This window comes from Schistocerca piceifrons, chromosome X (genome assembly GCF_021461385.2).
Source record: "Schistocerca piceifrons isolate TAMUIC-IGC-003096 chromosome X, iqSchPice1.1, whole genome shotgun sequence".
NCBI classification, from domain to species: Eukaryota; Metazoa; Arthropoda; class Insecta; order Orthoptera; family Acrididae; genus Schistocerca; species Schistocerca piceifrons.
In genome coordinates this window covers 882,273,048-882,849,763 of record NC_060149.1, presented here as the reverse complement: position 1 = coordinate 882,849,763, position 576,716 = coordinate 882,273,048, and the positions used below count along the sequence as shown (strand labels likewise).

The window sequence follows — 576,716 nt, the reverse complement described above, 5'->3', positions numbered from 1 at the left end:
CCTCAGTTTTAAAGAATATAACACCAGATCTCATTTTGTGCTTGGTTTTATGTATGTAATTGATATTCTAATTTATTTTGACTATGTCTAGTTAGCATCATTTGTTACAGGGCAAAATCAGTAATTGTTTCATAACTTAAATCCTATTGATGACATATAAACAAATATAAATTCTGTAATAACTGTAAACATTTGGAACACGAAATGCTAGTAATCTTAAAGTATCTATCTGGCTCTCTTCAAAAACATGTTAGTGAAACCTGCACTTACTTAATTCCAAAGTAATTAACAGTTTTGTCAAAAGTATTGTTTACATAACTATATATGTTAATTTCATCATTTAAACAAATACTTTGGCTTAGCCCTTGCAGTAGAAGGAACTGTTAAAAAGACAGAATTTTTCGATGTATTCAGTTAATTTAATGAGTTATGTTTTAATTGAAATTTCTGTGAATTTAACTTTGAACAATGCGTAGTTTCAGCCTCTATTATATAGGAGTATAAGAGCCTGATTTCTGGTCACAAGACAGTCAGTCCATGGCAGAGTTTCAGACTAGGAACCTGTGCTGGTTAGAATGACAACAATGCATCAACTTAACAGGGAATTAAGTGTTACACCAATAGGTGGGGTGACTGTTCAATTTATTTGAAAGACTGAACTGTGTTGTTAGGCTTTTACTGCTCGTAGATGTAAAACAGTAAACTATTGTAGCAGTATGTGGGGGGGAGGGGGAGGGGGGGTTGTGAAAAGTTAAAGTAAACACCTGTTAAATGCAACTGTCTGCTACATTATTTACGGTAGTCCGTGTCCAAATTACAAACCCCATTTTTCAGCCAGTGTCGGAATGCAGTACATCGACACCGAGGACAACAAATGAAATAAATAAAGCAGCCAGAACTGCTACAAAGGTGAACTACATTTATTGCTGGTTTCCTAGGAACTAATTTGATCAAATTGCCCAATCCCTAGGTGTATTAATATTTATAGTTTTATTCTTTTTTGACAGCCTATGTCCATGTGACCAGATTCAAGGAGTTTATGATTAATAACCTTCAGCTCACTACCACAGTAATTTTCCTCGTGATATATATTCATGGTCACGACAGAGAAATTGACATTCCTGTTGTGGCAACTGCAGGAGTTACTACACATACTGATCTCAGTGACCTCTTCAGGTAATGACAGCATATGCTTCTGAATACAACTACTTTTCCATTTCCTGTGCAACCAGCAATAGTTTCATCTACCATATTTAACACCAAGTAGGTTTGTGCTGCTTGTTCACAATCTACATAGTTCAACACAGTGTCCACAGTGTTTCTAAAAAGCTATCCCACTATACAAAAGAGGTGTTGGTAAACACTTTGTTAAGCAAATCATAGGAAATAAATGAGTGTTTTTCCCCACTTTTCTCTTTGTCAATCTTCTGCTCACAGCTAGACACTGCTATATTTACATGAATTTTCTTTTCTTCTGTTTGAGTTTTTTCTTGCTCATTATTGTCATTGGCTGTCCTAACAGTGAAAGTCATGGAAGATTTTTCAGCAGTGTATGCACTGGTTATTGTTGCATGAAGTACTTTTATGTTTATGATATGACACTGGTTTTGCAGAAACCACATTTCGTTGTTCCAGTTAAAGTTAGAGTTAGAGTTTGGTTATTCTTACATACAAAACTTAGTCACTTTCTTAGCTAGTTACATGGTGTAACTCAAATTCATGAAAAACTGACACTGCAAGCGTGCACTTGTTCTGTCAGATTACATTTGAAAAGCACTTACATGGTTGACATTTGCTTGTAACATACGATACATACAACAGTTAAAATATGCTCAAAAGCTAAATTTTTACTTACTTTGGTGAAGGCTATAAAATACTAATGAATGTAACATTTCATTTCCAAGAACCTACCTTCTCTTAAAACATTTCTCATTGGTTTCTTTAACCGAGCATGTCCAAAGCTTACGGAGGAATTAGCGAAGTCTTCCAGAGTAACATCTGCAACAGAAACAAATAGCAAATAACTACACAAACAATACTCTAGTAAAACTTGAGAGTTGCTGGCCAGCAACTGATAGTAACAGGTTTGAAAATTGTCTTCTAATGCTTAAACACTATTATTGTGCATTTCAATGAAGTCATGCTGATATTCACAAAGATTAATGACAGTGATCCTATAGGTCTATGAACTCTGACTGCTGTGTATGAGTTAATTCGTCATGCCCTGCCCACTCCCCAGGTGCTGAGGCTATGTTTAAACACAGCCTCTGGGTTTTCCTTTAGTGCAACTGATTTTTTGTGTGTGTGTGTGTGTGTGTGTGTGTGTGTGTGTGTGTGTGTGTGTGTGTGTCCCTTTCTGCTGACTCTCTCACTGCTACAGCCGAGTTACTTTCATATTTCGGTGAATAAAAAAGTTTTGAGTATTTATTACACAACATACACACCTCTTTATGTGCTCTTATCTAAAAAAGGCTATCTTATATTCCACCCTTTATGTAATACGGTAATTTTTATGACCATGATTCCCAATGCACAGGGATGGAAGTGGGCACATTGCAAATAACTATCCAACGGATATAAAAACCAGTAACTCAAGAATGAAATGAGATCTTGTCTTGCTCTCAATTTTAAATAAAATTTTTATACCTTACCAACATTGTATGAGCTACAATGAAACATGTGCTAAGTTTACACAATGTGTTTTTACTGCTGGAAACTATTTAAAATTTCATGCAATGCGGTGTTTAATTTGATATAGCACAGTAACTAAGATAAATGAAGAAAATAAATTCAGCCCCTAATCGAGCAAGTCATCAGACTGTGAGGTGTGCAAACTTGCATTTTTTTTTTTCCACCAAGTAGTTTTCTCAAAAGTGAGTGAGTAAAATACATATGCCAGAACACTGTCTCAGCACGAGTAGCAGCATTAGGCAAGCAGTACAGTGAAAGTATGCTCAGCATGGACTGCAGAGAGCACATCTGTAGCAGTCAAAGGGTTAAGGACGAAATATCTCAAATGTTGAGGTTTTGTTTGATGGTCCTTTACACAACCCAACCCACAATGACTAGAAACTCAGTGTATGAAAATCATCTCAATGGCAAAGTAACTCTACTACCCAGTTTTCTGAATTACCAAAGTGTTCTACCACTTTAGAATTGCATTTCACTGCAGCTTTCTGTGTAAGAAAATGTCATTTCCAAATTAACTTCCTTCAATATAATCACAGCTGTCTTAGTGTGGCTCTTTCCTGATGAGCATAACCTCTGTATAGCCTTTTGAATAAGAGAAGAAAAGAACTCACAAATTTCACTACTGTTTAGCAAAGACAAAATGTTATACTACATATTTGTAAACATCTCCAAAGACTGGATTATCATCTTCGCTCTGAACGTAATCACTAGAAAGACACAACACTGATTTGCTGTAATGATTATGGAAATGAACCCCTACTTTCATAATCTTTCTGTACTCTGGGACCACAGTCATAATACTATTTAAATGTAAGTATAGAGTCAAATGGTGGAATTTTCATTTAAACTCTACTTTTATGTTCCTAGTTTTCATTTTCTTGTAAATCTGAGTATCATCTTCACTAGATCACATTAAAACTAGAAGATAAGAGCAGCACCAAATGTATCATTTAATCAATATGTTTGTCTGGGCAAAAAGTATTTTATTAATTTTTATTATTTTTGTATGGAACCTTTGCCGATGTAATTATTTTTATGTATTTACTTTGACTTAACTTCTTCCTTTTTATCACTTTATCCCCCACTGCCCTCCCCCCAAAATGTTATTTCAACTTATTTGTATTACTCATTTTGCCTGAATTTCATTTTAGTTTTAATCTCTTCTTTTCCTTAAGTCACAGGCATTATTATAGCTATAATAAATATTTTTAAATAACCATTGGCAAGGAGGTATTTTTTGTTGAAGCTGGTATCACAGAAATAATAAAGATGATAGTGAACAAAAAAGTTAATATGATGATTAAATTGACATGGCAAAGGATTATAAATGAGAAAAATTATATTTACACCAAATACCAGACTAAAAATAATGATTAGTCATGTTGATAAAGATGGCCCCGGACAGGACTAAAAAACACAACCTTCAGTATACTACTGAACTGCTAGGTTACGGCGTCATTTTGCAAAGCAGTGAATCTCGAGATATTCTCTCTTATCGATTACTGCCAAACAAGGACACACTAGGGCAAATGGCTGCAGAGTGTGATATCTGGGACCGTAACCTACACCACCATAGAGATCATTTCAAAAATTCAGTCCCAGCCCAGGGGCCCTCCCCTTGTTAGCCACTATAGAGCAGAACTTCACATCCAACGTTGCAGTGACTACATAATAGAGTTAAAATTTTCCAACACTGACACTATTCTAAGTCCTTGTCACTGGAGCTTTTGGCATTTTTTGTGCTCCCACAATATTTATAAATGAAAGGCACAATACAGGGTGTTTCAAAATGAACATACTGGTTTTAAGGCATTTTAGCATTTATTACGTTCAACTTACAATTGTAAATAATACACCACATGAAAGAGCAACTCAAACAGTTTTGTTTGTATACCTGTGTGCAATGGGAAGAGTATGGAATGATCAAGAGTGACTGAAAGACATCTCGAACAAGTGCAAGTCTTTCACGCTTAGCCCAACAAAATCAGTTCAGAAGGTTAGTCATGAAGTAGCATTTCCAGTGGTGTTTGGGTGTAGAGTTTTAAGGAGGCGCTTACAGCCACGTCTTTATCGTCTGCAGTTGTTACAAGTTCTAAAGACTACACAGACTACGGTTTATGAACCAACTGTGCAAATGAAATGTTGCTGCATGACAATTAAGATTTTCTTGATTATTCACCTTCAGCAATGAATAGACTTTTCACACCAGTGGAAATGTGACCCACACACAATGTGCACATCTGGGGATCGGAAAATCGCCTAGAGACAATACAGTTGTAAATTGAAAGTTTCTTGTGCCATATCCTCGCAGAAAGTTTATGGGCCTTTCTTTTTCAGTGAAGCAACTGTAACTGATTGTTCTTATCTTGATGTGTTACAACTATGACCCATGGTTCAATGGGAAGAAGCTGAACAACACATCTTTATTTGGGAGCAAGATGGTGCACCACCTCACTCGCAGAACTCAGCATGTGAGTGGTTAAATGACGTTGTACCCTACTTGTGAACTGGCTGCATGGGGCCGGATGACAGAGCATAACAATGCATGACATCAACGTCCACACGTGATCTGACACCACTCGATTTTTACCTTTGGGGTTTCATAAAGGATCATGTGTACGTGCCTCCGCTACCAGCTGATCTATCCAACTTTAGAAACAGTATTATTGCAACAGTTACTCTTGAGACAGGAATCAAGGTTTCACAACAACTCGGTTATCAACTTGATATGTGACAAAAGGTACTCACATTGAATTATTATAAGTAAAACTGTTCGAGTTGCCCTTGCATTTTGTGTCTCATTTATAATTGTAAGCTGAGTGTAATAAAGGCTACAAAGCCTTAAAATCCATATGTTCATTTTTAAACACACCCTGTATTATGGATGTACTTATTTTGTCACCCAGTCTTTGGCTTCATCAGACTGACTGCCTATCATCACCAAAGTGATACAATATTGAAGAACATCGGAAGGGTGTTTTATATCACGACTAAAACACAAAAACAGACCAAAAGTTATCTCTGAAAATGCAGTGCTACTACAATTAAAAATGTTGAACTGTAAATAAATCAGAAGTACATCAAGTCCAAACAGTTGTTCTATAAAACAATTTAAATTACATTAAATTAACAATCCCAATAAAATAAAAATAGTATGTGACAAGAGTACTGAAAACTAGCTTGAAGAGGTATTACCCATGGAAAGTGATACAGAAACAAAATAAAAGATAGAACTGGCATTTATAACAGCAGACTATGTAGCCTGTCCACAGAAAATTGCAATGAAGTACACTGTGACAGAAGTCATGGGATAGTGATATTTATATCTACAGATGGCAGTAGTATTGTGTACACAAAGTATAAAAGAGGAAGTGTATTTGGCAGTACTGTCATTTGTACTCAGGTGATTCATGGGAAACAGTTTCAAACTTGATTATGGCCACAAGGCCGGAATTAACAGACTTTGAACACAGAATGACAATTGCAGCTAGATGCATGGGACATTCCATTTTGGATATCATTAGGGAATTCAATATTCCGGGATCCACAAAGCCAAGAAAGAGCCAAGAATACCAAATTTCAGGCATAGCCTCTTGCTATGGACAACGCAGTGGGCAACGGCCTTTACGTAATGACTGAGAAGAGTGGCTTTCGTGTAGAGTTCTCAGTATTAACAGACAGACAACATCACATTAAATAAGCACAAAAATCAATATGGGACATACAACAAATGTATCCATTAGGACAGTGCAGCGAAATTTGGTGTTAAATGACTGTGGCAGCAGACGACCGAGACGAATGCCTTTGTTAACAGCATGACATTGCCTGCAGTGCCTCTCCTGGGCTTGTGACCATATCTTCTGGACCCCAGACTGGCAAACAGTGGCCTGTTCAGATGAGTCTCAATTTCACTTGGTAAGAGGTGACGGTACGGTTTGAGTGTGGTGCAGACCCCACAAAGCCACAGACCAAAGTTGTCAACAAGGCACTGTGCAAGTTGGTGGTGGTTCCCTAATGGTGTGGGTTGTGTTTACATGGAATGGTCTGAGTCCTCTGGTCCAACTGAATTGATCCTCGACTGGAAATAGTCATGTTCAGCTACTTGGAGACCATTTGTGGCCATTCATGGACTTCCATTTCTCAAACAGCAGTGGAATTTTTATAGATGACAGTGTGGCATGTCAGCAGGCCACAATTATTTGCAATTGGTTCGAAGAACATTCTGGCAATTCAGGTGAATGATTTGGCCACCCAGACCAACCGACATGAATCCAATCGAACATTTATGGGACATAATTGAAGGGTCAGTTTGTGCACAAAATCCTGCACTGATAATACCTTCATAATTATGGATGGTCCTAGGGACAGCATGGCTCAATGTTTCTGCAGGGGGACTTTCAACAACTTGGTCAGCCTGTGCCGCATTAGGTCGCTGCACTATGCCAGGCAAAAGGAGGTCCAACACGGTATAAGGAGGGCCAACACGGTACAAGGAGGTATAGTATGACTTCTGTCACCTCAGTGCATATAAATTCCGGATATACGGAGGAACAGAGTGGAACATGTGGCAGGCATTGGAACCTGTGAGTATTGAGCAAAATTTAGTAGCAGAGAAGTACAGGGATGTGTTGGGTCATGTTATATTAATTCAGGACTGTGGGCCAGACATTTGACAAATTACAGAGCTTCCGACAGACTTAGTTTTTTCCTTTATTCACTAAAGTGGAGAAGATAGGAACGTGGCTGCTAGCTCGCTCAGTATGTGCTTAGCAAACGTGGAGTCTTAGTTCCACAACTGCCACATTCAGCCGACCTAGTTACTACGTCTCTGCCTGACTGACCAATGAAAAACTGATCGCAATGAAGACAAGTAATTTTGTACATCTCACTGTTGGTAACTGCTTCTTACCATTACTATTGAAAATGCACTGGGCTGTGATGTTCCTCATCTAGTAAAATACCCTATAGTTGCAGGATATAAGTGTTTCAGTCACACACTGTGATACTTGTCCTAAATATGGGATTGTACAACACTTCCTGCAAACATAGCAAGGAACAGCATAGGGACCATAGTGGGGGGAGGAGTGGGCTACAGTTTTCAAATTTTGTTTGATGTGCAAGTTGTTGGCAAGCAGGACAGGATTTTCTAGTCACTAACTGAAGCAATAAATTTAACAGTGTACAATTCTTCTTTGAAATCTTTTTGCATGGGAAGAGATGAAATATGGTGCATCACTGGGTGGGAAGAAATACGTTTGTGGATTATTGGGTGTTGAGAACAAGGAAGTATTAATGTGTCTGTAGTTATAGTCATAAGTTTTCTATAAAATTTAAAACAATATGTCTTTGTACTGGTGTCAGTTGTTACAGTTAATAGTTTAAGGGTTTGATGACATCGATTTGGGTTGAGGAGGCGTTCAACATCCTGACAAAAAGTCAGCATGGAAATCTTTTAAGGGTTTGTTGTCAATCTCCAATGTGAATTTAATGTTTTTGTTGATAGTTTAAGTTGTGAAAAAAACAACTGTCTCACATAACCTATCCTCATACACACTACATCATCTACATGTCTAAATCAGTATTTAATATTTGCACTTGAAGGTTCTTTATTTACAAAATACTGTTCAAAATTGTCTGTGAATATGTCTGCCAAAAGTTTGTTAAGAAGCCATGTAAATCTTCCTTGGAACTGGAAATAATTTTGTGCTAAGCATGTCTGAGTGGCCACTCTCCAGTCATCTACTTCTACAGGGTTGACATTAGATCTGTATGTCAGATCTATCAAAAATCAACACACTCCAGTCTTGTTAATTTGGAAAACAAACTTCAGACATCAAAGGACACTACTTTAGCACTGTGTGTGAGAGGATATTTTTTTTTTTTTTTTTTTTTGCAACATCCATTGAGTTTGATGTACCATGAATTGGTCTGAATTTTATCTTACATTTTTAATTAAAGGTGTCCAATTTACTTGCCAGTTTCTGAGATGGTGCTGTTACTGAGGATACAACTGAATAGATTAATGGATACAAATTGCTTACATAGTTTTGAAAGCCCATACCATCTAGGAGGCACTGGGTTCATGTTGTTAATAGCTCTTAAACAAAAAAAAAATACTCTTCCAAGAATTAGTCACATATATCACATCTAAGAATAATTTAGTATGATCTTTGAAAAAAACTTGGAAGCACTTGGTCAGGAAATCGCGGACTTTTTCAAATAATCACTTCTTAAACAAGCACAAGAGTGTTGAACTGAACAGATTTTGTGGCAATGGCATCTTAGTGATGAAATGTCATTTTAAACAGAAAGACGTGAAAATCTGCAGTCTGTAGGTTAACAACTAAATGTTTTGAAATAATATCTTTAATCACTGTGTATTCAAATCTACCTCATTAAATCTGTTTTTCTGATAGATGTTAGGAAATATAAAAATATTTTCCAGTCAGATCAGATTTTATGTAAAAGAACAAAAGGGGATTATAGGACAGTTAAAGAACTGCTAGACAGCTCTTCAAAACCAAAAACGCCATTTGAGTCAACAAAGTGCTACTCACAATATAGTCATGGTAAAGGATGTAGTAATACCAGATTTCTAGGGCAGATATATGGAACAATGTTTCTCAAACAATTTAATACCTGGATCACTGATCAGGACAAAGCTGTCATGGATGAGACCTCATCATACAAAATATACAAAAGACGTTTACTTTTCACTAGGTCAGACAGTTCCAACAGGCACGCAAGCCTGAGAGTAACGAGGCAGGTGTGGCGTAGGACAGTCAGGTGAGCAAATGGCTGTGGTGTGCGCAATTTTGCAGCTGTGCTGTCGGTACGCAATCACAGTCCACTTGCCGAGCTGAGACGGCCAGGGATTCGGACTAAGTCACAAGTGCGCAGAAAGAACATTATCAGGCCATCTGGTGGGTTGCCTACACCATGAATGCCTACCCACAGATGAACTAAAGGGTGCTCGCAAGCATCCGTGCCTGACGGGACGACGACAGAACAGCATGCACTAGCTTATTCACACCTAACGATTTCGGCAAAGAAGGTTGGTTGCTTGGATTAAAAGAGGGGGAAAGGGACCGAACTACAATGTCATCGTTCCCTTGTTACAAATAAAACAATGCCACAAGTGTGAGAATAAAAGAAACCAGACAGACAACTCAAAATGGAATGAAAGGAAAAATCACAAGAATGATGAATGGCAACAAACATGTAAATGGACAACAGGGGACAAGAAAACCACAGAAACGCATGAAACGGGACAAAGAGATTAAAACAACAAAGCAGATTACCATGGCGGGCTGACCACGAGAATAAAAAAAGCAGCCACTCTGCAACATTTTAAAACCTCCACCCTAGAAGCACTAGGGTGTAGGACACAGATGGACAAACAACATGCACTAAAACTTAGATCAAAAGATAAAACCCACCCTCACAAATAAAATGTAAAACCCACCCTCACAAACAAAATGTAAAACTAAATCAGCCGACGAGGCATTGTCAGATAAAATTAGCAGCAACGAGACTGGTAACACAAGATTTCATCGCTGTGCAGTCAAAGTGGGACAGTGCACCAGAATATGGGCCAATGTCAACTGGGTGCTGCACCAACATTCAGGCGGAACTTCATGGTGCAGGAGGTAACTGTGGGTCGCCCAAGCACGGCCAATGCGGAGCCAGCAGAGGACAACTGCTTCCCTGCGAGAGGCCCACATGGAAGATTGGTTGGCTGGTTTTTGGGGTTTGATGGGGGCTAAACATCGACGTCATCAGTCCCCTGTTCCAAACAGACATACTTGTAAAAGGCCTATACAGTAAAAGCGTAACCTCTGCACCCAGATGGAGCCACATGGAAGACTTCCACACATTCATAGTCTCCTTTATGACATGCCGTTTGTTGTGTTTACTGTTATGCCATTCCATCTCCCAAAGCCAAAAAAACCCTACAGTGCAAGTCAGAATGCAGGTCAGGTTCAGAGATGCCCATGTCCAGAAGCGGTTTCCGCGTAGCCTGTTTGGCCAGCCTGTCGGCAAGTTCGTTGCCTGGGATGCCGACGTGTCCTGGGGTCCACACAAACACCACTGAATGAAGCGACCGGTCCAGGACGTAGATGGACTCCTGGGTGGATGCTACCAAAGGATGGCGAGGGTAGCACTGGTCAATAGCTTGTAGGCTGCTCAAGGAGTCAGTACACAGAAGAAACTGGCTGCTCGGGCCATGAATGGATATACTGAAATGCACGAGAGATGGCCACCAGCTGTGCAGTGAATACACTGCAGCCATCGGGCAAGGAATGCTGTTCAAAATGGTCTCTGTGGATGTACGCGAAGCCAACATGACCATCACCCATTGAGCTGTAAGTGTAAACCACTTCACTGACCCGGAACACGTCAAGAATCAAGAGGAAGCAACAGCGGCACGAGTAACTGAGTCCCTACGGTCATGCAAAAGGTCCAGATGAATCTGCAGCCTAAGTGTACACCATGGAGATGTATGCCGACAAACCTGGTTGGGAGGTGGTAAAGGGAAGGACTCCAGTTCAGACAGAAGGGATCACACGCGAACCGCAATCGTTAGCCCTGACCTGGGCCGCTGATGCGGGAGATTAACTGCTACGAGCGTAAAAAGGAGACGGCGCTCAGGAGAACTACAAATGTGTGCAACGTATCTGGAGAGCAGTTGTGCACGTCTGATCTGCAATGGAGGGCCTTCGGCCTCCACAAGGATGCTGGCCACCTTACTCGTCCAAAAAGCTCTTGTCCCTAGGCGAATGCCACAGTGATGCACTGGGTCGAGTACACGCAATGCTTAGGGTTCCCATAGTCAAGGCGGGATTGAACAAAGGCTTTATAGAGCTGCAGCAGAATAGAGAAATCTGCACCTCAGTTAGTGTTGTTCAGGCAGCAGAGGGCATTGAGGTGCTGTCAGCACTTCCACTTAAGCTGACGAAGGTGAGGTAGCAAAGTCAATCGGGCGTCGAAAACCAGTCCTAAGAATCTATATGTCTTCACTACAGTGAGTGGATCATCATGAGAGTAAAGTTCTGGTTCCAGACGAACAGTACGATGCCAACAAAAGTGCATGAGACACACCTTAGTGGCCGAAAACTGGAAGCCGTGGGCGAGAGCCCATGGGGAAGTGGTCACTACCACACAGGTCATAATGTGCTCTCCAGCGGATAGATGGGACAAGTCTTGGGCTGCAAATTGATAAATCAATGGCCGAGCAACTACCTCGAGGCACACTGAAATGTGTGGCGGCCCCAGTATTTAAGAGGCAGAGGTCGAACTGAGACAGTAAAGTTTTGACATCTTTGCCTCGGTCAGTAAGCACAGTGTCACCCCACAAGGGGTTATGGGTGTTAAAATCTCCCAAAAGTAGGAAAAGTTTAGGGAGTTGATCAATCCGTGCAGCTATTACATCCAGGGCTACTGCACCATCTGGAGAAAGACATACATTGCAGACAGTTATTTCCTGTGTCGTCCACATTCTGACAGCCACAGCTTCAAGAGGGGTTTGAAGGGCTACAGTTTCACTACAGACTGAGTTTAGGACATTAACGCAAACTCCAACCGACACACTATTATAGTCGCTACGGTTCCTTTAATATCCCTTATAGCCACGGAGGGCAGGGGTCCGCATTGCCAGGAACCATGTTTCCTGGAGGGCGATGCAGAAAGCAGGTGTAAAGCTTAACAGTTCCACTCGAGGGTGATGTCATCGTGAGACTGGGAAGGCATGGAACATTCAATGAGGCACTTTACGCCTCAGGGTCACCTGCTGCCACCAACTTTTTGCTTGAGCAGTCTATATCCATGGTGTCTGAGGGTCCGGCGAGATCCAGGTCCTCAGCAGATGCCAGAATCTCCACCACCATCCTCAGACACAGAGTTGGTAAGTACCAGTGGTGTGGATGCCTGTACCTTCAGTTTCCCTGTCTGGGAGGACTTCACTGAATCAGTCTCTGTAACTGAGGAGCGTGAAGCCCTACGACCAGCTGCTTCTCTGGCTCAGAAGTGGGGACTGTCCCCGATGGTTGGGTGGGGGGGGGGGGGGGGGGGAGAGGGGGGTGTTGCTCCCGAAGCAGGTGGTGCAGGATTAACAGGGAGGGAAGTGCACCCCACAATCAAGGGGGCTGATGTAGTCTCTTGGTTCTGAGAGACGACAGGAATTCGAGCAACTGATGGGGCGAGAACTGTTCTTGTAGCAACGGCATATGAGGTCATAGCCACACGATGTAGGCGCTCAAGTTTCCTCTTAGCCTCAGTGTAGGTCAGTCGGTCCAGGGTATTATATTCCATGATTTTCCTCTCTTTCTGTAAAATCCTGCAGTCTGCCGATCAAGGTGAATGATGCTCTCTGCAGTTGACACAGATGGGATGCGATGGACTTACACAATCGCGACATGTGACACTGGAAGTACAGTGGGAAGAAATATGGCCAAACTTCCAGTACTTTAAGCATCGCATTGGGGGAAGGATATATGGCTTGACGTCATAGCGGTAGACCACATCCTTGACCCTTTCGGGCAGTATGTCACCCTCGAAGGCCAAGATGAAGGCACCTGTGGCAACCTGGTTATCCCTCAACCCCAATGGATGCTCCGGATGAAATTAACACCTCAAAGCTCTACATAGGCACACAGCTCATCGTCGAACTGCAAAAGAAGGTCCCTATGGAGTGTAATATCCCAGACCGTATTTGTGATGGTAACGGAAACATCGCCCAACTTGCCACAAACGAGTAATGCCCGTGACTGGGCAGAGGATGCGGTTTTTATCAAAACTGACCCAGAGCGTATTTTGGATAAGCCCTCCACCTCCTATAACTTGTCCTCCAAATGCTCCACAAAAAACTGAGGCTTCATGGACATGAAAGATTCGCCATCAACTCTCGTACATACAAGGTACCGGGGCGAAAAAGCTTCACTGCCATTCTTAGCCTGAGGTTGCTCCCATGGTGTGGCCTGGGAGCGGAACGACTTGGGGTCATATTTCTTAGCATTTAAGTTCGACTTTGCCCGCTTAGAGACTGCTGGCAGCGGACCACCAGCAAGAGGTGACTTACTACGCTTCATGGCATGTCATCCACCCACTCCGACCGAGGGCCTTCCCCACAGGCACCTCCCAGCTGCAGCAAAGGCCACCTGACAAGATGGCCATTGCTGGGAGTCCCGAAGCCCCATGTGGATGGGCATCTACCCCTTGGCATACATGGGGAGTTAACAGCGCAAGCATCAGCAGAGCAATCCTTGTGTTGTCAGGGGGCTACAACCAACAGGGTACATGGCGGCTCCACCATAAAACACTGGCTACCGTGCTGGATATGAGGTACAAAGAAGTCCATGGTCATCGCTGGCACAGAAAATGACACTGCACAGTGCATGGTGGGAAACACACCCAGGAAGGTGACCTCGCCCAAGGGACGGAGAATGGGCGGGACTACAATGCGATGACAAGAAAATGATCTAAAGATCTCAATGCACAGTGGACATGATGCACCATGTAAGGCGCCCTTCCCTAATTGGCTCACTCTTCAGGAAAATTTTGAAAAACGGAGGTCAAACCCTATAGCGGACTAGCACATAAAGGCCGAAACGTGTGAAACTCCTTGTAGTCGCCTCGTATGACAGGCAGGAATACCTCAGGCCTTATTCTTACCCCCAGACCCACGCGGGGGTCACGTCAAAGAAGGAGTGTCCCACTCTGAACAAGTGGTTTGGTTTGGGTCATACTGTAAGACTTAAATTTCACTGCTAATTATTACAACTACAACAAGAAATCTAGTATCATTTTTCACCTTCTGTATCGTCTAATTGACAGAAAATTTGCAGTTTCGCCACATTTTTTTCTGAGTTTCTCAAAAAATAAAATAAATAATTTATCACAGTGTTTTTCAACCCCATGCAGACTTTTGACGCGTGCACACAGTATGAAAATGGCAGGAATACATTCTCGAGCAATTCACTTATCGAACTAACCTAGCCGTGTGTAGCCTCGCCTTTCGTTGTCATAACAGCAGTGATGTGTTGTGGACACTGAGTCCACGATACACAGAAAATGTTTTGAAGTCACCCCGATCACTCACAAAGATTGATCAGACCTGGGTCCGAGGTACACACATTTCACTTAATGGCATCCCAGAACAAATGATCTTGAGGGCCACACAAACACCATCACTTTTAAAATGATGGGTCAGTGCAATGTCTTGAAGGACTGCTTTAGGCGAACAGGTGCATGTATCCAGACAGTAAGCACCCTTATAATGCTACCAGTGACAGAAAATAACAGAAGTATCAGGAGCATCATTTCATCCTGTGTAAACATGTGAACAACTTCACCACTTGCACCTACTGGCAGGCAGAATGTGCTGACCCAAGAGGTTCCCTCATACTCATTCATCAATGTGTATCATCAAATACCCAACCCAAGTGTTCAGATGACCATTTGCATACCTCAAACATCCAATGGTGGTTTCCCAGCACTCGTGCTATTCTTGACAAAATATCCTGTGTTGGCTCACGGGGTGGTGGCTGTACCCTCCACAGCAAGATGATGCTGTAAGGTACAGCTGTTCACCAGGTCCAGTTCTCCAGCACTTAATTTTTGAGAGATTAGCTGAACTGTGGCCTGTACGTCTACTGCCATGACACAACAGTCTACGGTGTCTCCTATTATCAACATTTTGTTGAGCACAGCAGCTGATTCTGGCAATGTCTTTTTGCCCCAGTTAAGGTACTCATAAGATACAGATGACCATAAAGAGAGGTGAAGAGTCTCATGCATCAAGCACCCACAATTTAGCCTCAAATAAATGCTGCAAGTCTTGCCCTTCCTGGACACAACTGTCACGCCAACAGTCAATGCAAAGTGACGACATTTGGGTCATACAAAACACTACATTTTGGCATGGAGACCACTTGGGGTGTATCCAGAATTAATTAGAAAGTTGTCAACCTGCTCAGAATCCTGAACTACCAAGTCTCATCACAGGCCAAATTGCACTTCCCTCAGACTGAGATGCCTGACACACACACACACACACACACACACACACACACACACACACACACACACACACACATATTTTTCGTAAAAGAGCCCGCGAGCTGTCACACCATTCCAGAGATTTCAGCCTCACTAAACAACGACCTAAAGCCAAAACACTGAGTGCCACACGTACAGCTCACAATCAAAATTGTAATGGTAGCTAACATCCCCTGCTGACTGTCAACTGCTTAGGTAGCTAGAGATCCAGGCAAAGTTAAGATTACAGGAAAAAAGAAGTATCTGCTAAACTAATGATCCTAAAATAGCTGTGAAAGAACCAGAGGCAAAGGGCTACTTCCAAGAATAATGCACCAACAACAATGTACATATTTTATTTTTATTTATTATCTATCCACCAGATGTTGGATTTATGATTCGCCTCCGCAGCCAAGTGGTCAGTGTGTAGACACATGGGTGTCATTAGTGCCTCTGTTTTGCCCATTTGAAAAAGACAAAGAATGGGGTCAAGTACTTGGCTCTCAGTTTGAAACTCATGTATCTGTGTACTAGGAACTGTTAATTTTATTTTTTTCCTTATCAATAGCTGGTGTGTCAGTCTATCAGTTCTGCTTCAAACTATTACTCACACCGCTTCAGGGCCACAACTTGTTATCTACGAGGATCAATCCACACTTTAAATAGATATTATGACGAGAACATTCAGGTGGTAACTTCCAGGTTTAAATTTTTCAGACCAAAGAAGCATTCAGGACAAACTTATAATAGACACGGGTGACAGATTTGCAAGGTCTTACAAGGCAGTGTAATTTTAAATGTGAGTGTGTTAAGTCTTATACTGACTTCATGGTACATGAAGCCATTACTCAGAATGTGGCTGACAACTGATTGAGGGAACAGATTCTCAAGTATCCCAAGTATCCTAACCGTCCTCTGCAGTAAGTTTTGCAAATTATTGACTATCAAGACTCTCGTGACAGTGCCACATAGTTTTCAATCACTCAACATCCGTGCTGTAGCGTCTAGCAATAGTATTGTGTGGCCATGTAAACAGGCCACTTCCTAGTTGAGTGCACAGCAGCCCACTCAGGCTCAGCACAGGCAGCCACGTAAACAGCTATAGGCCGGCAAGATACCGGCACGAAGACTTGCCCACACTGCTTCTCTGGGCATAATTGTCACTTACACCCGTCACAAAATGCAACTTGTTTTTCACGTGGCACGACTAGACACGTTCAGGCGGTACACTTACAGGAAAGGTAGGCTTCCTCTTCTAATTTAAACCTACAGAAATGAAACTTTGCTGTACACTTTGTGTATTCTGAACCAAACACAGCTTCTGGTGTGGAATGGAAGTGTAGTTCGCAATTCGAGAAATCAGTAGCCCCTTCAGTGTGACACCACTCTAAAAAGCTCTTTGTGGACCTTATGATAGCTGGCCAAGCTATTCAGTTACAGTTAGATACGGGTGTATCAGTTTCTTCGCTCAATCGCAATACTTAATCTTGGTGAGCCCGAGCTTTAGAAATCACACACTACACTTACAATATGTAACAGACGAGACGAGCCACTGCTAAGTTCTTGCAGCCTGTCTTCTGTATACAAGAATTTGCAAAAAACTTACATTTCAGGTTTTGCATTCACGAAACAGTGCAAATATATTTGGCATCGATTTGTTTGGGTCGAGTGTGGTAGACAATGTGTTGTCAGTTGTGTGCTGAATTCAAAGGCTTATTTGCTGAAGGCTTAGGCAAAGCTTCTAATGTTGTTGCACTCGTGGCCACGAAAGACAATGCACGGCCTCACTTTTTCAGGTTTTGTGCTGTACTACATGCACTCCATCAAAAGGTTGCTCCGGAACTTACAATGGCAGGACAGTAGTATTATTGCACCCATCAGTCAATGGGGGCACCTCCGCTATTACTTGTATAGAAGCCTTCGGGCAAACTGTATTTGTGTGCACATTTTAAGGCAAGAGAACACCCAAACAGTGATAGATACATTTCCTTTGCCTCGACCTGATGAACTTGTGGACCGTTTGGGAGCTGGTCATTACTTCTCTGAGAGTGATTTACATGATACCCACCTCCAGACTCCTTTAGATGAACAGTCACGGCAAGAGTGTGTCACTGGTACGCATGAGGGATGCTTCAAATTTCATTTTCCTTTCAGTAGTGCATCTGCACCAGCAATTTTCCAGCACTATTTTGAACCATTAACTGCATCTATGGCCTTGTGTACAAATTATTTAGACATTATAGTGGTATTATGTCACACAGCAGATGAGCATCTTAGTAATTTGCGCACCCTGTTCCAAATGTTATCAGAGACAGGCCCTAATGCATCAAAGACAAGTGTGTGCTCTTTCAAACTCAGATTGAGTACTTGGGACATGTAATTAATTCTTAGGATGATCATCTGATTCAATAACACTTGCAGGCCACTCGAGATCTCAAACCTCCAAAGAAAGTTATTGAACTGACATCAGTGCTAAGGTAGCTCGACATATGCAGCTCAGATTGTAGCACCACAGCACTGTCTTCACTGGAAGAATGTACCTTTTGTGTGGTCCCAGGAATGTGACATCACTATTCGAAGACTAAAAAATGCTTTTCTCAGTGATCATTGCCTAGTTCATTTTGATCCTTTGAATCCTGTAGTCTCAGCTGTGGGTGCCTCTTCATACAGCACTGGTGCTGTACTCTTGCAAACAATTGGTTCTGCTGACAGGCCAATAGCCTTCACCTCCAAATTGCTTAACAAAGCTTGGAGTAACTATTTGCAAACAGAGGAGGCAACTCTTGCCATTATCTATAGAGTGACTAAATTTCATCACCATTTTTAAGGAAGAAACTTTTACTTGGTCACTGACCACAAGCCTTTGTAGTCCCTTTTCAACCCAGCCAAGCCCAATCTGAATCACACTGTGCAGTAATTGTACGCTGGGTTCTCATCTTATCGCTCTACCGATATGAGATAGCGTACAGGCCCCACATCTAAGCCTGTCAATGCAGACACGCTTTCGTATCTTTTCTCAGTACCGAATGCAGACTGACCTCATGCTCTTCAAACCTTACAATCTACAAGCGTCTACAAGAGTTGCTTGTGACTGACAACAGGCTACAATTTGTGTCTGCAGAATTCAAAGACTTCTGTACAGCCAATGTGTTTCATCACATCACAAGCACATCTTTTCATCCACAGTCCAAAGAAGATGTGGAATGCTTCGTTCGCACTTTTGAACAGCAGACGGATAAACTACGCACCCATCGCATGCGGGACCAAGCTTCGCTGCTCTTTTTATCGTCCTACCACACCCAGTTTCGCAACGGTGCATTGCCAGAGGAGCTGGTTCGTGGACAGGGTCACCACACTTCATCACAGCTGTGCACCCATAGCGTCAGTTGGTGCCTACTCCACCCACCTTGGCAATGTATAAGTCTAATGACCCCTTCTTTTTTTTTCCAGAACATACAGTGGTTGTAAGTGCTGGGAATGGATTGGTTGGGCACTTAAAGGGACCAAACTACTAAGTAATAAGTTCCTTTGTCCTCGAACAGCCAAGTCTACACGACTGAACATTAGAGAGAGGTTACTGCGTAAAACCCAGGGAAAGAAAACCTTGAGGTCAACCAATGTCAGCAGAGCTGAAGTAAGGGGAAAAAAGAAGAAAGGGAGACAGAAACAAAATTTGGACTATTGCAATAAAAATGACATCCTCAAACACAATTCCAGTACAGATCCCCAGGATTACCTAACTTCCATTATGACAATGAACATTCTAAGGAAATAAAGAAGAAAAAAATGAAAAGAAAGAGGAATTCTTGATTTCCAGTCAATCAATTCTGGCAACAATTGTATTATATATATATATATAAAAAACAAAGATGATGTGACTTACCATACGAAAGCGCTGGCAGGTCGATAGAAACGCAAACAGACACATACATACACACAAAATTCAAGCTTTCGCAACAAACTGTTGCCTCATCAGGAAAGAGGGAAGGAGAGGGAAAGACGAAAGGAAGTGGGTTTTAAGGGAGAGGGTAAGCAGTCATTCCAATCCCGGGAGCGGAAAGACTTACCTTAGGGGGAAAAAAGGACGGGTATACACTCGCGCGCGCACACACACACACACACATATCCATCCACACATATACAGACACAAGCAGACATATTTAAAGACAAAGAGTTTGGGCAGAGATGTCAGTCGAGGCGGAAGTGCAGAGGCAAAGATGATGTTGAATGACAGGTGAAATATGAGTGGCGGCAACTTGAAATTAGCGGAGATTGAGGCCTGGTGGGTAACGGGAAGAGAGGATATATTGAAGAGCAAGTTCCCATCTCCGGAGTTCGGATAGGTTGGTGTTGGTGGGAAGTATCCAGATAACACGGACGGTGTAACACTGCGCCAAGATGTGCTGGCCGTGCACCAAGGCATGTTTAGCCACAGGGTGATCCTCATTCCCAACAAACACTGTCTGCCTGTGTCCATTCATGCGAATGGACAGTTTGTTGCTGGTCATTCCCACATAGAATGCATCACAGTGTAGGCAGGTCAGTTGGTAAATCACGTGGGTGCTTTCACATGTGGCTCTGCCTTTGATCGTGTACACCTTCCGGGTTACAGGACTGGAGTAGGTGGTGGTGGGAGGGTGCATGGGACAGGTTTTACACCGGGGTCGGTTACAAGGATAGCCGCTTCCCACACGTTTTAACGTCATTATTTCTTCGTCAGACAATTGTTAGCCTCATTTTCATAATCTGCCACCACAAAACCACTCCTCTTAATATATTACACGCAGTTTTTTCGAAATTTTCCCGAATTTCTCCGTCCTCTAACGTGTTTTGGCGGCAACACAACCACCTAACCTTTGTGCACATCGATGTTACCAACCCAAGTCCAACATAGCCCATCTGTAACCAACACCTTTTCGCCTTTTTTCACACCAGATCTCCAGTTACTTTCCAGTCCACCTTTATCCCTCCCCATATATTTTTATTTTCATTTTCATTTCAGCCTCATGTTACACTTTCCACCTTCTAATACCATGTCACCCTCACAACACCCCCTCAACGACCCCATTAAGTTTTATTTACATTCCCTCCGCAAACACGCCTTCGCCCTGGGCCCTAGCCAGATTACGCTCCCATATTCTATTTTCTCAGGTTTGTCTGACATTTGGCATTACCCCCAAAGGCCTCACACTTAAAGTTCCCATCTCTGGCTGCAACCCTTCTTTCCATCAGTCCCTATACCAGTTCCAAACTGAACAATCCATTGCCCTCACCCACCTAATCCTTCACCTACACATCAACTCAGCCAATGAACACACCCGTCAACTCCTATCCTTAATAAAAGTCCTTAATCTTTCCTCTCCCACATCAACACCGGCTGTTAAGAGCATCCTCCTACAGGCCAACCGTAAATTAGAACAGCATGCCACCCTCCACCTCAAGAAACTATCCAGTCTCCTGGTTTCCCACCTCCGGAAAGGCAACTCACTCACCCTTCACAACCTTTCCAGCAAACCTCAACCTCCTCTCATTGCACACCAACCCAGTCTCTCCCATCTACTCAATCTCCCACTTCCAGCTCCACTCCCTCCAAAACCTCAAAATTCCAATCAACACAATCTGGAACCACAACACCCTAATTCAGTAGTTAACCTTTCCTCCAAACCTCTCTCCCAATCCGAAACCTCTGTCCTATCCAAAGGCCTCACCTTCAGCCCCACTCCCAGATTCAACGAAACAGCCCTCGTCAAAGATTTACTGTCCTACACTCGTACTCTCTGCTGGAAATATCACTTTGCCACGAAGAAAAATGATCCTAATCCTACTCCTAATGATCCAACTCCCCAAGACACCATTCAAATTGAACCCTGCCTGGAACAGTTCCGTCCTCCGTCGCAGTGGGACACACCTCCTCTTCCTCAAAATCACCCTCTCCAAACCTTCCAGGAATTTCTGACTTCCAGCCTTGCATCTCAATCCTCCTTAAAAAACCTTAATCCTACTCCCAACATCACCTCTGCTGAAGCCCAGGCTATCCGTGATCTGAAGGCTGACCGATCCATCGTCATTCTTCCAGCGGACAAGGGTTCCACGACCGTGGTGCTTGATCGTTGGGAGTATGTGGCTGAGGGACTACGTCAGCTTTCAAACAACACCACATACAAAGTTTGCCAAGGTAACCCCATTCCCGATGTCCAGGCGGAGCTTCAAGGAATCCGCAGAACCTTAGGCCCCCTGCAAAACCTTTCACCTGACTCCATCAACCTCCTGACCCCACCGACACCCCGCACCCCTACCTTCTTCCTAAAATCCACAAACCCAATCATCCCGGCCGCCCCATTGTAGCTGGTTACCAAGCCCCCACAGAACGTATCTCTGCCTACGTAGATCAACACCTTCAACCCATTACATGCCGTCTCCCATCCTTCATCAAAGACACCAACCACTTTCTCGAACGCCTGGAATCCTTACCCAATGTGTTACCCCCGGAAACCATCCTTGTAACCATTGATGCCACTTCCTTATACACAAATATTCTGCACGTCCAGGGCCTCGATGCGATGGAGCATTTCCTTTCACGCCGATCACTTGCCACCCTACCTAAAATCTCTTTCCTCATCACCTTAGCCAACTTCATCCTGACCCACAACTTCTTAACTTTTGAAGGCCAGACATACCAACAATTAAAGGGAACAGCCATGGGTACTAGGATGGACCCCTCGTACGCAAACCTATTCATGGGTCGCTTAGAGGAAGCCTTCTTGGTTACCCAGGCCGGCCAACCCAAAGTTTGGTACAGATTTATTGATGACATCTTCATGATCTGGACTCACAGTGAAGAAGAACTCCAGAATTTCCTCTCCAACCTCAACTCCTTTGGTTCCATCAGATTCACCTGGTCCTACTCCAAATCCCATGCCACTTTCCTTGACGTTGACCTCCACCTGTCCAATGGTCAGCTTCACACGTCCGTCCACATCAAACCCACCAACAAGCAACAGTACCTCCATTATGACAGCTGCCACCCATTCCACATCAAACGGTCCCTTCCCTACAGCCTAGGTCTTCGTGGCAAACGAATCTGCTCCAGTCCGGAATCCCTGAACACCAACAACCTGACAACAGCTTTCGCATCCCGCAACTACCCTCCCGACCTGGTACAGAAGCAAATAACCAGAGCCACTTCCTCATCCCCTCAAACCCAGAATCCCCCACAGAAGAACCACAAAAGTGCCCCACTTGTGACAGGATACTTACCGGGACTGGACCAGACTCTGAATGTGGCTCTCCAGCAGGGATACGACTTCCTCAAATCCTGCCCTGAAATGAGATCCATCCTTCATGAAATCCTCCCCACTCCACCAAGAGTGTCTTTCCGCTGTCCACCTAACCTTCGTAACCTGTTAGTTCATCCCTATGAAATCCCCAAACCACCTTCCCTATCCTCTGGCTCCTATCCTTGTAACTGCCCCCGGTGTAAAACCTGTCCCATGCACCCCCTCCCACCACCACCTACTCCAGTCCTGTAACCCGGAAGGTGTACACGATCAAAGGCAGAGCCACATGTGAAAGCACCCACGTGATTTACCAACTGACCTGCCTACACTGTGATGCATTCTATGTGGGAATGACCAGCAACAAACTGTCCATTCGCATGAATGGACACAGGCAGACAGTGTTTGTTGGGAATGAGGATCACCCTGTGGCTAAACATGCTTTGGTGCACAGCCAGCACATCTTGGCGCAGTGTTACACCATCCGGGTTATCTGGATACTTCCCACCAACACCAACCTATCCGAACTCCGGAGATGGGAACTTGCTCTTCAATATATCCTCTCTTCCCATTACCCACCAGGCCTCAATCTCCGCTAATTTCAAGTTGCCGTCGCTCATACCTCACCTGTCATTCAACATCATCTTTGCCTCTGCACTTCCGCCTCGACTGACATCTCTGCCCAAACTCTTTGTCTTTAAATATGTCTGCTTGTGTCTGTATATGTGTGGATGGATATGTGTGTGTGTGTGTGCGCGCGCGCGCGCGCGAGTGTATACCCGTCCTTTTTTCCCCCTAAGGTAAGTCTTTCCGCTCCCGGGATTGGAATGACTCCTTACCCTCTCCCTTAAAACCCACTTCCTTTCGTCTTCCCCTCTCCTTCCCTCTTTCCTGATGAGGCAACAGTTTGTTGCGAAAGCTTGAATTTTGTGTGTATCTTTGTGTGTCTATCGACCTGCCAGCGCTTTCGTTCGGTAAGTCACCTCATCTTTGTTTTTATATATAATTTTTCCCACGTGGAATGTTTCCTTCTATTATATATATATATATAAAACACACTGTTCCAAGGATTATGGCCACTTCATTTAACATAGGCAGTCAGCAGGCAATGACACAACATAATAGCAAAACGGAATGGATATTGTCACCCAAGACAAGTTTTCAAGCACTCATCCTCTATTAACATCCTTATTAGATTCACAAAGAAAGTTGTAATGCACCATATGGTCCAAAATCTGTGGCACTCAAGATAATTTTTATCAAGTATTTGAGAACATGAGAACAGCATGTGCAAAATAATAAAATTGTTCAAATGAGCCACAACCACTTTGCACTATCTATTTTGACTTAAAGACGGACCATTTACAGGGAATAGTAATTGTAGTAGGACCAAACAAACCAAGAAGTGAATAGCATTTACGAATATATCAAATAGTTCCTCAAACTTTATTTCAACATTAAACCAAATTAAGAGAAACTAGTAAACAAAAAGCACAGGAGAGGTGCAGGAGATAAACACTATATAACATCATGATATCTGTTTTAATCTTAGATAGTTTTTCTGACTGGGGTACTGAATAACTTGCATCTCTAGTGACAGTTTTGCATTTTCTACTCCCTAGTTTTCATGCTTATTACCAACAGTACTTCCAAAAGCCCAAAATCAATTTTTCACTTATTTCTGTCTATATGCCGCGCCCCCCCCCCCCCCCCCTATGAACCATGGACCTTGCCGTTGGTGGGGAGGCTTGCGTGCCTCAGCGATACAGAATACAGATAGCCGTACCGTAGGTGCAACCACAACGGAGGGGTATCTGTTGAGAGGCCAGACAAACGTGTGGTTCCTGAAGAGGGGCAGCAGCCTTTTCAGTAGTTGCAAGGGCAACAGTCTGGATGATTGACTGATCTGGCCTTGTAACAATAACCAAAACGGCCTTGCTGTGCTGGTACTGCGAACGGCTGAAAGCAAGGGGAAACTACAGGCGTAATTTTTCCTGAGGGCATGCAGCTTTACTGTATGATTAAATGATGATGGCGTCCTCTTGGGTAAAATATTCCGGAGGTAAAATAGTCCCCCATTCGGATCTCCGGGCGGGGACTACTCAAGAGGATGTCGTTATCAGGAGAAAGAAAACTGGCGTTCTACGGATCGGAGCGTGGAATGTCAGATCCCTTAATCGGGCAGGTAGGTTAGAAAATTTAAAAAGGGAAATGGATAGGTTGAAGTTAGATATAGTGGGAATTAGTGAAGTTCGGTGGCAGGAGGAACAAGACTTCTGGTCAGGTGACTACAGGGTTATAAACACAAAATCAAATAGGGGTAATGCAGGAGTAGGTTTAATAATGAATAGGAAAATAGGAATGCGGGTAAGCTACTACAAACAGCATAGTGAACGCATTATTGTGGCCAAGATAGATACGAAGCCCACACCTACTACAGTAGTACAAGTTTATATGCCAACTAGCTCTGCAGATGACGAAGAAATTGAAGAAATGTATGATGAAATAAAAGAAATTATTCAGATTGTGAAGGGAGACGAAAATTTAATAGTCATGGGTGACTGGAATTCGAGTGTAGGAAAAGGGAGAGAAGGAAACATAGTAGGTGAATATGGATTGGGGGACAGAAATGAAAGAGGAAGCCGCCTGGTAGAATTTTGCACAGAGCACAACATAATCATAACTAACACTTGGTTTAAGAATCATGAAAGAAGGTTGTATACATGGAAGAACCCTGGAGATACTAAAAGGTATCAGATAGATTATATAATGGTAAGACAGAGATTTAGGAACCAGGTTTTAAATTGTAAGACATTTCCAGGGGCAGATGTGGACTCTGACCACAATCTATTGGTTATGACCTGTAGATTAAAACTGAAGAAACTGCAAAAAGGTGGGAATTTAAGGAGATGGGACCTGGATAAACTAAAAGAACCAGAGGTTGTACAGAGATTCAGGGAGAGCATAAGAGAGCAATTGACAGGAATGGGGGAAATAAATACAGTAGAAGAAGAATGGGTAGCTTTGAGGGATGAAGTAGTGAAGGCAGCAGAGGATCAAGTAGGTAAAAAGACAAGGGCTAGTAGAAATCCTTGGGTAACAGAAGAAATATTGAATTTAATTGATGAAAGGAGAAAATATAAAAATGCAGTAAGTGATTGTCTTTATAATTTAGAAGAAACTCCATCAGAATTGTCTTGCCCTTATTTAGTGCCAATTTATTTTTGGCGAGATTTCTGTGAGACAGCTAATGTTCTCTGCATTATTTTGCACTGGTAACTGTTTCTGTAGGACCCCAACTTATGAAGGAGGTATCATCAGCACAATATACTAGGTTTCAATTTTGTGGATTTATTATATCATTGATGTACACAATAAACAAAAAAGGCCCGATAATGCTTCTCTGAGGCACTCCACAGTTAAGAATTTTATAAGATGATTTTACTGTTTGTGTATGTCTCCCAGTTGTACAATACAGCTTTACACGTTGCTACTGTCAGCAAGATAGGATCTTAAATCTAATGCAACTCTTCTGACTCCATAGGTTCCTAATTTATGTAGAAGAACAGAATGGTTTACAGAGTCAAAAGCCTTGGATAGGTCTAAAAAGGTGGCAATAACTTTGTTCCCATCAAGTTTACTCAATACCTCTTGCAAAAATGTAGCTACAGCTGTTATTTGTAGACCGGGCTTTCCAGAAACCATGCCGACAGTTTTTTTTAATAGATTGTACTTACAGAAAAGTGATTCAAGTTGATCAAGAAGTAGCCTTAACAGCTTACTAAGTACTGATGTCAATGAAATAGGCCTATAATATTGTGTATCTGTAGTCATTCCTTTTTTATGCATTGGTCTTATTTCAGCTAATTTTAACAGGTCAGGAAATGACCCCTGACTGAAAGAGCTGTTTATTAAATGTTGTAGTGGCTTTATTTATTCATAATTGCATTCTTTCACAAATTTTGCTGAGATATCATCCCAGCCACTGGATGTATTTGCTTTCAAGTTGGAAATGGTTTTCAGGATTTCCAATTCCATAACAAACATTAGGAAGAGAGAATTACTGACCTTATTGGGATTTAGCACCTATGGTGGGTTTATCACATCCTCCTTACTCATCTTACTAAACTGGCCTATGAATCTCTCTCATGCTTCCTTTGTGTCACTCAGCAATTTTTCCATTGTCACTTATTATGTTTTTGCACACTGCACTGTTGCTCGCTCCTCTTTCCTTATTTGCTATACGCCACACTGTTTTGGAAACATTACTAGAGTGCCTCATTTGTTCAGCATACCTCTGTGCTTTTAAGGGGAGTCAGAACAAAATGAAAGAAAGAAAAAAAATTCACGTTTTCAGATTATTACTTCATTATAAAATTTTCAATTTTTCGAATAAAATGATATATATCACTTATAAACTCACATGGGAAGTATTTTATTTTTTTAAATATAATCTACACTGGTTAAAAACGTTAAAATTTTTACATGCATTACTTCAAGATCTAATAAAATCGGTAATATTTTATACAGAAGTCTGTGGGTTGCTGTGTTATACAGGTTAAATTACGTATTTGCATTGGTAGCACTGTCAAAAGCATAATCTTTTCATTTAATAGTATAAACACACATTGTATGTTTAAGTGATAATGTTTTTATGAGGAAAAGTGATGAATAGATTGATAAAGCTCTCAAAAAGTAAAGTATGACACCAAAACTAAGAGTTTTTAAGAAACGTGGCTTTCACGGTAATAGATTTTCAAATAAAGGGAAACACTGTGTTCAACATGGGGCGTGTGAAGTTACAGACACTAAAATACAGGCAAACTCTTCAGTATCCGGAAAAACACTCATTTGCGCTTCAAAGATTAAAATAAAATTTTGTGATACACAGTTTTCTCAAAACAAAAGTGATGTAAATGGTAGGTTAGGTTATAATCTGATAGATTTACACATCCAACAAGGGTTACGTGAATGTGTGTGTTGTAAAATATGTGGAGGGCCAGTTCGTTTATATGAAGACAGTGAGTTATCAAATGGACTAGCCAGGAATTCTATCATTAATTGTGTCAGTTTTAAGTACACTCATTCATTTTGGAATTCTGATAAGTGTAAAGTTAATTGTTTTGAATTAAATGTTAGGTGGTTTTATGGACTGGGACCTGTTGACAAAAGGACACAAAGCAGCACAAACATTGTGTGTTGTGATGAATATGCCACCTTGTAAACTCGGCAAGTATGCAGGATTTATTGGAGCTGCTGTAGAATCTGTAGCATGTGAGTCAATGAAGAGTGCTGCAAACAAAGCTGTTGAAATAAATGGTGGTATGACTGACATACGCCACAGGTCGTACATTATGAACAGGTGCTCGATCGTGTTGAAAGACCCAATCGCCATCCTCGAATTGCTCTTCAAGAGTAAGAAGCAAGAAAGTGCTTAAAACATCAAAACATCATTATAGGCCTGTGTTGAGATAAAACAACAAGGGCTGCAAATCCCCTCCATGAAAAACATGACCACGCCCTACCACCACTATCTCGAAATTTTACTGTTGGCACTACACATGCTGGCAGATGACGTTCACCAGGCATGGGCCATAGCCACACTGCCATCAGATCGCCACATTGTGTACTGTGATTCGTCACCCTGCACGTTTTTCCACTGTTCAATCGTCCAGTGTTTATGCTCCTTACACCAAGTGAGGCCTCGTTTGGCATTTACCAGCATGATGTGTGGCTTATGAACAGCTGCTTGACCATGACCTCCAAGTTTTCTCACCTCCTGCCTAACTGTCGTAATAGTTGCAGGGATTCTAATGCAGTTTGAAATTCCTGTGTGATGATCTGGATAGATGTCTGCCTATTACACATTACGACTATCTTCAACTATCGGCGTTCTGTCAGTCAACAGACAAGGTCAGCCTGTCCACTTTTGTGCTGTACGTGTTCTGTTACGTTTCCACTTCACTATCTTATTGGAAACAGTGGACCTAGGGATGTTTAGGAGTGAAAAACTCACGTACAGACATATGACAAGTGACACCCAATCACCTGACCACGTTTGAAGCCCATGAGTTCTGCAGAGCGCCCCATTCTGCTCCTTCACGATGGCTAATGACTACTGAGGTTGCTGATATGAATTACCTGGCGGCACAATGCACCTAATACGAAAAACTTATGTTTTTGGAGGTTGTCCAAATACTTTTGATCACAGTGTATTAATTGAGTTACAATCTTTTGAAACTTTAGAAGTCATTCCTGAAAATTTACATTTTCTGTTGCATTTTCCACTAAATCTCAGAAACCACTTCGAATAAAGTACTCAAATTTTCAGGGAGTAATAGCATACATATCCTGAGTCTACTGAACTAAACTAAGAACATAATGTTATGTATAATTAAAATTATTTACAATAACATACAAAGAAGTACACAAAATTTTAACCGTGTAATCAAAAAATTGTATTCCAAAAAGCAGTGTCTGAAATGCAATTATTGTAGTGCTGTAGATTCAAATGGTTCAAATGGCTCTGAGCACTATGGGACTTAACAGCTATGGTCATCAGTCCCCTAGAACTTAGAACTACTTAAACCTAACTAACCTAAGGACATCACACAACACCCAGTCATCACGAGGCAGAGAAAATCCCTGACCCCGCCGGGAATCGAACCCGGAAACCTGGGTGCCGTAGATTCAGAACATATAGTGTAATGTCCTGTAAAAGTTTCATATCAATGGCTACAGTGGTTCCTGAAATTCAGGGAAGCCAAGTCACTAAATTTAACATTGTCGGGATACGGCGTTCCAACCCCCCATAATCTCTGAAGTGCTTCCCTGTAGGTTTTTCTACAGGCTTTGTATTTAGATTGGAAGTACTGCAGTTTGGTGTGTCTAAAAAGAATATATAAATCCTTCATATCTTCCTTAAATTTTATGACGTTAATATGAGGAAAAGAGAAAAATATCAATCATTCTTTTCGAGCTGAGATGAATGGCAAACATTTTTCTCAGATTATGAATGAAGAACTCTCATACAATCAATCAATCTTTCGAAAATTTTGATGCTTACATCTCTATCAAGGGTTTACAGGCATTTCCACGGAAGAGTACAGTACAATAGAAACACCGTAAGTCACTGTGATATAGAGCGAGTTATCACAATAAAAACAACATCTACACTGTTTTACACAGCACTTGGGTGAGGGGCAAGCAGTGATATTTATGGACTGTTTGCTTGTTAGTTTCTTGTTCCATGAACCAGCTGCACGATTAGAGGAGTGAATTAGTAATTCCAAACAGAAAACAAGAAATTATCAAAAAACTTTTTCAGTTTGTTTTAAAATTTAACTCTGCTGTCTGACACACATTTTGTATCACTGGTTAAGTGATCAAACATTTTTGTGGCAGCATTGTGCACCCCTTTTTGTGCTAAAGGTAACTTTAATGTTGTTAAATCATGACTGCCATTTTTCTTCTTGTTTTGTAATTATGGACACCATTGTTCCTTCTGAACTGTAGTCATTCCAAACATCATACACAACTTACATGCCTAGCTGTTGGTTCCATTATCTGTCACATTGGTGTTTTTGTTAAGAATTCATTACCATGAACAGAAAAAAGAAAAACATTTCTTCTGAGCAGACACCATGCTATTTGCACCTTCAAGCAAGTAATAGTTGTCTACTTTTCACCACCTGACATCAATGAATACATTCAGTAACACACAGTGACATTTCATTGTGAAGTATAAAGCCACAAAACAATTCAGACTTCATTAATGATACAGGTTAATGAAGCAGTCATTAAAAATCACTGTGGATACAAGACATGCAAGTCAGCACAAAAGTGATGGCAATATGGAATGAGAAAACAATTCTGTTTAGCAGACACTCAAGTTCCTTAAAACCCTGAGCATGCAGCTTTCAAAGCATGTTGCATGTAAAATCTTTCATTAAACATTAAAATAAGCACACATACAGAAAACTGCAAAAATAGTGTCAAATTCCCTTCTCAAATTTGAGTGAGTAAAAAGTTACCTGTCAGTCTTTTTCCCACATTGATACCGTAGCTACATAACAAATGGCTAGTGTAATACTTGACATATTCAAAGAACACCAGGTTGAATAGTCATTTGCCATCTTTCTTCTGCCATTTGTATAATGATGACGGAATGAAATCGCTGTCCACATGCATACAGGCTACACGCTATTTCCACTAATCCTTATAATTCAAAAACAACAGATATGTGATCAGTAACAAAATGACTACAAAATTCAAGTCAGTTAAGTTGTACCATTACATATATGACATGACAGCTCTAAAGCTTCCTATTTAGTGGTTATAGTAACACATACAGAAACAAAACAATATGACACAGATTGTTTAGTTTATAATTTAAATTACTGGATCTCTTCTATTAATATGCCAGAGTCACGATCCTAAACAGTTTTATCGCATTCAAGACAAGATAAAACACACACTTTTATGCCAAATCTTTCACAGCTAATAAGTTCAATACAACTTCTTGTCTTTGTACCACAAGACAGGATACTGATGTACCCAGTTCACCAAAGAATTAACCACTGACAGGTTTCTCTCATCTTTGTGAAATCTCAGCTCAATTACTGAAAAGTGGCAAAGCTTCTTAAGTGTAACAGCACAGTGATAGCATCTTAAACAATGAAAAAACCACAGATGTCATAACAGTTACACGTGAAACCAGTGATTACTGTGTTTTCTGAATAACCACCTGAACTTTTCAGCACATGTAGTAGAGTTTCTTGTAATATAACACTCTCTGGCCTCTCAGTCTAATCTAGACACCACACTATGCCACAAACTAGTCTGACATCACAAACTTTCATTCCAACAATTAGCTACTTGTCATATTATTATATTTTAGGCTTTCTCAATTCACAACTGAGCCATCACCTTTGAACCCAACCTAGCCCTTAAATAAAGCTACAAATCAGACTGACAAAACAACCTCTAATCCAAACAAGTAGCAAGCAAATGTTGAGGCTGTGGATAATGAAATCATGAATAATGTGCAAATAACAATGAAAGATTTCGATTTTGCTGCTCAAGATACCTCACCTTTCGATTTATCTAAAACTACCCTCTCACTGGCTATATGAAAGTGCAAAGTTGCATAGTGGAAATACATACAGGTAGGCCTTTACCCTGTTCAAGACCAACTGCAATAGCCACATATCATTTGAATCAATTATGCAATCAGTAACCTTCAGTGATTTATGGATATTTTGGGCAGAATTTGTCTCCATCTCTGAGAAAACATGAGTCCAGTACTCAGAATGAGTTTTAAAGAAAAATATTACAAGGATATAATTATGTAAATAAAAAAAACAACAACAACAACAACAGACAGCTATAATGTGTGTGATATTTTTATTATTATCAAAAATTGTGTATGCTATTGCAAATGATAACAGAAGACCATAAAAGCTGACACTTATCCACTGTACACTGTAAGCAAGCCGTATATAGACAAAGACAAGGTTTGCTAAAGGTATGAGCTGATTAATTCTTCTTGGGTTTTCAGCCGAGTGGTGGCGTCGTCTTGTCGCAACGTTTCAATGAGTTTTGTACCCATCACCTACTGGCGATGATGATGGGTACGAAACTCATAGAAACGTTGCAACAAGACGCCACCACTCTGCTGATAACCTGAGAAGAATTCGTCGGTGGAATACGTCAAGAAAGACTGCAATCGCATACGGTATGAGCTCCTAACTAACTAGTATGGTTTATCTTAATTGTCCTAAACAATTATATGTCTGTCACTTGTCACTGACATCAGTTTGTTGCATGATTAGATCAACAAAAATAATCAATTTCCAAAAACATGATGTAACTGGATAGCCAGTGGCTCCTCCTCCTCCTGGCAGAAGGAGGGGAAGGAAGATGGGTGAAATGAAAGGATTGGTGAGGTTTAAGAAAAGGGGGTAGACTTCAGGAAGTCACAGCACCCCAGGTCAGGGGAGACTTATTAGACGGTAGGTCTCCCGACCCAGGTTTCTGGGCGACTTTTCCGAACTCTATTCGCTTTGCCCAAACCTCAACAGTACTTCTCCTTCACCGCTCTTCCTTCTTCCCTTTCAACTCTTGTCCATAGGAGGAGCCACTGGCTCCAAAAGCTTGCATACATAATGCCTTTCATATGTGTGTTCTCATGCCGCTGCTTCGTGAGCAGATTATTTATCCATCCCATTACATTATATTGCATGATTATGTAACATGTCATTTGCTCACACACAATAATCTAGCTGAAATCCCCCCCCCCCCCCCCAAAAAAAAAAAAAAATCAATTTGGGTTTCACAAACCAAGTTCTGAAACTGTGTGCACTTGAGCTTACAAAGTATTCTACCACATTTGTAAAAAGTTCAGGACTTCCTAGCACATAAATCTCATCGTGTCATTCTTACCATTCTTACATAAGTAAAGGAGTTATCAATCTGAAGAGTGTTTCGCACAGCACAATGCTTTACTAGGTATGGTCTTGTTGAAGAGAGTTGCCTTCCTCCAACTTTTGAGTGACTGACCCAGCAAGTTATAGTGAGACCTACAATTTAACGTGGATTCTGAACTATGTAACACAGAATTTTTTCACACAAACAATCACCACCAGAGGTTAAAGAAGTCATAAGTCACAGTTAAAAATTCTCGGACTAACTGGGGAGCAAACCTACAGTCTTCGGATGTGTAGTCTGGGACTTGACCAATTAGCCACCGAACGACACATTATTCTTAACGGGACCAAATTAACAGATACAAAAGTAACTTCAGGAGTACCCGAAGGGAGTGTTTTATAGCTGTTACTAAATACAGCATACATACTAAAGAGTATCCCTGACCAGAAATATGGTGATAATCCACTGGAAGAAGTAACAGGCAAGAAGTACCTAGGAGTAGACATCCAGAGCAATCTAAATTGGACTGGCCACATAAAATGTGTTGTAGGGAAAATAGATGACAGACAGATTCAGTGGAATAATCTAAGTGAAATGTAATTCATCCAAAAATGAAGTGGCTTACAAAACAATTATTTGCGCAATTCTTTAGCATTGCTGGTCTGTTAAAGATGCTAACCACGCAGGATTAATAGAGGGGACAGAAGTGAACATACACTAGGCAGCACAATTTATGAGATTGGTTGGTAAGTGCAAGAGTGTAACAGAGATGCTCAAAAAACTGAAGTGGCAGTCGCTAGAAGAGATGTGTTGTACAACATATGTTAAAATTATAAGAGATGAGCACTGAGAAGAGTCACACAACATATCAGTTCCTTCCACAAACCTCTCATGAAATGATTATTATGAGAAAATGAGGAAAACTGGACATCATGTTGACACTGAATGACTGTTTTTCATCCCAGGCACCATTCATGAATGAAACAGAGAAGCTTGCAAAATTTTAGTGGTACCAGATTTATCCTCTATTTGACATCGCCAGATGACTTGCAAGGTTAAAATGTAGATGTTTCAATAAAGGTAAAGGATTCATTACCACCTAAAATCTAAGTTTCCTTTGAGAATGTGACACTGCAAACTAATTTGTTTCACAAAGAATGTCTTCAAAGCTAATTTTTTTTCTGAAAAGCACAATACACAGTTAATATTTTGCCATATCCAAAGAGGACTTGGACTTCAAATTTTGTACAATTGGAGTTGGACCACAATATGTACAGACCTTGGGAAGCCTGAAAAGTGAGTTACGGTATAATGCAAGTGACCACGACCATGTTTAAAATAACCATCCTCGAATCTGTCGGCAATGGAGGAAGATGGAGATCAACATTTCTAATGGGTCGTTAATGCCACGGTCATGACAGTAACAGCTCTGTGGGATTAGGACGTGAACTGGGCAACTACCCCAAGTTGCTGAAATTAGCTGAGTCCAGCTGCTAATACCATATGCATGACGGGGGAATTTGCAGCAATTTGTAGGTGTATTATCATGCACCAATGCTACAGCCTGAACTACCATTTAGTCAGTTACCACACTAAAAATGAGCCTGATGATGATTTCAGTTACAACTTCACTACACATGTTGTGCAAGTGTACAAAGCACTTTCCTCTTGCCCTGTCCCTTGCCCCCCTGATAGTGAGTATCTCAAGGCATGACTGTAATAGGTGCAGAAGGAATTAAAAATGTGAACAGCTAGGACAAAAAGTACACGCCAAAAGACTGACTACACACTAAGTTTATCTTATGCAGATTAACTAAACTTTTGTCGTAGCTTTAGGTAACAGGATGCATTCTCTGGGGAACAGCACTCAGCTGCAGTGATTTTAGGAAAGCTTGCTTTCGAGACAAGGTTTTAAGCACTGCTGTTCCTCTTGAATTCAAGTGTGGAGCCTGGCCATTTGCACCACAGTGCTTAGTTTGATTACCATCTGAAATGACTTAAGGAAATAACTGAAAACCATGTCATATAGTTCCTTTGAGGGGAAAAAAAAAAAAAAAGAGGTGCTGCCACTTAACCTGCCCTACACCTGCCTTCTCAAGTTTTGTATTGACATATTAGGGGCAATTACATCAAAACAACATTGAATAACAACCTTCTTTGCAAAAGGAACGATTGCCCCTTAAACAAGTCCACAATCAATCTCCTTCCCCTTCCAAGACACGTTTGTTTAGTGCACCACATTTGGTCAACCTTGATGGGACATTAAACTCTAACCTTCCTTTTGGGCTTTAAAGGAGTTTTCTCTGTCATACAAGGGCAGTGTCTTAACAAGTTCCCAACAACATTCCATTTGTGGACCCAAATTCAACCCGATTACAAATCTACCTCAGCACAAAAACAAATTGTCTATTAGCAGGGACCTATTTCATGTGAAATCACCCAGTAGCTGTTGCCCTCAACTCGTGGACATTGCCCTCATGACAGATTTTTGTGAAATTTTGGTATGAAAAAGTTTCTAATGAAAAAGAATTAAAATAAATTTTCCAGAATTTTTTGATCAAAATTAGTTAGGAGGCCATTTCGTGGGTCATTTTCACTAACTTATGTCACAAGACTAGGTGGTTTATAAGTTTGTAACCACTGTAACTTATTTATGGACAAAATTTATTCAATTTGGTCTCCTTGGAAAGACGAAAGGATGAAACATAACATAAAATTATTAAAATGCTGTAATTATGCATACAAATATTTACAAATGTGGAATGAAAGCTTTTTTCCCTTTCTTTAAGCTTGGCCAAGGACAGTAATTATAGCATTAGTATTAACCTGCATGAAGTAAGAGAAAACACACACACACACACACACACACACACACACACACACACACACACACACACACACACACACGAGGTGGTTTTTTTAAGGTAGTAAAAAAGATAGGTTGGCTGGGCTTCTTGCATTGGGGGAGAGGGAGGAGGGGGAGAGAGAGAGAGAGACAGCACCATAACACAAAGCAAGATTCCCATTGTTACTGGTGTCAGAGGTAGTCTTTTTAGGTTAGAATCAGGATTCAGGCACCCTGTTTTGAAAGAAGTAAAAGTAACAGAAGAGCCCTACAAAATGCTTAAGAATGCACTGAAAAGTAAAGCTAGCTTGTTTCATCAAAATACTGAAGGACTGAGTAGAAGAGCTTCTCGTCTGTTTGGCAAATTTAGAGAGCTACAAAAAGAGACATCCTGTGCCTGTCTGAGCCCCAGATAACCACAGGGTTAAATAAGTTACACATTAAAAATTACACTAGCCCCTTACTCATGGAGAACTAATATGGGAAAAGGAGGAACTGTTACATAAATTAAGAAATGAGGCAAGTTCAAAAACATTAAGAAAAATAGATTTTTTAATGATTGGCACATAAAAATGCGTGCATTTGAGTTAATGCTGAGAAATAGTTCACTTTTAATTGTAACGGGTCATTCCATATCAAATCACCCAATAAAAAATAAATTTTACACCCACCTCCTTAGATTTTCATGAAATTTGGCTCAAATGGTTCTAATACCATCCTGAGAACACCTGCAAATTTTTTTTGCTGTATCTCTTATAGTTTTTTTTATAAATTTTTAAAGTTTTTATATTTTGCGTTTTCCGAACCTTCGGAAATGGTAATTTTAATTTGTATTCAAAACTTTAAAATTGCTTATCTTAAAAACTCTTTTAGATAACATCATGAATTTTTGCAGCAAGTTTATTTATTATACATATTTGAAGATAAAAATGATACTACTAAAATATATTAATATTTTCTATAAAAAATATATATGTATTTTTTCTTTTTTTTTAACAGATGTTTTGTTTTATAAGAATTGCAATATCTAGAGTCTCAGACCTGATAGAATGCTCAAATTTGTTTTAATTTACTCTTAAACATATAGGCTACTTGATAAAACAAAAATAATGATGGCTTTTTAACATGTTTATTAATTATAGTAGATTACATTAGAATTATGTACAAAGATAGTGTACTTACGACACTTATGTATAACCCAACTGATTGCTTGAAACATTGAATTTTTTGAGTAATTTTGTCTTTTTAATAAACATTAATGCTGATTCAAACTGTTTTTCGACTTCATCCAAGAGCTTTCAGTTCTTCTGATACAGTCTTTTTTGAAGTAATACATTCTTCCAGTGTCGCTTGATTGAGGTGCGTCTACTACACAGACTGTGCTCCAAAGGCACTATGCAAGAATCTTCTCTTTCAGGCCAATAAAATGATGCAGCTGGTCCTGAAGGATGTAGAAATAGAATTTCTGCATCTTCTTCATCATTGAATATTGTTTTTACCAGTCCAAAGTACCAGTTACCATCATAATTTGCAGCCACATAGCTATTTATGGATGGTTCAACACGAACCCAATCAGAAGAAGAATGGAAAGAAAAGACTAAGGAGGGTTTTACACTATCTGTAGTCCTTCTAATTTCCAGGTTGTTTGTTGGAAGTGGTTTGAAGTTATGAAAACTTTTTGTTCCAGGAATGGTTCGGGTTGCTGAAAAACGTTTTTCTAGTTTTAACCATAGCAAATCAGCTTATTTTTTGTCAATAAAGTTAAAATGAATGTTTTCAATATTTTTTTCACAAAACTTGTACACATCGATTGCTGTCATTTGTTCTTCATCTGAAATCTGTAGACTGGCTTTCCTTAAAATTCTTTTAATAGTTCCTCCTAGGCCATCACAAACTGACTTCCCATGAGTGTTGGGCCTTCAAATTAAAGTTTCTCAAGTTTTCAGTGAAATTTTTAAAACTGTTTCTATTTTTGTACTGCCCAGCACAACCATCTGTAAAGTAGTGAACTGAGTCAATGTCAGTATGACGTAATGACAGCCACTTTGTAATTTATTTTTGTACAAAGTTAACAAAACCAGTGTCATGTTCTTGGTCATCATTAATAAAACAGTGGTTGGAAACAAAAACATTGTTTTCCTCATTTCTTAGAAAAACTCCAACTGGATGTAGAGTACAACCACCTCTATTCCAGTGGTAACTTTGGATCTAATTTTGTATAACAAAGGAATAATTTTCACTGAAATCCATCACAATAATTGCTGTTTTGGGTGGTGGGTCTTCTTTCAATCTTTTAAAGGCTGCTGATTGGAATTTTGCTATAAACAAGTGCGGGGTGAGCTTTTCCAATGACCTAACCAATAAAGAAATGTAGTTTTCAACACTGAGACTGTTTGGTCATTTCTGCCCTGTCTGTGTTAACCCACTGACTGATTACAATTTCTTCTTCTAAATCATAACACTCACTTCATTTTTCAGTTAAGTACTCAGTTAGTGCAGTATTTGCAGGACAGCTGTCGCAATCATGTAGCATGCAGTTTTGGTTTTCCGTGTTGCACACAAGCATCTTAATTAGGTCTTTATAAGATTATTCAATTTTCACAGCATCCAGTAATAGTTTAACATTCTGGTGGATACTGCATGCACATACAGTGTGTGTGCCTGCAGCACCAGCAAGGATACACCATTTAGGTCTCAAGAAACAAAATTTTGAAAAGCCTACTTCCACCTCAGGATTCTCCCATTTGAAAGAATAATAGAGTTCTCTCACGTTACACAAAATGAGTCTTTTTTGCATGTACACATTTTTTTGAACACTTACTTTGTCTTTTGTTCCAGGTAGCACCCTGGAACTTTCATCCTTTTCATAAAAATCTGTTATAAGTCTTACTGTATTTTCAGAAAGAGTTTTATCTTATTTTGGACCAGGAGTTTCCAGAATACCCTTTTCAGATTTTAGCTTTCTATCTTGTCACACCATGCACTCACTTACATTAAATTCTTTCATCACTTCATTTTGACTCCATGAATCTGGAGCCAAGGTCAGAATCTGGATTTTTCTAGACCTCCCAACAGATGAAATCTTCTCTTTCATAAGAGAAATCATTACATCAAAATCCTTTGCTTTCTCAACCACACTTGTATACTGTTCGTCATCATCAGAACTTGGTGCATCATATTTTAATGCCTTTTTTGCAGTCTTTTCAATACTGCTAACCTTCCTTTTAAAATAAGACCCTTTACTTTGTGCTGACAAGCCATGAAGCTTTATCGCTGTTAAACCTAAATTATCAAGAGCAATGTTTGTTTGTACGAGGGATTCATTTCTGGATTCCAATGATTCTAATTCAACCATGAATTCATCATCTGTTTCACTTTCATTGACTTCAACTCTTAATTTTTCCTCACAAAAGTTACGGCATGTTGGGCAAAGCTTTTGCCCAGGTTTTATGCTAATATTTTTTGTCAGTAATTGTTTAGAAAGATCCAAGTCTACACTTCTCAACGATTTTTTGGTGGGCTTTTTGTGTTTTTTTAGTGGGTCTACACATATTGTTTGATACTTTCCAAAAACATTTAAAAAGTAGTAGCTGTGGTATGAACATATATTCTTAAATTCACACAGATTAATTCCAGATAGTAAGTGGATCAAATCTTTTTCTTCCTCACTCAATTCAGATTCCGGATGTGACTTTTTTGGAGGTGTGTAGGTTGTTTGGAAATAGTTAGATTTTTTAAATAACCCTACGCTACAGGTTTGAATATCTGACATATTGATTTCACATTTTGATTACTGTTCTGGTTACTTTTATAGGATATTGGAAAAGAATCTCTGTAAACTAAGTGACAGTACTTACTGAAAGTTCGAATAAACTTAATAAAATACTATCCAAGCACTATTTAACATTGTAAAAATTTTTTACTTCAAAACACAGGAGTAACAAAACAAAATCCAAGCGTACATTGTTATTCCAAGAAGACAGAAACTTATTTTCAGTGTGTAAGTGACTTGGTACTTTTTATTTTTAAAATATAATTAATATTATTTTAAAAATTAGATAACTATTAAACAGGTTAAAAAGCCAACAATTTTTCTTTTATCTAATAGCCTATACAATTAAGAGTGTTTTAAAACAAATTTGAGCTTTCTATCAGGTCTGAGACTCTAGACATTGCAGTTTTTGTAAAACTAAACATCCGTTAGCTAAAAAAATAAATAAAAAACTTGTAAATTTTTTTTTCATTTGGAAGATTTTAATATATCTTTATGGTAATTTTTTTTAACATTTAGATATAATACACAAATTTATTCCAAAATTTCATACTGATATCTTGAGTATTCTTTAATACACAAATTTTTTTAGTTGTGAGGACACATTTAAGTTACGATTTCCGACCGCTGAAACAACGCCAAATCTAAAAACTTTAAAAATTTATTTAAAAAAACTATAAGGGATAGAGCAAAAAAATTTTACAAGTGCTTTCAGGATGATAAAAAAAGTAATTGTACCAAGTTTCATCAAAATCTGACATAGTTGGTGTCAAGGCCTGGTGACTTGACATGGAATGACCCTCTTATGTTGTATTTACGTTTATAATTCGTGCATTTAGCCATTACTACTAATATGTAAAACTAGGAATATGTAAAAATTTGCAATATGTGAGCCCAGTTTGACAATTATATCAAGTTTTTTGAGCCCATTTGAAAGAAGAGGGAGGACAGCAAAAGGTGAACATTCCCAGTGGGTATGCAACAAAATTAATGCACCAACTTTTACACTGACATTGCAATTGTCGTTTACATTATTCCATTAAACTGATACAAAATTAAATGCATATACAACAGCAAATTCCTAATGAGTAACACAAACTCAGATGGGATGAAAATTTGAAATTCAAAGTTAATTGAAAAAAGGCTACAAGAGCCAGAGCACAAGCTAAAACTGAGACGAGTTTGGGGTTGAAAATCAACACCAGAACAGACAGATATTAGCCCCACCCCTGCCAAACATGTCAAGCATATTGTCTGCTTCTCCCAGTACTTGCACAGAGAGACACAATGAACAACCTTATATAGTTTACTGTCTTCACAATCTACACAGACATAAAACTGTGGAAAGCTTGCAAATAAGCATGTTGTTTGAGAACGCTTATGGTCAACAGTAACACTGTATCAGCAGCTGCTTCAAACGCATTATCTTCAGCAAATCATTGAAAAAAATGTTTAAATTTCCTAAGTAGACCCTCATGATTAAGTTGAGCACAGGTAAAATTGCTCACAATCAGATTTCATACTAGTGTATTTTTAACACCGAGTTCTTAACATTTGGCTTAAGATAGTGTGATGAATTTACAACAAAATTCATATTTACCATAACACACAAGACTACTTAACAACAATCACACAAAAAACTGCCAACACATACTCTGGAGGCTAACAGTAAAGATGCTGTTTTGACACACCAACAAATTAGCATATTCCACATTCCTTAACATAAATGTAAACTTGCACCTTTTCCTGAACGAATAGAAATACTTCAATTGCTTCTAATTATGTATTCTTCTGGTAACTATATTGCGTTAAAATATTAATAATCATAAGACGCAGTAATACCATTTGCCCATAATGAGCTGAAACGCTCTTAATGGCAAACAAATTAGACGAGAACAGTAAACATAAAAAGAAACTGAGCACCAGACTATGAACAAACATTCTGCCATTAGCTCATTGTCTTCGGCGTGGACTACCCACTTAGTTCACCACAGTGCAACACGACAGGGTCTGTGTATACACAAAATCCACATTACCGGCCTTAGGTCGCCACCAACAGATCTATTTGCATAAATAAAAAGGAATGGTTAAAAAAATCAGGTGTTATTTCTGTTGTCCAAGACAGTTAGTACAATAACAGAAATACTCATTTCACTCCGAAAGATTATCCTACATGAACAGCGAACTACTAATGCCACCATTTAACTATTGTTTAAAAGATTGCGTGATATTTTCACATCACTATTTTGGTATCAACATCAAGTTAAATAAGATATCCGACCTTAAAATCGTGTTGCGGAGAAACCGCACGCTTTTACTAGCACTATTAAAATAGGTATTGTCTTCCATTGGCTGTTTGTATACTAACCACAATATTCCCGACATGAACCTTCTGAACGCGTTCGGCGTCTCCTTCGCCTACAGCAACTCATTTTGCATGCACTTTTCTACAGCAAATCAATTGATCAGGCCTAAAACGTAGCGCGGAAACTTGTTGACACTTAACAGTTCACTTCTTACACAAGTGAAACAACGAAGATGTAAACGACTCTCTCGAGTTTTCAGCTACAACGATGGCGTAGAGATATTGGGACCTGGGTGACGCTAGATTCACCTCGGTAACACTTCTCGGTGACGTCACTATGGCGCATACACACCCAGTTTCGGCCGTCGGGAACATTTATCGATTTTCTTGCTCGTACGGCTCTGAGCGCTGTAGTTGCTGGATTCACCGCGGTAAAACTTCTCCGTGATGTAACTATGACGTGTACACGCCCAGTTTCGACCTTCGGGAACGTCTGTCGACTATCGTAGTCGTATCGTGTTCTGAGAAGTGCGAAAAGGCGTATTTGATAGTTTTTAAACTACTAAATATGTCGTATAAATGTAGGCTGCTTCAGATGTTGACGATCTCTCGACAACGCGTCATTTTGGTACGATTTCTTGTAATTAAATATAAGATATAACCATAACAGCAGCTGAAGTCTTCATGTTACGTAAATTTGAAACCAAGTTAAGAATTCCAGCGCTCTGTATTGGCGTTGTGGTTAGAGTCGTGGGTAGCTGACGGATGATAGCTGATATGTGGGTTTGCATTCTACTCTATCAAATTTTTTCTCCTTTCGCTTTTTTAAAAGATTCTGGTATCTGCGCTCTCTCCCAGGCGTCACTACGTTTACATTTCACACATCCTCCGAAAGACGCAAACCGAATTTCGCAAACTGTTTGAATTGTAACTGTCAACAATTTACCAGTTAAGCACGAAACTTGCAAATACCAGTAAATCTTCGAAATAAATTGATCAACTGCTAAAGCAAAGTAAGTACCACTCAAAATAAAATGCATAGAAAAGACTGATACGTTTGAAAAAGAATTAAGACGTAACTTAATCTCAGGTATCTATAAAGTGCAAAAGAAAATTCACAAGCTAGTTATTTTAGGAGACTTTTTTTCCAAACAAGAACATCTTATATATATATATATATATATATATATGATGATGATGAGTCCCATACTTCTTTTACAGAGCGTAGGGGAGCGACTCGGGAGAACCGCGCCGCCTTACTAGGCAAGGTCCTAGTGGAGGTGGTTTGCCATTGCCTTCCTCTGACCGTAATGGGGATAAATGATAATGATGAAGACGACACAATAACACCCAGTCATCTCTAGGCAGGAAAAATTCCTAACCCCGCCGGGAATCGAACCCGGGACCCTGTGCTCGGTAAGCGAGAACGCTACCGCGAGACCACGAGGGGCGGACATACATAAATACAGGGTGTTTCAAAAATGACCGCTATATTTGAAACGGCAATAAAAACTAAACGAGCAGCGATAGAAATACACCGTTTGTTGCAATATGCTTGGGACAACAGTACATTTTCAGGCGGACAAACTTTCGAAATTACAGTAGTTACAATTTTCAACAACAGATGACGCTGCAAGTGATGTGAACGATATAGAAGACAACGCAGTCTGTGGGTGCGCCATTCTGTACGTCGTCTTTCTGCTGTAAGCGTGTGCTGTTCACAAGGTGCAAGTGTGCTGTAGACAACATGGTTTATTCCTCAGAAAAGAGGATTTTTCTGGTGTTGGAATTCCACCACCTAGAACACAGTGTTGTTGCAACAAGACGAAGTTTTCAACGGAGGTTTAATGTAACCAAAGGACCGAAAAGCGATACAATAAAGGATCTGTTTGAAAAATTTCAACGGACTGGGAACGTGACGGATGAACGTGCTGGAAAGGTAGGGCGCCCGCGTACGGCAACCACAGAGGGCAACGCGCAGCTAGTGCAGCAGGTGATCCAACAGCGGCCTCGGCTTTCCGTTCGCCATGTTGCAGCTGCGGTCCAAATGACGCCAACGTCCACGTATCGTCTCATGCGCCAGAGTTTACACCTCTATCCACACAAAATTCAAACGCGGCAACCCCTCAGCGCCACTACCATTGCTGCACGAGAGACATTCGCTAACAATATAGTGCACAGGATTGATGACGGCGATATGCATGTGGGCAGCATTTGGTTTACTGACGAAGCTTATTTTTACCTGGAGACAGCTTCGTCAATAAACAGAACTGGTGCATATGGGGAACCGAAAAGCCCCATGTTGCAGTCCCATCGCCCTGCATCCTCAAAAAGTACTGGTCTGGGCCGCCATTTCTTCCAAAGGAATCATTGGCCCATTTTTCAGATCTGAAACGATTACTGCATCACGCTATCTGGACATTCTTCGTGAATTTGTGGCGGTACAAACTGCCTTAGACGACACTGCGAACACCTCGTGGTTTATGCAAGATGGTGCCCGACCACATCGCACGGCCGACGTCTTTAATTTCCTGAATGAATATTTCGATGATCGTGTGATTGCTTTGGGCTATCCGAAACATACAGGAGGCGGCGTGGATTGGCCTCCCTATTCGCCAGACATGAACCCCTGTGACTTCTTTCTGTGGGGACACATGAAAGACCAGGTGTACCGCCAGAATCCAGAAACAATTGAACAGCTGAAGCAGTACATCTCATCTGCATGTGAAGCCATTCCGCCAGACACGTTGTCAAAGGTTTCGGGTAATTTCATTCAGAGACTACGCCGTATTATTGCTACGCATGGTGGATATGTGGAAAATATCGTACTATAGAGTTTCCCAGACCGCAGCGCCATCTGTTGTTGAAAATTGTAACTACTGTAATTTCGAAAGTTTGTCTGCCTGAAAATGTACTGTTGTCCCAAGCATATTGCAACAAACGGTGTATTTCTATCGCTGCTCGTTTAGTTTTTATTGCCGTTTCAAATATACCGGTCATTTCTGGAACACCATATATATATATATATATATATATATATATATATATATATATATATATATATATGCAGACGAAATGTATTCTTGTACTGGCACAGGAATATATTTATTTTTTCTCGTTACTTCAGCTATTTTCAAGTCTGAAGGAAGCAGTTCCTTTTTTCACGCAATGAATTGTAATTTTCCGCAAAAATTAGAACATACTTCACACATCCACCACACTTTTACCATTGGGGAAGCTTATTCTTTGTAATACATAATTACAGTAGGTAAATAAGAGTATGAAGTTGGCAGGTTCTCACTTTCAAAGATAGAAAAGAAAAGGATAGTTCCAAAATTGCAATGAATCTACCAACTGAAGATATGAGCTGGTGCTTTAATTTGTGAACAATAATAGTTACTGAAGTTACAACAGTACTCTGTATTTACAATCTTTTTATGCTATAAGAAGTGTTTATGGTATTACTACATTTATTAGTCTGGTGTGCAAACCACATATAACTTACAAGGGGAGGTCACGACGTTGGGATCACGAATTTACTTCAAACTTTGTACACCTTTAGCAGGCCATCAAAACAAAATAATGTGCAAGTAGTAAGGTGCACTACTCTGGAAATTCCGAGAAACTCCCAAGAAAAGTTTTACACATCTTTTATGTTACTAATGTATCTGTGTGTAGGCGTTTTGACGTTAAATTCGTGGCGGTCAAGTGGTAAGAATCTGTATGCCCCGTCTGGTACTGCGAAGCATCGAGAGTGAACGCACTATTACTCTACTGAGGTAGCTCCATTGTTTCAAGGTACTACAGAGCACTTTGTGGTGGACAGGGACTTGAACAGCATCTTACACCCTGAGGATCGGATCCTTCACCCTGTCCTATATCCAGCCCTTCATGCTATAGTCAGGGACCTCACTTTGCATGATACATAGACACTAATCCACGGTGACCGACACACATATACACACTTCACCAGCCACTCAGTCAGCAGGTTGGACAGGATTTACATCTCCAAGGTCTTTGGGTAGTGACTGTCTGTGCCAAACCGTGGCTCACTGCATTCACCGACCATTAGGCCTTCATCTGCGCCATGACTCTGCCTTGACAACAGACAAGCGATAGAAGGAGACCTTGGACGCTTAACGTGAACACACTCCAAGAACAGGCTTGCTGTGTAGCCATCACTGATACAGGGCCCAAATGTGAGCGACAGCATCATACCTATGATTCCGTGATATGATGGTGGACACACTGCGCAAAACCAGCTCTTACCCACCCGCTCATGTCATATGGACAAGACATAGTGCTTTGTCTTCGATCGACCTCTGTGTTTTACTACACGGTCTTGCGATAACTAGTGTCGCAACAACCTTCGCCAGAACGCCAAACGGCCGTTCACTGGACACAGACACGGCTTCAGCAGATGACAGCTGCCGGATTGGATGGCATGCGGGTTCGAGCGAGACTGCAAGATTCTATCCCAGAGGAACGTGCTTCTCTTTATCACATCGTCCGAGAACGGAGAAATTGTAAGAGGCGACTCATCACGGCAGTTATATCGGCGGACGGGCAACGTGCAGAGACACACAACGCCATCGTCCGCATCCTGAAAGATTTTTACCGCACTCTCTGTCTAGCAGATCAACGGCCTGACAGTCACGTTGAGAACGTCCTGCATGACCTGCCACCTTCAGGTAGGGCGCAAGGAGACGCCACATTCTCGGAGGCCATCACATAGGAAGAAATGCGCATGACCCTGTCACGAGGCGCGAGAAACATATCCCCTGGGTCTGATAGTCTTCCGCCTGAATTTTATAGTACCTTTTCTGACCTGATGGAGGAAGTTTGGCGGTGGATGTCCTGCGAACTCCTGGATCCAGACTTTCGCGTCCCCCTCCCCCCCCCCCCCCGCCGAATTTTTGGAGGGCATGATTATCCTTGTTCCAAAACCAAATAGGAAATAGGGGTTGCAGATTGCAAGTCTTCCGACCGTTCACATTAGTGAATTCGGATTACAAGCTGTTCGCCTGCATACTTCGTGCTCGCCTCCTCGCTATTGCCAAAGATGCCATGCATGCCGAACAAACATGTCTGGGAGGTGGCAGTAATATAGAACTACACACAGCGTTAAATTCTTACAGAGATGTGGTGGCGCTTATGTCGGCACACCGCTTAGAAGGCACCCTCGTGGCAGTTGACCTAGACCATGCATTTGATCAAGTTGAGCGCCATTCCTTGCAGGCTGTCTTAGAGAAAATGGGAGTGTCCCCAATATCGGCAAGTGTGCTTTTCCGTCTCATTCACCACGCCCCTTCCCCAGTCCTTGTCAATGGCTGCTGCTCGCCGCCATTCACTATTGAGCGCTCAGTGCAACAAGGATGCCTTCTGTCAACCTTTCTCTTTGTCATCGCCCTCGAGTCTGCACTTCATGGTCTACGACAGCGTTTGGACTCCACAATGTACATTTTAAATGTTGTGTCTAGGCGGACGACGTAGTTTTCTTGGCGAGATCGGCAGAAGGTATACAGGCTTTTACAAAAAGGTACAGCCAAACTTTCAGGAAACATTCCTCACACACGAATAAAGAAAAGATGTTATGTGGACATGTGTCCGGAAACGCTTAATTTCCGTGTTAGAGCTCAGTTTAGTTTCTTCCACCTACGCTCAATGGAGCACGTTATCATGATTTCATACGGGATACTCTACCTGTGCTGCTAAAACATGTGCCTTTACAAGTACGACACAACATGTGGGTCATGCACGATGGAGCTCCTGCACATTTCAGTCGAAGTGTTCGTACGCTTCTCAGATTCGGTGACCGATGGATTGGTAGAAGCGGACCAATTCCATGGCCTCCACGCTCTCCTGACCTCAACCCTCTTGACTCTCATTTATGGGGGCATTTGAAAGCTCTTGTCTACGCAACCCCGGTACCAAATGTAGAGACTCTTTGTGCTCTTATTGTGGACGGCTGTGATACAATATGCCATTCTCCAGGGCTGCATCAGCGCATCAGGGATTCCATGCGACGGAGGGTGGATGCATGTATCCTTGCTAACGGACAACATTTTGAACATTTCCTGTAACAAAGTGTTTGAAGTCACGCTGGTACGTTCTGTTGCTGTGTGTTTCCATTCCATGATTAATGTGATTTGAAGAGAAGTAATACAATGAGCTCTAGCATGGAAAGTAAGCGTTTCCAGACACATGTCCACATAACATATTTTCTTTCTTTGTGTGTGAGGAATGTTTCCTGAAAGTTTGGCCTTACCTTTTTGTAACACCCTGTATGTACGGCGATCGTGTGGCTTCAGCGATACGGCGAAGCAGCTGGGAGCTGTATCAACCTGCGGTAGTCGCAATACATGGATATGGGCAGAGGACTGAATATGAGTACACCAGTGCCCATTACCGATGTCCCGGCGATGAAATGTTTGGGTGTGACCATTGTGGGAACGTGCAGCGTACAGCAGTAGATACGTATTGCAGACTACTCAATATGATCTGCACGCAAGTTCGTCTCCATACCTTTTGAACACTTGACTTGAACATGCGGGTACATTTTGTCAACGTCTACCTCTCTCGGAAACTTAATCATTACACACGCGTTCTCCCAGTGGCCACTACGGTAGCTGACAAGTTCCAGGAGCCCTTAGGTCATTTCATTAGCGATGGTAGGGTGTTCAAGAACCGTTACGAGACACTAACGTTGCCCAAACATGCAAGTGGCAATGGAATGATAAACGTGCCCAATAAGGGGCGCACTCTCTTACTGTGGGCAATGCATCACCTGCGTACTTCGGACAAGAACACCCTCACTGGTACACTGATTGAAGAGGTGGTTCCTCAAACCCTCCAGCTGTCGATTCCTGTTGGACATATCGTGCCAGCACTGTGTGATATTCGCATCTATCTGGTCGACAAGAGTTATCTGTTGGATGTCCTACCGACTACATGGGCTCCTAGAACCAAGGAGTTCTACCGCTACACTGCCTGCTAATGTGATTGAATGCCGACGCCTTTCCTTCTCGCCTCAGTAAGGGCGCTGTGGTATGTGATAACGATTGAAATATTCCCCACTCGACAATGTTCATACATTATATATCTCGCTGAGGATCCTCTCTGCCACAGATGCGCCGCTGTCGTCACCGACATGCACCATTTCGTTTGTGATACGGCTGCCGACTGCTGGCTCCTCACACGGCGCATGTTGGTATCGTTGCTGCGACGAATGCCTCAGTCCATAGAGCCCACCGAACTGATCCGTCCCGACGCCACTTACTTCCCTGCTACTCCTCATAACGCCACGGTGTGGATTAAGGGTATGGCATTGTCATACTTTTTTAGTGAGAGCATTGCAGGGTTGTTAGATTTTTGCCACTATTTAACGAGTAAGTACACGGTTTTATGGAGCAAGGCGTCGTATGGTTCTCTCTTTGCGAATTACTTGGGGTCGCTGTTTACGCGTCCTCCAGACCATTGGGGTGTACCGGGTGTGAGAAGAGATTGAGGTATAGCACGTGATGGACTGATGAGAGATATCAACGGTAATTAGATGGTGTTTCACCCCCGCCATCTGGTTGCTGTGGACACCTTCGGAAGGAGATTAAAAAGAAAAGAAAATTAAATAAAATAAAAAATACCTTTCCTTTTTTAACAAAACGTTCAGAGGCGTATTTAATTTTTGTTCTTGGGCAGAACCTCAAGTGGTGGCAAACAACCGTCCTAGTTAGCTTTTAGGGAGAAAGTGGCAGTGACACTAGCTTTGTTTTTGTTTTTAGGTTAGATAGGTTTTTTGGGGTAGTATGGATGATAGCGGCCAACGCCTGAAGTGGAAGATGTCTAAGGAAAAAATAAAATAAAAGATGTTAGCATTCGAGCACGTAAAACGAACTCGTTTCACGTGACAGTTCGACTCCTACTCGTACGTAATTTTTAATCTATATTTTTTCATCACTGGTCATATTATTTAATTTATATGACATTTGAGAGGTAATATAATTTTAAAAAACTAGGGAGTCTCTCTAGACTAGATCTTCCGTGTGGCGGCGCTCGGTCTGCAATCACTGATAGTGGCGACACGAGGGTCCGACGTATACTAACGGACCCCAGCCGATTTAAAGGCTACCACCTAGCAAGCGTGGTGTCTGGCGGTGACACCACAGCTTCTTCATGATTTTACAGAAGAATGTAACATTTCAGCTGGATCATGTCATGAAATCGTGACACAGCATCTTGGATCGCATCTTGTTGCCACCAAGTTCTTCCCACAGCTCATGAGTTAAGACCAGAAAGACCTTTGCCTCGCAGTCTTTGAAGAGATTTTGGATCGCACAAATGGGCAAGAGATGGTCCTTAAGGGAATCATAAATAGTGATGAGATGTCGGTTTACGAGTATGATGTTTATACCAAGGTTCCAGCTTCACAGTGGGTTGGGAAAGGTTCTCCAAGACCAAAAAAAGTTCGCCAGATCAGGTCAAATGTCAAAGCCATGCTGATAGTTTTTTGTTTTTTTTTTACTTTACAGGAGTCGTTTTGCTGTTTACAAAAAGTTCATCATGAATTCATGTCACAGGGACAAATTGTTAATCGATGGTACTATCGGGACGTGTTGCGACGACTGCGAGCAAATGTCAGAAGGAAATGTGGCGAGACAATTCATGGCTCTTGCACCACGATAACGCAACCGCACATTCTCCCTTGTTGGCGCATCACTATTGCACAAAAAACGAAATCACTACACTGCCTCATTCTCCATACTCTCCAGACCTGCAACAGGCTTTTTTTATTTCCTAAGTTGAAAACCTCGTTGAAACTACGAAGCTTTGCAACGATGGACGAGATAAAAGAAAATTCGCGTAATTGCTGGTAATGCTGTTCAGATTGTTTCAATTAAATGTCTGTGAAGTATGTTTCGGTTTGTATAGGCAATAAATAATATATAACTTAGGGCATAACCTACAATTACTGTAATTAATAATAATACGACCATAGTATGATCATGGAAGAATGATAGTTGCTCCATTAATGGTGAAGCTCCATCTTGAAGGGATAAATTTGATCATGTTGCCATTAATGAATTTTTCTAATAAAAGGCCAAACCTTTATTTGTAGAGCTTAAATCTACTGCACTAATCTGCCATATTAGAATCTAGAAATTAATGGTAGTTCTGAGTAACTGTGTTCTGCAGGTGGGTTATTTTGTAGTCATTCTGTTGATCTTCTTATATTAGCTCTAAATATGATTGCTCGGTTTGTAACCATTCTTTCTCATATAATTACAATGAATATAATGATTCCTACAATAGAAATTGTAGATCCAATTCTTGACACTACATTTCATGATGTATATGCATCTGGATAGTCTGAATATCGTCGTGGCATTCCTGCTAGCCCTAAGAAGTGTTGAGGGAAGAATGTTTAGTTTACTCCAATAAATATAATTGTAAATTGGATTTTTAATCATGTATTATTTATAGTTAATCCTGTAAATAGTGGGTATCATTGAATAACACCTCCTATAATTGCGAATACTGCTCCTATAGATAATACATAATGGAAGTGGGCTACTACATAATATGTATCATGTAATACGATGTCAAGTGATGAATTTGCTAATACTAATCCTGTTAGTCCACCAATTGTGAATAGGAAAATAAATCCTAAAGCTCATAATAGTGGTGGATTGAATTTGAATTTAGTTCCATATAGTGTAGCTAATCATCTGAATACCTTAATTCCTGTAGGTACAGCAATAATTATTGTTGCTGATGTAAAGTATGCTCGAGTGTCAACATCTATTCCTACTGTGAATATGTGATGTGCTCATACAATAAATCCTATTAGTCCAATTGATAATATAGCATAGATTATACCTAATGTTCCAAATGATTCAATCTTTCCTCTTTCTTGACATACAATGTGAGAGATAATCCCAAATCCTGGTAGAATTAAAATGTAAACTTCTGGGTGTCCAAAGAATCAACATAGGTGTTGATATAGAATTGGGTCACCTCCTCCTGCAGGGTCAAAGAATGATGTATTTAAATTTCGATCTGTTAATAGTATAGTAATAGCTCCTGCTAATACTGGAAGTGATAGAAGGAGGAGAATGGCTGTAATAGCTACAGATCACGCAAATAAAGGTGTTTGATCTAGAGTTATACTTTCTGATCGTATATTAATTGCTGTTGTAATGAAGTTTACTGCACCAAGAATAGATGATACACCTGCTAAGTGAAGTGAAAAAATAGCTAGGTCTACAGATGCACCTCCGTGTGCGATAGCTCCTGCAAGAGGGGGGTAAACTGTTCATCCTGTACCAGCACCGTTATCTACTATAGAAGATGTAAGAAGAAGGGTTAATGAAGGCGGTAGTAATCAAAAACTTATATTATTTATTCGGGGAAATGCTATATCTGGTGCACCAATTATTAATGGTACGAGTCAATTACCAAATCCACCAATTATAATAGGTATTACTATAAAAAAAATTATTACAAATGCGTGGGCTGTAATAATAACATTATAAATTTGGTCATCTCCAATTAGAGATCCTGGTTGACCAAGTTCAGCACGAATAAGTATTCTTATTGATGTTCCTACTATTCCTGCTCACGCTCCAAATAAGAAGTATAAAGTACCAATATCCTTATGGTTTGTTGAGAATAATCATTTTTGCAGTAAGATGGCTGAATTTTAGGTGGTAGACTGTAAATCTACTTATGAGATGTTTCTCTCTTACCATGTTTTAGGCCTTATATTCAATTATGATTCTAGACTGCAATTCTAGAGGTGTAAAATTTTACTAAGGCCTAAAAGGTTATTCTTTTAATTATAACTTTGAAGGTTATTAGTTTAATTAACTTAAGTCCTTAGTATAATGAGATTAAGGTTGATGTTGATATTAATTATTATTAAATTATTTACAGAAATGAGATGTTAATCGTTTCCCAAGATATCTAGTTTCTTAAGAAAAAATTTAATTTTTTGAAGTTAATTGTTTTTATTTAATTATTTAATTATAATTATTAACTTATTTATTCGTTAAGGGATAAGCTTTGAAGTTAATAACCTATAATTTGTTTTATAAAATATAATAGTAAGCTTAAAACCAGCTATCTTTAAGATTACGTTTTAGTTCATTATTTTTTATTTTGATCTTATAAGTATTTTAGGTTTTTTATTAAGATTATTTATTTAATTTTAAAATTTTTGTAATAATGATAGAATTAGTATATTTATTTGTATATAACTTTTACCTTGTGAATTTATTATAAGGAACTAGGCAAAATTGATTTCCGCCTGTTTATGAAAAACATGTCCTCTTGAAATTACTTTGAGGTCTGGCCTGCTCACTGAGCGGATTTTTAAAGAGCTGCGGTATTTTGACCGTGCAAAGGTAGCATAATCATTAGTCTCTTAATTAGTGGCTGGAATGAATGGCTTGACGAGAAATCAACTGTCTCTTAATAAATTTTTGAATTTAACTTTTGAGTCAAAAGGCTTAAATTTTTCTTTAGGACGAGAAGACCCTATAGAGCTTAACATTTTACTTTTATATAGTTTTTTGTTTGTCTTTCTATATTTAATGATGATGTTTTGTTGGGGTGACATGAAGAATAAATAAACTCTTCATTATTATATCATTTATTTATGTTTGTTGTTTTGATCCATAATTTATGATCATAAGATTAAGTTACCTTAGGGATAACAGCGTAATTGTTTTTGAGAGCTCACATCGACAAAGCAGATTGCGACCTCGATGTTGGATTAAGAAAAATTTTGGGTGCAGTAGTCCAGTAATTAGGCCTGTTCGACCTTTAAATTCTTACATGATCTGAGTTCAGACCGGCGTGAGCCAGGTCGGTTTCTATCCTAAGATTATTAATTCATATTAGTACGAAAGGACCATATGGTTGAAATATTTTTTATTATTATTTATTTTGTTTTTGGCGAATTTTCCCTAAAAGGAAATCGTTAAGCTTATGACTTTGAAGGCTTGTTCTTCTTGTCCTTCCAGTACTCCTTCATTCTCTTGGAGAGGGCCTCTTTTCTCTCCTCAGACCATTCTTGTTTGGTCCGCTGTTTTAGCACTTCTGACTTTACTTCCCAATTGTCTATGTGTTTTCGGAAGGTGCTTCTGTCTGTGGTGTTTGTGGTGCCAATTGCTTGTAGGTCTTTTCGGACTCCTTCCATCCAGGGTGTCGAGACTTTAAGTGTCTTGATGTGTTCTAGAATTTTCTTGGTGAGTCTTGTTTCAGGGAGTCTATCTAAATGTCCGTAGAATTTAAGGCGCCTTTTTCTCATATCGTTCTCGATGTTCGAATATGCTTCTACTGTTGAGTTCTTCTGTTGTCTGTAGCCATCTGGTGTGGGTCTTCCTCCTAAAATTTTCCTCATGATTTTGCGTTCTTCTTTTTTGATTTCTTCAATTTTGATTTTCCTGTTGAGTGCTAGTGTTTCGCTGGCATACAGTGCGGCGGGTTTGATCACTGTGTTATAGTGTCTGATCTTGGTGTTTCTGGAAATGCATTGTTGTTTGTAGACGTTTCGTACCATGCCTAGTGATTTCCGTGTCTTCTGTTGTCTGTCTTCGTAAGCCAGTTTCTCTGTTCCAGTCGGTTCGATGATTTCGCCTAGGTATCTGAAGTGTGTGACCCCTTTAATTTTGCCGTACTTGGTTGTGATGTCGTCGCCTTCTCTTGTTAGGACTTGCGTTTTTTCAAAAGAGATTTGTAGGCCGACTTTCTCGGCGCATTCTTTCAGGATTTCGATCTGTGTTTTTGCTGATGTTGGGTCATAGGTCAGTATCGCTAGGTCGTCTGCGAATGCTAGGTAAGGGATTTCCAGTCTTTTCCTTCCTAATGTGACTGGTCTCCAGGTGTTTTGTCTCCTGACTTCAGCTTCCCATTCGCTCATTACTTTGTCCAGGACGATGTTGAACAATAGCGGGGATAGTCCATCTCCTTGTCTTAGGCCAGTGTGGATTTCAAAGGGGTCCGAGATTTCGCCCATGAATTTGACTTTGGATTTTGTATTGGTTAGTGTCTGTTCGATTAGTCTTCGGGTCTTTTGGTCTAGGCCTTTTTCTCTGAGGATTTGGATGAGGGACTTTCTGTCGATCGAGTCATAAGCCTTTTTGAAGTCGACGAAAGTGCAGATGATTTTTTTGGGGCTTGTCATGTGGGATTTTATGATTGATTTCAGGTTGAAGATTTGTTCGGGGCAGGCTCTGTTGGGTCTGAAACCCGCTTGGTATTCCGAGATGGCGGGTTCCAGTTGTCCTTGCGTTCTGGTGAGAAGGCAGGTTGATAGAATTTTGTAGATGACCGGAAGCAGGGAAATTCCTCTATAATTGTTTGTGTCTGTCCTGTCACCTTTCGTGTGTAGCGGGTGAATGAGTGCGGTCTTCCAGTCGTCAGGTATGATTTCGGTTGTCCAGGTGTTCTGTATGATTTGTGTGATTTCGTTTAGCGAGTTTGGTCCTAGGTTCTTCAGCAGTTCTGCCGTTATTCCGTCTTCACCGGCTGCCTTGTTGTTTTTCAGTTTCTTTATGCAGTGGAGGATTTCTTCTTTTGTTGGTGATGGTGAGTCTTCCGGTGCGTTGGCCGGTTCTCGGGGTTCGAAGGTTGAGTTAGGTTCTGGGCAATTTAGTAATTTTGAAAAGTACTTCGCAAGCTCTTCACAGTTTTCTTTGTTGGTAAGTGCCAGTTTTCCGTCTTCTTTTCTGAAGCAGAGGTTCTGTGGTGAGTATCCTTTGACTTGGTTGGCGAACGTCCTGTAGAAATCCCGTGTGTTGAAATTTCTGAAGTCTTCTTCGATGGAGTTTAGCTGATCGTTTATGTATTTGCGTTTCTCTTGTCTTATTGTTTTCGATGTTTGTCTTCGAATTTCATAGAAGTTGTCCTGTGTTTCTTGTGTTTTGTTGCTGTTGTAGTTTGTGAAAGCTGTTCTTCGATTTTGTAGGGCGATTTCGCAGGTAGTGTTCCACCAAGGGTGCCTGGGTTTTCTAGTCAGCGGGATCAATTCTTTGGCTGTGTTCACAATTTTTTGTTTAAAGCTGGGCCAATCTTTCACCTCTTGTTTTTCCCAGTGTTCTGTGATGTTCGATTCTCTGATCTTTCTTGTATCAAATTTTGGTGAGGTCAATTTCTTTTTGTGTTGTCTTCTTGGTGTGAGTTTGATTTTGATTCTTGTTAGGTAGTGGTCCGAATCTATGTTGGCGCCTTTTCTCACTTGGACGTCGTGGATTTCTTTCTGGTATTCATAGGAGATTGCCACGTGATCTATCTGGAATTCGCCTAGTGAGTGGACTGGTGATCGCCACGTCTTTTGTTTCTTGGGCTTTTTCATCAGGGAGGTTGACATGATTTTGAGGTTGTTTTGCTGGCAGAGTTCGATCAGTCTGGTGCCGTTTTTGTTGGTGAATTTGTGTGCAGGGAAATTTCCTACTGTTTTTCTGTAGCGTTTTTCTCTGCCGATTTGTGCGTTGAAATCGCCTAGTAGAATTTTCGCGTTGTCTTGGGGTATTTTTGCCAGGGTGGTTTCGAGTTTGTCCCAGAATTTGTCTGTTTCTTCTGGTTTGTCCTTGTTGTCTGCGTTCGTGGGGGCATGTACGTTGATGAGGGTGTAGTTCTTGTTGGCGTGTTTGATTCGCATGGTCATGAGCCTGTTGTTGATCGCGTTGACTTCTTTTACTGAGTCTAGGATGTTTTTGTTTACTGCGAAGGCCATGCCGAGGAGTGCTCCTCCTTTGCCGATTTTCCTGTTGGTTCCACTCTTGAAGAATCTGTAGTTTCCGTAGTCTATTGTGTCTGAATCCGTGTATCTTGTTTCTTGTAGCGCTAGGATCGAGATCTTTTGACTGGTGAGTTCCGTTGTTAGATTGTGTAATTTTCCCGTTTGTATTAGTGTCTGTATGTTGAAGGTGCCAAAGTATGTGTGTGTTTTCTTGGGTAGTTTGCCAGAGCGCTCCGACTCGCCCTTTAGTACATCTCCAGGTCCCCCAGAACCCGAGTGCCTGGTTGCCGTCTCGCGACGGGTGGATCGTCCACCTGGGGTAATGTTGTTTTTAGGTGTACTTATTTTTTATTTTATTGATTAATATTAATTAGATTACTATTTTGACAGATTAATGTGTTGAATTTAGAATTCATTTATGTAGATTTTTTCTACAAATAGTATTGATACTTTATGATTTATTTACGTTTATTTTGAATTTTCTTCTATTAGTTATTTGTGTTTTAATTAGTGTATTTTAATTGGTAGTTTTAACATGTTTGATTTTATAAATTATCAGCTGTATTGTTGATTTATTATTATTTCTTTTCCTTTAGCTTTAGCTTGTTTTGCTTCTTCTTTAGCTGAAACTAGCCGTACTCCTTTTGACTTTGGCGAAGGTGAATCTGAGCTAGTTTCAGGTTTTAATATTGAATATGGTGCAGGCGGATTTACTTTAATTTTTTTAGCTGAGTATACTAGAATTGTTTTTATAAGAATATTATTAGCTTTAATTTTTTTAGGCGGTGATTTTTATTCTTTTATATTTTTTATTAAGCTTGCTGTTATGTCCTTTGGTTTTATTTGAGTTCGGGGTACATTACCACGTTTTCGTTATGATAAGTTAATGTACTTAGCTTGAAAAAGTTTTTTGCCTTTATCTTTGAATTTTTTTATTTTCTTTGTTGGTTTAAAGATTTTATTTATTTAATTTATTTAGTGAAATTTTTTAAGAAAAGTTAATAGAAGAGTTAAACTTCTAGTTTTACGTTTTCAAAACATATGCTTTTCCTAAGCCCTTGTAAGGCTCTTGATGCCATCAAATCTGGAAGAAAAATAAGGGAAGTATCAAGAGCTTTCGGGATTCATGAAACTACACTGCGAACGAGAATGAAGGTTAAAAATACCGAGGGTCCAAAACTTGGAAGAAACCTAACATTTTAGACAGAACAGGAAATTGAGATTAGGGATCATGTTATTACAATGGCCAAGCTGTTCTGTGGCATTACATGCATCCAGCTGCGAAAGATTGCATTTGAGTATGCAGAGGCTCACAACATTGCAAACAATTTTGATAAGTCATCTAGGTTAGCTGGAAAGGATTGGCTAGCTCTATTTTTAAAAAGAAACCCAAGTATTAGCATGAGAAAAAGTGAAGCTACTAGCATTAACAGAATACAGGAATTTAATGAAGAAGAGGTTAATGAATATTTTAAAAATTTGGAACGTGTCTTTGAAAAATATAAATTTAAAGAGGGGCGAGTGTTCAACGTCGATGAAACTGGCATAAATACTGTACAAAAGCCAGATAGAATTGTGGCTGCTAAAGGTGTTAAACAAATAGGTGGGGCCACGTCTTGGGAAAGGGGGAAAAACGTGACTGTGATTTGTTGTTTCAGTGTTGCTGGTACCTACATTCCCCCTATGTTCGATGAAACTGGCATAAATACTGTACAAAAGCCAGATAGAATTGTGGCTGCTAAAGGTGTTAAACAAATAGGTGGGGCCACGTCTTGGGAAAGGGGGAAAAACGTGACTGTGATTTGTTGTTTCAGTGTTGCTGGTACCTACATTCCCCCTATGTTTATCTTCTGCAGGAAGAGGATGTCAAATCTCTTAAGTAAAGGTGGACTAGTTGGAGCAATATATGGTTGTTCCATCAATGGCTGGTCCAATGAGTCATTATTTTTCGAATGGCTCCAACATTTTCAGAACAATGTAAAATCAACTATTGATGACCCTGTGCTCCGACTTTAGATAATCACAGCAGCCACATTTCACCTGATATTTTTGAATTTTGTAAAAAACATTCTATTGTCATGGTAACCATACCTCCACACACTTCTCACAAGCTTCAACCACTAGATGTTACATTCTTTTTCTCTTTGAAATCAGCCTTCAGTCGTGAATGTGACATGTATATGAAGTCACAGGTGTACCAAAAAATTACACCATATGAGTTAGAAGAACTTTTTAATAAGGCATATATTATGGTCGCTACCATGGACAAAGGGCAGTCAGGGTTTAAGGCATGTGGGATTTGCCCTTTCAATCCAAACAAATTTCAGTATGACGACTTACAACAATGTGAGATCTTCAGAGATGTTGTCCTTGAAGATGAAGAGGTTCCGAATGCAACAAATGGAAATGAAGTGGTTGCATCTACAAACGAGCCACATATCCCCAAAAGGAGTCAAGAACAGATTCCTGGATCTTCAGCAGAAGATGTTCCACTTCTAGTAGGTCTAGAAGATGTCACAACAACATCAACTAAAAGTGCATGTGTCAAGCACGTTAGTGTATTTGACATATCTCCTGTTCCAAAACAAAACCAAGTTCTTCCCAAGACGAAACAAGCCAAGGGAAAGCCTAAGGGAAAGTCAGTGATCCTTACAGCAACTCCAGAGAAGAATAAACTGCTAACGGAGTTATCAATAAAGAAACAAAAAGAAGCCATGAAAAAGAAAGCTTAAGGAAACAAGAAAAGAAATCTTAAGGATAAAGCAGATAAGTGCAGAAATCTGCAACTTAAAAAAGTCTCAAAGAAGAAACAGACATTATATAAGAAGGAACACCACCAAGAAAGTGAAAGTAGCAGCGAGGATGACCTAAATCTGGACTTGTAGAACATTTGTGATGGCGATGAAATTGATGATATTGATCCATTGGCGATTTCAGAAGATGTCTGTTTAGTTTGTGGAGAGTTTGGGAGAGATGGAGAACTATGGTACCGATGTATTCCTTGTAGCAGATGGAGTCATGAAGAATGTAGTGGCTGGAACACTCCAAAACGTTACAAGCGCGATCTTCGCTGTATGAGAAAATGAAATTATAAGAGATGTTTGTAGAATGACATTATTTCGTTCTTAAATATACTGTTTACTATTTGTAGTAACTAATAAGCAAATAAAAATAGCAATTATTGTACATTTTTATGGTTCGTTTGTTTTACGTGTTATTACCCAGTACTTAGCGTGTCATTACCCTCAGGGGTGGGGAATACCACGCATTTGCACTTTTTTTTATTTTAATGTTCAAAATTAAGGTACTGTTTATAGCTATTTACAGACGATTGGAATATGTGGAGAAATGTCCATTGTATGATATGTACTTATTTTCGTAGGTTTTAATGACATAACGAATGGTTCACATCGATTTTTCCTTCGGTGCATGTATTTCCCCCACTCTCCCCTACTAAATGTAGCAAGCATGTCGAAATTGTTTTTAAAGTTGGAGCGAATGCCATATCTCACCCCTTGCAAGTAGCCTGCAGCTTAGTAGTGAACAGTTTGTGCAAGTAGACACGTTTCTCCAATTAGTGATCACGATTTATTGTTGTACTCAATGCTGGAAGAAAACCAGACAGAAGAAGGCATTCTGGACCAACAGTTAAACAATCAAAAAGCAGAAATGCCTCTCACATTTAGGGCAAAGCTTGACAAAAGTTTCTTAACAACATTTATCAATTGTCATTTATAGAATGAATGTGATTCATATTACACAATACGTTAGAGTGAACTTATAAGCTGGGCCTAATTCACAACATTCTGCGCAAATTAAGTTTTAATGTAGCCTAATGTCTTCTGGTACAGCGATACCTCTGTATTACTTTCAGGTGAAGAACGGGAATGAAAATTCCAATCCTGATACAAACACTGAATCTCCTCCATAGTATCTCATCACAGCTGTTTCTGCTGGAAGTGAAGTTTGTTTATCAGCTTACAGTTCCAGAAAAGAAAAATTAAGAAGTAAAATAAAATCCGAACAAGGAAAATACCGATATTTACAAAACGAAGTAGCTTCATTGTCATATGAAGTTAAAAGTAGTAGCGGTTCACACATTGTACATGTGAACAGTAATGAATTTAAAAGCTTATGTGATAAGTTTTTAGCTAAAGATTTGTCACCACCAGTGTCATTAGCGTTATCTTCTGTAAAAGTTGTCACGAAATCAGTTACATTAGTTCCATTTAGTATGAATGTCCATTTCAAGCTGTAGTAGTAAACAGCTATTGTTTTGTGTTTACTCAGTTTCAATATGGCGTCAAGCACAAAGCTTGACTTCATACAAATCAAAGGGGCTATCTTCTGCTTCCCTTTCCATATACTTTATATTCTGTGATATGCTGATACCTCTCCATGAACACGAAATGGATGACTGTTCAATGGGACGCTCACTGCACTCAGACTCGATACAACCACACAAGTCGTGCCCCCGACGGTCGAAACTGCGCATATACACATCATACACTGAAGCGCCAAAGAAGCTATTACAGGCATGCGTATTCAAATACAGATCGATGTAAAAAGGCAGGAACGGCGCTGCGGTCGGAAAACGCTTATATAAGACAACAAGTGTCTGGCACGGTTGTTAGATTGGTTACTGCTGCTACAGTGGCAGGTTATCAAGATTTAAGTGAGTCTGAACGTGGCGTTATAGTCGGCGCACGAGCGATGGGACACAGCATCTCCGAGGTAGCGATGAAGTGGGAATTTTCCTGTGTGACAATTCCATGTGTGTACTGTGAATATCAGGAATCCGGTAACACATCAAATCACCAACATCTCTGCGGCAGGCAAAAGATCCTGCAAGAACGGGACCAACAACGACTGGAGAGAATTGGTTCTATGTCACAGATGTGCAACTCTCCTGCAAATTGCTGCATATCTCAATGCCGCGCCGTCAACGAGTGTCAACATGCAAACCATTCAACGAAACATCATCGATATATGCTTTCGGAGCTGAAGGCCCCCTTGATGACTACACGACATAAAGCTTTACACCTCACCTGGGCCTGTCAACACCAACATTGGAGTGTTGATGACTGGAAACATTTTGCCCGGTCGGACGAGTCTCGATTGAAATTGCATTGAGCGGACAAACGTGTATGGGTATGGAGACAACCTCACGAATCCATGGACCCTGCATGTCAGCAGTACTGTTCAAGCAGTGTAATGGTGTGAGGCATGTGCGCTTGGAATGATATGTGAGCCTTATACATCTAGATAAGACTGACAGGTGACACGTACTTAAGCATCCTGTCTAATAACCTGCATCCATTCATGTCCATTGTGCATTCCGACAGACTTGGGCAATTCCAGCAGGACAATGTGGCACCCCACGAATCCAAAATTGCTACAGAGTGGCTCCAGGAACACTCTTCCGAGTTAAAACACTTCCGCTGCCCACAAAACTCCCCAGGCATGAACATTAGTGAGCATATTTATCTATTTATTTATTTATTTACACATCAAGTTCTGTAGGAGCAAATCTCCAAGGTCATTGAATGTGTCAGTATATGAAATTACAACACAAAAGTAATACTGGATAAAAATAAAATGTTTATGAACCCATAAAAGTTAAGCCATAAGTTTAAGTAAACGCAATCAACAATACAACAAGAACCAGCTTTATTTTTCAAGAAACTCCTCGATAGAATAGGAGAAGTGACCCACGAGGAAACTCTTCAGTTCCGATTTGAAAGCGCGTGGATTACTGCTAAGATTCTTTAGTTCTATTGGTAGCTTATAGAAAATGTATGCAGCAGTATAATGCACACCTTTCTGAACAAGAGTTAAGGAAGTCCAATCGAAATGTAGGTTTGCTTTGTGCCGAATATTAACTGAGTGAAAGCTGCTTATTCTTGGGAATAACCTAATATTGTTAATGAGAAATGACAGTAAGGATTATATATAGGGTGGTCCATTGATCGTGACTGGGACAAATATCTCACGAAATAAGTGTCAATCGAAAAAAGTACAAAGACGAAACTTGTCTAGCTTGAAGGGGGAAACCAGATGGCGCTATGGTTGGTCCGCTAGATAGCGCTGCCATAGGTCAAACGGATATCAACTGCGTTTTTTTAAATAGGAACCCCCATTTGTTATTACATACTCGTGTAGTACGTAAAGAAATATGAATCTTTTAGTTGGACCACTTTTTTGGCTTTGTGATAGATGGCACTGTAATAGTCACAAACATATGGCTCACAATTTTAGATGAACGGTTGGTAACAGGTAGGTTTTTTTAATTAACATACAGAACGTAGGTACGTTTGAACATTTTATTTCGGTTGTTCCAATGTGATACATGTACCCTTGTGAACTTATCATTTCTGAGAACGCATACTGTTACAGCCTGATTACCCGTAAATACCACATTAATGCAATAAATGCTCAAAATGATGTCCGTCAACCTCAATGCATTTGGCAATAAGTGTAACGACATTCCTCTCAACAGCGAGTAATTCGCCTTCTGTAATGTTCGCACATGAATTGACAACGTGCTGACGCATGTTGTCAGGCGTTGTCGATGGATCACGATAGCAAATATCCTTCAACTTTCCCCACAGAAAGAAATCCGGGGACGTCAGATCCGGTGAACGTGTGGGCCATGGTATGGTGCTTCGACGATCAATCCACTTGTCATGAAATATGCTAGTGAATACCGCTTCAACCGCACGCGAGGTAAGTGCTGGACAACCATCATGTTGGAAGTACATCGCCATTCTGTCATGCAGTGAAACCTCTTGTACTAACATCGGTAGAACATAACGTAGGAAATCAGCATACATTGCACCATTTAGATTGCCATCGATAAAATGGGGGCCAATTATCCTTCCTCCCATAATGCCGAACCATACATTAACCCGCTAAGCTCGCTGATGTTCCACTTGTCGCAGCCATTGTGGATTTTCCGTCGCCCAATAGTGCATATTAAGCCGGTTTACGTTACCGCTGTTGGTGAATGACGCTTCGTCGCTAAATAGAACGCGTGCAAAAAATCTGTCATCGTCCCGTAATTTCTCTTGGGCCCAGTGGCATAACTGTACACGACGTTCAATGTCGTCACCATGCAATTCCTGGTGCATAGAAATATGGTACGTGTGCATTCGATGTTGATGTTGATGTACCATTCTCAACACCGACGTTTCTGAGATTCCCGATTGTCGCGCAATTTGACTGCTACTGATATGCGGATTAGCCGCGACAGCAGCTGAAACACTTACTTGGGCATCGTCATTAGTAGCAGGTCGTGGCTGATGTTTCACAGGTGGCTGGACACTTCCTGTTTCCTTAAATAACGTAACTAGCCGGCGAACAGTCCAGACACTTGGATGATGTCGTCCAGGATACCGATCAGCATACATATTGCACCCCTGTTGGGCATTTTGATCACAGTAGCCATACATCAATACGATATCGACCCTTTCCGCAATTGGTAAACGGTCCATTTTAACACGGATAATGTATCACGAAGCAAATACCGTCCACACTGGCGGAATGTTACGTGATACCACGTACTCATACGTTTGTGACTATTACAGTGTCATCTATCACAAAGCGAAAAAAGTGGTCCAACTAAAACATTCATATTGCTTTACGTACTACACGAATATGTAATAAAAAATGGGGGTTCCTATTTTTAAAAAAACCGCAGTTGGTATCCGTTTGACCTATGGCAGCGCCATCTAGAGGGCCAACCATAGCGCCATCTGGTTTCCCCCTTCAAGCTAGACAAGTTTCGTTCTTTGTAGTTTTTTCGTTTGACGCTTATTTCGTGAGATATTTGGCCCGGTCACGATCAATGGACCACCCTGTATAGTGGTCCTTAGGTCATGCACCTCTGCTCTCCTTACCATGGAATCGAAGGTTGTGTTACTAAAAGACCTCTCGATGTCCAGGAAGATGCAGAGGGCTATTTCCTGAAAGTGAAGTGCTTTTCACACCTCCCCAACGAGTTGGTGGAGAGCTCTCTCACATGATTTACCTAGTTGATATGCATGTTGATTTGAATGTATTTGAGCCCTAGTTAGCCTCCTCTCTCCAGCATGTACATTAACCAGTTTTTCCAGTGTTTTAAGAATGAAGAATGATAGACTGATTGGTCTCATATCCTTGGCCTCCCTGGCTTTGGAATAAAGACAACCTTCACTGCCCTCCAGGAATTGGGAATGATTACTGCTACTAGGCTAACCCTGAATAACCTGCATAGGACTCTTATAAGATTCTCTCCTGCTTATTGAAGGCGAGCTGGAAAGATTCCATCTGGACCAGGTGACTTGAACAGTTGAAATATTTACACCGCCCATTGGATTTTACTGAAGTCGACAGACACCTTCGCCGATTCGTAGTCCTCTCTCCGAATGCCTGTTACCCCTATTCAGGACCTCCAAGATGTTAGACAAGAGAAATGCAGGGAGGTACTCACCTCTACTGCTGGTGCCCTTGCTGTTGGACCAGTGTACCCCCCCCCCCCCAATCTTTTCAAAGATTGCCAACTGCATGAACACCTCCTGCTGTGAGGTGATGCTTACCAGTAGATAGCCTTCTTGGATGACAGCCATCCTAAAAACCGAGACTGTTGTACTATAGGTCTGTTTCCCTATTTCTTGCTTCGGCTTTTTCTGGACTCGCTTATCCTGAGAGAAGGGAGTCTTAGATTCCTCCCTTACCCTCTTGTTACCTGTCTTTGACGCTGAGGTGGTCTGTGTATCCCCTTCAACTTGAGACGGTTTTTTCTTGGGGGTCTTGGGCTCCAGCCCTTTAACTCCACCCACTTTTGTTTGGGAAACCATTATTTTCCTTCCTTTTATTTCTGTTCCCTGAGACGTTTCCTTCTCTGGGCCCTATACCAGGCTTTAATCGTGATGTGGCCCAACTTCTCAGTTACAATTCCCACTTATTGCTAAGGTCTAGAACGTGATTAAGTAGTTGGAGTGCATACCATCGGTCCTGACCCCGATGTTTGGTTGTCTGAGACCTCAGTTTGCCCCTCAGTTTGTTTTAAGTTATTTTCGTCAGTCGTGGCCATCTTGGTCCCACGAGATTTGGGGGTCTACATGGTCCACAACAAAGAAACCCCATGTGGTGTAAAGCTACTTACTCAGGGAGGTCACCCAGTATCCCTGAGGCTCCGTTTGCTCCACATCTTCCCATGTGCCACACACCCCTCGGCACGGATTGCATCACACCCTGGGTTGGGGAAGCGACTTTAGTAAGGACTAGAAGTGGATAAAGAAGACAGGACGTTGTGGGACACTCTTAGTTTGACCCATCAGCTAAGGCCTTTCTGGCAGTAGGTCCTCTACGTTTTGCATATCTCTCAGCTTCACACGGATATGCAAGCTTCTCCACCCACACAGATAGTCCTTAGTCAAGGTGGTGTCCCCCCAAAGGATGGTTGATTTAGTTTTCCTATATAGGTGGGACAGAAGTGACTCTATTTGTCTCAGAAATACATTCAGATTTCCAGCAGTTGCCCTGTAAATAGCCGATACAATAACTGTTACATTGTCTGCTGTTAACTCATTACCACACACCTCAAAATGCTGCTCATCAAAGTATTTGCTTAAATCTAGAGATTTATACACTACATTGTTTTTTACAAATATTGCAACTCCACCTTTTCTCATAATAGATTTACAGTAATGTGTAGCTAAAGTGAACTTCTCAGATTGTAGCATGTGGATTCCACTCATAACATGATGTTCTGAGAAATACAGTGTATCATGTTGACTTTCACACTCGCCTTTTAAATTTATTAGCAACCGGTCTATTTTACTCTTGAGCCTACATATATTTTGGTGGAATTAAGACAAAGTTTGATTTTTGCTCACCCTGCATTTGCATGATGTTTGCTAAGAGTGGCTTTTTCCAGTGCACTAGTAGATAGTATTGCTTGAGGTGTGGAAGACTCATATTGAACATACGATATGATGTTTTATGCAACTTCGAATCATTTTCTCTAGTGTTATTCACCATAAAAAAACGCTGGGTTTGCTTTCTGTTGAGTGTAGGATTTCATTTATCATTTTACACACAAAGTTATTTCCTTCGTAATTTAGATGCATTCCGTGTTTGGTATCCTGGCATATGTCCAATTTGCCTATATCAAGGACGATACATTTTCCACACAAAGAACAAATTTGTTTATTTTAATGTTAGTTTTTCGAATTTCTTTGTTAACACACAAGCTATACATTAGAGTGTAGTAAAGTTGCATCAATTGTATTTCGTTGTTTGCTGCGTTCCAGGAACTTTTTTAGTTCCATTAGGCAGTTTCTTTTTTTTGCAATATCGTTTGCACCCGCTATACACACGACATAGTCATTTTTTCCCGACGTATAAGCATGTAAGTCTACACCAATAATGTTTTTCGTTGTTGCTCCTGGCTTCACAATACCTGTTGCGTCGTGTTTTTTGTTTTCTTTGAAAAGTCTCGTCATGTTTTTTCGTGACTTTCCATTAAAAATAATACACTACTTCCGTGTTTGCACAGTTGTACGTTTTTGTTGACATTGTCTTTCTGATTCGTCCCATTACTACATGCAAAAGATGGCATGCTCATTTTCTCACCTTCACTGTTTGCCTTAATGCTGAACTTAGAGCATGTATCACCATTCTGTTGATAAGGTTTGCTCAAAAGTTCATGTTCCCTTACCAATGTTAGGCCTAAATCCTCCTCTTCACCCACGGAAAGAACATGAAATTTGTTTTTAACCGTCAACTGTTTGATTTTTTCTCTCCCTCAGCTATGTGATATACATATATAATAAACCGCAATTTTATGAACAACTGACGATAGGAAGCTACAAATAGTTGAGAAAAGCATACATACTGTACACTGCATCCTCCTCCTCATTGATTTCCGTTAATAGAACATTCACATAAGTTTCACCCTCCTCAACTATCTCCATTAATTCATCTATATGTATGTCTACAAATCTGAATACATCATCAACTCCAATAGCTGTAATATATACATGAGTTTCACTAATATCTTCTGCCTCCTCCCTCCCCTGCAATAGAAACTGACTATAGATAATAGTTTGTTTTATTGTTTGAATGAGATAAGTAGGTAGTGTCGAAGGCTATAGAGCAAAAAAGGAGTAAGCTATGGGCTATACTATGGGACTGGAAGATGCTACAGAAGAATGCTAAAGGTTAGATGATAGATCAAGTAGCTAACGAGGGAGTACTGAATCAAACTGGAGAGAGAGGGGAAATTTATGGTATAGCTAAAAGAAGAGATGACCAATTTAGTGATGGATGATAAAAAAAATTGTGGACAGAATACAGTAAGTGGGTTTCAAATGGAGACCTGCACAAGATGGAGCAGCTAGAGAGCACCTTCAGAGTGAAGACCACAACAACTTAGTCACATTTCTGGAAAATCTGCTCAGATTCCTTCACTATCACTGAACTTTTAGCTTTAGACAAATTATATGAATTACAACATAAAGCTGTTGTTAGGTGCAGTGCCATAGGAAAAGTGACTGATGTTTGAGTGTCACACACATACCAATCAATAAACGATTGTCATGCTGAAATATTGATAAGGTGTAAAGGGTATCAACTATAAGATGAATATCTATTGAAAGTAAATTAGAAGCATAGAGGTAACTTCTACGAATATCCATTCGAAGTATAGTATTACATGATAAAATAATTGAACTTACCCCCTAACTGCTCTCCAGCGTTGATTATTGGATGCTCATCATTTGATATGACGACACGATCTAGTCTATATCTTGATACCATCTCTGTGTCAAGTGACTGTAACTTCTTGTTGGCGTTGTCGGAAGTCACATGAGATGTATTCGCCATCACAGTGTCAGTAAGACTTCCAACAGCAGTGATCATCAAATTTCAAGAAGCAACGATTCACTCGTAAAGAGAGAGGGAGGGGGAGAAAGAGAGAGAGAGAGAGAGAGGGTGAGAGAGAGGGTGGAGGGAGGGAGAGATGTGCAGCATCAGTAACTACGAATGCTAAGTGTGAATGTTGATATGGAGAAAGAAAGAAATGTTGTAGCTATATAGGAGACTGTCACAGGACGTTTAAATCATCATTTGTATACACTTCAGTTTGGCATACCATGATAATGCAAGAACTCATCACCAGGAATTAAGTTGCAGTACTTTTTTCTTCAACGCAGAATCGTACCTGTTAAGACTTGCTTAATATATTCCTTTTTTTACAGCTGGTTTCTGTATGAATAGTGAGGAATTCTATCAACTATCATTTGCAGAAGTATTTGCAAATGCAAATGCAGTGCGAAATTCCAGCAGCTAGAATCAGTAGATGGTAATAGTTCTCCCTCGCCTAGAATGTGAGTTTTTTCACTCAGGAATCTAATTTCTAATTCTTTTTTAATAAGACATTCTTCATTGCATACTTCTTTTATGTATTTATTGGCGCTGACATGTTTCACCCTTGTTGGACACATTCAGATTAACCCAGAATTGTAAAATAGCGTTGTGAGGCATAGGTATATTAAAAATGGGGAATGGGGGTAGTACAATGCGAAGTTCGAGGCTGTCTAGCTAACCGTATAGCTAACAATAACTCTGAACTTGCGTAAGAAGTAATGTGGTGAGCCAACGTCCATCCTTTAATACCAGTATATGGCATTAAGATAAAAATTATAAGGAAACATCATCATAACATCATAAGGCAAATAAAAGCATAAGGGACCTGAAACCAGGAATAAAATGCTAAGTATAGCTACAATATCCACTGTAAAGAAGAATTACGGTCAACCAAGATAAATACTTAAAAGAACTTACATAATAATACGGAGCCAACCGTAATCCAGCATACATAGCATGGAGTGCTGTGTATGCAGTCATGCCAGTGCTGTCATTCATAATACATTTGGAGAGGGAAGAAAAGAGGTCCTATGAACATGTGTATGGAAATGGACAATGTGCATGCAGCGACAACAAATCATCCTAGAGCACAGTACAGAGCTGAATCACATCACGTCACTACAGATGTTCAAAATAAATGGCCTCCATGGAACCTAATACATGCATTCACACATCACGTCATGGATTGACACATTATTTTTCACCTCTATGAATAGTGTCACAGGCGTCGTGAACACGCTATTGAAGGGTCTGCACATCAGGAACTGGTTCAGCATACACAACACTTTTCAGATGCTCCCAGAGTTACAAATCCAGAGGATTTAAATCCGATGATCTAGTAGGCCAAGCTATTGGGCCTCCATGTCCTATTCAGCGTCCAGGGAAGATGTCATTAAGGTGTTGACGAACTGTAATGCAGAAGTGGGTTGGTGCTCTAGTATGCAGAAACTACACAACCTGTCGTTATGCAAAGGCACATCCTCAAGTGGCACAGGCAGAGCATTTCTACATCGAGGCATTGTAAAAAAATAATAGCTGGTCCAAGTATATGGTCGTCAAGAATCTCTGCCCACACAGTTTCAGAAGTCTAACTTATTCTAAAGTAACACAATTATTCTTATGCTAATATTGTTTTCCAAAAATGTATATAAAAGAGAGCATTACACAGAATGTATAAATTCATGCCAGATTAGTCCTGATAACTAGTTAGTATTTAATAAGTTTTTAAATTAGTGCAAATCTGAGATATTTCACATCATTAAAAAGATATAGGGATATACAAGCGTAAACTATTAGCACTCTGATATAATAAAAGGGAAACAGGAAAACTGCACATCTCTCTAGTTCAGTGGACCAAATGGTTTATTATATGTTATTATATTTAACTTATTAGTATCTTATAAAGTACACACAGCTGATGACACTTTCAACAGTGTGTACACTAATCTGCTAGCCATTTACATGGTTGTAGTTAAATCTATTTAATCTCTGGATGCCATAAATGGGAGTAGATTCCCACAGTTCCACTGTACGAAAAATGTACATTTATATATGGATCAGCAATTGCAAAAACAACATTAGCCCAAAAAAGTAAATTTTTCAGGAGAAACAAAAGACTATATACAGGTTATATGATGAAGGGTACGATACCTTTAATTTTAAAATCAGCTGTGTCTGTTAGGTAAAGTTTAACAATAAAATAAAAAATTCTAAGTGTACCCTGTTGCATATTCAATTTTTTAAAATTTTATTTACTTATGTTGATGTTGCAGCATTAACGTTTTGGATTAATACTCTAATATCAAAGTTTGTTTATATTACCAAAAATTACTTTATTATATAAAGTACTTCAATATTACTTCTAGGATGCCTTTACACAGTGTGTAATATTTTTTGTCAATGAGGATTGACAAAAAACTGTTAATGTATGTACACAGTGTACAAAAAACTGAAGATGTAAGAACATAAATTGTGACATTGGAACTTAGAATTTCTTATTTCGCCTAGCAGGATAACTATAGATACATGGAGGAGTGGTACATAACGATTACTTTAAAAGACAGATATTTCTATGAATAACCTCCAGGAATGTACTTAGAAGTCCACTGAGACGATTTCCAATATAAGGCTCTGTCCCCTTCAGGAGAACATGGCAATAGTTGTTATATATCTTTGAATCTCTTGAAATTGATTGCAACTTTGTTATTATATGCCATTTCGACAGGAAAATTGATCTAGTTTGCAACGAGTATCACAGTGAAAAGCAGTACTTTATTAGACCATCAATACATTAGTGACATTCAACTTTCCCTACAAATATTTCACATTGATGGAAGCTCATAAGTGAGGACACTGCGAATTTAACTTTACTTTTCTGATCCATATACTTCCCATTACTATTATCAGACAAAAAGGATAGCTTATAAAATTTGCACCACCACCTGTAATACATAATCCCTTCTGTGTTAGTAAGCTTTACTTGAATATTTTGTTTTTGGGACGATGTTACCATATTTTTGAAATACCTATGCAAAGAATAACTTCTGTCTTGTCTTTTTATTACCTGTTTTACGCAAGCAAAAGCACGTACACACGGTAAAAGTGAATGGTAATACACAGAAAAATGTTGCAACACATCTTGGAATCTGACAGAACTTACAAGGCAATTGATTACTCCAACCACTGTGTTATTGTTGTCTTGTGCAGGGCACCCATCAGAGAACAGGTGCAATTCAGTAACACATTTGGATATCTCTGTGTTGAAGTAATCTGCCAAAAGTGAACATAATTCTTTAGGTCCCTTGTGGGCAGTACCTTCATGGTACAACTATAGTTTCTTTTTAGGTCTGTAATAAGGAATGTGTTAACATTAAGTTGATGGAGATAAAATGTTTCCTGTTCTGGGAGCTTAGGAATCTGCAAATTATGCACTTATTCAAAACATAATCCCTACATGCTCATTCTCTGCACACTTCTTCTTTACTGCTTCCGTCTTTAAATAGATTTTTTACTCTTTCTTTAACAATGATAAGCCAAAACATTATAACTACCCACTTAAAAGCATGTTAGTCCACTTCTGGAACACAATTTAGCAATTATTCTGCTTGCCATGGATTCGACAAGTACTTGATAAGTTTCCAGAGATTTGTGGCACCAGATGCGTACTCACCAGTCACACAATTCCTGTAATCTATGGGAAGTTGGTTTGTGGGCGCAGGGCTGGCACCTAATAGCGTCACAATTGGGTTTCAGTGGATTCAGATAAGCCGAATTTGATGGCCAAGACATCATCGTGAGCTCACTACCATGCTACTGAAACCATTGCAGCACTATTCTGGCCTTGTGGCCTGTTGAGGAAAACATCAAGCATAAGGGGTTACAGATGGTCCCTAATAATGTTCACATAGTCCACAGCTGTCATGGAGCCTTCAATTACTACCGCAGGTCCCACGGAAGCCGAGGCGAATGTCCCACATAACAAAATACTGCTCCCACTGGCATGTGTCTATGGCGCCCTGCATGTTCTGAGCAGGCATTCGACTGCATGACGGCGAATCTGAACATTAACATCGACCTGGTTTAATAATAAATGGGATTCATCCGGCCAGGTGACATGATTCCACTGACTGGCAATCCAATCTCATTGTAATCATAACTGACGATGTTGTTGGGTCAACATTGGAACACGTAGGGGTTATCTACTGCAAACACTATGTTCAACACTGTGTGCTTAATGGTGTGCTGGAGAACGCATGGGCCTGCTTCAGCACTGTACTCTGTCGTCAGATGTGCTCCACATTGTCGCATATCCTGCTTTAGAGTGTGGGCGAGTTTCCGATCCCTATGTTCTGTGATGAGGTATGGACGTCCAAGTTTCCAACTTCCTGTCGACTTCTCGTGGTTTCAGCATACTTCAACCAATTTCCCTATATGCTCATGACAGTAACAGGCAAAGAGCAGACCAGCTTTGTCCTTTCTGAGATGCTCGTTCCAAGGCACTGGGCCACAACAATCTGGCTTTTGTCAAAGTCGCTTAAGTCGGCGGATTTCCGCATTTGTGCCACTTATCGCCGCTAGAATAATTCCCCATTCGTCTTTGCTCCGCCCATATACTTCTCTTACCGTGTCACATGACTCACACTAGAAGCAAATACTGATTTGCGGTCACCAAAAATGTAGATTAGAACGCTCATCCAAAACCCTTAAATATGCTCCATAAGATAATTTGGTGTGTATGTGTAATAAGTGTTAATAAGTAGTTTTTCACACACAACTCTGCCTCTAAGTAATACACTCCTTTGCTAGAGTAATGCGGGATTCTCGTAGGGAGTGTTTTAATATTCTCTTCAATTATCAACTGGCCCATCTATGATGTTGCACTGCTCGAAGTAACACATCCTCTTCTGTCATATAAATCTATCCGATTGGGCCTCAGAAGACCCAATGGTATTGACATACTGCTGTGTCATGTTCAGCTGATAGGCATCACTGGATGTGGATATGGAGGGGCATGGGTTAACACACTGCTGTCCCATCCATTGCCAGTTTTAGTGACTGGAGCTGCTACTTCTCAGTCAGGTAGCTCCTTAGTTGGCCTCACAAGGGCTGAGTGCACCCCATACGCCATCAATGCTCTACAGACATGGACGGTCACCCACCCAAATGCCAGCCAAGCCCGACAAAGCTCTACTTCGGAGATTTGACAGAAACTGGTATTACCACTGTAGCAAGGCCGTTGGCTCCTCTGTCATACGGTTGAACAATATTTTTCATACGGTTAAAAATTCGTCCGCCCATTGTTGAATCACAATGACAAAAAGACTGCAAAGTGCCAAACTTTGATCTGCCCAGCATCTCCAGTTAACAGGTGATACTGCTAGTTTAATGCCCTTTGGCTTAGGCTGACATCACTTTTCCAGGGTCTTCTGCACACCACGTTTTATTTTTCGATCAGCCCTGCAAAATAGTCATCTTCTATGTTCTTACTTTCAAAATTAACAAATTTACTGAATATGTCTATGTATTCATGCTCAGAAATCCTCTTACAACACAGTTTCTTACATCTGAAACATATTAGTGCACGAATACCAATGTCATCTCATAGAAACTGCATTCACCACATGAATCCAAGACTGTTGTTGTTTGCCGGCGGCTGGTGACCGAGCGGTTCTTGGCGCTTCAGTCTGGAACCGCACGACCGCTACGGTCGCAGGTTCGAATCCATCCTCGGGCATGGATGTGTGTGATGTCCTTAGGTTAGTTAGGTTTACATAGTTCTAAGTTCTAGAGGACTGATGACCTGAGATGTTAAATCCCATAGTGCTCAGACCCATTTGAACTATTTCGATTTTTGAACTGATGTGATTTCTACCATTCTTTGCAATAATAATAACATTAGTCCATAACTCATGCCATTATAGCAAAGAACACGAAAAACAGCATGCCTGTAAAATAATATGTTTAGGACAATCGTGATTTTTGTACGGAATTTGCATCTGTATTTCATGAAGGCTGCCCAGTATATAACTCTATTTTGCCAAAAAGTGGCATTGTGTTGCTTTTGCAATTACCGATTCATATGGTACGAATCATTAAAAAATTTTTATTGGAATAGAAGGCATTACAAATTAATATAACTAAATATTTTAATAAAAATATATTTATTGACTGCTACAACATACCACTGACAGGAAAATTGTCAAAGATATTTGTAGCTCAATTAGCAAACCTCCATGATCTTTATAGCTTCCAAACATCAACAATATGTTAATTTCAGTTTACATTATTGTCAGAATGGACACCTGAAACTTTTCTACACTTAATTTGAAATATTGATTACTTCGATACATTATTACTAAGCACAGGTCTGAGTTTGCGACGTACAAAAGTTAAACGTCATCTTTAGTGGACATTCGACATGCACTACTGCATAAAGGACTCTTCAATAACTCCCCATACACTGCAGTCTTTATCTGTACGCTACCATGTTTCTAAAGCATGTTTTCATATATCTTTACTTAGCTTTTACTGTGCCTTTTTCGCTAACTTTTTTTAATCACATGGGTTCCAACAAAGATTATCACTGGGCAGTGTACACCAATGGTCTGCATCTGAATAGGAGAGAAACATGATATTGGCTGGGTTGAAAGCAGAATCTTCAAAATGAACATTGATACCGATATATTATGCAGCAACTTCAAGCATGTGCTATTGAAAAAAATTTTCATGGAAAGTAAATAATAATAATCACAATAAACAAGACATCATCTAGTAATTTTGAAAACATCATGATGCATTACTAAATTTCTTACCTTATATGCACAATCAGATAATATTAAGCGGATACTTCAGTTTAACATTTTAAAAGCATAGATATTCTGGACATATTCTTGATTTCCTAGCCAGTTCACATACTTCTTCTTCCCTTAAACAATTTGCTACAAGCGTCATGGGAACCAGCAAAACAGCTTTTGACAATATTTCTGTAGATGTAAGGAGGCTGCAAAGTCGTAGTGCAGTTCCCATAGTTAATGGTTTCTCAGACCACAATGATCAGCTGCTTGTGATTGATGTCAGGGTGCAAGAGGCAATTAAAAATAAATGGAAGGGGAATAAAAGAAAAAGGAATTTTGGAATTTCAGAAGAATTTGTTAAGCAAAGTCTGGAAAGATGTATATAGTACCTCAGATGATAAAAAATGTATTCTATAATGTAGTCATAAACTATTTTGAAAACTGTTTTCCTAAATAAATAATTAGTAGAAACAGATTAAACTATTTAAATACTGTAGAACAAATGACTTCAGAATGTCAGATAAAACTAAAGTAAACCTTTGCCTTACATCAAGAGACAGAAGTCCTGGCAGGATTAAATCACATTCCAAACTGAGCTGTAAATTCTAAGTTAATCATCAGAACATGACTACTTGCAGACTCCACCAGCAACAAGACAGGAACTATTTTGAAACATAATAAAAAATGAGACAGGAAAAAAGAATCAGGAAGATTAAGAAGTTTTTTCAAAGGTAAATAATAAACTGATCAAGGAGCGCACCGAAATTGAAGACATTATAAATTTCTTTTTACTGTCAGTTTTTAGAATTGAACTCTTCCCTAATACATGGACATGTACATACATACTCTACAAGCCACCATATGCTCCATGGTGAAGGGTACCTTGTACCATTACTAGTCATTTAGAGGAAGATGGCTGCCTATGTGCCCCCATATGAGCCCTAATTTCTCTTACATTATCTTCATGGTCCTTACATGAAATGAACATTAGCAGCAGTAGAATTGTTCTGCAAACAACTTTAAATGCCAGATCTCAAAATTTTCTCAATAGTGTTTCGTGAAAAGAATGTCATCCTTTCCCCAAGGATTCCCACAAAGCATCTCCATAATACTTCCATGTTGATCAAACTTACCAGTAACAAATCAAGTGGTCTAACTCCGTATTGCTCCAATACGTCTGGGCCGGAGCCTAGGCCTAGGCCTGGGTCTTGGGCTGAGGCTGTGGTTGGCGCTAGCCATGGGCACGAGCCTTGGCCAAGCCTGTACCTGGCACTGAACCAGGGCCGGGGGCTCCGGGTGAACCTGGGCTTGGGCCTGGGGCTCGTTCTGGGTATAGACATGATTCTGGGCCTGAGCTTGGGCCTGGTGTTTGGGCTTGGACCTGATATTTGCGCTAGGGCTCCCCCTGGGCCTGCACCTGGGCATGGGCCTGAGCCTGAGGCTGAGCCTGGACCTGAGCCTGCATCTGGCTCTGTAGCTGGGGTTGGCCCTGGGCCTGGCCATAGGTCTCAGCTTTGGTCAGTGTCTGCACCTGAACCTGGGCCTGTACCTTGGCCTTGGTCTCAGCCTGGTCCTTGGTGTGAGCCTGGAAGTTAGCCTGGTCCTGGCCTTGGGGTTGGCCTGGGCTTGGGCCTCAGTTTAGGTCTGACACTGAGCCTGAGCTTGGCCCTGAGCCTGGGCCTAGATATTGCCCTTGGCCTGAGACTTAGCCTAGACCTTGGTTTGGGCCTGGGCCTGGGCTTTGGTCTAAGAGTGGGGTGGAGCTTGGCCCTGGGTCAGGTCTTGAGCTGAGCCTGGGTCTGAGCCTGGGCTTGGGTCTTGTTCTGAGCCTGGGCTTGAGCATTGGCTTTGGAGGGTGCTAGAGTCTGGCCCTGGGCTATGGTCTTGGTCAGGTCCTGAGCCTAGGCCAGGATTGGGGCCTGTGCCTAAATTTGAACATGCATCCAAGTCTGAGCCTGGCCCTGACCTTGTATTTGTTCTTTCTCCTTTGCTGAGCCTAGTACTTGGCCTGGTCCTGGGAATGTGCCTGGGTCTGTTCCTGGAGCTTGAGCTGGGCCTTTGCCTGAGTTGGGCCTGAATCAGTGACTGCAGCTGGGTCTGGACCAGGGCCTGGACCAGGACTGGGCCAGAGCTTGGGCCTTGGCATGCTCCTCAGTCTGGGCATGGGTCTTGGTCTGGGCCTGGGACTGAGCCCATGCCTGGGCCTGGGCTTGAAACTGGCTCTGGGTGTGGGCCTATGTCTGGGCCTTGGCTGGAGCCTGGGCCTGGGCCTAGGGCTGTTCCTGGGTCTCAGCCTTGGTATGGGCCTGGGCCTGAGCCTGGCACTGGGCTTTGGAGTTGGTGTGGGCCTTGGCCTCAGCATGGGCCTCAGCCCTGGAGTAAGACTGAGCCTAAGCCTGGGGACGGGCTTGGGAAAAAGTGCTGGACCAAGATCTGTTCCTGGGTTGGGACCTTAGCCATGCCCTTGCACTAGGTCTGGGCCTTTGGCTTGACCTTCGCTTTGGTCTGGGCCTGGGGTTTTACCCTGGCCTGGACTTGGGGCTGGGCCATGTCCTGGTCCTGAGCCTGGGCCTGAGCTTGGGCCTGGACATGGACCTGGCCCTGGGCTTGAGCCTGGCCCTCGCCCTTTGGTATGGTCTGGGCCGGAGATTTGACCTGGACCTGGGCATTGGTCTGGTCGTGGGCCTGAGCCTGGGCCCGGACTTTTGTCTGGGCCTGGGCATGAACCTGGTCCTCGGCCTTGGTATGGGCCTGGGCCCAGGCCTGGGTCTGAGTCTGTGCCTGCATTGTGCCTTGGTCTGGGCCTGGGACTGTGCCTTAGTGTAGGACTGGGCCTGGACCTGGGCCTGGCCCTGTTTCTGGGAGCTGAGGCTGTACCTGGGCCTGGGGCTCTAGCTGAGGCTGGGCCTGGATCTGCATCTAAGCATGGGCCCGGGGCTGATCCTGGGCCTGTGCCTGAGCCTGGGTGTTGGCTTGGGCGTGGGTGTGGGTGTAGGAAGTGGCAATGTCTGGGGTCAGGGTGGGTCTGGTCATAGTGATGGGTGTGATTGCTTAGTTGGGGGTGTGGGTGTGGGCAAAACCCGTGTCTCTTCAATGAGATTTCTGCGACACGCTATGGTGCTTCAACCAGCCCTTGATACCTACTTGTTTGCCTGTTCATTGTGACATCCTATGCCAGCCATAGCTCCAACGTAATCTGGCAGTAGAAATATATGAAGGCTTACAAAAAACTGATAAAATCATCTCAAAAGCAGCTTTACAGAAGATAAGCCAGCATTTTTGGTATTTGACTGGTGAAGTTTCAGCCTTGTTACTGTTTGACAATGATGTGGAACTAGACACTGAATAAAATGGTTGAAAAGGTAACAAAAGGTAATTTATCAGCTTGTGGTAACTGTTATGTTCCTCAAAGGAGGAAATTTGTGGTATTTTGTATATAACTTAAATAAGTCAACATAGAATTAGTTTTCTTTTTCGATCGCATTTTCTTAACTATGTGTTTTTTAATTACAGAGAAAGATGTTTACAATTTCATTTCAGTCAGAAACACGTTATGGTTCAATCGACCTAAAAGTGATGACAGTTTTCTCCATGAATGCTCACCATGTGATAAAATAATGCATCATTTCAAGAAGCTAAAAAGGAGGTTTCAAGACTATGGGCAGTGTAGAATACAGCTGAATCCACCATTAAGTTGATGCAAGGTTTCTACAGTTTAATCATAGGTGAGGATGTGCAAAAGTAATTTTTGTTATATTGTATAAAAGAACACAAAAAGATTTATCCCAGTTGCAAAAAGCAAACTTTGAAAAGAAAATTTAACGTATAAAGTTTTTTACACATTAAACAGTATATAAACACGATTTGGACATGTTTGTGTTTTATTTACCAGATAAACATTAAGTTCCAAAATCCTTCCACACTCACTCAGTGCAAATTTTCATGTCTCTCGTTCGTTTCCAGTAAGCACATGGTATTAGATCTTAATCGCAATAATATGTAGCATGTGACTTATTTAAGACAAACAGTTAAAGAATAAAGGATATAAATATTTTATTTCACGTAAATATCTTGCAACACTACTGTCCATCTGCTGCTGATTTATAACACTGAACTACCACTAAGTCGGATTATATCCCAGACTTAATTTCTGTCTGTGGAAGAATAGATTAACGGTGGGTCGATAGTATCAACATCTCTGCATTCCACACACAACACGAACCAATTATATGCTACTTAATCGCAGATAGTGCTCTTTGCTTGCATCTTTCTGCAAAGACTGAATTTCTTTCGCAGCAGACTGTCGCCACATTTTGGAGGCGAGAAACCAGTGTTACAGTCATTGTTCACACCTACTCCCTCCTATCATCCACCATCACACCCACTGTGGACCTGTCATAACTTTTGACAACGAACGAAGATTTATACCTACAGGGTGTTTCAGTGATTGTTCAAACTTTCAGGGAAGATTGCGAAGAGTAAACGTATCAATTTGTGGTAAGGGACCCTGGTCTCGAAAAGACTGGGTCGTTAGTTATAATTGAAAATCGTTCTGATACCTTTGACCCTGGATCTCTTTAGTGTAAGTCTTTGCTTTCCACATTTTGTGATGATATAGTATGGATGCAAAAAAGGAAATATTGTCTAACAAACACAGGCTATCAAATGCATAGTGGAAGAGATGTGTTTCACAGCAGCAAAGAATGTGTTTCACAGTAGCAAAGATGAACAAGTACTTACAGTGCTGACTTTAGAGCCCATGTTTACTGGACATTTTCGTCTTGTGTCCATACTACTATACTCTGTTCGTCATAAGAATAAACCTTACACCATGTATTCTTTCGCATTTGCTTGAATCTCATTGATTTCGTTTCACGTGGAACGGAAGGCAAGCTGTATCCAGTACAGCCGAGTACGATCAAAAGGACTGAGCGATAATGCGGAACAACAACTTTACTGGCGCATTTAACTTGGACACTATTGGCCGACCAGCTGGTCCAACTAGCCTGCTATTATGTGAGAAGTTGCAGTTCGGACGTAAAAAGAGACGAGGAAAGAAACACTATAGCTTCGAATCTCATTTCATTTTTGAAGAGAATAAAATAATATTCGTCAAAATTCAGCACTACTGCATGTTTCTTATGTGAGCAGACAGGAAGCATAAAATGCTCTCGTGCTTACCTGACACAGTATTCTAGTTACAAACAAGAGTGATAAAAATTCTTAACTTAAAAATACGGTAATTTTTCTGAGCGAGCTATGTGTGATGCAAAAGCATACTGCAGGGAGTTCATGGTATTGTTAATACTGAAGCCACTGAAGATATGATTACAGTCAGTCGTCTGGTAAGCTCTTAGACCCTTCCTTATCCCATTCCCAGAAATACATTTTAATTCTACACCTGTCACCTGCTACGCTGATAACGAGTCGATCAAAAAGACAATCCTCGATGCCACCCAGGTACCGCATTTTGTCTTCTTCATTTATGATGTGCCATTCTATAACTCGCGAGGGTTCGGCAGGTGACGTGTAAAAGAACTGCGAGCGTTAATTCCAGTACGTCTGAGAGCTGAACAGTGTTGCTATTTCTCGCGACAGTTCCCTTAACCTGGCTCCAGATCAGCTCTGTTGGGTTCATATTGCAATGCTACAGTAGCAAATGTAAAAATGCAGCATCTGTATGTTGTGCTCGATGCAGTGAAAATGTTTCTACGACACAACTGTTGTATAAAACAATGGACATAATGCAAATAAAGAGTATCTGGTTTTTCATTTTTCTCCTAAAAATTAAATTGTTATGTTTTCTTGATCTGAGCAACCTTTATTAACAATCTTCCATAAAACATCGATAATTTAGAATTTATATTTGAAATGAAAACAGGAATTTCGTGTGAAATATGTAACTAGAAACAAGAAGACGTCCATTATTCATAAAAATGATGATGAATTTTACAATTACGAGGTGTGGGTATTTTAAACTGAACGAAAAACAGGATGACCACGGCGAGACCTGCACCAGCGATCCATAAACTACTCCACATTATCAATCTACTACGCTACCGTGATGATTCCGCTATACGATCAATGTTTATTCGTATCTCATCTGTATCGAATACAGTCCATTCTGTAGATTCATGAAAAACATTAACAACAACCTAATTCTCAGCACTTTTTAACCATGTTCCACACGTGTGTTTCGCCACGGAGCAGGAAGCAGTCTCAGCCATTTTCATACTGCGCATTAACAGCGTGACAATCAGAGTACGACAGTACACAGACTGTGACTGTACAGGATTTTTGAAATAAAAACTACTTAGTTAAAGAGTGATTAAAACATTGATGATCGTTAATACATTAGAAAGTCTTAAAGTTTCATTTAACTTGACTTAGTAATACAATGAAAGTAGGACCTACTTCCAAGACCGTAACAACACCAGCGTACGTGTGTCATGGCTTCTGACCTATCACCGCGTTTGTGTTTGTTTACATCACTTTTATTCTTATGATGAACAGGGTATACCTCTAAAAATGTGGAAAGCGAAGAGCTTGCATTAGCAGAGGTCCACTGTCAGAGGTATTTGAGCGATTTTCGCTTATAATTAACGGCCCAGTCATTTTTCGACCAGGATCCCTTACCTCAAACTGACACATTTACTCTGGGTGTTGTGTGATGTCCTTAGGTTAGTTGGGTTTAAGTAGTTCTAAGTTCTAGGGGACTGATGACCATAGATGTTAAGTCCCATAGTGCTCAGAGCCATTGACACATTTACTCTTCCCCATCGTTGCTCTAAGTAGGTATAAATTTCCGTTCATTCTGATACGTTATGAAACACCCACATTAGGTGTGGTAGGTGGGCGTCCTGGGCATGATCAATGGTGTGGTAGACCATAAGACATGTTTCTAGTCTACACAATAGGATGACAATCTGCTGCGAAATAAATTAAGTCACTGGCGGAAAGACACAGCCATAGAACATTTTGCTGCGATTAATTGGCATACAGTGGGTCTGTGTTGTATGTGGGGTGCAGGGGTGTTCACCCACAGTTGAGGAATTCCTTCATAGGCAGAAATTAAGTCTGGGCTATAATCAAATATACTGGTACTTTGGCGCTATAAATCAGCAGCGTGTGGAAAGTCTTGGCAAATTCTACAACTGTCTGCCAACCTATGCCATCACATTAGAACTCTATAATTCTCATATGAATATTGTGGTAGCCTAGAGGTGTCGTTCATATTGAAATGTCAGGGGCTGAATTAATAATACTCTGCACAGCCACTGCACAGAATCTTAGCACCATACTCAGCTTGGTGAACCAGTTGTTATTTCGGGTTGGCTCTGTCTGAAGTTTGCACTGAAAAGCTCCTCAACGTGGGCGATTTCGCTTTTATTGACAATGCATCAGCAGCAAACGTATTTTACTCATAAAAATTTATGATGTATGTTGTTTTTTCACTATTTATAGACTGAACGACAGTTTTGCTTGCGAAATATTTATTCTATACATTAGCGTTAGTGTTTTGCGTTTCTTGTTCCATGTTGTCATAACACCTGCTTCTCTTTTCGTGATAGCACCAGTTGGAACTGAACATAGACTGTACAAATTCGCTGGTTTCATTTTCAACGGATTTTTCAGTCCACATTTTCTGTCACTGCAGATGGTATCCTGTACAGTAGCCTTTCTCGATCTGGAACTTTATGTTGTCATAGCTTACAAAGTCTCCCTGTGGATGTTCATGTTTTACAATCAGTTCAGTATTGTTTTCGCTTTATTAGCGTGGTTATCTTTTGGGGACAGTGTCAACTACAGTAATCTCAAGAATCTATAATAAAGATGTGCTGCTGCTCACAATTATTACGGTATAATCACTGGAGAAGTTCCAAAAATGTGAATCATATGTGGTGAATGACTTTTTTAGTTTTCAGCAGGCTTAAGACACAAACACAAAAAATTGTGACAGTTATTGACTTATGACATTCAGTTTCCAGTTAGTGCATCTGAGTGTTATTAGTAACTACACTCTATCTCGTTGAGACCGCGTGTCCTGCCATTGGTCTACGTCTTCCCAATATAATATTTCGATGCGGTGTGAGGGAACACCTCACGAAGAGGTCGAGTTATGGCGTCGAAATATTGTGTTAGGAAGATGCGGACCACCGGCAGAACACCTCATCTCAACGAGATGACAACGAATTTGCTGATAAGTCTAAGCAATTACAGCTACACTCTAGTCCCTAAAGCAGTTACTGAAATGTGAATAAGACTCATTGGCATCTCGTATGGGTAATCCGGTCCTCGGTAGCTGAATCTTCGAAACAGTAGCTGTGGTCACTTCCCAGACTGTTCGAGGAACACACACAGCTGGTATTCTCCCTGCTAGTAGTGTAAATGAATCTTAGCAACAACGCAGGATATGTTTGGCATCTTTGTGTCTGACGAAGTTCTTCCTGGATGGCACAGAATTATCCTGGTAAATTCACTTGATGTAGTTGAACCATTTCTACTGAATAATCTGACTGATTTTCACATAAGGTGAGAAATAAGGTTATCAGTTTATGGATTCGGGTCAAGGAAAGGCGTTGTGATTTAGCTGTCATAGCGACCACTAAAGAAATAAGGGAGAGCAAAATGCTGTAACACTTTGCTATCTCTGCGGCAACATGGTCACCTATAAAATGAAGGTTGCTTTGCCTTGTGGTTCCAGTCTCGCTGAGGGCTACATTTGTAGCCGTTTTGTGATGGAGGCAGCCAGGTTTTAAATCTATAAGGGAATCTTACTGATTTTTTTAATGAAATACTGAGTTTCATACACCTTCACAGTGACCTTTTACAGCAAGCACCCTAGACCGTTTCGAAGTCCAGAGTGAAAAATATCTTGGTAATTTTTGCCGGTGTAGGCATGTTCTAGTTAAAGATACCTTACATTTCATTAAAATAAACTTCTGTCACAGGGTTACTGTGGTACACTGTATTTAATTTGTATTAGTTAAATGCGTATTTTAATAGCATGTTCCATTGGTTTGTGGAACACAACAGTAAACATCAGAGAGAACTCAATTATCAACAATATATTCTCTCATATTATCTAAAACAGTCTGATGCTGCTTAGATAGTTTACTACTTCCACACCTGCGGAAACCTGATGGATCTGTGTTAACGATAGTGTCAAACAAGGACAGGGGTGCATTTTCTTTCTGAAAGAAATATGCTACACAGTTTTTCGTTAAGTAGCGAGAAAGGTAAACATTTGAAGGCATAACATGTGATGTAGTTTTGTCGGTCGTTTTCCTTACATTGCGACCAAGAAATGGTTCAAGTTGTTGACAACAAATACTAACTGCAATGAACACATGACTGGGGAGGAGTACGTAGCACGGAATGTCGTATTTGAGCCAACAGATGTTAGATATTATTTCTCATTCCCCTTCGCTCAAGTGTATGCCTTTTGTTGGGACTCGGTCGTTAATTTCTTCTTAAGAAGCTAACACAAAGGCATGATAACTCGCCACCAGTAACAGTATTGCAGAGGAATGCTCAATAAGCGAACTAAAGACGTTCGCCGAGCGGGATTAGCCCAGCGGTCTTAGGCAGTGCAGTCATGGGCTGTGTGGCTGGTCCCGGCGGAGGTTCGAGTCCTCCCTCGGGCATAGATGTGTGTGTTTGTCCTTAGAATAATTTAGGTTAAGTTGTGCGTAAGCTTAGGGACTGATGACATTAGCAGTTAAGTCCCATAAGATTTCACACACATTTAAGCTAAAGACGTTCAAGCAAAAAATAATGCGGTAACAGTCACTCCTTTGAAGTTTGTTGCTTTGAATTAGAACATGCGGTACCCCTACTCCTGACTACTGAATCTTGCCTATGAATGCAAATGTCGCACGATGCTTAAATGAACGAAATTCATCATATATGTTAGTAATCGTGTCTTCTTGAATGTTGAAAATCACTCATGCCAGAACGAACTTTCGTGAAACAAGAAAAACCTTTTCTGAAGTATTTTGCACAAAAGCACTCGCCTGACACACAATGTAAAGTCTTAGAGGTGCTTCCACTGTCTTCTATTAACCCAAAGCGAATGATATGTCGCAAATATTAGATCTTTTACCACTCGCGTCTATTTCACAACGCTTGAACAACGTTCATAAGTTTCAGTGTTGTAGGAATGTAGAATGTAAGTACTTTTCGATTAAAGGAGACCACTCACCGAAAAGCAGAAGCGTTGAGTTGTCGACAGGTACTCACTAAAGGAAGAAAAGTTATTAGCTTTCGGATTTTATCCTTTGACGAGATAGAATAAAATAAAGTACACAAACACACATACACACTCACACATACACGAACACACGCCTATGCACCTACATGGTGACAGTCAGCCCATCAAACTGATAAACTTTAGCAGTCAACTGAAATGCAATTTAAAAATATGAGGAATGTAGTAGACTCGAATGTGGGACTTTATTTCTACATTGCATGACGCTTATCTTTATTTTTTCGTCGGCATTTGGTCTGGTCGACGTCACATGACACCACTTCAAGTTCATCGTTGAATACTTTACTCGGTCTTTTTTAATCACAGAGTGCAGCTACCCTCTGACTGAACGCGCTATCGTCTGTGCCGGCAAAAATAATGGCCGAAACCAGTAGACCACCAACATTCTTAACAGCTCATGAAGAGTGACATCACTTCCTCCATACATTTCTGCATTCTACAGTGTTGCCAGATCGTGCACATGTCTGAACGTACAATTCTGAGGGGCTGCTGGCTATATTGACCACCTTAATTGAACAACTCTAACTGAGTTTCTGCTGCGACTGCGGCTGGTGGCTGGGTTTTATGTCTAAGTGACTATAGGCCAAGTTTCGACCATCAAGGGCGTCTACCATGTTTCATGGTCGTATTATGGTCTGAGAAGTTCGAAAAGGTTCTAAACTATAATGCATGTCCTATGAATATATGCTGCTTCAGATACTGAGAATCTCTTGAAAATGCACCGTTGCTGGTGCGATTTCTTATAACTAAATATAAGGTAAAAACATAATTGCAGTTGAAGTCTTCATCATGTCTAAACAGGAAACCCAAATACCTAGGGGCACAGATGGGTAGAATGTCAGATATTGAAGAACAGTACAATTGACAGTGGTTTGCATCCTGCTATGTCTAATATACTTCTTTTCTTCACTTTTCTAAAATATTCTGGAACCTTATTCATTTAAGGAAAGCATGTCTTGTAATATTCGATGTTACTTACATATAAGAGCACTCTACCCCAGGAATGAGTTGTCAACGTCAATAATTTACCAGTTAAGGATGAAACACGCAAATACTAGTAAATATTCTGGATACATTGATCAGTTAGTAAAATAAAGTAACTACCACTCAAAATAAAATCCATAGAAAAGACTGATACATTTGAAAAAGAATTAAAACGTAACTTAGTCTTAGGTATCTATAAAGTGTAAAAGAAAATTTACTAGCTGGTTATTTTAGGAAACTTCTTTTCCAAACAAGAACATTTTATGTATATATGCAGACGAAATGTATTCTTGTATTGGTACTAGACAGTACTTCTTTTTCTAGTTGTTTGAGTAACTTCACGTGTGAAGGAAGAAGTTCCTTTGTCGCAATGAATTGTAATTTTTCGCACAAATTAGAACAGACTTCACACAACCACAACACTGTTACAAGTATGGAAGCTTATTCTTCAGTACATTTTGTAATATGTAATTACAGTATGTAAATAATGAGTATCAAGTTGGCAGGTTCTCACTTTCAAAGACAGAAAGGGAGTGAATAGTTTCGAAAATTGCAATGAATCTACCAACTGAAGATATGAGCTGGTACTTTAATTTGTGAACAATAATAGTTACTGAAGTTACAACAGTACTCTGTATTTACAATTGTTTTATGCTATAAGATGTGTTTATGGTATTACTACATTTCTTAGTCTGGTGTGCAAACCACATATAACTTACAAGGGGAGGTCACGACGTTGGGATCACAAATTTACTTCAAACTTTGTACATCTTTAGTAGGCCATCAAAACAACATAATGTGCAAGTAGGAAGGTGCACTGCTATGGAAATTCCTAAGCTATGTATTTTAATACATGCAATCTATAAATATATCTAATACACAATAGGGTAAAGTTGCTATTGAAAATCTTGAACAATTCTGGACTGTTTTACTTCAAATTGTTATAAGACACTCTGATAAACATTCAGACAGACGTAGGCTACACATATTTTAAATACATATGGTATACAAGTGTATATATATATATATATATATATATATATATATATATATATATATATATGTGCTACATAATTGGAAAATGTTAGTAAAAATCTCAAAAAGTACTTGACTTTTTTACTTCAGATTCTTACACAATACTCTAATAAACATTTGGACAGGCATAGGCTATATACTTATCAATATATACAATACATAAATGTATGTATATAATATATAACAGCAAAAATTTGTGAGCAAATATTTCGAAAAGTTCTTAACTCACTTCAAATTTTTACATGATGCTCTAATAAACATTCAAAGAGACATAGACTACATAGTTTTTAAAACCACAATGCAGACATTTTCTCTTAAAATTGACTATGATAAAGAAAATGCTGTGCTATGTTGTGTTGTGAAAATGTGTGGTTTCATTTTCTTTCTTGCAGTGAGTATTAAGCACGACAGGAGAGCATTTACACCATTAGACGAGTTGTTTGTCCCATATTATCCTTTCTCTTTACATGTAATTTTCAACAAAAATTGTACACGCAGTTATATGCTGTTTTAATTTTCTTCCTGGCAGTCAGTTTTAACAGAAAACAGGAAAGTTGTTTTGATGTATTATTGGCTTGTGATTATAATACTACTATGGAATCTGAATCATTCAATACTTCATAACCCTACCTATTTGCAGATTAAAACTATGAAAAATACTGTCACTGAAGCTACTATCCTCACATATCTAGCAGTAGGAGATGTCTTTGTAACCTATGCAGCAATGATCCCAAAAGCCTTCCCATTTGTTATAAGCGACTTCAATTGTCAATCAAGATTTCAATGGGTAAAACAATAAACAAGGCTCAATGTTAGTGAGAGTAGGGAAGAGGAAATGGACAGAAGGGAGGGAGGATGGGGGAATGGCTACAGAGAAGGTGAAGCAAGAGATGGACAAAGGGACAAGGTGGAGAGAGATATGAGGAGGAGCAGATGGAAAGAGTGAGGTAAAGAAGATCAGGACGTATATCCTATTCCTGTATATATTTAGCAGTTGCGAAGTATCGCCGGTTACGCTAGTCAATCATAAGTTCGTCAGTTGAGCAGCAGCATCTTTCCACTGGGAGAGCATGCAGATTTCGCTTCTGTGAAACTCTATCCATGCTCAGTACATCTCTGCACGTGAATTTATTGTAGATTTTCATTCAACTTCAATTTCTTAATACTAATGAGGCACACACAATGACTCGGTACCTGCAGACCATTTCTGAAAAGAACATAACTTTCATGCTTGGAAATAGTTAGATATTATTAGTCCTATTGTTTCAGACTGGTAAGCTGCTATTACAAAAACTTTCCTTAGGTGGTGGCAAGTATCACCATCATAATGACGCCAATCGCAAGTGAAAGTGCGTAACTGTAGGTCCCACCATGGCTTTTCCTCTCTATAAACATAGTTGGATGACCACTCCAAGGGAGGCTCATTGCAGGAGTGTTTTGTGCCAGTAAAATGCCTGGTTGTGCTGATATTTCAGACCAGAAATTGACATCACATAACCATACCCACCCAGCTTCATAGAACATCTGGCTGCGTGTGTTCTACTATTCTGACAGTAGCTGCTAAGATGTGTGCTACACTTGCCTAACCTCATATTCCTTGCTTATTTTCGTTTAACTAGCTTTCTTTGTTATTTTTCGTTTGTTATATCATGTTTGGTACTGGAGTTTACTTATTTATGCTATTAAAGAGGTGAATACAGTAAGCAGATTCGAAATGATGTAGACTACAGTACTTATTCAAAGATTAAGAGGCTTACATCGAATAGAGTAGCGTGGAGAGCTACATCGAACCAGTCTTTGGACTGAAGATCACAACAATAACATTGTTATAGTGATGATAGTCACTGTTTAAATAATTTGCTATTCTTTCCCCATTACATCAGTTTTAAAAAAACGAGAGTCTCCATAATGTAAATAAATGGTAAATGTAGAATACCTGTACTCCTAAACATGTGCTTACAGGAATTTCTAGGTTTACCTCCTTTTTCACTCTAAAGCCTTTTTTGTTCACCAAAAACTCTCTTGACTGCTGCCAAATTACCCCATAATATGACCTCATATTTAAAGCAGGAATGAAAGGTGGTTATAATATGTACTTTTAGTTGTTTTTCACATGACATCCGTATTTTAAGTAACATTGAAGCTGATGCTTACTTTTTCCATCACAGCTGAGAAGTACGCAAGTCATACACCTAGATCTCAAACTGACATGGTAGGCACACATTCAGCAGGTATATGGCTCTGAGCACTATGGGACTTAATATCTGAGGTCATCAGTCCCCTAGACTTAGAACTACTTAAAGCTAACTAACCTAAGGACATCACACACATTCATGTCTGAGGCAGGATTCCAACCTGCGACCTTAGCAGTCGCATGGTTCCAAACTGAAGCGCCTAGAACCGCTCGGCCACAACGGTCGGTCAGCAGGTATATAGCGAGCTATGAAAAGTGGTTTCATCCTTCACAAATTAGGAACCATTGTAAATGAAAAACATTTGCTTACATGCTACACTTCCTTCTGTTAAAATTTTCTTCTTCGTATTACTCTAACAGCATGCCTGTAGCAAAAGAAGACAACCAGAGCTCTCATAGAAATATTGAATATGTGACTGAATCACATGTGCCACGCAGTTCAGTTAGTTATAGTATTAATTGTATTACCATATTACACTCAAAATGACTTATTCCAAAAGAAAACTGTAACGTATGAGGTGGAGCTATGGGCCTCATGGAAAAAGGGTGACCCAGCTGAGTCACACAATTTGACTCTTAGTCTGACCACGAGGTGGGGCCACTAATTGCGCGCGTTGATCACGTGAGGATGAATGAACTATACTTGATGGGATGTATCTAGAACATCTTAGATGATTAGAAAGTTAGTAGACAGGAATACAATGAAATTCTTAGCTTTAATTCAGCATCAGCGGTGAACGTCGATCTTGACTTTGTACAATAATATTTCCGAGTGCAGTTATAGACTGAACTGCGAATTCTTCTTTACAATTCTGATTCCTTCACACATATAGATCAATTGTCAATGCATAAATTGCATGTGGCGCCTGGCTAGGTTGTAGCTACTGACTTAGCTGATGGCTATACTAACTAGCGTCTCTGCAGATGAGATCTCTGAAGCTCTAACAAGTGAACCATTCCTATTAAAGTCGGCTGTAGAACTGGCCAGTGCGCTAGCTTGTCTCGTAAGACCAGCCAAGTGGCGGCGCTCGGTCTGCTAGCGTCGACAGTGGCAACTCACGGGTCGGATGTGTACTGACGGACCGCGGCCAATTTGAAGCCTACAACGTAGCAAGTGTGATGCCATGTGGTGACACCACAAAAACAAAAGATGGGTGAGTCATCATTAGAAAGACATGATGTATGTTGACATGACCGTACATATGGCAGTCACCTAGATTTCGCTTTTAGGTTGAATAAATCTTAATTGTTTTAACTTTGCTGGATAAAAATGTCAATGAGGCAGTAATCTAGATTTCACTTCTAGACTGAATAAATCTTAATTGTTTTAACTTTGCTGGGATGAAGATGTCAATGAACTACCTTTATGCCTAGAAAAATATGAGAGTTTCATGTCATACATTCAGCGCTAACACAGACATGTTTATGAAACTCGAAGGTTGTTTACTTGATTTAGACAAACCAATATACAACATAAATTTCTGGGCATAGGGCAATAATCACATTTACAATATCCATTTAAATGCATTTAAAGTCATTCCCAATGTGCCAGTAATTTATTGTACGATTTTGTTGAATTAATTTTGCAAGAAAACCTCCAATAGTTTAACACATTTCTCAGTATCTAGTGCACAATGATGAATAACTTGACCACGTACGACACAACAATTGTTGGCTACTATTTAATCTTAAGTCTACTTCTACAATGGGGTCATACACATTTTACAAAGTTACCTGTCACATGCTTTCTTTCTATGAGATGAAAATCCTTATACATGAATGAAACGTAATTGGTACCATAATTTTTCCCTTTTAATGGCAGTCAGCCATTGTAGTATATTCACTAATGTGTCTAGTGCATATGGGTAACTGACAGATCAAAATGAGGTACAGATACACAATCATAATCCACACAGTTCTCTGTTAGCCGTTGCTCCATCGCTGCAGCCAGGCATATATGGTATACAGTAGCTAGTCACGTGATGCCGATTTCCAGTCTTAAAGTCAACGCAGCCAGGCGTTTTACCGGCGTGAGACTCTCCCAGCCCAACGCGCTCAGAGGGAGACATTCCCTTTACCTCAGCAACACTTCTCTGTGATGATACTACACTGCAGAGCCAAAGAAATTGGTACTAAAAAATTAAAACTAAACTCCTTCCTAACAGGCCATGAAGGCCCAACGGTACAGAAGTACAGACTGGACGCTGTGTCATCCTCATCTCATAAGTGTCACTGGACGCGGATATGGAGGGGCATGTGGCCAGTACACTGCTCTCCAGGCCGTATGTCAATTTCCGAGACCAGAGCCGCTACTTCTCAATCAAGTAGCTCCTCAGTTTGCTTCACAAGGGCTGTGCACACCCCACTTGCCAACAGCGCTCGGCAGATCGGATGGTCACCCATCCAAGTGCTAGCCCAGCGAGACAGTGCATAACTTCGGTGTTCTGGCGGGAACCGGTGTTACCACTGCGGCAAGGCCGTTAGAAAAAACACTGGTATATCTGTGTAATATCATGTCGCTCCCCCGTGAGTACGCGGAAGTGCCACAAAGTGACATGGCATGGACTTGAGTAAGAGTATGAGGGGATGGAGATCTCTTCTGAGCAGCACATTACAAGGCATCCCAGATATGGCATGACCCACACCTCAATAGGCACGGGAAGGGAGGCTGGCAAAGCTTACGGGTGACAGTGTAGTGGGTGGTGGTGGGATCACTCATGGAAAAATTCCTGTAGTAGTTGGTGTTAGAGCTGCATCTTTTTTTTAGATTGAAGTCAGCTGATAGGTATACCTGCTTAAAGGAAGTCCCTCTAACTAAGAACTCCTCTTCAGAGGATGTCATGTTTCCAATTAGAGAAGAAATTAGCATATTTCATCAAAATATAAGAGGTATTAGAGATAAAGAGAGTGAACTGCTTATAGGCATTGACTGAAATTATTGATATATTGGAGCACCACTTAAATAATTTGACACTTCAGAGGCTTACTTTACTAGATACAGAATACCTGGCTGTTTTTCAAGGAATGGCCATGTACATAAAAAACAGTTTTGCATTTGAGAACATAGATGTATCACAGCACTGCACTGAACAGATGTTTGAATGCTGTGCAGAGGCAGTTGAATTTAGTGAAACTAAACGTCTAATTGATGTTGTTAATAGGTCCCCTAACTCTGGCTTCAGAGCATTTCTGCTCAAGCTAGAGAGGGTTCTTGATTCACTTAATAGGAAGTACCAGAAATTAATTGTTATATGTGGTGAATTCAATAATAACTTTGTATATGATGGTGCAAGAAAAGGAATGTTGATAATTGTCCTAAATTCATACGATCTGTTGTAGACTATGTTTTTTTCAACTAGGGTGCAGGGGAACAGTAGCACAGCCATAGGTAGTATTTTTATTCATTCTTCATTACTAGATGGGCATTCTGTTAGTAAAAGGGTGAATGGCCTTCCAGACCATGATGCACAAATTTTAACACTAAAAGTTTTTGTACTCAAAGCAAATGTCACATATAATTACTAACTGTGTAGGAAAGTTAATCCAATGGCTATAGAGAGTTATTTGAACACTGTCAAGGAACAAGAGTGGGAGGATTTTATAATGCTGATAATATAGATGACAAATATAATGCTTTAGTTAACACATTTCTCATACTCTTTGAGAGTTGCTTTTCATTAGAACGTTCTAAATGGGGTACTAGCTGTAAAAGGCAGCCTGGGCAGCTGACTAGTGGGATAAGGATATCATGTAGAAAAAAAGTGGGAATTATATCAAAATGTTAGTAGTCACAATCAAGCTACAGTAGCCCATTACAAACAGTACTGTAAGGTGCTTAAAAATGTTATCAGGAAGGCAAAGAGTGTATGGTATGAAATTAGAATATCTAATTCACAGGATAAAATTAAACCATATGGTCAATTGTGAAGGACGAGTCTGGTCAGCAGCACAAGGTCAATGACATAAAGTCAGTTCATAATAAAAATATTTCTGTTACTGATAAATCAGATATATATACAGTATTTACCAATCATTTTCTGAGCATTGCTGATGAATTAAATAAAAATTTAGTTTCTACAGGGAATCATATAACTCTGTTGGCAAATGTCTTTCCGAGATTGATGTCTGAAATACTCCTCTGTGGTATAGACAAGGGGGAGAGTGAGGCAATAATTAAATCACTGAAGACTAAGGACTCTCATGAATATGACGAAGTGCCTAGCAGAATATTAAAGTACTGTGCTGCCCATGTTAGTCCTGCATTTTGCCATATTTATAATGTTTCCTTTAGGAATGGTCAGTTTCCTGAGCGATTAAAGTACTCAGTCATAAAGCCGCTTTCTAAAAAGGGATAATGTAGACGTTTTTAGACCTATTTCTATGCCATAAGTGTTTGCTAATGTTATTGAAAGGGCTGTGTATGTAAGGATAATTGATCATTTTATATCACACGATTTGCTATGAAATGTACAGTTCGGTTTAGAAGTCGTATAACTACTGAAAATGCTATATTCTCTTTTCTCTGTGAGGTAAGGGATGGGTTAAACAAAAGGTTTCAACCGCTAGGCATATTTTTTTATTTAAGTAAGGCGTTTGAATGTGTTGATCACAAAATATTGCTCCAGAAGTTGGACGATTACAGAATACACGGAGTAGCTCACAATTGGTTCACCTCTTACTTTAGCAACAGGCAGCAAAAGGTCGTTATACACAGTGTTGTGAATGGCTGAGATGTGGGGTCTAAGTGGGGTACAGTCAAGTAGGGGGTGCCCCAGGGATCAGTGTTGGGGCCACTTCTGTTCCTTATTTAGATAAATGATATGCCCCCTAGTGTTATGGTAAACTCTAAAATATTTCTGTTTGCTGATGACACTAGCTTGGTAGTAAAGGATGCTGTATGTAGCATTGGCTCAGTTTCAAATAGTGCTGTTCATGACATAAGTCCATGGCTTGTAGAAAATAAACTACGCTAAATCACAGTAAGACTCAATTTTTACAGCCTCTAACACACAATTCAACAAAACCTGACGTTTTAATTTCACAGAATGGGCATATGATTAGTGAAACTGAACAGTTCAAATTTCTAGGTGCTCAGATAGATAGTAAACTGTCGTAGAAAGCCTATGTTCAGGATCTTGTTCAAAGACTTCATGCTTCCATTTTTACTATTCGGACAGTATCTGAAGTGTGTGATCCTTCAACACGAAAATTAGTCTACTTTGCTTTATTTTAGATCTCTTATATCATATGGTATTGTATTTTGCTCTTACCATGCTAAAAAGATATCTGTGGCTCATAAACGCCTGGTTTGGGTAAATAGTGTTGTTGAGAGGTGGCCATTATCTTCGGCAATAGCAACTCTCACTTATATTTCTAATAATGTTACCATATTTAATGCGATTGGTCGTCGTGTTCTTCTGAGAAAACGAGTTTGATCGTAATATTATCATTTTTTGATCGTAATAATATCATTTAACTTAGTTAGCAAAGACTTACTGTCGGTATTTGCAAACCAACACCAAGTTATAAAAGAATGACCAGAGGAATAGAACTGTTTAATTGACTGAATAAGTTAAGAATGCCCACTGTTTCCTATATTTCCTTATCCTATTGAGCCCACAGTAGGAGGGAGAAAGAAATGAATGTACGAAAATAATTGCAGGAAGAATGTTTGGGGAGAGAATAAGGATCGAACGACATTTAGCGATTTTGGGTGTACAATAGGGGACAAATAGTCGATAGGCAGCGATTATGGAAGCTCTGAAACTTCAGCCTTTGGCTGTAGCGAGGTGTAAGAAGGTTGTATAGTCTGCAAAACTTACATTTTAGCCTTTGGGAGGCAAAGCGTGGGATCTTTCCCATTGTGTAGAAGGGAGGTTTGACTGGCAACTTTAAACTGGGCTAATTCTGAGCTGCTGATTCGTTGGGAGCACCCCCCACCATGAGCGGTCAGGCGAGCATAACAGTAGTGTGGGTCCGAGTCCAGGGAACTGCTGCTGAAGACTTGGACGAGACAGGACGCTTTTCTGAGAAGGGTTGAGCAATGCTCGGTTTGAGTGTGGGAAATGTGCTATATTTATGATCAATGCTTTCACGTTAGGTGAAGAACCCTCTTTTTGTAGCTAGATTTAAACTAATATTAATATTTTGGGGGAACGAAATTTATTTAGGTAGGTAATGTTCAATAGTAGGTGATGTAGAATTGTTGCTTTGCTTTGTGATAATAATTCGCAATTTTGGGGTTTTATAACAATTTCGCAGTGAATAATTTAATCTTAATTTTGTGGGCAAGCAAGTTCACTAGGAAAAATGAAATATTTAAGTGCGTGTGGCAATTTACTTAGTTTTACACCTGGCACTTACCACATGGGGCTGATCAAGAATCTTATAACTTGTGAAGGCATGAGTGCTAGGGATCTATAGCATGTAAGTAGGAAGTGTGCTATAACATGAAATATGTGTGTGGAATTAAGTAGTCATGATTTTTCAATTTTCTTACATGTCTGCAATCTTGAAAGATTTAGGAACGTGGATCCTTTTGTTAAGGGCACATGGTATCTCGTGTGAAAGCGTGTGTCGAATTTTAGCAAACCAAGTGTAGATAATGCTTACTTATTCATGTTTATTGGAATGTAGAGTCACATGGGGAAATTTTCTGAATAATTAATATTGCAAAGCGGGGAAAGAGATTAGTAAACTGATAACAAAGCCTTGATCTTTGGCTGCAGCAACGTTAATAGTTCAACTTGAGCGTATGTATTTTGTATGTGTAATTTTGGAAGGGTTTTAATATTTCTGTGGGAGTTGTGACGGGAGTAGGAAGCAGTACAACAGTGGCTATTAAAGTGAGTGATTCAATAGGTGCGGAATTTATATGTGATAATTTTGGTTTTCAGTGGGGTAATTCTGAGTAGAGATAGTTACTGGATGGTGAATATCGGAGCTGCTAATGGCTCGATCCTTACGTTTCTCCTGTGCATATGTTGTTGCAGTAATTGTGTGAGAATGTTGATTAATGGATTACAGTTGTGGAATATCCTTTTCTTCCGATTCAAAAGTGGGAATTTGTGAAAATGAGAGGTACCATTCTGTAGGAGACAATAGTTTTACTAAAAAAGTCAGATGCGTTAACAATAAATTTAAATACAAAGCCAGATGCATTAAATTATACATTGTTAATAAGAAAGTAAGATGCGTTTAATTTAAATTGTGGAATCCAATGCAAATTTCATGCTGTGCAAAGATCAAATGCGTTAAGATTTGTTTAAAGAAGTGAAGTTTTTTGTTCTTGTAATTATCTGAAATGTTTAATGAATATACCATTTGTTATATAAAATTCAAATTTGAGTCAGAACATGCTTTCTATAAGAGTAGACGAACCTTTCATTATTTTATTTTATTATCTGTTAAAAAATAAATTTTATTTAACGATTTTACTATATGTTTGAATGTCAATCATTGGGTCAAGCAGAATTGACATAGCTTTCAAGTTAGGGCATTTATGCAAAGGTCCCGCAAATAAATCCATTGTGTGTAGTGTTAAACTAAAATAGTAAGTTCACGAACCTCTTGTCGACCCCTGTTCACGAGTCTGGGTATTTTGACATAGGCCTCTCATTATACAGGGTGGTCCATTGATCGTGGCCAGGCCAAATATCTCACGAAATAGGCACCAAACGAAAAAACTACAAAGAACAAAACCTGTCTAGCTTGATGGGGGAAACCAGATGTCGCTGTGGTTGGCCCGCTAGGTGGCGCTGCCATAAGTCGAACGGATATCAACTGCTTTTTTTAAATAGGAACCCCCATTTTATTACATATTCGTGTAGTACGTAAAGAAATATGAATGTTTTAATTGGACCACTTTTTTCGGTTTGTGATAAATGACGCTGTAATAGTCAAAACGTATAAGTACGTGGTATCACGTAACATTCCGCCAGTGTGGACGGTATTTGCTTTGTGATACGTTATATGTGTTAAAATGGACTGCTTACCAATTGCGGAAAAGGTCGATATCGTATTGATGTATGGCTACTGTGATCAAAATGCCCAACAGGGGTGCAATATGTATGCTGATCGGTATCCTGGACGACATCATCCAAGTGTCTGGACCGTTCGCCGGCTAGTTACGTTATTTAAGGAAACAGGAAGTGTCCAGCCACCTGTGAAACATCAGCCACGACCTGCTACTAATGACGATGCCCAAGTAAGTGTTTCAGCTGCTGTCGCGGCTAATCCGCATATCAGTAGCAGTCAAATTGCGCGACAATCGGCAATCTCCGAAACGTCGGTGTTGAGAATGGTACATCAACATCAACATCGAATGCACACGTACCGTACCGTATTTCTATGCACCAGGAATTGCATGGTGACAACTTTGAACGTCGTGTACAGTTGTGCCACTGGGCCCAAGAGAAATTACGGGACGATGACAGATTTTTTGCACGCGTTCTATTTAGCGACGAAGCGTCATTCACCAACAGCGGTAACGTAAACCGGCATAATATGCACTATTGGGCAACGGAAAATCCACGATGGCGGCGACAAGTGGAACATCAGCGAGCTTAGCGGGTTAATGTATGCTGCGGCATTATGGGAGGAAGCCGGCCGCTGGTGGCCGAGCGGTTATAGGCGCTTAAGTCTGGAACCGCGCGATCACTACGGTCGCAAGTTCGAATCCTGCCTCGGGCATGGATGTGTGTGATGTCCTTAGGTTAGTTAGGTTTAAGTAGTTCTAAGTTCTAGGGGACTGATGACCTGAGATGTTAAGTCCCATAGTGCTCAGAGCCATTTGAACCATTTTTTATGGGAGGAAGGATAATTGGCCCCCATTTTATCGATGGCAATCTAAATGGTGCAATGTATGTTGATTTCCTAGATACTGTTCTACCGATGCTACTACAAGATGTTTCACTGCATGACAGAATGGCGATGTACTTTCAACATGATGGATGTCCGGCACATAGCTTGCGTGCGGTTGAAGCGGTATTGAATAGCATATTTCATGCCAGGTGGATGCAACTGATCTGACGGTCCCGGATTTCTTTCTGTGGGGAAAGTTCAAGGATATTTGCTATCGTGATCCACCGAAAACGCCTGACAACATGTGTCAACGCATTGTCAATGCATGTGCGAACATTACGGAAGGCGAACTACTCGCTGTTGAGAGGAATGTCATTATACGTATTGCCAAATGCATTGAGGTTGACGGACATCATTTTGAGCATTTATTGCATTAATGTGGTATTTACAGGTAATCACGCTGTAACAGCATGCGTTCTCAGAAATGATAAGTTCACAAAGATACATGGATACATGTTCAAATGTACCTACGTTCTGCATTTTAATTTTAAAAAACATACCTGTTACCAACTGTTTGTCTAAAATTGTGAGCCATACGTTTGTGACTATTAGAGCGACATCTGTCACAAAGCGAAAAAAGTGATCCAACTGAAACATTCATATTTCGTTTTTTGTGTTTTTTTTCGTTTGATGCTTATTTCGTGAGATATTTGGCCCGGTCACGATCAATGGATCACCCTGTATTTCTACTTTGAAGCTTGTTCAGGGGACAAATCACTGGACTAGCAAGAATATACATTTCAAATTTAGGTGTTTCAAAATTTGTTTTCCATCTCAAGTTCACCAGATAAGATTAAACCCCACAATAAATACAGGGTGGGGCGAATAAAAGTGGCCCAGACAAGTTAATACGATAGGACATGAATGTATGCATATAACCACACCCCATGAAGTACACACCATGTGTACGCCTGCCGTGTGATCCACACCAGTTCCTTGAAGCATGGCCCTAGCTGGTCACACAGGTCACCTGATCTGTCAGTGTGTGATTACTTTGTGTGGGGAGGCCTCAAGTCTAAGGAGTACCACAACAACTCTCATAGTTTTCAAGAACTGCAACAGAACATTTCGGATGAGATTGCAGCAGTTCCAACAATTCAGCTTCGATCTGCCTTCAGCAACCTGCTGACCAGGGCCCACAACTGCCAAGATTTGAAGGGTGGTCACTTTCAACATCTGCTGTAGTCAGGTTAGTACTGTATTTCCTTTCCTCTGCTGTGTTTCTTTGTACCTTGGAGCTCTGTTCTCTGATCCACTTTTAGTTGCCCCATACTATATTAACGTCTTAATTTAAATAGTAAATCTACATTTATTCCATATCATGAGACTACAAACTTGAAAGCAGACATGGGAAACATTTGATGTCCCAAGGGCCTGTTCCACACACTTCCTTACACTCATGGGCCACCTTGTCACAAGACATGGCAGTGGCACTCCTAGCACATTAAGTGAAATCTGTAGCGTCTGTGACGTTAATACACTACTGGCCATTAAAATTGCTACACCAAGAAGAAATGCAGATGATAAACGGGTATTAACTGGACAAATATATTATACTAGAACTGACATGTGATTACATTTTCACGCAATTTGAGTGCATAGATCCTGAGAAATCAGTACCCAGAACAACCACCTCTGGCCGTAATAACGGCCTTGATACGCTTGGGCATTGAGTCAAATAGAGCTTGGATGGCGTGTACAGGTACAGCTACCCATGCAGCTTCAACACGATACCACAGTTCATCATGAGTAGTGACTGGCGTATTGTGACGAGCCAGTTGCGTGGCCACCAATGACCAGACGTTTTCAATTGGTGAGAGATCTGGAGAATGTGCTGGCCAGGGCAGCAGTCAAACATTTTCCGTATCCAGAAAGGCCGGTACAGGACCTGCAACATGCGGTCGTGCATTATCCTGCTGAAATGTAGGGTTTCGCAGGGATCGAATGAAGGGTAGAGCCACGGGTTGTAACACTTCTGAAATATAACGTCCACTGTTCAAAGTGCCGTCAATGCGAACAAGAGGTGACCGAGAAGTGTAACCAATGGCACCTCATACCATCACGCCGGGTGATACGCCAGTATAGCGATGACGAATACACGCTTCCAATGTGCGTTCAGCGCGATGACGCCGAATGCGGATGCGACCATCATGATGCTGTAAACAGAACTTGGATTCGTCCGAAAAATGACGTTTTGCCATTCGTGCACCAAGGTTCGTCGTTGAGTACACAATCGCACGCGCTCCTGTCTGTGAGGCAGCGTCAAGGGTAACCACAGCCATGGTCTCAGAGCTGATAGTCCATGCTGTTGCAAACGTCGTCGAACTGTTCGTACATATGGTTGTTGTCTTGCAAACGTCCCCATCTGTTGACTCCAGGGTCGAGACGTGGCAGCACGATCCGTTACAGCCATGCAAATAAGATGCCTGTCATCTCGACTGCTAGTGATACGAGGCCGTTGGGATCCAGCACAGCGTTCCATATTACCCTCCTGAATCCACCAATTCCATATTCTGCTAACAGTCGTTGGATCTCGACCAACGCGAGCAGCTATGTCACGATACGATAAACCGCAATCGCGACCTTTATGAAAGTCAGAAACGTGATGGTACGCATTTCTCCTCCTTACACAAGGCATCACAACAACAATAAACACTTCCGGGCTAAGTTGCCGTGGTCGATCTGTAGAACTTCTTCTCCCTGACGTTTCGTTCTCAACTACGGAGAACATCTTCCGAGGTGAGTCAACGACTGGGTGCTAGGAGCTGGGGCCGCCGCTTATATGGATATCGTAGAGGGCGCCACCGCACATCACGTGGCGTCGATGTGCAGCTATCTCTGGTACAAAACTCAAGATGGCGTCGAGTATGCAAGCAGTAGTAAATCGCGCCGTAGAAAATCGTATTACATTTAGTTTAAAGTGCATAGTCTGCCAAAACAGTATTCATAGTGGTATCCGTTTGTGCTCTTTCTCACATATATGGATCCATCTATCGTGTATGAACAACAGAAAAGTGATAAATCCGAATTGTGTATGTGGCTTTGTTCAGTGCAGTGGTCGAAAAAGTGCAGTCAAGATGTATAACGCTGGTACTGAAGAACTCATCTCTGATGTGCTGAAAGAAGAACTCGCAATAGCTAAAAAATATATGAATGACATCGAATCGTTAATTAATTCTTTGAATGTCGATTTTAATCCTTTTGTGAAAAATTTACAAAGTGTAAACTACAACACTCTCAAAGAAACCGTTACTGAAATTCAAAGTGCTCCAATATCTGCTATAGTTACGAAAAACTCGTTTGCGCCCATTGGACAAGAGAAACACCGACAAATGAAATTATTGAGAGAAGACGAGACAAAACCAAAAGTTTATATCTTTGCAGACAGCCATGGACGAGATTTAGCCACTATTCTTACGAATATGCAATCTAAATTTTCCGTTACTGCCACAGTAAAACCTGGGGCTCCTTTCCAGCAAATAATTAAAGATTTAAGCCCTCAACCAAACGATGTTTGTGTAATTATTGCTGGAGCTAACGATGTTTATAAAAATGAGTCGAAAAATGCAATCACAGCATTGCGAAATGCACTGGAAAGAATCTCGCCAAGAAAAACAATCATCGTTAGCATCCCACATAGACATGACCTAATAAACAGTTCATGTGTAAATAATGAAATCAAATTCACAAACAGAATGTTTCAAAAGGTATGCAAAGCATTCAAGGACGTGAAGTTTTTGGACAGTAATTCCGAAGAGAGAAACCATTTTACTCGGCATGGAATGCACAGGAACTGGCTAGGAAAACGTGTACTCGCTAAAGCATTATTAGCAGAAACATTCAAACTATTTGAAAACACCACTCCTCCAATCATTCTAAAAGCACCTGTGCCCATTGAAACTGTACCATTGGAAGAAATACATACAGTGTCGTCAAAATACTCCTTCAAACCTAATGGAACAGCTGAAGGGAAGACTTCATATGCAGCAGCACCTGTATATGAATCAACACAAACAGGTCATTTATACAAAAGCAAGACAGCACCAGCAGTTACAACTCAAGTGGGAAACGTTAGTCCACCGCCAACTTGTGAAGCAGCAGCATTTAAGGAGGAAGAACAGTCATCAATAGCAGAAACAGCAACACCAACCCCCACAGGATCAAGTGTACAAGCTGACAGTGTAGAAACCTCACCAACAGGAGATCCACCCTCTATGGCAAAAAGGAGCACAGTAGTGACTGCAGCTGCTCCACATAGGATGTGCCTGAGATCAAGAAGGTCCTCAGCTGCAAATGGGGATTTTTTATGGTACTGGGGCAGAAGGGGGAAGGTTCCAATCAGAATGTAAGTAATGTGGTTAATAACAACAAATGTGGGTGTTACCAGCACAACAGCTCCCTCTTCCCTGAAGAAAACTGTTCCTGTAATAGTGGTATGTCAAAAGAAATAAAACTCAGTCCCAGCAAAGGTAGCACCACAACTAATCATGTAATTAAAAATGAGCTCAAAATTTTTCACCAATTTATTGTAAATATTGATGAACCAACAGGCGCAAATTGTGCTCATATTCTCTGTCTGACAGAACACCATATCACTTTTGGCATTGAAATGCTCAATATACCAAACTATGTTTTAGCTACCTCATTTTGTAGAAAGCATATGTGCAAAGGTGGGGCAGTTATTTATGTGAAAAACAGCCTGTCCTTTAATACAATAGATGTAGAGAAATATTGTGTAGAGAAAGACTTTGAGGCATGTGTCACAGAAATAGTAGAAGGTAACAAGAAACTGGTAATCGTAGCAGTATACAGGGCTCCATCTGGTAATTTTAAAGTATTCATGAAACAATTAGATTCTGTGCTATTGTATCTCACAAGAAAAAATAGGGACATTATAGTGACTGGAGATTTTAATATAGATTTCCTAGGAAGCTCATCTTCTAAGACAGAGTTTGCAAATTTAATGCATACCTACAACCTTGTCTCCACTGTCAGTTTTCCCACAAGAACTACTGCCACTTCCAGCACTCTAATAGACAATATCTTTGTAGATGTGAGTAAAACTAATCACATCAAAGTTGAAAAAGTCATAAATGGACTCTCTGATCATGATGGGCAAATACTCACAATTGAAAACTTTAATACAAATCAGAACAAAGCTAGTGCACAGTGGAAAACCATTAGAAACATGAATGAGGAAAATATCCAAAAATTCAAATTATGCATTCGGGAAACTGACTGGAGGTATGTTTATCTTACAAATGATGTTAATACAAAATATAATTTATTTACTGATGAATTATCAGGTATATTTGAAAATGTCTTTCCAAAAAAGGTCTGTAGACTACAGAACAGGCAATCAAGCAAAAAACCATGGCTCACCAAGGGCATAAAAATATCTTGCCAGAGAAAAAGGGAACTGTATATAATATCTAGACAATCCAATAACCCCTGCAGATGAAATATTATAGGACATACTGCAAAATCTTAACTAAAGTCATTAAAAAATCTAAAAGTATGTGCATGCAATCTGAAATTAACTGTTCAAACAATAAAATCAGAACGATTTGGAACGTAATAAAGAGGGAAACAGGTACTGCACCAACTGACAATGAAAACTCTGCTGTCCTAAAAATTAACGATTTGGAAATAACTGATAGTAAACAGATAGCAGACACATTTAACAACCACTTTCTAAGTGTCACCTCTCAAATAGGTTGCAGTGGTGACCTAAGAGAAGCTTTAGATATCCTGAAACTTAACCTCCCACAATGTTTTAATGATATAAATGTAACACCCGTAACTGTTAATGAAATAAAAAAAATAATTCACTCATTGAAAAGTAAAGGATCTTCAGGTATAGATAACATCTCTAATAAACTGTTGAAAGCCTGCAGTAATGATGTAAGTGTAGTACTTGCTCACATTTGCAACACGTCTCTTTATGAGGGAGTTGTTCCAGAGAGAATGAAATATGCCATTGTGAGACCTCTTTTCAAGTCTGGCGATGCTACAGATGTAAAAAATTATCGTCCTGTCTCTCTCTTAACAACATTTTCAAAGTTTCTTGAAAAGGCAGTGTATAACAGGATTGTGGCACATCTTGATAAACTTAATATTATTAACCACAGACAGTTTGGTTTTCAAAAAGGGGTTTCCACAGAGCGTGCCATATATTCACTCACAAATGATGTCTTGGAGTCTATTAATAGTAAGAAGTCACCAGTTGGTGTCTTCTGTGATATTTCCAAGGCCTTTGATTGTGTAAACCACAAGATACTCTTGGAGAAGGCCTATCATTACGGAATCAAAGGGCCTATAGGTAACTGGCTAAAATCATATCTTCAAGACAGGAAACAAAAGGTGGTTCTACATGGCTGCAACAAAGGATCTCCTAATCTAGTGGATTCTGAATGGGGCAAAATTCAGCATGGAGTTCCCCAGGGATCTGTCCTTGGACCCTTGCTGTTTTTAATATATGTTAATGATTTACCCCTGTCCATTAGTAAAAATTGTGAATTCACAATGTTTGCTGATGATACAAGCATTGTCGTTGATGGTCAGTCTACTGCTGATCTGGAGACTTATGTTAATGATATACTCAGAGAAGTTACAGCTTGGTTTTCAATTAATTCTCTTTCAGTTAATATTTAAAAAACTAATTTTATACAGTTCCACACAAAAAATAAAACTCTAGAAAGTATAGTAATTGCTCGTGACAACCAGGAACTAGAACAGGTGCAATCCACTAAATTCCTGGGGGTTCACATTGACAGTAGGCTCAACTGGGAACAGCATGTGTCCCTTACTCTAAAAAGGCTTTCATCAGTAACTTTTGCTCTAAGAATAATTACTCATTTTGGGGACATCAACATTTTAAAATCGTCTTACTTTGGGTACTTTCACTCATTAATGAGTTACGGAATAATATTCTGGGGTAATTCACCAGCCTCAAAAAAAATCTTAACTGCTCAGAAGAGAGCAGTCAGAATCATGTGTGGGGTTCCTCCACGAACCTCATGTAGAAAACTTTTTATACAGTTAGGTATTCTGACCACAACATGTCAGTACATATACTCTCTGATGAATGTAGTTAATAAAGACTATGCTCAGTATGAAACAAATCGTTCATACCATAACTACAATACTAGAGGAAAAGATGATCTACATTTTGAACTAAAAAATTTAACACTTGTACAGAAGGGAGTAAAATATGCTGCTATAAAGACTTTTAATGCATTGCCTAATTATATTAAATGTACAATAGAAAATGAAACGCTGTTCAAAGGTATGTTAAAAAAATACCTGCTCGACCATCCACTGTACTCGTTAGATGAATTCTTTTCCAGAAGTAATGCCCTCCCTTAATAATAGATGTATTTAGTCTCTTAGTTATTAGATGGATGATACAATATTATGTTAATGTTATAGTGTTAATGTTATAGTTATAATGTTATATTGAGAATTGCTATACTAGTTTAATGACAGCTTGTAATATCTATATCATTGAATTATATTACTATTCTGTAGCATTAATTGTATTTGTACAATTGTATTGACACGTTCCACATCCAGGCGAATCACTCGCATGTACAGATCTATGGAATACGCATACCAAATAAAAAAAAAAAAATATCGTCTGTTCTCTCGATTGCAGGCAATCGATTGTCACGTGATTGATGCAACGTCGATCGCCATGTCTTATCCAATTTTAATCCTTCTTCTTTACGATTAAAATTGTATTTATGTTTGTGGATTTCAATTGCCTCTCTATACATACGTGTATAATAATGCGACGTCCTCGCTAGCACGCTTGTTTCACCAAATTTTATTTCGTGATCTCCATCCTTAAAAACATGTTCCGCTACTGCCGATTTGTCGATATGTCCCAAGCGACAGTTTCTTTTGCGCTCCGTCAACCGTGTATTGATGCTTCTTTTTGTAGTTCCTATGTAAACCCTGCCACAACTGCACGGAATTTTATATACCCCTGGGGTGGCTAGGGGGTGACGAGCATCTTTTGTTGATCTTAGGCATTCACTAATTTTCTTAGTAGGTCTGAAAATGGTCTCTACCTGAAACTTGGCTAGTACTTTCCCAATGCGATCCGTGATATTATGGATGAACGGAAGAAATACTTTTCCAGCTGATGGTTGTTGCTGTCTCCTATTTTTACGCATTTTTCTATTTGGGTGAAGTGCTCGGTTAATCTCGTTTTTCGTATAACCATTTTTCGCAAAGGCCATTCGTAAATGATTTAGTTCTTCTTGTAAGTAGCCTGGTTCACAAATATTATTGGCCCTATCCACTAGTGTTTTTATGACCCTCCTCTTTTGCCTAGGGTGGTGGTTTGAATTCTGATGGAGGTAGCGATCAGTATGTGTACCTTTCCTGTAGACCTTATGGCCTAAGGTCCTCGGAAGATGTTCTCTGTAGTTGAGAACGAAACATCAGGGAGAAGAAGTTCTACAGATCGACCACGGCAACTTAGCCCGGAAGTGTTTATTGATGAAGACGCCGGCCGTGAAAGCCTACATGGAATGATACATCACAACAACGTTTCACCAGGCAACGCCGGTCAACTGCTGTTTGTGTATGAGAAATCGGTTGGAAACTTTCCTCATGTCAGCATGTTGTAGGTGTCGCCACCTACAACGTGGCTCTGAAAAGCTAATCATTTGCTTATCACAGCATCATCTTCCTGTCGGTTAAATTTCGCATCTGTAGCACGTCATCTTCGTAGTGTAGCAATTTTAATGGCCAGTAGTGTATATATCAGACATTGCAACGATTTGAATGGAACTCCTTTTCCGACACAGCACGCCAATAAATTATGCCACAAAGTACGCATTTTTGAGAGTACATTCATTTCTGATGTTACATTTACTTACACACAATGATCATTGTTTCTTTACTAACGATGTTTTTCAAAAGCTGTATTAAAAATTTCTGTTGTAAAATTATGCAACGCTGTTAATAAAGAAACAACATCCACGATACGTAAATAAATGTAAGCATCTGAAGATGGGATGCTAGGCATCCTGAAATGTCATCCTTAAAACAATAAACGCCTACAAAATCAAGTGGGTGCAGCTAATTCACTATAAATTAATCTGGAAGTGTGTTTCCCTTTGTTCTTGAATTCTAGCGGCTACGAAATGGCATTACAGATGTGCGAAGTAAACGAAACTTTCACTGGTCTGTGACATAAGGTGCAAACACGGGGCGAGCCGAGTGTAGGTGGAAATACCCGAAAATGTGTAAAGGGTGGAATGCATTGCGAGTGCTTTGTTCTCCTGTGGAATAAAGAACTGTCAAAGCGATTTGTTCAGCAAAATATCTTTAACTGGAAATTTAATTTCAGTAAACAGTGCTACAGTAACCAACTAGAAATGCGAAAAAAATGAGCTCACATTCTGTCTGCGCGTACAATCAGCGGCAATACGAAACAAAAAAAAAGCCTCTTGTTCTGGATCGTGATAAAACTGAGAATGAAACTTTATGTTACTAGCAAGGAATGGAAGATACGACCATTATGATGTCTGGTGGTCATATGCACCAAATTTTAAAGAAACATTGTCCATAAAAAAATCAGCATGTTTCCATGCACGGTGAAAAGAATGATGTTTACAGTAACAACCAAATACAGTCCCATACAATCTTGAGCGTCACTGTAATATGGAGAAGTGAGCATACGAAATGGATCATTATTACTGATGTAACTACCTGGCAGATTAACCTTGTTTTAATCTGTGAGGAAGTTTCATTTCAGTGCACACTCCACTGCTGTCTTTATCAAATTTGTTTCATACCATCTATAATTCCAAATAGCATCACTTCACTTGAAAATTGAGATTCAATATTTGTTTATTATGATTTCCGTCAGAAAAAATATAGACTTAAATACAGGTTAAATAGTACTGAACAGGAATTTCAAACCACAACCTCTCCTCTTTTCAACCTACGACACTACAAGTTCAGCTAGAGGCACCTATACAGAATTGATGCGATTTTTGACTTAACAGTTGTTGGAAATCAATTCATTTTTAGAAACAACTTTACCGAACATATTTTTTTTTTTAAATTATTTTGCTCTGCATTAGGAAATGTATGTCTGTATATACGTTTTCAAATCCTTTACTTATACATAAAGGAAATCGAAATAGTCGGTCCGTAAGGTCCCATTGTCAGATAACTACTCATATATATGCTTACAGGTCGAATTCTATACAACCTGCTGACTGATCAGAGTGCAAAAACATACAATGTGCATAAAAATCTGACAATAATTAAAATATGTCCCATTAATTTTCTAAAATTGTGATAACAATAACTTCCTGAGTGTGGCATGTAGCTGGTGGCCTGATGGCATGAATGACAACCCAGGGCCAATGAGATGGGGGGCCAAAGGGTCAACAAGATATACAGGCCCTGTTGTGTGGGTCACAGCACGTAACACTGCAGGTCTTACAAGTGCCAACAGTTGTGTCTGGCAGGGAGCAAGTTATCAGATGAGTTTAATAATTCTTAGCTGAATGTTTAAATACATGCAAGCTCTCGATAAAGTTAAGACCTTTAGTGGATACATTTTCACTGAGATATTAATCTTCTGTGGGACCCTGCACAGAGCCGAGTGTTTGCAATGTATGGCGGGCAAGGCGGCTAGTGTGATGTCACTAGGTCATTGCGGAGCCCATATGTAATTTACTGATGTGAAATTTCGTTCATTAAGCTTGACCACAGCTAATTATTTTAATTCAAGCTGAACTATTAGCTGTAATAGCAGTATAAAAGGCGCAAGATTCTTCATTTCACTATTAAAATATATGACTTTCATAATGTAAGCATTGAAATGACGATTTTTAGTCAGAAGTACACAACAATATTGTACAAAAAGTGATTCACCTTAGGTGCAGTTAAGCATTACCACTAAAATCAAAAGCTTGTACTTAAAGTCAAGTAAAGCTTGTCTTTGTCTCTCACACAAGTTTTTCCTACGTTCTAAGAATGTTTAGATTGTTCTACATACATCCAATTTTGTTTCTCAATTTTGCACAATCTGAAATATATATTTGTCATGATTTAATTTACCATTACAATCACTAATGCCATTATTTTGAGTTATGATGTCTGTAAAACAAGCTTGCAAGTTATTACCCAAGATTTTCTATCACAGATCTAGTTCACTGTCCTTCAAAAAATAATAAGATTACAGTTTTTGCATTCACTTTGTTTCTGTGAGAAGAAGACTTTTGCCATTCTTATGGCATGAACCATACTGGACTGTAAAACCAAGTGACCACTAATGTCTCATGTGAGCACTCAGATTCTGAAATAAAGTCTTGTTTAAACATTTACTCATAACTTCATTAGCTATTAATTCAATGGAATTCTGTTGACTGCATCATTTGTGAAACCAGGTGCCCCACCTTGATACCACTTATTGTTCTAGGATGTTGTGACGACTCTTCATTTAGCTTACACTGTTAAGCACTAAAATACTCTTCATCTATGCAGTTCTGTATCTGAAACACCTTTATCACATGATACCAATTACTATTTCGTTGACTGAGGCGGCAGTTTGGGTACTGAAGACGCTTGAATTTCTTCTTGTTTTACATGGTTAATTTTCAACAATGTAGAACTTTCTCTTGGCATGACCAACAATGTCATAAGGCGGTATGTTTGGATTGAGGAGACTGTCTTCTGGCAAGGCTAGGAAACAAACAGATATGTAAAATAAGTATTACATGTCAAAGTTTTTGATGCAAATAAATTTTTATTACTTTCTAGAACAGCAGTACCTAAAATCGAGAAAACTCTTCCAACATGACTATTAGCATAGCACAAAGCAGAATAATTGTATAAACGCAAAACAGTTAAATGTTGCAAACTTTAACTGAATAATTTGTTGCCTAGTCGTAACATTCACTCTCTGGATTATCTCAAACATAAACATTTCAATAAAATATACAATGCGTAGACAGCCGCTGTGACACCAGCTGTCAACTGCAAAGGAAAACAAGTGTAATATCAAATAAATACACAATATATATCTTGCTCATGGTATCTACAAGTATGTTTAAGTGAAGTAACATTACTGTGAAACATTCTTCTGCAAATACCAATATTTATGGATACAAATAGAATCGTAGAACTACACACTGTCTTCTTTATACTTCATATCTATTAGATAACTGTTAGCTTATAAAATCAATACGTGATCTCAGAACATGAGTACTGAGAAAGTAAATCCTTCGCCACTTCTCAGTTAACTATGCTAAATATATTTTATACAGAAAAGTGAACTTGCAATCTATGAACTAACTTACTATTTGCAAATTTTTTAGGTAAGCAGGAAAGTCTGAGGGAACAAAATTTTCCCTAAGACAAACTTTTGAAAGTGACATTCAGTAGATGTCCTCTTCTCGAAAATGCTGAGAAAATATAGCACTCAATTTAGACGCTCACCAGTTTTTTCTCCTTATTACATTCTCCCACAGAGCTTTCTGACCTTCGTGTTTTGGAAATCTGAAATCATACGAGAGAAAAATACGCTACAGTATAAGTAAAGCAGTGCCACACATTTGTTCACAATAAAAGTGGCAAAATAAAACTGCGTTCCCACAGGCATGAATTTCTTATGTATGTATCCACCCTGCAGTACCCTTATATACATGCTAGCACTTTCACACTCCTGATTTGGAAACATGGGGCCAATGAACTATATTTTAGCTGAATCATATAAACGTCAATAAATTATAATGTGGTTATAATATAAAATACACAAAATACGAGCTTGACGAATTCCAATATGGCCTTACGCAGGTGCTTTAGCCAAAGAGTATCTTTGAATGGAGTGCAGTCACAGTATCTCTCATGATGCATATGTAAATACCTAGAGTGATTAATTTTCATTGCGGCTTTGCCTTAAAATGACATACTGTCATGACACACAAGTTAAATATAGAAACAACCAAAATATGGCATCTCAAAGGTAGCAAACAAAGGACGTCATGTGACCACTTTATGACTTCAGCTAAGTGCTAGACACACATCCGATTTTTAGTCATTCGTATTTCTTGTTTTTGCACATGGCCAACGATAGATACAGGCCTGAGCACATGTCTGTGTGACGCCAGCAATGTAGTGTTTATCACCAGCGATAAATACGTATCAAAGACCTTTGCGTCAAATCTTTGAAAGTGTAGTAGGGAAGCTTTTAGCAAAAATTTATGATAAGTGTTAGAAGATGAACCACTGTTTACATGTTGATTCGCTTACTTTAGTGTATTTCATGTCATTTATTTGGTCCATTTTGATTCATGATGTACTTAAATAGAAAACTGAATATAGGACTAGTCAAATTTGAGAAAGAATAAGAAAGAGGGAGAGAGAGAAAAAACAAAATTCAGTTTACAAATAATAATCATTAATTACAAGTAAAAAAAAACAACACAACTTGAATTTAGCCATAATTATGTATTCAGTCTACAAACCTATTTTTTATAATTTAAAATTTTTTGCACTAAGTAAAGAACTGTTCCTTTAGAAATGACTTAAAGTTGTATTTAAAAGTATTTTTATGTCGCTGTAGTTTTACCTCACTAGGTAGGTTGTTGAATAATTCAACTGTTATCTGTGAAGTACTGCTACAATACCGCTCTACACTGAGACATATGTCTATTACTAATGTTACTTGTGTTGTGGCTATGGGTATGCTCATTTTATTGTAAATGTCCAGTACTGTTTAGAAAACGTTCATTTGCCAAAAATATACAAGACAAGTGTCTACACAGTTGAGGTGGGGATTTTCACGTATGACCATTTCAAGAGTGTACCTTAAATATCAGGAACCTGGTAACACATCAAATCTCCAACATCACTGCTTGCGGAAAAAGATCCTGCAAGAACGGGACCGACAATGACTGAAGAAAATCGTTCAACGTGACAAAAGTGCAAGTCTTCTAAAAATGCTGCAAATTTCAATGCTGGGCCATCAACAAGTGTCAGAGTGCGAACCATTTAATGAAACATCATTGATATGGGCTTTTGGAGCCTAAGGCCCACTCGTGTAACCTTGGTGACTGCATGACACAAAGCTTTACGTCTCGCCTGGGCGTGTCAACACCAACATTGGACTGTTGATGACTGGAAACATGTTACCTGGTCAGACGAGTCTTGTTTCAAATTGTATCGAGCTGATGGACGTGTATGGATATGTTCAGGCTGGTGGAGTGTCAGTAATGGTGTGGGGCATGTGCAGTTGGAATGATAGGGGACCCTTATACATCTAGATACGTCTCTGACAGGAGATATGTACTTAAGCATCCTATGTGATCATCTGAATCCATTCATGTCCGTTGTGCATTCCGAAGGACTTGGACAATACCAGCAGGACAGTGCGGCACCCTACACGTCCAGAGTGGCTCCAGGAGCACTCTTCTGAGTTTAAACACTTCCCTGGCCACCAAACCTGCCAGACATGAACATTATTGAGCCTATCTGGGATGCCTTGCACCATGCTGTTCACAAGAGATCTCTATCCCCTCGTACTCTTACGGATTTATGGACAGCCCTGCAGGATTCATGGTAATAGTTCCCTCCAACACTAATTCAGACATCAGTCAAGTCCATGCCATGTCGTGTTGTGGCACTTCTGCATGCTCGCGGGTGCCCTACACGATATTAGGCAGGTATATCAGTTTCTTTGGCTCTTCAGTATATGTAAAGGCTTGTCAGGCTCAGTATTTTCAGCTGTATGAAATGTGATCTACGTGTTTCCAGAGACAGCCTACAGATTTTTATGCTGGTGGCTGAGTTTTCCCAGAAGATTAGCCCATACTGGAGTAATGAATGGAAGTATGCATAATATGCCTGAATGACTGTTGGCCTGCTTGCACTTTGGCTTAACACACGAAGAGCATAAAAAGGTTTTGAAAGCTTTTTTCCAAGTTCTTTTATGCGACTGTTCCATTTTAAATTGTCTTGACCTATATACCTAGAACTTTAGTTTCAGTAAGTAATTTCAATAATGTGTTGTCAAGATATGGTATTATATCTAGTTGTTTTTCAACTGGAGAAGACTGGAAATTCACAAAGACAATTTTTCCTTATTTATTATTATCTTATTTTTCGAACCAGCTAGTGACTAACGACATTCAAGTATCTATTGCTATTTTCATAGGAATTTTGTCAGTAGCTGTTATTACGATGCTGGTGTCATCAGAAAATAAGATTTGTTTTTCCTTTTTAATAATGTCATTTAAATCAGTGTGAAGGAGGACAATAGAGATCCTAAGACAGAGCCTTGTGGCATCCATACTTTACTGATCATTTATTGGATAGATGTGTTGTTGTTGTAATGAGATTTTCTATAATGTTATCATACCTTGAAGCCACCATTTTCCGCCTGTCATATAGATAAGATCTTGTCCACTGATTTGGGTTCCATCTGACACCTTTTTGAACTAATTTGTTAGTAAGAAAGTCATGGTCAATTATATCAAATACTTTTGAGGTAAATGGGAGTAGCAAGTTCTCTGTCATCTAGTGTTTGAGAAACAGTTTCTGAATAATCAAATGTACTGTTAATGTACTCCTGGATTTAATGAATCTGTGCTGATTTGGTGAGAGTAATAAATTTTTTGTAATGTAGCTTTGAAGCCTGTTGTGGAATTTCTTTCAAATATTTTGGAGCAAACACTGAATTGGAATACTGGACGATAGCTATTTACATTCTCAGTGTCTCATTTTTTTAATAGTTGGGTTACTTTAGCTGTTTGTGAGCTATTGGGAAGCTATTGACAGGGATGTGTTTACTATATACATTAGAGATTTTGTTACATAATCAAAGGAATTTTTAAATACATAATCTGACATAACATCCAGCCCACATGAATATCTTTTTTGAATGACCTTATTACTTGCTTCACCTCTGTCTCCATGACTGCTTAAGGAAGATATATTTAAGACTAGCATTTAAATAATTTGGTAAGCACATAGGTCTGTCTTCATATTGATTTTGGATTAACTGATTTGCTATATTAGTAAAATACCCAATAAACTTATCAGCCACCATTTTTGGATCTGAGAGTCTCTTATTTTCAATTTGCAGAGAGATATTCTTTGATGATGACCGTTCTGTGACAGTTTCTGCTATAATAACCTTCCTGACAGATTTCATTATATTTTTTTGCACTTCAAATGTGGTTATCATTGCTTTGTCATTTGGCTTCATTTATTATGTTGTTGAATATTTGGTTATATTTTCTCACATAATTTCTAACTTCTGAAGTAGTGTTATTGATTCATGAAGGTATGGAGATTTTTTTCCTTTTACTGAAAGTTATTATAGGTTTTGTAATTCAACATTTGTTTCTAACTATCCTAATCATTTTCTTTCTCATTGGAAATCATATATGAAAGTAATGCAGACACACATTATGAAGACTGTCGAATATGCTATTTATTTCAGTTTTACTGAAGGCGTCCCCATATTTCCCTTGACAGCATAAAATTAACTCTGTTAAATTATTTCAATTTTTGGTCGTCATTTACTATCAAAATTTAGTTCAATAGACAGGAGCTGAGGTTCAAAATCGTTGTTCTTCTTCTTCTCCTGGTTCCTATCTGTTCTGGATGTTGACAATGGTATTGCTTTTACTGTCACTTGCAGCTCTAAATAGCTCTGTAGATGTGTTAGAGGTCCACGTTCTGATGTTCTTAAGCTAGGATATTCTTCTCCGGCCAACACTTCTCTTCCCTGCTATTTTTCCTTGCAGAGTGGTCTGGAGGAGACGGTATCTGTTGTAGTTCTGCATGATGTGTCCCAGGTACTGGATCTTTCTTGTTTTCACGGTGGCCAGTACTTCTTTCTCTTTCTTCATTCTTCGTAGAACCTCTATATTTGTGACACGCGCTGTCCATGATATTCTTAACATTCTCCTGCACAGCCACATCTCTCCAGCTGCTTACCGAACGATTCTGTCAGAGCCCATGTTTCAGCACGATAGAAGAGAGTTGAAAATACGTATCAGCGTAGAAGTCTGATCTCCGTCGTCACTGCTAAGCCATGATTCTTGAAAAGGTTACTCATCTTATTGAAGACAGCCCTGGCTTTTCCATTTCGAGTTCTCACCTCATCAGAAGGATCCCACTGATCATTTAATGTAGTGTCAAAGTATGTGTGTTTATGTGCTTGCTCTACGTGATTTTGGCCTATCTGAATGTGACGTGAGGGTACTCTGTTTTTACTGATTATCATTGTTTTCGTTTTTTGAGGGTTGACATCTAGACCATATTCAGAGCTTTTTTGTGCAAGTCTATCGACAAGTACTGAAAATTATCCTTCACTATCAGAAAATATTACTGTGTCATCAGCATATCTGATGTTGTTGATATATTTTCCGTTTAAGAGCACTCCCATCGCTACGTCATCAAGAGCTTCCTCACAGATGTCTTCTGAATAGATGTTGAAAATCAGTGAGGATAGTATACAACCCTGCCCTACACCTCGTAAATGTCTATTTCTTCTGTATTTTCTCTGTCCAGCCTCACAGAAGCCGATTGGTTCCAATATAGGTTCACAATAACACGTAGATCTTTATCATACAAACGAATACTTCTTAAAATGTCTACAATCTTATGGTGTTTTACTCTATCGAAAACCTTCTCATAATCAATAAAGCAGGCATAAATGTCACAATTCACGTCTATGCACCTTTGAAATAGTACCTGGATAATAAATAACGCTTCACGCGTACCAAATGCATTTCTGAAACCAAACTGTGTAGAAGACATTTGTTCTTCACAGATATTGTAAATTCTTTGGCGAACGACCCTCAGTAAGATCTTTAGCAGGTGACTCATGAGGTTGATGGTCCTATATTCACCACAAGTCTTAGCCCTGCGCTTTTTGAGCAATGTAATAAATTCAGATTTAAGCCATTCCTGTGGAACATTACCAGAGTCATAGATGTCATTGAATATTGTAGTCAACCATTTTAAATTATCGTCACAGAGCAACTTGAGAATTTCGGCATTCACATTGTCGGGACCAGGTGATTTACCATCTTTCATTCGATTTATCGCAACTTGTACTTCTTCCAGCAGAATTCTAGGTCGTGTTTCACAATACAGTTGAGGAAGTTCTGACTGGTTGTCATAAAAGAATTGTTCTATGTATGTTTTCCATGTTTCTTTAAGCTCATCTCGTCCAAGTATTATTTTTCCTTCATTATTCATCAACCTGTTTTCTGTCCTTTTTCTGTGATTTCCTGTCACTTCGCTGACTTTTTTATGAATATTGAAACTATCATGCTTCAACTGTAATTTCTCTGTTTCATTGCACTGGTCCTGTATTTCTCTTCCGTTAGCTTCTCATATCCGTTTCCTGATCTCCTTGTTGATATTCTTGTATTCCTCAGGATTACTTTTCACTTTCCTCCTTATGTCCAACATTTTAAGTATCTCTTCAGTCATCCATGACATCTTTTTAGTGACATTGGATTTCAGATGTTCTTCTTTAACTGATTCCACTATAAAGTTTATCTTCTTAATTTCCTCTTTGGTGCACACGTTACCTGACAGAGACTTCAGTACATTATTAAGATGAACTCCTGCATTTTCTCTTATGGAAGATTCTTTCAGTTTGCGGATATCATACATTTTGACTTTTTTCTTTTTGAATTGTCTTTATTCTGATTTAAAAGACAATAACTAGGGGAATGTGGTCTCAGTTAATGTTGGCACCTGGATATGTTTTCATTGAGAGACAGCTGTTTCTATATCTTTGATTTATCAAGACATAATCAATCTGATTCTGGGTAATATTTTTGTCTGAAGCTCTTGGGGACTTCCAGGTGTAGAGACGTCTGATGGCAGTGTGAAGAATGTGTTAGTTATTACGAATCTCCACTCTCCTGCAAATGCACTGAATATTTCAAAATTGTATACTTTCACGAAGTCTATAGTGACCTATAATATCGCCTTTGGACCTCCTTCCTATTTTGGCATTAAAATCTTCCATAACTTTTGTAAGATCTTTATTCGTTAGTTGTTGCAAAACACCTGAGATTCGAGAATAAAATTCTGCAACTTCTTCATCACTATGACCTGTTGTTCGAGCGTAGTCCCGAATAATGTTCAATTGTACTGGTAGAGCACTTATTTGGAGTAACATCACTCTCTCTGAAACAGGTATACAGTCAGTGACACATTCTGCGATTGCTTTCGATACTATAAATCCTATTCCAGACTTATACTGTCCATTAGATGTTCCTGGGTAGTAAATTCTGTGTTCATTTATGTTACAAGAACCTGAACCCGGCCATTACATTTCTTTAATTCCCATGATCTTAATGCTCATTCTTTTCATTTCTTGGATGGCATTGTTGATTTTTTCAGCCTGAGCCATGGCCTTCACATTACATGTGCTTATCTTTATACTCTCTTTCAATGATAATCTCTTCTTTGTGACAGTGTTGCTCAAAACTGTCCCCTAGAGATCCGATTGGGGGACTTGAAACTCCAGAAAATTTGGGTTTGAATACAGCCAACGATGTGTAACTAGAGAAAGCCATAGGATCTTTAATGTTGTGGTTACTCGCTGCCTTCCACATGCTGATGACGTTCACCCATCTGGTTCTTTCGCCTTTAGTGACGATTTCTCATCCCAAGGACAACAGAGTGCCCTATCCTTTACCTGCTCATCCGCCCTCTGAGGACCACTTATGCCGGTGGTCACTCGGTTTTGGACACAGTTTAACGTCATGTCTGGGGCACATGATCACTGTAAATCATAATGTTGGTGCTATAGTTAAGGTCACATAATCGTATAAAAATATGGTCTACAGCAGTCTTACTTTCGCCAGTAATTCTAGTTGGAAAGTTGACTGTTTGTATAAAACCAAAACTATTGACTATATTAAACATTTCATTTCTATGATTTGATCTTGTAAAAAGCCTACATTTAAATCTCGTCTTTCTATCACATCGTATATTATTGAGCAATATTTCAAACTCTTTAGTGAAAATTTGACAGTCCTCAGATCTATAGAGTGTTACAACGAAGATATTAATACTTGTCTAATCAACTACACGTAGTTCAAAGTCTTTCTCCTGCCAAGTTTTGATACTTTTCTACTGCTGTAAATTTTAAATAATCTTTTATAAAAATAGCTGTTCCACCACATATATTTTTCCCTATACAACAATAACTGGCACATTTGTATCCAGGAAGTAGGTTTAACAAAATCTGGTTTTGTCTAACCAGTGTTCAGTTACACATATAATATCGATATTTTTTTCAAAATTCACTAATTCGAAATGTAGTAACTTTTTTCCAGAGACTGAACGAAGTGTTGTAGTAGTTTAAACACCTTAGATTACCTATGCACTGATATAATCTTATTATTAATTCTAGTTTTTTCATATGGAAAACTCTTTACAAAAATTTTTACATTTATTTTGATCACCAAAGTCACCAGAAAATTTGGCAGAAGATGATACAGCTTTTTTATCATTTCTCCTGTATTTTAGATATAACGATTGCATGTCATTCTTTTGACTAATTTTTGTGTTATTAATTTTATTCCAAGCCCAGTCAAATAAAGGCCATGTGAGGTATGAAACTTTCGACTAACAACACTTATATACAGAACATTACCATTTGAAAACTGTTTGCATGCATTCAAGACCTGTTCATTCTATCTCTCTGTTCACACATGATCATGAGGTAAGTCGTAACAGTGCATATTGTTTACATACATTTGTTGGGCCAAAGAGTGCAAGCACTCCATTAGTTCTTGGCAAGCTACTGATGTTTCAGTCACTTACAAACGATTTGAGCCACCAAACATAACCAATTTCCTCCAAATGAACATGCTTATTTAGTTGAGTCAGGGATGCACCAGGCTAGACGAACCCTGTTGCCCTTTCAGTTTCTGCCGCTTCAATTACGTGAGAAGCAATGTCACACACGTGACTGTCAGCAAGAATCATGAGCTTCCTCAGGCGATTACAATCTGAATCATGTTGGTGGATATTTTGAAGTGTAGGAACAGCACTACAGGGAATTTGAATGTCTTCACGCTGAGGTTTACAAGCAGTAGTGTTTGTGAAAAGTGTTTCTGGAGCAGACAGTATTTGTGTATGTTCAGTAAAAGCACCATCGTCACTGAGCACTTCAAATCTGTTTGTTAGTGGAATACTTTTGGATCTATTTAATAAATCAGTAATGAATTACACTTCGATATTTTTGTAAATTTCTCCTTTCCTTCAGTAAGGAGTTTACCTTTGCACATCAAAAGAGATTTTGTCTCACACTTTGCACATAAAAGACCACCTTCAGTGATATTCCTGCATTTTTCACAGACGCCTATGTTTCTACAGGTCCTAGTAGGTCTATCAATATCTAATAACAACTCACTGTTTCTTTTATTTTCGTATATACTGTTTTGTTGTTTGAGTTTGTCGCATTTTTAATTTAAAAACATAACTGTTCTAAAAGCATGGCAACAATTTTGACTCTAAGCTATAAAATGACAAAGTATATTTTGTGTGTGGCTACCCCACAGTGATCATTGCAAAGTGTCAAGAATACGAAAATCTTCATAGCACAAAGCACCCTGACTACAAAAACGTTCAGTGGTCGGATTCTTACGAAGAAATAGCTGCAGCAATCAGCTGCATTCGAAGTTGCTGCGCTGTGGATGATGTGAAGATCACACATAGAAAGAAAGGATGTGGAAGGAGATGGAGATGTGAAAAGTCAAGTGTGTTCAAAGTGCACATAAGTGAAATAAATTTATTTTTTTGTTCTCTAAACAACCTAACTTAAACTTCATAAAATCCTCGTTAGGTGATTTATACAGGACGGGGCAAATGAAAGTAGACCCGAGAACAGAGTTCCAGGATACGAAGAAACACAGCAGAGGAAAGGAAATAAAGTACTAACATAATTATAGCAGATGTTGAAAATGCCCACCATTCATCTCTTAGCGCTTTTGGGCCCTAGTCAACAAGTTGTTGAAGGTGGATCAAAGCTGGACTGCTGGAATTGCTGCAGTCTCATCCGAAATGTTCTATTGTAGTTCTTGAAGACTATGGGGGTTGTTGCGATACTCCTTAGACTTGAGCCCCCCCCACACAAAGTAATCGCACACTGACCGATCAGGTGACATGGGTGACCAGCTAGAGCCGTGAGCAGAGTCATCTCTGCTAACAACCCTGTCAGGTGTGCAGTTTATGCAAATGTGCTCCAAGGAACTGGTGTGGATTACATGATGGGCATACACGTGGTATGCTCATCACGGGGTGTGGTTATAAACATACATTCATGTCCAATCGTATCCACTTGTCTGGGGCTCTTTTATCTTCCCCATCCTGTATATTTGTTCAAATGTTTCTGGAATGTTTCATCATTTAAATCATGAATGACGCAGTTGCAGGCTTTCCAAAAACATCGATTACGATGAATAAAATTAAGAAATGGCATTTCTTAAATCAGTGTTGCGTTTCCAAATATGAGGGGCTACTTTCACGAGGGCAAATTAAATTGTTTGTTCACTCATTCTCAAATAATTTTCTTTGTTCTTTAGGTCTTTGCACTGTAGCTCACGACGCCAATTCTGGTGAACACTTCGAGCTTCTCCTCTCGCTATACACGGTTTCACCCACAGTCATTTCCATTTCATTTTCTTTTCGAGCCATGCACTCATCGCAAACATATGCTGTTGTTAACTATCAGGCATCCATTCTTGAACATCTATGACGAAAAATTTTACGATCGTGTAATAACTCCAGTGCAGTAGCTTGGTCAAAGGTGTTTGATGAAGCCACTGACAAAGCATTCATTTATGTTGGCTAGCTATTAACACTACATTACTGACGGCACACAGACGTGCACTCAGGCCTGTATTTACCGTTGGCCACTGACACAGAGTATGCACATCTATGGAGTGACTATAGCCGGCTGCGCATGTTCTAGTCAAACCGGGAGAGTCACGTTAATGGGACAACGCTTCTTGTCTGCAATATGCAGAAATAGCGAAACTTGAATATTACACGAATTTGCCTTGTTTTGCATACATTTCTGCACATCTGACTTTAAGTAACAGCTGTGATGTAGTGCTGCCATTGTTATGGATGTAAAGAGAAGTATGCAAAAGGAGGACCAGATGTGTTTCATACATATGTATCACAAATACATAATTTTAAATGTTATACTGATATGATGCACTTTCCATGTCGAAAAATATTGATTCACAGTGTTGTAGAGATAATATCTGTGTTTTTATGACCACATGATGGGCTAGGTAAATTTGCAAGTGTGTTTAAGTAAATTGTCAGTCACACTGTACACATACTGGTGCTCAGATCATATGCAGATAAAATTTACGTATAACAGTCTTATTAATTTCCTCCAATTTATGCAAGTTCTCAAACCCTTGTGTGTATCTAAGTATGTCTGTATGAGACAGTTTCCTATGCAGTACCATTATAACATAGTTAATTAGAAAAGATTTGACAATATGAATCAGTGCAACAGAAAACCTAAAAAAAATATTGTTTGCTGTCACTTCGCTCACTACTCCAAAATTGGACCATTTATACTGTGTTTTTTATTTCTTTTTGTGCATAGTGTATGGTTTTACTTTTCTGATGAAATGGCGGAAAAATGTCATAGATATTTTAATTGCCTATAAAAAGTAAAGGGTAAATAAAGAAAATTGAAAATAGTAATGGACAAGCAGGTGGTGCAAATCGCTTGCCATATTTACTGTAACAATTTCGTAGTCCGAAATGCGCTGTTTTTTCGTGACACTTCGACGCTGTCTACAGTGTGATTGTACGTAATTCATTAGAACAGAGATTCGACAACATGAATAGGTAAAAAAAAGAAAGAAATGTTGATTTTTCACTTCTTATCCTTTACCGAAAAAAAACGTAAATGAAGCTGAATTTGAGTTATGATACTATGGCGAGTAAGTACGATACCACTGCTCTTCACATCTTTAAGACACCTTCACGTTCTGGTATCAAAATATTAATAATTCTGTGAAACGCTAACACAAAGTTTCACGGTACTACTGAAGGTGATTTATCTGTCAAACCGAAGTAATGACACTCAACGTACACTAAGCGCTATACGTGCTAACACGTGCCGTCCCAAAATCAAGTGACTTAAGCTGCAAGAGATGCTGCGGACAGAATTCTCGTCCTGCGCATCTGAATGCTCGCCCCGTAGGAATTTATACGCTATAGCCACTGGCTTCACAGTCGTATCATCAGTGCCTCTCCGTTAAATTTAATGCCACCATAGATCATACAATCGTTCGCAACCAGAAAGCGCGCAGGCGCAGTGTAGGCGCAATCGCCATAGTTGGCTTTGCTAGGCGTGCGGTGGCAGTCGCGTCCATTTTATGAATATAAGTAAACGGCAACTGGATGAGTCTGAACAAAGTGAGCCCTTCGACATGAGTTTGAATAAACGGGCCCGAGATGAACCAGTAATAAATGAGCCCCTTGACATGCGTTTGGAGGAAGGGCAAGATCCATCACTACAAAATTGTCCATTAGGTAAGTACCGTATTGGGTGTCAGAATAACGTAACGACTATGTAAGAAGTGAGTGGTTTGTTGAAACAACACAGTACCGATATGTATGTGATAAAGATTATCGAATATGAGCGAGGTATTTAACCCAGATTACTAAACCTTCGTAAAATTTACGATTGTAGTATGGTGTAAAACACGACAGTTTGTACTTAATTTGGTACGTAACATACCTGTGAAGCTATAATAATTGTAATTAATGCATAGCTTACAAATTACGTGTTCCTTTCAATAAAATATGGAGTCTTAATATGTACGATGGTTTAGCAGCAATGTATAGAATATAACCTGTTCATCCATCTATCTACGAAAGTGAATGATTTGGGACAGCAATTGAAGTTTATGTTCCCATAACAATTGCTCGAAGGGGAACGCTTGTTTATTTTTATTTATCTATTTATTTATATCTCTTTTTGCATGTAGTCATCAAATGGTGACTTCTGCAAACGTCATATTGTTACAGAGGTATAGTACATAAATATTAATGTACAAAGGTTTAATGCATTTCGCATTTAATTACAAAGTTTAATATGTAATATACACAATTTCGAATTCTTTCAATAAATACAGATGCTGATTAACAGGAAATTTTTTAAAATTTGTGTTAAGTCCATGCCCAGTATATGGGTTATTGACTCTCGGAGTTGGTTGTAACACATGAAGCCACTGGTATATGGACAGTGGTCTGTTACTTTTAATTTTGCCCTTTGCCTGAAATAATTTTTTTATTTCTTGCATTGTGACTATGTACGTTATAAAATATGGGTTTGGCACCCTGGTGGCGTACAGAAAATGTGATATATATATAGTGACAGATTTAGTTTTGATAAGGTGACTGTAACAGGTTTCCCTGTATAACAACTTTTTTGTAGCACCAGTCGTCTGTTTATGTACACATCAGTGGCATAGCCCCTCACATGTATTCCATAACTTATAAACAGGAAAATTGTCCTGTTTTTATCGTTTTATTGTATACAGCTTTGGACAGATGCTTAAGCTACTGCTTATTTTCCTGCATACACAATGTGGTTTTCCTATCAAAGATCGCCATCCAAGTGCTCACCCCGTATTGTCTGTGTACCCAGTTCCGCAAATATCTCCTATACATCTGCGGTGTGAGTTGGCTACTTTTAGACCATGCTTACTAAAATATTTAGTTACCTCAGATATTCCATGTATTGGAAAATGTTACATTCTCCTCATTGGTACCATAAAACAGAGAGTTGTCATTGATGTAAATAATTGTATGAGAATTAACTATTCATTGCATCATTCTTGATCAACTTTCAGCAACAATTTTTCAGGTGCTGTTATCATAACCATGGTACATGCGAAATTAGTTGGGGAAAAAGAAATATTTTTAAAAGTAAATGAAGTCTGTTTTCTGATGAATCTTGAGAAGGAACAAGATGTAGTTGTTTGATGTTCTTGGTGTAGTGAATGTATTTGCTTTTAATGTTTATATAGTACGTGTTCTAGTTGTTCAAAGGAATGTGAAGATATGGAACAGTGTGTGTAAAGGATCAATTGTGAAACAGCTACATTTAAAATTTTAATTCTTTGCTAATCCAGGTTGTTTGAGAAATTTATTTACCTATTTTGTTATTAGTCCTTAATGATTTGTTTACCTTATTGTCCCTTGTACTCTCACCAGTTTCAATACAGAGAAAAATACATTAAAAAATTATGGAATTTGTGTTGTAATAGAGTGTAGGCTCTGTGCTGCCCAGCTAAATGTCTTGGTTGCTTGGTCTTTGGTGTTTATGTGTAAGGGCATTAACTTTATGGATTTGTGTCAGTCATAAGTTTCTTTTTTTTATTTCTCAGAAAATATGTATTTTTGGACCCCCATATAATATGATAAAAAATGCCCAGTTGTCTATTGATCCTGTCACTTCTGAGTTAATTGCACATCGTGGAACTTTTGGGGTGATTTTCTCGAAAAAGGGGTGTGTGTGTAATGAATCAATAGCTAATATATTTTTTAGTCCTTAATGTTAGGTGGTACACAAGTGATCTGTCAGACACGGATCAAATCAGTTCGCCATGTCTGAGGTCTTCCTCTTGTCATAGCAATAATTTTTTTTCAGTCATTTTGCTTCCAGTCATTAGGGACATTGGTGCTGTTACTAATTCAGTGTCGTAATGGATCTTGATGTTCAGCCTACTAACACATGTTTTGAATTAGTTGAAATAAAAATTAAAAACATGTAACAGTTATGTTACTTATTAATAGAATTAAAGTAGCTATCCAATTAAAATGTGTGGGCGCCAATTATGTGCTAATGCCAGGGTACAAATCCAGCAGTTCGGGGTTCAATCCCCATTCTTTCCTAGGTCCTTTCTATTGCATATAACTTTTTTCTTATGGCAATGATCTGTGTGCAGCTACCATCAGTGCTATAAATGCAAATAATACAACAATCGAACTTAGAAACAGTGCATTTATCAAATACTATGTCAAAGTTGTGTACAATTAAAATTCCACAATTACATACCACAGTATGTAGTCACGTAGATTGAACATAATTATGACAACACATATTCCAATTTTAGGCATGTACAAGCGTTTGTCCAACTGAGGCTGCTGTTTACAGATCCATACAGATAATGTTGGCTTACGTCATGCTGGATAACCTACGACCTTATTTCTTGCCCACATGTAAAAGACTGGGTTAAGATAAAAAAAAAGATAAAAATACAGAGAATTCAAATGTTAATTATAATAAAATACAATTTCATCTGGAGGCATGTAATTCCAAAAAATATTTAAAAAGTGTTTGTCACACCATACTGGATAGTTAACACCCTGTATTTTCATTGCTCATATGTAAAAAAATCATTTAAGATAAAAAAATTTATATACATAAAAATACAGCGAATTCAAATACATTTGTATATAAGTAAAAAATCATTACGACAAGTGTTACATTACACTGGATCACTAATCATGAAGTACATCAGAATGTTAAACTTTGTTTCCATAAAACATTGAACCAGTATTATGAAATTGGTGTAAAAGTTATAATTTAGCATTCTTTACTAAATTGTATAGTCTAAATGTAAACCATAATCACACCACTGTATATGTATGCATATACTATGTGATGAAATTTTGAAATGTGTCTTAGCTGCATAGTGAATGTGACGTACACAGTGAAGTGTTTATAAGATGCTTATATACCAATTTCAAGTAACAAAAATGGCATACATTGATGGTAAAAAGTATAGTGCAAAGTGCCTTTATTAAAGAAATACCAAAACAATAACCAGTAGTTAGTAAAAAACAGTTATGACTTGGCTAATAGTATTTTTGATGTACTATAACAGAGATGCAATTTGTATAGTGGAACATATTTAACTTACACAAAAATATACCAGTTGAGACTGTGGTTGAAATCATTAAGGTAGATTTAATTCCACAGAACAATTTGTCTAGGGACGAGATTGACAACATTATTGGCCTGCTGTCCCTAATCCTGAGGTGTAATATTTTATATTCAGAAAGGAAGTATACCTCCTAAAAGATGGGTTAAGTATGTGGCATTCAATTTCTGCATTATTATCAGGCATTTTTATTAAACATCTAGAAAACACTTTTTTCGTGAAAATCCCGACTTGGCACTTAAAACTGTTTATTACTTCAGATTCATAGATGATATGCTTTTTCTAATGAAAGATATTGATGATATTAATAAAACTGTTACACAGTTTAATAATTTACATGACAAAATAAAGTACACAAGTGAAATAGGTAATAATCCTATAGATTTCGTAGGTTTAAAAATTAGCAATGAAAGTGGGAAATGTACCATTGGTATTTCCAGAAGGACACCTGTACAGATGGTGTTTTAGGTTTTTCTCAGACTTTTTAAATTACCACTATCAAAAATTGAATGCAAATCAGGATTAAACATTATTAGATACATTGAAAAAAGTAATAATAATCCACAGCAATATGTAGCTAATATTTACAACAAAATTGCAAGAAAATGGAATGAAATACAACACCAAATGTGAACAACCCTGTAAAAGATCAGGATAAGAAATTTGTTATGTCTTCTTACTGTGGTATTGTTAGCACGAGTGTGGCATGAGTTTTTAAGAAGTATAAAGTTACTGTATCATTTTTGACTGTGAACAGTCCTTGGCATTTATTATTGCATAATATACAAAAAACTCACAGTTTTCACCAACAGGTGTATACAGATTGGAGTGTTCAGACTGTAACGCCTGTTATGTGGGCCAAACTGGCAGACAGTTTGAGGCCAGATTCCGTGAGCATGTGATGCTAGAAAGTAGGGATGTGGCTGATAAATCAAATTTTGCCGCCCACCTGATTGATAGCAGACACAGGGTTCCGGATCTGACCTCACAATTAAAATTGTTTCATAGGGCCAAGAAAGGTAGATTTTTCGATTTACTGGAGGAGATGGGGATTTTTTTGTCATCAGAAATCATCTTGTGTTTTCTTGCTGAAGGAGTAACTGAAAATGATAAGCACCCATTTTTAGGAGCTTTTTCAAAGCTGCGTTCTTGGCAGAAGGTGAAGACCCACAAGGTACACATTCAACGTAGCAGATCCATTCCTATGTAGTAATGTTCTGACCATGTACCAAACCAGTACAAATGCTATAACTGAAAATCTAAGCTGTCTTTCCTGGATTTATTGATTTTATATTATGCAGTATAATTCTTAAATCATTGTATGCCATTTATGTTTCTTGAAATTGGGTTATAAATGTCTTACAAACATTTTACTGTCACATTTGCTGTGCAGCTAAGACACTGGTTTCAAAAGTTGATGGGTCAACGGAACCATGCGATTCCATCCGTCTGCTTTGACTCGTGATGTAATGGTGCTGTGGTGTGTGATGTCACTACAGCATGGTGTTTCTGAGTTGGTTGTGTTTGTAGATGTCAGGTTGTATTTGATGGTGCCCTCTGGTGGTGAGTGTGGAAGTGCTGAGATTAATGTGTGGTATTGGGTTCATATGAGTTCTGGTTATCATCGTGCTAATGTAATTTTGAGTTTAGGTAGTTGGTGTTACAATGTGGGTTGTGGTAGTGTTTTCAGTGAGTTACTAAGGCTTTTTTTGTTTTGTTTGTGTTTTTGGCATTTTTTAGGTCTGATTAATTTGGTGTTTGTTGTGTGAAAAGAAGTGTAATTTTTTATTGCTTTTTGGTTAGGTATGGATATGTCAGTTAAGGTCATGAGTGGGTGTTTTAGGAGATTTCTTTGTTTTTGGTCTGTGATACCCTTCTTTCTGTCATGGATTACATCATGGTCATGGGGCACAATCATTCCCATGGAATCGATCATGATGAATTATTGTCTTGTCTGCATGCTGAGCAGAGAGGTGAGGTGGCAAAGGAACAAATTTCTCATTTGGAGGGAGTGTAGCTCTAATCCCCATTTGATCATTCAGATTTAGGTTCACTGTGGTTTTAAAAATAGTTTACCATGCCGGGATGGTTCCTTTCAAAATGACATGGTCAGTTTTCATGCTGCTCCTTGTCTGATTTAAGAATGTTTTCCATATAATGACCTCATTTCCTTACTATATGACCATAACAGACTGCGCAGCTTTCTCCATGGTGTAGATGTGGCACTAGAGCATTGCAAGAAGTGTGGACTTCTTTCAGTACAGTTTAACAGCCTCTATATTTCTTTAAATAACTTTTTCTCTTTTAGCTGTAATTGTTTTTATTGTACTTTTGCAGTTTTATCTTGTGTGCCTTTCTCAAGCATAAGATTTGAAGTTATGGCCTAAAGAGAGATTAAAAATAATGAAGTTCTTGTAGGGCAGTGCCACTCTTGATAGTAATAAGGTAATGGCTGTTATTGTGGACTGGAGTAGATTTGTGTTAGTCACATGCAGATGGAAGTTGGTCAACAATGATCATATGAACAGTCATTGTGTGCTGAGTGGTAATGTTTAATATTTGTGGGTAAGTCCCAGTTCAGTTCTACAGTAAGAGCCACAGCTTTTTTCTGCACATGTTTGATGTGTCACATATCAAACATGCCTGGGATATAATTTGTCAGAAACTTAGGGCTATTAAATGCACAACAGCCATCCTGCGGTGATACTTTACATGGATGTATTTTTGCTGCCTGAATGACACCGTCATTTTTGTGAAGACAGTGAATAGCTATTTAGACACACTCTTAGGTCAAAAATCATTCCACTGATTATTGAAAATCTCTGATGGATTCAAAATTGATATGTTGTTGTCTTATAATACTGGTCCACAGCTTCTATAAAGTAGCATGTAGCAGTTGTTCTTCACACCAGCCTAGAGCAGTTAGCACTCCATGCCAGCAGCTGCAGCAGACAGCAAGGAGTATGTAACGGACTGAAGGTGATCAGCCATTGATTGAAAATGAACACTTTTTTTAAAAAAAGAAATATTTTATGTCACCTAGACTGTTTTATTATGTTTTGAAAATGCCATTGAATATATCTGATGAAATTAGAAACATTAAATATTAAACTGCTTATCAAGAAAGTTATTGCAAGCATTATACACAGAAAATTACCAGGCCAAATAACATGAAGTTGAGAAACCACCTCAGTATGGATAAACATGAATTCCACAAACAACAGTTATGTAATATTCATAATGCTCTGTTCATCAAAGAGACCCAGAAGGCAGTAGCTTCCGGCACACAGGTTGTTTCTGTGTTCATTGACTTCCACAATGCGTTAGATACACTGTAACTCATAGTGAACTGTGCAAGCCACTGTGAACTGCATGGCTGAGCTCTATGAGTAGACTGAAGAGTTGCAAGTAGAACACAGCAGGTAGCTTTTAATGGCAAGAAATCTTCAGATGTAAAAATAGCTTTGGGTGTATCATGAGGCAAATACTGTTGATAATAGTTGATGGTTATAATTAAAGTGCAGCTACTCACAGAGTCCAGGGTGGGCTGTAATTATTGTACTGCAGCGAAACTTGGTAGATATGCTAATGCTTTAATACGGAACTGATTTACACTGAAAACAAAATTAGTTCCAATTTTGGTCATCGAGCGCAATTCTGGCGCTGTACAGCATCTTGTCAACATCTCTGGTGCTCATATTGGACAAATTGTGTAATCACCGGATAATAATAAAATCAACATTATGCCTTTCTCACTTGTTTTACTCTTTCTGTCCATGTCCTGTTCCTAATCCATTATGTACGGAAAGATTTCTATACATCTTTCTTGCTTTCACAGTGCTAGATCTGCACTTTTTGGCCAAAATTGGAATTAATTTTTTTCTATCTTAAATCAGTTGCACATTATTGCATTAGACAGTCTACCAAATTTCATTGGCTTATTATAATTAGACGACACCGGCCCCGTGTGAGTAGATGCATTTTAATAATAACCACCTGGTGTATTAATTAACCTGTTTGATAAAGTCAGAAATGCCATGGAGCTGTTCTTGTGTGCTGTTGTAAGTAATTTTCAACACGAGAAAATAGTAGAAAAGTACAGGAAGATGTTTGAGGTAGAGGAAGTGTCCCTCAGCATAAAGAAATACAATGTATTGTGGACATATATGCAGAAAAACTCATTGTTATATCATTGCACTGTTGACAAACACTTGCTGGGAACAGTCGCATCCATTGAATATCTGTGAATATGTGTACAAATCGAATGAAGGTGAAACGATTACATAAACGTAATTGTGGGAAAGGCAGGTACAAGACTGATACTCATTGGAAAATCCTTCAAAATGCATAGTCTACCCACAAAGTGGGTATAAAACCCTTTTTTGGCCAATTGTCCCTCAGTTTAGTGCCCTTACCAAGTAGAAATGATAAAGTTAATAGAGAAGTTACAAAGTGCAGCTTATTTTATGACAGGTTTGTATTGTAAGTGTGCAAGTGTCAAGATGTGCATCCATCTCCAGTGACCAACACTACAAAAGCAGCATTTTGCATCATAATCTGGTTTACTGGAAAATCTCTAGAGCATGTATTCATAGAAGAATCAAACATAATACTGCTTCCTCTTATGTATAGCTTGTGAAAAGAATACGGAGTTAAAATTGGAGAGATTTGATCTCAAGTTGAGGCTTACCAGCAGTTATTCTTCCTACACATTATTTGCGACTGGAATAGGTAGGAACAGACATAAGTGGCATTATAAAACTTGAGGGCTAGAAGTAATGAGATTATTGCAAAACTGAGATGCAAGCCTTATCAATTGATTTCAGACACAAAAGTTGTAAAAATCATTACTTTGTGAAAGATGGTTGCGTTTTTAATGATTCAGTGGAGTATTGAATAAGCCATTAAAATTGTTGGGGCTTTTGCAGCCACTTGGGATGACTTTTCTGTAGGTCATTACCACCGTGGTTCTCCCCTCATTCCTGCAGCGGTTGTCTGCAGCAACGAGGGGATCCAGGATCCATTTACCTCGAAACATTCTTCTTTCTTGTTAAAACTTTTGACATGTTTGTGAATTTCTGTAGTCTGTTTTATGGGGAAGCCATAGAAATTCATAAATATGACAGTAGTTGTAACAAGAAAGAAGAGCCTGGATTCCTGTCCTGCAGGGAATGACCATTGCATCTAACAAAGCGAGAACCACAGGGATAATGTCCGAGGAAAAGCAGTCAGATATTGATGTGACAGGTGCATATAACCTCCGGCCATGGGCTCTATTTCAGTCCACCGCTAGCAGTGGAGAGTGAACCTCTGACAATACCAACCTGTTGTGCTGGTGAATCACCAGAAAAATTGTTAAATGGTGACCAAAGATCCCAACACAAGAGCCAACATGCAATGTGTCAGTGTATTGAAATGTGTGCAAATTATTTTTGAAACCAGCCAACCACAACTAGTACAGTCATTCATAGACTAAACCTTGGTATAACAACACCTATTGAGTGAAGTTGAGGTAAGCACATAACTTCTAACTGTATCTCATCTTTCTTATTCATCCAGGTACTTTCAGAATGATTTTAGTGAATTGCTTTTATTATTATTATTATTATTCTCATTCTCTCCATGGCGTAGTCGTGCCATCTTTTGCAGGGTTTTCCCAGTGATCATTCTCTGAAAAGTAGGTTATTGTATGTCATCTGTAGGGTTCTGTTCATATACTTCCCGCTTACCCTGATACTCCTCAGTAACTAAAATAAGTAAAGTTACAGGGCCTTGTTGGTTGGTAGACTCTGATTGGTGTTCAGCCACCTAATTGGGAAGGAAGTATGAAATGTGACGGTTGTATTAAGTGTACCGGTCTGATGTAGGTGACTGTGTTGACTTTTGAGTGTATTTACGGAGCAGTGTCATGTTTGCATTGTGGATAACAATAAGAGACAAGGGAGAAGGCAAAACCTGGTACCAGCACTGCACCTGTTGATTAGTACCAGGATGGCCACAGAGCTTAACATCCACATCTAAGAGATGGACTACGATCAACAGTGTCGTGTGCCCTCACTCCATAGACAGTTTTTAAAGGGTTGGAACTGAACCCAGAAAACTAACAATGTCCGCTGATAAGAAACTGTACTCCACTGCTCAAGTGTGTTTTAGCGACCTCTGCTGTCGAGGCAGGTAGTGTTCTCATTGAGGTACTTGATATGTCTGACTGTTAAGACTTCCAGTGTAGTGTTCTGAATTCTGTCTACCCATTTATATTCTACAAAACTTAAGAATCTACTTGATTGTGTATAAGATGAGCTGTGCTCTCCTTCCTTTGTTGCATCACCAGTGGGGGTCACAGTGATTAGCATGTGATTGCTGGTGGCTTTCGGAGAGAGAGGACGTGCTAGCGTACGGGTGTTTTGTGGTAGGTGGCCCGCGTACATGGCTGCATTTCGCGAGTGGGATTGTATCGCACGGTGAGCTGCTTTGAGGTGGAAGCCACCCCTCTTTGCGGTTTGTGTTGCGACTCATCCAGAAGGGTGGTGAGTCGATGTGCTGGGAGGCATGATATTCTGCCATTTGTATTATCGAGTTCCCAGCTTCTTGTGGTAAGATTGCTTGTTCCTTATACATTGTAACTCCCCCTCCCCTTAAAGAGGATGTGGTGGTGTGAAAGGTGGCTGTTGGTCTGTGAAATTGTGGCCGTTGGTATTCAGAGCTGCCTCACACAGACTAGACTCTTGGTTGCTAGCATGTGCCGGTTGTTTGCTATTTATTTTGCTGCCCACAAGGTTGCACTGGCGAGATTGCATCTTGGTAGAGCGATGCTCTCTGTTTAACAGTTTGAATCTGCTTGTGGTAGCATGTGTGTGTGTTTCACCGTTAAATGGTATATTGTCAACTTGATCTGCAAGTTTGCAGCTTGCGGATTTGTGTTGTGGCTTTCTTGTAGTGTTCCTCGAATTTTCCTGTAGTTGTTAACATGCACCGTTGAACAACAATTTGTTTAACGGCAAGCAACAAGCGGACCCTTTTGACAGAGTGATGTTGAGCGTTCAGTGATCGTACAGTTGAAGTTACTGTTATAACCAAATACGTCATTGCTCTGTGATTATTAATTACTGTTGGCAAGATTACTACTTTTCGACAGGGTGCCCTTGATATTTCTGTTGTTGTTAATGTGCACTGTTGAATGGCAATTTGTTTAATGTCGAGCAACAACAGGAGCCTTTTGATAGAGCGCCGTTAAGTGCTCAATCACCGTACAGTTAAAAATACTGTTATTACCAAATGTTTTACGGCCACTAGCAGTTGTACTCTGGGCCTGTGACTCGGTTGATTACATGGTTTTAGTTTTTTAAAACAGATATATGCTGCTGTTTAAGCCCCTTTTATGTATGTATATGTTGGGTCACAGCAGGTCGGGTGACTGATTATTAGCGTTGTCAGCAAGATAATATAGGTCTTGCTGTTTAAACTTTCTTATGTATGTATATGCTGGGTTGCAGCAGGTCTGGCGACTAAGTATTACTGTTGTCAGTAACACCTGCTACTTGTTGCTTAAACGATTATCTTGTTGTAGTCCTTCATATATGTATGTTAATATTTAAAAGGCAAAATAATTCTCGGCATTTAATAGTCTTACCCGCAGCAGGTTTACCTGGTAGCTGACAGCCGTCAGCTGTTGTATTCTGGGCTTGTTGCTTTGTTGATTATATTTTTCTAGTTTTTTGTACATACGTACGGTTATATTCGCAACAGGTCTGAGAATTAACCTATCATTATTGAGAATTAGGCCTTGGTTGTTGGTTTGATTGCATTGTGACCATAATTTTGGTATATCCTTTTATATACCCTCTTCCGACTTAAGGTTTGGGAATACAAGAAACATCTGTTTATGACCATTCCGATGTTCCACACCCAGCCGTGATCCTGTACCCTGTACCTTCAGCATGTATTTGTGTTGAGAGAGTTACCTATTCTGAAGAGTGCCACTCACTATCTCTTTGGGAGCCTGTATTGCTCGGTCCCCCCCGAAACTAATCCGCCGACGCGGACTCTTCGAGTATTTGCTGCATTAAATAATTATAAGAAACATTGTTATTAAGCTGTTTTTAAACGTTTACAGTTGTTATAAATATAATCTAAGTGTTGTTAAACTAGTTGGAGTGTTAGTGAAGTATAAAATAAGATTAAACGGGGTAAGAAGCGTATTTTTCTTCTCGCGCCTGTAGCACGAATCCTAGGCCTAATTTCACGCGTGCGAATTGTAAGTAAGCAGTGAATTAAACTTATAGGTAAACGTTTCCTGAGGGTATAAATATAAGTGTTGTTACATTAGTGGAAGTGTTAGTGAAGTGTTAAAGAAGATTAAACGGGGTAAGAAGTTTATTTTCCTTCTCGCACCTATAGCATGGATTTTAGGCTTAATTTCAAGCGCGCGTATCATAAGTAAACAGTGACTTAAACTTATATGTAATTACCAGTTTTTTTATTCAGTAATCTTTCAATTTATTTATATCTGCTTGAATAGTTTCTAAAGTCCTTTGTTTACGTTTTAGTCAGTACTTAAATCAGTTTATACGATTTCTGTTTTTACCATGAGTGAGAAGTGTGTGACATGCCGTAGGATCGTTAGTTCCGGGGTGTGGTGTGATGGGTGCTGTAGTTTCTTTCATTGGGGCGAATGTAGTGGTGTGGGAAATGGGGACATAAATGAGGCTCACCAGTGGTACTGTAGGATCTGCAGTAGAGACAGGAAAATACTGGAACAGGAAGGGAAAATTGCAGCTCTTCAAGCTGACTTAGACAAGGCAAGGGAGGAACTAGACAGGTTAAAGAGGGAGAAGGGTGAACAGAGGTGGGAAGTGGCAACAGGTAATAGGGGGGACAGGCAAAGGAGAGCATCAGACAGCTTTGTCATAAATCTTGAAAATAGATTTGACTTGTTGCCTCAGTCAGAATTGGATGAGCCTCATGTAGCTGAAGCTGTAGAAAGGGCACAGCAAGCTTTCAAAGACTTGAAAAAGGTAGGGAAATTTGTAAAGAAAAAGAAAGTTCTGTTGTTAGGTAGCTCCCATGGTAGAGGTGTTGACCAACTACTGCAGGAAAATCTAGGTCCAGAGTACCAGGCCACAAACTTTTTCAAGCCTAGTGCAGATCTGGGTCAGGTAACAGAGGATGTAGGTTCTCTATGCAAAGATTTCACAAAGGAGGATGCCGTGGTTATAGTGGGTGGTCCGGGAAATAGCATTGACAGAGACTCTGAATATTCCATAGAGAGTGACCTGGTGAAGATAGCATCAGCAACGAAGCATACGAGTGTGGGATTTGTGTCTGTGTTGAGACGCCATGATCGGCCTCATTTGAAGTCTTCCGTCAGGAGGGTGAACTTGGAGTTGGACTGGCTGCTTAGGACGGATATAGGGTCCCATATTGGTTCGATTCCTGTGGATGCTATCGATAGGTGGGACTACACTAGGCATGGCGTTCACCTCAATAGGAAAGGGAAAGCTGTCTGGGTTGATTGCAGAAAGCCTAAGGGGGGGGGGGGGGGGCACTGCCACAAGTGGTAAAATACCAGTGGTCATAGGTGTCATCAGAGGAATGCTTTTTTTAGGATAGGGAAGGGGGAAAGAAAACGAGTTTTAAGAGTGATTGGCAGGCACACTCAGTTTGAGAAAACAGATGAACAGGAGTCAGATTTTAGCATACAGATTCCATTTAAACAATGTTTAACAGAAAGTAATCAGAAACTGCCAGGTCATCTTCGCCAAAGCAGTTATAATCCCATTAGTATGCAGTATCAGTTATATTTATTACACCAGAACATTCCGGGACTCAGAAATAAAATTGATGAACTACTCATTTGTATTGATGAAATGAATTCATCTAACCAAATTAACATAATCTGCCTCTCTTAACATCAAGTGACCACTGGCATAGATATGTTAGACATTTCAGGATTTAAGCTAGCTTCCTACTTCTGCAGAGTAGATATGGATGGAGGAGGAGTTGCCACATTTATTAAAACTGCCATAAATTCAAGAACATTGACATTAATAAATTCTGTCTAGACCAGCATCTAGAAGCATGTGCAACAGATGTAGAGTTCCATAACAGATCCTATATAATAGTAACTATTTACCGAGCACCTGCAGGAATTGATAATCTATTCATAAATCATCTAGAAGCTCTTTTGGGTTATTTAACAGGAAGAAACAAAGAAATTTTGATTTCTAATGCAATCTTCCAGTAAACATTTACTGCAGTTAGTAATGTCATCTTTCAATCTAACTCACACTGTAAACTTCCCAACTAGGATCACTAAATCCTCAAGGACAGCCATTGATAACATTTTTATAGACAAATCAAAGGAATAAAACCATATCATAAAACCTGTAATAAATGGACTATCAGATCATGACATGCAGCTCCTTGTTTTAGATGTAAATTCTGAGCAGATTATCAAGACTGCTAAGTCTGAGTACAGGAGAGTAGTCAGTCAACCAAAAATTGAATGTTTTAGAAAACTGCTCAAAGATATGAACTGGAAAGAAGTTTGTAACGCCCATGACATGAATGAAAAATATAATACATTCATGAACAATGTCAGTACCATGTTTGAAAACTGTTTTCCTCTAAAAGTTACTCAAATTAAACAGAAGTCTATAACAAAACCATGGATTACACAAGGAATGAAGATTTCCTGTAAGACAAAAAGGAAAATGTATCTGTCGACCAAGAATAGCTCCAATACTAATGATTTAGCTAAATACAAGGAATACTGTAAAATATTAAAAAAGTAATTCAGACATCTAAACAAATGCACTACAAGAAGAAGATAGCAATGTCAGGGAACAAAATAAAAACAATATGGGATATAGTGAAAGAGGAGACTGGTAGAACCAGAAAGGAACAGGAGCAAATAGCATTAAGGGTAGATGACACATTAGTAACCGATGGGCATAGTGTGGCAAATTTATTTAACAAGTACTTTATATCCATTACTGATAGAATGGGATTGTCAGGATCAGTAAATAATGCCCTTGAATATCTGAAACTAGCCTTTACAAATAGCTTCAGCTACATGAATATGTCACTCACTTCACCAAAAGAAATAACTTCCATAATAAAATCTTTGAAAACAAAGCATTCTAGTGGTTACGATGAAATATCAACAAAGTTAATTAAGGCATGTTCTTGTGAGTTTAGTACAATTCTAAACTTGTGTAACCAGTCAATTATAACTGGGACATTTCCTGACTGGCTAAAATATGCAGATGTTAAGCCTCTATTCAAGAAAGGGGATAAAGAGATACCATCAAACTACAGACCGATTTCACTTTTGCCAGCATTCTCAAAAATTTTAGAAAAAGTAATGTACAGGCAGCTTCTCAACCATCTGACCACAAATAACATATCATCAAGAACACAGTTTGGATTTCTGAAGGGTTCTGATATCGAGAAGGCTATTTACACCTACGGTGAAAATGTACTTAATTCATTAAATAACAAATTACAAGCAGCAGGTATTTTCTGTGATTTGTCAAAGGCATTTGATTGTGTGAACCACAACATCCTTTTAAATAAATTAGAATTCTATGGTGTCACGGGTAGTGCTGCAAAATGGTTCAAGTCATACCTAGCTAACAGGAAACAAAGGGTGTCAGTACAAGGGACTAGTGAATCAAGTCATCAGTCATCATCAGAATGGGAAGAAATTACATGTGGTGTCCCACAAGGATCCATCTTAGGGCCATTGCTTTTTCTTGTGTACATTAATGATCTCTCATCAGTTACACTGCCAGAAGCAAAGTTCATTTTGTTTGCAGATGACACAAGTATTGCAATAAATAGTATGTCGAGTGTAGTTCTAGAAAGATCTGATAATGATATTTTCATGGATATTAATAAATGGTTTAAAGCCAACTCATTGACATTAAACTCTAAAAAGACTCACTACATGCAGTTCAGAACCTGTGAGAGGTTTCCACCCAGCATATGCATAAAGTATGAAGAAGAGCAGATAGAAGAGGTTGACAGTCTTAAATTCCTGGGATTATAACTTGATAATAAATTCAGTTGGGAGGAGCACACCACAGAACTGCAGAAATGCCTTATCAAATCTGTATTTGCGATTCGAGTGTTAGCAGACATAGGCGACATAAAAATGAAAAAGCTTGCATACTTTGCCTACTTTCATTCCATAATGTCATATGGTATAATATTTTGGGGTAACTCTTCAAGTCAAACAAAAGTTGTCACAGTCCAAAAGCATGTAATACGTATTATTTGTGGAGTAAATTCACGGATGTCCTGTAGAAACCTCTTTAAAGAATTGGGTATACTAACCACTGCCTCTCAGTATATTTACTCCTTAATGAAATTTGTCCTAAATAATATATCTCTCTTTCCAACAAACAGCTTAGTTCATAGCTACAATACCAGGAACAAAAATGATCTGCACAAAGACTTAAAAGCACTTACTTTAGTTCAAAAAGGGGTCCACTACTCAGGAACACTCATCTTCAATAATTTTACAGCAAACATAAAAAATTTAGTTACAAATAAAGATCAATTTAAAAGGAACCTGAAAGACTTACTAGTGGCCAACTCCTTCTACTCCATTGACGAATTTTTTAATAAAAACAAATGATGTATTGTATCTATTCATACGATTAGTATTGTTATTCCATATAAAAAAAAAAAAAAAAAGAGTTGACATGTTCCACATCCACGAGGATCTCCTCAGCATGGATCTATGGAACGAAAAACTAATCTAATCTAATCTAATCTTGGCTTAGCCCTCCTGCTCCCACTCCTACTTAACAATAAATCCAGACTTGAGTAGGACCATATCAATGGTAGCTGAGTGCGGTTTTTTCTGGGTTACGTAGAGAGCATGTCAGGTTTCATACGAGCATGGCCGCAAGGAGCTATCCAGGGTTGTTATACTTAAAAATTGACCATCTGCATTATGAGCTTTCCATTTGTCAACAGTCAATCCAGGGAGACCGTAACCGAGTTAGTAAATAGGTTGTGGGCTACATTACACGAGCTATTGCTATTCACAATATACATAAATGACCTTGTGGATGACATTGGAAGTTCACTGAGGCTTTTTGCAGATGATGCTGTGGTATATCGAGAGGTTGTAACAACGGAAAATTGTACTGAAATGCAGGAGGATCTGCAGCGAATTGACACATGTTGCAGGGAATGGCAATTGAATCTCAATGTAGACAAGTGTAATGTGCTGTGAATACATAGAAAGATAGATCCCCTATCATTTAGCTACAAAATAGCAGGTCAGCAACTGGAAGCAGTTAATTCCATAAAATATCTGGGAGTACACATTAGGAGTGATTTATAATGGAATGATCATATAAAGTTGATCGTCGGTAAAGCAGATGCCAGACTGAGATTCATTGGAAGAATCTTAAGGAAATGCAATCTGAAAACAAAGGAAGTAGGTTACAGTACGCTTGTTCACCCACTGCTTGAATACTGCTCAGCAGTGTGGGATCCGTATCAGATAAAGTTGATAGAAGAGATAGAGAAGATCCAACGGGGAGCAGCACGCTTCGTTACAGGATCATTTAGTAATCACGAAAGTGTTATGGAGATGGTAGATAAACTCCAGTGGAAGACTCTGCAGGAGAGACGCTCAGTAGCTCGGTACGGGCTTTTGTTGAAGTGTCGAGAACATACCTTCACCGAGGAGTCAAGCAGTATATTGCTCCCTCCTACGTATATCTCGCGAAGAGACCATGAGGATAAAATCAGAGAGATTAGAGCCCACACAGAAGCATACCGACAATCCTTCTTTCCACGAACAATACAAGACTGGAATAGAAGGGAGAACCGATAGAGGTACTTAAGGTACCCTCCGCCACACGCTGTCAGGTGGCTTGCGGAGTATGGATGTAGATGTAGATGTAGCCAATTGTCATTTCTCCTAACATCCTGGGGAAGCTTGACAAAGTTATACCTTTGATTGAGCAGTCTGTTGAGGTGCTCGAGCAGAACTTAAATTTTTTGGGGAGTACTCAAGTCACTCCGAAACAAAGGGCAAGGATTAAGGCCTAACTTTGTCACTGGCAGGACAGATCAGGTGATTTTAGCTCCATGCAAACTGTTAAATGGTCCAAGGAAGAGAAAGGCAAGTTGGCTAGCAGAATTACTCAGTTACAAGCCAAAGCCAGTACTAATCGGATAGAGGAAGAATTCAAAGTTTTGCGTAACCAAACACTCCAGCCAGGCAGTCCCCAACAGCAAAGTGCAGTTGTACTGGAGGGAGAGCTGATGGTAGTTTGCAGATTGCCAAACCCAGTCATGCATTTGCTCAGAGATGTCACCCAGCTCGCCCCCCCCCCCCCCCTTCCCCCTGTGGGTCCAGGGGTAAGAATTAGAGATGAGCAAACTCATTCATCCTTGGGAACTAGTTCACTGCTGATTGTTCTTATTTGGGAACCGTTCATTTTTACTCGTTCACTGTTCATTTGTGCTTGGTATATGGGTCTTATGAAAAACTGAACACTAGTAGTGTATGTGACTGAGTTCTTACACACTTTTAGAAGTAATATCTGTGATTCTGCAGAACCTCTCGTTTAGCCAACTGTAGCCTTGTGTGGCTGATTGCAGTGAAATAATATAGGGTGGCGCACGGAAAACCGGCCCCGAGTACAGACTGCTCACCAATTATGGATGATGTGTTGCCCGTTACGAGCAGATGCAACAAACCGACAAACATGTAATAATTAGGCAGTGAAGAAATAACAAGCTAATGCAAGCAACAATTGCGAAACAATCGATGACGATGTGTAGAGAGCTGGAGAAGAGAACATCAAAATCTCAGGTGACGCACATGGGCTATAGCTCATGTAGTCTTGCAAACCTGTTGGTGGCTGTTGCCCAACTTAATAGACCACAAGTGTCTTCTATAAAATTCTTCATTTCGACTTCCACTACATAGCTATGCTACGTTGTAAACAATAATCATTTACACCCTATATATACTTCACGTTGTCTCTGAGTTCGTAGGTGAAGTAGAGACTTTATGGAAGCGTAAAATAAAATGTGGTTTTCTCGTACTTGCGTCACGCGCTTAGTAAAAATTAGATTTTTATGTTGCATTATTAAAGTCAATGCAGCAATAATAATAATTAAGTTCGCAGTTGTAAAGTTTTTGGTTTGAAAGCTGCTCCTGAACAAATATTTTTGAGATAATAAGTAAATACAATTTTATGGCAATCTATGTCTTTTTCAGATGGAGAGGCACCGCTTTTCCTACTGAGCCAAAATGACCCACAACCCGGTTTTTTTTTCTTTCTTTTCTCTTTTTTTTCCCCCCAAAGAAACCAAACTAGCAGGTAATGCAAATTGGAAACAACCAAACTTAAAAATAATTAGAGCCTTCCAAAATGTAATGTTTTGTATATGAAAGATACACGAAAATTGTTTTATATGAACTTTCTTACACTAAAAATTAAGCAAATTATTGAAAGTTAGCTGCTAAATCAAGTCGATGAAACTAAAAAATATATGAATAACAAAAGAAACTTGCCTTGTTATAAGTATGTCTTCTGCTGTTCATCGATATAATGAAGTGAGCTGAAATGCCCTTTTGTTACCTGAAAAGACGTACCTATTACATACAACGTAATTTTTATGTAATTTACGTAACTATAAAATACTTTTTGATTACTGGTCGTGGACGCTAAATAGCCAGAACCAAGTGCAAGAACAGTTTGGAACACATGTAAAATAGGCTAGCGCAGTGAACGAAACGAACAACTGGATACTGAACTAACAAGGAGCAGTTGGCAGTGGAACTGAGACAGGTGGTCATGTGAAGAATGACGAGTGCGGCCGAAGGAGACCGAGACTGAGACGAGCACGCGACTGAGACGAGCACGCGACTGAGACGAGCACGCGACTGAGACGAGCACGCGACTGAGACGAGCACGCGACTGAGACGAGCACGCGACTGAGACGAGCACGCGACTGAGACGAGCACGCGACTGAGACGAGCACGCGACTGAGACGAGCACGCGACTGAGACGAGCACGCGACTGAGACGAGCACGCGACTGAGACGAGCACGCGACTGAGACGAGCACGCGACTGAGACGAGCACGCGACTGAGACGAGCACGCGACTGAGACGAGCACGCGACTGAGACGAGCACGCGACTGAGACGAGCACGCGACTGAGACGAGCACGCGACTGAGACGAGCACGCGACTGAGACGAGCACGCGACTGAGACGAGCACGCGACTGAGACGAGCACGCGACTGAGACGAGCACGCGACTGAGACGAGCACGCGACTGAGACGAGCACGCGACTGAGACGAGCACGCGACTGAGACGAGCACGCGACTGAGACGAGCACGCGACTGAGACGAGCACGCGACTGAGACGAGCACGCGACTGAGACGAGCACGCGACTGAGACGAGCACGCGACTGAGACGAGCACGCGACTGAGACGAGCACGCGACTGAGACGAGCACGCGACTGAGACGAGCACGCGACTGAGACGAGCACGCGACTGAGACGAGCACGCGACTGAGACGAGCACGCGACTGAGACGAGCACGCGACTGAGACGAGCACGCGACTGAGACGAGCACGCGACTGAGACGAGCACGCGACTGAGACGAGCACGCGACTGAGACGAGCACGCGACTGAGACGAGCACGCGACTGAGACGAGCACGCGACTGAGACGAGCACGCGACTGAGACGAGCACGCGACTGAGGCTGGAACGAGAACTGCCGAAGTGACCGCCGCGACCGAAGTGAACTATGAACCGATCGTTCCTTGGAATTCGTTCCTCGGTCCTTTCGTTCATCTTGGTGAACCGTTCCTTTGCACCCGTTCGTTCGCGAACTACCCATCTCTAGTAAGAATAGGCCCGAGGTCTTCCGGCCTGTCGTAAGAGGCGACTAAGAGGAGTTTCACACGTTTCGGCCTTTATGTGATGGTCCCCTGTAGGGTTTGACCTCCATTTTTCAAAATTTTCCCGAAGAGCGAGCCAATTTGGGAAGGGCGCCTTACATGATGCATTGTGTCCATCGTCCATTGAGATCTTTGGCCCACTTCCTGTCGTTGGATTGCAGTGCCACCCATTCTTCATCTCTTGGGCGAGGACACTTTCCTGGGTGTGTTTTCCACCATGCATTATGCAGTGCCGGTTTCTGCATCGACGATGACCATGGACTTTCTTGAACCTGATATCCAGCCAATCCCTTACAGTGGGGCACTATGTACCCTGTTCGTTGTCGCCCCCTGACCACAGAGGGAGCACTCTGCTGATGCCTGCGCCGTTAACTCCCCACGTATGCCAAGGGGTAGATGCCCATCCCCCTGGGGCATCGGGACTCTTGGCAATGGCCATCCTGCCAGGTAGCCTTTGCTGCGGCTGGGGGGCACCTGTGGGGAGGGCCGCTGGTCGGAGTGGGTGGCATCAGGGCGGATGACACGTGATGAAGCATAGTACGTCATCTCTTGCCTGTGGTGAAATACCAGCAGTCTCTAAGTGTTCATGAGCTCAATTCAACGCACAGAAGTATGACCCCAAATCATTCCCCTCCCTGGCCACACCATGGGAGGAATGTCAGGCTAAGGATAGCAGCGGATCTTATTCTCCCTGGTACCTTGTACGTTCGAGAGCTGATGGGGAATCTTACATGATGATGAAGACTCAGTTTTTTGTTGAACATTTAGAGGACAAGTTAGGGGAGGTGAAGGGATGGTCCAAAATGAGATCTGGGTTAGTTTCGATCAAAACAGCATCCTCTGTCCAGTCACGGGCGTTACTCGCTTGTGACAAGTTGGGAGATGTTTCTGTAACCATCACGCCCCAAAAGAGCTTAAATATGGTCCAGGGTATCATATTTCACAGGGACCTTCTTTTGAAGTCTGACGATGAGCTGTGTGCCAATTTAGAGCCGCGAGGTGTTCATTTTGTCCAGGGTGTCCACCAGGATCCGAGGGATAATCAGATTGCCACTGGTGCCTTCATCTTGGCCTTAGTGGGTGATACATTGCCCGAGAAGGTCAGAGAGTGCGGACGCCCATCACATCCCAATACTCCATGTGCCCCGCCTCCCATCTGTGTCAACTGTGCAGAGCACCATTTGCCTTGTTTGCCAGACTGCAGGATTCTCCAGAAAGAAAGGAAAATTGTGGAGTACAAGACCCTGGTCTGACTGACCTACACTGAGGCTAAGAGAAAATTTGAATGGTTGCATCCTGTGCATATGACATCGCCTTACGCCACCGTTAAAACAGTTCTGGCACTATCAGCTCTGCCAACCCCAGTCACATCTCAGACCTGGAAGACTACACCTGCCCCCTTGATGGTGGGGAGCATTTCCCTACCTGTTGCTCCTGCATCACCTATTTTGGGTGCAACACCCCCCCCCCCCCCTCCCCCCCAAACCATCCGTGACGTCCGTCCCCACTTCTAAGCCAGAGAAGCCTAAGTCTTCTTCGGCCTTTCTCGCTAGGAAGGGTCCCTTGAGTCACTCCCTTCCCAGGTGTCTTCTAGTGGGAAAGACGACACCTGCCAGTGGTTGAAGAGTCCAAAAGCAGCTGGTTGTAGGGCTTCATGCTCATCGTCAGTCCTGGAGACTGAGCCAGTGAAGTCCTCCCAGCCAAGGCACCCCAAGGACCAGCGAGAGAAATCCAAAAAGAAAATCCCTAAGACCAAGGAAATTGCGGTGGCACCCACACTACTGCTACCTACAAGCTCTCCATCTGTGGATGGGGTGGAGATTTTGGCATCTGCTGAGGACCTAGATCTCGACAGACCCTCAGACACAATGAATATAGACTCCTCAGGCAATAAGTCGGTGGCAGCAGGTGACTCTGATGAATAAACTAACTCATTGAATGAATGTTCCATGCCTTCCCAGTCTCACGATGATGTTATCATCCAGTGGAATTGCGGCGGTTTTTTCCACCACCTGGCTGAACTACGGCAACTGTTTAGCTATACACCTGCTATCTGCATTGCCTTCAAGGAAACCTGGTTCCTGGCAATGCGGACCCCTGCCCTCCATGGCTATAAGGGACGTTACAGGAACTGTAGCGACTATAATTGAGTCTCAGGTGGAGTTCTAAACTCAGTCTCTAGTGAAACTGTGCCCTTTCAAACCCCTCTTGAAGCTGTGGCTGTCAGAATAAGGATGACACAGGAAATAACTGTCTGCAATGTATATCTTTCTCCAGATGGTGCAGTACCCTCGAATGCATTAGCTGCACTGATTGATCGGCTCTCTAAACCTTTCCTACTTTTGGGAGATTTTAACACCCATAACCCCTTGTGGGGTGGCGGCACTGTGCTTACTGGCCGAGGCAGAGATGTCAAAACTTTACTGTATCAATTCAACCTCTGCCTCTTAAATACTGGCGCCACCATACATTTCAGTGTGGCTCGTGGTAGTTACTTGGCCATTGATTCATCAATTTTGGAGCCCAGAACTTCTCCCATCTATCCACTGGAGAGCACATGACGACCTGTATGGTAGTGACCACTTCCCCATCTTCCTGTCACTGCTCCAGCATCAGGCCCATGGATGCCTGCTCAGATGGGCTATGAACAAGGCAGACTGAGAAACTTACACCTCTGCTGTCACCGTAGAATACCCCCACATGGTAACATCGATGTGATGGCTCAGCAGGTGACTACAACAATTGTTTCTGTGGCAGAAAAAGTGATCCCTCGCTCTTTAGGGTGCCCCCGGTGTAAGGTAGTCCCTTGGTGGTCACCGGAAGTCTCTGAATCAATTAAGGAGCGTCGGCAAGCTCTACAGCAGCATAAGTGGCACCTTTCTCTGGAGCACCTCATAGCCTTTAAATGGCTCCATGTACGCATTCACCAACTTATCAAACAATGGAAGCAGGAGTGTTGGGAGAGATACATCTCAACCGTAGGATGCCGTACGTCCCCTTCCCAAGTCTGGGCAAAGATCAGACACGTTTTCGGGTACCGGACCCCTACTGGTGTTACCACAAATGTTGTGTTATCTACCGATGCTAGCGCGATTGCTGGGCGCTTTTCTCGAGCCTCTGCGTCAGAGAATTACCCCCCCCCTCCCCTACCCCCCCCCCCCTCCCCTCCTGCCCTCCCCGCTCTCCCCCTCCCCCAGCCTTTCGCACTCTCAAATGGCGGCTGGAAGGGAATGTCCATTCACTCACTACATGCCACAGTGAATCCTATAAGACTCCATTTACAGAGTGGGAGCTCATCAGTGCTCTTGCACATTGCCCGGATGCAGCTCCTGAGCCTGATCAGATCCACAGCCAGATTATTAAACATCTCTCATCTGACTACAAGCGACATCTCCTCAGCATCTTCAACCGGATCTGGTGCGATGGTGTCTTTCCATCGCAATGGCGGGAGAGCATCATCATTCTGGTGCTCAAACCCGGTAAAAACTCGCTTAATGTGGATAGCTATCGGCCCATCAGCCTCACCAACATTATTTGTAAGCTGTTGGAACGTATGGTGTGTTGGCGGCTGGGTTGCGTCCTGGAGTCACGTGGCCTACTGGCTGCATGCCAGAGCGGCTTCCACCAGGATCGCTCTACTACTGGTAATCTTGTGTCCCTGGAGTCTGCCATCCGAACCGCCTTTTCCATATGGCAGTACGTGGTTGCTATCTTTTTTGACTTATGTAAAGCATATGACACAACCTGACATCATATCCTAGGCCAATTGTATAAGTGGGGTCTCCGGGTGCCGCTCCCAATTTTTATCCAAAACTTTCTGTCGCTCCATGCTTTCCATGTCCAAGTTATTGCCTCCCATAGTTCCATCCATATCCAGGAGAATGGAGTCCTGCAGGACTCCGTATTGAGTGTGTTTCTATTTTTAGTGGCCATTAATGCTCTAGCAGCAACTGTTTAGCCATCCGTCTCACCTTCTCTGTATGCAGATGACTTCTGCATTTCGTACTGCTGCTTCAGTACTGGTGTTGCTGAGCGTCGTCTACAGGGAGCCATCCGCAAGGTGCAGTAATAGGCTCTGGCCCACGGCCTCCAGTTTTCAGCGCCAGAGTCATATGTCATGCACTTCTGTCAGTGTCATACCATTCATACGGACCCAGAACTTTACCTTAATGATGATCCACTCACTGTACTAAAGACATATTGATTCTTAGGACTGCTTTTCTATGCTCGATTGACTTGGCTTCCTCATTTTCGTCGGCTTAAGCAGAAGTGCTGGCAGCACCTCAATGCCCTCCATTGCCTGAGCAACACCAATTGGGGTGCAAATGGCTCTACGTTGCTGAGGCTCTACAGAGCCCTTGTCCAATCCCGAATTGACCATGGTAGTGTGGTTTATGGTTCAGCAGCGCCCTCAGTATTGCATTTACTTCACACTATGCACCACTGCGTGGTTCGACTAGCAACAGGAGCTTTTAGGACGAGTCCGGTGACCAGAGTACTGGTGGAGGCTGGGGCCCCTCCATTGCAGATCAGACATGCACAACTGCTCGCCAGTTACGCAGCACACATTCGTAGCTCTCCTGAGCATCCGAATCACCGTCTCCTTTTCCTGCCTGCGGCAGTCCATATCCTGCATCGGCAGCCTAGGTCGGAGCCAACGATTATGGTTCGCATGCAGTCCCTTCTCTCTGAACTGAAGTTCTTCCCTTTCCCACCTCTATTTGCGGTCCGTTCAGATATGCCTCCATGGTGTACGCCTTGGCTGCAGCTTCGTCTGGACCTGTCATGTGGCCCTAAGGACTCTGTTAATCCTGCGGCTCTCCGCTGTCACTTCCTCTCGATTCTTGATGTGTTCTGGGGCTCTGAAGTGGTTTACACCGACGGCTCGATGGCTGATGGTCGCATAGGCTTTGCCTACGTTCACTGCGGCCATATTGAACAGCATTCCTTACCCAATGGTTGCAGTGTATTCACTGCAGAGCTGGTGGCCATTTCTTGTGCACTTCAGTATCTCCGTTCGTGCCCTGGGGAGTCTTTTCTTTTATGTACTGACTCCTTGAACAGCCTGAAAACTATCGACCAGTGCTACCCTCGTCATCCTTTGGTAGTGTCCATCCAGGAGTCCATCTATGCCGTGGAACGGTCCAGTCATTCAGTGGTGTTTGTCTCGACCCCTGGTCATATCAAAATCCCAGGAAATGAACTTGCTGACAGGCTGGCCAAACAGGCTACATGGAAACCATTTCTGGAGATGGGCATCCCTACAACTGACCTGCATTTGTTGTTATGCTGCAAGGTTTTTCAGCTTTGGGACACGTAATGGCAACATATCAGTGCGCACAACAAACTGAGAGCCATTAAGGGGATCAAGAGTGTTTGGAAGTCCTCGTTGAGTGCCTCTCGCAGGGACTCTGTGGTTCTCTGCCGGCTCCGCGTTGGCAATGCCTGGGCGACCCACGGCTACCTCCTGCGCCATGAATATCCACCTCAGTGTCAGTGCAGTGCCCAGTTGACAGTGACCCATATTCTTTTGCTCTGTCCTCCTTTGGCTGCCCTGCGACTTCATCTTCGGTTGCCGGACTCGTTATCATTTATTTTAGCAGACAACGCCTCATCGGCTGATTTGGTTTCACATTTCATCCATGAAGGTGAGTTTTATCATGCGATCTGAGTTTTAGCGTGTGTCCTTTGTCCCTCTGTGTCCTCTACCCTAGTGGTTTTTTTAGGGTGGAGGTTTAAATGTGTTGCAGGGTGGCTGTCTTTTCCTTTTTACTTTTGTGATTGGCCAGCCACTGTTATCTGCTTCCTTGTTTTACTCTCTTCTAACCGTTCCTTGCATCTATCTGTTGTTTTCTTGTCCTCAGTTGTTTTTTTTAATGTTTGTTGCCTTTTCTTCGTTCTTGTGGTCTTTTTTTCCGTTTTGTGTTATATGTCTCATCTTTTTTATTCTCACTCTTGTGGTATTGTTTTATTAGGAACAAAGGACCGATGACCTTGTAGTTTGGTCCCTTTCCCCCTCTTTTAAACAAACCAACCAACCAACCTCACCTACCTCCAATGGAGTATTATTGCGTTATTGCATCTAAGCTTTCACCTTGTGCCCGTAACAAATTGGAGCGCCGATATTATTGGTGTGTTCAGGGACCATCTGAACCGTTAATACTATATATCGACAGAGTTCTTACTGCTGAACGTGCCTTAAGTATGGAGGTTGCCGAACAGCAGAGTGTGGAGGTTATTCTGCAAGAGATGAGACCTGAGGATCGATCAAGGGCGCAGGTTGCTGGGAAGCCTACTACCTACTCCCAGTTATCTGAGTTGGCTACCTCTATAGAGGCCCTTAGGGTTGCTGATGAGCAGAGAGGCCTTAGTAGTTCCATGATCAGGGCACCTGAATTTTCGTCTGAGCTAGCACAGTTGCCTCATTGGTCGTTAATTGACCAGAGGTGTTTCAGGTGCGGATCTGACACCCGTCTTGTCAGGAGTTGCCTCGAGCAGCGTGGAGCCAAAAGAGCTCAATGACGCCAAAGGAAACAGGGGGGCTATTGTTCTAGGTTACCGAAAGGTTGTGATCATGTTGGAACAACTAATTCCTCGAAACTTACCTTTGTCTGCGCTCTACTCAATCAGAGCCCGTTTGTGGTCTCCTTGACTCCAGGAGCGCTGTGTTCCTGCTTGATCTGGACTGGTATCTTGAATTTCGTAGGATCCGTAAGTTGCCACCCTCATCTCCCAGTTTCCAGAGATGTTGAACAGTTAAAGGGCAGAGGCTGCCCCTGTTGGGAGAGGTACGGGTCAAGTTGTCTGTGGCGAGTTTTTCCTGTGCAGTACAACTACTCTTGGTGAGAACACTTCCCATTACCCTGTTGCTTGGCTGCGATTTTATTCAGCATACCACACTTAACCTTGACGTCAACAGCAGGACCTTTTTCTTTAAATTTTGCCGTGACCAGAAAAAAGGGTTTTGTTCCTGTGAGATTAGTCAGCGGCGTCCCTTGCTGGGTCAACAAGGTTACATCTGAGTTTCAGCTCGGTCACCTCCAGAGGCCCCAAGCTCAACAACTGTTTGAGGTGCTCCAACATCATCCTGACGTTTTTACCGACAGATTGGGAGCAACCGATACGATAGAATATAGAATTCGCTTGGTTCATGATGTCGCAGTGCGCCAAGCCCCCTATTGGTTACCCCCTCCTAAAATGCAGATCCTACGCCAGAAGGTCGACGCTATGTTGCGTGATGGGGTTATCAGACCATCTACCTCCCCTTACGCTTCTCCAATGTTCTTAGTCCCGAAGGCTCAGGGACGAGAGTACTGGCCTGTTGTCGACTACCGGCAATGCAACCAGAAGGTGGTTCTGGAGTCCGTTCCCCTTCCTGACCTTCATAACTGCTTTACCTGGTTTGCCGGTGCTAGGTATTTTACTGTCCTCGACTTGAATCAGGCATACCATCAGATTCCGTTGGCAGAATAATCCAAAAAGGCTACAGCATTTTGTACTGACTGGAATCTTTTTGAATTTAATCAAGTCCCGTTCGGATTGTCGACTGAGCTGCTGTTCTGTCTCGCCTGTTGGACAGTGTATTTGGTGATATCAGGTTTGAATTCCTTTATAATTATTTGAATGACGTAGTTATCTACAGTAAGACCTTTGAACATTTAAATCATTTAGAGTCCGTTCTGGAGAGATTGCAGGCTGCTGGTCTGATGGTTAAACCATCCAAGATCTCCTTGGCCAGAGAACAAATTTTGTTCTTCAGGCATTTGGTTTCTCATGACGGAATCTGCATCGATCAGGAGCGGACCTCCAGTCTTAGAAATTTTCCCCCACCCACCAGTAAGAAGGGCATCACAAGTTTCATTGGGATGGCCAATTATTTCAGGAAGTTTGTGCTCAATTTCGCTCAGCTGGCTGCCCGACTTAACAACTTACGCAAGAAAGGGGGTGAGCTTTATTTGGGGATAGAGCTAACAAGCCGCCTTTGATGCCTTGAAAATAGCCGTCACCAACACCCCCAGTCTTGGCCATCTCTGACTTCAGTCACCGATTCATTGTCCAGACCGATGCTTCAAGCGCTGGCATTGCTGAAGGGGATAGACGCCTGTTGCCTTCGCCTCTAGGTGTCTGTGTGAGGTCGAATTGAAGTACTCAGTGTACGAATGTGAAGCTCTTGCTGTTTTGTTCGCCCTTGAGAAGTTTAAATTCTATCTTGAGCATAGGGAGTTCGACCTCGAGACGGATAACCGGGCATTAAGCTGGGTATTAGCCAGTCCCAGAAAAACCGGGCGTATTGCTGGGTGGGCAGTACACATATTGGCCTTTCCTTTTAAGGTTCACCATATTAAAGGGGCAGAGAACCAGGTCGCTGATGCGCTGAGACACATGTTTGAGGAGAAAGGGGAAGATCTTAAAAAGGACGCCAGCCAAAACGCTAACCTCGTTGGAACTGTCCTGTTAGAGATCCCTGAACTAGTCGTTAACCTCAAAGAACAACAGTCGCAGGATCCCATCTTGGGGCCCATTAGGTGGGCCGTGTTCAATGGGGAGGAGGTCCACAGTTGTACCTTACAGAGAAGAGTCCTGTGTCGACGATTCGGCAGGTCCAATCAGAATAGGATTTGCTTGCTCCAGAGTCTTGTTCAACCCACCTTTAAGTATTTTCATACTTCACTCCTAGGTGGACATTTAGAGGTGGCGAAAACTGTTGTCAAAATGTGCCAGCATGTCGCCTGGCCCGCGATGTATAAAGATGTCTGTCGATTAGTTAGGCAATGTGACACCTGTAAGATCGGGAAACCGGGAAATAATATTCGTCAGGGATTATTGCAATCCATGGGGGTACCCATGGATAAGGTGTTCATTGATCACTTGGGACTGTTACCCAGGACCAAGAATGGGAACCGTTATATTTTGGTCATAATGGATGCCTTTAGCCGCTTCACGTGACCCCTCCCCAGCAGGGAGATTACGACGTGTAGCACTATTAACCATGTTACTAAAGTTTTCGCTCTCTTTGGCCCCCCCTAAGACCCTGGTTAGCGACAATGCACCCAGCTTTATTTCGAAAGGGTTTCACAGGTTCTGCTTTAATAATGACATCAAACATGTTACCACCACACCTTACTATCCCCAGCCTTCGTTTGCTGAGCATGTTAACCGGAACCTAAAGGCAGCCTTAATTATTTATCATGTCAACACGCAGAACAAGTGGGCTTCTTCATTGCTGTGGCTCAATAATGCTTTTAACACTGCTCAGCAGGAGGCTTCCGGCACGACACCCGCCTCCCTCATGCTTGCTTATCCAATTAATACTCCCCTAGCCAATCTGTGGAATATCAAAGACCACTGACCAGCAAATTTGGATCTGCATCACATTAAGCGCAATTTGGAGAATGATAGGTGCAATATGGCTAAGCAGGGATGGCTAGAGGACAAATGTAAGGATGTAGAGGCTTGTCTCACTAGGGGTAAGATATACTGCCTACAGGAAAATTAAAGAGACCTTTGGAGAGAAGAGAACCACTTGTATGAATATCAAGAGCTCAGATGGCAACCCAGTTCTAAGCAAAGAAGGGAAGGCAGAAAGGTGGAAGGAGTATATAGAGGGTTTATACAAGAGCGATGTACTTGATGACAATATTATGGAAATGGAAGAGGATGTAGATGAAGATGAAATGGGAGATATGATACTGCGTGAAGAGTTTGACAGAGCACTGAAAGACCTGAGTCGAAACAAGGCCCCGGGAGTAGACAACATTCCATTAGAACTACTGACTGCCTTGGGAGAGCCAGTCCTGACAAAACTCTACCATCTGGTGAGCAAGATGTATGAGACAGGTGAAATACCCTCAGACTTCAAGAAGAATATAATAATTCCAATCCCAAAGGAAGCGGGTGTTGACAGATGTGAAAATTACCGAACTATCAGTTTAATAAGTCACAGCTGCAAAATACTAACGCGAATTCTTTACAGACGAATGGAAAAACTGGTAGAAGCGGACCTCGGGGAAGATCAGTTTGGATTCCGTAGAAATGTTGGAACACGTGAGGCAATACTAACCTCACGACTTATCTTAGAAGAAAGATTAAGAAAAGGCAAACCTACGTTTCTAGCATTTGTAGACTTAGAGAAAGCTTTTGACAATGTTGACTGGAATACTCTCTTTCACATTCTAAAGGTGGCAAGGGTAAAATACAGGGAGCGAAAGGATATTTACAATTTGTACAGAAACCAGATGGCAGTTATAAGAGTCGAGGGGCATGAAAGGGAAGCAGTGGTTGGGAAAGGAGTGAGACAGGGCTGTAGCCTCTCCCCGATGTTATTCAATCTGTATATTGAGCAAGCAGTAAAGGAAACAAAAGAAAAATTCGGAGTAGGTATTAAAATTCATGGAGAAGAAGTAAAAACTTTGAGGTTCGCCGATGACATTGTAATTCTGTCAGAGACAGCAAAGGACTTGGAAGAGCAGTTGAACGGAATGGACAGGGTCTTGAAAGGAGGATATAAGATGAACATCAACAAAAGCAAAACGAGGATAATGGAATGTAGTCAAATTAAATCGGGTGATGCTGAGGGAATTAAATTAGGAAATGAGACACTTAAAGTAGTAAAGGTGTTTTGCTATTTAGGGAGTAAAATAACTGATGATGGTCGAAGTAGAGAGGATATAAAATGTAGACTGGCAATGGCAAGGAAATCGTTTCTGAAGAAGAGAAATTTGTTAACATCGAGTATAGATTTAAGTGTCAGGAAGTTGTTTCTGAAAGTATTTGTATGGAGTGTAGCCATGTATGGAAGTGAAACATGGACGATACCTAGTATGTACAAGAAGAGAATAGAAGCTTTCGAAATGTGGTGCTACAGAAGAATGCTGAAGATAAGGTGGGTAGATCACGTAACTAATGAGGAGGTATTGGATAGGATTGGGGGGAAGAGAAGTTTGTGGCACAACTTGACTAGAAGAAGGGATCGGTTGGTAGAACATGTTTTGAGGCATCAAGGGATCACAAATTTAGCATTGGAGGGCAGCGTGGAGGGTAAAAATCGTAGAGGGAGACCAAGAGATGAATACACTAAGCAGATTCAGAAGGATGTAGGTTGCAGTAGGTACTGGGAGATGAAGAAGCTTGCACAGGATAGGGTAGCATGGAGAGCTGCATCAAACCAGTCTCAGGACTGAAGGCCACAACAACAACAACAACAGGCGCAATATAATCGATCACACCTCCGGTAAGCTCAGCGTTATAACTGTGGCGGGGTGCCTGTCCGAATAAAGGTAGGGGGATTCGGTTTTTGTATGTAACTTTTAATGCCCATGTGACCAGGAGAGCACCTATTGTTGGTAAATTAGCCCCCTGTTTTATTGGCCCACACCAGGTCCACAAGGGTCTGGGTCCGGTCAACTTTCTGGTTAAAAACCTTGCTAACAATAGGTTCATTCAGGTGCATGTTAGTTAAATTAAAGCCTAAGCTGTCATGCTGAAATCCTTTGATATTGCCCCCCCTCCCTCCCCCGCCCTTACATCCCCCCCCCCCCTCTCGACTTCATCTTTGGAGGAGGAGGTTGAGCTGTGCTCACTTCTTCTGGCACATCGCCAGAGGGGGGGGTCATAGTGCTTAGCGTGTGATCGCTGATGGCTTTCAGACAGAGAGAGGACGTACTAGCATACGGGCATCTTGTGGTAGGTGGCCCGCGTGCACGGCTGCGTTACGTGAGCAGGATTGTATTGTATGGTGAGCTGTTTTGAGGTGGAAGCCATGCCTTTGCGCAGATTGTGTTGTGACTCATCCAGAAGGCTGGTGAGTTGATGTGCCGGGAGGCATGATGTTCTGCCATTTGTATTATCGAGTACCCGGCTTCTTGTGGTAAGATTGCTCTTTCCTTATGCATTGTACCGCCCCCTTAAAGAGGACATCGTGGTTTAAATGGTGGCCGTTGGTCTGTGAAACTGTGGCTATTGGTATTCGAAGCTGCCTCATGCAGACTAGACTCTTGGTTGCTAGTATGTGCCAGTTGTTTGCTGTTTATTTTGCTGCCCACAAGGTTGCACTGGCAAGATGGCCTCTTGGTAGCGTGACACTCACTGTTTGACAGTTTGAATCTGGCTGTGGTCGCATGTGTGTGTTCATCTTTTAATGGTATATTGTAAACTTGATCTGCAAGTTTGCAGTTTGCAGATTCATGTTGTGGCTTTCTTTTAGTGTTCCTCGAGTTTTCCTGTTGTTGTTGATGTACAATGTGGAATGGCAATTTGTTTAACGGCAAGCAACTAGAGGAGCCTTTTGACAGAGCACCATCAAGTGCTCAATCAGCATACAGTTGAAAATACTGTTATTACCAAATGTTTTACAGCCACTAGCAGTTGTATTCTGGGCTTGTGACTTGGTTGATTACATAGTTTTAGTTTTTTAAAACAGATATATGTTGCTGTTTAAGCCCTTTTTATGTATGTATATGTTGGGTCACAGCAGGTCGGGTGACTGATTATTAGCGTTGTCAGCAAGATAATATAGGTCTTGCTGTTTAAACTTCCTTATGTATGTATGTATGTATGTATGTATGTATATGCTGGGTTGCAGCAGGTCTGGCGACTAAGTATTACTGTTGTCAGTAACACCTGCTACTTGTTGCTTAAACGATTATCTTGTTGTAGTCCTTCATCTATGTATGTTAATATTTAAAAGGCAAAATAATTCTTGGCATTTAATAGTCTTACCCACAGCTGGTTTACCTGGTAGCTTACGGCTTTCAGCTGTTGTATTCTGGGCTTGTTGCTTTGTTGATTATATTTTTCTAGTTTTATGTACATACGTACAGTTATATTCGCAACAGGTCTGAGAATTAACCTATCATTATTGAGAATTAGGCCTTGGTTGTTGGTTTGATTGCATAGTGACCATAATTTTGGTATATCCTTTTATATACCCTCTTCCGACTTAAGGTTTGGGAAGAAAAGAAACATCTGTTTATGATCATTGCAGGGTCGACATTGGTTTCCGATGTTCCACACCCGGCCGTGATCCTGTACCCTGTACCTTGGGTGCGTATTTGGGTTGAGAGAGTTGCTTATTCTGAGGCGCACCACTTGCTATCTCTTTCGGAGCCTGTATTGCTCGGTCCCCCGGAACTTGTCCTAGTCCTCCCACTCCCACTCCCACACCCACTCCTACTTAACGTTAAATCCAGACTTGAGTAGGACCATATCATAAGACATGTCATTTAGTTAATGCCCAAGCTTCACCACCACTTACTAGGGAACATTCTCAAGTGTTGGGAAATGATCATGAAACTTGGCTGTTGTATAGAGGGTCCAGAATAATGCAATACATTCTTTTTTGTGCCCAATTTCACTTTTAATGGGTAAAATGCGCCCCGAAAGGTAATTTGGTGTTTAAGTTTTAGAGGGAATATCTTTGAAACAAAAATATATAAAAAAAAATGTGTTTCATATAAAAGTAAATAATGTTCTTGAAAACTGTTTATCTGAAATTATGCAAAATACCCTACCACCATTAATTATTTGTGGAAAATGAAATGTTATGTTATAACATAATGTAAAGAAGTTTTCAAACTGGATACATCCCTGTGTAATAAAGGTGGTTTCTGAAATACCATTTTTGGAAATTAAACTGTAAACAATGTTCTGTCGGTGTATTTTCAGCATACCTAATTAAAATATCCAAACATTCATTAATATTCTAATTATTTATTTTACTTATAATTGTTTTATGTTTGAAATTGTTGTCTACCATTTTACATAAATGTATTTTGTTAATTGAAAATAAGTAACTCATTATTATGATTGAAAGTAATTACAACAATAGTAATCTATAAAGAAATGCTAGGACTTATCAATGTACCAAAATATGCCCGATACAAATCAGGGTATTTAGAGGATCATGGGTGACAGTTTGAAATCTTGATCAATTTTGTTTTATATTGTCTTCTGTGTCATGTATGTTATGCGAAGAAATTTTGTCAATTTTATTTACAGTGTAAATACATTATTTGAAGCATTTCTTTGCAGATTACTATTATTGTAATTATTTTCAATGAAAGTAATAAGTTCTTGTTATTTTCAATTAACAAAATATGTGTATATGAAATGTTAGACAAAAAAGTAAAAGAAACCAAGAATGTAAAATAAAAATGTAAAACATAAAACAATTATAAGTAAAATAAATAATTAGAATAGTAATGAATATGTAGATATTTTAGTTAGGTAAGCTGAAAATACTCAAACAGCACGTTGTGTACAGCTTATTTTCCAAAAATGGTATTTCAAGAACCACCTTCATTACACAGGGATGTGTGTGGCTTGAAATTATATGGCAATGAAAGTTTTCATTTTTCAAAATTAATTAAAAGTGGCAGGGTATTTTTCAAAATTTCGAATTATTACAAAAGGTGATTATGCAGCATTCACTACTTTTATATGAAAAACATTTTTTATATATCATTGTTCTGAAGATAATCCCTCTAAACGTAAAATACCAAATTACCTTTCAGGATATGTTTCACCCCTTAAAAGTGAAATTGGGCACAACTAAAAAAAAAAAAAAAATACATATTGCACTGTTTTTTCCCACTGTACACACCCACCAAGTTTCATCAAGATAATATATTTGACACTTGGAAATGTTTGTTAGTGGAATTGGCAGTGCTGTAGAATTTTGCATGTTCTTGTATCTTTATTTTTCAGTGATTACTTCCATTTTGTGTGTGTGTGTGTGTGTGTGTGTGTGTGTGTGTGTGTGTGTGTGTGTGTGTGTGTGTGTGTGTGGGGGGGGGGGGGGGGGGGGGGGGTCATGCAGCCTTTTAAACAGCCTAAATCGACAATGGACTGGAAAAGTACTGCTACCCATATTTCAGAAATGAGATATTTGGGTATGAGAACTACATTCTGAATTTGGAAATGAACTTGTGCCCCTGTAACTCTACGGCATGGAGCTTTATTTATTAATTCTGTGCTGAGATTCCCACCTTGTTGACATAAACTATTAGGAAAGATCGGGATACACAAGTCATGTTATCTGCCAACTTTTGACCTGTGGATCAGAAAGTTGGACTTGGACAAAGAAAGACCTGAGCAGAATGCGAGTGACAGATGTGCTTTCTACAAGGCATCCAGGGTATCATGAGATGGACAGGATAAGGATTGAGAAAATATGAAACAGCCTTTAGGTCAGTCTCCTAAAAGAAACTACAGAGAAAAATAGACTTAAGTGGTTTGGTCACATTAAACAAATGAGATGAGAAAGACCCCAAAGAAAAACGCTAGAATGGACAGAACCTGTATGAAGACCAACTGGAAAACTATGAACAAGGTAGAGAGACCAGGTGAAGGGTGATGCAGCCGAAGAGGACTGCAGTGGGAGCAGATGCTGAGTGACAGATTGTGGGAGAAAAGAGAAGCCGGATAGAGGCTCTGGGAATGACCTACATAAGCAGAAACGTATTGGGAAGAAGAAGAAGAAGAAGAAGAAGAAGAGTAGTGGCTGGCACAGTGAATATTCCATCCTCTACATGGCAAGTGCTTTGGCAGTTATGGGGTCTCAACAGGTGGCGCGACGTAAGCTCTTCGGGCATCTCATCTTCCCAGAGTGCTTCTCGTGGAGACAGTGTATAGATCACGGCACTACAAGTATTGAAGGCTGGAGGCAGGGATCTGTCTTAGACAACTGTGACAGCTTCATGTTGCTGATAGAATTTGTTACTACAGAAATAGTGTACACTGTACTGATGGCAGTTAACATCAGTGGATGATATCCACAGTTCCTGCTACGTGCCATCATCTCCACATGTTGTCATTGGAGTACAGTCCGAAGGTGATCACGTTGATCAAGACTGTTCCATATACTGTCCTATATAATATTTTATTACAGTATTTGCTGATAATACTAGTCTGTCAAATCTTCAGTACTCTGAAGCAGCCCACCCAACATCAATATTACTCTCAGTATTGTGCGTTGGCAATGCGATTTTACAATGTTAAGATGTTGAACACCTAAAAGAAAACGTGTGCCACAATTATATTTGCAGTAACAACAGAAAATAACAAAAATGAGTAAATTACCTGGAAAATGGTTGAAAAAGAGAAGTGACTTGTCACTTGTTAATGAACTGATTGAAATTGGGCTCATATTCCTGAAAGAGTTCATAAACTATTTTTGGATCAATTCTGCATTGTACGAAATATTATTAATGTCATTACATAAGAAAATAGAGATGAAAGAACATTATTGAGTGGGTAAGTCACTGCCAAGAAAGAGATTAGGAGCAACTTTGTAATTTCTGGTGGCTGGCAGGTCATTCAAATTCTTAAAACTTCTTTCTGTAATATCAGCAAACACAGTTAGTAAAATTGTATTAAAACCTCTGAAGCAATTATATCTGACTGGAAAGAATATGTTCAGGTGACTACATTTTTAAAAAAAATTGTGATCATTTGGTAAAACTGATATGCCTTTTGCAGACCTCTTACTAACCAGTGCAGACATATGACATAGTTTTTTAAGTGGAAACATTTTTCCAAACTTCTGTTAAATTCACCAACCTATATGTCGTATCGGCCGCCGCACAGCAACCGTCAACTCCGGTGCAGCGTGCTACAACACGCGCAGCACACAGCGAGTACCGCTGGCGCCGCACACGATGTCAACAACTGGCGCAAGTGAATGCGTCATCGTGGGGTTAACAGCAGCATACACACCACTATCGATACGGATTACCCTGGCGGCGCTGCCCTTGCCACCAGAGTGAGCAACCATATAAGGGCGCCATCTACCAACACTCTGATTGGCTGGACCTGCGGATTTAAGCGAGCTCCCTGATCCCGTTTAACCAGTTCAATCTTCGCCGATGACTGTGTTAACTACCCGGCTGCTGGATTCACGACGACCGAACCGTACTGTGGCCTCCCTGGCTGGAAACTTGCGACGCGTCGGTATCGACTGGTTGGCAGTGGTTTGGACTTGTATTCTCTGCTAGTGACTGATTTCTCCTTGGCACTACAGCCAGCGAAGTGTTGTGTAGTCGAACTTAAGTTTTGTTTTGAGTGACAGAAGGTCAAATAAATTTGGTTATCACAGAATATTTGTTGTGTTATAGTGCGGACATAACACTATACTAAATTTTCAAATTAGTAAAATAGTGTCATAGAGACTCCTCTGTCGACCATTCCAAAGTGGTATCTACAATGCATAGGACTATTAAAATTGTTTTGTGTAAACACTACTAGAAAAACTGAATTCCAGGTAATTATATGCACAAAGGTAAATTGGCAACATAAACAGTGCACACTAATGCCGTGTGGCTGGTTCGTGAAGATCTGTCAACATACGCCCCCTGCGGGTTGGGGGGGTCAGACTATGCCTGTCGCAAGAGGTGACTTTCATGCCTTCCAAGATTACTGACAGCATCGTCCTCCTGTGGAATTGGGGCAGTTTTTACCCCTAACCTGGCTGAGTTACGACAACTCGTAAGCGTTACACTTACTTTTTGCATTGCCCTTCACGAATCCTGGTTTCCAACAATGCGGACACCTGCCCTTCGGGGCTATCAGGGTATTGCAAGAATCATACTGACTGAATCAGGATGTCAGGTGGAGTATGTATGTGTGTGTATGTGTATGTATGTATGTATGTCCTTAACCTGTGTCTATAGCGAAGGGCCCCTGCAAACCCATTTAGAAGCTGTGGCTATCAGGGTGAGGACAACACAGGAAATTACTGTCTGCAATATCTACCTTCCTCCAGGTAGTGACATTCCACACCATGTATTGGCTGCACCAAATTCTCAATTCCCCCCACCTTTTCTCCTTCTGGGTGATTTTAACACCCATAACCCTTTGTGGGGTGGAACCAAGATTATTAGCCATGGTAAAGATGTCGAGAATTTACTCACTCACCTTGACCTCTGCATCCTAAATACAGGTGGCCCCACTCATTTCATAGTGGCTGGCACATGATACATACTCGGCCATTGACCTCTCACTTAGCAGTCCTGGCCTTCTACCATCTACCCACTACAGAGCTCACGACGATTTGTATGGTAGTGACCACTTTCCACACTTTCTGTCCCTCCCCCAGCATCATTCACCTGGATGCTTGCCCAGATGGGCTCTTAACAAGGCTGACTGGGACGCTTTCACCTCTGATACCAATGTTGGATCTCCGTTGCAGGGAAACATTGATGAGGTGATCCAGACCATTACTGCTACCATTGTTTGTACAGTTGCATCATCAGTCCCTTGCTCCTCAGGTTGCCTACGGCAGAAGACAATTCCTTGGTGGTCTCTGGAAATCACTGCAGGCATTTGAGACCGTAGGTGGGCCCTGCAATGTTGCAAACGGAACCCATCCCTTGAGCACCTCATTGCCTTCAAATGGCTCCTTGCCCGGGTCTATCGTCCAATTAAAAGAAGGAAGCAGGAGTGTTGGGAACAGTACGTCTCCCGCATTCAAACACCAACCTCCCCTTCCCAGGTTTGGACTAAGATTAGGTACATTTATGGATGTCAGACACCTGCAGGGATACCTGGGATTTCAATGAATGGAACTAGCTATACCGCTTTAGGTTGTTTACCTGAGCATTATGCTCAAACCTCTGCATCTGAGAATTACAATCTTTCATACCCTAAAACAGTGGGTGGATCAACAACACCTACCTGAGCTGTATAATGCCCCATTCTGTGAGTGCGAATTTCTCAGAGCCCTTGCCAATTGTCCTAACACTTCCTCTGGGCCAGACCACATCCATCACCAAATAGTTAAACACCTGTCAGCAAATTACCAGTGCCACCTCCTTGCTGTCTGGAGCGTTGGCAAATTCCCATCAGAAAGACGTTAAAGTATCATCAATTAAATGCTAAAACCTGGTAATAACCCAGTCGAAATGGATAGTTATCATCATTTTAGCCACACCAACATTGTCTGCAAGTTCCTTGAGTGTATGGAGAGACGGTGTTTGCGTCGGCTCCTTGAGTCCCGGGGCCTTCTGTCTCCATCCCAGGGTGGTTTTCACCAACCAAGGTCGCTCCACCACTGACAACTTGGTATACCTGGAGTCCTCTATCCAAATGGCCTTTTCTTGCCATAACACCTTATTGCCATCTATTTTGACCTGACGAAAGCCCGTGACATCACTTGGCACCACCAAATACTTGTTAAATTAAACAAATGGGGCCTGCGGGCCCCTCTCTCAATTTTTATCTGGAACTTCTTGCGGCTCTTTATCTTTAGAGTTTTCACCAAGGTCGCTCCACCACTGACAACTTCGTATACCTGGAGTCCTCCATCCAAATGGCCTTTTTCCTGCCGTCAACGCCTTATTGCCATCTTTTTTGACCTGACGAAAGCCTATGACACCACTTGGCACCACCACATCCTCGTTAAATTACATGAATGAGACCTCCGGGGACCTCTCCCTATTTTTAGAACATTTTGTCGCTCTGCACCGTTAGAGTTCGACTCTGTGCTCCACATTTCCCTCCCCCCCCCTTCCTCACCCCCCCACCCATATCCAAGAAAATGGGGTCCTGCAGGGCTCTGTGCTGAGCATCCCACTCTTATTAATCGCCATTAATGGTCTCGCAGTGATTGTGGGGTTCTTAGCATCACCCTTCTTACACGCTGATGACTTTTGTATTCCCTTTTGCTCATCTCCAGTTGCTGTGGCTGAAAGCCAATTGCAAGAAGCCTACAAGAAGTGCAGTCATGGCCCCTCATCCAGGGATTTCAGTTTTCAGCCACCAAGACTTGCGTCATGTACTTCTGCCATCATACTGTGCACCCAAATCCAGAATTTACTTGGATGACCAACTGCTTAATATAGTGGAGACTTATCACTTTTTAGGTTGGTTGGTTGGTTTTGGGGTTTGATGGGGGCTAAACATTGAGGTCATCAGTCCCCTGTTCCAAACAGACATACTTGTAAAAGGCATATACAGTACAAGCGTAACCTCTGCACCCAGAGGGAGGGAACACCAAGGGGTACAGAGCTAAAATGAACACCGCAATAACACAAAATAAAGGACACTTAAAAGGAGCAGAGCAAATAGCTGACTAGAGTAAAACAGACTACAGTGGTTGATGGATCAGGTAAAAGGTCAACCACTCAACTACAAACGAAGAAACTCCAGCTGGAAAGCGTTGATAGAGGTACCAACACAAGTTGTTACCATAAAAGACACTATTTAGGTATCCACATCACAATTAGTCACTGGAGTGGGTGTAGCCTGAGAAATAATGCGAGAGCGCCCACACTGGAGTGAGTGATAAAACCTAGCTGCACAGATAAAACGTAAAACTGAGGCAGCTATAGAGGCATCGTCACCTAGTATTAAAGGAAGTGCAGCTGGTAAATTAAAGGACAGCCGCAAGGGGGCTAAATGGGGGCAGTCCATCAGAAGATGGACCACTGTCAGCCCTGCATCACAGCGACATTTTGGGCGGGTTCTCACAGCGAAGGAGATAGCTGTGGGTCAACCACGTATGTCCAGTTCGTAGAAGGCAGAGAACAATTGAGTCCCTACGCGTGCTCCTCAAGGATGAGTTCCATACGGCTGTGGATGACTTTACCATGCGGAGCTTATTTGGCATGTTCAAGACAGACCATTCAGAGCTCCAGGCATCGCGGACCTTGCGATGTAGGGCTGACCAGAGGTCTCTTTCCACGAGACCAATCTCCAGGGGTGGTGAAGTGGTGGCCTGCTTGGCCAACCGATAGACGCGTTTGTTTCCTGGAATGTCGATGTGGCTTGGGGTCCCGAGAAAAACACTGGTCGAGTGCTTGCAATCCAATCAGGGAGTCACTGCATATGACAAATGACTCCCCAGGGCAGGAGGAAAGGTGAGCGAGTGCACGATAAAGAGCAACCAGCTCCCCAGGGCAGGAGGAAAGGTGAGCGAGTTCACGATAAATAGCAACAAGCTCCGCGGTGAAAACGCTGCTCTCACAAGGCAGGGAATGCTGCTCAACGTAGTCGCTGTGGATGAAAGCAAACCCAGTGCGTCCATTGACCACAGAACCACCAGTGTAGACTACATCTGCACCACGAAACGAGGCAAGAGCCATGAACTGTTGACAAAGACTGGCAGGTGGAACGGAGGACTTGGAGTCGCAGGACAAATCCAAGCAAAGCCTCAGGCGAGGGAGGGACCAAGAGGGTAGAGGAAGGGGTTCAACATCACAGAGGTAAACCATCACCTTGACCTTTTCAGGCAATGAATCACCCTCAAAGGCCACGATGAAGGCACCGGTAGCAACCCTGTTGTCTTTGGGTCCCCTGTAAACACGCCAGATGAAAAGAACACCCCGCCGTACTAAATTGGTGCAGAGCTCATCGTCAGATTGCAAGAGGAAATCACAATGGAAAATGGTCCCCTGGACCATGTCGAGGTTTTATGGGGAGTGACAAACAGGAATATCACCCAGCTTGTCACAGGCAAGTAACACTCAGGATTGGGCTGGGGATGCTGTCTGGATAAAGACTGTACCGTTTCACATATCTGACAGCGCTGTCACTTCACCAAACATATCCTCAAGGTGTCCAACAAAAAATTGAGGCTTCATCAGTAGGAAAGAGTCCCCATCAGTTCTGCTACAGCCTAAAAACTGAGGAGAATATAGCTCTCTCCATTCTGTAGCCCTACGTTCCTCCCATGGTGTAACAAGGGAGGGAAACAATTTAGAGTCATACCTGTCGGCATTGTATTCTATCTTGGCCTTCTTGGAGAGTGCTGGTGCCGTACGGTCACCAGCTAGGGACGACTTAGTCCACTTCATTGCTAGTCATCCACCCTGATGCCACCCACTCCGATCACGGGCTCTCCCCACGGGCGCAACCCAGCCACAGCAAAGGCCAACTGGCATGATGACTGTTGCCGGGAGTCCTGATGCCCCAGGAAGACAGGCATCTACTCTTTGGCACACTTGTGGAGTTTACAGCTCAGGCATCAGCAATGCGATCCCTATGTTATCAGGGGGCTACCACCAAATGGTTAAATGATGGCCCCACCACAACGGACTGGCTACCGTGCTGGATATTGGGCACAGAGAAATCCAGTATTCTCATGGGGGTGAACGAGGACAGGAGACAACGGAAGAAGATGACATACCCCAGAAAGCGTCCTTGCCCAAATAATTGAATTGCAGGTGGAGATGCAAAGCCATGACAAGAGATTCTGGAGATCGAATCTGAGGGCACTATGGATCTATGGATAACTCGTGCATCACGTAAGGCATCCTTCCCCATATGGCCCTCACTTCTGTATAATTTTGAAAGTGGCAGGTCAAACCATAGAATGGGACCTGAACTCATAGGGCCGTACTTTTGTGAGAGACTTCTTTTAGTCGCTTCGTATGACAGACAGGAATACCTCGGGCCTTTTCTAACCCCAGGACCCGCTGGAGGGGGGCTGTAACAGTGTAGGGCAGTCTGCATCCCAGTTGGTGTGACTCAGGCATCGAAGAAGAATAAGATGCTGCCAGCACTTTTCCTTAAGTTGACGAAGATGGGGGAAGTCAAGTTAAGCGGGGATCAAAAACCAGTCCTAAAAATGGATAAGTCTCCACTGTATTAAGCAGCTGGTCATCCAAGTAAAGTTTTGGATGTGGGTGGACAGCACAATGACGACAGATATGCCTGGCACAAGTCTTGGCAGCTGAAAACTGAAAGCTGTGGGTGAGGGCCCATGACTGCGCCTTTCGTATGGCTCACTGTGGTTGACTTTCAGCCACACAAACTGTAGATTAGTAAAAGGAAATAAAAAAGAGGTCAGCATATAAAAAGGGTGATACTGAGGACCCCACAACTGCTGTGACACCATTAATGGCAATTAAAAAGAGTGAGACGCTTAGCACAGAGCCCTGCAGGGCACCAGTTTCCATTTTCTTGGATATGGGGAGGGGAAGGGGGGGGCGCCTGTGGGAAGGCCCAATTCGAACTCTAAAGATAAAGAGCCGCAAGAAGTTCCGGATAAAAATTGAGAGAGGGGCCCGCAGGCCCCATTTGTTTAATTTAACAAGTATTTGGTGGTGCCAAGTGATGTCACGGGCTTTCGTCAGGTCAAAATAGATGGCAATAAGGTGTTATGGCAAGAAAAGGCCATTTGGATAGAGGACTCCAGGTATACCAAGTTGTCAGTGGTGGAGCGACCTTGGTTGGTGAAAACCACCCTGGGATGGAGACAGAAGGCCCCGGGACTCAAGGAGCCGACGCAAACACCGTCTCACCATACACTCAAGGAACTTGCAGACAATGTTGGTGTGGCTAAAATGATGATAACTATCCATTTCGACTGGGTTATTACCAGGTTTTAGCATTTAATTGATGATACTTTAACGTCATTCTGATGGGAATTTGCCAACGCTCCAGACAGCAAGGAGGTGGCACTGGTAATTTGCTGACAGGTGTTTAACTATTTGGTGATGGATGTGGTCTGGCCCAGAGGAAGTGTTAGGACAATTGGCAAGGGCTCTGAGAAATTCGCACTCACAGAATGGGGCATTATACAGCTCAGGTAGGTGTTGTTGATCCACCCACTGTTTTAGGGTATGAAAGATTGTAATTCTCAGATGCAGAGGTTTGAGCATAATGCTCAGGTAAACAACCTAAAGCGGTATAGCTAGTTCCGTTCATTGAAATCCCAGGTATCCCTGCAGGTGTCTGACATCCATAAATGTACCTAATCTTAGTCCAAACCTGGGAAGGGGAGGTTGGTGTTTGAATGCGGGAGACGTACTGTTCCCAACACTCCTGCTTCCTTCTTTTAATTGGACGATAGACCCGGGTAAGGAGCCATTTGAAGGCAATGAGGTGCTCAAGGGATGGGTTCCGTTTGCAACATTGCAGGGCCCACCTACGGTCTCAGATGCCTGCAGTGATTTCCAGAGACCACCAAGGAACTGTCTTCTGCCGGGGGCAACCTGAGGAGCAAGGGATTGCTGATGCAGCTGCAGAAACAATGGTAACCGTAATGTTGTGGATCACCTCATCAATGTTGCGTGCAACGGAGATCCAGTGGTTGTAGCAGAGGTGAAAGTGTCCCAGTGAGCCTTGATAAGAGCGCATGTGGGCAAGTGTCAAGTTGAGTGACGCCAGGGAAGTGATAGGAAGACCGGAAATTGGTCACTACCACATAAGTCATCGTCAGCTCTCCAGTGGATAGGCGGTAGAAGGCAAGGATTACAAACTGAGAGGTCAATGACCGAGTATCTGCCATGTGCTAGCCACACTGAAGTGAGTGGGGGCACCTGTATTTAGGAAGCAAAGGTCAAGTTGAGTGAGTATATTCTCAAAGTCTTTAACACAGCCACTACTAGTAATAAAATGCGTTGAACACTATCATCGTATTTTACCATTGTCAAGAGATCTGTGTGTTTCTTGTTTTAATTGACACATATATTCATTGAAATATGCTTTAATATATATATGTAGCTAATTTAGGTAATGTAAGGAATAAGCAGTGGCAATAATTCTAAATCAAGTCAGAGGAAAGTGGGTTGCCATTGCGCTCTCTTCCAAAAGCCCGCCTAACCTATTAGAGCAAAATTGTTTGATTTAGTACATAATTATAGACCTCAAAAAGAACTACAAAAGAAATTGCGAGAGAGTAATTTTCTTTTACTGTTGAGTCACAATAACTCTTCCCGTGCTTTGTAACTGCTGAAATGGATTACTGCAAAAGACAAACATCATCTCTGTTGGTCAACTGCAAAAGATAAACATATGTTCTTGTGGACTTTTATTTATATGGTTTTGAGTTCTACAGTCTTGTACTGCGTAAGTTGATGTAGCTCTTACGTATTACATAGTGTATATCAATAGTGTGCGCTTATTGGAAACATTTTTACTTAGTTTAGCTGATGAATTAAATGGGTGAACAGACTGTCATTAGAACATAGCTAAGAACTGTCATGATTAAACCAACTTTCAAATAAAAAAAAAACTGCATTAAAGTCAGAACTTAATCACATTAAATATAAGATAATGTGTGTCATATAAATATAAGAATATATTAGACATGTCGGGAAAGTATGTACAGGTTTGGGGGGAAAAAACCCTCAAGAAATTTTTTTGTTTAAATCTAAACTTTATTTTTCCAAGAGAAAGCATTCCTTAAACTATTTTTCTGCAGAGTTGCCACCATTGTTCAAACATTTGTCATAACAGGAAACTAACTTTCCACAGAATAATTCACGATCGGATTTCAGTATTGATTTTTCAGGCAATGTTATCATATGCATGATATGCGTTAAAATTAACTTCCAAAAAGAAATGTTTTTGAATATAAATTAAATTTGTTTTCCTCCAAATCTTCAGAAGGAACAATGTAATTGGATGATGACTGCATGCATCACATGTTTTTGGTGCCGCATGTATATTTGCTTTGAAACTTTGTATGACAAGTATCATCCATCTAATTGTTAGAAAGAAGTGGAGGACATGTAATGGAGTAAGTGAAACAGCCATTGTAAAGCGAACAGGGGTAAAATTTAAATTCATTACTAATCCAAGTCATTTGAGAAATTTATTTGCCCATCTTGTTATTATTCCTCATGGATTTACTTACCTTATTAACCCATACTATTATTATCCATTTCAAATCAGAAAAAAATGAAAGTGAAAAAATGATTGCACTAGGAATATGTGTACTTTCTGACCCCATATGTGATGATGAAAAATACTCAATTTTCAATTATCTATTAATTCCACCATTTCTCAGTCAATTGTGCGTCATTACATTTTGGAGTTTTCTCAAAAATGGGGGGCTTGTTGAACCAAAATATCCACAAGTAATTCATTTTAGATTTACACAAGTGACCTACTAAATATGAGGTGAATCGGTTGGCTGTGTCAGAGGACTTCATCTTGTTAGTAATAATGGAATTGAATTTTAATGTTTACCACTCCCATCTCACTGTAATTAGACAGCTGATGTCAACCTACCCTATTTTATGTATTGCGTTATAAGAATAACAGTTAACCGATTACCATCCCACTATAGCAAAAAATTATCAATTAGAAAAACTGAATTAATGTAAAAAATTGTTAAGTGGTGTTCGTACATTGGTATGATCTACCACATATGGTGAATAGACATCAGTGAACACCAGATTCAAAGGAATTGCCATTAGAGTCCAACACTGTGCCATGACAACTGTTTGTACCATATATCTCTGCCATATTATCTGGGCCAGTGCAAACATGGATAGTGGAGGCCTCCCCCAGGGGGGCTCACGGTTCTTTCGTGAGTTCGTGCGTGGTGCACATGAGGCCCCGAGCTATTGCAGCCCATTTTTTCCTCCCTGGCTGCATTTCTTTCACATTGCCCCTCCCTCTGTATCCTCGCTCCTTCCCCATTGCCCTCTCCTTCCCCTCTCGGTGTTCTGCTTTATATCGACCTGGCTACCCAACTACTGCCCTTGTATTGCCTGCAATTTTGTTCCTTCTGCTTGTTCTCTTTCATCCTTTTTGGTGTTTAGGTCCCTGCTTGTGGTTTGATCTCCACTTCTAAATTTTCTGTTTTTATTGTGAGCCAATTGGGGATGAACTCCCTCTTTAGCATCTGTGGCATGAATTCATCTCCCACCATCCTTCCCTGCTGTAGCCCCTATCCATCCTCCTAGGTGACCAGCATATGTGGCCAGTCCGTGTGGTGGGGCTGTCATGTACCCATCTGGCTGAGCCTCCTGACAAAACAGTGATCACACTACTGATACCTGAGCTTTCCCCTCCCCATGTATGACAAAGAGTGGTTGCCATGCCAGGCGGCCCTTGCTTTGGCAGTGTAGTGTCTAGGTGGAGAGCCCTTGATCAGAGTGGGTGTTATCAGGGCAGATGCTTCGCACATGTGAAGCGTATCAAGCTGCAGTAATCTGCCCGTTCTCAAATGGCTGTCTTGTCAGTGATGAAAGATCATTGAATGCTGCTTTGTATGACACGGCAGCCTTCCCTTTCCTGGATACGTTATGGGAGGAGGGCCAGACTCACCGTCTTGGGATGAAACACTTTCCCTGCTACCTTGTCTGTACTAGGATGGATGGGGAAACATTCATGGCCACAAAGCCACTGTTTTTTTATGGAGAATATAGAAGACAAGTTTGGTGACATGTACACTCTCAGTAAGATGCGGTTGGGTTCCCTGTTGATTAAAGATTTTTCTGCCACTCAATCTGCAGCTCTTCGTGCTTTTGATCCTCTTGGCAATGTCCGAATATGGTACAGGGAGTGATTTTTCATAGGGACCTCATCCTGCAAAGTGATGAGGAACTCCACGCTGATGTGGAGTTTATTTTCTTGGAAGTGTGCAGAAGGGTTGTAAAGCTAGCTACACTTATACCGGTGCCTTCATTCCGACTTTCGAAGGGGATACCCTCCCAGAGAAGGTTAAGATTATGTGCTACAGATGATGCTGTACACCCCACTGCCCATTAGGTGCTTTCACTTTGGGCATATGTCTTCCCACTATATGGCGGACCCTCTGTGTGGTGACTGTGGACACCCACTCCATAAGCGAAGTCGCTGTGTTCTGCCTCCTGTGTGTGTCAGTTGTCATGACCACCCACCCCTCACTCGCCAGATTGCCCCACTTACCAGAGAGAAAAGAAGATACAAGAGTACAAGTCCCTGGATTGCCTGTCTTATGCTGAGGCTCGCCAAAAATGACACTCCATCCAGTGTCACTTTCTTCAACTTATGCCTCTGTTACAGCCTTCCCATTCCTATCTCTTCTGTATCCCTGACCTGATCCTGTCTCCACTCCCCCTCCCCTGCAGATTCCACACCCATCCCTCAGGCAGCCACTCCCCCTCCTCAACCAAAGAAGTGCACCCCTTCTTCGGCACCTGCCAGTGGGACCCCCCTCCCCCCCCCCCCCCCCCTCTCCGGGACCCCTTTCCCAGCATCGTTCCCCATCTGTGCACCCCAAGGTTGCCCGCTCTCTTTCGGTTCTGGATCTTGCAGACGCCTGTACTCCCTCTGTGCCCTGCCCTCCTCCAGTTCTGAAAGAGGAGGAGGAGGAGGAGGAGGAGGAGAAGAAAAAGAAGAAGAAGAAGAAGAAGAAGAAACTTCCAACACAAGGCCCCCCCCCCAGCCAACCTCCCCACTCCCTCCCTCCCTCTCCTTCCCCCGCTCCACCCTCCTTCCCCCCCTCCCCTCCCTCAGTGCCAATGGAGGTGCCATCTCTGGCAATTACAGTTTGCAATGTCTACCTCCCTCCAGATAGGCCACTTCCTAATGTTGAACTGTCTATCTTAATATAGCAACTAACACCCCCATTTCTCCTCCTTGAGGACTTAAGTGCCCACCAACCACTGTGGGGGAATGCCACTTCAACAGGTAGGGGTCTCCTAATTGAGCAACATATTACAGATTTCAATTTTTCTCCCCTCAAGGACAGTTCTCCTACCCACTTCAGAGGTGCTTATGGCAGCTTTACTGGTATTGATCTCACAATCTCCTCTCCTGCTCTTGTGGCTTCCCTACATTAGTCACCTCATGATGGTCATCACGACAGTGACCACTTTCTGGAGGTTCTATCATTCCCCTGCTGCCACCACGCAGGCAAGCTCTGACGTTCAGCGTTCCGCAGGGCCAATTGGCCTTTATGTAAATATTCTGTTCACTTATACACCTTCCTCTTGGATTGCATTTATTCATTTGTGCATTCTTCATGCTGCTGGCACCATTGTTCACCTATCTGTCAGGTCCCCCCTCTTTCCCCTTCACATGACATGACCCCAGGCCCGGATTCCATCCACAGCCAGATGATCCAACACTTGGATGTTACCCAAAGGCAACATCCCCTCAGGGTCTTCAACTACATTTGGCTCACAGGTGCTTTCCCGCCCCAACGGTGAGACAGTGTAATTATACCTGTCCTTAAGCCTGGGAAGAGCCTAACGACTCTGAACAGCTACCGCCCGATTAGCGTGACGAACATAGTTTGTGAACTGTTCGAGAGGATGGTTAGCTTCATATTATGTTGTGTACTCAAATCTTGGGGCTTTTTGTCCCCATATCAGTGTGGCTTCCGGGAAGGACAATCTCCAACTGACCATTTACTAAGATTGGAAATAGCAATTCAACAGGCTTTTACTAACTGCCAGCACCTTGTCATGGTCTTCTTTGACCTACATGAGGCATACAATACGGCTTGGTACCATAACACTTTGGTTACCCTCCATGACTGGGGATTCAGTGGCCCCATTCAGATTTTTATCTGTGGGTTTTTATCTCACCAGCTCTTCTGAGTTCGAGTTGCCACTTCACTCGGAGCCCCTTGGATTCAGTATAAAGGTATCCCACAGGGTTCTGTGTTAAGAGTCACATTTTTCCTGATAGTCATCAATGGGCAATCTCTGATTGGCCTGTGGTTACCCCGGCGTCGTTTGTCGACAATTTTTGCAATTGGTGCAGCTCCCACTCGGTAGCATCTACTGAGCGCACCGGCTCCAAGGTGCCATTCTATGGGCCTCTGCATGGGCCATCTCCCATGGCTTCTAATTTTCTGCCTCCAAAATGTAGGTTATTCATTTTTATCATTGACTCACAGTACATCCTGATCCAGAACATTATTTAGGCTACCAGCTCCTCGATGTTGTAGCACAGTCCTGTTTTTTGGGCCTTATTTTTCATTTTTCAGAAAAAGTTACATGGCTGCCCCATATTCACCACCTAAAGACTACATGCATGTGGAAACTTAATGCTCTCCACCTCCTGGCCCACAGATCTTGGGGGTGCAGATCATGCCATTCCTCTCCATCTTTACCATGCTTTGGTCTTGTCCAGACTAGATTATGGTAGTCAGGTTTATGGCTCTGCGGCTCCTTCCACTCTGAAAATACTTGACCCTGTTCACCACTGTGGGGTGTCTGCCTATTGGTGCCTTTCACCCTAGTCCCGTTGAGAGACTCCTCACAGAAGCAGGGATTACGCCTCTACAAATACGACAGAGCCAACTCCTGGTTTCTTATGCAATCACCATTCACGAATTCCTTGACCATACCGTGTACCTTGACCTCTTTGCAAATGAGGGATGACTCCCTCCTGATAACAGCCCATGAGTGGGATTGCCAGTTGGAATCCGTCTCCTTCCCCCTGTCGGGATCTCCTTCTCCACACACTGGAATGCGCCCTGTGTATTTCCTCCCACACCCATCCTAAGATGGTGCCCAGACCACAGATTAGGACAGACCTATTCCCGGGTACTATGGTTTCTCGTCATCTTGCACATGCCATCCTTACAGAGTTACAGAGTGCCATCATCTTCTACGTTGATGGCTCTAAGATGATAGATAAGGCGGTGTACGCTTTCATGTCTGCTACTGGCTTAGAACACCATTTATTGCTGGGATCATGTAGTGTGTTCTCAGCAGACCTCCCAGCCATTCATAGAGCCCTCCATTTTGTTTCCCAGGCCTCACTCCAGATTGTTTCAAATTGTACCGACTCAGTGAGCTGCCCAAAGGCTATTAACCAGCGCTACTCTCTTCATTCCTTGGTCTCTGTTATCCATGACCTTATCTCTGCTCTTGACCATGTCCCCTGCTTAGTTGTCTTTCTCTAGGTCCCAAGTCGTGGGAATCCCAGGGAATGAACTGGCCGACTGTTTGGCCACAGAAGCATATACTTATACCTCACCCCTCTCCCATTCCCTTCCATGATTCCAGCTGTGGGTATGCAGATCTACGTCAAATGTCTCTGTGCCCAAAAAGTGGAATGACATCTGGTGTGCTACTGCTCGCAGTAATAAACTCTGCACAATCAATGAGTCTACTGCAGTTTGGCACTCTTCTTTCGCTCCTCTCAGAAGGAGTCCACTGTCTTATGCCTTTTACACATTGGTCACACTGGACTCACTCATTATTTCCTCTTTCGTAATGAACCAACCCCACAATGTGGTCTCCCCCTGTGGGTCTGGGGGTTACATTAGGCTCCAGGTCTTCCGGCCTGTCGTAAGAGGCGACTAAGAGGAGTTTCACACGTTTCAGCCTTTATGTGATGGTCCCCTGTCGGGTTTGACCTCCGTCTTTCTAAATTGTCCTGAAGAGCAAGCCAATTAGGGAAAGGCGCCTTACATGGTGCATCGTGTCCATCATGCATTGAGATTTTTAGACCACTTTCTCGTCATTGCGTTGCATTCCCACTCGTCTCTTGGTTAAGGACACCATCCTGAGTGCGTTTTCCACCATGCTCTATGCAGTGTCACTTTTTGCGCCGACGATGACCATGGACTTCCGTTGGTTCCAGCCCCCTGACAACAGAGGGATTGCTCTGCTGATGCCTGCACCATTACCTCCCCACGTATGCCATAGAGTAGATGCCCATCTCCCTGGGGCATCGGGACTCTTGGCAATGGCCATCCTGCCAGGTGGCCCTTGCTGAGGCTGAGTGAGTGGTGCCCGTGGGCAGGGCCCCTGGTCAGAGTGGGCGGCATCAGGGCGGATGACACGCCATGAATTGTAGTATGTCATCTCTTGCTGGTGGTCCACTGCAAACGGTCTCTAAGCAGGCAAAGTCTAACTTCAGTGCTAAAAAATATGACCCCACATCATTCCCCTCCCTGGCCACACCATGGGAGGAATGCCAGGCTAAGGATGGCAGTGAAGCTTATTCATCCCAGTACCTTGTATGTACGAGAGTTGATGGGGAATATTTCATGTCCATGAAGCCTCAGTTTTTTGTGGAGCACTTGCAGGACAAGTTTGGGGAGGTGGAGGGCTTGTCCGTAATTCACTCTGGGTGAGTCTTGATAAAAACAGCATCCACTGCCCCGTCACGGGCATTACTCACTCGTGGCAAGCTGGGGGATGTTTCTGTTACCATCGCGCTCCATAAGAGCTTAAATATGGTCCAGGGTATTATATTCCACATGGACCTTCTTTTGCAGTCTGACAATGAGCTGTGCACCAATTTAGAACATCGAGGTGTTCATTTCGTCCGACGCATCCGTTGGGGTCCAAGGGATAATCGGGTTGCCACCGGTGCCTTCATCTTGGCCTTCGAGGGTGACACATTGCCCGAGAAGGTCAAGGTGATGGTCTACCACTGTGCTTAAAGTGCTGGAAGTTCGGCCATATGTCTTCGTGCTGTACTTACAGCGTCACATCCTAATACTCCATGTACCCTGCCTCCCATCTGTGTCAACTGCGGAGAGCATCATTCACATTGCTCACCAGACTGCTGGCTTTTACAGAAAGAGGAAAATCATGGAATATAAGACCGTGGACCGACTGACCTACATTGAGGTTAAGAGGAAATGTTAGTGCCTACATCCTGTGCCTACGACCTCCTCTTATGCCGCCACTATGAGAACAGTTGTCGCCCCATCAGTTCTTCACATTTCTGTTGCCTCTCAGAACCAGAAGACTACACCTGCCCCCTTGATGGTGGGGGGCACTTCCCTCCCTGTTCCTCTCGCATCACCTATTTCGGGAGCAACACCCCCATCCAACCATCAGGGATATCAGTCCCCACTTCTGATTTGGAGAAGCATAAGTCTTCTTCAGCTGTTCTCACTAGAAAGGGGTCCCTTGGGTCACTCCCTTCCCGGGTTTCTGCTAGTAGGAAAGATGACACTCGCCAGTGGCTGAAGACAACAAAAGCAGCTGATCGTAGGGCTTCACGCTCAACCTCAGTCCCGGAGACTGAATCAGTGAAGTCCTCCCAGCCAGGGAAACCGGGGAGCAGTGAGAGAAATCCAAAAACAAGATCCCCAAGGCCAAGGAAATTGTGGCACCCCCACCACTGTTACCTACAAGCTCTGTGTCTGCAGATGAGGTGGAGACTCTGGCGTCCGCTGATGACCTAGATCTGGTCAGACCCTCAGACACAATGGATATAGACTGCTCAGGCAAAAAGTCGGTGGCAGCAGGTGATCCTGAGGCATAAACTGCCTCATTGAATGTTCCATGCCTTCCCAGTCTCACAATGACATCATTCTCCAGTGGAATTGCAGCAGTTTTTTCCTCCGCCTGGCTGAGGTATGGCAACTGTTAAACTTTACACCTGCTTTCTACATTGCCCTCCATGGCTATAAGGGATACTACAGGAACTGTAATGTCTGTAATCAAGTGTCAGATGGAGTTTGTATTTATGTCCTAAACTCAGTCTGTAGTAAAACTGTGCCCCTTCAAACCACTCTTGGAGCTGTGGCTGTCAGAATAAGGACAACCCAGGAAGTAACTGTCTGCAATGTACATCTTTCTCCAGATGGTGCAGTACCCCTGAATGTATTAACTGCACTGATTGATCAACTCCCTAAACCTTTCCTACTTTTGGGAGAGTAGAACGCCCATAACCCCTCGTGGGGTGGCACTGTGCTTACTGGCCGAGGCAGAGATGTCGAAACTTTACTGTGTCAGTTCGACCTCTGCCTCTTATATACTGGGGCTGCCACACATTTCACTGTGGCTCATGGTAGTTACTCGCCCATTGATTTATCAATTTGCAGCCCAGGACTTCTCCCACCTATCCACTGGAGAGCACATGATGACCTGTGTTGTAGTGACCACTTCCCCATCTTCCTGTCACTGACTCAGCATCAGGCCCACAGATGCCTGTCCAGATGGGCTTTAAACAAGGCGGACAGGAAAACTTCCACTTCTTCTGTCACCGTGGAATCTCCCCTACTTGGTAACACCGATGTGGTGGTTGAGCAGGTGACTACAATAATTATTTCTGTGGCAGAGAACACACACCCTCGCTATTTAGGGTGCCCCCAGTGAAAGGCAGTCCCTTGGTGGTCGCCGGCAGTTGCTGAAGCCATTAAGGAGCATCGACGAGCTTTAAAGCGGTACAAGCGGCACCCTTACCTGGAGCACCTCATAGCCTTTAAACTTCTCCACGCCCACATTCGCCAACCTATCAAACAATGGAAGCAGGAGTGTTGGGAGAGATACATCTCGACCATTGTATATCATTTGTCACCTTCTCAAGTCTGGGCAAAGATCAAACGTGTGTTCAAGTACCAGACCTCAACAGGTGTTCCCTATGTTAACATAAATGGCCTGTTATCTACTGACATAAACGTGATTGACGAGCACTATGCTCTGCATCAGAGAATTACCCCCTCCCCAGCCTTTTGCACTTTCAAACGGCAGCTGGAAGGGAATGTCCTCTCATTCACTACAGGCCACAATCCTTGAACGCCCCATTTACAGAGTGGGAGCTCCACATTGCCCCAACACAGCTCCTGGGCCTGATCGGATCCACAGTCAGATGATTAAACATCTCTCATCTGAATACAAGCAACATTTCATCATATTTAACCGAATCTGGTGCGATGGCGTCTTTCCATCGCAATGGCAGGAGAGCATCATCATTCTGGTTCTCAAACAAGGTAAAAACCCACTTGATGTGGATAGCTATCACCCCATCAGCCCCACCAATGTTCTTTGTAAAGCTGCGGGAAATTATAGTGTGTCGGCGGTTGGGTTGGATCCTGGAGTTACGTGACCTGCTGGCTCCATGTCAGGGCGGCTTCCGCCGTGGCTGCTCTGCCACTGATAATCTTGTGTCCCTTGAGTCTGCCATCTGAACAGACTTTTCCAGATGCCAACACCTTGTTGCCATCTTTTTTGATTTACGAAAAGCGTATGACACCACCTGGTGACATCATACCCTTGCCACATTGTATTAGTAGGGTGTCCAAGGCCCACTCCTGATTTTTTATCCAGAATTTCCTGTCACTTCGTACTTTCCATGTCCAAGTTGGTGCCTCCCATAGTCCTCCCCCCCCCCCCCACCCCCGCATATCCAGGAGAATGGGGTTCTGCAGGGCTCTGTATTGAGTGTCTTTGTATTTTTAGTGGCCATTGATGTTCTAGCAGCAGCTGTAGGGCCATCCGTCTCACCTTCTGTGTATGCGGACGACTGCTGCATTTCGTACTGCCCCACCAATATTGGTGTTGCTGAGCGGCACCAACAGGGAGTCATACACAAGTCGCAGTCATGGGCTCTAGCCCACGGTTTCCAGTTTTCATCTGAAAATTCGTGTGTTATGCACTTCTGTCGGCATTGTACCGTTGATCTGGAACCAGAACTTTACCTTAATAGCAATCCACTCACTGTAGTGGAGACATATTGAGTCTTAGGGTTGGTTTTTGACACCCGATTGACTTGGCTTCCTCACCTTCGTCAGCTTAAGCGGAAGTGCTGGCAGCACCTCAACGCCCTCCGCTGCCTGAGCACACCAACTGGGGTGTAGATCGCTCTACACTGCTGCAGCTCTACAGGGCACTTGTTCAATTCTGCCTTGACTATGGGAGTCTGGTTTATGGTTAGGTGGCGCCCTCAGCGTTGGATTTACTCGACCCAGTGCACCACTGTGGCATTTGCGTAGTGACAGGAGCTTTTAGGACAAGTCCAGTGACCAGCATCCTGTCGGAGGCTGGAGTCCCTGCATTCAGGTTAGGCTTACACAACTGCTGGACAGTCACATTGCACACGTTCATAGTTCTCGTGCATCTGAATCTGCATCCCCTTTTCCCACCCACGATGGTTCATCTCCCGCATAGGCAGCCCAGGTCAGGGCTACCAAGTGCAGTTCGTGTCCGATCCCTTCTTTTGAAACTGGAGTCCTTCTCTTTACCATCTATATTTGAGGTCCATTCATGTACACTTCCATGGAGTACACCTCGGCCATAACTTCGCCTGGACCTTTCACATGGCCCTAAGGGCTCAGTTAACCCCATAGCTCTCCACTGGCACTTCCTCTCGACATGTACCGAGGCCATGAAGTGGATAACACCGACGGCTCAATTGGTGATGCTCACATTGGCTTTGCGTATGTCCATGGAGGACATATTGAACAGCATTCCTTGCCTGATGGCTGCAGTGTTTTCACTGCTGAGCTGGTGGCTATATCTCGTGCTGTTGAGCACATCTGTTCATGCCCTGGGGAGTCATTTCCTGTCTGTACTTAGTCGTTGAGCAGCCTACATGCTATCTACCAGTGCTACCCTCATCATCCTTTTGTAGCGACCATCCACGAGTCCACATATGCTTTGGAATGGTCCAGTTGTTCAGTGGTGTTTATCTGGACCCCATGTCACATCGGTATCCCAGGCAACGACCTTGTCGACAGGCTGGCCAAACAGGTTATGTGGAAACCGCTTATGGAGGTCGGCTTCTCTGCAACTGACCTGCGTTCAGTACTATGCCGCAAGGTTTTGCAGCATTGGGGGACGAAATGGCATAACCTCAGCATGCACAACAAACTGCGTGCCATTAAGGAGACTATGAATGTTTGGCAGAGCTCCATGTGGGCCTCTCACAGGGACTCTGTGGTTCTCTGCCATCTCCGCATTGGCCACACTCTCGTGACACATGGCTACCTCCTGCGCCATGAAGACCCACCTCAGTGATGGTGTGGCAGCTGGCTGACAGTGGCCCATATCTTGGTGAGCTGCCCTTCTTTGGCTGCCCTGCGATGGACTCTTCAGTTACCAGACTCGTTGCCATTAATTTTAGCTGACAACATCTCATCAGCTAATTTAGTTTTAAGTTTTATACACGACGGTGGATTTTATCATTGTGTACAATATTTAGCGCATGTCCTCTGTCCCTTTGTGTTCTCCACTCTAATGCTTTTAGAGTGGATGTTTTAATGTGTCGCAGAGTGGCTGACTTTTCCTTTTTATTCTCATGGTCAGCCAGCCATGGTCATCTGCTGTCTTGTTTTTACCCCTCCTACCTGTTTCTTGCTTCTCTCTGTGGTTTCCTTTACCTGTTTTGTACATGGTAGTGTTGGTTGTCCTTTGTTGCTCTTTTGGTTCTTCCTTTCTCCTGTTATTGTGCTGCACGTGTGCTTTCTTTTCTTCTTTCCGTTGTGTAATTATTTTAGCAGGATCAAGGGACAGATGACCTCACAGTTTGGTACCTCCTCTTTTAAACCAACCAACCAACCAACCACAGTGTGGTTTTGGAGCCAGACTGACGGTATCCCATATATTGCTGGAATGTCCTCTTCTTTTGGCTCTATGTACTATGTATAATCTTCCAGATTCCTTAAATGTAATATTAGCAGATGATTCGGGGGGGGGGGGGGGGGGGGTTGAACTAGTCCTCAGTTTCTTTTTTGAAAGTGGTTTTTATTTTCAGATATAAGGTATTGCTTCACTCCTGGAGCAGGGGCAGGGTGTGGTTGTGGTTTGGGCCTCTCTTCGTGTTTTTTCGGTCTGGGACCGATGACAATTCCCCCTTGCGAAGCTTGCTCTTTTATCGCTTTTTACCAGTTTTTACCAGTTTTTAGATTTGGGCTACCCTTTTATACCTTCTACTGTGTGTTTTAACATCCTCATTTTATAGTTTAATTCCTCTCCACTTTTAGCAGACCCTCTCTCTTCTGTGTGTAACTTCAGACTTAAAAGACTGATGACCTCACCATTTAGTCCCATAACCCCTTCAATCAATCATGGATGGTAGAGGAAAACTCGTTTATTAAGCCAGTCAGTAATGATCCAGGTCACAGCTGATCAACGTCTACAGAGCAGCAATTTAAGTGTTCATCTTTTTCTCTGTTTCCCACATAGTATATTTATTAAATTTTGTGCTTGTTTAGAGACGCTTGCATTTTTGTAATTGTAAATTCATTCGGAGTGTACCACAACAGTTGCTCACTGAACAGGCAGCTTCATAGCTCATTAACGCATTAGTGTCCATTGGTGACACATCAGGAGGGTAGCAAGTTGCATATCTAGGAGTGTCTGCTTTTATAATTGATTTCTTCAGTTAGTCTTGCTGGGATAGCTACATTGTGAGCATGCTGTGGGTGGATGCAGGAGGCGCTGGCTACAGTTTGTGAACAGCTGAATGTGCTTCTAGGTATGGTCAGTTACCTTCAGGCTGCTGCCTCGGGGTGCAGCAGTGGCAGAGAATCTGGCACTTTATGTGACACCTGAGGTGTCACTTGTTTTGCCCACAGGCTCTGCTTCCAAGGCACCCCCTAGTGCACCTGACATGGTGGATCCACCCTCACAGCAGGGTGAGTGGTGGGTGGTAATGTGTTCATGTCACTCGATGGGGAGGGCCAATGTGGAGACTGGTCACCTGGCCTTGCCCATTCACGCTGTGAGTGGACAGCTGCCCACTCATTCAGCAGGGTCTGAGCAGGCACACGGTGGGAATATTTACTAGTTACTGGGAGCTCCAATGTGAGGTGTGTTATGGAGCCCCTTAGGCAGATAGCAGTCAGGGCCAATGTGCCCTTGATATGCCTGGCATGGGGCCTCATCTGAGATGGGGAGGTGACCATGCCTGTAGCTAACGAGTGTGCAGGGTGAGTTTTCTGCATGTTGTGGCTCATATGAGCACCAATGACTCCCGTCCAAGATGTGGAGGTGACCATGCTTGTAGCTATTGAGCGTGCAGGGTGCAGTTGTCTTAATGTTGTGGCTCATATTAGCACTGACGACTCCTGTGGCATGGGTTCTGAGGCGGTCTTCAGTTCATGCAGGTGGCTGGCAGGGGTGGTGAAGACTGCTGGCCTCATGTGTGGTGTGAAAGCAGAGCTCTCAATTTGCAGCATCATTCCCAGAGTTGATTGGGGTCCTTTGGTTTGGAGCAGAATGGAGGGTCTCAACCAAAGGCTTGGTTGACTTTATTATGGTCTTGGCTGCAGATTTTTAGACCTCCGTTATTGTGTGGGGATTTGTAGGACTCCGTTTGATAGGTCACTGGTGCTCTACACAAAGGAAGCAGCACCTCAGGTAACAGAGTACTTCCGGAGTGCACAAGAGGTTTTTTTTTTAGTCTAGGCAGTAGCTTGAGGTGCTCCGATGAACACTCACCAGTTGATATGCAGCGAGAGAAGTCAAACAGCATTCAAAATAAAGACACTTTGACTGTCAAAATTTATCAGTATACTGTTGGAGTATTTTTAATAAAGTCCCCAACCTTACTACCCTCCAGGAAAGTTCCCATGCTCAGATTATTCTTGGGACCAAGAGCTGGCTGAAACCTGAAGTGGAAAGCTCAGAGATATTTAGCAAGTCATGGAATGTGTATTGGAACGACAGATTAGAGGCAATAGGAGGGGGAGTGTTCATTGCAGTTGACAAAAATATTGTCTCTATTTAGGTCTAAGTTGAGCATGACAGTGAAATCATCTGGTCACGTATAACAGGTGTAGGTGAAACCAAGTTAGTTGCTGGATGTTTTTACCAGCCACCCGATTCTGCTGTGACAGTTCTAGAGTCATTCAAAGAAAGTCTACAGTCAATAGTGTGTAAATACCCAGATCGTGCAATACTGGTTGGAGGAGACTTCAACCTGCCGAGTATAGACTGGGATGTCTATGGATTCATTGATGATAGGAGGGGGGGGGGGGGTGGAGGGTGTACAGACAGACAGTTGTACAATATACTTTTGGATGCATTTTCTGAAAATTGTGTTGAGCAGCTAGCTTGGCAGCACACATGAATGGAAATATCTTGGACCTCGTAGCTACAAATAGGCTGGACCTTATTGACAGTGTCAGTATAGATATGGGAATTAGCTGTCATGACATCATATAGCAACTATAATTATGGAAGTTAATTATGGAAATTACTAAATCAGCCAAGAAGGCTAGATAGAGCTAGACAGAGCAGATATGCAGGTATTAACATCTCAGTTAGACAGTGAATTGACATCACTTACTTCCAGTAAGATGGATGTAGAGGAAGTATGAGGAAAGTTTGAGCATATTGTAAATTGTGGACTTGAGAGTTATGTACCTAAGTGGATAAAGAGTGGAAAAGACCCACTATGGTTTAATAACAAAATTTGGTGGATGCTGAGGAAGCAGAGGCCATTGCACTTTCGGTTCAAAAGGGAACAAACAAATGCGACAAGCGAAGATTAGTAGAGACTCGTGCATCTGCGAAAAGAACTTTGCGCGAAGCATACAAATACTACTACCACCATCACACCTTAGTAAAAGATCTGGCAGAGGACCCAAGAAAATTCTGGTCATATGTAAAATCGCTAAGTGGGTCTAAGGCTTTCATTCAGTCACTTGTTGACCAGTCTAGTGTGGCAGTTGAATATAGCAAAATGAAAGCTGATTTTTTTTAAAATTTCACATTAAAGAAATCATTCACACAGGAGAATTGTGCAAACATACTGACATTTTACCACCAGACTGTCTCCCATATGGACAACATAGTAATAAGCATCCCTGATACAGAGAAACAACTGCAAGATTTGAAAGTAAATAAATCACCAGGTCCATGTGGAATCCCAGTTCAGTTTTTCAAAGAGTAGTCTATGGCATTGGGCCATTACTGAGTTTGCATTTATTGCAAATCTCTTGCCCTGCGCAAAGTCCCAAGTGGCTGGAAACAAAGCACAGGTGACTCTAGTATGTAAGAAAGGTAAAAGAATGGACCCACAAGATTATAGACCAATATCCGTACTGTCTGATTGCTGCAGAATCCGTGAACATATTCTCAGTTCGGACATAATAAATTTTCTTGAGACTGATAAGCTTATGTGCACGAATTGGCATGGTTGTAGAAATCAATGCCCATGCAAAACTCAGCTTGCCCTTTTCTCACATGATATACTGATAACTATGGATGAAGGTCAACAGGCAGATTCCATATTTTTAGATTTCTGGAAAACATTAGACACGGTGTCCCATTGCAGCCTGGTAATGGTACTAGCATATGGAATGAGTCCACAGATATGCGAGTGCCTCGAAGACTCCTTAAATAATAGAACCCAGTATGTTGTCTATGGATGGTGAGTGTTCAGGAGAGATGAGGGTATTGTCAGGAGTGCCCCAGGGAAATGTGATAGGACCGCTGGTGTTCTCTGTATTCATAAATGATTTGCTGACAAGATGGGCAGCAATCTGCGGTTGTTTGCTGATAATGCCATGGTGTATGGTAAAGTTCAAAGTTGACTGACTGTAGGAAGGTACAAGACAACTTCCAGTTGGTGTTGTGAATGACAGCTAGCCATACATGTGGAAAAATATAAGTTAATGCAGATGAATAGGAAGATCAAACCTGTAATGTTTGGCTACAGTATTGTTAGTGTCCCTCTTGGCACAGTCAAGTTGTTTAAATATCTGGGCATAACATTGCACCCCCCTGCGGGTCCGGGGGTTAGAATAGGCCCGAGGTATTCCTGCCTGTTGTAAGAGGCGATTAAAAGGAGCCTCTCACTTTACGGCCCTATGAGTTCAGGTCCCATTCTATGGTTCGACCTGCCACTTTCAAAATTCTACAGAATTGTGTGCCATATGGGGAAGAATGCCTTACGTGGTGCGCGAGTGCCCTTAGATTCGATCTCCTGAACCTCTTGTCATGGCTTTGCATCTCCACCTGCGATTCAATTATTTGGGCAAGGACACTTTCTGAGGTATGTCATCTTCTTCCGTTGTCTCCTGTCCTCTTTCGCCTCCATGACAATATTGGATTTCTCTGCACACAATATCCAGCATGGTAGCCAGTCCGTTGTGGTGGAGCTGTCATGTACCTATTTGGTGGTAGCCCCCTGACAACACAGGGATCGCACTACTGATGCCTGAGCTGTAAACTCCCCACGTATGCCTAGGAGTAGATAACTGTCTTCCTGGGGCATCAGGACTCCTGGTAATGGCCATCATGCCAGTTGGCCTTCGCTGTGGCTGGGTGGCGCCCATGGGGAGAGACACTGATAGGAGTGGGTGGCATGAAATGGAAATGAGCGTTAGGCATCATTGGCCTGGAGGCCCCCTTACAGGACAGGTCTGGCCACCTTGATGCAGGTCTTATTACATTCGACACCACATTGGGCGACCTGCGTGCCGGATGGGGACGAAATGATGATGAAGACAACACAACACCCAGTCCCTGAGCAGAGAAAATCCCTGACCCAGCCGGGAATCGAACCCGGGCCCATAGGACGACAATCAGTCACGCTGACCACTCAGCTATCAGGGTGGACACAGTGGGTGGCATCAGGGCAGATGACCCACAATGAAGCGGACTGTCATCTCTCGCTGGTAACCGTATGGCACCAGCAGTCTCTATGAAGGGGAAGATAGAATACAATGTTGACAGGTATGACCCTAAATGGTTTCCCTTCCTCGCTACATCTTGGGAGGAACGTAGAGCTTCAGAACGGAGAGAGCCATATTCGCCTCAGTTTTTGGTCTGTAGCAGAACCGATGGGGACTCTTTTCTATCAACAAAGCCTCAGTTTTTTGTTGAACACCTCGAGGATAAGTTTTTAGAAGTGACAACGCTTTCCAAGATGTGAAACGGCACAGTCTTGATTCAGACAACATCCCCAGCCCAATCCTGAGCGCTAATCGCCTGTGACAAGCTGGGTGATATTCCTGTTTCCGTCACTCCCCATAAAAGCCTCAACATGGTCCAGGGGATTATTTTCCATCATGACCTCCTCTTGCAGTCTGACGACGAGCTCCACGCCAACTTAGAACGGAGGGGTGTTAATATCATCTGTCGCTTTTAAAGGGGACCCAAAGACAACAGGGTTGGTACCGGTGCCTTCATCTTGGTCTTTGAGGGTGATTCATTGCCTGAACATGTCAAGGTGATGGTTTATCTCTGTGACGTTAAACAATACATCCCTCCCCCTATGCGGTGCTTTAAGTGCTGGAAGTTTGGGCTCGTCTTCCCGCTGCACTTCTGGCACCACATGCGTCACATGCCGAGACTGTGGACATCCACAGCACCATGTGCGCCACTTCCCACTTGCATCAACTGTGGAGAGCACCACTCCCCCTGCTTGCCAAACTGCCCAGTACTCCAAAAGGAGCGGAAAATTATGGAGTACAAGAACTTGGACTGGTTGACTTACACAGAGGTTAACTGTAAATTCGAAATATTACACCCCATTAGGTTGACGATGCATATGCTGCAGCTACATCACCATTGCCGCCCCTAGTGCCAGTGGTTCCTCCCTCTGGGCCACCAGAATACATCCGACCCTTGGTGGTAGGAGGCAAATCTTTCTCCCAAAGCACCTTCTTTGGAAGCAAGCCCTCCCCCCCTCCCCCCTCCCCCCTCCCCCCTGCCGGAGATGCAACAGCCTCCTCCGGCTCTTCTCTTGCGGAAGGGGTCCCTTGAGGCCCTCTCTTCCAAGGTCTCCACTAATCCCACAATGGTCCGCAGCTCGTGGTCGTGCGGTAGCGTTCTCGCTTCCCACGCCCGGGTTCGATTCCCGGCGGCGTCAGGGATTTTCTCTGCCTCGTGATGACTGGGTGTTGTGTGACGTCCTTAGGTTAGTTAGGTTTAAGTAGTTCTAGGGGACTGATGACCATAGATGTTAAGTCCCATAGTGCTCAGAGCCATTTAAAAAAAAAAAAAATCCCACAATGGACACTCGCCAGCGGCTCAAGGAGCCAAATGCTGCTGAACGAAGAGCTTCACGGCCTTCCTCCGTGCCTGAAGCTGCTTCAGAAAAATCTTCCCTGCAAGCCCCTAAATGGAAGTGAGAGAGCAAGCAAACTTAAGTAGTAGTCTGTTAAGATACAGGACCATCTGGTGGCCCCAACACCACCACTCCCTATCAATTCTGCATCTGAGGATGCAGTGGAGATCTTAGCATCCCCTGTGGACCTGGATCTCACTGATGCCTCATCCACCATAGAAATGGCTACAAATACTCATTCGGTGGTAGTAAGTGACCCTTAGGCATAACCTGCCTCCTTGGGTGCTTCAGGCCTTCCCAGTCTCATGATAACGCATCCTCCAGTGGAACTGCAGCGGTTTTTTCCAACACCTGGTTGAGGTATGGCAACTGTTAATCTTTACACCTGCTTTCTGCATTGCCCTCCAGGAAGCCTGGTTCACGGCAGTGCGGACTCCTGCCCTCCATGGCTATAAGGGATATTACAGGAACACAAGCAACTATATTAGAGTGTCAGGTGAAATTCATGCCTATGTCCTGAACTCAGTATGCAGTGAACCTGGGCCCCTTCAAACCCTCCTTGAAGCAGTGGTTGTCAGGATACAGATGACACAGGAAATAACTGTGTACAATGTATAGCTTCCTCCAGATGGTGCAGTACCCCTGAACGCATGGCTGCACTGATTGATGAGCTCCATAAACCTTTCCTACTCTTGGGAGATTTTAATGCTCGTAACCCCGTGTGGCATGGTACAGTTCCTACTGGCCGAGGCAGAGATGTCGAAAATTTACTGTCACAACTCAACCTCTGCCTCTTAAAGAATGGGGCTGCCACACATTTCAGTGTGGCATACGGCACATATTTGGCCATTGATCTCTCGGTTTGGAGTCCTGGCCTTCTTGCATCTATCCACTGGAGAGCACATGGCAACCTGTGTTGTAGTGACCACTTCCCATCTTCCTGTCGCTGCCCCGGCATCACGGCTGTGGACACCTACCCAGATGGGCTTTAAACAAGGCGGACTGGGAAACTTTCACCTCTGCTGTCACTGTTGCATCTCCCCCACATGGGTACATCGATTTGTTGGTTGAAGAGATAACTACAACGATTGTTTCTGTGGCAGAAAACGCGATCCCTCATTCTTTAGGGTTGCCCCGGAAAAAGACAGTCCCTTCGTGGTTTCCGGAAGTCGCTGAGGCAATTAAGGAGTGTTGGCGAGCTCTACAGTGGCATAACCGGCACCCTTCCCTGGAGCACCTCATAGCCTTTAAACGGCTCCGTACCTGCGTTGGCCAGCATATCAAAAGGTGGAAACATGAGTTTTGGGAGGGGTACGTCTCAACCATTGTGTGCCAAACGTCACCTTCCCAGGTCGGGGCAAAGATCAAACAAGTTTTTGCGTACCAGACCCCGACAGGTGTTCCTGGTGTTAACATAAATGGCGTGTTATCCACCAATGCAAACGCAATTGCCGAGCACTTGCTGAGCACTATACTGGCGCCTCTACATCGGAGAAACGGCAGGTAGAAGAGAAAGTCCTCTCGTTCACTACACACCACAGTGAACCCTATAATGCCCCATTTACAGAGTGGAAGCTCCTCAGTGCCCTTGCACATTGCCCCGACACAGCTCCTGGGCCTGATCGGATCCACAGTCAGATGACTGAACATCTCTCATCTGATTACAAGGGACATCTCCTCGTGATCTTCAACCTGATTTGGTGCGATGGCATCTTTCCATCACACTGGTGGGAGAGCACCATCATATCAGGACTCAAACATGGCAGAAACCTGCTTGATGTGAATAGCTATTGGCCCATCAGCCTCACCAACGTTTTTTGTAAGCTGCTTGAATGTGTGGTGTGTCAGCGGTTGGGTTGGGTCCTGGAGTCACGTGGCCCACTGGCTCCATGCCAGGGCAGTTCCTGCCTGGGTTGCTCTGCCACTGATAATCTTGTGTCCCTCAAGTCTGCAATCCGAACAGCCATTTCCAGATGCCAACACCTTGTTGCCGTCATTTTTGATTTACAAATAGTGTACGACACCACCTGGCGCCATCATACACTCGCCACATTATACATGTGGCGTCTCTGAGTCCAGCTCCCAATTTTTATCCAGAATTTCCTGTCGCTTCGTATTTTCCATGTCCAAGTTGGTGCCTCCCACATTCCCCCCCCCCCCCCCCCCCCATATCCAGGACATTGGGGTCCCACAGGGCTCTGTATTGAGTGTATCTCTATTTTTAGTGGCCATTAACAGTCTAGCAGCAGCTGTGGGGCAATACGTCTCTGTATGCAGACGACTTCTGCATTTCGTACTGCTCCACTAGTACTGGTGTTGCTGAGCGGTGCCTACAGGGAGCCATCCGCAAGCTGCAGTCATGGGCTGTAGCTGCAACTCTACGCTGCTGCAGCTATACAGAGCCCTTGTTCCATCCCACATTGACCGTGAGAGTGTGGTTTATGGCTCGGTGGTGCCTTGCAGCATTGCGTTTATTTGACCCAGTGTACCAATGTGGCGTTCAACTAGTGACAGGAGCTTTTAGGATGAGTCCAGTGACCAGCGTCCTTGCGGAGGCTGGAGTTCCTCCATTGCAGGTCAGGCGCGCACAACTGCTCACCAGTTACGTTGCACATGTTCGTAGTTCTCCTGAGCATTCAAATTACAATCTCCTTTTCCCACCCACGGCAGTTTATCTCCTGCATAGGTGGCCCAAGTGAGGGCTTCCAATTGTAGTTCGTGTCCAGTCCCTTCTATCTGAACTGGAGTCCTTGTCTTTACCACCTATACTCGAGGTCCAATCACGTACACCTCCTTGGAGTACACCTAGGCCGCGGCTTTGCCTGGATCTTGCACATGGCCCAAAGGTCTCAGTCACCCTGCAGCTCTCTGCTGTCACTTCATCTCGATTCTTGACATGTACTGAGGCGATGAAATGATTTAAACTGACTGTTCGATGGCTGATGGTCACATTGGCTTTGTGTTTGTCCATGGAGGACATATTGACCAGCATTCCTTGCCTGATGGCTGCAGTGTTTTCACTGCAGAGCTGGTGGCTATATCTCGTGCTCTTGAGCACATCAGTTTGTGCCCTGGGGAGTCATTTCTTCTTTGTACTGACTCTCTGAGCAGCCTACAAGCTATTGACCAGGGCTACCCTCGTCATACTTTGATAGCAACCATCCAGGCATCCACCTATGCCCTGGAATGGTCTGGTTGTTCAGTGGTGTTTGTTTGGACCCCTGGACATGTCGGAATACCAGGCAACAAACTTGCTGACAGGCTGGGCAAACAGGTTACACGGAAATGACTTAAGGAGATCGGCATTCCAATAACTGACCTGTGTTTGTTTTTATGTCGCCAGGTTTTTTGGCTTTGGGAGACGGAATGGCGTAGTCTTATTTCGCACAGCGAACTGCATGCCATTAAGGAGACTACAAATGTGTGGCAGTCCTCCATGTGGGCGTCTCGCAGGGACTCTGTGGTTCTCTGCCAGCTCCTCTTTGGCCACGCTTGAGCCACCCAGAGCTACCTCCTGCACCGTGAAGACCCGCCTCAGTGTTGATGTTGATGCGGTGCCCGGTTGACAATGGTCCATATTCTGGTGCACTGTCCCACTTTGACTGGCCTGTGATGAAATCTTTGGTTACTGGACTCATTGCCGCTAATTCTATCTGACAATGCCTCATGGGCTGATATAGTTTTACATTTTATTCGTGAGGGTGGGTTTTATCATTTGATCTAAATTTTAGCGCATGTCCTTTGTCCCCATGTGTCCTCCACCCTAGTGTTTTTAGGGTGGTGGTTTTAATGTGTTGTAGAGTGGCTGGCTTCTCCTTTTTATTCTCATGGTCAGCCAGCCATGGTAATCTGTTTTGTCGTTTTAATCTCTTCTACCTGTTTCTTGCGTTTCTGTGGTTTTCTTGTCCCCTTTTGTCCACTTAAGTGTTTGTTGTCTTTCCATCGCTCTTGTGATTTTTCCTTTCCCTCCATTTTGTGTCATCAGTCTTGTTTGTTTTATTCTCACCCTTGTGGCATTGTTTTATTCGGAACAAGGGACTGATGACCCAACTATTTGGTCCCTTCCCACCTCTTTTAATCTGTAAGAGAGCTGATGGGGAATCCTTTGTGTCCATGAAGCCTCAGTCCTTTGTAGAGCATTTAGAGGATAAGTTCGGGGAGGTGGAGGGCTTGTCAAAAATGCGGTCTGGGTCAGTCTTGATAAAAACAGCATCCTCTGTCCCGTCACTGGCATTACTTGCTTGTAAGAAGCTGGGGGATGTTTCTGTTAATCTCACACCCCATAAAAGCTTAAATATGGTCCAAGGCATTATCTTCCACAGGGACCTTCTTTTGCAGTCCGATGACAAGCTGAGCGCCAACTTAGAGCGACGATGTGTCCATTTTCATCCGGTGCGTCCATCGGGGTCCGAGGGATAATCAGGTTGCCACCGGTGCCTTCATCTTGGCCTTCGAGGGTGACACATTACCCGAGAAGGTGAAGGTGATGGTCTACCACTGTGATATCAAGCCATATGTCCTTCCCCCGATGCGATGCTTCAAGTGTTGGAAGTTGGGCCATATGTCTTTCCGCTGTGCTTCCAGCCTCATATGTCGCGATTGTTGTCTTCCATCCCACCCTGATACTCCATGTGCCCTGTCTCCCATCTGTGTCAGCTGTGGAGAGCACCATCCACCTTGCTTGCCAGACTATAAGATTCTACAGAAGGAACGGAAAATAATGGAATACAAGACCCTGACCGAGTGACCTACTCTGAGGCTAAACAGAAATTTGAATGGCTTCATCCCGTGCACATGACGTCGTCTTATGCCACCACTGTCACTCCTGTTACAGCTCCATCTGTTGCACCAAATACAGTCAGCTCTCAGAGCCAAAGGACCACATCTGCCCCCTTGATGGTGGGGGGGCACTTCCCTCACTGTTGCTCTCGCACCACCTACCTCGGGAGCAGCACCCGCCCAACAATTGGGTACACTAGTCCCCACTTCTAAGCCAGAGGAGCATAAGTGTTCTTCAGCTTCTCTCACTAGGAAGGGAGCCCTTGGGTCACTCCCTTCCCACGTTCCGACCAGTGGCAAACCAGACAACCCCAGGGGCTGAAGAAGCCCCAGGGGACCCTGAGGCAACAGGCCAAGGCACCATCGTTGAGCAAGTATTGGCACAGCTCGACCTTTCTCTTTTAAATACTGGTACCTTCACACATTTCAGTGTGGTGCATGGCACGTACTCAGCCATTGACCTTTCGATCTGCAGCTCTAGCCTATTACCATCTGTCCAATGGGGTGTGCACGACCACTTGTGCGGTAGTGACCACTTTCTGATCTTTTTGTCACTGCCACAGCGTCACTCTTCTGGGCAGCCCTGCAGATGGCCACTTCTGCGTATTACCCAGTGGCCTTCCGCTCCGTGAAAGAGTGGTTGGAACATGGAGCCTTTCGTTTCACACGTGCCATCCTGAATCGTACAATGCTCCATTCAGTGAGAGGGAATTTCAAAGTGCCCTAGCCGCTTGCCCTGATACAGCTCCCTGGCCAGATCGCATCCACTGTCAGATGCTCAAACACCTCTCGGTGGACTGCCAGTGATGCCTCCTAGACCTTTTCAACTGTATCTGGGTTGAGGGTGAGTTCCCGTCGCAGTGGCGAGAAAGCATCATAATCCCCGTGTTGAAACCTGGCGAGAACCCACTGGAGGTGAACAGCTACCACCCCATTAGCCTCACCAATGTTCTTTGCAAGTTACTAGAATGCATGGTGAGCTGGAGGTTGAGTCGGCTACTTGAGTCTTGGGGGCCTTCTGGCTCCGTCTCAGGGTGGGTTCTGTAAGGGCCGCTCGGCCGCCGATAATCTGGTGTGCCTAGAGGCTGCCATCTGTACGCCCTTTGCCTGCCGTCAACATCTGGTTGCCATCTTTTTTGACATGCGGAAGGCATATGATACGACATGGCGACATCACATCCTCTCTACCCTTCATGGTTGGGGTTTTCGGGGTCTGCTCCCAATATTCATATAAAATTTTCTGTCGCTTCGTTTCTTCTGCGTGCAAGTTGCGGCCTCCCATAGTTCCTCCTGAGTTCAGGAGAATGGGGTACCGCAAGGATCTGTTTTAAGTGTCTGCATCTTTTTAATTGCAACTAATGGGCTAGTTGCGGCAGTGGGAACATCTGTCTCAGCTTCCTTGTATGCTGATGACTTCTGCCTATACTTTAGTTCCACTGGCATTGCAGCTGCTGAAAGGCAGCTGCAGGCACTATCTGCAAGGCACAGTCTTGGGTTGTAGTGCATGGCTTCCAGTTTTCAGCTGCCAAGTCCTGCGTTGCGCATTTGTGCCAGCGATGCACTGTTCACCCTGAGCCACAGCTATATCTTGACGGCAAACCTCTTGGTGTGGTGGAGACACATCGGTTTTTGGGACTGGTTTTTGATACCCTGTTGACTTGGCTCCCTCATATTCGGCAGCTTAAACAGATGTGCTGGTGGCATCTTAATGCTCTTCGTTGCTTGAGTCACACCAGCTGGATGGCTGATCGGTCTACCATTCTACGGCTGTAGCAGGCGTTAATTGGGTCCCGTCTAGATTATGGGAACCTGGCTTACAGTTCGCCATCCCCTTCCGCATTGCGGTTGCTGGACCCCATCCTTCACAGCGGGATCCGACTCGCCACTGGAGCTTTCCGGACAAGCCCTGTCAACAGCATACTTGTGGTGACAGGTGTTCCTCCATTGCGGATCTGGCACCAACGTTTACTGGCCACTTATGCTACACATGTTTTTAGCTTGCCCGGGCATCTCAGTTATCGTCTCCTGTTCCCTCAGTCGGTCATCCATATTCCGGAACGGTGGCCCCGGTCAGGGTGTACGATTGCGGTTCGCGTCAGAGCTCTTCTCTCTGGACTTGAGGTTTTACCTCTTCCACCTTTTTTCTGGGCCACTCAGCGTATACCCCTGTGGTGTGTGCCCCGACCATGCTTTTGGCTCAATTTGACACAGGGTCCAAAGGACTCAGTCCCTCCTGAGGCCCTCCACTGCTGCATTCTTTCAATCCTTGCCGCGTTTCAAAGCTCTGACGTTGTTTATACTGACGGTTCGTAGGTTGCTGGTCGTGTCGGTTATGCTCTTACTCTAGGGGAACATTATGAACAACACTCATTGCCGGCTGGCTGAACTGTTTTCACTGCCGAGCTGGTCGCCGTCTCTCGCGCCCTAGAGTATATCTGCTCCTGCTCAGGTGAGTCCTTCGTCATCTGTAGTGACTCCCTGAGCGGTTGTGTTGTCCTCGTCATTTCATCATTATTCATGAATGTGGCGAGTTTGGACTGAGCAAAGGTTGGAAATTTGTATGGGCGCTGATAACCGCGCAGTTGAGCGCCCCACAAACCAAACATCAATCATCATCATCATCCCTGAGCGGTTTATGAGCTATTGACCAGTGTTTCCCTCTCTCTTGTCTGGTGATGGCTATCCAGGAGTCCCTCCATCCTCTTGCCCATTGCGGCTGCTCTGTGGTCTTTGTTTGGACCCCGGGTCATGCCGGCATCCCGGGAAATGAACATGTTGACATGCTGGCCAAACAGGTTGTCGGTGCACCAGCCTTGGAGATTGGCCTTTCGGAGAGTGACCTCAGGTCAGTTTTGCAGCAGAAGGTACTTCGCACCTGGAGTGAAGAATGGTGCACCCTTCCTTCACCCAACTGACTTCAGGCCATCAAGGAGGCTACCGGTGTGTGGCGCTCCTCCTTGTGGCTCTCTCGCAAGGACTCTGTTGTCCTCTGCTGGCTGTGCATTGGCCACACCTGGACAATGCACGATTATTTATTGCGCTGTGAGACCCACCTTTATGTCGCATCTTGTTGGACTGCCCACTTTTAACTCCGCTCAGGCAGACATTTGCACTGTGCTGACTGATACGCTTCGTGCACGTTTATCAGATGATGTTGGGATGGCAGATTTAGTTTTGAGTTTTATTCGTGCAGGGGGTTTTTATCACTTGCTCTAAGTGTTTGTCCTTTTTTTGAGTTGAGTCTGGGCTTTGGCCTACGATTTTGGACTGGGGTTTTTAGTGCGTTTCTTGGTGGTTGGCTTTTCATTTTTTGTTTCTATGGTCAGCCAACCACTGTCACACTTGGTGTGATTTTAATTCCTTTTTTTCTGGTCTCTGTCTGTGTCTTTCTTGTCCTGCATCGTCTGTCATCTCCATTGTTTGTTTTTATTCTGTGTGGGTGTTTCAAGTTCATGGAAAAAGGGACCGATGGCCCTTGTAGTCTGGTCCCTTCAATTCCACAAACCAACCACCAGTGGCCATCTGGATTGAGGTGTTGCAGATAATAAATCTCGAGGTATCAGCTCACTGCCATTGTAGTGCCATGAAAGAAAATGGCAGCTTACAGTGGACACAAAATTTTATTATGAACCAGCTCAGTATGTGGTAATGTATTTGAATGCAGACTAATGTTTCTGATTGTAAACTTGCCAATGGCGATTATCATTTTTGGATTAGATACTTTCAGAGCATTTGGCTTTAGAGTAAGTGATCAAATCAATTTGGTATCCTCCACCATTTCATTTGAAGACCTATATAAAGTATGTAAACCACACAAGCAGTTATTTGGAATGTCACTGAACTGTGCCACAAAGTTTCAGGCACATATATCATTAAAGCAATCTGCTCTGCCTCACTTCTCTCACAATCAGCCAGTTCCATATGCCTTGTTGGATGCAGTTATAGCATAACCACTTAGGGCACGCGAGCCGGAGTGGCGGAGCGGTTTTAGGCGTTAGTCTGGAACCGTGCAACCTCTACGGTCGCAGGTTCAAATCCTGCCTCGGGCATGGATGTCTGTGATGTCCTTAGGTTAGTTAGGTTTAAGTAGTTCTAAGGTCTAGGGGACTGATGACCTCAGAAGTTAAGTCCCATAGTGCTCAGAGCCATTTGAACCGTTTTACTTAGGGCACATCAATTAGGTGTCATTATGCCCGTATCGGAAAGCCAGTGGTTGTAGTTAAAAAAAAACTTGATGGCAGTATCCAAATCTGTGGAGGTTTTAAGATAATTGTTAATATGCAATTACATTTAAATCTGTATTCAGTCCCAGGTCTGGTATAGATACTGGCAAAACTGCCTGGCAGCCAGTTTTTGTCTTAAGATTGATCTCGGAGAGGAATTCTTACCGTTGACATTAGATGAACAATCGTGATACATCTTTGTGCGCAATGTGCTTTTTTCACGTACCATTACAATTGCTTACCTTTTGGAGTAGCTGAAATGCATCTTATTTAGAGCAGTTATTACAATATATCCTAACTGTGTGAACTACCCAGATGACATTATTATAATGGGAGCCACACGGGAGCAGCACATACAGAACCTCAATATTCTGTTCACTTCTTTAAAGGTCATGGTGGCAAAGGTCCCTGTGAGGTCTGAGAGGAGGAATGGGTTGTGCATGTTGTTGCAGCTGCAGCTGGTGCCTATGGCTGACCTCATATTCTTTCTGAGAGCAATGTCAGACATCTGAAACACCTTGTGACCTATGAGGTTACCCTGTACCCATTCTGGGGTCCAGTTGAAGGTGTGAGCCCATACATGCGAGCTCATGCAGTGGCAGCCATTGGGTTCCTGAAGATGGATGTAGATGGTCAAACAGCCCTCAGGCCCAATCTTGGAACCTTCACTAATCCCAACCTCTAGTGGGTTCACCACCTGTGCCCTTGCTCTTGTTGCACCACTGGTATGATCTCAGGCCGACTGTAGGTCAGAAGAGACAGTGGGATCATTCAGGGAGGTACAGGTGCCCCTAGGAGGTCAATCCTTCATCACCTACCAGGCTACTCTCAGCAACCAATGTACCAGTCAGGCCTACGACTTTCTCTGCAGCCATCAGGCTGGCTGAAATTATCTGCACTGACACCACACCGACTAATCCCAACATAGATACACTGCTATGCCCACGAGTAGACAGTCCAGCACCCAGATTCCTTCACCACACCTCCCATGTCACAACAGGATATTATTGGACCTGCATTCCGGTTAATAGTGGGAGGATCTAATATCTACCTTGATACTGGCTCAGAAAGCAACATGCTGTTTGAGAGATGCAGTGGCCTGTAGGTATGCAAACAGCACCACACACGTGTGACACAGCCATGTTAGATACTCATTGTGTGCTTTAATCCTGCAGGTGCATGGACGCTAGCCAGTTACAGTTGCATGATATTATTCATCATGTACTGTACAAATATCAGTGTAATGATTGTGCTTGCACAAGTTTCTCTGGCAAAGTTTTCAGGCTTCCATGATCATGGCTCCTGACAGTTCTCTGTTCAAATTGCTTTCACCTTATAATGATTATGAAACCCATCGCTTGCAAGCAAAGTACCATTGTCACCACAGCAGGCCTCCATTTACCACATCAGTATTTTGGTATCATAATATGACACCAAAAATAGGTACAACTGCACTGACCTAAAATTAAGCTATTGAAACTGTGTGGTGGTCTACGAGGCTGACAGAAAGTGTTTAAAGACCTCCTGGACATTAATTTTGTCTTCAGAAGGTAGTTATCTTATCAGTAGTTTTTGTCTCTTTATTTCAGATTTGTCAATGGGAAAAAGAAAATCAGATGGAATAATAAAGTCACCAGTCAGCAGTCTGCATGGGTTAATGAAAACGGAGGCAGCTGTGAATGATGGTAAGTTCATTTTCTTTAGCATGTCTGTTTACAATTCTTCAGTGTTGTTGCATTTTGTAAAAATCAACAAACTGCTTAGTCCCTTCTTGTACTGGGTGCTGTTATCAGTAACTTTCGAGAGGTGACTGAAACTTTAACGTTAATACATGTAGCGCTTCTACTTTCACGAATTTCCAATGTTTTTATCATTTGTAATAGGAAGGAAGAGGCTTCCATCCATAAATAATGAAAATATGCTGTTGTAGAAAGGATAACTGATGTCACCTTTTTTAGTCGCCAGGCACTATGATGCTTGGATCAGAATATTACTACTTACGTGGAACTTAAAGGGGCCAGTACTTTTTTATAGAGGTTTTTTCTGTCAAGGTCTTCTTTAAGTTTTTAATTTATGTTTCATGCTTTCTAAATTTTGTATTTTGCTAGTAGATACAATATGACCACCTCCACATAAATACTTTCTGAGACAAAACACGAAATTGTGATGCGAGATCTTGCCGTGCCGAAATCTGCATATTCTGACAATACACAAATTTTAATAAATACCATTATAGCTGAAAGACTTTGGCAATACAGTATCGCAGATGCAGTTTTGAGTTTCAGCCTTCTTTGAGTTTCAGCCTTCTTTGAGTTTCAGCCTTTTTTGAGTTTTAGCCTTTTTTGAGTTTCAGCCTTTTTTGAGTTTCAGCCTTTTTTGAGGTTCAGCCTTTTTTATTCTGACTTTCTTGTTTTCTTCGATATTTGGTAAATAAATGTGATTAAATTCTGTTCAGAAGGTGCCTTAGGGTGATTGATCATAAGCAACTTCTCGGTTTTAATTTTCTAGGGCACATTTTTAACCGAATTAATGTGCTCTTCCTGAATGAAAAAGTTTAATTAATAATGATTTATTTATGCAGAGGTGATAATTTCATAGGTTTAGTTTGCAATTGCAGTAATATAAAAATTACATGTCTCATCACACATGCTGATATTCTTTTCTTAAGGTAAAGATAACTATATGTTGTGATTTTGTATAACAACAAGTTTCAGATTGATGTACATGAATAAAACATTGAATAGTTCTTGTTAGAGGTAATAATTACTTAATATTGTTTCGTGGCTTTTAGGTGTTACTTCTAATCACTCCAATGCCACTAAAGGGACTAGGGCGAAAAACTAAGAGCTCATAATGATGCCAAAAGACACACATTAACACAGTCTGAGGAGAACACTACTGAAAGATATCAGTTTTTGATATCACAAGCTACTTGTAAAGTTGAAATGTGCAGTCAAGACTGGCAGTGTCGTTTAGAGAGAGATATGGTGCATAGTCTACTGCTGCATCTTGTGTAAATGAAATACCACAGCAGTGTTTTCTAGGCATGCCAGGGAAGAAGAGGCTACAATTTGGGCTATATTGAATGAGAATCCCAAAGAACATTTGGCAAGGCAACCCAGAAATGCCAAGTGTACCGCTCAGTTTAGAGCTAAATACAGGGTAGATTTTTTAGTCCCATAGTGCTCAGAGTCATTTGAATGGGGTAGATTTTGCTAATTCTGTACACACATTTGCTCATACAGTTTGTTTGTTGCATAGAAAACCTTGCAATTGTAAAGTTATAGTAGGCTATTTACCAGGAAATATACTACCAAATGAGTTAATGAATCAAGTTGATGTTAACTCTACCTGTTGCCAAAGTGCCGGAACACTTCATTGGGGAACCATACCTATGCAGGCTTACTGGAATGGCATGTCGTTAGACGAAATTCTCCTAGAAATACAGCCATTATTTCATGCGGAAATACATTTATTATGTAGGATAATTGAGTTTGTAAAAATGGTTAAACCTCAGTGGTCACTTTGGATAACATGGTTTCCATGGTCAAACTGTATTTGATGGGCAGGATGTTGAAGAAACAACTGAGCAGCTTCTTCTACAAATGAGTAATGCTGGTCTAGTGATTGATTGTGAACAGTTGGAGTCAGTTTGAAGATTACATTGTTTTTCTGTAAATATTGAAAACATTTGAACTGCATTAAATTGAATTATCACTAATAATGTTACAGTAAACTTTAATAATGATAATTAGAATGTTAACAAAATTTGCCATATTCTACAAAATGACATAATACAACAGGAATACACAAACATTTCCAAGTTATGGGTAACAATCGGCATGTACTGAGAGGCTCATTTCATCAAAGTCATAGTAAATTTTATGATTTTTCTTGAAGTAAGCAGTGTACTGCAAACACTGCCATAGCTATTCCAGTTACAAAAATTAAACAAACGGAGACATGGTCTTCGGATATAAAAGATTCAACTTTAATTTCTGTTTACCACCATTTGTACTGAAATAGTATACAGTTTCGAAGAGTTCTGTGTTTGACTGAGGCTGATGTGTAATAGTGATGTGCTCAAGAGTTAAAAGTTAATTGTGATGTATTAAATCATTCATGTTTAATACAAGTTCACCATTATCATAGATTTGCGGCCATCTGAGCATTAATAGTCAAGATGGTGGATTTCCAAATCTAAAGACTGGCTTATTGGAGTTCTTTACAGATTCTGGTGCTGATCAGGGAGCTATTGTTACATGTAATGGCCTATCAGTGGCAGTCTAGAAAACTGATAATTTATATTACTTGTTCGACTCTCTCTCTCTAGAGGACCAAAAGGTTGTGTAGCTCAGGATGGTACAGCTTGCTTGATATCGTTCCCTGATATTACTCTGTTGTGGACAGTTGTAAAATCAAGCATACTAGTCCAGTAATGGCGTTCGTTTTGGTTGCAGAAAATAAAGTAAAAGATTTTATTGTTTTATCTTGCACATGTGGTTGAGGATAAGTTGAATCCAAGTTTTCAATCTCCAAATCCCTCAGGACAACTTTTTGTGGTCAAAACAACCAAGAAATTTTGGAACTTTTTCATGTTTTTGCCTATTACTGTAAAACTATGCATCCTACTGAAAATTTTACTATCATAAAAATGAAAGAGCATTAAATTTTGCGTGAAATGATGTACTTACATGTCAAAATCAGCAAAGTTGTGTGGGCAATGTCAGCTGTTAAATGTCGTTTATTTTCACCAGCTTTGCAAAAAACTTGGCTCCAATGCCTGTAACTCAAAAATGGCTACTCCAAATGAAGAATGTTAAGCTCTCAAAGTTGTGGAGCATGAAATTTGATGTTACAAAGATATCTAGCTATTCAGTTTTAGCCACTATTAAGTGTTCGTGCACTTGAGAACCAAAGTGATTCCATTTTTGAATGTTCAAGTTATTCAATGAAATGAAATTTCCAGTGGGGTGACATGGTTTTTCTATGTATGTCGTTTTAATTCTCTTAGTACGCGTATGCTTTTATTCATTTTTGTCCATGCCTTAACTGGTGACAATGGGTTTCTAAAACGATAACCAAGTACATAGTAATGGACAATATGTATTTAATAATGAGTAATATAAACATTTGTACAACTGAGCAAATAAAAGGACAACAAAGTATCTAAAAAACAAAATTTAAAGATCAGAGATTCATATTTTATCAAATTTCAGTTCCATCGAGTTTGTTTAGGAGACTGTGGCCAGCCCCAGTCCAGCATCCAATGTTAAGGATCCATTGCGACACCGTGACTGTATTCCACATCGAGCTCAATTTCCTGGTCTTTCTAGCTGGATAAGCCACAATAGTGTTTCCACATCGAGGTGCTGTTCAGTCCAGATTTGTGACATCCACATACTGCTGTGCATCCCATTTTGCTTGTGCAGGAAACCATCTTCAGTATTGCGTGTGGTGCTGCACTTTTTTGTCATTTTCATGGGAAACAAGCCTGGTAAGTTTTTCTTCCAGCCAAACTAGCATGGATCAGTTTTCTTCCCCAGCGAAGATTGCACTTGATGGGAGGATCATGATGAGTACCACCTTGCTGTGTCAAATGTTATCGGTAGGCTTTACAGTTTGAAAGATTTCCTCAGGACAGACGTTACAAGAAGCTCATGTCTGAGGTAATCCAAAGATGTGCAGTTGGAATTCCCATGGAGTACTAATAACAATTATTCTGCCGCCCTTGCTATTAAATCTTGAGAGACTAAAGGTTTAACAAATTGAGCATCTTGCACTCTGAGGTGTGGCTGTTGCTCTGTAAGATTGAGTAATTTCCATTTTCCCTGGCAAAAAAAAAAAAAAAGAAAGATGTGGTATCACATCCTGTGGCGATATGGTTTGAAAAAGGCAAATGCAGGATCGAAATAGAATTATTGGAATAAAACACTCCTGATTTCCCTCTTCCCGATTCATGGAAGTGAAAGTTGTTGTTCCCTCGACCTGTTAGGAGAACAAGCGCGTCAGTGTCCTTGTTCACAATTGCCACACTGTCAGACTCAGAAACTTGGGAAATAGCTGTTTCCACAGGTAATGAATCTGCGTCTTCTTCTGCCTGTATCACTTGAATACCCCTCATGGAGCTGCTCCCCCTTGCTGGCCGAAAAAGTTCCCCCATCTTTGGCCCCTGCCGGTGATGGGGCTCCCCTCCCTCGCCCCAGCAACCCCTCCTCCCACCATCTTGTGGGCCAAAAGCCTGCTACCATAACTCAGCCATGAGAGACACCATGTGTGAGGCCCCAGGTTGATCACTCTCCTTTGGTTCCGGATCTCTTAGAAGCCTGTACTAACTCTGTACCCTGTCCTGCTGCACCTCTGAAAGAGAAGAAGAAGTAATTTAATGCCCCGAGGCAACATTTCCTCATAGTATTCAACCACATTTGGCTCTTGGGTGCTTTTTGGTTGCAATGACGAGACAATATAATTACCGCTGTCCTCAAGCCTGGGAAGAGCCCAACGTCTCTCAACAGATACCACCTGATTAACCTGACAAACTAGTTTGTAAACTGCTCGAGAGTATGGTTAGCTTCATGTTATGTTGGGTACTCGAATCTTGGGACCTTTTGTCCCCGTATCAGTGTGACTTCTGGGATGGATGATCTCCAACTGACCATTTACCATATTGGAAACCGCAGTCTGATAGGCTTTTACTAACCGCTGGAATCTTGTCATGGCCTTCTTTGACCTACATAAGGAATACAGCGTAGCTTGGCGCCATAACATTTTAGTTACCCTCCATGATTAGGGCTTTCGCGGTCACCATCCAATTTTTATCCGTGAGCTTTTATCTCACAGTTTCTTCTGGTTACAAGATGGCATTTCACTCAGCACCCCTTGGATTCAGGAGAATGGTGTCCCACAAGGTTCTGTATTAAATGTCACACTCTTCCTCGTAGCCATCAATGGGCCCTTAACCTCTATTGGGCCTCTGGTTACCCCTGCGTTGCCTCTGGTGCAGCTCCTACTCGGTAGCATCTTCTGAGTGCTGGCTCCAAGACACCATCTGATGGGCCTCAGCATGGAACATCTCCCACGGCTTCCAGTTTTCTCGCACCAAAATGCAGGTTTGTTATCGACCCACAGAACACCACAGTCCAGAACATTATTGAGGTGACCAGTTGTAACACATACCCTTTTTGTGGGACTTATTTTTGATAAGAAGCTGATGTGGCTGCCCCGTCTTCACCACCTGAATTCTACCTGCATGTAGAAGCCTAATGCTCTCCACCTGCTGACCCACACAGCTTGGGGTGCAGACCGTTCTTCTCTTCTACATCTTTACCATGCTTTGGTCTTGTCCAGACTAGATTACAGTAGTCAGTTTTATGGTTCAGCAGCTCCTTCCACTCAGAAAATTCTTGATCCTGTTGACCATCGTGGGGTGCATGTGGTTATTGGCGCCTTTCTCACTTGTCCCGTTGACAGTCTCCTCGCAAAAACGGGGACTCCCCATATTCAAATACAATGGAGCGAACTCTGGTTTCTTCCGCAATCGCCATTCACCAATTCCCTGCTCATTCCGTGTACCCTGTCCTCTTTGCAAACGAGGGATGTCTCCTTCCTGATAACAGCCCAGGGGTGGAATTGCGAGTTGGAATGCGTCTCACTTCCCCCTGTCGGGATCTCTGTCACCACTCACTGGAATGCGCCCTGTGTATTTCCTCCATCCCCCTCTCGTCGGATTGTGCCTAGGCCTGGATTAGGATTGACCTGTTCCTGGGTCCTAAGGTCTCTGTCACCCCTACAGTCTTCTGACGCCTTGTATGTTCCATCCTTGCAGGGTTCCTGGGTGCTACCACTTTCTACACTGATGGTTCTGAGATGACAGGAAGGGGAGACATGCTTTCACATCTCCTGCTGACTTAGAACACCATTTATTGCTGGAATCGTGTAGTGTGTCCACAGCAGAGCTGCTAATCAAAACAGGAGCCTCCATTTTGTTACTCAGGCCTCCTTCCACAGTGTTTTAATATGTACCGACTCAGTGAGCGGCCTGCAGGCTATCGACCACTGCTACGCTCGTCACCCTTTGGTTTCTGCCCTTTGTCTGCTCTTGACCGTGTCTGCTGCTTAGTTGTCTTTCTTTGGGTCCCAAGTCATGTGGGCATGCTAGGGAATGTACTGGCTGACCTTTTGGCTAGAGAAACAGATACTTACCCCCTTTTGCTTTCACGATTCCAGTTGCGGACATGCAGATCTGCATCAAATTTATCGTTATCGAAAAGTGAAATGACATCTTGTGCACTACTCCCCTCAGTAATAAACTCTGCACAATCAAGGATACTACTGTGGTTTGGCACACTTCCTTCCACTCTTCTCAGAAGGAGACCACTGTCTTATCCTGTCTATGCATTGGTCATACCAGGATCACTCATTGTTTCCCCTTGTGTTACAAACCACCTCCACAATGTATTTGTGAAGCCAGACTGACGGTATCCTATATATTGATGGAATGCCGCATTCTTTTGGCCCTCTGTACTAAGTATAGTCTTCGAAATTCCTTAAATGTGCGAGGGTAATCCCAAAAGCAAGGTCTCCTATTTTTTTATATGTACATAGACCTGTTTATTTCTACAGTGGTTTACATCAGTTTACAGCTTGAACATTTAGCTATTTTTCGACATAATCACCATTTCTGTCGATGGATTTTTGTAGATGCTGTGGTAGTTTTTGTATGCCCATGTCATACCAGCTCGCCACCATGCTGTTCAGAAAGTTATGAACCTCTTCTTCCACCTCGTCATCGGAGCTGAATCACTGTGACCACCATTAACACTGACATGTACTGTGAGACTCTGAAAAAACTCAAACGGGCAATTCAGAACCTGAGAAGAGGAATGTTGAACAAGGGCATACACATTCTCCATGACAACGCTCACCCACACATCGCTCGGCAAACCGTTACTCTCCTGCAAGAGTTTCAGTGGAACATAATCACCCACCCACTCTCTAGTCCTGACTTGGCACCCAGTGACTATCACCCCCTTTCCCTAGGTTAAATGAACATTTGGCCAGAAAGCGATTAATCTCAGACGACGAGGTGAAAGAAGAGATTCGTAACTTTCTGAACGGCATGGTGGCAAGCTGGTATGACATGGGCGTACAAACACTGCTACAGCATCTATAAACATGCATCGACAGAAATGGTGATTATGTCGAAAAGTAGCTAAATGTTCAAGCTGTAAACTGATGTAAACCATTGTAGAAATAAACAGGTCGATGTACTTAAAAAAAAAAAAAAAAATAGGAGACCTTACTTTTCAGATTACCCTTGCAATATTAGCAGATGATTCATGGATGGTTGAACTGGCCCTCAGTTTCCTCCATGAAAGTGGTTTTTATTTCCAGATATAAGATTTTACTTTACTCCTGGAGCAGGGGCAGAGTGGTTCTGGTTGGGGGCCTGTCTTCATGTTTTCTCGGTCTGGGACCCATGACCACTCCCTTGTGGAAAGACCCCTCTGTTTTTTTCAGTTTTTACATTTGAGCTACCCTTTTATGCCTTCTAGTGTGCGTGCCTTAACTTCCTTGTTTTATTGTATGACTCCTCTAACTGGATCCGGCCACTTTTAGCAGACCCTCTCTCTTCTGTGAATAACTTTGGAATCGTGGGACTGATGACCTTGCCATTTAGTCCCATAACCTCCCTCAGTTAATCAGTTAACCCTCGTCCTCAAATTTCAACATGAGCATAAAAAATGAGCAGTTCTTGTAGCTATCATTTGTGAGGATCTTCTCCTGTGTGACTGCAGCATTTGCATCTTCATCAAAAATGATATCTGATGAAGAACTTCGTGTCAGTAAATGACGGTATCTTTCAGAAGACTTTGTTCCCCTTTGCAAAGCATCACTTGGACTTGGATAGGCATTGAATATAACTGTGATTTCGGATCTGTAGTGCTTTCTCATATAGGTTTCACATTTAATACAGATGGTGCCAAACTTTCCTTTGATGTGCTAAACAACCTTATAGAGCAGGTGACAAGTATCTGCCACAAAGCTTTAAAGCTTTTTATTTTGTATACTTCATTCTGTTGGAAAGTTGTAAATGCATCATAGAGAGGTGATTTTGTACCCTTATTGAGACTGCCTTCTGTGAATGACATGGGGTGTGGTGAAAGTTCAAATGGGAACAGAACTTAGTCTCTATCAGATTGCTTGATAACACACAGTCTGTGATACAATGCTAGCATGTTTATGGTAGCAATCCTCTTCTTCCCTATCTTGAGAACTGTAGTGCATGATGTAAGTGTTATAAGCTTTATGTAAGTGTTATAAGCTTGAGATCGCATTGAAATGAGAGTTTTTAAATTTCTCTCCTTTAATTCTGGTGATCCCCTTAATTCCTTCTACTAATACCTCATGACAATTTAATGATTCATCACCAATTGCTCCACTGCTTACTGACATAAACACATTACAGTTTGGAAAAAGTGGGTGTTTTAACAGCCAATCCTTCAGTTTGTCACTGTCTGCTGCTTTACTCTCTCTGCATGAAGCTCTTAAATCCAAATGTTGCTCACCTCATGGTATATCACAGAATTCTTCAATTTTTTGACAAACATCTTGTAACAATGCCATCCCTGAAGTCCACTTTGCAGGCACAGACTGTGAAAACCCACATGCAAGAGTTAAAGCACCTTTCACTTTCATTGTCTTCATTAAAGTTTGCTCTGTTGTCATATCAAAGGGTATGCCACATCAAAATTTATCACTTCCCCTATTAGTAAAGTAGTCTCCAGTTGTAAATTTGTTGTATTCAGCAGCATTTAGTGTATGGGAAATGAAAGTATGGTAGCATTTTCTTAAATGGTGTTTAAATGTAGATTAAAGTTCCCAGTATGCTCAACCTCACTGAACTGTTTTGTGAGCATAACCACGCTTTAAGATTGCACCCATAATTTAGCTGTTTTTCTCGTGCTTCAATGGTGCAAATCACATTTTCAGATTTGGTTATTACATTTGTGTAATCTTCATTGTGATGGCATTTTGAATACTGATGGTCTGTTATTGGGAAGCAACAGTTCCTCAATTATTTTTATTTCCTCTTCTTTGAACTCAATCTCCTGAAAGATGTAATATGACAATACCGCGTGACAGTGTACGAGATTTTACTGCTTGAGTGTAAACATGCTCACTCAAAACTTTATCCAAACTGTTTTCAGCAAATATTGTGGGCAACAAGTCTCTTCAGCCACTTCCTACCATTATTATACTAATGCATTCCGAGGAGGACATTAGAAGCTGAACCCTACCTAACTGTACAACAACATGTTGTAAATTGCTGCCTTCGCTTCTTACACTATCCATCACCTTCAGATAAGGTGGCTGATCAAAATTGACAAAACACCATCTTTGATCATGTCTTATGCATTTTTTCAGTACTGATAGAAGAGCTGTATATATTGTGTCATACAAAGTTGGAGGATAATTTAAGAACAGGACGCACATTGGAATGAACTGATTGTCAGTGATTTGTGACTTCTTCTATGAATCCCTTCCACTCTGGCATGTCAATGAACTTCTTCCACTTTCCATAAAGCCACAGAATCTCATATCCAGAGGGCACTCAGGGTGATCGGAATTGGTATCCTTTATAATTATACCGTTCAAGCCAATATCATTTGCTTTTTTATAGTTGATCAGCTGAGTTACACCAGCTGTAGAAAAAAATTCAGAGGTTGACTGTCTTCCTTCCCAGTCGGTGTTCTTCTCTGACTCCATAGCTGAGTAGGGAGTGACTGCCATGATTCCTCCCATGGAATGGAAAGTATTCAACTGTCAACCGTGCAGATGTTAAAATCGGCATTATCAAAGATGAACTGGATGAATTCTTCACTCGCAAAGTTAAGATGCTCAGATCGTGCAATCGAGCAAGTCTCAGATAGGGAGGCTTCCATATATGAAACTGTGAATCCAATTTGGACTAAGAGCATCAACAAAAAGTGTTGATCTGAATCTTTCGTATGTGGTGCAGGGTGTTTTGTGAAAGACGATCTAATTAGCTTTGAGTTATTGTACTTCTGATAAGCACTTTGCACTTCGACTTCAGCCAGGCCAATTAGTAACTTACAATGTGCTGCAATTTTCCTTTTGTTACTGGATTGTAGTAGCATTTTAGAGTCCTTTCTGTTTCACTTTAACCACATCACCATGTGCCAAATTGCCATCACATATAAAACACACCTCCGTACAGTCTGAAGCACTTACTTTAAATGCAGTGTCTGTACAATGAAAGTAAAATCAAACTAGGAAATGAGAATTTTGCAAGAACCAAGAAGTTTTGAACGAATCCCTTGCACAACACAGGAAGACTGGGTGCTGCAACCAATGGAAACAGTAACATAGGATTAGAGGAAATTGCAGCCTCAGCTGTTTGCAACATCTGAATCAAGGGAGTTTTATTGAGACCTCTACACCAAAAGGTGGGACAGATTTATGTCTTCCTATTGGAAATTTCATTTTGTAGAATAACTTTGATTTACAAAAGCAACAAAATGGAATTACTTTGACTTTCAAGTGAATGATAGCTTAATAGTGCCTAAAACTGAAAAACTAGATGCTTTTATAACGAGAAATTTAATGCTCTACAACTCTGATAACGTGACATTTTTCATTTGGAGTAGTCATTTTTGAGTTACAGGCATTCAGCCTAGTTTGTTGCCAAGCTGGTAAAAATGAATGAAATTTAACAACTGACTGCGGTCAAACAGCTGCACCAATTTTGACACTTAAGCAGACCATTCAATGCAAACTTTAATGCTCTTTCATTTTGGTAGCAGCAAAATTTTCATTATGACGCATAGTTTCCAAGAATAGGCTAAATTCAATAAAAAGCGTAGTTGGTGCTAGAGTCATATTGTGAATGAAGGTTTTGGAAGGGTTGGTCAATGGTAGGATGGGTGTTGTTAAAAAAAACAAACAAACTGGAATGAAATGGACTTCACAGAGCTCAGTTGAAAGGAGGGGAGCTTCCAAATAAAATATTTATAGAATTTGACCCCCCCTGTGGGTCCGGGAGTTAGAATAGGCCCGAGGTATTCCTGCCTGTTGTAAGAGGTGACTAAAAGGAGTCTCTCACGTTTCGGCCTTTGTGATGGTCCCTTGTAGGGTTAGACCTCCATTTTTCAAAATTATCTCAAAGAGCGAGCCAATTGGGGAAGGGCACCTTACATGGTGCATTGTGTCCATCATGCGCTGAGACTCATCGCAGCCTTCATTGATGTGAATCTGCACTTCTGCTCATTCTCCAACTGTTGGGTGAGGTCACGCTCCTGGGTGCGTATTTTTCCATTGACTGTGCAGTATCATTTTCTACACTGACGATGATAATGGACTTGTTTGCTTGGTTGCACCTGATATTCAGCACGGTAGACAGTCCATTGTGGTGGGGCCACCATGTACCCTGTTGGTTGTAGCCCCCTGACCACACAGGGGTCGCTCTGCTGATGCCTGTGCCATTAACTCCCCATGTATGCCAGGGGGTAGATGCCCATCCCATTGGGCATCGGGACTCCTGGCAATTGGCATCCCGCCAGGTGGCCTTTGCTGCAGCTGGGTGGTGCCCGTGGGGAGGGCCCCTGGTCAGAGTGGGTGGCATCAGTGCTGATGTGTTGATGAGACGCGATGAAGCGTAGTACATCATCTCTTGCTGGTGATGAAACACCAGCAGTCTCTAAGTGTTCACGGGCTCAATTCCATGCACAGAAGTATGACCCCAAATCGTTCCCCTCCCTGGCCACCCCACGGGAGGAACGTCAGGTAAAGGATGGTAGCGGGTCTTATTTGCCCCCCCCCCCCCCCCCCCCCTCGTGCTTTGTATGTTTGAGAGCTGATTGGGAATCTTTCATGCTGATGAAGCCTCAGCTTTTTGTTGAACATTTAGAGGACTAGTTCTGGGAGGTGGAGGGCTTGTCCAAAATGAGATCTGAGTTGGTCTTGATCAAAACAGCATCGTCTGCCCAGTCACGGGTTATACTTGCTTGTGACAAGCTGGGGGATGTTTCTGTAATCATCATGCCCCATAAGAACTTAAATGTGGTCCAGGGTATCATATTTCACAGGGACTTTCTTTTGCAGTCTGACCATGAGATGCGCGCCGATTTAGAATGGCGAGGTGTACATTTCGTCCGGCATGTCCACCGGGCTCCGAGGGATAATCAGGTTGCCACTGGTGCCTTCATCTTGGCCCTAGAGGTTGATACATTACCCGAGAAGGTCAAGGTGATGTCTACTGCTGTGATGTGAAACCCTATATCCCTCCCCCAATATGGTGCTTTAACTGTTGGAAGTTCGGTCATATGACTTCCTACTGTACTTCCAGTGTCACATGTCGAGATTGTGGACACCCATCACATCCCAATACTCTATGTGCCCTGCCTTCCATCTGTGTCAACTGTGGAGAGCACCATTCACTTTTCTCTCCAGACTGCAGGATTCTCCAGAAAGAAAGGAAAATCATGGAGTACAAGACCCTGGACAGACAGAGCTACACTGAGGCTAAGAGAAAATTTGAATTCCTGCATCCTGTGTGTAAGACATCGTCTTACGCCGCCGCTACAACAGTTCTAGCCCCATCAGCTCCGAAAACCCCAGTCACATCTCGGAGCCGGAAGACTAAACTTGCTCCCTTGATGGTGGGGGGCATTTCCCTCCCTGTTGCTCCTGCACCACCTAATTCAGGAGCATTACAACCCCCCCCCCCCCCCCCTCCAAACCAGGGACATCCATCCCCACTTCTAAGCTGGACCAGCGTACAACTTCTTTGGCTGCTCTTGCTAGGAAGAGGTCCCTTGGGTCACTCCCTTCCCAGATTTCTGCTAGTGGGAAAGATGACACCCCCCAGTGGCAGAAGACCCCAAAGCAGCTGGTCACAGGGCTCCACACTCATCCTCAGTCCTGGAGACTGAGCCAGTGAAGTCCTCTCAGCCAAGGAAATCCAAGGAGCAGCGAGAGAAATGCGAAAAGAAAACCCTTAAGACCAAGGGAATTGCAGTGGCACCCACACCACCACTACCTCCAAGCTCTGTGTCTGCAGATGAGGTGGAGACTCTGGCGTCCGCTGATGACCTAGATCTCGCCAGACCCTCGGACACAATGGATATAGACTGCTCAGGCAAAAAGTCGGTGGCAGCAGGTGTCCCTGAGGTGTAAACTGCCTCATTGAATGTTCTATGCCTTACCAGTCTCACGATGACATCATTCTCCAGTGGAACTGCGGCAGGTTTTTCCACTGCCTGGCTGAGCTACGGCAACTGTTAAGCTTTACACCTACTTTCTACATTGCCCTCCAGGAAACCTGGTTCACGGCAATGCGGACCCCTGCCCTCCATGGCTATAATGGATACTACAGCAACTGTAGTGACTGTAATAGAGTGTCAGGTGGAGTTTGCGCTTATGTCCTAAACTCGGTCTGTAGTGAACCTGTGCCCCTTCAAACCCCTCTTGAAGCTGTGGCTGTCAGAATAAGGATGACGCAGGAAATAACTGTCTGCAATGTATATCTTCCTCCAGATGGTGTAGTATCCCTGAATGTATTAACTGCACTGATTGATCAGCTCCCTAAACCTTACTTACTTATGGGAGATTTTAACACTCATAACCGCTTGTGAGGTGGCACCGCGCTTACTGGCCGATGCAGAGATGTTGAAACTTTACTGTCTCAGTTCGACCTCTGCCTCTTAAGTACTGGGGCTGCCACACATTTCACTGTGGCTCGAGGTAGTTACTCGGCCATTGATTTATCAATTTGCAGCTCAGGACTTCTGCTATCTATCCACAGGAGAACACATGACGACCTATGTGGTAGTGACCACTTCCCCATCTTCCTGTCACTACCCTGGTGTCAAGCCCATGGATGCCTGCCCAGATGGACTTTAAGCAAGGCAGATGGGAAACTTTCACCTCTGTGATCACTGTTGAATCTCCCCCATAATCGAACATTGATGTGATCATTGAGCCGGTGACTACAACAATTGCTTCTCAGTCCCTTGGTGGACTCCAGAAATCGCTGAAGTGATTACGGAGCATCGGCGAGCTCTACAGTGGTATAAGCAGCACCCTTCCCTGAAGCACCTCATAGCCTTTAAACGGTTCCGTGCTCGTTTGCCAACTTATCAAACGACAGAAGCAAGAGTGTTAGGAGAGATATGTCTTGACCATTGTGTGCCGGACGTTACCTTCCCAAGTCTGGGCAAAGATCAAACGTGTGTTCAGGTACCAGACCCCCAACAGGTGTTCCTGGTGTTAACATAAATTGCGTGTTATCTACCGAAGCAAATGCGATTGCCGACCACTCTGCTAAGCACTATGCTTGAGCATTTGCGTCACAGAATTACCCCCCAGCCTTTCGCACTTTCAAACGGCAGCTGGAAGGGAAAGTCCTCTCATTTACTACACACCATAGTGAATCCTATAACATCCCATTTACAGATTGGGAGCTCATCAGTGCCTTTGCACCGTGCCCGGATTCAGCTTCTGGGCCTGATCAGATCCACAGCCAGATTATTAAACATCTCTCATCTGACTACAAGCGACATCTCCTCATCATATTTAACTGGATCTGGTGCAGTGGCGTCTTTCCATCATAATGGTGGGAGAGCAGCATCATTCCGGTGCTCAGATCCGGTAAAAACCCACTTCATGTGGATAGCTATCGGCCCATCAGCCTCACCAACGTTCTTTGTAAGCTGCTGGAACGTATGGTGTGTCAGCAGTTGGGTTGGGTCCTGGAGTCACATGACCTACTGGCTCCATGTCAGGGCAGCTTCCGCCAGGATCGTTCTACCACTGATAATCTTATGTCCCACGAGTCTGCCATCCGAACAGCCTTTTCCAGACACCTACACCTGGTTGCTGGGTTTTTTGATTTGCGAAAAGCTTGCGACACGACCCAGTGACATACCCTTGCCACATTATATGAGTGGGGTGTCCAAGGCTCGCTACCAATTTTTATCCAAAATTTCCTGTCACTTCATACTTTCCATGTCCAAGTTGGTGCCTCCCAAGTCCCCCCCCCCCCCCCCCCCCTCCCCCATATCCAGGAGAATGGGGTCCTGCAGGGCTCTGTATTGAGTGTCTCTCTCTTTTTGTACTGGTGTTCTTGAGCAGTGCTGCCTACAGGGAGCCATCCACAAGGCACAGTAATGGGCCCTAGCTTTCCAGTTTTCTGCCACAAAGTCGTGTGTTATGCACTTTTTGGATCGTACCTTTCATCTGGAACCAGAACTTTACCGTAATGGAGACACATTGATTTTTAGGACTGGATTTGGACGCCCAATTGACTTGGCTTCTTCACTTTCGTCAGCTTAACTGGAAGTGCTGGCAGCATCTCAATACCCTCCTCTGCCTGAGCAACACCAACTGGGGTGCAGATCGCTTTACGCTGCTGCAGCTCTACAGAGCCCTTTTCAATCCCGCCTTGACTATGGGAGTATGGTTTATGGTTCGGCAGTGCCCTCAGCTTTGCATTTACTTGACCCATTGCACTACTGTGGTGTTCAGCTAGTAACAGGAGCTTTTAGGACGAGTCCGGTGACCAGAGCCCTTGCGGACTGCCGGTTAGGCATGCACGACAGCTGGACAGTTACGTAGCACATGTTTGTAACATCCGAATCACCATCTCTTTTTCCCACCCACGACGGTTTATCTATGGCATTAGCAGCCCAGGTCAGGGCTTGCAATTGCAGTTCGTGACTGATCCCTACTTTCTGAACTCGAGTCCTCGCCTTTGCCACCTATACTCGAGGTCCATTCACGTACATCTCCATGGCGTACACCTAGGCTGCAGCTTCGCCTGGACATTTCACATGGACCTAAGGACTCAGTTAACCTCACAGCTCTCTGCTGCCACTTCCTCTTGATTTGTGACGAGTACGTAGGCCACGAAGTGGTTTACACTGATGGCTCGATGGCTGATGCTCACGTCGACTTCGTGTATGTCCATGGAGGACGTATTGAACAGCATTCCTTATATGATGGCTGCAGTGTTTTCACTGCCGAGCTGGTGGCTGTTACTCGTGCTGTTGAGCACATCCGTTCATGCCCTGGGGAGGCGTTTCTTCTGTGTACTGACTCCTTGAGCAGCCTACAAGCTCTCGACCGGTACTACCCTCGTCATTCTTTGATAGTGACCATCCAGGACTCCATCTATGCCCTGCAACGGTATGGTCGTTCAGTGGTGTTTGTCTGGACCTGAGGTCACATCAGAATCCCAGGCAATGAAATAGCCGACAGGCTGGCCAAACAGGCTATGCCGAAACCGCTTGTGGAGGTCGGCATCTCTGCAACTGACCTGCGTTCAGTACTATGCCGCAAGGTTTTGCGGCTTTGGGAGATGAAATGGCATAACCACAGCACCCACAACAAACTGCGTGCCATTGAGGAGACTACGAATGATTGGCAGTCCTCCATGCGGGCCTCTCTCAGGGACTCTTTGGTTCTCTGCCAGCTCCACATTGGTCTCGCTTGGGTGGCACACTGCTACCTCCTGTGCCGGGATGACCCACCTCACTGTCTGTGCGGCACCCGGCTGACAGTGGCCCATATCTTAGTGAGCGGTCCTTCTTTGGTTGCCCTGTGATGGACTCTTCAGTTACCAGGTTCATTGCCATTAATTTTAGCTGATGTCATCTCATCAGCTAATTTAGTTTTAAGTTTTATACGCGATGATGGATTTTATCATTGTGTATAAGATTTAGCGCATGTCCTTAGTCCCTTTGTGTTCTCCACTCTAATGCATTTAGGGTGGATGTTTTAATGTGTCGCAGAGTGGCTGGCTTTTCCATTTATTCTCTTGATCGGCCAGCCATGGTCATCTGCTCTCTTGTTTCTACCCCTTCTACCTGTTTCTTGCTTGTCTCTGTGGTTTTATTTTCATGTTTTTGTCCATAGTAGTGTTGGTTGTCCTTCTGTTGTTCTTCTGGTTCTTCCTTTCCCTTGTTATTCTGCTATACGTCTACTTCCTTTTCTTCTTTCCATTGTTATCCTCAAGTTCATCAAGGCACTGTTGGTCCAGATTGCCCCACTCCTCAACAACGATTCGGCATAGAGCCCTCAGAGTGATTGGTGGGTCATGTTGTCCATTTTCAATCTATCCCAGGCATGTTCAGTAGGGTTCATGTCTGGAAAACATGCTGGTCACTCTAGTCAAGCGATGTTGTTGTCCTGGAGGAAGTAAATCACAAGATGTGCACATTGGGGGTACGAATTGTCGTCCATAAAGATGAACATGCCAATATGCTGCCAGTGTGGTTGCATATGTGACACTCATCGGTGAAGAGAAAGTTATGCTAATCCTGAGCAGTCCATGTGGCACATTGTTGGGCCCATCTCTACCACGCTGCATGGTGTCGTGGTTTCAAAGATGGACCTTACCATGGATGTCGGAAATGAAGTTGTGCATCATGCAGCCGATTGCGCACAGTTTGAGTTGTAACACGATGTCCTGTGGCTGCACAAAAAGCATTATTCAACATGGTGGTGTTGCTGTCAGGGTTCCTCTGAGCCATAAACTGTAGGTAGCGGTCCGCTGCAGTAATAGCCCTTGGGTGGCCTGACTGAGGCATGTCTTCGATACTTCTTGCTCTCTGTATCTCCTCCATGTCCGAACATTGCTTTGCTTCACTCTGTGACACCTTGACACTTCCCTTGTTGAGAGGCCTTCCTGGCACAAAGTAACAATGCAGATGTGATCGAACCGCGGTATTGACCGTCTAGACATGGTTGAACTACAGACAACATGAGCCGTGTACCTCCTTTCTGGTGGAATGACTGGAACCGATAGGTTGTCGGACCTCCTCCATCTAATAGTTGCTGCTGATGCCTGGCTGTTTACATCTTTGGGCAGATTTAGTGACATCTCTGAACAGTCAAAGGGGCTGTGTCTGTGATACAAATCCACAGTCAACGTCTATCTTCAGGAGTTCTGGGAACCGAGGTGATGCAAAAACTATTTTTGATGTGTGTAGTTTAATAGTCATATTTTACTATTGTCAGTTCTGTGATTTGTGTGTTTTTTGTTTTAATTCACACATATATTCGTTGACAATGTTTTAATGTACATTTAGCTGCTTTATGTAAAATGGACAATAAGCAGTGGCAATAATTCTGAATGAAGTCGGAAGGAAGTGGGCTGCCGTCGTGCTCCCTTGCAAAAGGCTGCCTAAACTATTTGGGGGGGACCACCTGTGAGAGCATATTTCTTATACTGTTGAGTCACAATCACTCTGCTGAAACTTCTAAAGACAAAAATTATCTTTATTGGTCAACTGTATAAGATAAACATATGTTCCTGTGGATTTTTATTTATATCTTTTTTAGCTCTACAGTCTGGTACTGCGTAATTTGATGTAGCTCTTATGTATTAAATAGCTTATATCAAGAGTGTGTGCTGATGGAAAACATTTGTACTTTGTTTAGCTGTGTTTAGCTGACGAAATTTAAATGGCTGAACAGACTGTCATGGAACACAACTAAGAACTATCATGAGGAGCTACGATGACACAGACAGATGCAGAGATACCCATGTTAAACTTACAATACCTCTCTCTTTGCATTTGGGGGGTTAAAAGATAAGTACAGAACAAGGTTGACTGGTGAACAACTGGACTACAGTATTAGACCAAATGGAACAAACCGTACACAAAATGTCAAGGGCTTTGTTAACAGAATATACACTCAAGTCTGACATTTAATACGAGATAAATCGTGTGATACAAATATAGGAATATGTGAGGCATGTCAGGAAAGTAATTACAGGTTTAAGGAAACAACTCATAAATACAATTTTTGAAACCAAAATTTATTTTACCAAGAAAAAGCGTTACTTAAACTATTTTTCTACCAAGTTGCCACTGTTGGTCAGACATATATCACAACAGGAAACCAACGTCACACAATAATCCATGATCAGATTTCAGTGCTGAATTTTCAGGCAATGTTATCACATGTGTGGTATGCATCAAAATTAATTGCTTAGAAATAAATATATTTAAATGTGAATTAAGTTTGTATTCCTCTGAATTTTGTTAGGTGTTCTTGTTGCCACAAGTATATTTGCTTTGAAACTTTGTATGACAAGTACCATCCATCCAATTGTTTGAAAGAAATGGAGGACATGTAATGGAGTAAGTGAAATAGCCATTGTAAAGCGAACAGGATAAAATTTAAATTCTTTACTAATCGAAGTCATTTGAGAAATTTATTTGCCTACCTTGTTATTTTTCCTCGTGGATTTACTTACATTATTAACCCCTACAGTAGTAGGGGTTAATAAGGTATTATCCATTTCAAATCAGGAAAAAATACAAGTGAAAAAATGATTGCACTAGGGAAATATGCATTTTCTGACCCCATATATGATATTGAAAAATACTCAGTTTTCAATTATCTATTAATTCAATCATTTCTCAGTCAATTGTGCATCATTAAATCCTGGGATTTTCTCAAAAATGGGGGCTTGTTGAACCAAAATATCGATGAGTCATTCATTTTAGATTGTACACAAGTGACCTACTAAATATGAGGTGAATCGGTTGCCTGTGTCAGAGGGCTTCATCTTGTTAGCACTAATGGAATTGCATTTTAATGTTTACTATTGCCAAGTCACTGTAATTAAACAGCTGATGTCAGCCTAGCCTTTTTTATGTATTGCGTTATAAGAATCACAGTTAATCAATTACCATCACACTGCAGCAAAAAATTATCGCTTTAAAAAAAAAACTGAATTAATGTAAAAATCGTGGAGTGGTGTTTGTTCATGGGTATGATCTACCACCTATGGTGAGTAGATAACAGTGAACAACAGCAGATTCAATCTCTCTCTCCAATGTTATCCTATTGGGTGATTCCAACAGCCACAACTATTTGTGGGTCAGTGCAATCATGGATAGTAGACGAAAACTAGCAGATTATTCACAGAACTAGATATCTGCCTAAAGGATAGGAGCACCCCAACAGCTATGGTAATCGACCTACACTCTGCAGTCCTATACTTTACACCACTGGTACAAATGGCATGTCCACAGCAATGTATGCAACAATGACTGTTACGTAATTATGAACTAATGAGGACTTACCATGTTGGTCCTTGTGAGGAGCCCGTTGGTAGGCATACAGCCCGGAATCTCAAATCACCTTGAACCGAGAAGTATATCAGTGAGACAGTGCAAGACACAATGAACCTAATTATTCAAGCAGTGAACAATACAGCACCCTTATTGTAGATGCAAGTCAGTTGTGTGGTGCTGTATAGTAATAGGTGAAATCATCAAAGAGAGAAGAGGATTATGACAATAAAAGACACACCCCTCCACTACTAACCTAATGTCAGTGAAATGTCTGAGAATGAAGGCATGTTATATAATGAAACGAAGAAAAAAGGATGTTGGGAATACTATATTACTTCAATAACCACACGTACACCAGATTATAGCATGAGTGAAACTATGAAATATCAATGGCCACTCTTTTCCAGCAGCCATTCCTGGAAATTTTAGTAAATCATTTGTACTAACCCTTTCGATATTGCTAAACTCCTAGTTACATATTACACAGAAATGTCAGTGTCAGTTATTAAATGACCTTCACTCAGTATGAAACTGCAGTAGAACATGTGTGCATTCTCTCTCTCTCTCTCTCTGACACACACACACACACACACACACATATATATATGAAAATATGCCTATTTTGGTGCAGATTTAGAAGATCAAGATTCACGTTTGACAATTGGGGTCCACCTTTAGAGACACTGTGTAATCAAGACACCAGCTGTTCAGTAGTGGGCATCTGGACATGAGGGGTGCGGATGCTGAACAGTGTCGTAACCCGTAAAAAGTATACCATTTAGAGGTTTATTTCTGAAGATGAGAATACATCAGTGTCAAGGTGTCTAGAGAAGAGGAAATGCTACCCAAAGGAAAAACAGGGGTCTAGCTGAATGTTTGAGCTCAAACAGTGGCAACCAGTTTGCTTGCAAAGACAGATTTAGATGATCAAATATCCCACAGATCGAAACCTGGAACCTTCCGTAACCCCACGTTATAGTAGGTGCACCACCTGTGCCCATGCTCTGGTCATATCACTGGTATGACCTAAGGCTGATCATAGGTCAGAAGAGGCTTTGGGGTCATTCATGGAGATATGGGTCCCCTAGAAGGTCAATCCTTCACCACCTACCAGGCTACTCTGTGCCCACCGTACCAGTCAGGTGTAAGACTCTCTCTGCAGCCAGCAGGCTGGCTGGAGTTATCTGCACTGACACCACTGGCCAATCCCAACACTGTTACACTGCAGTAACTAGGAGTAGATGGTCCAGCAGCCAGGTTTCCCCAGCCCACGTCTCATGTCACGATCCAGGGCATTATTGGACCTGCATCCTGGGTAAAAGGGGAAGGATCTAATATCACAGCATATTGGCCCTGATAGTGTTTCAGAGTGAACCTGCTGTTCAAGAGATGCAATGCCCTGCAAGCATGCAAACAGTGCCACAAGCATGTGATGCAGCCACATTAGATACTCAGTGTGTGCTTTAATCCTGCAGCTGCATGGACTCTAGCGAGTTACTGTTATATGAAATTATTAATTGTGTACTGCACAACTACCAGTATAATGATCGTGCTTGCACAAGTTTCTGTGGCAATGTTTTCAGGCTCCCGTGATAACGGCTCATGAAAATTCTCTATTCAAATTTTTTTTGTGTTTTAATGGTGAGCACAATTGTGAAACTAACTGCATGTTAACCAAGTTCTGTTTATCATCACAGCTGGGCTATGTTGACCACACTAGTGTTTTGGTATCTCAGTGTGGCACCAAAAATAGGTACAACGGCACTTACCTGAAATTAAACTATTGAAACTGTATGATGATCTGTGAGACTGACTGAAAGTGTCTAAAGAACTCCTGGACTTTAATTCTGTGTGCAGAAGGTAGTTAACTTACCTGTAGTTTTTCTCTCTTTATTTCAGATTTGTCATTGGGGATAGAGAAGTCAGATGGAGTGAGTGTGTCACCAGTCAGTAGCCTGCAAGAGTTAAAAAAAACTGAGAAATCTGTGGGTCTTGGTAAGTGTATGTCTGTTTGCCAGTCTTCAGTGTTACTGCATTTTGTGAAAATCAACAAAATGCTTATTCTCTTCTTGTACTGGATGCTGTTATCTGCAACTTCTCCTGGGAGGTTCTACTTTTCACGAATCTCGTGACGTTTTTATCATTTATAATAGGACAGAAAAGGATTACACGCATTAATAATGACAGTATGCTGTTACAGAAAGGATAGCTGCTGTTAACTTGACAATGCTTGGATCAGACTATTACTACTAACATTAAACTTAAAGTACATTTTTGTGTTGGTTTTTAATTTTTAAGTTTTTTTCTAAATTTCCTATTTTGCTAGTAGATACAGTATAATTGACAATCTGTTGCCACATTTATACAAATGCTTTTTGGGGTGCAAAACAAAATTGCAGCGCGAAATCTTGCTCACCAAAATTGTGCATATTCTGACAATAGATTTATTTTCATAAATATTATTACAGTTGCAATGACAGACATGTGGTTTTGACTTTCAACCTGACATTTTTGTTTTCTTTGATATTTTGTACATAAATATGATTAAATTCAGTTCAGTATGCAATTAGTGATTGATCATGAACAGCTTACCAGTTTTAATTTCCTAGTGTAAATTTTTGGCCAGATTAATTTACTCTTCCTAAGTTAAAAAGTTTAATTTATAATAATTTAATAAAACTGAGATGATAATTTCGTATATTTAGTGTAAGAGTTCTGTAATAACATACCTGGTGTTATTACTGATTAATATCTGTACTGTGCAGTGAATTTTGAGCAGTAGTAGTACTCATTGAAAGAAGAAAAAGAAGTCCAATGAACATGAACATGGGTCCAGAAACACATACTTTCAGAGGTAAACACTTTTGTGTAGAAAGGGCTGTGTGATGATTGGTTGCAGATGTTATCACAGTCGTTGCATTGGTGCTCCATCAGATGTTTCGGCAGGTTATTATGTCGTCTTATTCACAGTACTCAATATACAATTATGTGGTCAGTTGTGTGGTTCAAGTCTTGTTGTAGGCTGCGTTAGTTTTTGTCGTGTTTGTGTGCCTTATTGTACATTAATGACAATCCTGGGTACGTATAATGGTGTTTCACCTTCTTCCAAACCCAGATTCACATACTTGTTTACTGTTATTGCGCTGTTTGTACGTGCAAATGGTGTAGTACATGTACATTTTCTCTACTTCACTACTTGTTAGCAATGGAAGCCGAGTACTCTACAAGTGAAATGGCTGATATGATATTCTGCTATGGTTTTTCAAAAGGAAGGAGCCTGCGAGCCCATGCACTCTATGTTATATCCACAGCTGACAGTGGAAGGCCCCGTACAGTCTGCATGCCTGACATGGAGGAGTGTGTGCTACATTGAGTGGAAGAAACCCCTGGAACCAGTGTACGAGTAATATCAGCAGAATGTGTATCTCAATCTGGGGGGGGGGGGGGGGAGGAAGAGATTTCTTCATGAAAAATTGCTGTACCCATATAAACTACAGTTCGTTCAGGCCCTAAAGCCACATGACCATCATGGCAGACGGCAGTTCTGCCAGTGGCTGTTGCAGAAGTGTGCTGCAGATCCACTGTTCATGTCCATGATTTTATTTACTGATGAGGCAGGGTTCACAAGACATGGTGTTGTGAATTTCCATAACCAGCATGTATGGGCAGATGTAAATCCTCAAGTAACTCAGGAAAGAGGGCATTAACACCAATTCTCAATCAATGTATGGGCAGGTGTACTTGTCGATAGATTAATGGAGCCATATGTGCTGCCAGAAAGTTTAACTGGAGCGCATTATTTGGACTTATCATTAATGTATTGCCTACCTTGCTGGAGGCTGTGCCATTGCACCAATGAATACAGATGGGGTTCATGCATGATGTCGCACCAACATGCTTTCGTCACAATGTGCGCGAACACTGGATGGGTTGGGGGGGGGGGGGGGGTTACTCATTCCTCAGACCTCAATTCCCAAGACTTTTGGTTACGGGGACACATGAAGGGATTGGTCAGCACCACACCAATTACCGGTGTGTGAACACTACAGGGTCACGTCTTCAATACATGCCAGCAGGTACACAAACAAATGGATATACTGCAAAGGGTGCATCATTTCTTATGGCAGAGGGCAGAAGCATTTTCATGAATGGACATCATGTTGAACACCTCCTGTAAACACAGGTTTATTACAGAAAGTATGCATTTCTGAACCCATGTTTATTGGACTTACCACCTCTGAAAGTGTTCGACACTAATATTAATAGAAGTCTCATGAAACATACTGATTTTCTTTTGTTAAACTCAAGTTAAAAATATGTTGTGCATTTGTATAATAATAAGTTCTAGATTTATGTATGTTAATAAAATATTGTGAAAGGTAATAATTATCTAATGTTATGTCATTGTTTTTAGGTGTTACTTCTAATCACTCCACAGCATTAAAATGGGAATGGGGAAAAAAAACTATGAGCTCAAAATGAAGCCAAAAGGCGCAGATTAACACATCCAGAAGAGAAAACTCCAGAAAGATATTGGTCTTTGATATCACAAGCTACTTGTCAGGTTGGAATGTGCTATCAAGGAAATTCGCAAGACTGGCCACATTGTTTAGAGGGAGATATGGTGACTAAGACTTTGCAGAGATCAAAAGCAACTAGTTTACACTAAACAAATGCTGTATGTACCAGTATTTCACAGTCTAATGGAACTCCAGACCGACATTCCTTCAGGCTTGGCAAGGATGCAGAAACTGTGGCTCAGTCTGTATTAATAGAGACTCCTGAGCAAAGTTCTGCGAGATGTACCAGAAATGCATAGTCTACTGCTGCATCTCGTGTAAATGAAATACCACAGCAGTGTCGTTCTAGGAATGCCAGGGAAGTAAAGGCTACAGTTTGGACTATATTGAATGAGATTCCCAAAGAACATTTGGCAAGGCAAGCCAGAAAAGCCAAGTCTATGGCTCAGTCTAGAGCCAAATACAGGATAGATTTTGCCAATTCAGTACACACATTTGCTCATACAGTTTTTTGTTGTGTGAAAAACTTTGCAATTGTAAAGTTATAGTAGGCGATTTACCAGGAGATATACTATCAAATGAATTAATGAATCAAGTTGATGTTAACTTGACCTGTTACCAAAGTGCCAGAACGCTTCATAGTGGAACAACACCTATGCAGGCTTACTGGAATGGCATGTCATTAGATGAAATTCTTGCAGAAATACAGCCATTATTCAATGCAGAAATACATTTATTACGTAGGATAATTGAGTTTGTAAAAATGGTTAAACCTCAGTGGTCACTTTGGATAACATGGTTTCCATGGTCAAACTGTATTTGATGGGCAGGATGTTGAAGAAACAACTGAGCAGCTTCTTCTACAAATGAGTAATGCTGGTCTAGTGATTGATTGTGAACAGTTGGAGTCAGTTTGAGGATTGCATTGTTTTTCTGTAAATATTGAAAACATTTGAACTGCATTAGATTGAATTATCACTAATAATGTTACAATAAACTTTAATAATGATAATTAGAATGTTAACAAAATTTGCCATATTCTACAAAATGACATAATTCAACAGGAAGACACAAACGTTTCCAAGTTATGGGTAACAATCGGCATGTACTGAGAGGCTCATTTCATCAAAGTCATAGTAAATTTCATGATTTTTCTTGAAGTAAGCAGTGTACTGCAAACACTGCCATAGCTATTCCAGTTACAAAAATTAAACAAACGGAGACATGGTCTTCGGATATAAAAGATTCAACTTTAATTTCCGGTTACCACCAATTGTACTGAAATAGCATACAGTCTCGAAGAGTTCCGTGTTTGACTGAGGCTAATGTGTAATAGTGATGTGCTCAAGAGTTAAAAGTTAATTGTGATGTATTAAATCATTCATGTTTAATACAAGTTCACCATTATCATAGATTTGCGGCCATCTGAGCATTAATAATCAAGATGGTGGATTTCCATATCTAAAGACTGGCTTATTGGAGTTCTTTACAGATTCTGGTGCTGATCAGGGAGCTATTGTTACATGTAATGGCCTACCAGTGGCAGTCTAGAAAACTGATAATTTATATTACTTGTTCGACTCTCTCTCTAGAGGATCTAAAGATTGTGTAGCTCAGGATATTGCAGCTTGCTTGATATCTTTGACCGATATTACATTGTTGTGGATAGTTTTAAAATCAAATATACCCAAATGATGGCAAAATTAGAGGATGATGATGATGATGAATGCAGTGTTACAAAAATTACACCTGTTGCACGTCCATTAAATCAAAATCCAAGTGAACCAGGAAATAACAGTGACATTGTAAGAAATACAAACTGGTCTTCAGAATCATCCAGTGCCTTGAGCAGTGACAATATTGTTATTACCTCATTGGTTTTACGTGTTGTAGGCTAACCTATCCCTGAATTAATCACTGTTATCAACAGTAATATCTCTACTCAGTTGCCAGTTCATCAGCTGTGCAGACACTCCAGGGGGCTCACGGTTCTTTCGCGAGTTCGTGCGTGGCGCACATGGGGCGCCGAGCTATTGCAGCACCTTCACTCTGGCATTCGGAGGGGATACCCTCCCAGAGAAGGTCAAGGTTATGTGCTACAGATGTGACATGAAGCCGTACATAGCTCCACCTATGTGGTGCTTTCAGTGCTTGCATTTTCGGCATATGTCTTCCCATTGTACGGTGGACCCTCTGTGTGGTGACTGCGGTCACCCACTCCATGAGGGAAGCCCCTGTGTTCCGCCACCTGCGTGTGTCATTTGTGCTGACAGCCACTCCCCTCGCTTGCTGGATAGCCCAGCTTACAAGAGAGAAAAGATGATCCAACAACACAAGTTCCTGGATTGCCTGTTTTATGCTGGGGCTCACCAGAAGTATGAGAGACTCCATCCCGTGTCACTATCTTCAACTTTTGCCCCTGTTACTTCATTTCCTCCTCTTTCCTCATCTTTTCCACAGCCCCGTCCCTCTCCCCCCCTCCCTCTCCCATGCAGTTCATATGACCTCCCGTCAGGTAGCCGCCCCCCCCCCCCCCTCCCTGGCCGAATAAGTGGCCCCCTTTTTCGGCATCTGCTGGTGATCAGGTGCCCTCCTGGGACACCCCTCTCCAGCGTCTCTTAGGCCAGAAGACTCCTACCACCACTCGACCATGAGGCGCACCATCAGTGTGCCCCAAGATCACCCACTCTGTTTCAGTTCCAGATCTTGTAGAATCCTGTACTACCCCTGTGGCGTGCCCTCCTCCATCTCAGAAAGGGAAGAAGAAGAAACATAAATCTCAAGACAAGGTGTCCCCCGGTGTCCCTCGAGGTGCCATCTTCCCCTTTGACTCTGACTCTGACATCTTATTTATGGATATCACTCCATCCTTGTTGGTGATGACTACTGACCGAGTGACCTGATCTCGTCCTCGGCTTCTTCATGTCTACGTTGGACTCCTGCCTCCGATCATCCAGAGGAATTGTAATGGATACTATTGTCACCTACCGGTAATGCAACGTCTTGTCTTCTCCTATTCTGCATTCTGTCTTGTTCTTCAAGAAACACGTTTCTCTGATGACCACTCTCCAACATTTCGTGGTTATTGTGTATTCTGTCGGAAGCTTGTTGGCCTCGGGGTAGCATCTGGTAGGGTCTGCACTTTGGTTCTCTCAAATTTCATTAGTGACTGGATCCCCCTACTTTATTCCCATGAAGTAATGAGTGCTGTCGACAAGGGATCTCGGATCGATTCCATATTCCTAGATTTCCATAAAGCTTTTGATACCGTTCCTCACAACCGACTATTAATCAAATTGCGTGCATATGGAGTATTGTCTCAGTTGTGTGACTGGATTCATGATTTCCTCTCAGAGTGGTCACAGTTTGTAGTGATAGATGGTAAATCATTGAGCAGAACAGAAGTGATATCTGGTGTTCCGCAAGGTAGTGTCATAGGCCCTCTTCTGTTCCTGATTTACATAGATGATCTAGGTGATAATCTGAGCAGCCCCCTTAGATTGTTTGCAGATGATGCTGTAATTTACTGTCTAGTAAAATCATCAGACGATCAATTCCAATTACAAAATGATCTAGAGGTAATTTCTGGATGGTGCGAAAAGTGGCAATTGGCACTAAACAAAGAAAAGTCGCAGGTCATCCACATGGGTATTAAAAGAAATCTGGTAAGTTTTGGGTATATGATAAATCTCACAAATCTAAGGGCTATCAATTCGACTAAATACCTATGAATTACAATTACGAGGAATTTAAATTGGAAACACCACATAGATAATATTGTGGGGAAGGTGAAACAAAGACTGCGCTTTGTTGGCAGAACACTTAGAAGATGTGACAAACCCACTAAAGAGACAGTCTTCATTACACTTGTCCCTCCTCTGCTGGAATATTGCTGCGTGGTTTGGGATCCTTACTAGGTAGGATTGATGGAGGACATCGAAAAAGTGCAAAAGAGGGCAGATGATTTCATGTTATCGTGCAATAGGGGTGAGAGTGTCACTGATATGATACGCGATTTGGGGTGGCAGTCACTGAAACAAAGGCGGTTTTCTTTGCGGTGGGATCTATTTACGAAATTTCAATCACCAACTTTCTCTTCCAAATGCGAAAATATTTTGATGACACGCACCTACGTAGGGACAAATGATCATCATAATAAGAGAAATCCGAGCTCGAACGGAAAGATTTAGGTGTTCCTTTTTCCCACACGCCATTTGAGAATGGAATGGAATGGAATGGTAGAGTAGTATGAAAATGGTTTGATGAACCCTCTGCCAGGCACTTAACTGAGAATTGCAGAATGAGCATGTAGATTTAGATGTAGACCAACTTGGAAGCGATAGTGGTTAGAGTGCAAATGATTCTGACAATCACCACTTGCTGTGTCAACCTCCCTTCAGGTTGGCCACCTCCTTACGTTGCACTGTTTATCTTAATCCAGCAACTCTCGCCCCCGTTTCTCCTCCTCCCACCATCCACTGTGGGGAAGTGTCACTTCAGTGGGTAGGGGTATCCTAATTGACCAACTTATCGCGGACCTCCATTTGTGTCTCCTCAATGGTGGTTCCCCTACCCACTTCAGTGCCACTCATGGCACCTTCTCTGCTATTGATCTAACGATCTCCTCCCCTGCCCTCGTGGCTTGCCCACATTGGCCATCCCATGATGACTTTTGTGACAGTGACCACTTTCCACTGATACTACTATTCCCCTGCTGCCACCAGGCAGACAGGCTCCCACGTTGGGCATGCCACAGGGCCAGTTGGCCTTTAAATACATCTGCTGTGAACTTTGACACCTCCCTCTCGCATTCCATTGATGTAGTTGTGCAAGGCATCTCTGCCACTATTCTTCATTTATTTTATTTTTATTTACATGTCAAGTTTCGTTAGACCAAATTGAGGAACAAAGCTCCAAGGTCATGGAATGTGGTGCTGCAGACACTACTGTCCTCCTATCCACAGGTCCCCCTTGTCATCGACTGGTACCTTGGTGGACCGAGGATGTTACAGTCACTGTTCAGGACCGCCGATGGGCGCTGCAGCGATTTAAGCGACACCCTTCACAGACCAACCACCTCACTTTTAAGCGTCTCTGTGCTAAGGCTCGTTATCTTATTAAGCGTAGTAAAAAGGAATACTGGGAGTGCTATGTTTCCTACCTGGGGACATGTGCCTCTTTATTGTAGGTTTGGTCCAAGCTCCGTAGCCCTCTGGGCCGTCAGCAACAGTCAGCTGTCAGAGGTTTGAACCTCCATGGTGCTCTGTGCACTGGTCCATTGGTCCTTGCAGAACACCTAGCGACACACTTTGTGGCAGCATCGTTGTCCTCTACCTACTGTACTACATTTCTGTGGCATTTACATAGAGTTGAACAGATCCCCCTGTATTTCATCCCACACCACATTGAGCACTATAATGCACCTTTCACTGAATAGGAATTGGTGTAAGCTCTTAGCTCTTCACAAGAGTCGGCTCCAGCCCAGGATTCAACCCACAATCTGATGATCCAACACTTGGATGCTCCCCGGAGGCAACAGCTTCTCAGGGTCTTCAACCACATTTGGCTCATGGGTGCTTTTCTGTCACAATGGCAAGACAGTATAGTTATCCCCGTCGTTAAGCCTGGGAAAAATCCAACGTCTCTAGACAACTACCCGAAAGTAGCCTGATGAATGTACTTTGTAAACTGCTCGAAAGGATGGTCAGCTTCAGGTTATGTTGGGTACTCAAATCTTGGGCCTTTTATCCCCATATCAGTGTGGTTTCCAGGCAGGGCGATCTCCAACAGACCATTTAATCCGAATGGAATCAGCCATCCAACAGACCTCTACTCACCGCTGGCACCTTGTCATGGTCTTCGTTGACCTACATAAGGTGTATGACATCGCTTGGTGCCATCACATTTTAATTACCCTCCATGACTGGGGCTTCCATGGTCCCCTTCAGATTTTTATCTGCAAGTTTTTATCTCACTGGCTCTTCCGGGTTTGAGTTGGCACTTCACTCAGTGCCACTCAGATTCAGGAGAATGGTATCCCACAGTGTTCTGTGCTATGTATCACACTCTTCCACATTGCCATCAATGGGCTTGTGATCTCTGGTGGGCATCTGGTTACCCCGGCATTGTACATTGACAGATTTTTCCATCTGGTGCAGTTCCCACTCTGTAGCATCTGCTGAGCGCCAGCTCCAAGGTGCCATCCAATGGGCCTCTGCATGGGCAACCACCTGTGGCTTCCAGTTTTCTCCCTCCAAAATGCAGGTTACGCATTTTTGTCGTCGACCTGCAGTATACCCCAATCCAGAACTTTATTTAAGCGACCAGCTCCTCAATGTTGTAGCACAGTCCCATTTCTTGGGCCTTATTTTTGATAACAAGCTGACAAGGTTGGCTCACATTCGCCACCTAAAGACTACATTTATGCGGAAGCTTAATGCTCTTCACCTTCTGGCCCACACATCTTGGGGGTGCAGACGGTTCCACTCTTCTCCATCTTTACCGTGCTCTGGTCTTCTCCAGACTAGATTATGGTAGTCAGGTTTATGGCTCAGCAGCTCCTTCCACTCTGAAAATTCTTGATCCTGTTCACCATCATGGGGTGCATGTGCCTATTGGTGCCTTTCTCACTAGTCCCGTTGACAGTCTCCTCGCAGAAACAGGGACTTCCCCTATACAAATATGATGGGGTGAACTCTAGTTTTTTAGGCAATCACCATTTGCTGATTCCCTGACCATCCCATGTTCCCTGTCCTCTTTGCAAACGAGAGATGTCTCCCTCCTGATAATAGCCCATGGGTGGGATTGCCAGTTGTAATCCGTCTCACTTTCCCCTGTCGGGATTTCAGTCTCCACTCACTGGAATGCGCCCCCCCCCTCCCCCCTCCCCGTTGGGTGGTACCTAGACCACAGATTAACACCAATCTGTTCCAGTGTGCTAAGGTCTCTGTCACTCCTACGGTTTACCAGTGTCTTGTACATGCCATCCTTGCAGAGTTCCAGGGTGCTACCATCTTTTACACTGATGGTTCTAAGACAATTGATAAGGTGGGATACACTTTCACATTTCCTACTGGCTTCGAACACCATTTTTTGCTGGGATCATGTAGGTTGTTCACAGCAGAGCTTCTAGCCATTCACAGGGTCCACCTTTTTGTTTCTCAGGCCTCCCTCCACAGTGTTTTAATTTGTTCAGACTCCATGAGCAGCCTGAAGGCTATCGAGCGATGCTACTCTAGTCACCCTATGGTGTCTGGTATCCATGACCTTCTCTCTGCTCTTGAGCATGCTGCCTGTTCAGTCATCTTTCTCTGTGTCCCAAGTCATGTGGGCATCCCAGGGACCGATTGGCTAGAGAAGCAGATACTTACCCTATTTCCTTTCATGATTCCAGCTGCAGATATACGGATCTATGTCAGATTTCTCTTTGCCCAAAAATGGAATGCCATCAGGAGTGCTACTACTCACAGTAATAAACTCCAGATTGTCAAGGAGTCTACTTCAGTTTGGTGCTCTGCCTTCCGCTCCTCTCGGAAGGAGGCCACTATTTTATGCTGTTTACGCATTGCTGATACCCACCTCAGCCATTGTTTTCTCCTACATAATGACCCAACCCCACAATGTGATTGCGGAGCCAGAATGACGATACCTCACTTATCGGTGGGATGTCACCCTCTTTTGGCCCTTCGTGTTAAGTGTAGTCTTTCTGATTGCTTAAATTTAATATTAGCGGACAATCCATGGATGGTTGAACTGGTCCTGTTTCATCCGTGAAAGTGTTTTTTATTTCCAGATATAAGGCTCTACTTTAGTCTTGGAGCAGGGGCAGGTTGGTTGTAGTTGGGACTTCTTTTACAGTCTTCTTGGTCTGTGACCCCATGACTGCCCCCCCCCCCCCCTTTCCAGTTTTTAGATTTTTTCTTGCCTTTTATGCCTTTACTGTGTGTGTTTAATGATCATTGTTTTATAATTTGACTCTCCTGACTGGATCCACCCACTTGTAGCAGTCCTCCTTTCTCCTGTGATCCACTTTGGAATTGCGGGACTGTTGACCTCGCTGTTTGGTCCCATAATCCCTCTCAATCAATCAATCAGCTGTGCAGAAAACTGAACTACCTTTAGAAAGTATGAGTGGAATAAAGAGCAGAAGAATTATCTTGATTCCACTTGTTCCCTCATGGCAGGAATGGATTAAAGGAAAGTTGATATCATCCAATTGTACCAACAGATTTACTGTCAGGCTAGAATAATAGGAGTTGATACACATTTTTGAAGTCATGATTATATTTTTTATGCCATATCTGTTGTGGAGTTCTTTAGAACTAAGCAAAATTTAGATGTGGTTTTAAGAATGTGTCAGGGAGAATATTGATTGAAAATAATCACCTTAATATGTGGAATATGTGAAGATCAAATGCATACTGTCAAAGTGCATGTTCAGACCTTATTGGAATGGTTAAGAATATGGGTCCTCCTAAGTGGTTCGTTACCTTGAGGTGTAGTGATCTGAATTGGGTTGATTTACTGAAAGCACTTGTAATTGCTGAAGGAAAATCCAAGTTATTGGTAGATGAACAGCCTGTGACTTTGAGTTGACAATTTGGGATACATGTTAATGCTTTCATGAGATTTTTGTAGAACAGTGATAAAGATGTAGAAGGAAGGCATACAGATTACAGGCAATAGAAGGAAGGCATACAGATTACAGGCAGAGGATCGAGTTTCAGAATCGTGAAAGTCCATAGTTACATATGTTATACTGGATTGAAAATGAACCAAATTTTTACACTCCAAAAGGCAGATATTTGGTCAGCAGGAGTGTTTCATGTTCTTTATGCAATGAAAATGATGAGTTAAATGGGCTCAAATACACTCTCAAACAACAACATGCTATAAGAACGGGAGTTATCATCACTGTAGATTTAATTTTCCAAGACCAGTATGCGACAGACTGGTTTTGTTAGGGCCAGACAGAACTTTGTGTACGAATGGACAATTTTGTATGTTGAGAAGAAATCCTGAAGAACAGTACATAAAAAATTACATTCCACAGATACTGAAATTGGGGAAAGCGAATATGGACATAGTCCTGTAGAAAAGTGACAGCTGTATTTTCGTATATCTCCAAATATACAGGGTTATTACAAATGATTGAAGCGATTTCACAGCTCTACAATAACTTTATTATTTGAGATATTTTCACAATGCTTTGCACACATATACAAAAACTCAAAAAGTTTTTTTAGGCATTCACAAATGTTCGATATGTGCCCCTTTAGTGATTCGGCAGACATCAAGCCAATAATCAAGTTCCTCCCACACTCGGCGCAGCATGTCCCCATCAATGAGTTCGAAAGCATCGTTGATGCGAGCTCGCAGTTCTGGCACGTTTCTTGGTATAGGAGGTTTAAACACTGAATCTTTCACATAACCCCACAGAAAGAAATCGCATGGGGTTAAGCCGGCAGAGCGTGGAGGCCATGACATGAATTGCTGATCATGATCTCCACCATGACCGGTCCATCGGTTTTCCAATCTCCTGTTTAAGAAATGCCGAACAACATGATGGAAGTGCGGTGGAGCACCATTCTGTTGAAAGATGAAGTCGGTGCTGTTGGTCTCCAGTTGTGGCATGAGCCAATTTTCCAGCATGTCCAGATACACGTGTCCTGTAACGTTTTTTTCACAGAAGAAAAAGGGGCCGTATACTTTAAACCGTGAGATTGCACAAAACACGTTAACTTTTGGTGAATTGCGAATTCGCTGCACAAATGCATGAGGATTCTCTACCGCCCAGATCCGCACATTGTGTCTGTTCACTTCACCATTAAGAAAAAATGTTGCTTCGTCACTGAAAACAAGTTTCGCACTGAACGCATCCTCTTCCTTGAGCTGTTGCAACCGCGCCGAAAATTCAAAGCGTTTGACTTTGTCATTGGGTGTCAGGGCTTGTAGCAATTGTAAACTGTAATGCTTCTGCTTTAGCCTTTTCCGTAAGATTTTCCAAACCGTCGGCTGTGGTACGTTTAGCTCCCTGCTTGCTTTATTCATCAACTTCTGTGGGCTACGCGTGAAACTTGCCTGCACGTGTTCAACCGTTTCTTCGCTCACTGCAGGCCGATCCGTTGATTTCCCCTTACAGAGGCATCCAGAAGCTTTAAACTGCGCATACCATAGCCGAATGGAGTTAGCAGTTGGTGGATCTTTGTTGAACTTCGTCCTGAAGTGTCGTTGCACTGTTATGACTGACTGATGTGAGTGCAATTCAAGCACGACATACGCTTTCTCGGCTCCTGTCGCCATTTTGTCTCACTGCACTCTCGAGTGCTCCGGCGGCAGAAACCTGAAGTGTGGCTTCAGACGAACAAAACTTTGAGTTTTTCTACGTATCTGTAGTGTGTCCGGACCATATGTCAATGAATGGAGCTACAGTGAATTTATGAAATCGCTTCAATCATTTGTAATAGCCCTGTACATCTAAACATGAGCCCGAAGATGTAGGTAAAGTGCTGAAAGATGCTGCTAGTAGAGTGCGAGCCAGTCACGGGGATGTTGGTAGGCAGTTGTTTGCCATTTCTATGGCGATTTTAAAGCATTGTGGAGTATCAATGTGTGAATGTGTATACAGATTATGCCACCTGAAATTGAGAGACAGTTCATGAAAAGTAGTTTTCAACAACACATGATGACCTCAGGAGCGATACAGAATTGTACGATGTCACAGTGAGCAAGGTGAAACTTATCAAAACAATTTGACAGGTATATTCAAAGCCAACTAATCTAGAGCACCTCAGTTTGGTAGAATTATGAACAGTCTTATTGACATGATAGCGATGAAGACAATGACGACATAGGAGCTTATGAAGAACTAGAAGAGGGTGCTGAAACTAGACCAGCAACCATCAGATCTCTAAATGGAAACATTGTGAGACAATGAAGAAAGCCTGTGATTCTGAGGATCCATTATTACACCATAAATGGGAGATAGGGGATGCTATTTTTATAGCTATCTTGTTGTGTGTGTGCTGTTTTGCAGATAAAAGCAATTTGCTAGTGGACTATGATACATGCAAAGAAGCTTTTATGGCACTTTGAGATCAATTATATCCATTTCGTGGAGATTCTGTTGAATAGTTTCAACACTGAATACAAAGATCCAGCCAAACCTGCAGCATTTAATGATTGTTAATTGATATGACCCAAAAGTGGCTGATGTTGGATCGAAGTAAGAGATGATGGAGAAGAAATGCATATCAGTATCACAGATGAAGAATTTCATGTCATGGTCAGCAGCATGAATATAGAACAAAAATATTTTTTGATGATGATACACAACAAATTTGATGTGAACGGACAAGTCAACCTAACACAAATGTTCCTTTAAAATTATCCATGACAGGATGAGCTGGCAGCGGAAGATCTTCTGTGGTGAAAATTGTAGTACATCATATTCATCCATATTGTGCTCCAGCAACAGAACAGTTATTAAATGATCAACAGGAGTTGCATCATGTCTTGTCAGCAGAAAAACCATTCATAATGCATTTGCTTTAGGCATTGAGAAAGGCAGAGCGGCAGTCTATAGGAAGATGACAGGAGAGCAGCTGGAGGATATCAGAAGACAATTCTGTCACATTCGTTGGTTTGTAATAGGTGAAACATCTGTGGTTTCTTATGAAGTTTCACGATCTATTCATCTCCGTTTACAAGAAATAAAAAACTGTCAAGACATTTTTGGTGGGGTAAATATCTGTTTTCAGAGATATTACGCAGTTGTTGACTGTTAAGGGCAGTTGATGCTTCAGGGAATCAATTATATTTCAAAGTGAGCTGCATTTGTGGCATTACTTTAGGCTTTGTGAGTTACAAACCAACATCCAATAACAGAATGATAGCCAATTTATAGACCTTCTTAATAATTGTAGAGTAGGTGAGTTGCGTATTGAGCAGTAAGAGATTTTGCTTGAAAGAAGGCTTGTATCTGTGGCTGGTGATTTTTGCCAACAGTTGAGCTGTACTTATTTTTCCCCCCACATGGAAACTAGTTAATGGCCATAATGACAAAATGATGGAACTACTGGCCAATATAGTGAAAATTTATACATTAAATGCTCTCACTGAATCCAAAGAACCTGCCACTTATTATCAAAAATCCATTCAAGCTTCTATTCCACAAGACCGAAACTGTACAGGAGGATTGCTAAATTCAATAAAAATTGCAATCAGTGCTAGAGTCATGTTGCGAATGAATTTGAAGGTTTCAGAAGGGTTGGTGAGTGGTAGCATGGGTATTGTTAAAAAATGGAATGGAATGGATTTCACAGAGATCAATTGGAAGAATGGGAACTACTGAATAAGATATTTATAGAATTTGATGACAAATCGATTGGAGGGAGTTTTAAAGACAAAAATGGATGGATTACAATTCAGCCACAAAGTTTGTCATTTCATGGTCCGAGAGATATGACAACATTGGAAGAATAATGTTTCCCAAATTTTAAGTTGGGCTGCTACTGTCCATAAATTGCAAGGGGCTGATACGGAGAAAGTTGTCATTTATGTAGACGAAAGTACTTTTGGAAAAGGCCAAGCGTACGTGGCCTTAAGTTGTGTAAAAAGCTTGCCAAGTGGTGCTATGTCAAAGAAAGCTGTTCAGTAATCCTCATGGCAGATTGGCCTTAGCAGAATTGCAAAGACTGAGAAGCAGCACTGAAATAGTTTAATTTTTTACTAAGTGTTTTACTTTATATAATAAAGATATTTTTATGTTTAGAATACTTTGCTATTCTCACGTGAAACTACTACTAGTAATAAAATGCGTTAAATACTCTCATCGTATTTTACCATTGTTTTGTTTTTATGTAGTCTTTACCACAATACCCCATCCATGACATACTGTATTCATTATTTAAAAATATTTTTATATTTAGAATACTTCACAGTTCTCACTTGTAGCTACTATTTGTAATTAAAATGCATTAAACACTATCAACTTATTTTTACCATTGTCACTTACACAATTTCTGTGTTTTTTGTTTTAATTAATGCATATATTCATTCATGATGTTATATATTTAGCTAATTTAGGTAACACAGCAATAAGCAGTGATGATAACTCTAAATCAAGTTGGAAGAAATAGACTGCCATTTCGTTTTCTTGGAAGAGGCTGCCTAAACTGTTAGGGCAAAATCATTTGATTTATTACATAATTGTAGACCTCAGAAAGAACTACATAAAAGCTTTTTCTTGTACTGGTGAGCCACAGTAATTCTTTTTCTGCTTTGTAGGTGCTGAAATGGGTGACTTCAAAAGACAAAAATCATATTCATTGGTCAACTGTAAAACATAAACATATGTTTTTGCAGGCTGTTATTTATATCTTTTTGAGCTCTACAGTTTGGTACTACATAACTTGATGTAGCTCTTATGTATTATATAGTGTATATCAAGAGAGTGTGCCGACGGAAAACATTTTTTACTTTGTTTAGCTGATGAAATTTAAATGCCTGAACAGACTGTCATGGAACATAGTTAAGAACCATTATGATTAAACCAAATTTCAAGTAAAAAAAAACCTGCATTAAAATCGGACCTTTCATTTGGAAGCTGTGATGCCACAGACAGATACACAGATACGCATGTTAAATATTTAACACCCCTTGCATTGGGAGTTAAAAGATAAGCACAGAACAAGGTTGACTGGTGAATACAGGACCTGGCTATCTTTTTATTGTTCCTTATTGATTTAGTTACCATATTGAACTATACTATTCCTATCATTTCAAAATGAAAACAAAAACAAATTAATGCACTAGGAAAATATTCATTTGCTGATCCCAAATATGATGATGAAAAATGCTCAGTATTCAGTTGTCTATTAATCCCATCATTTTTCAGTCAATTGTGCATCATGAACGTTTGGCGTTATCACAAAAGTGGGGGAGTGTTGAGCCGCAACATCTGGGAGTCTTTCATTTTAGATTGTATATAAGTGACCTGCCAAATATGAGCTGAATCAGTTGGCTGTGTCAGAGGCTCTTATTATGGTAACACTAATGGACCTACCCTGTTTTATGTATTGCATTATAAGAATCACAGTTAACTGATGACCCCCCCCCCTCCCCCAAATGCAAAAAATAATCAGTTTAGGAAAAACTGCATGAATGTAAGATGTTCCTTAAGTGGTGTTTGTACATGGATATGATCTACCACCTATAGAGAGTAGATAACAGTGAACACCAGATTCAAAGGAATAGCCATTAGAGTCCAACACTGTGCCATGACAACTGTTTGTGCCATTTATCTCTCCTATGTTATCCTCTTGGGTGATTTCAACACCCACAATTATTTGTGGGTCAGTGCAAACATGGATAGTAGAGAAAAACTTAACAGATTGTTCACAGAACTAAACATCTGCCTAAAGAGTAGGAGCACCCCAACATCTGTGGTAATCAACCTACACTCTGCAGTCCTAGACTTTACACCACTGATACAAATGGCATGTCCACAGCAATGTATGCATCAATGAATGTTACATAATTATGAACTAATGAGGACTTAGCATGTTGGTCCTTGTAAGGAGCCAGTTGGTAGGCATACAGCCCAGACTCTCAAATAACAGTGAACCAAGAGAAGTGCATCAGTGAGATAGTGCAAGACACAGTGAACTTAATTATTCAAGCAGTGAACAATGCAGTACCATTATTGTAGATGCAAGTCAGTTGCATGGTGCTGTATAGTAATAGCTGAAATCATCAAAGAGAGAAGAGGATTATGACAATAAAAGAGACACCCCTCCATTACTACCCTAATGTCAATGAAATGTCTGAGATTGAAGGCATGTGATGTAACTAAACTAAGAAAATAGGATGTTGAGAATACTATATTACTTCAGAAAACACACATACACCAGCTTCTCAAGTGTGAGCTAAACTATGAAATATCAATGGTCACTCTTTTTTTCAGCAGGCATCGCTGGAAATTTTAGTAAGTCATTTGTACTAACCCTTTCAATGCTGCTAAACTCCTAGTTACATATTACACAGAAATGTCAGTGTCAGTCGGGCTGAAAAATGTTGTAACTGATAAAAAGTGATCCCTGTGGAGGTTCATTTCCAAAAGATGTGGAGACACAACACAAAGAAAAACTATTTAAGTTCCTTCCGTGAAAGGCAAAGGTATGACGTAGGAGAGGTGGGTGTTGGCAGGGCGAGTGTTGGACAGCATGAGAGTGATGTGCTCCTGCATGGTCCCCTGTGTAAGCGTGCCTGTGGTCTTCCTTCATTTGCAAAAGGCATATGACACAACATGAAGAGAGCGTGTCTTGGCCATAGTATATGAGTGGGGTTTCCGAGACAGCCTGTTCATTTCTAAGAATATTTTTCGTGTCAAAAAAGCTGTGTCAGCACGAGCTCTTTGTAATCAACAAGTACAAGAAAACATGGTACCACAGAGTAAGTTGTTTTGAGGACCACCATCTTTGCATTCAGAATAACTCAGTAACCATTGCTTGACGTGGTGTATCATTAGCATTGTGTGTTGATGAATTTTGTTTAATTTGTGGTAAGTCTTATGGGATCAAACTGCTGAGGTCATTGGTCCCTAGGCTTATGCACTACTTAATCGTTCAAAATCCATTTATTCACTCTTTTAGAATTATGTCTGTCAACCCCCACCATAAATTATACTCAAGCACTCAACTCCTAGAAGTAGCAGATAAGTTTTGTTTTCAGGGCTACTCTTCGATAACAAATTGACATGGTTATTACATACAAAGCAGCTTAAGACAACATGCATTCAGAAATTACACTGATTTTAACTCAGTTGGACTATGGTTACATTACATATGTAATTTATGGAACTTTGGAAACAGCAGCTGATGCAGCAGAATCAACTGATCCAATTGTAGCAGCAGCAAGAAGCACAACAGAAGCAGCTGCTCCAGTTACTGAAGTGGTAACTATAGATTTGGGTGACCACACTGTCAGTCAGCCCTGTTTGCTAGTATTGAAGAATCTGATAAGTATTGGGCACATTATCTGCAACATTTTCTACTTCGCTGTAAAGTGGTATCAAGTATCCATTTTACCGAGCGAGGTGGTGCAGTGGTTAGCACACTGGACTCGCATTCGAGAGGACGACGGTTCAATCCCGTCTCCGGCCATCCTGATTTAGGTTTTCCGTGATTTCCCTAAATCGCTTCAGGCAAATGCCGGGATGGTTCCTTTGAAAGGGCACGGCCGATTTCCTTCCCCATCCTTCCCTCACCCGAGCTTGAGCTCCGTCTCTAATGACCTCGTTGTCGACGGGACGTTAAACACTAATCTCCTCCTCCTCCTCCTCCTCCTCCTGTATCCATTTTGTCAGAATGCCTTACTTCTTCCTGCCAGTAACAAGTTATATGAACTACTGTAGTCCAGAATTAATGCCCATTAGTAGAACTAAATAGCTTCTCATATTCTGTAATCTGTGATTCACTAATTAATCATAATGACCAGCAAACTCGCATAATAGCCTCAAGGATAAAATTTAACCAGTGTAGCAAGTGCTCTGGTCTGTCGTATGTGACCTGGCCTGCAATCTTACTGGGTTTATCTCCTCGGTTAATTTCATCTGCAAACAGTGGGACAAATCCTATGCTGAATCATTTATTAGAAATGTGATTGTTCAGTTAGCTCCTGTTTGAAAAGTATGGTCAAAATTGCTGCTGTTATGCAATTTTTGTTTCAGTAAGTGTTGCACTTAGCTCAGTCATTTGAAATTACTTTCTCTGCACAGTAAGTTTTTGAGAAAAGCATTAGGGTACTTGCCGTGTCTGGTGGTAGATGTAATCACCAGTCAGCAGGTGAACAAACTACACCTTCCTTTCCTCAGAGCCCACCATTGTGCAGTATCCTGACAATGTGTAGTAGGTTAAGACATAATTTAGTTCTGGGTATGCCCTACACTTTGTTGGACAGTGCTTCCAAACCTGATTTTTGAATGTATGGCTGGCCCTCAGCTTGAGAGACAGCTAATAAATGTACCACTTCTCCCACAATGTTGTCAACATACCCTAATGCATCACATAGGTGTAAGTTAAGTCCAAAATGCTACAATAAACATGTGCAGTGTCACTCCCCACACCATGATGCCAAGTGTTTCTCCTTAAGAAGTCTGACACCTATCTTCCATGTGTCGTAGTATGACGCCAGAATAGGTACAACTGCGCTTACCTGAAATTAAACTATTGAAACTGTGTGGTGTTTTATGAGACTGATTGAAAGTAGTTACCTTATCCATAGTTTTTGTCTCTTTATTTCAGATTTGTCAATGGGAGGAAGAAAGTCAGCAGTCAGCAGCCTGCGTGGGGTAAAGAAAAGCAACACAACTGTACAGGGTGGTAAGTTCATTTTCTGAGTATGTATCTGTTTAGAAGTCTTCAGTGTTGTTCCATTTTGCAAAAATCAACAAAATACTTATTCTTTCTTGTATAATATGCTGTTATCAGCAGATTTTCCATGGAGGTGACTGAAGCTTTCACATTAATACACAATGTGATTCTACTTTTCACGAATCTCTATTGTTATTACCATTTCTAATAGGACTGCTGTCAGCGTATTTCTATCATCTTTGTCCAGATTTTTTTTCCAGTTGTGTGACTTCCAAAGTACACAAAGATTACTATGTTTGTTCATAAGGTAAATATTTTTTCATTTTTTGTTGCAGCATGTTTATGCAGTAGTAAAATGAAATGGAAGAAAAATTCCAGTTTTCTGATAGCTGGAATGGTTGGGCAACTGGTAGAAGATAGAACTGGTCATAAAGTGTAAATTAACTTCTGTACAGGGTTGCTGAAAGACTTGCACCAGGCTGTTGCGCCACATCAAATATTATTATTATTACTGGGTTATTAAATGCAGGGTGAAAGGAACTGAATTGTGCAGTCATGTAGGTTGCTAAAATATAGAGTGAACATAATTTGACAGTGACAGAATGGACATTGTTGGTATAAAAGCTAGGAAGTGGGAGATGATAGGCTGAAGAATGAAGGACATTTCCAAGAATAGGGTTCTTGCAGGGAAGGGTCTGAACACAACAAAGTTAATTTCTCTGAATTTGTGTGTGTGTGTCAAAGGCAGCATTATATTCTGTCTCTTTCATTCCATCTTTTAGCTATCTTTCATTTCTTTGCTATTTCTTTTTGCAACTTCAGTTTTTCTTGTGTGCTTTCAAAGTGCTACTTTTATTAATGTAGGAAAAGAATAATGGTGACAAAGTTGCTTAAATTCTCTATCTTTAATTTGTTTCTTGTCCTTTCCTTTATTGTAATTCAGCGAGTTCAGTTTTGTGCCATGTTCTGTGCAGTAGAACTATAAAAAAATGAGTTTCATTTTTCTAGCTAATGCTATATGATATCCCATTTCTTTTGTCTTCTAACTTTTGTTATGTTTTATTACTTTTTGTATCAGTGGAATTGTTCTCTGTTACAGCTCAGACTAAAATATTTGATGCAGTCTTTTAACTTGAGAAGAAAATGCTGGTGGCATACAAGGTAATAGTTGTGATAATGACCCAAAGTGACCAAGCAATATTTCAGCATTGGTTTTAGAGGTGGTTCTCTCTCTCTCTCTCTCTCTCTCTCTCTCTCTCTCTCTCTCTCTCTCTCTCTCTCTGTGCTGTTCTGTATAATACTGGGTTCGTGATACGTGTCTTACAATAAATAAGAGACCACAAACTAAAAGGAAATACCCTGAGAAACAAGTGGAGTGATAAAAGGAAACAGCGTGGTGAACAAAATGAATGAATGAATAATAGCTTAGATGAGCACAATGACAAAAATTTTGTGCTGAGAGAAGCATTAAAAAAGAAGCAGATGTGGGCAAAAGACCTAGGATTGATTAATGGAAGCAGATAAGGCAGCTGGAAAAGGATGTGAAACAAATCCCATATTCCTTATAAACTGATGATAAAATAGCAGGGTAAAATTGAAAATATTCTGTTATGGATGGGTATGTTTTATATACATTATAAACTGTGTATTCATTGTTATTTATGCATCTCATCTTGAATCTACACATCCTCTCTGCTTTACAGCAGTATTTATGCCATTTTTGTGTCTGCTTTCATCGTAAACTAACAGTAAGTAGTGTCTCTTTAGCATTCTATTCTAAATTGTAGTTTTGTAGAGCATAGGGATAAACTCGTGAATAGGCTGTTGCAGACATCAAGACTGTTGTTAAAGTGGCAGTAAAGAAGAACTGAATATGTTGTGAGGGTACTCTGGCTGAATAATCTAGACAGCATAGCTGTTCACATTTAACTTTCAGCAAAACTGCAATACCTGTGATCAAGTATTTAATGCTTAAAATCTAAATTCATTTAGGACTCTTTGTTCATATTTTAATCCTTGGAATACATCTAGTCATCTGCATTTTAAAGAGCCCCAGAAAATTAAAACCAGTGATGTCCCTCTATGTCTGTCTATGGAAGATGACCATATTGTTCAGATACTAGGTGGTTTTCTGAGTTTACATAAATACCTATTAAGCATGTCATCTTAAAAACTGGGAGGCACACAGCTTGATTTATTACTTAGATTCATGAAACTTAACATGCACTGAAGATATATGATATGGTGTGTCGAAAATTACTTTAGGATTGATGCTTCGGCAGGAGCATATGGAGGCTCGGAACAGAGTTGCAGCGTGCCGCACTGATCACAAGCGTAATCTTACATTTCATTCAAGTTGCTCAAATGGGCAAACTATTCACTTTATAAATACAGAAATTGAATCAGTGTGTTCTGAAAGAGCTATGCTATGTTTTTGTTGTTTTATCAGGGACAAAAAATTATTAAAATAATATTAGGATGGTTTATGAAAGTGCATTATTTCATGACGTTACTCAATTTTCTACAAGCAGGAAACTTTTTTGTTATTGAAGTTGGTGAATACATAATGGAAATGAAATCTTAAGAAGACATCATATTCTCATATGTTTGAAACGAGTATTGTGCCAGAGATCTCTAATGAGAGATAATTTGAGTTAAATATGGAGCACAGTGGTCCGCTCAGGCGTCAACTAGTAATCGGGCATCGGTACAGTTTCGAAACAAGAAACAGATTGGTATAGGTTTGTAACAAAACCGTTATTAATTTTTCTGATCTGCCTACTTAATTCTAAAGCAATTAAAAATAAGATTATGCATGTTTATCACAGTAGAAAACATATCTTAAATAGGCCAACCTCTATTGTTGAGAAAGAACAAAAGCGATGCAAATAACAGGGCCTCTGTATTACAGGACTTGTGTCGTAAATAGTAAGATTTATTTTGTGTGATGCATACTGAATTTCTGTGATGAACTTCCTTTGAAATTAATTGCTGTTAAGTCTGTCTTATTGAAATTTCAAAAATCTGCCTGTGCTCCAATTCTTCGAGGATAATGGAAAAACTCCACCGATGTTTCTCTCATTGCTGTGATGGATTCCTGAAGTGTCACTGTCACTGTTATCGTGTAATGAAATTATCATCCTCTCCACTGAATTTTTGAAAGAGCTTCATAATGCCACGCCCTTTCCATGATGCTCTGCATATGTTTCACAGCTTTCTTCCAACCTTTGGTGATGGTGTTCCTGACAGCTTCTCTTGGGAGTGTGTCAACTGCAGAGAGGGTAAATTTACTGTTATTCATCACAATGTAACCTTTAATTTGAGCCTGTATTATTTCTATTGGGCTGAAATGGCAATGGTAAGCTGGCAGCCTAACAACTGTATGCCCATAATTTTTTTTTGTCAATTCTTCAGTGGCTTCTGTGGCTTATGGAGAGAGAGCTTGTTTTCCATAAGTTCCACCTTTTTTAAGGTCATCACTTACATTGACATTATGATGCTGAAGTGAATCGATCATTTCCTCCTTTCAGTTTGCCATGGTAAGTGCCTTGTCAACAACAACTGATTGGTGAGGAACATTATCGAGTACAATTGTTGACTGTTTTCCAAGATTCGGTATTAGTGAATATTCAAACCACTTTATAAATGTAACATGGTTCATTCCTTCATGATGATCTCATGTTTTCCTTGATCTAAAAAGCAGGAGACTGTTTGGGAGAAAACCCTTCAAGGTGTCTGTCTGACGAAGAAAAGTCTGCCATCCTTGCCAGAAGGCATTGCCATTGTTCCTTTAGCTGTGTTGCCTGTCCATCTGTTTCATGATGCCCCCTTAAAAATCGGCATCACCATGCAGCTATATCCTCCTTCTCCATCAACAGCTTATGGCTACAGAAGTGTCCATAGTGATAGCCAAGGTTGTTTAAAACTGTGGACAAGGATGTGCGACTGCCTTGAAAATGTCTTGATTCTGTAAGTGTGACTAGCAACTTCCTGAGCATTAGATGTTTCTTCCTGCGTTAATTGTATACAAGATGACAAATCGCATCCTCTGTAAATGAATCGATGTTGGTAACCCGTTGTCCATATAACGCTTTTTTTCCAGGGATGTTAACTTATGATGATTCTTTAGCTTCCTTTTCTTTGTTGAACATTTCCTTCCCAACCTTTTCTCTTGACTGCCATTTTATGAGAATTCCCTGACCGGGAGAATGACATTGAACATTCCACTTATAACTTTTGATGAACTTCCCGCTGACATTATTGAGTACCACACAAAGAGTAATGGCAGCAGTGAATAACAGCAGCAATGATTAATGGTAGCAACTTCTACAACTGTAAAAACCAATATGCAGAAAGTCACAGGGTGCAACGATCATGCAGGACAGCAAGCTGGCTGCAACTGAAGCACGCTGCAAACAAGAAGTTTTGTTTGGGGTAAAGGTTTGACAACTTCGGGGATTTGCTGCAGCTGCAGGTAGTGTGGGTGGAAAGTGATTTGGCCTGCCATGTGGTTCCTCCCTCCCCCCCTCCTCCCTCCCCCTCACACCTTCCCTCCCCCCCACCTATTCCTCCCCCTCAGACCTTCCCCCCCCCCACCCCCACCTACAACATCTGTCCTCTCTGTCAATCCTAAAATAATTTTGAAAAGGCTATAGTCAACAAATATTTTAATTTTATGATAAATTCATGAAAGTTACTCATTTAAAAAACCACTCAAAAGTGTTTAGTTTTCAATAACTGTAAACAAACTAATGTAGGCGTCAACCGTACTTCACAGTATGTCAACAATATTTTATTATTTATTTATTTAACCTGATGTGATTAGGGCTGTAAGCCCCAACATCTACATCCACATTTACATTTACATGCATGTACATACACTGCAGGCCTTCATACGGTGCATAGCAGAGGGTATCCCATACTACTACTGGTCATTTCATTTCTTCCTCTCAGAAATAGAACGAGGAAAAAGCAGCTACCAATATACCTCCTTATGTGCCCTAATTTCTCGTATCTTATCTTCGTGGTTCTTACATGAAATGTATGTTGGCAGCAGTGAAAATATTCTGCAGTCAGCTTCAAATCCTGATTCTTTAAATTTTTGCATTAGTGTTCCTCGAAAAGAACGTCATTTTCCCTACAGGGATTCCTGTTTGAGTTCTGTAGCATCACTGTAACACTTGCATGTTGTTCAGACCTACTGGGAACAAATCAAGCTGCCTGCCTCTGAATTGCTTTGATGCCTTGCTTTAAAGTGACCTGGTACAGAGTCAAACATTCAAGCAGTACTCAAGAATAGATCACACCAGTGTTCTGTATGTAGTCTCCTTTGCTGATGAACCCCACTTTCCCAAAATTATCCCAATGAACCGAAGTTGACTTTTCATCTTCCCTACCACAATCCTCAGTTGTTAATTCCATTTCATATTGATTTTGTGATGTTACACCAAGATATTTAAATGATGTGACTGTATTAAGCAAGACAATAATAACGCTTTGTCTGAACATTATGGGTTTATTGTTCCTACTCTACCACACTGACTTAAATTTTTCTACATTTAGAGTTAGCTACCATTCATCACACCAACTAGAAATATTACCTAAGCTATCTTGTATCCTCCTACAGTCACTCAACTTCAACACCTTATCTTACACTACAGCATCATCAGCAAACAAACACACTGCTGCACAATGTCTTACATTAGACCAGGGTTTCACACATACAGTATGTATTACATCATAGTTACCTAAGAAATTATAGTTTTAATATGACAACTAGTATTGTTGTGTACCACTCAGTACACAACGGTAAGGAGAGGTGGGCTGCAGAGTGGTGCAGCAACTGCTGTCTTAGGAAAGATGGACAGGAGCAGAAAGGATTAGCGAAAAAGTTAACACAGGAAACAGAAGATTTACTTAACTTGTGTTCTTCTAAGCATGCAAAGACTCATTACAAATGATGCAGCAAGAAAACAGAGCCCAGTTCTCAATGTCAACAAGGAAGAGGCTCTCTACTTCAGCACGATTGATGGTGTCAGAGCTGTAACTAGGCGGCATCTGCATAACCTCACGTAGCAAAGAGGCTCGAAGTGTCAGTGGGTCATGTGGCTGCTGTCGACTGTCCTATATCGCGATGGCTGGGGGTGCTTGTGGCACGTAGCCGCTTGAGGCATAGTTCAGCAGGCGTGCTCCGTAGGGTCTGCCATATCCCATACGACCGCACTATCAGTTTCTGATGGAAACTTGCAGTTCTGTTGCAGCTTTACCACCCATATAGTGGTATTGATATGTGATACCACATTCCTCCCCTCACCCAGACCTCCTCACCATTGTCATGTAGTGTAGATGAGTGAACAGTGATTTGGGGGATGGGGGTGGGGGGGCTGGATGCAAGTGGCAATGAGGTGATTGGAGCCGAGACTGAGGCAGTTCCTGAGCTGCTGCTCATGCCTCAAGCCTGCCTGGGAACAGCAGCTGAAAAACAGGGCAGAGTGTGCACACCCACATCCAGAGGCGGAGCAGAAAATGAAGACAGAGGTACCTTGATGTCTGCAGTGGTACTCGAGATGGCATGTGGGACAGATCCTGGGAGGAGGGCCCATCACCCGATGACGGTGGCTGTCAAGATGGCGGCACCTGTGAAAGGACATCGGCTTCCATCAGCTCCAGGACACGACCAATGGCGAGGGGCCCGCAGGACCCAGATGCAGCAAGAGCTGCTGCATCCAGGCAGGCATGGAATCTGGAAGCACAAAGCCTGCAGCAGTATCCCACAGTTCACTTGGATGAATCTGATTCTCATGGCATCTCAGCAATCCTCTCTGTCTGTGCACGAGAAACATAGAACGTCCACACTGTACTCGCATTCGGGAGGATGACGGTTCAATCCCGCATCCAACCATCCTGATTTAAGTTTTCCATGATTTCCCTAAATCACTCCAGGCAAATGCCAGGATGGTTCCTTTGAAAGGGCACAGCCGAGTTCCTTCCCCGTCCTTCCCTAATCCGATGAGACCGATGACCTTGCTGTCTGGTCTCCTCCCCCAAACAATCCAATCCAATCCATAGAACGTCCGAGAAAACAGAAAACATACAATAGTACGTCGCTCTCAGCATCTCCTTCTGCCATACAGTCTGTAAAAGACCAAATCATTAGTGTGATACTTTGCTTGTCTGGGCGGAGTGGGCGCCACCCTCCAGGACAGGTGCAGCAACTGAAGCAAGGTGCAGTGACACTGTCCATTTAACAACTCTGCTAGTGATGGTCTGTCATGTGGCTCGGAGCGATAGAAACACAACAATAGCAGCAGAGCTTGATCCTGTGTGTGGGAGGCATGAATTTCGTCCATCTATTGCTTAAATGTTCATACAAAGCATTCAACTTCACTGTTGGATTGCGGATTGAATGGTGCACTCGTGATGCTGGCAGCATTGCAAAACTGTTCATACTCAGTGGGAACAAACTGAGGTCCATTGTCAGTCACAATCACTACAGGCAAACCCTCGAGGCAAAAGATTGACAACTAGGCCTGGGTTGTGGAATGAGCCATAGTAGAGTGCATAGGAACCACAAAGGGAAGTTTGCTTAAAGCATCAACAATGATGAGCCAACATATATTCCCGGAAGGACCTATGAAAACCAAATGCAGTCATTGCCAAGGTGCTTGAGGTTTGGGCCATGCAGAGAACAACTGAGGTGGAGTTGACTGATGTTCAGCACAGGCTTGGCACTGAAAAGTCATTGTTCAGTTTGTGCATCCAGACTGTGCCACTGCAATGATGTCATGATAACTGCTTGGTGTGAACAATGCCCCAGTGACCTTGGTGTAGCAAATGAAGCACATCAGGTTGTATGTTGTTGTGTTGTGATTGCATTGGATGAACACCTTGGCTATTGAGGACATGTCCTAAGTACTTATGTTCAGTCTGAAAAAGACACACATTTGTCTGTTACATTTGAGACCAGCTGCAGACAACACTTGAAACAGAATGCGAAGATTGACAATGGGTTCATCAGGAGTGCAGCTGAGATGACAGTGTCATCCAAATAATTCTAGCGAAAAGTAACTTTTTGCAGTCAGCTGCTATAGAAAGTGCTGAAATATGATTGGTGAGAAGCACTGCCTAATGGAAATCTCAAAAATTTGAAAAGACGCAGACGAGTATTAATGACAAAAACTTATTGCGACTGCTCAGTCAGAGGGGACGCCCACTGACTGGCAGTAATGGGTGCTACGACCCTACTGCCTTGCAAAGCAGTAAGTTCCTGAGCCACCTGTTCTCGGAAAGCATGAGGAATGAGACGAGCTCCAACAAAACGTGTCTATGCATTGTCCTTCATAGTGACATGGGAAACAAAATGGCTTTGTGTACACCCTCAGAAAACAAATCCTGAAATTCTACTCATAACTTAGCAACAATGCCCGAGGATCAAAGGAAGAAACAGTAAGTACATTGTCCTGAATCCTTAAACCAAAAAAATCAAAGAGTATAGACCAAATATATTAGTGCTGACATGGGTGGAAAGCACGGTAAATGTCACTGTGTTCATCAAATTTTGCAAAGTTGTAGGAAGCCTACAAGTGCGTAAGACAGGAACATCCTGGCTTTTATATATCATCTGTGTATGGTGTGATGTGCACAACTTAGGTGTGCCAAGCACATAATTAGTGCTATGGTTGAGCAAAGTCACTGAAGCTCCAGTGTCCAGTTGCAAACTGCCTGACTTCCCTGCAATAATGAGAGACACGAAAAGTTTTTTGTCCTCATGTAGGCTATTGCAGTGTTGTTATGCTCCAAAGATAATGTAGGGCTTTGAAAATGCACTACACTCTGTTTGTGCCCTAGATTTGCGTGAAGGAGTAGCAGAAGAGGGTGCCTCACATTTCTGTAAGCAGACTGACTGTAGATGGCCCTGTTTGCTGCAAAAAAACAGCAAGTCACTTCACACGAGGGGCAAGATCGGCAGTCATGTGCCATATTACAGTGAGGGCATGACTTCACACTTTGTGCTGGATGTGACACATGTTAACGCGAGAACTGTGGCTGTTACTGGCTGGGCCACTGTGTGTGAGCTGGTTGTGAGGTCTGTTTGTAATGGCTATCTACAAAACAAACAGGCAGTAAAACTGTCTGCTGCACTTTTGCAGGAATGCTGATAGTCTAGAATTGGCAGAATCTGTTCCTGAATTTGAGAGTCAGCGATATTGTGTATCATGGTGTCATGAACCATTGTATCACTGTAATATTTGACACAGTCACATTTGAATCTTCACTGTCTAGTAAAGCCTTGCAGTTCAGTCACCCGCTGACAGTGTGTCTGTCCTTGTTGTTTACATAACCTAAGGAATTTGTAACGTGCATCCGCCACTTGAATCCTCTCCTCTGTAAGCACCTTCTGGGCACAAACAGGAAAAAGTCTAGCGCAAAGCCTCTTGTCACTCCCACCTTGGCCAAGAAATGAGTGTGTTGGTCAGTACCTTGTATGTGATGCACTGTGATGTGCGTGTAGAACTGTGCAAGGTATTCTGTCCAGTCTTACCTCGTCTCATCAAACTAACGAAATGGCGGTGCATATGCAGGCGGTGGCGCTGCCATTGAGTCCAATGTCTTGTGTGAGGTCATCACTTCAAGTAGCTGCACCTTTTGTTGACTCTTGAGACTGAATAAACTCAGTTAGATCAACAGCAGGCAGTGCAAAAGGCGAATTCGGCCAAGTAGGGATATTAACTGAGTGACACACAGAATAACAAGACAAATAAGCACAGAGAAAGCAGAAAGGAATGCTAAAGCAGCAGCCATGGAACCTAGAATATGAAGGGTCCAAGCAAGGCAAACACTGGGGACAGAAGACAAGCAACAACGGCAGAAAATAACAAAAAAAGACAACAGAATGGGAAAAAGTGAACTTCAAGACTGTAAAATGGTCACGTATAGGCAGCATGACTTGTCGCCAGGCATGTTGTCTACAACTTCATACACAATGGTAAATAGAGGTGTGCTACAGTACCTTGCTGTCGTCATAGGAAAGCTGGGCAGGAGCAGAAATGATTAGTGAATAAGTTAACACAATAAACAAAAGATTTATGCAACTTGTATTTGTTCAAGCATATATAGACTCATTACAAATGATGCAGCAAGAGAGTGTCCAGCTCTCGCTGTCAGCAAGGAAGAGGATTGGTACAGAGCCGCTGGAGGCATGGCTCAGAGGGTGTGCTGCATTGGGTCTGCTGTATTCTGCATGATTGCTGTCGGTGTCAGACAGAAACTTTCAGTTCCATTGCCAACTTTGACACCTGTGGGATGGTGTCGATATGTGATACCACAACTATTAAAATGGTGTGTGTGTGTGTGTGTGTGTGTGTGTGTGTGTGTGTGTGTGTGTGTGTGTGTCTGAAGTGGCAATGTGAGTAAATTATACTAACTATGAACTAAAGAAATTAATGCTGGCATTATTTGTACTACTGCAGCTAAGGCCAGTATTGACAGTAGGGCTTTGAGGTGACGATCTCCTTCATTCAGAGTAATGGATGTCTTCCTAAGAACATAGTGAAATTACGGGATAAAAGCACTTCTCTGCATACATGGCACACTGAAATTTTACCCTCAGGGGGCTCAGCATTTAGTTGGTGGGTACGGGCTTGGCGACCCCGGGGTCCGTGAGCTGGGGACTGGGAAGCGCCACCAGTCCTCAATACCATAAGCTCTGAGCGTGCTTAAATGACCACCGTAAGGCGCAATGGTGGAATTTTGTATGGTACAGAGCCCGGGGATCTTGGCTTAACTGCCTGGGTTGCGAGGATGGTATAAACCTCTATAGAAAACCCCTCAATCTCAAGGTGTGCTGCGCGCCGAGGAGACGCATGGCTGTTGAGGTAGAACAGTTGCTAGCAGGCGACACCTGAGGAACCTGCCGCCCCCCGATTGTATTAGGCTTACCCAGGCAAGCGGGGCTCTGTCTGGGTGGACATTCCTTTCCCTAGCTGCTCGTGGGAAAGAAATACGAATAGTGCACAAGCATGAGTCTCTAAGAAAGGAAAGTTCAATGCTTTAAAGTATGACCCCCAATCGTTCCCTTTCCTGCTCACACCAGGGGAGGAATGGCGGTCTAAATTACCTGGTGAGACGTATTCTCCTCGATTTCTGGTTTGCAGCCGAACAGATGGGGACTCATTTCTGACCGCCAAGCCTCAGTTTTTTGTGGAAAATTTAGAGGACAAGTTTGGAGAAGTTGAGGGCATGTCTAAAATGAGGTCTGGAGCAGTCCTCGTACAGACAGCATCCCCAGCACAGTCACGGGCATTGCTTGCTTGTTACAAGCTCGGTGATGTTGCAGTCTCCATTATGCCTCATAAGAGCCTCAATATGGTTCAGGGACTTATTTTTCGTTGTGACCTGTTGTTGCAGTCTGATGACGAGCTCCGTGCAAATCTGGAAAGCTGCGGTGTCCACTTTGTACGACGTGTCTTCAGAGGATCTAAAGATAGTAGGGTCGCCACCGGGGCCTTCATCTTCTTTTGAGGGTGACACCCTGCCGGAGAAGGTCAAGGTGATGGTATATCGATGTGATGGTAAGCCTTACGTCCCTCCTCCCATACACTGCTTTCAGTGCTGGAGGTTTGGGCATATGTCATCAAGATGTGATGTCAACCCTACCTGTCGGGATTGTGGAATTGCCTCCCACCCCAACGTCCCATGTTCGCCACCCCCCTGTTTGTGTCAACTGCGGACAGAAACATTCACCTTGCTCGTCAGACTGCGCGGTTTATCAAAAACAATGGAAGATTATGGAGTATAATACCTTGGACAGGCTCACTTACACAGAGGCTAAATGCAAGTACGACCAACTTCACCCTGTGCACATTTCATCGACGTATGCTGCAGCAGCTTTGATGTCACCATCCCTGGTGATGAGCCCGGAAGCTCAGCCACTTTTTGTAGGCCCTCCAGCCCGGCCGTCTATTCCTGCCCCCCCTGGTAGTTGGGGGAACGCCCTCTTCTGTTGCTCCCCTGTTTTCAACATAGGAGTAACAACCCCTCCTTCTTTGGGGACTTCCATCCCCACCTCTGAGCCAGAGAAGTGCCCACCTCCTCCGGCTCCCCTCGCTCGGAAGGGATCGCTTGGTGCCGTCCCTTCCATGGTAACTGCCCCTCCAGATGTCAGCCAGTGGCTGAAAAAGCCACCACCTGAGGGCCGTAGGGCTTCCAGGTCTTCCTCGGTCCATGAGACTGGGTCGGAAAAGCCCACTCAGCCTGATAAACCAAAGGACAAGCGGGACCCTACCAAAAAGAAGGAAAAGCAAAAGGAGGAGGTCATAGAGACAGAAAAGGAGTTCATCACTGCACCTGAAGACGATGTGGTGCATCTAGCGGCCACTCAGGAGCTACATGTTGCTCGACCCGCAGCTCCTATGGAAGTTGATGAGGCTACTTTGCAATTGTTGGTGGCGAGCGCTTCTAAGGTGTGACCTATCCCCCCACCCCCCTGTTTTTTCATGTCTTCACAGTCGGATACCATTATCCTTCAATGGAATTGCCGTGGTTTTTTCCACCGCCTTGCTGATTTGAAACAGCTTTTGTGCCGCTTCCCTGGCCCTGCAGGAAACCTGGGTTCCTGTTCAGCAGACCCCCTCCCTCTGTGGCTACCAGGGTTACTATAAGAACCACATAGAATACGACAGGGTGTCTGGTGGTGTCTGTGTTTATGTTATTGCCACTGTTCCTAGTGCCCCAGTGCCAATTCACATGGCTCTCGAGGCTGTGGCTGTTAGAATCCGGGCAGGAATGGATCTTATTATCTGTTCCCTCTACCTTCACTCGGATGAGGTTGTCCCTCTTGCTGACCCCTAGCTGTCTTGTTCGCCCAGCTCCCCCCACCATTCCTCCTTTTGGGGGATTTTAATGCCTACCACCCTTTATGGGGTGGGTGCTACGGTCGCAGGTTCGAATCCTGCCTCAGGCATGGATGTGTGTGATGTCCTTAGGTTAGTTAGGTTTAAGTAGTTCTAAGTTCTAGGGGACTGATGACCACAGTAGTTAAATCCCATAGTGCTCAGAGCCATTATGGGGCGGGGACCAGATCTCGGGCCAGGGTAGGAACGTTGAGGCTCTCTTGGCACAGCAGGACATTTGCCTTCTTAACACTAGTGCTCCCACATATTTTAGCTGGACTCATGGCACATACTCGGCCATTGACCTCTCTCTTAGTAGCCCAGGTCTTCTTCCATACCTCAGTTGGAGGTTCCACAACGACCTCAGTGGTAGCGACCACTTTCCTATCCTGGTTTCTCTTCTTCAATCCCAGCGCCCTGACCAGCTGCCATGGTGGTCTCTTCGTGGAGCTGATTGGGCAGCCTACACCTCAGCTACTATGGCCATTGCTCCGCTTCCTGGTGACATTGATTTGGCAGTGTACGAGGTCACTATGACCATTGTTTCTGCAGTTGACTCAGCTGTCCCCTGTTCTTCAAGTACCCTAAGGCGTAAGTCAGTCCGTTCTAAGACACCAGAGATTGCAGAAGCTATCGGGGACCGCTGGCAAGCCCTGCAACAACACCAGCGTCATCCTTCTCTAGAGAATCTGGTTGCCTTTAAATGGCTGTGGGCCCAGGCTCGGCGATTAATCCGGCGGAGCAAACAGGACTGCTGGGGATGATATGTTGCCACCATAGGTTCTCGCACCTCCTCATCTCAGGTGTGGTCGCGGGTTCGGCACATTTTTGGCATTCGCCCTCGTGCGTCTGTCCCTTACCCTACTTTTCGGGGTACTTTGTACTCCCCAATCGCCATCGCCGAACATCTGGCAGAGTACTTCGCTCGTAGTTCCATGACAGCAGGCTACAGCGCAGAATTCCGCGCCATTAAAGAGCAGGCTGAGCGTACACAGTTGTTGTTTCGCACCAACCGTTGGGAACTATACAACACCCTGTTTAGTGAATGGCAGTTCGAAAGTGCCCTTACAGCTTGCCCCGATGCCTCTCCAGGTCCAGACCGAATTCACAACCAGTTTCATCTCCATCTCTCGGCACACTGTCAGGGTGAATTACTCGTCCTGTTTAACTGCATATGGACGGAGGGCGTTTTCCCAACTCATTGGCAGGATAGCGTTACCATCCCGGTGCTGAAACCTGGTGCAGATTCGCTGGTGGTTGATAGCTATCGCCCTATCAGCCTTACCAACGTTATGTGCAAACTCCTGGAAAGGATGGTGAGTTGGCGGCTCATGTGGATCCTCGAAGCTCGGGGCCTCCTGGCCCAGCAACAGGGGGGCTTCCATCAGGGCTGCTCAGCGATCGACAATTTAGTCTCGCTAGAGTCGGCTATTCGTGCAGCTTTTACTTGGCGAGAACATCTAGTTGCTGTTTTCTTTGATCTTCGGAAGGCGTATGATACCACCTGGCGCCATCATATCCTTGCTACGCTGCACGAATGGCGCTTTCAGGGTCCATTTCCGATTTTTCTATGGAATTTTCCCTCCAATCGCTCCTTTCGGTTTAGAGTTGGCACTTATTTTAGCTCTTCTCATATTCAGGAGAATGGTGTCCTGCAGGGCTCGGTTCTCAGTGTTCCCCTCATTTTGGTGGCGATTAATGGTCTTGCGGCTGCGGTGGGGTCATCGGTCTGTTCCTCTCTATATGCCAATGACTTTTGTCTTTATTATAGTTCCCCAAGCATCAGTGTCTCTGAACGGCGGCTGCAGGGAGCTATCCGTAAGACACATTTTTGGGCATCCAACCATGGTTTTCAGTTCTCAGCCTCTAAGACCCGAGTGATGCATTTCTGTTGTCGTCGAACGGTCCATCTCCATCCAGAGCTCTACCTTGCCAATGAACTCCTTCGTATTGAGGAGACATCGCTTTCTTGGCATGCTGTTTGATGCTCAGCTCACTTGGACCTCTCATCTTCGCGAGCTTAAACAACGGTGCTGGCGGCACCTCAACATACTTCGCTGCTTCAGCCACACAGTTTGGGGGGCTGCACGAACAACCCTCCTACAGCTCTATAAGACCTTAGTCCAGTCCCGTCTCAACTACGGGAGCATGGTGTATGACTCAGCAGCACCTTCAATGTTGCAGATCCTCAAGGTGATTCTCCATTGTGGCGTCACACTGGCAACAGGTGCCTTCCACACTAGTCCGGTGACTAGCCTTCTTGTAGAAGCTGGAATCCCTCCCCTACGATTCCGCTGACAACAGTTGCTTGCGTCATACATCCCACCACGTCCACACCTCGCCCGACCACCCAAACCACAGGCTCCTTTTTCCATTGTCTGCACTCCCCTCCCCACGACGGCGGCCTATGTCGGGTCTCCCGATCGCAGTCCGCATTTGTTCCCTTCTCTCGTCACTAGAGCCCTTTCCACTTCCTCCATCCTTCCGGCCCTCTTCCTCTACCCCCTTGGTCCCTCCCTCACTTGAGGCTTTGCTTGGATTTGTCCTGCGACTCCAAGTCCTCCGTTCCACCTGCCAGTCTTCGTCAACAATTGATGGCTCTTGCCTCGTTTCGTGGTGTAGATGTAGTCTACACCGATGGTTCTGTGGTCGATGGGCACACTGGGTTTGCTTTCATCCACAGCGACTACGTTGAGCAGCATTCCCTGCCTTGTGGGAGCAGTGTTTTCACTGCGGAGCTGGTTGCTCTTTATTGTGCACTCGATTCCCTTTCCTCCTGCCCTGGGGAGCATTTGTCATATGCAGTGATTCCCTGAGTGGATTGAAAGCACTCGACCAGTGTTATTCTCGGGACCCCAAGCCACATTGACATTCCAGGAAACGAATGTGTCTATCGGTTGGCCAAGCAGGCCACCACTTCGCCACCCCTGGAGCTTGGTCTTGTGGAAAGAGACCTCCGGTCAGCCCTACATCGCAAGGTCCACGATGTCTGGAGCTCTGAATGGTCTGTCTTGAACATGCCAAATAAGCTCCGCATGGTAAAGTCATCCATGGCCGTATGGAACTCATCCTTGAGGAGCACGCGTAGGGACTAAATTGTTCTCTGCCTTCTCTGAATTGGACATACGCGGTTGACCCACAGCTATCTCCTTCGCTGTGGGAACCTGCCCAAGTGTCGCTGTGATGCAGGGCTGACAGTGGTCCATCTTCTGATGGACTGCACCCTTTTAGCCCCCTTGCGGCTGTCCTTTAATTTACCAGCTGCACTTCCTTTAATACTAGGTGATGATGCCTCTATAGCTGCCTCAGTTTTACGTTTTATCCGTGCAGCTGGGTTTTATCACTCACTCTAGTGTGGGCGCTCTCGCATTATTTCTCAGGCTACACCCACTCGGGCGACTTTTAATTGTGACATGGATACCAAAATAGTGTCTTTTATGGTAACAAGTTGTGTTGGTACCTCTATCAACGCTTTACAGCTGGAGGTTCTTCGTTTGTAGTTGAGTGGTTGACCTTTTACCTGATCCATAAACCACTGTAGTCTGTTTTACTCTAGTCAGCTATTTGCTCTGCTCCTTTTAAGTGTCCTTTATTTTGTGTTATTGCGGTGTTCATTTTAGCTCTGTACCCCTTGGTGTTCCCTCCCTCTGGGTGCAGAGGTTACGCTTTTACTGTATAGGCCTTTTACAAGTATGTCTGTTTGGAACAGGGGACTGATGACCTCGATGTTTAGCCCCCATCAAACCCCAAAACCAACCAACCAACACTGAATTTTTGTGTAATGAGAGATGACACTGAATAATTTTAATGATACATTTATGTTATATATGTGGGGTGATTTTGGTAAGCGGGGGAAATAACACCTGAGAGGATAAGGGGCAAAAAAGATCAAACTGTCATATGGCTGTAAATGCATTCTGAGGCAGGTAAACCGACATCAAACCATCCTTAGACTGACACAGCACTGCATTGTTTCATGACCTATAACCATATAGTTGTCTGTCTGATCATCCTGATGTACTAACCTGTTGCTAATAACACCATTTGAACAATTCTCCCTGGCCACCCTTTATCAGTAATTTTCAAATGGCATTCACAAATTCACTTGCCCAGAAATTTCTCTATAAAGCATCTGTAAAAGGAGATATTTATCCATGAACTGCTTCTGCAAGAAGATATTCTTCTAGAAATGATGGGGAAAAAAAGACTGCACAAGAAATTGTTTGTTTTCTGCATATTTTGCATCCATGGTAATGGAAGAGAGTGGATGGAGCTGAGTTACTTACTTAACATTTACTGTGAAGTTGGTGCTACTGATGAGAGGTTATTCCACCCAAGGATGTGTGAAGTGGCAAGAGTACAAGAGGAGTTTGTTGGCATAAAATGAACTCTGACTCAGAAAATACTTTAAAAACAGACTTGATCATACACAGTTGTTATTTTTCCATTTATTTGTATGGTTATTGTAGCCAGGCCCAATCCTGTACCATCCTTTTTTTCACCTGGTGTCCTGTGGTAATACATTGGACTTTTGTTTAAAGATATTGCTGTTGTGTCCACAGCTATTAATAGTTATTTTTCCTTAGTAACAGTAGAATTTTCCAAAGATTGTTTGTAGTTTCCTACTGTTAATGTGAGTTCCGTTACATGTGCTGTTTCAGAAAGGGCTGCGACATCTGAGGAGGTGATAAAAATACCATGTGTTGTGGAAGAACCTGGAGTTAGATACCCCCTGGATGTTTGGTTCCTCATAGCAGATTACATTGTTCCTGAAAGTGTGGGGAAATTTGCCAGAATATGTAAAGATTCTCTGCATGTCACTTACACTGCCATCTTTTGGTGCAAATTGTTCAAGAGGTAAGCCATTCTGTTTAAATCGTGGATTAAGCTGTTTTTGAGTTATATAGTGCACTGAATCATAACTATGAAAAGGATAGTGTATTTGGTAGACATTTGGAATATCTTCTACAGATGGCATGATTAAAAAAAGGAGCTTCTCATATCACTATAAGTAACTGAAAAACCAGAAGGTATTTCTACATGTTTTATGCACAACAGAACATAATTTGGAAATGAGAGAAACTGAACTGTTGCACCGCAATGGTAACAAGTCTGTATCATATTACTTTTGGCATAATACAAGGATAGGAGGAGTGACTATATACACAAAAAATGAAATGATGTACCATTTTGGCCAATGGCCTTTGTCAACAATACAAAACACACACACACACACACACACACACACACACACACACACACACACACACACACACATGACTGGAGTCTCCGGCAACTGAAATCATACTGTGAGCAGCAGCACCAGACTGTTGCTACTGCTCGCTGTATAGCAAAGCATGACAGTGATATTGCAGACGAGCTCCTACAAAGTCTTGACACTGCTAGAAGAGTATGATGCTGTAGATGGTAGAAAATGTAAACTTCAGACATTGAAGTAGAAAGGTGTGGAGTCCTATGCATCAGCTTGGCGGAGCCTCCAATAAACATGATAAAGCACCTGGTATGGATAATATAAACCCAGAATTTCTGATAAACATGGGTAATGGTGGAAAAAAATGGCTGGTCCGCTTCTTCTCCAACACCCTAGATATTGGATCACTGCCCAATGACCTAAAGACAACAGAAATAGTGGCAATTTTGAAACCAGGTAAACCAGCTGACCATCCTCAAAGCTTCAAACCAGTTCCCCTTTTGAGCTGTACTTATAAACTCTTGGAGAGGCTAATCTATAATAGAATTAGCAGCTTCATTCTGGAACATATCCCAGCTGATCAAGCAGGTTTCTGGCCACAGAGAAGTTGCTGCGACCAGGTACTGGCCCTAATGTGTTTCATAGAGACTGGTTTCTAAGAAAACGTGAAGACATCTGTCGCATTCGTGGACCTAACCACAGCATATGTCACAGCCTGGAGAGAATGGATGATATACAAATAACTAAAAACAGTCCGATGCAGAAAAACTGTATCTCTCATCAACACCATGATAAACAATAGATATTTCCGTGTTTACTTGGGAGAAAATGTGAGCAAGGAGAGGAAATTAAGCAATGGTCTACCACAGGGCTCCGTCTTACTCCCTCTGTTATTCAACCTATATATCTCCGATTTCCCCAATACCAGGTCAACAAAATTCTGCTATGTGGATGATATTGCTCTTGCATGTAGATCCAAGGATCTTGGATGAGTGGAGACAATTCTTACAGAAGATCTATCCGTTATGAGTGCATGTTTTAGAAAGTGGTGACTTAAACCCAGTACAAGTAAAACTGAAGTATGTTCAGTCCATCTGACAAGCAAGCAATCTAACATGGAACTCAGAGTGAAACTTAATGGAAACACTCTTTGTCATAACAGGTACCCTAAGTACCTTGATGTTACCCTTGACAGCATCCTTTCATATAGAAAACATCTTGTAAATACTGCTTCCAAGATTAAAACTCATAACAGTATTATTCAAAAACTGTGTGGAGTGACATGGGGAGCTTCAGCAGATACCTTGTGCACATCGTCCATTGTGCTCGTCTTCTCAACAGCCAAGTATTGTGCCCCGGTGTGGCTAAACAGCTGCCACACCAAATTGATCAACATCCAGTTGAACCATACTATGTGGTTAATAACTGGGGCAATCACACCAACAACTGTTTATTGGCTTCCTCTGCTGAGCAACATCTATCCACCCGCAATCCTCAGAAGTGAGGCCTTGCTTAATGAATACACAAGCTACAGGAGAACCTGGAATTACCCATGCAGGAAGACATACCAGATTTACAATGAAATAGACTCTGTTCCAGAAACCCACCATTACAACAAGCACAACAGCTAGATGCCAGTAATACCTGGGTGACAGACCTGTGGGATCAGAGCTGTCAGCTTATTGAAAATCCTGAAGAGCGTGAATGGTTCCAAAAGTATAACTGAAAATCCTGAAGAGCATGAATGATTCCAAAAGTATAACTGTGATACTGCTGGCACAGAACTCGACAGGAAACTGTGGGTCAAATTGAACAGAGCTCACACTGGGCATGGCCGATGCACAGACTATTTTTACAAATGGGGTGCTATAGTCTCCGGTTTGTGGCTGTCGGGTTCTGAACCAGATAGTCAAGCACATTAGAGGTGAATGCCCCTTGTGTTCCTACCAGGGGAGTTGGAGCAACCTCATGAAAGCTGATGATACAGCTCTTATATGGATTAGGAAACTAGATCTTGACATTTAGTTAGTTTTACATGTAGTATTGTATTTTCATATTCCTGTTATATATAGTATTACTAATGTCATATACCTGCAATTTTAAGCTCCATGTGAGCCATACAAATAAATAAAATAAAATAAAATAAAATAAAAAGTACTGAACTGAGCAGCTGTTTTAGTAATTTTTGTTTGTAATAGATCTGGGAAAGTACAAAAAAGTAATTCTGATAGAGTATCTGCACCCACCTGGAAATGTTTTAAATGTCATCAGCTAGTTAGATTATTAGTAAGACTCAGTAGAAAAAACTGGGGACGGGGGTGGGCGGGGTGGGGGGGGTGGGGTGGGGAGTGAGTGAGAGAGAGAGAGAGAGAGAGAGAGAGAGAGAGAGGGGGGGGAGTGTGTGTGTGTGTGTGTGTGTGTGTGTGTGTGTGTGTGTGTGTGTGTGTGTGTGTTGGGGGAGGGGGCATTTCAATGATGATTTCATCATACCAGATATTGCTGATTGATGGCACATACAGCTACTGATGCCCAGCTATAACTTACTCCCCCCGCCAGTAGCATTACCAGCAAGAATAGGACGACATAGCAAAAGAGCAGTTAATACCTAAATTTGCCTTCCATGAAATTAAGAGTTCCGTGATAAATTATTTGTGTGAACAGATGGTAAAGTTGCAGCGATAAAGCATTCCCATCAAACAGGTTTAGCTAAGAAGGGAAAAATAAAATTTCGCAGACTCATAAATGCCCATTTAGTCACACTATTCACTGGGTTGTTCTGGGCAAAAAATGGGAAGAAGCTTATCAAGAGTGCACAGTAGATAACAAACTTAATTCTTAAGAATTTTCTTACACAATGAATCTAATTTTCCCTTGAAGTTGGCCAGGAAAGCTGAGAAAAATGATGGCTAACACCTGGGTCAAAATATCGTATGCCAGGAATATAAAACTGCAAAGATCTTCACCATGTTATCCAAAAGGCAAAAATCATACAGAAAAATATCAGACATCTAAGAACAGTGCAGAGACATTCTGAACCATTATTAAACATGAATTGAATAAAAGCACTGATGCAAATGGTATTAAAGACGCTGATGGCAGTAGTTGCAAAACAGATGGTGTTAGATCGAAATCTGTGGTCACTAGATTAAATGAATTCTTCCTAACAGTAACTGAAAACCCTGGGACAAAAATCGACCAATAAATACAGATACACTGGATTTACGTAGATGTACACTGAATGCTCTGCCAGTAGATAAAAGATTGGCAACTCAACTGATAGATTACAACTTCAATTTATAATCAGCCAAAGAGTCAGAAAATGTTTTCTGACCAATGAAATATTCAGTAGTAATACCCATTTATTAAAGTGCAGAAAACTGGAGTAACCTCTAATTATAGACTAATCTATATTCGTGCCCTGTTGTCAGTAATTTTTTAGGAGGTGGCTTGTAACAGAATAATGGACCACTTTTCTGACAAGTTTTAAACAACTGCTCAGTCTGACTTTTGTAAAGAATACTCTAAATGAGAAAAAGTACCATGTTCTCATTTTCGATGATTTTGCCAAGACATTCGGTTTTGTAGATCATAAGATCTTTCAGGAGGAAACTAAAATGTGGCATTAAAGGCATCCCTTCTCTATGGATGGACTTGTATCTTTACAACAAAAAACAATAGGTCAAATTAACAAATGAGATGACACCATTAAAACTAAATTCAGTGTGGAGAATTAAATATCGATTCCTGATAAGTTTAAATGGCTCTGAGCACTATGCGACTGAACTTCTGAGGTCATCAGTCACCTGGAACTTAGAACTAATTAAACCTAACTAACCTAACGACATCACACACATCCATGCCTGAGGCAGGATTCGAACCTGCGACCGTAGCGGTCACGCGGTTCCAGACTGAAGCGCCTTTAATTGCAAGGCCACACCGGCCGGCCTGATAAGTTTAGTACTTGCCTCATTCCTATTAGTGACCTACATAAGTGATTAAGCAAAGATATTGGAAGACTCTCGAAATATCTTGCAGAAGATCACTATGAGCTCATCTGTCTCATATGCCAGTTAGTAAGGGAAGAGAAAGAGCATTGTATGACAGCCAGACATGTTAGACTGAGTCACAAGAGTCAACAGCCATGAATGATGATCCCATATGTCAGGAGGTTATAGAAAATCTCAAAGAAAAACTGTATCAATCCTTAACACCAGTCTCTGCCACCAGCCAGATGAGCCATGAAGAATGGACTTTGAGCCATGAATAATGGACTTGGCCTCCTTGGACTCCCACTGACTCTGTCAGACGACAGCCCGACACTTGACTGACACAGGTACAATGAACTCCCATTCAGGTATAACATCTTGTAGAATAACATAGATTTGGAGGACTTAGAGCAATACATTGGTGCATTGGTGGATTGTGGACGCCTTGGACATGTTGTACACTACTGCAGAGAAAGAAGGTGAGTTTTTGACTACTTTTACACCTCCATATGTCAACCAGCACAACAGCTCTATTACACCAGCCAACTAAGAACGATTATAGTTCACCTGTGGGAAGAAGCCTGTTGCTGTACCTTAGGTGAGGTCACCATCCAGCATTTCATAGCCATCCTCCATTTTAGTACAGAGATACCAGCTGCTTGTCCAGCTGCCGTCTTTAGGAAAACGAAGTTAGGCGATCTAGACAGACAAGGCCGTCTCGATGAAAAATCCTGTATGGGCGACAGATGCTGAGATTCGGAAAATTTCATTGATGTCATAATAGGTGGCCAACCTATTCGGGCTCTAGTTGACCCAGTGGCTTTCTTTCTCTGATGTGAGATGCACACTGTTGTTAGCTATAAAGGACTGTTCCATGATACAAAAGTGATTGTGTGGAAGTTCACAAAAGGGAAATATGTCCAGCCGACAGGAACATGTATTGCAAGAATGACTGTCAGTGACAGAACATGGCTCTTCAAATTTGCCATTTTGACAGAATGTAGTTGTTATGTTATTGTCAGATGGGACTACTTCCAGGTATCACAAGGAGAAGGAGACAGAGACTGTGACAGATTAGAGCTCTAGATTGACGAAACTATTCCAACAAAGACACATAACAAAGATTGCTCTGGGCAGGTGTTTGTCATTGAAGACATTGTTATCCCTGCTTACTCAAGATGAGCTCCAGTCATCACTTGAGAGGCTGGGTCAAATTTTGAGGCTTTTTGTCGATCGCAAAAAGCTCTTCAGGCTCACAGTACAAATACAAATGCCAGCAATGATCACAAGCACTGTAGGTGGTCGAGGATAACTTAGGATCATTAATTGTCACAAGCAGCCAGACCTTGTCCCTGAAGGTGTGCACGTGGGGACAGCCAAAACAGTCCAGGATGGATAGCTTAGTGTCATAGACAAAGAATTGTGCTCTGTTACCACCACAGACAGCCCAGGGAAGAAAGTCACTATCGTACTGCCAATAGGATCTGACCTGACTGAGTAACAACATTGATGAGAGACAGCTGTTCTGCATCAATTTTTGGATGCTTTCAAATCAGGAGTGGAAAAAAAAAACAGATCAAGTGGCCCATGGTAAAACACCATCATCCACTAATTAGCCAGTGCTCATACAGGGTGTTGCGGGATGAGTGATTGACGATTGGGAAGGAAGTGGAGAAGATGCTGCAAGCTAACATAATTGAACGTTCAGGGAGCCCTTGGTCCTCACCTGTGGAGGAAGGACTGCACATGATTTTTTTGACTGAACAAAACCACAAAGAAAGATGTCTATCAGTTCTTGCATATTGGTGATACCTTGGATTGCTTGAAATGAGAAAAATATTTCTCACGTATGAACATGCAGGCAGGGTACTGGAAAATCAGGGTTGGTGAGGCCAAGTGTGTGAGGAGTGGAGTGCCTTGAGGCTGAGTGTGTAAGGAGTGGAGTGCCTTCATAACTCCTAACAGCCTCAATGAGTTAAGAAGCATAGTGTTAGGAATATGTAATACTCCAGCCACATATTATGGACAGCTCGCTTCAACACTTCAAATTGATGATGAGTCTTTGTTAACTGGACGATATTGTAGTTTTTTATATATAACAAATTTGAAGACCATCTAAGCTGCCTGACAACTGTGTTGAAGTGTGTTCAGACTGCAGGCCTGCATTTGAATCCAAAGAAGTGCCTTTTCACCACCCTTGAAATGGAAAATCTTGGGGAAATATAGTGAACGTCGATGGAGTATGTCCTGATCCAGAGAAAATAAGAGCAGTCACAGATTTTCGGACTCCTTCGCACATTCGTGAAGTGAGAAGTTTTTTTGGAATGTGCTTGTACTACTGGAAATTCATAAGGGACTTCTGTACCAAAGTGTGTTTGTTGCAAGAACTACTGCAGGGAGATGACAAATTTTCATGGAATGAGGTGGAAGAAAAAATTTGCCATGGCCTTAAAGAGATGAACTAGTCTGCAATTGAGGAAGAGTGACTTACATTTAGGCTATCAACAAGTTCTGACCGTATTTATGTGGCAAACCAATTACTGCTGTGACAGATCACCAGCCTCTGCACTGGCTGACTGGCGTGAAGGATCTGTCGAGTTGACTGATGAGATGGGCACTGAGGTTTCAGAAGTGTGGTGTAACAATGGTATAGTAAAGCAGATACAAATACGAGGACACTGACTGCCTTTCAAAGAAACCATTGGTGGAACGCAGCATTGTGAACAAAATCTGTTATCATTATGTTAAATGACCTTGATACTGAACAAAGGGAAGATACAGTACTCCTGAAAAACATAGAAGTCTTAAAGAAGGAGAAGCCAACACTAGGAGAATTAAAGAGAGAGAGTAAGAGAGGAGCGGGGGGGGGGGGGGGGGGGATTTGTCTAAAAGGCACTATGATCCAATGGTGTGGAAATGGTTGCATGTCATCCCAGCTCATCTATGACCAGCTTTCCTGAAGTGTGAAGTATTTCCACAATGCTGCAACATCTGGTCACGTAGGATTCAAGAAGACTTTTAGCAGAATCAGTTGGAAGTATCACTGACCAGGCAACTCCCAATCATAGACACAGTGTAAGCCTCTGTAAGGCATGCCAGCAACAGAAACATGTGCTGCAATTACCTCCAGGACACTTGTGGTACCAAATCCTGCCTGCAGCAATGGTATTCCACTGAATTGGTTTTGACCTTCTGGGGAGGTTCCCAAAGGGAACAAACAGGTATTGATGGATAATAGTCTGCACTGACTTCTCACCTGCTATGTGGTCATCAAAGGTGTGCCAAGTGCCAAAGATCAGGAAAACGCAAAGTTACTTGTAGAAGACATTATGTTGAAGCACAGACACCCATGATCGTGAAAATGTTCTCCAATGGAGACTAGTATCAGAGGTACTCACACATTTTGATATCACCCATAGGATGACAACTCACACATATTAAAATACTTCAGGCTATTATGTCACGGTCAGATGAATTTCTTATTGAAACCCAATGCTTTGTCCCCATCTTCAGAGGACGACATTGAGGGGTGGGGAGGTTTGTAGCTGCTTTGGAAGTCTGCGCACACCTGGGCTCACTACAAACAGAAGTGAAATTCTTTTTACTTGTTTCTGATCCCATACAGAGGTGTGATGTCATATGTTTTAAATACTTGAACACAATTGGCCATTGTTAGGTGGTGTCATCTTCTGTTGCTATCACCCCATGGTGGAAGACCAGTACACATCTTCAACACCAGAATCCAGATATCATCCAGTTGTACACCCTCCTCCTCCTCCAATTAAAATTATTAGTCTGTTTAGCTATATCTGTGGCCCCTCTATAGAGACTTTCATTGTATCTGCTAGTGGCTGCAAGTGCCTAAGTTTTGTCGCACTGAATCCGGTAGCTGCAAAGCATGTTCTTAAACATCTGAGCTGTCTGTTCCTACCCTTCAACAGCTCATATGTGCTTTTAGTCGTTCTTCAACCATTCTTTTAGTAGTATCCCTGTACACTGCAATGTCATCCCTCAATTTTGATCCAACTTCTTTCTTTGATCTTCACTCCTTTAGTTAAACTGTAACTTTAAAATAGTATTTGAAAAATGTGGACAAAACTTTGATAATTGGTAACTATCACCATTTATAGTGGTGACCAGGTATGCCCCAAGGCAGTCAGATAAATTTGTGGTCACTGCAATTGCCATACTACAATTAAAGCACTCAGGAGAATACAGCACTTGTCAGAAGCATTGGTAGCCCCATGCAGAATCATTATGTACCAACACTGGTGCCCAAAAACAGTTAAGTGTCCAATTATTAGCACAATGTTGGTATGATGTGAATTTGTGACATTTGGCATTGAGGGCTTAAGTACCAGTACCATTAATTGTCAAACAGTGCCATTAATTTCATAACTACTATCCAATCCCACATACCCTCATTTCTCCAGTCAATAACCCTTTTGCCACTGAAGCACATTAAACCCTCATATGGCAGTAAGTCTATTTGGAAAACAGAAGTACTTAATTCACATCTTAAATGGGCACAAGTCCCTCAAAAAATTATTTATAGGCACATCATCATCTCTGTGAAAAGCGACCAGTACAACATTTGGCGAAGCTAAGTTGAATTATTTGTAGCTACAACACTTCCAGTAATATTAGTAACTTATTAAACTAAGAACTTCAGAAACATAAACCTGTGAGACAGTCTGGAAAGCAGTTGATATTCGTATCTGCTATTACCACTAACAGTTTCGTCTGGATTCAGCTCAGTACCCAGTTAAGTTTGAAGTACAATAATGTGCACACACTTATTATCTTCCTATGTCTACCATCCAGGCTGATACTAGTTGGAATATTTAAATAAGATGCTTGGAACTTTCATTAACAAAACTTGCATGACCTAGGATATTAGCCCCATTTCATACTCACAACAACTGAAAGGATTCTGCATTACTAAGAGGTTATCAGTATCAATAGTATTAAATTTTAATCAGATGTATTTATTACACTTCCTGTCATTAGTAATGAGAGATAGGTCTGTTACAACACAAGTTTAAAACAGTTTATCAATCTTTGATGAAGTTCATTCGATGCACTGTGAAATAGCAAAGGACTCATGTCTGGCGAGCTGCATGATATACTTGCGCTTCCTTATTTGTGTGGTCATAATTTTGAAAAGTGGTTTTTTGGAATCTTCGCTACCGTTTTTTGACTTATTAACAACCAGAATTGAAAAAGGCCATAGCACACCAAGAGATAACATGCTCTTATTACCACCTTTCAGTTGCTATCCATGTTAACCATAAGCCACACACCTCGATGTTTTACACCCAAAGTCATTTTGTAAATTCTTCTTCTTGAAGCACTTTAACTTCACATTACTTGCGCAGTTTTTGGCGATTCTGTCTAATATTGTGCACTATTTTTTTGACAAACATGCAAGTATGAACACGTATGATTGCATGCCGTGAGTCCACACCAGTTGTTGTCTAGGCACTTCCGTACCAAGTTTTTTCATGCTAAAATCCTCAAAGAAGTAATTTACATTCATTGTTCACGGCTTCTTTGCCAACATGACTCCAGCACCTCAGGCTGCACATTTACATATTTATATTACTAACTAAAATTCTTTCACCTTACAATTGTCTTATATACATTTTAGAATCAGCAACAATATTTCTTTGAACATATTAAGTTTGCAAAACCAATAACATGTTGAATACAATACCATTAATTATCAATTATTTTTTGACATCATGTAGTACTACATAAGGATGAACCAAAACAGGAGAAGGGGAATAAAGGCAATTTAAAAGTGCTATGGTAGAAGCTGCAGTAGCAGTGTGTGTGGAAGGACAAGTGACAGAAAATTGTTTAAGGAGACACCATGGTGGAATGAAAGAGTCAAGGAGGTAGTGGAAAGGGAGAACAAAAACTATGGTTCAGAGAAAGGACCTAATTAGCAAGAGAGGAGTATAACAAAAAGAGGAAAGAGGCAAACAAGACAGTGGCTGAGGAGAGAAGAAAGTGGATGGAAGAATGGACAAAGATGATGGAGGAAGATAGCAGAGGAAGTAAGAAAGTGCTATATGGAATGATCAGTACAAGCAAAAACACATGTAATTGGCATATATTATTAAAAACAACAATCTTCTCAAATACATTGTATAAAATTTGTATAAGTGAAGAAAATTAAATGTACAATACCATGTTTATACAATAATTTGTGGTAATGAATTTCATCAGTGTGGTACAGCAAGTAAAAACTCATCAAAAAATTGAAATTTGTATCTGGGTACAAGGCAATCAAACTATTGTCTGACATTCTACAACTTATAATTTAAGTCAAAACACATGTCTTTGAGAGATATTTCCTTTGTGCTCGTGCAGAAAAAAGCAAAACTTTATGAACATGGTGAATTAAAACAAAAATATCACAGCAGCTAACTGGTTAAACCATAAGCATAAATGCTGACATCTGCGTTATGACAAAATTTTTCACCATTGCTGTCAGTTTTTAATGCTTTTCTTAGGAACCACATTTTAGATGCCTGCCACCATCAAAGTGTTATTTTAGGCTTGATGAGATAAACAGAGACATGAAAAATGAGTTTACTACTCCAGTTGACGTTACAAGCTTATTAGAAGTCAGCTCAGTGAATTTCTGTATACTGTATAAAATGTAAATTTAAAAGAAAGCTCAGGCGCAACAGTTTTGCTTTAAGCCTTCTATCGCTGCTGACATCTTTGTAATCTACAGTGTGTGGTGCAAAGTATATATGTGAGTAGTCTGTGTAGTTGTTGCAACTGCATCATGTCAGATTTGAACACAAAAGCCTTTAATGTATGCTATTTACAAAACCCTTGTTCTGTTTCCATGTGACATTTGTGCCATAGCACATCATCTGCATGAAAAGTATATTTTTAGCACTTTACAAAATTCTTTCACACTTACTTGTACTCTTGTCATTGAAGGCCAACTCCCCAGCTCCACACACTCAGCAGGCGAGCTCATTTTTCATGTGTTAACAGTGGTGTGGTGGGTGTGCTGGTGACATGACAAGTCGCCAATCAATAAAACCACACTAGCGGGAAATGGCTGAGGTTTCCTTGATTATGACCGAGCATATTCTTCGAGACTCTGTGTTTGAATTTAAAAGGTTGACAATTGATATTGCTGCTGAATACAGTACATCGGAAATACATGCAAAAAGATGAGACTGAGTTATAAGTGGCACAAGAAATGGTGGCAGCTGGTCCCCTTTGTCATTTATTGGCTAGGTCCGGAACATTTTTGCCGGCCGCGTTGGTCTCGCGGTTCTAGGCGCTCAGTCCGGAACTGCGTGACTGCTACGGTCGCAGGTTCGAATCCTGCCTCGGGCATGGATGTGTGTGATGTCCTTAGGTTAGTTAGGTTTAAGTAGTTCTAAGTTCTAGGGACTGATGACCACAGATGTTAAGTCCCATAGTGCTCAGAGCCATTTGAACCATTTGAACCGGAACATTTTACATCAGCTGTCTTGTTTTTCCATTGCTGCTGCAATCCAGCAGTAGCTGTGTCATAATTGTGTGGTGAAACTAAACATTGCAAGTTGTGTCGTCTATGCTGATCATGGATTATGTCAGCATTTCCTATTTCACATCTTCTTGATCTGCAGAGGCCTAAAATATTCTCTGAATTGTGCCACTGCTCTTGGAGCAAACCACTTATAATTCGTTCAGTCACATCAGATGTCAATAAGAAGAAAACAGGATGAAGTAAAGTAAGACATTGAGTAAGAACTTATAACAGAGATAAACTGTACTAGGAAGAAATGTAAAATTGAGGATTTTTCAGCATTGATCTTATGGGTTTTTCACAAAGGTTATGAATTTATGGTGTAGAATTACGAAAAATGTAAAATCGGAGAACATAACATCGAAGTTTCTCTGTAATAACAGAGAGACACTGAAGATAGTGTGGAAGAAGTACTTTGAGAATTTGCTAAATCCGAATGGTTTAGGAGATGAGGATAATAGACTAAAGGAGGTAGAAGTAAACTCTGGAGGAGAAAAGGACCTGTGAAATGGAAAGAAATGTAACTGGCACTGGACAAGATGAAAGGAGGAAAGGCACCAGGTATGGCCAAAGTAAGTGTTGAATGGTGAAGGCGGCAGGGGAGGTTGGGAAACAGTGGCTGTATCATATGATGAAGGTAATGTAATGTGAGAAGAAGACTCCAGAAGATTGGAATAGGGCACTAATTGTCCATGTAATGAAGAAAGGGAGTAAGAGGGATTGTAAAAACTACAGTAAAAGCTACTACACACTGATACCACACTTTGCCAAGGTATAAAAAAAAAAAAAAAATTAAAAAAAAATCGTGGAGAGCAGCATCTGAACAAGCATCAAGAACAAATTGAGAGAGGAACAGCATGGCTTCAGACCTGGAGATAAACTGTTGACCCCATATTTGTAGTGAGGCAACTCCAGGAGCATCAGTATGAATTTGGGGAAGACCTCGTGATGGTCTTTCTTGCTATAGTAAAGGCATTTGATAGTGTTTGTAGAAGAAAGGTCCAGGAAGCACTAGAAAAGAAGGAAGTGAAAAAAGAGACAATAAGCAGAGTGGAGGAGATGTACTGTGGAAGCCTGAGTTGTGTGAAAGTGGGAAATGAAAGGACAGATATGTTCCAGTGAACAAATGGTATGAAACGGGGCAGCACATTGTCACTTCTCCTCTTCATTGTGATCTTGAATGACATAATGACTAAGGTGGCAGAAAACAACTGGAGGAGACAAGATGAAAGCATTGGTGTTTGTAGATGACTTGACGATCTGGGGTAACGAGGAGGAGATTCGGGAATAGTTGAGTGCTTGGGAAGAAACTGCAAGATAGTTTGCAAAGAAATTAGATGAAAACAAATGAGAGATCCTGGCACAACTAGAAAGAAAGAAAGATAGATCAACTATTAGAATAAGGATTGGAGGTGAACAATTGAGGAAAGTGGAGAGAGTCAAATAGTTGGGAGGTGTGATCAAGGAAAATGGAAGAAATAAGAAAGAAATTGGTGAATGTAGCAGATGGGCAGCAGAATTCCTGCCAGGTGTTAGGAGTCTGGTTCGGAACAAAGACGTCCCACAAAAAAGCAAAGAAGGTGATGTATAGAAGTTACTACATCCCAATACTGACCTACGCATCTGAAACATGGGTAATGAAGAGATGTAAGCAAATTACAGGCATGTGAAATGAAGTTCCTCAGATGCAGGATTGGAGTAACAAGGAGAGGTCTGATGACAGAAGGGTACTTAAATTCTGAAAGGGGAGCCCTTCTGGAGCAGCATGGGAACATAAAGGCTAAGATGGTATGAGCACTTAAAGAGAATGGAAAACGAGGATTCCCAAGAAAATACTGCCGTTACAATATGATGATGCAGGCGGGCATCTGTGCTGTATGGATGACTGATGTGAGAATGTTTGTCACCACTGACACAAGCAAATTGCACAACTGATGAAGCATATCCAACTTGTGTGGCAATTCTCTGAAAGGAGCATCCTGCCACTCGGAAGGACACAATTTGACCCCTTTAAAACTTGGTCAGTTGGCTGTAGGAAGCATGAGAGTGTCATGTTTGCACCACACTGACTCTTCTGCATGTGAGCATTCTCTGTGAAAGGGTACAAACAAATGGCATTCAGGTAGGTATGCCACTATGCTATCTGTTTGTTCATGGCATTGAAACTGAAACTGTTATCAGTACACCTACTATTACCCAGGTGGCGTATGCTGTCATCGGATCAAAATAGTCATCGTTTTTTCAGCTGTATGTTTCTTTTCTTTCCCTGGTAGTTTATTATCTAACAAGGGTTTTCTCATTTTGATACTAAATTTAGCCTTCGATGTGACATTTCTCGACACTTTCCGTACTATGAAAATCTGCAGTTTTAAGTGTTACAACACATTAATGATCTCTTTGAAACGTGCCTTTTTAGTGCAGTTTGTTCTGTTAAATTGTTGGGAAAAGTGACATCGATGGCTGAACATAGTACCCTGAACTTAAGTAGCTATTTTAAATTTTGTAATGAAAAGTGTGTTAAATATGGCATGTGTACACGTAGGTAGGGCTGTGCTACCAATTAGTCTGTTACCACAGTCTTTACCTCAGACAAAAGGAAAAAATATAAAAATGGAGCGAATGGAACAGGCAAAAGGGAATACAAATATCTAAAAACTGATTGACAGTAAGTGCAAAATGGCTAAGCAGAAGTGACTAGAGGAAAAGTGTAAGGATATAGAAGCTTATATAACTAGGCGAAAAATAAATGCCGCCTATAGGGAAATTGAAGAGGCCTTCTGAGAAAAGAGAAACAGTTGTTTGACTATCAAGAGCACAAATAGAAATCCAGTCCTAAGCAAAGAAGGGAAAGCTGAAAGCTGCAAGGAGTATGTAGAGGGTCTATACAAGGGAGATGAACTTGAAGACAATATTACAGAAACAGAAGTGGACACAGATGAAGATTAGATGGGAGATATGATACTGTGAGAATAATTTCACAGAGCACTGAAAGACCTAAGTCAAGACAAGTCCCCGGGGGATAGATGACATTCTGTCAGAACTAGTGATAGTCTTGGAAGAGCTAGCCATGACAGAACTCTTCCATGTGGTGACAGAGATGTATGAGACATGTGAAATGCTTTCAGACTTCAAGAAGAATGCAATAATTAAAATTTAAAAAAGCAGGTGCTGACAGGTGTGAATATTACTAAACTAGCTGTTTAATAAGTCATGGTTGCAAAATAATAGCATGAATTTTTTACAAAAGAATGGAAAAATTGGTAGAAGCTTACATTGGGGAAGATCTTTTTGAATTCTGGAGAAATGCAGGAACATGTGAGACAATACTGACAGTATGGCTTATCTTAGAAGATAGGTTAAGGAAAGGAAAACCTACGTTTATAGCATTTGTAGACTTGCACAACATTTTTGACATCATTGACTGGAATATTTTCTTTGAAATTCTGAAGGCAGCAGGGGTTAAAATACCAGGAGCGAAAGGCTATTTACAACTTATACAGAAACCAGATGGAAATTAATCCCCTGCATTGTTCAGTCTGTACATTGAGCAAGCAGTAAAGGAAACAAAACAAAAATTTGGGTTAGGAATTACAGTCTAGGAAGAAGAAATGAAAACTTTGAGGTTTGCCAATGACATTGTTGGTATATCTGCGGTAGGTGGATACTGGTGCACATGTCGGTGAATGGTGAAATTGGGGAAGTCGACAGATGGGAGAGCCACCTGGAGAAGAATAACCCAATGCAACAGTGCAGAGAACGAAACACGACAGACAATGGACAAGGCAACAGACCAGGTCATGGACAAACAACCTTAAGACAATGAGGCACTCTGCAAAGCAGTCACCACAACAACAACAGCTAGGTCAAGAGCAGTAGAGAGACAAATTCAAGATGGACCAGAGAGAATAACTAGATGATACACAATATAGTTATCCAACAGTCCTTGCACAGAGAAGATTGATCCATAGGTATCAAGTGCGAATACTGAGCTGACTGGCTGTAAGCTGTGCACCTGCCTAAATATCGGCCACATGGAATGGTATTGGCCAGTGCACTCACATGGAGAGACGGTGGCTTGCTTGACCTGCAAGCACAGTGCACCCACAGTGCCCTCTATTGGCTATTGAGATCCATCTCCTCTGGTGCACACTCAACCTCTGCAGTGCCTGATAACAGAATGTAATTCTGTCAGAGACAGCAAAGACTTGGAAGAGCAGTTGAATGGACTGGAGAGTGTCTTGAAAGGAGGATATAAAATGAACATCAACAAATACAAAACAAGGCTAATGGAAATTAGTCACATTAAACCAGGTGATGCTGAGGGAATTAGATTAGGAAGCGAGACACTGAAAGTAGTAGACGAGTTTTGTTATTTGGGCAGAAAAATAACTGATTGTGGACAAAATTGAGAGAACATAACATGTACTCTGGCAGTGGCAAGAAAAGTGTTACTGAAGAAGCAGAATTTGTTAACATCAAATATAGATTTAAGTGTTAGGAAGTCTCTTCTGAAAGCATGTGGAGTGTAGCCATGTATCGTAGCGAAACATGTATGATAAACAGTTTAGGCAAGAAGAGGATAGAAGCTATTGAAATGCGGTGCTACGTAAGAATGCTGGAGATTAGATGGGTAGAGCATGTAACTAAAGAGGAGGTTCTGAATAAAATTGGGGAGAACATAAATTTGTGGCATAATTTGACTAGGACATGGGGTCAATTGATAGGACACATTCTGAGACATCAAGGGCTCACCAATTTAATGCTGGAAGTAAGTGTGGGGGGTAAAAATTGTAGAGGGCTACCAAGAGATGAATTTAATAAGTAGATTCAGAAGAATGTAGGTTGCAGTTCTTTTCCAAAGGTGAAGAGACTTGGACAGGATAGAGCATCGTGGAGAGTGGCATCAAACCATTCTTCGGACTGAAGACGATGACGACGACGATGACGACGACGACATTGAACAAATAGACACAGTAGTTTTGTACTTTCCCATAACAAATCCACATTTGTGGGGTGTTTGAATTTTTTGGTAAAATTTTTTCCACTATGATGGTTCAGTCTATAAATGGAATGCTTTATCTACATCTGCAGCAGAAATGTGGTTTTGTTACTGTCTACACTGCTGCATTTACATCTGCAACAAACGGGACTGCATTATCATCGTGATCATCATTATTACATAATTATTGTTATCAACATGTAGGATGCTCCAACTGCAGCTTTCTCCATACTGAAGCAAGTAGAGTTTCAATGTCATCATTATTACTCAGATCTGGTATGTTACATCTGTTTCCTTAATGTGTGTGAATGAATCCTGCTTTTCAAAAACATTTGGATATGCTGGACTCCTTAACCTCTGTCTGTGCCTTGGCAATACAGAGAGAAGCATTGAGAACTGGACTTTGTGATGATAGGTCTTTCCCAGTTTTTATAAAACTTGATGCCTTCTGCACAATGACTTCCTGTAATAAGTTTTGAAGACATGGATGATGCCCAGATCCAAGGACTGTAGTTTGCTTGTAGGAACTCTAACTGCACATTGCATAAATTGATATTTTTTGTATGTGCAGGACAACAGTCCACAGGTTTCCATTCTTACATCAAGGCTATGCAGTTGCTTCTTGAGTAGTTCCAGTGTCATACAAACTCTGTTATTGGCACTGCGGTTCATGAGCAAAGTTCTTACATTTTTAAAACTATGTGGTTCTTTCAATTTGCCGGTCACAAACGGTGTAATTTTTTTCAGAGTCATCAACATTTGTGGCTAGGATTACTATAGGGTGAACTTTACTGTGCTTCCTTTCATGTCAATTTTCACCTTTACAGCCAAGTATTTTGTTTGGAAGTATACTGAAAATGAGACCTCATCCTTTGGTTTATACTGCTTTGTAGGTACTTATAACCTTCCATTCTGCCATTCACTAATATTTTTTATGTTTGCACTGTTTGTTTCACCACATTATACTGTTCCTTAAGTGTATTGATCCACCCATTGATGGAGAGAAGTCCTTGATTCAAAGCATATTGACCACCTTCAACACATTTTCACACACCGTCACGCCGTTCACAGGGATATTTGAAAGTGCTTGCTTCCAGAAACCAGGTCTTCATAACTTCTTCCAGTTTCGCTTACTTAGAGTAACTGGAATATTTAATCTTTTTTAAATTTGGCCCACTTTTATTGCACTTTTCAAAACAGATTCTTTGTTTTTGATAAGTGTAGATGCAGATATCCCTAGGGAAACTATATGCTAATGCAAAACATGTCCCACAATGAACTTCAACTCTTTGAAGAGTTTTACTTTCTGTTCCACCAAAAAGAGTTTTCCTATCTCTTTTCGTAATATTTTCCATATTGAAACTGTAGCAAAAAAACACTAAACTTCCTTATGTAGCAGAATAATTTAATTGTATGTGCTTAGAGTTTCTAAAGTTCAATCCTCAAACTCAGAGCCAAGGAAGCTGCTCAGTGCGGTGTGACAATCAGAATGTCAACAAGGATACTGCTGACATAGTGGACGGTACGACACCAGTTTAGCATTGCCAGACAACCTCCTAGCGAGAGAAGCAGAAATGAAAACACTGCAACTCTGCCTAGGAGGGTAGTATGAAGTAACAGTCCATAACTTCAGCACCAGGATTGCACTGGAATAGTCAAATGTTGAAGAAAGACCTGAGCCTCGGCAACCCAAAATAATTATTGAATTACCACTGTGAGACGAGGAGTGCTGAAGAGACCAGTAAATGAGCACAACTTCAGTTGTGCATGCAGAGCCAGTGCTTTATAGGCACAGGCTTGGCTCTTTAGGTAATGAGGCTTTCAGTGCTCAAAAGACACATCCAGTCATACTGACGTTCTGTCCGTGTGACTAGAACCAGAGAGAGTGACGTTGTATTGAGTTCCTGCGAAACCACGACAAGCTGATGGACGATGGTCTGCCTTCTATATGAGGTGCAGCCAAACTGCTGTGAGCCACAGCCGTGATCTGCCACTTTCACATACTGGAACATTGTAGATGAGGAGAAGACTGGCGTGTGGCCACACCTCCTCCACCTGAGGATCAACCATGGGTAACCTGTAAGCTTCCATCTCTACACTGTCCACACATGGCATGTTCGTGCAGTCCCCTGGCTGACTTGTGAACATCTGCTGCAGTCTTGGTCAATCTGTGGTGGATGACCAGGGCCTAATCTTCGTGATAACTGGGGTCCTAGACTACTTATCAGTTGTGCTCACCTGAGTGTGTAACGGGCTATCTATTAGAGTGCTGGTATGTCAACTGTACGGTAGTGCAGAACATCTGGCCGGGCAATGCCTACCTGTCTCCACACTGTCACCTACACAACACATGGTGCAGCTCACTTACATGTAGCTCCAGTTGTGTGTCTCAGTGATGGTACGTATCAGCATCACAGTTTGTGCTTACACCTGGCCACCGTCCAATCCACTAAGACACTTTGTAACTCTGTAAACTCATTCTGGAAAATAGATGTTATTACCGATACCACTGTGTCACTAAAGCTTCCTGCATCTCCCACACTCAGCACCTGACTTCCTGCACACAACACAGCCACAGCTCTCCAGGTCGCAACATAGGTGTCAGAATTAGCTGTCACCTCAGAACTTCATTAGTAATGGGACCACGCCTACTACCATTCCTGGGACGATGGCTCGACTACTGCACAGTTGTAGTTTTGTCAACATGTGGTATGGTGAGTGGACAGGTGACATGTACCCATCTCCAAGCTGCTACTGGCACAACTTGTGGCTGCAGCTCACTGAACTGTGGCTCCAATGTCATGACTTGCTGATGGGGCGTGTCCATATTTCTTTGTGGCTGGTGCTTACACCTGTCCACCATCCGACTTACTAAGACACTTTATAACTCTGTAAACTCATCCTAGAAAATAGATGTTATTACAGATACTACTGTGACACCAACATCTCCTGGTGTATTCTGGACAAACAATGTTACACAATACACACAATTAAGTCTTGACACGGTGTTTGACGGGAACAGCTGCATTGATTGAAACTGACTCCCCTTGGTCTGTACTGACATCTTTATCGGCGCGGACAGCCTTAGCTAGCAGATGATAGTGTGTTCAGTGTGTATATGAACAGCAAACAAAACCCTCTGCGTACAATCGTAATCACAGGGTGAAGTTAACTCTGAAACAGTATGGCTACAATAATGTCAGTACACTATTTTTTGTATAATATACAGTGTTGGAATCTAAGGTGGGTAGTGACAAGAAACAATTGAATGTTTGTCTGAAGTCACCTTCTTCCATTTTCTGTCGAAAAACAGTTACTCCCATTAGCCACAAAACATGCAGGACTTTGCAGTGGTACAAGACAAAGCACTGGTACCATGAATTGTTCTGATTTTTATCAAGCCAGTTCTAGTAAGTAGATGCCCTGGACTAAAATAATAATAATAATAATAATAATAATAATAATAATTGTGCGTAATGTTCGTAAACATTACTCGAAGGCCACTGTTGTGCCAGCATCGTTTCACGTCAATTATGTCAATTTTTTTCTCCTAGGTTGTTGTTTCATAAAGCAGAAATTGCAGTAAAATGATAAATATGCTAACACAAAAACAGTTGTGAATTAATGTTGTGAACATGAAATTAGCTGGGAGCGATAAAAAAACTTTGTAAATGGTGGGAAAACTGTAATTCTGAGGATGTAATAGCAGGGTTATGATGTATCTGTCATTATGTTGACCTGCGTACAGGATTGCTAGCATAGTTTTCACATTTTCTCTCAGTACTGTCCATAATCATCTGGGGCATTGCAGCCAAGGTCCAAAAAGTATAGCACCATAATAATATTGATAACTGAACATCTTGCAGAAGTCTCTTCATAGAATTTGAGAGTATTACACTAATGTGCCAATACATTTATGCTTTAATGATATTTGTGTTTAATAATAAGAGTGTATTAAGGCTGAACTGTGAAATTTACAACCACAGTGCTAGATGTGAAAATAATATCCATATGGGCTGTTGTGTTCATGTTGAGGGCTTAGAATTAAGTCTTATATTTTGGTACAAAACTTTTCTGACCTGCTGGCAGACATCAGGCAGGAAAATGGGAATCCACAGCTCTTCAAAAACAAACTGCAGAAGTACATTATGAACACCACCTTTTATAATTTAGTAGAATATTTGGGCTTGGGATGCAAGTTATGGTGAACACTAATGTTCATATTAAACAGGTTTTAAATCTTCCAGTATATACACAATCAGTAGTGTTCCCTATAAACTTACATGAACATGTAGCGTGAGGCAGTAAATAAAAACAGCAGATGGGTAGTGTAACAGGGAGAGCAACATTTCTCTTTCATCTTGTTGCTTTTCAGTATGGAAGTAATTGTCATAATTTACAATGTGAGTAGATAATATAATAATGTCCTTTGATGAGGACCTCCCGTTGGGTAGACCGTTCGCCTGGTGCTAGTCTTTCGATTTGAAGCTACTTCAGCGACTTGCGTGTCGATGGGGATGAAATGATGATGATTAAGACAACGCAACACCCAGTCCCTGAGCGGAGAAACTCTCCGACCCAGCCGGGAATCGAACCCGGGCCCTTTGGATTGATATTCCATCGCACTAACCACTCAGCTACCGGGGGTGGACATGTGAGTAGATTAGCACTATTTGTTGTTAGTGTAGTTTACAGAGGTAGCCCACAGAGCCTGCTTCTGCCTTTTAATGTGCAACTGTACATCTTTTCCCAGCCCTGAAAACTCCTCTTCATGACAGGACTTATGAAACACAGAATTTGAATGTATGGATGAATGCAATTTATTTCATTTAACAGTGGTCTAATGAAACTATTTTGTGGATTAGAAATGAAATGCATTCCTATTTTTTGTAGGTTTTTTAAAGTCACTGAGTGAGATTGATAACTTTGCAAAATTTACATTTATATAACACACGATAAGTGAATTAGCATATGGTATAGAATGCTTGGTATTAATATTGTTCCCCGATATTTTTACATTATTAAAACCAAGTTGTGTAGGTAGTTGTGAATAAGTTTCTCAGATCTTTCCCAGCAGATTTCAGCCAAGCACTTGCCTTGGTAAGCCAGTTGTTCATTCCAACTAATACTGTTTCAAATGCTTCCTCCAAGCTATTTGAATAGTCAGCGGTTTGATTGGTACAATTGACATTGTTCTTTAATTATGATTTGAATGTCGGTCTAAATATGCACCTTCTGTTAAAGTTAGTTATTTATTTGGATTTTGTCCAGCCAACTGCTGCAACAGACACTAATTATTTGAATTTCCTCCTGAATAAAATTGCAAGTACACATGTAAATATCCAGTAACATCATATTTGAATGAAGGGACAATGTGCAAAATTACTGTGTTCTCTGACGCACTCGAAGAGGATGCTTGCCAGAGAGAAACTACCTTGGTTGATGTGACAATGACTTTCCTTTCAACATTTCTGAAGTATGTTGCAACACAGTAATAGGAAGAGCCCACCTAAATAGAAATAATTTATACTGTGGATATTTGTGGGTATTTAAAAGCATACAAAACAATGCTGTTTTACACTTGTACTACTTTAAGCATACCTTCATAATTAAATAGGAAATACAGAGCCTGTATTCTGAAATGCAGGGTGTTGGCAAATACTGACCTCAGTTCCTTGACAAATCACTTGTGGGAACATGGTGTAGTGAACACAGATAACTATGTTGATTTAAGAAAGTAATGTGGATGAATCAGTATTTTCCACAGTCACTGGACAACTAAGAGCACTCACCTTCATTTCCAACTGCCACTGAACTTCTTAGAACTGCCACTTGAAGCAGCATCTACACACAATGTGTGATACTGTCGTCCACACTTCTGAGATACATTTTTCATTGGAGCTAATGTTTTTTAAAGAACCATGACAGTGCAAAATTTTCCTTTAGCTATGTGTTGGAAAGTAGAATTTTGGGAATATTGTGTGTAGATGCTGCTTCAAGTGGCAGTTCTAAGAAGTTCAGTGGAAGTTGGAAATGAAGGTGACTGCTCTTAGTTGTCCAGTGACTGTGGAAAATACTGATTCATCCACATTACTTTCTTAAATCAACATAGTTATCTGTGTTCACTACACCATGTTCCCACAAGTGATTTGTCAAGTCTGTTAGATATATCGTTCGCAGTACAGATGGGGCATAGCACCATCAGATTTGTGTATTAAATCATATTTGAGAGGCTAATAATTGAAATTAATGTATACTGTAAATGTAATTATGATAGTTGTAATACTTGAAATGCAGACAGTGATGTTAGAAAGTACAATATGTGAATGTGCTTTTTTTAGGAGGAGTTGAATAATAGGTAGGTACATAAACGGGATGCTAAACATTGTAGTTCTTATTTCGAACTTGTATTCTTCTATAGGTCACATAAACATTGCAAAATTGCATGTGTTTGTGCCCTGATGCAGAATGCAAGTTCCAAACCACTACATTGCTTACATCTTGTCGGTATTTGATTATCAACTGAAATGAATGAGTTAGGATGTTCAATAATAAGGTCAAAGGTAACAACCGAGGATTCCATACCACATTCCCCCATCTCCCCCTGCATCCCCCCCCCCCCCCCCCCCCCCCCCCCCCCCCCCCCACACACACACACAGAAATGTAGATGTATCTGGTGGAATTATTGCTGCTACTTAGGACAGTCCATCATAGTATTCAAACTGAGCAAGTGTTTTAATCACTGTCGTCACATTTGTGAGAAGTGGGACTCAGATCTCTTTCTGACTGTTCAGATTTAGGTTTTCCATTATTTTTCTACTTGTTTAAGGCAAATGCTGGGATGTTTTCTTCAAAAAGAGGATATACTAATTAAGGAATTATCCAGGAGTTTAAATTTCCTGTAAAATTTGTGGTATTTCTTTGCTCTTTGTATTGCCGCAAGCAGGATTGTTTAGACTTCAATAGTGATTTGAACCAATGAAATTAGTTGCAATATGTTTTACTGTTTGTAAAAAAACTGCACCCCTGTTACAAGATTTTAACTTATTGTATCTTGTTTCTGTGTTACTAATGTAATTGATTTTATATGTGTGTAGTACTAATTTTGTTATGGCTACTATCACACCAGCAATCCAGAATGACTCTCTTTCACTGTGCATTGGAATGAGAACGGGTTTGAAAGTTCCTGATGGATTGAAACTGCATCCCAGAGCAGAACTTGAACCCAGAACCTTTCATGCACTTAGTGGCCATAATGCTCTTACTGGCTACGCTGCCCAGGCATGGCCCACAACCTGTCCACACAGCTTCAGTTGTGCAACTTCCTGTCTTCCAGTTTCAAAACTTCAAAGGAGCTTGCTACTTTCTTTGTTGGATTAATACTCCTGAAAAAAATGAGTGCTTGTTCAGCAAGGTGAGTAGGAGGTGTGGGTACTGTTAGAATTGATGCTGTGTAGGCAGATTATAAGTCGTGCCATGATAACTCAGGTGATACGAGCATTGCCACAAGTGACAAGCTTCCAGGTTCAAGACCTATTCCGTTGCACAGTTTCAGTCTTCCAGGAAATTTTGTGTGGATTATTCTCACAGAAATAATAATAATAATAATAATAATAATAATAATAATAAACCCCATGGAGGCCCAGGAAAAGAATAGGCCTCCGGTATGTTCTGCCAGTTGTAAAAGGCGATGAAAAGAACAAACCACTAATAGGGCCAATCCTCCTTTTAGCGTGATTAGTTGGTTCAGGACATAACTAATGAAGCCTCAGACAAGCGCTGTCATGGTCGGGGATGACGCTTGAACCCTATGCCAGTCCTCAATGGTAACGACACTGCTAGCCGTGCAGAAAATTATTCAAATCCAAATAGAGGTGTTTTGCAGGATATGCTTCCTGCAACCACTCTAGAAGGAAAACAGACAGAGGATGAGATGATCAGATGAAGCTAACTGACACCTCATGTTCTGTTATTACCAAGCAACAAACTTAGGAACCAACACAACAGGATACAGATCACAAGTATACACAACATTTATTTCCAGATACCCAGAATTAAAATTTTTAATAGAACGACGACTAGCTGATCAGATCCGTGTAATAATAAAAAATAACAGGCTACCCCAGTCAGAATTAGAAAACATCAAACAACAAGTACAACAAATACTGGAAGAAAATAATGTGCAATCAGAAGAAGAAGAAGAAGAAGAAGAAAATACAGTAATGGACTCAAACATCTCAGAGCAAACAAACAAAGAACAACACGCATCAATTAAACAATCAGAGGAAAACGAAATCTTAAGACAGCCATCAGAACAAGCACGAATAGAACACGGAAGTGACACACATGTTAGATATAGAAGAAAAATTTCAGCTGACAGATATAGAATACAAAGACACAAATATAGACATTAGACCATTCTTGCATAGACCACCAAATAACCCACAAGTCGAAACAACAATAACAACTATCAACACAATAATACAGAACAAAATAAATGAAAATACAACTATGGAAGAGTTACAACTACTGGATTATATAGGAGCAATCACTACACTAGATATACACACTAGGCAGAGATCAGAACCGACCAACACACAGAAGAAACCCACAAAACCAGCACGGCAACACAGGCTACAGATCAGAATAGAAAAACTGAGAAAAGACATTGGACAACTAACACAATTTATAAGAATTGAAATATCAGACAAAAAAACGAAAAAGGTTAGGTAAAATCTTACAACAAGAAGTGATAGAGCAATTAGATGGAAAGAAGCAGAAATTACAAGCATTGGCCAAACGACTTGGAAGATACAAAAAAAAGTGAAAATAGAAGGAAACAAAACAAAACCAAACATTCAACACAAACCAAAAGAAATTTTACCAGACAATAGATAACACACACACATTAAAATAGACAATCCACCAAACATAACAGACATGGAACACTTCTGGAGCAACATATGGTCAAACCCGGTACAACATAACAGACATGCACAGTGGATACAAGCAGAAACAGACACATACAAGATGATACGACAAATGCCTGAAGTGATAATTTTACAACATGAAGTCACCCGAGCGATTAATTCTACACACAGTTGGAAAGCCCTTGGAAAAGATAAAACAGCAAATTTCTGGCTAAAGAAGTTCACCTCAACACATTCACATCTAACTAAATTATTTAACAGTTACATTGCAGACCCATACACAGTCCCTGATACACTTACACAAGGAATAACTTATCTGAAACCTAAAGATCAAGCACACACAGCAAACCCAGCAAAATATCGCCCCATAACAGGCCTACCAACAATATACAAAATATTAACTTCAGTCATTACATAGAAATTAATGACACATACAACACAGAACAAAATTATAAATGAAGAACAAAAAGGCTGCTGCAAGATGCAGAGGTGACATATCAAGCTAAAACTAAACAAAGGTCGCTACACTACACATACATTGATTACCGAAAAGCTTTTGATAGTGTGCCCCACTCATGGTTACTACAAATATTGGAAATATACAAAGTAGATCCTAACTTGATACAGTTCCTAAACATAGTAATGAAGAATTGGAAAACCACACTTAATATACAAACAAATTCAAATAATATCACATCACAGCCAATACAGATTAAGCGAGGAATATACCACGGAGACTCATTAAGTCCTTTCTGGTTCTGCCTTGCTCTGAACCCACTATCCAACGTGCTAAATAATACAAATTATGGATATAACATTGCTGGAACATACCAACACAAAATCACACATTTGCTATACATGGATGATCTAAAACTACTGGCAGCAACAAATCAACAACTCAACCAACTACTAAAGATAACAGAAATATTCAGCAATGATATAAGTATGGCTTTTGAAACAGAGAGATGTAAGAAAAATAGCATAATCAAGGGAAAACACACTAAACAAGAAGATTACATATTGGATAACCACATATGGAAAAACAGATGCCTATAAATATCTAGGATACAGACAAAAAATAGGAATAGATAATACAAATATTAAAGAAGAACTAAAAGAAAAATATAGACAAAGACTAACAAAAATACTGAAAACAGAATTGACAGCAAGAAACAAGACAAAAGCTATAAATACTTATGCTACACCAATATTGAGCTACTCATTTGGAGTAGTGAAATGGAGTAACACAGGCCTAGAAGCACTCAATACACTTACACGATCACAATGCCACAAATAAAGAATACATCACATACATTCAGCAACAGAAAGATTCACATTAAGCAGAAAGGAAGGAGGAAGGGGATTTATCGACATTATGGGCAGGTAGACAATTTAAGAAAATTCTTTATAGAACGAGCAAAAACTAGCAAAATACACAAAGCAATCACTCATATAAATACATCGGCTACACCATTGCAATTTCATAACCACTTCTACAACCCTTTAGATCACATAACATCAACAGATACGAAGAAAGTAAATTGGAAAAAGAAAACACTACATGGCAAGCACCCGTATCATCTAACACAGCCACACATCGATCAAGATGCATCCAACACATGGCTCAGAAAAGGCAATATATACAGTGAGATGGAAGGATTCATGATTGCAATACAGGATCAAACAATAAACACCAGATATTACAGCAAGCATATTATTAAAGATCCCATTACCAAAACAGATAAATGCAGACTTTGCAAACAACAAATAGAAACAGTAGACCACATCACAAGTGGATGTACAATACTAGCAAATACAGAATACATGGCAATGTAGCAAAAATAATACATCAACAACTTGCCATACAACATAAACTAATAAAACAACACATTCCCACATTCAAGTATGCACCACAAAAATGTACTGGAGAATGATGAATACAAATTATACTGGAACAGAACCATTATAACAGATAAAACAACACCACATAACAAACCTGACATCATACTCACCAATAAAAAGAAGAAATTAACACAACTAATCGAAATATCCATACCCAATACAACAAATATACAGAAGAAAACAGGAGAAAAAATTGAAAAGTACATCCAACTGGCTGAGGAAGTCAAGGACATGTGGCATCAGGATAAAGTTGACATTATACCAATTATACTATCAACTACAGGAGTCATACCACACAATATCCACCAGTACATCAACACAATACAGCTGCATCCAGACTTATATATACAACTACAGAAATCTGTAATTATTGATACAGGTTCAATTACCCGAAAGTTCCTAAATGCAATGTAACATATACCGTACAGTTAAAAGGAAGTCACGCTGGATCAAGGTCCGCGTCACTTTCCATTTTTAACCAGACATAACGTCTGAGAAAGGAAATAAATAATAATAATAGTAATAATGATAATAATAATAATAATAATGATTATCATTATTATTATGCAGTAATTATGGTAACTGAATATATAGTCTAGTAAGGGGGTACTTTTTGCTTGCAAAAAATGAGGTAGAAGATTTTATTTATTTTTATTGTGTGTGTATATAGTTGACAGTGTGTTGAATCCAAGTTTTTGACCTCCAGAAATCTCAGGACAACTTTTTGTGGCAAAGAAGCCAAGAAATTTTGGCACTTTTGCCATGTTTTCACCTATTACACGGAAACTGTGCATCCTATGTTTAAAAGAAAAACAACAAAATGGAATTACTTTGACTATGTGTATGACTTTGAGTAAGTGTATGAATGCTTAATAGTGCCTAAAACTGAAAAACTAGATGCGTTTGTAATATGAAATTTCATGCTCTACAACTTTGATAGCTCGACATTTTTCATTTGAATTAGCTGTTTTGGAGTTACAGGCATTACTGCTGACTTTTTAGCTAAGCTGGTAAAAATGAACGAAATTTGACAACTGATTTCAGCCAAATTGCTGCATCAATTTTGACAGTTAAATAGGTCATTTGACACAAAATTTAATGCTCTTTCATTTTGGTAAGGGTCACATTTTGAGTAGGATGCATAGTTTCCAAATATCCTGAGGGTTTTGGAGGTTGAAAACTTGGATTCAACGTACTGCCAACAATATACACAAGATAAAAATCTTCTACCTCATTTTTTGCAAGCAAAGAGCCTTGTTTGTGATGCTGTTACTGGAGTAATTATATTTAAGATAAATGTTGCCTTTGACTATCATTACTGATTCACCTCTCTGTTTCAAACAGATACTGCACTGATGGCCGCATCACGGAAGCATCATTTAAAGTTATACGGAAACAACGTGGGTTGAGAACTAGGGTGATACGGTCATTGCATCGCATCTACAAACCGTTGGCAATGAAAAGAGAAACAGATTTAAATCCACCCATCTTACTGAACAGATTGATTAGGAGCCAGTGGGTTGAGGTAATTAATATTATTACTACAGACAACTGCTGCGTAGATACTTAAAGAACACCTTCAAGGACTTCACTTTGATAGTGATGAAGCAGCGCAAGCAGAGGTGAGGCTGTGGCTATGTCAACAAAAGTGTAACATTTTACAGTGATGGTATCAACAAACTGGGCTATTGTTGGGAGAAATTTGTTCACCACCAGGGTGACTATGTTGAGAAATAAATTCATAGATGTGAAGAATAAAGATGTAGAATGTTAATAATGTTTATTTCACTTTAAAAGTTGGAGTTTTCACATAAAATTTTGGATTACTTTTCAGCATGCCCTACCAGATAAAGAATTCCTTACATGTTTCGTGGAGCAGTGTTGGTTGGCAGTGATCATTATGAGTAAGATGAGAATACAAGAGCAAGTACCAACATCTGATTGTAAGCACCTTGTGAGAGTGTTATAGACAATGATATTTTTTACAGGGATGATCTGAAATAATTGTTAAGTACAGACAGTTGTCAATATAATCACTGATTGTGTCATTTTTTTTATATCTACATACATATTCTGTAAATCACTGTAAAGTACATGGCAGTGGGTACTTTTCCTGGAACCACATGTTATACATCACTTGGTATCTGGCTCAACCACAGCTGTAGTAATCCATTTCGATGGATAAAGCTGCAACAGCTGTCAGAAACAAATTTGTCGATCATTCAGTCACAACTAATTTTGTGACCATAAAGCTACATCTTCCACTGAAAATCTGGTGAACCTAAAGAAGATACTAAGTTTACTATTAGAACTAAACTTACCTTGACAATATTGAAATGCTGCAGTGTTTTATAGTTATTTTTGACCTAGTTGCACTACTGATTTGTACTACTTCGCACTTCAGCATAAAAATAGTGTTCTTACATTCGCTGTGAATAGTAGTTCATATTTTTGTTAAGAGTATTGCTCTGAGAATTGGCTAGCCCTGTTTTTGATCTTATTTGGTTGTATTCCATTTTAGGATGTAGGTCCTATCTTTTTTTAAGTGGCTGACCTTTAGCATCTGTTTTTTTATACTGCTACACTGGTTGCTTTATTTTTTGTTTTTGGTTCTCAAATTTTTTTAATTCTGTGCACAGTTGATGTAAATGAGTTCACATTGTAATGTAATCATCACTGTGTGACGATCAGATGAGTGTTATTCCAGTTTACTGATTTTATAGGCAAGATGAAAGAAGGTATTTTAAAATGTAAATGTAAAATGTAAATTTGTTGATAAATCCCTGCAGCACTAAAGAATACATTTAAAAAGCTGCCAGATGTTGATATCTTTAATGGTAGTCCTTACTGGTTCACCATTATTTTTTGTTTATTATAGTGCTAAGGGAAAATGTCATTATGAATCTAAGTGCATCAATCTAAATAGAGTTTTTCACTTTGGAGCTAAGCATTTGGTGGAGAAAATATAGCATAAGAAGTTAATTTCTGCATAGGTATATGTATTGAATATTTTTTTGTAGAGCCAATATTTTTCAGCGATAACCTGTTTCTCTTCACATAGTTTCTTATATATTTCACGCATTATTTGTTAGTCTGACCTCTGGATAAGAATCAGCAGTAATGTGATGGAATAGTAGGAAATTATTTGTATGTGGTTCCTTAATATCTCCCTTACTTCTTCAAATCTTCTTACACCTGGATGATGACTGCTTCTCTTGTGAGCAGTCAAAATCATGTTGCTGCTGTCACTTTTCTTCTGTACATATTGCACAAATGTTTCTGATACATTAAAAGTAGTAAGGAAAAACCATACACACATTTGAACTTCACATCCATCTTTCAGGAGAAAGTACTTCTTTGCGCTTTTCTTCGTGACTGTGCACCTGAAGACCTTGTTTTAGGTGCCTCTTAATAAGTGGAGATAAATACTGGCACTGCTTTTCTGTATCGTACATATCAAGAATCTATGAAACATCTCCCTTGCTTCAGTCTCGCTTATGATCTCATTATACTTCCTTGGCATCTGGAGCAATTCTTGTACATAGATGTTCTAGCTGACACTTCTCTCTTACCAGTTGATGTGGATGTGCATGCTTTTTTTGACTGCCTATTCATTTTTCTTATATTCCTTCTTTACTTGTTTGTGTTGTTACTTTGTTTTTTCATTTTCTTTCCCTTTTCAATTCCATTTCCCCTCTCAGATAGCCTAGGTTCCTTATCATTAGAATCAACAGTGAGTTAATTTACTTCTTCCTGATGCATATTCATTAACATCACAAAATCTTTGCCCAGATATACAGATAAATCAGGATGGAATTGCTGATTTGTCAGTGAATGGAGATTTATGTAATTTATCCCCTTTTCAAAATTTTCTGGAAAGGAGAAAATTATATTATTGACTTTAGTGTCTTATCAAGCATTATATAACATGATTAATCAGCTCTGAATCTCACCCAGTCCTGTTGAATTATGAAACTTATAATATGTGATGATTATGACCAAATCTACCATTTTACCCAAAGGCAAATGTGACCTTAGGTCTGCCGATATGCACTTCATTTTTGGTACACAGGAAAATAGCACAGAAGTGCAGAAAAACAATATTATGCAAAAGAAGCAGAGTGTGGTCTCTCCTGGGATAAAACACAGTTCTAAATTTACTTCATAAAGTAAAGAGCCAAATGAATGTATGTGCTGACATGTTTTGCTGATCCCAAAATTTAGATGCACTTTTTCGAGACAGAATGTAAGTGCCAATACGTTTGACTGTAAATAAACTCGCAATTTGGCGATATGCAGCATCTATTTCTTGCTTGGGGGGGGGGGGGGGGGGTAATGGATGGATAGAGAGAGAGAGAGAGAGAGAGAGAGAGAGAGAGATACTTAGATACAAAAATATAGCTGAAAATTGTGTCACCTGACTATTGTGCAACGATATGCTGGGTGTGAGGACGGTGTTATAGTTCTTCCCAATTTTCGTTAATTTTGTCACAGTTATTAAGACATTTGAACACACCTATGCCTTTTAAGACCTTTTACCAACTTTCCATAAACGGTTTGCTTTCATATTTTACTTTTTACTTCTGTACTCAAAGGTGGTGGATTACGAGGGTTGTTTTTTAAGTAAGGGCCGTTTTTATTTAAAAAAAAAAGATACAAATACTTTTGTAAAAACAACTTTTATTTTCTGATTCTGCACACTTTTACCTATTTTTCTACATAGTTACCTTGTTTATTTAAGCACTTGTCATACCGCACAACTAAGTTTTTAATTCCCTCTTCAAAGAATTCGACCGCCTGCTCCGATAGCCAAGAATTCACGGCCGCTTTCACTTCATCGTCGTTATTGAAGCGCAGCCCGCCAAGATGCTGTTTCAGGTACCGGAAAAGGTGAAAATCGCTAGGAGATAGGTCGGGGCTGTATGGTGCATGGTCCAAAACTTTCCAGCCAAAAGAATCAATCAAATCCCGAGTCTTTTGAGAGGTGTGAGGCCTAGCATTATCGTGCAGGAGCAAAACTCCTTTTGTCAGCATGCCGCGCCTTTTGTTTTGAATTGCTCTGCGGAGCTTCTTTAGAGTTGCACAGTAGGCATCTGAGTTGATAGTCGTTCCTCATGGCATGAAGTCCACTAGCAAAACACCGCGCCGGTCCCAGAACACGGTTGCCATAATCTTGCGCTTTGACAGCGTCTGTTTGGCTTTGACCTCGACGAGTGAGGTTGTGTGTCGCCATTCCATCGATTGTCGCTTGCTTTCGGGAGTGATATGGGATACCCATGTTTCATCTCCAGTGACAATTTGACTCAACATGTCATCCCCTTCTTCCTCGTAACGACTCAAAAAGTCCAATGAAGTGGCAAATCTCTTCCCTTTGTGGCCCTCTGTGAGGAGTCTGGGTACCCACCAAGAACACAGTTTCTTAAAGTTTAGGTTTTCAGACACAATTTTGTACAAAACCGATCTTGAAACTTGTGGAAATTCCAAAGAAAGAGTGGAAATTGTGAATCTTCTGTCCTCACGAATCTTTGTTTCGACTGCAGCCACCAAATCATCAGTGATCACAGAGGGCTGGCCTGAGCGTTCTTCGTCATGGACGTTTTGACGGCCATTTTTAAACTCTCTAACCCACTGACGCACTTTACCTTCACTCATTGCATTCAAGTCATAAACTTCTGTTAACTGACGATGAATTTCTGCAGCTGATAGGCTTCTCGCGGTCAAAAAACGTATCACTGACCTTATCTCACACGCGGCGGGCGATTCAATAATCGTAAACATTATACAGTAGCACAGCGATGCGTACACGTCAGCTACAGAGCGGCAACTTGCATCAGTGTGAACGGGAAGGATGCCGGCAAGTGGCGCGGTGGCTTGTTGCGGCGTCCGCACAAACTACAGGACTATACGCGCGAATGGCCCTTACTTAAAAAACAACCCTCGTAGTTCACACATAAATGAAATTACATATGCTACTGTAAATGTGTTGAGATACTTTATACTGCTCATCAATTATACTGTTTTTCGTGACAGTGATTCCAGATTTTGCTTCTGTACAGATATTCCCCTATCTTCTTGTGCTGTTATGTAGTTAGTTTCTCAGTTGGGTTCGGTCCTACTATTGATTACATGTGTTTGTGGCCACCGGATTGCTATGTTGGTCCTCCCATTTCACATATGAATACCTGGGCAATCTTCTGTGCACATGATCTGCGTGCTCAGTAGCCTCATGCCCTCTATCATTTTATTGATGACGGCTGCGTATTTTGCCAGTTTCAAAGAGGAAGACAGGGGATGTCTATTAATTTAAGGTCCATAGTCTTCAACTAGCAACTGAAACTGCAGCACTTTGATATAGTTGAGCTAAGGTAAGTTTTAATTGTAAACTCTGTATCTTATATAAGTTCACTTGTTCTTCACCTGAAGATGTGACTTTATGGTCACAAAACTAGTTGTGCCTGAGTGATAACTAAATCAGTTTCTTGCAGCTGTTGCGGTTTTATCAGCTGAAATGGACCACATGTGGCATTACTTCCCCTTCTTGTTGTGTATGGAGTGTGGCAAGAATGAGAATGACTACTTAAATGCCTGTGTGTGTGTAATTAGTTTGATTTTGTCCTGATGATCCCTATGGGTGTGATACATTGGGGAATGAAGAGTCTCTTTAGATTCTTCACTTAATATCGATTTTTGAAATCTTGTATGTAAGCGTTTGTGGGAAATTGGCATCAATCTAAAATTATCTGCGAATTTATGTTTGTTAACATTTTGTAATACTCATGGGAGAGTCAAACGAACCTGCAACCATTTGCCCTGCCCTTATTTTTGCATATATTCAGTGATCCCAGTGATCAAGTTAATCCTGTTGTTTGGTGTAGATCCCACATGTTTGAGTAATGTTACGCGATGTACAATTTTATTTCTGAACTGTAAGACAAACTGCCAGTATTTGCACCTCTTTGAAGTAATATCAGGATTCTGACTGGCTATTGTGCAGCTTTTTTTGGGATAGTATTTCACTACACATAACTGCATCATCAACAAAAAAGATAATAAAAAATTGTAGTAATGAAAGAAAATCATAAATATTGGTTTAACTGTTACTGTGTTTCGAAATATATGGTCTCTTTTTTTTATGAACATCTAGGCAACAACCAGTGCACTTCTCACAATATCCTGATAAATAGTCACACTGTCGTTCAATAAATTGATAAAATGCAAGCAAGGTTTTACTACACAGTGAGAAATAATGTTTACAACTCTGTAAAGTTTTGATATACAATGTTTATTGATTCTTTTTATTAGTTGAATAAACATAACGAGAGAACTGAAGCTTGTTAATGAATAAACCAGAGCTGTATACCTCGTCAACCAATGATTGCTTTTGGTAAACTACTTATATTTGTTCTTTGTTCCGCTACATGTGTTCGTGTGTGTGTGTGTGTGTGTGTGTGTGTGTGTGTGTGTGTGTGTGTGTGTGTGAATTTTTCTGTCTGGTCACTTGCTAACCCACTGAATCTTGACATGCCCCCACTACTATTTGCCTGAAGATTTTTTTAGTATCGCAAGCTAAATGGCAACTGCCCTTTTATGCCCTTGCATTGCTGTTAGGAAATCTCGCCCTCATGCATTTACGATACATACTTAACATCTGTTTATCTTACTCTATACATATGTGCAATACATCAAATTAAATGGAAATTTTCTCAGCTTTCTTGTGCTGTCCTTAATTTTTTGCTGAGTCCATTATTTTACTTAATAATTCAAGTTTTGTCAGTGTAATAGTTACTTTAGGTTATGTTGCTGTTAGAAAATAAAAAAAACAAATAGAAATAAATACACCTACATGTATGTACCTAAGTCTAAATTAATATGCTGGCACTATTTTCATTGTTCGTTAAACAACAGTGTTGGAAAAAAATTGTTACACCCTTTTAGATGTTTCCAATTCACTCAAGATTTATTGTTAAAACAGTGAATACAGAATACATGAAATGATTACATTTACAGATCACTAGCACAAGTGGTTCTGAGGTACCTGGTATTTACCCTTGCCAAAAGAACCATAATAGTTCATTGTGTAGCCTCCATGGGATTGTACAGATGGCGAATACTGTTATGCGATACATTATGCCACACCTGATCGACCTGTTCATGTGGTTCTGTAAGAACTGTTGGTTAACGTGTTGCCTGAGTCACTTCTCATTCCATCATATCCCACACATGCTTGACTGGAGACAAGTCTGGAGATTGTGCTGGCCAGGCAAATTGCTGCACATATTGCAGAACACATTGAGTCTCATGGGTAGTGTGGATGAGCATTATCCTGTTGTACCAACACATCACCTTCTTGTTGCAAGAACAGCAAAAGAATGGGTCTGGGGTGGAGCCAGTATGTCTTGGATGAATGCACTCTACAACTCCACTCACCATGTCTACACCGTACACACAAGTAACCGTCCTACTACTAATAATAAGTTCACAACAGTTCGTGTTCACATGTCTGGGCTCACAAGCCGTCTTATCCGTGCTGTGGTAGGTGTACAATCTGCCACTGCTGCCCTTATGACAGTACTGGTAGGCATCCATGCTGCGTGGACATCCAGAACCTCCCATTCCATCTTGTTCAGTTGGGTTTAGGAAGCACAAGTGGATCTCTGTGGCCTGGTTACTAACTTGCTTCACCCATTTTCATCACACTGCACCCTCTGGCTGTGAACATTACCTATTGAAGGGTAGACACAGAGGGTGCTCTGGTAGCTATGCTACTATGCTGTCTGTTGGAGGATGGCACGGGAACCATATCAGTACATCTACTATCCCCCCAGGAGGCATATGCTGCCATCAGATCAAAATGAATGTCGTCTCTCCAGGTACGCTAATTTTCTTCCCCCGGCAGTGTATTTTGTGTAGAATTGACTTTTTATGCTCGGAATATGTATTCCAGCGTGTAGTGTAAATATATATTATTTACAAGAAATTTAATAGTATGTTCTGATACAGTTCCACATGCCCTATCCATTGACACTAAATTTATAAAGCTCACCAAAGCAATTGCTGAAATTAATATTATTTGTAAAAAGTTTGATAATGAATATCTTAAAAACTACTGGTTTTGATGGTACGGTGCTTTTTCACACACTCGTTTGACATAATTTTCTCTTTTTAAAGGTGCTGTTGGTTTTCCTGTAATTGTCTTGGACCAGTTTTTATTGAATTTAGGTTTATTTAGTGGGTACTGTGGTCACTCATTTCCGTCATGGAAGATAACCCCTTTTGTGTTCCACTCTATGGGCCAGATGTGCCTGGTTTTCCCAGATGCTGCACCAAAACGGGAGTTCACATACTGCCTTATCTGAAGCTGTGTCATTTCTCATATTTTGCTGTCAGCTAATCGTGGAGTGTGAAATCTGTAGTCTGCTGGGCCAAGTGACAGCCATGTCATCTTCCCCTGGCGAACACAATGTCCTTGGCGTGGCTCAACCCAGAGTCCAGCTCAGCATGGCTGGCACGGCTTCCCCCATCTGTCAAATACTCGAGCACTCAGTCCCGTTCCCATCACACAAAGGTACGTGTGCACAACTGCATCTGTCTTTTAAAGTTTTAGTGTTCAGTTGTATTGGACAGTGCCCTCAAAGGTTACTGTTAATATTGTCTGTTGGGTCGTTAATACGCAATATAAACAAGAAGGGTCCTAACACACTTTTGTGGAGCATGTCTGAAATTTTTAGACAACATAGTTGCGTGGAGGTAACAGTGATTGGTTTACTTATAATCAATTATTAAAAATGACAGTCACAATCGCATTATTTATTTTGTCACCAACCGGTTTCAACTGGCGATGGGGTCATCTTCAGGGCAATTTACACCACTTGGTTGCACACTGGAGTCATCACCCTGCCTGTGCACGGTTGGTAACTATCTCAACCATGCACAGGCAGGGTGACGACTGCCATTTAAATATCTGGGTGTAACACTGCAAAGCAATATGAAATGGAATGAGTGTGTAAGGATTGTGGTAGGGAAGGCATGTGTGGTTCTTTTGTAAAGGAGAATGCATATAGGATGTTGGTGTGACCTATTCTTGAGTATTGCTTGGGATCTGCACCAGATCAAATTAAAGGATACTGTGTCAAATGCTTTTCAGAAATGTAGAAATATGGGATGTGACTGGTGGCTTTCATCCATAGTTCACAGTATATCAAGTGAGAAAAGGGGAAGCTGAGTTTCACATGATTGATACTTTCTAAAACCATGCTGATTCATGGACATAAGCCCAGAATTCCACAGCAAACCAATGTTGGGGATATTGGTCTGTAATTTTGCAGGTCCATTCTTGTACTCTTTTTCCTGTGCATTTTTTACAATCACTTCAGATCGTGGTCTGGGTGACATTAAATGTGTATTTGGAAGAAACTATGGCAATGAGTTATTTGAAATAAGTCAACTATCCTATAAGAAGCTGCCTTTCAAATAGAAGGAGCTTTTACATAAATACATTAATTTTTTGCCCATGTTAATAATCGTAAATTATTCCCTTGAAGTGTCATATTTAAGTTATTCAAATGGCTCATTATATCAGTGACAGATGTCATGTGCAAACTATGGAACAAGGTGTGAACATAGTGCAATAGGGTTGCATGAGAAGCGGCTGACCAGCTGTACCTACCTGGTGGGGTCTGTGGGTGATTGTGGTCACCCACTGTCCATGTGGGAGAGTTGGAACAATCTGCTTTAGAACCTCTGGGGAGATTACTTAGTCAGATGATTAATTGTTATAGTCGGGTTTTCTACTATTATCTTAGACAGTGCTTTTATTGCCCTGGTGAACAGTCCATTCATTTGAGTAATTAATTGTTGTAGTTTGGGATGCTGATAACATCTTTGGCACTTCTTTAATTACTCTGGTGGTTATTGCATTCCATCCATTTTTATCTTCAAATGCAATACCTCTATTTATAAATCTCCTGTCATTAATTTAAATTTAGTTAGAATCTCACATTGATACTGATTAAAACCAAAGGGGCTTACATTACGTAGTTGGCTATTCATACAAACATCTGATTGTGAAACTACTATAAAAAATTCATTTCATGTTATGATGTTTTAAAACGATTTGCAAGAAGTTTGTCACGAAGTTAGTTTTTCAAGGGTTCCAGATTTACACCTTTTTATTCTTATTTCAACAAGTATTCTTCTGTTAAGAAATTAAATCCATATTTTGGTTTACATGTAACAGAATTTTTCATACGTATGCAGTAGTCTCCTTGCATTCTGTCACTCCTGTAAGAGCTATTGAGTGCAGAAGAATTTACTAGTATTTTCATGATTTTGATGTACTCTTCTGTAAACTAATATAAGGCCTGGAAAATGCAATAGTATTCTTTTTCCTTACAGAAAAATTTGTATATCATCCATTTTGGCCTGTTGGCAATTTTGTAGTTAACCTATTTGTGTTACAATACATAGGAAACGTGCTATCGGCTCAGATTACTTCTGTGTAGGCAGCTAGTCATTCCTCTCACACCAACAGTTTCTATTGCTGTTCATAATTTTCCATATGCCAACAACCATGTTGCTGAGTAAACACAGATCCTAAGCATTTTCAATGTAAGCCACCCTGTTAAAAGCAATTTCTTGTGAAACACTGACTAGAATATAAAAAAGTTGCTTCTAGTGTATTATGCTGATCTGACATTGTGTTCATTCCATCTAAGTATTTGTCACACACTGATATGAAGCATCTAATACTGCTTGTAATCAGTCATGAAGTTTTAAACATGTTTTAGTCTTTTGGATCAGTTTATTTGTTTCATTGATGCCTGCTTCTTCATTGCAGCTAAGAATTGAATTTTTTCCTCCCACAGACAAATCCTTTTATTGTTTATACTGTAATTTAAAACTCCTATACGAGTCTGAACCTACACTAGCCGGATGAGACTGCACCTTCTGACAGGATAGTGGCTGCTCCTTCAGCAAAGTCTGGACAGGCAGATGGGGGTAGGGGTTTGTTAGTTATTGGCAGCTCTAATGTTAGATGGGTCATGGAGCCCCTAAGGAACATAGCGGCTAGGGTGGGGAAGAAGTCCAATGTTCACGCAGTGTGCTTGCCAGGTGGCCTTGTCCAGGATGTGGAAGAAGCTCTTCCGGCGGCTATCGAGCATGCAAGGTGCAGCCTGCTGCAGATTGTTGCGCATGTCGGCACCAATGATGCCTGTCATCGGGGTTCCAAGGAAATCCTTGGGTCCTTTTGGCAGCTGGCTAAATTGGTGAAGGCGGCCTCCATCTCTTGAGGAGTGGAAGCCAAGCTGATGATCTGCAGCATCGTACCCAGGGTGGACCGGGGTTCTCTGGTTTGTAGTTGAGTGGAGAATCTAAACCAGAGGCTACGTCAACTCTGTGATGAAAATGGTTGTAGATTCCTTGACCTACGCTATGGGGTGGAAGGTTGTAGGACGCCCCTCGATAGATGAGGGGAGCACTACACACAGGAAGCAGCTACATGGGTAGCACAGTACTTGTGTCGTGCACATGGAGGTTTTTTAGATTAGGTTCCTCACCATGGGAAATAAACCGCTGGCCCGAAAAATTACCAGTTCATGGCACTGATGTGCGTGTGCCAACTGTAAAAATTGTTAGTTTGCCTAAACAGGTCATCCCAAAGGATTTAAATATGCTTAATCTCATATTGGTAAATTGTTGAAGTGTCTGTAGCAAGATCCCCGAGTTAATCTCCGAAATAAACAGTAGCAATGCCAATATTGTATTAGGTACCAAAAGCTGGTTGAAACCAGACATAAAAAGCAGTGAAATTTTGAACTCTGATCGGACAATGTTTAGGAAGGATAGGACTGATGCTATGGGAGGTGGTGTGTTCATTGCAGTTAAAAACTGTTTAAACGCAGTTGAGATCACTACTGCATCGGACTGTGAAATAGTCTGGATAAAGCTGTCAATCAGACAAGGACTGGCCATTGTATTAGGATGTTTTTATAGACCACCAGCATCCGCAACAAACGTCGTAGAATGTTTCAGTGAAAGTCTTGAGTACATAGGAAGCAAATAGCCAAATTATCCATTAGTTATAGGTGGAGACTTTAATCTAGAACCCATTGACTGGGAAAAGTACACGTTATCACAGGGGCAGAAGCAAAGATTCGTGTGAAGTTATCCTAGGAGCGCTCTCGACATACAACTTTGAGCAATTGGTTAGAAAACCAACTCGAGATGGGAACATATTAGATATCTTGGCGACAAACAGACCTGATCATTTTGAGGAAGTTAACCTAGCAGAAGGTTTTAGTGACCATAATGTCGTTGTGGCTTCTATGTCAGTGGAAGTTGAAAAAAAAAAAAAAAAACAAACACACAAAGAAAGAGTGTAGAGTTTTCTTCTTTGGGAAAGCAAATAAAAGTGTCATTAATGAATATCTTCGTAGTCAGCTCCAAGCATTCACCGCAGGACACAAAGATATTGAGCATCTTTGGTCAGAATTTAAAGGTATTGTCCACCATGTGTTAGAGAAGTGTGTGCCTAGCAAAAGTATAGGGGAGGGAAAGGATCCACCTCGGTACAACAAACATATTAGGAAGTTGCTGAAAATTTTGCACAGTTGTTTTAAACGTAGTCACTGCCCCGCTGACAAACAGAAATTATGCGAAATGAAAGCAGTTGTCAGAAGTACAATGAGAGACTCTTTTAACGAATTTGAAAGCAATATTTTATCTGCAGATTCTAAAAATAACCCCGAAAAATTTTGGTCGTACGTAAAATCTATGAACGCTGCAAATACTTCAATACCTTCTCTTGCTGACAATACAGGTAATGTAACTGATGATGATAAACAGAAGGCCGAAATTCTAAACCTAGCTTTCAAAAACTCGTTTACGATAGAGGACTGCAGCACCATTCCCTCTTTCACCAAACAATCGAAAGGATGGCTGACATAATGTTTAGTGTATCTGGGATTGTAAAACAGCTAAGATCCTTAGACGCCAGAAAAGCATCTGGCCCAGACGGTATCCCCGTAAGATTTTATGTTGACTATGCTACAAATATAGCACCATTCTTATCAGTCATCTATCAGAGATCATTGAAACGGTGGAAAGTTCCACGGGACTGGAAGAAAGCCCAGGTCATAGCAATCTATAAAAAGGGTAGAAAATCGGATGCACATAATTACCGGCCAATTTCACTGACGTTGATTTGTTGTAGAATCATAGAAAATATTTTGTATTCAGACATAATGACCTTTCTAGATTCTGAGAAGCTCATCTGCAGAAACCAGCACGGTTTTAGGAAACAGCAGTCATGCGAGACACAGCTGGCCCTCTTTGTGCGTGATATACAACAGCCTCTAGATACCGCCTCCCAGGTTGATGCCATATTTCTCGGCTTTCGAAAGGCATTTGACTCAGTTCCGCACTGTCGCTTGCTACAAAAACTGCACGCTTATGGTCTATCCAATGACATATGCGGTTGTATAGAAAGTTTTGTAACAGACTGAGTGCAGTATGTCGTCCTGAACGGGGTAACTTCAACAGAAACAAGAGTAACTTCAGGTGTGCCCCAGGGCAGCATAATAGGTCCTCTGCTTTTTACGATTTACATAAACAATTTGGTTGATGGTGTTGATGGCGGCCTTAGACTGTTTGCTGATGATGCTGTAGTCTACAGTAAAGTAGTATCACACAAAAGTTGTGAAGAAATCGATGAGGATTTGCAGAAAATAAATGTGTGGTGTAATGACTGGCAGTTATCTCTTAATATTAGTAAGTGTAACCTACTGCGTATAACAAGGCAAAAATCCCCACTAATGTATGAGGACAAAATAAATCATCAGTCTTTGGAAGCGGTAACATCAGTAAAGTATCTGGGTGTGACTATTTGAAATGATCTCAAACGGAATGATCAGATTACACAAGTAACGGGTAAGGCAAACTCTAGATTGCGGTTTATTGGTAGAATCCTGAATCGATGCAGTCCTTCAACAAAGGAAATAGCTTACAATATGTTAGTTCATCCAGTCTTGGAGTATTGTTCGTCTGTATGGGACCCTTGCCAGTTGGGTCTCATTCAAGAGATTGAGAAGTTCGAAAGAAGAGTGACAAGATTCCTGACTGACTGGTACATTTAGCCATTGCGAGAGCGTTACAAATCTCATAGAAAGTTTGAAGTGGGACACACTTGCAGATCGACGATGCGCTAGATAGAAGGGGCTGCACACTAAATTCCAAAATCCAATCTTCCATATATTATTACCACCAACTTTCAAATGACGTAATGATCATCATTCAAAGGTAAGGGAAATAAGTGCTTGTACTGAGGCTTTCAGACAGTCGTTTTTCCCTTGAGCGATCCGCGAGTGGAACAGAGGGGGGGAAATATAAATTTGGCACGAATTGTGCACTCCGCCACACACCGCTTGGTGGCTAGCAGAGTATATATGTAGATATGTAGATGTAGAAATGGTGTTGTTGTGAAATACCTGTGCATTAAGTAGTCAGTCGTCATCTGACTGGGAATTAATTACATTTGGTGTTCCTCAAGGTTCCATTTTGGGTCCATTGCTTTTTATTATTAATATTAATGACCTCTCGTCTGTTACATTGCCAGATGCTAGGTTTGTTTTGTTTGCAGATGATACAAACATTGCAATAAGTAGCAAGTCAAGTACAGATTTAGAAGTAGCTGCAAATCAAATTTTCACTGACATTAATAAGTGGTTTAAAGCTAATTCTTAGTCATTAAACTTTGAGAAGACCCACTACGTGCAGTTCAGAACCTGTAAGAGATTTCCTTCCAGCATGAGTATAACATATGAGGACACGCAGATCAAAGAGGTTGACAGTGTTCAATTTCTGGGATTACAACTTGATAATAAATTCAGTTGGGAAGGACATACCACAGAATTACTTAAGTGCCTAAACAAGTCTGTATTTGCCATGAGAATATCATCAGATGTAGGGGATATAAATATTAAAAAACTTTCATACTGTGCTTACTTTCATTTTATTATTTCGTATGGGATCATCTTCTGGGGCAACTCATCAAACCGAGCAAAAGTTTTTAGGGTGCAAAAGTGTGTGATTAGAAACTTTTGTGATGTAAATTCAAGAACATCTTGTTGAAACCTGTTGAAGGAACTTTGTATTCTAACAACTGCTTCTCAGTATATTTATTCCTTAGTGAAATTTGTTGCAAGTAATACATCTCTATTTCCAGCCAATAGCTCAGTACACAGTATCAATACTAGGAATAAGAAGGATCTATATAAAGGCCTAAAATCACTTACCTTGGTCCAAAAAGGGGTCCAATATTCAGGAACACACATTTTTTATAAATTGCCAGCAACCATTAAAAAACTTGGTTTCAGATAAAGCACAGTTTTAACAGAGTTTGAGAGACTTTTTGATGGGTAACTCCTTCTACTCCATAGGTGAATATCTTAACAGAGACTGTTAAGTCAGCTTAAGTAAAAATGTTAGATTTCAGTTTTGAAAACACTTGGTCACAACAGTCAAGATTAGGTATTTTGCGTATGATGAATTTATTAATAGTGGATAACAGTGTTTCATTCTGACAGTGTGTTAATTCTGTAAATATTAGCTGCCCCAGTTTACTGCATTGTATTAGCTTATTTTCGACTATCTCCTGACGAATGGTCAGGGTAGTAAGTATTATATTCAAATGTTTTATGTTTTTATGTCATACTTTCTGACATGTTCGACACCCACGAGAATCATCTCATTTTTTGGGTCTATGGAACGAAAACTGAATCTAATCTAATCCAACAACAATAGAGAGTTTTTTAAACCTCATCAAGGAACAAGAGTGGCAGGATGTTTATAGTGCTGATAACATAGATGTCAAATATAACACTTTCCTTAACACATTTCTCATGTTCTTTGAGAGTTGATTTCCATTAGAATGTTATAAATGGGGTACTAGCAGTAAAAGGCAGCCTGGGTGGCTGACTAATGCGATAAGGATATCATGTAGAACAAAGCGGACATTATATCAAAATGTAATAAGTAGTCACAATCAGGCTGCAGTAGCCTGTTACGAACAGTACTGTAAGGTGCTTAAAATGTTATCAGGAAGGGAAAGAGTATGTAGTATGCAAATAGAATATCTAATTCACAGGATAAAATAAAAACCCTATGGTCAGTTGTGAAGGAAGTGTCTGGTCAACAGCACAAGGTCGATGAGATAAAGTCAGTTCGTAGTAAAAATATTTCTGATACGGATAAATCAAATATATATATACAGTATTTAACAATCATTTTCTGTGCATTGCTGCTTAATTAAATAAAAATTTAGTTTCTACAGGGAATCTATGACACTCTTGTCAAAGGCATTTCCAAGATTGTTGTCTGAAATACTCCTTTGTGATACACACAAGGGGGAGAGTGAATCAATAATTAAATCACTGAAGACTAAGGGCCCTCATGGATATGATGGAGTGCCTAGCAGAATATTTAAGTACTGTGCTGCACATGTTAGCCCTGTATTTAACCATATTTGTAATTTTTCCTTTAGGAATGGTCATTCCTGAATGATTAAAGTACTCAGTAGTGAAGCCACTTTATAAAAAGGAAGAAAGGAAAAATGTAGACAATTTTAGACCTATTTCTATGCCATCAGTGTTTGCTGAAATTATTGAAAAGGCTGTGTATGTAAGGATAATTGGTCATATTATATCACATGATTTGCTATCAAATGTACAGTTCGGCTTTTGAAGTCGTTCAACAACTGAACATGCGATTTTCTCTTTTCTCTGTGAGGTACTGGATGGGTTAAACAAAGGGTTTTGAATGCTAGGCATATTTTTTGATTTAAGTAAGGCGCTTGAGTGTGTTGATCACAAAATATTGCTCCGGAAGTTGAACCATTATGGAATACGGGGAGTAGGTCACAGTTGGTTCACCACTTACTTTAGCAGCAGACAGGGAAAGGCTATTATTCACAGTGTTGAAAATGGCTGTGATGTGGGGTCCCACTCAAGTGGGGAGTGCCCCAGGGATCAGTGTTGGGGCCATTATTGTTCTCTAGTATTATGGGTAACTGAAAATATTTCTGTTTGCTGATGACAGTAGCTTGGTAGTAAAGGATGTCGTGTGCAACCATGGCTCAGTTTCAAATAGTTCAGTACATGACATAAGTTCATAGCTTGTAGAAAATAAACTAATGCTAAATCACAGTAAGTCTCAGTTTTTACAGTTTCTAACACACAATTCAACGAAATGGGCAATTCACAGAATGGGAATATATTAGTGAAACTGAACAGTTCAAATTTCTAGGTGTTCAGATAGATAGTAAGCTGTCGTGGAAAGCCCACGTTCAGGATCTTGTTCAAAGACGTAATGCTGCCATTTTTACTATTCGAACGGTATATGAAGTGAGTGATCGCTAGACACGAAAATTAGTCTACTTATTTTCATTCACTTATGTCATATGGTATTAATTTTGGGGTAACTCTTCCCATTGTACAAGGAAATTTTTAGCTAGGAATGGGCAGTGTGGGCAATAAGTGGTGTAAGTTCATGAACCTCTTGTCAAAGTCTGTTCACGAGTCTCAGTATTTTGACATTGGCTTCTCAATATATATATATTCCTTACTGTCATTTCTTGTTAATTAGCTTATTCCCAAGAATAAGCAGCTTTCACTCAGTTGATACTCAGCAGAAATCAAATCTGCATTTGGATTGGACTTCTTTAACTCTTGTTCAGAAAGGTGTGCAGTATAGTGCTGCATCCATTTTCAATAAGCTACCCCTAGAATTGACAAATCTTAGCAGTAATCCACGGGCTTTCAAATTGAAACTGAAGAGGTTCCTCATGGGTCGCTCCTTGTATTCTGTCGATGAGTTCCTTGACAAATTAAGCTGATTCATGGTTATTGTTGATTGGTTTACTTAAACTTATGGACTGACTTTTTTCGGGTTGATAAACATTTATTTTTATCTGTTATTACTTTTATGTTGTGATTTCATGTACTGACACATTCCATGACCTTGGAGATTTGCTCCTCAATTTGGCCCTATGGAACTTGACGTGCAAATAAAAATAAATAACATATTTGGTTCATAACTTGACCGATTTCGGTATGTGACCTGAGAGAAAGTGACCTTTATCACTATCTCCCCCTCCTTTGAAAAGGCGAGATTACCTGGACAACAATATAATCCTGTATACAAAAACAACATTGTATTGCTGCCTCGGTAATAAAAATATACACACACTTTAAAAATACTATAAACAGAACAAAATACAACTGGATGAATTCCTAATGAGCAACACTAGCACAAACAAAGTGCAGTGTAGGCAAATAATAATCTCAGATCTTATCTAGTGATGAGGCGTAAGACCATTTCAGACGTACTCTGGTCATCAGTTGTTTGTTCGTTCTTCGTTCCACTGGGTTTCATGTTCTGTACTACAGATGCTGCTGGTATCTGTGGCAATGTATTGACGGCTTCTTTAAAAGGTTTAATGTGTCCCACATGAATAATTGAAGTCTACATTGACATCTGTATTTTAACGTTGACAGGTGACATCATTTCCATTACTAGGTATGATCCATGCTATTTGGTCAAGAATTTATTTGTTTTGCTTTTTGGTGTATATGGATTTGTCATTAATACCTATTGACCAACCTTGTACTGTGGTAACCTCCCTAAGTGTTGTCCTATCTCCTCTTGTTGCTCTGAGGCTTTCATATTTGTGCCATTAATATGTTGCCAAATATTTTGTAATTTTGTTAGGAAACTGTAATTTCTTAGGAAACTTTTTTGTTGATTCGATGTCAGATCTGAGCTTTGACTTAATCGCTCCAAAAGGTGAAGGCATTTTTCTCCCATATATTACCACTTATGGCGAAAGACCGATAGCTGTATGGACTTTAAATTTGTGTGCAGCAGTTACAAAATTTAAATATATGTCTCAATTCTCATGATTACTGCTAACATAATAGCTCAACATCTTTGAAATCATGCGATAAACTGTCTCTGTTCTCCCATTGGCTCTTGGTGGAAGGGGCTTGTTTGCAGCTTGCAAATTCAAAGCAACCAGTACAATTGCTTCAGAAGATCTGACATGAAATTGGTGCCCTGGACTGTAATTAATGGCTCGAGAATGCCAAATGTGATCAACCAATTGTCTACTAACACTTGAGTGACTGTACTTGCTTTTCGGTCAGAAATTGCAACCACTGCTATATAACGCCAGAAATTGTCAACTATGGTGTTTAATTAAAAGGGTGTAAAATGTCTATCCCAAGAATTTCAAATGGTTTAGATGCTTCTGTTAGACATTGTAATGGAATCTGTCGATGGCTAAGATCAACTCATTGTGCACAAGGTATGTAGTTACTGACATGCTGCTCGACATCTCATTTTCTAGTCTTCCATCAAAATTTGTTGGCACTTGGTCTGTCAGTTGTTCTTTGCCTGTCATAGCCTGACAACATATGTCATGTGCTTGTGCCAAGATTTTGGTCCGGAAAGCTGCAGGTAATACCACTTGTAATCTGCACTTCATTGTGCTGCATAGGAAGCAATTGTGCATCACGAGCTGAAGTTGCAGCTTGAATTGTTGACAGTCAGTATCATCAACTTGGACCTTTCACCATTCAGCAATGCTGCGTAATCAAAATCACTCAAACGGAGTGCCCACCTTATTAATCTGCTGCAAGGGTCCTTAAGTCCTAATAAGCATTTGAGAGCAGCATAATTTGTCACTACCGTAAACTTTTGGCTGTATAAATAACAGTGGAAGGATGTAATACCATAGATTACTAACTGCTAGCATCTTCTTCTCAGTTGTGGAATAATTTTCCTCTGCTTGGTTCAACCATCAGGATGTGTATGCTACAGGACACTCTTTACCATCTGTATTCTGTCCTAGGACAACCCTCAGAGCCCTATTACTTGAATCACAAAAAAATAATAAATTCTTGTTTGAACTAGGGAATATCAAAACTGGGTCTGACGTCAGTGCTCATCTTAAAGTATTGAACGCTGTCTGGCATTCAGTAGGCTATTCAAATTTTGCTCCTTTCCATAAGAAACAGATCAAAGGTCCAGCAGTTTCAGCAGAGTCCTTTATGAATCGTCGATAATAATTATAGCGACCATTGAAACTCTGCAACTGTTTATCTGTCTTCAGTGGCAAAAAATTCTGAACAGCTGAGACCAAGCATGGATCTGTTCTCACACCTTCCTTGCTAAGTATACGCCCAAGATAATTTACTTCTGTTGCTGCAGAATGACGTTCATGAATACTTAGTATTAGTCATACCGTTCTCAGTCTTTTGAAAACCTCCAGCCATTATGTGTTCTTCCATGTCCTTTGAAAACACTATTGTCATCTAGCTAGATCAAACATTGTTTTGGTTTCAGTCCCCTAAGTATGCCATCCATTCTCGAGTCTGATTGGCATTAGAAATGACCTCCCAGGACGGGAAAAGCTGTCTTTGGTTGGTCCTGTGGTGCTACTTCTATTTGCTGATATCAGCTCTTTAAATACATTGCGTAGAAACAGTTATATTGACCCAAGTTGTCGAGAGTCTCTGTTATCTTTGGTATTGGATATGCATTGGTGATAGTTTGTGCATTCAGGTATAGGTAATCCCAGCAAAATCTGTATTTTTAGTGTCATCTGATGACCTTTTCAGGTCTAAAATTACGGGTGCCCCCCAAGGACTATCTCTATACTCACTAATACTGTCAGCTAGCTGCTGGAAAATAAATTCTTCCATTATCACTTGCATGCACTTTGGAACTCCATATGGGTTCTTGCACATTGGGGCATTATTTCCTGTTAGTATTTTGTGTTGCGTAGTGGCATTGCTGGTAATGGACCACTTGGATTAAACAAATCCATGAAATGCAATAACAAAGCTTCCATTGCTCCTCTATTACTTCCCGGTAAATGTTGCATTTTCTCACATAATGGAGATGCATTGATAGTTTGCCTGCAGTAGAGGTCCTCACTTGACCAATCCATGTCATTTTCCTCCAAAACATCAAAATTAGCAATTAGTAAACCCTTTGGCAGTGTCACTTCATCCCTGCCAAAAGTATCAAGACTGTCCGGAACCATAAAATCTCTGTCCACATCACGGGCACATACTATACTTCTGCATACAAAACTGTGTGACTTATCCAGTTCTTCATTAGTTTTCAATGGCTCAACAACATATAATAAATCCTTAGGTAGGTCTGTTTCTATGCTCATCTAGATCAAGTTCCCATATCTTGCAGTACCATTGACCTTTAGTACCTGTGTCTGCAGTTTATCAGGTACCACCTTCACGATTGGTGAACCTTGCGACAGAGTATCACTTGTAGCTTTTGCCCCTAGTGGAAACAATGACCTACCGAGTTCAATTGTACACTGCAAAAGGTCTGTTTTTGTGTGATATTTAGCAAGAAAGTCCAGTTCAAGGTTTGCAGAACACCCCCTCACAAACATGGGGCAGTACTTCTACGTGCTCTCAAAAACACTTATTTCCCCATGTTAAAACTGAACAGCATGGTTCCCATTGGCTTCACGCCATTATCACTTACGCCATGTAACCTATAGCGTGATGACTGCATTCTCTCTCTGCCTGAGAGATCCACACTGACGACTGACACATTAGCCCCTGTGTCCACCAGAAATTGATGTTCGCTACCATTTACTCAGCCTGGCAAGAACACTCTTTCTCTGCAGACATTTCTGCAGTCTTGTGTTCTGTTGGGAATGCAGTCCGACGGATGAGGCAAACCCATTTCCGTTTAACAGCTGATTATCAGGACATTGCTTGTTACGTGCTTTCTTCTGACAATCACACACTTTATGACCCACCTACTCACATTCATAACATTTGGGCAGACAGCATTGTTTTCCTATGTGGCCCTTGTGCCCACATCTAAAACAACTCCACTTCTGAAGAAAAAACATTGCGATCACCCTGTCTCTGTGTAGCAGTGTCGATCTCCTCCAATTGCACAGCAATCCTTATGGCAGCAGATAAGTCAGTCGGATTCTCCATTCTGAGCCTCCTTGACGTATCAGCAGAAACAGTCAGAGAAGGATTCCACTGATTTGCCACACTTCTGCGATAGTCATTTGAGTTTCTTCCTAAAGAATCTTGCACTGCTCTGCTCCCAATAGCGCTGTATTAGGCTATTAGCCAATTCATCAAACATGTAGGCCTTACTGAAGGGCTTGCGGAGCTTGATGTATGTTTTTGGATCACCCACTAACCTTAATCTAGCTGTATTTAAGGACATTTCTTCTGACCTCTTTCCCAATTTGGCAGCAGCCTTTATATCACTAATAAAAATAGATACATCATTGGTTGCTTTCCCCGAAAATGGCGCTGTGAGGTTAGCAGCTGTGGGATGGATGAAATGGCGGATATACTCAATGTGGTTTTATTTTCTCCTGACTCGAGGAGTGCTTGGTCCCCAACGAGTTCTCCTCATAAATGCGTCATTGTCTTGCCCCTATTCTGTTGTTGCATTGTAGTTTGTAACAATATGCTATCTGCCCATTCAAAGCTTGCATCGTTTCAGTCAGTCACTGCTCATGTGTATGCCATTTGTGCAAACTCCATCTGTCATTATACCAGAAAAAAAGGGAACTTCACACACAATAGGCAGGGAAAAAAAGGGGGGGTGGGGGGGTTATACTACACTTAATCTCCATGCTTTATCATAGCCCATCGAGATTTTGTGCACTGATGTGCTTAGTGCCCAAAACTTCTACACATACTACAGGTAACTGACACAACTTGAACACATGGCAAGTCATGCCTACATAATTTACAATACAGATACCTCACTGGCTGCAAGTACAGTTCCTGTGGAACTGAGACCAGTCTGTAGGTTCCTGTGGTCGAACAAATGACTCTTTTAATGTGCTGTGAAGGTCTGTATGGCTCAACATGGCCATAAAAAAAATACAGAACAAGAAAACATGAGAATATCAGTCACTCACCATACCACATTGTAACGAACTTCAACTTGTAGCTGTTGACCTCACTTTGGAGATGCATAAACGGTCAGCTGCTGTTGGCCTAAATGTGAGGATTTGGCACCAGCTGTAGATGTCTCTACCATTGGCAGCCACTTTCTGTCACCAGATATAGCAGTCTGGTCCCAGACTCCTACAGTTGTCAGGAGAGAGCCATGTGGGACGTAGTGGTGAGGACCTAGTTACGCTCGACAGTGCCAATAAAACATAATTGGCAATAACACATTTGTTAGGCAGTAATACAGAATTGTCTTTCAAAGCGCCATGCCACAGCCGGGCTGGCAGAGGAGTGCATTGTTAGTAGTGTAAGGCTGGCATTGGCTCGATTTGCAGTACTACCAGTGCAGTGAAGCTTCAGTTGGCAGCTGTTGCGTCACAGGGTGGTTGTTGACATGTGGACTCCAGAGGCCTCCAGCTCTACATATTGATCTTCAAAGTGCTTTCGGTGGCGTCTAAGATTTGCACTCGGTAGCCTTGCCCCACGTTCACCAGAAGTACTTGGTGGCTCACAGGTGTTGGCTCTCAGCCCTCTTTTATGAGACAGGAGCCAGCAGCATTAATGTTTGCCACAGGAACAGGATGAGCAGTAGGAGAGGCCCCCCCTCACAGGCGTATGACGGACAGCGTCCAGGTCATGCAGGTTAATCTTCCAGGTCTGCAGCGTGATGGCAGCCTCTGCATCCCATCAGCATTGCCTTGAAAGTTGGCAATGCAACTGGCCGCAGCAGCAGCAGCAGCAGCAGCATCAGCATCCTTTCATCCAGACTCGTGGTTCTGCAGACAATTGAAGACACCTAGGTGTGCCGAGTGTTGACCTGCATAGCCTCCCCTCACACTGGATAGCTGGGACTGACACACGGGCTTGAGACTATGCACTGGGCTGCTGGAAATCAGCAATCGCCCATTTGCTAAGAAGTGTGGGATATTTATGTTTGTGCTTCCAGTGCGCTCTGCATGCTCTGTGGCAGTGGGGATGGCTATGAAATCATGTGCCCTGGTTTTCCCCTCACCGTCAGCTCTCCTAGTGGCTTCAGACTTTCGCAGCTTCACCTTTCAGAGGTTCTTTTTTGCTGGTTCTGCACCTGAATACTTATGTTTTCATTGCACCAAGCCTTCCTTACAACACTCTGCTTTGTCACTAGTATGACAGTACCTCCCGGCTTCCTTGATGTTGTTATGCTTTATTGCGGACTCGAGTGCTCATTTGCTCCCCAGTGCTGTGATAGCTTCCATGTTTGCCACAACTCGCTCAGTATTTCCCCCAGCTGGCAGTCTACGGATCATTGGTGAGGCAGGCGGTTTGGCTTCCGGGAGTTTTCAGGGTAGAACTTGAATGAATTTTTTGTGTCTGCCGGGAATACTATCCTGCGGTGTAACACTTCTATTGAGCTTTTATTATTTTGCATTCATTTCCTTTTAAAATGCATATTTAACTAATTTATTGTCATTCTTTCACAAACATTGATGGTGCAGCTTGCAGCTTTGATAATTTGAAGCACTTTTGTGCTTATTAGAAAATAATTTCTGATACTTTGTTTCGGACTAAGTGCACAGTTTTTGTACTCTAAACTGGTCCATGCCTACCTGTTTGTCGGTTGTACACCCTTCTTTTTTTTTCTGTATTCACCAACACTACAATTTTTTCACTTAATAGTGTTTCATTCAAGGAAGCTGCTTTGTTTTTGAAAAGTTTCAGTGCAACATGGTAGTTTCATTTTTAGACTTTACTGTGTTTATCAGTTTTAAACTGTAATTGATATGTAAAATAAAGGAAAGACAACTGTTCACCTATAGTGGATTGATGTGTGGAACATAGAAACATGTAGCAGAAAGCCATATCCACACTAGCTTTTGAGATCTTGCTCTTGCTTGTAGTAAAGTTACACACATTCACACACACAACCACACATACGACACTCCCAAAATATACATCTACATCTACATCTACACTTAAGTGCCTGGTAGATGGTTCATCGAACCATTTTCATACTACTTCTGCTTGGAAGGAGTCTCAGAATTTGCTGCAATAAACCTGAAATGGGGTAGAGATAACATAACAGTTATCGGTGTTTACAGGCCACCTTCAGCAAATACAGACACCTTTTTTGTAAATCTTTCTGACTTGCTTGTATACATAGACACAACATTTTCTGGGCCAAATGGTCATGTAAATAATATAGTTACAGGGGATATAAATATAGATTTATTAACAAATAATGTTAGCACCAAAAAGTTACATCGTCTGTGTGATGAATTTAACCTGACCCCACTCATTCGGGAACCCACTAGAGAAATTGGCACTAGTAAAACATGTCTTGACAACATAATAACAAACATGACCCACCTATACCACATTGCATCGGTTTTAAAACTAGCAATCTCAGATCACCATGCAGTACAGCTTAAATTGGAACGCCATGAGGCCCCCACTGTCACCACAAAGCAAGTTTGTAACTAAAAGAATAATGTATAATGACAACATAAATAGACTAAACTGGATGCTAGCACAAATAAAATGGTTTGAAAATAATAGCTTTTCTTATGATAACTTTGCTGCTGACTTCTATTACTGCTTTGATACCACATGCCCAGTTGTAATCACAAAAATGAAACAAACAAAAATATAAACAAAAATATTTGGGTAAATAGTAATGTCACTGAAGCGAGGGAAAAATTAAAACTACTCCACAGTGCAGTGCTGAATAATAAAGAGAATCCTGAGCTAAAGGAAACCTTCAAAATATATCAAGCACACTATAAGGACTTACTTACACAGACCAGGAGCAACTATGTTGCAAATAAGCTTCAAAACTCACACAACGTAACTACTGGCATCTGGGCAGTCATAAACAGTTTTAGAACCGGCAATGACAAATCCTGTATGGACTTTACTATTAACCACAATGGCATGCTCATAAAAGACCAACTGGAAATTGCAAATATTTTTAATGAATATTTTTCTTCTGTAGGGGAAGCCATAAATGACAAACATAAAAACATGCACTACAGTTTTAAAGGTAATACATGTGACCATAGTATATATATCTAGCCCCCACAAACTGTGCAGAAATAATGGGCATCATTAGCTCTCTAAAACCCTCTAATTCAGCTGTGCATGATGGCCTAAATACTAATGGTTTAAAAGCCTGTAGCCAAAATGTCTCTGTACCTCTGTCTGCAGCAGTCAACAATATAATAGAATCAGGCACCTTTCCAGACAGACTAAAAATAGCACAGGTAACACCCATTTTTAAGAAAGGTGACAACAACAAAATAGAAAACTACAGACCAGTCTCAATCCTTCCTGTCTTTTCCAAAATAGTTGAGAAAGTTATATACAACAGGATTATAAACTTTCTTAACAAACACAACCTGATGTTCGAAAATCAAAATGGATTCGTAAAAGGTAAATCAACTAGCACTGCAGCTGCTCAACTAATTGAAGAGGTGTTAGGGGGTATCGAAAGCAAGGAACATGTGGCAGGTGTATACCTAGACCTGGAAAAAGCCTTTGATTGTGTGAACGTTGACATCCTATTAGACAAGCTATGGAACATGGGCATTAGAGGCGCTGCTTATGACCTAATAAAGTGTTATATGAGCAATAGAAAGCAGTTTGTTCTAACTAAAACGGAAAGTGGTGTCTACAAATCAGAGATCACTTGCATAAAATATGGGGTGCCCCAGGGCTCGGTATTGGGCCCCCTTCTGTTCTTGATCTATGTAAATGATATTCAATACTGTACTATAAATTCCAAAATTGTTCTGTATGCCGATGACACGTCCATTGTATGTAAAAAGGAATCATATAATGAACTAGAGGCCGAGTGTAATAATGTGACAAAAGACATTGTTCAGTTTTTTAATGAAAGCCACTTAAATGTAAGCACCAGTAAAACGTGTTTGATGGAGTTTAACAAAAGTAGTTTGAATAATGAAATTAAATTATACATGGGCAACGAATTGGTAAAGAAAGAGTCTAGTGTAAAATTCCTTGGTGTAACAATCCAAAGCAACCTGAAATGGGACACACATATTGACTCTCTAGCAACTAAGTTGTCAAAAAATATATTTGCAATCAGTACTATTAGCAAGTTCTGTAGAGACACCGTAGTCCTAAAGACTGCATACCATGCTCTTTTCTCCTCTCACTTGAACTACGGTATTGAAATTTGGGGGGCAACAACCAAAGCTAATCTAGATAAGCTACTCATTCTTCAAAAAAGGGGTGTGAGAATAATCTGTGGAGCAAAATATAGGGAATCTTGTCGCAACTTGTTTCCAAAAACAGAGGTGTTAACTGTTATAAACACATACATTCTAAAAGCCATATTGCTTGTGAAAAGACTGCACCCAAACACTTATTCAGATTTCCACCAGTACAATACTAGAAATAAAGAAAGATTTTACGTTGGCAACCACAGAATAGCACTTTACGAAAAGGGGCCTCAGTATGCAGGTATAAAATTAGCTAATGCACTGCCTAGAGCAGTCATGGCTCTTCCTACAATTAAACTGAAACATCAGCTTAAGAAATTTAAGTTGTTCATAATTGTAATTCCTAGGTATTTAGTCAAATTGACAGCCCTTAGATTCATATGATTTATGGTATACCCAAAATTTATCACATTTCTTTTAGTACCCATGGGGATGACCTCACACTTTTCTGTGTTTAGTGCCAGTTGCCACTTTTTGCACCATACAGATATTCTCTCTAGATCATTTTGTAACTGGAATTGATCGTCTGATGATTTTACTAGATGGTAAATTACAGCGTCATCTGTGTACATTGCGGAATGCCAGATATCACTTGTGTTCTACTCGATGATTTACCGTCTGTCACTACGAACTGTGACCTCTCTGAATGGAAATCACGAATCCAGTCACACAACTGAGACGATATTCCATATGCATGCAATTTCATTTATAGTTGCTTGTGAGGAACGGTATCAAAAGCCTTCTGGAAATCTAGGAATATGGAATCTATCTGAGATCACTTGTTGACAGCACTCATTACTTCATTTGAATAAAGAGCTAGCTGTGTTGCACAAGAATGACAATTTCTGAATCTGTGTTGGTTATGTATCAATAAGTCATTTTCTTCAAGGTGATTCATAATGTTAGAGTTCAGTATATGCTCCAAAATCCTACTGCAAATTGAGGTCAGTGATATGGGTCTTGATTCAATGGGTTACTTCTATTTCCTTTCTTGAATATTGGTGCGACCTGTGCTACTTTCCAGTCTTTAGGAACAGACCTTTCGTCAAGTGAGCGGTTGTATACGATTGCTAAGAAAGGCGCTATTGTGTCTGCGTACTCTGAAAGGAGCCTGATTGGTATACCATCTCGACCAGAAGACTTGCCTTTCTTAAGTGATCTGAGCTGTTTCACAACACCTAAGATATCTATTTTTATGTCACTTATGCCAACAGCTGTTATGGTTTTGAATTCTGAAATATTTACTTCGTCTTCTTTCATGAAGGAATTATGGAAAACTGTATTTAGTAACTCCACTTTAGTGGCACCGTCAACGATAACATTTCCATCGCTATCGCGCAGTGATGGTATTGACTGTTTCTTGCCACTGGTGTACTTTACATACAACCAGAATCTCTTTGGGTTTTCTACCATATTTTGAGACAATGTTTCATTTTCCATTATTGCAGCAACCTAGGAGTAGTTGTATCATAATTGCACGGTGAAGCTAAATGTTGCAAGTTGTGTTGGCAATACAAATCGTGGATTATGTCAGCATTTCTTCTCTCGCCCCCACCCCCACCCCCACCCCCATCCCCACCCCTGTCCACAACAGCCGAATTCCCTTACCTCCGCCACCACCCATGGTGTAAACCATTTGTCTTCCGTGCCACTTATAACTCGTTTAGTCACATCAAATGTCAATAGGAAGAAAATGGGACGAAGTCATGTGACATGTCGAGTACGAACTTAGAAGAGTAGGAAGAAACATAAAATCATGTAATTTTTAGCAGTGATCTTATGGGTTTTTCACAGGGGCTATAAATTTATGGTGTAGAATCGTGAAAATGTAAAATTGGAGAACTTAAAATCAAAATTCCGCTGTATTGTCAACACCAACAAGGTGTAATGTCACTTTTGTCCACTTTGTGTGATGGACCAGCATTGTGCATCCCTTTTTGTTCTAAAGCTAACCTTAGGAGTAATAAATGTAATTTTTTCTTCTTGTATAGTAATATTGTAAAAAATTTGGTCCTTTCGAACTGCAGTGGATTATTTACAACAAACTTCTTGAGGGAATATACTGTGAAGCAGTAGTCCTAGAGCATGTTTTTGAGCAGTGAAATCTCCCCAAGAGACAAATCAGAACTCTTTTAACAGCTGCATAAAATCATATCTACAGCCATGTATACCACTGATGGCACACTCTTATCTCAATTTCTTGTGATCCTTGCCCATGTGAGTTTTGTTCTCTATCATCAATGATAATTTGTTTGTTGCTGTTCACAGAGTAATAGAAGAGGCACGGAATGGATTTACCACTTTGAATTGTATGATTTTTATAACAAGAGCAGATGGAAACCAGAAAAGTTTGACGAATGGTGGAATGATATCACAGTCAATCAATCGGCCTACTGTGTAATGCTAAAGGTAAAAAACTAGTGTGTGTGTGTGTGTGTGTGTGTGTGTGTGTGTGTGTGTGTGTGTGGGCACGTGCGCGCGCGCACGCATGCAGATTTATAAAAAAGTGGATAAGTGGATTGTGTATAACCTTTTACTAATATTTAATGAACTACATTAAGTCTTATCCATTAACAACATTAACTTTTATGCATTGAAAATAATTTTTATATCTGTTCAAATCTTGTTCTGCTGCCTGTGCTCATGTCTGATGTTTTCCCGTGCTTGTTCTGCTACCTTGTGCTTGTCTGATTTTTTCCGATGCTGAGTAATTTTGTGTTTCTTTTTTACATGTATGATGTGTGTGTAGCACGAACAGCTGGTTTTGGAGAAGTGCAATAATCAGTATGAAATACCAGTTAAAATCCGATGTTCAAATTTTGCTCTACACTTTACGAATGGAGCAGGAAAGGGAGGAAATAATAGTGATACAAGAAGTATCGCCACCACACACAGTAAGGTGGTTTGTGGAGTATAGCTGTAGATGTAGCTGGGTTTCTTTTACATTTGTAGTAGTAGGTTATATCTTCTCTACTTTCAAGTAGGACTTAACATTTGCCAGTTTTAAAATTCAAGTTTTTCCAAAGATGGACCATTACTACCATAATGCTAGAGTATTATACCTTTTATAATCATGATAATACCATCATTATTAGTGAACATGACCTGAGTGCAGTAAACTGTATAACGGACAGTGTTATTTCTGCCTCGTGTGGTTTGATATTCATATATCAATTAGTGTGTGTTGTTCCTGTTCCACAGTTGATATGACTTGTAAATTTCTGAAGTTCTTGCAGAAGAGCATCAGTAAGATAATGAAACTGGGCAGTGAAGTTTCATTGGAGATGTTCAACACCTTGAGTTCATCCCATGACTACATTGTCGTGGGATGCTGTCACAGATTCTTGTTTGAGTGAAACACTTCAGTGAGCACAATTAGTCCAGTTTTAAGTTAACCTCAGCCCATCTTACTATTGTCATCAGTCCACACATTTCACACCATGACTGGATACTCATAGCAGTGTTCTTGGAATTTGACATTGTGTACTGTGGGATACTCAACCACCTAAAAGTGTGTAATAATTCTAGGCTGTAAGCTGTCTTAAGTAAGTTGTTGCTGAACGTAAGTGTGGCATATTGTTGGAAATTGGCAAAAAGTGTCTCATCAGTCCATACTATTTCCTTATAATCATAATTGTTCCATGTTGAAGGTTCTAAGAATAATTTGTGTCATACCAACATGTTCATGGTGACCTGAAATTTTGTGACCACCGCTGGCAAGTGTTCAGTTTTTGATTATTTGAAATGCTAATGGAGGTGATATATCTCTTCAGTCATGCACTTTCTGTGCTTGCTTATGATGATGTTTTTCAGAGCTTAAGAATCCCTGCCACTGAAGACGAAATTCTGTGCCTTGTTACTCTTTGCTGATTCTGTACTATGAATTGCGAATGCCATTCCCTAATCCCACATGGATCTCATACACCTAACACAATAGCTGCCTTCTATATATGTGTGACACCAAACATGTTGAATAATCCTATTTTTATGCTCTATAGGGTCTCTAGCATAGTATAAGTCAACAAGAAACATTTATAAGGAGTGCCCAGGCATACTGCTGTGTGATATTGATATTAATATTTCTGCTATAACATAAATATGTGTAATGAAAATAATGTCATCCATATTGTAATGCAGGTCAGTCAGTAATGGCAAGTTTGCCAAAACATATCTGTAGTGAAAGTAAAAGAAATATAAATTAATATCACACAGCAGTGAGCATGGCTACTCCTTATAAATATTCTATTTTTCCTTGAGTACAGTTGATAAAAAGTAGAAATGTAACATACTGCATAGAGTACTACAGATAAAGGCAACCTAGAGGACAGAGTTCCAGGGTACAAAGAAACACAGCAGAGGAAAGGAAATACAGTACTTACCTGACTATACAGATCTTGAAAGTGACAAATATTCATCCCTTGGCACTTTTGGGCCCTGGTCAGCAAGTTGTTGAAAGCAGATCAAAGCTAGACTGTTGGCATTGCTGCAGTTTCATGTGAAATGTTCTGCTGCAGTTCTTGAAAGTTCTGAGGATTGTTGCAATACAGCTTAGACTTGAGGGCTCCCCATACAAAGTAATTTCACACTGACAGACCAGATGACGTGGGAAGCCAGCTAGGCCTGCGACCAGATGGACCTCTGCTAACAACTCTGTCAGGCATGAAGATTGCGTAAATGTGTTCCAATGTTTGGCAGCTGTTGGGCAGTTGCTCCATCCTGTTGGAAGTAACTGTAGGTCTTTTCCTCCTCTGTTAATGCTGCCACAAATGGTTTCAAAGTGTTGGCAATGTGACGTACTGAAGTCAGGATCTCATGAAACAAGATGGGACCAATAATGCAGCATGCAGACACTGCACACACTACCCCAACCTTCTAATCATGCAGTGGTGTTTTGTGGAAGTTATGCAGATTCTCTGCTGCACAGAACCTGTGAATTGACATAACCACTCAGGTGAAACCGGGATTCGTTAGACATAAAGAACAGATCCATGTCCAAGCCATTCATGATGCACGAACAACGTACACTCAGTAGGGATGCTTGTGGAGGGCATGATGGAGTATTTGTCTGTGTGACTGATGTGATATACTGGTCTCTTGTGACAGGTGTCAGGCTTGTTTGATAGAACTCTGAAGCATTTTCTGGTGAGCCGCAATCACATTTTCTGGTGTGCAGGCACATTTCAGAATGTTTTTTGATGTATTCGAAACAGATGCTATATGGCACAATTTTTGGACTAAGCCTTGCATGGCACTCCTTGCTTTCACTCTGACACCATTAAACTGCTCAGCAAACAACTGACCACACTGTTTCCATAACTTTGTTGTCATGTAACTTTCTACAGCCAGCACCTGCTGCTCCATTGTGAGTACCATTGTCACCTTTGCACTGCTCCACTCACACTGTCACAGCCTGCACTATGCACTGAACCAGTGTGGATCGTGTGGTGGCGTACACTTGATGTGCGTATCATGGGGTGTGGTTATATGTATACATTCATATCCAATCGTACCCACTTGTCTGGGCCACTTTTTATTTGCACCACCCTGTACATACTAACTTCTTACACTATAGTCATATGGGCCTCTAAGTTTGGCAACTAAAATTTTGAAGTCAGAAGCTTCAAAAGGCTTCGACAAACTCTTATATATATAATCAAATCTTGCCTTCCCATGGTGTTTCTTGTTAATTAGTAGGTAAGCTGCTCACAGCGTATATTTATAATGTTGGACAATACAAATGTGGCAGTAGTTAGATAATGCTGTGGCAGTGCTCTCCTCAAGTAGTGGCCGGACGAGCCCATTTCTGAGCCTTGAAGAACATTTTGTGGTCATGGAGTGATTGAAGGTATTTATTATTGTGGACAGTAATGCGTCAGTAATGAGTTAATACCATTATGCCCAGCGGATGCTCTTTTATGGAGTCAGTTTAGTGCCTAGTCAGATCAACTGACAGTAATCTGTAATAGGTGGTTGTTGTTCAGAATTGAGAAAAAGGTATAAAATTCAAATTTTTGCAAGTTAAGTACTCTGCTGTCTATGCAAAGTTGTAGCCTGAGAATGGATAGCAAGTGGCAAACGTTTACTAATTTTTATGTATACGGTATAGTAGGAGGAACACAAGATTTAATTTATAAGTGATGTGGAGGGGGCAGGAGGGGGGGGGGGGGGGGTTGTAAGCAATGTGTGAAATTGTGAAATTTAGTACACCGAATCGACAGGTCTGGTAGTAAGTATTGCTCTAATCCTGCTGGGCAGAATGCCAAACTGAACTTAGATAACATTAGGATGTGTCATTCCATACTGCTTGAACTCAATGCTAGGGTTCATCAATCTCAGCAGCCCATAACTAGATGTTTTCGGTGGGGGGTAGACCTGGAGGACAAGATCAGTCAGATGTAAGCTATAATTTAAGCAATAAACACATCTCTCTCTCTCTCTCTCTCTCTCTCTCTCTCTCTCTCTCACACACACACACACACACACACACACACACACACACACGTTAGGAAAAGAAGGTACAAAATAATACTTACTAGGAGTGATAATAAGGCTAGTGGATCTGTTAAACCTTACTACATGTCACATTCGGTCCCCCTCCCTGCAGGTCCGGGGGTTAGAATAGGCCCGAGGTATTCCTGCCTGTTGTAAGAGGCGACAAAAAGGAGTCCCTCCCCCTCAAGGGGGTAGTTTGCGTCTGCGACCAGAGACGGACGGTTCCACGACTTATATTTGTGGTCATTTTGGTTTTTCACATACTCTGGTTTCTTCCTTCCTTTGTTTGGTTCCTTTCTTTGTTCTTCTCCTTCTCACTGTCTTCCTTACTTTTTCCCTTGCCTTCTTCTCCTTGCCTTCTTCTCCACCCTCTGGTCTCCGCCTCGGCGTTTGAGACAGTCTGTCCTTTCTCTCCCTCTCTCCCTTCTTTTTCCTCTTCTTCTTTTCTCCCTGTGCGTGCCTGAAGGCCGACCCACGCGTTCGCACGCGTAGCCGGTGACGGGTCAACGCGTAATTCCCCGCCCTGTGTAGACAAGTAAGGCACGCACGTACCCCCTGGTAAAGGCCAGGCCCAGGGAGGGGTGATTGCCTGAGCTGACATCTTCCAACCATGCCGATTGGTCCCTCCGTCCGTTTCTCGGGAGGTGTGACCTGAGGTGTAAACATTCACCTAAGGCGGGAGTGCCCTCTGAGAGGGTCCCCACAAGGAAGGAGCGCGCCATCGGAGACGCTGGCAATCGTGGGGGATTCCTGCACAATGGATTTCTCTTCTTCTTCTTCTCTCTCGACTTCTGCCAAAAAACGGAAACTTGACCAGCCACCAGTGACAAAAGTACTACCGCCTGCCCCAAAGTTCCTTGCAGTTTCTCGATCTGAGGACGGGAAGGATTTTTCATCTGTCAACCCTTTCGTTATTCAGAAGGACGTAGATGCCATAGCCGGATCTGTCAAGTCTTGTACCAGAATGCGTAATGGCATCTTGTTACTAGAAACTGAGAGCGCCTTTCAGGCACAAAAACTGCACGTTCCCTGTCCGGGTGGAGGCTCACCACACTTTGAATTCGTCGCGTGGTGTGGTATATACTCGATCACTTGACGGATTGATTGACGAGGAGATTCAGTCTTTCCTCACTGAGCAGGGCGTGATGGCTGTACATAGGGTCATGAAAAAGGTCAACAATGACCTTGTACCGACCCAGACACTTTTCTTGACCTTTGATAGTGTTCAGCTGCTGTCGCGCATCAATGCGGGCTACGAGGTTATTTCTGTTCTCCCCTATGTCCTGACACCTACGCGCTGCTACCAGTGTCAGCATTTTAATCACACTCGCCAGTCTTGTTCTAATGCGGCTAAATGTGTCACTTGTGGCAGGGATGCCCATGAGGGTGACTGTCCACCTCCGTCTCCTCGTTGTGTGAACTTTCAGGGTGACCATGCAGCGTCCTCCCGCGACTGTCCCATCTACAAGGAAGAACGCTGTATACAGGAAATTCGGGTCAAAGAGAAAGTGTCCACCTCGGCTGCTCGCAAGCTATTTGCTATTAGGAAGCCCACGCTGCTCCCAGCGGGGAAATACAGTACTGTCCTCACCTCTCCTCGGACTACCAGGGAGGTGGCGACACAGACATGCGATCTGACCTTCAACACTACAGTCGTCCGTTCGGCCAGTGCTAAGATCGCCCGGTCAACGTCTCCTCTTCCTCCCGTCACCCCTAAGGCACAAGCACCTTCATCAGCTTCTGCCAAGACGAAGACCCAGAAGTCAGATGCACGGGCCTTCAAGAAGGAACCGTCCCGTGCAGACTTCCTACGTACCTCAAACTCCCAGCCATCGACCAGTACTTCCACTAAAAGACCTTCCAAGAAGGCTCATAGGAAGCAAAGTTCTCCTTCTCCGCCACGGCGTGTTTCTCCTCCTGTGCCACCCAGCGTTTGCCGCCCCAGGCCGTCATCCGTTTCGCCTGGCCGCACCGCTAGTAGCCGAACATCTGGCCGTTCACCGGCGGAGGAAGCTTCCCCTCCCGGCCATCTTGTTAAGATGGCCGATGGACCTATCGAAGCAATGGACGATGACACTCTGCATACTGATAGCGGTGGTAGTGCTCGCTCGAAGCCAAGCCCTCAGCGGCCTTCGAGGTGACCCCCTTCTTGCTTCACCTTTTTCTTTTTCTTCTCACGATGGCACTTATTCACTGGAATATTCGCAGCATTCGCTCCAACCGAGAGGACTTAAAATTGCTGCTCCGCTTGCACTGTCCGCTCGTCGTAGTAGTCCAGGAAACGAAGCTACGCCCATGTGATCAAATTGCCTTGGCACACTATACCTCGGTGCGTTTTGACCTACCCCCTGTGGCAGGTATTCCGGCTCATGGAGAGGTTATGTTGCTGGTCCGGGATGATATTTACTATGATCCCATCACATTGCATACCGGCCTGCAGGCAGTTGCCGTCCAAATTACTCTCCCCACTTTTACATTTTCCATTTGTACTGTTCACACTCAATCGTCGTCTGCCGTTACCAGGGCAGACATGATGCAAATTATTTCTCAGCTACCTGCACCATTTTTGTTAACTGGAGACTTCAATGCCCACCATCCCTTTTGGGGCTCTCCAGCATCCTGCCCGAGGGGCTCCCTGTTAGCAGACCTTTTCAACCACCTCAATCTTGTCTGCCTCAATACTGGCGCCCCTAATTTTCTTTCGGACACATCTCACACCTATTCCCATTTAGACCTCTCTATTTGTACTACCCAACTTTCACGCTGGTTTGAGTGGTATGCACTTTCTGATACGTATTCGAGCGACCACTTCCCATGTGTTATCATCTCCTGCATCATACCCCCTCTCCGTGCTCAACTAGTTGGAACATCTCTAAAGCAGACTAGGGGCTCTTCTCTTCCAGGGCGACCTTTCAGGATCAAACCTTCACAAGCTGCGATAGTCAGGTCGCACACCTCACGGAAGTCATTCTCACTGCTGCTGAATATTCCATCCCTCACACTACTTCTTCTCCACGTTGTGTACCTGTCCCCTGGTGGACCGCAGCATGTAGAGACACTTTACGTGCTCGTTGACGTGCTTTACGCACCTTGTTTCACTTATAAACGATTATGTGCGCAATGTCGTCGTGTTATTAAAGAAAGCAAGAAAACCAGCTGGGCTGCTTTCACAAGCCCCTTCAACAGTTTTACTACTCCTCCTGTTGTCTGGGGTAGCCTGCGCCGGCTATCTGGCACTAAGGTCCACTCCCCAGTTTCTGGCTTGACGGTCACGAATGACGTCCTTGTGGCCACTTTTTCGCAGCGGTTTCGAGCTCCGCTCATTACCACCCTGCCTTCCTCCCCCGAAAACAGGCAGAGGAGGCTAGGCCACCTAACTTCCGCTCCTCGAATCGTGAAAGTTATAATGTCCCATTCACCATGCGGGAACTCGAAAATGCACTTGCCCGGTCACGGTCCTCCGCTCCAGGGCCTGATTCTATTCATATTCAGATGCTGAAGAACCTTTCTCCTGCGGGTAAAGGTTTTCTTCTTTGTACTTATAATTGCATCTGGATTGAGGGTCATGCTCCCACGTGCTGGTGCGAATCTATTGTTGTCCCAAGCCTAAGCCGGGGAAGGACAAGCACTTGCCATCCAGTTATCGACCCATCTCGCTTACCAGCTGTGTCTGTAAGGTGATGAGCGAATGGTTAACTCTCGTTTGGTTTGGCTGCTCGAATCTCGACGCCTACTTACCAATGTACAATGTGGATTTCGTAGGCCCCACTCTGCTGTTGACCATCTGGTTACCTTGTCGACCTTCATTATGAATAACTTCTTGCGGAAGCGCCCAACCACGGCTGTGTTCTTTGATTTGGAGAAGGCTTACGACACCTGTTGGAGGGTGGGCATTCTTCGCACCATGCATACATGGGGCCTTCGTGGTCGCCTCCCTCTTTTTATTCGTTCCTTTTTAATGGATCGACAATTCAGGGTACGTGTGGGTTCTGTCCTGTCTGACGCCTTTCGCCAGGAGAATGGGGTGCCACAGGGCTCAGTTTTGAGTGTCGCTCTCTTCGCCATAGTGATCAATCCAATAATGGATTGCCTCCCAGCTGATGTATCAGGCTCCCTTTTCGTGGACGATTTTACCATCTATTGCAGCGCGCAGCGTACATGTTTCCTGGAGCGCTGTCTTCAGCGTTGTCTTGACCGTCTTTACTCCTGGAGTGTCGCCAATGGCTTCCGTTTTTCTGCCGAGAAGACGGTCTGTATTAACTTCTGGCGCTACAAAGAGTTTCTCCCACCGTCCTTACGGCTCAGTCCCGTTGCTCTTTCATTCATGGAGACAACAAAATTTTTCGGTCTTACATTTGACAGGAAACTTAGCTGGTCTCCACATGTGTGATATTTGGCTGCCCGTTGTACTCGTTCTCTAAATGTCCTCCGTGTTCTCAGTGGTATGTCGTGGGGAGCGGATCAAACCGTCCTACTTCGCCTATATCGGTCGATCGTCCACTCCAAGCTGGATTATGGGAGCTTCGTATACTCCTCTGCACGGCCGTCCATCTTACGCCGCCTCAACTCCATACAACATCGGGGTTTACGTCTTGCGATCAGAGCGTTTTATACTAGTCCCGTCAAGAGTCTTCAAGCTGAAGCCGGTGAATTGCCACTAACCTACCGGCGCTATATACTGCGTTGTCCGTATGCCTGTCGGCTACTGTCAGTGCCCGACCACCTGTCTTATTGTTCCTTTTTTGACGACTCTCTCGACCGTCAATACGGGTTGTATGTCTCTGCCCTGCTACCCCCTGGAGTTCGCTTTTGTCGCATCCTTCAGCATCTTGATTTTTCACTCCCTGGAACCTTTCGAGTGGGCGAGAGCCAAACGCCACCTTGGCTCCAGGCTCAGGTTTGCGTTCACCTTGACCTCAGCTCGCTCCCAAAGGAGGTTATCCCCAGTTCGGTATACCGCTCCCATTTTGTCGAACTTCGTTCGAAGTTCATTAATATGACCTTCATTTATACAGATGGCTCTAAGACCAATGACGGTGTCGGGTGTTCTTTTATTGTTGGGGCACACAGTTTCAAATACCGGCTCCATGGCCATTGTTTGGTCTTCACAGCTGAGCTATTTGCCCTCTACCAGGCTGTTCTTTACATCTGCCACCACCGACATTCTACTTATGTCATCTGCTCCGATTCCCTGAGCGCCATCCAGAGCCTCAGTGATCCGTATCTGGTTCACCCTTTTGTGCACCGGATCCAACGCTCTATTCAGCAGCTGGTGGACGACGGTTCTCCGGTTAGCTTTATGTGGGTTCCTGGCCATGTCGGTATCCCTGGGAATGAAGCTGCAGATGCCGCGGCCAAGGCTGCGATCCTCCAGCCTCGGACAGCTTCTTGTTGTGTCCCTTCATCAGATTGTAGCATGGTCATTTGTCAGCGCATTTTGTTGCTGTGGCATGCCGATTGGGCTGCACTTACGGACAACAAGCTTCGGGCCTTGAAACCTCTTCCCGCAGCTTGGACGTCCTCTTCACGCCCTTCTCAGCGGGAGGAGGTTGTTTTGGCCCAGTTATGAATTGGACACTGCCAGTTCAGCCATTGCCATCTGCTGACGGCTGCGCTGGCGCCGTTCTGCCCATGTGGGCAATTGCTGACGGTCCGCCACATTTTAACGTCCTGTCCGAATTTTAATACACTGCATGTTGTTCTTGGCCTGCCATGTACTCTGAATGCCATTTTAGCGGATGACCCAGGAGCAGCTGCTCGCATTCTTCGTTTTATCAACTTGACAAACCTGTCTAAGGACATTTGATTATGCTGTTTTTTAATCCTCTGCCTGTCTGTCTTTTATAGTATTGTCCCTTTTAGTTGCTGTTTTAACCTTTTTGCCTCACGGTGCATTCCTAACTTAGTCTGGGCGCTAATGACCATTGTAGTCGTGCGCCCTTAAAAAGAACCTTTTCAGTCTACCAGTATCTCTGCAGTTCTCTCTTGCCACCAGTACTGTTGTAGTATCTCCTCCACTTTGTGTTATCTTCTCTTTCCCGGTACTATTTTGCTTTTCATAACCTGGGTTTAATGTGTTCGGTCATTGTTGGTCTGGTACTCATTTTTACCTGATGCCTTTCCTTTTGTCACAATTTCACCCTTATATGTGAGCAGGATTGTTGTGTATGTTATCTATTGTGAATTATGTGTACTCCATTCTGTGTGTTTTATATGTTGTTTCTTAAGCAGAAGTGAAGAACCAGTATATATTTGAATTGAGGTAAGAAACATTTCAACTCCACAGAGATTATGATACATGAGCAAACCTGGCAGTGGATTTCAATTGATAAATATGTACAGGAACTGGATGTATGGACAAATTTCCTGTCCCCCTCTCTTTGTTCTTCTCCTCCTCCCCTCCCCCCTCCATTTCCCTGTATATCACCCCATCTCCTCCCTCTCTGTCCATCTCCTCCCCTTCCCCCTCTCTCTGTCCATCTCCTCCTTCCCAGTATCTGTGTTCATCCCCCCCCCCCCCCCCCCCCTGCTCTATCCATCTGCAATGCATGCTCTCTGACCTTGAGCCTCGATATTGCAAACAAAACCTCGATTGTGGGGGATTATTGGTACGCGGAGTATGAGAGACATGTCACTAGCTGTTGAATTTGTGAGGATAGTAGCTTGATTGATAGTATTTTGCATAAATTTGATCTGCATGCTGGTTAAATCAGGCGTGACCTCATTATGACATGTACATGCTGTATCGAAGATGATGAGACCCTGCATCGACTTTTGTGGTAATTTGAGATGCTAAACTGTGTTAGTCATTCTTGCACACGGATTAAATGAGCTGCTCATATTCATTGCAATTTGGGAAGCTACTGATGTCTTTTGTTCTTTGAAAGTTTGAGCTTGACAACTTTTTGAAAATGACCTTGCAAATCGATTTGTAAACAGTAAATTAGTAAATTTGGAAGTAATGCACTGTGTTCAAACATGCTGAGAATCTAATTTTTTGTTATTTATGCGAGAAATGGCCAAGTAGCAGCGTGGTATGGAGTGCATATTAAACTCAATGAGAACAGACTGTAGGTACTAGACTATGGAAAGAATATGTGCACTAGCTTATTCTGACATGCCCAACATCTGAAAACAGTGTTGCAGTATGTATGTTTCTCACCAAAACCAGAAATAAATTTCATAAAACATCTTATTTACCAACAGGCTTAAGTTAATCCAACACAGAGTTCTTTTAATTGAAAATGTGTAACTTTTAACATAACGGTAGTTATTAATATTTTTCTTTAAATTACATTCAAAAGGAAATCAAAATTTGTCATTTTTAGCTGTGCAGTGAACTGAAAACTTTTATGATTTTCTGTTTTATGTATTTCCCATTTCTGTATTATGAAGGTAGTCTGAATATTCCTCACAATTCTAAAAAAGGGACATGACTAATGACATTGTAAGCATGCAAAGTAGCCTGCATGACACACACAACATAGTGTACTGCTCATAGACTTTGAAGAGCATAGCATGCCATAGAGATTATTTTTCCAAGTAGTTTAATATTTTTATACCATCTTACTCGACAGTCTGTGGGTACAAAATTCTTTGGTCCAAAATCCATCATCATTTGGTGACTGAAATGAAAGTAAACCTACTGTGCAAATTTTAAAATGTGTAGAAAATAAGTGTCAGGTGAGTAGTGTTATCAAAACTTTGCATTCTACTGATATATAGAATCGTTTACAAATATGGTCAGCCCAATATAGTCACTTGAAACTGATGTTTGAGGAAAAAGTTCTTTGGTCACCTATTTTCAGCAAAAATGCTGTACCCATCTTGTACAAAGAAACTAACTGAGATGAATACTTTAGCATTATGACGTGACTAAAGACCTCCCTCATTCCTCATAAGTGTGTCTCCCTGTTGAGATGGAAAATCTCAAAAGTGTGTTTAAAGGTGAGAGTCTCAATCATCCTTACGAACAAACCACTAGGACAGCTTCAGATACACTGATGTAGTTCTTTAATGGTATGTGTAATTGGTTGACAATATGGAAGATATCCATCATTTTAACAATACTGCTATTTGGCAAATTTTTTCACATAAGGGAAAAAAGATTTTGTCTCAGTAGGTTTGAACTCGGCACCTCTGTCACTATTCAATGGCATTTAACCCCCTTAGCCACAATAATGTTAAACCCAAATTTTCTTTTTTAATGTATACAAAACAAATTCTGAGGTCATTTCTTGAAAAGCTGGCAAGTTCACACTTTCAGAGAAAGATTTTTACCACTCTCTCTAAGGGAAGGTGCCTCAGCCTTGTTGCTCCATTGAGGGGTTGGTAGGATGCCCTGTTGCCTCCTGTGCCCTGACCGGGCAGCAACTGTCTGGGCTCGGTGGTCCACCTCAGCCCTCACTCTGCCCACTCCTTTGCTCTTCTTCCCTCCTTCTCACATGTTCTGTTTGGCTTGGTGTTCTTTGTCTGTTGTCCTGTGCCTCTCTCACCCTGTCCATGTCACTAGTCTTTTCTGGGTATTGTTGGTTGGGGAGCCTCTGGTAAGTGGCAGGTGATATGCTCCCCATCACACTTCCTGTCTGTTGGGTCCTCTGGCTGCTCCCTGGACAGGGCACCTCACCTGCCTTTCTTCCTTTCCCCCCTTTCTTCTTCTTTCTTTCCCCCCGTTTCTCCTTCTTCCTTTCTCCCCCTTTCTTCTTCTTCCTTTCCCCCCTTTCTTCTTCTTCCTTTCCCCCCTTTCTTCTTCTTCTTCTTCTTCCTTTCCCCCCTTCTTCTTCTTCTTCTTCTTCTTCTTCTTCTTCTTCTTCTTCCTTTCCCCCCTTCTTCTTCTTCTTCTTCTTCTTCTTCTTCTTCTTCCTTTCCCCCCTTTCTTCTTCTTCTTCTTCTTCTTCTTCTTCTTCTTCTTCTTCCTTCCCCCCTTTCTTCTTCTTCTTCCTTTCCCCCCTTTCTTCTTCTTCTTCCTTTCCCCCCCTTTCTTCTTCTTCTTCTTCTTCTTCTTCTTCTTCTTCCTCCTTTCCCCCTTTTCTTCTTCTTCTTCTTCTTCTTCTTCTTCTTCCTCTTCCTCCTCCTCCTTTCCCCCCTTTTCTTCTTCCTTTTTCCTTTTGCTAGGATTCGTTGACCTTTGGTAGACCTTGGAGTTTTCTTTCCTTGGGTTTCACACACTAGGCCCTTTTTCCATGTGTAGTTTTGTTGACTTGGCTGTTCCAGTAGGAGGGGCTGATGACCTTGTAGTTTGGTTCCTTTAATCACTAAATGAGCCAACCAGCATCACACCTCACAGCTGTGTTACATTTACGCTGCAGCCTAGCTACCCATCAGGAATAATTACCATGCGGCTGTTCAATAACTAACAGAGTCAGATGTGGCACTGCTGGACTGAGCTTGAAGCAGCCAAACATGGCTCAAGATTCAGGACATACAGGAATCATCATGGTGTGAAACAAAGACCAGCTTGATATCAATGTCTGCCGAGGATTGCAGTGAACAGTGGGGCATGCAGCAATGGTGCAGGTTAAATGTGTCAAGAAGACTCATGAGATTTTTAATGCTCATGCTGATGAGTAGGAAGGTGGCAGCGTAAACACACACTTAGGCTGCAGTCACAGTGACACCAATATTAATGGATTGCACCAATGACTGACATCAGCTGAAGATGGCAGAGCTTTTCAAACCAGTAGAGCACTACCTGCATGGTCACACTGCAGACTTTGGATGACAATCACTGAGATTCAAATCAGTTTGTTATCTTTGTTCACATTGATCAGTGTTCTCTTTTATGTGAATGTGGGCTGTGAGAAACTGATAAGTTTGTCCAATAAAGTGATTTTGTGGTAGCCTGAGGATGAAAACTATCACAATCGGGATATAGTTCAGAATCTGTGGACTGAAATTGCAGGTTTATTGGAAACCACAAGTAGGCAAAATCTTTATCTGAAATTTTAGGCATAAATTATAACCTCAGAAAAATAATTTGCTCAAGTGCGAAGGGTCTCGTATTTTACACTTATACTTACTGTAGTGGATCTTGTTTGTGTTGTGGTAGATGGGTTTTAGCTATCTACAAATTATTATTAATGCATACTGGTGTTTTTAAACCAGTAGGATGTAGTGGTTTGCAAATGTGATGTATGTGTTTCCACTTACTTTAGGTCTTCAGAGTACCTTATTCTAAACTTTATGCTTGTCTTTCACATGTATGCTGAATGTCAGTCATTGAAGGTTAATCGACATGTGTCTGCACAACTTCAAATAAATATAGCAAAACAGTTTATATGTAATCTTGCTTTTCAAGGTAACCGTAAGTTGTCTTGAGTATGTAAAGGAACATTTCACCCTTCATTTCATATATTAGTATATTGTAGTGTTGTCTAGCTGTTCCAGTAACTGAGGACAGAGTGTACAGCAGTTTGATACATTCTTTTTGAGACATTCACTGAAGTGCCAAAGAATCTGGTGTAGGCATGCATTCTCAAATACAAAGATATGTAAACAGGCAGAATATGACACTGTGGTTGGCAATGCCTATGTAAGACAACAAGTGTCTGGTGCAGTTGTTAGACTGGTTACTGCTACTACAATGGCAGGTGTTACAGTCAGCACATGAGCAATGGGACACAGCATCTCTGAGGTAGGAATGAAGTGGGGATTTTCCCATACGACAATTTCATGAGTGTACTGTGAGTATCAAAAGTCTGGTAAAACATCAAATCTCGAACATCTATGCAGCCGGAAAAGATCCTGCGAGAACGGGACCAACGACGACTGAAGAGAATCAGTCATTGTGACAGATGTGCAGCCCTTCTGCAGATTGCTGCAGATTTCAATTCTGAGCCATCAGCAAGTGTCAGCATGTGAACCATTCAACAAAACATCATCGATATGGGCTTTAGGAGCCAAAGGCCCACTCGTGTACCCTTGATGACTGCATGACACAAAGCTTTATGCCTCGCCTGGGCAGGTCAACACTGAAATTCAGCTATTGATGACTGGAAACATGTTGTGTGGTCGGATGAGTCTGGTTTCAAATTGTATCAAGCGGATGGACATTTATGGGTACATGCATGTCAGCAGGGGGCTGTTCAAGCTGATGGAGGCTCTGTAATGGTGTGGGGCATGTGCAGTTGGAGTGATACGGGACCCGTGATATGTCTTGATACGACTCTGACAGGCGACACATACATGAGCATCCTGTCTGATGACCAGCATTCATTCATGTCCATTCTGCGTTGACAGCCTTGGCCAATTCCAGTAGTACAATGTGACACCCCCACATGCCCAGAATTGCTACAGAGTGGCTCCATGAAAACTCTTCTGAGCTTAAACACTTCCGCTGGCCACCAAATTCCCCAGACATGAATATTATTGAGCGTATCTGGGATGCCTTGCAACATTCTATTCAGAAGAGATCTCCAACCCCTTATACTCTCACAGATTTATGGACAGCCCTGCAGGATTTATGGTGTCACTTCCCTCAGTACTGCTTCAGACATTAGTCAAGTCCATACTACGTCATTTTGCAACACACCTGTGTGCTTGCTGGGGTCCTACACAATATTAGGCAGGTGTACCAGTTTCTTTGCCTCTTCATTGTGTATAGCTCATTCACATTCATTCAGTGTCTTTTTTTTTTAATAGCAAAAGCTGCAGTGCAGCACTTGTCTCCAAGCACTTAGGTGTCATGGTATCTGTCCCTCCATAGGACCCACCAAAAACTGACGAAGGGAATCGGCCACAATGTGACCAAGGTGTTGACGGATTTTATCGGGTGACCTCTGGCAACTGTTGTTGTTGCCATGGTGAATGCAGCCTTAAGATGCATTTACGCTGCAGCTGCACTGCTGGCAGGTCATTGCTGGAACATTACATCTTGCTGTTCGCTAGGAACCTCGTTGCTTTTAAACTGCAGCCTCACTGCTCACACAGGCATCTTATTTCTTGCCAGGAACCTTTACTGCATGTCTGTTCACATTGCTAGTTGAGTGGATTACTTGCAGTGTGTGAATCAAAACGTTGTTCTTGGCAGCATCCGACTACATTAATAATGGTTAATCATGCCAAAAAATGTGGTTATTAAAAATGAGAAAGAGGAAGAGATATGGATCCACCTTTTGAATGTTGATCACCCACCTTGAAGATACTTTCACCTGTTCCCTGAATAGCTCAAAAGTTACCCAGAGCACTTATTCAGAGAGGTATAAATGTTGCAGTAAATTTTACAGTTGAATTTAAATATTATTGGACCAGAATAGTTAATGATATGAAGATTCAACCCAACATCAATACATAATTTCTGTGGAAGAGCGATTTGTCGGCAGACTCACTCTGAGGTAGTATTTTGTCAGTTTTTATCTACATCTACTTCACCTACCACTCATTGATCTTCGTGCTGATTTATATTGAAGAAAAAGATAAATTGGATGAAACAGAAAACAGAATTGCCAAAAATTATTACACCTCATATTATCCATCGTGAAGAGGTTGTGATGATCTGTACGCCAGGAGTTCCAGATCGCTTTGCAACCAAAGAAGGCTGAAATAAGCTCCTATTTAAGATCATTGCTTGTAGTCCTTGTTCTTGAAATATCTCATAAGCTCACAACAACCATAACTGTGCACGTATAGCAGAGAAAACAGAGCTGTTGTTTCCACTTGGGGCTGAACCACACAATAAACCTGGGTTTGGTGTGGGGCAGTGTGAGTGAACTGCTGTAGCCTGTCATGGGGTTGTGTACCACTGAGGGCTACGACGGGGATGGAGCCTCTATGTCATTTCTAGGTCCCCAGTTCAATACATACATACAGAAATACAATGCAACATTGAAATGTGAACAAATGATCCTTCTGAAAGTTGCATTATCTACAACAGCAATTTTCTTTAAAACCCAATACGGTATCAAAAACATCACTAATGAGTTCGTTTGCCATGCAAAGTTGTAATTAAGACATTTAGGTGATTTGTAAGATCAGTTAGAAAGGAAATATGTAATATCCACTGGGGGTAATCAAACTTTTTTTTTCTGGTGTTCCTTTCATGTCCATGAATAATGCTATGCCTTTATGCAAGTTGAAAAACTACATTCTAAAGCAAAACCTCGATTCAACCAGTGTAGTTTTAAAAAATAAGACACATTGCCATAATTACTCTCTAGATTTGCAAGGAAGAATTTAAACTGACAATGTCTCAGAGCAAGCTATCTCAGTTTATTAACAGTTCTTACAACAATGTCCATGGCACCACTTATTTTGGCACATTTTGCCAGCAGATTAACACTAGGATACCGTGTATCACTGGTGGTTCCTGCTGGATACCAGCTTCTTTTATTTTTTTCTTATCATAACAATGACACCAGACTTTTTTACCAATCATTGCAGGAGCTCTATCTTTTGCAGTCGACAAAAGTTTTTCCCAAAACAGGTCATATATGTTAAGGTTCTCTACATAAAAAAATAAAATAAAAAATATAAAATAAAAGAAATGTGTTGTCTGTAGTTGTATTGCGTATTAGCACTGAATCAAGAAGTTCCTCCATCATGTTGAACTTAGCGTCGACAACTGTGCCAAATGCAGTAAGCTGAGCAACGTCTGTTACATCTGTGCTTTCATCCAAATCCCAAGATAAAATAAAAAAAAATAAAAAAAAATAAATCTTTAGTCTGATTTTTTACTTGCATTTCCAGGTCATTGGCTATTTCTTTGTGTGTGTGTGTGTGTGTGTGTGTGTGTGTGTGTGTGTGTGTGTGTGTGTGTGTGTGTGCGCGCAAATGGTTCTCAGTGAAAGAGGAACTGTTTTGAAAACAGAGTCACTGGCCACATCATTGTAGTGGCAGCAAGAAACAGTCTTTAAAAAATTCTCCATTGCTGAAGGGACGGCCTGTTTTGTCTATTTCAGTCCAACCTTTTCAGTGAGCTGTCAAAATTGTGCGGTTTCCAGCGCCATTGTACCACAAGCTACCACCCAGCAAGCAGTGGAATGGTTGAGAGATGGCACAACATTTTAAAAGCCACCTTAATGTGTGTCAGTGATACTTGGACTCAAGCATTACCTCTGTTTCTCCTAGGCCTATGAATGGCAAACAAGGTGGACCTCAGTTGCTGATCAACAGTGGTAGTATATAGTGAACATTTGTGCATTCGACCAGACTACCTTGCCCACTTAACAGTACCAGATGACTCATAGCTTTCCTGTCTGGAAAGAGAAAACGTAGCAGTAATACCTCACCCTCCTGCTTCACAGATCTCATCCAATTTTCATTAACAGGGCACTAGCAGACTGCTCTCACATCATGCTTCACATGGATCTCATTTGCTTTCGGCTACAACCTCCGTACCTACAGTGAGGTGAACACACAATGGATACAGTCCAAAATGGCAAGCAGCACCAAAGTCTTCATTGAATAGGTTAAGCCCACCTGCATTTTACCACCAACTACCGTCGGCACCACAATGACACTAGGGGAACCAACACCTCTCACTCTTCCCCTGCTGTCTCATACCGATGGTGCATCTTCCAACCTCCATGCCCCAGAACCAGATGCGTCACCTACTGCAGTTATTTGTCCATGACACCCAGCCGTCCATACTCGCACTGGTCGTGAGGTCAAGTTCAGATTCTCCTCTATCCCCAGAACTCCTCACTTTATAGGGTGGCTGTATGGGAGCGGCATAATCGATATAAGTACAGTGTTTCTTTAACTTCTCATGCTTTTAGAGCTTCCTGTAATTATTATCTTGCTTATGTTTTCTAGTGGTGATTTTCTGGCTGTGTATAATAAAGTGAAAATTGTCATACAGATAGTGTTAGTGTTTACTCTCTTCTTGTAATTACATATAAGGAGGAGGTAAAACTGAGAGCAAAATCATCTAATGCTTTGTAAATAATACTAATATTTTCAAGAAATCACATATAGATAAAAACTTCCTTCCTTCTCTCTTTTCTCTTTTACCTCGAGAAGTTTGACCTTCCATTCCACAGTATCCAGAGTGATCACAAATGTGTCAAGTAGTAGTTAAAAATGTAACTTTTTGTGTACTTCTTCCGTGCCAATAAAATAGGATTACAAAAGACCCACTGAGGGCCAGTTCATGTTTCAGTAAAAAATTATCTTCTTCCCACGGCAGGCAGAAGTGTAGAGATTTACCAGGTTTTCGTTTTGAGCCATTTTCCTCTCACTAATTTTGTTGCAATGAATGCCAAAGACAAACTGCGATCGACAATGCTAACAACATGAAGTAAACAGGCCTGTCTTGCCATGTGTGCGCTGGTAAAAAAACAAGTGGTGTTAACAGCAAGGTGGAGGCAGAGTTGCTGGCTGACAGTGCCCGTGGGCAAGCAGTGTGGATGCTCACAGGCACTTGCGTCCTCTTTAGTGCATTTTTCCGCCCCTGACTGAATTAATGAAGACTCTTAGCCTTGCATACAAGGTGTAAGGCCATCTTGCTGTTTGCATCATCAGACCCATAGTCCATTGTGTTCCTCTGGTTTGGAACTGAATGGAAGGTCTAAACCAGATTCTCAGTTGATTCTGCATTGATAATGCAAATTTTTTGATCTTCACTGGGGTCCCCTTCAGTAGGTGAGGTCTGTACTATGGAGTTTGTGCTTTCATCTCCGTGACCATACCTGCTTTATGTGACACATTTGCCTTCTCCCCATTAACTTTTGTCGCCACCTCAGCAGTTTCATGAACTTGGTCTGTATCCTGCTGGATGTAAACATTGAATATAACAGGAGAAAGAGCACATTCGTGTCTCATGCCTATTCTGTTTCCTCCGTCTTGTTCCTGATGAAAATTTCTAATCACAGCCACTTTATTCTTATACAAACTCTGTACCACCTGCATGTCTTTATGTTTCAGACCTAAATTCTTCAGCACTCTGAACATCTCTTGCCAAATAACAGTATCAGATGCCTTTTCCAGATCTACAAAGGTAGTATAAGATTGTTTCTTTTGCTGTATTTGCTTTTTGATAAGAAGCCTTGGTGCCAGAATTGCTTCTCTTGTTCCTAATCTCCTCCTGAATCCAAACTGATCTCACTCAGTATAACCAAGCAAGGTGGTGTAGTGGTTAGCATGCTGGACTCACATTCTGGACGACAACGATTCAAACCTGCCTCCAGCCATCCTGATTTAGGTTTTCCGTGATTTCCTAAATTGCTTCAGAGAAATGCTGGGATGATTCCTTTGAAAGAGCATGGTCAACTTCCTTCCCCATCCTTCCCTAATCTTATGGGACCATTGACTTTGCAGTTTGATCCCCTCCCCAAAATCAACTGAGCAACCAATCAATCACTAAACATATCTTTGCCGGCCGGAGTGGCCGAGCAGTTCTAGGCGCTCCAGTCTGGAACCGAGTGACCGCTATGGTCGCAGGTTCGAATCCTGCCTCTGGCATGGATGTGTGTGTCGTCCTTAGGTTAGTTAGGTTTGTGGTTCTAAGTTCTAGGGGACTGATGACCTCAGATGTTAAGTCCAATAGTGCTCAGAGCCATTTGAACCATTTGAGCATATCTTACACCTTTTCTTCAGTTCTCCTAAGAGTTAATGTGTATTAAATGTAATAATGCCAGCGTAGTACTGGCTGAAACCAGATGCGAATAGCAGTGAAATACTGAATTCAGAATGAAATAAATATCACATGGGTAGTCTTGATGCCATTGTTGGAGGTGTACTTACCACTGCAAAGAATTATATCATCTAGTGAAGATAAAAAAGAATCTGAACATGAAATACTCAGGCCAAGCCAAGCGTCAAAGGTGGGTCAAACACATTAACTTGATGGTTTTACAGGTCACCTTTGTCAGAATCTGTAGTGGCAGAGCGCTTCAGAGAGAACATGCAGAATATTGTAAGTTTCCGGATAGTTCTTTTCTAATAGTTGGAGACTAAAACTTTCCATCTAAAGAATGGAGTTGTGCAATTGAAACTGATGCCGAGATTAGTGAAGTACTCACATGAAGTCATGACGAAAGATTACTTCAAGCAGATAGAGAACCTACGACAATGTCTTAGACTTCCTAGTAACTGACAGAGCCTAGGAGAAGGGCATCAGTGATCATAAAGCGATGATAGCATCTTATTAAGGATGGTAGGAAATATTTTGCATAGCATATATTAAGCACTGACCACAAAGATGTGGAGCAAAAATTGATAAAATTTAAAACCATTGTACAATATGCCTTACTCCAGAATGTGCTGAAGAGAGTATGTGAGTGTTGAGAAAGATGCACTGTGGTTTAACAGCAATGTTAGAAAGTTGTCAGAAAAATAAAGAAACCTTAATCACAAATTTCAGTGAAGTCCAAGTCTAATTGACAAACAGAAGCTGGACTCAGTCAGAATGAGCATAAGGAAAACAATGCAACAAGTTGTCAGTGAATTTGAAAATAAAAACTTTCCCCAGTTGATATGACCAAAAATCCTAAGAAGTTTTGGTTGTATGCAAAGTCAGTAAGAGGATTGAAATAATATATTCAGTCAGTCAGTCAGTGACCATACTGTAGCAAAACTAAAGGTGACACAGAGATGGCCAAAATACTGAATTTTTTCTTCAAGAGACTTTTGCATCAGATGATCATAATACCATTCCTCTGTTTAATAACTGCACAGTTGGAAGTGATCACAGAATAGAGTATCTACTAAACTCACTGAACGGTGGTAAGGCGTCTGGACTGGACACACTTGTGAGGTTTTAGAGAGATTATGTGAAATAAATTGTACCCTTTCTGGCGGCGTTTTATTGGTCATCACTGGAGCAACAAAAGGTACCTAGTGATTGAAAATAAGACCAGGTCATTCCTTTTTTCCAGAAGGGTTGTCGGACGGATGGTCTTAATCGCTGACGTCGTATTTCTGTGTGCATTATGACATTGCTGGAGATCAAACATCTTCATAGGAATCATCACGGGTCCTGAAATAAATTATCATGTGAATCAGAGCTCACTCATTTCAGTCATGATATCCAGAGTGTTGTAGACAGTGGCACCAAGATTGAAGCCCTGTTCTCTGACTTCCCTAGAATGATTACTACTGTTCTACACTATCATGTCACTCACTGAGCAAAATGTAAGGTTTCTGAGTAGTGGACCAGATTTGTCACTGAATTCAAGGCTTCCTAGCAGATAGAATTCAACATCATGATGTTAATGGGACAAAATTGTCGATGTGAAGGTAACTTTGTGAGTACCTCAAAGGAATGTTTTAAGACAGTTACTGTTTACAGTATACATAAATGATGTAGTCGATAATGTCGGAAATGATGCAAGTTTGTCTGCAGACAATGCTGTTGTCTGCAGGAAAGTTGCTACACCAGATGGCAGTAGCAAAATGCAGGAAGCAATGCAGAGGCTTGATGATTGATGCAGAGATTGACAGTTAACCTTGAATGTAAATAAATGTCAGATGAATAGGCTGTTTATTGTTTGATTACCCTATAGGCAGTAAACCACTGAGGATAGTAAGAAATGCAAGATACTTTGGAGTAATCATCTGGAGTGAACTACAGTTGAATGGAGAGGATACAATTTGTCATGAGGTTGTTTAGTAATTGGGAGATCATTATGGATGTGCTCAACAAACTCCATTGGCAGGTGCTACAAGAGTTGTTGTTTATCATGAGGAGGTATACTGTTGAAATTCTGAGAACGTAGATTCCAAGAAGTTGGGCAACATGTTACTTCTTCCCAAATATGCCTCACAAAGTGATAATGGGAAGATACATGAGAAATTAGAGCTCATATGTAGATTAACTTGTGAATGGAACAGGTAACAGGGTGAATTGATAGTTATACCTCTGCCATGCTCTGTTAGGTGATTTGCAGATTATATGTGTAGGTGTAGATGTAAATGAGAGGCAAAATTTCAACAGTGTTATGGTTGTGCACAAGAAAACTGACACAACTCTAAACATGATATAAGAATTTTAACAAGTACAGTATACAGAATGGATGGAAGGACATGGTAACTTATTTAGGATCAGGTAGTTAATATCGATTCAAATCAAAAGTGACATTTTAACTAGTGCTCTGGGGAAACTCGCAGATAAAACATGTGGTTACTTATTTACCTACCTACCTACCTACCTACCTACTTACTTACTTACTTACTTACTTACTTACTTACTTTAAGGTAACTGTTATTGACTCAAAACAAACTGGCATTTTTACCAACAGTTTTCGCCTTCATTAACTAAGCTATTCAACAAAACAAATACGTATTGTAACTGGTAAATGGAAATGCTGTGTGGGTAGGGCCTCCCATTGGGTAGATCGTTCGCCTGGTGCAAGTCTTTAGAATTGACGCCACTTCGGCGACTTGCGTGTCAATGGGGATGAAATGATGATGATAAGGACAACACAACACCCAGTCCCTGTGTGGAGATTGTCACTGGTGATGAAAATGGCAGACAAATCAGCTTGGACAGAAAAGTGTTTCAGATTTGTGCAGTGTGCCACATAAATCATTTTTCCCCTGTTGATTTAATTTGATGGTTCCATGATTGAGAGTAATGTGTAGTTATAGACTCTAGTGTTTTGTGTTGGGAAGCATTACCGTATCAACAGGCATTCCAACTGAAAATAGAAACAAGGGTAAAATTTAAACAAAAAGTCTTCGGGCAAGCAGCAGTTCCAGTAAGAAAATGTTCATCATATCAGTCCAACTACACCTTCAAATTTCACAAAAATATCTTCAACATATCCTCTTAACATGTTCTTAAGCATACTGCCTTGCTACATAGCATCAGGAGCTGATCTGCTTTGGTCTTCATTGCTGTGATTGAGACAATTTCAAATTTCTGCACATATGTAAGAGCTGAAGTTGTTTTCCAGTCTGCAATTTTCATCATAATATTTCTTCACATTCACTCTAACAATGAAATTGGTAACATGCAATCACAGTACAAAAGAACCACTGAATAAAAAATCTGAAAGCTGTACCAACAAAAAAACCACCACCTTGAATTCATGAACTTAACTAATCAGTCAGTACTTTAGCTCAGGATTTGGTCTCCAAAATGATGCAAATGGTGATATACCCAAATGTCCAGTTCAGCTCTTGACTGAGGAAAATCGTGGGATCAAATGGACATGGTGTATTCATTAAAACAGCAAGAACTATCCAGGTGCTAACAATGCAGCTCAGTCTCGTTTTACCATTTTGTTACACTTTCTTCCCTTTCTGCAAACTTTTTTCTTTCATGATTTGTTTAACCAGTCCTTGTCATAGGTATGGTGTATGACAGGTACCCTTAGATATGGTGTGTGACATTGCCTGGTGGAAACACTATGTTCCATGCAATAAGGCCGTCCACTAAATTGCAATAACTGCGGTACACATTCTGTTGCTCTGTGCTTCAAACAGTTCATAACTATTTCAAATTTCTTCAAATCTTGCACCCAAGAGATGTGTTTGTGACTGCTGTAATATCTGCAGAGCCTACTAATCCATCTCATAAGGCTCACAGCAGGATTATTGGTAGAGTGATGAACAGAATGATTTATTTGATGCTTGCCCTGTTTATAAACTCATCATACTGTGTGTAGATGGACTTTTTTCCATTGTCTGAGAGCACTACCCCAGAATCTTCCATTGTATCAAAGTAATAGTGCTTAAACCTTGAACTTTGTTATCAAAGTTCTGGTGATTATCTTCTTGATGGGACAATCTATCATAAACTCAATGGAGACCTTCATTACTACAAAAAATAAATATATAGCCTCTCATTTCAGTAAGAAATGGATCGAAAGTCATTTATCACAGCTTTTACAGTTGTTACTTGTTTTTGTGTGTGTGTGTGAGTGAGTGAATGAGTGAGTGTGTGTGTGTGTGTGTGTGTGTGTGTGTGTGTGTGTGTGTGAGAGAGAGAGAGAGAGAGAGAGAGAGAGAGAGAGAGAGGTGTGTGTGTGTGTGTGTGTGTGTGTGTGTGTGTGTGTGTGTGTGTGTGTGTGTGTGAGAGAGAGAGAGAGAGAGAGAGAGAGAGAGAGAGAGACTCTGTGCACATGTATGGATACCACACAACTCTCCTGTAATTGTATGAGCGTTGGAACTCAAATAGTGGCAACTATTTATTCACAAACGATACAAAAGAGCCACTTTTGCACCTGTTACTGTTCTTCAAAGTAGTCACCAGCGTTGTGTGGAACACGTTGCCATCGATTTGGAAAGCGTAGTATACCATTAGCAGAGCCTGTTCTGTTGATGGTGCGAATGGAGCGGTCTACTGCCTGTCGAATCTCTGGAACAGTTCTGAAGCGAGTGCCACGAAGTGGTTCCTTCATCTTCAGAATCAAATCAAAGTCACAAGGGCTTAAGTCTGGGGAGTATGGTGGATGGTACGGTACTTCCCAGTCCCATCAACTGAACAGAGCAGCTACAACTTGCGCTGTATGGGCCCATGCATTGTTGTGCAAAATGATGGGTGGGTTGCACAGAAAATCTCGCCGCTTCTTTCCCAAAGCTGGTTGCAGTTGATGCTCCAAAAATGAACATTAATACTGTGCATTGACGGTCTGCCATGGAGGGATGTAATACATTAGAATAACACCATCACAGGTGTACACTAGAATTGCCATAACTTTAGACCGCTCCATTCACACCATCAACAGAACAGGCTCTGTTAATGGTATACTATGCCTTCCACATCGCTGGAAACAGGTTCTACACAACGCTGGCGACTACTTTGAAGGACAGTAACAGTTGCAAACATGTAACTCTTTTGAATCGGTTGTGAATAAATAGTTGCCACTATGCCACTATTTAAGTTCCAACCCTCGTATTTTAGGATTCATGTAAGAAGTTCAGGTTTTAAATGTTGAAACCAGTTAAATTTCATCCCATATTTTGCTACCAAGAATTGAGAATCTATAGTGCCTAAATGTCATAATTAGATACTAGGTTTCATGTGGGACCTATGCATTCAGCTCATTCCAAAATTGTGTCAAGTATCAGCAAGAGAATTTATGATGCAGTATTGAAATTCTATTAAATGACTGTTTTCAAAAGTAACACTCAGTTGACTAATGCTAGAGAACAAGCGATCTTGTTTTACCCATACGAATATAACTAAAATGCATCAGGTGAATGAATATTAATAGAAAATGAATTTTAAATTCTCCATAACTTTAGTAACATTACAGACTCACAAATCTAAGACAAGTTTTGGAAATAGCACAAAAATTCTTTTAAGACAGACATTTTACACATAATTTCAATGACATTTTAAATTTCATACTTTGCAAAGATGCAGAATGAGTTGTGGACAGAATAACTAACTTAAATATTATTGAGATATGACAGGCAGTCATGAGTTAATATTGAGGTAGGTGGTTTTGACTGAGAATATCAATGTTTCTGTGAGTGCCTTCCAAAGTTAAGTTGGCATCACTGGGAAAACTTGGGCGACACCTGTTGCTATTGTGACTGTGTTTACATTGTAAATGTAATTGTATGGAGAGTTATTTTGCCTTGTTGCTTGGTACATGGAACACAGTGCAAGCACAAGTGAACCGTGGGACCTGACTCCTGGAATGGAATGCAGCCCGTTTAATGAAGTCATAGATTGTTGATGAAATCCATAATGTGGGTTTGTAGCATAATAATATGGGGGTTCAGAATTTAATTGCCACATGATGTCTCTTAAAGATAATTTAGGCACTATAATGAGTCTTTGTAAATTCAAACTGTCTGCTACTGTTCAGTGCCCAAATAAATTTGTTTGCTCACATATGAAACAGATTGGTTGTAACTTTACATCACAAAAGACAGATTTTTTTTAAACTTAACACAATTGTGCTTTGTGGACAGTGTTGTTGATTTAAAATGTTGTTGAGGTTAGTAACACTCTGGTTGGTTTGATGTGAAACTTGTGAAAGTACTTAAGACATGAATACTCAAGGTGTTGCTCCACACATGTCTATATGGTAGGGCCGGGGCTCAGATAGATCCTACACATTGAAATATAATAAAGTATTTATTTGGTCTGCTTATACTATTAATGTGTGGTTTTCAAATGTGATTGGCCAAGCTACTTAAAGATGCTGGACACTGCCTATCATGAGGGCATTGTGCTGGGGATAGGTGCTTGCAGAACAAACCCAATTCACAGTCTCTCTGCAGAAGCTGGAGAGCCTACCTTTTTTCCAGAGGATAGGTATGAATGACACAACATTTATTTGCTTTAATATCTGTGTAACATCTGTTTGCTGCTCAAAGAAGAGCAACAAATCCATTTGCAATCTCGGCAAAGCAGCAACTCAATAATCTGTGTGAAAAATTTTAATTTCTGAACACGTGTTGGTATAAGTTTCCATCTTGGAAACCCAAGAAGGTTTACAAATTGACTGAGTATAGGAAAACTTGTATTCCTAATTATGTTTTTAAACTGGTATTGTATTATATTTTAGATTAACACTGTGACTTTACTGATGTGCAGGGTGGGGTGCCACTACATTTTCAAACATTTTTCATCATAGTGCTTTGGGATTTGCCTCCAAGCAGAGATAACAAGTTTAAAGGCACAAATGTATGCTGTCCTGAAAGCATCTACATCTACATACATATTCTGCATGCATCCATAAGGTACACTTCAGAGGGGTACATTTTACCCTTGATAGTTATTCCCTTTCCTGTTCCACTTGCAAACTGAGTGAGGAAAAAGAATATTATGTGTGTGTGTGTGTGTGTGTGTTTCTGTAAGAGCCCTGATTTCTCTTATCTTGTCTTCATAGTCATTATGCAAGATGCATGTTGGTGGTAGTAGACTCGCTCTGCATTCCTTTGCAGATGTCAGTTCTGTAAACTTCCTCAATAGTATTTAATGAAAGGAAAGTCTGCTTCCAATTAGAGATTCCCATTTGAGATCACAGAGAATTTCTGTAGTACTCCTGTGTTGATTCTGCCTACCAGTAACAAATCTAGCAGCATGCCTCTGAACTGCTTTGATGTGTTTCTTTAATGCAAACTTATGGGGATCCCAGACACTGCAGCAGTACTCAAGAATGATTCACGCAAGTGTTCTGTGAGCTGTCTCCTTTATAGATGAGCTACACTTTCCAAAAATTCTCCCAGAAAGCCATAGCTGACTATTTGCCTTACATGCTCATTCCGTTTTGTTTCACTTTGCAATGTTTGCTTAGATATTTAATTTGTGTGACTGTGTGAAGCAGCAAATCGTTTGTATTTTCATGCTCATCTACATTGACTTGCATTTTTTCGCATTTAGACCACTCCCAATAGAAATACTGTCCAAGTCATTCTGTATCCTTTTACAGTCAATCAATGACAACACTTCCCTGTACGCTACAGCATCATTGACAAACAGTTGCAGATTGCTGCTCACCCTATGCATTAAACTGTTCATGTAAATAGAAAAAGAGATTTGTACTGTGACTCTTCTCTGGAGTACTCCTGATGATGTCCTTGTCTCTGATGAACACTTACCATCCAGGACAATGTAGTGGATTGCATTACTTAAAAATTCTTTGAGCCACGCTCATAGCTGAGATCCCATTCTGTATGCTTCATTAAAAGTCTGCAGTGTGCACTGTGTAAAATGTTATCTGGAAGTTTAGAAATACAGATTTTTTTGGTTGTCTTTCATCTGTGATTCACAGGATATCATGTGAGAAAAGAGCAAGTTCATTTTTGTATGAGTGATGCTTCCTGAATCCATGCTGGTTTGTGGACAGAAACTTTTTACCCTCAAGGAAATTTATTACATTCTAACTTAGAATATATTGAAGCATTCCGGAGTAACTGATGGTACGGATATTGGTCTGTAATTTTGCAGGTCCATTCTCTTACCATTCTTATATACAGAAGTCACCTGCATTTTTTTGCAGTCACCTAGGGCCTTGTGTCGGGTGAGAGATTCGTGATGTTTGTTACAGATAACAAAATTTGTTTATTACAAAGACCTGCAAGCAGCTATGGTACCTTATTTAAATACAGAGACGATCCAGTTTCAAAGGCATTATATTACGAATTGGCTGTGCTTGCTTCCTAGAATTCTGTTACTCCTCTTGTACATGGCTTCTTTGTCATTTCAAATGGTGTTTGTTACATTGCTTTTACAGTAGTTTTGCATGCTTTTTGATTTTTCCATGGTAATTGTTGTTGTAACTAAAATTACTTTACAACTTGATAACTGAACATTTCTTTCTAGCGTGTAATTATTGTGTGGAGGCACTCTGTATCAGAGATTTGTGCTACAGGAAGTGTAGATCAGCAGTTGTGCTTAAGGTCAAAGTTACTGAGTTACACTGTGCATTGTACTTCTGTAGAAACCTAAAATTTGTGCTGTATTTATAGTTTATCTTTAAAGTTAAAAAATTCAGGTAAGTGGTTCTCTCTCTTAATACGGTAGTTTTTTTTATCTTTTACGTAAAGGGGAATGACCATCCATGTACCACACAATTTGATTAAGGTTGTTAGTTGTTCTGATATAATTTTGTTGTAAGTTGATGTAACACTTCTTGTATTTTGACATATTCTTTTCACTTCAGTTTTTCAATTTGTTACTTGTTTTAGTAATTATATTTTGGGTTTGTTTAACTAAATGTTGGATACATATACAGTACAGTAGTAGGTAGTAGTTTAAATAGGCTTAAGTCTAACTATGGACAATTAAAGTTACTTGGGCCTTAAGACCGAATCAGTTTTTTTCAAATGAACACTGCATTCATAGATCTTGTGTCCATATGCGATTACTGTGCTCATCTTGTCATCACTAATCTTCATGATCTTTTGTAATGTTTTGTTACTTCCAATGCAGTAAGTGCCTCTGAGAGACTGGTAGTGTCAACAGATTCACCAGCTGATTCTTCAGATCCCTCAGAACTTTTTTTTTTCAGCTGGTAATGGCACAACTTCTTTAATTATTTCATTGTTATTTTGCACACAACACTTGGCAGCATTACAGCCAACAAAATCATCAAAATAAATTCCATTTGAAATACTAGCCCAGTCATTGTCTTCTGGTACACTGAAATCTACATCAAAATCTTCAATATTTTTGGCTCAGCGTGAGTTTCATCTTTTTTGATGCCAGCTTTTTGAAAGCACTTGCATGTTGTATTTGGCTTCAACTGATCTCAAACAGACCTTATGTATTGCATTGCCTAGATGTGTAAAATGAGATTAAAATCTACATATATGTATCAGTACTGCTTTTAATTTGATTTATAGATCTGGTCTAAAAATTTTAGTAACATTCAGAGGGAAATTACATGGAACGCTATACATATTTAGTGAATGTGTAAAGAGTACCCTAACCTACTACATGATTCTTGGCATACCTTGCAACACGTCCAGTTTAGGATCATCCTTCCCATAGTCAAGATGTTTGACGACACACTGAACCAACATCCTGTACTTTGGCATCACTTCTGCCACAAAAGCAAAGTCCAGAAGTTGATGATGGCTCATGCAATTTTTCTGGAAAAAATGCCAGTTCTATGTTGCTGAGCTGTAGTGCCAGAGTGTGAGCTGAACTATGGTCCAGAAGCAAAAGTATTTTCCTTTTATCATGACACATAAGGGCATTAAGTTTTTTGTCGTGACTTTTGAAAAGATTTGCAGTCATCAATGCCTCCTAGCTTGACTCATAATTGGTGGGGCACAATTTTAGCCCCTGAAACATCGAGGTTCTGCTGATTTCTAATCGGTAGTGGTTAGAAATTATCATAGTCATCTGTCTGCATTTGTGGCAAAGAGAACAGTCACTCTGAGCTAACTTTTCTTTCCCTCAAAGCAAGGGTCACCCATAAATGCAAGTGTCTGTCTGGTAATAAGTTAAAAAAAGTCCTGTTTAGTGTATGTTGTAAATGTCTTTCAGAATGTATTTTGCAATTAGACATGGAATTTTGTGGCGGTGTTCGTAGCGACAAACACTTGGCTGTAGAAATGGCTTACGAAGTCACCGCCACACTTTTAATAGCGGGCCGACCGGTCCGCTGGAACAGTGAACAGAAAGATGAAAGCCCAAACACTCAGATCAAATAAAAGTCGGTACTTATCTTTATTTACGAAGATACACAAACACAGTAGTGAACTCCGTATCTACAGAAATCTGTCTAGTTCGAGTCGGAGCGGCTAGGTCAGCGTCGGCTGACGACAAACAACTACTCTGCTGCGATGAACACACAACTGACTAGCAAGTACACAATTCGGTGGCGAGTATACAACTGAGCGGCGAATCCAGAACTGTCCTAGCGCTCGCGACTCCAGCGCTTAAGAAGCCAGAAGCCAGCGGTGGCGCGCGCAGACTTGCGGCGATTTCTTGTCTCGCTGGCGCTGCTTATGCGGACGGCGTCCGGACTTTGATGCTGCCAACCTTTTGGCAGCGGGCTCGGGTGGCATTACTGGCTAGGACATAACATGGAAGGTTAGACTCTTTTCAATATTTTGTGGTGACATTGTCCACAGTGTTAAGAGTCCCAACAAACTCTGTTCCATTGATGCCACATCTTGCTTTGGAACAGTGTAACCACTCAGAATAACTATGAAAGTTCTCAACATTTAAATTTTTTTAAATTCTGAACCCTTTCCTTTCAATATTTTCCCTGAAATAGGCACATTAGCTGCACATTGGTTCTGAAACCAAGTTTCAGGCATTTTTCTACGTCTGCTAACTCCACCCTGGACACACACGCTTTTCTCACCACTTAACCCAGTTTTCAATCTTATCTGTATTTCATTGGCCACTATGGTAGTTAAGGTAGAATATGGGATTTTCAGACTCTTTGTGATACTTACTTTAGGCTCACTAGAAACTTATTTACATGTATCTATTTATGTTTATTTTTTCCTGAATCTAAAGACAGCTTTTGTTTTGTGATGAACTCATCATTTTCGCATGCACAAAAATTGGAAACTACACTAAAAAAAGAACTAAGTTCACCTCTTGCAAAACCACTCCTAGTTTCACTCACTGTACTCTGAACTGGCTCACTCTACTGTCAACTGCAACTGCATACCACTGCTGTGTACTGTGATTGTTGAACCATGGGCCACATTCCCCCTTCTTACCTCTGAAAACAACTGCCACAAGGTAATGAACAAAAGTGTTGCCATGTGTACTATAGCTATGACCCACAATAATGGCTGCGAGTTTGCATACAGGCCGAAAACCAATAATCATCGGCCACACAACATATGAACCATTTCATGATGATTTCTTGGTCTTTATAATGACTAAGGAGAGGGGGTAAAAATAATAGCATACAAATGCAAAAATGTATAAATGGAAACTGTGAAACTGGGGTAACTTTGCATGCAGAGCCAAAAAAGTACCCAATATACAACCCTACAAGTGCTACAAACTTAGAGGTGAGAAATGTATAAATGCGGTACCACTGTATTTAGGAACCATAAAACTTAATGAATAAATGGATAAAAAGGATTTATGAAAATACTTAAAACTACTTTGTAATAGTACACAGATACATAAAGTACAATGTGCAGAAGTTGCTTTGCATGTAACACATAAGTATGTTCTAAGAATGATTGCAGTGTGAGAGTAAATGTGATTCAGTTTGGGAGAGGTAAGATCATCAGTTTGTTACGCACAGAGTTGAAAAGACACTGAACTGCTACTTATACAAGCTATACTTCACAATCAGTTCATATAGAGAATTAACAATATTGAAGATACTTCTATATGACACTTTAGTGGCTACTTGGAATATTATCTGTATGATCATCAAGGAGACCTGAATTCAGTGGCTTCCTGGTGCACCATGCAGTAGCCAGCCGCAGCATTATCGGAGTTATTTATCCCTATCAGCAGCACTGCCATATTTGTAGCAAGTAGTTCTGCTTTTCATTTAGGGAGAGGTGGATATCGTGGAAGAGTTTTGAAAATGACTAAAGACTCCCCATGCCCCTTTACCGTAGTGTATGTCCATTTGCATTAGTTTTAATATCAACGAAATAAGATCACTGTTTTTGCTGGTAGCAGGTTGGTGTCATTGACAAGTGTCATACACTGACAGTATTATATGGTTGTGTTGTCTCATGGGGACTCCATAGAACCCAGTGTCCTAAGAATCAGTGATTTGCTGCAAAGTGTTTATGCTATTCAGTGGTAGTTACATCATGTGTCAAGTCCTTCTGTGGCATACCTGTTCATCTGGTTTATTATCAACTGTAAATTTGTGGAATCATATGAAATGTAAGCATTTACTTGTCAGTATTTAGAGTCCAATTTACATTAAATGAACTATTGCTATTTCTGTGAGTTAGTGAACTACCACAGGAGGTAGTCAGATGTCCCAGCAATGCCTGTCAATATAGTTGCTGCATACTTGCATGGAGCATTCATTACTACAGGTTATTGCCTCATTTACAGCATCTTCTGTCAACTTTCCTTTTATAAAACCAAACAGATGAAGACTAATTGCAGTTATCTTCACTCCTATGTAAGTTTTATCCAGGACTTTCCTTAAATTGTCCAGCAGACAGATTGGCCTTTAGAATTTGGAGGACCTTTGTCCTCAGTCTTCTTTAAAATAATCACATTTGCTTTTTTCCGTATTATTGATATTCTGCCCTGCAATAGACAAGCATCTTAGGGAGCTCAGTCTTATGTAGCTAAGTTTAGGTTTGATGAACATAGGTTTCTTGAACCAGAGGCTGGTCAACACCTCTATTCCTCTATAACCATAGACTCTGGATGTGCTTCAGTGATCGCTACTCACCACAGCAGTGGAACCATATGTGTTGTCACAAGGGGCAGATATTTTGGCCAAACCATTTGAATCATAAAGTGCAAACTTCTGTTTGGGAGAACAAAACCATCAAAACCCCAAGATGGGCTCCTTGTCATTGAGATGGATAGCTGTTTAGCAACCAACTTATGAAGCATCTGCTGCACTCCAGGTGTGTAATGCTCATCTGAGATGCGGTGCTCTGTTGGTTGCATTTTTATTTCCCAAAGTCTCGTGGAACTAAATGACTCATGATAATAAAAAACCAAAAAAATCTCAAGTAGATTGGTTGGATCGCTAGTTGACCCTAACACCCAATTGACTTAGAGAGCCTTAATGTAGCTAAACCTCCAGAGCAATCAACAGCAGAAAAGAAAAATGAGTGCTGAAACTTGGTGCAGGTGTAACAAAATTTAATCATTGTAATTAAATTGGAAGATGATACTTTCAAGAAAGTGGTCACCCTTCTACATCCAGAAAGCATTAGAAGCTATTGCTACAAATTTGAAGTCAGTGAAATGTCTCCAGGATGAAAGATCTACCACACAACAAGCAGAACTGATACTTAAATGTCAAAAGTTGGACAATAGTAGTAACAGAATAAATGGTCTGATAAAGAAATGTTAGAAGTGAAAGTATAGTGAAACAAATAACTGGTGAGCTCGAAAAACCATCACCTTTATAACATTGATTCACCTACTTTTCTGGAGCAAATAAAGTTAGCCTCCTTTGTCTGAAAGTAAGACCATATATTCCAAACCACTTGCGATGTTTGAAGTGCAGACAGTGTGGAGATGCAACACTCACATGCAAGGAATAGACTGTCAGCGAGCTTATATAAATCATGTTTCTATAATTCATAAAAAACTTTCACAGTTATCAATAATAATGGGAAACTCTTGCCTTTGATAATGATGAAGAGTATTTTATTCAGTACAAAATAACAACAATAATTATATAGGTTTTTTTTTTTATAATTGTGCATGTAAATTGTCCTTGCATCAAAAATAATTGCTTTGGTTACATTAAAATGCAGAAGTTACATGATAAACTACATTTTATTACTTATAAAATGCAGTTTATATTTTGTAATGGTATAAAATACATAATGAACTAACACTAAACGATCTGTGGTTCTAATAATGTGGAAAACAAACAAAAAGAGAGAAGTTATTGGTTCCCAGTTTCCTAAGGACACATTCATTTACGTTTCTTTCCCTACCAGTGCTACCAACCTGACCGTTTATTATGTTATTTCTGTACTGTGCCGAAACTACCAAACCGTAGCTTTGTTAGAGTGGGTACTAATATGAAAATGGGGTCAGAAAACACATTTCACATCATATTTCCCTGGTTTTACATTACCGGTGTAATGTAAAGTCAAGGTAATAACAAAAACAAACAAAAACTGTCTTTAGCCCCAGTTTTCTTAGATTAGTTATCACTTAAAAATTTGTTGAAATTTTACAGTCTTAAATAAAGAGAACCTGCTGATGATGGCACAGAGGTGCTGAAACATGTTTGTGTGACATGAAAAAACTGTTTTGCATAACAGAAAGACTACACATGCGATAAGCTTCACAGTGTATTTATTCCCTCATGAAATTTGTTGTAAATAATGCACAAGTTCAAAAGGAACAATGATGTACATGATTACCATACCATAAGGTAAAATAACATTCGTTACTCCACTTTAAGGTTGTCTTTAGCGCAAAAAGGGCTGCACAATGCTGCAACTAAAATTTTTGATAAATTACCCAGTGATATTTAAATGTCTGACAGGCAGCATCGCAAAATTTGAAAACAAACTGAAAAAAGTTTCTAATAATTGGCAACCAATGCTGTAAAATTGCAATAAAGTCATGAGATGTCCAATTGACTCTTTTATTCGAACATGTTACGCATTTTGGGATTACAGCCATTTTCAGACATCACAAACTTCAACTCCATCCTAACCAACCAGGCGTACAGCCTTGACAACTGAAAGAAAAAGTTTCTCCTGACAACTCCTTCCATTCTGTAGAAGAAATGCTGTTATAGTAATGTATAAAAAGTGATGGCTAGGAATTACTAACTCAAATCTGTATATGTTAAAAAAAGCTTATAAATGTTCAGCATGTAGCCATATTTATAAATTAATTTGCAATGCATATGTAAAATGACTCATTCCACATCATTATGATTTATCATGCAAATGATCCATGGAACATGAAACTAACTAACTAACTAAGGCCGTGTCCTACTTGAGCGACAAAAGCGAGTGAAAGCGAGTGACAGTGAGTGACTTCTGGATACATGACACTCCAGCGACAAGCAGCAGCATTGGGCAAAAAGCTTGGGTGTCCTGCGTGCGAGCGGCCATGTCGCGCTACAGGATGGCTGCTTAGAGCCAACCAGCTGTTTCTATAAAACGGCGTCCCTAACCTGTAGAATATTGTAGCTGGAGAGTAAGGCTACAGAATTAGGTTTACTTAAGAAAATAAAGTGAAAAGGAATGCTGTGCATGATATTTACAAAGGGAGGATTCTCCATGGAGAATTTCATAAATATCATCAACTATGAAGATCACCATACAAATTCTTCGAATACACATGAATGAGCAGAGGAGCATTCGACTATCTCATCAGTAAATTAAATAAGAATGTTTTTTTTTTTTTTACATGATCAAGAACTTTTAACGGCCAATAAATGTGGAGGAATGACTACTACATGACTAACTATGCTAAATACAAACATAAGTACACAGATTGATGCTTGTGAGAAACAGGTAGCTGTGTTGGAGGGGTAGCGCATACAGTTGGTGATTACATGTTAGGAAAAGGTCCTGGTTTGATTCTAGGGTGTTAATATATTTTTACTGTCTCAGTTAAAATTCTTTGTACTAAGTACTGTTTACACTGCATTGCTAAGTATATTTTTAAGGTCTTGCAAAAGAACTTGATCCTCACACCTATCCCAATATATCACACACATTTAATTCCTAATAAATTGCAATGAATCATGAAATCTTACTGATATTTGATGTTGTGAACGTAATTCGTCAGCAGTCTATGTTAAGGCCAAGCATTTCAATTACTCTAAATATTCTGTAAAAGTAAAGCTTACAAAATTTTTGAAAAGAAAGTCAAACGTTTTGTGTAATGATTTGTCTAAAAGTATGATATAAAAAATATTAGGGAAATGTTTGGTGCACCTTATTTTCTGTTCATGATTTTGAGCATCATTCAATGGCACGTAGAAAGTTCCTCTGATCTACTTATTTCTTTTACACGAATCATTTCATAAAATATTTGACTGATTCCTTTCATTTTTTAATTTCAAGCTTTATTCAGAAAGCATGATCTTACTGACTCCTCATTTGCCTTCCTAATGTACTTCATTCGAAGGAAGGCTTTTTGACATTAAATACCGCATGAATGTATCTTTTTACGTGTAAAGTAGCTAGCTCTTGAACAGATGAAATTTTTGACACTTCATTTACAGCAGCTTTTCGTGAAATATTTCAATTTGTCCTCAACTTATTAATAAAGTTTTTGTTAATTACTCTGATTACCTACAAGCAGTTAAATATTTTCGTGCCAAACTAGACCTCATGCTGGTCACTTTGATACCCCATTTACCTGTTTCTCTTCCTTTGTATGGCTATGACAATTTGGACAAAACCTCATGGTGTAAGTTATTGCTTTCACTCTGCTCACACATTTACAAAAACATATAAAGTGTTAATCATATGATGAAACATTCTTTTCTGCATGCTGTCGTTTCCAAAATTCATCGTTTTGATATCTTGAACCTTTTATGAGATACGATGATTTATACGACCACTTGATTCCCGAAGCGCAGGAAAGGTTCAGACGCGCTGCGAACGACCTGTCCGTGGATATAACAACCAATATCTCAAGAATGTAAAGAGATATCATTCGGGTCTCAACTTTAAATACAGTTTAGATATATTGGTTACATTTCATACTCAATAATGTATGGCCTTAAATGAACTATACGGAAAGCCTACACAGTGTGATTTTTACCTTTGCAAATTCGTAAAAATTTCATGCAGCCCTCTACTCAATTTTGTGCAGCACAGTAACAATGACGAATAATGAAAATAAATTCTAACCTTTATTGTTTAAGGATATCAAGCTATAGGTTGTGGAAGAATCAAATTTTTCACTGAATAGTTTTCTTGAAATCGGATGTTAAGTAACTCATAGCAGCCGTCGCGGCCACTCAACTGGTTTGCCAAGAAGACACGTGGCTGTCACTCTGTGTCATGCATGCTGCAGTGACAAGATTCAAACACACTTGAATTCAAAGGTCACCAGTTGCAGCGGGAGGCAGGCAGTGACACAGATGTCGCTCACGTAGAACACTTTTGTAACTACACCTGCGGCTGTGTTTTGTCACCTGAAGCTGTTGCGCGCTGTCACTCACTTCTGTCGCTCACGTAGGACACGACCTAACTAACTTACTTGTAACAAGTGTATGTTTTGACATTGAGAAGGCCTGTGATGGCTAGGAGGCAGTATATCTTCAGACACCTAATGTGTGAGGCTTCTCGGCTTGTATTCCTGTTTTATGCCCTCTTCTCTCCCCATGTTATTTTAGACTGAGTGGTGGTGATGAACTATTGGGTCATTTTAAACGATGGAATAGTGTTCTTCATGGTAATGTAAGTGTGAACCTGTTTGTAAAAGCCATACATAGTGTTATGTCCACAGTAAAGTACTGTTCAGTAATCTTTATTTGTGAACAACTTTTTAATGTTTAGTTCATCTCTGTCTTGCAGCAAGTAAGTGTCATTAGCAGATGGGAGTTAGGAGGTTGGAGAATGAATGTACACTAGAAACCCTGTCTGTGGTGTTATCCATGCTTATCATGCTCATAATTTTCCGGAACTTCAAATGAAGGAGACCATTTTCATTTTTAAAAGATTGATGAGATATTTGGGCCTCACCACTGATTAGAGTTTATGCAGCTGCTACACTCAAGACACTTTGGAATGTAATCTCTCAAAGCACCTAATATTTCAAAATGTATCACACACAATGCATAGTGTGTCGAGGAAGCTTACCTTTTTCAGTTTTATAAATCCTTCATGTGGCCCAGGCTGGATTACAGATACATGTTGTTTGGATCTGCCAAACGATCATACCTTACAGTATTCAGTCCACCATGGGGGAATTATTTTGGCCATGGTAATGTGCAGAAGACCCTGTCCCCATCTTCCGCACCAAAGCTTTACAGCAGGCAACAACTGTTAATTTTGTGACAAGAATAAAAAATGCACTGCTAGAAAAAAGAAAATGTAAGGTCCTCAAGGAATGTGTTCAGTGGCATGTGGGTGTAATATGTGCATATTTAGGGTTGTAGTGTAAGTAATTAATTTGTCATGGTGCTGTCTCTACGTCCTCTTTTCTCTTCTGGCAGTAGCTGTGCCGATTGTAGAGGTGAACAGTGTTTGCAACATCCATTGTATGGAGCAACCATGCCCCACCGACATGCATGTACTCCTTTCGAACAGCTTCAGCCATTTGAGTAGCTTTACATTGTTGACCTACAGGGAGATGGGTGGCTGTGTCAGTGGATTTCTGTACATGTTGGGCACAGCGTATCAATGGTGTGTTGCTGCTTTCTGCAGTTGTCTGTGGAACATTGCCACACCCTTAGACGAGGCTGTGGACGTTTCTGTAGTACAGTCACACGTCAGGATTGACACATGATGCGAGAAGTGGTGGTCAAACGAACATTATCCAGGGATGAAATCTGAGCACATGTTGCACTTACTGTGTCGTCAGGGAACATTGGGAACTGTCTGCTTGCAGCAGGACTGAGGTCTTATGTGCCTCTGGCCAGGCTACCACTGAATCGTGATGCCGGCATCCATGGATATCATGGGGTCATGAAAGAGTCATCTGGAGAGTGGAATGGTACTCTGTCGTTGGCACTAATGAGAGTAGAGTCTGTCTGTATGCTAGTAATAGTGTTACACATGTATGTCACAGACGTGATGAGCAGTCTATTCTGGTGTGCATTCATCCACGACATATAGGTCTGTAAGGGGCGGGGGGGAGGGGAGGGGGAGGGTGTCAGTTGCCTTACAACTCGCAGTCACGTTTGGTTTTTTCTGCAGAGCAAAGTAACCACTGCCCATGACATTGCACAGATTGTAATCCCCGTGCCACTGCAATTTCCTCAACATAAATTTGATGTGCTTTAACAGCAGGTCAATGCATATCCACAGATGACTACTACTATACAACATACTGTTTTTTACCACAAACAATTGCCATGGCCAGGAAGACCACAAGATCTGTCAGCAGTTGAACACAAATGGGACATGATGAATCAGGAACTTACTTGTTCTCCAGAGCCTGCAAGAACCATTGCTGAATTACAACAAATGGTGCAAAATGCTTGGGACAGTATATCACAAGTTGCTATTTGGCACCTTTATGATCATTTGCTTGTGAGAATACGCCTTCATTGCTGACAGATCCCATGGAACAAATTTGCAATAATCATCTGCGAGAGCTGCCTTTTGAAATAGGTGTGGTGAATATTAATATTTTTTGCCAAAGTTTTAACAAATAACTACTTTGGCTTCTTAAGAGACCCAGAATTGTAGTATCTGAGTGTGATGGCACTCAGGGGGCAGGTGGGAGAGAATGAAGTTCTCTTCTGGCTCTTCCTCAGATGTTGGCAGAAGAGAAGGTGATTTAGGATGTACAGGACACCGGTCTTCAGCTACAACAGTAGGACTAGAAGATTGTTTGTTCTACTGGGTATCCAAGAACACAGGATCTGTAACTTCACTGTTGAATTGTGAGGCATCAGTGGGAGAAAAATTGGCTGGAGGTGACGGGCAAAATGCTGCACACTGTGGAAACCGTCCAGTCATAGCATTCCTCCTTTGAGGCATAGAAATGGGATGACACTTCATTCAGCCATCTCTGTATAAGCTGTAGGCTACTTACACGTGGTTTTGTGCTGTGGTGGGGGGACCCATCCATTTGTACTGCCTTTGGCATATGTATATCAATGAGAGGGTAGCAGTAAATTTAGGTGGGGATCTAATCTTATCTGACAATGAAGTTAGTTTGTAAGCATTCAAAAATTTTCTTATTGTGTGGATGTATTTATTTCTAATAACAACTTGCTGTCTGGTATACCATAATGGACCACACTTTCTGTCTGCAATTATAATTCTAAATTCTTTTTAGGTTAAGTAATTACACTATACTGTAGTTTTTTAAAAAGGCAAAATAGTAAGATTATTATTCCTATACTTTTAAGACCATTACTAGTACTGTATGAATCACCATTATTGTTTCTACTACTGTTATGATGGATAATTACTGAAAACTTTCTATCCGTACTTGCTAAACTGATCCCTATTATCAATTTTAAAGCTTTTTTTTTTTTTTTTTGTCAGAGATTCCTGACAGTTACTTAGTGTCATGCTGATCTGTAAGCTCTATGGGCACTGCAGAAGGCACTATGAAAGAATGTAAATTCTTTGTCCATTTCAGTGGCAATAGCAGCTTTTGTCTGCAAATTTTTATCCGGTGCTCTGTGGTTGCAGAGAACTTTCTCCTGGTCCTAGAGTGCACTGCCACATCCAGTATAGAGTACCATGTAACCTCAGTCTGTAGGATTCCATGGGTGTGCAGACCACTGCCTCATTGATGCTGCTGTTCCAGTTGAGCAGGGGAAGTATCTTGATTAAGATGATCATTTGCCTTCCAACCCCTTTTTACACTGCTCCAGTGATGATGTCAAGGATCTACCAGGTTTGCATATGTGAGGCTCTGAACTTGATTGTAACTCCTCTGCATACAGTAAATAGCTACTTGTTCACATATTTGTAGATGAAGTTGATCTACTGACAACCTGAGTAATACTCCTCATATTACTCTGTTTATAGTTTGTCCTGCTGTTATTCACAGCAACTTATGCTGAGGAACATTTGCAAAATAGCAGTGAAAATAGTCTTGTGATACAATTATTTTTATTGGCAGCTAATGATCACAGCATTAGTTTTATGCTTCTCCTACACATTTCTTCTATATGAGCACTGGAATTGATTCTATTCTCAGAAAAGAGATATAAGTATCTTAATAAAGTTTCTCTTTTTATGGATTTATTATTAGCAAAATATGTATTTTTTGAGGAATCGTCTGATAAATATACTTGACATGACTCGTGCACTTCTTGAAGGACTATATCACAACCTGTTTTGAGATTGTTTCTCAAGCTTTCCTTTACTAAGATCATGACATTATTGGCATATGCCACTGGACCTATGACTGCCTGAGTGTATTGTAGCTTTCCAGTGAATGGCTCCAACATTGTGTTCTATAACACAAGACTACAGGTGGATCCTTTTGGGCAACCTTTGGAGATTATCTTGCATACATGTTGACAGGGACATGCAAGTCTGGCGCCTCAGTCCTGATGTTAGTTGTTCCAAGAGCTGTGTAGAGCTGTCGTGCAATCCTACTCCCTCAGATGGTAAACAGCGCAAACTACCAGAGGTAGACAAACTACTCAGAAATAGCTATCGATATAGCCGCTAAATATTTTCATGGAGCATTTCTTGATGAGATTATTGCTTCAGTTACAGCACCCTCTGTTGACTTCACTTTCATGACACTAATCTGCTTAGGAATGATTCCCTACAGTAGTCTTTGCTCCTTCAGTCTGCTACATAGCAGCTTTTCCAGCAGTTTTCCAAAGATATATATATCAGATAGATCAGCCTATAGGGCTCACTCGTTTATCTGTATTTTTACCCAATAGAAGAGTCATACTTTGCCTGACTGACTTCTAGCATGGCTGAATGATGTTGGGAAATGGCTTTCTTTTATCTAATAGATTGTATGTATGTCTGTAGTCCTATCTCCTAAATTGACTGGTTAATGTGGAGATTGGTATCTTATCTGAAGGAAGTGTTGGGGTGTTGTGTGTTGAACTGATGAATAAGATGGCAGGTCAAAGTGGAAGCTTCCTCATAGAGTATTTCTGATTTCCTTTTGATGTATGTGAGGATCGATGGTTTTCCTAAGATGTGTTTGTTGGGCATGCAACAGTCTGTCTCCAAACCTGGAAGGATTACAGCCCTATATCTCTCCCTATAGTAAGCCCCTACCCTTGAGGAGCAGGGAAAGTTGGCTATAAACAGTGCAATCTCTACTTTAGGATGTACTGACTTGTTTGTCAAAAGTTAGTTGCCTATCCAGCTGAAGGCCAAGATAAGTCACTCCACAGCTGGCCACAGAGATATGTTTGTTCGGGTGGATGAACTTGCTCATGAACATTACTGCTATGGATTTTTCTGGCTTTATCTTGATCTTCCAGATGTTACTTCAGTTGACGATTTTGTCTTGTAGGTGCTCCTGTAGCTTCCTAGTGATGAAGTGGAGGTTGCAGCTGCCTTTATAGACTGTCATATCATCGGCATATAACCCTATTTCACCTCCTGCCGATTCTGGCATGTTGTTGGTGTATGATGAGTACAATATGGGGCCTAGAACTGTGCCATGCAGAACTGTGACCACAGTATCCCTGATCATACTGACAAATTTGCCTCCCCTGATGGAGTACTGCCTCACGACCAGGAATGAGTCAGTCATGCTGATCATGTGTCCTGGTATGTCTAACTGGGATATATATATATATATATATATATATATATATATATATATATATATATATATATATATATATATATACCATGTGATCAAAAGTATCCGGACACCACCAAAAACATACTTTTTTTTATTTTAGGTGCATTGTGCTGCCACCTACTGCCAGGTGCTCCATATTAGCGACCTCAGTTGTCATTACACATCGTGAGAGAGCAGAATGGGGTGCTCCGCGGAACTCACGGATTTTGAATGTGGTCAGGTCATTGGGTGTAACTGGTGTCATATCTCTACACGAAATTTCCACACTCCTAAACATCCCTAGATCCACTGTTTCCGATGTGATAGTGAAGTGGACACGTGAAGGGACACATACAGTAAAAAAGTGTACAGGCCAACCTTGTCTGTTGACTGACAGAGACTGCCGACAGTTGAAGAAGCTTGTAATGTGTAATAGGCAGACATCTATCCAGACCATCACACAGAAATTCCAAACTGTATCAGGATCCACTGCAAGTACTACTACAGTTAGGTAGGAGGTGAGAAAACTTGGATTTCATGGTAGAGCGGCTGCTCATAAGCCCCACATCACACCAGTAAATGCCAAATGATGCCTCACTTTGTGTAAGGAACGTAAACATTGGATGACTGAACAGTGGAAAAACGTTGTGTGGAGTGACGAATCATGGTACATGATGTAGCGATCCGTTGGCAGGGTGTGGGTATGGCGAATGCTCGGTGAACATCATCTGCCAGCGTATGTAGTTCCAACAGTAAAATTCGGCATTGGTGTTATGGTGTGGTCTTGTTTTTCATTGAGGGGGCTTGCACCTGTTGTTGTTTTTTTGTAGCACTATCACAGCACAGGCCTACATTAATGTTTTAAGCACCGTCTTGCTTCCCACTGTTGAAAAGCAATTTGGGGATGGTGATTGGATCTTTCAACATGATCGAGCACCTGTTCGTAATGCACGGCCTGTGGCGTAGGGATTACATGACAATAACATCCCTGTAATGGACTAGCCTGCAAAGAGACCTGACCTGAATCCTATAGAACACCTTTGGATGTTTTGGAATGAAGACTTCGTGCCAGGCCTCACCGACAGACATTGATACCTCTCCTCAGTGCAGCACTTCATGAAGAATGGGCGGTCACTCCCCAAGAAACCTTCAAGCACCTGACTGAACATATGCCTGCGAGAGTGAAAGCTGTCATCAAGGCTAAGGATGAGCCAACACCATATTGAATTTCAACGTTACAGTTGGAGGGCGCCACGAACTTGTAAGTCATTTTCAGCCAGATGTCCGGATACTTTTGGTCACATAGTGTTTATATAGCAACCTCATGAATGCTGTCTGACAATAGCATATCCATTACTAACTGAGCTTCATGCTGCCAGTTTTCAATTATACTTCCATCTCTTTCTTGCTGACAGCATTTTTGGTAGTTTTACTTTTTGGCAAACAGAGTTGCATGACATGCTCCATGGGTCAAGATATACCAGGTGTAGAAGTATGAAAACGGAATTTCCCTATAGATGGTGCTAGCCATGAGACTACATCAGCAGGGCCATCTGCTTCCTGCAATGTCACAATGAATGTCGGCAAACAATAACCTAAGTTCCACACACTGGTATCTGTTTCAGACCAGTAAAAATGTCAAGTTTTGTGCCTACTAACTATGATTTGCGGACAGCGTTGGTTTTCTGGTGCAGAACTGCATCAAATGCTTGTCGAAATTTTCGGCAAACATGCTCTTGGGAAACCAGTGTTTCGAGTGGTTCAAAAAATTCAAAAGTGGTGATTTTGACATGAGAAATGATGAGCACGGGAAATCACCAAAAAAGTTCAAAGACAACGAATTGCTGACCTTACTGAATGAAGATGATACTCAAACTCAACAGGAACTTGCATAACAATTGAATGTGATTCAGAAAGCCATTTCTCTTCAGTTGAAAGCTATGGGAAAGGTGCAGCAAGTGGGAAAATGGGTTCCGCATGACGTGAATGAAAGACAGCAAGCAAATCAAAAGACAACTTGTGAAATACTGCTTGCCAGATACAAAAGAAAGTCGTTTCACCATCAAATGGTGACAGGTGATGAAAAATCGATACATTTGAGAATCCTAAGCATCGTAAATCATTGGTGAATCCAGGCAAACCACTGACATCCAAATCACTTTGGAAGGAAGGCAATGCTTTGTGTTTGGTGGGATTAGAAGGGTATCATCTATTATGAGCTGCTAAAACTTGGTGACACAGTTAACACTGATTGCTACCAACAGCTAATAATTGATTTAAATCGAGCATTACATGAAAAATAATTGGAATATGGACAAAGGTAACACAGTCATACTGCTCTATGATAACGCCCCATCACATGCAGCAAAATGGGTCAGGGGAATGATAGAGGTGTTCAGTTGGGAAATACTAGGGCATGTGGCTTATCTCCAGACTTGGCTCCATTCAGTTATCATCTATTTGCATCACTGGGACACACTTTCACTGAACAATGCTTCAATTCATGTGAAAATGTACAAAAATGGCTCGCTGACTGCTTCGCTTCAAAAGAAGGCATGGCATTCATAGCCTGTGGGAGAGGTGGGAGAACGTATAAATAGCAGTGGAAATGATTTTGAATAAAATATTGTTTATCAGTTTCAAACAACAGATGTGTAATTATTGCAACTAAATTCCGGTTTCATACTTCTACACCTGGTAGATACTATGATACAAAGTTACTTAGATTTATCCACTGTTACCACTCGCAGACTTTCTTCAAAATCTTGCATGGGTTTCTGCACTGTTTCAGTTTGTGAGCTCTTTGTTCACCTATACTTCTTTTCTGACAAAATCTGTTTGGTCTTCTGACATCCGTCGTTAATCCCTGGAGATCTGCATTCCGTGAAGTTCATCTGCTTGCCTGAGTATGTGTTAGTGCTTGTACGGATTGCAGTATCACTGCTTTTGCTTTTGTGTCTAAATTATCACTGATGTCCCCAGGTTTCACACAATGAAATACATTTATCAATTGATTTTAGTTGGCCTGCCCTGTTTTATATGGTGGCATCTGTATCTGATTCGATGCAATAATTTCTGTGAAAGTTCAGAGCAAAAAATATAACTTAAAGTGAGTTATTTTCCTACATGAAACGGTATTTTATCTTACATAAATGCTTAATTTTTATTAGTGATTAGCTACACTCCTGGAAATGGAAAAAAGAACACATTGACACCGGTGTGTCAGACCCACCATACTTGCTCCGGACACTGCGAGAGGGCTGTACAAGCAATGATCACACGCACGGCACAGCGGACACACCAGGAACCGCGGTGTTGGCCGTCGAATGGCGCGAGCTGCGCAGCATTTGTGCACCGCCGCCGTCAGTGTCAGCCAGTTTGCCGTGGCATACGGAGCTCCAGCGCAGTCTGTAACACTGGTAGCATGCCGCGACAGCGTGGACGTGAACCGTATGTGCAGTTGACGGACTTTGAGCGAGGGCGTATAGTGGGCATGCGGGAGGCCGGGTGGATGTACCGCCGAATTGCTCAACACGTGGGGCGTGAGGTCTCCACAGTACATCGATGTTGTCGCCAGTGGTCGGCGGAAGGTGCACGTGCCCGTCGACCTGGGACCGGACCGCAGCGACGCACGGATGCACGCCAAGACCGTAGGATCCTACGCAGTGCCGTAGGGGACCGCACCGCCACTTCCCAGCAAATTAAGGACACTGTTGCTCCTGGGGTATCGGCGAGGACCATTCGCAACCGTCTCCGTGAAGCTGGGCTACGGTCCCGCACACCGTTAGGCCGTCTTCCGCTCACGCCCCAACATCGTGCAGCCCGCCTCCAGTGGTGTCGCGACAGGCGTGAATGGAGGGACGAATAGAGACGTGTCGTCTTCAGCGATGAGAGTCGCTTCTGCCTTGGTGCCAATGATGGTCGTATGCGTGTTTGGCGCCGTGCAGGTGAGCGCCACAATCAGGACTGCATACGACCGAGGCACACAGGGCCAACACCCGGCATCATGGTGTGGGGAGCGATCTCCTACACTGGCCGTACACCACTGGTAATCGTCGATGGGACACTGAATAGTGCACGGTACATCCAAACCGTCATCGAACCCATCGTTCTACCATTCCTAGACCGGCAAGGGAACTTGCTGTTCCAACAGGACAATGCACGTCCGCATGTATCCCGTGCCACCCAACGTGCTCTAGAAGGTGTAAGTCAACTACCCTGGCCAGCAAGATCTCCGGATCTGTCCCCCATTGAGCATGTTTGGGACTGGATGAAGCGTCGTCTCACGCGGTCTGCACGTCCAGCACGAACGCTGGTCCAACTGAGGCGCCAGGTGGAAATGGCATGGCAAGCCGTTCCACAGGACTACATCCAGCATCTCTACGATCGTCTCCATGGGAGAATAGCAGCCTGCATTGCTGCGAAAGGTGGATATACACTGTACTAGTGCCGACATTGTGCATGCCCTGTTGTCTGTGTCTATGTGCCGGTGGTTCTGTCAGTGTGATCATGTGATGCATCTGACCCCAGGAATGTGTCAATAAAGTTTCCCCTTCCTGGGACAATGAATTCACGGTGTTCTTATTTCAATTTCCAGGAGTGTATATTACACCAAAACTGTATTATACTTAACAGTGTGCTGCAGTCCAAAATATTATAGCATCCATAATAAGTGAATTTGAAGCATTGCTGTGTTATCTTGGAACACTGAGAGCAACATAGTGTCTTTGAGAGTTGTGCCTGTACCAATATGGTTGAATTGATCTCTTATTAGGGACACCATCACATGTTGTTCTTTCCAGACTTCTTTGTGGATCATAGTAAGTTGTAAGCATAACAAAATGTTGTGTGTGACAAAGTTTGATAATGGCATATCCCACTCAATCTTGTATATTTCATTTGTACCTAACAACCATCCAATCTACACTACTGGCCATTAAAATTGCTACACCAAGAAGAAATGCATATGGTAAATGGGTATTCATTGGACAAATATATTATACTAGAACTGACATGTGATTACATTTTCACGCAATTTGGGTGCATAGATCCTGAGAAATCCTTACCCAGAACTACCACCTCTGGCCATAATTACGGCCTTGATACACCTGGGCATTAAGTCAAACAGAGCTTGGATGGCGTGTACAGGTACAGCTGCCCATGCAGCTTCAACATGATACCACAGTTCATCAAGAGTAGTGACTGGCGTATTGTGAGGAGCCAGTTGCTCGGCCACCACTGACCAGACATTTTCAATTGGTGAAAGATCTGGAGAATGCGCTGGCCAGGGCAGCAGTCGAACATTTTCTGTATCCAAAAAGACCCGTACAGGACCTGCAACATGTGGTCGTGCATTATCCTGCTGAAATGTAGCGTTTCGGAGGGATCGAATGCAGGGTAGAGCCACGGGTTGTAACACATCCAAAATGTAATGTCCACTGTTCAAAGTGCCGTCAATGCGAACAAGAGGTGACCGAGACGTGTAACCAATGGCACCCCATACCATCACGCCAGGTGATATGCCAGTATGGCAATGACGAATACATGCTTCCAATGTGCGTTCACCGCGATGTCGCCACACACGGATGCGACCATCGTGATGCTGTAAACAGAACATCCGAAAAAATGATGTTTTGCCATTCGCGCACCCAGGTTTGTCGTTGAGTACGCTATCGCAGGTGCTCCTGTCTGTGATGTAGCATCAAGGGTAACCACAGCCATGGTCTCCGAGCAGATAGTCCATGCTGCTGCAAACATCGTCGAACTGTTTGTGTAGATGGTTGTTGTCTTGCATACGTCCCCATCTGTTGACTCACGGATTGAGACGTGGCTGCACTATCCGTTACAGCCATGCGGATAAGATGCCTGTCATCTCGACTGCTAGTGATACGAGGCCATTGGGATCAGGCACGGCGTTCCGTATTACCCTCCTGAACCCACCGATTCCATATTCTGCTAACAGTCATTGGGTCTCGACCAACGCGAGCAGCAATGTCGCGATACGATAAACCGCAATCACAATAGGCTACAATCTGACCTTTATCAAAGTTGGAAACATGATGGTACGCATTTCTCCTCCTTACACGAGGCATCACAATAATGTTTCACCAGACAACGCCGGTCAACTGCTGTTTGTGTATGAGAAATCGGTTGGAAACTTTCCTCATGTCAGCACGTTGTAGGTGTCGCCATCGGCGCCAACCTTGTGTGAATGCTCTGAAAAGCTGATCATTTGCATATCACAGCATCTTCTTCCTGTCGGTTAAATTTAACATCTGTAGCATGTCATCTTCGTGGTGTAGCAATTTTAATGGCCAGTAGTGTAGTTGTGCCATTTTAAGTCCCTCCAGTTCATCTGCAGATAGTGCAAATAGATACAACAATAATACCATGATTTGTGAGAGTGAAAAACTATCTGACCATGTGTGATCTGACCATGTGTCATAAAAAACTACTTATAGAGATCTCTCTGTCATACAGTAGGTCTCTTCAACTGTATATCTTGAGCAGTAGGATTTCCAAGAACTCTGTGTTCGTAAAAAGAACGTTTACTGCTAACTGGAAACTGTTACTGCATGAGATACAAGAAACACAATACAATTCCCATTAGGGTGTTTGTTTTGTATTATATGTGCTGCTATCAGTGTTGATGCCTCTTCCACTCTGGTGAGCCAAAGTGGACACATGTTAAAACACTGGACTCACATTTGCGAGGATGGTGGTTCAAATCCTTTTCTGACTATCCAGATATAGATTTTTATGGTTTACCTGTATTGCTTAAGACAAATGTCAGGATTGTTCCTTTGAAAAGGACTTGGCCAATTTCCTTCTCCATCCTTTCCTTCTCAGAGCTTGTGCTCTGTCTATACTGACCTTATCTGTGATGGGAGACATAAATCCTAATCTTCCTTTTCAATTTTCTTCCACAGTTGCAAGTTGAGTTGCATATTCACACTTTGTATAGATTTTCTGGGTTCTTTGATACATGATCTCTTTTTCCATATTTTTACCATCTGAGAGGCATTTTATGTAATTTATGTCTGTGTTCTCCTCAGCATCTATTTGACGCAACTAACTGCTCTTTAGTACTAACTCATTTTTGTATAGTTTCACTGCATTTAATATAGAAGGCAGTTGTAATTTAATTTTTGCTACTTGAGACAGTGCAGAGGGAAAACTGTTTACCATTTTGGTATCCAACTTTATAGGAATCATGTTTCGACTGTTTGCTGCAGGTTCGTGTTGTTAGTAATGTTAGTGTCATGACTTACCGTTAGGCACTGGTACTGGTGCGGCGACATAGGGTTGAAACATAAGCATCAGTGTGCATTACAGGTGCAGGCAGTTTATATGGGCCTGTATAAGGTGAGTAGTGCTTCACACATAAAGTTGTTTTATCAAAACAGAGTCTGCCAGAGACTGTGGTCTGTGTGTGTGTGTGTGTGTGTGTGTGTGTGTGTGTGCGTGTGTGTGTTTACTTTGGACAAAGGCCTGGTTGGCTGAAAGCTCATTTTATGACAGTCTTTTCTTTGTGCCGATCTGCGATTCAGCATCTCTGTTATATGGTGAGTAACAACTATGCTTTTCATAATATAGTTTCAATGGTTTAGTTATTATTTCTCTTCTGCATGACTTTAAAAATGTTTCATTGTCCTACAATCACTAGTTTTCATGGGGATCCTCTCAAGTAGTAAAAGTTTAACTATAACCAACCTGTACATTACACTCTTCCAACAGTACAACCATTTATAGCAGTTCATGGCTGAAATCCCTCAGTCTTGCTCCGATAGCATCAAAAGGTGAAATACTTTTTTATTTTATGTGCACAGAATTAGTAACAACTAACTGAACATCATTGGTGAGGGGGCCAGGTACTGAGCATTATATGTTGTGAATGAATACTGCCACCCATCTTGATCTGTGTTCCTTATGTGGGTTGTCGGTCAATTGTGGTTGATAGCTTTGTAATGCACAGTGATCTGGTGGCGTAAAATTCTCTCTCTCTCTCTCTCTCTCTCTCTCTCTCTCTCTCTCACACACACACACACACACACACACACACACACACAGAGGTGAAATGCCCATGTATCCGAAAGTATCAGTAAGATCAAAGTGCTTATTTTAGAAAATGCTGTTTCATGTGCTCAGTAGCTGAGGATATGACATAACTAAGTTTTGTCAAATAGTTATTACAGTCAGTGGGATAGGGTGGTATTTGTATGACCCAGCAACACCTGAGCACTGGGAATCTGTGTTGGCACAACATAAAAAAAAAAAAAATCAAAAGCGTGAGAACCAGTGTGAAAACAATGGTTTTTTGTTCCCTGAAGTATCACAATTAATATACATTACTACTTTTAAGTGTCAAATTGATTGTGTGAAGCATTGTGGTAAACATAGCCTGCACTGTAGTGATAAAAATATCGGCTATTCCACCACGATCGGTCCTTGCCACACACTATTGGGTATGATACAGTTTTGGGGAAAAATATCAAAATGACAACAGTTACACAATCGTGCTACTCACTAGATCTGGCACTGTCACTCATGGCTGTGTTACCACACATATTTTTTCTGTTCTGTAGAAAACAGGAGGACATCAGAGGCAAACATTTTTAGTCTCCAGAAGAGGTGAAACAGAAACTTGATTCATTGTTCTGTCATATCTGTAACTGTGAAATGCCAAACTTGTGAAACAGCATTCACTAAAACAAGCACTCCACCCAGACAGATTCTTCTGCATGGATGACACTTGGCAGATGATTCAAAACCATGTGTAGTGGAAGCACCTAGTGGCAGAAATAGTCACCACCACTCATCTGGGCGCAAGAAAGTAATTGTTACTTTCGGCTCTCCTTCCCCTCGTACATAGTAGTAAATATTGTTTTCTCTTGATTTTTTTTGCCTCTAATTGATTATTTAACTATGTTCTTAGTGAAACATTGTATATTGTATTAACTAAACAAAACACTTTTTTAGCTTTGTTTCACAAACTTTATTATTAATGTAGGATGTAGGTTTTGGGTTATAAGCCCATTTTATAGTACATAACTGATCCTAAAGATGAGAACCAAGCAAAGATAAACATGTCAAGTTTTTCATCTATCCGTTCTTCACTTGAACTCTAAAAGTTATTTCTGTTTACAGTTTTGGCAAATTACATATGGGTTTACAGAATCCATTAGGACAGCATTTACAATAACTATGACTGACTATTTGTACATTACCAACATTTTGTGGCTTCTCTATTTCTGTTCTGGCTAATAATACTGTTCTCTGACTCATTGTGACACCTCTAATGTGATTAGTTGGTTAGCTATTGTGAGAGGCAGTCTTCGCCTGGCTGTAATGTTAAATCCCTTATTACAGAAGGTAAGAATTGGGAAGCGACTTGAAATAACCTAAGCTAGAAGTCCTTTGCAACCTCTAAATTTATTCAGAAAATGGTTTCAACTCTTGCTATACTTGTCTTAAGAAGTTGTACCTGCAAACCGTAGTACAGAGATGATGGTTGGCTAGCACCATTCCATCTGCTTTGACATACCACTGTTAGTGTTAACTGAAACTGCACCCACTACATTACACATAATGTTCCCAATCTGTTCACCTACGATTCCATTAACTGTACTGATACTGCTACAGCTACTTCTGCCTAGCCTTGCATGGCTACTCTTCAGCTTCTCATAATTGCTAAGATTTCCCTGACTTCCCTTGACTTCTTTTCACTGTTCAGAGAATCCTGCCTCTGAGTTTTGTACATCTTTCCCCTTTGCCCCCACTGGTCCCTGAAATAACATGGGTCCAAAGGCCTCTCACCATCTCATTGGCCCTAATTGTGTACTACTCTTCACTAACCTTCCAGAGGCTGGGTGGTGGGAGAGAAGTGTATCTCCCTATCAGGACACACACTATGTCCTAAGCCTGCCATTGGCTTTTCATAATGTATTGGGGTCCATACCAAAGACTCTCTCTCTTTATCCCTCTCGTCCCACACTCTGTCTAGCCAGGAAATGTTGGCCTAACTATTATTATTGATATCTCTTCTGAGTACAATTAGAGCTGTGCCTATAGTGTTGCTATGTAATCATGTGTTCCTAGCTTAAAGTGTTATTGCTATATGTGGCTGTCCGACGTGCTGGCTCACTGGCTGTCCAGTGAAGTTTCCTTGTCATGCCCTAAGACTTTTAAGACTTAATGTTATTATGTTATTCACCATTTCTTAGTATTCTTCTACAAGACTTCAGTGCTCTGTGGATATGACACTTTCCCCATCTGGATAACTGGCATTATTCCTTAGAGTAGCGTCAGTGTAAAAGCCATTAATTTTTAGATATTTACATCCATTTTTGTTACATTTCTATCCACAGGATTATATTTTTCTTTTGTGTCCATTTTATATTTCCTTTTGGTACAATTATGAACTTTTTCTGACATGAAACAATTACATTTCATTACACTTTACAGAGTTCTCTTAGTCTATCATCTATTTCCAGGAGACACGGAGTCATCTTGCTATTTTGGACTACTGGTAGGAGATCTTCATACTATAGTGGTTTCTGTGCCTTGATATACAATGGTAGTTTATACTTATATTTTCCCACAACAGTTAACATTGGTAAAGTAATTCCATACAGTTCTAAAGCATTTTCTACAACATTTAAATTGTCTGCAGAAACAGGTTATTACAACTATTATAATAAATTATACAGTTACATATGTAGTGATGGAATAGGATGTTAGATACCTGAAGAGTGTCACCTTTTCCTGTAGTTCAGCTACTATTCTTTCTATGTCATGTAAACTCTTTCCAGTGGCTTTCAAATCATCTACTTGTTTGCCCACTTAATGATAAATCTAAGTTTAGGAATGAAATGTTTGTATTCTCATTATTTACTGTACAACTATCAATTTTAACTCTCTTTGTAGTATTATTCTTAGTTGCATTTGTATGTATTATTTGTTCTGATCGTATTGATGCTCTTGTTCCATACTCTTTACATTGAATGTAGAAGCTTACTTTTCCAACTCCTTTTAGTACTACATACTTTAGAGCTTGCCTCACACATAATACTGTCAGACCTGCTTCCTTAGGAACCAAATGTAATCATTATTACTTAAATGTGTCCAAATACTTTTATTTAAAGATAAGATTTTTCCACAATTGCTTGGGATAGCACTTATGGGCTGAAGCAACCTTTCTTCACACTTTTCATGATCAAATATTTGCAACATTGCAAATGTTTGTCTGCAAAACCTTCCTAGATCTGCCATGTCTTACTGTTTTATCATAGAGCAACACTTCATCACCCACAGTGAATTCATTTGAATTCTGTCATTTGTCATATTGTTCTTTAGTAGTCCTTTAGTGTTGTATTATCAATTTCCTTGCTACGTTATGTGCTTCTTCGATTCTAGCTCTGTCTGTTCACATATTACTCATAGTAATAACTTACCTTTGCTGATTCTTATTGCAATATTCCTGGTATGTTTACCTTTGTTCCATACATTAATTTAAAAGCTGTATACCTGGCACTACTGTCTGGTGTTATGTTGAATACAAAAACTGCATATAGTACCCACTTGTCCAATGAACTTAGAATCCCTGTCACAAAGTGCTCAAGTACTCTATCAGTGTATGGTGATGTCTTTCTAGCACACCATTTGATTCTGAATGCTATGTCATTGTTTGTATTGTGCTTATATGCAACTATTTACAAATTTTACTAAAAATATGACTTAAGAGATTTGATCCTTGGTCTGTTAAAAGCACTGACGGAATTCCATATCTTAAAACCGTGTATTTCACAAATACTTCTGCACTGTTTTGGTATCTTGCCTTTATGGGTAAAGCTAATGTAAACTTAGTTAAATTGTCTTGGGTCAGCACGTATCTGTTTCCTGTGCTTGGTACCTCTAACGCAAAATACTTGTTCAGGTGAACATCCACAACTAGGAACATATTTATAGAATAAAAATCCGCTTCAGTTGGCATAATTTTCTTAATTTATTCCATGAGCAGGTTTGAAGCTTAAACCTTCATCTTCAGGTGCTACCAAATAATTTTGAGAACTTCTGTGTTGTGCTGTCTAGGGGGAGGGGGCACTACGGTTGCCGGTCCAATGCTCCCATGTATTTGTTTGACACAAGTGTGATCCCCAATGACTGACTGGCCCGACCGCCAAACATTTATGTTCTCATAATTGTACTCTTCGAGCTTAAGTCTTCACTTCATTAGTTTGACTACAGAAGTTTTGAACTAGGATCTTTCACACTGAATATCCATGTTAATGGCTTATGGTCTGTTACCACCATAAACTGTCGTCCATATATGTACAGTCAGATCTGTTTCACTGCATGTGCTATAGCCAACAATTCCTTCTCTGGTGCTGCAATTTAATTCTGTTTCATTTAATGATCTAAATTTGTAGTGGGCAAGTCATTGCCAACTTTCTTGTCTTTTGACAGAACTGCTCCCAGAGCTGCATTGCTCACATCTGTCATCACTATGAACGGCTTGTAAAATCAGGGTACTAAAGTAGTGATGGATCAACTAATTTCTCCTTTAGTTCCTAGAAAGCATTGTTTTGTATTTTACTTTTTTTTTTTCTTTTTTTTTGTGTAGCAGTTCATGAAGTGGCATTGTGATTTTCCCCAATTGTGCAATAAATTGTTGGTAGGACCCAGTTAGACCTAGAAACCCTTTCAGTTCTTTTGTTGTTCTAGGCTGTTGAAAGAATTTCACCTTTTCCACCTTTGTCATGTCCAGTGAGATTCCCTTGTCTGCAAAACAATGACCTAAAATGATGTCACTTCTTTTCTTAAGAATTCACATGTATATTCTTCTACCTTTAATTTGTGCTTTAGCAACTTATCAAGAATGAAACAGAGATTCTTATTATGCTCCTGCAGGATTCTTCCGTAATACATTGTATCATCTTGATACGTTAAACACTTTATCCCTTGCGGACCTCACAAAACTGCATTCATCAGTCATTGAAAACAACTTGAGGTTTCTTTCAGTCCCATTAGCATTCGTTTATACTCATAGTGCTGATAGTTTGAGCTGAATGCAGTATTATCTCTGTCCTTCTCATCCATCAATATTTCATTGAATCTGCTTGCAACATCAAGCATTGAGAAGTACTTTGCCTGCCCTAGTTGGTCAAAGATATCGGACATATTTTGTAGCAGAAATGCATCATCTGCTGTGATGTTGTTTTTCTGTCTGTAGTCCACAATTATTCTCCACTTCTGTTGGGAACTTGCATCTCTTTTTTGAAACCAACAATACAGGTGTGTTCCATTCCCTCTTGCTTTTGACAGTTATCATCTTTCAGCATTTGTTCAATCTGCTCTTTTAAGGCCTCTTTCTGTGCTTCGGGTATTCTTTATGGTCTAGCATTCACCATCTTCCCTGCGTGTTCTGGTGCTATCAATATTCTGTTGTCGTTGTGGCTGTATATGTCAATTTGTCTCCTGGTAGATGGAATACATCTCCATATTCTGTGCAAAATTCTGCTGATGCATTCTTCTTTTCCGTATTCATATGATCCACTCTCAGTTGTTTTTGTGGAGCACTAGCATGACTTCCTGTTCTTTCTACAGTTTTTTACTGTCTTTTATTTCATGCACCTTTGCTAGACACACTAATTCTTCCATCACTAATGTGATCTTTTGTAATTGCTCTTTGTTCTCTGATAAATTTGTTGCACTTACTATGCACATGCCATTTTGCACCCTCACTAATGTCTCTGGTACGTACACTCCATTAGACTATCCTGTTTGAGGATAAACATTTCACTTTCACTATCTCGTGGTACTTTACCCTCCACATTCAACTGCATCATCATTTCCTCACATGGTCCAATTTCCTCACTGGACTTCTGATAATCTCAAACTCAAATACTTTCAGTTTCTCCTTCACTGTTTAGGTGTGTGCCCCCTGCCCGACCTCCGCCCCCGCCCCCTGCCCGACCTCCGCCCCCGCCCCCTGCCCGACCTCCGCCCCCGCCCCCTGCCCGACCTCCGCCCCCGCCCCCTGCCCGACCTCCGCCCCCGCCCCCTGCCCGACCTCCGCCCCCGCCCCCTGCCCGACCTCCGCCCCCGCCCCCTGCCCGACCTCCGCCCCCGCCCCCTGCCCGACCTCCGCCCCCGCCCCCTGCCCGACCTCCGCCCCCGCCCCCTGCCCGACCTCCGCCCCCGCCCCCTGCCCGACCTCCGCCCCCGCCCCCTGCCCGACCTCCGCCCCCGCCCCCTGCCCGACCTCCGCCCCCGCCCCCCGCCCGACCTCCGCCCCCCGCCCGACCTCCGCCCCCCGCCCCCCGCCTGACCTCCGCCCCCCGCCCCCCCGCCTGACCTCCGCCCCCCGCCCCCCACCCGACCTCCGCCCCCCGCCCGACCTCCGCCCCCCGCCCCCCGCCCGACCTCCGCCCCCCGCCCCCCGCCCGACCTCCGCCCCCCGCCCCCCGCCCGACCTCCGCCCCCCGCCCGACCTCCGCCCCCCGCCCCCCGCCCGACCTCCGCCCCCCGCCCGACCTCCGCCCCCCGCCCGACCTCCGCCCCCCGCCCGACCTCCGCCCCCCGCCCCCCGCCCGACCCCCGCCCCCCGCCCGACCCCCGCCCCCCGCCCGACCTCCGCCCCCCGCCCGACCTCCGCCCCCCGCCCGACCTCCGCCCCCCGCCCGACCTCCGCCCCCCGCCCGACCTCCGCCCCCCGCCCGACCTCCGACCTCCGCCCCCCGCCCGACCTCCGCCCCCCGCCCAACCGCCGCCCCCCTGACCGACTAGCTTTCACTGTTCAAAGCATCCTGCCTCTGATTTTTTTTGGCTTTCCATTTTGCCCCCACCAGTCCCTCACATGACGTGACGCCGAAGGTCTTCCACCACCTCATTGGCTCCAATTGTGATCTTCTCTTCAGTGGGTTTCCAGAGGCTGGGTAGAGGGAGAGAGGCATCTCTCACTGCATGTCACACACTGTGTCCTAAGCCTGCCATTCACTTTCCATGATGGCTTGGTGTCTGTACTGAAGACTGACTCTCTCTCTCTCTCTCTCTCTCTCTCTCTCTCTCTCTCTCTCTCTCTCTCTCTCTCTCTCTCATCCCATGCTTTCTGTCTAGCCAGGAAATGCTGGCCCCTCTATTGTTGTTGATAAACATTCATTTGGAGCTCTGCATATCAGTGTTACTCTGTAATGTTTTTGGGTCAATCTGTGGTCATAGCTTAGTGTCTTCACTAGTACCTGGCTGGCTCACTGGCTTCCCTGTGACTTTTCCTTGCCAACTATTTTTCTACAAGACTTGGCTGTTTGCTTCCATGCCCCACATATCAAATTTGACTTGTGTAGCCTTCTCATTTATCACATAGTTGTTTACCTACCTTTTTAAATTTGTTTTACTAATGTAAACACAATTGAATGTAAATATAAAAATTATACTCTTGTGCTTTGTAGATAACATCTTCACGAGAAGTGGAGTTGCCAAAACTTCAGGGACTTGTACTGCGAGAGATTATCCTTGTCAAAATGGAAAATACAATGACGAAAATAAAATGCATACTCCACTCTTGCCCTATGTTAACTAATAAAGAAAAGAAGGTATTCATTTTTCAAACAGAAATGCCAATACTACGCACAAGGGTTCTGAATTGGTGGAGCCCTTACTACCCGCGCAAGGCTAACTGTCCCTAGAGGTAAGTTGTTTTGAAACATGACATCTAATTTTTAAACACCTAAAACCCTGTTAAAATCCATGTTACTTTTACTGCCAGTGTGACCTTTACATATAGAAAAGATATATAAAATGTATAATAATGTTTCAAGATAAATGTTGATATGTATTGCAGTTGTTTCTAGAATGTATGTGAGAAAAGAATTATCATCATTCATTTATACAGCCAGCATTCTCACAGAGTTCTTTTGGTGTATGTAGAGAAGAGTATTGGGAACCAAGTCTTGTTATGTTGATAGTACAGATGTCGTTGTGAACAGGAAGCTTAGCTTAGACAACATGTTTTTTAAACTCCCTAACAAGTGTACTCTCATTGCAGGGGTTGAGCACAATTTGGCTAAAAATATCCAGCCTGGAGAGCCAAATTCTATCACAGTATTCAACAGCACAAAAGTGTAAATTATCAGTGGTAATGCTGATGAGCCCTAAGATGTTTCTCCCTGATCCACATTCAGCATCCACTCTTGATAAGTGTTCTCTGAAAGGGCATTTTTGTTTAATTGATCATTAAATATCCCTAGTGATAAGCTGTTTTCAAAAATTACATTTTAAAAACCTGTTAAAATCGGTGTTACTCCCATTGTGACTCATATATTTAGAAACAAGAGCACAAAAGCATAACTTATGTGTTAATACAAATGATCCCAGTGTTGTTCCTGTAGAATGATATTCATTGATCGATGTTCAGCATCCACTCTTGATAAGTGTTCTCTGAAAGGGCATTTTTGTTTAATTGATCATTAAATATCCCTAGTGATAAGCTGTTTTTAAAAAATTACATTTTAAAAACCTGTTAAAATCGGTGTTACTCCCATTGTGACTCGTATATTTAGAAACAAGAACACAAAAGCATAACTTACATGTTAATTCAAATGATCCCAGTGTTGTTCCTGTAGAATGATATTCATTGATTGATGTTCAGCATCCATTCTTGATAAGTGTTCTCTGAAAGGGCATTTTTGTTTAATTGATCATTAAATATCCCTAGTGATAAGCTGTTTTCAAAAATTACATTTTAAAACTCTGTTAAAATCTGTGTTACTTTGTTACTCCCAGTGGACACGTATATTTAGAAAAGATATATAAAACATGTAATAATGTTTCAAGATAAATGTTGATATGTACTGCAGTTGATTCTAGAATGTGTATCAGAAGATAATAAAACAATAAATATATGTATTCCATTCATGAGTTTCACATGTTCATGTTTGCCCAGTTAACATTAAGCACATGACTGCTTTGATGGCATAGGTGATGCTTGCGACCAGACTGGAGTAGGTGGTGGTGGTGGCGGTGGTGGGAGGATGTATGGGACAGGTCTTGCATCTAGGTCTATTACAGGGATATGAGCCATGAGGCAAGGAGTTGGAGTAAGGATGGAGGAGGATATTGATTAGGTTCAGTGGGCAGCAGTATAGCAGTATACCACTGTGGGAGTGGTGGGAAGGATAATGGGTAGGATATTCCTCATTTCAGGGCACAATGACAGGTAGGCAAAATCCTGGTGGAGAATGTGATTCAGTTACTCAAATCCTGAGGGGTACTGAGTCGTGAGGGGATTGCTCCTTTGTGGGCGGACAGTGGGACTGTGGGAGATAGTGGGTGACTGGAGAGATAAGGCACAGCTTTGGTGGGTAATTTCAGACTGTGAAGGCCTTCGTGAGACCTTCAATATATTTGGAAAGGGACTGCTGATTACTATAGATGAGACGGCCATGGGTGGCTAGGATATATGGAAGGGAGTTCTTGGTATGGAGTGGGTAGCAGATGTTAAAGTACAGATATTGCTTGTTGTTGGTAGGGTTGATATGAAGAGGTGTGCTGATGTCAACATCAATGAACATGGCTTGTTGAGTTGGGGTGGACCAGGTGAAATGAATGGGGAGAAGATGTTGAGGCTCTGGATGAATATGGATAGGGTGTCATCACCTGCAATCAAGGTCACAAAGACTTTATCAATGAAACTGAATCAGGAGAGGGGTTTGGAATTCTGGGTGGTTATGAAGGTTTCCTCTAGATGGCCCATGAATAGTCTGACATAGGATAGTGACATGTGAATGCCCATTGTCACACCACAGATTTGTTTGTAGGTGATGCCTTAAGAAGGTGAAGTAATTGTGGGTGAGGATATAGTTGGTCATGGTGACTGTGAAGGCGGTTGTAGGTCCGGAATCAGTTGGACATTGGGGAAGGTAGTGTTCAACAGCAGCAAGGCTATGGGAATTAGGGGTGTTAAGGTAAAGAGAGGGGGTGTCTACAGTGCCAAGGATGGCACTGTGTGGTGAAGGAACAGGAACTGTGGAGAGTCAGTGGAGGAAATGGTTGCTAACATAGGAGTTAAGCTAATGTGTAATAGGCTGAAGTGTTGGTCTATGAGAGCAGAGATTCTCTCATTGGGGGCACAGTAACCAGCCACAATGAAATGTCTTGGGTGGTTGGGTTTATAGACTTAGGAAGCATGTAGAAGGTAGAAGTGCAGGGAGTGGTTAGGTTGAGGAGACACAGACTCAGGGGGTAGGTTCTAAGAGGACCTAAGGATTTGAGGGGAGACTGGAGATCCCATTGGGTTTCAGAAATGGGGTCACTGTGGCAGGTTTTGTAGGTGGATGAATCTGATGGCTGGGGGAGTGTTTCCTCCAGGTAATTTCTGCAGTTCAGAACCACAGTGGTGCAGCCTTTATTGGCAGGTAGGATTGTAAGGTCAGCATTAGCTTTTAGGTGGTGGATTGCTGTTCTTTCTGCTGATGTAAGGTTAGCTTCCATGTTGAAGGTTTAGGGGAATGTTAACTGCAAACTCTTTTAATCTTGGTTTATCATATGTCCTCAACAGTTGTATTTGTAAGCATGCAATTGCAAATTCTGCTCTAGGACTTGGGGCATTGTTGAACATCATAGCTGTAACTGTCTGGCAGCAGTACACGTAGACTTTCTGGGAGAATGATTGAAAGATTTTCTTACACACTCAGAGTTTTCCTCAGGTATCTTTGGTCATCCACCTTTCCCTTTATTGAATACTGTCTCTTCGCCATAAATTTCGTGTGTCATACCTGAATCGATGGACATGACAGTGGATCTTTTCCATGCTTAGTTTGAAGTTTTGCTGAATCTGTAGGGTGGGGTTTCGTTTCAGTACACTATAATACGCACTATGTCGTCTCTTGAGGAGAGACTATTTTGTAAGGATTTTGTACAGATATGATGAAGATATCTCACCAGTTGCTTTTGTCTTAAATTTTTGATACTATAGAGAGATTTTCTGGGCACACTGCATTTCGACTACTAAAACTGTGTTTCTACGTACACATAAAACTACACCAGTCAACTGGTGTTAATTGGCTTGCGTGTGGAAACACTTTACCAGTACAAGCACTTCCTGGCTGGTGCCAGGAGCAGAGAAGTTAAAAACTTTTTTTAAAATTACTGGTAGTAAGTCACTTCCCGTACTGCTATCTTGTACCTAGTTGCTTCTACCTAAAACATGCCCAATCTGTTTTGATTGTTCATGGTATTTATGGGATAAACATTTTGTAAATGTGCTAATCAGCCCAATGCATTTTAATATATATGGTCAGATTTAGTGCCTGCTCAATAAAAAATTGCGTAGTTACTGAAAAAGTTAACAAATGGCTATTTGGGACCATTACTATAGATGTTAACACTATTTCCAATATAAAATGGCTCACTGTACTTCACATCAGTCTTCCCTTTTTTCTCCTACATGAATTTAGGTGCCCCCAAAGCAGTATTTATTAAAACTTACAAGTCAAGAAATGGTTTCTTGCTTCTGTAAACAGAGAAAAATTGTGTGAACTTAGAAGTTCAAATAATGGAGAAGTGAGATGTTGAGAGCTACACTTACATTTCCTGGAAATTCAAGACTGATTCATTTCACAAAAAAATCTTTTATTAATTATGATATTATAGCCAATTACTCCTTTACATCAACTACAATAAATAAAATGATTCTTCATGATAATCCGATTGAAACAAATCCCGAATGTAGTCCTTGATATGTTTCATGCCTTTAAAATTTGTTGGATCTGGTAGCTGATTTGTACCATTTATAATTGGAGCCCTAGATACAGAATTTCCCTGAACAAATAATATAAGTTTTTGACTTTCACCTCCATTATTAACTCTTCATTTTACGTTTTTTATCATGTTAGAGTTTTAACAAGCACACATTGTGCAGTTGATGGAAGCAGACATAAAAAACAATGTGTTCATGATAATGGACACGAGTAGCTATTAAACTGTAGTGTGCAAATTTACAACTTTGCTATGGATTGAAATTCCATATCCAGTTAGCTATCGGGTTTCTTTCTCTCAAATAGATTTGTGTGACTAGTATTAACTGTGCATGAAACTCTTTACTCTAACTGAAACTAATGAAGAAGATTTTCAGTGTCATCCTGATTGACCTGTGATGATGTAAAACTTGTAAAGAAGTGATGATATATGGCCTGTTCATGGTAGTGTGGCAGGCAGCAGGCAGTGTGTCACAAACCGGTCATAGTTTCCTTTTAAGCCATCTATGTGAAGAGAAATACATGTTGTATTTCTTTCAAGTTTTTGATGATTCGCTATTGAATGTGGGCATTCCGACAGAGGATGTGCATGTAGTATCACCATTATGCTTGTGCCTGAGTGCCAAAGGTGGAGCAGTATTTGAAAGGCCACTAAATGTGACAGAGGTCACTCATATAGTGGCAGCCTTCGTGTGTGCACCTCCGTGCCACTTTTTATTGATGTGATGTCAACTAGCAACCTCCAGTGCAAAACACTTGTGTGAAGATGGCGTAATGGTTCTCAGCTGAAATATGGCAAGAAGTCGACATCATCTGGCTGCAATCCCGAAACTTGATAGAATACTTTTTACGCCAGGAAAATTTCAAGACTCACAACAGATTTAGCATACATTTTGTTAAATATCAATCCAGGTCCAAGTAACTATATAACAGTAGACTAACACGATGATTGCTGCACACCAAAATACGGTAAAAATGGCAGGTTGGTAAGCAAAGATGAAAAGATTGACTGACTGGTGAAATGACTATCATAAGGTATAGATTCATTTATAGGCTTACCAAAATGTCCTTGCCACAACATGTCTCTGTTCACCCTTTCATCAATGTCATCCTAGCCTTACACTAGCTCCTGGACTTGCGCTGATGTCGTCTGGCTTTTGCCACAACCTTTTTTAGCCCTTACGCCAACATCTTCTAGCCCTTCCACCAATCTCTCTAAGCCATTGTCCGGCCTGTCTCAGTTCTTGCCACATCAGTCTTAGCATTTGCCTCAACTTTGCATAGTCTTTGCTTCAACCTTTTGTATATGAGACAAACGACAGAAGGAGATTGGTGATTTTAAATTCAGATCAGTACAGACCACCTCTACCAATTACATGAACATACCACTGTGCTCTCTTCAAATCACTACTATGCTTTGCAGTCAGCACATGGGCACATAGACTGATGTTGGTCCCAAACACAGTGTTGGTCAAATTATTGCTGAGAAGTGTCCTGTCCAGACTATTGGGGGCTTTTGGCACTGCTTATAATATACCTGATGGATATTATCATCAAATAAAGAGCTACAATGCACCAGTTAAGGATGGGGAGACTAGAGCATGTAAATGCAGTTACCAATGTACCAATACTTAGTAAATGTGAACTCATAAGCTGGTGGATGGATACATGGTGAAGCCAGTGGACACAAGTGATAAGGGATATAGACTACATGATTTTATCACTGACCTAGGGGAGCTGCTAAGAATGAAACATACTGATCCCAGCCACTGTATGGTACATTTCTTAACTGGACACGGACCTAATCCCACGAACATACACTATGTGAGTCTGCGTCAGACATCAACGTGTACAAGCGTGGAAAGAGGTTGCCCGGAACATATAGTATTATTCTGTGGGCAATACAGGAACACCAGAAAACACTACACTTAAGACTACAGTAACACAGTACCACAAATCTACACGATAATTAGAAACGAAGAACAATGGACTCATCTGAACACACTAACAGACGAAATATCCAAAGCCACATGTGAAGAGTACATATGGGCAAGAACGGATAGACAGTGAGCCTACATAAAATCCAATGACAGATTCTAAAGTGGTACACGAAGAAGAAGAAAAGAAGAGAGAAACGGATAACGGATGATGTAACTTTCAACTTTTAACCTGGTAAGACTATCAAAAATATTCAACGACATTTGCATGTGCAGGCAAAATAATGCAACAGTGCACACTGAACTTTCAAAAGATAAATAATGTAAGGAAATGCAAGCTTATTGTTGCATAAGGTGTCATAAATATGTACACTGTAGAATAGTGCATGAAATAGACTACCATTAACCTCCTCCTAACATAACAAGTAACTGTGACTGACAGCCAATGGTTCGAAGCAACTGTTCTGAGGTATTCACTGCCAGTCACAACTGGTGATGGTACTAAGTCATCTAACATGCATCCTATTTTATGTTTTATTCTTTTTAAAAAACAAACCGACTTATTTAATTTCCTTTTAACCTTAGTATTCATTTATTCAGTTACAAAAATGTTGTGGACAAAAACAGTAAAAACAGAGATAATGCTCGATACCTGCCTCCATGTGACAGGACATGACAATGATATGATCTGACATGGGTGCTGGAGGGAGCTGTAACGGTGCCCCATAGACCCCGTAACCGATCATAGTGGCTAAGTGGCAAATTAAAAACCCAACATATGGAAGAAGTTGATGGGTCATTAAAAATAAAGCAGCAAGGGAAACAAATTGCTTGCCCCAATATTTACTAGTCCTTGCACCAAAGCCAAATGCAGCCCGTAGGCCGTCGGCATGTGGGACGAGTTAGCTAACGTTAACGTGGTGCTCCGTGAATTCTGTGATGTCACTTCCTGTTGTTACTCGTTGAGAAGCCATTTCATCACGTGAATCACAAAATAACTTCTGTGATATTTCTACAACTTGCCACGTAAAGTAGAACCCATGGAGATAAGAATAAATGGAGATGGCACTACGTATCCCAACTGTACTACGTTTTGAAGCCATGGGGGAGTGGCTTGCCGCCATGACACACTGACCAAAATGTTGCCAGTGTGCATAGCGCTGTGTGTATTTACAGACACGAATTGCACCATATACGCATGTAACATCATCAAATTGGTTGTTTCATAGTTTTTGTTTAAAATTAAATCTCGTAAAGGCGAAATCTCGCATCTCTTCTGTTTAAAAATAGTTTTTAATGCAATATTACGAATAGCTAGAATATGCCAATCTTAAATATAAATGATACAATTTTGTTAATTTAGTAATAAATGTGTATCACAAACTTCGGTTCTTCGTTAGTTATTCTTAAGATTGTCTGATACTACAATCCGATTGAACGAATCGGTGCTAGATTTACGAGAAGTGACAATGTCTTTTCCGATTTTCGTGACATACAAACCAATACTTTTCAATTGTTTGACTTCAGCATAATGTATTGTGACAGCTATTTACTAATGTGCAACAGACTGATTACAATGGTGACCATTACATATATCTGAAGAGGTAACAAAATGATCTGTCTTTGTTGTTAATTATTTAAACCATGAAGAAGTTCATTCTATTGTCAAATGGAATAGAACTGTAGAGACTCCCAAGAAATATAAATTATAAGTTTGTTATCCACAAAAAAATGTACTCTCAGTTTGGATAACATTGACCCTGAGGAAGAAAACAAAACTCTTTGCCATACATTTCACACACACATCAACAAATACCCATGTTTCTTCTCTTAAGTGGTATGCAGCAGCTCTAGTGTGGGGCTAGTACACTCTTTTCAGTAATAAACAAATCAATTGCGGCAGCAGAACTTCCAACATGACATGTCTGTTAGCCAATGCAGTATAACAGTGTTCCAATTTTCCTCTGTTGTGGGAGTCATTTTAATATTAAGGAGTTCTAGCTATTGCTTACTTACCTTATGTTCCAATTTCTTATTTTGGTATGAAAGAGATTTCTTAACAGTGCAACAGTGTCCCATATTTTAGGTAACTTAGGCATAAACCATTACATTGAGCTTTGTTTACTTCGTTCCCTATTTTATAATTTTCAGTCTTTTAAATCCAATCCTTTCTTGTCAAGTTGACAGGAGGTTACTGTGGTACAAAATGAAACGATGGAGAAATTAAGACAGTGATCATGGACCAGAACCGTATATCAGAGTTTTAGAAGTGTGGTACGTCCCAATAAATTAGCAGAAGCTTAATTGCTTGCCAATGACAAAATTTTATTAACATTGAAACTAGGTTTTGCTTTTGAAATCGTTGTCCTAGTAAAAATAGAGGCTATATATTCCTTATTCATTCATAAAAGGTATGGTAACTGGGAGGAATGAAATAGTCGATGGATGGAACTATGCAAGTAAAACATTTGTGACCGACACTGTCTTCAACCTAGGGGTTTTTCCGTCCTAACTGAAACATTAGGTGGTGTATTCAGAATTTTATTCCAGCAAAAAAGCTTTTCTTGATTTGTTGTTATCCATTTTATGTTGAATTGCTTGTTATTGGTCTACAGAAAAATTATTACAATGTGACTGATTTCAGTTAATTGCTTTTTTCACAAGATTGTAGAATTTTAAAATAACACAGTTCTATGTAAAAAAATATTACTATATAAAATTGCAACATAAAGGTCCACATCAAAACTTAAATGTACTGAAACAATTGTGTCCATTATTTTGAATCTGATTTCACCAAACAATAGAACTGAAACCCTTACAGATGGAACTATGCAAGTAAAACATTTGTGACCAACACTGTCTTGAACGTAGGGGTTTTGCCATCCTAACTGGAAATGGTATTACTGAAACCAAGCATCAAAAACCCAGAAGCGTGAGCATTGCTACACAAGACCTTATTTAGATACTGGTAATGAGACTGTGTTTATCTAACCAAAAACCTTAGATGCTCTCAGCATTATAGTGCCACAAAAACATGGTTAATCAAACCACCTCCAGAGAGATGGTGGAAAGGTAATTAGGCTACTAACAAAGACACACAAAACATGATTTTCCAACACTTCTGTAAAACAACACTACTTGATTTCGATATCGGAAGTACAGAAAAAAATTAAGTTCTCGCAGGTAGCCACAGTTGCAGCCTGCATTCACTCATAAATGAAGAGTCTACTGTGAACACATCAAGACTGATCAGTCTTCACCAAAGTTTGTGAACTGACAAAGTTATCTCAAGTCAGTAAACTAACTCCCATGGATTGTATAATGTTGTATAGTGGCTCAAATGATACTTACAAAAATGAAATGCCTATTGCTTGTTGAGAATGAAAGAAATGTCTCAGTCTACTGACTCACACAACTGTAATACTATTTACCATTCCACATACATATGATTTATCACAGTGGTCCTGCATAAACCAGGAAAGTAGTCAAACAAACAACATAAGAAAACATGCAATCATTTATAAAATATGTCTTATTACAGATATAAATGTTGTGGGCTGTAGTTTCCATACAACACATGGGTTGCATTTCAATGGGTTAGGGGAGAGACTAGTAGCAAATTTAGGGCTCAATGAAGTAGCAAAAAACCAATAAAGCACACCTGAGAACACTATGATGTCTCTCATTTTGTTAAGGGTAAACGACTGCCAGACTAGATAAGAAAAAAATATTATTAGTAATGACTTACAAGCAAAAACCATAAGATACTGCACAATGATGGGAATGTATTTCAGTGTGCCAAAAATGAGACAATTCTATTTCTCATTAATATGTTGTCACTCATGGTGGAAATTTAATTGACAACACTGGCTTGAACAAACTATAGCATACTCTGCCAAACAATGGCAAAATAGTTCAAACAGAAATGTGTGTCCCATTTGTTAGCACACATATCACAAGTTATTGCAGAACTAGTATTGCATACTGGTATGGTGGAGTATCAATCAGTGGGAAACACTCCACATATAAAGTAGTTATAAATGTTTGTGTGTGGAAGGTATATTTAAAAGGTATTACACAAAAATAAAATTATAATTTTCTGACTCCACTACACACCAGGAGCAAATTTTCATAGATAAACTGAATATTCTAGTATTATTAGTTTCAAGATACAGACAGCACAAACTTTTTTATAGATGGTGATAATAACACAGACATTACGGTAAAGGAATTGCATCATTTATTAAATACAATAAGGTCAAATTCTTGGTCTGCCTCAATATAATGACTGCTTGATACTAGATGCCTAACACACTATACCTCTGTGTACAAATATCAGTTACTGACCTTTAAAGAGCAACAGTTTTTTACAAGTTGTCCTGATTTTATTTTCATGCAATGAATCGCTTATTCTCTTGGCGGCATGTTTTGCTGTGTAAGCAGGTATTGTGTGGCAATTGCTTTAATCAGGAGTATCATATGATTGTCCAAGAGATGCTGATTTTTCATGTGGTCTGCTAACTCCTTGAACACTGACTTGAATATGAATTCACTAAGCACCTCAAACACACATTTGGAAAAGAGATTTTTCAATGGAACTTTTGAATTACCTGTAGTATGCCACCTGAACGCTTCTTCTGCACACACATGGATGTCAACATCATCATTCGATAGTAAAACCAACCACCCCCTGCTCTTTCTATTAATGAGAGAATAAGCAACATGGCTACCATCCCCTTGTAACATGGATAAACATGCTTCACAGTTTAAGGTTTTTTCTAAGTGACGCACCACAAATCCAGGTATATATACTACAATATAGATGGACACTTCAGATATCTAAGTTCCAGTAGCAAAGTAATCATGGTCAGGTGTCGCTGCACTATTTTTTGTGCTTAGTAACTGCCACCATTCCGAAGTGTGATTTATGTGATCTTCAACATTGGAACTGTTGAAAGTAAGAATGGGAATTTCTTCCAAAGGTATGCAATTCACTCTTTCCGGTTCATGGATCTAACTATGAATTAGTAGCCTCTTGTATGCTGCAACAAACTGGCGAGCAGTGGGGTTGTTATTCCAACCACCACAACTTTGGATGGTACTAAAAACATTTCCAAGTGGTCCTGAGAAAAATTGTACAGAGGGAGGGACTTCAGCAGAGGAGCACGAGTTTGTGTTCCCGCTAATTTGCTTTTCATGTGTAAAACACAGGATATACACACCAGGAATCCAATAAATCCTGCCTTTCTATTTGAGTCAACAACTCTCATTGCTTGAGGATTTGGACCGACAGTGAGTTCCTCAATGTACCTCTGTGCCTTTAAAATAAATTCCTCTATAGCACTAAAATTTGCTGTATTTAATGCTTGCTTGAAACCATTTTGTAAAAGTTTTCTGGAATCACAGACATCAAAGAGACAGTTGAAAACGTGTATAAATTTTACTGTTGCAGATGCCTCTTCAAAACCCAGCAGATTCATGTCACAACAGAAGTGTATGGCATCTGCCATCGAATTGCTAAGCAGCTGAGTAGCCAGTTTCAACTTCATTTTATTTAAAAAGAAAATGTATGTGACTGGCAGTAATCTTATTGCCTAGGTGGAGCCTTTCCTTGACTTGCAATTCATGTAACAGTTCCAAAAAGTGCCAAGAAATGACAGCACCTTGCTCATCCAAGAGAAATTTTTTATCTCCTAAAGCGTCGCCCACAAATTTCAAAAATGGAGGGTCTAAGTAAAATGACATTTCATGATCATTCCCTTCAACTGAAAAAGTACGTCTCAAAGTTTCACAATTGAGATCGCAGCCTAAACATCTAGTCATTGACAAATCGCTAGCTGAACTATCACATGTGAGTGAAACAACTTTCACACCACTTGAATTGGCAAGATCAATGCACTCTCTAACTACCTCGGTGTTTTGCTCACCAGTTATACCAGCAGTCAAGAAGTATCCAACTGGGCCACAACCATGAGCACAAATGTTTCTTTGGCAATGGGCGAATTATCTGTGTCTCCAGATACCCCATGTCAACATAACTGTAGTAGCATGTACCATCAAATTCTACATGTTCCCTGATGGCAATTTCGTCAGCTACCAAGCTACAGAGAGTCAGAAACTTTGTTTCAGGGTGACAAGCTTCTGCCTTAATTACCTTAAACACCTTGGATGTGAATTCAGGCACTCCACCCACACACTGGTAACACTTCAGTAACATTCTGGGCTATGTCAAACATGTATTAAAACAGCGCTTAACATAATTATATGCCCTGTGGGAATAAAAATGCAGTGTTTAGGCAAAGGAGTGCAGTTCTGGACTGTTACGTCCTAGGTACAGCCTGTGTCCTAGCTTTTGCAGTTTGCCACTTCAGCAAGTCTCTCTCCATTCCTGGTATGCTTTCTGGTATATTTAGTGAACTTCCATCCACAAGATGCTTGTCTTTCAGTGCCTTAATGACAGCAGTCAAAGAAGCCACTTTCTTCTTAAGGGGACAAGCTCCTGAACGGGCTGCATTTTTAGCATTATCTTCACCCTCATAGTGCAACTGATCTGTAAATGAAAGATAGCTCAAAATTTATACACACAATTAGGGTCATTAGTCAAAGCATTTCCCAAAAAATCATTGAGATATTTATTGTATATTGGTACTGACAACAATATTTATAACAGTGTAAAAAACGGAACACTATTTCACTGCGGTACCATTTTCTTTGGAACCAATGACTGCACAGCTTGGAAAAAGAGTCAGAGTACAGACAACATTCACATAAGTGTTTTATGCTTCCAATTTCCTTCCATGATGCTGATCTGTGAAAAAGACAAGTAATTTATTTTACTACAACAAAAATATTTAAAAATGTAGCTCAAATATCACTGACATCATCATGTTACAAACTTTTTCAGGAAATAGTAGGCAAGGGAGGTAGAGGAGGTCATTCTAAATATGTGTATCTTTTTTTTTTTAGTTTAACTTCTGTCATTTAGGAGAAAAGTGTACCTGAATGATGAAAATTCAAGTTTTCGGTAAATCACAAAAGAAGATTTACAGATTTATTAACTTACCACTATGCTCGTTTAGAACATTCCAGCTGCATCAGTTGTATTTGAGCTATATAAGTTATGGGAAGTGACCGATTCCAATTTGTCGTCCTCGCTATGTTTTTTGGTATCGTGAGCTGCTGTTTGCCTACATAGGTCAAGGGAAGTGACCGATTCCAATGTGTAGTTGTAGCTATGTGTGTTTTGGTATCGTGAGCTGCTGTTGACCTATATAGGTCAAGGGAAGTGTCAGATTCCAATTTTTGTTGTTTTGGGTGTTGGTTTTGTGGTATCGATATTTTGTGGTATCGACAATTGCGGTTGAGTTATGTAAGTGTGGGGAAGTGACCAATTCCTGTCGATATTGTAAGTGTAGCGGAATTTGGGGATTTTGTGGTGTTTTTATGTCGTCGTTTTGTGTGGTTTGGGATCGTGGAGTGTGCCTGTATGTGTTTATATTTAGTTTGTCCCCGTCCAAAAACCAACAATTTCCCACACTGGCCTCATTAGTTTGATTATATTTTTGGAGGGAGATGTGTTTGTTGGTTTTATATGTATTTTTGTGTTCGTTGTCGTGTTTATGTTATAACGTCATAGGCGCCATATTGGAGACGTTGAGAATGGTTTTTCCGCCATTTTGGTGACGTCATGGGTCAAAGCAGACGGGTGGAATCGGACGCTTCTGTAATCCCAGACAATCACTGCACAAAAAGACTGGGCAGCTCTCCTTCCCCTTCCAATACATCGCATTGCATAAGCAAGGTGAATATTTACACTGCAATGTCGACTATCAGTTACTGACAATGTCATAGTATCACTGTGCATCTTACACGAGTTACAGGCAATCACTAACCGACTTGAAAGACCCTTCCTTGCTGAAATGTCCTCAGAAACGTCAATACTATCTTCACACATTCGGAAGGACGACGGTTCAATCCCGCGTCCGGCCATCCTGATTTAGGTTTTCCGTGATTTCCCTAAATCACTCCAGGCAAATGCCGGGATGGTTCCTCTGAAAGGGCACGGCCGACTTCCTTCCCCATCCTTCCCTATTCCGATGAGACCGATGACCACGCTGTCTGGTCTCCTTCCCAAAAACCAACCAACCAACCATCTATCTTCACAACTGCAGTACTTACATTTCACAGCACTCTTCAAAAGTCTTGACAGCGTATTTAGGTTCACAATAACATTTCCATCGTTATTGCTGCTCACAATTACTACTAGGCTTGTTCTTATTACATTCAGAAAGCGAAAGTTTACGTCTAGAAGCGCTTACAAGAGCGCTTGCCCACGAAAGGCAAAGGTCCCGAGTTCGAGTCTCGGTCTGGCACACAGTTTTAATCTGCCAGGAAGTTTCATATCAGCGCACACTCCGCTGCAGAGTGAAAATTTCATTCTGCATACTAAAGGAATTTGAAAGGTGCAAACCACTCTCTCTGACTCCAGCCATCGTCATTGCTGTCGGAAAACTGACATTGTCTTTTTAGTGCAACATATGAACCTACTGCCTAAAGTATGGTGGGTCAAAAAAATTTAATTGTTGTTGAGTGTTTTATTTATGGAAAAAAGCTCAACAGCTGTGCTTTTTGTAATGTGAATTTTGTTACAAGTAAAGAGTCAGTAGATGTCTCATGCTTCAGAGCTAATGGGAGTCACAGTTGGCTAGTATCTGTCAGATGTACGTTGTGTAACTTACGTCATTCAGCACCACGTATAGAATCAATGTCAGTGGTATGTTTCACATGTGAACGCTATGGCAATGCTGAGAGCTGAAATGGTTAGCGAATAGACATAACAACTAGCTTAATATATTTTATTTTGTGTATCTTGCGATTAATAGTGTTTACAAATGAGTGTCGGGAAGGAGAAGCCTTCTGCTGAGTCAGAGATAGAAGGTGTCAGAACCAGAAGCAGTTTGCATATTATCGGAAAATTTAGTGCAGTTCACCTCAGTTAATAATGAATTACGTGGTCTAGTGGAGTCACAATCACCACAATGAAGTACAGATTTGGTAGCTGCAACTTCAGTTGCTCATTGCTCTGATAAATCAACTGAGGGTGTGCAAGCATTTCTGAAAGATCTTAAGACCTTGGCAGAGATGGAAGGATGGTCTGATGAAGAACTTCTAAGCGTAGCAAAGTTGACATTTACAGGAGAAACGAAAACTTATGCAGGATATAAGGAGGCTCTCAAGGGAGCTATAACATTTGAGGAACTTCAGAAGGCGTTAGTTCAGAGGTATACGAAGCAGAATAGTGACAGACATTTTATGGAACAGTTGGACAGGGTAACAAAGAAGCATGTGGAGTTGGTGGAAGAAACTGCAGACAGAATAAGTAAGACCAATGAATGCACTTACGAGTTGGGACAGAATGCTATGGTGAATGAGGTAATTTTATGAGAAGCTGAGCAGAGGCCACTTCATGCATTTTTAAGAGGATTACCCTCAGAGATGCTAAGAAGACCATGTGCAGGGTGTCCATCTGATTTGCACACAGCTGTCAGATTAGCAGTAGAATGTGAAGAAATTGACATGTCAACTGGAATGCAAGTTAGATGGACAGTGTTTTCAACCAATATTAGGTGTTACTGGTGTGGACAAATGGGGCTTTGTGAAGAGGCAATGTCGCCAGCTTTGGGACAATGGGAGTAGAGGTAGAGGTCACAGTAGTTTCAGAGGGAGGGGATAGGGAAAGAACCAGATGGTAAACATCAGAGGGAATCCACTGTCCACTTATGGTCAGTCCCATTGAGATGAGATGCTACAGCCGGCCGGTGCGGCCGTGCGGTTCTAAGCACGTCAGTTTGGAACCGCGTGACCGCTACGGTCGCAGGTTCGAATCCTGCCTCGGGCATGGATGTGTGTGATGTCCTTAGGTTAGTTAGGTTTAAGTAGTTCTAAGTTCTAGGGGACTGATGACCTCAGTAGTTAAGTCCCATAGTGCTCAGAGCCATTTGAACAATTTTTTTTGAGATGCTACAAAGTTGTGTTGTGTGGTCAGAGGAATAGTAGGCAAGAGAACTGCAGGATGTTGTTGAACACAGGTACTAATGTGTCGGCTGCCAGTATGCATTTCGTGGAACATAAGCAACAGAACCCAGCACAGTACAGATTATGTGGAGTGGTGGGTAAAGACGTCATGGCATTGGGACCAGTGGATATAGATTTATGCCAAGACACAGTTCAGTCCAAACAATGTGTAGAGACTGTGACACATGTAAGTGAGGGCTATGACATGACAGTGGGGCTGGATTTCTTGCATCAGCATTATGCCAAAGTCGACTTTGGCAGCATGTGGTGCATCTTGATGGGAAAATGTTTCAGCTGGGCGAAACTGCTGCCAGTGTAATGATGTCATGAGGTGAGTCTATTGCAAATAACAAACCATTTAAATTGCAGACTGCCACAGTAATACTTCATTCACACAGTTGTGTATGCAAGAGTACTGGGAAATTGGTTTAGGTTAATGTTGAGTCTAGCTTACTGGTAAGAACCTAGTGTGTGGTGGAACCTTTGGACGTAAGTGAAGAAGTGGATCAGGCAGGTTGCTTAGTGAAGAGAAGTGTTGCACATATATCAGAGATAAATGGTGAGAAAATGGTACCTGAATTTGTGGATAATTTAGTGCCAAGGATTTATGGTTAACGAGAGGTTGGTGGTCACTAATGTGGATATCCTGGAGGAGGAAGTGTGGACACAAGGGGTGTTGACAACAGACAATTGCTGAATGCCATTGGAACTGTGTTACGGGTGAAGGGAAGTGATAGGAAACAGAGGGAAGAGTTACTTTTCGAATATAGGGATTTGTTTTTTCCTAAAGAGCCATTGCCAGCTAGGCATATTATATAGCACCCGATACCAACAGTAAATGAATCACCAGTTTACTGCAAATGATATAGAACACTGAGATTTTTGCAGCTGATTCTGGAAGAATTTATTGACCAGCAGCTGGCGGGTGGGATTATTGAGGAGAGTAATAGCCTATGGCGGGCCAGGAATCTCGTCATGTCCAAGACGACAGCAGACAACACAGAAGTATAGGTTTTGTTGTGATTACTGACATCTGAATGCTAAGACTATAACAACAGATGCCTACCCTTTGCCAAACATTACGGAAATCATAGACTATTTGGACCAGTGCAATTATTTTTCGACGATGGATTTAAGGAGTGTCTAACATCAGCTACTAGTCGCCTCAGAAGATCGACCGAAACACTGTTTTTTGCATTGTGGGGCCATTATCAGTACATGAGGATGCCTTTCGGAGTAAATAATGCATCTGAAATGTTTCCGAGATGGTTAGATGGGTTTCTCAGAGGATTGGTGTATCTTGATGATATAATCGTCTATGTGAGTGATACGTAACAGCACATAGAATGCTTGAGGGAAGTAGACCTCAGATTGAGGGCAGAAAATTTAACACTGAGTACAGACAACGGTAATTTTGTGTTGGAAGAGGTGGCATACCTTGGTCGCATATTAGTGGGACGGGGTTAAGACAGATCTAAAGCCGGCCGCGGTGGTCTAGCGGTTCTAGGCGCGCAGTCGGGAACCGCGTGACTGCTACGGTCGCAGGTTCGAATCCTGCCTCGGGCATGGATGTGTGTGATGTCCTTAGGTTAGTTAGGTTTAAGTAGTTCTAAGTTCTAGGGGACTGATGACCACAGATGTTAAGTCCCATAGTGCTCAGAGCCATGTGAGCCATGTGAACAGATCTAAGATTGGTTAAAGCTATAGTTGAATTTTCTTTCCTGAGTCAATGATGGAACTGCAATCATTCCTTGGAGTCACTGACTGTTATCAAAGATTTGTGAAGGGATTTGTGGATGCTGCCAAACCATTGACGCAATTACTGAAGAAAGGTTCGAAATTTGTTTGGTCAGAGGATTCTCAACATACTTTTGAAAAACTGAAAGAAGCTTTGACATAAAGTCCAATCCTAGTGTTTCCAGTTTTCAGTAAGGAATTTATGTGTAATGTGTCAACCATGCAGCTGTTTGTTTTTTGTCTCAAGAAATAGAGGGTGTAGAGCACCTGGTAGCCTGTGCATCAAGGCAAATGAACTCAATAGAGAGGAATTACTCCACAGTGGAAAAACAGATGTTGAGCCTGAAGTCATCTACATCGTGTGTCATGTCTATGGGAAAAAGTTTCAAGTGATAATGGATCATGCAGTGTCGAAATGGTTGCTGGGGTTGAAGGATCTGCCTAGTAGGTTCACATGATAGGCAGTGCAATTGAGTGAGTTTGATTTTAAGGTCACACATAAACCTGGAAAGAAACATGGGACTGCAGATGGTTTAAGTAGGAAAGCAGCAGTGTTGCAAATAGGTGGTAATGAGCTTAAGGAATAGCAGACGGATGACAGGTGTAAGTAGTGTAGTAAACAATCACAGTTATGTATACAGGATGGGTTTCTCTGTAGAGAAATCAAGTTTGAACTGCGAGCAGTAGTAATAGCAAAACTGAGGAAAAGACTACTACAGGAGACACATGATCACACGTTAAAAGGTCACGGAGAATATGAGGCTATTTACTTAGTTATTTATTTATTGCCAAATTATAGACCTGTTACCTGATGTTTAAAACAGTGGTAACAAGATGTCCGCCGAGCCGGTTGCAGTGTGAAGTGGCTCCTCATTGAGGTGCAGATTTTCTCGGTAAAAATTTGATTGTGAACACTGATATTTAATTATCGGGTACCGAGAGTGTTATCTTACATAGTCCATTCTCGTTTACTCATTAAATACAGTATATAAAACAGAGAGAGTGATCAAAGTACTTCTAGTGCGTTCGTCGTGTGCAACGCGTCAACGGAGAGGCCGTCGCCCTCCCACTGGCCGAGCATGTGTCGGTTTCTCCAGTCAGCCGCGTCGGTTCTCGCGCGTCAGCACTCCGTGCCGCGCGCTGCGACACCTCACTAGCGTCCACCAGCTGCCCTCGCCCCGCCGTCGACATCGGCCGCCAGCTGTGCTCCCTGCTGTTGATAAACAACCACCTGCCTACGCTAGGCCCAGGATTCCAGCCGACGAAGCAGCGACACCACCACACCAGAGGCTGACGGAAGAAGAAGGAAAGCATGGGGTAAGACGCTAGCTAGAGCCATCAACGTCACACCCGGAATGGAACACATGGAGGAAGAACTTGTGCGTATGTCCCCCAGTCAAATGATAGCAGCCATAGACAAAATATTGAGCGAAATAGGAGCAGAGTTAAAAGCTAGGCATGTTTCATCTGCTCTGTTAACCGTAATTAGAGACAAAGTGTTTCCCATAGCTTTCTAAATAACTAGCCTTGAAGCTAAACTGTCCTGCCTAAACGATGAAAATAGGCGACTAAGACTTGAACTACAGAGAGCCTCGAATCCAGTCAAAGACTTACAAATACAAACTTTGCAAGAGAAGGCTGAGAAATTAGAGGACGAAAATAGGGAATTGAATGTAGCGAACCAAGACTTGCAACAACAAATTAGAGAACTAACTAATAAAGTCACACAACAAGCGCAAACACAAGCACAGACACTGACATATCCTGCCGCCTTAACTATAGAGCCCAAAACCAAAGAGGCTCGAAGAATAGAACAGGCTAAGACAAAACAGGCCACAACCCTATATATCAAATCGACAGCAAATCAAGACGCCAAAGCTGTTCGACAGACAATCACCAAGAACATAAATCCCAGGAAAGAGAATATATATATAAAATCAATCAGAACCACCCAGACTGCAGTTATAGTAGAAACGGAAACACAGGAGGATTGTCGAAAAATAATAGAAAAGACTAAGGACCTGCACACCATTGTGAAGGACCGCGAGAACGCAAGCCACTTGTGGCAGTATATCACGTGCCAGATGCACATACCGATGAGGAGTTTCTAGGAAGCCTTTACGAGCAGAATCTAAGCGGTGACATGACGAAACAAGACTTCTATAGAGAGGTCAAAATAAGGTTTAAAACAGGACCTAAGGAAAGAGGTTTCAGTTACCAGGTACTGGAAGTCAGACCACACCTGTACAGGGTCCTTACACGAAGACAGAGAGTCTACATAGACTTCGAATCACTCTCCGTGAAAGACTATACACTAGTAAACCAGTGTTTTAAGTGTTGTGACCTAGGACATACGACTAAAACCTGCAGGAAGACCGACGTTACATGTGCCAAGTGCGGATACCAGGGACATAAGCGCAGTGAGTGCACGTCCGCGGTTTGCGTCTGCATCCCCTGCAAATACAGAGGCCGCGTCTGCAATAAAACAAAAGGAGGTGATTGTCAGACCTATAAACAATTGCATGACCGGCTCCTGGACGCCCAAAGCCAATCACCCAAAACACATAAATACAAATCACCATCAACATTACAGAGAAGCTACCAAAGAGCAATTTCATGGAGAGGACAAATGAATCTTCTGCTGGAGAATTACGACGATAGTGAACCCATCCCGCCCCTAACACACTCAACGACGTTACAGGATAGCTGTGTTAATACAATAGAATATATAGATGACATGACAATCGGTGGCTCCGTCCACTACGAGGTGGAAAAGCAAATAAAAGACAATTACACCATTGGATAAACTTCCAAATAACATTAACGCAGAGGGTAGATAAGTTGGAAGATGAGCTTACATACAGTATATTGTGCACAAGAAAATGTACAAACAAAACCGACATACTCCTTCACAATTTTTCCCAACTGAAGTACATCACATCATACATACACAAGATGAACATAAACCAGAATCATCATCACATGGCCGACACCACACCAGCAAGCACCACCAACATCAGTGAAAAACGTGTGAAGGCAAAAAGCATTGAAGAAGCGTGTGACAAAACGAAATGTAACCGTGTGACATCCGAAAGAGGACTTAAAATGTCTCCCAATCAGCGGCCAACACCAAGCCACAATCAGTCTAGTACCACCTCAGAGACCGCAATAGAAACCAGCACCAACAGCAAGCCAGCTACACCTAATTATGATAATTTATAATTTAACTTACTTTTAAGTAGGCTAGAGAAAAAAAGAGATACTGCAGACAGCGCAGCTGATGCTACTTAGATTGTGCCAGCCAAAGCGAGATTCTCTCAGTTTTCCAGAAACTGAGCAAACAGACAGAATCATCCCAAGACAGAAAATATCCCTACATCAACAGAGCCGCTGGTCGACCTCCTGCTCCAGGTCTGCCTGCGCAGGTCAGAATCATTCGACTTGGACAAAATATATATAGGTCATGTAAGAGCACACGGACGAACATATTTCGATTACTCACAGACTGGCAGTAAATGTTCTGTACCCATAAAACACCCAGAACACATACACAAAAAATGAATACCTTACAACATAATACAAAAAACAGTACTACAGTCAGCGCGGAAATCCCTAAAATAGCACAAGACTTGCAGGCAGACATCATTTGCTTACAAGAACCTTATAATAGAAATGGGCAACTGATAAGTCTTCCAGAACATGCTACCACAATAAGAGGTAGCAATGATTGTAAGGCTGCAATAGTAATTCTAAATAGAACTTATAACATAATTTAGGTAACACAGTTATGCAATCAATACTTGCTTACCATAGAGATAACTAATAGGAACGTCACATGGGTTATTGCATCCATGTAGGCCCAATACAGCCATCAAATACAGCCGTACGCAGACTACATCAGAGACCTAGTAAGCCCTTGCAGTTGAAAATTATGGAAAGCCTCCTCTAATTGTCTCACCTCATTCCATATCTTACATGCGTTAAATACCACCTGCCAGTCAGCAACGACCCTTGATCAACACATCATCCTGCTTCACGAACAGCACTGCCCCTTCCAGGAGCTGGTTCCGCAATGCTTCCACTCCAATGATGACCAGTAGTCTGGTTATGACCCACATCATCTTGTCCCCCAGCGTATCTCACCTGTGAACAGGGATACCTATTCCCACTTCCTTGCCCTAAAGTCGTCAGCTGCCCTGTAGCAGTTCATTTCACCTATACTAAATGTTAAGTTACATCTGTATCTAACATACTGAAAACAAAATCAAAATCTATTTTTATCTCCTATGTCGTAACTCATACGCTGCTTCACCAACAACCTCTTGCTCACTCCTCTGCACCTTCTTTTCCACCTTCCCTTTCTGGTCTGGCCCTCCAGTTCCTGGAATAACCTCCAGAATAATCTCCAGAATCCCTCAAATAGGTTTCAAATGTCCCACATGCCCAATCATTGCTTTCATCAGTAACTGAATCTTGACATTCACTTGTGATATAGTTTCCATAATTTGATATGGTCACCAACATTTCCTAAAAAAAAATCGTCTTCCCTTTAGGAGTTTAAGAAGTCGAAAGCATTACCCATTGGCCAATCTTGTATTACAACATCCTTGCTGTATGGCTCAATGCTTTCTTTTGCTTTTATAGTGCTGGCTTATTCATCCTGCGCAACCTGTTCCATATTTCTCTTCTCGCCGTCGTAAACTCCTTAACTGATTCTCCTGTCTTTCCCTTCTTGGTTTTCAACATGTTGAACAGTAACGTCATTTTACGACGATACACTACCTCATGGTGACTGTCCGTATTTGTGTGCTGCTTTGAGTCGTATACTGAGATCACATACCTCAAATAGACATCCCAATTGGTATTATGTGCATCCATATAGTGTCGCAGCATCTTCCTTGTAACTCTACACATACTTTCCGTTCTCCCATTAGCTAGAGGATGTAGAGGAGTTGTTCTCAATTTCTTCACACATAACAGCTTACACAATTCCCTGAACGAGTCTGACACAAAGTTGGTTCCCTGATCTGTTATCGTCTCAGGTACCCTGAACTTCAGTATCCAGTTGTTTACTAGCACATGTGCCACTGTTTCTGGGTGTTGGTTTGGCATTGAAAACATTTCCAAATTCCTTGAAAAATTATCTACAATCGTATGTATATATTCCTTGCAGGTGTTTTGTTGAAAGGATCTGAAACGTCAATCCTGAGAAATCCAAATGGTGCTAATGCTTCAGGTAATCTCTTCAATGGTACTCTCACTCGACACAAATCCGCTTTCGGCGGATGCTGTATGCAATTCCGCACAAACTAGTTCATTTCCACCTTCCTATTCTTCCACCAATACCACTCTGTTGCTCTCTTGCTGGTAGCCCCATATCTACAACATTTACAAAGAATGATACTTTTCAAAATAACGATAATGTAAGGTTGAAATATAAATAAAATTTTGTTGTTTTTTAAGAAGAATATAAAAAGATGATAGGATAGAGGAGAGATTTGTTATTACCATCACCGAATGTGACTGACGGTGAATACCTCGGAATGGTTTCTTCGAGCTGTTGACCGCCAGACAAACACACACAGAAACACAAGCGCACGAGCGCACGCGCGCGCACACACACACACACACACACACACACACACACACACACCCACACACACACACACACACACACACACACACACACACAGACAGACACACACACACGCACAAATGGTTATTAGAAGAGAAATAATATTGCTTATTCTATTCATTACTAATCCTATGTATTAACTGCTTTAGGTGGCCATCCATGTACAGCATTTAGTGATTTCTTGGCTAGATCGCCAGCACCTTATGATTATATATATACTGTCACATCTCAGCTTCCTGCTCCTCTTCCTCTTCATTGTCATTATTTTCACTGTCACTTTGGGTATCGCTGTCCACCCTCTGGAGACTGTTGTTACGTTGCACATAGGCATGTCTGTTATGTCGTGTGCGCATGTACTCTTTATGTGTTGTTTTTGAAATACTGGATGTCAGTGCGTTTAATTGTGCCCATTGTTCTTCGTCTCTTATTGCTGTGTATACAGCTATGTCTGTATCTGTGTAGCCTAAGTGTAGAAAATGGTTCAAATGGCTCTGAGCCCTATGGGACTTAACATCTGAGGTCATCACTCCCCTAGAACTTAGAACTACTTAAACCTAACTAACCTAAGAACATCACACACATCCATGCCCGAGGCAGGATTCGAACCTGCGACCGTAGCGGTCGCGCGGTTCCGGACTGAAGCGCCTAGAACCACTTGGCCACTGCGGCCGGCAATCTAAGTGTAGTGCATGTCTATTGTTCGCGTATTGCCCGCAGAAAGACAGTGTGTTTTGGGGAACCTTCTTCCCCGCATGTGCATGTAGGTGTCTGCCTCAGACTCACGCGGTTTAAGTGCTTGGGATAAGGTCCGTGTGCGGTTAAGAAATGTACCATAACACGGCTGGGATAGATATGTCTCATTCTCAACTGCTCCCTTATGTCAGGGAGGAAGTCGTGCAGTATACGTCCCTTATCACTTACATCCCACTCACCTTGCCATGTATCCAAACGCTAACTTTTAAGGTGACGTATCGTCTCTATCGCACACTGGTTATTGTGTGTACCTTATCTAGTCTTCCCACCTTTAACCAGTACCTTTCAGCTCTGTATTTGATCGTGATACATATGGGGCATATTCCGAGCACCACACAAAGTGCATCTGTTGAGGTGGTACCGAAGGCTCCAGATAGCCTAAGTAGGACACTTCTCTGCCCTCATCTGACCGATGCTTTGTTGGTGGCCACGTTCAGTCTATGTGCCCACGTGCTAGCTGCGAAGCTGAGTACTGATTCGAAGAGCGCACAGTGGTATGTCCGTATGACTGGTAGAAGTAGTCTGTACTGTTTTGAATTTAACCTCACAAGTTTGTGTAGTATTTTTTTCTGCTTTGTCTGTTGTTAGCCTTATGTGTTAGTGGAAATTCAATTTTTCATCTATGTGTACCCCAAGATAGCGTGTAACGAGTGTTCGTTTGATGTTTGTGTCTCCAATTTTAACTGAAGGATTCCTTTGGAGTGATCCTTTCAGTAAAGTGTATGTTGTTTTGTTTTCGGCTATCCTGAGTTTCTTGTTGTGACACCACTGAGTAATTGTTTGTAGTATTCCACTGCTTTCTCTTCTAACTGGGCTCTGTTGCTTGCAGTAACTACAACTAATAGGCCATCTGCGCAGGCGACAATTCCGTCTGACCTGTCATCCCCATCCAGAAGTTGTAGGAGGGGTTCGATTGTTATGTCCCAGAAGATGGAGCTGCAGAACGACCCTTGAGGACAGCCTTTGGTTATTCTTTTCATTACTTTCCGGCTGCCCATCTGCGATTTGACTACTCGGTCTTTACAGTACTCTAGAAAACTATTGTACAGTGACTGTGGTACCTCCAGATGTCTTAGTCTCTGAAACAGTGCGGGCCACCAGAGATTATCAAATGTTCCGGGAATGTCAATCATTATTGCCATGGCGTATTTCTGTTTTGTGGTGTTAACTATGTGCGGGGCCTGGTTAATGGCATCATCTATTGATCTGCCAGTTCTGAAGCCGAATTGGTGTTGGCTCATACCCCTGAGAGCTCTGTGTGTTTTCAGGCGCTTACACAGTAGCTTCTCCTGATTATTTGCTAGGGTGTTTATTAGGCACATTGACCTGTAAGTCTTTGGATATGAAGGATCCCTGTCCTCTGATTTCTTAATAATGATTGCTTTGGCGGCTTTCCATACTGTAGATACCCTGCCCAGCCGTAAGGCATCGTTCAGTAACGTTGTTAGGAACGGGGTGATCTGCGTTGCTAGTTTTTTCAGTGTTTCCGAGTGGATACCATCTGGTCCAGGTGCTTTCTTGTTTTTTGAGCTCTGAGATTGCTAGCGCAACCTCTTCTTGCGCAAAAGGACAGGTGACAGTTGCAGTGTTGTATGGTGTGTGTAGGTTTTCTCTTAGTGTTGCAGGATATTGAGTGTCTGTATCGATAACGTCGTCAGGGAGCAGTTTATACAGCAGAAACTCCGCGGTATTCCTCCATCCCGTCGTCATAGTGCCGTCATCCAGCCTTAGCGTTCCCAGAACTAGTGGGGTTTTTATCTTCTCTGTCAGTATTTTGTGTGGTTCCCCGCATATATTTTGCTCTGTTTGTGTTGTTATGAAGTCTTATTTGTCTGTCCCTATCTGCTATCGCCCTTTGGTATAATTTTCGTTTGCGTCTTGGATCTTGTTTGAGTGTCGTGAGTTCGTTGGTCCATGGTACTGGTGAGCATTTTGTGTTTTTTGCTGTCCGTATTGAAGTGTTTTGTGCATGTTGTATTACATGTGTGTGCTCTATAATCGATACTTCCATTGATGTTTTCTAGATTGTGTTGTTGGAAAATTTCCATTAATTTGTTCCAGTCTGCTTTGTGCAACAACAAGTGTCTGGTGTGTGTTTTGGCCATTGTGTTCTGAGCGTGAGTTAGTGTGTATGTTATGACATTGCGATCACTACTGGTTATGTTGTCATGTACGGTCTAGTTTGCTATGTATGCCATTGCTGCATTATTTCCCAGCGTAAAGTCGATATTACAGCTCGAACCATGGAACCCTGCATACGTTGGTACAGGTCTTTCCGTATTCATTACATGTAGTCGTGTTTCTTGTATTAGGTTGGTGATTATGCGTTCTGTCATCTGCCCTGTCTGAGTTCCAGAGGGTCGATCTGGAATTACTGTCAGCACTTATCACTCATCACAGAGTACTTAAAGGACTGCTTAAAGGAGTTACCTGGGTATGTAGGTGAATACATGGGGCTTAGAGGAGTTAAGGGCTGAGAAGACGCAGATTCTGGAAATTATACCACATACAAGAAGGAGGAGGGGTTGTATTGATGCAGGGGGCTGAAAACTGTGCTTGGGTGTCCACAGCTCGTGGTCGTGCGGTAGCGTTCTCGCTTCCCGCGTCCGGGTTCCCGGGTTCGATTCCCGGCGGGGTCAGCGATTTTCTCTGCCTCGTGATGACTGGGTGTTGTGTGCTGTCCTTAGGTTAGTTAGGTTTAAGTAGTTCTAAGTTCTAGGGGACTGATGACCATAGATGTTAAGTTCCATAGTGCTCAGAGCCATTTGAACCATTTGAACTGTGCTTGGGACAGCATATGAGAAGGACATCAGGATGATGAATGACACAGTGAAAGTAATGAAACAATGGGTGAAAGGAAACAAGGCAGCAAGTGAGTGGCCCACCATACAAATCGTGAGTTTCGAGAAAGATGTGTTGGATAATATTCGATGAGTGATGAGCTACACAAACACTGTAGAAGAACCAATGAACAGGAACATGAAGAGGGTGTGAACTGAAGTAGAAATATTGGTGAGGAAGAAGTGGTAACAAAATCTTTGGAGCGCAGTGTGTGGGAAGCGCTAAGTGAGGTAGCAGAGTTATGGAAAGCTATGCAGCAAGCTGTGCAAGGCCAGCTAGAAGTGAACTTGTTGTCACTGAAACAGTACCTAGAGGGGCTACAGAAAGTGCCGAAAGAGCTGCCACCAGAGTTAGGGTTAAAAAATTTAGCCTTTTGTTTTAACCTAACCACAGTAGAAGCAAGGACCAGTGGAACAAAGGTGTATGTTTCAGTTTCCATTCCAGTAGCAGGGAAGCAGGCATGAGTCCAATGTTACGTAGTCCACATATAAGTGGGGGATGCTGAAGAAGGTTGTTAGAGTAAAGGTTCAACGGTTATTATTGGATGCGGAAGACAAGAACAGACATAGGGAAATGGAAGAAGCAGAGTTACACAGAAGTGTTACAGGGGTGAGATTATGGTTTGTCCAAACAGGGTACTGAGAGAGGGTCAGAATTCCTGCACAGTGAAATTCTTGCTGGGTCAGAAAGTGAAGAAGGAGTGCAAGAAGGAGGTGATTAGATCTGAGTTGTACTTCCAGCAGTTTGAGGCATGTTGGTTGTACTTCGCCTTCGCTAAAGGAAACTCACGACAGCAAAAAGGTTAGAGTTAGCAGGAGTGGATTATTAATAAACCGGGTATGACGTTAAATGGTGGGACCTACTTTCCATCTACCTGCCACAGTTTTGGAGATAACCAGTCTAAGCATTTTGCTACCCCGACTGTATTGGCCAGAGGAACTCATGGAAGTGTTACCAGTGTGAATCTATGTTAAGCCAGAATTTGGGACCAGGGTTAATAAGGTCCATTAACAAACTCGTTAACGTGTAGGAGGGTCGAATCACCGTGGATATACTGGTACAGTACAGTACAGGGAGGATCAATATTGCAGGGAAATTACGTCGACCATTATCATAGCAGCTATCACAGCAACACTTATCTGCTAAGCGAAACCCTAATGTACACATACAAAAATTGGAGTACGAAACAAAGTTAGGACCCAGCCATTGCTCAGATTCTGGTGGAATGGATACCCAGAGCCTAGGGGGTGGTGTTACGCCATACAAAACACATCACAGCCAGCGCACGTTGCGAGGCGAACCAGCCAGGTGAGGTGTGGAAATAGATGACCCAGCAGCACCTAAGTGAAAGAAGGCAGAAGCCTTTCCATACCAACAAGTGCAGAATAGTTAAGAATACATGCTACAATGCATAACAAAGCCCAAGCAAATACAGCTTGTGCGTATATAAATACCTAGCCACTTTTGTACTGAAATCATCTAGTGTTACTATCAAAGTTTTACTACCATGGGGCTGTGACACTTGGAGCATCATCTGGGATGTGGTACAGAGTCCACAGGTCGACTTCGTGTCAGGACAGCTTGCCCTGAGACATGAGATGCTGAACCACTACCGCTGAAGGACCAGCCAAGGCCTGGGACATAGTGCACTGACCAGAGCACTACTGCAGTGGACCATAGTTGCTGTGTCACCTGTTGCCACAGCTCCAGCAGTGCTGGAGACACCAGCCACACCTTGGCTGCTGCCACCTCAGCAGTTGAGTGCCAGGACATTACTGACAGAAGCAGTGGGATAATGCCACCGCTCGGCCACCCTGCACTTTGTCAGTATTGCTGCACACACACATGGGATGTGACTTGATACCTCAGGCACACTACCACTGCTTGTAATGAATCATGATGGAGAGCCGTAATAAAGGACTTTCAAAAGTACAAAAAAGTCTCTCTCACTCTGGCCTTCTTTATACCTATAGACATTGCTCTAATCTATCATACCCTAAACCCAACCTGTGGTAGTTCTTGTCCCAACTTTTACTAGCCCTTGCCTCAACCTCTGCAAGGATTTGCCTCAACCTGTACTAGTCCTTGCACCATCCTGAACTAGCCCTTGCCCCATTCTATACTAGTCTTACACCCAAGTCGACCGAGCCCTTGCCTCAGACTCTCATAGCCACTGTCAGAACCTCTTCTAGCCCTTACACAATCTGTACAAGTCCTTCCTCCAACCTCTACAAATCTATTCCATAATCACTACTAGCCCTTGTCCCAAAGTTAAACCGAGCAAGGTGGCGCAGTGGTTAGCACACTGGACTCACGTTTGGGAGGATGGTGGTACAAACCTGCGTCCGGCCATCCTGATTTATGTTTCCTGTGATTTCCCTGAATCGCTTCAGGCAAATGCTGGGATGGTACCTTTGAAAGGGCATGGCCGATTTCCTTCCCTGCCCTTCCCTCCTTGGATGGGACTTATGATCTTACTGTATGGTCCCCTCCCCCAAATCGATCAACCAACCAAACAACTAACCCAAAGCTAACCTAGCCCTTGGCCTAAAGCTAACACATCCATTGCCCCATCCTCTCGAAGCCTTTGACCCAATCTCTCCTAAGCCCTTACCTCAAGCTCTACTAGCTCTTTCCGCAGCTTCTACTAGCCCTTGCCTCATCTTCCACTGGCCCTTACTTCAACTTACCTTAAATCTTGCCTTACTCTCTCCTATGTTACCCAAACCCCAGCTAGTTCTTGCTCAAACCTCTACCAGCCCTTGCCTCAATCTCTACTAGTCCCTTCCTCAACCTCTACTAGCCCCTGCCATAGACTTCAACTAGCCCTGTTCCCAAGCTCAACTAACACTTGTTCCAGCCTCTTCTAGCTCTATCCCCAAACACTACTAGCTCTTGCCCAAACCTCCTCTACTATCCCTTACACTGAACTTTACTATCTCTCGCAACAAAGCTGACCTAGCCCTTGTTCCATCCTCTACTAGCCTTTGCTCCAGCTTATATTAACTCTTAACCTGCCCTCTCCCATCACTTACCTAAACCTCTTCTATCCCTTTCTCCAATCGCTACTAGCCCTTGCTTCAACCTCTACTATGCCTTTCCTCAACTTCTGCCACCAGTTGTTCCAACTTTTACTAGACCTTGCGCCAATCTCTACTAGATTAAAACTGTGTGCCAGACCGAGACTCGAACTTGGGATCTCTGCCTTTTGCGGGCAAGTGCTCTACCAACTGAGCTACCCAAGCATTACTCACGCCCCATCCTCACAGCTTCAATTCTGCCAGTACCTCACCTCTTACCTTTCAAACTTCACAGAAGCTCTTCTACGAACCTTGCGGAATTAGCACTCCTGAAAGAAAGGATATTGGGGAGATATGGCTTAGCCAGAGCCTGGAGGATGTTTCCAGAATGAGATTTTCACTCTGCAGTGGAGTGTGCGCTGATATGAAACTTCCTGGCAGATTAAAACTGTGTGCCGGACCGAGACTCGAACTCAGGACCTTTGCCTTTTGCGGGCAAGTGCTCTAGCAACTGAGCTACCCAAGCATGACTCACGACCCGTCCTCACAGCTTCAATTCTGCCAGTACCTCGTCTCCTACCTTCCTAACTTCATAAAAGATCTACTAAGTTTGGAAGGTAGGACTTGTTCCAAAGTGGACCCAGCCCTTGCCCTAATCTCTTCTATCCATTGCCCCAATCTCTACCAGCCCTAGTCCCAACTTCTACTGGCCCTTGCCCCAAAGCTAACCTAGCCCTTGCCCTAATCTCTCCTAGTCCTTGCTCAGACCTTAGCTAGCCCTGACTCTGAGCCCAACTTGCCCTTGCTTCAACCTCCACTAGCACTTTCCCCAACTTCTATTAGCCTTTACCTCCTGTCCCTAACTAGCCTGTACTCCCATCTCTTTTAGTCCTTGTCCAAATTCTACTAGCCCATGCCCCAACCTATTCTAGCCCTTGTCTCAAACTGTACCAGCCCCTGCCTCAAAGCTAACCAATCCTTTGCCCCATTCTCTCCTAGCCCTTACCACAATCTCTGCTAGACTTTGCCACAATTGCTACTAGCCGCTGCCTCAACATCTACTAGCCCTATCTACAACCTCCACTACCCCTTGCCCCTACCGAGCGAGGTGGCGCAGTGGTTAGACACTGGACTCGCATTTGGGAGGACGACGGTTCAATCCCGCATCTGGCCATCCTGATTTAGGTTTTCCGTGATTTCCCTAAATCGCACCAGGCAAATGCCAGGATGGTTCCTCTGAAAGGGCACGGCCGATTTCCTTCCCCATCCTTCCCTAATCCGATGAGACCGATGACCACGCTGTCTGGTCTCCTTCCCCAAAAACAACCAACAACCAACCCTTGCCCCTAACATCTACTAGGCCTTGCCTCAACCTCTGCAACCTCTGATCTATACTAGACCTTGTCACAACCTCTACTTGGCCTTGCTCTAATTTCTACCAGCTCTTCACCCAAAGCTCTATCTCTGTTCCAATTCATCCTAGCACTTGTCCTAACATTTCCCACCCCTTTCCAAGCCCTTGTCCTAACGTCTTCTAGTCCTTGCTCTAACTTATACTACCACATGCCTCAACCTCTTGTACCCCTTGCTACAACTTCTACGAGCCACTGCCCCAACTCTACTAGCCCTTATCCCAGTTTCTATTTGCCCTTGCCCTAAAGCCCTAGTCCCAACTTCTCCTATCCATTATTCTGACCCCTCTTATCCCTTGCTCAACCACTTCTAGCCATGCCCCTAATTCCCTGAGCTCTACCACAACATCTGCTAAGCCTTGATCCAAACCCCTACTAACCTTTGTCCAATACCCTGCTTGTCCTTTCTCGAACCTCACCACCTCACGAATTCTACCTTTTGTCTCAACATTTCCTAGCCTTTGCCCCAGCCACTCATAGCTGCCAGCATGCGGTATACGAGTGTCAGTGAAAGACTCAGTGTTTTCTAGTAGCTTGTATTTGTGTTATTAACAAATCTGGTAGTGTAAATACTTGTTTAAAAGACAGCAGTATCGTGTTTTCGTTATTGTTTTCATTCTTTGTAGATTTTAGTTTTTTAGTGTAGCTTAGCTCCACCTGTAATGTCACGTGAAACATGCCAAGGCTGACCACATGGAGGCATTATGCCATTTCAAACAGTGTAGCAGCAGTAGTTATCCTTTATTATATTAAAATAGCTCATAAATTTTATTAATTTTATTAAGATCGTCTATTTAATATAAAGTTTAGATTTTAAATTTTGAGAGGTAACACCTGTGATTTGTTGTACATTGGAAACTTTGTGGTTGTTATTTATTGAAGTTTGTTTGTTGTTCTGGGGTTCTGGAAATTAATTTTAATTTTGCTAGAAGCACTCATCTGAAATTCATGTACTTCTATTGTATTTGTAGTAAGGAAGAAATGTGAAAATATAGATTGTTGGGATGAAATATTGGTTTGTTTTGACTATGGATCTGGAGTCTGAATTCTTTTTCTTTTGATAAATCTGTCATGTCTGGAAAAGTATCTGCTACAGATAAAAGTGAAGATTTATCAATATGCAAGCGATCTACAAACCAGTTGCAATTACAGACATTGATGTGGAGAATTTAATTAGAAGCCAATTTTTTTTTAAATTCTCTGTGGCTAAGAGAGAATTATTACACCAAAATTAATAGTGGCAAATTGCCACAATTTTAGTGTATATGGCCTTAAAAAAACAGCTATATTTACGTTTGTTTTAGGAATGTTAAGTGAGCTATTTTTTATGTGCACAATATTAATGTGCTTGTGCTTGACAGTTTGAGGGAAGTGCAGTGTCGTCGTTTTCGAGACTAGCACCTACACTACAGAGGCGAGCGCTCTAGCCATAGCATCACAACCACATTTGATCTGATATTCTGGATTGAGGAAAGAATGGGTAACGGCAGGTCCTGATTTAATGACTTAGGTAAAACAACCAAAACTTTTTGAACCTGTTTGTGTTACATGTGTGGCAAGGCTGGAGCCTGCTGAGTAATGAAGTGAAAATGATTCAAAACCCGAATTGTTGTCGAAAACTGTAGAATATCCCCAGGGTATAACACGATAATTCTGAAAGGCAGCCAGTCTTGGTGTTAATTGTAACTTAAAATAGAAACAAAGACTATGATGGATGTATGAGTAGCAAGCATAAGTTATCCTATCCGAGTACATCCAACAAATTTATGGTCAGTCTTGTTAGGTGTGAATCAAGTGTTGGCTAACTTTAAGCAAGAATCAAACCAAAAGTTTTCTGCTGTAAGCCAAATGTCTGCTAGCGTGAATCAAGACTCAGGCCAGAGGCTCACACACCTTAAAAGTGACATTGATCATAAAGTATCTTCAGTGACAGACGAACTTAACACTTTAGATGGTTTCAGACATCGTGGTTGGGGCTGCTGGGCAGGTGCTTTACACACATTTTCCGACAATAATAGCCCTGTCAAATGTCACCCACTAAGTCTGCTGGGTCCCACAACTGGAGAGTCTGAATCTTCTGACGTGCCGCAAAAGAATTCCCAATCTATACACGAAACTTTGGGAGGGTGCATTTTTTCCCCCTCCCAATCCCTTCCTTCCACAAAAAATCGCTCAGTCTGTGCTGAGGTGTTGGTCTGGAAGGATCTCAAAACACGAAATTGAAATCAGTGTCAATTATATTGCACAGGATATATTGTTTATTTAAAAAATTCAGATTGAATATCCTTTACTTAATCACTTTGTGGGAGACAAGCCTGTTGTTCTCTTTATTTGGTGGGAAATTCAAAATTGGCGGTAAATTCAAATGTTTTGTATTAAATTCGAATTTTCGTGGTAAATTCAAGTGCTAATTGCATTGCATTGCATTACATTGCAGAGAACATAATAATGATAATAATAATAATAATAATCTTTATTTATAAAAACTGAATTTGCATTTTGCTGGTGTGCACGAAGTAGGGTACTCTCCTTATTTCATCATCTTTGGAATACTGGCAAGTTCAACTATGATAACACAATCCTAGATGGCCAACACAGAATACTGGCGCAGTGTAATTCCCCTCCTCCTATCGGCATGAAACTCAAAGATTGGATGGAAATTAAAAAATCAGCAGCAAAATTCAATTTTTTTATCCCTGGCTGTGCAGCACCGTAGTTGGTGAGGGATTAGCCCTATGTTGGAAGAATGAGTAATAATAATAGGACAGCAAGCTGTCACTGAAGTTCAGGAGAGTAGCCTCTTGCTGATCTACAAGTGAATAACTGTCAGGAAGAACATAAACATGGGTAATAAAATTAGAACAGCGACCCACTGTCCCACTGCTATTTTCTTTTTTTTTTGTTTTTGTTTATGTTGTGATTGCAATACACTGTGACCAGTGGATCACGGTCTTACTGTCTCGATGGATGGCAAAAGTGTTCTATAGTACAATGATGTCACTCCAAGGACACCAGTGAAGTGCACATTGGAGATGTGGCAGTGGGACTTGAAGTCTCATACCACCCTTGAACAGTGGATGGCAACAGATGACATGGCGACATTAGTTCTGCTAGTTTTTTCTTTATTGTTATTTTAACACCTTACACAAAAGGTGGGCTGGTAGCAGCAATATTGCGCCACTCTTAGGCCACGGATAGTATAAATAGAAACAAGGAAGACACAGAAAAACAAAACATAATAGTGGTCAAAAAACAGTAGACACATGAGTAAAAAACACGGAGCCGTTCACAGGTGTAGTAAAATAACAAACGTTCAGCACTTGTACACGAACACTGATGACTGAAATGACACACGTGAACGATGGAGCGTGGGCAGTGAAAACACTGAAGCACTAACACGACGGCACACACAAAGTACCAATGGTGATGATCTCCAGCGCGCGAATGTTCACTTGACGTGTACGAGTCTGGGGACCTGCCAAAAGGGGAAAAGATAGGGGAGGAGGGAGAGGGGAGGGTGTAGATGCCAGTGGCAGGGGAGATGGGAGGGAAAGGAAAGAAGGTACAGGAGGGTAGGGGAAGCCTGGGGGGAGGAGTGGGGAGGAAGGAAGGAGGGAGAGAAGGGAGATAGGGTGCCCGAAGGAAAAAACACAGTGTGTGGAAAGGGAGGATCAAAGTTGGTAGGAGGGGTAGATGGAGGGGATGAGGGCATCATCAGGGAGGGGGTGGAAGCCACCTTGGGCGAGGGTATGGAGAATGGAGAGATGGAGAGCAGGTGGGTCGTGGGAATACAGGCGCGGCAGTGGACAGAGGTGGGAGAGGATGGAAGAGACAAGTGGGTGAGGGGGATAAAGTTTACGGGAGGTGTAGAGAATCTGTATATGTTTAAGGAAAATAGGAGGTGCGGGAACAGAATAAGGTCATATAGGAACCGCATGGGGGAGGGGAAACGGATGTGATAGGAGAGTCAGACAGCATGGCATTCTAGGATTTGAAGGGATTTGTAAACGGTAGGAGGGGTGGAGATCCATACAGGGTGGGTGTAGCAGAGGATAGGGCGGATGAGAGATTTATAGGTGTCAAGGATGGTGGAGTGGTCCAGACCCCATGTACAGCCAGAAAGGAGCTTGAGGAGATGGAGGCGAGAGCATGCCTTGGCTTGGATTGTCTGGGGATGGGGAGTCCAGGAGAGCTGACGGTCAAGGGTGACGCCAAGGTACTTCAGGGTGGGGGTGAGTGTGATAGGATGGCCATAAGTGGTGATATAGAAGTCGAGGAGATGGAAGGAAGAGGTGGTTTTGCTTACAGTGATCGCCTGGGTCTTGGAAGGATTGACCTTGACCAACTACTGGTTGCACCAAGTGGTGAACCGATCAAGATGGGATTGGAGAAGGTGTTGGGAGCGTTGCAGGGTGGGGGCGAGGGCAAGGAAGCCGGTGTCATCGGTGTACTGGAGGAACTGGACGGGGGGTGGAGGCGGCGGCATGTCCGCTGTATACAGAAGGTAGAGAAGAGGGGAGAGGATGGAACCTTGGGGCACACCGGCAGAGGGCTAGAAAATGTAGGAATCCGTGTTATGGATGGTGACATAGGAAGGACGTTAGGAAAGAAAGGACATGATCAGACAGATGTAGTTGATAGGAAGGGCAAAGGTTTGGATCTTGAAGAGGAGACCAGAATGCTATACACGGTCATAAGCACGCTCAAGGTCGAGGGAGAGGAAGATGGCAGACCGATGGGAGTTGAGCTGTTCAGAGAGGAGATGAGTGAGGTGAAGGAGAAGGTCATCAGTAGAGAAGGACGGTCGAAAGCCACACTGGGTAGTGGGAAGGAGGCGGTGCTGGTGGAGATGCTGGTAAGGATGGATTCCAAGACCTTGCTGAAGACCGAGGTAAGGCTGAGGGGACGGTAGGAGGAGACAGCGGATGGCGGTTTGTCAGGTTTGAGGAACATCAGGATATGGGAGGTTTTCCACAGGTCGGGGTAGTAGCCGGTGGACAAGACCACATTATATAGCCAGGCCAGGGTGGAAACGAAGGAGGCGGGAGCTTCAAGGAGGTGGCAATAGGTAACACGATCATGACCAGGAGCGGTGTTGCGTTTTGTGCGGAGTGTAAGGATGATATCCAGAGTTGTGATTGGGGCATTGAGTTCATTGTGTGTAATGTTGTCCAAATACTGGAAGCCAGGGGCGAGTGGAGGGACAGAGGTGTCAGTTCGATCGTGGACATCCAGAAAAAGGGAGTAATGGAACTGGGGATCGTCAGGGAGGTTAAAGATATCGGAAAGGTAGGAGGCAAAGTGATTGACCTTACTAAGGTTGTAAGGCAAGGGTTGGTCATCATGAAGGAGAGGGTATTAGGCGGGGGGGGGGGGGGGTGTTAGATCCAGTAAGGCGGCGGAAGGCAGACCAGTACTTTCACAAGTTGATCAGAAGTGTAGCATTAAGACGGGTGCATGTCTGTTGCCAGTCCTGGCATTTCTTAGCCGTGACCAAGTTTCTGACATGTCGTTGTAGTTGCCGGTGGCGTCATAGTGTGTCTGGGTCTGCGTGTGAAGGAAGGCACGGTAGAGACGGCGGGATCCACGGAGGAGGACGGCCTATGGTGGTAAAGTGGGACGATGTGGGTGGATGGCGACGGTAGGGACGTGGGCCTCCACGGACTCACACAAGGTCTACTGGAGAAAGGAGGCGGCATGGGTAACATCATCAGGGTGGTGGCAGGTGAGGGGGTGGCTATCGACTTGGGTAGAGAGGGTATTCCGGTAGGCATTCCAGTTGACATGGCAATAATCATGGATGTATTTCGCGGGAGAGTCGATGCGAGGGTCGGGACAGGGGCGACGACCGTCTGAAATGGCGAGGAGGACAGGGAGATGGTCACTACCGATAGGGTCAAGGACGTCCACTGCTATGCGGCCAAGTAGGTTTGGGGAGGAGAGGATGACATCTGGAGTGGTATTGGATTCGGGCGAGTGTGTTGGGGAATGGGAACGAAGTCGCCTCGGTGTAGAGGAACGGATGCCACCACCGTAACAACTATGGATGTTGAGGTCGGCGGCGATCATGTAGGACGACAAGGTGCCGTCGATGTGGGAAAGGAAGTCAAAAGGAATAGGTGCGTTACAGCAGACATAGATGGTGGCGCAGGTAACGGTGAGGCTTGGGAAGAAGAGACTAAGGATCAGGTGTTCTGTGGGGTCGGGAGGGAGGGGTTGGAGCCAAACAGGGATCTGGTGGTGGTGGCCAATGGCTGTTCCGCCATGCGCTATTGGGAGGGGATTATCGGAGCGGTGGAGGAGGTAGGGTGATGTGTGGATGGTATGCTGAGGCTGAAGAAAGGTTTCATTGAGGAGGAAGGCATCCATGCGGTGAGTTGTGAGGGTGTGCATGAGGAGGTTCTTATTGGCGGGAAGGGAATGGATGTTATTAAACAAGATACGGTGCTGCTAATGCTATTTTGTCTAAAACTGACATGGTGAGACAGTGGCTGTGTACAATTAATGTAGGTTAATTCTTACAGAGAAGTAAACAGCAACCAGCCACTATTAGCACTGCTATTTATTTAGGTAAATAGCGCTGTTACCGGTTTCGAACTGGAAAGTTCATCATCAGACAGCTGTTCACATGATTTCCAAGATACACTTCACATTATCGTCCGTTTTTTATTTTTATTATTCCACTGTGGCGAAGTATTTTTGGTATGTTGTTGCCCTACAGTAGAAAAACAGTGTTGGAAGCGACCTATGTAAAAATAACTAGCCTCCAAACGATGAAATACAGCGTAAATAAATATGTAAGGTTAAGTGGTTATGGTACTTACGTCAAAAATTCCACGCAATTTTGTTGTCAAGTTGTAGGATTGTATTTTTCGAATATTCCTAAATGTATCCAGCACTTATGTAACTTGTACAGCACCATATTGTGCAAAGCACAACACATACACACACACTAGAAACATCCCTTCATACAGAATAAATAACAAACTTCTAGCTCTTCTAACTACCCATTATACTTTTGAAACCAACTACTTTATTAGGAACAAATTTGAACTCATTGACAAAATAATGGATGTGCACATTCCACCGACAGCCAGATTTGCATCGCTTGACATTGTAAATCTCTATACTAACAACCCTATACAGGACACCATAAATATAATCAAGAACAATCTGCTTAAACACAAGAAACTGAGTATTGCAGAAATCTATCAGTTCATTGAGTTACTCACATTGGTGCTGTCACACAATTACTTCCGGTTTAATAACAAAATTTACAAACAGAATGACGGGGAAGTTAGCAGACATATATATAAACCACTTAGAACACACATTTTTCAAAACTAATAGTCACATCAACAGCAAAATCATCTACTATAAAAGGTATGTAGACGATACAATTATTCTTTTTGATGGCACTAATGAAGAAATTGACACATTAGCAACCAAGCGGAGTAGCATGCACAGTAACATCAAATTCACTGTTGAACATGAATCCAATAACAGCAACAATTTCTTAGATTTAAAAATTTGCAGCAAAAACCAGAAACATCATTTTGAAATTTACAGAAAGCAAACAGCCACAGGTGTGTGCATCAACAGCTCATCCTGCCATCCAAACCAACATAAGATGGCATTCTTCAGGTCCATACTTAACTGCCTACATAAAATTCCACTGGAACCAGCTGAACAACATAAAGAAACCAATGTAATCAAAGCCATAGCTCTAAACAATGGATATAACCCACACATGATTGATAAATTATCACAAAAAATCCAAAAAACAGCTAACAACAAAGCTCCACACCAGACACCCATGCAGTCAACACAAAAATCTGCAGAAAGCAGCAGAAAATATGTCTCACTTTCATTTCTAGGGAGCATATCCCATAAAATAAGTAATCTCTTCAAAAACACTAACATAAATATAAGCTTCCACACAAACCATAAACTTCAGCAGCTAACCATCCATAACATAAAGAAAAACAACCCCCCTTACAAAAGATCAGGTATATATAAACTCCGATGCAACAACTGCCCTTCATTCTATATTGGACAGACTGGGAGAAACTTTGAGATTCGATTCAAAGAACATTTAGATGCCATACGTCTGAACAATCCTTCAAAATCTGCATTTGCAATGCACACAATTCTCAGTAAACATAGAGTAAAAAACATTGAAGACCACATTCAAATATTGCATCATGCCATACGTCTGAACAATCCTTCAAAATCTGCATTTGCAATGCACACAACTCTCAGTAAACATAGAGTAAAAAACATTGAAGACCACATTCAAATATTGCATCATGTTGAGAAAGGTAGTCTCATGAATCTGCTTGAAGAAATAGAAATATATACACATAAAAGCAAATCACCACATCATATTCTTAATGAACAGATAGAGCTAACCAATGCAACCTTTCTACAAAGCTTCACTCACCTATTATCCAGTCTAAAACATAAATAAACAGTACTCCTTTTAACAACAACAAATAAAGTATTACATCATAATATAGCTGCCTGCTCAATCGCACATTGCTGCAACTGTAAAATTGTTTTTAAAAGTAAAAGTGGTGTGCCATACTACATTTATCTATAACATTATTCGTGTATCTCATGTATATGTTGTCACCTGTTGTTGCACTGTTTTTTTATATTAAAAAAAATTACTGCTACTATACTTGATTCAAAATTTCAGTGCACCATAGATGGATGTTAATACAATTGTTACTGTCATATTATTCATTTTATCTCACCTCCATGTTGCTCCTTGTATATAGCACAGTATTTACGTAATACCATATAAGTAGCATTCACACAAGCTGGTTACTACATCTGTCAACTTCATTTTTAACGTTATATGCTCATAACGTAAGGTTTATCTTTGTGTTTTAATTTTCATTAAGTTATGTCATTCTTTAAAAACAGTCATTCTGTGTAATCAAAGCAACCTGTATATTGTCATGTCTCTGAGAGAGAATGTCTCTGACACTGTTGAGTTTGTAAATTTGTAATCTCTGTGATAACTTCACATGTGGCAAATTCTTTTTGGTGTGTGCGTATGTGTGGTGCTTTGCACAATATGGTGCTGTGCAAGTTACATAAGTGCTGGATACATTTAGGAATATTCGAAAAATACAATCCTGCTACTTCACAACAAAAGTGCGCCGAATATTCGACGTAAGTACCATAACCACTTAACCTTACATATTTATTTACGCTGTATTTCATCGTTTGGAGGCTAGTTATTTTCACATGGGGCGCTTCTAACACTGTTTTTCTACCGTAGGGCAACAACACACCAAAAATACTTCGCCACAGTGGAATAATAAAAATAAAAAACGGACGATAATGTGAAGTGTATCTTGGAAATCATGTGAACAGCCATCTGATGATGAACTTTCTAGTTCGAAACCGGTAACGGCGCTATTTACCTAAATAAATAGCAGTGTTAATAGTGGCTGGTTGCTGTTTTCTTCTCTGTAAGAATTAACCTACATTCATTAGATACGGTGCTGTCGTGTCATGACAGGGATTTAGATAAGGGTGTTGAGACGGGAGAATGTGAAGTGGGCTTGGTTATGGGAATAGGTGGCGTAGCTGTTAAGGTGGAAAACGGACTGGCTGGCGAGGGATATCTGCTGGAGGGTATGGGGGAGCTGGAACAGGTGGACATTCTGCAGGACGATAGTGACAAACCTGATGATGTCCTTGGCAGTGGGGGGGGCATGAAGGGAGTTGTCAGGAGTGGTGGGGGCGTCGAGAGGGCTGATGGGGGTGGTGAGTTCAGGAGTGGTGGGGGGGGTTGGGCCTTGCACTTCTGGGTGTAGGTAGGGTGCGGGAGATTCCAGGTGTTGCAGGAAGGAGGGGACTGGAGGTTGGGACACTGCCAGAGCCAGAGGAAGTGTGCCTGTTTGCAGTGCGGGCAGACGGGGGCCTCACGGCACTCAGATGTTGGGTGTGCATTATAAGGCAGGCACCTCTTGCAGCACAGGGATTGAGGAGGGGAATGGGAGGGGTCGACTTTGTACCAGCAATGGAATAGGAGGGCACCCTCTTTCAAGAGAAGGTTGATGGAAGGGACGTGTTTGGAGAACACCCGCATAAGGTGGGTGAGGCCAGCTGTGTTGTAACTCTGGTGTACTGCCCGTATGTCTAGGTACGGGTGTGCAGTAAGCTCTGCCAACACCTCCTCCACTGTGATCGTCGGTCTAAGCCGAGTGATCATGGCGGTGAGGGTCGGTGGGCGACACGGGGGTTGGGGTTGGCAGGAGGGGGATGGGGAAGGAGCAGGGGTGAGGGATGCATTGGGACCAAAGTGGGTAATGGGGATTCTGGAGAGGATGTCTGTGTGAAGGGTGAGCCAGGGGAGGTGATAAGAATAGAGTTTCAGCGGGGAGTGAGGAGGAAGATGGGGGCTCCAGGAAAGTGCTCGCGGAAGAGCAGGGTGAGGTTCTGGGCCTCGAGGAGTGAGGGATCAGGACAGGACAGGAGGTATTTGTAGGAGGAGGGGGAGGAGGAAGAGGAGGTGGTAGAAGGGACAGGTGCTGAGACATCCATGGCATCCACGGGGGTGGGAGGAGTAAGAGGCTGAGATTTTTTGGGAGTGGAGGAGGCGGGGGCAGCCGCTGGGACGCTTAATTGATACAGAAGGATGAGAAGGGGCATGGGGGATGGGAGCAACCGGGAGATGGCGGGAGGCGGCAGGTCACGGTGTGGGCGCCAGAGCTGGTGTTCGCGATGATGACGGGGAAGGTGATGGTGAAGGCGATGGCGTTGGCGATGGCGACGGAGATAGTTGTGTGTGGGCCGTTAAATGTCTATGCACTCATCGAAGGGCGGTACTCTTCTGAGTTACCGCTGGAGATTAATTCTGCCACAAAGCCATGATCTCTATACAGGGCATTACAAAAAGGTACAGCCAAACTTTCAGGAAACATTCCTCACACACAAATAAAGAAAAGATGTTATGTGTACATGTGTCCAGAAACGATTAATTTCCATGTTGGAGCTCATTTTAGTTTCGTCAGTATGTACTACACTTCCTCGATTCACCGCCAGTTGGCCCAATTGAAGGAAGGTAATGTTGACTTCGGTGCTTGTGTTGACGTGCGACTCATTGCTCTACAGTACTAGCATCATTGGTGATGTATTGATTGGGCTCCATGTTCTTCCACGTACGCTCAATGGAGCACGTTATCATGACGGGATACTCTACCTGTGCTGCTAGAACATGTGCCTTTACAAGTACGACACAACATGTGGTTCATGCACAATGGAGCTCCTGCACATTTCAGTTGAAGTGTTCATACGCTTCTCAACAACAGATTCGGTGATCGATGGATTGGTAGAGGCGGACCAATTACATGGCCTCCACGCTCTCCTGACCTCAACCCTCTTGACTTTCATTTATGGGGGCATTTGAAAGCTCTCGTCTACGAAACCCCAGTACCAAATGTAGAGACTCTTCGTGCTTGTATTGTGGACGGCTGTGATACAATACGCCATTCTCCAGGGCTGCATCAGCGCATCAGGGATTCCATGCGACGGAGGGTGGATGCATGTATTCTTGCTAACGGAGGACATTTTGAACATTTCCTGTAACAAAGTGTTCGAAGTCACGCTGGTACGTTCTGTTGCTGTGTGTTTCCATTCCATGATTAATGTGATTTGAAGAGAAGTAATAAAATGAGCTCTAACATGGAAAGTAAGCGTTTCTGGACACATGTCCACATAACATTTTTTCTTTCTTTGTGTGTGAGGAATGTTTCCTGAAAGTTTGACCGTAGCTTTTTGTAACACCCTGTATACAGGTTTCCTGTAGCGACATTATTGGGAAATGACACAGACTTATATGTATTTACGAGTCGCAAGTCGTGTCGTAGTCAACAGAAATATGAAAATACATCGCATGATAGTTTTTTATGAATGTAGTTCTCATTATCTTACTTTTACATGGTATCTCAAGACAAAAAGATTGGCCAGTCACCTCTGGTCTACTTCAGTGACATCTACCGAGTATATTGTTTACCTGAAGAGCAGCCAGCAGGTCAGAGTGAACTTCGTACAGGCTGCTCCTGACACCCTAAGCCGTGGATTCCATTCAGCCGACCACTGGCCTGTCACCTCCAATCTAGTCCAGCGCCATCTACCAAGTGTATTGTGTACCTGAAAAGCCGACTGGCCAGAGCCTTTCTTTGTACCTGACTGGTTAGGACACACTAAGCTGTGGCTTCCAGTCAGCTTCTTAGAGTGAAATCATACACAACACTATGACAAAGGCTATATTTCCTCTAAGGATTCTCTCACCCATTAAAAGAGTCAGTTTCATGTCTGTTACTTCCTGAATCACAGGACTACAATATTACATTCATTTTTGGCTCACAATGGAGTGCTAAGAAGATGCTCTACCTCTGTCATAGGATGTTTCCTCACTTTCTAACTTTCTTAAGGTAATCAAATGCATATCAGCGTAAGAAATCTCGTACGGTAGTCAAATAGCAGCACAGAGGAGTTGTGAATATCGTGTTAATACTAGGTAACACTTTATAAATTCGGTAATATATGTGACTTTATTACGATGACGATATCACCCTGTGTGGGTGGGAGATCGCCGCAACAAAAAAACGCCTGATTACTGCACCAACTCATGAATCATATCTGTGGCAGAATCACCCTCACTTCCACCCAACTGGCAGCATGTAATTGATATCAAATTGATTGACAACTTAATTAAATTGCTCATGAGAGTTCCACTGGGTGAGTAATTTTTTCCTGCAGTCCGATTACACTCGCCAGATAATCGTTACAGGCGCTTCTGTGATGTCTCTGGGTGTTTCCCACAGGCTAGGAAGTAGCAGGGCTTTCATTCAGGGGCGTTTCGTTTAGTGTGGGTTGCATTCATTCAGGAGCAAGCATACATTCAGGGGCAAACTTGATCTAATCTACTGTTCTGCTAAATGATTAATGATCCCCTGATGGTTGATTTATGTCCCCATGGGGATAATCCATCCTCCTGAGAAACCCAACCCCTCCCTCTCCCACTCCACCTCCCAACCCCTCTGGGAAATCCCCAACCGCTCTCTCCTCCCCCTCGCCGTTACAAGCACACTTTTGATATAAAAGTACTTGACTTATTAATTAAATGAGACAATTAATTAATACCTCACCCTCTGAGAAATACTCCAACCACCTCCACACCCCTATTTGGAAGTTGGTGTGTAAAGGACACAGTCTGCACTGGAGAGGAAGGATCTCATGATACAAAATTGAAGTCAATGGCAATTACATAGCAAAGGGTATACTGTTTATTTATAAAGTTCAATTTTCAGGGGTTCAGTCTCTTTATTTGGAGGGAAAAGCTCATGTCCGGCAACTATTTTCAACGTTTGAGTTTCACACGCAGACATGTAAATCAAGCAATTAAATTACCGCTACAAATAGATTGTAGCGCTAAATATATTGGATGTCTTGCATGCACCGACATTTGAGAACACATGAACCCTCCTCCACCGCAATGTTTCCACTAAAGATATCAGGTGAAGAAATCCAACCGATCACGCACACGCACCGATCGTAAAGCGCGTGCCATCCGCCTACTACTGGGTGCAGCGGTCGCATCGTCCACCACAGGCAGGGACATAGCATTGTCTAGCAGGCGCCATTGAGATACTCAGAGGTCAGAGACTGTCACCAAGCAGTCAACCAATCAATTGATATGGGGGGAGTAATTGTCCAGCTCAAATACCCATCATTTTGAAGCTTCTCATGCACCACACATGCCCTCTTTCGTCGCGTCTCATCCAGGACACTGGTCACTATGCTAGCCCCTGCTGCAGCTGGTAAGAGCAGACTGTTCGGCCCTTCTTTGTAAGCTGAGCTAATCAACAACTTCCTGTCACCGAGTTCCCGTGAACACCCCTGCCACCAGATGCAGCACACTGCGATTCAAGCAGCAGCAGCTCGAATGTATACAGTAGTTTTAACCAATTCCACACCGCCATTGTGTCTCACATTCACATAGGGAATGATGGCCAATCGTAATCGGTAAAGTCCACACTATGATGAAACTGCTAGAAATATGTAGATAACCTAACTGCATCGGTATAGGACGCTGTCTTGTATACTTTGGTGTATATGTCCAAGAACTAGCCAGGAACAGACGTTCTGCACAGTTAGCTATCTACATTTGCAAGAGTGAGATGGAGCAGTGATTAGCACACTGGAGTCGCATTTGGGAGGACGAAGGTCGAAATCCGTGTCCGGACATCCTGATTTAAGTTTTCCATGATTTCCCTACATCGCTTCAGGCAAATGCCAGGATGATTCCTTTGAAAAGGCACAGCCGACGTGCTTCCCCATCCTTCCCTAATCTGATGGGACCGAGGTCCCCTCTTCCAAATCAACCAGCCAACCAACATTCGCAATCTAGTATATGGTACTCAGAGAGTAGTGGTATGGTGTTTTGGCGATAATACAGAAATTGGGAAGTATGGTGCTGTGTCATTGGTTAGCACTGAATTTACGAAAAAACTGGTAAAACTGCTAAAATTGATCGTACTATTAGCTATGGTGCTTACTACAATACAGCGTCCCTTATCGACGGTGTCTTTTCCATCCCATCCATCCACTGGTACGCTGTTGATTACCACATAATGATTGATTGTCACCACTTATTTGAGGTGGATAGAATCTTGGTGGGAGAAGCACCTTTCGCAGATGGCCAGCACTGAAACAGTGATCGCATACATGACTGCAATATGAGGGATCAGTGCTCTTGGTCTCTTCGAAACAGAACACCGAGACATCTGCTACCCCATCACTGTTATTTTTTAAAATTTATTTACACATCAAGTTCCGTAGGATCAAATTGAGGAGCAAATCTCCAAGGTCATGGAACGTGTCAGTACATGAAATTAAAGTTTAAAAGTAATAACATATAAAAATAAATATTTATGAACCCGAAAAAGTCAGCCCATAAGTTTAAGTAAACGCCATTAACAATACAATAAGAATCAACTTAAATATTCAAGGAACTCCTTGACAGAATAGGAGTGACCCATGAGGAAACGCTTCAGTTCTGATTTGAAAGCGCGTGGATTACTGCTAAGATTTTTGAATTCAAGTGGTAGCTTATTGAATATGGATGCAGCAGTATACTGCACACGTTTTTGCACAAGAGTTAAGGATGTCCGATCCAAATGCAGGTTTGATTTGTGCTGAGTATTAACCGAGTGAATATATATATATATATATATATATATATATATAGAGAGAGAGAGAGAGAGAGGCCAATGTCAAAATATCCACACTCGTGAACAGGGGTGGACAAGAGGTTCGTTAACTTACACCACTTATTGGCCGAACTGCCCATTTCTGAGTCAAAAATATTCTTTAAGAATGGGAAGAGTTACCCCAAAATATAATACCAAATGACATAAGCGAGTGAAAATAACCAAAGTAGACTAATTTTCGTGTCGAACGATCAGTCACTTCTGATACTGTTCGAATAGTAAAAATGGCAGTATTAAGTCCTTGAACAAGATCTTGAACGTGGGCTTTCCACGACAGCTTTCTATCTGAATACCTAGAAATTTGAACTGTTCAGTTTCACTAATCATATGCCCGTTCTGTGAAATTAAAACGTCATGTTTTGTTGAATTGTGTGTTAGAAACTGTAAAAACTGAGTCTTACCATGATTTAGCCTTAGTTTATTTTCTACATGAACTTAGGTCATGTACTGCACTATTTGAAACCGAGCCAATGTTGCACACAACATCCTTTACTACCAAGCTAGTGCCATCAGCAAACAGAAATATTTTTGAGTTACCCGTAATACTAGAGGGCACACCATTTATATAAATAAGGAACAGGAGTGGCCCCAACACTGATCCCTGGGCCACTCCCCACTTGACAGTACCCCACTTAGACCCCACATCACATTCGTTATCAGCATTGTGAATAATGACCTTTTACTGCCTGTTGATAAAGTAAGAGGTCAACCAATTGTGATCTACTCCCTGTATTCTGTAATGGTCCAACTTCTGGAGCAATATTTTGTGATCAACACAATCAAATGCCTTAGTTAAATAAGAAAATATTCCAAGCGTTCGAAACCTTTTGTTTAGCCCATCCAGTACCTCATAGAGAACAGAGAATATAGCATTTTCAGTTGTTAAACGACTTCTAAAGCGGACCGGTACATTTGATAGTAAATCATGTGATATAAAATGATCAATTATCCTTACATACACAGCATTTTCTATAACTTTTGCAAACACTGATGGCATAAAAATAGGTCTAAAATTACGTACATTATCCCCTTCTCCCTTTTTATAAAGCAGCTTTACTACTGAGTACTTTAATCGCTCAGGAAACTGACCATTCCTAAAGGAAAAATTACAAATATGGCTAAATACAAGGCTAACATATGCAGCACAGTACTTTAATATTCTGCTAAACCCTCCATCATAACCATGAGAGTCCTTAGTCTTCAGTGATTTAATTATTGACTCAATCTCCCACTTGTCTGTATCACAGAGGAGAATTTCAGACATCAATCTTGGAAAGACTTTTGCCAAGAGAGTTATATTATTTCCTCTAGAAACTAAATTTTTATTTTATTCACCAGCAATGCTCAGAAAATGATTGTTAAGTACTGTACATACATTTGATTTATCAGTAACAGATATATTTTTACTGTGAACTGACTTTATGTTGTTGACCTTGTGCTGCTGATCAGACACTTCCTTCACAACTGACCATATGGTTTTAATTTTATCCTGTGAATTAGCTATTCTATGTGCGTAGCACATACTCTTTGCTTTTCTAATAAGGTTTTTAAGCATCTTACAATTCTGTTTGCAATGGGCTGCTGTAGCTTTATTGTGACTACTTCTAACATTTTGATATAATTCCCGCTTTGTTCTACAAGATATCGTTATCCCACTAGTCAGCCACCTGGGCTGCCTATTACTGCTAATACCCCATTTAGAATATTCTAATGGAAAGCAACTCTCAAAGAGCATGAGAAATGTCTTAAGGAAAGCATTGTATTTATCATTTATGTTATCAGCACTATAAACATCCTGCCACTCTTGTTCCTTGACAAGGCTTAAAAAATTCTCTATCGCTTTTGGATTAACTTTCGTACATGGTTTGTAATTAAATGTGAAACTGGTTTGAGTACAAAAGCCTTTTAGTGTTAAAATTTGTGCATCATGGTCTGAAAGGGCATTCATGCTTTTGCTAACAGAATGCCGATCTAGTAATGAGGAACGAATAAAAATATTGTCTATGGCTGTGCATTAAGGTGAGGCTGATCAAGACGCTGAAACAGTTGTACGAAATGCACATTAGTGCCGTCAGTTTGAGTAGCTAGTACTGTGGAGGATGAGATTGAATGTAAAGGTGATTACCTTCGGACAGCTGTTCGTAAATGCTCCACAGTCCCATGAACTCTTTCAGTTTTCATATTTTGCAATGTCTTCCAAATTTTTGTCAATAAGAAACATCGCCTCTGTCTTTTATTTCAACGATCCTGTGTGTTGTGGGAGCAGCATGCAATCTCCAGGTTCCTCTGAGAGCCAGTGGATCGAAATGTCTTAATGTCAGTTTAGCACCTGACACAGACCTTGAAGTAATGGTAGAAGAACAACATATGGCAGCATACACAGCCGTAGTCATACACTGCTTCAATGTGTTATAGCGAAGAACAATGTATCAAACTACTTGCAATACAACAACACAATAACCCTCTCCTTGTGACTGATAGTCGACATGGTCTTCCTTCAGTACAGGTGATAAAACTTCACAGAGGTCATAGAAGCGGCGTTGATCACTGGTCACCTGCTCCAGTGGACCAATACATGTGTATTTAACGGTATCGCCACTTACAGCCGATGTAACACAAGACAGTATTTGTTTCCTGATATATCAGAAGAGAGAGACAGTGTAAAACCATATTGACTTCTCTACCAAATGACATCATCAAAGTTTTTATAGTTCGTAAGTTCGTAAGCCTGGGCGATGAGCCACATCTCTTCGTATCCTTCCTGCCAGGAGTGCTATTTCTGCAAGTTTTGCAGAAGAGATTCTGTGAAGTTTGGAAGTTAGGAGACGAGGTACTGGCAGAATTGAAGCTGTGAGGGCGGGTTGTGAGTCGTGCTAGGGTAGCGCAGATGGTAGAGCACTTGCCTGCTAAAGGTAAAGGTCCTGAGTTTGAGTCTTGGTCCAGAACACAGTTTTAATCTGTCAGAAAGTTTCATATCGGAGCACACTCCGCTGCAGAATGAAAATCTCATTCTGAGTCCTTGTGTCGTGGTACAAGCTCTTACTTAATAGTCCAAGTTAGCCTCACTGCTGGTGAAGTACAAGTGCACTATGTACAGTACTCTGGTTATTAGGTACTGACTGCCTCAGATCTGATTGCGCCTGCAGCTGTCTGCGACTGCAAATGACTGTGCTCCAACTGATAACTTGACTTACTGAGTCACTGGATGACTGACTGGGGCCTCTGGTCTGTGGCAGCGATCTAAATACTGGTGGTGGAGAGAGCATTGGCAGCGCATTGCCTGCAAGTCTGTTTTTGGCCTCTCTCCTGATAGGCACGTTGCTTACGCCTACTATCGATCTTCTCACAACCTCTTTGCTGACTGGTGTGCTGGCGACAGTTTACGCCAGCACACATTGCCTTGTCGTATTGGAGGAAATAAGACATTTAGAATTCTGGTATACTGCTCATGAACTAATTGTGCTGAGACATGTTGGTCTAGTGGGAAAGTAGGATGTTTCACTGTGTGCTGCACCCCTGGGACACCTTTGCCCCCATCCCTGTCACCGCCACTGGGTGCATGTGATCAGGTATCCCTGCCACCACCATGCTGAGAACGTTTACCTGCACTTAAGGAGTCTGGAACCACGTGACCGCTACGATGGCAGGTTCGAATCCAGCCTCTAGCATCGATGTGTGTAATGTCCTTAGGTTGGTTAGGTTTAAGTAGTTCTAAGTTCTAGGGGAATGATAACCTCAGAAGTTAAGTCCCATAGTGCTCGGAGCCAGCCACTTAAGGGCTGTACCACTCCCAGCTGACAAGCCATCTCTCACTGAGCCGGGCAGCTGTCAATGGTTACAGACTGCGAACAACAACAGGGAGGGAGGCAGGATGCTGGATGTAGAGATGCACTGGGAGCCATAGGTGCTACCCTGCCATCTGGCTTGCAAGACAACAGGAATATCCTCCAGGAAACAGATGCCACTGCGCATATCAGGTCTGAGGACGTTTCGTGGGGTGATGATAGCGACCGCGACAGCGATGGCGGGTCCAGGTCCACTGGATTGGCGAGCAGAGACGGCGGGGGCGAGGAAGCATCGACCATCGCTCCTGCTGGGGTGTCCTGGTGGCACCAGTGGGAGGCTGCGAATGCCGCGTGGTCCTGTGAAGCCGTAAATATGGGGGAAGAAAAGTAGCGGAATCATGGGGGAAATGACACGCACGAATTTGGTTCTGGTGGTGGCAATGTAAACCATTGGGGCCTGCAATCAGATACATAGAAGAACCAATGAGTTCCTGGATCACGCCTCTTTCCCAGCGCCCACGGTTGCCGTAAACCCTGATAAGAACAAGATAGTGCAGCACAAAGCGATACTTGCAGAGCATTGGCGTCGCCGGAGGCTGTGGTGGGTGTTGCAAGTGTAGTAGCGTCCGATGGCGGCGGCCATGCAGAAGTTCCGCCGGTGATGGTCCGTCGTGTTAGAGGGAGCGGTAGAAGGCGAGAAAGAGTTGCAGCACCTGTTACCGTGTGTGGGTGGTGCAAAGCTTGGCCATCTGTTGCTTAAAAGTGCATACACGGTGTTCTGCTTCTCTGTTGGACTGTGGGTTAAACTCAGCACTTGTGAGATGACGAATGCCATTGTGTCCACAAAACTGGTCAAAGTCACGCGAAGTGGACTATGGTCCGTTGTCTGACACAAGTTATTCTGGCAAAACGTCGATGTAAAATATGGAGAACAACGCTTGAATGGTGCTACGTGATGTGGTAGAAGCCATAGACACCGTCCTCATCTCTTCAATGTGGGCGTCCATGCCCTGCCAAGTACAGTGCTGGTGGGCTATCAGCTTAGTGCGCACAGTTCCACAATGTTCTTGGTGGAGAAATCGCAACACATCCTTTTGGAACACTTGGGGATAAGCACACGCGATTGTGCACTGTCATTTCGAACTAGAATCACTCCTTGTTGTACCAAAAGGCTATGCCGACGTGCAAAGTATCGGCACACTACTGAATTCTGAACAATGTTCAATGATGGAGGCCAAGATGTGCGAATGTAATACAACAAAATCTTAAGATCTGGGTCTGTTTCCGTGGCCTATGTAATTTTTCTGTAGTGCAAGGGAAAAGAATCCAGTCCTGCACACCGATTTGGCAAGGTGTGGCAGATGCATCAAAATCAGTGTCTGGGCCTATCAAAAGGCGAGATAGGTCGTCAGCATTGCCATGCTTTGCCGTAGGTCTGTGCATAATTTAATACTAATACTGTGAAAGTAACAAAGCCCATTGTTGCAATTTTTGCGCAAAAGCTTGTGATCTGTCACTAAATAGAACTTGCGACCATACAAATAGTGATGGAATTTTGTCAGACCATACACATAGCAAGAGCTTCTTCTTTAATTTGAGAACAATTGCACTGAGTTTTAACGAGCAATTTTGAGGCAAAAGCAATAGGTCTGCCTTGTGCAACAATTCTGTGCGAATGCACAGCGTCAGTTCTGTAGGAAGAAGCGTCGATTTGCAAAACTACCGGCTTGGCAGGATCAAACTGCACTAAACATCTGTCACTAAGGAATCCCACTTGAGGAAGTGATGGATCAGACTACTTCAAGATCTGATCTCGTATTCTTCTATTGGGAACAATGAATGTTATTGCACCCCTAATCATTAAGTCAATGTAAAAGTTGCTACAACTACACTTAAATTTACACTTCCTAGTCATGCCCAATAATCCTGTCTACCACTGATGGTACGTCTGTTCCGTCTTTTTCTGCAAGCGAAAAAAACTGATATCTGGCTGCAGCTACTTGAACTTGCTGCAAACAGTACTGAGTTAATGCAGCGATTACTTCATCATAGTTGAATTCGTCGTGAGACGCGCTTGGGAATAGTTTTTGTATTAACCTGAACACTTGGGACTCCACAGTCGAAAGAAAATATTGTAGCTTCACAGTAACTTGAACATGATGAACTAGACAATGTACTTGGAACTGTGTCAGGTATTTTAGCCTCTCCTCTTCGGTGTCGTTAAATTGCCAGGGTGATGGTCGGCAGCACTTGTTGCTCTGGTCGGTTTGTCTGTTGGGCAGCCGACGCAGCTTGTGCTGCCACAAGTTATACTGTCGTCAGAAAGGTAGCAATTTGTTGGTTCTGAAGCTGAAGAGCGAGGGCAGGGGATGGAGGGGGCGGGGTAGCCATGGTTTACACAAATACATTACAGTAAAAAGCAAGCAAAGCCACTGAAAAGAGAACTTTGATTAGTTCTGCGGCTCCCCTCCTGGAATACATTCAAGAACACAACAACAAATTGGCAATGAGAAATGAGTACCCCTGCAGGCTAAAACATAAGAGAAGTAACCAAATCTGCCCTGAATTATACTCGTCGCCAGTTTTGTGTCGTCTCCTTGTCACTGTAGGCTTGTACCATGGGAAGCAAGGAGAAGATGATGTTTGGTGGCAGGTATCCCCTTTCTATAACACAACTGCATGCATGTATTAAAGGGTTCTTTATTAACTTAAACTGAAAGCAATTTAAGATAGTCCAGGTTTTGTGATACAAGCTCTTCCTTAACAGTCCACGTTAGCCTCACTGCTGGTGAAGAAAAAGTCCGCTATGTAGACTACTCTGGTCACTAGGTACTGACTGACTCTGAGGTAGAGGCTGAGCTAACTGCGACTGTGACTCCCACTGGGCTGCAACTAATAACTCGACTCAGTGACTCACTGGATGGCTCACTGGGGTCTCTGGTCCGTGGCGGCGATCTAAATACTGGCAGGCGAGAGAGAGTTGGTGGCGCATTTGCCTATGAGTCTGTTTTTGGCCTCTCCCCTGATAGGCACATTGCTTGCACCTACTGTCGATCTTCTCGCAACCTCTTTGCTGACTGGTGTGCCGGCGACAGTTTATGCCAATACAGGTTTCCTTGTCATATTGGAGGAAATAAGACATTTAGAATTCTGGTATACTGGTCCTGAACTAATTGTGCTGAGACATGTTAGTCTATGGGGAATGTAAATGTTTCACTGTGTTCTGCACCTCTGGAACACCTTTGCCCCCATCTCTGTCTCCGCCATTGGCTGCATGTGAATAGTAACCACTGCCACCACCATGCTGAGAACGTCCACCTGCACTTAAGGGCTGTACCACTCCCAACTGACAAGCAACCTCTCACTGAGTTGAACAGCTGTTAATGGTTACAGACTTGCAGAAGTTTTCCTATCGTTTTTAGAAGGACTGGGAGTTTAAATGTCGCTTGGGTTTAATTGAAACGTTGTGAGATGTGTTTTCGAAATACACTCCTGGAAATTGAAATAAGAACACCGTGAATTCATTGTTCCAGGAAGGGGAAACTTTATTGACATATTCCTGGGGTCAGATACATCACATGATCACACTGACAGAACCACAGGCACATAGACACAGGCAACAGAGCATGCACAATGTCGGCACTAGTACAGTGTATATCCACCTTTCGCAGCAATGCAGGCAGCTATTCTCCCATGGAAACGATCGTAGAGATGCTGGATGTAGTCCTGTGGAACGGCTTGCCATGCCATTTCCACCTGGCGCCTCAGTTGGACCAGCGTTCGTGCTGGACGTGCAGACCGCGTGAGACGACACTTCATCCAGTCCCAAACATGCTCAATGGGGGACAGATCCGGGGATCTTGCTGGCCAGGGTAGTTGACTTACACCTTCTAGAGCACGTTGGGTGGCACGGGATACATGCGGACGTGCATTGTCCTGTTGGAACAGCAAGTTCCCTTGCCGGTCTAGGAATGGTAGAACGATGGGTTCGATGACGGTTTGGATGTACCGTGCACTATTCAGTGTCCCCTCGACGATCACCAGTGATGTACGGCCAGTGTAGGAGATCACTCCCCACACCATGATGCCGGGTGTTGGCCCTGCGTGCCTTGGTCGTATGCAGTCCTGATTGTGGCGCTCACCTGCACGGCGCCAAACACGCATACAACCATCATTGGCACCAAGGCAGAAGCGACTCTCATCGCTGAAGACGACACGTCTCCATTCGTCCCTCCATTCACGCCTGTCGCGACACCACTGGAGGCGGGCTGCACGATGTTGGGGCGTGAGCGGAAGACGGCCTAACGGTGTGCGGGACCGTAGCCCAGCTTCATGGAGACGGTTGCGAATGGTCCTCGCCGATACCCCAGAAGCAACAATGTCCCTAATTTGCTGGGAAGTGGCGGTGCGGTCCCCTACGGCACTGCGTAGGATCCTACGGTCTTGGCGTGCATCCGTGCGTCGCTGCGGTCCGATCCCAGGTCGACGGGCACGTGCACCTTCCGCCGACCACTGGCGACAACATCGATGTACTGTGGAGACCTCACACCCCACGTGTTGAGCAATTCGGCGGTACGTCCACCCGGCCTCCCGCATGCCCACTATACGCCCTCGCTCAAAGTCCGTCAACTGCACATACGGTTCACGTCCACGCTGTCGTGGCATGCTACCAGTGTTAAAGACTGCGATGGAGCTCCGTATGCCACGGCAAACTGGCTGACACTGACGGCGGCGGTGCACAAATGCTGCGCAGCTAGCGCCATTCGATGGCCGACAACGAGGTTCCTGGTGTGTCCGCTGTGCCGTGCGTGTGATCATTGCTTGTACAGCCCTCTCGCTGTGTCCGGAGCAAGTATGGTGGGTCTAACACACCGGTGTCAATGTGTTCTTTTTTCCATTTCCAGGAGTGTATCTCAGAAAGGTTGACCCAGTGAAAAATAGCAGAATACCTGTCTGCTGACCACCCAATCCCTAACATGTATGAGCTTGTTACCTGGCTTTCTCTCAGAATACAGCCCTGTAGAAGCATTCCTATTTACTTCCGCCATATTAGGTGGTGGATGTACTGAGAACTAAAATGGGAATCCCTAGAGTGAATGCATGCTCTTTTCAAGGAACATTATTGAGACAATCTAGAGAAACAACATTTGAAGCTGACTACAGAAGGATTCTACTAACATCAGCATTCATTTTACGTAAGGACCATACAGATAAGATATGAGATATTAGCGCTCGTATAGAGACATATATATAGTTTTTCTTCCCCTCGCTCTATTTGTGGGTGCGATAGGAAAAGTAATGACCAGAAAGTAGTGTATGTATGAGAGTTCTGGGCCAAAGAGTACATTTTTTAAGATTTCTGCATATGAAACCAAGATTTTAGTATTGTTGTTTCCCTCATTTAAAAATTTATCTGTATCCATGAACGAAATTTTCATTTATTTAAAAAATAAAAAGCTAATAAATTTTTTCCTTCATAAATAAGTTATGTTAAACATCGTTTGTCTGTGCCAACGATAGAAATTTTCATTTAAAAACTGAAAGGTACAAGTCACTCTAAACATTATAATTTTTTAAAAGTCCAAATTTTTTCTATATAAATAAAACCAAAAAATTTACTCCAAAGCTGAGCTGTTTAAAAACTTAGAAAACTATTGTAAAGAAAATCGTGTATTAAGTTACACAGATTTAAAAATTATTGTCAAGAAAATAGTTATTCAAGTGTAGCTAGACAAAATCTTAAGGAACTTATTGATTGTTTTAATATGAAAGAAAGAAGAAGAGAGAACTAAGATACAAGAATATAAAAGAACATCGAACAATTTGTAAAACGATAAATTAAAAAAATTATTCTAAACTTAATACAGAAACGTTGATCGATCTTATTCTAAATCCTTTTGACAATATGATTAATAACGAGAATGAATTCAATAAAAAATCTTTAAAAGAACTTCATGAGATCTGTGAAACAAAAATTTTAAACAATTATTCCAAGCTTAATAAACAACAATTAAACGATATTAGCACAAAATCTGAGAACAATATGAATAATAATGATAACGAATTGAATAAAATATCTCTAAAGGAATTTCATCAAATCTGTAAATCGAAAAATTCAGAGAATTATTCTACACTTCATAAAGAACAATTAATCGATCTTATAAATAGATATGAGGGTAATACTAATAATATCAGTAATGAGAATTATTGTCAAAAGCTTCTACTGCATAAATATCAAGGAATTAAACAAATAACTGCATGAAAAACTTTTCCTCTTTAATTTCTTTTATGATCACGATTTTTAGTTACTTATAAACTTAATAATGTTGGTAATATAGTTGACCAGAAGAATCTTTTAATCAAATTATAGGAGAAGTAAGCACTAAATTTAAGATCACTTTAAAACAAAGAAGAACGATTAAAGCTAATATGAAAATTTATTGTAATTTTAAAAGGCAAGATGATATAAAAGAATTTAATTTTAAAAGAAGTAATGAACTTTTATTATGAATACTAAATTTAGAATAAAGTACTAACAGAATAAACTATTAACTGAAATGGAAGAAATGCAAAGGAAAAATCTGATTGTTGTTTATTTTATATAATTAGTTTATAAATAAGTGTTAATCGACAAACCGATTTCTTGTTCTTCTTATATAGATTTAACAAAAAAATTATGTAGAAAAAGTTTTAAATAATGTAAAAAACACATATCAAAAATGTTTTTTATTAAATGAAATCAGCTTTATACCAGCAAATGATAATGCAGAAAGGGTTAAAATTATTAAAATATTGGAATACAATCAGATGAAAGTTTTGAAAAAGAAAATTAATTTTCCTGTTTAAATAATAGATATTCGACATGTGGAAAGAAGTCAAATATCTCAATTAATATTTACACTTATGGTGTACCATAAAAATAAACCATAAAAATAAACAAGAAAAGTATGTTAATCTTCTTATAACTTGAAAAGAAAATTTTTCTCATTATTGTTGGGTAAAAAATCTATCTAGTTTAATTAGTCCACAAACAAGTGGAAACATGTGGAAAAATTTAACCTTGTTATGGATTCTTAAGGTATTTTCATTAATACAAACAATTAAGCAGTCACGAAAACTGTTCTAAAAATCGAAATAAGTAAAAGTAGATATTCTCTTTGATGATGAATAAATTGAATTTAAAAATTATAACAATTCATTATGAGTGCCTTTTGTAATTTATGTAGATTTCAAAAGTATTTTAAAAATGTTAACACTTGTCAACCAAAAGCATATATTAATAAATATCACAAATATCTACCAATTTCGTTGTTTGTTACTAAGTTAAACATTCTAATGATGATTATTAAAAACTTGTAACAGATACTGGTGACAAATGTTAAAACAACAATCTAAGGATATTGCTGATATATATAAGTAAAATATTCTAATGATGAATGTATATTAAAAATTCAAAAACTTGTTTCAAAAGGAATTTACTAAAGGAGAAAAAAAGCAAGCTGTAATTGTCATTTAACAGGTAAATATTGTGGAGCTGCACATGTGAATCGTAATCTTAATTATCAAAGTCCTAATTTTATTCCAGTTCAAACTAATAATTTAGCAAATGAAGATGTTCATTTATTTATTAAAAAATTAGCAATGGATAATCAAAATATTAATGCTATTACAAATAATGAACAGTACTATATTCCATTCTGTAAAACTAGTAAAGATGAATTAACATAAATATTTTTAGATATATTTAAATTTTTGGCCTCAAGTACTTATAAATTATCTTCTAGACTTACAAAAGAACAATTTAGAGAAACAGCAAAATATTTAAAAGGTGAGCATTTAGGTTTAATGTTTAAAAGAAACAAAATACCAAGTATAGCATTTTTTATTCTAGACTTAATAAATCAATCATTTCTGATGCAGATTAAAATTATGCGTAATTTGTTTGGAAAAAATTTAATACTAAAACTTTAGATGAGTATACAAAATTAAATAATAAATCTGGTTTTAATACTAACAGACATTTTTGAAAATTTTAGGGATACATGTATTAAATCGCACAAATTATGGTATTTTACAGAACATGGTTTACTTGAGATTATATGTCAAAAATACCAAAAACTGAATTGGTTTTGTTAGACGGTTATGATAGGATTTTATTCCTGAGAAAGGGATTTTAGGTGTAATTCTCAAAGTATTAATTGATGTGTAAAATCAAATATTAAATATGCGAAAAATTTTGAGCCAAAGGAACAATGAAATTATATTGCAAATTTAGAGACAATTAATTTAGATGTTTATGCAATTTGTCAACTTATACCATTTAAAAATTTGGAATGGTTGAATCCAAAATGTTCTACTTCTGAAAAAATCCTCAAAATACTAAATGATAGTAAATATGATTATATTTTAGAACATGATTTAGAATTAAAAAAAACGTGATTTGTATGAAGATTGACCATTAGCACCAAAAGGAGAAAATAAATTATTATCATCATTAAATAATAAATAAAAATATGTTTTATATCATTGTAATCATGTACAATATATAAATCGTGGTTTGAAGTTAACATAAATTCGTAGAATATTATCATCTGATATTATGAAAAAAAATTACTTTTAAGACAGATATAAGATAAAATGCAGTTAATAAATTTGTGAAAGATTTTTATAAAACCCAATGAATAAGTTTTATAAAACGATGGAAAACATTACAAGTAACCAAATATTTAAATAATAACAGATCCACGAAAAATTACATAAGATATTTCAAAAGCAAAGTATGAACATACTATCACTTTTTCTTAGAAAATCTAGTTGTAGTTTTCTGAATAAGCTATAGTAAAGTTTGAAAAACCAATTTATTTTGGTATTCGTATTCTAGCTATTTTGAAAAGAAAATGTATGAATTTCATTATAATGTAATGAAACCAAATTATGGTGAAAATAATATTTTATTTTATATAGATACCATTTGTTTTAATTTCGCCATAAGAACTGAGGATTTTTATAGGGATATGAAGTGGATGATAAACGAATTAGATGCAAGAGATTATTCCAAACGTAATATTTATAAAATTCCAAAAGTAACAGGAAAGCTTTAAGAAAAATGAAAGATGAAGTTTCTGGAAAAATGATGTCAGAACACTGTGATTTAAGATTGGAGGATGCTTAGAAAATAGAACATAAAGAATGAAAAAATTTAAAAAGTGAAAAAATCTTTTCTAAAACTGATTTTTCTTTCGATTATTATAATAACTGTTTAGATGACAAAATAAAACAATGTAGGGAAACGAATTTAAGTAGACAATTTAAACACGAATGGTATACTGTTGAATGTAATAAAATTGTTTCATAGTCTGATGATTATAAACGTATTATAGTACAAGATGGAATTAATACTTTACCATTTGTTTATTATAAAGCAATAATTAATATAAACACTGAAGAAGAATAGAATATAAAAATTGAATTATAAAAATCGCGAAATTAAAAAAATGTAAAACAACACTATGAAGATCAAATAAATCATTTAAAAGATCTGAATAATATTAAGGATAATTACAAAAAAATATCAGATGAAAGATTTGCTACACTATCGAGATTTTGGGTAAAAAAATGAACAAATAAGTAGTTTGTTGCCTCATTTTTCCCCTGAATTAACTGATGAAAATTTAAGCCCATCATTTGTTGTATTAAAACTTAATTATAGTGATTAAGACTTTATGTTATTTGAACCTAATAAAAATGTTCAAACACAAATAAATATTATCTGAAATAGACATTCAAATTGTGAATAGTTTAAATATATTATGACTTACCTTTTCCAATCAATTTATTACTATGAAACAAATTATTTCATTATTTTATGTAAATATTCACAAGAAAAACTGTATTATGGTGTAATTAATCTTAGCAATCTTTGTTAGGAAACAAAACCAAACTTCAAACACCTTTTTTCATGTTTAAATTTTAAAATAACGTTCATATGGATTTTTGTGTGCATATAATAAACTAAAACTATCATAATCATTTGATGCCATCAACTCAAATTAAAAACTTTCTAATAATTTCTACATTAAATTATGTTTGTTACCATTTATTAGAATTTCAAAATAGGCTATCTATTTTAATAAAACAGTAAGTGTAATAATTTTATATTCAATGAGAAACATATTTAAATTTTTTATAACCAAATCTACTTTTATATAAATTTTTTATTAACATTTAAAATAATTACATTTCTTTTATTCACTCAACTATTCTGTGAATTATCAAAACCTAACCATTTAACATGTACATTATTTACTTTGTTTTCAAAGCTTTTTCAACAAGATAAACATATGGAAAGTTCGTTTTCAATAGGTCTAGTTCATAAAAATTGTCTTTTATTTCTTCAGAATTTAAAACTTTCAATTTTTTGCGATTCTGTTAGAAGGACTAACATTTTCAATTTCCAAAAAATTCTGATGACCGTTTTGCTGTGTATCCTACTTAAAAATCCCTTTTAATTTACTTATATTGCCTTATCACCAATTTCATATTAAGAATTAGTATCTAACAAGTTTCTTACATAAACAGAGTTTGATAAAATTTTTTCATTTTCTTTGTTTACGTCTTTTCGGTTTCATTTTTATTGTTGAATGATTTGTGTCATTATATTCATCAACAACATTTTGAACTAAATTGACCCATTATAATTTCCTTGTAAATCAATTTATTTCCACATTTTTCCTTTAATGTTCTATAAATTGTGTAACAAGACAATTTTAATTCACTTGTTATTTTTTGAAATTCATTATTATATATTTCTCTAACATTAAGGATTTGAATTTTTTTTTCTTTTTCTTAACTTAAAAATTTTTCAACAGAGTCAACTGTATTTTTCTCGGTTGTATCTTTAACTGGAATAGTCCAAGCACCTTTTTTAAAAAAAACATAAATAACAGTTAACACATACATACATCTTTCATTACTTTTTGAAATTCCGTTTAATTTAGCAGGATCGATTTTGACGAAATCAGCTTGCCAGGAGTCATCTATCCCAGAAGAAGTTACATATTTTCTTTTAAAATTTCATCTCATTCATTTATTTCTTCACGAATATTCCATTTACCACTAAGTACGTTTTTATTTAATCCATTACCTACAATTTTTTAACAAATTTACTTTTTTATGTTAAAAATTGAACAAATTTCGTAAATTCTTTGTTTTTTATTTGTAGGTGTTAATCAATGAGCATTATGCATTTCAGTACATTTTTTACACTTCAAAAAATAGAAGGCATTTAGAATGTGACAAAATTTTAGAGTATTTCAACGAATATAAATAATTTTAAATCAACTGGAATAGTTTTAACAGAATATTTTAGTCTTACAGTTAGAAAACGTGAATCTTTTACCATTAATGAGTGATTAGTAGGACTTGCTACATATAGATTATGACAAACACTTACCAAAATATAAAAAAAATCATGCTAAGACTTTTTTATATTTTCACAAGTAACAAAACTTTTTTAAAAATAAACTGCTCTCAAAATTATGCACCTTTGGATTCCACCAGTCAAAAAAACAAATTAAATTATATCTTTAGCATATACTGTAACATTAAGATTAGTTAAATCGTTTTAGTATGGATTGAAATCATTTTTTGAGAAATAATTTGAAAAAGCTTTTTCTGTTTTCTATTTTATGTAAGGTATCGTGATACATTAGCTTTATTAAGTTGATTAGTCTTTTCATTAAAATCCATTTTAGTGATATTATTATTCAATAAGTATACAAAAAAATTTTATCTTTAGGTTTTGTAACATATTCTTTCTTCAAGTATTGTTTAGTAACAGTATCATAACCATTTACTGGATTTATTTTATCTACTACACTTCTGAGTTTTAAATAAATATATAATTTAGCAGTTTTAAAAATGCTCTGTGATTCCCTATGAAATTGTTTAATTTTGATTCCTATTTTTTATTAATCATTGCTGCTACATTAACTGCTTCAACTGATACTAATTCATTTATTTTCTTTAAAAAAATGCTCTTTTACAAAATTAAAATATCGTTCGACTCATGATTTATAGATAACAGTCTCAAACCAAATGAACTCAAATGACTACATATAAATTCGTTATAAGTATATATCGTTTTGATTTCATATTATATCTTATTTTTTGCTAAATAATTTACTAATTGTTTTGGAATATTTCCATCAAATAACAAATCCAATGAGTAGCAACATGATGACTTGTATCAGAATTTAGTATCCATGATTTAAATTTTTTGGTTTATGAGGTTGTTCATCAATCATGTGAATATAAAATTTTTAATTGTTTAAGTAACTGTTTGATATTATAATTCAATAAAGATCAATTTTTTCAATTTTTTCTTACTTTTTTTATTCCACTTCCTTTCTTTGCTATTGCTAAATTATGTCATTTTTGTTCTTATTATTGCTTATCAGCTTTTTTCCTGTTTATAGCTGCATTTGCGATAGCTGCAGATGCAGTAGCGCCTCAAAATAAAAGTGGTAATATAACTGATTTTAAAGTTCTAATGCTATCTTTAACAATTTTTTTCACAACAGGTATACTTTATGTTATAGGTGAATTACCACCAGGTTTTATCTCTTTTTCTTTATGTGCATCAGCTAAAAATTCATAAATACTATTTAATTCTTCATTATTCAAGTTAAGTTTAGTCAATGTTGGTCTTACTTCGCTATTTAGAGGGAAAGTATAATCGATTGGATAGTTATTCATTTGTATATACTAAAAATCAATAAAGATTTTTGTATTAACTCCTTCTTTATCATAAGGTTTTACATCTATTTCTAATATTCGTTTTCCATACATTATTCCTCTAAGTGCACTTGCAGCTATTTTTCCACCAACTGAAGAATTATTAGAAAACATTCTTTGTTTTGCAATTAATTGAAGTTCCTTATTTGCTTTACGGCTTTTATCTAAACCTTTATTATCTTTATAAGCTATATCATGTTTTTTTACAATCTTCATGTAATGAATTAATTCATTTATCACCTCTAACTAATCTTGCTTCTTATTTTGTTCCTATGCCTCAAGAATTACTAAGAGGAATGAGGAATATGTAATTCAAATGACACTTTATTAATTAATGCATTAACTAATCCAGTTCCATATTTTTCACTGTTCTAAAACGTTTGCTGTAATTATTCAAGAATATAATTAAATTAGGAATTTCTTCTGGATCACTAATAATAAAATTACCAAATTTATTTACTGACATTTGAGTTATTCCAACTTCTACCACTACTAATTTTTCTTGTTAAATCTGTTGTTGTAAAGCTAAATTCATCTGTAGTCCAACATTTTCAACGTTATTCCTTAAAAACATTATATTTTAAGTCACCCCATTATATTCATGATCAATTTGTTTTAAATTTGTGATATCTTTCCTGGTAATCTCTAACTATTTGTTATGGAATTTTACGTAAGTTTGAACTAACTGAATACAATCTATTCATTTATAGATAATCTCTAACTATTTGTTTTGGAATTTTAAGTAAATTTGAACTAACTGAATACAATCTATTCATTTATGCCTATATCTAATATTCTCTAACTACATTTTAATTTCCTAGAAAGAAATCATCAAAAACTACAACTGTATTATTTTCACATTCATCTAATGGAATAATTTCACAATTATTTTCAATAAGAGTAGTAATTTTTTCTTTATTTTGTCATTTATTTTTTCAAATCTTTTTATAAGTTCTTGATATTTTGGTCAATCAAAACTTTTACAATAAACATCCAAATGTTTAATTTTATTTCAATTTAACCATTCAGGTGCTAAAACATAATTATCAATCTTTAGTACTGTTTTTCCAGAACCACTTGGTCGTGATATAGAACATGGAGCAGAATTTGATAAAAGTTTACTGTGTTTATTTTCAATTTATTTCTGGAGTTATTACTTTTGGTTCCCAGTTGTATTAACATAAATGAGTACAATATTTCGACTGACTGATAATTGTTCTGTTCTTAGAAAAAGATTAACTATTCAAATAAGATAGATATGTTACACTAGTTGTTTTATCTACAACTTTTTTACTTGCAAATATTACGTAAAAAAATATGCTATCAAAGAAACGATAGAAAATCCTGTTGGTCAATATAGTTTGAAAAATTTAGAAAACTTATTCAATCGAAAAACCTTAATATGCACATTAAAGAAGAAAAAATTTTAAATAGGATTGTCATGAAAAGTGATGTTATTTACGAATAAAGAAGATTGTACTGGTCAATTTTTGAGATTGAATAACCTAATTATTGAAGCAAATGGAAAAACAGTTGCTAATAATGTTCTTAAACTTTCATTTGAAGCAATAAATATTAATTTTTTTTAGCTAAAGGTAGTCTTGTTAAACATAGTGATCATTTTGATAGAGAACCTATTATTATTTCTTCATTTAAACCCAATGCTAATTTCTGGGGCCAGTAGTTTGTAAACAAAATTATCCTATAACTATTCCAGTTTTTCATATGATTAAAAATTACTGTCACTGATGAAAATGATTATTTGATTGACTTAAATGGTGCTTACGTAACATTAATTTTAAACATGAATTAATAAATTTTGTCCGTAATAAATCATGAACAAAATCGAGAGTTATGTTATACTCCTTTACTGTTAATGAGTAAACACAAAATAATTTAAATTTTCCCAACATAGAAACTGAAATTAATATCAATATTGGTGACTGTTGCATTCATCCTAATTATTCAAAACTTTATATGGCATTTGATGGAACACATTTTTCATCTTACGATGGTAAATCGAATATTAAAGTAATTGATTATTATATGTTAAAATTGTTTGATGTTATCACAATTAAAAAAGGAAACAATGTAAATCGAATATTAAAGTAATTGATTATTATATGTTAAAACTGTTTGATGTTATCACAATTAAAAAAGGAAACAATATTTTATTTGGAATAAAACATCCATTTCATCTGTTTATTTCTTCATTATCTTTTATTCAATTATCTTCATATCTGTCCAATGAATTGTCTATGGAAAACCATATTCTTAACAATGATAAACCTAAAAGCAATCTAAGTATTACTTTATCCATTAGAATTATTTGGTGCATACTTTTAAGGATTTTAAAGAAATTATTTGGAAAGGAGATTTAACACTAATTTTCACTTTGAGTTGAAGAAAACGCAAGAAGATTCTATTCTTCAAGAACTACTAATAATGACAAATTTTCACTTCCCAACGAAGGTAAAATTGTTGTAAAAAGAATGGATATTTGTGTTTGTGTTGCTAAATATGAACTAGGATATTCACTTGAACTAGAACAACAAAGATTGAAAAATCATAATATTTCATTTTTTTAACCACATTAACTGTTACTAATTATTATAGTTCTATTGACTTTGATATGCCTTACTTTATTTTTGTTGTTTTCCTAACTAATCAAAAAAACCAGTTAGATCATTCTTCTTTATTTGGTCATTTTAAATTACAGGTTATCTATGTAATGAATGGAAGAAATGAAATTTTTCTTCAAGAATAATGGACTCTTCATCCACCTAATAATTTATACAAGCTTATGGTGCTTTTAAGGACCTTATAAGAATGACACAATTATATGATGATGTAAATGTAAATCATTTTAATCTTATTAAAAATTATCCTATCTATGTAATAAATATGTCTAGAGGAATGAATATTTCATCTACAAAAACAACAATGTCATTATGTGCATTCTTGAAAAAAATACACAAAAATGATAGAATTGCATACATAACTATAAATGGTAAAAAGAATTTAGCTTATGTTTCACAACAAAGAATTTTAACTGAAAATTTTTAATTATGTAAGTGACAATTAGAAAAAGTTGTAGAAGTGTTAGCTTCATGTTCATGTATCCTTTTGATGTATTTGCAGAAACATTTATCAAGAGTTTTAATCTTTTAAAATGTAAATTATCAAAAATGTAATTTAAATTTTTTTAAAATTATCAATTTAAAAAAATAAGTTTTTCTATATACATAAACGCAAAACAAAATGAAAATGAATTGGAATGTCGAATATCTAGTAAGTGAACTTAGTAGTTCTAGTAACGGCTGTGCACAAGTCTTCACTAAATTAAGAGTAGAGAAAAAGAAACAATCTTACATGTTTCCAAAAGGTAAAATTTTCATAACCAAGTATGATGAAATGTTTAATTTCTTTTAGAAGATTTATATAAAATTACTCTTCCTGATCGTTATACTAAACTCTCTTAAGGAGATGAAGACAAATTACAGAAAATTATTGGATTAAATTTGAATTAATATAAAGATAAATGAGCCCATTTTATTGAATTTGAATAAATTTTAGAATATTCGTTTTCTTTAATTTAGTTTTTGAATATTGAATATTAATTGAATAAATTTATTGTTTTAAATAAATGAAAATTTCGTTTGTGGATGTAGATAAATTTTAAATTGGGAAATCAAAAAAACTAAAATCTTGGTTTCATATCAAGAAATTTTAAAAAAGATCGCTCTTTGGCCCAGAACACTCATATTGTGAAAAAATAGATGACACTTTTGTTGAAAATTTTCTCTGAGTAAAAGCCTTCATATTAGTTCCTAATTTTCTCATTGCAGTCATTTCCAGATATGTATGTGAGAGGTTGTAATCTGCCCACAACATTGAGAAGACGTCATGCAGAGCTCACCTCTCAACTCCCCGTTTGCCAGAGTGTTGCTTACTTGCCACATTCTCACGAATCCTCCAGACTGCAGCATATGGCATCTGAATCCGCCTGATTTCGATGTTTATGAGGTATACCCTGCCAAGTCATAGACCCCTCCTAATGCTTGCAAAATCCCATCACATTTAGACCTCACTGTTCCATTAGCTAGAGGGTTGTCTAGTCGTCCACCCTGTGCTGACTCGGTAGAGACCTATCACAAAGAGAAAACTAACACACTGATGTACAGGAGAAAATTCACAATCATGCAGAGTATAAGTGGGCTGGACAACCGAATTCAGAAGGAAAACACCTATAGTACACAGAGAGATATCGAATGATTGTCTACAAATATCCCCCCTGCAGATATCCTAATCTCCTTTATCGTATTACTGCTATAACTACACTACAAATACAACAGTGTAATGGTGTGAGAGTCTTCGTTGACAGCATAGTGTTTCATGAGAAATACATCCCTTTTCTTCAAATGGAGCATACCTCCATAATACGAATCTAACAGTATCGCAGAGCTTGTGATACGCTATCTACTGAATTATTTACATTGGTGCAACAATCTCACATCTCCACCCATATTTCAGAGCTACTGCAGGAGTATGGGAGGATTCGGGAGTTAATCACAGCTTAGCTAATTTTTCTTCACCACACATTGTTCGATAATGGACCGATCATGATACTGTATTCTGCCTGGGGCAGAAGTATCGACATAGGTAGTAACTATATGTGTGGAGATAGGTATTTATTTAGAAGCAAACACGGTACTTACACGTTTATCGAACTTCTGTACATCGAGAGCCAATTAACCATCAAGTCCAAGCCAGACCAAATCAGTGTCAATGGTTCCTCCAACAACAGTAGTCACCTTAGTATCTCTTAGATCTTGATCGGAACTGTAGTGCCACAATCTCCAGGTGGTGTACCAACAGGATTTGTGGTCACTCACCTCCTACACTCTCACTTCTTAGTGGACGGACCTAACCTACCTTAAAAATCTATGGAAATGCATTTGAGCCTAACATATTCTTCTGCTTTAGCTCACCAATTTGTCAGTTCTTAGGTTTTGCATTGTTTCTCTTAAGATTCCACCAAATGAATCCGAATCTGAGACATATGTTCTACCTAAGCTCGCTCCAGATACTTACCGTTAGGCTCTTTACAGCAGTTGTCACTTCAGGATTCTGAAAAGTTCGAGGTACTATGGATGTTATTTTTGCAGTAAGAACGCTGACGGAAAGGTACTGGGAATGTGGAAGAAATCTTTTAATTATAGTTGTGGATATTGGTAAAGCATATGACAGTGTTCCTTGATACTAGGTATGGAAACGTATGGAAGACATAAAGGTGCCAAAGTACCCAATTGATAAAGTCAAGATGCTATACCAAAAGTGTTACAGCTGTGTCCAGATAGGCAACGGACGATCAGAATGGTTTGAAACAAATAGAAGAGTTTATCAAGGAAGTGCCCTGTTTGTAATAGTAATGGAAAAATCATAAAATCTAGCAAGAGAATAGATGGCAAACCAAATATCCTGGTTTTGGCTGATGATTTGAAAGTATGGGGAGAGACAGAGGCTGAAACGCAGAAGAACCTTAATGACTGGTACTATACATTCAAAAATTTCGGACTAAAAATAAGTAAAACAAAGATAATAGAAATGACTGTCACCAGGGAAGGAACAACTTCTTATACGTTTCTACAAGAAGTCAAAGTAGAATCTGTTTCTCACTTCAGGTACAGAGGAAGCTTGATCTTGAAAGACAACTCCATTAAGCAGGAAGTTACCCACTGACACAGGAAGCATTGAATTTTTACGACCACATCAGAAATCTTCCCTGGGGCAATAAAATACCACGAAAAACAAAAGCGACAGTGTACTACACCTATTTCTTACCAGAAACATATATCCTGCTAAACAAAGACCAGAGCAGAATTGAGGCAACGGAAATGAGATTCATTGGAACTATGGGGGGGGATTGAAGGGACCAAACTGCTATGGCTATCGGTCATTGGAACTATGAATCAAACAACTAGAAACTTCGAAATCAAGAATGAGGTGATTAGAAAAGTAGCTGTTTGCGAGGTTCCTGTTACAAGTGTCATAAAGAAACGCAGACTTCTGTGGTATGGGCACATAATGAGAATGGACAGCGAAAGGCCTGCCAAAACTTATTTCAACCTGAACGTCATGGGAAGAAGACCAAGGGGATGAGCAAGAAAATGCTGGGTAGAGAATATAAGATTAAATGTGGAGGAGAAAGGACACAACTCGTGTTGTCCTGGAACAGAAGATGTATGGAACCAGAAGGAGATGGCAAGCACTTGTACACCACACACGGGAAACTAGAGTTGAAAAACGATGATGATGATGATGATGATGCCAGTGTAAAGGATTTCTAGTCCTATTAATTTGCAATAGATTTAGTTACGTTCAGGTGAACTACCAGCTCCACTGCTGGTCTTCGCATCTGCTTCCAGACGAGCCCATCACCTACGAACAGCACACACCTCAAACAAATCCACTGAAAGCAGCTGTACAGTGCATAATATTATCGACTACCCTTCTGTCCCAGTCTCACACGCTGATCGAGTGAAACATTGTCTCTATACTTCCATACATACCCTACCCAATCTATTCCTATGTTTCTGGGAGAAATATGTCGTCTTTCCTACAATTTTTTTTCCACCACATATTCTAGTGGAGTATGCCAACCTGTACAATCCTAACAGCATCTACATGATGCCTTTGCTTCACATATCAGTCACATAACACGAACAATGTGGGCGTACAGGACTCGTGCACAGCGTATATGTATTGTTGAGCTGTCGAATCAATGTTTCTGTCACCAGTACATATCATTAAACCACAAACGGATCTAAGCTTGTTGATCTCGGGATAGCAGCTAACAATGACCTCAGAATTGTAGTAGAAACTGAGAATATATAGTAAGATACAAAAATGTGACTCATTCAAATATAGTGGGGGAAGCTCTATGGTAAACTGACATATATATCGAGTGACAGTTGATGGCTAAGTACGACAGATTCTGTCTAAAACTGATCTATGTGTGTTAATGTCGGTATAGGAGCTGACAGAGACCACAAAGTTATATTAGAAACTGAGAATGTACCGTCAGGTACGAAGGTGGGACTCGTTCAAATACAGTGGGGGAACCTGTGTGGCAAACTGACATATATACTGAAGAACCAAAGAAACTGGTACACCTGACTAATATCGTGTATAATATGCAGAAGTGCTGCAACATGACGTAGCAGGGACTCGACTAATGTCTGAAGTAGTGCTAGAGAGAACTGACATCATGAGTCCTGCAGGGGTGTCCATAAATCCATAAGAGTATGAGGGGGTGGAGATCTCTTCTGATTAGCACATTGCATGACATCCCAGATATACTCAATAATGTTCATGTCTGGGGAGTTTCGTGACCAGCGGAAGTGTTTAATTTGAGAAGAGTACTCCTGGAGCCACTCTGTAGCAATTATGGCCGAGTGGCGAGTCGCACTGTGGTACTGGAAATGTCCAAGATCGTCAGAATGTATAGTGGACATGAATGAATACAGCTGTCAGACTTGTATCTAGACATATCAGGGATCAAATAGTACTCCAACTGCACACGCCCCACTCTATTACAGAGCCTCCACCAGCTTGAACAGTTCCCTGCTGACATGGAGGTCCATGGATTCATGAGGTTGTCTCTATACCCGTACACATCCATCTGCTCGATACAATTTGAAACGAGACACATTCGGCCAGACAACAAGTTTCTAGTCATTAACAGCCCAATGTCTGCGTTGACTGGCCCAGGCAATGCGTAAAGCTTTGTGTCGTGCAGTCAGCAAGGGTACACAAGTTGGCCTTCAGCTCCAAAAGCCCATATCGATGATGTTCCATTGAGTGCCTTGCACGCTAACACTTTTTGATGGCCCAGCATTGAAATCTGCAGCAATTTGCGGAAGTGTTGCATTTCTGTCACACTGATCGATTTTCTTCAGTCGTCGTTTGCCCTGTTCTTGCAGGATCTTTTTCCTGCCACAGCAATGTCGGTGATTTGATGTTTTAGCGGATTTCTGATAAACACGATACACTCGTGAAATAGTCATATGGGAAAATCCCCACTTCATCGCTACCTTGGAGATGCTGTGTCCCACCGCATGTGCGCCGAGTATAACAGCGCGTTCAAACTCACTTAAATCTTGACAACGTGCCATTGTAGCAGCAGTAACCCACCTAGCAACTGCGACAGACACTTGTTGTCTTATGTAGGTGTTGCCAATCGCAGCGCCATAATCTGCCTATTTACATATATCTGTATTTGAATATGCATGCCTAAATCAGTTCCTTTGGCGCTTCGGTGTATATCGAGTGGCAGCTGATGACTAAGTATGACAGATTCTGTCTCAGTGTTTCCGTTTTTGACAGCAACAGTGTTAGTGCGTCAATACTCACAGTGCTTACCACGTTAAAATTAATAGCTCATGAGTCTTCACAGGATGTATGAGGTACGACAATAAACTAATGAGACTGATTTTCTTTGCAAGATGTGGTAACCCTGCAGGCTTGAGTAGGCACAACATCTTTGACCTTGGTCTATAAGCTGCTTCTAGTCCAAGCGGCACATCGATGCAACTACACAATCGTGAGTTGTCCTGTAATAAGTTAACTCGTGTTTGTGTCTCTCGTCACGGAAATAGAACCACATAATATTGAGCAACGGTATGCCATTACTTTTTGCATTAAATCGGGTGAAAACGCGACGACAACTTATGGTCAGCTTCAGAAGGCTTTTGGAGAGGAGGTTATGTCAAGAGCTCAAGTTTTTCGTTGGCATAAAATGTTTAGTGAAGGCAGAACGAATGTTGAAGATGAAGACTGCAGTGGACGACCATCAGCCTCATGGACGGATGTCAACTTGGCCAGGGTGCGTGAACTCGTACGATCTGATCGAAGATTATCCGTGAAAATGATTGCAGAAGATCTGAACATAAATCGAGAAACGGTTCGTCTAATAATAACTGAAGATCTTGATATGAGAAAGATTTGTGCAAAAATAGTCCCCAAAAACCTCATACCAAAACAGCGAGAAACACGGAAAAATGTGGCAGCCGATCTGTTAGAGCAAACGGAAATCAATCCAGAATTGTTGAGCCATGTTATCACTGGTGATGAAAGTTGGTTTTTTCAGTACAATCCAGAGACAAAACGCCAAAGTTCGCAATGGTGCTCAAAGGGATCACCCACACCAAAAAAAGCTTGCATGTCAAAGTCAAACTGAAATGTACGCTTGTGTGCTTCTTTGATTCCAAGGGAAGTGTTCATAAAGAGTGTGTACCTCCTGGACAAACAGTTAACCAATATTACTACAAAGAAATTTTAGAAAGACTTCATAAAAGAGTTCTTGTCAGTGCCAACACTGCTGATAGTTGGATGCTGCATCACGATAGTGCGCCATCCGAAATTGCTCCGTCAGTACAGCAATTTTTAACCTATAAACAAATTTCAGTATTGCCACAGCCGCTTTATTCGCCAGATATCGCTCCTTGCGACTTTTTTCTATTTCCAAGAGTCAAAATGGCGGTCAAGGGACTCCATTTTGAAACAGCACAAGTGTGAGCAATCCGAAGGGAACTACTTTGAAGGAGACAACACTAAACTTGACTAAAACGGTAAGAAAAATTTTTTTCACATTAGTCTCACTATTTTATTGTCATACTTCATATTTCTAAAGTAACGAAGTGTCGTAAACACACGTGGTCTCCAAAAAGTGGTATGAGCTGCAGGGGTGCCAGAGTAGATATGTGGTACTGTTTTGCTTAAGACAGTGGGTGCATTGAGATGGAGATGTGCTGTTCGTGATTTCGGTCACTCAATCATTTTAAGATTAAAGAAAGTTCATTGCAAGATGGTATATGTGTGTGTATTGAACTGAGGACCTAGAAATGACAGAGAGGCTCTGTCCCACTGTAGCCCTCAGTGGTTCACAGCCCCACAACAGGCCACACCAGTCCACCCATCTCACCACCGCCGCACACGGAACCCAAGGTTATTGTATGGTTCGGTCCCCAGTGAATCCCCCCTCCCCGGCAACGTCTCATACCAGACGAGTGTCACCCCAAATGGTTGCATGGTATAGTAATTATGGTGTACGCGTATGTGGAGACAGTGTTTGTGCAGCAATCACCGACTTACTGTAACAGAGGCGGAATAAGGGGAACCAGCCTGCATTCACCGAGGCGATGGAAAACCACCTTAGAAACCATCCACAGGCTGGCCAGCACGCCGGACCTCGACACAATCTGCTGGGTGGATTCATGAAGGGGACTGGCACACCTTCCCCGTCGGGAAGCAGCATGTTAACCCTGCGGCCAGCAGGGTGGGCATGGTATATGTACGCCAATAGGTTTTGCATGCAACAAATGTGGGATTCAGAACATACAAAAACAATTATTTTCGAAATACTGTCACATAGTTTCCACATGCCAGTCAATGCTATTTATGTACAGTGATGCTCTGTGAGATATTCCCTCACACCTTTAACAAATGTTTCATTAAAAAAAGAGTCTTCCATGCCACATACGTGTGTATAGACTCCATACCGATTTCGAAATGTCAGCTTACAATGAAAATACAGCCCATCCAGCGAAGCAGTAGAATCAGATGTCTATAACATAGTTACCAAATGTCTCTCATGGCCATTTAAGGGAAGTGCCGTTGTGTGCTGTGCTTCCTCCCACTATTGACAAATGTGCTGTGAAAACCACATTCTTGCATCTTATATACATGCATATAGACTCCATTCTAACTTCAAAATGTAATTTGCTTATGAAGAAGAAGTACCTAGTAATCCTATGGCACACTGGACTCAGATGCATCTAACATAGGGCCCAAACACCTGTCAGGGCAGTTTAAGTATAGTGTTGCTGTGTAGTGTAATCTTTTCCATAATTAACAAACATCTATTAAAGCTACCGTCGTCCCCACTATATACACACCATAATGATTTCTGAAATGTACTTCCATACCATATCACCAGCATTTAAGCAGGATCAAACTAGAGCAGTCCATTTCCATAGTTATAAATCAGAGCTTAAAAACTAGGTTCTTTTTAGAGAAGTAAGATGTAAATGTTTCTCTCAAACATTATGTAGTCACACATATCTGTTCTGATTATCTGCATTCGTAAACTAGTAGCCATCCATAGAAGTCCACTGGAATAGTATAGGCAGATGGTCCACTTCAACGCCAACCACTTCTGCTTTCAGTGGATTTTTCTGTATTCCTGTTGCATCCACACCAATTTATCCTAATAAATCCATGCTTCTGGCTGTGGAATATGGTACAGTGTCTCTAGTGTGCATAGACTTCCCCCTATTAAAGTACTAATACATGACATCATCTTCCCATCCACGTGCGTACATTAAGAAACCATGCACCTTCAATCGCTAGTTGCGATTTCATGCTCAGTGTAATGATTCATACTAAAGTAATATGACACATGGCCATAAGCAGCACTCATATTTTCTTTCTCTTCCTGCAGTACACCCCAATACAAAATGTAGTTGCTACTAGCTTAGTGGGGTGTACATTTCGTAAAGCAGTTGTTACTAGATCATAACCGTCTCCATCCAAACCCACACGATCGTGCGGGTTCGGTTTTTATTTTTTTACGACAAACTGAATCTCTTGCCTTGCTTCCAACTGACCTGCAACGATCGTGCAGGTTGTGCGCTACGCGTTTCTCATGTTTACGTTGCCATTCGGCGCCAACAGATTGCAGCACATGTTGTTTAAGTTGATCGAGAAGTGAGCATTATGCTGGCGCCTGGTTAGTAACTCATAATTAAGTTAAATTGAATTGTTTCGGCGATTTGCTGGATCTGGTTATTTGTAATAGTGTGTAGAACGCTGTGATATTGATAATTAGTAGTAACTTCATATCTTTGCACAGTAATTGTGCGTTAAATTTGTACTAGCACGATTGTGCGGGTTAGGAGTTGACTGTGTAACTTCATCCTCGAGTGGGTGTCGTACTGCTTTTCATACAGTTTTGAATAGGAAAGTTTTATGCACATGCCCGTTATTGTATGCAGGTTTATCAGACAATCAAATCCGTTCTCTATTAGAGGATTCGTCAGATGAAGACGACGAGTTTGTTCCTTCTCCTTCAAATATTCAGCAGGTAGACGACTCGTCTGATGATGATTTGAGTGCCGAAGAAGTTCCTGAAGAGCGTAGGTGTTAACACAGTGTCACAGAAGGTGTCAGACCATTGCTTTTTCGGAGATCAAATTGTGTTCAGAAGTTTCATCCACCAAACATTAATTACAGTGCTTTTGAGGTCAGTGACAAAGAGGTGCGATCTGAGTTACCTATTTCGTGTATCATTCCAATTTTCTTACTAAAATATCTTCTTTTCAATTCTAGAGTCCTTCACTAATTGGAACTCCTGCTGAATATTTCTGTGAATATTTCAGTGAAAAGTATTTTGAAGAGGCAGCGAAATATGCAAATATGTATAGTGTTGCAATGACAGGGAAACCCCTAGGGACTACAGCTCATGAACTGAAGGTGTTTTTTGAGATAAATTTAATGATAGGGTGCATAAGGTGTCCTAGGCTACCCATGTAACTGGAAGAAATCTATTTCTTTATCAGCTATTAGTGACACTATGTCTAGACACCGGTTCCATGCACTCAGGAATAATGTGCACTTTGTTGATACTATAAAACCACCTGAAGAGGCTAAAACTAATAGACCGTGGAAAGTTCAGCCAGGGATCGACACAGTAAGAAGAAGATGTCACAGTTTGCCTCGTGGCTTTAACTATTACAGTATTGATGAGCAAATGATCCCTTTTACTGGGCGTTGCAAACTGAAGCAATATGTTAAAGGTACACCAAGACCTGTAGGTCTTAAAACCTTTATCATGACCTCAGCATCAGGTATAGTGTTGGATTTTGAAATTTATCAGGGAGCTACTACACCTCTTGTTTATTTTGATAGGTACTTTACCACAATTCCTCTCTTATCAAAGCTTAAGGAGAAAGGAATTGAGGCTACTGGCACAATAATGGTAAACAGAATTAAGAATGTTAATTTGAAAGAGGGAAGAATGAAAGAGGAGATTGTCATTCATATGTTAGAGCAGATGAAGCTGTAGTAATTACTGAGTGGCAGGACAGTCAGAGGATCGTGATAGCATCCACTTGTGCTGGCATTGAGCCAAAATGTGAAGTTCAAAGGTGGAGTAAGCAGGAGGCTCACTATCTTGATGTAGATCGCCCTTTTGTACACTACTGGCCATTCAAATTGCTACACCAAGAAGAAATGCAGATGATAAACGGGTATTCATTGGACAAATATATTATACTAGAACTGACATGTGATTACATCTTCACGCAGTTTGGGTACATAGATCCTGAGAAATCAGTACCCAGAACAACCACCTCTGGCTGTAATAACGGCCTTGATACGCCTGGACATTGAGTCAAACAGAGATTGGATGGCGTGTACAGGTACAGCTGCCCATGCAGCTTCAACACGATACCACTGTTCATCAAGAGTAGTGCTGTCGTATTGTAACGAGCCAGTTGTTCGGCCACCATTGACCAGACGTTTTCAATTGGTGAGAGATCTGGAGGATGTGCTGGCCAGGGCAGCAGTCGAACATTTTCTGTATCCAGAAAGACCTGTACAGGACCTGCAACATGCGGTCGTGCATTATCCTGCTGAAATGTAGGGTTTCGCAGGGATCGAATGAAGGGTAGAGCCACGGGTCGTAACACATCTTAAATGTAACGTCCACTGTTCAAAGTTCAGTCAATGCAAACAAGAGGTGACCAAGACGTGTAACCAATGGCACCCCATACCATCACGCAGGGTGTTACGCCAGTATGGTGATGACGAATACACGCTTCCAATGTGCGTTCACCGCGCTGTCGCCAAACACGGATATGACCATCATGATGCCGTAAACAGAGTCTGGATTCATCCGAAAAAAGGACGTTTTGCCATTTGTGCACCCAGGTTCGTCGTTGAGTACACCATCGCAGGCGCTCCTGTCTGTTATGCAGCGTGAAGGGTAACGGAAGCGATGGTCTCTGGGCTGATAGTCGATGCTGCTGCAAACGTCGTCGAACTGTTCGTGCCGATGGTTGTTGTCTTGCAAACGTCCCAATCTGTTGACTCAGGGATCGAGACGTGGTTGCACGATCTGTTACAGCCATGCGGATAAGATGCCTGTCATCTCGACTGCTAGTGATACGAGGCCATTGGGATCCAGCACGGCGTTTCGTTTCTGCTAACAGTCATTGGATCTCAACCAACGCGAGCAGCAATGTCGCGATACGATAAACCGTAATCGCGATAGGCTACAATCCGACCTTTATAAAAGCCGGAAACGTAATGGTACGCATTTCTTCTCCTTACACGAGGCATCACAACAACGTTTCACCAGGAACGCCGGTCAACTGCTGTTTGTGTATAAGAAATTGGTTGGAAACATTCCTCATGTCAGCACGTTGGTGTCGCCAACGGCGCTAACCTTGTGTGAATGCTCTGAAAAGCTAGTCATTTGCATATCACAGCATCTTCTTCCTGTTGGTTAAATTTCGCGTCTGTAGCAGGGCCGGATTCTATTATGTGGAGACAGCCATGGACATGAAATAGCGCAAAACATCGCAAACATGCAAGACAACTTTGCAGCTGTAGGCCACATCCAGCCTGGAGCCCCTCTTTCTGCTGTGGTGAAGCCGTGCATGCTGGAGTGTGACTCCTTCTCATCCAATGACTGTGTCGTTATTATGGGAGGTTCATTTGATGTAGCAAGAAATCAAGCAAATGATGCAATTAGACATATGAAAATGGTACTGGGTAAGTTAAATCACACTAAAACAGTTGTTGTCAACATTCCACAGACGTATAATCTTATGAAGCAGTCTATTGTGAACTGGGAAGTTCATAAAACAAATGACAGGATTAAAGATGTATGTAGTAAATTTCAGAAAGTGTCTCTAGTAGATGTCACCTATCTAGAAAGGGAGCTGCACACATCTCATGGTCTGCACATGAACAAAAGAGGCAAAAAGATCATTAGTAGCAAAATTATTGAGGAAGTCAGGTGACATTGTTCACAAAGTGATGAAAAGAAGTCCATTGCCATGGGGTGGTACAACCCATCTCAACAAAATCTGCCACAACACCAGCTGCCGCTGGCAAGCCAGGGAAACTTGTGAAGCCTGCTGGCCTCATTGCTAGTCCAAAATTATCCTCTAAGGTCCAGCTGGTAAAACTCAGCCTTAAAATCATACACCAGAATCTTGGTAGTCTTAGAAATAAGCATAATTATCTAGATGTAATTTCATGGATTGACAAAACCAATATATTAGTTGTAACTGAACCTTGGTACAATGAAGCTCTGATTAGCATTAGTCAACCACTGTGTATGAAATTCTGCACAGCCTTCAGTGGAAAAGACAACACTGGGGGACAATTTTCACTGTAAATGAAAGTAATTTTAATGTTATAGATGTGAGTGCCTTCTGCTTGGAAGGAGTCTCAGAATTTGCTGCAATAAACCTGAAATGGGGTAGAGATAACATAACACTTATCGGTGTTTACAGGCCACCTGCAGCAAATACAGATACCTTTTTTGTAAATCTTTCTGACTTTCTTGTATATATAGATACAACATTTTCTGGGCCAAATGGTCATGTTAATATTATAGTTACAGGGGATATAAATATAGATTATTAACAAATGATGTCAGCACCAAAAAGATACATCGTCTGTGTGATGAATTTAACCTGACCCCACTCATTCGGGAACCCACTAGAGAAATTGGCAATAGTAAAACATGTCTTGACAACATAATAACAAACATGACCCACCTATCCCACAGTGCATCGGTTTTAAAACTAGCAATCTCAGATCACCATGCAGTACAGCTTAAATTGGAACCCCATCAGGCCCCCACTGTCACCACAAAGCAACAGTTTGTAACTAAAAGAATAATGTATAATGACAACAAAAATAGACTAAACTGGTTGCTAGCACAAATAAAATGGTTTGAAAATAATAGCTTTTCATATGATAACTTTGCTGCTGACTTCTATTACTGCTTTGATACCACATGCCCAGTTGTAATCACAAAAATGAAACAAACAAAAAATATAAACAAAAATATTTGGGTAAATAGTAATGTCACTGAAGCGAGGGAAAAATTAAAACTACTCCACAGTGCAATGCTGAATAATAGAGAGATTCATGAGCTAAAGGAAGCCTTCAAAATATATCAAGCACACTATAAGGACTTACTTACAAAGACCAGGAGCAACTATGTTGCAAATAAGCTTCAAAACTCACACAACATAGCTACTGGCATCTGGGCAGTCGTAAACAGTTTTAGAACCGGCAATGACAAATCCTGTATGGACTTTACTATTAACCACAATGGCATGCTCATAAAAGACCAACTGGAAATTGCAAATATTTTTAATGAATATTTTTCTTCCATAGGGGAAGCCATAAATGACAAACATAAAAACATGCACTACAGTTTTAAAGGTAATACATGTGACCATAGTATATATCTAGCCCCCACAAACTGTGCAGAAATAATGGGCATCATTAGCTTTCTAAAACCCTCTAATTCAGCTGTGCATGATGGCCTAAATACTAATGTTTTAAAAGCCTGTAGCCAAAATGTCTCTGTACCTCTGTCTGCAGCAGTCAACAATATAATTGAATCAGGCACCTTTCCAGACAGACTCAAAATAGCACAGGTAACACCCATTTTTAAGAAAGGTGACAACAACAAAATAGAAAACTACAGACCAGTCTCAATCCTTCCTGTCTTTTCCAAAATAGTTGAGAAAGTTACATATACATGATTATAAACTTTCTTAACAAACACAACCTGATGTTCGAAAATCAAAATGGATTCGTAAAAGGTAAATCAACTAGCACTGCAGCTGCTCAACTAATTGAAGAGCTGTTAGGGGGTATCGAAAGCAAGGAACATGTGGCAGGTGTATACCTAGACCTGGAAAAAGCCTTTGATTGTGTGAACGTTGACATCCTATTAGACAAGCTGTGGAACATGGGCATTAGAGGTGCTGCTTATGACCTAATAAAGTGTTATATGAGCAATAGAAAGCAGTTTGTTCTACTTAAAACGGAAAGTGGTGTCTACAAATCAGAGATCACTTGCATAAAATATGGGGTGCCCCAGGGCTCGGTATTGGGCCCCCTTCTGTTCTTGATCTATGTAAATGATATTAAATGCTGTACTATAAATTCCCAAATTGTTCTGTATGCCGATGACACGTCCATTGTATGTAAAAAGGAATCATGTAATAATGTGACAAAAGAAATTGTTCAGTTTTTTAATGAAAGCCACTTAAATGTAAGCACCAGTAAAACATGTTTGATGGAGTTTAACAAAAGTAGTTTGAATAATGAAATTAAATTATACATGGGCAACGAATTGGTAAAGAAAGAGTCTAGTGTAAAATTCCTTGGCGTAACAATCCAAAGTAACCTGAAATGGGACACACATATTGACTCTCTAGCAACTAAGTTGTCAAAAAATATATTTGCAATCAGTACTATTAGCAAGTTCTGCAGAGACACCGTAGTCCTAAAGACTGCATACCATTCTCTTTTCTCCTCTCACTTCAACTATGGTATTGAAATTTGGGGGGGCAACAACCAAAGCTAATTCTTCAAAAAAGGGGTGTGAGAATAATCTGTGGAGCAAAATATAGGGAATCTTGTCGCAACTTGTTTCCAAAAACAGAGGTGTTAACTGTTATAAACACATACATTCTAAAAGCCATATTGCTTATTCAGATTTCCACCAGAACAACACTAGAAATAAAGAAAGATTTTACATTGGCAGCCACAGAACAGCACTTTACGAAAAGGGGCCTCAGTATGCAGGTATAAAATTAGCTAATGCACTGCCTAGAGCAGTCATGGCTCTTCCTACGATTAAACATCAGCTTAAGAAATTTTTAGTAAAACACCCTTTCTACACATTAGAAGAGAACCATACTTATATGAAGAACAACAAATGCTTTGTGAAATTATGTGAACAGAAATAAGTAAACACCTTATTGTAATTTTGTTGTCAATTAATGACGTTTTCAGAAGAATGTGTCTTGTGTATGGTACAAATAACTTTAATCATTACTGTTTCTTTGTACATGTGCAGTGTACCATTCGATGTTGAATAAAGCTGTTATTATTATTATTATTATTTGTCATCTTCGCGGTGTCACAATTTGAACGGCCAGTAGCGTAATTCACCAGTACAATGCCAATATGGGTGGCGTAAACAATCATGACCAGCAGGTTGAGTGTTACCGAACGTGGTTCAGAAAATGGACACTCAAGTGCTTGCTGCATTTCATAGACCTTTCAGTGGTCAATTGCTGGTTTCTCTACAGAGAGCACTGTCGTGAAAACCAGGCTGTCAAAAAGAACATTATGGATCTGTTGAAATTTAGAATGTCTCTAGCTGAGGCTCTTCTGTTATGTCGAGACAGAAAGAGGAGAGCTGAAGGGTTTGAAACACCGTTAGATGATACGTTAAGTACCTCCACAAAGGCAAAAGTTTTCAAACCCCATCCGAAACCAAGTTTGGAGAAGCGATATGATGGGTATCATCACTGGCCGACAGTGGATGATATTTTGTCACCACGAACATGTCAGTATGAGCACTGCAGTTCCAGAACAAAGACAAAGTGCACATAATGCAATTAGTACTTATGTCTTGCAAAAGGAAAGGATTGTTTCAAATTATTTCGCGAAAAGTGAAGCAGTCTGAACCATGACTTTGTGTCACAAAATAAATAAAAAAATGTTATTATTAATTTTTTTGCCACAGAATATAATTTGCAATCTATGTAACATTTTTTATACCGTAATAACTAATAAATAAAAGTAATGAAAGAATAATTTTTTATTCATAACTGTTCCTCGGGTAACTTATAATATCAAACAAGTAGCAGGAAGTCAGAGAATAATTTTGGTGAAATAAAACCTGACCCTCACGATTGTGCTAGTTGTTTTCCCGCAACATTTTTTATGAAAGAGTTTTTTATTATTTTTCCCAGTGTCTGCTACGCCCAAGTATACAGAGAATTCAACTTTATTCACCATTTTTTGAAAAAAAAGGTGTTCATGGTGGAAAGGGATAAGGAACTCTATAGAACAGATCTTAACAATAGTACTCTGCTGGGGGACGAAATGATGTTTCTTTCTTTAAGTCCGTGGAAGATGGCGTTTGTTGACAGGACGGTGGTACTGCATTTCATTTCCATGCTTCAACACTACAAAATTCATGATTCTTCAATACAGATCAGGAGGTGTTTAGATCACAGTGTAATCATGAATGTCGTGTTAAGAGAAGACCTAAGTGTCAGTGATGTAGGAAAAAACAAGAAAAAATTCACATTTTAGCTATAATGCTTCATTCTTAACACTGTGTATTAAGAAAGTATAAAAACTACATGATAAAATAATAGTATCTCTAACAACATCCTTGCCTTCGTCAAAAATGCCCTTACCGTAGCTAAAACAGGTCTCTGACACATAGCACACAGGGAAAGGATAGGTCCATGTTTAACGCAAACTGCAATATGTCTGCAGAGAAAGAATAGTACTATCACTCCTTCCTGGAAGTGGATTTTACACAGGTGAGGACTATCAGAAGCTCTCACAGTCATATGGTGTTCTGCTGCTGTTTTATGAAGGTTTGATGGAGGTTTAAAATCAGCTGCAACCTTTGCAGTAAATTTTGCATCTCCCTTCTGATAGATATTATCCACAAAATCCCTACGCCTTGTAAGAAACACAAACAAGCACTTGGGAAACAACACAGCATTTTAAACACATGGGTTACTCATTTCATCCCAATATTTCAACCCTTCACCAGAATGGAAACACATAGTTTCATCTCCATCACCGGTATAAAAGAATCCATCTTCATTTAGTTTGTCAGTACATTGCTTAATAGCTAAAGACCAATCTTTGAAAGATGCCAGCCTCGCATCGTATGTCCTATATTTAGGGTGAGCTAACCTAATCTGCTGCACATCACATACTGAACTGCATAAAATGCTGATTCAGGAAATGAATGTGGGAGTATATCCATTCTGCACAAATTACAAACATAATACAAAACAAAGTTAGACCCACCACTATATCTCCTCAACACCGACAGACACATGTTACAGGCGACCTGATTTCGAAGCTCGCATTATATAGAGCCTGCTCGCGCAAATGCACCATTGCTCTGTATGTGTGTGTATCGATTCTATATGCTTTGTATGCTTTGAATTCCACATTTATTGCATGCAAAACCTGATGGAGTACGTTCACCATCTTGCAATGAACTTCCTTTGATCTTAGAACGACACAGTGACCGAAAGCACGTCTCCCTCTCAACGCTCCCACTATCTTAAGCAAAACAGTACTACGGATCTACTCTGCTCCACGGTGGCACATACCACTTCTTGCAGACCATGTGTGTTAAAGGCACTTTGTTACTTTAGAAATACGTCCTATGAAGGCTCTCGAGCTTTAATTTTAACGTGGTAACACCAAGCAAAGTGAGTACTGGTGCACTAACACTGTTGCTGTCGAAAACGTGAATACTGAGACAGAATCTGTCGTACTTAGCCATCAACTGTCATTCGATATATATGTCAGTTTACCACACAGCTTCCCCCTCTATATCTGAATGAGTCCCACTTTCGTACCTCACTATGTATTCTCAGTTTCTACTACAATACTGAGGTCATTGTCAGCTACTATCCCGACATTGACAATCACAGATCCGTTTGTGGTTAAATGATACGTACTGGTGAACAGTAACATTGATTCGACAGCTCAACAATACATAATCGCTGTCCACCCCATCCTGTGAGCCCACATTGTTCATGTTACGTGACTAACATGTGAAGCAAAGGCATCATGTAGCTGCTGTTAGGATAGTTATAGGTTGGCATACGCCATTCGAATACGCGATGGAAAAGAAATCTCGGAGAAAGACTATGTATTTCTCTCAAAAACACAGGAATAGATTAGGTGGGGTATGTATGGAAGTATAGAGACAATTTTTTGCTCGATCACCGTGTGAGATTGGGATAGAAAGGTAATCGATAATACTCCACCATGCGCTGTACAGCCGCTTTCAGTGTATTTAGATGTGGACTGTTCGTAGGTGATTGCGTCGTCTGCAAGAAGATAGGAAGCCCTGTGGTGGGGCTGGTAATTGACCTGAACGTAACTAAATCTATTGTAAATTAATAGGACTAGAAATCCTTTACACTGGCATCATCATCATCATCATCGTTTTGCAACTCTAGTTTCCCATGTGAGTTGTACAAGCTCTTGCCATCTCCTTCTGGCTCCATACATCTTCTGTTCCAGGACAACACCATTTGTGTACTTTCTCCTCCACATTTGATCTTACATTCTCTATCCGGCGTTTTCTTGGTGTTCCCCTTGGTCTTCTTCCTACGAGGTTCAGGTTGAAATACGTTTTGGCAAGTCTTTCGCTGATTAATAGGATTAGAAATCCCGTATAGTGACATCAGAAGCGTTAACTGCCAATACAATGCCTAGCAGGAAGCATATGGAGCGAGCTGAAGTAGAATGCATGTCTCAGGTTCGGATTCATTTGGTGAGATCTTAAGAGAAGCAATCCAAAAATTAAGAACTGACAAATCGGTGAGCTAAAGCAGAAGAATATGTTAGGCTCAATATCGTTTCCACTAATTTTTAAGGTGGATGTGATCTGCCCACTAAGAAGTGACGGCGTAGGAGGCGAGTGACCAAAAATCCTGATGTACGTCACCTAGAGACTATGGCACTACAATTCCGATCGAGATGTAAGAGATACTAAGGTGACTACTGTTGTTGGAGGAAACATTGACATCGATTTAGTCTAGCTTGTACTTGACGGTTAATTGGCTCTCTATGACCAATAGTTCGATAAACGTATAAGTAATGTGTTTGCTTCTAAATAAATACCTATCTCCAAGCATATAGTTACTACCTATGTCCACACTTCTGCTCTAGACGGAATACAGTATCATGGTCGGTCCAATATCGAACAACACGTGGGGATTAAAAAATGAGGAAGGCTTTGATTAAGTCCCGAATCCTCAGCCATAATCATTCAGAGCTCTGAATTATGCGTGGAGATATAAGACTGTTGCACCAACGTAAATGATCCAATAGATAGTGTATCGCAAGCACTGTGATACTGTTGGATTCGTATTATGGAGGTATGCTCCATTTGAAAAAAAGGGATTCATTTCTTACGAATCACTATGCTGTCAACGAAGACTCTGACACCATTACATTGTCGTATTTCTATTATAGTTATCACAGTAATAACGGGGGGGGGGGGGGATATTTGTAGACCAGGGGTTCCCTACAAAATTTTCTCGAGGACTCCCTCATCGAGCATGATTGGTACCATGTCATATCACAGTATAAAGTATCTAAAAAAGCCAAATTAAGAGTCTTTGTATACGTTTTCTATTTTTGGTACTTAGAAAAAATGGACATATTCATTATTGAAAAAATATTGAGTTTAAAAGTTTTTCAATTTAGCCATCATAGTTACTGTTAAATTTTTCATTATTGCTCAAAATCTTTGTCTTCAAATATGGGTGTTTAGTATAGCAAAATCCTTAAAAAATAAAAATTGAGTATGAACTGAAAATTACAGGAAAAAATTAAAACTGAGAGTATTGGTCTTTCAAGTGTACTACACTTGAGATTGCATAGAGTAGACATGTGTGAAAAATAAGAAAAAAAAATCATGCACGGTATTATTTATTTGAAAAAATACAGTTACAACAGAATACTCTAGCGGTATACAGTTAGTTTTAATTTTCAGTTCGCTAAAGCTCTGCTCATGCAGGAAGCGGCCAAAACAAAAAATCTGTTATTATACGAAATATATTTAGTATATTTTTTATTCTAATAGCATCTTGCGGACCCCTCTGGCATAGTTCGCGGACCCCTGGGGGTCCGCGGAGCACCTGTTGGGAACCACTGTTGTAGACAATCATTCGATATCTGTCGATGAACTGTAGGTGCTATGCTTCTGAATTGTATTGTGCAGCCCACGTATACTCTACATGATTGTGAATTTCCTCCTGTACGTTAGTGTGGTGTTTTCTTCTTTGTGATAGGTCTCTAGCTAGTCAGCAACGGGTGGACGACTAGACAGCTTTCTAGCTAATGGAACAGTGCTGTCGAAACGTGATGGGATTTCGAGAGAATTATGAGGGTTCTGTGACTTGCCAGGGACATCTCATACTCGTCGAAACCAGGCGGATTGAAATCTCTGTTTCTAAGACTGGATATTCGTGAGAATATGGCAGGTAAGCGATACTCTGACCAAAGGGGAGTTGAGAGGTGAGCTCTATACCGCGTCTTCTAAGTGTAGTGGGCAAACATATTACATCCTTTCCCATACGTCTCGTATGGTGACCGCAATGAGAAAATTAGGAACTAATACGAAGGTTTTTACTTAATGACAATCAGCAGCAGAAGTCCTGTCTTTTGCTTTCTCGATAATTAAAAGACAACATTCTTCAGTGAGTGTTGTGTGCCTATAAAAAGATGGATTGACATCTTAATATTTAGACTAAATTTACATCTACCTCTATATGCACACTTCGCAAGCAAGAAAGTGGAGGGCGCCCTGTACCACTACTAGTCATTTTTTTTCCTACTGCACCCGCAAACAGAGCGAAGGAAAAGAAGACTGTCCATATGCCTCCGAATGAACGTTAATGTCTCGTATCTTATCTTCGTGGTCCCTGTGCGGGATGAATGTTGGCGGCGGTAGAATCCTTCTGTAGTCATTTTCAAATGTCGGTTTCCTCAATTTTCTCAATGGTGTTCCTCAAAACGAACATTGGCATCGTTCCAGGGTTTGAGTTCTCATAACACCGGACCACTAATTTGGCGGAAACCAATAGGAACGCTTCTGTAGGTCTATGTTCTGAGGGAAACCCTGATTTGCAGGCCCAGACACGTCTTGGATGGGGTGGTCAGCAAGGAATTATTTTGCTATTTCTCACTGGATTAATCTTTCGAGATATTCCGAAAACACATCTCAGAATGTTTCAGTTTGCAGGTGGAAGGAGGAGAAGCATATTGTTCGACATTCTGATCTTTACCTCAGTGACATTTAAGCACCCAGTCCTTCTGAGAAGGACTAGAGAACATTCTCGATTCTGGAATCAATAACACCTGTCTGTTTTGATGAGTATTGTGGGGGCGGAGGTGTTGTGGGGGTGGAGAAGAATGTGAAACATCCTACTGTCCCAAGGGACCGACAAGTCTCAGCAGGATTAGTTTGGGAGTAGTAAAACAGAAGTCTAAGTGACTTACTTCCACTGACATGATGAGGCAACCGAGAGAAAGAACGTAATTAGCGCTGGGTATCTTCGGTTATTGGGCGCCGTTTACCAACCATTTTGGTATTTGAGGAAGTGGCTGCGTAGCCTGTGGAAGGCCATCAGAGAAAACACAGAAGCGTCTGAAACGGTTACCTGGTGAGCGTGATCCGGCTGCAGGAAAACAATTACTCAGCATGCAAAGGGACTCACATGATCAGTTTAATTAATTAGTCAATCAGTTTGATATCAACGAAGTGCCACCGGGCGGGTGGAAGCGAGGAAGAGAGCGCCACGGATGTGACTCGCGAGTTGGAGCGATAATTAGGCGTTTTTTCGTTGTGGCAAGATCTTTCAACGAAATTCCAAACTCTCATATACGTAGGAAGGGAGGATCATCGTAATGAAATTCCCTACATTACCTAATTTATAAAGTTATACATAATATTAACATGATATTTACAGCTCCTCTGTGCCGCTAGTTGATTACCTTAAGAGACTACGTAGTTGATGAGGCGTTTGACTACCGTAAGACGGTTCGCAAATGAGGAGGTATCAATTGACAGAGATAGAGCATGCTCTTAGAACTCTGTAATGAGCCAAAATGAGTTTAATATTCTAGTTCTGTGATGCAGGGCATAACAGATATTAAGCCAATAACTACAGATTTTTTTACTGGATGTGTGAACCCTTAGAGGAAATATAGTTTGTTTCTTTTTTTTTCTTTATTGTTATTTTGACACCTTATACAAAACGTGGGCCAGCAGCGGCAATATTACACCGCTTTTCGGCCACAGTCAGTACAAATAGAAACAATGAAGACACAGAAAAACATAACATAATGGTGGACAAAAAACAGTAGACACCTGAGTGAAAAACACGGACCGTTCACAGGTGTAGTAAAAAAATAAAAAAATAAATAAAAAACGGGCAGCACTGTACACGAACACTGATGACTGAGATAACACACGTGAACGATGGAGCGTGGGGCGGTGAAAGACTGAAGCACTAACACGACGGCACACACACAGAACCGATGGCGATGATCTTTGGCACGTGAATGTTCACTTGACGTGTGCGAGTCCGGGGACCTGCCAAAAAGGGGAAAAGGTGCGGGAGGAGGAAGAGGGGAGAGTGTAGATGCCAGTGGCATTGGAGATGGGAGGGGGAGGAAAGAAGGTACGGGGGTAGGGGAAGCCCAGGGGGAGGAGGGAGGGAGGAAGGGAGGAGGGAGAGAAGGAAGAGAGGGTGCCCTAAGGAAACACAGGGAGGGGATAGGGAGGATCAAAGTTGATAGGAGGGGTAGATGGAGGGGATGAGGGCATCATCAGGGAGTGGGAGTTGGTGGAAGCCAACTTGGGAGAGGGTATGAAGAGTGGAGAGATGGAGAGCAGGTGGAATATGGGAATATAGGTGCGACAGCGGATGGGGGTGGGAGAGGATGGGAGGGACAAGCGGGTGAGGGGGATCAAGTTTACGGGAGGTGTAGAGGATCCGTATCTGTTTGAGGAAAAGGAGGAGGTGCGGGAACAGAATAAGGTCATACTGGACCCGCGTGGGGGAGGGGAGACGGACGCAATAGGTGAGGCGGAGAGCATTGTGTTCTAGGATTTGAAAGGATTTGTAAAAGGTAGAAGGGGTGGAGAGCCAGGTAGGGTGGGCATAGCAGAGGATAGGGCGGATGAGGGATTTATAGGTGTGGAGGATGGTGAAGGGATCCAGACCCCATGTGCGGCCAGAAAGGAGCTTGAGGAGTCAGTCAAGGGTGACGCCAAGGTACTTAAGGGCAGGGGTGAGGGCGATAGGATGGCCATAAATGGTGATATAGAAATCGAGGAGACGGAAGGAAGGGGCGGTTTTGCCTACAATGATCGCCTGGGTCTTAGAAGGATTGACTTTGAGCAACCACTGGTTGTACCAAGTGGTGAACCGGTCAAGATGGGATTGGAGAAGGTGTTGGGAGCGTTGCAGGGTGGGGGCAAGGGCAAGGAAGGCGGTGTCATCAGCGTACTGGAGAAGGTGGACAGGGGGCGAAGGCAGTGGCATGTCCACCATATACAGAAGGTAGAGAAGAGGGGAGAGGACAGAACCTTGGGGCACACCGGCAGAGGGGTAGAAGGTGTAGGAATCCGTGTTATGGATGGTGATGTAGGAAGGATGTTGGGAAAGCAAGGACCCGATCAGATGGCCGTAGTTGATAGGAAGGGCGAAGGTTTGGAGGAAGAGGAGACCGGGATGCCATACACAGTCGTAAGCACGCTCAATGTCAAGGGAGAGGAAGATGGCGGATTGACAGGAGTTGAGCTGTTCGGAGAGGAGATGAGTGAGGGGAAGGAGAAGGTCATCAGCGGAGAAGGATGGTCGAATGGCACACTGGGTAGTGGGAAGGAGGCGGTGCTGGCCGAGATGCAGGTGGATGCGTCGGGTGAGGATGGATTCCAGGACCTTGGTGAAGATCGATGTAAGGCTTATGGGATGGTAGAAGGAGACAGTGGATGGCGGTTTGTCAGGTTTAAAGAACGTCAGAATATGGGAGGTTTTCCACAGGTTGGGGTAGCAGCCAGTGGACAAGACCACATTATATAGCCTGGCCAGGGTGGAGAGGAAGGATGCGGGAGCTTTACAGAGGTGGCGATAGGTAACATGATCATGACCGGGTGTGGTGTTGCGTTTTGTGCGGAGTGTAGTGATGATATCCTGAGTAGTGATGGGGGCATTGAGTTCGTTGTGTTTATAATGTTGTCCAAGTGCTGGAAGCCAGGGGCAAGGGAAGGGACAGAGGTGTCAGTTCAATCGCGGACATCCAGGAAGAGGGAGTAATCGAACTGGGGATCGTCAGGGAGGTTAAAGATATCGGAGAGGTAGGAGGCAAAGTGATTGGCCTTACTAAGGTTGTCAGGGAAGGGTTGGTTATCATGAAGGAGAGTGTAGTAGGGGGTGGTTTAAATCCATTAAGGCAGCAGAAGGCTGACCAGTACTTGGACGAGTTGATAGGAAGTGTAGCATTAAGACGGGTGCATGTCTGTCGCCAGGACAAGGTCTGCTGGAGGAAGCAGACGGCATGGGCAACATCATCAGGGTGGTAGGTGAGGGTATCCCGGTATTCATTCCAGTCAATACGGGAATAATCATGGACAGATTTTGGGGGAGGGTAGCGGCGAGCATCAGGACAGGGGCGACGACCATTTGAAATGGTGAGAACAGGGTCCGGGACATCCACTGCTATGCGGTCAAGGAGGTTAGGGGAGGAGAGGACGACATCTGGAGTGGTATTGGATTCAGGGCAGGTGTGCTGGGGAATGGGAACGAGGTCGCCTTGAAGGGAGGAGAGGAACCAATGCCACCACCATAACTGGGCGGAGGAACGACTATGGATGTAGTGGTTGGCGGCGATCACGTAGGAGGAAAAGGTACACTTGATGTGGGAAAGGAAGTCAAAAGGAATAGAGGCGTTAGGGCGGACATAGATGGTGGCACAGGTAATGGTAAGGCTTGGGAAGAAGAGACTAAGGATCAGGTGTTCTGTGGGGTCGGGAAGGAGGGGTTGGAGCCGAACAGGGATCTGTCAGTGGTGGCCAATGGCTACCCCGCCTTGCGCTATCGGGAGGGGATTGTCGGAGTGGTGGAGTCGGTAGGGTGATGTGTGTATGGTATGCTGGGGCTGAAGAAAGGTTTCATTGAGGCGGAAGGCATCCACACGGTGGGTTGTGAGGGTGTGCATGAGGAGGTTCTTATTGACGTGAAGGGAATGGATGTTATTAAACAAGATACGGTGCTGTCGCGCCATGACAGGGATTTAGACAAGGGTGTCGAGACAGGAGAATGTGAAGTGGGCTTGGTTATGGGAATAGGTGGCATAGGTGTTGAGGTGGAAGACGGATCAGGCGATGAGGGATATCTGCTGGAGGGTGTGGGGGCGCTGGAATGGGTGGACGTTCTGGAGGATGATGGTGACTGGTGACAAACCTGATGATGTCCTCAGCAGTGGGGGGGGGGGGGGACAAAGAAATTGCCAGGACGGGTGTGGACGTCCAGAGGGCGGACGGGGATGGTGAGTTCAGGATTGGGGGGGTTTGGGCCTTGAACTTTTGGGTGTAGGTAGGGTGCGGGAGGTTACAGGTGTTGCAGGAAGGAGGGGACTGAAGGTTGGGTCACTGCCAGAGGAAGTGCACCTGTTCGCAGTGGGGGCATACAGGGACCTCGCCGCACTCAGATTTTGGGTGTGCGTTGTGGAATAGGCACCTCTGGCAGTGGAGGAATTGAGGAGGGGAACGGGAGGGGTCGACTTTGTACCGTCGATGGGATAAGAGGGCACCCTCCTTCAGGAGACCGTCGATGGAAGGGGCGTGTTCAGAGAACACCTGCATAAGGCAGGTGGTGCTGGCGTTGTTGAAAATCCGGCAGTCTGCCCATATTTCTAAGTACGGGTGCACCTTAAACTCTGACAACACCTCCTCCTCTGTGATCATCAGACTAAGCCGAGTGAGCATCGCAGTGAGGGCCGGAGGGAGACGTGGGGGTTGGGGTAGGCAGGAGGGGGACGAGGAAGGAGCAGCGGTGAGGGAGGCATTGGGGCCAAAGCGGGTAATGGGGATTCTGGAGAGGATGTCTGTGTGAAGTGTGGGGCTGGGGTAGGTGAAGAGAACAGTCTTGGCGGGGAGTGAGGCGGGGGATGGGGGCTCTGGAAAAGTGCTGGCAGAAGAGCAGGGTGAGGTTCTGGGCTTCGAGGAGTGTGGGATCTGGATGGGACAGGAGGTATTTGTAGGAGGAGGGGGAGGAGAAAGACGAGGTGATAGAAGGGACAGGCGGGGAGACATCCATGGCATCCACAGGGGTGGGAGGAGTAAGAGGCTGAGATTTTTTGGGATCGGAGGAGGTGGGGGTGCCGCTAGGACGCTTAACTGTGATGGAAGGGTGAGAGGGGGCGTGGGGGACAGGAGCAACCAGAAGATGGCGGGAGGTGTGGGCGCTGGAGGTGGTGTGCGCGACAATGACGGGGAAGGCGATGGTGATGGCGATGGTGATGACGATGGCGATGGCGATGGCGAAGGAGACGGCGACAGTTGAGCATGGGCAGTGGCCCTCTGTGACACCACACAGGCGTGGGCCGCAGGAACGGTGTCAACAAGTCCGATACAAGGAAAGGTTCCGGCTAGTCGACTCTTGAGGTCCGCAATACACTCAGTAAGTGGCCCTGGACTATACTGGAGGGGGCTGGCCAGTGGTCAGCCGACTGAAAGCCATGTCCTAGCCTGTCGTCACCAACAGGTACAACGGAAGGTTCCAACCTGTCAGCTCGTCAGGTACACAATACATTTGGTAGATGGTCGCCTGGACTCCCCATCTCCTTACAGTCCAACACAAAGCCCACAACAGACTCTACCTCCTGAAACTCCTGTCTGGTCGGTCATGGGGACTGCATCCTTCCACCATCCTTCACACCTACAAATCCTTGCTTCGACTCATCCTTTGTTATGCCAGCATTGTCCCTCCCAGGTTCTATAACGCCCTCCAAATCCTCGGGCGCCATGCACTCTGCCTTGCCTTCGGTATCTGCCTTCCGTCCCCCACGCGTATCCTCTACGACCTCATGCCCTTCCCCCACCTTCTCCTTTCCCTTCAACACTTCTGCACCCTATGTCCATATGCCCACCGACTCGATCCCCCCCCCACCCCCTGGTGTCCCCATTACTCTCCACCCCCAGCCTGTTGCTGCACCTTACCATTGTGTCCTGCCCTCTCTCCATCTCCACACCCTCCACCTCCTTTCCCAATGCTACTTCCAGCACCTACCCCTCCCAGATAAGGAATTCCCCCTGATGTCTACCCCTCCTACCAACTCTAACCCCACCTTCCTCCTGCTCCTCCTCATGACTCCCTCTCCTCCCCCTGCCTTCTCCTGAGAAGCTTTCCCCATCCTACAACCCCTCCCTCTCCTGTGCTCCCCTTCAATGTCTCTGCACTCCCTCCTGCCTTCTCTTCTCTCTTCATCTCCTGCCCCACCCGTCTCCTGTCTCTTGGTACACCCCTTGACCCCCTATTACTTTCATCTCACCTCCTCCCCCGCTGCACTTTGCTTTCCCCTCTTTTTCCATCTCCTCAGGCCTCTCCCTCGGCAGATGCCTCCTGGCATATTTCATTCTTTGTCATGTGTGCTTTGTCTGTTACAATGGTTTTAAGGTGTCTTTGTTCTGGAGTGTTTTAATACTGTGGCCATCTTTTAACCTGTGTGTGTGACTTCAGTGTCTTTTTTGTGTTCTACGAATCGCCAACTGTGTTTTTTCACTTTCTGTAGACTTTTTTAGCTGTCCTCCCCATGAACGTCTCCATGTCAGTGTATATTTTCCCTCCATTGTCTCCCCACACCCCCTTTTTATGTCCACTTCTTTATCGCCTTTATAAGTTTCTCATTTTATTAGCTGTCATGTCACTCGGCTGAAGAATGGCAGATTGTGCCACTGTCAGTTGTCCCCTGCCTATATGAGGCAGGGAATGCAATCACAATAAAGGAAAAAAAGGCAGCATTCCCCCTCATCTGTACGCCCCCCCCCTCCAAGATCCTTCATGCCTGTACCCTCACCATGGCGATACAAAGGTATCTCCTGGGTCACCCATCTCCCTACTGATTCCCTGCAGGCACACAGTCCTCATAAAGTTCCCCTCCTCCTCCTTTCATATGGGCCTCTTCCGTAAACTCCCACACATCATGTTTGGCCCCCATGCGTCCCTGACACCCTTCCTCTTCTCTTCCTCTCCTTGTCAGCTCCAGCCTCCCCATCAACCCCCCCCCCCCAGCTACATAACCATGATCACCAAGCTCAGCCCAGTGATCAGTGATCACAAAGGATGATATGTTGGCTGAATTGAACTCATACCCTGATCTGGAAATCTGCTCTGCCCACCATATCCACAATGTCTCCAGTCCCACTTATCTCATGTGGGTCTTTTCGGAGTCTGCCCCTTCCATCGACCACCTACTCAACCAGGGTGCCCTGATTTTCCACCACTGCCACCCTGTTCAGTCCTCCAAATCCCCTCCCCAATCCTACTGCTGCCAGTGCTGCCTCATGTATAATGATGATTACCTGACCCCCAATGGCAAACCCCCAGCTGAAGACATCACCCGTTTCCTCACCACAGTCCTCCAAAACATTCACCCTTTCGAACGCCCCCACACCCTCCAACAGATCTCCCCCACTGCCCGCTGCATCTTTCACCTCAACACCTTCGCCACTTACTCCCACAACCAAGCCCACTTCACTTTCTCCCACATCAACACCCTAGTTCAAGCCTCTTCCCTCCCCTCTCTTCACCCTATTCTCTTCCTGTCATGGTGTGGCACGAGTGTTGCATCCTCTTCCAGAACATCTGCTCCTTCCACACCAACAAATACCTACTCATGAACACCACTGGATCCACACCTTCCTCCTGAACGAAACCTTTCTCCATTCCCACCATACTAACCCCACCTCTCCCTATCTCCTACACCAAACTGATGCCCCTGGTCCCCAATAGCAGGGTGGAGCCGCCATCGGCCACCTTAAGCACATCCCCATCTGGCCACAACCTCTCCTCAATGACCCCACCGAACACCTAACCCCTAGCGTCTTCTTCCCCTCCATCACCAACTACGTACGCTCCACTGCTTCTATTCCTTATGACTTCATCTCCCACATTAACCACACCTTCTCCACCTATGAGATTCCTGCCGACATCAACATTCATGGCTGCTCCCCTGCCGCAATTCGGCGGTGGCATCAGTTCCTCCTGATGATCCAGGATGATCTTGTTCCCCTTCCCCAGCACACCAATCCTGAAAGCAACACCACCCCTGATGTTGTCATTGCCTCTGCCAACCTCCTTGGGCGTACCGCCCATGACATCCATGACCTTAAAGCAGCGACCACCTCCCCGTCCTTCTCACCATAATGGCTGCTCACCACCCGCCTCTGGCTACCTGCCCTGCACCTCCTCCCAAGGTAGTCTATAAGTACCGTCGCGCCAAATGGTTTGCCTACCGGGAATCCATCGCCACCCAGGACAAATGGCACCCCACTGTCCCACCCTCCCTCTGTGGGCTGTCCTCCTCCACAAATCTCAATGCCTCTATCGCTCCTTCCTACGCATTTGTGACAGGGATACACTCCAACGCCACTAGCAAATGAAGCGACACGTACAGAACCTCATTACAGCAAAAAATGCCAGCAGATTTGACTGCTCTCGTCAGACACTGCCTGACCTCTAGTCAGTTCCAGTGGGAAAATGAGTTTTATGAGCAGGTTGATGGTGTGGTCATGGGTAACCCACTGAGTCCCACGATCGCAAATTTTTACATGGAAATATTCGAACAATTAGCTCTGGAAAAAATGAATAAGGAACTATGTCGATGGTATCGATACGTGGATGATACATTTGTGGTTTGGTCACATGGCAAGAAAGCTCTAGAGGAATTCTTTTGTTATTAAAATAGTATAAATCCAAAAATCCAGTTTACCATGGAAATGGAGAAAGACAATGTAATATCCTTCTTGGATGCCTTCGTTTGAGACAGACTGATGGCAGCTTTCAGAAGGTTACACATACCGACAGATACTTGCATAAGGATTCCAATCATCATCCACAACAGAAAAGCGGTGTAATTAAAAGTCTAGTGGACAGAGATAAAACTATTTGTATCCCGGAACACCTGGACGTTGAGTTAAAACATCTAAAGCAGGCTTTTGAGAAGAATGGATACTCTAGTAAGGAAATAAATAGAGTTTTGCGACCGAATAACAGGAGTCCTAAGGACAACGATAGGACACAGTGATGGAAGAACACGATTTCTCTACCATTCATCAAAAAAGTAACGGATCAAATCGGCAAGATTTTAAGGAAACATGACGTTCGACCGATTTTCAGACCAACTAAGAAAATAGGCCAAGCACTTCGTTCTGTTAAGGATAAACGTCCCCCTCTGTCTGCAAGTGGTGTATACAAGATTCCGTGTACGTGTGGTAAGGTCTACATTGGAACTACAAAGAGAAGTGTGAATACACAGTTGAAGGAATAAAAAGTCTTTGCCGACTTAGGAGAACAGACAAATCAGCCGTGGCGGAACATGCTCTTCAACAGGTGATAATGTAGTGAAATTTTCGGAAACTGAAGTTTTATGTACTATGACGAAAGTAGTATATCTATGTTCGTTCTGGAACACTTTGAAGACGTATATATGCAGCGATTACGCGTACGCTACGGCACCGTACCCACCTGAGTCATCGCCCTCTGGCCGTTGCGCAAGGTCGGGGCAGCCGTCCAGATGAGTCGGTTACGTACACACACACACACACACACACACACACACACACACACACACACACACACATATATATATATATATATATATATATATATATATATATATATATATACGCGGTGGAGCATATAAGGCCGCGCTTGGCACCTTGTCGTCAGTCTTGGAACTCGCTCTGAAGATGGCCGGACGATACGCGGCCGAAATATCAGTAGAAGAAATTTTATTTGCGCGGCTGCATGCCCGAAATTTAATGGATTATACATATACAATGTTTACAATTACAGTTTTCTTTGTGATCAAACATACTTTGATTTGTTTCTTTAAAGATCTTTAAAGGACACACTCACACCCAATGTTTACAATTACAGTTTTCTCTGTTATCAAATATACTTTGATTTGTTTCTTTAAAGGATAAGAGAAATAAAAGAGGAAAACACAAAAATAGTTTCAAGGGAGAATGTTTATTTACTCAGTTGATATGAACATATAACATTTCTACTTTGTGCTAAGCAATAATTGCAGCTTCTCGGAGTTCTTCCTCTATTTAAATAATTTCATTGTTGTGTGAGTTGTTGCCAGCAGTTTTTGATGCAAGGAGAAAACTAGACGTTCAACAAGTTCGTTTGGGTTATTCCAGTGAATGTAGTCAACATGTGATTTTTTTGAGTAGTCTTTCCAGTCAATTACTTCTTCTTCTATGTTTCCTCCAGGTGCAGAGGGTATTCCCTTTCCTGTACGTATTTCACTTATGACTTTCGCTGCTTTACCAATTTTATATTCCTCAACAGTGTCATCATCATCATCATCATCATCATCATCATCACTACCATCGTCCTCGTTGCCATTATTATCCTCTTCATGGTCTTCTTCTGCAGATGTCAGGCAAGCCTGTGCTGCTACTACTGCTGCAGTACGACCTTTTGCAGCCTGAAGTATTCCAATTAATGGTTTTATGATACGTGTACACTTACATCCTTTGTTTGCATTTACAGGCTTGAAGGAGAGGTATTGTTGTCTAAAGGCATTGATTGCCTTCAGAATTATTGCATAATTTTGAAGATCACGGTTCGTATAATTCTTATGCTTGATTTTGAACAATAAATTGTATAACCCTCTAGTTCCAGGATATCTTACGTTGTGAATTATTAAATCATTTTCATCAACATGCACTGGTGAGTTTCCAATCATCCATCCACTTGATAACGGTTCAAATCTGATGCCGTAGATGGTGTCACGGGTTTTGTCTATAGGTTTATTAAAATACGAAGCTGACAGTCGACCAGCAGTTTCTGCTATACGTGGCTCTTCTGATTTTCTGCTATTTTTCATTTCTTTCTTCATATCAACAATGCTATCATATTTTTCTTTAATGTCACAGCTGTTGATATTGTCTTGGCATCTAGCTGCAGTAGCAGCAAAATTGCTATTGTTTTCTTTCGGAAATCGATAAATCAGTTTTTTTAGTGGTTGTGAAATGGGTTTAAATGTTTTTTCTAGCACAGATTTGGTTTCAGTTTCTCTTTTATGGAGAGATAGCATCTTTCTTCGGATATTCTGTCGAGTTTTAGCAATCTGATTTTTAAGATTAATGTTTCGTTTAATCGAATCTTGAAGCATGTTTTTAGCTCAAAACTGTCCACTCACTATCTGAACTAAATCTAAGTAGGCATCTCAATTTATAACCCTGATTCCTTACTTCCTTCTCCTTCACTTAGAGGTTTCAAGTATGTGTTTATCACATGCTGCTTATGCACATCGCCGAGGATTGGTGAGATAATTTTACACATCTCTTCTATACGTCGCTTGAATCGAAGATTGTCAATGGCTGCCTGTTGCCAACAAACACCTATGCGAGCCTCTCTGTACACCGAAAAACCCCAATCATTTAAAATATGCACTGTGGTACATTTTCATTTGGAAAGTACACTTCCTTTTTTCTCACCTTCTCCATTTCCTTTTTTTTTAGGTCTTTAATGCTAGCGCATAAGATGTGCTGGCATCTGTCAGGAATCTGAGGAGCATGATGGTGGTGATGATAATGATGATGAGAAATAATAATCTGTAATGATCAAGCTGTTGCTTTAAATACAGATATAATTATCAAAGTTTACACGATAACGACCATTATTTAATTCAACATCTTTGCTAATAACAAGAAAATCGTGGACAGTCCCATTCCATGCTCGTTTACACATTTCGAGAAATTCATTGAATGTCATGTCAGGATTAACGTGATCACTGAAGACATGTTTTAAATTACACTCATCTTGCTTAAAGAGAACAATAACGTTAGCATTGTCTCTGATTAACTGTTTAGGAATTTTGCTGTGTGTCTGGCACAAATAGAAACTGTCTATACTGTAATGGCGACCCATCGAAAAGTAAGCTTTCATGTGATCTTGTTTGTCACAGGCAATGTCGTCGAAATTAAAAACTGAAAGTGGTCGGGCTTGGTCTGGTGGTATTACATCTTCCTTACTGGGAAATGTAAAGTAGCCAATATCATGTAGGTTTTTAAAAATTTGTTCCAAATATTTATATTTGTATTGTTGTAGCGATTTGGAAAATATGTAGACGTTTTGAAATTTGAGACAATTTTCGTGAATTAGGAGATTAACAATCACATTTGTTTCTCCACAGTTGGAAGGACCTGCAATAATACATCTAATCGTATCAGGAAATAGATCACCGTGTCTACGATCTTGCCTTTGTAGTTCATTTCTGTGTTCAGCAATAGGTTTGATAGGAAGTAGAAGTGCATGTTTCCTGAATTGCATCTTTAACTACACAAAGGACTTTTCATATCTTGCAGTTACTATTATAATAGAGCACTCTAGATGACAAGGTTAGCACTCGTGCAATGATTGTGCTTATCACAAACTTAAATTTTTTTTGTCAGATGCGGGATTGGAACCATCTCTCCCTCTCTCGGGAAGCAGAGCTTAAATCTAACGCCTTAGACCACTTTTTCTTGCATTTTGTTCGTTATGGTTCGTTGTATTTCGTCGTAGCGGACGTCACATGACATCCGTTGAAGCTCGCTGTTGATCGTTTCACAAAGTTTTTTTATTACAGAGGCCAGCCAGCTCTCTGACCGAACACGGTGTTTTTCTAACTCTGTTCTTTATTACAGAGGGCAGCTAACCCTCTGACCAAACACGCTGAGTTACCGTGCCAGCAAAAGAGAGATAACCGCTCGGCCAATCTGACTAATGTGTTACAATTACTATTAAAGCAGAGCATTCTGGGTGGCAAAGACAAGTCTTTAGTTAACACTCGAGCTATGAAGAAGCATCACAACAACAACAACAACAACAATATGAGGAGGAGGAGGAGGACAAAAAAGCGTGGTGGTTCCCTTCTTAGCCGCATCGTTAATAAACTACCTGTCGAACTTCATATACCTGGATACTCCTACTGTGGTCCTGGCACAAAGTTAGAGGAAAGACTCAAAAGAGGTGATGCCGGTATCAATCCACTAGATGAGGCGTGTAAAGAACATGACATAGCTTATGCAACTCATCCAGACAGTTTACCTGACAGACATCGAGCAGACAGAAAAGCGTGGAACAGAGTAAAAGAAAGAGACGCTAATTTGAAGGAAAAGTTAGCTGCCCTAGCAGCGACTGGAGCAATGAAAACTTAAGTTAAAATGAGAATGGATTCGAAGAAAATTTCAGGACGAAAGAAAGGTGATAATATACTGAACATAGTAATTAAAAAAGTTCGAAGTGGTCTTAAGTACTTGAAGTCTGATGACTGTTGTGAAAGCGGCTCGTAAAATTGCTTCACAGGTTGCTCCGACGAAAGCTGCGGGGAAATTACTCGACAGAGAACGTGTAATACCTGTTCCCAAAATAGGTGGAATAATATCTCTAATTCCAACATTTGCTGCTCTATCAGCGCTTGGAGGACTAGCCGGTGGCGCTGCCGGAATTGCTAAAGCTGTAAATGATGCAAAAAGTCCTCGGAAAGAGTTAGCTGAGATGCAAAGTCATAATCAAGTACTCGAGGCGATTGCCTTGCGGGAAAGGAAAGATCTATATTTAGAACCCTATAAGAAAAAATGGTTTAGGACTATATCTAACAAGTGTAATGGAAAGAAAAATATGTTTCGCTAAGCAACATTCGTACAAGACCGCTTACCAGCATTGCTTTATATCACTATGCTGAAAAGCTAAAGATAGCTCACTTTAGATGTGTCTGTATGAGAGATACTTTACCTTCTAGACCTAACAGATCTGAGCGTGCTATTGTTAATCTTCAGACTGATGACGAACCTGGTTCGCATTGGGTTGCTTACAAAAAAAAGGTAATATTGTCATTCGATAGCTTTGGTAATTTACCACCTCCTCCAGAAATAGTAAGATATTTGAAAAATTATGTAATACAATATAATTATAATACGTTTGAATCATTTAACAGAGACGTGGTCATTTGTGTTTAAAGCTTCTGATTTCTAAAATAAAATAACCCATCTTGCAATTAATAGTTGCAGTCTCACAATGGACATTGAGCACGGCGTAACGTTAAGCTTGCCAGGCAAAGAATCGTATTTAACTACCGTCTTCAGTCCTGCATTAAATTTATCACAACATGTTTACGAAATTGCTCTACTAAATCTCTTTTTACATTACACCGGCAAATAATAACTTCTACTTCTAAAACTACATAGGTGATCTAGAAATTTTGGATAAAGTTAGCTTGAAGCATGGAATATATGAACTTGATGATATTTTTACAGCGTTGTCAAGAGAAACTGCTGCATACAATTTGAAAAATGACAATGACAATTCATCGAAAAAGAAAAGGATTGGAGTATTAGTAAAAATTAGCTACAATAAAACACTAGGTTGATGTCAAATAATAAGGACAATATGGCTATAGATTTCAAAATCTCTCATAACATAGGTTCAATTTTAGGTTTTGCAGAAACTGTGATTGTTAAAGATACCTTGAAGACTGCAGAACATCCAGTTAATATTCAGAATGTTAACGTCTTATGCGTTGACTGTAACATCTCAGGTGGATCATTTGACAATGGTGAACCTACACACAATTTGCATCAGTTTTGGCCCACAGTTCCACCGGGATATAAGATTGTGGAAAAATACGGTAAAAAAATGCGTATTGTATACAAACAAGATGTTCCATTAGCCAAAGATACCAGATGCATTGACACTGTAAAGTATAACAAGAAACGAAAAGCAAAGAAAAGGAAAGTGAAAAATGTTTTAACTCCTCATAATAGACAAATACTATCATCACTAGGATAAAGAGTGCTATAAATACAGACACCATCCTCTGCTAGCTCTCATTCGAGTGTTTTTTACTTCCACAGTGAACAACAATGACAGACTTGGCAAGATATTTAAGAAGGATGTTGAATATAAGAGAAAAAATACTCATCGACGACTCTGTTACTCGCCTTCAGTATCATAAGTATAAACCTTTTGGTCAACCAGCTTTTGCTCCAAACGATTCCATATCAATTGTTATACAAAATGAAAAGACTTACCTGTTACCTTCTGAGAGCTGGTTGTATACTGAAGGACGGCTTCTTAATGCAGATGGACAAGGAAAAGCTAGCGATATTGAGTTAACTAAAAACTGTGCACTTTACCTGTTCTCATACATTCAGTACCATGTCAACAACCAAATTATCGATCATGTGCGTAATCCAGGAATTGCAACATTAATGAAAGGATATGTTTCGATTTCACCTGGTGAAGCTAACGCTTTGCGAAATGCTGGCTGGGCCACAAGAGATGATTTGAAAAAAAAAAAGTCAATGATGATGGACGTTTCAATTTTTGCATCCCGCTGAAAGTGATATTGGGCTTTGCAGAGGATTATAAAAAGATTATTTTAAATGCTCGTCATGAACTGGTGCTGATTCGTAACAGACAAGATGTTAATTGTATTATCACAGATAAAGCAGATACCAAGTCAAAAATAGCGTTGAAGAAAATGTACTGGGAGGCAACAAATATCACTATGGAATATTTTAAAAAATGATGACAGTCTAAGTCTGGCTTTTCGTCACTGGGACCTGATTGAGTGTATTGCACCGGAAATTAGCTCATGGACATCGCAAATTAAATTTAATACAGCTCTTGAAACAGCCAGGTATGTAATAATGGCTTTTCAGTCAAACAGAAATTCGATTACTACTGATTCAAGTGTATTTGACAAAAATAAACATATCAGATTTGAAGGTGTATTTAAATTCATCTAAATTCCCAGAGGAGAATTTTGCAGTTGATTTTGAAACGAAAGATACTGCACAAGCGTTTGAAGTGTACGCTGATTTTCAGTCGCTGTATTATGGAGCGAGTGATATAAGAAGAAGAGGAAACCCACTCCCGAACCGTATTTAGTTTGAGAACTGTCCCATATTTTTCATTGACAGTTCACATCAAGATGAAACACTGAAATCTTCCATAGTCGACATGAAGATTGAAATAGAAACAAAAAAAACCATTCCCAAAAAATACAATAGCTTACTGCCTGGTCATTCATGATTCGATAACAGAAATGACTCCATCGACCAATCAAGTCACAAAGCGTTCTCAGATATAAAAAACAGTGTTGAGTAAGACTTCCACTTCATTTTCTAACATTCTATCGCTTCAGTAGTTGAGGGAGACAGAAACAAAAGCAAAGGAAAATGAATAAAGTTATGATAGTTGATGCTAAATCAGACAAACATCCAGTGAGAGTGTTAGTTGCTAATTTAGGTGTTGGAAATGCATCTGTGCTACAAGCTGTGAACACCGAAGTCTCTTTCAGTGCATTACACACTTTATTTCAACCATTGCTACAAGAGAACAATGATTGTAAAACATTGGTGTTTTCAAAACATTTACTCTGCCCAAATGTCCTAAGTATTCTGAAACAAATTCTACCTGAAGATATTGAAATGCTGCAATTGGAAGACTACGGATTCTACTGTAATGCTGATGCTGCTGCTGCTGCTGAAGATGATGATAATACTTACTTTTTCTTTGACTTGATTAAATCGAAAAATGTTTGTGAACTGCTTTGTGGAATTTATAAGAAACTTATAGAAGAGTATAAAAATTTGAATGCTATTGACTATTACTTGTTTCCTAAACAATTGTTACCTTCTCTATTTGATATTTCACATAACTTCCATAGGTTACCACAAATGTTTCAGAATGATGTTTTTATTTCTAAGTATCGGTATTGTTGTAAGCATTATGATCTGAATGCACATTGTCAGTTTGATGGTCCACCTCCTATAAAGATGTATTGTAGAGATTGCTTACTGGAATTTTTAGATGAAATAAAATAAAATAAATCTATTACATATCTTTATTGTGGTACAATGTATGTATTATATGCTTATAATTTTTCACACAATAAATCAGTTACAAAATACTTTTAATATTTTCACTTCTTCTATAGTAAAAATGCTAGTTATATACAATATTTGAAGTTCACACAATACAAAGAAAAATCATTCAGGTATGATTAACTGTTTCACCCTCTTTGCTCTGCGCATTACACATTTTGATTCAGTCTGAAGTGCATACATTTTAGCTCGAAGACCAATAAATTCAGTCATAAGTTCACCATATAACTCGTCTTTCAATAATTTTACCACCTTTTTGTTAACAAGGGGAATGTTAGATTTATTTTCTTCAGGAAACCCTGAAGTGTCAAATCATTTAGCTACATCAGTTCTGATGGTTTCATAAATATTTACAGTTTTAATGTGATAAATTAAGCTATCAGCGTCAGTATAACATAGTTTTACATGCTTTGCTGCAAACTTATTTAGTATATATCCATAGTGAAGGTCTACAAGAAGTGTCTTTGAAATATCTAAAATTGCCATTCCAACTGCTAACGGTTTATCAAACACTGCATAAAATTTTTTCAATTCAATACCAACTAAATTTTCTTTAAATGAAATGCTCCTTTTAAAATAAGGTCTTGCAATTAATGCTGATGCTCCATATCTGCCTTTCCAGGATGACACTAGTCTTATATCAATCATTTTTCATACATTCTGCATGGCTTTACCGAAGACACTATTACTTATGAGTTTGAAGAAATTTTTTTCAAATTCATTGTTTGCCTTCATACAGTTCCCTGCATTAATGTTAATATACGGTTTCATCCATGACGCTTGTTTGACTGACAGTATTCTATGAATCTTTTCCAGTATCAGTTTATGTTGCAAACACTGTTTTAGATTTCTGTAGTGTATTACATAATTCTTCTTATCATACAAAGTAGAAATTAATTTATTTGTTTTTGGAGCACTAAGTTTACTGCTGACGTGGCTAGTTGGTGGTACCTTTTTCTTAGGGCATAATGGTAAATCAGGATTTAGATCGTGAATACTTTCAGGATATTCAAGAGCTACTTCCAGTATGTACCCTGTATCTGAATCGTTATGTACATCTTCTACGACAAAACTTTCGACTCTCTCTGGAGAGAGCCATTCAAAATTGGATACAGGCAAACGTTGCAACATTGCCCATATGTATAAACTGTTAACATGGAGATATATGATATAAGATTCATCAATATTCTCATCATAGCCTGACATCAACCTGTTGTTTGCAACTGCATGTCAACACAAACAGTGAACAATTCCACCTCTAATACCTCTCTCAATAAATTGAAGTTGCTCTATGTCAGTAATAAGCTGTAATTCTACTTTAGTAGTTTTCAGTAAAGCGTCCCATGCTAAACCAGGTGAGGTAATATAATGTGCTAGTTCATATGTATCACAGCAAAGACTGTGAAAGTTTTCAAACACATCATCAAGAAGTAGAACATCAATTTTTAAATATAAATCGGAATAGTCTCCAAGTGTCTTACAATTAAATGTATTCCAAACATTACACGCTCTTTGATACTCTGCATCTGTTGTCGTTTCACCTGTTAAGAGACTTTTAAAATTTTCGATTGAGAGCAAACGATCTTCGTGTAAAACAGAGTTGTTATTCACATACTCATACGGAAAAATCCCCTTCTGATTGACAAGACAGAATTCGTGATCGTTGGGAAAATATGACTTCATTATTGCGAATTGATCTGGTTTGAGATATGATGCGCATTTTTCAAGAGAAGACGTCAGGAAATTTAGTGAATCGATAAATCGGAAATTCATGTTGCAGACACGCTCTTTGTGGGTTGCTGGATTACTTTTAGTAAAAGCTTTGTATTTTTCCATATTCGAGGGTATAAGTGAAACACGACCTGGATTTAATTTAAATGTTCTATTATCATCCCCGGTCTCCGTTTGTTCGCAAATGTTTGTGAACAAGAAATGTCCATCATAATTAGTCAGATTGTGGAATACAACAGGCACTGTAAAGGAAGGTCTGTAGTTTACATTGCAGGCAGGATGAGCCGCACCTCGGTATTCACCGGTGAAATGACAATGATCTCTGTGTTTAACACTGTCTTTCTCGAACGGTTTCTTGCAAATATGGCAAATCTTTGCCGATTGAAACACCGTTTCTTCCTCAGAGCTCATTTTTATTTGTTTATTTTGTGATAAAAGGAAGTCTTGCACAATCTCGGTGATTTCATAGAGCTGTTTTATAAACCATTCTATGCGTTCACTGCCTCTGTACGATTTAAACTGGGAATATCTCTGATCATAACTGCAGTGTATATAGTATGCAATACTAAAGGGTTTATGGATATGTACCGGATCGGAATATGAACCAGAGTCAGGATTACGACTGCAACCGGCAACTGGTTGCAAGATACATAAATAACAAATGGCATTTTCAGTTTATTTCGAAATTGTGTAAATTTAACAATCTAATTATTTTCATCAGGCATGATACTGGTGACTGGGTTAAACAGTGTGCAGTCAATTAAATGTAGATCTAATCTTTTCTGAGAATTAAAATAACAGAGACAGCGCTCACACAGAAAAATGGAATTATGGTTTGCAGTAATACTACTGCGTGCAAGTCTTGACAAGTTTTTTATATAATAGAAGTGATATGTATCTGTACCAACAACCTGCAACATTAATAGATTTACATGTTTTTCGCGATGATACTTTGTTACATCTAACGGTACTACTTGAAAATCTTTATGTCTTTCCGACGTCTTAGTCCTACTCCTTCGCCTCGTTCTTTCCGCCCCTCCTTCCTCCTCATCCTCCACATTTTCTTCTTTACCTACTACCATCCACTCATTATCAGAATACATGATACCATACACATTAACTGAGACGGTTTCATTCTGCTTTTCGAATATGTGGACATGTTTCAGTTTTGTAGGAAACTGTATAAACTCACATATGGGGAACCGGGCGACCGCTACGGTCGCAGGTTCGAATCCTGCCTCGGGCATGGATGTGTGTGATGTCCTTAGGTTAGTTAGGTTTAAGTAGTTCTAAGTTCTAGGCGACTGATGACCACAGCAGTTAAGTTCCATAGTGCTCAGAGCCATTTGAACCATTTTTTTTGAACTCACATATGGGAAATAGGCAAATACACGATGTGCGTTTTTATTTACAGGATACAGGGCAGCGAGAATTGACCACTTGAAACAGGCATTGCCATTTGACTGAATGTTTATTACTCCATGTTTTATCAGCAATCACTTTTGGTAATTTTGTGTATAGTCCTGCATAGAAATCTTTATTGTCATTAACATTTACACGCAGTTTAATTATTTTTAGTAATGCCCAACCGGAATCTCTTGTTTGAAAACTCGCCAGTTTCTTTAATAATGTGTCTCTAACATTATTTGAATACCACTCATTGCTGATTTCGAACGAAAATAAATTTATATTCTTTGTATTAATGCTCATCTCTTGTACTTCACCTGATTTAGGCAAGAGAAACTCACAGACTAGTGAAAAATTAATTTTAAGAGCCATGTTGATTTTACGCAGTCTGCTCTCAAAGACAGGGAAACAAGCATCCGAAAAGTATCCAGGATCCGTAAATCCAATTCTGTTAGGTATATATCCTATACATATCCGATTCTTAAAAGCACATTCGGTGGAAACACATTCTAAATCTTTGGTTTCCTGATTTAATTTAATGCGCTTTGGTGAAGGTGGTTCACCCATTATTCACTTACACTCTGTATCACAATATCATCAGTAGTAAATAACAAATTTTTACAACTTGAATAAATGAAGAAAAAATCCCCTCCTCCTAGCCACGTTTTTAAACAAGCTGCTCCGTTCACAAATTCAAACTGGCAATGAATTGCGTTATTAGGACAAACTGTGTATGATACAAAAATTATTTCTTTGATGTAACTGTCAACTGTTCTGTGTTGTATAATCATTCATATTTATCATACACTTCAAATGCAACGAAATGTTCACGTTAATTGAAAACCTCTTTCTTGGGCAATTGTACAATGTTAGCGGTTACTTCAGAATACGCATTTGTATTATCACTAAAACCTGCTACTTTAATTGAGAATACTAATGTGTCGCGAGACACAAATTCTAACCCACATTTATCCTCTTTTTTTTTTTAGTGAACGTAAATCAATTTCCTTAATTTCTCCATCTTTAGATATTTTGCGAATTGGAATGGACATTGTTAGTGCTATAATATTCATAAAATTAAAACAACATATGTTAGTAATCACAGGACATTCTCAAAATCTATCACATCCATGCTATTCTGCTTACCACGGTAGATCATCACGATGTGTCCAGAGTTCAAGAGTCCCAGTTCTTCCGTGAGGGCAGAAAAGCGCAACGCGAGGTATACCTTGACGTCTTTCAGGCAAACAGGAACTGCTGCTCCAAAGTTGGTTGTTGTTCGTCTCGCACTCAAGACTGGGTATTTTTCACCTGGTTCTAGTGACGAGACCCGCTGTGTTTGTTTCGAACTCCCACCCTCGCCCAACTTCTTCAAGTTCTGTAACAAAGAAGCATCCCTGTTCTTTTGAGTTACAGGAAATAATCAATAAACAAAACATGTATGATAGTTAATACTAACTGTGGTGTCACCGCCAGACACCACACTTGCTAGGTGGTAGCCTTTAAATCGGCCGCGGTCCATTAGTATACGTCGGACCCGCGTGTCGCCACTGTCAGTGATTGCAGACCGAGCGCCACCACACGGCAGGTCTAGAGAGACGTCCTAGCACTCACCCCAGTTGTACAGCCGACGTTGCTAGGAATGGTTCACTGACAAATACGCTCTCATTTGCCGAGACGATAGTTAGCATAGCCTTCAGCTACGTCATTTGCTACGACCTAGCAAGGCGCCATTACCAGTTAATATTGAGATTGTTATTAGTGTATTAACAAGAGCGATGTTGTACAGTTATGGATTAAAGTTAAGTATTACATCAACTACGTACTTTATTTGCTACTATTAATTCCCTTAACTGTTCCAGATCTCACGCCAGTCTGCGTGAGCTAAACGCGTGCCTTTCGGCTACCTCCGAGTGGCTTGGCTGTCTTGCCAAGTCACTACACTAACTGTGAATTATATATGTTCTACTTACATTTTGGTGAGAGATGCGTATGTGTATGCGTGTCCGAAGGCAGTGCGAAGCAACAGCAAACACCAGCAGCAGAAGAAGAGTGACCAGTGGCAACAGCAGCAGCTGTCGTGTCCTGACATAGGTGAGAGAGGGAGAAAAGGGGTTTTAAAAAGTTGTGTGGGGGCCATTGTTTTTCCCACTTAAAGCCAGTCTCCTGCAGGCGCCTGCCAATCACGGTTTGGTTAGATCACATCTACTGCTCCTAAGGCGGGGATGTTAATGCAGTTGCACTAACTAAGTCCGTATTTGGTATCAACATTGTTCAGCTGAAAGATAAACGCAACTGCTCTGCCAAATAAGGCTTGCAACATTATTGTTATACGTCATTTAGCAACGCCGTCGGCCTCCTCGGAGTAGGGACTGCTAGGTTAACAATTTTTTGATGTTGTCGCTCTCTTTCTACCCTTGTGAGCCTACTGACGTTGCTGTTCTCAGGGCTGGTATCAAGCCGGCTTTATACGCTAATATGTGCCTGCTGGTTACAAAGTTCTACGGTGACAACCTACTACAGAGTCTAGACGACATATGAGGTTACATGTTAATTCCTTGAAGTGTAACTAGTGCCCTGGGACCGCGTTTGGGGCGCCTGCATTTTCGCAAGGCTCTCCCCTTACTGTTTACTTCATGTAATGATATCTCTCCTAGTTTCGTCTGCCCTCAGTATCGTCTCTGTTTCCGCGCCTTGGAGCGCGTGTCCTCCTTTCTCACAGCTTCACGATAACACTACAGTAGCAAGGAATAATCAACGTATTACACAGCACTCTCCCACAAATGGAGAGCTTCGAGGGCTCACACGGTCAGGTTTTATACTGTTCATATGAGTGCAAAAAATTTTGCATAGCGAGAGAGAGAGAGAGAGAGAGAGAGAGAGAGAGAGAGAGAGAGAGATGGAGATATGACGCTACCTCCACTTGTAACTTACCATACCTATCAAATGACATGTTTTCAGAGAACTTCTATCAGTGCACACAAATCTGTCGTGAAGACTGTTTTTTGTTGGTTCAGTTATATATACTTTTTTTTTCCTGCGTGCAACTCAGTCAGCAAAGGATTTGCAGGTAGGACTTTTTCCTATTTTCTCTACAATCTCAATATCATATGTGTCATTGTGTTACAATCAACATTAAAAGATTTTTTGTTCTGCAGAATAGAAGCGCCTTTCTTAGATCTGCAAGGCTTCAAGGATGACTAATAGTTTCATCCCGAAACAAGCTGCTGCCATCCTCCTCGACGGTACACAAGTCATTGCGGAAGCGCATCTGACAATTGCACAGCTTATGTCATTTAACAGCTTATCAGAAAAAAACCAAAAAATGAACTTGTGATTAACACACAATCACCACCACCAACAGTGGGGGATGGATGGAGTGCCGCTCCATACGGCGAAAAACACGTTGTGGAAACTTTGTAACTCGTGTGATTACATAATGGTAATGGGGCAAGAAAAAGTTGAATGAGCAGCGACTTTACTTGATGTAGAGCATGGAAGAGTACTAAATATGCAAACAATAGACTGTCCATCAGTTAAACTTCTGAAAAAAGAATATAATATTTCTACCCAACAGTGTTTATCAAAAACTACTGTGAGACTTATTATGAAATGGTATTTGGAAAATAAAAAAAATCCTCTAGAATACAGGTATCTGTTTCTTAATTTTATTCCCCTCTCACCCCTCTCCTTTTTTACCTGTCTTTAACTCCACAGCTCATATAAGTAAACATTTTATCACAGTTCTCTCAGTCCAAAGGCATTTTATGTTAAATTAACAACAAGTTAAGGAGTAAGAGAGAGAGAGAGAGAGAGAGAGAGAGAGAGAGAGATATGCAAGCTGCTCTTACTAATGAACTTCATTGTCCTGCTCGTCGAGCTTATCCTAGGCGAGCAGTTATCACAAAAGGACTTGATGACCTTTATCAAGCAGATTTAGTTGACATGATTACATATTCAAAATGGAATTCTGGATATAAATATTTATTAACAGTAATTGATGTTTATTCCAAATATGCATGGGTTGCTGCTCTGAAGACTAAAGCTGGTGATGCAGTTGCAAATGCTCTTAAAAATATATACACACAAAGCAAGCGGGTTCCAGTCTAGTCTAGTCCAGTTCCGATCTAGGAAAAGAATTCTACAATACTAGTTTTAAGAAATTAATCCACCATCTCAGAATTAATCATTACTGAACCTTTTCAAATATGAAAGCTTCAGTAGTCGGACGCTTTCACAGAACTTTCAAAAACCTTATGTTCAGATAATTTACTTCTAAGGGTTTGTACAAATGGATTGATGCTGTACACGGATTAGTAAAGCAATATAATTACACAAAACGCAGGACAATTAAAACACAGCCAGTGGACGTAAAAGATAATGGTCTTCTCTCTACCATGTACAATAAAATCAAAATGATTGATCCACACCGGGTCGCGATTCAAAATAGGTGATTATGTCAGAATTAATAAACAGAAGGCGGTCTTTGACAAAGGATACACTGCAAATTGGTCCACGGAAATTTTCAGAATACGTAAAGTAGAAGACCAATCCAAGACCGTATCTCTTCGAAGATTACAAGTCTCAGCCCATAGCTGGAGCTTTCTACGCTGCAGAGCTACAGAAAACTAAATATCCATCAACATATCTTGTTGAAAAAATCATAATCAAAAAAGGAAACAAAGCTTTGGTAAAATGGCTCGGAGTCAGCAATCCACACAACAACTGGATTAATTTGAAGAGGGAAAAAAAAATCACAGCCATTGCTCAATTACAACATGTAGAATATGCTGTTTCACATGTGTTTATGTGTGTGTGTGTGTGTGTGTGTGTGTGTGTTATCCGTGATACTTAAACCGAACTTTGTTGTTGGTTGACTGTGTGTGTGTATGTGTATGTGTATGTGTGTGTGTGTGTGTGTGTGTGTGTGTGTGTGTGCGTCCTTTAAAGACCTTTAAAGAGACAAATCAAAGTATATTTGATCACAAAGAAAACTGTAATTGTAAACAATATATATATATATATATATGTGTGTGTGTGTGTGTGTGTGTGTGTGTGTGTGTACGTAACCGACTCATCTGGACGGCTACCCCGACCTTGCGCAACGGCCAGAGGGCGATGACTCAGATGGGTACGGTGGCGTAGCGTACGCGTAATAGCTGCGTATATACGTCTTCAAAGTGTTCCAGAACGAACATAGACATATTGCTGACGAACTATTATCCACGGCTAAATAGAGAAGCCATCGAAATATATAAACATGGGGATAGTTTTAAAAGGAAAGGAGAAGTCATGAAACTCAGCGATATATGGACAGTGGCGCTACTGAATCGATGAGAAGTTTTTATCTTTGATGTACTATGATCGATAGTTATATTTTATCTTTTACAAGGTTTATCTCTGCTATCACGTGAAATCCAGATCACGTCCACTTCCCACGGTATTTAGGCCGCTCTTCGACGTCCGACTCGTCAGTTGGCACGACTCAGCACCTCCGAAGATGTCCAACGTAGCCTTGGACGAAACGTCAAGGATAGAAGAGTTCCATGGACCACGGCCATACAACCCGGAATAATTCTCCATCTTACCCTTCAATGGGTCACCGCTACCCTACAAACCCACCTTGACCAGTTCCCAACTTGGTGTAACCAGTGGTTCCTTAGTATCAGTCCTTCCAATAACCAGGAAATCATCACAGGCCACACCACCCACTCCTTCTGTCTACACGATTTCTACCTAACCATTTATGGTCGTCCCACCCAGCTCACCCCCACCCTGAGATACCTTGGCCTCACCCTCGATCGTCACCTCACCTGCACCCCTCATCTCCTGACCATCCAACAGAAAGCCCATTCCCGTGTCTGCCTCTTGAAACTCCTCTCTAGCCGGACATGGCAATTGCATCCATCCACCATCCTCCACACTTACAAATCCCTGATCCGTCCTATCCTCTGTTATGCCAATGTTGATTGGATCTCCGCCCCCCGCCCCGCTTTTGTACGGTCCTCCAAATCCTAGAATGCTATGCGCTCCACCTTGCCTTCCATATCTGCCCTCCTTCCCCCATACGACTCCTGTATGACCTCATCCCCTTCACCCAACTCCTTCTTTTCCTCCAACATATCCGCATCCTTTACACTGTCCACAGGCTTGATCCCCCCCTCATCCACTGGTTTCCTCCTTCCTCTCCACCCCCCAGCAGTTGCCACGCCTCTATCGCTGTCTCCCTCCCTCTCTCCACCTCCACACCTTCCATCTCGTTCATCAGGGCAATTTCCAGCAGCTCCCCCTCCCGGATGTTGATCTCTGCTGCGATATCTACCCTTCCTACCAACTGTAGCCTGGCCTTGATCACCCCTCCCTACGGCACCCGTTTTTTCCACACCCTCCTTCTCCCAGAGCTTATTTTGCTCCTTCCCTCCCTGCTCCTCGACTGTTTCCCTCCCATGTCCTTCCCTCCCCGGCCCCCTTTGGCACATCCCCCGCCCATCTCTCCCCTCTCCCCCCTCACTTCCCTTCCCCCTCGTCTCCATCCCCCTGGCAGATCCTCACCGGTTGTTCATCATCACTGGTGTACTAAATCAGTGTTGTGTTTGGTGCTCTTCTCCCATGATGTCATGAGCTGTTTGATTATAATTGTGTGCTGCACTTGTACATAGTGTTACTGTCAGTGATTGTTAATGTGCTACGCCACCCATTGCTATTTTTATGCTCCGGCCATACTTCGCCATGTGCTTCTTTTAATCATCGGAGTGTGTGGTTTGTTGTGTACAGTTTTTAACTTTTGATCACCATTTTGCAGCCTCCCCCTTTTTTATGTTTTCTTCAATTATGTTCCCCATTCATATGTCTGTTTCGCCGTATTTACTCCTTTCTGTTTTTTTTACATGTCTCCGTGTTCTGTACTTACTGTCTGTCTCTCTGCTGAAGAGCAGCGCCTATGCTGCTGCCAACCTGCCCCATATCGGGCATTGAAATAAAATAAAGAAAAAAAAATAGCAGCATTCAGAACCCCTACGACCACGTCTGGCATCTTGGGCTCCTTTCCAAACTCCAGACCAATGTTATCTCCATCAATTTCGTCCATCTTCTTGCTTCGTTCCTCACCCATCGTCCATCCTATGTCACTACCCAGAATAACATCTTCCGTACTTTCTACCCCACCGGCTCCATCCTTTCCCCTCCCCTCTCCTCTCCTCTATCTCCTGTATACAGCTGATATGCCGAAACCTCCCCTGCCTGTTCATCTCCTCCAATTTGCTGATGACACCGCTTTCGTGGCTCCATCTTCTTGCTTCCTTCCTCTCCCATCGTCCATCCTATGTCACTACCCAGAATACTATCTCCCGTACTTTCTACCCCACCAGCTCCGTCCTTTCCCCTCCCCTCCCCTCTCCTCTATCTCCTGTATACTGCTGATATGCCGAAACCTCCCCTGCCTGTTCATCTCCTCCAATTTGCTGATCACACCGCTTTCGTGGCTCTTTATCCTACCCTTCAAAGGTCCCAACATGCCCTTGAAACCCACCTCAACCAATTCACTGCCTGGTGCAAGCAGTGGCTCCTTCACATGATAGGTCATACCACCTGCTCCTTCCGGCTCCACGATTTTTATCTCACCATTTATGGTTTTCCTATCCACCTCACTCCTACCTTGAAATACCTTGGCCTCACTCTAGACCGCCACCTTGTCTGGACTCCCCATCTCCTTATAATCCAACACAAAGCCCACAATAAACTCCACCTCATGAAACTCCTGATCAGCTGGACATGGGGACTGCATCCTTCCACCATCCTCAACACCTACAAATCCTTGATCTGTCCCATCCTTTGATCTGCCAGCGTCGCTTGGATTTCCGCCCCTCCCAGATTTTATAAGGCTCTCCAAGTCATAGAGCTCCATGCAGTCTGTCTCACATTCCATATTCGCATTCCGTCCCCCACGTGCATCCTCTACAACTTTATCCTGTTCCCCTATCTACTTCTTTTCCTCAAACACATCTGCACTCTGTACATTGTCTGCCAAATCGATCCCCCCACCCCCTGGTGTCCTCTTTCCTCTCCAACCCCAGCCTGTTGCGCGCCTTTACCATTGTATCCCGCCCTCTCTCCATCTCCAGACCCTCCACCTCCATTCCCTGCACAACTTTCAGTGCCTACCAATCCCAGATGATGAGCTTTGCTCTATTCACCCCTCCTACCAACTCTAACCCTACCTTCCACCTCCTCCTCCTCAGGGCTCCCTCTCCACCCCCCTTCCCTTTCCCTGACCTTTTCGACCTTCTACGCCCTCCTCCCTTTCCTGCATCCTCTTCTGTGTCTATGCTTTCCCTCCTGCCTAGTCTTACCTCTTAACATCCCAACGCGACTGTCTCCTGCCTCTTGGTGCGCCCCCACCCTTTATTTCTATTTCTCACATGCCCTCCAGCGCCCTCCACAATTGCAGCTTCCTCACCCCTCTTTTTACCTCCGCTCAGGTGTCCTGTCCCCTGTCAGGTCGCTACCGGCAGTCTGTATTTCTCCACGTGTGCTCCATCACTTGCACTGGCTTTTTAAATATCCCTCGATTTGTGTGTTTTTATTCTAAGGCTGACCACCACGCAGTGCCTGCCACCACCTGGTGCCTGCTGCTGCCCAGTGAATGTCGCTGCCTGGTGCCTCCTACCACCCGGTGCCTGGCGCTACCCCGTGCCTGCTGCCGCCCGGTGACTGCCACCACCTGGTGCCTGCCACTGCCCAGTGCCTGTCGCTGCCTGGTGCCTGCTACGAACCGGTGCCTGGCGCTGCCCCGTGCCTGCAGCCGCCTGGTCCCCGCTGCCACCTGGTGCTGCCGTTGCCCAGTTCCTACAACTGCCCATGGCCTGAGATCACATGGTGCCTGCCGGCGCCCCGTGACTGTCGCTGCTTGATTCCCTCTAAAACCTGGAGCCTGGAAGGGCCCTGTGCCTGCTGCCGCATGGGTCCTGCCAACACCTGGTGCCTGCCACTGCCCAGTGTCTGCCGCCACTTGGTGCCTTCCACTGCCCAGTGCCTGTCCCTGTCTGGAGCCTTCTACCAACTGGTGCCTCGCGCTGCCCCATGCCTGCAGCTGCCCGGTGCCTGCCGGCACATAGTGACTGCCGCCGCCCAGTGCCTGTAGCTGCCTGGTGCCTGCTACCAACTGGTGCCTGGCACTGCCACGTGCTTACGCCCCCCAGTGCCTGCCACCTCCCAGTGCCTGCCACCGCACAGTGCCTCCCACTGTCCAGTGCCTGCCGCCACCTTGTGCCTGCCGCTGCCCAGTGCCTTTCGCTGCCTGCTGCCTGCTACCACCTGGGGCCTGGCACTGCCACGTGACTGCCGCTGCCCGGTGCCTGCTGCCACCTGGTGCTTCCAACTGTCCAGTACCTGCCACCACCCAGTGCCTGCCGCCGCCCAGTGCCTGCCACCACCCAGTGCCTGCCGCCGCCCGGTGCCTGCCGCCACCTGGTGCCTGCCACCGCCCAGTGCCTGCCACCACCCAATGCCTGCCGCCATCTGGTGCCTGCCGCTGCGCAGTGCCAGTCGCTGCCTTGTGCCTGCTACAACCCGGTGCCTGGCGCTGCCCCGTGCCTGCCGCCGAAAGGTGCTTGCCACCACCTGGTGCCTGCCGCTGCCCAGCACCTGTCACTGCCCGGTGCCTGCTACCTCCCGGTGCCTGGTGCTGCCCCGTGCCTGCAGCTGCCAGGTGCCTGCCGCCACCTGGTGCCTGCCGCTGCCCAGTGCCTGTTGCTGCCTGGTGCCTGCTACCACCCGGTGCCTGGCGCTGCCCCATGCCAGCTGCCGCCCGGTGCCAGCCGCCACCTGGTGCCTGCTGCTGCACACTGCCTGCCGCCACCAGGTGCCTTCCGCTGCCACGTGCCTGTCGCTGCCGGGTGCCTTCTAAAACCAGGTGCCTGGCGATGCCCTGTGCCTGCCACCGCGCGGTGCCTGTCGCCACCTGGTGCCTGCCAAAGCCCAGTGCCTGCCACCGCACAGTGCCTGCCGCCACCTGGTGCCTGCTGCTGCCCAGTGAATGTCGCTGCCTGGTGCCTCCTACCACCCAGTGCCTAGCGCTTCCCCGTGCCTGCTGCCACCTGGTGCCTGCCGCCGCCCAGTTCCTACTACCGCCCAGTGCCTGCCGCCGCCCAGTGCCTGCCACTACCCAGGGCCTGAGACCACATGGTGCCTGCCGGCGCCCCGTGCCTGTCTCTGTCTGGTTCCCTCTAAAACCTGGAGCCTGGTGGAGCCCTGTGCCTGCCGCCGCACGGGTCCTGCTGACACCTGGTGCCTGCCACCGCTCAGTACCTGGCACTGCCCAGTGCCTGCCACCACCTGGTGCCTTCCACTGCCCAGTGCCTGTCCCTGTCTGGAGCCTCCTACCAACCGGTGCCTGGCGCTGCCCCGTGCCTGCAGCCACCCGGTGCCAGCCGGCAAATGGTGACTGCCGCTGCCCAGTGCCTGTAGCTACCTGGTGCCTGCTACCAACTGCTGCCTGGCACTGCCGCGTGATTCCGCCCTCCTGTGCTTCACCTAGGGCCTGCGCCGCCCAGTGCCTGCCACCTCCCATTGCCTGCCACCTGACAGTGCCTCCCACTGTCGAGTGCCTGCCGCCACCTTGAGCCTGCCGCTGCCCAGTGCCTTTCACTGCCTGGTGCCTGCTACCACCTGGGGCCTGGCGCTGCCACTTGCCTGCCGCCGCCCGGTGCCTGCTGCCACCTGGTGCTTCCCACTGTCCAGTACCTGCCACCGCCCAGTGCCTGCCGCCGCCCAGTGCCTGCCACCACCCAGTGCCTGCTGCCACCTGGTGCATGCTGCTGCGCAGTGCCAGTCGCTGCCTTGTGCCTGCTACAAACCGGTGCATGCCGCTGCCCCGTGCCTGCCACCGCAAAGGTGCCTGCCACCACCTGGTGCCTGCCGCTGCCCAGTACCTGTCACTGCCTGGTGCTTGCTACCACCTGGTGCCTGGCGTTGCCCTGTGCCTGCCTCCACCTGGTGCCTGCCGCCACCTGGTCCTTCCCGCTGTCCAGTACCTGCCACCACCCAGTGCCTGCCGCCTCCCGGTGCCTGCCGCCACCTGGTGCCTGCCGCTGCCCGGTACCTGTCACTGCCTGGTGCCTGCTACCACCTGGTGCCTGGCGCTGCCCTGTGCCTGCCTCCACCTGGTGCCTGCTGCCACCTGGTACCTGCTGCTGCCCAGTGCTTGTCGCTACCTGGTGCCTGCTACCACCCGGTACCTGGCATTTCCCCGTGCCTGCCACAACCCAGTGCCTGCCGCCGCCCAGTGCCTGCTGCCGCCCAGTATCTGACGCTGTCAGGTGCCTGCCGCCGCCTGGAGCCAGCTACCACCCATTGTTTGTCGCTGCTGCTGCCACCTGGTGCCTGCCGCTGCCCCGTGCTTGTCGCTGCCTGGGGCCTGCTACCACCTGGTGCCTCGCAATGAACCGTGTCTGCCGCCACCCGGTGCATGCCTCCACCTGATGCCTTCTACAGCCCAGTGCCTGTCGCTGCCTGGAGCCTGCTGACACCCGGTGCCTGGCGCTGCCCAGTGCCTGTCGCTGCCTGGTGCTTGCCGCCACCTGGTTCCTGCCCCTACCCAGTGCCTGTCGCTGCCTGTTTCCTCCTACCACCCGGTGCCTGGCGCTGCCCCGTACCTGCCGCAGCCCGGTGCCGGCCGCCACCTGGTGCCTGCCGCCGCGCAGTGCCTTCCAGCGCCCAGTACCTGCCGCCACCTGGTGCCTGCAGCCACCCAGTTCCTGCCACCGTTGCCTGCCGCCACCTTCTGAGTGCCGCTGCCTAGTGCTGTCGATGCCTGGTGCCAGCTACCACATGGTGCCTCGCACTACCCCGTGCCTGCCGCCGGCCAGTGTCTGCCGCCCCCTGGTGACTGCCGCTGCCCAGTGCCTGTCACTGCCGGGTGCCTGCTACCACCCGGTGTTTTTAGCTGCCCCGTGCCTGCCACCGCCCAGTGCCTGCCGCTGCCCTGTGCCTGCCACCACCCAGTGCCTGCCGCCACCTGGTGCCTGCTGTTGTGTAGTGTCTGTCACTGCCTGGCACCTGTTACCACCCGGTGCCTGGCGCTGTCTAGTGCCTGCCGCTGCCCGGTGCCTGCCGCCACCTGGTGCCTGCTGCTGCCCAGTGCCTGTCGCTGCCTGGTGCCTGCTACCACCCGGTGCCTGGCACTGCCCTGTGCCTGCCGCTGCCCAGTGCCAGTTGGTGCCTGATGCCTGCTACCACCCGTTGCCTGGCACTGCCCCGTGCCTGTCGTCACCCGGTGCCTGCTGCCACCTGGTGTCTGTCGCCGCCCAGTTCCTGCCACCGCCCAGTGCCTGCCGCCGCCTGGGAAGCTATTGCAATCTGAATTCGTTATGGGATCTATTGTTTTAATTTACTGAATCTACTGCTACAAAGGCTAGTATGGTACTGTACCAACTGAGCCGAAGCAACAACCCATCTATATGAACTATAGGAGCATATTTTTCTGTATAACATCCTCACAATTCATCAGAAATAAGAAGTGTTATATTTAGCTTCTGGTGTGTGTTGTGTGTGGTGTTAAATAATTTGAAATTGTCTTGCTCCAATAATTACAAGCTTGCATATAACACACCATGGAGAATATTTTATATTACTGCTAATTGGCCCCTTTTTTTATTCCATCTATTCCAGTCTCTTACGATATGGAGCAATGGGAGAACGACTGTGTGCCTCTGACAGGTAACTTTAAGCGTTCAGCTGTGGCGAACCAGTAAAACTTGTACTCTACAATATGGATCGCTATGAAGAGAATCTATGGTGGTCATATCTTAAATACTCTTCGATTATGTTGTCAAGAATTGGTTGGAACAGAAAGTTAGCGTTCCTGACTGCTCATCGGTGAGCTGTTTCTCGTTTTGAAATGAGCTGTCGTCTAGCAATAGTGACTTTTTGTAGTTTTGAAATGTCAAGATGAGGAAGTGAACAGAACATTACTCTTGTAAGACGACGATGTTCTCCCACATACGTTTACCATCGCTGACGATCGTTTTATAGAGGTCGATGTGAAGATATCACAATTTCTGAACTGTAATCATGTATGAATTTCGTAAAAACTTGCTTTTATACACCTTTGGGAACCTATAAAGGGGTTGTGTCAGACAGAAGCAATTTTGTATTTCGTGTCCAAGGCAGTGATTTCACCCTCTTAAGGGTTGCGACCGTAGTGTGTGGAACTTGCTATCTGGTTGTATATTTAAGGACTGTTGGTTGGAGTTAAATCACCGACGGCATTTTTGCATTGTGTGTGTTCTGAACCCACATCTTGTGTGAATACGCCTGATTCTCAAGAAAAACGAAAAAAATTATATCGACTCAAAAATTGCAGTGGTTGTCAGAAATGTGTATGGAACGTTCAGCTTGCAATTTGTGGTGATTTTTGGTCTGTGGTACAAATGCAAAAACCTTAACTTGATAATTCACTTAATTTAATGGATAGTACTCTTATATTTCAGAGCTTCACCTGACCTGCGAGTCTGAAGTTATAGTAGAAATGTAAAATGTACTGTGCGGATTATCATCGAGTTGATTCATACAACTAGCGCTTGTCGGTTGTTCAGTTTTGGAGAACGCCTTATGTCCTTTTTGGAGAGAGAATAACGACATGAGCCGGCCGGTGTGGCCGTGCGGTTCTAAGCGCTTCAGTTTGGAACCGCGTGACTGCTACGGTCGCAGGTTCGAATCCTGCATCGGGCATGGATGTGTGTGATGTCCTTAGGTTAGTTAGGTTTAAGTAGTTCTAAGTTCTAGGGGACTGATGACCTGAGAAGTTAAGTCCCATAGTGCTCAGAGCCATTTCTTGAATATCAACATGTATTCCTTCCCCTTGTATCTATCAAGAGGTTGTTTAATCCATGCAACACAGAGTAGCGTCAGTGAAAAGAGGTGGGTCAACACAGCAAATACGAGAACCATGTTGTTCTTAAGGGTGTGGGGCTAACTCCGTTTGTTCACGTCCCTGGATAGCGTAACTTTCGATATGTTATTCGTTGATTTCACCATAAAACTAACATGAAAATTCAATAATTTGCTCTATATATGGTGCCTGTGATCATTTAGAAATCCTATGGAGGTGGCTGATGTTAAGTATGCACAATAAAAGTCCTTTTTTATTTATTGGGATTTCATTCCCCCTTCCCCGTCCTCCCCCCATGTGGGCGGGAGGTGGGCTGGCAGAATTAAAAAAAAAACACTCTTCAACCAGAAGTACTTAACGCTAATTTAGATGCTAAAACGAAAAACAAGAAGACATATGTATTATGAATTTAAATCATTTGAAAAGGTGACGTGAATGGGAGAAATACACTCCTGGAAATGGAAAAAAGAACACATTGACACCGGTGTGTCAGACCCACCATACTTGCTCCGGACACTGCGAGAGGGCTGTACAAGCAATGATCACACGCACGGCACAGCGGACACACCAGGAACCGCGGTGTTGGCCGTCGAATGCTGCGCAGCATTTGTGCACCGCCGCCGTCAGTGTCAGCCAGTTTGCCGTGGCATACGGAGCTCCATCGCAGTCTTTAACACTGGTAGCATGCCGCGACAGCGTGCACGTGAACCGTATGTGCAGTTGACGGACTTTGAGCGAGGGCGTATAGTGGGCATGCGGGAGGCCGGGTAGACGTACCGCCGAATTGCTCAACACGTGGGGCGTGAGGTCTCCACAGTACATCGATATTGTCGCCAGTGGTCGGCGGAAGGTGCACGTGCCCGTCGACCTGGGACCGGACCGCAGCGACGCACGGATGCACGCCAAGACCGTAGGATCCTACGCAGTGCCGTAGGGGACCGCAACACCACTTCCCAGCAAATTAGGGACACTGTTGCTCCTGGGGTATCGGCGAGGACCATTCGCAACCGTCTCCATGAAGCTGGGCTACGGTCCCGCACACCGTTAGGCCGTCTTCCGCTCACGCCCCAACATCGTGCAGCCCGCCTCCAGTGGTGTCGCGACAGGCGTGAATGGAGGGACGAATGGAGACGTGTCGTCTTCAGCGATGAGAGTCGCTTCTGCCTTGGTGCCAATGATGGTCGTATGCGTGTTTGGCGCCGTGCAGGTGAGCGCCACAATCAGGACTGCATACGACAGAGGCACATAGGGCCAACACCCAGCATCATGGTGTGGGGAGCGATCTCCTACACTGGCCGTACACCACTGGTGATCGTCGAGGGGACACTGAATAGTGCACGGTACATCCAAACCGTCATCGAACCCATCGTTCTACCATTCCTAGACCGGCAAGGGAACTTGCTGTTCCAACAGGACAATGCACGTCCGCATGTATCCCGTGCCACCCAACGTGCAGTAGAAGGTGTAAGTCAACTACCCTGGCCAGCAAAATCTCCGGATCTGTCCCCCATTGAGTATGTTTGGGACTGGATGAAGCGTCGTCTCACGCGGTCTGCACGTCCAGCACGAACGCTGGTCCAACTGAGGCGCCAGGTGGAAATGGCATGGCAAGCCGTTCCACAGGACTACATCCAGCATCTCTATGATCGTCTCCATGGGAGAATAGCAGCCTGCATTGCTGCGAAAGGTGGATATACACTGTACTACTGCCGACATTGTGCATGCTCTGTTGCCTGTGTCTATGTGCCTGTGGTTCTGTCAGTGTGATCATGTGATGTATCTGACCCCAGGAATGTGTCAATTAAGTTTCCCCTTCCTGGGACAATGAATTCACGGTGTTCTTATTTCAATTTCCAGGAGTGTATAAATAAAATTATGCGGTGTTCACGAACTGGTTAAAAACAGCGATAAAAATGTGGGCAGACAGCACAGTTAAAAACACTTGAGAAACACTTGAAGAACACTAAACAGTTGAGAAAACACTTGGAAAACACTGATCACAACAGAAGAGTCAACAACCATTATAAACGGAACATTGAGCACTTTCACTGAAACTGGAAAAGCACCTGCCCTGGGACTGTAGATTTTAGATGAAAAGAAGGGTCTGTATGAAGACAGATAATTGAGTGGTGGTGATGAGGACTGAGGCCTGGTAAGAGGTGGTGACGAGACAGAGGTGGCTGTGGGAGACAAGGAGAGAGGGGTAAATGGTGGTGGGATCTATAGACTGGAGAGGAGAAGGGGATGGGTGTGACAGGGATTGGGAAAAGGAAGAGGTATATTATTAGGAGAGGAAGAGGAGGAGGAAGCCTTTGGACGGGGGGGGGGGGGGAGGATATGGTGGACTCAGAGTTCATAGGAGGCGTATATGTTGGGATAGAGTTTATGGTACAAGAGAGAGAGATGGTTGAAATTTCTTTGGGAGAGGATGTGGAAGGTGTTCTGGTGAAGATTTGGTGGGATGAGGAGGTAGAGGTATAGTAGCACACCAGGACTGGAAAGGAGAGGGGACACAATAGGATTGTTGAAGACGAGTTTATAGACGGTCTAGGTTATTTGGAGGTGTTCAATATGAGTGAGGAGAGAGGTGGGGATTTGATGAGTTGGTAAAGGATTCTTGTGGAAGAAGGCAAGCGGTTGCAGAAATGAGACGGAGAGCGTGGCATTCGACGATATGGATGGACTTATAGAACTGAATTTAAGGGGGGCTGGATATCCATGCAACACTTGCATGGCAAAGGATGGGGTGAATCAGGGATTTTTACATGTGGACAGTGGAGGGATATAGGCCCATGTTCAGTCAGTTAGTAGTTTTAGTCTATTGTTAGTTTTCGGTTGGATTGTTAGCATGGGAGGTTTCATGTTAGTTGCTGGTCGAAGGGGTTAGTTAGTGTGTTAGTTGGCTGGATGGGACAGTCGTAAATGGTGAGGTAGAAGTTGTGGATACAGAAAGTGCATGTGGTGTGTCGTATAATCATTGCCTTGGTTTTTGAGGAGTTACGCCAGGAGGTAAACTGGTAGAGGTGGATTTGGAGGGATCATTGGGCTTTGTGGAGTATAGGATAGAGGGCGAAGAAATTGGCGTCATCACCATGCTGAAGGAGGTGGGTGGGAAGAGGCGGTTTTGGTACATTGGCAGTCAGAAAGAAATAAAGAAGAGGAGAGAAAAGGAACCTTGGGGCACTTTTACAGTGGATCTGGTAGAGAGATTGGTATTGTTGAGGATGACATAGGATGGACAACTGGAGAGGAAGGATGCAATAAGTCGGACATAGTTGATTGGAAGTGAATCAGTCTGGAGTTTGAAAAGGAGACCAGAATGCCATAAAAGGTCATATGCCTTCTCTGTGACAATGTAGACAAAGGTGATGGATATATGGTTGTTGACCTGTTGGAACAGGAGATGGGTGAGGTGCAGGAGTTGATCATCCGCAGAAGCCACACAGGGTAACGGGAAGCGGATGGTGTTGGTGCAGATGATGGTGGTTGTGTCGGGAGAGGATAGATCGTAAAAGTCCCGTGGCATGATGTGAGATTCAGATGGCTGTGTCGTCTAGGTGTGAGAGAGTGGCCACGTCACATGCACTGTCCAACAGATCGCTGATCATCAACGCTGTAGCTCACACACTTCCGGCAGCATCTCTTTGTATAGAGAAATGGAGTGCAGCAAGTGTGAGTGAACCATATGTGGCGCTATGCAGCAGATAGAGCTTTCACGTGTCATTCCTTCTAGCCTCTGCTCGTATTCTCGAGGCACAGCATTCATACTCCCCCCTCCAGCTGGAGCTACCAACCTGTGCTGTGTTTCTGGGCGATCTTACAGTCATCTATCACTATTTGGTGCTGCACTCAGTTGGTAGTGTCACTTCAGTTTCTTTTCTTCAAAAATGATGTATGGGTGTGGTACAGACCATTATTCTGGTAGAAACTATCATGCTTTCGCATCATATGTATTTGTCACATTTTGATGGGTGCGATTCGAGATGTCAATAAGTATAAGCTTTGTTTCATTATCAAATGTTGCTGCTACACGCCTAGTTTGTATAGGGTCAAGAGTTTGATGGCTCTGTGATGTTGGTTACTTTATTGCCGATAAATAACCATAGTCCAAGCGAAACTTCCTGACAGATTAAAACTGTGTGCCGGACCGATACTAGAACTCGGGACCTTTGCCTTTCGTGGGCAAGTGCTGTATCAACTGAGCTACCCAAGCACAACTCACGCCCCATCCTCACAGCCTTACTTCTGCCAGTACCTCGTCTCCTACCTTCCAGGTCCCGAGGTCGAGTATCGGTCCGGCACACAGTTTTAATCTGCCATGAAGTTTCATATCAGCGCACACTCCGCTGCAAAGGGAAAATCTCAGCCGGCCGGTGTGGCCAAGCGGTTCTATGCGCTACAGTTTGGAACCGCGCGGCCGCTACGGTCGCAGGTTAGAATCCTGCCTCCGGCATGAATGTGTGTGATGTCCTTAGGTTAGTTATGTTTAAGTAGTTCTAAGTTCTAGGGGACTGATGACCTCAGATGTTGAGTCCCATAGTGCTCAGAGCCATGTGAACCATTTTTTTGAAAATATCATTCTGGAAACATCCCCCTGGCTTTGGCTAAACCATGTCTTCGCAATATCATTTCTTTCAGGAGTGCTAGTTCTGCAAGGTTCGGAGGAGAGCTCTGCAAAGTTTGGAAGGTAGGAGACGAGATACTGGCAGAAGTAAAGCTGTTTGGACGGGGCATAACTCGTGCTTGGGTAGCTCAATTGGTAGAGAGCACTTGCCCCCGAAAGGCGAAGGTCTCGAGTTCGAGTCTCGGTCCGGCACACAATTTTAAGCTGCCTGGAAGTTTCATATCAGCGCACACTCCACTGCAGAGTGAAAATCTGATTCTGGAACCATAGTCCGTATTACACACAATTTATTTTGTGGTGACTTTTACAAGCATAGCACTGGAATATTTTTCCCACTTCAGAGACTGTGCACAAGTGCTCATCGTCAGGTGGACGAAAGTGCATCGCTTGATTTTCAGTTTCCATCCAGAATTTGTGTCTGTGTATGTGGGTTGAATATTACTGCTGCTTCTCCCTATCTGTCCCAGCATTCCCCTCTCATTCCCTATTCAGTAGACTTGGCTGGTGCAACTTTCTTGTTCTTCTCAATAGTAATCTTTGCAGCACGTTCCCTATTGAAAAGACGTGTTTGGAGCAACTCTCTGGTGCCCTATAGAATGGACTTTGCTGAAGCAGCTCTATGGTGCTACTCAAACTCAGCATTCCTCTCATTCCCACTGCTGTTACTACCTTACCTGTCACTTGAATCACAGTACAAGTGTTTTCTTTCATCTTTACCGTCGTTTTAGTTCGAGACCCTAATGTCTTACGCGACGTGACGAGCCCTGAGGCCCTGTCTTCCGACGTCGGCAGCTGTGCGCGGTGACACAGCTCTTAGCGGCTGTGGGCGGACTTCTCGATCACAAACTTAGCGATCGGGGGAAGGAGACTTCTCCTGGTCTGGTTTCCATTACTCCCTGCAGTTGGTTTTCACATAGCATATGTGGAGTTACACTTAGGACAAGGGGTATGGGTGCAGCGCTATCCTCCACTTCACGTGAAGTAGTTGATCAACAGCATGCAAGTGACGTCTCTAAAAAATGGCTCTGAGCACTATGGGACTCAACTGCTGAGGTCATTAGTCCCCTAGAACTTAGAACTAGTTAAACCTAACTAACCTAAGGACATCACAAACATCCATGCCCGAGGCAGGATTCGAACCTGCGACCGTAGCGGTCTTGCGGTTCCAGACTGCAGCGCCTTTAACCGCACGGCCACTTCGGCCGGTCAGGTGACGTCTCTGTTCACGGAACTGTCATTGGTGCGACTCCAGGGCGATTTAGAGGAACTGCAGTTGGGAAAATCAGTATACAGGAAATCTATAAGTAACCACACATCTCTGAGTGACAGCCTTTCGCCCCTGGTGTGGTGTTAAAGATATAAAGTGGAAAGAACCGAACTTAGAGTTAAGAAATGAAGTGACCATACACCTCTGAGTGAACAGTAGCTGGAGAAAGCATGTCACAGAGCTGGACTTGCACAAACATCCTCTGTCTCTAGCCAGTATTCCAGCTCTGCATCAGTGTTCCAGAATTTGGCCAGTGTTCCAGCTCTGATCAGTGTACCAGAATTCCACTCTGTAATATAAATAGGCCGACAGGTCTGAGCTGGGCTGTAACGTCAGAGAGCCAGTGCCAGTATGCCCCAGTCGCCATCTTGTATTCCAGGTCAGCCTTCTTGGATTCTGACGGCATAGTTAGGCTAGTGCTCGTATTCCAAGTCCTGGAGTGTGACGTTACAGAGCCAGGGCCAGTATTCCAGCATGACAAAGAACCACTCGGAATTTCCCACCAATTCCTACTTACGACAACAGCTATACTCACTCATAAAACACACTAGCGTAATTGGGCTATTTTTTAATTTCCCACGAAAATTTTGAATTTACCGCCAAAATTTTGAATGTCCATTTCCCGCCATTTTATAGTAGGGGAATTGGCCTTTGTCAGATGGGGGTGAGGTTGGGGGTACGGAAATGTAATCAGTGACATCAGTGACACATTCTGTCTGTGAGCTCTCCTTGTTATACTCCTGGACAGCAGTGGGATATCAACATGAGTGTCGTCCGCCATATGACCAGATAAGTAGCTCGGGATTTTGACGATCTAACGCGCCAACTGGACAGAACTTCGCATGATATGTCTCAGGAGAACATCCAACAACTCTATCAGTCAAAGCCTAACCGAATAATTGCTTGCATAAGGGTCAGAGGTGGACCAATGTGTTATTGACTTGCTCAATTTGTGAAACTCTTTCTCTTAGTTAGTTAGTTAGTTACATAATCCATAGATAATCTGAACAACTGTTTTATCGAAATGGTGTCAGTTTACACTCTATGTATACATGATTAGAGTGAACATTAATGAACATATTATTGTTTTTAGTTCTGCTCGTGCACCTGGACTACGTAGAAATCCACCAAGTGGATAGCTTGGGAATCTCAATGAGACTGTCTTTTTTTTTTTTTACATTTTGCTCGTTATGGTTCGTTGCATTTCGTCGTAGCAGACGTCACATGGCATCCGTTAAACCTCGTTATTGATCTTTTCACTCAGTTTTTTTATTACAGAGGCCAGCCAGCTCTCTGACTGAACACGCTGAGCTACCACGCCGGCTGTATACCCATCTAACATTAGAACTTCGAGTGACCAGGAAACCCACTATCTGTCCTGGTCCAGACCTGTCAGAATGGCTGGCTCCAGTTCCAACATATGAGGCATTGTGTTCTGTCTCATATGTATTATCACCAATGTGTAAGACTTCAAACTTATTTTAATGGATGAGGGAACATCAGTGCAGCTGATGCCCACTTTTAACTTTGGCCCAGAAATTCGGCAGTACTGCATCTCTTTGCTGTTCATATTCAGGTGAATGTGGTCCTACCAGATCGAGCATACTGGTACTTGGCACTGCCTCAATCAGTCTTTCTTTGCACCTCAAGTGGTCACTGCACCTATATCAAATGATCTTTGATCCCAACTCAACAAGTGATTGTCACCTCCTCTACTGGTCATTGCTACCATTTCAACTCCTTGCTGCCACCATCTCAACTCATTTCTGCCCTCTCATAAACAATAATTGATCCTGCATTAACTGTTCGTTGCCCACTACCTCAACTGGTCTTTGCTGCCTCAATTAGTCATTGACCCTGTTGTTGCCACCACCACAACTGGTTATTATCCCAACTTCAGCTGGTCTTTCCCACCTTAACTGGTTATTACCCCCACCCCAAATAGTCATTGCCCCCTATCACTAGGTTGTTACTCCAGATCAACTGATTGTTACCTACACATCAAAACATTATTGCCTTACGCTCAACTGATCGTTGCCCGCTCCTGAACAGGTCGTTGCCTCTGCCTCAAATGGGTGCAGCCATCATATCAGCTGGTCCTTCTTGCGACTGGTATTTGCTGTCCCCTCATATAAACATTCCCTCAGTCTCAACTGCTCATTACCGCCATCTCAACAGGTCTTTGTGTCCATCTAAACTAGTCATTGTCTCTCACTCAGATAGTCCTTGCCTGCACCTCAACCAGACCTTCCTCCCACCTCATATGGCCGTTTTCCCGACTTCAACTGCTCACTGCCATCACATCAACAGACTGCAGCCACCATGTAAGCTGTCCCTTTTTCCATCCGCTTCAAATGGTCATTTTACCTACCTCAGCTAGATTTCCCCCAACTGATTTGTTCATTGCCCCCACCTCAATTGGTCATTGCCCCCACATCAACTGGTCATTGCCCCCACCTCAACTGGTCATTTGCCCCACTTAAAGTGATCATTGTTAACGTGTCAACTGATTGTAGCCACCATCTCAACCGATCATTCCTCCCACCTCAACTGGCTTTTGCACCCACATTAACTGTTCATTTCCTCTGCCTCAACTCATCACTTCCCCTAGTCCAACTTGTCATTGCACACAGCTCAACTAGTTGTTTCCGTCACTGTAGCTGGTCATTGCCTCCATGTCAAATGGTTATGCCCTCCATCTCAACTGGTCATTCCTCCCATATCAGCTGCTCATTGCTTCTACCCATCTGCCTGAAATGATCCTTGTCCCTGCCTCAACTACTCCTTAGCCCCGCATTAACTAATCTTTTCTACACCTCTTAGGGCCCTTCCCATTGCAAATAGTCTTTCCCCATATCTTTTCCTTGCTGACATCTCTCCTATCCCCTGTCCTCACTTCTCCCAGCTCTTGCCACCACCTATTGTATCCATTGCTGTCATATATTATTTTGCCCATCTCTCCTAGATATCGCTCTCACATCTCCCAGCCCTTTCCTAGACCTTCCATAACCACTGCCACCACTCTCTTTGTCATCGTCCTTCACCTCCCCTAGGCATCCTCTCCTGTCCGCCTCCCCTAGCCATTTCCTACCACTCCCATAGCCACTGCACCTGCCTCAGCTACCGTTGGCTCCCACTTCTCCTACTGTTTTTCCCTGTATTTTCTGATGAGGTATCATCTAAAAAGGCAATATCCGGCGGTGGCGTTCATCACCCGGTTAATTTCCAGAAATGTCTACAAACTAGTATGAAATGTGATCCACAATCAGGAGTTGATTCAGATATTCAATCTCAATTTTAGTTCATCGTATGCCCAGAGGTGGAACAAAACTTTAACTAAATGCAAGTGGGAACATGCATTGGCTGTGATGCACAATACAGCACCAGATCCAGATTGAGTACTGTATGGAATGTTAAAGAATCTGTGTACTAGTTCCAAAGAACACCTACTATATCTTGTTAGCTGAATTTAAACTGAAGATGAATACCCTAAATCTGTAAGAGAGGTAACATTCATCACTCTCCTGAAACTTGTTGTACTCACCAAGTGCGCTTGGTCTCAAACATAGAAATGTACCAGAAGAAAACTACCTATCATTAGAGTAGTTGCTGTTATGATATCATTTGCTTGTATGCAGTAACGTTACTGATTTGTCGTAGGGTCAGATAGGGCCAGGCAATAGCTATGACAAAAAAAAGATGGCAACACAGATTAGCAAAAATTTAAAATCGTTTATTGAAAGAAACTTTACAATGTTTAGCTGAAGTACTAAGGGCTGCACAAATCAATATTCACTTTCACTGAACTGTCTTTAAACTTGACATTGTCCTACATCCAGTGAATAACGAATATATTCCCTTGAATAATGTTCCATATTTATGCTGAGACAGTTCTTCTGACAGTCATTTCTTTTTCGATGTCTTCACATCTTTACTGCACCTATTAAACATTGACTATCCTGCACTTCCTATTGACTTCTTTTTCTTCTTTATTGTATTTTCCCTTTATACAAAGGCGGGCCAGAGCGGTGTAGAGATGCCGCTCTTCGGCCAACAGAAAAAAACATATAGCAAACATGGAGACATAGAAACAGAAATACATGAATGTTAAAAACAGAAGACACACACAAGAATAGTGATGAAGGCGTTCGTCGGAAGGCACTGGTTTCAGAAACAAGATCCACAGTGCACACAAACGAAGGTAATCAGTTTCACACTCGAACGGAGGAGCACACTGAAGTTAACACTGATGCACAGAAATGAAGAAAACACCATTTCACTAAACACTGGTGACGATCTTTGGCACAGAAAACACTGAACACACTTGATGAGATAGGGGGAGGGGTGGGGGCTGCCACTGGGTGTAGGGGACAGGGAGGGTGGGAAGGGGGAAGAAGCCAGTGGGAGAAAGGAAGGAAGAGGGGAGGTGAGAAGGTAGCGTGAGGTGTGGAAGTCCAGGGGGAGGAAGTGGGAAAAATGGAAGAGGGGAAGGGAGGAAGAAAGGACGGTGAGAAAGAAGAGAGAGGGAGCCCTGGAGGAAAGGGGTGAAGGGGGAGAGGAAGGGGAGGATTAGATCTGGTAGGAGGGGTATATGGAAGGAATGTGGACATCAGCAGGGAGGAGGAGTTGGCGGAAGCTACCTTGGGCAAAGTTATGGAGAGTGTGAAGATGGAGAGCAGGTGGGATGCAATGGTACAGGCGTAGCAATGGGGTGGGGTGGTAGAGGATGGGAGAGACGATCGGGTGGGGAGGACCAAGCTTGCGGGAAGAGTAAAGGATCCATATCCGTTTGAGGAAAAGGAGAAGGTGCTGGAAGGGAATCAAGTTGTATAGGATCCTCTTGGGGGATGGGAGACGGTTACGATAGGCAAGGCGGAGTGCATGGCGTTCTAAGATTTGGAGGGACTTGTAGGTGGGAGGGGTGGAAATCCAGGCAGGATTAATGGGAATTTAGTTGGTTGGAGAAGAGGTGGGTGAGATGCAGGAGAAGGTCATCAGCAGAGAAGGAAGGTCAGAAACCAAATTGGGTAAGGGGTAGGAGGCGGTGTAGGTGTATGCATCGAGTGAGGATGGACTCCAAGTCCTTACTGAAGACCGAGGTGAGGCTGACAGGATCATAGGAGGAATCATCAGAAGGCGGTTTGTCGGGCTTGGGGAACATCAGGATCTGGTAGGTTTTCCGCAGGTCAGGGTAGAAACCAGTAGAGAGGACCACATTATAAAGTCTGGCCAGGACGGTAAGGAAGCAAATGAGAGCCTTACGGAGATGGCGGTACGTGACACTGTCGTGACCAGGAGCAGTATTGCATTTAGTGTGAAGTGTGGCTACCATGTCTTGAGTGGTGATGGGGGTGTTGAGATCTGTGTTTGGGATGTTGTCCAAGTAGTGGAAGCTAGGAGTGAGTGGAGGGGCAGAGGTGTCAGTCGAATTGCGGATATTGGGGAAGAAGGAGTAATCGAACAGGGGATCATCAGGGATAGTAAGGATATCAGAGAGGTAGGAAGCGAAATAGTTGGCCTTATTGAGGTTGTCAGGAAAAGGAAGGTCATCGTGGAGGAGAGGATACTGTTGGGAGGGTTTAGAGCCAGTTAGGCAGTGGAAGGCTGACCAGTACTTAGACGAGTTTATAGGGAGGGTAGCATTTAGGCAGGTGCAGGTCTGGCGCCAGTCCTAGCATTTTTTGGCCGCGAGCAAATTCCGAATGTGTCTCTGGAGTTGCCGGTGGCGTTGGAGTGTGTCTCGGTCTCGTCTGTGGACGAAAGCATGGTAGAGATGACGGGATTCTCGCAGGAGGAGGATGCCATGAGGGGGTAAGGTGGGATGTTGCGGATAAATGTCGGTAGAGGGAACATGTGCCTCCACGACCTCAGACAAGATCCGCTGGAGAAAAGAGGTGGCATGGGTGATGTCATCGGAGTGATGGTAGGTGAGAGAGTGGCTTTTGGCATGGGTATTGAGGGTGTCCGGTAGGCATTCCAGTCGGTGCAGGAGTAGTTATGGACATATTTCAGGGGAGGGTCATTGAGGGGAGTGAGACAAGGGTTACATCCATATGACATGGTAAGGAGGACAGGGAGATGGTCACTGCCAATGGGGTCTAGGATGTCTACCATAATGCATACAAGGAGACTGGGGGAGGCCAGGACTATATTGGGAGTGGTATTGGATTCAGGATGGGTGTGTTGTGGGAGTGGGAGGAGATCAACTTGTAGTGAGGTAAGGAACCGATGCCACTGCCACAGCTGAGCTGCAGTACGACTATGGATCTTAAGGTCATTGGCAGTCACGTAGGAGGAGAAGGTGTGGTCAATGTGGAAAGGAAGTGAAATGGAATGGGGGCATTGGCATGGACATAGATAGTGGCGCAGGTAATGGTAAGGCCGGGGAAGAAAAGGCTAAGGATTAGGTGTTGAGTGGGGTCAGGAAGGACGGGTTGGAGCCGAACAGGGATCTGGTGAAGGCGGCCAATGGCTACCCCGCCATGCGCTATTGTGTGGGGATTGTTGGAACAGTGGAGGAGGTAGGAAGATGTGCTGACGATATGTGTGGGTTGGAGAAAGGTTTCAGTAAGGAGTAAGGCATCCACACGGTAGGTTGTGAGGGTGTGCATGAGGAGATTCTTGTTGGTAGGAAGGGAGCGAATGTTGTTCAACAAGATACGGTGCTGTTGCGGCATGGTGGGGTTAAAATTAGGGTGTCAAGCTGGGAGAAGGTGAAGTGGGCCTGGTTATGGGAGTAGGTGGCGAAAGTATTGAGGTGGAAGACAGAACGGGCAGCTAGGGAGATCTATTGGAGGGTATGGGGGCATTGGAAGGGGTGGATGTTCTGAAGGACAACGGTTGCGAACCTGATGACGTCCTCAGCTGTAGGGGGGGGCAAAGGGTGTTTCCGGAAGGAGTGGGATCACCTATTGGACAGATAGGGACTGTGAATTCAGTAGGTGGGATGGGGAAGGCTACAGGTGTTGCAGGATGGGGGGATTCCAGGCTAGGAAACTGCCCGAGGAAGTGCACCTCTTTGCAATAGAGGCAAACGGGAGCCTCATGACACTCAGAGGTGTGGAGCACGTTGTATTGCAGGCACCTCTAGTAGCTAACAGGCTGGGAATGGGAACTGGAAGGATCGACTTTGTACCTCTTGTTGAAGAGTAGGGCGACCTCCTTGAGGAGAAGGTCCACAGAGGGGGTGTGCTCGGAAAACACCCGCATGAGGCGAGTAAGGCTGGTGGGGTTGCGGATGTGGCAGGCAGCACAGATCTCGAGGTAAGGATGTCATTGGTGCTCCGCCAACACCTCCGTAATCACTAGGCTAAGCCGAGTGATCACAGCAGTGAGGGTCGGTGGGCAGTGCGAGGGTTGAGATTGGTGGGAGGAAGAAGGGGAAGGAGCAGGGGTGAGGGAGGCACGAGGTCCAAAATGTATAATTGGGATCTTGGAGAGGATGTCCGTGTGGAGGATGGGGCTGGGAGAAGTAATGAGGATGGAGTCCCTATGATGGTTGACAAGGGAGTTAGGGGTGCCGGGGTAGTATTTGAGAGAAGCATGGTAAGATTCCGGGCTTCTAGAAGGGATGGCTCAGGATTTGCAAAAATGTATCTGTAGGTGGTGGCAGAGGCAGAGGGGGAGGTTGTGGGAAGGGCAGGGGCCGAGGTAGCAGGAGGCGAGACATCCATGGCGTCAAGGAGGATAGGAGGAGGAGGGGGAGGCGGATGTTTTTTGGGAGTGGAGGAGGCATGGGAGGTGCTGGGGGGCTTTATGGCTATGAGGAGGATTGAGGGATGGAAGCGACCGGGAGGTGGTGGGGGGTGGCAGGTTCCAGTAACAGTGTTGGTGCTGAAGCAGGGTCGGTGTGGACCGTGGCCCTCTGGGCGATCACCTGAGCGGCAGTCGCTGGAGCTGATGTTGAAGGTGAGAGGAGAGGGAAGGGACCGGGAGTGGGTGTGGAGGGTTGCTGAGGTGGGGCAGTAGTGGGGGCGGTGATGGGCGTGGCTGTTGCTACGGTAAGGAGAGGGGTATAGACTGGGGAGGGGGTGACTAGGTGCACCACGTAATGGTGGTGGCGGCTGCAGAGGGGGAGGTATATGTAATGGCGCTGGTGGTTGTGGTGGTGGTGGGGGTGGTCAAGGTGGAAAGAGAGAGAACAAATCAGGAGAAGGAAAACACTGAGGACCATGGACGATGAAGACAAAGACGAAGACGACGGTGAATACGTCCTGGAAGGCAGCTGCTGCTGCTACGGTGACGGCGACAGTGGCGGTGAGTGGGGGGCTGGGCCCTGCCCTGCTGGTGGTGGTGGTGGTGGGGTCTTGTAGGCGACTGGCGCGGTGGAAGCTGCTGAGTGGCGAAGAACTCATCGCCAGGGCTGGCGACGGTGACTGCGGGTCCAAAGAGGTGGCCGACACAGGCAAGGCTGCGACTCTGGGGAGGCTGCGATTCTGGGGAGGCTGCAACTCCGGGGAGGCTGCCACTCTGGGGAGGTTGCGACTCCAGGAAGGGTACGGCTGGTCCTGCTGCTGGTCACGACGACTGCTGGCTGCGATGACTGCTTATAATGCTGCGATGCTGTTGTGGCTGTGACTGCTGCTCTCCCTAGGGCTTCGACAATTACCGGTTGACAATTCTCAAAGTGGCGACCTCATACGAGTGCCGCCGAAGATGCCTATTAACTTCTTTCCTAAATGATCTGTACTGCTGTATTCCAGTCTTTCCCTGGACAGTTTTATACTTCCTTCTTTCTGAATCAGTTGAAGTATTCCTCCACAAATAATAAAAACCAACATTTCCTTATGAGATATAAACAGTGACTCAGGAATACAAAGTTGCTGGAGATGAGTTTCACCATACATTCTATCGTGCAGACACTGGAAACGTAACATAATATAAAGTCCTGCTTCACACCCCAGTTACTCCCGTCACCAACAGATGGCTGCACTTAGGAAACGAGCGTATTTCGATCCTTGTACTACGAGTTTTGTACTGCCACTGACAGATGGCTGTTAGAAAACGTGGTTGTTCATTTGTTGTACTATGAGTTTCTTACTGTCACCAACAGAGGGCAGCACTGTAGAAAACGTAAAGTGTTCATTTGTTGTATCATGACTTTCTTACTGTTACCAACAAATGTCTGCTCTTATAAAAACCATAGTTGACTCTTCATTGTATACCGCTTGGCTTAAGGTGCAACGAAGTCGTAAATTAATTATTCTCCACATCCATGCTGCTTCTCAAATGCCACAATATTCTTTTCATCTATTCTCCACATCAATGATGCTTGTCAAGTGTCACAATATTCTAAAATACCGACAAAAGCCTCTGTAATGTAAAGTAAGTTCAAGTGTAGTAATTTTAAATTCCATTTTTAAACCTAGTATATATATATATATATATATATATATATATATATATATATATATATATATATATATATATATATATATTGCTGTGCATTGTGGGATCCGCATCAGATAGGACTGATGGACGATATCGACGAAGTTCGAAGGAGGGCAGTTCGTTTTTTATTATCATGAAATAGCAGGCAGACTGCCAAGAATATGATACATGAATTGGGGTGGCAATCATTAAGGCCAAGGCGTTTTTCGTTGCAGCTGGATCTTCTCCTGAACTTTAAATCACCAACTTTCTCTTCAGACTGTGAAAATATTTTGCTGGCGCCTATCCACACAGGGACAAATGTTCATCATAATAATATATGAGAAATTAGAGCTCGCGCAAAGAGAGATCTCAGTTCAAATCCCAGTGTAACACCAATATTTTCCACATCTCAAGTTGAAACACAATAAGAAATAAGTATCCTGTGACCTTACATGTTGAGTAGTTCATTCGTAGAAAAAACACTGTCCTGTAAGAAACAAAACTGGTGACAGAGTTTCTACCTGGTATGAATTTCGCCTATGTCATAGTCCAACCTACACTGACTCTGCGAAAGTAGTTAGCGAAGGGGCACAAGTTTAATATCGGTTTGGAACCAGGGTGCAACCATACATTGTTGGACTTGCGTTACCAGACGCGAATAGGGTCTGTTTGAGCTTGTTAATGATGGTTGGCTGATGTTCGAATCGAACCCAGATCTTAAGCATATGTAGCTACAATCATTTCAACAGAGCACCAACCTACACAGAGAACTGGTTATGACTGTGTCGTAATGAATGATGCTCAACATTGGAAAAGATTGATTACAAATTGTTCAGTGCATCCATTTTCTTGTACGTTCACACCGATATTCACTAGCTGTCTTGGGTACGCAATTTGTGCTTTTGACTTGATTTTGTAATCACTAAAATAAAATCACATAACAACCAGCTGCACGAACTGGCAACACGGTACGTTGGGGAAACTTCTGCTGGAAATGTTGCTTTCCACTTGTGATTCTGTGCTGATGTATGTATTTATGGTTTACTCATAAATATGATGTAGTGTAAATGAAAAGGCCAAAGATGGAGCACACTCTCATCTTTCCGTTTTCAAATCGCATTTCGTCTCATATAATTACGCAGGTAAGGGCGTAGTGACGTTTTCTCGTGCAGCATATTATGTGAATGGCATTAATGTACGTATTCTACCTGGGCAAAATTTACCTACAAAAGCTGGACAAGGGCGAGCAGCACTCGTGCTCTGTTGGTTCTGTACAAACTTTATTATGCTTATAAGTAATAGTGATAATAATAATAATAATAATAATAATGACGATGATTTCCTGTGATTCAATTTCCTCGTGCAAGTCTTGCTATTGGATGCATTTTGGCGGCTTTTGTGTCCCTGATCGACTCAAGGTATCCAGCCGGAAAAGGGGACGTATAGATTAACCAGGAATCTGAACCGTGTGTTGTTTCTGGCGACTCATCACACCGTTTAGATGTGGAGACTAGGTTAAAACGAAGACGAAAAACCGGGAATCGATACTTTTGTGGCGGTGTTCGTAGCGACAAACACTTGGCTGTAGAAATGGCTTACGAAGTCACCGCCACACTTTTAATAGCGGGCCGACCGGTCCGCTGGAACAGTGAACAGAAAGATGAAAACCCAAACACTCTGATTAAATAAAAGTCGGTACTTATCTTTATTGATGAAGATACAGAAACACAATAGTGAACTCCGTGTCTACAGAGATCTGTCTAGTTCGAGTCGGAGCGGCTAGGTCAGCGTCGGCTGACGACAAACAACAACTCTGCTGCGATGAACACACAACTGACTAGCAAGTACACAATTCGGTGGCGAGTATACAACTGAGCGGCGAATACAGAACTGTCCTAGCGCTCGCGACTCCAGCGCTTAAGAAGCCAGAAGCCAGCGGTGGCGCGCGCAGACTTGCGGCGATTTCCTGTCTCGCTGGCGCTGCTTATGCGGACGGCGTCCGGACTTTGATGCTGCCAACCTTTTGGCAGCGGGCTCGGGTGGCATTACTGGCTAGGATATAACAGATACCATGACCTTCTTATTGCCAAGTAGACGCTTCATTACTAGGCCACCAGGTCGATATGTATATGGATTGTCCATCTGTAGGATTTGATGAATGCGTTTGTGAGTATCAAAATATGTGACATATGTTTGTACCTTTTGTTTGTAATGACTCAGAAGCTAAAGTTATTTACACCACCAAGCGACCATAGACATTAGAATTTGATATAAATTTCTACTCGACATCTCTACCTGTTCCTGAGATAAATAGGTCTTAACAGACATACAGACAGACAGACGAAAAAGAAACGGAAAAAAATCAATTTGAGGGAATAAAAAAGAACAGGAAACCTAATTCAGGATGGTCGGATGGGAATTTGAACCACTGCGTATCAACTTGATAAACAGAAAATAATGGTTGGCCTGAAAAAAGTGCATAGGCCATCGAGTGTGATTGCTCAGCATGTAACATTACGCATTTGTGTTCAGAACTACATTCCAGGGATACGTCCATCGCAGTTGGCATCCGTTTCAATTGAGGCGCGTACCGATTGCAACATACGATAAATGATCAAGGAAGCAGCGATTATCGTTGCTACTGTACGAGAACGCCCATCTACACTCTGCTGATTTCACAAAAGAACCTACCGAGGAGCTTGGCTGGAAAAAAATTCGTATCTCACGACTTCTTCCGATCTAGCGCCTTCAGACGTTTATCTGTCTTACTCCTTATAGAAAAACCGTGAAGAAAATTTCTTTGTAGACAAAGATGCACTTTAAACTTGGATTGGCGACGTTTTATCTCCAACCCAGTAACTTTCTACTGGCGTGGAATCCCAAAACTGCTTGACCTCCGTCAGTCTATTTCAATTAACGGGGGTGTATTGCTGATTTTTCTTTTACGTTTTCTTTTACGTTTTTCAGCTACGTTCAAGAAACCAATGAGAAAAACTATAAAAATATTCTCTCTTCTAATATAAATAAATTTCAGTTTACCAGGATACCATTATGACATAGGTGTAATTTAATAAAACAAATAGTATCAGTAACACGAGCCTGCTCAAAACATCACGCTTTAGCAAGATATTGCGCACTTTCGAGCTCGATGTGGTCTGTCTCTAGTGAAGTCCTGCATTCTACCCAAGAAGCATTTCGGGATGACCACGAAAATATATAAACTTCGCAGTGAGAGTATATCCAAAAACAAAACCAGCTAAAAAATTAGTCACTGCTTCACATAATCAATTGAACTGTGTATTCACAAAAAAACTAAGATGTGCCGGTATAAACCAAAAGTACATACAAGTTTTAACAAGGCTGCTAGGTCACACTTTCTTACCCATTTCGCGTTTAGATGTAGGGGGTTAAAAAATGGCTCTGAGCACTGGGACTAAACATCTGAGGTCATCAGTCCCCTAGAACTTAGAACTACTTAAATCTAACTAATCTAAGGACATCACACACATCCATGCCCGAGGCAGGATTCGAACCTGCGACCGTAGCGGTTGCGCGGTTCCAGACTGAAGCGCCTAGAACAGCTCGGCCACATCGACCAGGTCATCAGTCCCCTAGAACTTAGAACTACTTAAATCTAACTAATCTAAGGACATCACACACATCCATGCCCGAGGCAGGATTCGAACCTGCGACCGTAGCGGTTGCGCGGTTCCAGACTGAAGCGCCTAGAACAGCTCGGCCACATCGACCAGATGTAGGGAGTACTAAATCGATATTACCATGAGACTTAAGATGGTGATGTTAAGATTTCCTTAACGGTTTAGGATTCGGAAGCTTACAGCTCGGTAAGGGAAGAAGTAAAAGGAGACAAAATGTTTGTAACTCTACCGACAATAGAGCCAAGAGCTAACGCAGCACTCCCTGCACTAAGTGGGAGCATTACACTTAGCTAGTGAGCCGGTACTGTTAGGAATACGCTCTCACAATGATATTGTTGATTAACAGTATTACGCAAAAAGGGGATGTAACAGATGAGACTTCTGCACTCAAAAATGCGGCATCGCGTGCGTTCATTACCTTGTCGGTGTTTGTCAGGGGGCGGCGGCCGGCGCAGCTCCGTCCAGCTCGCCCTCTCGGAAGCAACTCGCTCTTAACTTCTCCTTACTACAATTTACCGAAGTTGGTTTAAAAAAAATTCTAGCTGTGCTTTCATCTGACCAATCAGGGTCTCAATGTTAACCTTAAGCTCCGCCTACAAAAATTCTGTCTATCCAATGAGAAACGTTATACTTTTCGCGGTGGGGCAATGTTTTTAAAGTTTGCAACGTAACAGAGACGCGAAAAAGTCTCACGCTAAAACTTGCAGCTGGTGTGGTCCTTTTAGCGTTATCGTAAGATCTATACTGTTCTTCTGGAGGGCTCTATCTTTTAACATGGGCTGGGGGGTGGTCCTAACGTAACAGAGACGCGAAAAAGGTCTCATGCTAAAACTTGCGGGTGGTGTAGCCCTTTTTGTGTTATCGTAAGACCTATACTGTTCTTCTGCAGGGCTCTAGCTTTTAACATGGGCTGGGGGGTGGTCCTAACGTAACAGAGACGCGAAAAAGGTCTCACGCTAAAACTTGCGGGTGGTGTAGCCCTTTTTGTGTTATCGTAAGATCTATACTGTTCTTCTGGAGGGCTCTAGCTTTTAACATGGGCTGGGGGGTGGTCCTAACGTAACAGAGACGCGGAAAAGTCTCACGCTAAAACTTGCGGGTGGTGTGGTCCTAGCAGTTAGCTGGCGACGTGGGTGTCCGTCCGTCCCTTATCGTAGGGCCTTCCAGCTTAACATGGTTCTGCTCTCGGCTTCTGTTCTCGTTTCTCCCCTCGGAACTACGTCTGTCTCACGGTGGGAAGGTATGACATGCATTTAGGCATTCTTGTGTTAGTCTGTGGTATTCCATTTGCTCACTCGTTACTCGTATTACTTTGGTTAATTTAATGTCACGATTTATTCGGAGCTATGTGACATACTACTGGATTTGCTTATCATGTCAGGGTTTTCATGGAAGGTGTTGGATTTGCCTGACACCTTACATGGTGTGAACTCTAACTTTTCGCCATGAGATTATGAATGATGGAACTGTGTCAAATGGATATACGCTCGAGCGTATCAGTAACTCTAAATATGACCACTTTCGCTGTTAGTTTTCTTTCAGAATAAACATTATTCTAACCAAATCGCAACTGTGTGGCCTACATCATTATGGGTCGTTAATTTAGTTCGCGATATTATTATTACTGTTATTATACGTTATGTTAACTTTACATTTCACAAACTTGCCATCAGCCAGACAATTTAACTGAAGGGTCACAAGTGTTTAATTTAGGGCGCGTAATGCGACACGTGCGGTTCAACCCCTAGACGAGTTTGAGCTAAGAGATTTCGACAAAGAGGAACCGCATGTGAGCCCGAACATCTTTGGGATGTTGGCTCACAAGCTCGAATATACACTTACTGACACAAACAGGTTTCGTAAACTCAACTGCAATCTTAGCTATTTCCAGAGCAACGAATTCTTCATTGAAAATTCTGACCTGTTCAAAATTTGACCTGGTGATATAATTTTTCGTGCCATAATGTCCATCCCACTTCTATGTTAGATGAATTTCGTGGAAATTTCTGGCATTCACCATTGTTTTGCATAAAATTACGTTTTCATAAGTTTAAAAAAATCTTTTTGAAAATCACACATTGGGGAAGCCCTATTTTCGGTGTTAATATCAATTTATTCTTGTTTCTCCTCGAGGATGTTCAGTGCGCGAACTGTAAATTTTTTGAAGTTTAATACCAGTCATGGCCTGTTAGTGGACGCCAGCTCGGGTGATGTACTAAACAAGTAAGCCACTGGTCAGTATTGTTGACATTACAGCAAAATATTCTTGCCAGGTGGGCTTGCTACACCGGTCACAGGTGAGCAACACAGTGTGCGCGAGAGCTGTTGATGATGTTTGGTTTGTGGGGCGCTCAACTGCGCGGTCATCAGCGCCCGGTGAACAAGAGTGAAGTAATGTTTTGTAAGCCAGAGCACTTTTGCGCTACCATTTACTACTTTGAGTGTCTCATTTCCTAACCTAATTCCTAATTCGACTACATTCCATTATTCTCGTTTTGCTTTTGTTGAGATTCATCTTATATCCTCCTTTCAAGACACTGTCCGTTCCGTTCAACTGCTCTTCCAGATCCTTTGCTGTCTCTGACAGAATTACAATGTCATCGGCAAACCTCAAAGTTTTTATTTCTTCTCCATGGATTTCAATTTCTATTCAGAATTTTTCTTTTGTTTCCTTTCCTGATTGCTCAACATACAGATTGAATAACATCAGGGACAGGCTACAACCCTGTCTCACTACCGTCCCAACAACTGCTTCCCTTCCATGCCCATCGACTCTTATAAATGCCATCTGATTTCTGTACAAATTGTAAATAGCCTTTCGCTCCCTGTATTTGACCCCTGTCACCTTTAGAATTTGAAAGAGAGTATTCCAGTTAATACTGTCAAAATATTTCTCTAAGTCTACAAATGTTATAGACGTAGGTTTGCCTTTCCTCAACCTATCTTCCATGAGATGTCGTAGGGTCAGAATTGCCTCCGTGTTCCTTAATTTCTCCAGAATCCAAATTGATCTTCCCCGAGGTCGGCTTCTTCCAGTTTTTCGATTCTTCTGTAAATGATTCGTATCAGTATTTTGCAGCCGTGGCTTATGAAACTGATAGATCGGTAATTTTCACAGCTGTCAGCATCTACTTTCTGTGGGATTGGAATTATTATAGTGTTCTTGAAATCAGAGAGTATTTCGCCAGTTTCACACATCTTGCTCACCAAATGGAAGAGTTTTGTCATGGCTGGCTCTCCCAAGACTATCAGTAGCTCTAACGAAATGTTGTCTACTCCCCATGCCTTGTTTCGATTTAAGTCTTTCAGAGCTTTGTCAAATTCTTCACGCAGTATCATATATCTCTTCTCATCTTCCTCTATGCCCTCTTCCATTTCCATAATACGGCCCCCAAGTACATCTCCCTTGTACAGGCCTTCTATATGCTCTTTCCACGTTTTACTTTCCCTCTACTATCCCTCATGATATAAGCTCTAGGATTTGTTCTTTGCACCTACGAAACTGTAAATATCTCTTTCACCAGTTTGGCACGTATGATTTCTTAAATGCTGTTTTGTGTTTCGAGATACGTACCAAATCACCTACATCAAATTCCTGTTTACATGGATCCAGGATTTTAATACGATAATAAACTATATCCATGAGTCCATTATCATGTATACCGATTGGTCTTATTTTCTGTTTGGATAGATTATACTGTACAATTATTTCTGGGAGGATATCTGTCGATTTGTATGAGTCACAAACATTAAACCGCACCCACAGGTCGGTTTGGAGTGTGTCCTGGCAACGATCGCCCCTGTCTGCAACAAACACTCAAAGACATCCACGACATTTCTCCCCATATTTGGTTAAACAGGTAATACCGAGGCGTATTCGGAGTATGTACCAATAAGCATTAAAATATATTTGAATCTATTATTCTCATGTGAATAATCCCTCATTTCTACAAGATCAGCCTGCCACAAGTTATCCAAGGTTTTAATTATAACATGCCTATGAGGGCATTCAAATAAGCTGTATTACCTGCAGCAACTGATGCCATGAGCAGACATAGTCGATCTATAAGCTCGTTGGAGTCGTCATAATATACAGAGTGGTCCATTGATCGCGACCGAGCTCAATATCTCTAGAAATAAGCGTCAAACGAAAAAACTACAAAGAACGAAACTTGTCTAGCTTGAAGGGGGAAACCAGATGGTGCTATGGTTGGCCGGTAGAAGGTGCTGCCATACGTCAAACGTTTTTTTTAAAATAGGAACCCCCATGTTTTATTACGTATTCGTGTAGTACGTAAAGAAATATGAATGTTTTAGTTGGACCACTTCTTTCGCTTTGTGATAGATGGTACTGTAATAGTCACAAACATATGGCTCACAATTTTAGACGAACAGTTGGTAACAGGTAGGTTTTTTAAATCAAAATACAGAACGTAGGTACGTTTGAACATTTTGTTTCGGTTGTTCCAATGTGGTACATGTACCTTTGTGAACTTTCATTTCTGAGAACACATGCTTTTTCAGCGTGGTTACTTGTAAATACCACATTAATGCAGTAAATGCTCAAATGATGTCCGTCAACCTCAATGCATTTCGCAATACTTGTGACGACACTCCTCTCAACAGCGAGTAGTTCGCCTTCCGTAATGTTCGCACATGCATTGACAATGCGCTGACGCCTGTTGTCAGGCGTTGTCAGTGGATCACGATAGCAAATATCCTTCAACTTTCCCCACAGAAAGAAAATTTGGGGACGTCAGATCCAGTGAACGTGAGGGCCATGGTATGGTGCTTCGACGACCAATCCATCTATCATGAAATATGCTATTCAATACCACTTCAACCGCACGTGAGCTATGTGCCGGATATCCATCATGTTGGAAGAACATCGCCATTCTGTCATGCAGTGAAACATCTTGTAGTAACATCGGTAGAACATTACGTAGGAAATCAGCATACATTGCTCCATTTAGATTGCCATCGATAAAATGGGAGCCAATTATCCTTCCTCCCATAATGCCGCACCATACATTAACCGGCCAAGGTCGCCGATGTTCCACTTGTAGCAGCCATCGTGGATTTTCCGTTTCCCAATAGTGCATATTATGCTGGTTTACGTTATCGCTGTTGGTGAATGACGCTACGTCGCTAAATAGAACGCGTGCAAAAAATCTGTCATCGTCCCGTAATTTCTCTTGTGCCCAGTGGCAGAATTGTACACGACGTTCAAAGTCGTCGCCACGCAATTCCTGATGCATAGAAATATTGTACGGGTGCAACCGATGTTGATGTAGCATTCTCAACACAGACGTTTTTGAGATTCCCGATTCTCGCGCAATTTGTCTGCTACTGATGTGTGAATTAGTCGCGACAGCAGCTAAAACACCTACTTGGGCATCATCATTTGTTGCAGGTCGTGGTTGACGTTTCACATGTGGCTGAACACTTCCTGTTTCCTTAAGTAACGTAACTATCCGGCACTTGGATGATGTCGTCCAGGATACCGACAGCATACATAGCACACACCCGTTGGGCATTTTGATCACAATAGCCATACACCAACACGATATCGACCTTTCCCGCAATTGGTAAACGATCCATTTTAACACAGGTAATGTATCACGAAGCAAATACCGTCCGCACTGGCGGAATGTTACGTGATACTACATACTTACGTTTGTGACTATTACAGCGCCATCTGTCACAAAGCGAAAAAAGTGGTCCAACTAAAACATTCATATTTCTTTACGTACTACACGAATATGTAATAAAAAGTGGTGGTTCCTATTTTAAAAAGCGCAGTTGATATCCGTTTGAATTTTGGCAGCGCCATCTAGCGGGCCAATCATAGCGTCATCTGGTTTCCCCCTCCAAGCTAGACGAGTTTCGTTCTTTGTAGTTTTTTCGTGTGATGCTTATTTCGTGAGATATTTAGCCCGGTCACTATCAGTGGACCACCCTGTATATACTGCGGGATTCGATTGTTTAATGCTTTACGTTCAATGTCAATACCATCGCCGCTGCTGCTGTCGTTGTTTTCACCATCGAGTATTGGTTTTATATTTTTTGTTGCTCTAGCTTTTTGCGATCTGACGTCCGTGAGGCAAATGCTGTATTTCACGGTACATTTCTCTATCAGTGACTGAATAATTTATGTTTTTTTCGTGGATCTTAGGAAAATGAGATTCATTAAGCCAGATGTTCTCTCAGACTGATTGTTACTGATCTGTATTGTGCCATCAGTTACATTTATAGGCTGCGTGCCCAGAATGTATGGTCTTCCCCTGATGACGCCGAATGTTCTATCTGGCCACGGGCGTGACGGTTAATGGATAGGTCAATGGCAATAACAGCGTTATTGTGTGGTTTTGTTTTTTCTGAGAGCTGCCTGAAAGATACAGAAACCGGTTTACTGGTCTCTCTTAGTGTTTGCTGTCGATCCAATTGCCCTAACCTTAGCATCCATATTTTCTCTCGAACGGCTTTCCTGGCCTGGCTTTCTGCTTCGTCGACATCTCCAGGTATACTAATCAGGCTTCTCTGCATCGTGAGGCTTTATATATCGACTGCTGTTCCTCTTATTATGTGGATGCTCCCGCTTGTCAATAACAAGGGTCTCTACGTCTGTTTTCCCCTCAACAGCCTCAACCTTTTCACTTAAGCTGGTTACTTCCTTACCGACATGATTAACTAACTCATTTAATGCGTTAATCATTTTAGAAGAGTCTGTTAATACGTCTCTAGCTCCCTGTGCATACCTCCAACTTTATGCACGATAATCTGAATTTTTGCATCCATGTACAAGCGAAAGTTCTGCCTATGTACTTCCATTCTCTGGGATAGAGAGTCAGACATACTCGCCAGTTTGTGAATGGTGCAGCGTATACTGATGCACTCACCTCTCTTACCAAACTATATTCACAGAAACTCTTGGAAGTTTCGCCTATACCTACCGTCATTCAGTGTTTTAGTTTTATCAATAACAATAAACCCATACTATGTATGATTCTAGCAATCAGCACATATTTTTACAAAATCATTGAACGACATGTCATTTCCTACGTGTACTTGGTAAATGTGTTGTTTGAAGGCTATAATGTACAATATCCCTAACCAAGTGTTTTGGGATTCTGGAATATGTTTGGCTTCCATAAAAGACATCAACACCCATATGACGACCGAAACAGAAATATCTTCGAATTTGGTCTTGTTGTTCCACAGCAACGTCACAGTGTTTGGCTTTAGTTTTTCAGGTGGAGGGGATGTCACTGCTTTCACTGAAAGTCGTGTATGTAACCCCTTTTACACTGCGCAATATCTCCTGTAATAGCTGATACTTGGGTTGAAACGGTATTTTTGAAAATACACAAATATGTTTAAATTGGACTCCGTCTACGTGTCATGAGAACAGTAGTCTTGCCGTAATTGAATGGACCTACAGTAATTGATTATATAGTATCAAGAAGGAGTATTCCATTTTTCTTCTTCTTCTTCATGTCTTCCTTTACATCTTCACATGACCAGTCACCTACGACGAAGTCGTGGCGAGGATGTTTCACCCACCCTGCAGTGATACCGAGTACGCCAGGTACTGAAAAGTTGTGGATATATATATATATATATATATATATATATATATATATATATATATATATATATATATACAACCATGAAAAGTAACTATCATTTTATTACACAGTGACTGGTGAGCAAGTGTTTGAAGCAACTGTCTGCTGCTGCATGACTATAGGCGAAGCTTTAAAAATAATGATATTAACAAGCGCAATACTTGGACTATAACGATAATGATGGAAGTATGAAATAAAAAACAAACACAGTCTGATATTGTACATATTCATTATTTATTTAAATATTGTTCATCAGATGCAGTATTTAAAAAAATCGTCAGACTGTTTCTTTTTACACCTGTACAGTATTTCCCAAATAAAGCTTTTTGGTATGTAATAAATTCAAAGAATATGGTATCTCACAGTAATGTGGTTTTTCATGAATACATTTAACCTGTTTCTCTTTCAGCTCTGCGTTGATGCAGAAACAAAGGTACTGTTCCAAATCATTAACAAGTACACTATGCATACGTAGAGTTTACAACATCATTGTATGTGGATTCTGTGCTTGGCAACCACTGACTCAGTCTCTCCTGTCAAAGACGTGGCACAGTATCCACATCGTATAAGTTCATAACTGTGGTGTTCTGTAGATAAACACATATGTCACCTGACTTCACACCTACTGCAGACTCAACATACACTGTTTCTTGTAACAGAGAGTGTCACACCAGTAAGATCAATGCCTGGTAGGGTACTAGTTGGATAATGCTGATTGATGTAGCACTCTGTATGACACATTTCATCACAGTCGAACTTAGAAATAGGAACTTAAACATCCTTCAATGTATTTTCAATTTCTGTTCTCACAAGCAAGCCCCAGTCATGATGTGCTTCTATACTCACATTTACATCTTTCATTACACTTGGAGTTAAACTGTATGTAGAAATGAAAAGCGTGAGCACACTTGGTTCCTTCTTATCCACAGCATCTGCGCACTGTCCCTGCGCTACCACAGGGATGTTCTGTTCGGATGGCTCATATGTTGGTGAACATTACTGTCCTTTGTCTTGTTGTTCACGACCATTGGCAGCACTTGAAGCATTGGGAACAGTCCGGGCATCCTCATCACACAAATGAATGAGCAGGACAGACAATAAAACCTCCAGCAAGTAAGCTGTGTGGGGATGCTTCTTATCTACAGCATCTGCACTCTGCCGCTGTACTACCACAGGGAAGTTCTGGTGGAATGGGTCACATGTCGGTGACCAGTACTGACCTCCCTCTTACTGTTTAGAACCACCAACAGCATTCGAGGCATCAGGAATGGGGCAGGAATCCTCATCAGCCAAAAGGTCAGTGGTACAGACAATACCAGCTCTTTGTCCTGCTCCAGCATGTGGGCAATGTGTGCTACGAGATCCCATGTGGTCGCTACAGGTACAGACATGCTGAAGGTTACTGCTGTTGCAGGTCCAGTGGTCAGTGCAGGTATTGACAAGATGGTGGCTGAGGTTGCTGTGGGCTCTGATGTGGCAGTGGTCAACATTTGGTGGTCACCCCTGCAGGCCTCAACAGGTCAAGAGCTACTGCTGAAGAAGGAGGAAGAAGCGTCACACACAGACCGAGACATGAAACAATAAATAATAATGCCAACTACAGACAAAGATGTAATATTCGATACTTACTTTTCTACTTCTTCCTCTTCTGCAGGGCTGTGCTAGATCTCGACTCCTGCTGCTGATGCATCATCGTTCTTCTTCTGCTGCTGGCTGACTGAGTGAGACTGAGGCTGTGGAGCTGCTAGGCCTGCCTTATATCTAATCCAGTGACACCACCAAATACTGTGATGGTATTGGTATTGGTAAAGCCTATCATGTGACCAGATTCAGTCTTCCTATTGGTTCCCACCCTTTTCCTCTGGACCATCATCTTGGATTATGTCATGGGTGGGGACATGTAGGGGAGGGGGCTGGAAGTTTCCGGAGAGGGACCCACATGCCAGCTGGGGAAAATCCATGATTTCAGCAGGGGTGGGGGTACTTAATTGATCAAGTAGTTAATTTACATAACTAATTTGATATCAATTTGACATCAAAAATGCACCAGAACTGTCTTTGTCCCTCTACTTATATTGTGAAAATCGTGAGGAAGAAAGGCTAACCAAAGGCTTGTCAACTGCTCCTTCGTTTTTACATCCATATTTTCCAGATCAATTTTCTGAACCCATTTTCCATCATAGACACAAAAAAACTGATCTACAATTACAAATATTTCAACTTATTTCTGATTCCATTAATTGGTTGTTCTCGAGGGTAACATGCGGTGGCATATGAGGGCAGATGTTCATAGTAACACGTCAGGGCGTGATGTAAGATAGCTTGCAAAGTGGGATGATAGAGGTAGAGCTTAATCAGAGTAGTTGCTAATAAGAACAACGCCACCACGTCATCCTTACTTAGGAAGGCAGCTTTAGATTAAGTACACAACCGCTAACGTCATTCACAACAGGTGGACCGCGCACCACCACGACATTGTCTGAGCGCCCATACCATTCTGATCATACAGTTGTTACCATCATCTACTCGTGATGATTATAATATAGACCTAATTGCTGCTGATACTTTGCCAAGCAAAGCTAAAAGCACCTTCTGAATAAGGATTTCCATTTGCAGTACTTCACGTGGTCTTGGAGTTTGATCTTAATTAATGCCTGATAGTTTCACACACTAACTGATCCTTTCAGCCATCAGGATATTCTTATGGGTATTATCAAAGTGTAATTGCTGGAACATGCAACTATCTTAAGCAATACTCCGTCATGAGTTGCATATGACTCAGGAAGCTGCGTTAATTTGACTTTCAGTCCGTCTCCTCACTGGAATTCTCTGATAATGGTGTTCCCTGCTGGTGAAATTCTATAAAGGGTTGTGGCTGGTTTCAGTCGGCGCTAAAAGCTGACATACACACTGATCTCCACTGCAATAGGGGCCACTCTTTTTTCCTATGTGTTCCCCATAACGTAATTAGTAACGTAAGATAAGGTTAATTCTGATACAAAACTTGGTGTCTGCAAGTCCGTCAATAACGATCTGCGAGCGGTAGTAATGCTAGAAAGGAAAGAGACTGTTGATTTTTGTGTCACTTCCGACGGGACTATGATAAGTATCTGCTGCCATTTCAGGTTAAAAAATGGTTCAAATGGCTCTAAGCACATGGGACTTAACATCTGAGGTCATCAATCCCCTAGACTTAGAACTACTTAAACCTAAGCAACCTAAGGACATCACACACATTCATGCCCGAGGCAGCATTCGTACCTGCGACCGTGGCAGATGCTTGGTTCCGGACTGAAGCGCCTAGACCCGCTCGGCCACCGCGACCGGCGCCATTTCAGGCTTCAAAATCCTAAAATGTTTATTTTCTCACTTCCTATTGAAACAAGTATTATGATATGAGAGGAAGAACTGAATTATATGCTTTTCAGAAAAAAAATCCTTGTGTAATACTATCAAGTGGAGAAAAGCTCTTTTGTTCTTTTTTGCGTGTTGCGTTAATTTTTGTGTCACCTCATCTTACTTTGAAGGAAGGTTCTTTTTTTCTTGGGATCGAAAGAGAGTGGACGTCATCATTAGTTAATTTTCTGATGACTAATCGCATGATACTGGTTCCACTTGCTCCGTCGGATATGTGAATACAGTTTCACTTTTGCTAGTCGAAGAACCTGCAGGTAGTAAAGTCGGAACACTACATCCAGAGCCAGAATGATCTCTTTCTGTTTATGTCTTAGCGTCTATCTTAGTGTACGTTGGTTAGGCAACATAAACCCATTGGGCAGAGTTTACTGCAGAACTAGTCGTGAATCATGACTTCAAGAGCGCACTGTGTGTGGCAAATATATTACAAGCTTATTATATCCTCCAAGAAAGTAATTACCATAATGTGCAGGAAAGTGGTTGAGTAAAAATTAATTTTAAAACTTGCTGTCGCATTAAAATACTGCCGACTGATAATGCAGTTTTAATTGTTGTTTGTCATGTAAACACAAAACACACACAAACACACCACACACACACACACACACACACACACACACTCACAAACAGCCAATATGTCAAATGATAGAGACGACAATTGTCTGTTCGACAATACATGCAGCAATCTATTCCTCAGTTGCCGTCAAATGGGAGAGAATTATCAATTTCTGACAGTGCATGAATTATGAGGAGACTGGAAGGTGATGGACTTTTACTCTGTAGAGCTGGTAAAAAGCAGAAAAATGCTTCAAATATCTCTGAGCACTATGGGACTTAACATCTGTGATCATCAGTCCCCTAGAACTTAGAACGACTTAAACCTAACTAACCTAAGGACATCACACACAACCATGCCCGAGGCAGGATTCGAACCTGCGACCGTAGCGGTCACGCGGCTCCAGACCGAAGCGCCTAGAAATGCACGGCCACACCGGCCGGCTTAAAAAGCAACGCTTGACATTTTATGAGAAGATTTACTGCATCGTTTTTGCTGAGGAATGTGCTTCTAGAAACAAACCCACCCAACATTATTGCTTAGGATTTGCCAAGTCCTGGTGGAATTAATTTCGCTAAGTACCTCGATAGCGTAGCGTGATGGTTTATATCCCACTATGTGATTTCTAAATTCCTCCTCAGGTCACTTTCGTTTCCGGGTCCACATGGCAATACTCTCGATACCTCAGACCACATATTCTCTATCGGGTTGAGGTCCGGTGATCGCGGAACGAATGCAAATAGTTGTATTCTGTCTTGGTCGTGAAACCAATCCTGAACAGCTCTGCTCTAATGGGTAGGGCTGTGGTCCTATGAATGGTTATCTAGTTATTTCATCTATTTATTTTTAAATAAGGTAATTGTAATTGGCACATCGTATTAGTATTTCTATAGCATTTAAGAATTCATGTCCGATCACAGCTGAGAGCTAAACAGTCCGGTTAGGAACGTGGTTTCCTGGTTTATCACATGACGATAGTCGTTGTCTGAAAAATACATTAAGACAGACTAGCTGAGTCAGATACAAGCAATGTGGTATTGGACTAAGATACAGAAAACATTGGTGAATTTGAACTTCTGCATTGCGTTACGTTGTAAATAAATATCCTCGATGGAGTGACAGGCAGCAACCGCACAAGGAAATTTAAGAAACATGACTATGTCAGCAATGTAGTGCTATCATAAATTATTTTTATGTGATGCTAATACTGGATTCCGCACAAGTGTAATTATATACATATGTACTTCATCTATAGGTTTCTTTGAGTGAGTATGAAAATACGGGAAACATATGGCTGTATCTTCTGACTACATTGGCTTTGAGTCTTAAATTTTGTATATCGCCAAGGGATCGTAGACTTCAGTTTTGACATCAAATTTCAGCTGGACACAGCCACCCATTCCTGCGTAATAGGGGTCTTGGCAGAAAATGACAATGTAGGTGCTACCCAATGCATTACGAAATACGAAATTCGAAGTAACTTCTAACAATCTAGGATATTAAACAAATTACAATGAAGAAAAATACTGAAGAGAAGAGCGTATTGGGCTCTGAAATTAATCACGTCGAGCTGTTGAAATATTTCGGAATCAGTTCAAATGGTTCAAATGGCTCTGAGCACTATGGGACTCAACTGCTGTGGTCATAAGTCCCCTAGAACTTAGAACTACTTAAACCTAACTAACCTAAGGACATCACACACATCCATGCTCGAGGCAGGATTCGAACCTGCGACCGTAGCGGTCGTGCGATTCCAGACTGTAGCGCCTTTAACCGCTCGGCCACTCCGGCCGGCGGAATCAGTTCTATACTTAAAGTAACAGATGTTTAATACACACGAATAGAAGAATAGTAACGTCAAAACAAGCATTCCAAACATTTTACACATCAAAGAGAAAATATGTTAATTCAATGTAAAATAAACTTTATGGGATTTATATCTCTATGAATCATGATGAATTAAACAGAGAACTGTCTGGAAGAGGCAGCAGTTTACATGCAGTGTACGGAGAACTCACAGATATGGATGAAAACAATAAAATATCTGAAAGGACCACAAAAAGCAAAAGAATGCACGTAGACAAAATAAAAGGTAGGAAGACGCAATTCGTTCAATACGTTTTTAGTTACAATACCATCCTCATCAATGTATTTAGGGATAACGTATAAGGCTAGAAGCCATGAGGATGACAGAGGAAACAAATTCAGGGTCATCATGACGAGAACAAAATGCAACAACAATGTTAGCGATATCAAGAGGATCCAAACGATGGCGCAGAATGGCTGCTTTGGCGAGCTGTCGCCGTTAGGAAATGGATGAATGAATATTTGAAAACTGTAAAAACGATTGTAAGCTATTGGCTGTTCATACCTCCAGGAAACAGATGTCTGCTTGAGGATACAGCATCTAAACGCTTGGCTTCATTATGTGTTTTAGAGTATTAACGTAGGCCTCTCCGTTGAGGGTGCCCTGAATTTTCAATATGATCAGTTTATTGATATCTCACCTGAAGCAGAGCGATGGTCACGGAAGGTAATATTTTCTCGTCAGAAAATGCGACACTGCTTCAGTCAAAGCCAATATATTCTTCTGCAAAAGCCATGCGGTCAATCGTCTGATAAACAGTCAAGCGCTGCTTTATAGCAGCTCTTCGGGATAAGAGTCCATTCTTCTCACAGTTCTTGCACTGCCAGGAAACGGACAGGCAGTAATTCCCATCCTCTATCAGTGCGATAATACGATCTCTAGTCTCTTGATTCCACGGAGCTAGCATTGTGACTGAAGCCTAGTTGATCTTTTTTTCTTTATTGTTATTTCATTCCCTCGCTCGCCATACGGGTAGGGGGTGGGCTGTCAGCGGTACAGGGAATCCGCTTTTCAGCCAATTGACAATATAAAAGTAAATGAGACTAAAAAACAAGAACCACGTAGTGGAGATATTTACATTAAATTTAAAGCTTTTTAAAAGCGAAAAATAAAATTAAGGTTTTGAGATATATCACATATGACTTCTTGCACTGGTAGTTAAAAACAGTAATAGTAAAAGGTAAAATTAAACGCAATATACGCACATTTAAAACATTAAAAACATATTGCCGAAAGACTAATATTTAAAAGAAGCACTTTCCTTGCACTACAAACGGGAAGGGCATGCCATGGGAACTGAGTGAGGTAGCGCAGTGGTTAGCGCACTGGACTCGCATTCGGGAGGACGACGCTTCAAACCCATGTCTGACCATTCAGATTTAAGTTTTCCGTGATTTCCCTAAATCGCTTAAGGCAAATGTCGGTATGGTTCCTCCGAAAGATCACGGCCACATTCTTTCTCCATCCTTCCCTGATCTGAGCTTGTGCTCCATCCCTAGTGACCTCGATATCGGCAGAACGCTAAACACTAATCTCCTCCTCCTCCTCATCCACCTCCTGCCATGGTATAGGGAATCGGTTGGTGAAGGAGAAAAGCTTGGCCAGTGGGGAGGGTAGGAATGTGGCGGTATAAGGATGGAGGATGGATGTGTATCAATGGTGGGATAGGAGTGGCTGTTAGAGCTAAGGAGAGGGTGGAGTAGAAGGGGAGAAGAAAGGGGTGGCGAAAGAAAGGTAGATTTGTAAAAAAGGAGGTAAGGAAGTTTGACATGGGGAGAGAGAGTTAGCCCTGCTAAGATATGTTGGGTAGGGTGGGTTTACAGCTGGTAGAATTGGTGAGCGTCACGCTGCAGTTGATGATTTGGAAGGCGGAAATGGTTGAAGTTTCGTTGGGGGAGCATGTGGAGGATGTGTAAGTGGAGATTTGATGGGATGATTTGGTAAAGGCATGATAGCATATGAGTGTTGGAAAGCAGAGGAGAAACGACTGGATTATAGGCGTCGAGTTTGCAGGAGGTGTAGATTGTTGAGAGGTGTTCAATGTGAGTGAGGAGAGCCGCGAATGTGATTAGTTAGTAAAGGATCCTTCTGGAGGGAGGTAAATGGATGCAAAAAGCGAGGCGGAGTATCTGCAGGGACTGATAGAACTTGGGTGCGGCGGAGACCCACTCAACATTAGCATAACGAAGGATTTATGGGTGAGTCTTAGGGTCGATTCCACAGTGCCATGTCTTGTAGGCGATGACATCTCGGTCGGCAAAAGATTCTAGTCCAGGTAGCGATGCGTTCTCACAGCGGACAATTGCGAGAGTAAACCATCCACTGCCAGCTGCTCCAGTCGCAACATCGAGTGAAAAATTAACTCGACATCCACGAAAAAAATAGGTCCATTAAGAATAATAGATAGTGCAGTTCCGTTCCCTCCAAGTGTGTTTTCCAAGCTAATTATGTGTTTGTAAACTGGCATGCGGTGGCGGCGATGACGATAGACACGTCGACGAGGCATAGTGCTTCAATGCTGTTGCAGTTGGAGCTCACAGCGGAATGATTCCGCTGGCGTGCACTGCCCGCTTATATAGAGAACGGCTGACCTCGGTTACGTAACGCGCTGATAACGGACTTAGACTCTGCAGGCACCAGCAGGCGAGAAATATAGCGTACGCGCGCTCTGGTCTCACTATAGTTCAATTCTTTTATCTTGGCGGCTCGCGCATGCCCGCCCAGACGCTGGAGATTGCTGCGTTGCCAGTTGCACACGACGCACGCGCCAATAGAAGCAGCGCCATAGTATAGCATAGTCCGCAAGCTTACGTGTAGGGGGGAGCGCGCAGTTCATGAAATAAAGCCACCACGGCCTTATTAACCCTTTCGCTGCTACAAGGACGTGCTCCCTGGATTCCGCGCTGTGGGCGATTTTGTCACTGCACTGCTCGCCTGTGCAGACACATTGTGTTCCGACTGCTTTGACACACTTATCATTCGATTCCACAAAAACCATTTGGCTCAAAAATTAATTTTTACCTCTCTTCTTGACTGATACCTTCCTCCCATAAATGACTTAATTTTGTTTCGATGTTCAACGCAGTTATTATGCAGCATTAAATATAGTAAACCTTTGCACGAAATTTTGAAGAGTTTGCAGAGGTAAAAGTCCATAGAGTATACTTTCCGTATGGTCTATTTTAGTTGCCACAATGTTGAGAATGAAATGTGGACAAGATACCTATATATTTCATTTAATTTAAGTACCACATAAGTGTCATATGCAATATTGAGAAATATTCCACCTTTCGCGACTGTAACAAAAGTTTTACTTACACTGGGCACGTTTGGCTTTATTTTAAAGCACTTCAATCAATCAAAAGGAAGTAGACAAAATACATTAAACAAAACTGTGGACTTACAAAGACATTAGGACTTGAATATACCGTCTGTCAGTGAAGTGCTCAGAGCTATGTCAAATATAATTTTGTGTGTGGCACACACAAACAGCATTTATTTGCTAAAACACTGATGAGCCAACACAAACGTTGAATATTGTGCTACCGCAGCACAAAACTACGAAAGGTGACTTGGCAATGGAGGACACAAAATACAGTCCTCTTATGATACTTCAAAAGAAAGAAACCCGTCTGGTCTAAATAAGTCGCTTATTACAGTTGCAGAAGAGGGATATATTTCAATACCATTGGTACAACTGCGACTGTGGAACAAAAACAAGAAATAGAACATGAATACCATTGTGTATGTGCCATACCTTTCACCGATGGAAGTGCTTTAAAATAAAGCCAAACGCGCTGTGCGTATATAAAACTTTTATTACAATCGCGAAAGACGGAATATTTCTCAATATTACATACGACACCTATGTGGTACTTAAATTAAATGAGATATTGTTATACAGTAAATATTATATGAAATTTAGGTATCTTGTCCACATTTCATTCTCAACATTGTGGCAACTAAAATCGACCATACGGAAAATATACGCTATGGACTTTTACCTCTGCAAACTCTTCAAAATTTAGTGCAATGGTTTACTACATTTAATGCTGCGCATCAAAACAAAATTAAGTCATTTATGGGGGGAAGGTATCAGGCAAGAAGACGTGTAAAAATCAAATTTTTTGGCCAAATAGTTTTTGTGAAATCGAATGATAAGTGTGTCAAAGCAGTGGGAACACCATGTGTCTGCACAGGCGAGAAGTGCAGTGATGACAAAATCGTGCACAGCGGGGAGCACGTGTCTGCAGCAGCGAAAAAGTTAATGAAGAGGCAAAGCACTAGAAATTTCATTCAAACGAATAAAATTCGTGAAGTAAGGCACTCCAATATTGTTTTTAAATAAAGAAAGTATTAAGCACCACACAAGGTTTGAACTCATAACCTTTCACTTGGCAGCCCAACACCTTAACCGTTCTACTACCTCGGCTCATCGAACAGTGAAAATCCATAAGGACTCTAATACCTCATGCAACTAATTAGAAACACTGTTGGTATGACTATGAATTACTCACGCTTCGTCGAAGTACAATAGGAAATAAACAATTACCGCTGTTCTTCATTGCGAAAAAGCAGTTCGTGAGATTGAAATAAACACCTTTCCTTGCTATCGCCTGAATTAGGAGTCTTATTGCTTGTTTGGTTTAATTAATTAATAGAATATGAAGCAATTGGTATAAAGGATGCTTTTTCCAAACTTTCTGTAAAAGAAAGTCTGCTATCAAGACATTGCTTTTGTTCTATTACTTTATTTATGACTGAACGTTTCTAAAACTGAAGACACTCGTCCGTGCTCTGCACTGCTGTCGAGATCTGGCAACGTCGTTCTCTGTTCATTGGCTGACTGTGTTTTGTGACGTCAGATGCGCAGAACGAACCTAAACTCGGCCGCCAAGATATATGACGCGCACTTTAGGAGCGCGCGTCTGCTGGTGCGCCGGCCTAGCGCAGAGCCATGCGGGTTGCGTAACCAGCAGGCTAGGCGCCCAGCGGGCAGTGCGGCACTATGCTTTGTTAATTTTTTCAAATTGTTGCATCTTTGAGCCCCCGATCACCAGATGTACGTCAAGTGGTTCTTAATTCTTAATGGACCAATGCTTTTCTGTGGATGTCGAGTTAATTTTTCACTCGATGCCGCAACTGGAGCAGCTGGCAGTGGGTGGTTTACACTTGCAATTGTTCGCTGTGAGAACGCATCGTTACCTGGACTAGGATCTTTTGCCGACCGAGATGTCATCGTTTACAAGACTTGGCACTGTGGAATCGACCCGAAGACGCAAAGTATACCTAGTTTTGTTTATAGTAATATGCCTTTTACTTTGTATACCCGCTCATGTAGAAAAGTTTCTAATGATGAGACAATACATGTATGGATGAAAGGACTTGGTGTAATTGCTGAGAATGTAACTCTAACTGGCTATATTACTTTGTATTATAATTATTAATAAAATGATTTCCTTGACTCCTGTAACCGTAGGCGTCAGCCGAAAACTGCTAGATGTACATCTGGTAATCGGGGGCTCAAGGATGCAACTATTTGAAAAAATTAACCAAGCATAGTGCCGCACTGCCCGCTGGGCGCTTAGCCTGCTGGTTACGCAACCCGCATGGCTCTGCGCTAGGCCGGCGCACCAGGGGGTACGCACGCTCCTAGTACGACCAGAGCGCGCGTACGCTATATTGCTCGCCTGCTGGTGCCTGCAGAGTCTAAGTCCGTTATCAGCGCCTACGTAATCAAGGTCACGCTCTGTGTTCGGCCAGTTATAGTTTTAGTCTATTATCGGCTCTCTGTTGGATGTTTAATAGATGAGGTTTCCAAGCTAGTTATAGATAGATTGTTAGGCCAAGATATTTTAGTGCATTAGTTAGCTGGGTGTCTTTTTATGTAATGCACTCTTTGTATAGACTGTGTTTAGGGGCGCTCAACAGAGAGGTCATTAGGGCCCTCACTTACAGACAAGATCATTTATTGATGAATGAAAGAATATAAATGTATCAACCCGCCAGGGTAGCAGAGAGCACTAACGCGCTGCTTCCTGGACTCGGGTAGGCGCACCGGACCCGGATCGAATCCGCCCGGCGGATTAACGACGAGGGTCGTTGTGCCGGCCAGCCTGAATGTGGTTTTTAGGTGGTTTTCCCCATCCCACTAGGTGAATACCGGGCTGGTCCCCACATTCCGTCTCAGTTACACGCGTCGCAGACATTTGAAATACGTTCGCACTATTTCACGATTTACACTAGAGGCAGATGGCTGGGGTACACTGATTCCATCCCTGGGGGTACAGGGTGGCGGCAGGAAGGGCATTTTGGCCACCCCTAAAACTAACCTTGCCAAATCCGTACTAACCACACCGACCCTGAGATCGCTGCGCGACTATGGCGTAAGCGAAAGAAAGAAAGGAAGAATATATATGTATTAGATAAAAAAAAAGTTTATTGGGTACTTAAGGAGAAGAAAACAAAAACTTGTTAAAATATTGCATTTATAAATTACGTTAAGAAATGAAACAAATGAGACAATACAAACAGCAATATATACCAATGTGAAGTGCCTTAATGTTACAACAAGCTCCAAAATTAATTCTTATTTAACCTGTTTCCTGCACATTACGTTTATTAAATTCTTGGAAGATGTATTAACTTTGTAATATATTTAGCATACACAGAATGCTGTTGAGGTCGTGACCTGCGACAAGCGCAGCGGTAAACACTGCCCTATGGGTTTATGTTGCCTAACCGACTTAGGCTGAGGTAGATGCTAAGACATAAACGAAAAGATATCGTTGTTGCTCCGAATGTAGTGTGTCTGCACGTTCTTTGAGTAGCAAAAGTGAAACTCTATTCGCATATCCGACGCAGCAAGTGAAACCAGTCTCAAGTCATTAGTCATCAGAAAATTAATTAGTGATGGTGTCCACTCTCTCTCGAACCCAAGAAAAAAAAAAGAACCTGTCACAATGTAGGATCAGGTAACACCAAAATTTACCCAACAAATGATACGAAAGAAGCTTTTAATGTGACAGTCTCTAATGTGACAGCAATCTCCAAATTTAATTCTTACGTAATTCAGTAAGTCGCTAGGAGAAGGACTGAAAGTCAAATTAACGCAGCTTTCCGATCAAATTTAACCCAAAATGGAATATAACTTAGGCAGTCACATGTTACAGCAATTAAACTTTGATAATTCCCATACGAACATTCCGATGGCCGGAATGATCGGTTAGTGTGTGAAACTATCAGGATTTCCAGAATGAAATTTTCGCTCTGCAGAAGGTTGTGCACTGGTATGAAACTTTCTCCCAGATTACAACTTTGTGCCGGACCGAGACTCGAACTCGGGAGCTTTGCCTTTCTCGGGTAAGTGCTCTACCGATTCAGCTACCCACGATCGACCTCACAGCTTTACTTTCGCCAGTACCTCATCTCCTACTTTCCCAACTTCACAGAACTTCTCCTGCTAACCTTGCAATACTAGCACTCCTGGAAGAAAGGATATTGCGGAGACATGGTTTAGCCACAGTCTGTGGGATGTTTCCAGAATGAAACATTCAATCTGCAGCGAAGTGTGCGCTGATGTGAAACTTCCTGCCAGATTAAAACTGCGTGGCGGACCGAGACTCGAACTCGGATCGTCTGCCTTTCGCGAGCAAGTGCTCTACTATCCGAGCTAGCCAAGCATGCGCACACCAATACCAAGGAGGTATTGGAGAGAGAAAAATAACCATAGAACATAAACAATCGCTCAGGGGCGCCGACTTATAAAAACTATTGGAAGTGAGGGGCCCACACTGGCGGTCTTGCGGCGGGAAATTTTCTACGTTTTGGATGAAAAATAGTGAGTTTTAAAGTTTTTTAAGCACTTTACTCATATGATCAACATTAGAATTCCGAATCTAGATGCTCGATAACTCGACACTATGGGAAACTCGACAAGAGTGACACAGTTTTGAATTACGGAAAAGAAACAAAACATAAACACGCACGGTATTTTCGTAAAACGCTAATTTTATTTACAGTAAGAATCATGCTTATAGACTATTACAGAGCAGTGAATATACAGGGTGGTCCACTGATAGTGACCGGGCTAAATATCTCACGAAATAAGCATCACACGAAAAAACTACAAAGAACGAAACTCGTCTAGCTTGGAGGGGGAAACCAGATGGCGCTATGGTTGGCCCGCTAGATGGCGCTGCCATAAGTCAAACGGATATCAACTGCGCTTTTTAAAATAGGAACCCCCATTTTTTATTACATATTCGTGTAGTACGTAAAGAAATATGAATGTTTTAGTTGGACCACTTTTTTCGCTTTGTGACAGATGGCGCTGTAATAGTCACAAACGTATAAGTATGTGGTATCACGTAACATTCCGCCAGTGCGGACGGTATTTGCTTCGTGATACATTACCCGTTTTAAAATGGACCGTTTACCAATTGCGGAAAAAGTCGATATCGTGTTGGTGTATGGCTATTGTGATCAAAATGCCCAACGGACGTGTGCTATGTATGCTGTCGGTATCCTGGACTACATCATCCAAGTGTCCGGACCGTTCGCCGGATAGTTACGTTGTTTAACGAAACAGGAAGTGTTCAGCCACATGTGAAACATCAACACGACCTGCGACAAATGATGATGCCAAAGTAGGTGTTTTAGCTGCTGTCGCGGCTAATCCGCACATCAATAGCAGACAAATTGCGCGAGAATCGGGAATCTCAAAAGCGTCGGTGTTGAGAATGCTACATCAACATCGATTGCACCCGTACCATATTTCTATGCACCAGGAATTGCATGGCGACGACTTTGAACGTCATGTACAATTCTGCCACTGGGTACAAGAGAAATTACGGGACGATGACAGATTTTTTGCACGCGTTCTATTTAGCGACGAAGCGTCATTCACCAGCAGCGGTGACGTAAACCGGCATAATATGCACTACTGGGCAACGGAAAATCCACGATGGCTGCGACAAGTGGAACATCAGCGACCTTGGCGGGTTAATGTATGGTGCGGCATTATGGGAGGAAGGATAATTGGCTCCCATTTTATCGATGACAATCTAAATGGTGCAATGTATACTGAGTTCCTACGTAATGTTCTACCGATGTTATTACAAGATGTTTCACTGCATGACAGAATGGCGATGTTCTTCCAACATGATGGATATCCGGCACATAGCTCACGTGCGGTTGAAGTGGTATTGAATAGCATATTTCATGATAGATGAATTGGTCGTCGAAGCACCATACCATGGCCCTCACGTTCACTGGATCTGACGTCCCCGGATTTCTTTCTGTGGGGAAAGTTGAAGGATATTTGCTATCGTGATCCACTGACAACGCCTGACAACATGTGTCAGCGCATTGTCAATGCATGTGCTAACATTACGGAAGGCGAATTACTCGCTGTTGAGAGGAATGTTGTTACACGTATTGCCAAATGCATTGAGGTTGACGGACATCACTTTAGCATTTATTGCATGAATGTGGTATTTACAGGTAATCACGCTGTAACAGCAGGCGTTCTCAGATATGATAAGTTCACAAAGGTACATGTATCACATTGGAACAACCGAAATAAAATGTTACCAACTGTTCGTCTAAAATTGTGAGCCATATGTTTGTGACTATTACAGTAGCATCTATCACGAAGCGAAAAAAGTGGTCCAACTAAAACATTCATATTTCTTTACGTACTACACGAATACGTAATAAAAATGGGGGATCCCATTTAAAGAAACGCAGTTGATATCCGTTCGACCTATGGCAGCGCCATCTAGCGGCTCAACCATAACGCCATCTGGTTTCCCCCTTCAAGCTAGACGAGTTTCGTGCTTTGTAGTTTTTTCCGTTTGGCGCTTATTTCGTGAGATTCAAAAAAATGTTCAGATGTGGGTGAAATCTTATAGGACTTAACTGCTAAGGTCATCAGTCCCTAATCTTACACACTACTTAACTTAAATTATCCTAAGGACAAAGACACACAACCATGACCGAGGGAGGACTCGAACCTCCGCCGGGATCAGTCGCACAGTCCATGACTGCAGCGCCTCAGACCGCTCGGCTAATCCTGCGCGGCTTTCGTGAGATATTTGGCCCGGTCACGATCAATGGACCACCCTGTATAGCTCTGAAAATACTGAAATTATCTTTAAATAAACCCTAAACTATCATTGAAAGAGTAAAACATAAAATATTGCTCTCGCACAGTAACAGCACTTTGTTTAAGTAGTGAAATAGCTAATTTAAGCTTACTTTGAATAAGGCTCAGGGTTTAGTAAATAAAAACAGTATCTCTAAATTAATGCTTTAATACAGTTAATATAATATGCCTAATACTTGCAGTCAAAAAGTATGTAAATGGAGGGTTTTAATTGGGTCTTACAACCTAAAAATATTTAAGTATTTGAAAATAACTAATACAGTACTATAGCAATATAGTAATACAGTACTAAACTGGTACTAATATTTCGAAACTGAAAATTTAACGTTATGTATACATTTAATTTTCTATTTTATAAAGATTTTTAATACTGCTCTAAATGCCATTATTAGGGCTAGAGTGTTTTTAGAAAGGTGTAAATGTCGACCGTCTGACTGGATCACTGAATATGAAGTCGTTCATGACCGGTCGGATATCCAATTCATCCAAAACATCTCGGTGGGCATGAAGAACAGCCATGTTGTTCACTCGCTTCTGTCCCATTGTTGATCGGAGATATGTCTTGAGACGTCTAAGGGCGGTAAATGACCGTTATGCTGTTGCTTGGAGAAGCTTAATGCACTTCACTGCTTCACATAACATTTCTCCAACTGCAGGCTCTTGTGTAATGTACTTTCTCACATTAAGAATGTTTCTCAAGACCAGTTATTTTTTATTAGCGATATCGTCTAACATATTCAAGAGTAAGCGCAGTCTCTCAATGTCCAGGTCATTTTTGAAAAACTCAGTTGATTTTTCCAAATTTTTTTTACCTCTGTTTACTAAAAGCAAGCACTCTTGTTCAACTGCAATGACCAGTCTTAGTCAAGTTGAAGCAAACCGCTCAGTGATGCAAGTTTGTACCGTTTCACAAACTTCAAATTAAATAGCTTTGTAGTATTCCTTTGGGGTTTGAAAGTGTGCTGTGAGCTGGCTTCGTTGTTTCATTCTTCTTTGGTATACTTCAATTCCGAGGAAGCGAAGGATCATCAGCTTGTGTAAGTTTTTCTTTTAAACACAATTCCCAAAAGAGTTCAAAACTATCACGCCTTTCATTCAATATACAAATCGAGCCCCCATATATTTTTCCAGATCAGCAATACTTAGATGAGGGCATTGAATTTTTTCATTGACATCCTCTACTGGGTTCATTGCGTGGCAATAAAGACGTAAAAAGAAATAAGTCTTGAATTGTAGCATTGACTCAAAGCAGCCTGCACATTTGTAACCTGCCTCTGTTTTGTCCTCTACAGGAAATGTTTCAAAATACTCTAGAAGTTCTTCAAAGTATTTCGATACTCTCAAGATACTAGAAGCTCGCATAGTCCATTGAGTCCGGCAAAGGGGTCGTAGACCAGCTTGGTCGTTGGCGCTCACACAGCGTATGCTTCTGAAAAGTCCCATCCTTTTGTTGGATTCCCTTACGGTGTTTATTAAGTCCTTGGCTAAAGCCATAATATCCCTCGTAGACGTAAGATGGCGGAGACTGTCTACAACTGGCAAGATTAAACCGTGAGCAGTGCAGTGCACATAACGTGCTTTTGCCTGTATATCCAAAACTAACTATTTTAGCCTTTTGAACATACCTCTCATAATCGAGGCACCATCATAGCACTGTTCTCTTAAGTTATCCATTGACAAATAAATACGAGCAAAAACGTCTTTTAAATTACCAAACAGAGTTTTTGATTCAGTGTTGGGGGTCTCGTATAAGCCAATAAAGTCTTCATTGATGATTAAAGAATCATCGACAGTACGAATACAAAATGACACTTGTTCGTGAATCGAAAAATCACTTGTTTCGTCAACCATAATAGAAAAATATTCAGTTTTCTTGATTGAAGCCAATACCTTTCTCAACACAGACATTCCTAGTAGATCAATGATCTCTTTTTGAATATCGTGGAACGTCCACTTATACCCCGAACGCCCTAACGAATCCTTAAACTCAGGTATGTCATTCTTTTGGAGTTCCAACAATTGAAAAAAATTTGAGTTTACGTCTTCGTGCCCTCTAATTGCTAGTCCTTGTCGGTATAGAAATTGCACGGTATTAAAAATTGTCTCAAGAGCTAACAGCCTTTCTTCGTATCACTATCTAATTGTTCATTCAATTGGGAAGCCACACTTCGGTTAGTGATAGAATTTACTTTCAGAACACCTTTTTATGCGTAAACGTATTTTCATGAATACAGAATATTTCCAAAGCCTTTTCCCAGTTAGAAAACCCTATGGAAGTAAATGCATCTTCTTTTTTTGAAGAAAATTGTAATAGATTTTTAGCATCTCTCTCTTTTCAGGTATTGCAAAAAAAATTTTTGGTAGATGCTTCATATGCTAGCCATGCATATTCGATCAACCAAAACTTCTGAAATGATCTTCCCTTACCAGATTGTCCAGGTTTCGGCTGTGAACGGTTCTCATCTGAAGGCAACGAAACAATTGACGACACAATGATTGTTGGAGGTTGACTTGCAGTATCATCAACTTCCACTTTTTGGTAACAAATTTATCCATTGCAAACTTAATTGACAATACTATAAGAGACTAAAGTAAACGAATAAAATATAGTCATATAAAATAGTACACTAGACACTAAAGTTGGAACACTAAACACGTCTGCAGCATGCACTGAACGAAACTATCCACACTGAATGACTGCAACAGCAGGGTGGACTTTATATAGCCACGCCGTCGTAATGTCTCGAAGCGTCAAGGCGACGCCAGGCGGAGGGTTCCAGGCGCTTCTGCTCCAGTCCTTTTGATGTCGCCGCAGCCGCAGCGCTGGCCCGCCAGCGCTAGATATTACCCAAACGTTCGTGCACCGGGACAAATTCTAAGTGTGCCCGCAGCACTGTAACATATTCGTAATTCACACCACTCGTTTTCCGTTAACCTGCTTACTACCTTAATAATTGTTTGTTTTAACTCATTTCTGAATGTATTTTAAAAGGTAACTATCGTCAAACAAGGAAAATAAAAAATTCCAACATAATTTTGTAATTTTACAAAGCATAATATAGCTAATAATTTTCTTAAATTAATGGGGGGGCTCCGCCCCACCAAACGATTTTTTGAGGGGGCTCGGAACCCCTCAGGCCCCATGGAGTCCGAGTCTGTGCACACACTCCTAAAGCTACACGGTTGTGCATTTAAACAAGCTATAATGTTAAAACAGTGTGGTTTCCCATATATTAGTCGTGGAATGCGACGCTGTTAATACTTCACTGCAGGAAATACATTTCCAACACACACCGTGCAAGTTTTCTATCCCACTCACTATGGCAACAAGCTTTAAGATTATAAAACTACTACCTTCTACATAAAAAATAATAGATGCTTATGTAGTGGAGAAATGGTTCACTTCGCATTCATCTTCGTTCGTCTATAGGAGGGTATCGAAATAGGTTTTCCTTCGTTTTGGTGGACATGATTCACCACGCATCCTCTGGAAGTCCTCTGCCGGTTGTGGTATGGGGGAGGTTTGCTATTAACGATAGCAGGTAGATGGCGTGCTAAGTCACACCCAGAACAAACGAATTCTATACGAGTTGAAAGCAGGTTATACCACACAACTGACACAACCCGAGAGAACAACTAACAGAAAAAGTTAATTGTGCGATAAACGGCCCACCACAAAATCTCCCTCTCTCTAGACTGCATCATCAGTCTAGCTCGTTACAACCCCTCTCAACCGATTACTCCATCTACTTTCTGTCCTCTTTTAACGCAGATCCATGTCAATACCTATTACCTCAGTAGACATACTACAGAATGCTGTTAAAAACCATGCAGCAAAGTAAGGTATTTGTATTGCACTAGTTGTGATTGGCAGAGAATACAGAGAAGCACATTATAAATAATTTTTGTTAGAGTTTAGAACACTGAAACAGTCTTACACAGGATCAAACACGTCATCCACTCTGTAGTCCCCAAGTTGGTAATATAATGCTCTTCAGCTAAGGAGGACGTAAAGTTTATCGTAGTCCGGACACTTTATAAAAATCTATAAGATGGTTGTCATTAAGTCTGAGGTTACACCTGAGCTTGTGATTGAAAATATATAAATTTAGTACCATACATTTGGTGGTTATCCTCGTTAAACAGTCTATTCCAACCGTCTTACTGCCGTCCATGATCAGTTGAGGTTCTCATGGTTCCCAGTGCTCTCATGTCGACTTTTTCTCGTATTCCTCTTGCTGTCACACGTTCGTTCCCATTTTCCTGCGCCAAACAACGTGTAAGCAGACTCTCATTCGCCCTCAATTTTCGCACATTTTTTCATATTTCCTCTCAATTTATACGCATTTTTCGTAATTTTACCGATTTTATGTCCTTTTTTGCCCACGATTTTTAATACGTATATACTGATATTGTTAACATAACAAAATGTCATTTGATTTTATACGGGTAATATTCGTCAACCTACTACAAAATTCTGAGAATTTCCCTCTTTCCGATGCTCTACATGGATGCATTTCGGACAGGACAAGCATGAAAGTAATCGAAGTAGATCGTTGAAAGTATAGTAACCCTTGTTTCGTAGCTATATGAGACTCGGCGAGTGCTGCATGTGAAGGATGTAGTGGAAACTCGAAGACTGGAAATAACTCAACGTCTTACGCCGACGCATCAGAGAGTGTGTCGGCAGACTCATGTAGTGGTGCAGTTGATGGAAACTTAAAGTCTGGAAACAGATCTACATGCTGACTTGATGCCCACTCCAGCGTGTACGGAGCTGTAATAGGGATTTGAAATGTGTACGGAGCTGATTTCTCCTGCTGTTGCTGCCTCAATTTTCCATAATTATATTCTCTTATTGCTTACAAGGTGTGGCCTGCTATTTCTGTTTATACCATACAACTCTGATAATGTCCCCAAGCAGGCCATGCTATCTACGAGGGTAAGTCAATTATTATAATCGCAACGTAGTTATAACATTTTATTGTAATCAAATAGGAAACTTAAAGGAACATCATTTTTCGACATAGTCTCCTTGGTTTTCAATGCACTTGGTCCATCGTTGTACAGGCTTCCTGATGCTCTCATAAAAGAAGGTTCTCGGTTGAGCTGCGAGCCAGGAATGCACGGCTTCTTTCACTGCTTTGTCCGAGGCAAATCGACATCCCCGTAATGCCTGTTTGAGTGAAGCGAACAAGTGATAGTCAGAAGCGTCAAGATCGGGACTATATGGAAAATGATCCAGTACTTCAAATTTGAGTTTCTGGAGCGTTTCAGCAGTACGGGCAGCAGTATGCGGACGGGCATTGTCGTGCAACAACACAACACCATTTTACAGCAATCCTCGGCGTTTACTTCAAATTACAGGCTTTAGCCTCGCAGTAAGCATCTCACTGGAACGTACACTGTTTATTGTTGTGCCCCTTTACCCATAATGTTCCAGTACTGGACCTTGTGCGTCCAAAAAACTGTAAGCACCAGTTTTCCTACGGACGGTTGGGTCTTGAACTTTTTCTTGCACGGCGAATTTTGATGTTTCCATTCCATACTCTACCGTTTACTCTCCGGCTCATAATGATGGATCCATGTTTCGTTACCAGTAATGATCCTGTCTAAGAATTTGTCCCCTTCGTTACCATAGCGATCCAAATGTTTTTTGTAGACGTCCAAACGCATCTGTTTATGCAACTGTGTGAGTTGTTTTGGGACCCCTTGCACGAACTTTATGAAGCCCAAGTCTGTTGCGGATGATTTCTTAGGCAGAACCGTGTCTAATTTGCAGACGATGTGCCACTTCGTCAATAGTTAATCGTCTGTCTAAGGGAATCATTTCACGTGAGCGCTCAGTGGTTTCTTCATTTGTGGCGGTAAACGGTCGTCCGGCTCCATCATCGTGCGTAACATTTGTGCGACCATTTCTGAATGTTTCAATCCATTCGTAGACACTCCGTTGTGGCAAAACACTTTTCCCGTACTGCACCGAAAGTCTTCGACGAATTTTGGCCCTGGCACGCCTTCCGACCACAAAAAGCAGATCACCGAACGTTGCTCTTTTTGTTGCAAACAGACAGGGGAGCAGCCATGATTAACAACACGCCAGCGATAACAAAATTAACGCAGCTGCTTCAAAATTGCAAAGATACAACAAAAAAAAACAAAGGATGTGTCATCAACGTAAAACGACAGTACTACCAAAATAAACAAAAACATAACTAAACTGCGGATAATAATTGCCTTACCCTCGTACAATCCGTCGATAAAACACATGTACATGGATCACTGTCTGGGATTAGAGGGCTGACATTCTGTTGTAAACACAATGTAATTGTAACAATAGATACACGAGTTAGCTGCTTGTAATAAGTAATCTTTATCACGACAGACTGTTTCGGCTTTATCGACATTTTCATGTATTTGCGATTACAATTTTGGTGAGAACATGTGTGAACGTGAATGTCATTTACATTAAAGTAACTGTATTGTACTCACGTCTAGAATGATTTGACGTCCACTTTATGTCGTTAGTGGACTGTTGATAACTGTCAAAATTTTAATAAGGTGGTAAGTGATGTCAATATGTCGAAAATAAAATGTTAATTACGTTATGACAGTAGTTTGACAGTTACACTCTTACGACGCTATATATTTACAAAGCTTGTGCAGATGAACATTGATATTATTTTAGTAACTAAAATTTGTTACGATTGTCTTTGGTTCCTGCGTATGTTACTTCTGATTTATCCATTTTAATGTTCTAAAAGTTCAATAAAGTTTTTGAGGTAGTAATTGTGTCTAAATTCTGTATTTCGTTTAATATTTCTTGTGGGTATCTTCTCATGTACATATAGATTTCTAATTCTTCAAGAATGTTCATTGCCAAACCTTTTCGTATTCTGTGCTGAATCTGGAGTGACTTTTTGATCGCATCAGCAGTATGATTTTGATTTTGCAAGTGTAGATAGAAGTTAGACTGATTATAATCGCTCTCCAATGTGTTCTTTATATCTCATGTCAAACTTTCTTTCTGTTAGGCCAATGTAAAAGCTATTACAGCAGCCACATGTGATTTTATATATGCCTGAGTTATGATATTTCGATGTCCTAGTGGTGGTGGAACGTAATTTTTTTAAAAGATCCTTATTCGTTCTAAAGGCAAGTTGAATATTTGTGGATTTAAAAAGCGCGTTAATTCTGTTGGAGATTCTACAAAGGCAGACTGCTGGTACGTATCTTCTTTTCTGTGGCGGTGATGTTTCTAGAGTTAGACATATCTTGCTATTCATTGTGTTCTGCTTTGGTGTTTTACATTTGTAGTATTATTTTGTGATTATGTTTGGATCAAAATAATTTGTATAGGCTATATAACGAAGTGTGTTAAGGTATTTTTGAATTGATGGTTTTTCTAATGATAGGTTGTTTAATGTAATAATCACTGAATGGAAAAATGCTAGTTTATAAGCCACTGGATGACAGGATTTGACATTTATAATATTGTTAAGAGCAGTATTCCTCCTACAGATATCAAATGTGTGGCGATTATTATTTCTGCCAATTGTGAGGTCTAGATGGTTAATGGTATTATCTTTCTCAATTTCCACAGTGAAATTAATTTTAGGGTGTAGTTGGTCGAGTTTTTGGTGGATATTTTCGATATTTGGGTGGCTGCCATCTACCACCATGAGGTATCATCTACATACCTAAAAAAGTACACAATTTGGTTGAGAGTAGGCCAACCTGAATTAAAAAATTTCTCTTCCAGAGAATTTAGGAAAATATCAGCTAATGTGCCTGCTACACAATTATCCATGGCTACTCCATCTGCTCGGGTATAAATTATGTTGTTAAATTCAAAATAATCTTATGATAGTGCTATTTCCAAAATATTTATAGTTCCAAGTGTTCCAGTCATGGATATTTTCCTATATTGTAACCGGTTATACACCGAAGCGCCAAAGAAACTGGTATAGGCATGAGCATTCAAATACAGAGATATGTAAACAGGCAGAATACGGCGCTACGGTCGGCAACGCATATATAAGACAGCAAGGGTCTGGCGCAGTTGTTAGATCAGCTACTGCTGCTACAATGGCACGTTATCAACCAAATTGTATACTATTTTACGTATGTAGATGATATCCTCATGTTGGTTGTCGGCGCAAAAGTGATGGGATACAGCATATCCGAGGTAGCGATGAAGTGGGGATTTTCCCGTACGACCATTTCACGAGAGTACCGTGAATATCAGGAATTCGTTAAAACACCAAATCTCTGACATCGCTGCGGCCGGAAAAAGATCCTGCAAGAACGGGACCAACGACGACAGAAGAGAATCGTTCAACGTGACAGAACTGCAACCCTTCTGCAAATTGCTGCAAATTTCATCGCTGGGCCATCAAGGTCAGCGTGCAAACCATTCAACGAAACATCATCGATATGGAATTTGTAAGCTGAAGGCTCATTCGTGTATCGTTGATGACTGCACAACACAAAGCTTAAAGCCTCCCCCGGTCCCTGTCAATACTGACATTGGACTGTTGATGACTGGTGGTGGTGGTTAGTGTTTAACGTCCCGTCGACAACGAGGTCATTAGAGACGGAGCGCACGCTGGGGTTAGGGAAGGATTGGGAAGGAAATCGGCCGTGCCCTTTCAAAGGAACCATCCCGGCATTTGCCTGAAACGATTTAGGGAAATCACGGAAAACCTAAATCAGGATGGCCGGAGACGGGATTGAACCGTCGTCCTCCCGAATGCGAGTCCAGTGTGTGTTGATGACTGGAAACATGTTGCCTGGTTGGACGAGTCTCGTTTAAAATTGTATCTAGCAGATGGACGTGTACGGGTATGGAGACAACCTCATGAATCCATGAATCCATGGACCCTGATTGTTAGCAGGTGCCGGCCGTTGTGGCCGAGCGGTTCTAGGCGCTTCAGTCCGGAACCGCGCGACCTCTACGGACGCAGGTTCGAATCCTGCCTCGGGCATGGATGTGTGTGATGTCCTTAGATTAGTTAGGTTTAATTAGCTCTAAGTCTAGGGGACTGACGACCTAAGAAGTTAAGTCCCATAGTTCTCAGAGCCATTTGAACCATTTTTTGTTAGCAGGTGACTGTTCATGCTGGTGGAAGCTCAGTAATGATGTGAGGCGTATGCAGTTGGATTGATATGGGATCCCTGATACGACTAGACACGACTCTGACAGGTGACATTCATGTCCATTGTGCGTTCCGACGGATTTGGGCAATTCCAGCAGGACAATGCGACACCCCACAAGTCCAGAATTGCTACAGAGTAGCTCCAGGAACACTCTTGTGAGTTTAAACACTTCTCCTGGCCACCAAACTCCACAGACGAGAAAATTATTGAGCATTTCTGGCGTGCCTTGCAATGTGCTGTTCAGAAGAGATCTCCACCCCCTCGTACTCTTACGGATTTATGAACAGCCCTGCAGAGTTCATGGTGTCAGTTCCCTCCAGCACTACTCCAGATATCAGTCGAGTCTATGCCACGTCGTGTTGCGGCGCTTCTGTGCTCTTGCGTGGTCCCTACACGATCTTAGGCAAGTGTACCAGTTTCTTTGGCTCTTCAGTGTATTATGTTGCTGGCCCAAAAGAAAACAAACAATGGAATTATGTTACATCATGCGCTGGGTCCCTGCGTGTGGGTTCTACACCCCCTCTGTAGTATCCTGCCTACCTGTCTAATATAGGGTGCCTAGGAAGCTGTTTTCTCGGTTCACTAGACAACAATTCAAGCAAATCATATTAATGGAGTTTATTACAGTAAGTTAAACTGACAATACTTAACTTTGCGTATTCACAAAAGTGTGTCGCATGCAACTGGCGACATGCAAACAATCAATGTCCTTAGGTATATACAAATTCAACGCAAGTAAAACAAAATGGTTCATAAGTCACTGCTATAGCGTTGTATGACGGCTCGTATTCCACCGACCGCGGCTAGGTGGCCGGCGCTTATATTCTATTGATCTAGATGCAGCCCCTTTCTTGGTGTCGTCCTAGTCAGCGTACTATTGGCTGACGTCGTCTCACAGCCCTCTCTACTCTTCCGTTCTTCATCGCTGTGCCGGGGCTTGTCGTTACACCGGAACACCCCCTCCTACACTCCAATCACACTAAATGCGTCGCCTCTGATGGTAGCGTCCTGGGGCGATTTCCAATATGTATGCGGGAGGTGGATCTAGCTGCACTATGAGCGGGATAATAATAATGCTGGATCCACATTGCGCCACATCCGGGAATGTTATTAGATGTGGATCTACTTCATGTCATATCCTCGGTGTATTGTGCGGTGAGAATCCACCCACACAAAGACAGATATAGTTTATGAGGTGAATCCATGGACCTAATAATACCCAGATTATGTGCAGAATGGATGCACCTAGGCACCGTCTGAAAGGTGGATCCGCCTGCAACCAGTCCGAGAATATTGTTCGGGATGAATCCAGTATGTTGTACTTCCTGGAAAATTGTTTGTGCTGGATCCAGCAATCAATAATATAGTTTTGGGGGTGGAGCCACTCACGGAAAGGCTGAGGTAGCGGTTGGAGTGGATCCGTCTGCACAATAATTTCCGGATAACGTTTGCTATGGATCGACCCCACTGAACAGTCTGTAAATTAGATCCTCCTAAATGGTTCAAACGGTTCTAAGCACTATGGGACTTACCATCTGAGTTCATCAGTCCCCTAGACTTAGAGCTACTTAAGCCTAACTAAGCTAAGGACATCACGCACATCCATGCCCGAGGCAGAATTCGAACCTGCGACCGTAGCAGCAGCGCGGTCCCGGACTGAAGAGCCTAGAAACGCTCGGCCACAACGGCCGGCAGCTCGCCCTACATTAAGTTCGTTGCTGCCACCACAGGCGACACATTCGGTGTCAGTGGAGTGTGGGAGGGAGGGTGGTGGTCCCTGCCTGGGAACCGATCACATGAAATACAATAATTGCGTTGAGTTTATAACAGAACAACGTCACCCCTGTAACCCGAAACAACATTCACAAACTTGTGCTTTATCGGCTGATTGTAGTTTTCCTCGCAGGCTTGGGTGAATGTATCTGAGTTGGATGGTATAAACAGAAATAGCAGACCACACCTTGCAAGGAATAAGAGCGTGGAACATCGGTGCAGCAGTAGCAGGAGAAATCATCTGCGTAGAAAGATCAAGACATACGGAGTGGCCGAGAGGTTTGAGGCGCCATGTCACAGATTGCGCGGTCCGTCCCGCCGGAGGTTCGAGTCCTGCCTCAGGCATGGGTATGTGTGTTGTTCTTAGCATAAGTTAGTTTAAGTAGAGTGTAATTTGAAAGGTCTCTGTTGGATTCCTTTCATGTTAATTTCTTCAATCTGTTGTCACTTACGGCATACATTCCACTTCTAAATTTACTGTGGTGTTTCTGACTATCTGGGAGGAGACAAAGGAGTGGAACGTGTTACTTTTACACATGATCAAGAACGATCTTTCACACTACTACACAGCTTATATGTAATTCATGTCACACAGTCTAATATGGAACCTACGTCCGCTTTCTTTTATATAATGTATATGATAAGATGCTGTCATCCCCCTTCCCTTCTGTGTGAAAGGATGAATGAGCAAATGTATTTCTAGTTGCATGCTTGATGATAGCAGACAAGCCTGTCTGCTAGAGAACAGTAGGACCAACGTCGGAACAGGTAGCTACGCTTTCTAAAAGCAAAGAGGTTTCTATTCTTGGTATGGTCCTGTCCGTCCCTTGTCATGTTGGTATAGGAAGCTGCCTCTCTGGCCACTTCCATTTCCGGGTCCACATGACAATACTCTAGACACCTCAGACTACCTATTCTCTATCGGGTTGAGGTCCGGTGATCGTGGAACGAATGCAAATAGTTGTATTCTGTCTTGGTCGTGAAACCAATCCTGAACAGCTCTGCTCTAATGGTTAGGGCTGTGGTCCTACGAATGGTGATCTAGTTATTTCATCTATTCATTTTTAAATAAGGTAATTGTAATTGGCACATCGTATTAGTATTTCTATAGCGTTTAAGAATTAATGTCCGATCACAGTTGAGAGCTAAACAGTCCAGTTAGGAACGTGGTTTTCTGGTTTATCACATGACGATAGTCGTTGTCTGAAAACTACATTAAGACAGACTAGCTGTGTCAGATACAAGCAATGTGGTATTGGACTAAGATACAGAAAACGTTGGTGAATTTGAACTTCTGCATTGCGTTACGTTGCAAATAAGTATCCTCGATGGAGTGACAGGCGGCAACCGCACAAGGAAATTTAAGAAACAAGACTATGTCAGCAATGTAGTGCTATCATAAATTATTTTTATGTGATGCTAATACTGGATTCCGCAAAAGTGTAATTATATACATATGTACTTCATCTATAGGTTTCTTGGAGTGGATATGAAAATACGTGAAACATATGGCTGTATCTTCTGACTACATTGGCTTTGAGTCTTAAATTTTGTATATCGCCAAGGGATTGTAGACTTCAGTTTTGACATCAAATTTCAACTGGACACAGCCACCCATTCCTGCGTAATAGGGGTCTTGACAGAAAATGACAATGCAGGTGCCATCCAATGCATTACGAAATACGAAATTCGAAGTAACTTCTAGCAATCTAGGATATTAAACAAATTACAATGAAGAAAAATACTGAAGAGAAGAGCGTATTTGGTTCTAAAATTATTCACGTCGAGCTGTTGAAATATCTCGGAATCAGTTCTATACTTAAAGTAACAGATGTTTAATACACACGAATAGAAGAATAGTAACGTCAAAACAAGCATTCCAAAAATTTTACACATCAAAGAGAAAATATGTTAATCAAATGTAAAATAAACTTTATGGGATTTATATCTCTATGAATCATGGTGAATTAAACAGAGAACTGTCTGGAAGCAGCAGCAGTTTACATGCAGTGCACGGAGAACTCACAGAAATGGATGAAAACAATAAAATATCTGAAAGGACCACAAAAAGCAAAAGAATGCACGTAGACAAAATAAAAAGTAGGAAGACACAATTCGTTCAATACGTTTTTAGTTACAAAACCATCCTCATCAATGTATTTAGGGATAACGTGTAAGGCGAGAAGCCATGAGGATGACAGAGGAAACAACTTCAGGGTCATCATGACGAGAACAAAATGCAACAACACTGTAAGGATATCAAGAGGATCCAAACGATGGCGTAGAATGGCTGCTTTGGCGAGCCGTCGCCTTTAGGAAATGGATGAAAGAATATTTGAAAACTGTAAAAACGATTTTATGCTATTTGCTGTTCATACCTGCAGGAAACAGATGTCTGCTTGAGGATACAGCATCTCAACGCATGGCTTCATTATGCGGTTTAGAGTATTAACGTAGGCCTCTCCGTTGAGGATGCCTGAATTTTCAATATGATCAGTTTATTGATATCTCACCTGAAGTAGAGCGATGGTCACGGAAGGTAATATTTTCTCGTCAGAAAATACGACACTGCATCACTCAAAGCCAATATATTCTTCTGCAAAAGCCATGCGGTCAATCGTCTGATAAACAGTCAAGCGCTGCTTTATAGCAGCTCTTCGGGATAAGAGTCCATTCTTCTCACAGTTCTTGCACTGCCAGGAAACGGACAGGCAGTAATTCCCGTCCTCTATCAGTGCGATAATACGAACTCTAGTCTCTTGATTCCACGGAGCTAGCATTGTGACTGAAGCCTAGTTGATCTTTTTTTCTTTATTGTTATTTCATTCCCTCGCTCGCCATACGGGTAGGGGGTGGGCTGTCAGCGGTACAGGGAATCCGCTTTTCAGCCAATTGACAATATAAAAGTAAATGAGACTAAAAAACAAGAACCACGTAGTGGAGATATTTACATTAAATTTAAAGCTTTTTAAAAGCGAAAAATAAAATTAAGGTTTTGAGATATATCACACATGACTTCTAGCACTGGTAGTTAAAAACAGTAATAGTAAAAGGTAAAATTAAACGCAATATACGCACATTTAAAACATTAAAAACATATTGCCGAAAGACTAATATTTAAAAGAAGCACTTTCCTTGCACTACAAACGGGAAGGGCATGCCATGGGAACTGAGTGAGGTAGCGCAGTGGTTAGCGCACTGGACTCGCATTCGGGAGGACGACGCTTCAAACCCATGTCTGACCATTCAGATTTAAGTTTTCCGTGATTTCCCTAAATCGCTTAAGGCAAATGTCGGGATGGTTCCTCCGAAAGATCACGACCACATTCTTTCTCCATCCTTCCCTGATCGGAGCTTTTGCTCCATCCATAATGACCTCGATATCGGCAGAACGCTAAACACTAATCTCCTCCTCATCCACCTCCTGCCATGGTATAGGGAATCGGTTGGTGAAGTTGAAAAGCTTGGCCAGTGGGGAGGGTAGGAATGTGGTGGTATAAGGATGGAGGATGGATGTGTATCAGTGGTGGGATAGGAGTGGCCGTTAGAGCTAAGAAGAGGGTGGAGTAGAAGGGGAGACGAAAGGGGTGGCGAAAGAAAGGTAGATTGGTAAAAAAGGGGGTAAGGAAGTTTAACAAGGGGAGAGAGAGTTAACCCTGCTAAGATATGTTGGGTAGGGTGGGTTTACAGCTGGTAGAATGGGTGAGTGTCGCGCTGCAGTTGTTGATTTGGAAGGAGGAGATGGTTGAAGTTTCGTTGGGAGAGCATGTGGAGGGTGTGTAAGTGAAGATTTGATGGGATGTGTTGGTAAAGGCATGACAGCATATGAGTGTTGGAAAGCAGAGGAGGAACGATTGGATTATTGGCGTCGAGTTTGCAGGAGGTGTAGATTGTTGAGAGGTGTCAATGTGAGTGAGGAGAGCCGCGAATGTGATTAGTTAGTAAAGGATCCTTCTGGAGGGAGGTGGTGGTGGTGGTGGTTAGTGTTTAACGTCCCGTCGACAACGAGGTCATTAGAGACGGAGCGCAAGCTCGGGTTAGGGAAGGATAGGGAAGGAAATCGGCCGTGCCCTTTCAAGGGAACCATCCCGGCATTTGCCTGAAACGATTTAGGGAAATCACGGAAAACCTAAATCAGGATGGCCGGAGACGGGATTGAACCGTCGTCCTCCCGAATGCGAGTCCAGTGTGCTAACCACTGCGCCACCTCGCTCGGTTGGAGGGAGGTAAACGGATGCAGAAAGCGAGGCGGAGTATCTGCAGGGACTGATAGAACTTGGGTGCGGCGGAGACCCACTCAACATTAGCATAACGAAGGATTTATAGGTGAGTCTTAGGGTCGATTCCACAGTGCCATGTCCTGTAGGCGATGACATCTCGGTCGGCAAAAGATTCTAGTCCAGGTAGCGATGCGTTCTCACAGCGGACAATTGCGAGAGTAAACCATCCACTGCCAGCTGCTCCACTCGCAACATCTAGTGAAAAATTAACTCGACATCCACGAAAAAAATAGGTCCATTAAGAATAATAGATAGTGCAGTTCCGTTCGCTCCAAGTGTGTTTTCCAAGCTAATTATGTGTTTGTAAACTGGCATGCGGTGGCGGCGATGACGATAGACACGTCGACGAGACATAGTGCTTCAATGCTGTTGCAGATGGAGCTCATAGTGGAATGATTCCGCTGGCGTGCACTGCCGGCTTATATAGAGAACGGCTGACCTCGGTTACGTAACGCGCTGATAACGGACTTATAGACTCTACAGGCACCAGTAGTCGAGCAATATAGCGTACGCGTGCTCTGGTCGTACTAGGAGCGCGCGTCTGCTGGTGCGCCGGCCTAGCGCAGAGCCATCCGGGTTGCGTAACCAGCAGGCTACTCGCCCAGCGGGCAGTGCGGCACTATGCTTTGTTAATTTTTTAAAATTTTTGTATCCTTGAGCCCCCGATTACCAGATGTACATCAAGCGGTTCTTAATTCTTAAAGGCCTGTCTGCTAGAGAACAGTAGGTCCAACGTCGGAACAGGTAGCTACGCTTTCTAATAGCAAAGAGGTTTCTATTCTTGGTATGGTCCTGTCCGTCCCTTGTCATGTTGGTATAGGAAGCTGCCTCTCTGGTCACTTCTGTTTGTAACTGTGAGGCACCCTCAGGAGGGGCCCACGACAGTCTGTCGGCAGCGAGCATCTGAAGTGGTAAGATCTCCTGCTAAGCGTGTCTCTGCTAAGTCCATAGGACAATGGATTTCTTAAGTTCAGCCTAACCGAAAATTTATTCACCTTTATTTCAGGTTGAGATCTAAAATATCTTATGTTATCTTAAATTGCAATGCAGTGTAATTCGAGTCTGAAGTTCAGAATATCTTCCAGTAATTGCTTTGTCACTACTATGTGAGTAAAGTGGAACCACGTGTTGATGATCTGTAACTCAAACTAATATCATCAATCTTAAATTCGAATGTGTGTGAGATTATAATGTCTCACCTTGACAATATTTTTCAAAATAGCAACTTTTCCTTATGTTCAAGCCATGTGGGGTGTACTTTGTGAGACCAGTACCGCGTGCTTATACAATTGTTTGACCCAGCAGGTTAATAGTAAGGCGATAGTAACCAGTTCGAGGTTTTTATTTTGTGAATTGCGTTTCGATGTAATTTATTTTAATTATCAAAATTATTGTGGAGTTACACTCTTTGTGTAAACGAAGTTGACCACGTGAAGCATGTGGTGCAATCATCAAAGTACCCATCAGCTATTCTTTTCGGGAAAATCTCACAGAGAGTTAGTATGAATTTAGTATACCAGGGTGTGGTAATTTCATGACAGACAGGATTGCGCTACGAACATAACTTCTTTGGGTGAAAATTGAATCGGTTGGTTGTGGTTAATTTCCTCTTGCATATGTTTCAATATTCTTTGTGTGTTATGTTATGAATACAGTGTTGTATGCAGTCTCCCAACCTTTGCGCCATATTTGATGTGTTCCGTAAAATTACAAACTCACATTTTCACAATCCTAAATAAGGCACCAATTCAGTTACGAATCAAGTTTAATATGCCGAAATTTTAACGGAACAATGTCAAAATAAATGTCCAAATACAAACTGATTTATTTCTTTTTATTTAAATATTCTTTATATATATATATATATATATATATATATATATATATATATATATATATATATATCACCGGTTGTCATAAGATGACTATTAAAAGATTATAATTAATGTTAGTCTGGTTGGAATTTTGGTAAGCTAGACTGGATATCTGGTGAAGCAGTTGCTCAGTAATGCAAGGTTAACATCCTCAGATAGCTCACAGCTTTTATCCCGCTTTTTTTGTCTTGAATATCAGCACCATTTTCAGAACAACTTAATGCATCAACATTATACATGGCGACCCTGTTCTGTGATTCCGCTAGACTCTGGAATCTCTGAAACTTTAGATTGCGAGCATTGTATAATCTTAATTTTTTTCCCTGCAGCGCTCAAACAACTTCTGCTTTGTTTCTGAGCAGACTTTCAAAAGATTCACAGCGTTGTTGAGCGGCGTTGTGTTGTTTGTCTTGTCGTTTTGTTTTCTATATTTGTGTGTTTTATATTTGTGTGTTTTTTTTTCTCGCTTGTAAATTGCACTGACGTCGATCAAAGATATAAAATTGTTTTGCGTGTAAAAAAGTACATACTAGTTTGGGTACCTTTCGTGTGACTATCGTAATTTTTGGGGGATACATTTATTCTGATTAGTGTGTTGTGTACCGAGTATAAATTGAACTAATGTAGACACATAACCAAGCTAAAAGTAGGCGGTCCAACAACTTAAGCATCATGGACCAGGAGAATAATTTGATTTCGAATATTAACACGTCGGACGGTTCCGAAAATGCAATGGGGGATACTTCAGACGAAATGTAAAACAGGACGAACGGGCTCACAGCAGAGCCAGAAATTAATTTGTCTCCAACTAACCAAATTGATTTGGCAGAACTGATGAAAGCCTTATTGCAACAAAATAAAGAAAACGCAGAGAAATCTGAAAAATCGATCCGACAGCTAGGCGAACAAATGACGCAGAAATCTGAAAAATCGATCCACGAGCTAGGCGAACAAATAGACGAAAAACTAATCCAGCAGGCAAATAAAGTCGGCAAGTCGATGCAGAGAGTGTCTGATGATATCTCACAAAGAATAAACAATCTGGTAAGTGAAATAAAAAGTGATATTATGCAAGAATTAGGTTGCACATTTGAACAAATCGATGATCGTCTGCAAGTCTTAGAACAGGGTAAGCGGAGTCGCGATGCGGAATCGAAAGAGAGCGAGGAACAGCTACTTAGGAATTTCCAAGCGCTGAGAGAAGAATGCCAAAGGGAACATGAGCAGGTACTCTTCTGGGTCCAGGAGGCTGAAACATATTGTCCCACGTCCATTAGCAACACAGTAGAGGACAACAGTCAAAAGATTCACGCACGCGAACAGCAAGTAGAACAATTGAAGCAGACTGGGGCGAAGGACAACAGACAAATATATGATAAGATTGCGGCGTTAGTGGACATCGTAGGCATGATGAAAGTTACGGAGAGCGATAACAATACTACACCGGTAGCGGTCGCAGGGACCGAAGAAGTGCGTTCGCTTCTTAGATTTCAGAAAGGACAGTTCAAAGTGAACAGGAGGCACAAAACTGTAACAGGCGAATTACAAGAACGCGTGGCGCATCTGGAACGCCACATGGGGTGTGATTCCGAACTCGCCAATGGCACTAGAAACAGTGCAGAGAGGGACTCCGGCCACGAGGGAGATTTTGACGACAGGGAAGAATGTATTTTGAGGGGCAGACATGAGAAAAATAGAAACAATCAAGGGCCTCGCTGGGAGGAAATGCGGGGATTTGATTTCAAACATTTCCTTACGGTGACAAAGTTTGAGATATTTCGAAATTCGGAAAAAGGAATACATCCACGAGCATGGATCGAGCAATTTGAATTCTTTCTTCCCTCGACTGGGCAAGTTCACATAAGATAGAATATATATGTGGCTATTTGGAAGGCGAACCGGCGATTCGCATGAGGTCGGCAGCGCGACACAGCAACTCCACTCGGAAGTTTCGACAAGCCTTTCTGTCCGCCTATTGGTCGGAAGCAGCACAAGATAGGGCCAAGCATGGCATAATTATGATGCTAAATTTGAACCAGTCTGGTTTCGGCAGCCCAGCACGCCTATTCGACCACATGCTGCAGGCGAATCAATTTCTATACGATCCATACGGACCTGTGGAACTAATTAGGATATGCATCACCGAATTGCCGATGCACTTCCGCCACGTCATTCTTGCGGGACGATGCAAAGAGGACGTGGAAACGTTTAAGACACTTCTCCAAGAGTTGGAATATAATACAGGAGAATGCCCACCTAATCAGGCACAAAGTTATTACGGGGGACAGCAGCGCGACCGCATTCGTGGCCGTAGTACTAACCAACGGCGTATCTGGTCGTCGCGACGCGAACGGAACAAAAATCTGGACCGGCCGCGTAGAAACTGGGGTAACAGTCGCGAACACCGGTGGAACAGCGGAAATGATCGAGGACGTGGACAAGATCGTGAACGCAACAGTTACGGCAACCAGAATCGATACTACGGTGAACACGGTGGGAATAGGAGTGTAGGCGGAGCACCACATGATGTTGAAATTCGGCCAGCTAATCCAAGACATAATTCAGCAAATGGAAATAAACAAAACCGGCAGTGACAAATGATCATCGCAGAAGGCGCCCAGTCGGGACAAATGAGTGACATGGCAAATGAGTACGTATGGTGTATAGAGAGGAGAATGAATTGATAAGTTTACATTTATGACGTATGCATTTTGAATAATATGTTGGTAAAAATAATGATAAAGATGTTTCTATGTGATTGATTGAAGCGATGTTTGTAGTTTTTTCTTTCCTTGTGCAATTAGGTTTTAGGTTGGTTCAAACGTGAAGATAAAAGGTTTCTTTGTGAACGAGTGAAATGCTGTTTATGGCTTTTTGTTGTGTAAATTGAAAAGAGTCGCTCCTGAGAGAAACAAGATCTGTGTTGAATTAATGCAAAACTCAGGGGAATATACGATCTGTGGGTATTATGGGTCTGGCAAACCCAGGTCTCCACCTGTTAGTAGCCTTGTTTCCGATTTTCTGCTTTTAGTGCTACTATCTATCTATTACTATTCTATATCTGTCAGTATAAATGAGGATCTCTTACTATAGTATGCGTGCTGTATGAATATTTTAAGATAGGAGAACTCTGAGAAAGGAATGAGTAGGTTTGGAATCTTGAAAACAAGATGTAATACTACGATTGTTTAACCAACGGCTTCCCAATAGGCGCTGATATGTTAATATTGATGATATATGTCTTTTTGGTTCTTTATAGCTGAGTACGTAAAGTGCTGTCTGTGGATTTTGTAAGTAGATTGATTCCCTTCAAGGTGAAAGAAGAGTTGTGGTTTGTGTAATTTACGTGGCCCTGAAATATTATTGTGGTAGTCAAATGACGAGCAGTTTTCCAGCAAATGGAGAATGGAACAGAAATATGGATCCTTTTTGTAGTCTTGATTGATGTTGAGCCAGAGCCTGAAAAATTATTCTGCGTTAATACTTGCCCTAGAAAAGTGACGTTTATGTGTTTTGCTGATGCTGTGAGCATTACAGCTTACTGTTTTCGCTGGTGCGGGATGCAGTGCAGCCTATATGAGTTGAACTGAAGAAATTTCCCTCTTGAAGATAGAGGAAGATTAAATAATTTTGATTATGGGACCGAAGGAAAGCTTGGTTTAATGTAATAAAGATGAAGCAAAACATTTGTCATTTAAACTACAGGAGGATTCGGATCCTTTGCGTCAGTTGTAAGTTCAATATGTTAAGATGAAACTGTTTTACAGAATAGAGGAGACCATAATTTTGCCATTCATGAGAAATGAGTCCAGAATAACCACCGCAGGCGAAATAACTGATTTGGAAGCGAAAGGTAACTTAAAGAAGGAACGAAATTGGAGCAAAATGAGTAAGACAATGTAGTATAACTTGTATGATGAAAATATTTTTACCCTTCTCAGAGTCATCTGTGTGATTAATTCTTGTGATAACGTAATTTTTTACTGTTTTATGTATAACCATATGAGTATGATTAATGTATAATTGCGAGTCTCTTATCAGGTGTGTCAACAGGTATAAATGTTTTGTCGTGTAAATAACCATTGTTCTTTTTACTATGTATGTTTAAGGAAAGTTTCTCCATATTTATCATGTGACAAGACATATGCCGCGAGCGACAAGAAGAGGACAAATTAGGACATATTGTAGTGGTATAAACACTGTGTTGAAGTAGCATTGAAGTAGCTTGTTGGATTAACTAGTAGTGGATAGAAGTAAAATTTTGAGTAATTCATGTTTATGGGTAGTTAGTTTGTAGAACAGACAACAGGTGTGCTTGTGTGTGTGTAAATAACATGTAAACCCTATGCTGCCCTGACCCATAGTTGCACAAGGCATAATCCTATTCATTTTAGTGAATTAATAAGTAGCATTTGATTTATTAAAACGGAAGTGAATTGTTTAAATTTGAAGCATACCACATTAGTGATGTGGATTTAGATATTATATTGTCAGTTCATTTCACTTTTATTTTTCATATTGTCAAGTCATATAAATTTAATTTTTATATTGTCAATTCATGTAACTTTTTTACTTGCAAACTTGCAAAAAAAAAATTAAGTCTCACTTTTGTTCTTAAAAATTGTGAAAGACAATACTAAGCGGTATTATGTATGACATTTTGTAATCACATAACTATGCTGAACAATTTCTGTGAATGCAGTTGAGAACGTGAAAGAGAACCGGCTAAACTCTTACGAGACAGAGGGAGCAGCGAGGAGGAGGACTAGTTGTAAACAGGCGGGTTTCCCAGCGGGACACACTGTCAACCGGGCCACTTCGGGATCACGGTCGACAACAAAAGAAGGGTAGGGGGCAAACACTTTCCCTTGCACCCGGAGCTAATGGCCGACCACACCAGTGCGACCCTTTGTGGAAGCAATGACCTGAGATGGCCGAGCGATCCACCGCACGGAAATCCATCTGCTGGCAACACACCACACGCACGTGACCGTGACGAGACGGCCGTGGTGAAATGACAGAAGACAGGGGATAAAGGGGTGTGGAGGCTTTTGACGGGTACTGTCCAGAGAAACTTGCAGACGTCAACGACGACTATCAACATTTCTTGGCGGAAGCCCATTGTCAAGTGACAGTAAATCATGGTTCGGTGTTCTCTGGTTGCTAAGGGGTGGCACAAAGAAGAGCCACTAAGTGTCATCCTTACCCAGGAATATCAAACTGGCGAGCCAATTGAAGATAACTCAAGAATGTAACAACACAAGGGGTGTGGAGCCTTTTGACACGTACTGTCCAGAGAAACTGGCACACTTCAATGACGCCTATCAACATTTCCTGGCGGATGCCCACTGTCAAGCGACAGTAAATCATGGTTCGATGTTCTCTGGTGGCTAAGGGTGTCACAAAGAAGAGCAATTAAGTGTCATCCTTGCCCATGAATATCAACCTGGCGAGTCAAACGAGGATACTGCACGAATTTGACAACACAAACATGGAACCAAATCGAGATGTACGTGACACGGGCCACTAAGAAAAACTTCATGAGAGGGCAGAGACGGCGGGATTGCACATGACAGATGGACAAAAATCCCTGCTGACAGCTGCGGCGACAAGCTGCCCCCCCCCCCCCCCCCCTCCTTATATTGTGCCTTGGAACAGTGGAACTACTGAGTGTGCCAGTGAACAGTGATTATCCAGTTCTTAGTCCAATACATATACGTGTGTTCCTTTCAGAGAAACTTTGACTTGTCTATTTTGCAGAGGTTCGATTTAATGGTGTTTTTTATTAGACTGACTCTTGTATTTTGTGCATTTTCTATTTATTGTTTTTTTTTTGCTTTGACTCTTGTATTTTGCAGGTGTTTTATTTATTGGTGTTTTTTTTAGACGTTGACTGTTGTACTTTCAGAGCTATTTTATTTATCAACGTTTGTTTTTGTGTGATGTATTAGCTTTGTCATATGTTGTTTCGTAAATTCATTCCTATGGCATTGCTTCGTTTATCAGTCAGATAGCTATTCATTCTCATTGGACTGTGATTGATTAGCCTTTGCATGGGGCATATTTATAGTGAGGAACCTCATAAGGGTAACAATCACATAATTAATTTTAGTTTCAGTATAACGACACAGTGATCATTGTTTGCTAACCAACTGGAATATAGTAGAGTGATTAAATTAACGCCGCAAAATTATTTTAATTCTACAAATTATTACTTTATAAGATATAGAATTTTTTTGCGATAACCACTTTGTAAAACACGTATTTTCTCTTATCATTCTCTTTGCTGTCGCGGATTGTGCATTGTAATGTTCTGCTTTATAATACTGATGTTGAAACTTCCTGGCAGATTAAAATTGTGTGCCCGACCGACACTCGAACTCGGGACCTTTGCCTTTCGCGGGCAAGTGCTCTACCAACTGAGCTACCGAAGCACGACTCATGCCCAGTACTCACAGCTTTACTTCTGCCAGTACCTCGTCTCCTACCTTCCAAACTTTACAGAAGCTCTCCTGCGAACCTTGCAGAACTAACACTCCTGAAAGAAAGGATATTGCGGAGACATGGCTTAGCCACAGCCTGGGGGATGTTTCCAGAATGAGATTTTCACTCTGCAGCGGAGTGTGCGCTGATATGAAACTTCCTGGCAGATTAAAACTGTGTGCCCGACCGAGACTCGAACTCGGGACCTTTGCCTTTCGCGCACAAGTGCTCTACCAACTGAGCTACCGAAGCACGACTCACGCCCGGTACTCACAGCTGTACTTCTGCCAGTGAGTCGTGCTTCGGTAGCTCAGTTGGTAGAGCACTTGCCCGCGAAAGGCAACGGTCCCGAGTTCGAGTCTCGGTCGGGCACACAGTTTTAATCTGCCAGGAAGTTTCATGTCAGCGCACACTCCGCTGCAGAGTGAAAATCTCATTCTGGAAACATCCCCCAGGCTGTGGCTAAGCCATGTCTCCGCAATATCCTTTCTTTCAGGAGTGCTAGTTCTGCAAGGTTCGCAGGCGAGCTTCTGTGAAGTTTGGAAGGTAGGAGACGAGGTACTGGCAGAAGTAAAGCTGTGAGTACCGGCCGTGAGTCGTGCTTCGGTAGCTCAGTTGGTAGAGCACTTGCCCGCGAAAGGCAAAGGTCCCGAGTTCGAGTCTCGGACGGGCACACAGTTTTCATCTGCCAGGAAGTTTCATATCAGCGCACACTCCGCTGTAGAGTGAAAATCTCATTCTGAATACTGATGTTATTTTCATGTTTTTTTTATTGCTGTGGCTGTGGTGTCACCGCCAGACACCACACTTGCTAGGTGGTAGCCTTTAAATCGGCCGCGGTCCATTAGTATACGTCGGACCCGCGTGTAGCCACTGTCAGTAATTGCAGACCGAGCGCCACCACACGGCAGGTCTAGAGAGACGTCCTGGCACTCGCCCCAGTTGTACAGCCGACTTTGCAAGGAACGGTTCACTGACAAATACGCTCTCATTTGCCGAGACGATAGTTAGCATAGCCTTCAGCTACATTTGCTACGACCTAGCAAGGCGCCATAGCTTTGATAATTAATATTGTGAAGCATGTATCATCAAGAGCGATGTTCTACAAATGTGGATTAAAGTTAAGTATTACAGCAACTGCGTCCATGTTCTAAGTTCTCATTTCCTTTTAACTGTTCCAGACCTCACGCCAATCTGCGTGAGCTTAACGCGTGCCTTTCGGCTTCCTCTCGTTGTGACTTGGCTGTCGTGCTAAGTCACAACAGTGTCACCTTTGCTATTTTCACAAATTTCACTTGTTAATAAACAGTCATAAATTTTCCTGTGATCAGTTGGCTCTTGTAATGAGCAAATAATGGTGAACTCCATAATGGTAACTGCCAGAAATTGTTTTCGTATTAATGACACAGGGACCATTGTTTTGACTTGCTGTCCGAATTAGGTCTACACTATCTTTTAAATAGGTGTCACAGATTGTTTTTTTCTCTTTGAAATGGTAGATTCTAAAGATGTGTTGAAATTATTGTGTTTTAGGAAGCAGCTGATGACCTTTTGCCTTTTATTTAGATTTTTGCTTTATGTTGGGTGTGAGAAGCCTGCTTGGGAATGTTCTAGCATGACCAAAAAATTCCCTGCACAGTCTTTTCCCGGAGCGTTGGGGTTATGAAAGGTCTCTGTTGGATTTCTTTCGTGTTAATTTCTTAAATCTGTTGTCCCTTACGGCATACATTCCACTTCTAAATTTACTGTGGTGTTTCTGACTATCTGGGAGGAGACTGAGCAGTGGAACGCGTTAATTTTACACATAATCAAGAACGATCTGTAATACTACTACACTCTAAAACACAGCTTATTTGTAATTCATGTCACACAGTCTCATACGGAACCTACATCCGCTTTCTTTTATATACTGTATATGATAAGATACTGTCATCCCCCTTCCCTTCTGTGTGAAAGGTTGAATGAGCAAATGTATTTCTAGTTGCATGGTTGATGGTAGCAGACAAGCCTGTCTGCTAGAGAACAGTAGGACCAACGTCGGAACAGGTAGCTACGCTTTCTAAAAGCAAAGAGGTTTCTATTCTTGGTATGGTCCTGTCTGTCCCTTGTCATGTTGGTATAGGAAGCTGCCTCTCTGGTCACTTCCGTTTCTACCTGTGAGGCACCCTCAGGTTGGGCCCATGACAGTCTGTCCGCAGCGAGCATCTGAAGTGGTAAGATCTCCTGCTAAGCGTGTCTCTGCTAAGTCCATAGGACAACGGATTTCTTAAGTTCAGCCTAACTGAAAATTTATTCACCTTTATTTCAGGTTGGGATCTAAAATATCTTATGTTATCTTAAATTGCAATGCAGTGTAATTCGAGTGTGGAGTTAAGAATATCTTCCAATAGTTGCTTTGTCACTACTTTGTGAGTAAAGTGGAACCATGTGTTGATGATCCGTAACTCTAACTAAGATCATCAATCTTAAATGCGAATGTGCGTGAGATTATAACGTCTCGCCTTGACAATATTTTTCAAAATGGCAACTTTTCTTTATGTTCAAGCCACGTGGGGTGTACTTTGTGAGACCGGTACCGCGTGCTTATACAATTGTTTGACCCAGCAGGTTAATAGTAAGACGATAGTAACTAGTTTGAGGTTTTTCTTTTGTAAATTGCGTTTCGATGTAATTTATTTTAATTATCAAAATTATTGTGGAGTTACACTCTTTGTGTAAACCAAGTTGACCACGTGAAGCATGTGGTGTAATCATCAAAGTAGCCCTCGGCTATTCTTTTCGGGAAGATTTCACAGAGAGTTAGTATGAATTTAGTATACCAGGGTGTGGTAATTTCATGACAGACAGGATTGCGCTACGAACGTAACTTCTTTGGGTGAAAATTGAATCGGTTGGATGTGGTTAATTTCCTCTTGCATATGTTTCAACGTTCTTCGTGTGTTATGTTATAAATACAGTGTTGTATGCAGTCTCCCAATCTTTGCTCCATTATTGATGTGTCCTGTAAGATTGCAAACTCACATTTTTCACAATCCTAAATGAGGCACCAGTTTAGTTATGAATGAAGTTTAATATGCTGAAATTTTAACGGAACTATGATCAATGTTAAAATAAATGTCCAAATATAAACTGATTTATTTCCTATTATTTAAATATATATGTATATACAGGGCGAGTCACCTAACATTACCGCTGGATATATTTCGTAAACCATATCAAATACTGACGAATCGATTCCACAGACCGAACATGAGGAGAGGGGCTAGTGTAATTGGTTAATACAAACCATAAAAAATGCACGGAAGTATGTTTTTTAACACAAACCTACGTTTTTTTAAATGGAACTCCGTTAGTTTTGTTAGCACATCTGAACATATAAACAAATATGTAATCAGTGCCGTTTGTTGCATTGTAAAATGTTAATTACATCCGGAGATATTGTAACCTAAATTTGACGCTTGAGTACCACTCCTCCGCTGTTTGATCGTGTGTATCGGAGAGCACCGAATTACGTAGGGATCCAAAGGGAACGGCGATGGACCTTAGGTACAGAAGAGACTGGAACAGCACATTACGTCCACATGCTAACACCTTTTTATTGGTCTTTTCACTGACGCACATTTACATTTCAATGAGGGGTGAGGTACACGTACACACGTGGTTTCCGTTTTCAATTACGGAGTGGAATAGAGTGTGTCCCGACATGTCAGGCCAATAGATGTTCAATGTGGTGGCCATCATTTGCTGCACACAATTGCAATCTCTGGCGTAATGAATGTTGTACATGCTGCAGTACGTCTGGTGTAATGTCGCCGCAGGCTGCCACAATACGTTGTTTCATATCCTATGGAGTTGTAGGCACATCACGGTACACATTCTCCTTTAACGTAGCCCAAAGAAAGAAGTCCAGAGGTGTAAGATCAGGAGAACGGGCTGGCCAATTTATGCGTCCTCCACGTCCTATGAAACGCCCGTCGAACATCCTGTCAAGGGTCAGCCTAGTGTTAATTGCGGAATGTACAGGTGCACCATCATGCTGATACAACATACGTCGTCGCGTTTCCAGTGGGACATTTTCGAGCAACGTTGGCAGATCATTCTGTAGAAACGCGATGTATGTTGCAGCCGTTTGGGCCCCTGCAATGAAGTGAAGACCAATGAGGTGGTCGCCAATGATTGCGCACCATACATTTACAGTCCACGGTCGCTGTCGCTCTACCTGTCTGAGCCAGCGAGGATTGTCCACGGACCAGTACTGCATGTTCCGTAGATTCACTGCCCCGTGGTTCGTGAAACCCGCTTCATCGGTAAACAGGTAGAACTGCAACGCATTCTCTGTTAATGCGCATTGACAGAATTGCACTCGATGATTAAAGTCATCACCATGTAATTGCTGTTGTAGTGACACATGAAACGGATGAAAGCGGTGACGATGCAGTATGCGCATGACACTACTTTGACTCAGTCCACCGGCTCTCGCAATGTCCCGTGTACTCATGTGTGGGTTCATGGCACTGCACCCGCTTCTCCAGTGACGGACCTGTTACGGACCCGTTTGCGCGCTACGACCATACCTGTTGCATACAGTTGGCGGTAGATGTTTTGCAATGTGCGGCACGTTGGATGCTCTCTGTCCGGGTACCGTTCTGCATACACCATACAGGCTTCAGCTGCATTTCTTCGACACTCGCCATAGATGAGTATCATCTCCGCCTTTTCAGAGTTCGAATACACCATGGTCACAGTTCCTACAACACTACACTATCACAGACGTCTGGTAACACGGTGTGCTACAGTTGGTCTGCGTGCGGAGACGAATGCAGAATAACAATAGCAGCAAGCGCTAAATGCGGACAGTGCGACAGCTAGACCAAACCACAACAGTGCACTACAGCCACACTCGTAAACACGGTCGTCATCATAAACATGTCCCTGCAGATGCAGCTCGCCGACCGTGGCCGGTGTTTGTTACAACACGCAACTGAACGTCGGAGGTTTCAAGCGTCAACTTTAGGTTACAATATCTCCGGAAGTAATTAACATTTTACAATGCAACAAACGGCACTGATTACGTATTTGTTTATATGTTCAGATGTGCTAACAAAACTAACGTGGTTCCATTTAAAAAAACGTAGGTTTGTGTTAAAAGACATATTTCCGTGCATTTTTGTATGGTTTGTAGTAAACAATTACACTAGCCCCTCTCCTCACGTTCGGTCTGTGGAATCGGTTCGTCAGTATTTGATGTGGTTTACGAAATATATCCAGCGGTAACGTTAGGTGACTCACCCTGTATACACACACACACACAGACACACACACACACACACACACACACACAGATATATATATATATATATATATATATATATATATATATATATCACCGGTTGTCATGACTATTAAAAGGTTATAATTAATGTTAGTCTGGTTGGGAATTTGGTAAGCTAGACTGGATACCTCGTGAAACAGTTGCTCAATAATGCAAGGTTAACTTCCCCAGATAGCTCACAGCTTTTAACTCATTTTTATTGTCTTGAATATCAGCACCGCTTATAGAACAACTTAATGCATCAATATTACAAAGTCTAGGGACCGATGACCTCAGCAGTTTGGTCCCTTAGGAAATCAAACACATTTGAACATTTTTCAATACAGATCAACTCCCTGTTGCAGCTCCCTACACGCTGGAGTGTGAATCAAGGGGAGTTTGCAGGTAAGAATTCGAAAATTTTGACATTTTACAAAACATGCCCTAGAATATTATTTATTCTTTCCTGCATAAAATGGTGCATAAATTATCTGTGTGTGACGTTTAGAAGTATATTACTTTTAATTTCCTGGTCTTACATGCGTGTCTCTGAAATCACCAAATTTCGGATGTGCATCTGTTTATACGTGAATATATTGGAAACTGTACTTCATAGGAAAGGCTGTGATATTCATCTATGGACAGAAAAGACGTATCGCTCGATGTTAGTCACACTACTGTATTGGCTGCATTGTCTGTAGCTTGGCAATTGTTTGTTGGTTTTGAGTGAAACAGTGACTTTCGGTGAAATCTGGAGCAGTTTGACGTAATATAAATGTGCCTAGAAGTGCTAGTCTGTTTACGAAACGTACGTTTGTAGGTAACCAACACACTGTAGGTGTAAAACCAAGTGTTGTTCAAGAGTTGGAACCGACAAGCCGTGTAAAATCAAATAACCTCAATGTGCCACCAGAGAACAAGGGAGCTGCATCACCCAGTGCAAGTAAAACTAAAATAGATAAACAATATGAGGAGCTAGGATTACTGCGGAATAATTTAGAAAATAGCACGTCTAGTCTGGGTTATGTTATGTATGAGATGAACATTTTAATTCAGGTATTGTGTGATTCATTGTGCTGTAATATTTGTGGCGGAAAAGTAATTACTGAAGAAGATTTTCCTGCAAGAATTGGACTCGCTATGACAATAGCAGTTTCTGCACTCGCTGTGACAACATAAAGTCATTTGTAACATCAAGTGAATGCGACAATAATCTTTATGAGGTAAATGTAAGATTTTTCTATGCGATGAGAGCTATCGGAAAAGGTCTTAGTGCAGCGCAGTATTTCTACGAAAATTCAGAGGTACACTGAACTTATAGGAGAAGCGGTTGAATCTGACGCTTCCTTGTCAAAGAAGGCTGCAACAAATGAAGCTATTGAAATGAACGAAGGCAGCATTGATATACCAAATGCTTTTCATGAGACATGGCAAGGGCGTGACCACACACCTAAATACACAGTTGCCACAATCACAAATGTAGACACAGGCAAAGTAATTGATTCTGATGCACTTACAAAACACTGTTATAGTTCATGTGAGAAAAAAGGAAAAAAAAGGAACGTGAAAACTGTCAGAAAAATTATTAAGGAATCAGCGGAGGAATGGCAGCTGATGTCACAATGGAAATGTTTAGTCGATCACTGCAGGAAAGGTATGTCCGATACACATAGTACCTTAGGGATAGAGCCGGCCCTGGTGGTCGTGCGGTTCTAGGCGCTCCAGTCCGGAGCCGTGCTGCTGCTACGGTCGCAGGTTCGAATCCTGCCTTGAGCATGGATGTGTGTGATGTCCTTAGGTTAGTTAGGTTTAATTAGTTCTAAGTTCTAGGGGACTGAGGACCACAGCAGTTGAGTCCCATAGTGCTCAGAGCCATTTGAACCTTAGGGATAGAGATTCGAAGGGGAGAAGTGTGTGGTTGAAGGAAATCCATATGAAAATATTTTAATAAAGAAATTGGAATGCATTGGGCATGTGGAAAGAGGATGGGTACATGTATCAGAAAATTAAATTAAACTCTTCGCACCACTGTCTGATGGCAAGCCACGTAGAGGTCGGGTGGATGATAAAACAATAAATCAGCTTCAGCAGTATTATGGAATGGCCATCAGAAATAACGGAAATGATTTAGAAAGTATGAGGAAAGCAATCAGGGCCTCATACTTCCACAAACGTTTAACCGACGGAAAAACCGACGCATTCACTCTGCCCACCCGGACCTGAATCATGGTGTAAATTCTGGAAGGCTGAAGTTTCAGGAGTATCTTTTGAACACAAGGACTCTATTCCTAAAGCTGTTATAGAAGCAATCAAACCAATTTATAGGGGCCTACCTCACCCAGGCCTTCTCCGAAAGTGTCTACATGAGCGAACACAGAATCCTAACGAGTCATTCAATAACAATATCTGCACGCAAGTTCCCAAAAATGTTGTTCTAGGTCTCAATACACTCAACTGGGAGGTTATTGATGCTGTGTTAACATTTGATGATGGAAACAAGGGAAGAATAAGAGTTATAAAACATCTTAACATCACTCCAGGCTCCCATTCTGTAAACAGGTTGAAGTGATTGGACAAGTTGAGACTCGCCAAGGTACAGCATGCAGCTGAGTTCACCACAAAAGAGGAAGATCAGTCAGAAGAAAGAAGCTTTTAGAGAAGGAAGCTGGCAAAGATGATGACGCTGACTATGCTGCTGGGTGTTTTTAAAATTACAAGTCAATGTTTACCATTTTAAACTTTAAATGTAATTTTCTCAAAATTACATTTTTATGCTTTATGTTCCTTTGCATCATAAACTATTTGTGATAGGTTTATGAAACTTTGGCACCTATTTCATTATAACATACTGCAACTACTGCAGCACGACCACAGCAATAAATTGAGTATATAGACATCTATGGCATTTATGTACATTAATAAGTAATAAAAATGAGATAATTGAAAATACATATATATCTCTCCTTCTTTTGTACCTCATCTCTTAATTCTGGTTCAGTAGACATAAATAACATGGATAAGACCCCTGTAAAATTTTAGAGTATGATCTTCATTGGCTCGAGAGATAAAGGTACATAAAGTAGGCTAATTTAACATTGTCTACATAGACTGTGCAAACTCCCCCCAAGTCAATCTTGCAGAACTGTTTTTAGACTTTGAGTCTGGAAGTTCATTATATTACCAACTTGGGCACTGCAATTTAGAACTACAGAATGGATCGTGTGTTTGACCCTGTGCAAGACTGTTCAATTGTTTTAAACTCTAACAAATAGCAATTACAATGTGCTTCTCTGTACTCTCTACAAATCACAACCATGTGGTGTCAGCTAACAAATATCTTAGAGAACCGTTGCTGCATGGTTTTTAATAACATTCTGCAGTGTGTCTATTGTGGTAATAGGAATACATGCAAACTGACTGCTGTCTTGGATGCTTTCCCAGAAAAGAGTACCATCTGACTCTAAATTCACATGGGTCTGCATTAAAGGATGATAGAAAGGAAGTAGATAGAGTAATCGGTTGAGAGGGATTGTAACTAGACAGATTGATGATCCACTCTAGAGAGAGGGAGATTTTGTGGTAGGTCATTTACGATACATTTAAATTTTTTTTTTTTTGAGCATTGTTTTCTCAGGTGTGTCAGTTGTGTGGTATAACCTGCATTCCACTGGTATAGTATTCGTTTGTTGTGGGTGTGACATAGAGCGTCATCTGCCTGCAATCGTTAACAGCAAACCTCCCCCATACCACAGCCGGCAGAGGACTTCCAGATGATTCCTATTGAATTTGATTACGTTTATTTCTTTCCTGTTATTTTTTTAGTTTTTTCTGTTTGTGAAGGTGCTTGGGGTCTTTCTGTTTTGGTTTCAATAATTCGGTCTCATGGTAATGATTTTTTAAATTCTTTTTCGTTATCTTTATGTTAAAGTATTTATTTATAACTATTATTTTGCTCCCTCTTTGTTTATTAAATAATTGTTGGTGGTTGGTTCATTCTTTAATGTTTCTGTGGAGTTTTGGTTTTATAATTTGTGTATATTCATATGTTTTATATAATTAGATATTATTTTGGTATTGATTATTTTTCTTTTAGTTTAATTTTGTTGAGTTTTTGAATTTGCTCTTTAATAATTACTGCTAGAGATTCAGTTTTTTAAGTTCTTATCATTCTAATTTTTTTGTTTTTATATTTTTAATTTTAATAATTATGCTTTATTGTTCATTTGCTAGATTAAGTCTTCTTTCTTTTTATATTTTTTAGGCTAGATTAGTTCCTACTTTGCTTTTGATCTTAGGTTGAGGTTATCAATCTGAGCGTTTGCAGGCTGGTTTTTATTTAATTTTTTATACTTTGGTTGCTAGATTGCCTTTGTTGTTGGTTTTATTAAAGGTTTATGGTTTTTCTAACACTTTATATCTCCATCTATTGGTTGATTTTGGTTCTTATTATTTTATATTTTATGTGTTTATAATTTTGTCCTTTTTAGTTAAGATGCCAATATTTTCAGTTCATTTATGACTTCCTAAGGCCCGTGTAGAGGCTCCTATTTCAGGTAGAATAATTCTTGCTGTTGTTTTATTAAAGTTAGGTTGTTATGGTATTTTTCATGTTGTAAAGGTTATTTCTTATTTGGTTTTATGGCTTAATTATTTTTGATTGCCTTTAGGTTTATCCGGTGGAGTTGTTGTTAGATTTATTTGTTTTCGTCACGTTGATTTGAAGTCTTCAATTGCATATTCTTCTGTCGCTCATATAAGAATGGTTATTGGTGGATTGATGACTATTAATTAATGCGGTTGAATAGGTTCGCTTTCTTTAAACGTTGGTCATAGTTTATGTTCTTCTGGATTGTTCTATCTAATATTATTTATGAATGTTTAGGCAGACGAAGATTATTAATTAACAAAGGTATAATTAATTTAATACCTAGAATGGCTTTATGGTGATTCCTTTTAAGATCATCAAATATTGCTGCGCCTCCATCACTAAATTTGGTGGGTGAACTTAGATTATTAAATAGAATTATGTCGTGATCTTCTTTAAGATTTTTGGTTTAATCTTTTTGACTTTTTTAGAGCTGTTTATACTTTATATATATATATATATATATATATATATATATATATATATATATATATATATATATATATAAAAGTATAAACCACAGAATAATTGTTTCCATATATATATATATATATATATATATATATATATATATATATATATTCTTATTCTCAGCATGGAAACAATTATTCTGTGGTTTATACTTGTTCTCTTGGTTATTTCTGTTAATATCATCTTTTACTTTTGGACTGATTATCTTTAAATATTCTTTGTTTAGAGGTTGAGTATTTCTTTGTATAAATTGCTTAAGTATTTTAATTTAAAATATTGTGTTGTGGAATCAATGGTATGAAGTTTTTCATCTTAGGCCATTAATTTATTTTCTATTTGTTCTTTGAGTTTTTTCTTTGTGCTTTTTGTGAACCATAATTTTTATTTTAGGGATTTTGTTATTTAATAATTGATTATAGAGTTTTTGTTGAATGAGAACTTTTTAATTTGAATGGCTCTATAGTTGTTATAGCTCTAATTTTGGATTGAATATTTTTTATTATTTATATTTCTTCTTTGGTGATTTACTATAGAGAGGATTATATATCAGGAGGAAAAAAATGTAAATCGTTTTATTATTATTGTTTTAATAATTATTCTTTCTATAGGGTTTTTAATTGTTAGTCCAAATTCGATTAGAATTTTGGTAGGATGAGATGGTTTAGGTTTGGTTTCTTATTGTTTGTTTATTTATTATCAGAATGTAAAATCTTATAGTGCTGGTATAATAACTGGTCTTTCTAATTGTATTGGTGATGTTGCTATTTTAATTTCTATTGCTTGAATATTAAATTTTGGTGGTTGTTATTAGGATTTTATTTCTAATTGTTTTGAAATAAAGCTTATTACTATATTAATGGTTTTGGCAGCTATAACTAAGAGAGCTCAAATTCCTTTTTCTTCTTGACTTCCTGCTGCTATGGCTGCTCCTACTCCTGTTTCTGCTTTGGTTCATTCTTGTGCTCTTGTTACTGCTGGAGTTTATTTATTGATTCGATTTGGACCAATATTAGATACTTATAATTGTGGTTAATTTTTAGTTTTAATTGATTGTATAACTACGTTTATGGCTGGATTGGGTGCTAATTTTGAATTTGATTTAAAGAAAATTATTGCTCTTTCTACTTTAAGACAACTTGGTTTAATAATAAGAATTTTGGCTATAGGTTATTGAAAGCTTGCATACTTTCATTTATTGGCTCATGCTTTATTTAAGGCATTATTATTTATGTGTGCAGGTTCAATAATTCATAATTTAAAGGATTCTCAGGATATTCGTTCTATGGGCTCAATTGTTAATTTTATGCCTTTAACTTCTGTTTGTTTTAATGTTTCTAGTATGTCTTTGTGTGGTATACCTTTTTTGACCGGATTTATTCAAAGAACTTGATTCTTGAAATGGTTTGCTTAGGATGAATTAATTGATTAATTTTTTCTTTATTTTTTTTCTACTGGTTTAACTGCTTCTTATTCTTTTCATTTATTTTATTATTCAATATTTGGGGATAATAATTTTTAATCTAGATTTTCTTTTGATGATAAGGCTGATTATATTTCATTTGGAATCACTGGTTTATTATTTGTTGCTATTTTTGTGGCAGTCTTTTATCTTGGTTGATTTTCCCTATTCCTCATGTGATTGCCTTCCCTTATTATTTAAAGTTTTTGACGATTACGGGTGTTGTTTTAGGTGCTTATTTGGGTTATCTTATTTCTAAGTTTGATTTTTCTCATTATTTATTTTCTTTAAGTCTGCTTTTTTTTGTAAGATTTACTGGTTCTTTCAACTAAGTTTGTTAGATAAGTTCCTTTAAATTTGCATTATTATTGATCAAAATCATTTGACTATGGTTGTGGTGAGTTATTTGGTGGCCAGGGTTTATATAGATTATTTATTTGTTTAATTGGTTATATCCAAGGTTGATATGATTCTAACTTTAAAATTTATCTTTTAACTTTAATTTTTTAAATGTTTGTTTTAGTGATGTTTTTTTCTTATACTTAATTAGCTTATGATGAAAGTGTGACACTGAAGATGTTAAGGAAGTATTTTTACTTTTAGGTATTTATAAATATAAATATATTATTTTTACAGTGAAAATGTAACGTTTTATTTGAACTTTACAATTTTTAGAAATGTTAACGGAGTTTAACCGCTAATATAAAAAGTTAGCACCTTTCATATTGGCTTTACATTTCCTTAACTGGAACTTTATAGTTCAATTGTGTTATTAACAATAATACAACTCTTTTTCGCTTCAATTATATTTTTTACCAATCTTTCAGGTCGAAACTGCAATATTTCGCTTCTTATTCTTTTTAAGGTTGATTGATGATATCAATACTTTTTGAATGCAACCCAAATGATATAGTTAACTAAAACCCTTTATTCTGCTCATTGTAAGTCTCCTTGATTTCATTCGTGATATAGTCTGTCTAATAGGACTAGAATAATAAATATTATTGATACTGTTCAGATTATAATGTCTGATGTTTTGAAAATGATTACAATTGGTAGGATTAGTGCGATTTCTACATCAAAGATCAGAAAAATTACTGCAATTAAGAAGAATTGAAGGGAGAATGGTATTCGTGCTGATCTTTTTGGATCAAACCCACACTTGAATGGTGATCTGTTTTCCTGGTCATTGATTAATTTTTTTGATAACGTTGTTACAAGAATTATAACAATTATTGGAATAATAAATCTAATATAAACTCTTGTAGATAGGATTAAGATTGTTTTCCTTGATTTATAGCAAGCTTTCTGATTGGAAGTCAAATGTACTATTTATACTAGAAAAACAATTATCTACATCATCACTAAATAGAAATATATAAGAATAATCATACTACATCTACAAAGTGTCAATATCGTGCTGCTGCTTCAAATCCAAAGTGTTGTCTTGAGTGTTGAAGTAGACATGTTGTCAGGAAGATTGTTCCAATAATTACGTGGAGTCCATGGAACGCTGTTGCAATGAAG

General features: G+C 41.6%; 2 protein-coding genes and 1 non-coding gene across 4 annotated transcripts in view; 2 read left to right on the top strand and 1 right to left on the bottom strand.

Annotated features, from left to right (window-relative positions):
• Positions 1–42,811, bottom strand: part of LOC124721631 (transmembrane protein 183-like) — a 150,144-nt gene extending 107,333 nt beyond the window's left edge. The window contains exons 1-2 of the mRNA XM_047246691.1: positions 42,414–42,811; positions 1,912–1,998 (exon numbers count right to left, since the gene is read on the bottom strand). Of these exons, the coding sequence (XP_047102647.1) occupies positions 1,912–1,998; positions 42,414–42,477 (151 nt within the window). The 5' untranslated portion in view covers positions 42,478–42,811. The remainder of the gene's footprint in view (positions 1–1,911; positions 1,999–42,413) is intronic.
• An 80,679-nt stretch (positions 42,812–123,490) lies between these two features.
• LOC124721753 (transmembrane protein 183-like) lies at positions 123,491–376,741 on the top strand. Of its 2 annotated transcripts, XM_047246854.1 has the most exons (10): positions 123,491–123,721; positions 198,058–198,153; positions 220,480–220,575; positions 240,404–240,481; positions 258,024–258,219; positions 287,283–287,463; positions 316,447–316,587; positions 316,928–317,072; positions 375,493–375,731; positions 376,089–376,741. In XM_047246854.1, the coding sequence occupies exons 1-9, from the start codon at positions 123,565–123,567 to the stop codon at positions 375,621–375,623; spliced, it is 1,221 nt and encodes a 406-aa protein (XP_047102810.1). In that variant the 5' UTR covers positions 123,491–123,564; the 3' UTR covers positions 375,624–375,731; positions 376,089–376,741. The 2 variants fall into 2 exon arrangements, with proteins under 2 accessions (XP_047102810.1, XP_047102811.1); XM_047246855.1 differs by lacking the exon at positions 316,928–317,072 and having other exon boundaries at positions 123,492–123,721.
• Positions 239,191–239,263, top strand: Trnaa-cgc. Its single transcript has one exon. It is a non-coding gene; the product is annotated as a tRNA-Ala (tRNA).
• Positions 376,742–576,716: the final 199,975 nt, after the last annotated feature.

Coding starts and splice junctions, on each gene's coding strand:
- LOC124721753 (XM_047246854.1), top strand. CDS start 123,565: ATGAATATAAGTAAACGGCAACTGGATGAGTCTGAACAAAGTGAGCCC. Junction 123,722..198,057: donor ACTACAAAATTGTCCATTAG/GTAAGTACCGTA, acceptor TCTTTATTTCAG/ATTTGTCAATGGGAAAAAGA. Junction 317,073..375,492: donor AAGTATCGCCACCACACACA/GTAAGGTGGTTT, acceptor TGTGCTTTGTAG/ATAACATCTTCACGAGAAGT.